The sequence below is a fragment of the Lissotriton vulgaris genome, chromosome 9, assembly GCF_964263255.1.
Source record: "Lissotriton vulgaris chromosome 9, aLisVul1.2, whole genome shotgun sequence".
In the NCBI taxonomy this organism is placed as follows: Eukaryota; Metazoa; Chordata; class Amphibia; order Caudata; family Salamandridae; genus Lissotriton; species Lissotriton vulgaris.
This window is the reverse complement of record NC_141697.1, coordinates 322446432-322934018: the sequence shown is the minus strand read 5'-3', so window position 1 is coordinate 322934018 and position 487587 is coordinate 322446432. Positions and strand designations below refer to the sequence as shown.

General features: G+C 44.2%; 1 protein-coding gene across 3 annotated transcripts; it reads left to right on the top strand.

The window, feature by feature from the left end:
* Nucleotides 1–3254: 3254 nt before the first annotated feature.
* Nucleotides 3255–377818, top strand: KCNK10 (potassium two pore domain channel subfamily K member 10). 3 transcript variants are annotated; one of them, XM_086937619.1, is made up of 8 exons: nucleotides 3255–3544; nucleotides 62909–63028; nucleotides 201444–201766; nucleotides 260511–260628; nucleotides 288406–288566; nucleotides 329888–330074; nucleotides 371986–372128; nucleotides 373988–377818. In XM_086937619.1, the coding sequence occupies exons 1-8, from the start codon at nucleotides 3541–3543 to the stop codon at nucleotides 374588–374590; spliced, it is 1659 nt and encodes a 552-aa protein (XP_086793745.1). In that variant the 5' UTR covers nucleotides 3255–3540; the 3' UTR covers nucleotides 374591–377818. The 3 variants fall into 3 exon arrangements, with proteins under 3 accessions (XP_086793745.1, XP_086793746.1, XP_086793744.1); XM_086937618.1 differs by lacking the exon at nucleotides 3255–3544 and adding an exon at nucleotides 14098–14330; XM_086937620.1 differs by lacking the exon at nucleotides 62909–63028.
* The last annotated feature ends 109769 nt before the right edge of the window (nucleotides 377819–487587 follow it).

Sequence of the window (487587 nt, the reverse complement as noted above, 5' to 3'; positions counted from 1 at the left end):
CAATTAGACAAAAGCATAAACTGAGGATGCAAAGACCGTGACAGACATCGCAATGGAAGACGGACTACAACGCATCCCTTTCGACCCTCACATGGCCCCAGCAGGATGTAATGTACACTTCCTATGCCATAAAAATAGGTTTACTTTTATCCACGTCTAGCTATGAGGATGAAATAAAGGTTAACACACTAGTCTTTGTTTCCACGGGCTTTATGTTCCCAGCCCGAGACTTTAGTAAACCTGCTGCATTCTGGGACTTGCAGTCTTATCTCTGTCCAACGTGCTAGTTCCACTAAAGTGTCAGATGTGAGACAAAAAGTTGGTTGTGAAAAGCAAGCCCACAGCCAATTAGACAACAAAAGTGAAACATAGTGACATCCTCCCTCTAGGTCTTCGAGACACTGTTAGCAGTGCAGGACTTTTGTGTGCTAGCGAAATGCATTCTGGGTGTTGTAGTCTTATTTTGCTTTTATTTAACTAATTCGATGAACACACCTGTCGATCAAACGTTTGGACCTCACACCTTACCAACCAGCTCTCCAGCTCCACACATAAGTGCAAGTTGGGGGCCTAGGTCTCTGCAGCAGGTGCACCGACCCACGCAACTAGAATGAGTGACTTACAGGTGCTACCTTCAAACCACATCAATGAAACTTCCCCAGATCGACTGCCTTTCCCACCGTTCTGACTGAAGATAAGATTACGATGGCCTCACCTGTCCCTAAAATGACATTTACCAGATAGCCCTTAAAATGTGCCCTGAAACCCTGAAAAGAAACGTCAGCCGTTGCAGTAAAACGCAGGTAGAGCAGCTCGGCGAGTGGAAGGCCTCGTAGTGTGTACTCTGGGCACAACCTGTAAATCGATGAGTCTCACCCTCGCCTCCAAGACCCCGGGTGAGTCCCCCTGGTGCAGACTGTACTTTCAAATGATCTTACAACCCACGTGAAAAAAAAGATAATAAAGCGCCCACACCCTCGTCGAGGGGTCTTCTGGGAGAACACGCTGGAAGTGATATCATCGGAGGCAGTGGCTCTCTAGCAGTCACGTCTCTCAACGAGGTTCAGCAATCACAGACACGCTGCGCTAGGCCAGGGCTAGAGTTTATGTATGTGAGGGGTGCACGGGCAGTGGGATGGTGAATTAAATCACATAACACACGTCTCTGGACCTTTCCACACCCCCTGACCCCCCACCACCTGTACCTGCAGAATGTGGCATCAAAGGTGGAAGCTGCAGGCTGGAAGGCGCCTCCTGGAGCGAGCTGTCCCAGAGTGAGGTCTCCCCCTCAGAAACGGCATCTCGTCTCTCAACGAGGTTCAACAATCACAGACACGCTGAGCTCGGCCAGGGCTGATTTCAGGCACATGGTTCTCTACCTAAACCCCTCTCAGTATTCATATCCCGTTTATGAGCGGCAGCATTTGATCACCTCCTCACGCCGTTCTTAAATGCTGTAAACGTGTAAACATGTGTATGTGTTTGTATTTAGTACAGAAATTGCATCTAACTGTCTGTCTTCACTGTGAAAGCGTTCACAAAATGGTGCATATCACTCATACGTCAAATGCCTACTTCTGTCCATGTTAATATGAGTATATCACGTGCTATGTACCTCTACTGTGCCTATGTAGAGCATTCAGTTTGAAATGACACGTCCGGAGATGTTTTAAGGCATGGACAAAGTGGGCATTTACCAAGGGCCCCGCCCTTCCGAAGCCCCTTCCTATGACACTGACAATTCTGTCTGTTTGACCTCTGGCTGTTCTATTTCTATATTTGAACCTTTCTCTCTCTCTCTTTCTATTCTGACATCTGACTATGTCTCTCATAACCAGTGTCATCTTCAGGATTTTTTACAAAAAAGGGCATTACATATTTCAACTTTTATGTGACTGTTTTAAAATGTAACATATCATTTCGTATTGTTTGGCATCTTTTGGGCTTGGAAGGCGTGATAACATTGGCATATGTTCCATACATGAGGCCTCCAAAATATACTTTGCCTGGAGCCTTCAAAATCCTTAAAGTGACACTGGTTATGTCCACTAATTAAATAAATAATTTACAGAAATGCCTCATCCTCTTGCAAGACGTAAGCTACCAGTGTGTATGCAAAAAAAATATTTAAAAAATAAATAAACAAGCAAACAAATATAAATGAATAAACAAACAAACAGCAACAACCCAGCCAATCAATGCCTTGGCCTGTCCCTCTTAACATCAAACAGTCAATCCTCCCAAACCTAAAAACATAAAACAACTTCTCGGCGATTCTCCTTCATGGTACTCTGTAGAAGCATCATCACCTCTCTCCTCAACTGCAAACACCATATAGTTACTCCTCATAGCTCCGTATAATATCAAGATAATGAGGGAGGGAGGGAGGGAGGGAGGGAGGGAGGGAGGGAGGGAGGAAGGAAGGAAGGAAGGAAGGAAGGAAGGAAGGAAGGAAGGAAGGAAGGAAGGAAGGAAGGAAGGAAGGAAGGAAGGAAGGAAGGAAGGAAGGAAGGAAGGAAGGAAGGAAGGAAGGAAGGAAGGAAGGGAGGGAGGGAGGGAGGGAAGGAAGGAGGGAGGGAGGAAGGAAGGAAGGAAGGAAGGAAGGAAGGAAGGAAGGAAGGAAGGAAGGAAGGAAGGAAGGAAGGAAGGAAGGAAGGAAGGAAGGAAGGGAAGGAAGGAAGGAAGGAAGGAAGGAAGGAAGGAAGGAAGGAAGGAAGGAAGGAAGGAAGGAAGGAAGGAAGGAAGGGAGGGAGGGAGGGAGGGAGGGAGGGAGGGAGAGAGAGAGAAAAGGGAAGGGAGTTGTATATTTAGTCAAATATGCAATTGACTAAATTTATAAATAGGTATACAAAAATACACAAATAAGCAATAATAGATAAGCGCACACATAAATCAAAAACTCTACAGAATGAACTTTGCGGGGGCTGTCCTTGCAGCACCGTTCCCGCTCCTGATTTCAAGCAAGAAGTGCCACAGATCACCAAGGGAGCAGGCTCGCTCCCCGGCAGCCCCGGTTTGGGCATTGGGTACCACAGCAGGGAAGCAGCGCCCTCCTCCCTCCTCCTCGGCAGCAACGCCTTCAGCGAGGGATGCAGCTGTCTGGGAGAGCAGCGCTCACACCGGCGTTCTGCCACCTGTGCCCTGCGGAGCTTTGTTCGTTCCCTCCAGTCCCCAGGATGTCCTCGCACCCTGGCACCGGGTGCACCTGCAAGCCATGGTAGGCGATGAGGAGCGCAGGCGCAACCCGGGCCCCGGACCCTTCCTCCTGAACAACGCTGAGGCCCCCGCCACAGAGGGCGAAGCTGCGGCCGCCGAGCCCGGAGATGCGCTGGATGCAGGAACGAGACAGAAGGGGCACGGGATAGGCCCGCAGGCCAGCACCCCGCCGCCGGGCCGCGCCTGGAGCAGCATGCCTTCCCCGCTCCGCCCGCTCTCTTTTGTCCGGCGGCCCCCTGTCGCGATAAACAGCAAGTTTAAGGGAGGTTAACGGACCGAGTGCCGCCGTCCAAGCTGGCGCGCCCCAAAGGGACCTCCTTCAGCATGGGTGAGATACACGCGCTCTTCGTTGCAAGGGGTGAGATCCCCAACATAATGTGGCCCCTAAGGTGGGCAGAGAGTTGAAGGAATGGAAGGTACCTATGACATGGGCCACCACACATACACACACCTGTGTGTCTGGTGTGATGGATGCGCGGGTGTGTTTGTGCGCGCATATTTTCCTTGTGCATTTGTGCATTATATAAATATGTGTGTACATATATATTATGATATATTATGGATAAACTGTGTGTTTTTGATGTTGTGTGCACATTGTGCAATAAGGGGTGTAGCCTTTTTTTCTAATTTCCCAGTTTGTTGTTAACAGCCCGCACTGCGGGGCAAGGCACTGAGATACCAGCACCCGTGCAAGAGTGAATTGACTTTTCTCTCCCTCAATTCCGTTCTCTATCGTTGCCACTGCCTCGTGGTCGCACACCCTCGCACAATATCTGCCCCTGCAAGTTATGAACTGTGCCACAGAGTCAATATTTGGATATATTTTTGTTGTGCTCGTGGTCGTTTTATATTTTAAGATGCTAAAGCGTGAACAATACAAGGAGTTCTCGCGCGTGCTCTGCGGGTTGTGTGGCGCCTTCTCCGGGTTCTACACTTGGGGGTCCCTTCTGCCGCCCCTACATGGGGCAGGGTAATTACAGGGCTCTGGAGCCGGGCTCCACACGCTCTACCGGGCCCCCCAGCCTGCCCTGCTCCGGGGATGCCCAGTATCGGAACCGGCCCCCTGGGTGTGTGGCGCGGGCTGCCTGGATTGGATGTCGCTCTTTTCCTGTCACATAGTGCTGCCTGGGAGGGGAGGGGGCGAGTCTGACACCGAAGCCCCCCTTCGCAGCAGGGACTCCCTCGCGCTGCCACTGACTGCGCTTCCTTTCTCCCAATGCGGCGCTTCCTCCCGAAGTCCATCAGGGAAGACAGAGCCAGTGAGTGACTATATGCAGGGCTTAATTTGTAAAAGAACGAAGTACCGGTGTTCAAAGCGCTGCTCACAAGCACACGGCCGGCGCTATTCAATGTCAGCGCGCCGATTACCAACACTGCGCATTCTTCACTCCACCTCCTGCCGCGCTAATCCACTACCAGACACTCCCTCCCCTTTATCTCACTCCTGCAGGCTTCTGATTTTCTCCCCTTTGGCCGCTTCACCCTCTTTCTATTCCTCCTTCTTTCCCTTTTGATTTCTTGCCCTCTCTTTCTCTTTATCTAATGAGGAAAAATAAGTGCAGGTCCCAAAAACTGTGTCCTGATAGCAACCTGCTCAAATGAAGCATTAACTATCTGCTGCTCCCTTTGCCATCTGCCCTCCCAGAATCATTTTCTGTCCTCCCAGAATAGAGAGAGAGAGAGGGAGAGAGTGAAATAGTGAGAGAGAGTGAAACAGTGAGTGCAAGCAAGGAAGAGGAAGAGAGGCAGCAAGGGATTGTGGTAGTGCGACAGACTAAACTATTTATTTAGAGTTTTATATATCGCAAACTAGACCCATTTAGGTGACAGAGCGCTTTATAAGATTAACGAAGAGGGTATGATGCAAAGCGGTAGGCAATATACAAAAAAACACATGGTATAAGTCCGACAGTATTTACAAGAGCAAATAGAAAGAAAAGAGCTAAGAACACATAAACAATCATAAGTAGTGGTATGAGCAGAGTCCGATAGGTGTCAGAACAATGTGGAGATGATTGGGAAATGCAAGAAAAACACTGCGGCTCTCGTGGATATGGCCGAAGGTGTGATAAGAAGCAACGACAAGCAGGCAGGAAAGAGTCACTCATGAGGAGAGGGAGGTATGTCCTCACTGTGAGAGGAATTTGTTGAATAGTAGAATTTTGACTTCTTTCCTGAAGAAAGATGAAGATGGGTTACATCTGATTTCGTCAGGGATTGGGTTCCAGATTGTGTGGGCAATTCCAGAGAAGGATCGGTTGTAGGTTTTTTTTTGTTGTTGAATTTTTGTGGTGTAAGTAGCAGGGAACTTGTGCTTTTGGAAGATCTGTTCCCACCTGATAGGGTCAGTTTCAGGGTCAGGTAAGAGGGGATATTATGATGCAGCGCTTTATCGGTCATACATGCCATTTTGAGATGGTCCTAGCCTCATAGGGTAGCCATTTCAATGACTGGAGGTCAGGGGTGATATGATCACTTCTTGTTTTATCATGTGATGAGCCTAGCTGCCGCATTCGAAGTACCCTTCAGCGGTGCAAGCTTTATTTTTGGGAGGCCCACAAGGGTAGCACCACCATAATCTAATTTCGATAACACTAGAGCTTAAACTGCTCTATTAAGGTTTGCCAGGGGAAGGGAAGGTTTTAGTTACCTTAGTGCATGCAGTTGATGGTTAGCTCCTCTGGTGGTGGCAGTATTGGCTTTCATGGAGAGGGCATTGTCCAAGATTATACCTAAGTATTTAGCAGAGTCAATGATGTGTGGGGTACAGTTCTAGACAGTAAGATGCAGGAGCCAGTCTTCGATACTAGGGGAGATGGCGGGCAGTGACTTCAATACTAATTCTGTTTTGAGGGCATTGAGTATGAGGTTGTTATGAGTCAGCCAATGTTGCATTTTTGTCAAGGTGCTATTGAGGATATTAATGTAATCGGAAGAGGCAATTTTTATGTAAAGTTGAGTGTCATCCGCATACATGTTGTAGGAGATGTGAGCAAGTTTGAGGATTTAAGTTAAGTGCTCATTGAATATGTTGAACAATATCAAGGAGAGAGTAGAACCTTGGGGTATGACAAGCAACGCTGGCGACTGACCAGAGAGGGCTTTGTTGATTAGGATGCACTGAGATCTATTATTCAGGAAAGAGGAGAACCATTTTAGCACAGTACCAAAGAGACCCATCCTGTGTTCTTATAGGTTCAAAAGGGTATCATGATGAACCGCGCTGAATGCCACTGATCGGCCAAGTAATTTTAGTAGGCCAAATTTCTTCTGATATAGTGAGCATAAGGCATTGTCAACAATGTGGACCAGGGCCTTTCTGGTGCTATGACCCGGTCGGAAGCCAGCTTTACATTGGTTGAGGAGTTATAATTGCTTCATGTGATTGCGAAGCTGTGAGTGCACACATTTTTCTAAGTTTGGCTAAAGTTGGGATTTTAGATATAGGGCGGTAGTTGGGATCTGACTGGCTGGAGTTGGCTTTTTTTGAGGATAGGAGTAACCTGGCCACTTTGGAGGCCGTCGGGAATGGAGCCTTGGGTGAGTGAGGCGGGATTATAGTTCATAATGAGAGTAGGAGGTGAATGGAGTCATTGGGGAGCTTGAAGGGAAGAGGATTGTTGAAGTGGTTGGAGTATTTCAGAAAGGTCAATAGTTTTATGATGTTTTTTTCCATCGAAGGTTTTAAAGCTAGACCAGGTGGTAATATTTTTAGGTGTGAGGGGAGGGTTTCTTAGGCATTCTTTCTGATCGAGAGGGATAGGGTGTAGTTGGGGTTCGCATGGTAAGAGTTTCGTATTGTTCTAGACTGGGCAAGAGAGCAAAAGTGTGAAAGAGAAATCATAGCTTTGGACTGTAGAGGGAATCGGGCCTCTGGAACAGGAAGGATATCTTCTGGGTGTAGCAGGTTTGGGGTCTCTCTATCTGGAGAGAGACCCCAATCTTAAGAAAGAGGGAGAGAAAGAGAGAGATAGGGCTGTCATTTCTTCTTGTCTATAGAGGGACTGAGGGAGAGAGAGAGAGAGAGAAAATTCTTAGCTTGTATTGTGTAGCGAGATTGAGGGCAAGAGAGACAGAGAGGCTGAAACTGAGAATGTGAGCGCTTATCTTCTGAGGTGAAGAGTGAGAGTGGTCTGAGAGAGGGGTGGGTCTTTCAGCATCTGGAAAGGATGTGGGCGCTAAAAGAAGTAGATTTTACAATCTGGGTTGAGGGGATTAGAACCATTCCAAAGAAAACCTGTACAGAGATTAAGGTTTACAGAGAAAACACCAAAGAGAAACCTTGATGATGATTTTTTTCACATGACCAGGACTCTAAAAGAAGCACTGACTAAGCCAATAGGTCTTGCCTTTGGAATTTATTGTTTTTTTTTTTTTTGGTGATCATGTACAGCATTGGTAAAACGCAAAATGGCTGTTGTAGATGCTGTGCAATGTAGGTGGAAAAAATGCATCATGATGGAATACGCAACTCGTGGGTATACTTCATGATTGTACCGGCGTTTGCTTCATTCAGAGGTGCGTCCATGTCTGTCTGATGAGGTATGCTTGCATAGCCTCACCACACATGCGCATGCCTATTGAATGATACAGAGCACCATTTTTGTACTTCCTTGTTTACCAATCCAAGATGGTGTTCCTCACCTTGTGCGGTACATGAAAAATAAATAATTTTCAAATGTGCTAAAAAGCCTTACATGCATTTTCAGCAAACGGAACAGTCCGACAGCACAAGGGAGCTACTGAGCCGTCCAGAGAATATAAAACTAGGGTGGGTCGGAAACAGAAGAGCAAGAGAGGGGAAGCAACATAGACTGGGTGTGAGCGGAGTATTAAATAAAAAAATAATAAAGCCAGGCTGGGAGAGAAGCGATAAAGAGGGAAAAAGGAGCACATGAGAGCAAGAGCAACACAGAGCATGGGGAATAGCAGCACGCAAAAGAAAGAGAGAACAACTTAGAGCTTGGAAGGTGGTGGATATCTGACAAAGCAAATAAGCACATGAGGGAGAAAACTAGAAAACTCATGCAATCTCAAGGGATGCCTAACGCAAAAGAAAATATTCCCCTGAGCGTTGGAAGGATAAAAGTTTCCCAAACAAAAAGATGGTCAAAGGCTATGCTCGAGTTGAAGGACAAACATAAGGAGAGGAAAGCAAGCCATTGAAGAAGCAACGACAAATGAGAATGACAATGAAGCCAAGCAATGTTAGGCAATGGGCAGGCTATATGCACACTGTCAGTTTTGGTACAGTCTACTGTAGACTTTCACGTACAGATAACTAAAAGCTGTCTGTTCGGTGAGACCTCACAAAACTGTCACAAGTTCCTACACAATGAAAATGTATTTTGTCCTCCTTCTCCTAAACGTACCCTAACATTATCCATAATCATAATCTCCATTGATTCTAACCTGAACCCCAAAACTAACAATCACCTTGAGGTTAATATTGGGCCTAATCTCTAAACCTTACTTGACCCCGAATGGAAGACCTGTAATGTCTTCCCCTAAACTAACACTTACTTGATCTTTTTCTAGCATATTTAGCCCCTATATTTACATCTTTTATAACACTAACCTTAAAACTAATATTTTAATGAGATGCATTTTTCATTGTAGCAACCTATAAAATTTGTAAAGATAGCTAGTGGTTTCCCTAAATGAATTTGTATGCAAAAACTATGCCAGAGGTCTCCAACATGTGGTCCCGGAGGTACTGGTAGCTCTTCTGCTCTATGCCAGAGGTCTCCAACATGTAGTCCGGGAGGTACTGGTAGCTCTCTGCTCTGTGGAAGCAGCTTGTAGAACAGAAGACCAGCCCAGTATGCCATTAGAGAGTCTGGGCACATTGAGGAAGACAGTGTTGACCCAAATGTGGGCCCTTGAAGTGGCAGTCAGCCAATCAATGGCAGGGCCACATGCTAGCCCTCACACACTCTGATGGCCTGCAACATGACCACCTGCCTCCACTTTCACTTGAGTTAAGTCCCATGGAGACTGGTACTTTTGCAGCCCCCTTGTCTTCAGTCCGATTGTGCGTGTATGAATACTGGGCCCAGTATGAACTGTAGCAGAACTAGCCTGAGTGGATTTGCTTTAGTGTGTAACTGCGGCAGGCAAAAGTTAAAGACCATGAGGCAGATGGTTGAGCAGCCCAGAAACTGAGGAGTGCAGGGGTTGATTGAGAGTTGGAGCAGTTAACAACCTCACTTGTTTCAGGGGGTGTTTGTGGTGTTTGGATGTGTGTGCATGTGTCAGTGTGCATATGCACACTACTGTGCATGTTGCATGTGCTTATGCGTGTGTCTGGCATTGCACCCTCCTTGAAGAAAAGCCATTTCTACTGTAAGGGGCTGACAGAACTACCTGAATAACCCCCTTCCCCATCATAAGTGATGAATTTCAAGCACAATTGTGTATTAGTGTGGGTTAATGTCATTCACCCTTGCTATATTTTGAGTATATTTGGCTTATTGAGGCAATTCCTGGCCTATGATGGTCATGATTGTCATATTGTGGACGTCCTTATCATTGTGGGTTGCAGCTCTGGCTAAATTGTGGCCCTGACAGAGTTGTGTTCATTCTGAGCATATTGGAGGCATTCTTGGTATTGTGGTCGGCAGCCGGGGCTTGTGATGTCAGCATCCGTGCATTCGATGCAGAACTTTTCCATTAGAGGTATTTGTACATATGAGCACATGATGGAACTGACAAGTTGATGGTTAAGATACCATATTGTTACTGACACAATTTATTTTAATTTTGATGCAAATGTTTTCTATTTCGGGAAATTATTTGCTTTCTTTGAGGAATCAATTTTGTTGAACAACAATGGGAGTGGATATTTGTTAGAAAAATGTGTGTGTTTCCAGAAACTGAAATGATGATGTTTTGAAGATTAAAGGACTGCATTTCCAAACCATTTAATGCTGATGTTTAAATGATAAGATAACTCATGTTGTGTTGCACATAATGTCTGCAGTTGTTACAGTTGGTGTCAGAGGGCACTTGCTATTTTGGCTGTAAATTCAGTATTTACAAGGAGGCATTTTACAGCGCTAAGCATTTTCTTGACTTTTCTGTTTGTAACCTCTTTCGAATGTTGGGGTGGCCACTCCTGATAACCATGCATGAGGTGGTCACTATAATCAGTGATGGAATGTATTAGTAGCCCAGGATGATTTACATTGATCAGAAGTAATTCTCCTTAGAGAAAAGGTTGGGGACCCCTGGGCTATGTTCTGCAGGGGTTTTGTGGGTAACGGTGTATCTCTGTTCAGGTTTCTCTGTAATGACATAATCCAATTAGGGTGTTATTGTATCCTGAGATGTAGCTTGATTGAGGGAGAGAGAGAGTGCTGAAGATCGATATTAAGAGCGAGAGACAAACAACAAAATTAAGAGGGATAGAGAGACAAACAACGGGAGAGAGGATAAGGGAGACAGAGAGAGCTGGACAGGGATAAGCTGAAAGAAAGACATTATCTTCTGAGATATAGAGAAAGTAAGGGCTCAAGAAAGAGGATTGAAAAATGAAGGGCTCTTGGAGGGATTGAATACTCTAGATCTATTGGATCGTTTGCCAATCTTGTGGGGTGAATACATGTTTTAAAGAGAGTGTTCCTGTCTTCTCAGACATAGAGGCATTTAGGGGTCCAGAAGGAGAAATTGCTTTCCGAGGTAAAGGGGGATTAAATGTTCTAGATAGAGCTTATTTTCCAAAGTGTAGAGGGATTGAGGCTGCTATAGAAAAATCTGTCTTTCTGCAGCAGGATTGCAGGCTCTAGAAAGAGATCCTAGATTCTAGAGTGCACAGGATTGGAGGGCTCTAGAAAGAGGTCTGACCTTCTGGGCTACAGCATAATTGTATCTATAGAGACATTTGATTTTGAGGGATTCTTAGTCGCGACTTTATAAAAAGAGAAATTATTTACTGTAGAGTAATTGCCAGCTCTAGTCAGAGATCTGATATCATAAAATGAGTGAGAGTTGTGTCTCTATTGGGTAGTACTATTTTGTACAGTGTTTAACATTAAGAGTCTCGGAGAAAGAAATCTGTATTTAATTCATGCACTTGGACTTCGGGTCAAGGAGATAAACATGATCTCCTGTGGTGAGGAAGCATGAATATCCCAGAGTGAGAGTTTACATTCTGGGTTGAAGAGGAATTGAGTTTTCAGGAGTGACCTCAGGTCTGCTGTGAAGGAGGTGGTCTGGGGTTGAGAGGGATCAATGTCTCGTAGGGGGTGGGGACTGATCTTGGTATAGATGGACTCTTGAGTGGTGAGGACTCAGATATTCTGGTACTGGGAGGGTGCGATGCCGATCTGGAAAGGGACAGATATGCTCTTTTAGAGTGAAGAAGGGTGCCAGTCTGGTCCAAGGGGTTCTGATCTTCTAGGTAGGGATGGATGCAGGTCTGGAATAAGGCGAGGGGTATCATCTCCTCTTGAGGGGGGTTCTGGTGTGATGGACACTTGTGTGATGATGTGTTCGGATCTTCTGGGTAGAGATGAGTACAGGTCTGGTATAAGAGGGTGTCATCTCCTTTTGTGGGGTCTGATATTCTGGGCAAAGATGGACACTTGCGTGTTGAGGGGGTCTGATCTTCTGGTACTGCAATAGATAGGTTGCAGGTCTGGAAAATGGGAGATTTATTTTTGGGGGGAACAGAGGGTTTGAGGTCACTATAGAGGGAAGTGAGTTTCGAAATTAGAATGAGATGTCACTGAGGTCTGTGTAGATGCATGGGTACACACAAAATTTCTCTCGGGGGCCAAATTTACAGTGTGGTTTGTGGCTGAGAGCTGCACCGGTGGAGGCGGGGTCAGTAAAGGAGGGGGAGCGGGCCTAGAGCAACAAAAAAAACTGGGACCATGAGGTTGAACACAGCCCCCTGCAGGAGACACATTCATCCACTAAGCCACTAGACCCAGGATACACACATCTCTCTATCTCTCTTTCCCTCTCTCTCTCCCTTTCTGTCTGTCTCCCTCCCTCCCTCTCCCTCCCTCTCTCTCTCTCCCTTTGTCTGTCACCCTCTGTCTCCCTCCCTCCCTCTCCCTCACTGTCTCTCTCCCTCTGTCTGTCTCCCTTCCTCTGTCTCCCTCCCTCTGTCCCCCTCTGTCTGTCTCCCTCCCTCTGTCTCCCTGTATCTTTCTCCCTCTGTCTGTCTCCCTCCTCCCTCTGTCTCCCTCCCTCTCGGTCTCCCTTCCTCTCTTTCTTCCTCCCTCTCGTTGTCTCCTTCCCTCTCTATGTCCCTCCTTCTATCACACTCCCTCTGTCTCCCTCTCTCTCTGTCTCCATCCTTCTCTCCCTGTCTCCCTCCCTCTCCCTCTCTCTCTCTGTCTCCCTCTGTCTCCCTCCCTCTGTCTCCCTCACTCTGTCTGTCTCCCTCCTCCCTTTGTCTGTCTCCCTCTGTCTCCCTCCCTCCCTCTCTCTCTCCCTCTGTCTGTTTCCCTCCTCCCTCAGTCTCCCTCCCTCGGCCTCCCTGCGTCTGTCTCCCTCTATCTGTATCCCTCCTCCCTCTGTCTGTCTCCCTCTGACTCCCTTCCTCTGCCTCCTTCTCCAATTCCCTGTCTCTCTGTCTGTCTCTACCTCTTGCTGTCTGTCCCTGTCTCTGCCTCTAAATGCCTCTATCTGTCCCTGCGACTAACTCTGTCTTCATCTCTGTCTGTCTCAGTCTGTATCTGTCTGTCTCTGCCTCTATCTGTCTTTGCCTCTATCTGTCTGTCTCTGTCTCTGCCTCTGTCTGTCTCTTCCTCTATCTGTCTCTGTCTGTCTCTGTCTCTATCCGTCTCTGCCTCTCCCTGTCTCTATCTGTCTCTGTATGATTCTGTCCCCGTCTCTATCTGGCTCTGGCTCTATGTGTCCCTGATTCTGTCTGTCCCTTTCTCTATCTCTGTCTGTCCCTGTCTCTATCTCTGTCTGCCTCTGTCTGTTTCTGTCTCTATCTGTCTCTGTGTCTCTATCTGTATCTGTGTCTCTATCTGTCTCTGTGTCTCTATCAGTCTCTGTCCAAACAGGAAGCTTCCCAAAACCCCCTTAGGAGCATAGGTAGTGAATACCTATTTAATACCTATTTAATATGTATTCACTACCTATGCTCCTGCAGTCATCTTATGTGTTGTATTTGTAGAGGTGTTGAGTTTTACAGCTCCTCGCCATGTGTGTGAAGCGCTACATTGTAGCTCCTACTATACAATATTCAGTGGGGGCTGTTTAATTAATGAGGGATTGAAAGTGACTGAGACCCCCGAGACTAGATGTGGTCTGTGCGTGTCTGAGGTCTGCTATTTGGAGCGGAACTGAATTAATATGAGTGTCGGTAATCTGGGGTGGTGGAGCGATGCAACTAACCCTTCCCACCAAGACACAGGGAATTTCAAACACCCAGAGCCAAGACATTGAAATATTAAAGGATTCGAAGTCAAAATCCTCTGGCGTTCTCTCATCTAACGATAACTACCATCTTTTGAAGAAAAAAAACATCGCCACAAAAACAAAAAAATACAATGTGCGAAGTGTGCGCGCGGTGAGGTATGCGGGCGGAGGGAGGCGTCCCACGCTCCGCTGAGCAGCAGCACTGCAGTGGCGTGCGGCTGGTGGCAGCGACGCTCGCAGGCGGCAGGGAGCGCCCCTCCTGACCCCCCACCCTGATTGTCATTCTCCTGGCGGTGCCTGCCGGGCGTGTTTGTTTTGGGCAGCCCCAGTGGTGAGGCGGCGGTCAGGTTTCCTCCTGCTCCGCACAGGCTGACGTATTTGCACCACTGGCATTGCTCATACTGCAGTGGTCCATCCCAGACCTCGACAGATCTTCACCACCCACCTCTCTCTCAATCCAACTCCCGAGGGCTCGGCTTAGGCACCTCAGTACCGACCGAGAGAACTGTGCCAGACCTCTGGCAGCAGACACCGCCGCTCCCACCCGCCCATCACTCGAGCAGCAGCAGCCCCCTCTCCGCCCCTCCCCAATTCATGTTGGAGTGCAGCGCCGAGAAGGTCAAGGTTGCGTTTTTTGGCCTGCCCTACCTCTATTTTCCACGCGCCAAAAGGAAGGATGAAGTTCCCGCTGGAGAACCCGCGGAAACAGGTCAACTGGGACCCTTCTCAAGGTGGGTGGCTTCTCGGCGCTATAGACACCTGAGCGGGTTGGGCGCCGGGGGTGGGCAAGTGTGACTGCTTATGGCCACAGGTTGGTCGACGCCTGGCTGCAGTTTGAGGTGTGGCAGGTCACCCCCACCTCGGACCTGCCCGGAGACTGCGGGTGTCCCTGAAGGCGGCCATGCCCTGTCAGATAGGGGCACGTAAGGTGATGTCTGGGCACAGGGGTGACTGTCGAACCTCAACCCAGCGGGGTGTTCTCAGTGAATGCCTAGTGTCTGCGAATGTCCTCGTAGGTGGTGACTTGGTGAACCCGCCATGGTTTGTCTCGTCTAGCTGCCCCTGGAGTGGAGATGGGTGGGGGTCGGGGCAGATTTTGCACCTTCTGTGAAAGGCACATGGACCACACTGGTCCTCCCTGGGTCCATCATCCGTGGTGCTGATTGCGCATCTCAGGGATGCAGAGATGCAGGAACGCGGTGCGGGCTGATGAGAGCTCCCACTGCTCCGCCCATAGACATGAGATGCGAGGCGCTAGGTCGCAGAGAGTTTAATGTCATCACAGACAAGGGAGCCATCGGAGCCCTCCCTCCTAGGGCCGCAGCTGGGGACGACGCTAATGCACCGGCATCATACAGTTACAGCGCGTGCCTCCGGTGCTGAGAGCAGGTGGCACCGCCGCCTTCCGCGATGCAAAGCGCTATTAGACGGACTTCCGGTTTCCTCCCAAGCTGTGTTATTTTGTGGGGGTTGTGGTTTCTAGGATACTGGAGGGGAGGGGGCTATGCTTCTGGCATCTCGCTCAGAACGGCAGCACTCAGGCGTAGCATGGAATTCTCAAAACGTTCAGCGCAGGGACCCCTGAAAGCGCTGCGACGCAGCCTGGGGGCCCCAGGGGCATAATTCACAAGGGGAGAGGGTCCTGTCACCGCGGCGGATCTTTGCTCTTGCTCTGGGCGGTGTGGTTGACCACACCCTTCGAGGGAGGGACAACTGCTGGAAGTAAAGTGCCTCATGGTGGCTTCAGTCCCGGGGACCCTGGCCCTTCGCCATGTGCAGTAGCGGAAGGTGTTTGCGCGCATCTGTCTGCCCCCCCCTTCCGCCCATCAGCCTTTACCGAAGACCGATGTGCGATTTATGGTGTTTCTGCAGTACAGCGCCTGGAAAATAAACCACTGTTTGCCAGGCGCTGCAATAAGCCCCACGAATGGCGAGAACGTTGGATAGATAGGTAGACAGATGTGAGTGTTAGGGAACGGGGCAGACGGGCAGACAGAGAGCCAATCACAGTTATGGCTGGAGGAGAAGGGTGCTATGACACAGCCAGTTTCCAGTTACCTGCATGGACTCTTAGGAAAATCAAAACACAATAGTGTGGAAAAGGGACACACGATTAATTAATAGACTGTTAGTTAGACAGACCGCCAAAAAGAGACAGAAGAACACACAGACATAGGAAGAAAAAGAGTTCCACTGGTACAGAAACACACACATTGGTATATGGCTAAACCCAAAAAGTGTATCTATCTATTCTATCTATCTATCTATCTATCTATCTATCTATCTATCTATCTATCTATCTATCTATCTATCTATCTATCTATCTATCTATCTATCTATCTATCTGTCTGTCTGTCTGTCTGTCTGTCTGTCTGTCTGTCTGTCTGTCTATCTATCTATCTATCTATCTATCTATCTATCTATCTATCTATCTATCTATCTATCTATCTATCTCTGTCTGTCCTTCCGTCCGTCTGTCCATCTTCCGTACTTCTGATTCCTATGTTCTCTGCAATCTCTGCAAATAAATGCATCTATGTATGCGTATATAGTAAATATGTGTGTGTGTGCGTGTGCATACATATTTATGTGTGCGTACATACATACGCATATGTGCATATATCTATAAATAGTACACAATGAGCGGGTATCTGCGCTTATACATATAAATGCATACATTTGTATAGTAGATTGTGTATCTGTTTAGCTATATATGAGTGACGATGCACACATAAATGTCCTTAATATTGCACATATGGATGGACAAAATACTCATGTTTGTTTTGACTTTTTACACTTGGAATATTGAAGGCTGGCTGTTGTGCTGTATATTCACCCTAGTTCCTTACTAGATTTGAGTTAATACACAAAGGTCTTTGGACTGACATACAAAAAGGTAGGTAGTAATTGATTTGCTTTGTTTCACCCTTCCTGCACATGTGATGGTCTGAGTCGATGCATTGCACATAGCATGAAAATGGAAGCCAGTGATTTACAATTGTATCCGCACCTGGTTTCTTTTGCGCCTGTTTACAAGTGTCGGCCACCAAGGGCGGGCCAGACCGCCCCCTGCAGGCAGACCCGGCCCTGGCGCTCGCCTCAGCCCCTTCACTGTGGCTGCAGAGCCTCACTCCCGAGGCGACCAGACCAGACACCATGTACCCCCAGCTACTCCGCCACTGCAGTCTTTTTTGTTTTTGAGGAAAAAATCAAAAACATAATGACCCGTGTAACTGGCAGGATAAGAAAAGCCGTGCCCTTGGAAAAGGCGCACACAGCAGCAGCAAAATGCCCTAAACTGAAACCCACAAGTCTCTCTTCTCCACTCCCATCCCACGCCCTCCTTTTCACGCTGACACGATATGAGACGCACTTCTTCACCATTCTATTTTATGTACGCAATCAGAGAAATGCTCTTAAATACGTACCACTCATGAGGGGGAAGTGAAATCCCCCTTTGGAGTTCGTGCCCCTTTGTCTAGTGGTGGGCGAGCCAACAAAGGACCAAGGAGAGCCGAGCCGGAGCAGAGAGAAGGGCGGGCTTTGGCTCTAGGAGCCTGTGAACGAGCCGAGCTTTTACGATATTTGGCAGTTGAGTTAAATCACGCAGCACACATCATGGTGCAGTATGAGAAGGTGTCTTCAAAATTCAAGAAAGTGTATTTATTTAACACGCACGGGAGAGCCTCACCTTAGTACATGACATTATTTGAGCACTATTTAATAAAATTGGATTTTTAAACATGAACTGGGAACCATTCCTGCCCCGCCCTGATGTCTGACCCTGCACGCCTGTTGTCAAGCACACCATAAATGCTGCCCAGACTCTTATTATAGGTGGAACACAATTGCAGGCTAATAATAAAACACAAACGCAATCGAGGTTTTAGTTCAGCGCACATCTTAAACTCACGTGTTTGAGGTGCTCTTCAATGTGGTAATGAACAAAAAAGGAGGCTCGCTAATAGCTTTCGACTAGGATCACACAATTTGGTCAAACATGGAAGCCGGGATTGATTCTATATATTTCCAGTTTGCCACTGCGCAATTCAGCCTCTGGATGGGTATCTTTCTGACATCAAAGTTTAATGGTGACAGGCAGAATCCCCATTTTATTTTGAGCAGTTTGATATAGAGCAAACCTCTCCCAACATGATAAGTGCACCTCAGAAAAGGGACAAACTAGTTAGTTTACATTTTTATCAGGACTGCGAGATTTGCCAGGATTTGGAGGAGGAGGAGCCGAGGCCTGGATTTGAACTCGGTTCCTGATAATACACGTTCGGCAGCTGCAGCCAATTGACCACATCATCCCCAGTTAAAGCTCGGCTCGTTTTGGGCTCGAGGTTCAAAGAGGACCTAGAGCTGAGCCCGAGCTAGGCCTCTGGCTCGAGCTTTCAGTGATCCACCCACCTCTACTCGTGTGTATTCTGTGCGTGTCTTCCTCTTCACTTCAATGTGCCTTTTCCCTAAGAAGAGGAGAGCACATTTTTCAAATAATATTGTGGCTATCAGTTGGACGATGCATTTTTCTATTTTCGAGTGATATAACACAAGACATATATGAGAAAGGGACACTAACTGACCCCTCGACTTCAGTTCACACCTCTAGGGCCTTGCGAGGTAAAGTTTGTTCGTTTTATTTATTTATGTGTTTGTTTGTTTATTTATTTATTTATCAATTTACTTATATCACAATGTTATGTAGTACACCTTTACCCAAGATTCAAATCAGTGGGTTTTACATAAGGAACAATGGGTAGGGCGCGGGATCTCCAGTGCTACGGTAACTAAAACCTCTTTACAATACCATGGGAAATAAACAACTATTTTCCGAATTATATTGAAGCCTGCATCAAAATAAGTGCAAAAACCTCGAGGCGGAGTGGTTTTATTTTTTTAGAAGGAAGAGATAGGCAGTTGAGAAAAGAGAGGAGGGAAGGAAAAAGCCTGAGTTTTCTGACAATTTAAGGAGTAAAGGAGGATAGTGGGGATTGGGAGGAAAACGAGAATAGTGATGTGATCTTGGTCAAGACAGAGTTTAAACAGGCAGAGTTCTTATTCTGGGTGGAATCGAAGGACGTCTTTAGACGTCTGCGGTCGTCGGGTAGGGAGGGGGCTCTAGAGAGCTGGAGCGGCTCCAGGAAATGACTGGGTTCCACTAACTGCCAGTATACTCCTCTTCTTTAGTCAGGGACCGCCGCTGGGGGTCAAATTAAGCTGCGGCATTAGGAAAGCTCCACTTGGTATCATTATTCCATCCACACATTCCATATGTATCAGTCCATCTGCTCTTCTTGACGCCTTGCTGTCGATTCATTCGGCCATGCTTCCAGCAAACACATCACCTCTTCATGCAAACTAACTACACATCCATTCATCCATCATGCATCAGTCTATCTGTCCTGCCACTTATCCTGAATGGCTAATTTAAAGACCCATCGTCTTAATCCTTTCGAAGAGTTAATAACACTCAATACCTCCAGTAACCTATTTATTATAGGGACAGACTGCTGCTCTTCACACTTTATTAATTCGTCCATTAATCCATTCACTCATCCTTTCACTCATCTGCCCAAATCCATCCATCCGTCCTTTCGTCCGTCCATTCATCCACTAAGCCATCCGTTCATCCATCCACTATGCCTCCCGTCCGTCCTTTCTTCTGCCTATTCATTCGTGTCTATGCATTCAGAGAACGCCTATTCAGCTGTCCAGCTGCTAACCCAACTACCTGGTCATCCCCCATCCGTCTGTTCGTCCATCCATCCGCCCAGCAAGTTAACCGACTAACTCATCTATCCTTGCAAACCAACCCATCCATCTGCCCTCCATCCATCCGCCCACCACCCTCTCTTCCTTCCTCTATCCCTCCCTCCCTCATCCACCCCTTCCCTTGTTGGCCGATTCGTGGACCCCTCGCCTCAGAAAGACCTTCACACCCCTCTCAGCCTCATCCAGTGACCCAGGCGCCGAGGGTGTTTTGACTGCGGGCTGCATGGAGTGCTTAATTCGCACATTATCAACTTTAAACGGGTGGGTGACTGTAGCTCGTGAAATAGGAAACCAAGCCCTGGGAGCCTCTGACAGCGGCGCGAGCGTCTCTCGCCGCCAGACACTGCCGCGTGCGCCCCGTGCACACCGACGCAGACGGGGCAACTCAACGATCTTACTAAATCTTATCTTTCTAGTTCTTTAACGCGCCAAACATCAGATCAGCAACGGCACAATTCACATCCCTTTTTAATTTTAACCCTAGTCACCAGCTGTACCACAATGTGATGATATCACGCGGCCAAGCCTCTCAGGAGGTTTTTATTGTCCTAGATTGAGCCAACCCGTTTTGTCAGTTCATGCAATGTTACAATAACGGGCGAATTGAAACGCACATCCCTCGAAATGTCGGCGCGGCTCCTTTGTCAGTGTGGCCCCTTGTTCCAATACTTCAATTCACCGAAAGGGGTCACTGCTTCACTACCACTATCCGTGCCATATTTTGACTGCCTTGCGGCGACGCTAATATGGCGTGTACCTGCTTCTGCTGGGGTTAAGGGCTCGGTCAAGCCCATAACTTCACACTTGGTGTCACTACACAATCTGTATTTGCACTTTTCACTGCTTCAGTCATCACTGAAGGTATTTCTGCCTAACTAGGGTAACTACATTTTTTTAAATCTCATTCATATGTATGAGTATATGTTTGAAAGTATGTGTGCATTTATGTTTGGACTGCTCGGTATTTATATAAAACCCACTGCATACAACCAGCTAGAAAGCTTCTTCCGCTGTTGAGGAATGGAACACCGGAAGTGTGGGCCTGCCCATGCAGCAAGCTACTCCCTAGAGACAAATATGTTACAAAAAATGGCGGCACTCTGATTTGTTGAAAAGTTATACGTCATCTTAATATTACCTTAATTTTTCGGCATCATGTTCCAGTCAGATAGGGCTTGTGCTGCCGTTCTATGCCCTCATAACCGACCTCATTGAGGCTGCCCTCAGAATACCTTCAGTAGATTATAAGAGTTGCTGAATATTTGTGTACCAGTCTGACGCTGGTAGTTCCGTAGGCCTGGTGCCATAATAAATATTTTGGAGTGGCAGGGAAAACACATTTTTTTAGACTTATGTCTTTTCCCCTTTTCCTTTTAATTGCATGTGCAGTTCCATGAAAAAACTTCCAATTTCCAATGGGGCCTCCTGTGGCAAAAGAGATCCGTGGTTTCACTTTAACACAATATTAGACAAGCAAACCAGGCCTCATACTGCTGACGATACTTTTAGTGACAGCCTCAGCCCTTAGACAGCAGGGCTATAGCTCAGGTTACACAAGCCAATAGGTGGCAAATCTGCTTCCCAGTATATAACCTGCAGTGCCAGGCGTCACCGAGTGTCACTTAAACACAGGCGTGTATGTGTGCCCAACAGCAGCTTAGCCAGTACCCTTCTATGGACTTACACTGAGTGTCACTCAAACACAAGCGTGCACGTGTGCCCAACAGCAGCTTAGCCAGTACCCTTCTATGGACTTACACTGAGTGTCACTCAAACACAAGCGTGCGCGTGTGCCCAACAGCAGCTTAGCCAGTACCCTTCTATGGACTTACACTGAGTGTCACTCAAACACAAGCGTTCACGTGTGCCCAACAGCAGCTTAGCCGGTACCCTTCTATCGACTTACACTGAGTGTCACTCAAACACAAGCGTGCACGTGTGCCCAACAGCAGCTTACCCTTCTATGGAGTTACACTGAGTGCCACTTAAACACAAGCGTGCACGTGTGCCCATCAGAACCCAAGCAGGTACCCTTCTATGGAGTGACAATGAGTGTCACTTAAACACAAACTTGTACGTGTGCCCATCAGAAGCTTAGCCGGTACCCTTCTATGGACTTACACTGAGTGTCACTCAAACACAAGCGTGCGCGTGTGCCCAACAGCAGCTTAGCCGGTACCCTTCTATGAACTTACACTGAGTGTCACTCTTCCACAAGCGTTCGCGTGTGCCCTACAGCAGCTTAGCCGGTACCCTTCTATGGATTTACACTGAGTGTCACTCAAACACAAGCGTGCGGGTGTGCCCAACAGCAGCTTAGCCAGTACCCTTCTATGGACTTACACTGAGTGTCACTCAAACACAAGCGTGCGCGTGTGCCCAACAGCAGCTTAGCCGGTACCCTTCTATGGACTTACATTGAGTGCCACTTAAACACAAGCGTGCGCGTGTGCCCAACAGCAGCTTAGCTGGTACCCTTCTATGGAGATACACTGAGTGTCACTTAAACACAAGCGTGCGCGTGTGCCCAACAGCAGCTTAGCCGGTACCCTTCTATGGACTTACACTGAGTGTCACTCAGACACAAGCGTGCGCGTGTGCCCAACAGCAGCTTAGCCGGTACCCTTCTATGGACTTACACTGAGTGTCAATCAAACACAAGCGTTCACATGTGCCCAACAGCAGCTTAGCCGGTACCCTTCTATGGACTTACACTGAGTGTCACTCAAACACAAGTGTGCACGTGTGCCCAACAGCAGCTTAGCCGGTACCCTTCTATGGAGATACACTGAGTGTCACTCAAACACAATCGTGCGCGTATGCCCAATAGCAGCTTAGCCTGTACCCTTCTATGGAGTTACACTGAGTGTCACTTAAACACAAGCGTGCACGTGTGCCCAACAGCAGCTTAGCTGGTACCCTTCTATGGAGTTACACTGAGTGCCACCTAAACACAAGCGTGCGTGTGTGCCCAACAGCAGCTTAGCCGGTACCCTTCTATGGAGATACACTGAGTGTCACTTAAACACAAGCGTGCGCGTGTGCCCAGCAGCTGCTTAGCCGGTACCCTTCTATGGACTTACACTGAGTGTCACTCAAACACAAGCGTGCGCGTGTGCCAAACAGCAGCTTAGCTGGTACCCTTCTATGGAGTTACACTGAGTGTCACTTAAACACAAGCGGGCACGTGTGCCCATCAGAACCCAAGCAGGTACCCTTCAAGCGTGCACGTGTGCCCATCAGAACCCAAGCAGGTACCCTTCTATGGAGTGACAATGAGTGTCACTTAAACACAAACTTGTACGTGTGCCCATCAGAAGCTAAGCAGGTACCCTTCTATGGACTTACACTGAGTGTCACTCAAACACAAGCGTGCGCGTGTGCCCAACAGCAGCTTAGCCGGTACCCTTCTATGGACTTACACTGAGTGTCACTCTTCCACAAGCGTGCATGTGTGCCCAACAGCAGCTTAGCCGGTACCCTTCTATGGAGATACACTGAGTGTCACTTAAACACAAGCGTGCGCGTGTGCCCAGCAGCTGCTTAGCCGGTACCCTTCTATGGACTTACACTGAGTGTCACTCAAACACAATCGTGCGCGTATGCCCAACAGCAGCTTAGCCGGTACCCTTCTATGGACTTACACTGAGTGTCACTCAAACACAATTGTGCGCGTATGCCCAACAGCAGCTTAGCCTGTACCCTTCTATGGAGTTACACTGAGTGTCACTTAAACACAAGAGTGCACGTGTGCCCAACAGCAGCTTAGCCGGTACCCATCTATGGAGTTACACTGAGTGTCACTTAAACACAAGCGTGCACGTGTGCCCAACAGCAGCTTAGCCGGTACCCATCTATGGAGTTACACTGAGTGTCACTTAAACACAAGCGTGCGCGTGTGCCCAGCAGCTGCTTAGCCGGTACCCTTCTATGGACTTACACTGAGTGTCACTCAAACACAATCGTGAGCGTATGCCCAACAGCAGCTTAGCCGGTACCCTTCTATGGAGTTACACTGAGTGTCACTTAAACACAAGCGTGCGCGTGTGCCAAACAGCAGCTTAGCTGGTACCCTTCTATGGAGTTACACTGAGTGTCACTTAAACACAAGCGTGCGTGTGTGCCCAACAGCAGCTTAGCCGGTACCCTTCTATGGAGATACACTGAGTGTCACTTAAACACAAGCATGCGCGTGTGCCCAGCAGCTGCTTAGCCGGTACCCTTCTATGGACTTACACTGAGTGTCACTCAAACACAAGCGTGCGCGTGTGCCCAACAGCAGCTTAGCCGGTACCCTTCTATGGAGTTACATTGAGTGTCACTTAAACACAAGCGTGCACATGTGCCCATCAGAACCCAAGCAGGTACCCTTCAAGCGTGCACGTGTGCCCATCAGAACCCAAGCAGGTACCCTTCTATGGAGTGACAATGAGTGTCACTTAAACACAAACTTGTACGTGTGCCCATCAGAAGCTAAGCAGGTACCCTTCTATGGACTTACACTGAGTGCCACTTAAACACAAGCGTGCACGTATGCCCAACAGCAGCTTAGCCGGTCCCCTTCTATGGACTTACACTGAGTGTCACTTAAACACAGTCATGCACGTGTGCCCATCAGAAGGTAAGCTGGTACCCTTCTATGAAGTTTGACTGAGTGTCACTTAAACACACACGTGCACGTGTGCCCCTCAGAAACTAAGCAAGTACCCTTCTATGGAGTTACACTGAGTGTCACTTAAACACAAGCGTGCACATGTGACCAACAGCAGCTTAGCCAGTACCCTCCAATGAAGTTCAAGTGTGTGGGTGTGCCCAGAGTGTGTTTGTGCCTATCAGCAGTTTAGCCCGTCCCCTCCTCTGAAGTTATAGTGACTGTCACTGAAACACAGGCCTGTAGGTGTGCCCAGCAGCAGTTTAGCCAGTACCCTCCACTGAAGTTATACTGAGCGTCAGTGAAATACAAGGGTGTATATACACCAATCGGTAGCTCAACCAGGACCCTCCAGTTAAAAACAAGTGTGTATATGGGCCCATCAGTAGCTTAATCAGTACCTTCCACCGAAATACACGTGTGCAGGTGTGTCCATTGGCAGCTAGCCAGTATCTTCCACCGAAATACATGTGTGTAGGTGTGCCCAGTGTGTATGTTTGCCCATCGGCAGCTTAGCCGGTGCCGTGCCCTGGATTTGCACTCAGTGTCACCAAAACACAGGCGTGCATGTGTGCTCATTGGCAGCTTAGCAGGCACCCTCCTCTGAAGTTAAACTGAATGTCACCCAAATGCAAGTGTACACGTGTGCCCATCAGCAGCTTAGCCAGTACCCTCTACTGAAGTTATGCTGAGTGCCACTGAAATTCAAGCGTGCATTTGTGCCCATCAGCAGCCTAGATGGTACCCTCCTCTGAAGTTGCACTGAATGTGGCTGAAATACAAGTGTGCATGTGTACCTATCAGAACCTTCTTCTAAAGTTACAAACATTGTCACCAGACGATCCGGGAGCTATACGTCAGAGTATCGTCTACAGAAATAGTGTGTCCCAAATATTGTGTATAAAATTGTCTTATTTGGTGTAGATTTTCTACGATTAACTCCAATGGGGCAATATGTTTGTAAATGACATTTAGGGCACAATATTTATGTCATAGGATATTCTGACACCTTATATGGGATAAAGTACCCACTGCTGCACATTATAGGGATATTTCAAATCACCTAGGAGGTCCAGGACCATATAGAGCAACAAGGCTGAAAGAATTATGGACAGAACACCACACACAAAGCTATTCACACGCAATCCCCTAAATATCTATCAAAGAAACGGGAAAGCTCAAGAAAATTACACATTCTCCTAAGCAGCAACCCAATACTACTGGCATCACCCTGTTTCAAGAAGGAAAGGACCCCTGTATGCTCTTTCTCTGGCAGCGCACCCATAATCTGGAACTCACTCCCTCCAGCTCTACACACAAACCCCTAACTAGCCACCTTCAAGAAAAAGGTGAGAGCGATACTGCTCGACAGACACCTTGGCACAAATGGACATTGAGTTCTCTTAAAACACTTAAGAGGATTACTGGTCTGTGATATACTTATTTAGGATTGATGGCGCCACACAGGAGAAGAGCACTTGTATTTTTTCAAAACCTTCTAATCATATGTGGTGGTGCTGCAAGGTGAGGAGAACCACTAACCTCCCCAAAGCTAGTGACCTAAGTCAACTAAGTACATAAACATAGAGATCCTCCGCACACGTCGAGGGTGTCTCAAATATTTTTTCAGCTGCACAGTGTAAGCACAAATAATCTACAAGTGAGTTCTTTTCTTGTTTCTTTAATCTCCGGGTATTCAAACAGCCGACACGTGTTTCGTCGCATATATGGGAAATCGTCCCGCGACTTTATCAAGGCTAAGTCTTCTGAGATGTAATCTTTTATATGTGGTGATATTTCCGACCCACAAAGGGGCTCTGTGTCAAACGACGTTTAAACGTAGACGTGTGTATGCCAAAGGGATTCAGATATGTCCCCTTATTCTCCAGTTGAATTCAAAGTGCAGAGTACTAGAACGTCGATGTGCTCCGAGTACGGGACATGACCTAAAAACAAAGTTAAGAGAAAGATCCGACTTGTGTCTGACAACCCATAGTTTACAATTGGTCATCCAGATCTACGATGAGGAAACATATGCTTGACCGAATATATACAATAAAATTCTATATAGCCTCTACTACTGGTCGATACATTTCTCTATTTTATAGATGAGCATATATTTAACTAAGCACGAATCTATACTAACACCTGGAAAGGTGGGCATGTTTCTCTCTTTGATTCAGTCATTTGATACCCTTGGGTCTTGTCCGCCTTATCAAAAACTCTCAAATAAATAAATAAATAAATACATAAATAAATAAATAAAGAAATCATCATGGTGTTCTCACGGGCTGAGTTTTTTGATAAAAACATTTAAAAAAACATAATACTGATTTCGTAATTGCTCACCTTTTTGTTTTCAATATTTTCATCAAAATTACATCTAGTAATTGGCAAAAATACAGTGCATGTTCTTTCATAAAAATGTCATATTCCAGGCACACATATATATAGAATAATTTATAATCTCAGTATACAGTGATTACACATATAGTTTAAAAAAAACCTTCATTTTATTACTTGTGAATTCCGCATTTTACAATTTGAGTACTTCTCAAGCTTCAAACTTAGCCTCCGTCAGCAATTCATATGCTGAATATTTAGTATGATGCGCTTTACAAAGAATACAAGGACTAATTCAACTGCAATCCTTTCTGAGCAACATAAAAAACTCGAAATTCACTAATAATAATACAAAAATCTTTAAAAAATATATATCCATATTTACTGTTTAATGCAATAATAAATAGTTCTGAATGCATACCTGCCTGGCACATGATACTTTTACTAATGAACGCACACTCTATTTATACCAAAACCTAGAAGTACATTCATGGAATACAAAAAAGGAGCGCAACGACTGAGTGAGGATTGCTTTCTCAAAACATTGTTCATTAAAATAATTCCCCCAAGGGAAGGCCATATTTCTGTTCATAGAGCTTTTAGCATCTCAGCCTGTGTTATAGACTGAAGTTTCTCTTATTGGCTCTGCTACTCCAGTGTGTATATGCCGTCTTCAGGAGCTCAGCCAGTACTGAAGTTCCACTTGGTCCCACTGTTTCACCAGTGCGCATGTGTTTACGGGCAGCAGCTCAACCAGTACCCTCCTCTGAAGTTCCACTTGGTCCCACTGTTTCACCAGTCAGTGTTGTAACACTGCCCCCTCCGGTGTGGGGGAGGCACCAAGCTCAATGGCCCCCCTCAGCACAGTACTCTGGCCAGCGAGCTCCTGATTGAGTCTGGAGAGGGCCCTTCCAAGTACCTTGCAGGGAAGCCCCCTCAAGTTTCGTTACGCCAGTGACCAGTGTGCATGTGTTACGCTCAGCAGCTCAACTAGTACCCTCACCTGAAGAACCACCTCTTGCCGCCATTCCGGCGAGCCCCGAGGCCACGCCCTTTTTAGAGGCCACGCCCCCCGCTGCTGCATATAAATAGACGCTGACTACAAGCGCCACATCAGATTGCACAAACCTCCTGAGGCGGAAGCCGGGAGCGCGACTTGATCTTTTTTAACAAATTGTTTGTCACTTGAATAAATTGTACTTTTAACTCACCACTTTGCCTCGAGTTCCCGCACAGCGGATTTAACGCTGCCGCAGCTTCAGCACTGAAACCACCTCTTGCCGCCATTCCGGCGAGCTCCGAGGCCACGCCCCTTTTTAGAGGCCACACCCCCCCGCCGTCACCCTACCCCCTATAAATCATGTGCTTCTTTCGGACGCGCAGCGGACGAGCGCAGCGGGTGCGACGATTGCATGCCGAAGGCGTGCCTAAGGCAAGCCCGCCTGCGCCCATCCGCGACCGGCCGGGCCTAGGGCCCCCCCACCATGCCCAGACTGTACAATACTCCTCTGCGCAACTCTACAAACTCCAAGGCCCGTGGCCTTTAGATGACCCTGTGACAGAGCACATCGACAGATTGGGATTGACTGCCTCGTGCTCTTCCCCTTCTCTCTCGTTCTCGCCCTGCTCTCCCCCTCCCCCTCCCCCTCTTAGCCCTTCTCCCGATCCCCCTGCTCCCCCTGGGCCTACTACCCTCTCCATCTACTATCTTAACATACAGTCAGCAGTTAAGCACTGCCACAAACTTTTTGTCTTACTAGACTCGCACAAACCAGATCTCTTATTTCTTACAGAGACTTGGTTCTGTGACAGTTCCCTCCCTTCCTTGCTAGCTGCTCTCCCCGCCACTTATTACGCGATGCGCACCGACCGACCTTCAGGTAAATTGGGCGGTGGTGTCGCCCTGATCGCCCGCAGAGAATTCCCCTTTCAGCCTCTAACCTTTTCCTCCATTGGCTCGTCAGACTTCTTAGTTGTCCGCTCCCCATCCTTTAAAGTTCCACTTACCTGCTTGCTCATGTATTGTCCCCCCCAACCCTCCCAACTTTTTCTCGCCGGGTTCCAAGATCTTGTGGCCACCTTAGCGGTCAACAATTCCTCCATCGTGGTATTAGGTGATTTCAATTTTTGGGCCTCTGACCCCGCAGAATGTTCTACCTCCAAAGAATTTTCGGACACCCTTCGTTCCCTCAATTGGAGTCCCACGTCCACTCCCCCACTCACATTCAGGGCCACATCCTTGATCAGATTTGGTCCCTCAATTGACCTATAGGTTCCTTGTCCATCTCCCCCTGCCTCTGGTCCGACCACTTCTTGATTTCTTTTTCCCTACACCTTAGCCCAGACACCAAGCCCTCTCTTCCCAAAAACATCTGGGCACGCTCTTGGAGGCAGGTGGATGTGGCCTCTCTGTCCGCCACACTCTCTTCCTCCAGTCCGGGTTTACTCTGTCTGTCAACCTCTGCACAAGCCGACTCTATCAATTCCTGGCTTCTGTCAGGCTGCGACTCGGTCGCCCCCTCTGGAGAGTGTCCTCCAGATGGGCGATTGATACCAACCGCTAGTTCAACAAGGAATTGAAGGCCTTAAAACTTACAGTCCGTCATGCTGGGCGAGCCTGGAGGCGAGACTATTGCCCCAACCTTAAAGCCCAGTTCACCACCCTTTTGTCTCAATATAAAAAAGCTATTCTGACCACTAAAACGGCCTATTTCTCCTCAAAAATCTTGGCTGCCGAAAACCAGCCCAAAGAAATCTTCTCTATTGTCCACGATCTCGCCTACTCCGATAGAGCTACCCTCAAACCCTCCCCCTCCCAGGCTCTATGCGACTCCCTTAATACTTATTTCTTGGATAAAATTTCAAAAATCAAAGCCAATATCCCCCCCCTCCCCTTCTTTTCTTGACCCCGGTGTCCATCAGTCGAGGCACGCCTTGACTCGTTCCCCCTTCTGACTGAAGAGACTTTCCTCTCCCTCCTCCCCTTGGTCAAATCAGGTTCCCCTTTAGACCCTTGTCCTGCTCACATCCTCAGGCACATCTACTCGATCTGTGTGCAACCCCCTCGTACCTTTCTTAACAGCTCTCTGTCTCAGGGCATTGTTACTCCATCCCTAAAATCAGCCATCATTGTCCCCATCCTCAAAAAACCTGGCGCTGACCCATCTGCTCTTGTCAACTATCGCCTCATCTCTCTACTGCCCTTTCTGGGGAAGGTATTGGAGCGACACGTGACCAGAGTGCTTACTGCCTTCGTGGAGGAAAACGGGTGTTAGCCCCCCGCCAGGCCGGTTTCCGCCCGCACACTCCACGGAGTCTGTGGTGTTATCGGTCTTCGACAACCTCAGAGAGGGCATGGACCCCAACCTCCCCCAGGCCCTGGTCCTCCTCAACCTCTCCGCCGCCTTTGACACGGTTGATCACTCCATCTTACTTTCCGGTGTCAGGGCGGCCGGGGTTGGAGGCTCAGCCCTCGTCTGGCTGTCCTCCTTCCTCAGGGACCACACCCAAGCAGTGCGCCTGGGTGACTTCTCGGCGGATCCACAGAAGGTACAATCCGGGGTTCCTCAGGGCTCCTCCCTTTCCCCACTTCTATTTAATCTGTACATTGCCCCCCTCATTTTTGCCCTTCAGCAAATGTAGGTCTCCGTCTACAACTATGCGGACGACCTCCAGCTTATCTTTTCTTTGTCACCATCCCCTGAGTCCATGGCCAAGTTCCAATCTATTATGATCTTCATCCGGGACTGGATGAACTACAACCACCTGAAATTAAATCCAGACAAAACGGAGCTGGTTTTGACAGGTGGTTGCTCCAGTCCCTGGACCCCCCTTTTTTGGCCTCCCTCCCTAGGTCCCCCTCCCTCTCCATCTTCCTCTGTGAAAACGCTTGGGATCAAGCTGACAGATCAACTCACCCTGCACTCCCAGGTTAGTTCAGCGGTGTCCTCTTCTTTTCTTTCACTTCTCACCATCCGTAGGATCTCCCGCTTCTTTTCTTTCTCTGCCCTAAAGCTCATTGTCCTGGCAATGGTTATCTCTCGCTTAGACTACGGCAATGCCCTATACTGTGGCATGCCCGCATACAGTATGCGGCGATTACAGCTGGTCCAAAACCAGGCTGCCCGCCTAGTCTACAACCTGGCCAAATTCCATCACGTCACCCCGCTCCTCAAGTCTTTACACTGGCTCCCCATCCGAGAACGATCCCAGTTCAAGATGGGATGTATCACTTTTCAGGCTCGGGTTGGATCCGCCCCTGCCTTTATCTCCTCTGAAATTAAAGCCTATGCCCCCGCCCGGGAACTGCGCTCATCTTCCCAAAATCTGCTGACAGTTCCCCGCTTTAGGCGCAAAAAGTGGGGGGGCTCGAAATTCTCCACACTCGCCCCTACCTTCTGGAACTCTCTACCGGCCCACCTCAGATCTTCCACTCAATACTCTCACTTCCGAAAGGCGTTGAAAACCTTTCTCTTTCTACAAGCCTTCCCACTATAAACCACTCTCTTCTCTCTCGACCTTCCTGTTCTCTGAGGTTCAGTACACCATAGCGCCAAGAAACCGCCAGATGAACGTGCGCTTTATAAATGTTTTAAACTCAAACACACACTTGCTGTCACTGTTTCACTAGCATGTAGTTGTTCTACCAGTATCTCAGCCGGTACCCTCCTGCACCAAGAAATTCAACCACTTCCGCAGACAGCTCTCTTGGGTTCCTTAGTACTTCAGACCCCGTTTACCACCCTAGGGATGTGGAAACATCTGCAGGAACCACCTCTGGACATGGAGACACAAGTCAATGGCCCGAACTGTACACGAACATTGTGCCATTTAATCCCAACCTTTCGGCTGCCTGTTTTACGACAATTGCCTTCAGTGGATCTCACATTTTCCTCATGTGGCTTTCCTCAATCAGGGCCTACAGATCCCTAAATCTGTTGTGTTAATAAATATATATTGAGTACATAGCAAGGGAACAGGAACTGAGATCCACCGTGCACTACGCATCCAAGGCACTGTTACAAAGTCACAATTTTGTGAGAGGTGAAAAGGTTAGGGAGCTGTAACAAATTGGGTTCTTAGTTGCAAAGGATGTGAGTCCTTTACAAGTAACAAGTCTGTAACATTCTCTTTCCTGGGAACCAACAACCCCATTGTAGCACTTGTTTTTCAGAGCTATTCAACAACTACACACAATGAAATACTGTCCAGTCAATGCTTTTTCTTATAAAAAGGAAAAGTACTTTCATTGCACACACACCACTAAATACTATCCATTAATTACAAATATATTCAACCTGGTAGCTGAAAATACCTCTGGTGGCACCCTCGGAACATGGCACACCCCTAGTGGGTTCTGAACTGATGTTGCCACAATACCAGCGACCTATACTAGATGCAAACCACAATATAAGGGCATTTCATTATCCTGGCTTTGCATGTTGTCACCACATCAGTAAACGCAGAAAACATGTTACAGACTGCCATTGTAATCAAAAGGAACAGTACCAACGTGCAATACTTTTCGTGATATTATAGAAATTTGAATTGTCAATCATCAACTGGAAGATTTAGGGTAATGTCTCACAAACAATTTCTGTGGCACTGTTCCACTTCCGGCACCCCCAAACATACTTCATTCATTGCTTGTGGTACCTCTGCCCTACCTTGGGGCACCACAAAGTCAAAATGCTGAGGGCAAGGTCAAACTTCTGAGGGCTTACTGGCATTCCTATGGCCATGGGCTTGAATGTGAAATGAGTTGCTGCTCCTCTCGTTTGAAAATATTTTACTTTATGAAAAGTGGGGGCATATTATCAAGAATGGCGTTAAAATGATCGCCGCTTTAGCGGCAGGAAACTGCAGCTAAAGCGGCGATAATGGGCTTGATAATACACCCTTGAGAATTTCAATAGAAGCCCATGTTTACAGTAGAACATGGGCTTCTACGGGAATGCACAAGGGCATATTATCAAGCCCAATATGGCAGCTTTAGCGGCAGTTTCCTGCCTCTAAAGTGGCGATAATTCTAATGCTGTTTCTTAATAATATGCCACGTGGTGTCATGCTGCATGTCTTGTTTTTATACCCATTGTGCGTGCACACTGCTCCCTGCACTGCTCTTTTTGTTAGAGCAGTGTTAGGAGCCCACTTCTGTGTTGCTCAGTTGGCTCTATGCCAGGCCGTTACTGCAGCTGGTATGGCGCTGGAGTCAGCGGATTCTTTCTCCCGGCCCATGAGAAGCGTGGGTTGGGACTGTGCTTTGGGTGCTTCCCACTCCCCCAGCGATGGCACAAAGAGCCTGGAAGGGCATATACCAATCTTGGTAGATGGTGGCACACCAGTTCTTTGTGCATTCTGTACCGGAGGGATAGGGTCTTTTGGGGCAGCTTCTGCTGTAGTAAGCCCTAGGGTGCCCAGGGCTGGTCTTTTCAGGTGGGGGCTCCACACATGCCCACTCCCCATTCAATAAATAAAAGAGTATGTGGTGAGTATGTGCTCCTCTTGTTCAGCCCTAGCCACCATAAGCATCTTCTTCTTCAGGCTTCCTGGACTCCAAATTGGCTTTTTAATTGGGGAGGCTAGTTTTGCAGCTCTCTTGACAGATCTGTTTTGTGTCTGGGCCCCTGGTACTCTCTCCTGCTTGTGAGGGTATGTTCCAAACCTCCTCCACAGCCAGCAAGCCAAACACACCTTCCTGTGCTCCCCCTAGGTCCCACACCATTCTGGCTAATTGAAGGACATTTATGTGTCAGCTGAGTCAAGGGCCAGTCCACACAAGTCCCAGGAGAGCCATCCAAGGCCCCCCAGAAGGTCCATTCCCTCAATTGTTCCTTAGGGGCAATAAATGGTCTAGTGCCACGGGCCTTAGAGAGACCCATCCAAGACCTGGGGGCCAGCTAGAGTTAAAGTCCTTCAGACCATCATTTCAGTGCCTTAGGTGGCTTCTTTCAGCTGGGCATTTTCCCCCATCGTCGCTCCTAGGTGCAGTGTCCTCTCAAGTGTCTCTCCCATGTGCAGGGGATTTTAAACATAAGTGGAATTTTGTTTTTAAAGCCAGGCACACCTGGGCATTCCTAGGGTGCCATGTCATCACTCCACCCCTATCCCAGCTATCTTGCATAGCATTCAGGAGCATCATAAGAATGAAAACTTCAAATGAGCTATAAAACAGCTCTGTAAGGACCCTCAGCTACGCCCCAAACTGACACAGCTGCCTGATCTCTTCCCATGAAAACCTAAAAGGTGAGCCACTTCTGTGTTTGGCTCCAGAGGTCAGGCCTTCCTCCTTTGTTTCTGTGGGTTTAAGCTTTCCCAGGCAAAGTCCAGTTTAAATTAACACATGCAGATGTCCTTCCCACTCATTCCTTCCCTAGAGCTAGGGCAAGCACTGTTAATGGCTTTGTTGTGTGAGGAGACCTTTACTCTGTTTGCTGGCCAGTAGACGCATTAACTTGGCCCAGTAGGGGGGACAAAGGCCTGGAATCTGATTATGTCTGAGCCAGGAAAATATAAAAAGTTTCAAAGTACTATAATGAGCTTAGATATTAAGAAAATGACTCTGAATCTACACTCTGGATGTATGTATATCCTAAGATTGATATCTCACTGGACCCTGTAGGCCTAAGCGTGGAGAAACTGTATTGTTGTATGGATTTGGCTTAAGATGTGTAATTCAGTTAGGCACCACAGACTTTCAGCAAGAACTACAGACCAGCACTGTGAATACCCATTCACTTTCAAAGCCTACCACAGGCCAGCAAAAATCCTTGAAGGGTCCCATTTGCAAAAGGCTACATGTGTGCAGATACCAGTCTGCCCAAGACGTAGTCTCACACATGCTGTTGGCACATGTGCACACGTATGTGCTCACATGTTTGCGTGTAACTAGCCCTGAGCCTCTTACCCTTGCTGCGCAAGAGCAACCTTATCTTCAAAGCGGACACTGGCAGTAGCACTCTCAGTCCATTTCCACAGAATTTGCTATGAGTGAGACTCAAGTGGGCAGACTCATTCACAGTAAAAATCACAAACTATTAGCCAATAACCAAAAAAATTCAGGGGAATTAAATGGGCGGAACCCATTTGCTACAGGAGCTCTCTACATTGGAATGGAAGATAGGTCCTAGAGCTTCGATGCCAGACCAAGAAATGGCCTGTCCTGTATTGTTGACTTGCTGAACTAAGGAAATATATGCATGATGCCAGAGGAAGAGCAAAGCTGTCTCCCTGCAAACATAGGATCTAAGGTGATATTTAAAAATCCAATACACTTTTTTATGCATCAGGCACAGTCCTTTAAATGTATATAGGGTTTTAATCGAGAGCCGGAGAAGAGACCACAGCTAAGATATTGCAGGAGTAAATCATGGTGTTCTCAGTTAACCTGGCTGCATTATTTTTTACCAAGTGTAATTTATTCTGCTACGAGGATGGTAGCCCAGGGTGCAAGGAATTTATGGATTCCAAGCGTGAGTCAATAAAAGCAGACAGCCATCTTTCATCCTTCTGGCCAAAGGACAGGTACAATCTTAGGCAGTTTTTTTTTAAATAAACCAATACAATCTTCCTCATTCTCAACTCAAAATGTGTTCCTGCTGTGCCGTGGATGCCCTGGAAAAGAGAGAATGATGCTCTGTTCACCTTCATGTGGGTTGAGCTCAAAATCCTGCTCAATGGCTGGAGCCCAAACCCCACTGTTGTTCCCAGAAAGGGATTTATTCAATGCAACCTTAAATAATGTCAAAATATTATTTGATCACCAGAATCTAGTGTCTGGACTACATCACTCATGGTAAATTGTATTAGTAGAGAAGATAGGTATGGCATGCTGCACACCCGAAAATACCACCCATGTATTCCTAAGCATTTTTTTTATCTTCTTTGCCTCATGATGGCTAGCTGAATAGATGAAAACATATTTTTGGACAAGTCTTTTTCATTTCTTTACATAGTACATACGTCTATTCAGTCGTGCATCCTGCTAGTGCCTAGATCTTTAAACACCATGATAAGCACCTTGAATTGTATTGGTCTACTTCAGTACAAACAGTTTCCCCTCGGATTTTGAACTATTTTCTAGCTCTCAAGCATGGAATTGGGTAATCCCTCTGACAAAGTCCTCCCTCCCCCTTGCCTCTGCACAAGGAAGCAGTGAGTTAGCGTTGTAAGCCCCCTCCATGGCTTAGGTGAGAAACCTTAGTAGAAGGTGCTCCCTCGCTGAATGTTTTCCCTCTTCGTCATCTGTCGAAATACCCCTCCACCCGTCCCCACCACTCTTACCTGCACCGGCGGTAGCTGCTCAACAAGGGAGAAAAATTTGCTGCACTCCATTGATGTTGAGGTTACGTCAGAGTAAACTCACTGCCCTTGGACTGTCATTGTGGTTTTACACACCACCTGCTCATAAGCCCTAGTTAGGGCATAATGTCAGTCCTCTCTTCATGACCATCACAGTTCTTCTATTACACAACAAGGGCAGGCCTACTCAAGTCCTACAATCCAAGACCTGGATTAGCAGCTTCTTCTGCCCAGAAAGAACCCTCCTTGTCTTTAGGGTTCTCCTAGTGTGATGTGGGCTGGGGAGAAAATAAATAAATCCCTGTTGAGCACACTACTCCAGCCCTGGCCTGCTAGAGGTGGACAATTCGCCCTTGCTCCCTGGCAGTGGGGAAAGAGCACACACAGTCCCACTCCCAATGCACCCACTTCCTCTATCTCAGTTATGCATACGCAGAAAGTGGCCAACCTGAGCTTCATTCAGTGTTCAAGCTGAAGTGCATGGTCGGCATTGCCCCCCCACCCGGTCTCTAGTGCCGGAGGGCCCATGCCATGGCCTTCTTAGCTCCCTCAAATATTGCTGGGAATGGAAGACACGTTGAAACCTCCCTGAGCCTTTGCTTATCTTATTTGACCTTCTTGGGTATCAGGGGTTTACAGTGCATTGCAGGGTCAGTAGGGGTTTTACAGAGCATTACAGGGTCAGTAGGGGTGGGCACCACTGGCCCTAGCGGTAGCCTTCTTGTGGAGCCCAAAACACTGAGGGGCATCTTTGTGATGGTTTTAAGTCGGATTTATCCACGCAAGGCCATCTTGCGTGGCCCTGCATGACTCGATAAATCCAGAGTAAAGCAACGCTTCGCAAATCGCTGCATTGTATTACTCTGCCTCAGGGAGGCGTTCCATGGGGTATGCGCGGGTGCTCCCACACATCCACCTATGGATTTAGGTGAATTCCCAGATTTACCAATACTGGTAAACCTTGGAATGTGTCAAAATGCTTCATCTTCCCTTGGGAGGCGCAACAAGGAGAAATATGTGTATTTCTCATAGTTTTTTCCTCTTTCCGTGTGAGCTGCGTTTCTGCAGCACACCACAAAGAAAGAGGGAAATGCCTCAGGGGATTGTTTTTGTTCCAGAAGGTGCCCCTTTGTGAACAACAGCAATCCTGCTTACAACGCAGGCACGGTGTGCAAGGGTGCCTCTGTTGGTGCTAGGCAGCCACAAAGACGTCAGCGCAAGGAAACCATCAATCAATGAGGACTTTTCGGGCTCGTTGGCCTCACCTGTGAGGGCCTGTGGGATCGTGCTGAGGGATCACGCTGCCTGTTCCTATTAGTAGAACATCCAGGTCTTGAGACCTGTCCTGAACTGCTGTTGCAATGGTGAGTCTCGGTGGTGCAGGGGAAGGGAGTTCCAGGTCTTAGGACAGGAACGCACAGTATTATGTTAAATATGGCACATTCTTGCCCATTCCTTTTCCTGCAGCACAGTGTAGCAAGGTGGCTTGCTTGCGTGAAAGCTACATAAATATGCCCCTAAGCGCATGCTGACCCTATAATCAGAAGGTATGGGGCCGGCTTTGGAGACTGTTGCTCATAGGAAGAAGAGAGATAACGAATGCTCCAACAGGACACAGGTGAGAATATCACCTGCTCAGGGAGGGACCATTTTCTTTACCTTCCCATGGAAATAAGCCCCTTTATGAGGTGAGGACCCTAGCGGATGGTGAACCTTCTTAAACTCTTTGCATAGTGCCCTGGGCTCTCTTCTGCTGAACATCAAGTTCGCCTGGAGTTTCTAGCGCTTTAATCTGCTCGCAAAAACAGCTTCCTTTTGGCCCATCCCCTGTCTAACTTTAAAAATCCCACATTTGATGTTCCTGTTTCATGCTGCTTTTTTCAACTTAAATGCACAATATAATGATGCACCCTTAATTAGGAGTTTGAAGTTTATTTATTTGCATAGTTAATTAAAACCATTGCAATGCATATTACAAAATTCTAAAAACATCATTGTTTAAAACCCTTAAAATAGGTCGTGAAATAGGAAATTCCTTACAATTTACAAAAAAAACAACTCAATAAAACTGGTTGAAACACGCTTTTTACACTTAGTGCTGGAAAGTTCTGATCCCCGTATTAGATTGCTCTCGTCCTGTTCAACCATATACTGTGTTTACCACTTGGACTTTGCTTACACGAAGATGTCCCACTGGTGCTGGACGGCCATGTTCAATAAAATGTAATTAGGTCCTATTGTCCACCTTTAATTAGGAGCAATCTTCTACTTGAAACCTCTTAAACAATAAATGACTGCATGCAGAGCTGAAATGACATTAATCATTTCACCCAAATATGTTTAGAAGACTCAAAATATTTTTTTCTCAATTTCTTATCCTTCACTGTGCTTTCCCACATTCTCACACAGTTTTCTTCTCAATTTGTAATATTACTGTGTCATGTCATTCGTCACTTATATTTAACCTTCATTTATGTGGACTAACCTCACCACCCGCACTGTCTCCTGATGCCTGTCCCGTTAATTTTTCTTACCCTAATCAAACTTTTTTGCGACCTCAGAAGTGTCAAAGGTCGAGTTTGAACCTTTAACCTAAAATATTAAACCACTCGAAACCTTTTGATCCACTTGAACAATCATACAAGGTTAACCAGGTTCGGTCATGCAACTTTAAGTGTGAAGATTGGCGCGTGATAATTTGATTATTTAGTTATGATTTTTATATAGCGCTTCTTTTACTCGGGGGGTGTAAACGCGCTTTACAGATTATAACCCAAAGAGATCGGGATCTCTAAAGTACATAAGAAGATGCACGTATAATATATTCAATATCCTAATAATACATAAATCAATACACAAACAAAGCCTTTGGTGGGGCTGAGGCGGCTCATATTTATGAGCGACTAGAGAGATTACGTATCGAATGAGAGGCCAACTCTAGTGTTGAAATGCGGCAGCAGCAACGAAGCTTTGCTGCAAAGTCAAATTCCACGAATACAAATTGCCAAATCGATAAACTGTTTACTCCGCTGGTGCCAGAAACAAAACAATAAAGTTTGGAAACGCAAACTGATTACTGCCTTTCGATCACGGTGACCAAGAAAACACTAAATCAAAGAACAGGTTACTGACTCAGTTATGGTAATAGTTAGCGCTTAGAAGCCCCAATAATACATTTTTTTCCTGTAAAAATACATATATAATCCGGTTTCATGTTTTTCTATCAAACAGCCAAACAACATCGCTTTTACTTAACAAGTGTCGTTGCTTAAGTGGTGGTGCAACATATGTAATCAATGCATTGCCTTATAGAGTCTTGTATTATGCGCTAACACCCCCACACAGGAGTCACAGCTGCAGATATAGAATCTCCGTCAGTCACTTCCTTCTGCCTGCGTTATGCCTCTGCCATTGTTTCACATTCTCGGTCAGCCCTCCAATCTGCATTCCATATTAGGGTCTTGATGCCATGAAAAAAGATGCCAGGAAGCCACCCATCGCTAATTTCCAGTGGGTTGAGACGCCAATCTCATCAAAATGTTGCTGACGGCGCTGCATATGCTACTCTGCGCTAGATAATAAGAACTCTACTATGTTGCTAGGCAACGTCAGCCTCCTCGACTCCGCGAATGCTTGATGCGCAATATTGGATGTTGAAGTTTGAGCGTATCAATCAGCCGGCCCTAACACACTGCACCCAACCAGGAAGTGTATGATCGGCTGTAGTTCAGGCAGTAGATCTGACCCTGTTCAAATAAGCAAAGAGGAATCGTTTTATATGCTTGTGGGTGTTGTGGATTCCTCAGCACTTGCTGATTCCTGGTGATCCATAGGCACCGCAGCAGGAGAAAAAAAAGCGTCCATACACATCCGCTTGCAGTGGTGAATGGGAAGGCTGCTACCGGAAACAACCTCCACCTGACAGTGTGGTGAGTTGTCTTTTCCAGGTTAATTATCTCCAGGAAAACGAATCTCAGAGTTCTAACATAGAGAAAAACACATCAAAAAAATATAATGATGTGTACAGGTAAATATTAAGTGTTAAGGGCAAGATTATGGTTCAGATGAGGTATAAAACAAGGGAAGGGTTTAGGTTACAAGGGAAATGGGATGGGTTAGGTTTAGGGAAAGGATGCCTTGGGGTATCACTCCATAGATAAAAAAAAACTGTAAAAAATGACAACTTAAAACAACTGGAAATGTACAGTTAGGTATTAAGGTTAAACTATTTAAAGGGTAGTTTAAGGGGTAAAATAGTAATTCTCTGTAATTTCGAGATTTGCCTCAGACAAATCTCAAAATCCTTACATTATTACCTAAACAATGAAAAAAACAGGAGACCAATATTATTCACACCTTAGGTGATCACATGTGATAAATATAAAATGATTAACCAATCTAAAAAAAACATATAAACCTATGCCACCATTCATTCATTCCTTTGCACTCAGTAATCATTCCACAGACCTGTACCTTAACAAACTGCCAGTTCCAGGAGGTCTGAAGAGCCAAAGAAAGGGAAACGCTTTACAGTGGATAAAAGATATATAGAGGGCTAATATGATGTGGGTTTATAACAAACACTACAAAGTAAAATGCATGTAGTCAAGTTTATATATCTTGGCGAAACATGGAGGGGTGCAGATGTGGAGTTTAAGAGAATGGATTTTGGCGCATTTTTCTAGAGTGCTTAGAAGTCAAAATGTTCAAGGTCATAGGGAATGACCTAAGCACAGCAGTGCCAATTATAGCCCTCCAGATGAAAGTCTTTCATGGCTGAGCACTGTAGCTAAAACTGAGGTTTGTCCTTGGGTCAAAAGCCCTTCTTCAAAATTCCCAGAGCTGTTTGGGTGCATCTTGTCTCTTATAATAAAGTCTTGTGTTTCTACGTTTAGTTCAGGACAAAACATTGCCACCCTCCTATTTCTCATCTCTTCACTGACTAACTTGAAGATTGATTGCTACTCTGAATGCGCGGTTCACCAAAAACTTATCTCTAGCTTTTCAGTCTCTTCCTTGATCATTTGTTACATGTGTGTCAGCTCCCCATACCTTTCTCCTTTGGACATTTACTTCCACATTTCTTCCATCCTCTGGCCCCATTTTCAAACACTGCATGCTGCTATATAATGCCTCTTACTAGTTCTCCTGGTGTCTCTTTCCATTACTTAGATTTCTGCTTCTGATGGTTGTTTCCAATCCCTTTTCTCCAGTCACTTTAAGACTTCCTGTAGTTCGCTGGATATGTCACACAGATACTTTGTCTGCACTTCTTTCAAAGTCCACTGGTTCGCTTACTGGAGGCTACTTTTTTAATCAGTTGATTTGTGCCTGATGTCCTTTCATGTCAGATTCTTCTTCCAGAAAACGTGTGAAAACTTTCAGATTTTACTTCTTGAAGGCTCTCTACGAATTCAGGTTTTTTCTTCTTTATTACTTTCGCAAGTCCATCATTTCTCATTCTGACAACTCTTGATAACTTTGTTTCTCTTAATAATAGCATTCTCCATGTCACCATTTTTTAATTGTAAGTGGCATACTTCCATTCCAGATTGCTCTTCTTGATTCAGATGTATCTTTCAAATGGCTCTACCCATTCTCCGGGTTAGATTTCTGATGAGACGAAGTAAATCCCATGTTTATCTTTCTGATTACTGTTTCTAATCTAAAAGTTTTTCATTATAAATGGTCCTTCAAAGACACAGGTTTGTCCTTGGATGAGTCTTCCCAAATTCTAGGTTGATCATTCTGAGCGCTCATTCAACTCGGAGGTTCTCTCAAGTCACAGGATGATCTTTCTGCTATATCATCTTAAGAACTCGCTTGACCTTTCTGATTGTTTTTTTAAGGCACAGGTTTGTCTGATTTCTGCACCTATCTCATGGCCTTACCACTTTGATGGCTGCACCTAGGTCACAGATTTATATTTCTGGGTGGTTGACAGTGTCCCAGGTTTACCTTTCTTATGACTCCTCCTAGGTTATAGGCATAATGTTTTGATGCATTGACCTAAAACAAAGGTTTATTTTTCTGATGGGTGTTTGCAGTTACAGTGCTTATCTTTCCGATAACTGGAGGGTACAGTAATTTATTTGCTATTCCTCTCATAGATTCTTGACACCATACAGTCCTGAAGAAAACTCAATATTCCAAAAGAGTTTGAAATGTCGTTGAGAGTTTGACACACCAATTAATACATACTTCAATGAATTGTTTTCGACAAATTTATTAATGTGTATTACTGAGAAATCTTTTTGAAAGTTGTTTGTTTTTAATGATGTGATCTTTTTTCTTCAATGTACTTTCTCCTCAGTGGGACACTGTGCACTGTAATTTGTATGGTATTTTGTTATTCAGTTTTCGCTTTCAAACACCAGCTAGGTGTACATAACCACTGTTTATTGTCTTGAGGGAAATCCCTACATCATTAGTAAAAATTCCATAAGCAACTGTTTGGGTGAAGTTTTTTTTTCATTAATTGTTTGCCTTGAATATGAATTGGTAGATTCATAAATACAGATCGTAAGATATACCAGGTGAACCATTGTGTATTGCTCAGGCATTTTCAAAGTATCTGATTTAACTTTCTGGCCACAGGATTTCCATTCTGATGCTCCTCTGAAATCGTCGATTAATCTTTTTGATGGTGCCTCCTAATTCCAATGTTCATACCCCCAGGGCTCCTACTGTGTGTCAGGTGTATTTTTCTTATGGATCATTTTACCTCCCAGTTTTATTTTTATGCAGAATCATCCTAAAGTTCCAGGTTTAGGTTTACGACGGTTCTTGCTTGGTTGGTCTTTTTTCATCTACATCTGTCGCATCCAGTGCTTTTTCATATTTCTGCTATTTGTTTGCTTGTAAGGTGTATTGTTAGGTGAGCACAGCTCTTTGTTGTGAATGCAGGAATCTTACTTAATTTCTTATGCCTACTACCCTCCTGGGGTATAAGTCACCAACCAGGACTCTTCAGCCATCTCTGTCCTGGGCTTTTTTCCAATCTGACTCCAGGTGTACCCCATCTTCTTGCAGTCTGGTTCAAGGCCTCACCGAAGGGTGTTTCATGGCCTTACACTTTTCGTTTTCCCTTGACGGTTCCAGGTCAGGGCATGCCTGGTGGTTTTTGAAGCTGGCTTGTGGCCTTTGCGTCTTTTCAGGGTTTCTTCCATTTGGCCATAGACTGGATCATGAAGACATCCAGAGCAAGGAGAAGAAATGGGATCCAATTGACATCTTGAATGCAGCTTGATGACCTGGACTTTGCAGACGGCCTGGCCCTACTCTCCTACACCCATCTGCAGATGCAAGAAAAGTCTGACAATGTGAACACCAAATCACCACAATGTGGCCTCAACATTCACAGGGGAAAAACAAGATTCTGAAGGCTATCACGGCCAGCACAACTGCAGTCACTCTGGCAGGCGATGCACCAGAAGAGGTTGGGGTCTTCACCTACCTGGGCGTGTCATAGACAAGCAGGGCCACACAGATGCTGATGTCAAGGCAAGAATTGGCAAAGCAAGGGCTGCCTTCATTAAGCTAAAGAACATCTGGAGCTTCATGGACCTAAGGCTGCAAACCAAGAGCAGACTTTTTAACACCAACGTAAAATAAGTCCTTCTATATGAATCAGAAACTTGAAGGACAAAAGTGACCATCACCAACAAAGCCCAGACCTTCATCTGACTGAGGGAAGGCCTCCAAATCCGCTGGCCAAACCCCATCAGCAACAACGACCTAGTGTAGCAGAACTAGTGCTAGAAAGGCAACCCCTAAAGTTTATGAATATTTGACCTTAATGGAGTACCACAGTCAATCACCCCTAGGAGTCAGCTGGCTGGTTCAGCTTGGTTCAGCTCTTTTTAGGTGCACCCAGGTCAAGGTCTACTGCCCCCTTGTGGAATCAATGAGCCCTCCTATGAAATTGTAGAATGCTATGTGCCTGCAACATTGGATGCTGGCCTTAAGAGAGCAAGGTTTGCGACATGATGACTCAACAATCCATTTTACTGCAGCATAATGTCTTTTGTTTCCTTCTTGCTTAGCGGGGGAGAATACATACGCTCCCCACCTAGCAGCTCGTCTTCAGGAAGTCTGGGGAAACTTGTTACAATGCCCTGCCAGAGGATGCAACTTTATATAAGAAATTGTTTTTTTCATGTCTGCTTCGGGTGCTGGAATCCTTATCATGGTCCTGGCTAAAGTAGGAACTACAGCTCTACACAACTGATTGGCGGGCCACCAAATCTCCAAATATTGCTTATGAACTGTTTGGTTCTAAACCTGCGACTGTGAGAAGTTGGCCTGATATGTGATGCTCACTAATTCTAGTGATCACCTTGTATCATGCCAAGCAACCCTTATGATGATCGGTTGTAAGTCAACCTTATAGACCAGTTATCCTAGTGGTAACGTGGACAAAGCAGTCTTAGGCTAAACTCTGGCATGTGAAGCCAGCTGTATTACCATACACAACCCCCTTGAATACCAGATGAAAGGACACCACACAGATATATATTGAAAATATATATATATTTATTAACTACAAATATCCCCTGAACTCTTTATGAGCACAGAAGCACAAGCGTTAAACAAAACACAGTTTAAAATACACAAAAGTTGCACAATATGGATGAGCCCTAGGGGCCACCTAAACCATATACTAAGAAAGTGGTATAAGAGATACCAGTCGGAAAGGAAACAGGCCTAGGGCCTTGGGAATCGCTGGAGCTGATCGGGACTAGCAGTGACTAAGTCGGGAAAGGCCCGCGGGACTCGGGTGCAGTGTTTAAAGTGCACGCACTCACCAATGCAAAGTCTATGGTGCATAAAAGTTAGAAAGTTAGTTAGAAAGGAACCTTCCAAGTGACCTAGAAAGCTGAAACTTAAGACACAGGCCCTAGAGGTGTGTACCAGTGTGGGAACACCGGCGTTGCTGAGTTACCTCACCCACAGGACGCGGGTGCATAGGGTTGAAGTAGTGTCGGGTTTCGTCACGCAGGTCGATGGTGCTTGGAGCTGAAGATGCTGCAGGCGGCTCGATGTGAAGAGTTCCGGTAGATCCAAGGCTGGATCTGAAGTTGTGAAGACCTGAAAGCAGAGGGGACAATGTTCAAAGTCACTAGCCAGTGACTACCGTGGAACCATATTGGAACCAGGCGATGTCGGGTGCAAACAGGCGTTGAGGTGTAGCTTCTCTCTGCAGCCACGTGGACACCGGGGGTTGAGGACGTCCAGGAGTCAGTCACGAGCTATCCCACGCAGGCTTCTTGCTGTTGGCGGTGTCGGCAACTTGATTGGAGCAAACAGGCCTTGGCTAATGCAAGCCACGCAGGAATCAAAAAAGGCTTATCACTCGGACCAGCAAGGTCAGAGCGAGGGCTCCCTTTTACAGAAGCGAGGGCAAGTCTCGAGCAACCAGACCCGCAGTGTAGTTTGTTGGTTTTGTTGCCAAGATGGCCGCCTACCACGTGGCTAGTGGCCGGGATGGCACGTCGAGTGGCACAATGCAAAAGGGCCCCACGCAGATCGTGGAAATGCTGGGGGGCTGATCTTCGGTGAAAGGGCTGCTCGGTGGTGGGGGTTCTCAGTCCCCAAAGCACAACATCGAGGGTGCCTCTGATGCTGCGCAGTCAGCTCTTCGGGTGTCTTCCAAGATGTCCGGTCCCACTTCTCTCGGTGCCTTCACGTTTCCCTTCTTTGCAGGGACTGTGGATCGGGCTGTGAGAAATCTGGGAGTCTGGGTCTTGTCAGGCTTTGGGCTCGGGCTCCGGCGGGAGGCGGCGGCAAAGCAGACATTGATTCGCTGGTTGGTACCTGTGTTCACAGGGTGGCCACTCCTAGGCCACAAGGGAGATGCTCTTCAGTCTTCTGTGCAGCAGAATGTCGAAGTCCAGTTGTCTTCTTCGTTTAAAGTTGATTCAGGATGATCTGAGGTGCTCTGGCACTGCTCCCACTCTTATTCCCAATCTGAGGGGTGGATCACCTGCTAGGTCCCTCCTCTGGGTGGGACCAGGAAGGGGGGCGGTTACACCCTCTTTCCTTTGTCCAGCTCCTCACCAGCCCTGGGTCTGGAAAGTCCCAGGACCGGTTTGGACTGGCTTATGCACGAGGACACCTTGTGTGCCCCGGGCATGTCTCAATCTATTTAGCCCAGTCCTACCCAATACACAAAATCCTGTCTGGGGTGGTGCTCGCAACTCCCAAGGCAGGAAACGCTTTGTCCAAGCCTCCCTCGCTGGAAGGACTCCCAGCAGCAGGAGGTCAGACTTGTGTCTGTGGTGGCAGCATCCATTTTGTGATGCTGAGGCTCTGGTTAACTTTAACCGGGGTTAAGGCTACACACATGTCGTGTCCCTCTAGAAGGGTGGAATGCTATCCCGGTCGACAGAACTGTCGAGGGGATGGTATTCCAAATCGTATGACACCTTACTCGACATGTTTTGATAAAGCCAAACCAAAGTTAGCATATAACCGCGAGGATTATAATGCACTTAAGAGTATATGGTATGACAATATCCCGGAACAGCTAAGGGAGGGGTTCCCGACAGCTGCAGACAGGCTCAGCTCATGCTAGAGCACCATCTCACATATTTCCAAGCACTCTGCCTCCAGGATTGATGAGGCCTTCCATAGGAGTGGCTGATAGGAACATATGTGTCCAGTTTAGGGTTAGATATAGGGATACTATATCTAAGTAAGAGGTGATTACACCAACTTACCCCAGCTCAGTGATCAGCCAGTTGTGTCAAATATGGAGGCCAGGCCATGGGTGGCACAATACATGCTGCAGCCCCTGGTAGGCCTTGGAAACACCTATGCCCTGGGTACCTAGGGTACACTGTTACAGGGGCCAATAAGGTGAACCAGTTCCAATTCGTAATGCACCTAAGGTACATGGAGTCCATTTTAAGGAGAGAGCAATCAGCCTGGGGCCCTGAATAGCAGGATCCCAGGCCAACTATGTCAAAAACCAGCTAAACACCAGGCTGAAAGTTTGGGGGTAACCATAGTCAGATATCCACCTTCCGACAGCGACCACCTATGCAAAGAACTGATAAATTCTTCTATCAGTGAGCCAGCACATTGAAGACTCTTTCACCTTGGATATAGTCCTGCATGGTCCTTGTGCCTGTGCATTCTGAGGTTTAGAAATGTTTGTTGCCCATGTCCCTTAGGCTGAGACAAGATCTGCCTGTGGTCCTTCTGTCATGCCTTCCTTCTTGGACCTTTCTAGTTGAAACTAGCAAAAGGAGACCTTCGAGGAGCCTCACAGATTGTTGTGCAGTGCTCCTGTCTTAAGAAAGACAACAGAAAGTTAACCTGATGATATTCGAAGAGTTTTAGTTGAGGACCCTGTGAGATGGGAGAGCTTGACTGACAACTGCACTCCCTACACCAACATCAAATGAAGCTTCTTTCTCAAAAAACTCCAGCAGGCAAGTAGTCTCTAGTCTGCACTTGGAATGGCATCAAGCTTGGGCAGCATCACTGCCCTCAACCCTGGTACTGGAAAAGTGACCATAAGGTGAAATCTATGTGGCTAGATTAACTCTTGCGGTACATAAAGCAATCATTTTTCTAAGTTTCGCTGTGCTGCTTATCCTATTGTGAAACCCATTCATCTCTAGCTACCTCACATTCAGTTTAATTTCTTCTAACCCTGCAGTTTCTCTCTTGGTGTTTAATCTTGTCTCAACCTTCCTTGGTTTAAATTGATAGGCCAACACCGTCGACTGAGTAAGCACCTCTTTATCAATCCTCCACGCACAAGTCTTTCTCTAATCTTCATGTGGTGTATTTTCATTCAAAATACAGCAGCACCAGGCGTGACATAAAACACACCGATAACGTCACAAGATATGACATCATATGGCCTTTAGCTCTAGAGGAGGGATCATTGTATTTGTCAACAATTTTTATACAAATTTTGATTATTTTGCTTGTTGATAAATTGTGATTGACAAAAGGCACAAGTACTTCACCACAAAAGGTAGCACAAGGTAAAGACACACTTCTAAAAGATCAGTAATCAGATTAATTAAATCACAGTAGTAGCATAGCAATCCAAGAGGGTTTCAAGATGCAATTTAGAGTACCAGGTGCTACTCTTATCTATGTTACTTGTGTACTATGCTTTCACAGGATCTCACACGTTGATCATGTGCCAGTACTCAACCCATCTATGCCAACCAAACGTAATCAGTGTAGAAATACTTTTATTTGATTTGTTAAAATCGTTGACGGGTGGAACATACCACCATGTGATAAACAACAACATATAGAGTAAAACATGCCCCATGTGCTGGGCAGTATTGCACAAATGTACATGATGAGTAAAAACAGGGAGGGCACTTTTAAATATGCAAGATGAATAAAAACAGGAGTAGCACTTTATAAGGCAATGGCCCTCTCATTAGAAGATCGAGGCCAGCAAATGACTGTTATAACAAGGATGCAGCACACGTTAGGACTTGTGTTTGAATAAATGTGTCTGTCCCCCCTGTCTCAAATCAAGTGCTTGCAGTGTCTTAGAATAAATGGGAAGAGGGAGGCGAGTAGGCTGTAAAGTGCATCAAGGAGGATCTGGATCTGGCTGCATAGTGTCCATATGTCCCAGTTCCTGTTTTGCTGCTGCCTTTTTTTCGAGCTCTTGAGCTGCAAATGTCAGGAATGTTATCGTTTTGCAGGAAAGTTGTATCAAAGACCCACTGAGACATTTTATCACGGCCGCCTTGCAGGTCCTGACTTGTGTTTCTTGTAGGGTTAACCTCAGGAGGATCTTCCTTAGATTGTGTAAGGCCGGGCATATACATGATGGGTGTAAAGCGACTCTTCTCCCTTGTCACAGAGGCGACAATCCAGAGATGGCCAAGTCTGTAATTATTTTGGGGTAAGGACTTCGATCAGAAACCACCCCAATCTCAGTAAGCTTAGTTTCCTCTTATAGTGATTCCTGAAGCATTCTTGTAAATAGGATTGTTGTTTCAGTTGTCTATATGTTGGCATCATAATCCAACCATTAAGACAATGGGGTAACCCAGAACGTCAAGGAGACCCGGGTAATAAATGCTATTCAAAGACAATGGTCTCAGACTATTATTTCTACTCAACCAATGATCACTTTCTCCTAGTCATGGGGCATATCCAATGAATCAGCCCAAATACACTCAATGATAATATACAATCAAATCAAAAAAGCAACAGCAATAATTAAAGGTACAGGGCAATTTTAATTCATTGCAATCATAGCTATCTCAGTGGACAGGATAAGAAATTTGGTTGCCTAAACAAGAATATGTGCAAGAAACTGAATTTAGCGTGTTAGAATAGAAAGATATAGAAAGAGCATAGATTAAAGAGTGCTTCAAATTTGTATACCCGAACAATAGATTTATACAAACAATTTACAGATGGCCTGGCGTATAATGTTTTCAAAACAATTTTTTTATGGAGACAATGCTTCCAAAATTATATTGCACGCAGAATTGAATAACAACATCCAGGACAAAGATTTATGGCGTCGACGTTTCGACTCGTCTTGGAGGCCTTATGGAGAATTAAACCTTGGCCAGCGAGTCTTCATCAGGACTAGTAATATGGGCAGCCAGAAGAGTAGCAAGGCCCTAATCAGTGTAGGTGATAAGGGAGGGGTGATGTGGTGAAAGCGAATTCAAGGGAAAGATGTGCAGCCGTCCGTCGATACGCGCTGCAATTCGATTACCAGACGAGTAATCAGTGCCCCCGGTCAGCTCGGCGTCTAATTCCGAGTGTCATCTTTCCCTTGAATTCGCTTTCACCCTCACATCGGCCGATCAAAAGGGCTTTTTGGAAGCTAAATTGGGACCTGACTAATTCCCCTGAAAATTGTGGAAGCAGAGACACTGCCTGCATGAGTGGATCTAGATTTACATCCCAGACTCACCTTGTGAATAAGGTATTAATTCCCTATCTCTGGGTGTGAGATTCAACGCATCACCCCTCCCTTATCACCTACACTGATTAGGGCCTTGCTACTCTTCTGGCTGCCCATATTACTAGTCCTGATGAAGACTCGCTGGCCAAGGTTTAATTCTCCATAAGGCCTCCAAGACAAGTCGAAACGTCGACGCCATAAATCTTTGTCCTGGATGTTGTTATTCAATTCTGCGTGCAATATAATTTTGGAAGCATTGTCTCCATAAAAAATTGTTTTGAAAACATTATACGCCAGGCCATCTGTAAATTGTTTGTATAAATCTATTGTTCGGGTATACAAATTTGAAGCACTCTTTAATCTATGCTCTTTCTATATCTTTCTATTCTAACACGCTAAATTCAGTTTCTTGCACATATTCTTGTTTGAGCAACCAAATTTCTTATCCTGTCCACTGAGATAGCTATGATTGCAATGAATTAAAATTGCCCTGTACCTTTAATTATTGCTGTTGCTTTTTTGATTTGATTGTATATTATCATTGAGTGTATTTGGGCTGATTCATTGGATATGCCCCATGACTAGGAGAAAGTGATCATTGGTTGAGTAGAAATAATAGTCTGAGACCATTGTCTTTGAATGGCATCATAATCCAGGCATGCCTTTTGCCAGCCACTAATGCTTTGTCTATTTGCAATGATGCTTGTTTGATGGCTTTGTTAGTAATTTGTTTAAAAGCAAGGTATTACATTGGTGAATGCCAAGCTTCTTCCAGGTTTAGCGATAGAAGCGCTTGCCTAAGAGTCTTAAGATATGCGGTCTCCCCTTGGATCTAAGCATAAGCACTTACTTTCTTTCCTTTTGTGGGAATATATACCATATGGCATTCCCTCGTATTCCACAATTTAGACCTAGAAGTAGGTTCAGCGCCTAGATGTCTTCTGCTGTTTAGAGTGCTTTTCAAACACACTGAAACCCAAATCTAGATACAATCCTACAACAAGTGTGAAGATAGCCCTGTGCCCAGTGCACTTTCACCCCCTTTTGAACCTTCTACTATTGGACGTGATCCTGTTTTCATCATTTCCGGTACTTATCAGCCCATTCTGACCCGAAGTTGCCTGTTTTAATCGGGCCTCTGGCTTCCACGTGCAGGCACCCTCACACAGTATTTGTTTAGAAATGCAGGCACATATCCAATGTTTTATATGTTTTCCTTGCACCCTGACTGCTGTTTTCCGACACCTCACAGTGCGGTAAACCGCTGACTCACGAAGCAGGCTGACTCATGCTCCCCTCCATGTATTCCCTCTGCAGGCAGAGTGTCACGTGGTTACCTTGCCCGGAACACCACGAGCAGAGCAGTGTGTAGACGGCTGGTAGCGCTGTGCACAGCTCCATGGCAACAGAAAGACAACTGTTTGCTTCGTGTGGCGGATGGCGCAGCTTCATGGAAATGAGCTGCCGCTCGCCGTGAGGTAAAATACACTGCGGAGATCTGGAGCTATGGATGGCGTTTCAAAACAAGCATTGGAAACGCCAGTGGATCTCACCGTTGGTACGCTGGGACCTACTGGCTTTGGCAGTGTCTTTCGGCAATGCTGCATAGCATCGGCGACGGTGAGGTCAAAGTGAAAAAAAAAACCCAAGCAAAAAAAAAAAGGTGCCATGATGCAGCTGCAGCAGCCACGTCACTTTGTAGGCGCTCGCATATGTGATGACGTAGGTGTGCATATGTGTCATTATGTATGCGCTCTTTCGTCATTACCCATGTAACTACACAATTACACATGTGCTTTTTTAAAAGTATTGATCCGAGTTGGTTTGGTAAATTAAAAAAACTATGAAAAAGAAGTGTTGCAAGAGCATTTTTTAAGGAGGGGAAGGCGTCAGCAGCAATCTGCCGTGTAGTCCTCCTAGCCAAAAAAAATAAAAGATTAAACAAAAAAAATTGTTGGGTATAGGGTGCGATGGTGGAGTGGTAGGGGAGTGGAAAAGCAGCAGACAAGGGAGAACAACACAGGGAGGTGGGGCGCAGCACAGGAGCAAGAAAAAAAGCAAGAAGTGCTAGGGAGGCAGGGAGTTTGGTGGGGTGAAAAGCTTAAGAGAGAGAGTGCAACAAAAGGGAGACGACAACACTGAGTGCATGGGTGTATGTGTGAGAGAGCTGGACAACACACGCACTCTCATCGAGTGCTTAAGCAAAAAGAAAAAAGTAATTCTCTAAAAGTGAGCAGTTGAATTATAGAAGCCTGCTGATCAGGCAGATGGTAAAGAGGCTATGATACAGGGGAGGGACATACACAAGATAAACAATCTGGGATAAAGTGAGCAGTTTCATAAGAATCAAGCAAATTAGAGTGACAATAAAGCCAACCAATGTTGAACAATGGGTGAACTTGAGACCCTATAAATTCTTTATAAGCCCATAATAGGTCAGGCAGCATGCACTGTCTGGTAGGATCGATCTAAACACACCCAACAAAGATAATACATTGTCTGATGGCTAAGCTGCCACAATTAGGCCCTGGGTTCAAATCCTGATCTCGTCACTTGACTGAAACTCATATGATTCTCAGGAACCTCGCTGCACCTAAAATGTAAATATATGAAATGCAAAGGCAAATATGTAATGTAATTGTTTAACTCAAAGATGGCCATCCCCACTTGATGTACTCTGTCTAGGATTTTGTTTCAGCACCTCTTCTATTAGACCCCAGCTATATTCATGTTATATAGTTACATAAATACCGATATGTACGTACAACAAATACTTTGGTCCATGTAGACAATCTCTTAGAACCCCAAGTGGCTGTTTCCATCCACGTGTTCAATAAAAAAGAAAACACATTTTGTCGTCATTCACCTATACTCCCAGAAAGTTCAGGGTATCATGAAGTGGTAGGCATTTCCAATTTTAGGGATAGCATGTAGAGTCGATGGAATGTATTTCTTACACTTTTATGAACAATTTAATGAATCTGGGTGTCAGCACTTTCAGAGTATTCTTCTCCCAGATACGTTACCCTGGTAGTTTGGCAACCGATGTGTAAAACACCCACAAGAGAGTACCAGCAATCATTTTTCATTCTGTGCATTTCAAAGGAGAAAAGCCACATGATTGGCTGGCATTTTGGTCAATCACCTTGGATTAAACATTCCACGTCCATCATGGTATGCAAGACAGAAACAATGTTCAGCATTCCATTCTATTCAGGTTCAAGTACAAGTAAAATCTCATAGGAATTATACCTGTTCCGTCCACCTATTGCAGAAAAGGATGCTTTAATGCACTAAGTCTCAGCTTTTTAATAAAAATTCAAAACCTGGCTTCAAAGTGCTGCATCTTCTCACAGCTAATCAATTGTAATCAATTCCCCTTCTTTCTTTCTGCCCTAAGTGCCCCGCTCACATGAGCATTCTAGTCTCCCTCACCTTCCTGCACATAAAAAAAATCTCTTCCAACCAGCTCAAGCCTAATCATGTTCCAGTTCGTAACTCTATCTGTCTTACATTTACTCCCCTTTGATCTTTCCCCTCTCTCATCCTACTAGCTCTCTAAGGAACTATTTTTCTTCCCTAGTCTAACCAACTTACAGTGCATCCAAGTCGCTCTAGCTGGCTGATACACACAGTCATCAGCCCTATATGCCTTTCGTCTATGATGACTCTGTCCTAAAAACATCAGACGCTTACCACTTCTAACAAAGAATTCTAGCACCACCTAGGGAATTGAAATGGAAAACTGACAGAATATCAGAAACGGGAATATTGTGTAGGCAGAATATCATGTCAAAAATATCGAGGATAAGAATATTGAGTAGATAAGTGCAAAGAGGTCAGTATAAATTTACTATTGCTAACTCCAGATCTATGTACCTTGAAGATATATTTATATATATATATATATATATATATATATATATATATATATATATATATATATATATATATATATATATATATATATATATATATATATATATATATATATATATATATACATATATTGTCAAGGTATATTTATATGGAGTTATATATGGTAAAACTTTACTTACCCATAGAAAATGACCGACACAATATTCTTGTCCTCGATATTTTTGACATGATAATCGGTCCCACGATATTACCGGTTCCCATATTTTATCCGAATACCATTAAAATTAGACTATCCTAGTCTATTCTGGCAAAAAACACTTTCAATTATTTGAACCAGAAACTTTGCCCCCATATGCAGACCTAAATGAACAGAAAGGGGGTTGGGAGCACACTGTCTCACGTACCAGCACAGTTTGCCCCTTTGCATCCTGGTAAATGCAATATACAACTATTGCTTACTTGGAATATAGCAGTAGTTTTTCACCAAAATTGGTGCAGACATTGCTGTATATCTCTAGACACGTGTTTCTGGGTTGTGCCCGTCATCAGTAGAGAGCAGCAGTTGTAGAAAGCAAAAGAAAAGTCATTGGGGTTGCTGGAAATGCTACCCAATTCCTCTCAGGTCACAGTACCACTCACAGGCACACAGGTGCATCTCCAAAGCTCCGCAGTTTTCCTTTCTCAAGGGAGCCTTTTAAACGGAAAGGGGGTTGGGAGCACACTGCCTCACATCCAGCACAGTTCGCCCCTTGACATCCTGGTAAATGCAGTACAAAATTAGTGCTCACTTGAAATGTAGCTTGCCGGTTCAAGTACCACCATTATCGACATCCCCAAAAACTATGTCATTACTAGATTTTTTCTTGCTCTTTCATCATTGTGTCCTAGACTATTTCTTTATTTTATGAAAAGCTCACACACATTTGTGGGATACCGTTTCAAACAGCAGAAGTGTGAAAATGCAAGATAATAGGACATTTGCCATGAGCTATTTCATTTCCCCACATTTGGCTTCCTGTTGGATGTCAGTCCCCACAAAAAACTAATCGCCCACAATTCCCTCATTATTATCTGGTAATATGGACAATCCAACATTCGGAGTGGTTCAAATGACTTAGTATACCTAAACCCAGATTCGTTGGAACATTAAAAAAATACACTCTTTTTTATTCACCCCCAATTTCAATTCATTTGCGATTTCTTGAGTGATGTACAGGCTGTTTTAATATATTACAAACGCTATACATGTCTGAAACAAGAAGAATCTAATGGATGTAATGGCATATTATTTTGATGTATCAGTCATCTGTGCAAAAAGTGACAGGTGAAAACTGTGGTCCCAATATCTCTTTTTTTCACAACTTTAGTAACTAGTTTGTTATTTCAACAACATTTCTGTGCTAAGTATTGAGCAATCTACACAAGTGACCCCTTGCTGAATTAAAAGCATTGCCTACTTTTCAGCAATCCATAGCTTTATAAGATCTCCCATGGGTGTCACTCATCTTTCCCCCACAAAAGACAAGTAGGTGTAAAACACACGAATGGCAAATGTCTGTTATCTTGTCATAAGAAAAAATCTAAAGTCATTTGCGCCCTTGGTCGGACACAACCACAAAACACCTTCCTCACACGTTACATTGTGAGAGGGAGGAGCTATGTGCTTGTGCCCCAGCAAGGAGTCAGATGCTGTTTGGATGTCTTCCTAGTTATGTATTTATACCCCTGCAAGGAGCCAAACACTCTTTGGATTTTTAATAGGTAAAATAATTCCAAACACAATCTGGGTGTGTGTCAGCCCCAGCAAGGAGCCATTTGTGGTATGGATTTTTTATTTGTCTAAGGAAAAATCCCAAAAGCTCCTAACTTCTTTCTGGGACACAACCACACAATTATGCGCCTCAGCGAGGAACCAGATGCTGTTTTGATTTTTTCTTCGTCTATAAAAAATCGGAGCCTGATGGTGTTTGAATTTTTTCATAGGTTTCAAAGCAGAAGAGAACCCACAGATGCCTTAACAAACAGTGTTGGTGTGGCTACAGAAGAAAACAGACCAAAGTTAATTGATGCTACAAAATCTGCGAACAGTGGAGATACACATACAGGAATGTCCTGATAGAAAAGACTGCTTTGTGATGGGCCGTTCATGCTAAAGGTCTTGCGTCGCATGGGGCTAGGTGAACAGTTTTTGCAAATGATTGGCGCCCTGTACTGGAGACCAGTGGCCCGGGTGCGACTGGGGGACCGGGTCTCGGACCCCTTTCCCATCAGTAGAGGCACGAGGCAGGGCTGCCCCCTGTCCCCGTTGCTATACGCCCTCGTTGCTGAACCACTCGCATGCGCACTACGAGAGTACCATTGGCATAGGGGAGTTAGCTTTCCGTCCTGCAAAATAGTCATTTCGACGTATGCGGACGATACGCTACTTTATGTGCGAAATCCAGAGTCCAACCTTTCGCCTGTTCTCCGAGAGGTGGTTCGCTTTGGCACCCTCTCGGGTCTAAAGGTTAACTGGGAGAAATCCGTGGCGTTCCCACTGACCCCGGTGACGGATCGCTTTGAAATAGAATTTCCGTTGCACTGGTCGGGGGACCCAGTGCGATATCTTGGTATAATGATTCACACTGATCCGGAGGTGCTCTTTACTGGAAACTATGGGGTGGCTTTTAGCAAATGTGAAGACGACGTGGAACGATGGTGTAAGCTTCCGCTTTCTCTGATGGGCCGCGTAGCCATCATGAAGATGGTGATTCTCCCGAGGTTCTTATTCCTATTCACCACCTTGCCCATAATTCTCTCACGAGCCTTTTTTCGGAATCTAACAAAGCTTATGACCCTCTTGGCTTGGGGGGTGGGCAGCCATGCGTCCGATGGAGCACTCTTACACTCCCGTGTGAGTTGGGTGGGCTGGGTGCGCCTGACCTAGAGAGATATTATAGAGTAGCCCAGGCCGCGCACCTACACATGTGGATCCATGGTGACAAGAACATCCCGCACGTACGGTTGGAACGGCTTTTTACGGAGCCTCTTCCGCTCCTGGCCACGTTTTGCACTCCGGTTGATCGTAGGGTGGGTGTATTGGACTCTATAACGGCTACGAAGCATGCTTGGAAAGCCTTACTGCAAGCTAGGGAAGAAGTGCTGCTATATTCCCCAGCGATGGCGGTGGAGTGGCTGCAGTGACTGGCCCCCATTGGGGACAGGAACATACTCCGAGCGCTGAATGAGCTGGAGCTAGAGACTGCGGGTGATCTGTTTGAGGATGGTAAGGTCAAAACGTGGGACCAGGTTACACAGGGAGTTGAGGGCCCGACACTGCTACAGAGGTTCCAATTCCACAGACTTAGAAGTGCCTTGAGAGACGTCCTAGGCCCAGACCTGGCAGAGCCGCCAGATTTTCCAGAACTCTCGTACGTCATAGCAACAGCGTCCCCACGGCATTTGACGACGCAGCTGTACAAGAGCATTGTCTCCTACAGAGCGCAGGAGCCTTCCAAGGCCCGACTGGCATGGCAGACTGACCTCGAGACAGAAATAGACGACTCGATGTGGGCGTATTGCTGTGCCAACATTAGAAAAGTGTCTCTGAATGGGCGACACAGGTTGATACACTTTAAATTCCTACAGAGAGTATATTACACTCCTGAACGCTTACATCGTTATGGCCTCAGACACTCCCCTGAATGTGAGCGCTGCCACGCTCCGGTGGCGGACTTCCTGCACATGGCGTGGGGCTGCCGCAAGATATATGAGTTCTGGGAGGCGGTTATTTCGGAATTAAGCGAGATACTAGATCATGAACTACCGATGGATCCTGCTTTGGCACTGCTGGGCTATTCAAAGCCTCTGCCGGTGGCATGTAGGAGGTTGGCGGACATGGGACTGCTGTTGGCGAGATGCACGGTGGCGCAGTGTTGGATGAGAGGGCCGACCCCGACCAAAAAACGATGGGCCAGGGACATGGTATACTGCTGCACACAAGCAGAACATTACAGCGAGCTCCTCCCTCCCACTAGCAGGCCGAAGAACTTCTGGGGCTTATATACCATCTTTAGAAACACCAGGGAGAACACAGTGAACACACAGCGGGCAGAGTGGGAGGATACACAATAGCTGGCACACACACAATACACTCATGAGACCTCAGTCGAGGAGGGGACTACTTTGAGTAGGGAGACATGGCGACAGCTGGGTGGAGTATTGAAACCTGGCTGTCCTGTAGCGAGGGACAGACGATACTACACAAGGGAGGTTCCACAGGGCAAGGTCGACACTTACTCTGCCTACTCAGAAGGAGGTACGCCTGGGGCGAGAGAGGCGGACACCAACACGAGACTACACATGGCACTGCAAACAACAGACGGGTCAGTGAACGGGTAGGACAGCGAGAGGGAGGGGGGTTGGGAGTTCAGTGGGGGTTTTCTTTCCTGTTTGAATTTGGGGAGGGGGGAAGTCTACTGTAGGGGGAGAGGGGGAGGGATTTAAAATACAAAATACACCTGCATTTCCAACTTTACCGCATACGACTTACATAACCTACCTTCTGTAAGTGTGTAGACATTATCATGTGCACCGTCATAATATCGGCGGAAGTTTGCGATTGGACCGCCTACTGTCAGGTGATGAAGCGCCGCCGTACCCCCGGGTTGACGGCATCAGGCTGTGTACTTCGAATGGACCGTTTATTGTCTACTTACATCATTACACCTTTACCGCTTCACCGGCCCGGGAGGTTGTAGGCGTAATGCTGTGTATGACTTGAACCATGCTAATAAAGGTGTTTAAAAAAAAAAAAAGACTGCTTTGTGATGGCACAGGAGAGGGGAGGCGTATACTCATTTGTTTAACATAGCAATAAGATAAAAAAGAATTTACAAAAAGCAATAGCTTCCACCTTGTCCCACCCTCTCCCCAAAACCCAGGCAATGGCAGAACCATTTTTCTAGGATTTTGCAGAAGTTGGATAAGCATGTAGACATCTATTTTTTACATCTGTTCATTTGCACGGGTTCTTCTCTTTCCTTGCGTACACCATCATGTATTGAAAGTAATTAACATGTGTGCCTTGGTACCATCGTCCCATGGCTGCCAACAGTATGTCAGAGATTACCACTATTGCGCAACAGAGAGCCTGTAGCACGGCCTTGCCACCTTTGTACTAGGACCAGCATATTGCCAGGGATTGCCACCATTGTGGCTAGGCCAGCAGGATGACCTTGTTTACTATTGTTCTGCCATGACCGGTGTACATACAGAAATCTCACCCACTGTGCCTGAGCCGGCATGGTGCTCTGGATTACCGCTATTGTGCCAGGGCCAGCATTAATCCAGGAATTACCACCATTCTGACGGTGTCACATTTTGCCAGGGATTACTACCATTGAGCCAGGGCCAGAAAGTTGCCAGGGATTAACACTAGTGTGCTACATCCAGCATTTTACAAGGAATTACTACCATTGTGCCAGGGCCAGAATGTTGTCAGGTATTAACACCATTGTTTCTCACAAAAGATAACCGGACGGTGTACTAAAAAATATGAAAATATGTCTATGAAAATTAAAAAGCAATTGCTTTTTAAGTCGAGAACCCTCACTCACCAGAAGGTGAAATGCTTCATCATTGGGTCCCTTCACACTGAGACCGTAAGGTGCACAGCGTGGGCTACAACTCTCCCTCAGGAGAGTAACGCGAGGTGTTTTTCACTCCAATGTTTTGTGAGTGAGGGGCAGAGTGCAAAAATTATATTTCTAAAGTGAGTTAAAACTATCTCATCAGAGGAAAAATATTTGTAATGGGTATCCTCTATGGATAGAGTTAAAAAACAGAGTGAAAGATAGGGATATAGATGGTCCCCACCGAACTAGGTAAACATGTTTCTGCCTTGATGACCAGAGGTTCGTGACATTCTTCAGGACCAGTTTTATGTCACTCTGCTGTCAATGTGATAAAGAAAAAGTCATACTTATATATGAGGATGATCAAGGAACCAACTGTAGTCTGGTCCGTTTTCTGTGAACATAAAAAACATTAACTGTGTAAACCTATATTCACATCCCATATACATAAAATTAACAATCACCAAGTGTCCGTGAAAGCCAGTGTCAATTCACCACACTACACACGTGAAAATCGGTGTGTTTAAATTGTCTCATCAATTACAGACCAGTAGTCTGCCTCTACTTTTAGACGGCCCTCTATGTATAGGTCTCAGGGATCTAAAGGTAACATCAAGAGCACAGTTAAAAAAACATTATTTTGTATTAACATCTTCTTGGTCCCCCATATATTATAACACGTTGAATTTGTAAACAGAAGGTAAGCATCTATGTTCTATGTGTATCGTCAGTATATTAATGCTTTTCAAAATGTACATGTATATTTGGCCCATATACTTGATGAACAGTATGAGTTGTAGCCCACGCTGTGCACCTTGCGGTCACAGTGTGCAAGCGGGAACCCAACGATGAAGCATGTCACCTTATTTACATATTTTTTAGTACACCATCCGCTTATCTTTTGTGAGAAGCATAGAATGGAGAAGTACCATGGATGGTCATTGTTTCTCCAATTGAGACCTTTTTGTGAGACTACATTAACACTATTGTGCCACAGCCAGCGTTTTACAAGGAATTACTACCATTGTGCCAGGGCCATCATTTTGCAAGAGGTTATCATCATTGTCCCAGGACCATCATATTGCCAGGGAGTACCTCAGTTCTATCAGGGTCAGCATGGTGCCAAGATTACTACTGTAGTGCAATGGCCAGAATGTGACGAGGGGTTAGCACCGTTGAGCTAGGCCCTCCTTTTTACCAGAATGACCACTATTGTGCCAGGGCCAGTATGTTTCTGGGGGTTCCCACCATTGTGCCAGTTCCAGCATTTGATGTGCCTGGGGGGCAAAACACTCGCACCCCACCCACAGACGATCATACACACACACAGACGCACACTTGCACACGGACAAGCAATGCTTACACACACAGACATGCAAGCATATACTTGCACACAAGCAGACTTGCAAACACATGCAAACACACACACAGACACACATATGCACTTATGTGCACACCCTGTGCAGACATTTTTATGAAGCCCTTTGAGTCCAATGGGTGTTGCGTGCCTACTTTGACCGTGTACAGCACTGCATGGCCTTTTGGCTATGATCGTTCAATAGAAATACCATATTCATACACACATCAGCCTTTAATGTAAAGGGTTAACAGAGTTGTTCCACATCTATCAGTGATGGACCCTGAACATGAATGACCATTTACCATTGTCAAAGGCACAAGCGCTCTCAGATCAGACATTTTGGTCAGTGTGTTGAGCAGGCGCAGGCGGCACAAGGTGGACAGATGACGGGGTTGGGAAAGTAACATACAAAAATGAATACAACCACTTACCTTGCGCTTGTTGCATCGTCGAATCACCGATGCAGTGAGTGCAAGGTAAGTGGTTCTATTTTTTAAATAATTTTACTTTCCCTATCCCGTCGTATGTCCACTTCCCCCCAACCTGCCCTACCTGCCCCACTGCAGTTACCTTTGCCGGCCGCTACTGGTGACAAGAGGACTAATCACGGAACCAGCATTTTGTGACTAGAGGCCTTGGTACCACACTATCAATCAAATTGCCTTAATAAGTTAATCTAGTTTTTGTCACCAGTTGTAAGCCATTAAAGCATAACATATTTTATTTATGCTGCATATTCTTTGTTTTGTGTGTTTTTCCATTACCATTTGCCTGTTTGTTAAGGTTTTTATTTGAGTCACTGGAACACTGTTACTGGAAGTTGTTTTCAGAAAACTTGATCTTGAACTTCACAAAGGGTGAAAGGATGCCAGCCCTTCTGCTAGAGCAGAAGGGCAAGAGAGTCCATTACAGAGAGAGGCACATGGGATGGAAGATCAGCAGGAACAGTGCTTCAGCAAGGGAGCAGCACTGAGTACTTTAGTAAAAACAGATATTATGTTCAGAAATGTATTTACTAAAGAATGAGCAGGAATTTGGGGGAGGAATGGAGGGTGAAGTCAGGGATATGTCATAGAGCAGATGATGGTTTTAGGATAGATCCTGCAAGTAGAGGAACTATCAAGGTGAGTTGGAGATAGGATGACAGGGATAGAAGTCCCTCTTCATGGCCTAGTACTTTCTCCTCACTCAATTCAACTTCTGAGCGCCCAGCACCAGGAAACGAAGCAACTAGCGTAAGAATCGGTAACGTAAGCCACATTTCGCACGTTGTTTCTGCTGAAACTCTTTTCAGGGCACTGCCCCGTTCTAAGGCAATGCTAATTAATAAACAAAGGCGCTTCGGGTAGTCTTTGTTCCAATACTGGACAGAATACAATGATTTTTTTTTCTTTTATTGCCATTCGTATGCATTTCCTTGAGTTTTATGGATTTATGAAATACAATAAGCCTATTGATTCATTTGCATAGAATTAGACGGTCAAATAAATCCATGCTCAATACCTGCAGTCATTTAATTAAGTTTCAGACCCATGAGGGTTGTACTATAGACCTGTTTTGTGAGTTAGGAGATGAAAAGAGCAATAACAACAAATATTAAAATGACAGCATGTTTTTCAAAAAAAGTGGAAAGACCTATCCATTGCCTAGCCAACATTAGATATTAATATTGCCCAAAATTATTTGAATGATCTTTTTGCAACCGCTGCTCACCAGTTTTCACCCCCAAACATAAGATATAATAAATAAGCACTACGCATACGCAGACAATCGCATATTCTGTCCTACTCCTGTTTGGCATCTTCTAACATGACGATTAGTTTCCGTATCAGGTTCTTTTACTTTGACGAAAAAGTATCAATCTCTGAACACCTTGCGCTCTATCAGGGTCGATTTTGAAGTAAAAATGTACTTTGAATTAACTTTGTCTCTATGTTGGATAAACGTATTATGTGAGAAAATGTGCATTTTTGATGTGAGACCTCGTCTGGCGTGAAGAGCTGAAGTTGTCAAACCGCTCTAGAATATCAAACATATATTAAACATTTCCCTCCATGTCACTTCAATAGAAAGAAGGGTGATTTGGTTGTTTCATAAAGTTGCAAATTGTTTCTTTTGCTTTTGCTCTTCAGCTCTTCCCTCATCTGTGTATTTTTGATGGCTGTAGAAATCACCTTGACAGAATTCTTTGTATTTAAGTCTTACTGTTTTCAGCTGTTTTAGCCATTGTTTTTATCTTCCTACTGAGGATTTTGTACTCATGTGTATGCTTTATCATTTAACATAGAACGTTCATTTATGAAATGTAATGTCCAATACTACATCATCTACCTCATCCTGCCCAGGGAGGCTCAGCATTCAACACACCATACATTGGGTCAGCCATTCCTTCATTCATCCATTCCTTCACCTATTTGAAGAGTGGTTTAAATGAAGCCTCCTTCTTGTCTCCCCCTCCTCCTCCTCCTCAGCTCTCCCGTCCCGTCTCCCCAAGAGGGAGTCCAGTGTCTCCTCAATGTTGAAGGATGCCATCGCCGGAGCCACAGCCTCCCTGATTGCTCCAGTGACGTCTGAATCCTCCGATGCCACCGGTATGTCCTCCCAAGGATTGAAGACCAACCAGGATGCATGTGTTATATCCAGGGCCTTCAACCTCAACCTTTCATCCTCAGTCCTAATGTCCAAGATATTGACTTTTGAAAACCGGAGCTTAGGTTGAGGTTAAAGGTTATAGGTCATGCTTGATTTTGCATTAATAATCCAGAATTTCTTTACTTTTGATGCATGCACTAACACCTAAAACGGGCATTCAAATGATTTCTATGTGAATTTTAGAGACATAGCAGGACTTTTAGTGTGATCTTAAAATGACTTTAGTGCTACACATACTTCTAGGAGGGGGATAATTAGGTGAGGTACAGGTTGAATTTTTTCTTATCCAAGATTGGTTGCATATACACAAGTACTCTAGCCTCCTTGTGGGTGATCTTCAAATATCACATATCCCAGAAGAGTTATGAAAAATGTTAGTACTCACTATGGAACAACATGCAGTGCTGCATAAAACTCAACCCAGACTAATTTAGGAGGAATTAGTGTGGACCAGCAATGAAGAAACACGGTGGTATATTCCCTCTGTGCTAATCCTGATGGTGATACAAGCACTGAACCTCACAATATGAATCAATATGAATTACTGTTACAAGATGAAGGGAAAAATTACCTAATAGGCAACTGAAATACCCCGGTAAAATATGGAGTAAACAAATCAAGTTAAAAAAAAAAAAAAAAAACAACAACACAACGAAAATACAAATTTGATGTTATGTTTTTTAAATTAAACTTTATGTACATTCTTTTGTATATTCTGTTATATGTTATTTTAGTTTGGTAAAGACATAAATATAGTAACCCAGGGGTCATTTAGATTTTGGCAGGTTGTACTCCATCTCACTTTGGCAGCAGAGGCGTCTATTTTGCTGCCCTGCTGGACTACGGGCCGCCATATCTAGAGATCTCCTCTTGCCTGGGTAGCCTTGGCAGCTTCTCTGGGGGCACTGTAAGTTTGCTGAGTGTTTGAAACACAACAAAAACGAATGGCCGTGACATTTTGGGAGTGTTCTCCCAGAACCCATTGGCTTTTCCTGGAGGTCCTGAACAGGAAAAAATGTACAAAAATAGGGGTTGTGTAAAAAAAAAACAGGGACTGGCATACTGCTCCCTCATTTTATATTAGGTCTCCCTGCCTAGTATGCATCAAAAGTCCATCAATATCTACTCAAGCCAGGGGAACAGTCAAGCCTGTTTATCACCTATCTCTTTTTATTTCGCTTTGAAAACAAAAGAACCTTTAGCCAACATTTGCGATATGTTATTGTTTCCTTAGGGTCAAATTTTCAAATTATGATAACTCTGCATTTTTTTGTTTTGGTATGATAAAAAATAGGTACCCCTTTTGCATATACAAATGACCATGGAAGTTGAAGAGATATGAGATAAACTCCCTTGATTGTGCCTCTCGTTTGATTGGTTATTGAAGGTAACAGAGTTCATCAGAACATTCACCCTAGTTAGGGTGTATAGTCTGAGGTACTTAGGCTGACGGCTGATTTCTGATGTCTGTGGGACCATCAGTCTAAGGTTGTCTAAGGAGGCAACTGGGACTTCGCAGGTGGAAACATGATGACTCAAAATTTGTCGGGTGAACTATTGCTTTGGCAGACAGGGCACTCCCCCACGTTTGTGGCAGAGTTTCATGTTCACCACACACTAATTGACCCCCTCATCTTTTTGTGTGTCAATGTTTTAACTTTATGTCAAGTTGTGCAGGTGTTGGGAAACCGAGGTGTGGTTCTTCAATAGCTTTCAGAAGGCTGAGAGAGCAGACTATTCCTGTGTCTGGGGCTGGATTCTGGGAAAGTGTGGTACATGTTTTGTACTTGGAGAGGCACAGTCCTTGAAGGCTAAACACAAAGAACTTACCAATGAAAAAAATACAAAAACCTTACTGCAGGGGGAAAGGGTGTCAGATCTTGAAAATGGATGAAATAAGAGGTAGACTAAGAAATGCAGAAATGGGGCTTACTGAATAGCAGAAAAACTTGAAAACTAGGGAGAGGCTGTAGGAGCCTCCCTCTTCATGCTCCTTAAGGTTTTCTACCCTGGGTAGGATTGAAGAAGGATAAAAAGAGGAATATGAGGTTGTATGACAGAACCCTGCAGGCATTTGCCCCACACACATTTACAACACAGTCAGTACCCTGTGTGTGACTATACAATGCTTTACTTTCCCACACAAGTCATTACAGCAACTTGCTTTAAGGGGCGACGGACTTCGGAATAGTACAAATTACTATTCCAACTCCAATCTACGCAACAGTAGGGAACAGTAAGGAAAGTGTTGGTTGTTGTACCAACTTGCATAGTAAAAAAACACATGGTAACACGCATGAGGGATACTGACTTAGTTGTAATGGCTGGTCGTTGTAAAGACTGCGGGGTAAAGGATGTTAACTGGAATGGGATTAACAATGGAACCCCCGCTTCTGTACTCACTGAGACCTTGACTTGTAGGTTGAATCCATATCCAACCCCAGATAAGAGACCACTGCACCAGGTCAGCAGCATTAGGTCAGCACCACACAGGAAGGAATCTGAGTGTGCAGCAGAGGTGACATAAGTTATCCAAGCTGTGCAACATCATGTTTCCTGCTGGACTGTAGTTTTTTACTAGTCATTTACCATAGGTAATAGGTAAAGAAACAAACAAAGGAGTACACAATAAGACTCTTTTCAGTCTATCCCTAAGCATCAAATCTTGGCAATAATTTAATGGTTGGGGAGTAACCCAGATCCAAAACAAACAAGCAAGTTACTGCGTCATTGATGAAGCAAAACATGAGTGATCGCAGGAGAGACAGATGTCTCTAAAATAGACGTCATGGTATAGATTATAGTTTTGAAATTTGGGTTCAGCATGTGTGAAGGAATGCTACCCTAACCTGCAAACAAGACTCAAACCCTTGGACAATAAATGATTTTTGTAATCCATGGTCTGAGGGACTATAAGAATGAGAGCAGATAGTCACAAAAACCAGGTGAACTCAACATTATTCATTGATACTCAATACACAGAGAGAACAATAGCATCTAAGTAGCCATTGCTCCCTGTTTGGTAGTAGTCCCAGTGGGAGGTTAACTTTCAGCAGTGATAGAGAAGCACGGGTAAATAAACAACACAATGGGTGACAAAGAAAAGAGCTTGGGTAGGCACACAATGACCACTTGTAATATAGCAATACAAGGGGTGTGCCCTGGAAATGTTCACTTACCTTCCCAAGTATGATGTCTTGGCTACTGGTGAATGCTGTTCCTTGGTGGACAAGCCTCAATGGACATTCCAGTTGGGTCAGTCTAGAAAAAAACCTCAACTCTTCCATCAGAGCTCCAGAAGAAGCCCTTGAAAAATGTCAGTAGCCGTTAAAATAACTTACTCAGCGTTATCCTAAGAGGCGGACTATTCCATTGGAATCATCTCATTCCAAAGCGAATGGAGCTTATTCCAAGATTGATCACAAAATGTGGAAAAAAAGAATCAGGCTACCATCGGTTGCTTGGTTCAGGAAAATGGTTGGGAAATATTGGTAAGGAAAATCCTGCGGTAGCAGCATCCAGTCTTTTTCAACTGAAACATCTTGTATTATTTGGAACAAAGACATATGGGTGGAAAAAAGAGGAGTCTGATTTTTTACTGCATTCATATAAATGGGGTTTAATATTCTTTGATACATTCCATTTCACACCAGTTAAAGAAAAAAGAGAGACCATGGATCCGAAATAAAAAATAGTGACATTTTATCTACCACATGCTCCTCTTTAAACTACGCTTGTACACACGCATGTATAGCCCAGGGCTGAATAATAGGAAGACAGCTTATCTCAGCTTATCTCAAACACAGACTTTTAGCACATTACATAACATTGCTAAAAGTAATGCTCATAGGGTTACATCTTGAGATGCCCTTTGAACTGTCTAGTGAATGAGTATACAAGATGCCCACCAATGAATAGGATGAAGCGAGATGAGGTATTTACAATACCTGTCAAATGCAGATACCGAAGGTTGAGGTATTTATTAGATGTCATCATGTGGAATATCATGCAGAATTTAGTGCCAAGTACCTCAAATTCTGCATGTGCTGATTTTTACAACTCATTTTTGCAGCTGTGTTAATTACAGCAATTCTAATTTTTACAGCAATTCTCATCATTTTGATATGTCTAGTGTCCTTCATCAATTCAGGGGGTCATGGTGCAAGCAGGAGCTATGAGGCCTCAGCGTGGGGCCTGGGATCATTTGCCTCTCATGTTCCAGGTTCATTACACAATGGCTCTTCAAAACGGGGTCAAGGACAACCTCTTAAGCACTTGACTCTCAGTCGTAGTGATGACAAGCAGTCACAGAATGTTTAGAGAGGTAGTGTGGGGTGCAGAAGTTCAGAATTCAACACTCACCCAGGAGTACAAAAAACTAGTTGTTCAACCCACTGCTTTACCGGATCACTGACATAATATTGACAGACAAAATTTCGACCTACCACAATATCGAGGTAAAAATATAGAATGCCAGAATATCGACTGCCTATCTACAAACAGGTAAGTACAAAAATATCGATTTCAAAATATCGATTGTAAAAAATATAGACTGTCAAAATATCGAATTTTTTAAATGTCTTAAAATTTATTTAAAAGTAATATAATAATAAATATAATTAATTTAAACATACTTAAAATAATTAAATAAATGTAAAATTATTAAATAATTAATGTAACTTTAAAATTCTAAAAAAATTAATACATATATATATATATATATATATATATATATATATATATATAATATTAACAAAACATATACAATATTTTTACAGTAGGATAGTGAGAGGGTTAAATTTAATATAACCACTCCAGTGAGTGCAACAGTAGGGAAAACATTGGATAGCGTTGAGGTAAAAATTATTATTCCAACTCCAGTGAGTGCAACAGTAGGGAAAGTGTTAGATACCGTAGGCGTAAAAATTACTATTTCCACTCCAGTGAGTGCAACAGTAGGGAAAGCGTTGGATAGCGTGGGGGTTAAAATGACTATTCCAACTCCAGAGAGCGCAATAGTAGGGAAAACGTTGGATAGCGTAGGGGTGAAAATTACTATTCCCACTCCAAAGAGTGCAACAGTAGGGAAAGCGTTAGACACCGTAGGCGTAAAAATTACTATTTCCACTCCAGTGAGTGCAACAGTAGGGAAAGCGTTGGATAGCGTGGGGGTTAAAATGACTATTCCAACTCCAGAGAGTGCAACAGTAGGGAAAGCATTGGATAGTGGGGGGGGTAAGAATTACTATTCCCACTCCAGGGAGCGCAACAGTAGGGAAAGTGTTGGATAGCGTAGGGGTAAAAATTACTATTCCCTCTCCAGAGAATGCAACAGTAGGTAAAGCGTTGGATAGTGGGAGGATAACATTTACTATTCCCACTCCAGAGAGTGCAACAGTAGGGAAAGCGTTGGATAGCGTAGGGGTAAAAAAATTACTATTCCCACTCCAGAGAGTGCAACAGTAGGGAAAACGTTGGACTTGTTTCCGTCCTGCTTGGGTAGATGGCAGTGTCCTAGAGCATGTGTCCTTCTTGCTCCCTCTTTGGGGAGGAGATGCTCTGGCTGGGGGTTCTTCCTGTGTTTGGACATAGGCCAGAGCAGGTAACACTGGAGGCCGTTGCCCAGAATCCTTCCAGGCATGCAGGTTTCTGGTGATGACGTAGGCGTCTGGCTTTTGATGAACTTGCTTCTAGGCTCGGTGAGATACAAGGTTTGGAGTGTGGGGTTCAGAAATCACAGTGGCTAGGTTAACCTCAGGAGCAGTCTCTGATGCGGGACAAGCTGCCTCTGGCATTGTTTCTTAATGTAGAGGCACAATCTGCTCAGATGAAGTTGTTCGATGCCGTGACACAGTCCGCTCGACACAGTTCTTTGATGCAATGACCAATCCACTCAGGCTCAACTGTTTGATGCACCAGTACTGGCCATTCAGGCACAATTTATTGTTTTGGTCCCCACATGGAACTGTCTGTACGGCAAGACCATGCCTACACTCCTGAGATCTTGCAGACTGTTCTCCTCAGTCTTCCGGTTCTAGCAGTTAAAGACTGGTGTCAGCATCCATGTTACTACATTCACAACATGACTGACAATCCCCAATAGCCATCAGCTGTGGGTTTCAAGTGAAACACGACTCAGTAGCCCTTCCGTTGCATTCAGTTCAGTATGCCCTATCTTTGCAAAGTTGCAGCTCTTCCATTGAAGTAAAGTTTGATAATAGTTCATGCCTTTCGGTATTTCATTTTCTTAGACCCAGACACATGTACTTCCCTCTTCATGAGCTCTACATTAGAGCACAGTAGGTATGGAGTGCCGACCATGTTCGCAGCATAATTTTTAAAATGTACTGTCTTCTTAACTATTCATCAAACAGTGCTTTACTGTAAAGTTCATCCCCCGCTGTTGCCTAGCCATTGGCCTCAGGAACCCTTTTATGCAAAACAGCCTCACTGCTGCTCCACTCAAAACTGGACCGGCACTCATCTATAGCACTCAGCTGTGTGTTTCTAGGGAAACACGACTTAGTAGCCCTTCCAGTGTATTCCCATCAGCGTGGTCCATCTAGGCAAAGTTGAAGTTTTTCCAGTGAATCTATAAATTTCCTCACATATTTCTTTATCTTAGTCCCAGAGTGTTTCACTCATCAGCTCTGTGGTGAAGTACATGGGAGGTGGGGGGGGGGGCAATCTGCTTCTGGCTCCCCATGGAAACCACACCTACTGCAGGGTTGGCAGGCTCGTTCCCTCTCTTAGCAGTCGGGCTGTGCCAAATATTTAGGCTCAGAGGAACAGCTAACCAGGCATGTATCCAGGCAAGATGTCAGGTGATGTCCCCTCACTTCTGGGAAGCTGACTGTCAGGAAAACACAAGCTCTGATTACACAGCATTTCCTTGAGTTCTTTAACCACATGGCTGCTGCCCCGATTCCCCCCCGGTGCTGGACTTCCCTTAACTGGGTGTGGTCATGACGGAACCATTCCGTCATCAGCACAGCTCAACCGTGACTGATGACGGAATGGTTCCGTCACCAGCATCGAAGGGGTTAAAAAGCACTCCTTGCCTTGGCCAAAGAGAACATGGACCTGGAGCAGCAAGTGGGTCAGTTGCTCAAACATTTATAGAGTCAAAGCAAACAGAAGAAGTGGATTCTCTGTCTGCACTTTTGAAACCAATTCAGGGAGTTTCTTCTTTCAAGTGTCCTTCCAGACACAGCCTCTGTGTAGATTGATGCCTCTCATAGCAGCATAGTTTCATGCCTGGAGCATGCACAAAAATGATGCTAAGAGATGTGAGTTTTTTGCATCTGGCGATCAACAGCCACATTAAGCTGTGGTCATGGATGTGCCGAAAAGCTGGTGTCATATAGAGAGATCCCTACCATTTTAACGACAGGATTATGCAGTCACATCCATCACCTCCACCATTTACCAAATGGAAATGACAGAGGAAGACTAACCAGTAGATCCTCTCAGCAAAGGCCTAATTTGCTTGGCCTCCTGGATGACAAACAACTGCCTTAAATTGAATGGCAATAAAACTGAGATTTTGGTGGTGGGGAAATCCCCCTCCATTTGGTCAATGGTATGGCGGTCGCAGATATTGGGCCGACCCCTACCCCAAGTAAACAGGTCAAAAACCTAAGAATATGGTTAGACTCCAATCTATCGCTTGAGGCAAAGACCCATAAGGTGGCAGGGAAGTGCTTCGGAATTCTGAGAATGTTGCGGAAAACTCTTGACATTCTTCCTACCCTGGCTAGGAAAGCCCTGGTCCACGCTTTGGTGACATCTCAACTGGACTATGGAAATGCCCTTTACTTAGGAGTAACAAAAAATGTCTTCATAGTCTACAATGTATCCAGAATGCAGCAGCCCGCCTAGCTCTGAAGCTGCCCAGGAAGGCTTCTATGGGAAAGGCTCTCGACGACCTGCATGGGCAGCCGGTTGCGAAAATAGTCCTTTTTAAAGCTTTATGCATCAGCCACTGTAGCTTACCGGGAAAAGGTCTGAACTATCTGCATGGCTTACTCACTCCGTATAATCCCACGCGACATCTCAGCTCAACCGGGTCCTATTTGGTCAAAGTCACTATAGTAAAAAAAGCTAGAATGGGGGCGCGATCTTTCAGCTATTTGGCTGCAAAAAATTAGAATGTTCTTCCTCTTTCTCTCCGCTCGGAATCTTCGGAGGCTCTCTTCCGGAAAAACCTGAAAACATGGCTGTTCCAGGTTTAGGTTCTTTCCTCTGTCCTCCTTCCCTGTAGAGTTTTGCCTCAGCGCGGTGACACACCAGTTGGTGTAACCATGCGCTAGAACCAAGTGCTATTATTATTATTATTATTATTATTATTATTATTATTATTATTATTATTATTAATAATCGAATTACTAAAAGGAGCCTTGCCGCTTGTTTTCTCTCTGCAGAGTCTTCTCTCTCCAACTTCAGCAATGTCAGAAACACACACTGGGAAAATACCTCACCTCTCTCATGTGCACAGGAACAGGCAATGGGCCTCTAGAATGAAACCCACAGGCCTCCATTACTCTAGCTAACTCATACAGACAATGGATGCACCATACTGCCCACAAACAGAAACACAAAACATACACTTGGGATATTAGCACTAGGATCTGGGTTAGCGAATAGAAGTGGAACTCTACATGAGTGGACCAGTATGCAAAAAAGTCCAGCCACAAACTATGAATTCACAAAGCACAGTTCACTGACACCATTACTCAACAGGTTAACCCCACAACACTTTAAGAACATGCCTAGGACCTCATTCATGTCAAAGGGCAGGCACACCAGATTTGTGTGAGACTTGGGTCAATTATCAAAAACCAGGACACTAGATTGTTGCAGTTGGGGAACATTACTGTAAACCATGCAGTAGATATTCCTGTCCCAACATGTAGTAATAGGTGTTATCGCACTTATACCAAATCACCACACCACTTGTAATCTGTGGCAGAGTGCCTTGGGTGCTAAAGCAGAGGTGCACTCCACCAGGTCAAAGAAAGGCTCCAGCATATAAAATAATCAGGAAATGGCACAGTAATTGATAGAATACCACGCTAATCAACATACATTGTGGGGCTTGATGAACCCGTGTAAAATCCGCACCAACAAGCCGACAGCTCAGGCGCGTCCTTGAAATGTATATTATCTAAAGGTGCTGAGCTGTTTATTGTAGGAGTGTCTAGAAAACATACCAAAGGCAAGGAGAATTGGAAGCAGGCCTGCATTAAAGAATTCCGACCAGGATTCTGCCTCAGATGGCATTGGTAAACCAAGTGTATAGGACTGCTAACTATTGCCTCAATAACTTACACATTCATTTAAGTGTAATCATTTGGTCATCATTCAGGAGTAAGAAGCTCAGCACGGCCTGTTTTGTATTAGTGTTCGAGTAGTGTGCCTGCAGTACAGTATATATGAAAGGGAAAACATAAATACAAGTAAAAGATTACAGAAAAAGCACAGGGCAAGTCCAGATTTCAGAACGTAACCACTGAATACAGAGGCTGCAACATTTGTAATCTGAGAGGACAATTATAAAATGACAGGATTTTATTTATGTATTTATTCATTTTATATTAGTATTTTTCTGTTTTGGCTTTAAGGGACAAGGTGGAAACGCATTTTTCACATTACTTGTGGAAAAAAACAGATATCAGTTTGGGATCATAGGTTTTAGGTGGGATTTCTCCCTCTATCATTTACACATTTCCTAGAAAATGGTCTTGTAATGTTGGTGTTGACGCTGTTTGATCAGATATCTAAGATAAAGTTCCTATGAAGGATCTGGACGGTGTTGCCTTCAAGAACATTTGAGGCATGTGTCCCGAAGGAGATTGGATGGACAGCAAAGAAATCCGCATAGCCAATTAAACAAGCCTTCCTTCCCAAGGTCAGTAAAAGTTAGGAACCTGGAAGGTTTATTAATTAATCAAAGAGCAAAACAGAAGGCAAAAAAAATGGTCAAAATGCCTGGTAAATCAATATAGGGAATTAGCATAAGGCTCAAGGATGTGCAGAAAAGAGTCTAACATAATGGCAAGTCTCAGAGCAAAATATTTTAAGTTTGAGTAAGAGACAGGCTGAGAAGGGCCCACTCTCAAACACTCGGAAAAACCAGGCTCTGGCTCAGCTCCAATTTTGGAGTCTTTTATAGCAAAATATAAAGAAAAAAGTCACATATCATGAAATGAACTAAATGTTGATTGGCTCAGCCAATCACAATACAGTAATGTGCAATAATTTCGAGCTAAATAAAATAATAAAGAATCCCTATTTGACGTAATGTCAAAGGTTGTGACAGTACAAATCTAATTACGCGAGAAGAACACGATTACACAGAGCATTACATTAGTGCACAGTCTGCTATGTGTGCTGATAGAAGAAATGTAAACACACACATTATGGATGTATTGTGATTCAAGATGGAGTCAGGGCTAGTTTGTGTCTGATTTAGCGAAGCATAGAAAAATATGAATTTGTAAAGTGCATCGTTTACTTTCATTCGCAAAATGTTCATAATGTTAAACACGTTATTTCATCTGAAATATCTGTTTCATTGGCAACCCAAACATTTCATGCAATGAGATAGGGGCTCTGAAAATCACTTATAAGTGACAATTGTTGAAATTGCTCAGAGTTTTTTCCACCTCGTCTGTCTTATAGTCCTCTTGCAGAAACGCAGAGGTCACAAATTCACTCAGATAGGAAATGGAGGAGGCCTGCAGGAGAGGCGGTCCTCTGGGCTTCGGTGTTATCCGGTCATCGGTGTTATGTGATATTGACTTATAAAGGGCGTGACAATTCCCCAGTAATGTACGCGGGCCAAGCTAGGGCGCTCCCTCTTAAACCCAGTAACTTTATACATTAGTGAGGTGGCCACTGGCCAGCCTTAGTGATATGTCTCAAGCGTCTCAATTATTATGCGTCACACCTCCAGTCACGTCCTTGTCAACTCCGAGGAAATCCAGCCGAGCTACAGAATAGGAGATAAAAATCAATTTAAAAAGGGGATGTCTTGGGCGAGACTCAACATCCTCTTTGCAGTTCAAGGCTGGCTGGGTTGCACTGGAAACTGACAGCTCAGCAACCAACCTCGTCTTTATGTGCAAGGTTGGCTGAACTTCAGCGGAAATGGAAAGATGAAAGCAGGTTATGGATGCAATAAACATTCCTGTTCACTTTTAAGCCCCAGTTTTGTGACTTGCATGTTCTCCTATGAAAACATTGATACATATACACCAATACCATATTTCACCTACATACGGGGAACAAGTTAGTTTTATTACTATTATTATTATTGCGATTCCTATTGCGGGTATTATTTTCATCAATAGTAATATGATTGAAATTATATTAATTTTATTTCTATCACCCATCTAAAATATTTATATTTTGTATTATTACTAGGTTAATCATTATTATTTTAGACCATTTCATCACAATTATTGCTGTTACCAGCAGTTGCCCTCTGTATTCTATGGTAAGAGTCTACCGGGACATGGAACTTTAAACCAATCATCTATGGCCAACTTATCAAGATCTTTTTGTATTATTCTGGTGAAAGAGAATTTAGGGGTATGGTTGAACTTAACACAGAGCGCTACTAGCCAGCTCTTCCACCAGGGGTGTCCCAATGACCATCCCAATAGTCTTCAAGTGGACCCTTAATGGTTTCCTCCAGCAGGACGATGTATCTGGGTGTGGTGCTCTTTCCACCTCAATAGTCCTTAACTTGATAGCCATATCTCAGGGTCATGCTGGAATGTCAGTTGTCTTGGGTGCTGCCCACTCATATACACTCTTTAAAAGCTAACAACTCAAACCCAACAATATTTTAGAAGGACAGCACAGAAAACCTATGGCTTGATGTAGAAAACCCAGGTTCCCAACCAATCGGTGTATTTTGCACACTGATTGGTGTGTGACCTGGACTCCATTTTGCAATGATTTACTAGTTAGTCACGTCACAAAATGCATACTCTGAGGAGCTTATAAAAACCCCTACCTCATCATGATTAATGAGGTAGAAGGCAGTTTGCACCCGCTGGGAATGCGTGCCAATTCAGGAATTGAGGCCTGCAAGGAAAGAAGGCTTCCATCACTGCATTTGCATTCCCCTACTGCTGACATTTTGTTTAAAGCAGACCCTTTGCCTTGAATGGCAGTAGCTGCTTTAACCCGTTGGCTGCGTCGAACGTTCAGCTCCAGTACTGAACGTTAGAAAAACAGGTGGGGCAGCGTCGGCCAACGGACATGCACAGCACTACCAAGGTAGTGCTTGCGACGACCGTTGGCCGACGGCAGCAGCCAACAGGTTAAAGCTGGTATTCAACTAATGACGAGAGAGTTTAAGTTCAAATTTGTAGATTTATATAGCACAGCTTAGCACCCCTGAGGGGATCCAGGCGCTGTCATAGGCACCGGGAGATTACGTCATTTGCCCAGAATCACAAGATGTTGCGCCGATCTCAAGTCTCAAGCCTGGATCCCGACTCCCACGTTGGCCGCTCTGGCGCTGCGCCAGGGAGAATTCATTGCCCCCCTTGATGTCCGCAGCCACCATTTAGCCAACCTATTTACAGCTTTGAGTCTTGGAATGGATACCACCTGCCTTCACAGGACTGTATCTGAACAGTAACAGCAAGTGCATTCACAAACCACTGTACTTCCATATCGACGAAGTACAAAGGAGAGAGCGACGCCCTTTACATGCCACCTTACTCAGTAGCTGAGCATGGTCCACAAAGTGCACATTGTGAGGCAGAAAGACTTTTCCGACTCACAATATTACTTTTGTACATTGCAAAACACTATTTAGCAACTGAAAGTCAGGGGCGGTGCCTCTATTAGGCAGTGGCGGCAGGTGGGATTTGAAAGTGGTAGGCGTTAGGTAGCAACCAGGATATCACACAGAACACAACAGTAATACACAGGACCTCACATGGAGCACAACCATAATACACAGGACATCACACAGAACACAACAGTAATACACAGGACCTCACATGGAGCACAACCATAATACACAGGCAATCACACAGAACACAACAGTAACACACAGGAAATCACACAGAACAACAGCATCCTCCACCTACTTGGTTGTTGGGAGAATACTTGACACAACACACATCACACAATACTACACAGCCGACTGCTTGAATGATTCCCGTCGGTCACACGAAGACTAAGGGCCTTATTAGGATGACGGGCCGCCCGTCATCCCATCGTAAATCGGGACCACCCGCCATAAGGGTGGGGGTCCCGGGGGTGCTATTAGGATGTGCCCGCCACAGTGGCGGGGACATCCTGTATTGTCAGCATTGTGGCGGGCGGTGCTCTCTGCACCGCCCACTACAAAGCTGAAAATGCACTTTCACATTGTCCTTTACAAAGCGGCAGGCACCTCGCGGTGCCTGCCGCTTTGTAAATGACAATGAAGGGGGGTACCATGTGCACCCCCCACCTCTACTTCACTCCGGGGGACCGCAGGGGGCTCCCAGAGTGAAAACCGCATGCCTTTCCGTGGCGGCATCGCCGCCGCGGAAAGGCACTGAAAACACAACATCATAATATGGCTGGCGGTGTCTTTTAGACACGGCCACCATATTATTCCTCTTTCCGTCCGCCGCGGCCCCCCGCTATCCTAATATGGCGGGGGGGAAATCTGGTTATGATATTGGGCGGATTGCCTTTGCCAGGCTGGCGGTGGCTACCGCCAGCCTGGCGGAGGCAATCCGCCCAATATCATAATGGACCCCTATGCGAGATGTCTCCAGCGACTGCAACATATTCAAAATGCTGCAGCACACCTGGTATTGATGCTGCCTAGAAGATTTCCCTCCAAAAAGGCCATGGAGACGCTCCACTGGTTGCCGATCAGGGGGTGCATCCAGTTTAAAACCCTCTGCATTAGTCATCGGATCGCTCATGGGAATGGTCTAAGCTTCCTGCGGAACTTGCTCACTCCGTACAAGCCCACTCGGCTCCTGCAGTCTCAGGGTGCTGGCCTACTGCGCATCCCGAAGACCAGTAGGATGGGTGGCTAATCGTTCCGCCTTCTGGCGGCCCGTAGTTGGAATACTCTCCCTCTTAGACTCCGTTCGGAGCCTACGGAGGCTGTCTTTCGCAGGGAACTTAAAACATACTTGTTCCCAAGGTGTTAAGTGCAATAGGTTTGGGAGCTGCATTGGGGGGTTGCTGAGGATACTGAATAGCGCGGGGCTGCACTGGTTAGTGTAACCAGGCGCTGTATAAGCTCAGAATTATTAATATTATTATTATTATTAAATACCCAGAGGTTTTGAAGTGCAATTCCCCTGGGACTCTGCAGGAAGCTCCTGACTTTAGTGTGAAATCACACATGGTCAATCACACCGACTTCTCTCTTCTGCCCTGGGGGGCCGCCCGACGCGTCCAGTCTGTTTCACCCATACTGCTTTCTACCAGTAGAACAGTTGAGAACGCTGTTAAACAGGTGTGGTGTTATGTAGACAAATGTTACCCTATTTTGCATTATTGGGGCAATCAGACATATTTTAGGGAGAAATAAGCTCATATAGTGGACTGTTTGGCCGGGAAACAACCTTTACAACGCAACTTTTACACCGCACTACCATTACAACGAAACTTTTACAACGCAACATCCATTACAACGCATGCATTTACAACGCAACCATTACAACGCATGACACTACAACGCACACCACTACAACGCATGCCATTACAACGCAGTCATTACAGCGCATACCATTACAACGCATAGCATTACAACACATAGTACCCTTACACTATCCAACACTTACCCTACTGTTGCACCCCCCTGGAGTTAGAATAGTAATTTTTACCCCTACACTATCCAACACTTACCCTACTGTTGCACCCCCTGGAGTTAGAATAGTAATTGTTACCCCTACACTATCCAACACTTACCCTACTGTTGCACCCCCTGGAGTTAGAATAGTAATTTTAACCCCTACACTATCCAACACTTACCTTACATGCAATGTAATGTTATGCGTTGTAAATGTAGTATGCATTGTAGTGGAATGCGTTGTAAAGGTAGTTTCAAAGAATTTGTTGTAATGGCATGCCTTGTAATGGTATGCGTGTAATGGATGTTGCGGTGTAAAAATTGCGTTGTAAAGGTAGGCGTTGTAAAAGTATGCGTTGTAACACCATACATCCGTTTGGCCATTTACAGCCTTTTGTGTTTGCACTTTGCAGTATTCAGAGCATGGCACAGCAAGACGTGACACACTTATCCATACGTGGTTTGAGCTGGCAAGTACAAACTATACTTGTTGTATTACCTGCGCAGGCGCACCAGTAAGAAGCAGCGTTCAAGTGAAAACTGCAGGTGTATTTCCACATTCAGAAGCCTCGGTACACAAGCTATGCAGTGTGATAATACGCACACGTTTTAGAATCCTGAGAAGGGGCTGGTTTAACCTGACAGTGACGAATAGCTGCAGAAAGTGCAAACAGAAGTCTCAGTCCGGTACCGCCGGTCGAATTTTGGAGCAGGCCCAACATCACATATTTTAAACGAAAAGTTCTTGAAAACGATTTTCAAGGTTGAACACAGGTTGCGCCGATCCCTTAAATACTCGTATGGTGCTGTTGCGCCGGGATCAGTAATGCACGTAATTACACCGCCTTCCCAATGTGAACGCTTTTATGGGTGCTCGGAATATAAGGGCCACGACAGGAACAAAACGCTGTTTTGTCAGATGGGTCTGAACAGTTTGGAATGCTTTACATTTTTTGAGGAAATAAGAAAAATTAAAACCCCCACTGCCCCAAACCATGAATGAATGCGCCATTAAAGGCAGCAGCACGGAGGATGCTGCAACTCGGGGATTCTGTGGGCTGTTGATGAGCACGGTTGATTTTGCTCTCCAGGTTACAGCAACCTCCCTGCATGAGAGGCTCAGGCATGTGCTGGCCTGACTCTCATCGCTCGAACTGCATCGTGCACAGAGGCAGAGCTGCTTCCCAGATAACGGGCTCTCAGCCTCCACCCCAATGCTCGCACCGCAGCCATAGCTTCCCCCGGAAGCTGAAACAGCAATGTCACTGGGGCTGGGCTCGTACGGAACTGTTTGCCCCAACCACCAGCATTAAGGCAACAATAAAATCAGATCTAAGTAAAAAGCACAGCATATTGTCCTCACCTCCGGAGTCCATGTTGAAATTCTGCTTCTCTGCACACACAGCCTCCCCCCAACCCTGCGCTGTGGCGTGACATGCTGCCAAAGGCCCCTGCGTCTCTCAGCCAATCCAGACACTGCTCTTGCTGTTACAGGAGCGTCTGGATTGGCTGGGGTAGGGGACCCCATCCCTCCTTACTGAGCACAGGGGCTGCAGCTTATAGTCAGCCCCGGCTCCAGCATCAGCTGCTAGAGAGACTCTGAGCGGCCTCTTGTGCGCATGTCGGGTTGGCTGCAAAGCTGAAGCCGTCCAACCCAACATGCGCACTTGGGCACCAGTTGCGCCGCTGGCTAACTCTGATGACAGTGTCAGTCAGTCTGTGTAGCCCCACCCCCTGCTTAGGCCCCGCCTCAGCCCTCAATACATTAACTGGGCCGGCTATGGACAAGATCAATTCTCCAAAATAAATATATGCATTTGTGGGGCCAAGGGGGCCAGAATGTGAGTGGGTCATCGCCCCAATGCCCTAATAGCAGAGGTGCCGCTACTAGGGTGTGGGGGTGTTGATCCCCTTACATTTCAGCCCCCTTGTAAAAATCAGCCCCCAGTAACTGAACCGGGCCCCAACCTTTTGGCCCACCGGGAAAACACCCAGTGCCCGCTATGGACAGTCCAAATGGAAGTCTAATCATCACTCTCAGGTTAACCCAGGCCCTTCTCGGAATTCTAATAACTCGTGTGTATCATTTCACACTGCGTAGCTTGTGTCTTGAGGCTTCTGAATATGGGAAAACACTCAAATAGATCTGGTCCTTCTTGACTCAACGGACTTTCCAAATAACATCTTCCTCGGCCTGCTCCAACACTTTTTAAGCCCCTCACGGAGTGCCACAGGGCTCTATCTTGAGCCCCCTGTTTTTTTACCTGTACCTCAGACCCCTGGCCGACCTAGCAGAAAGATCTGGTCTCACCCTCATGACATACGCCGACGATTCCCAAATTATTTTCTCCCTTTCTGAATCCAATCCCTCATCCCAGCCCCTCCTCAAATTAGGGCTTCAAAGCATCATTAATTGGATGACAAGAAATCAATTAAAGTTAAACGGAGACAAAACAGAGATTCTTCTTCTAGGGAAACAATGAGATCTTTGGAACCCCTCACACTGGCCCAACCAGATGGGAATTTTCCCCACCCCAGTTACCCAAGTACGTAATCTGGGAGTCATCATGGATTGCTCCCTCTCCATGAAACAGCAGGCCAACAAAGTTGTCGGCCTATGCCTCACCATCATCAAATGGCTGAGGAAAATCCTTTGGATGCTGCCCTCCTCCACTCAAAAAACCGTAGTCAATGCCCTCATAACATCACGGCTTGACTACGGCAGCATTCTGTACCTCGGCTCCAACAAAGCGGTAGTCAGTCGGCTGCAGCTTGTCCAAAACTCAGCGGTTAGACTACTGTGCAGAATCCCAAAAAATTCCGGAGTCTCGAGCTACCGCCGTGAGCTCCACTGGCTCAGGGTAGAAAGCAGAATCCGTTTCAAAGCCCTGAACTACATGTTCAGAATCAAAGCAGGCATTGCACCCAAATACCTTTTAGCTCTGGCCCATCCTTACACTCCCAAGCGAAACCTTCGGTAGAAATCAGCCGCCAATTTCTGCGTACCAAGATTCAAACTTGCAAGAATGGGAGGCAGATCCTTTGCCCACCTAGGACCATTCCTTTGGAACGCACTCCCTCTCTACATTCGAAATGAGGAAAACCATGCTAGGTTTAGAAAGCAAGTCAAGACTTGGTTATTCGAACAACAATAACTTGAATAAACCTGGAATCCACTGCCACCTTTATGCTGTGTCTCGGCGCCGGGAAACCCTTCTTGGGTAGTTGTCGCGCCTTACAAATTTAAAAAATAAAATAAATAATAAATAAATAATATGCCTGCAGTGTTCACTGCTGGCCTCTTGAACGCTGCTTCTTACTGGTGCGCCTGTGCCAGTAATACAAGTATTATTTGGACTTGCCAGCGCGAACCACATAGGGTTTAGTGTGTCATTTATTGCTGGGCCATGCTCTGTAACACTGTAAAGTGCAAAAACAAGGCAGTAAAGGGCCAACCAGTCCGATATGTAAGCTTATATCTTCCTAAGATGTTTCCTATTGCCCCAAAAATGCTAAATAGAGTATAACTTGTCTACATAACACCACACCTGATTAACACCATCGCCGCTGCACCAATTCCCCCCCGGTGCTGAACTTTTCAGATTTACATGATTTCATGACGAGCTGGGCTCGTCATCAGTGTGCGAGGAGGCTACACCATGACGAGCCCAGCTCGTCATGAGTGTGGAAGGGGTTAACAGAGTTCTCGAACGTTCTACTGGCAGAAAATAGTATGGGTGAAACAGATTGGCCCCGTAGGGCCGGTCCCAGGGCAGGATGGAGAAGTTGGTGTGACTACCCGTGTGTGACTTCTCGCTGAAATCTGGTGCACTTGAGTCTGGTGCACTTCAAAACCTCTGGGCGTTTAGTCTTCTGAGCGTGACAGACGAGAATCATTCAAGAAATCAGCTGTGGACAGTTTTGGGTGATGTGTGTTGTAACAAGTGTTCTCCCAACAACCAACTGGGAGGAGGATGCTGTTGTGCTGTGTGATGTCCTGTGTGTTACTGTTGTGTTCTGTGTTACTATTGTGTTCTGTGTGATTTCCTGTGTATTATGGTTGTGCTCTGTGTGAGGTCCTGTGTGTTACTGTTGTGTTCTCTGTGATATCCTGAGTGTTATTGTTGTGTTCTGTGTGATATACTGTGTGTTACTGTTTTCAACTTTTACGCCTCACCACTTTGAAATCCCACCAGTTGCCACTGGCAGTAGTGCCTTTGATTGTGCAGACTGTGGACTTTGCGACAGCAAAATAGTACTGTACACCAGGCCTCTTCGTCATAGCTCACACCTCAATTTGACTGCTACAGTAAGGATAATCAATACATTTGGATCAATTCCTGCTATACTCACAGCTTCAATGAAAGAATCCAGTCTAGGAGGATAAGGATGGAGAATTGCCATTGTCATTAGTATGCTCCAGTCGCAGCTGCTGCCAATATGCAGTGGGGGGAGGGAGGATACGGCCGGCCGGCCACAGCGAAGGCGAGGGGTTGAAAAAAAACGTTACATTTTAAAAAACATACTTGAACCTGCAGCTGCCTCGTGCTCCAGTGCTCCTCCATTATCCTGCTGCGCCCGACAGTCCCTGGGACCGACTCCCCATCCAATCCAGACGGTGCTCTCATATTATGAGACCAGTGCCGGGATGGCCTGATCGGGCTGGTTTGACGCTCTGCTCAGGGAGTCTGTGCCATTTCTCCACCCGGCTGTAAAATACAGCCGGGTTGGAGAAACCTAAGTGCACATGTCTATTTGGCCGGCCTAAGACGGCAGTCCAAATAGACATGTGCATTTAGGCATGCACATAGAACTTCATTCCGCCTCCATCCCATGGCCCGCTCCCCCTACACACACTGACTCAGCCAGCAGCTGCAAAATAAAAACATAATAAAATATTGTATTTATTTTTCAGCTGCTGGTTCTGAGCCAGTGAGGTCACTGAATAACATATATATATATATGAAATCCACTGGGGGGTATGGGTGGTCCCTACAATGGTGGGGAGCATGAAATGTTCTTTATATACCCCTCACACACCAACAGGCCCCTCGGTGTCATGCTTCATCATTGGGGTCCTTGCACCCCTCTACGGGATGCGGCGTGCTACAACCTACGTCTACGCGGGAGCACTATTTGTTCAGACTATGTGAGGTGTATGTGAGGGTGTTTGTGATATTGAGTGAGTAGTGGGATTTAAAGTGATTCAAAGTGATGGTTAAAAAGTACCTGGCTCATGGGGTAGACAAAATTTTTTTTAATGGTCCGCCGGGCTGGCACTATTAAAATGATGTGTTGCGAGGTTGTTATGTAATATAATGTACATCACCTCATGTGTGCGTCAACATGTTTCGGAGTGGTACTAATTCTTCAGGATGGGGTGCACAAATCCCCACCTTACTCACGTGTTTTTAACAAAATTTGTAGTTTACAGAAAAGTGATTGAATAAATAAAGGCTAATGTGTACCTAAATCAATATTTTTCTAGGAGGTATCTGCGAATAGCAAACCTAGGAGAACAACAAAAACATGAAAAGGAATAAAACAATGCTTTAATAACTCCCGTTGTCAGTTGTCTTATTCCAGGTACAGTGACCTAAGAAAAAAGTGTGGGGCAGCACCTACTAGACAAATTTTAGTCATCCTAATAGTGAAGGTGCGCCCTGTAAAAAATGGGGGACAAAATAACACACTAATAACACACATACCTTGGGGGGGAAAATAATTAAAACTGAACATAATTGCTTTTAGCTATTTTCACTATAGGTTTATCTGTCATATTATCAGTATCTATATAGTGCATTAGGATAGGTCAGTGAGATGAACGCATGCTGCTGACATTTTCAGTGATTGTTTGGTCGTCATTTTTAATACCGCCAATCCTCACTCAGCTTTCTATCCTTCTGAGATCGAAAAATTAGGGCAATTTAATAGGCAACAGTAACACCTGTGATTTTTTTCAAGTCTTACAAACTGCAGTTGTGTGGAATGAAGTGCTACGTATAAAAAAAACGATTATTTTAACCATTGTTTATAAACGCCACTACCGCTGACCAACCCTTATCAAAGAAGGCAATCGGCATCGGGTTAAAGCAAATGGAAAACAAAGTAAAACAGAATTGTTAATTGTTGCTGCAGATTTTTTTATGGTGGCCTTTAGGTTGAGGTTTTTACCCAGAAAAAAGTTAACTTGAGATTTATATATTTCATATGGCTTCAACAGTCTCTGCCAATGGCCATGATAGACCTGTATCCAAACAGTGCTCCACAAAGTTGGCAAGGCTGATTTGGACGCTGCAGTCAAGAGGCCTGAAAAACTAATAAAAAGAGGTGGCTAAATGCTTTGGCCAGTTACCATTGACTGGTTCTTCTTTTGTGGGGTCTCCAATGGGTGGAGGCCACAGTTTGAGTCTGAACATAGTTGCCTAGCCTTTAATCGGGTTTGAGGGTGCACTTCACAATTTACAATTTCATCCACTCAAATTTCTTTGCAGTGTTTTTTAAGAGGCCACACTACTGGTATTGCAAAAGGGTTTGGAGTGGGAAAGTTCTCAGCCAAAACATGGTTGTCTTTTGCTTCCTCCTGACTCTCAGTAGTAGGTCCTCCTCTACTAGGGTGTTTTTACTACAGTAGGTAGATCTATTTTGGAGAAAGATATAATTTAGAGCATAGGCCTTGTCAAGAAGTTTACTCCTTTCCTACTATGGCAAGATAAAAATTGATACATTTGCATAAGTACAATTGCTGTTCAATAACGTAAGAAATCGCCACGGTCAGATGAGTTGAGAGAGTGACCAAAGACGCAAAAATATGCTCAAGATGATGGCTCACATCACCTTTGTCAGAAAAGCTCAATAGAAGAAAACCAAAGATCTCCACAAAGTAGCATTGCCTCGTCCTTTTGAAGCTTGCACTGAGCAGATAACGTATTTTATGGTCAAAGGAATAAAGAATGTAATGTTCAAACCATGATCCTAAAAACGAACACATCATTGACCCGGTACCACAAATTAAACCTTGGAAAAAATGGGTGTCGAGAGTTGAAAAAGCTGAGATTTGCTTCCATTATAGATGAATGGGGCAAATCTCAATCATGCAAGTCAATAGGAAGCAATGCAAACGTATTTAATATGTTACAAAAGTAAGAACAATGTCTTAGTGCCTCGCCTCTTTTTAGCAGAACTGAGGCAAAAGTAAGGTTGACTCGTGAGTTCATAAGACCAGATAGAGGTTGGGAAGTAAGTTACCTTCACACTTAGAAGTGCATGTGGTTGGGGGTAATAAATAATGACGTACCCACAAAGAATAAACACACATACACCATTGATGATCAACAAAAGCTTAAGATTGATTTCCTACAATTTGACAAGTGATCAAATTCCACTGTTCAAGCTAGGCACAAATAATGAAATGGGATGTCCAGGATTTATGAACTAGCAAAAAATATGTATTTTCTGTAGAAAGGCCTTGCCATTTCCATTGACATGTTTAGATCAACAGAATCGTGTGCTTACCCAAACATTACAATGTGTAAGTCTCGCCTGTGCGAATGAGCAAGTACTCCACTTCTATGGATCATATTCCTTTCTATGCATTATCTTGTAGTATGTATATTGTTTGTCTGATATGCACTGAAATATATGGGACACGTCAAGGTATTCGCACACCAAATTGTCCATGACACATTTATGGTCCTTTTGAGTAAGAGGAGTGGGCGTCTTGTCATTTTGACTGAATTTTCTAGGCTTTTGAAACAATTTAAAATCTACTGTCAAGTAATGTCTCAGGGTCAGTGTTTTACTCATGCTGGTGGTAGCAGGTGATGGTCACTGACACTCAGGACTGAGACAATTTTTTTATTATCAGATCTTGACTCAGAGTATAAGAGACATGCATAAAAAAGAGCATGAGAAAGGAAACGAAAGATAAGAAAATAGTGACCAAGGGAGGATGGGGTACTGGTAATGAACCCGGAAGAATGGGATAAAGAGACAGGAAAGGTAGGCTGGTAGAAGAAAGAGCTGTAAGTTAGAATCAAGACTGAGGCCATGGTATTCAGCATCCTTGGCCCACTGTGGGCCCCTGCACTTATTCTCTTCACATTGGTTAGGATACGTCAGACATTTGTATCAATTCACCCGTAGGTGACATCACTAAACATATTCCAGATGTGAAAACAGTTGTTACTTTACAGGCATTAAACTTAAGCCTGTGTGAGTTGGCCAACATTAAAAAAGACAATCAATGACCTCTATACTCACCATATTCACAATGGTTAAGTTGATTACAAACGCACGTTTACTGCCAAATCTATCTTTTTTACCCCCTGGCAGGGGTGTAAATGGTTTTATGAGGTGAACAACCTTTACAACGAAACTTTTAAAACGCACTACCATTACGACGCAACTTTTACAATGCAAACCATTACAACGCATTGCGCTGGGGGGCGCTCTAGGATAGGGAATAGGTTTAACGTACTATCCAACACCTTCCCTACTATCCACGGGGACTGGAGTTGGAATAGTAAATTAAACTATTCACTATCCAGCGCCCCAAAGAACTATGCGTTGTAAAGGCATGCGTTGTAAAAACCTCGTTGTAAAGGCATGCGTGGTAAAAGCATGCGTTGTAACGCCATACATCCGTTTTATGAGCGTGGACATCTGCACCACGAATGCGGATAAGTCAATACTTGTAAATTCTGATCAAGGGGTGGGAAGAGGGCGTTCCAAGGCATGGATGTTTGGGAACGCTCTCAAACATGAACATTGGTGGCCATTCCTAAACTGCGATGCAACCCAGTTCCAGCCTGGAAATGGGCAAAGGTTAACTCTAACACTTCCCTGGATGGAGAGTGGAACGGATCACCAGAGGGTTGTTGGGGATGAAGGAGAAGGGCACTGCCAATAGGGGAAAACGTATTCCATTTGGGGGAAAAAAAAAGTGTATTTCCACAGAGACTTCCACCCTTGCTGTGGAGACATCTGTGCTATGAACAAATCAACACATTGGGCATTGGAGCCCACGTGACATGTCACTTCAAGTCCCCAGTACTACACCTGAAAATGTGTACCTGGTGCAGTATGTCAGGGGTATTTCCACAAATGTTGCTAAATAATTTCTACTTATTGAACTACTTGTAAAGCGCTCTGATACCCTTCTAGGGTCAAATTTGCGCTATATAAAACTTTATAAATAACATTAATAAATAAAATAAAAATAGGAAATAAATTAAGTGTGAAAAAGTACATTTTGTGTATCGGGCACAATATTTTCTTTTTTTTAAACTCTTTTTATTGAAACCATACTCATCATACAGTGTATACAGTCAAGACATGCCGAATGTCATGGTACATGGCAGTTAAGACATGACAACATGCAAAAACAGCAAAAACAACAATTGATGGACAGAATTTTGAACAATGACAAAACATTCACCCCAGTCACAGATCATGCAAAAACAGAACATGAATCACAATGGATACATGATGATACCACGCATACTTTTAGCACGCATACCATTACCATGCATTTTTTACAACGCAGGACCCATTACCACGGATACCTTTACACCGCATTACACTACAACGCAGGTACTATTACAACGCATACCATTACAACGTAAGTATAGGTAAGTATATAATATTTTAAAATAATGTAATTAATGAAATTAATAATAATTTAAATATTTTAATTAATTAATAATTATTTTATTATTAAATATTTTAATTCATTATATTAATTTTTATTTTTTATTTTTTTTATATATATATATTAAAAATACCCCTGTACCCCAAAACCCAAACCCAGCCCTGAAACCTAAAAATACCCCTGTACCCCAAAACCCAAACCCAGCCCTGAAACCTAAAAATACCCCTGTACCCCAAAACCCAAACCCAACCCTGAAACCTAAAAATACCCCTGTACCCCAAAACCCAAACCCAGCCCTGAAACCTAAAAATACCCCTGTACCCCAAAACCCAAACCCAACCCTGAAACCTAAAAATACCCCTGTACCCCAAAACCCAAACCCAGCCCTGAAACCTAAAAATACCCCTGTACCCCAAAACCCAAACCCAACCCTGAAACCTAAAAATACCCCTGTACCCCAAAACCCAAACCCAGCCCTGAAACCTAAAAATACCCCTGTACCCCAAAACCCAAACCCAAACCTGAAACCTAAAAATACCCCTGTACCCCAAAACCCAAACCCAACCCTGAAACCTAAAAATACCCCTGTACCCCAAAACCCAAACCCAACCCTGAAACCTAAAAATACCCCTGTACCCCAAAACCCAAACACAACCCTGAAACCTAAAAATACCCCTGTACCCCAAAACCCAAACCCAACCCTGAAACCTAAAAATACCCCTGTACCCCAAAACCCAAACCAAACCCTGAAACCTAAAAATACCCCTGTACCCCAAAACCCAAACCCAATACCCCTAATAAATGTTATTTAAAAAAGATAAAATTACCTATAAACTTACCTAAACTTACGTTGTAATGGTATGCGTTGTAATAGTACCTGCGTTGTAGAGTCATGCGTTGTAAAGGTATCCGTGGTAATGGGTCCTGCGTGGTAATAGATGCGTGGTAACAGTACTTCGTGCTAAAAGTTGCGTGCTAAAATTTACATACCATCACAATCAGTAGGGGCGATTTTACTGCCCATCACATTTTATATTACAGTTGTCCATCTCCCATCTAGCATATAGAATCGTCTGTCCTCTGGAACGCAATAGGGGCACAATATTTTCAAGTCCAGCTGCTGCCCTTGCAGAAGAGTGTCACTGATGAAGGAACAACATCATTAACAGCAGCCAATGGCCGGCAGCCATGAGACCAGTGTTAAAACCAAGCAAGGGTATGGACTGAATCTCTACCAGACTCATCCTACCAGGCATGCGCTATCAAATTCAAACTGACGGTCCTTGCCTCTGATTGGCCAAGCCACCATTTCATACTCCCATGTGTGTCCTAGCCTTCCTATGCAAGGTACACCGCGTGCTTCATGAAATGTTAATGCATGGGCTGTGCTAGTCTATTTCAGTCCGATGCTAGCCTGGTCTCGTGAGCATAGTCGGAGACAGTCCGCCTCCGGCCAGTGCAGTGGAAAATCGCTTTTCATAAAATGAACTCTTTGATGCTTCTCACCACATCACAGCCGACAACACTTGCTGCTTTCAGCTTCTCCGGCATCATGGTCGCGCAACAGGTTGGCAACGGTGGGCTGCTCTTGGAACCCAGGATCTTGCCGAATAGCTGTCGTTGTTTTCCCAAATCCTAAAGATGAGGAGGGTCATCGAATGAGGATAATGTTGACTTTTCTGTCAGTTCACGTTGCAGGTACGAAAATACAATTTTATTTTTCTATCATGTGTACTGCCTACTGACGTAGACTAAGTCTAATATTTGGTGGTGCAATACATTGACCACTGATCTTTCTGTAGTGTTGCATATCCAATAGTTTTTTTTTCATACTCATAGATGTACAGATGGATTTGGTCACACCTAGGTAGAGGAGTGAACCTGGAGTAGATAAGCATGCTCAGAAGACAGTGCAGGCAGGCAGTTTGTCTCTTCTCCCTCTCTGAAGGTGTGGTATGAAGTGTTTGCACTGTTACGATTTACACCAGGATCTGGCTCCCACGTGCCCATGATGTCATCTTCTGTGAACTCCAATGGATGCCGATGTATCCAAGGGGGAAGTTGAGTACCCTGAGGATAGAACAACTACATATAACAATTTACCGTATCTGTAACGCCCTAGGAGAGATGCAAAGTAAATGCAGTGCCAGTTCTGGAGACCAACAGAATATAAGAAGCTAGCTGTCTCTTTCTTCAGCCATTATCTGTGCATTGTTCACGCGGGAGGGTCCATAGGTGCAAACATTCCAGCACTAAGCAACTCTAGGTTCATCTTAGAATGGATCTCTTTTATAGTTTTCTTACTCTAGTATTTACCTTTTACCTATATGCAATCTCATATTATGAACTTTTGCTCCTTTTCTTCTTTACACCGCAAAACTAGTTTAGATTTTCCCTACTTCAGATCAGGATTTTGTCCTTGTTCATTCTTTTTGAGTGTTTTATACTGGGCCTATAGAAAGGACGTTTTCAAAAACAATCAGCCTTGAAGCCTGTGTATAATATCTATCCATATATTAGAGTTTGTCTGTCGGTTTCTCACCATTTAGAGATTCATGTATATTAGTAATGGGAAATACCTAAAAGATATCATACATTATTTGAAACTGGTTTAATAGACGTGGGAATGGATCGATAATTTCAACTTACTGAGATGCCCACTATTTCCTTTGGCCATCCAAACAATTGTGATATGAAAAAGATATGGATTACCATTACTATGTAAACTTCTATGCAAACTTTGAGTATGCATGCCTGTAAACATCGGACTTCACACCTCAAGTCTTCACTCCACAGTTTCATTTAAAATAATAATCGAATGCCTTTATGACGCAAGTCTTTACTCCTCACATGTATTTTTTCAATCTGCGTTATTCTTGATTTTTTAAATTGCATGTATGTATTTATCTTTATAAATAGAGAATATGTGTACATATATATATATCAAAGTGCATATATATATATATAATTTATGTCTTTATATGTGTATATGTTTGGAAGGAAGTGACCACCGAATCACCCATTTTTCTTTTTTGGGGGGTTGTTACCCAAACACCCATTTTATAGTGCATTTTTTCATTTTTTTTGGGAGGTGGGAGGGGGGAACCACCCCAAACGTTCTGTAAAAAACCCTTACCTCACGTTATCTCTACCCAGCCCTTAAACCTAAAATCACCCTTTGCCCTTCTTTACCTCTATACACTCCTTAAACTTAAAATCACTTTACACTTTCTTTACCTCTAAACCCTAAAATCACTCTTTTCTCCTTCACCCTTAATGATGTTACCTCTACCAAACACTTAACTCTAAAACTATCCTTATCATTTTTACCTCTACCCACTCAACTATAAAAGCATGCTTACCCCATTTAACTCTACCCATCTCTTAACCCTAAAATCACCCTTGTCCTTTATCTCTACCCACCGCTAAGTTCTAAAATTGCCCTTACCCCAGTACTTCTACCCACCCCTTAACCCTAAAAAACGCTTACTCTTTGCCTCTGCCCACCCCTTAACCCTGAAATCACCCTCACCCTCTTTTACCTCTACCCTACCCTAAAATTACCCTTACCCCCCTTTACCTCGACCCACCCCTTAACCCTAAATAAAACCTACCTGTGAAGTAAAGGCATGCAGAGTAAAGGGACAGGTGTAGTAAAGGCTCAGAAGCAAAGCCTGGGTGGGCTAAACACTGTGGATTAAAGATTACATACCGAGCAGCCAGTATGAATGGGGAAATTAAGAGAGCAGTCAGGGTGTTAGACTATTTGCAGCTTTTCGATGTTTTTCTGAGGATTTAATTTCATGCAGAGATTTTCCAGAGTTATCCTCAAAACAACTTCTAGAACCTTCCCCCACTAGAGGCGTTTGGTGATGGAACAGGGAGGCATTTATAGTGTGGTTCTCCAGACACTACAGTTTCTACAAGGGTCAGAAGTGTGCATGTCACTCCTCTGGCCCTGGTTACGAACTGCATGGTACGGGGACCACAGTAAAATTGCCACCCAGTAAAATCTCCACAGTGCCATGCAAGTTCGAGTAAACCCCATCACACAAGGAATTACAGTGTGAGACCAATTTTTACAGTTGTAAATCCACATATTCCATGGGGTTTTACTGCATACATTTACCACTAGCAGGTCCTAAATGTATATGCGGGGCTGTGGGGATGTAGGAGTGGGAAGGGGAAGTTTTTATAGCAGGGAGTATTATTGTATGCTTCCTCCTGTTAAAAAAAAGTAATGGAACAATTAATGGTGCTGGGAAACCTGATTGTGGAAAACCCTAATAAGTCATAATCAGATGGAGTAACATTAACCCCTTCACTGCGGGGTGTTTTCCCCCCGCTGTGCGGGGGGCGCGCATGCGGCGCGGCTGTGCTGGTGATGAGCTCAGCTCGTCATGAGGCACAGCGGAGCTGCCGTCATGACGAGCTTAGCTTGTCACGACCACACCCGTTTTTGGAACGTTCAGCACAGCGGGGTAATTACCCCGGCGTGCGAACGTTCCAATGGCCGTGACGAGCTCAGCTCATCATGAATGCAGCTCCGCTGCGCCTCATGACGAGCTCAGATCGTCAGCAGCATGGATGAGGTTAACGCACAAAAATATGCGTCAATTTGACTCCACCAACCTTGTAATCAGGGTCTTTGGACATCCTGCTTTCAGATTGCCTTTGCAGGCAACTCGCTGTAATAAAACCTTATTCAAATTCGGGATAGATAGGAATAGGTTTTGGTTGTAGTTGCTTCTCAATGCTAGGCATTCCCTGGACTAATTTCCATTGATGCTTTTAATATTTGCGACAGTAAATCGAATTCTCAACGCCCCTCACACAAGACATTTCAACTGGCATTTCAATGTGTTTTCCATTGATGGGCTTTGCCTGAAAGAGTTCAACATTTTTTTTTTTTCAAGTTTTGAGAAAGTGTAGGCGCCCCTTTCTGTACTAATCTGCTTCACAGAATGTACATCCTGCAGAAAAAGATGACACATTGGGAAAAATCAGGGAAAAAATAAAAAACAAACGAAACATATGTAATATTATTGTCAAAGTTAATCCCTGAAACAAACTACATCTTCATTTTTTCCAGGCTTGGTAGCAATGCAAGCCTTTGCCTCTCCACAGAAGATAGGCTAATGACGGAATGTTAGTAACTTGTGAGAAATTGGGATGGTAGATTGGGGGGGCGAGCCCTTCTCTAGCAACCACCACAATCCTTGTCTGGTTGAACCAGAAAAGTCACTAAATTTAATCTGTGCCAAATCCTCTGGTAGCTTTATACAAAAATCAGGCAGGCTTAACTTAGAGGCAATGTGTAAGGAAATTTTGCAGAATGCAAACAGTATTAATGTGAAAACACACCACAAGGAAAATCCCACACCAGTTTAGCAAAATAGAGTACATTTAAATAAAATATTTGTAGTCAAAATGACAAGTATTCCTCCTTTGTAGAACCAGAGATATGCAATTTCAAAGATGTAAGGTAAGTATAGTGCCTAACAGCACAAAATGTCACTCATGGTTAGACCAGCTGAAAAAGTTACTTTCTAAAGTCACGGTGGGGGAGACCGTGAAGACCAGGGAGAGTATCGCAGATGGTCGTTGTTGTAGCGTGAAGGGCATGCTGATCGTTGCTGATGGTCGCCACTGTGCTGTAGAGCAAAGAGCCTGTCAGGAGTCACAGATGGTCGTTTCTGGAGCTTTGCATTGGCGGTCACGATGGGCTGTTGATGCTGTAGTGCAGAGCGAAGAGTAGATCTCACATTGCTGGTTGTCACTTGCAGTCACTGTAGTGCAGAGTCAGGATCACCAAAGCTTCACGTTGACGGTTGGCACAGGTGGCAAGATCCTGGCCCGAACAGTCCCGTTCCTGGCTGCAAAGAGATCAAAACATCTGGATTTCTTCTTTTCTTTAAAGAGAAGTGCAACTGATGCCACACCAAGGCTCCATGACTTGGGAGGCATCTTTTTGGGGATCGGGAACTGGGCAGTTGCAGAGAGACCTCTGGAGATTAGTGTTTCCCTGTAGCTCAGAGCAGGAGGTCAGTCAGCTGCCCCTTGGGGTCACTTCAAACTGGGATGAAGGGACAGGTCCAGCCTTCCTTCTCAGCAAGCAAGGCAGTCCTCAAGCAGGAGGGCAGCAGGTCATCGTGAGGGGTTTCCAACCTTTTCTGTACTGAGAGCTACTTATGTTCACTGAAATGCATTCAGATTTGCTAATACTATTAGTGTTGTATCCTCTCAATGTTTTATGTTTATTAATTGAACCAAGCAAAAGCTTTCTAAATTAATAAGCTGGGCTGCACACAGGTGAGCTACTCAGGGGTAGCTGGAGAGCTACAGTAACTCACGAGCTACTGGTTGGAGATCCTGTAGTATCCACAGGTCTAGGAGTGAACTGAAGAGTGGGTATTAGAATCCCCTATTTCTACCTCATACCCACTTTGAAGTGAAAGAAACTTCTGAAATGTTCCTCCCACAGTGGTGTCTGGAATCTCCTGCCTCTCTGCCCTGGTCCCAGTCGGTCTTGAGGCAAAATAGGCTAATGTGAAGTCCTTTGTGTGTGAGCTGAGCCAGTGCCTTTCAAGTGCAAGAGTGGGAGTTACAGCTCAGCAACCCATCTTGCCAGAGATGGCTCATTCTGCCAAAAACCAGGCCCTCTATTGTGATACTGTGTGGGAAGAATGCACAAAGGCCAGCAGCCACTGCAGCTAATCATGTGACTTAGGAACTGGTTGCAGGCACCAAATGGCTAGGACAAGAAAATACCAACATTCTAAACATGAAAGAAAGTTCAAAGGGGCATCCACGTGCGCGCCCTACTGTCGCACCAGTGCAATTAAATGTCAGCTCGCCAAATAATAAGGCTGCATCGTCTTGAACCCACCTAGTGTCTCTTTAACCCTTTCGATGCTGATGACGAGCTCAGCTCGTCATCACCCACGGGTGTCGTGTGCTGATGACGAGCTGAGCTCGTCATGAAAACAGCAAAATGATAATTTGCAGCACAGCGCAAAAATCACCGCAGCAGCGATGCGGTTAATCCGGTACCATCTCACTCGTGCAGGTGCCATCTTTCTTCTTTAAGAGAGGTTTCTAAACATGGCATTTCCAGAATGATGACTTATATTCCAACTTTACCATAAAAGAGGGATTTAAAATACAATTCCTAAAACACCAAATATGGCTGTCCTACATGCTTACAATAAAATGCTAGTACTTATAACATGTAATAAGCAACCTAATGTTATACCAAATGAGATAGATAGTTCTTGCAATATAGAAAAATGAATTTGAGAGTTTTTTACTACAAGGACATCTAAAACTTAAAAATGCACGTCCAACCTTTTAAATATATTGCACTGTGCTCTTAGGGCTGTTCAGGGCCTACCCAAGGGCTGACTTAGATGAAATAAAAAAGAATGTTTAGGCCTGGCAAAAAGTTTATTTTGCCACGTTGAAATGGCAGTTTAAAACTATACACACAGCCTGCAATGGCAGGCTTGAGACCTGTTTAAAGGGCGACTAAAGTGGGTGGCACAATAAGGTACATGCAGCACCACTTTAGGAGCTCAAAATAAATTAAATGTGTCAATTGGGTGTAAGTCCATTTCACCATATTTAAAGGAGAGAGCGCAACCACTTTTGCACTGGTTGGCAGTTGTAAAGTGTGCAGAGCCCTAAGGCCAACACAAATGAATTCAGCATAACAGAAATTAAGAAACATCTGCATAAAACTCATCAAAATGTGTCCAACCTGGTTTGGACTATAAAGGGCTCATTTTGATAACTCTACTACATCTGGAATCGAACACAAACTGTATTTGTACCTAATCCTGGATACTGAGTTAGACACAAATTGTCACTTTACCCGGGATTCCATTCCACATAAATCTGTTTGGAACTACCTGATAGAATTTGCATGAGAAGACAGGTCACTGAGGGAAAATATGCTTTTGGGTCAAATAATACAGCTTTCCCATTTCGACCTCTGAACTGAGCATGGTAAAACACCTTTGTAGATGCAGTGACCAGCAGATACTGCATTTTTCTTGAGTGGTTTTACTTCCCAATATGTCCAACCAGTTTGGAATGAGGGTTCAAGTGCTAAAGTGACATAGTTTGCTAAAGCTCAAAATGATGCTAGGCGTGATGATCTGGGTTTGGGTTTCACCTAACCTCATCACTGTAATGGCTTCAGAGTGAGATGCTTCATTCGGGTAAACTCTTGATTCATGATTGTGAGAGTGAATAGCAGGAGAGTGCTAAACAGGTAAAACCTGCCCCTTAATCCCACGGTTGAAATTGTACAGTCAATGTTTGATCAACTTAAGGACCGGCTACGATTTATGAAATCGCGTCTTTGGATATGGCATTACCACTCGATTATATAAGGTAATGTACTGGAGAGGTCTGTGATCCTGAAAGGCTGGAGGGATTCTGTCAGGTTCAGGTTTAGACTCATGCCAGGTTGAATGGTTCCTTTGTGTGATGCAAGAGGAATCTTCTGCTAAGTACCATGCATGAGTGCAGTTTGTCATTTCAATTTGCCATTTCATGAGTGTGTTCATTAATGGGATCTTTCAACATGGTGAGGCCATTCTGTTTCAGAGATTTGCCTATAACATTCAGTACATGACAAAGGCACTCTGAGCGTTTTGGGACGCATCCATTTTAGATTCAGAGCATTCCAAGTGACCTAGATGTGTGTGGGGGAGGGGGTGCTCTTGGTTGGGGAATACATTTTTCCCAGAGAACTCGGCATGTCCACATCCTACCAAGTAAGTCAATATATATTTATCACGTCTAGGTGAAACAGGCTGCCATTCATTAGGCACTGAACTCAATCTTGCCAATAAGCACAAAAAGTACACGAATATCACCTGCTGTGTGTATCAAGTGAATACCTTTCTTTGCCTGCATTTCATCTCCTGTCTTTTCCTATTATATTTTTCCTCATCTGCCATTTGCTTATGGATATATATTTTCCTCTTTTGTATAGTTTCCTCCTCTCAAGTTCGCAGTTTTAGCTGTTCTTCTATGCCTTTTAACTGTTCGGGGAATTATTTTTAAATAATTTAAAGTAGCTTAAAAGTAACACTTTTTAAAAAATTCAACCTGTAAAACATATTTTTATTGCATATTACTTCTCAATATTTTATTTTAGATACATTTAATGCATTTCTTATTCTTTTAATATAATTCTAACTGTGGGCCTTAGTAATAATTAGGTCAGAGTTTCCATAGGATAATTTTTCTTTTCGCTAATAACATTGGCACCATCTTCACAAAAATGTCTAAAAAAGATGCTCCTCCACCTCAGCATCTTTATGGAAAGTTTCATACTGATGCGTCAAGCGGGAGCCAAGAAAAGTGCTTTTTTATTTGATGTAAATTCATTCAAACTTTTTTGAGACATTTGCATTTAAAGTGGTGTTTGGGGTGGTCATGAAGGGGTTAAAAATTTAGATATATATATATATATATATATATATATATATTGACGGTTGGCCCCAGTGAAATGTAATTTTAAATAATTGGGCCTTCTGATTGGCCAGGTGAACTTTCTATCTCTCTTGGGCCATTTCAGTACTGCGGAATCAGGACTTATCTGGCAATACCAAGTACTTTGATTGGCTGCCACTCCTCTTCGCAGAATGCTGTGGCAGACATTACAGGGCTTGGGGACTCAGTCCTGAGTCCTGAATTTTGTTTGTGAATAGGCCAAATTGGTACAGGATGGGCACACCTTGACTCCTAGGGCCTTATAGGTGGGACCTAAAAGTAACCCCTTCCGTTAAAACAAGGAAACAATTATGGACGGTGGGTAATGCAGTACAAAATAGCTGGAACTTCGGTACACAGAGTGGCCCCCTGCAGTACCCTGCCCTTTGGAAAAGAAAACTATAGAAAGAATTGCACTTGCAAGTTTCCATTCTGGCATCAAGGAATTATACCAGTTATGCTCACCCCTAGTTAAACCTCAATGGAAAGCACTTAGAAATATGAACATAGCTGATGCCCCAGTTGAAGCTCAATCTCTGAATATGACAATGATCCTAAATCCTGTGTTTGACCAAGTCAAAACATAGTGTCTTTTCTCTACGCTTCAGCACAGAAAAACAATCTGGATGGGATGGCAGGTGGACTGTAGTGGCAATGAAGGGCAGTGTCAGCACAACAGACCAGGGAAGATGGGGCAGAGGCATGCACACGGAGTCAGGGGCAGCAGCTGAGGGCATAGGTAGTACAGGGCAATGGCAGCACAATTGACCAGGGAGTGAGGGGGCAGGGGCATGCACATTGAGCACAGGGGAGGCGGGGAAAGGGGATCAGGGGCAGCAATGGAGGGGAGGGGCCGCACAGGGACAGGGAGCCGTTATTTAAGCAGGTCCTGCACACAAGGCTCCTAGTAAGCTGTGCTTCAAGGGGTATACAGTTCCCAAGGGGGACGGGGAAGACAGGCCTTGCTTCGCGATGCCCTCACACACCCCGAGGGATGTCATGCTTCATCATTGGGCTTTGCTCCTCGTCGGGCCCGAGCTGCAATGCCCGACGGGGCTCTTTTTCGGAGATCTTAAATGAAGCAGCTGTAAGGTGTGTGCGGGTAAGAGGGCAAGGGTAGTGCAAGGATAGTGGAATTTAATATAAGTCTGGAACAGTCCTAATCAAAACTATTTTAATGTTCAAGGCAGTTCCAGCTTGATTAAAAGTGCATGGATGCCCTATGTGGATGTAATGTTCCTAGAGGGCTATCTCTGTGAAAAGGGTCGACATGTTTCGGGCCTCTGTTGCTCCTAAAGAGTCAATTGGCACTTCATTAGGACCTAAGTAATAGTGTGTTGTGCACTACTAGATGTCTGGCTCCTGGTTGGTGGAGTGGTAACCAGACAAAAAATAGAGTGCTGCCCTACTTGACTTATACTGGACAGTAGCGTGAGACCTGTAGGGGGAGAAATAAGGAAAGGAGGAAGAGGAAAAAAAACAACAACAACACAATGGGGATTCAAAACCTGAATAATACAGGTGGTGGGTCTCTGTAATGACTGTGACCTAGCCCTACCCTGAGAGGTGCTGTGTATAAGCGTGCACTAGATGTATCTAGCGTGGAGGCGATAAAAAGGGGGCTGGTGGCATTCTGTGGCCCGTACTTGTCAAAAGTGACGTGATTCACGGTTTTCTGGTGTCTTTAGAAGTGCGTACTTGGTTAGGTCGAGTTCCAATGCGGGACAGGGGAACTCTCTTTAACCAATGTATGGTAGTTTAGCCCAACAAGGTGCATTGGAATATTACATGCGGGAGAATTATCTAATTAGGCAGCAGGTGGAAGCCATACTGATGTCACGAAGGACGTAGTTCTACCTGTGAGACTACGTCGTGCAGAAGTGCACGCAAATATGTTGTGTGAGTGACAACAAGGCAATATCCCCAGGACTCAACGTAATAGTTAAGATTGATCATAACAGGTTGCACGTGGTTAGGTGCAGCCAAATGACAGTGGTACTTAGAGGCTGAAGCACAAACCACAGAAATTACAAAAGTATTATACACACATACACCCTCACTCTCTAGGGGGTGCCGCTGATACGCAAAACCGCACACACATTATACGTAATTAGAAGCAAAGAAGGTATGCGGGTTGGTTATTAACAATAAAAAACTCAGTTATATTATCGGGTGGTTTTAAACAAAGGAGCGGCAGGGGTGGCTGTCTCACTGTCGATTGTGCCAAAGGGCGGGATTATTCAATCAGGCTACTCACCCTTAGTAAGGAAGTTTACAGCCTGACAGGGACGATAACAGAGCACGTAGTTGCTCTATCGCAGAAAAGAGGAAAAATTGTATACCAGTTTAACACAGCGATGATAAGGTTTACCGGAGGTATCCAAATTAGGTCCTGGCGTAGTATACTCAGGGCTCTGCAACCAGCAACTAGCCATGTTCCTATCTTCGCTCTGGGCCCGGTGTCAGTGACTTCTGGGTCAGCCTCTTTTGAGCACGATCATGCCTGCAAGGCTAGAGCGGTGATTGGGCGGCCATCTTGGTGGTAGAGATGTGCTCTGGGAGTGTGTTATAGGGGTGGAGTTATAATTGTGCCTGCAATTAAGGTCGTGTTTGACTAGACATGGTAATGTGGACTGCACAGCAGTCATCAGTGTGCAATTGGTTTATAAAAATGTCCTCAGCAACACTGCCTGCATACCAAAATATATTGTGACATTAGAGCCTATATTGAATGGTAGGTGGCGTCAAAATGGGGCGGTGGGGTGGTAGCCCTATTGTGCAAATTGGGTGTCCGTCAGTGGATATGGCAGTGCTGGTTGGTCACGAGTGGAAAGGGGGGCAGCAAAAGTACTGCTGTGCCTCAGAAGTAAACGTAGCCCTCATAAATTGTGTGTGCGGCTGATTTATTAACTATATGGAGGTGGCTAGCTCAGTATGGTGGGTGCTTAGCAGTGTGACACCTTAGCTAATGTGGGGGCCTGATTGTTTATTATGTTGAGCAGATGTTAAGCTAAGGGGTGTGACCAAAAAGGTCTGTTGAGTGATCACAGTCGGATCTTTGGTGGCCACATGGTGTATACCAAAGTACAATAACTCAGTCGCTGATAGGGCATATATAGGTAAGGTTGGATTACTGATTTAGTTCTGCCCATGGGATGTCATTGTTGAGTCCCATGATGTGGGAGGACAATCTGAACACCCAGCATTGTTCTTTCCAAAAGAGTGCCTCTTTGGTGATATTTTTACATGTTTCCAAAATGGTCCAACTGAGGTCGTTTGGTGTGTGTAGTGCTTCTGCATAGTGAGCACACATCTTGGTGTTGGTTCTTTATCACCTGATGTTGCTCCTATGTTCCCCAATTCTCATTTTCACTGGTCGTGTTGTCATACCGATGTACTGACGTCGGCAGGGACATGTGATCAAGTAAACACAATTGCTGGTTTTGCAATTGGTGTGTTTGTTTTGTTTCCATACCCATGTGTCTGTCAGTATAATCATTTTGCTTGCTATTGTCAGTGGGCATACAACGCCTTGCCCACAAGGGTAGCGCCCTGTGACTGGTGATAGATCCCAGAGTGTGTTCTGTGGTGTGTTATGTTTGCTGGGTCTTGTGTTGATCAGTAGATCCTTAATGTTTGCTGTGCGTTCAAATGCAAACCTTGGCTTGTTAAAGGATTGTTCCCCTACTTGTAGGATTTTCCAGTGTTTGTTAATCACACTCTTAATCATGTTCAATTCTGGGGTCTAGGTGGTGACGCAAGTCAGTAGATCGGTCTTTTGTTTGGTTTGACTATCAAGGAGAGTCTGTCTGTTCATGTTTTGGGCTCTTTTTTGTGCATGTTTAATTTGGTTAACTGGGTAATGTATCCATGCCCAATTTGTGCTCAGTTCAGATGACTGTCTCTTGTAGTCGTCTATACTGCTGCAATTTCTGCGAACATGTAGAAATTGGCCGTAGGGCAAATTTTCCCTAAGTGCTTTGGGATGGAAACTCTGGTACAGAAGGGGACACTGACTGTCTGAAGGTTTTTTATAAGTAGTGGTCACCAGTTTGTCTGTTTTCTTTGTAATGAGTAGGTCCAAGAATGAAATCTCAGAAAGCAATTATTTGCTGTAAAGTTGAGGTATGGGTTGAGGGTGTTAATGCAGGTAAGGAAGGATGAGATGTTGTCTCTTATGCCTTTCCAAAACACGAGGAGGTCGTCTATGTAGCATCGCCACAATTGGACATTGTCCTTGAATGGGTTAGTGTTGGTGAGTACGTGTTTGCCTCAAACTCTGACATGTAGAGGCATGCCAGGCTTGGGGCAAAAGTACTACCCATAGATGTACTCTGGGCTGGATGAAACAAACAATTTTCAAATTGAAAAAAGTTTTCAGTTAGGGCGACCTGGGCACATTCCATGGTAAAGGAGATGGGGGTGGCAGAAGTTCATGTCCCGCTTCGCAGGATGGAGTCCACTACATCCAGTGTGCTTTGTTGAGGGATGTTTGTGTAGAGGGCCTCAACGTCCAAAGTTAGTAGAACATCTGGAAGTAAGCCCTCTTGGTTGATGGTCTCAATAAGTTTGAGGACATCCCTGGTGTCCTGTAAGAAAGTTGGTGCAGTGCGGACCAGGGGTTGGAACAAATGGTCACAAAATTTGGAAAGCGGCTCCAGAACTGACCCCATGCCTGACACGATAGGTCTGCCCGGAGGTGGGTAAACTCCTTTGTGTATTTTTGGCAGGGTGTAAAAATAAGGTATCCAAGGTTGTCATTGATTAGAAAATCTGCCTCATTTTTTGTAATCCACCCCTTTTTCAGGGCTGTGGAGACCATAGATTTGATCTGAATGATCAGACGTGGTGTTGGGTCTTCGGTGAGGGGTGTGTAGTAGCGTTCGTTGATTAGTTGGCCGAGACACTCATTTCTATAGTCGGTGGTTGCCATGATTACAATTGCTCCCCCTTTGCACTACCCTTGCCCTCTTACCCGCACACATCTTACGGCTGCTTCATTAAAAGATCTCAGAAAAAGAGCTACGTTTACGGTGCAGCGCTGGACCGACGAGGAGCATAGCCCAATGATGAAGCATGACTAACTATAATTTGTGCCCCCATCATGCACTTATGACCTCACATATTTTACCCTATTGATGACATCCCTGATGGCATCGCAAATTACATAATTGATGACATCACTGATTACATCAAGTAATCACTGAAACAGTTGGCTATACACTTTCCCTATGTACGTTTAAAAATCATATTATGGACTTGGTTTTGGGGGATTTTTAGGAAGTGTTGTTAATAATGTATCAAGCAATTTTGTGCGTAGAATGGACTCCCTTTCTGGTTTGTGGACCCATAACTGGGTTCATTAATCCTGCAAGAGGTCCACGCACCTCTATGGATTCACAAACTCCTACTTAAAATAAAAATTAAAAATAAAGTGATTAAAAAATGAATCAAAGGGGCCAGCCCCGCTTGCTAGCCAAAAAGTTGTGTGTAGTGGAGATTGGCCTCCAGGTGTAGGTCAAGCCCTGCAGCCAACCGCGCTGTATCCCATCTAAGATTTTAGGCCTGATTCATAACAGCATTTGGGAGTGTCAGAAGTAGTACTGAGGGACTCTTTACATAGTCTTGTCTGTCTTTGTGAATCTGCCCCAAAAAGTCCAACTTCCTATTAGTAAAAGTACAAAGAGAGCACAGTGCTTTCTAGTTGCAATAACTGTATATTAACAGGACTGATATATTCCCATTCTAAATGTTTAGAGGCTCATTAACAAAGGCACATGAGAGTACATACAAAAGTACAACTTGATGCTATTTTACATACTATGGCATGCCTTTGTGATTAAGGCCCTTAGAGTGGAAGCATAAATGCACATCAAACTTCTTCCGTTACGGAAGAAATGAGAAAGCTGGACCGACATCTCCTAGGTGTCCCATAAGTGCTGTCTAATGGAAGAAAAACGATGTTTCTGCCCCAAATCTGAAAAATTGTGATTTACAGTAACATCAGATGCGCCTGTATTTTTCAATTATGCATTTGTAATTGATGCACTTTGGGAAGTTTTGTGTTAAACTTGTTACGTGAAATTGGCCATTATGTCCTTTCATGTATTTACACCACGTTCACAGCAAAATTATACTGTGGGATCGAGGGAACAATGCAAATGACTAGAACACGAGTACACACTGCTTGCTTTTTTTGCCCCTATTCTTTAGGTTAAAATGCGTCTTTGCGTCTAAGAGGGAAGTATGGGTTGCTTTTTGCTCTACTACCAAGGGTTACTCCGGCCCTTGCTTGGAGTAAATCTCTGACCATTTTCCAGGTGGAAAGGCATTGTATCGAAGTTTGTGAATGGCTATAAACAATCAAGTTTGTGGGTGTTCCCTAAATTCAAAGGCATACCATACATTAAAATGCCCATTTGATATCCCTTGATTGAAATTTACCACTGGAGATTTATTTGCACTCATGTTGGGAGAATTCTACAGTAGTAAATTAATTTGCATATGTCGGGAATCCCTTTATGAATTCCTAGCAGTAGTAAAAGTGTTTTTCCGACCATAAATCCACGTTTAAGGCTGAAAATTCCTTTTTGAATAAGTCCCAATAAATGTAAATCAAACTCCTGTATATTGATCTTGAAATTGCATCACGAATGCCCTGCAGGACATATATTGGAATCTCTAGACGACAGCTCTTACACATAGATAATGATGTAGACATATGTTGGCATGTATGAATGCTAATGTAGCTAGAACTCTCTTCAGAAGTCATTCCTGGTACATCATAGGAACCATCTTTAGAGGGTATACACTCCACGGGTTTTGAAATAGTGCATGTGCATCGAAATGGGACCGTTTTTCTAAACTAGATGTAACAGAATCCCATTTTTGCAAACAATGTCATAACGCAAAATTATGCCGCCCTGCAGAATGTGATGAGGTGCTCCTGACACTTCTATATGTCGCAGTTATTCATGGGCTTCAAACTGAATTGGGACCCCCTGAAGGGTGCGGAATCCTTTCGCTGCAACGGTAAATGTACCCCCATGCTGCAGGAGGTTAGTCGGTGCTTCACGGGTCCCAGTGCAATGAAGGATTTGCCCCCTGGCTGCTGTTTGACTTATAAAATATAGCAATAATCAGGGTCCAGTTGGCCCCTCAGGTCTCTGGGTCCTGGTGCAACTGCACCTGATGCACCATTGGAAGCCGCGCCCCTGCCTTAGGGTCCATGGATGTTCAGGTTTCTGCGGTAAGCTACAAGTGTAGTAAGATGATCAGGGTCAGGCGCGCAAAACCCATTGGACTCACCCCCCCCACCCCGCGTCTGTGGCAGCCCGGGATGAGACAGATCCCGGGCACACACAGAGCCGCACCCGAACGTTTCACAGGTCTTTAAAAGACCATTTGAATGTTAATTTGGCCTTGCAGTTGTTTCACCCCTTCTAAGAGCCCCTGCAGCTCCACTCTGCCTACTGATTAAAGGTTCAGCCCCGCCCCCCCCCCCCCCCCCGAAATTTGGCTCTAGTTGCGCCTCTGATCAGGGTATTTATTACATGCTTGAGATGAGGTCTGACATCCTCTGCTCGAGTACATTAGCTGCTTCGGTTTTATGATTAAGTTTTGATAGGTGGCGCCATCTTTTCCCAGCGAGAAATTATTGCTTACCGCGCGCGCTGGGAAAACTCTTGAATCTGCCGCTGCGGGTTGTTTTTAAATCAACGCTACTTACGGCAGGAAACACCTTGTCTCTTGTTGTTTGCTTAGTCTCGAGAGGCTGTCTTGTCTAAACTGCCACCGTGGGTGATCTGTTTTTATGGTGTAGTTACCTTCAGCTGCATTTTCTTGTCGCTGTTCAGCTTTTTCCCCCCTAATAAGTCCAATCGTTGCTATTTAGTTCAGTAAAAGTCCTTTTATTTACCAGAAAAGCATCGTCTACTGATATGATTTGTCATATTTTGCCCCAGTTAATTGACATTTCTCTGTATTGAGCTCACCGACATGCCATGGAGTTGACATACAAAACAGATGAAAAAGAGAAATGGTTGAAAAGTGCTGATTCAGGTCATACAAAATTCATAGATTGTGGATTTGAATCCATTACACGTGGAACAAGAAATGAAGCACTAATTGGAAGTATCGTCACATGCTAAAAATTTGCACATTTCTTACATTCTTGGGGCCATATGTATCATAGTTCTGTTTTGCGAATTCCAAATAGCGAATTTTAAGGAATCGCTATTTGGAATTCGCAAAACGGTATGTATGTACAAAATCGCTGTTTCATAGCGATTCCTTACCATTCCTAATTTGCGATTAGCAAATAGCTAATCGCAAATTACCCATTCATTTCTATGGGCCAGGAGGCCCAGAGGAATGAAGGGGGAATTTGCGATTAGCAATTTGCTAATCGCAAATTAGGAATATTTTCAAGGGTGCAGGGGTGTCTCAAGAACACCCTGCTGCACCCCTGAAAATGACATTTGGGGGCATATGGCACACATACATGCCCTAAGGGCATGTATGAGCGTCATATGGCACCTTTGTTTTTTTTGAAAAAAGCTTTTTTAAAAGAATTCGCAACTTACCACCAACTAGAAGTTGGTGGTAAATTGCGAATCCTTAATGGCATTTTGGGAATATTTTTTATTTGATACATTGCATTTAAGGAATCACAAAATTTGCGATTCCTTAAGTGCAATCGCAAAATAAGGAATAGCAAATTTTGCGATTCCTTATTTTGCATCAAACATGTTACATACATACGATTTAGCTAATTAGCATTCGCAAAGGCCGTAATTTGCAGAATTTCGGCCTTTGCGAATGCTAATTAGCTTGATACATATGGCCCTTGATCTCCTGTTCTAACTGCTAAATCAATGCTGGTATACATTGGATACAGCAATGCATATTTTGTAAAATAATAATAAATACATTAAAAATAAATACTTAGATAAAAGAGGACCCCAACATTTCCTTTAAGAGGCTGCTGCGCCATTCCACATGGTGTGAGTCATTTCCACCACTGGGGCTCCTCACTTCCATCACGGATGAAGTCACTTCCACCACTGGCAAAGCCAGTGGGACGCGATCACATCTACAGCACACAAAAAGAATATTTCATACCAGGTGTTACATAAAAGCAACATTGTATGGTGATCTATGTGTGACAACATGGTATAGGATTTTAAAGTGACTGCACCCGCTAATGCCTGTATTTCACATCTGTTTTAATCAATGGCTGCTGCTATTTAGGGGCGGTGTTTCGCGAGGAATTAAAAAAATGTAAACAATCACTCCGCTGTCGTCTCTTGGTCCTCTTTGCCTGCTTCCAGGACTTCAGGGCAGGAAGCAGGAGCAGGAAGCACTAAGGAACCCAGGCTCCTCTAAGCCAATCACAACGCTGCAATTAAAAAGTGGACTGTTCATTTCATACCTCTTAAAAAGAGGGGGGACTTAAACCTATAAGGAGCCCAGAGGTGTGGTCTTTCACCAGGAAGCCCTCACATGATTTTTTGGCTGCTTATATCTGTTAGAAATCCTTTATAATGACATCACATCTCTGCTAAATGACTAGATGACATTGGCTTCTAACTGCTTTTTTCAGAAAGTAAATATGGAAAGGGCTCACTGTTTGTGGTGTCGTCTGTTGAGTTGTCCTTGGTGCTGGCTGGTGCTGACTACCACAGATGGTCATGTGACCTGCCATGTGACACATCAAATGGTTTTTGAGGCCTTAACCTGACTCATGACCTTAGGAAAGGATCTGCAGCCACTGAGCTACTGCCTTTTCTAGTTATCGATCGGGACTGCGGCCCACATTAATAAGATTTTTTTTATTGTGGTTAAGTTTCAGCCTGGTGAGCAGTTGTGCAATATAAGCCTTCTTACACCAGAAAGTCTTGATAAGATATAACATATAAACAATGACAACACAGCCAATTCAACCCCAAAAAAGGGGTGCCGCCAACCAGTGTGAATTTCTAGCTGCGATGTGAGGTATAGAAAAGATCCTGCACCATCATCCGAACTGAGAAGTTAGGAATGAGTCTGAAATGAAAGAAAGATGGGCACGGGCAATGTTACATGGACTGTAGCAAAACAGGTGGTATGCAAGTACTGTCTGGGATCGGATCCGTATCAAGATTAAGGGGCAGATGTATCAAGATACCCATTTGCAATTCTCAAATAGCGATTTTTGAGAATCGCTATTTGAGAATTGCAAAATGGTATGTATCTAGAAATCTGCTATTTTTCAGCGATTTCCTAAAATTCCTTAATTGCGATTAGCAAATTGCTAATCGTAATTAAGGAATCATTTTCCATTCATTTCTATGGGCCAGGAGGCCCATAGGAAGGAATGGGAAATTATTCTCAATTTGCGATTCGCAAATGCAAGGGTGTCTTAAGGACACCCTGCTGCACCCCTGAAATTTACATGTGTACACATATGGCGCACATACATGCCCTAAGGGCATGTATGAGCGCCACATGGCACCTTTACAAATGTCAAAAACTGCATTTGTAAAAGAACTCGCAAATTAACAACAACAACAAGTTGGTGGTAATTTGCGATTTCTTAGTGTAAATTCGCAAAACCTGAATGCTTCATACATAGCATTTAAGGAATCACAATTTGCGATTCCTTAAATACTGACGCAAACTTAAGGAATCACAAATTTTGCGATTCCTTAAATTTGCGATGCAAATTTATTTATTTTATTTATTTTAAATCTTATATAGCGCGCAGCTACCCTCGGGCGTCCCGGCGCTTTAAGACAACATCAGATGGTAAGGAAACAGCATCAAGGCGTTATGCTGGGAACAGGAAGGTTTTAAGACCCTTGCGGAAACGCAGTGTGCAAATTCAATGATACAGCGCATTTTCTGATTTTTTTGTAGCAAACGCTGCTATTTTGCGATTCGCAGCATTTGCGACAAAAAAAACGTTTGATACATCTGCCCCATAGTGGCGAATGAAGTTGTAGTGAGAAGTAAAAAAAAATCTCAATGAATTCAAATAGACTGAGTGGAGATTATAATAATCTACGGGTAAAAAGTACTTATATTCTAGGCGGGCAGTGTCAGCTGCTGATAAATACTACAAATGATACATATTAAGAAAAGCCAGAGTCGGCTCAAAGAACATGCTGACAACAATAGCTGGCAGTGTGTAATTGAAAGTGTTACAATTGGCAAGGGATAATGATACATGAGAAAGCTGTGATGTAAATACGCGCTTTAAAAAAGGGAGCAGGAGCACTGTGCGATGCTGGGGTCATATGTGAAATATTCAATTATACGGCTGGGTATACAATGCATCGGCGTGTTATGCATTTTAAACAAACGCCATACAGAGTAATAAGCAAGCCGAAGGTACAATCACATTTCAAGGAATGTCTCGATTGGATCAGAGACTGTACAGTATTATTTATTACAAAAGTATGTACGGCGGAGACTGTCTTTATGTGACGCTGAGCAAGGGTGAAAAGTACTTGTATTGAGAGCGGGCAGTATTGGAACAGGTTGTTTAAACCGCTAAAAGATATAGTGCAGTTGCAAAGGATTAAGGGAACCCAACGTCACCTTAATCAGCAACAAGCTGGCCTTAGTAGCGGACAGTATTTAATCCATTGCACTTCAATATTTAATATGTGACAAAGTTAACATTGATAATGGGTGAAATAGCTGCAGTGTAAGTGCGCCTGGACAATAGTAGCAATTATATCAAGGATTAAATTAGACGACTGGGGGTTCAGGACATTGGCGTGCCACACGTCTTAATAAATCGTCATGCAGAAAAATAAGTATGCCGTAAGTGACTAGCGGGCATTATAATGACATGGTACAAATGTAACCAAAAGCTCATTAGACTTGCATGATAACCAAAGGGGGGGGCGTTGCTAGCCAGCCAATATGGCGGATGTCTTTTACTAGAGCTCTGGCACTGATCCCCTAATTATCCTGACACTTCCTGAGGTGCTTTGGTGTTCCCCATGCACGGGGACCGGTGTGTGGGCATAGAGGGGAGCCTGCAAGACCCGGAGTCCCTTACCTGGAGAGCGCTGAGGAGGCGCTCGAGGCTAGACTGCTACGGGCGGAACCTGGGGCCTTGGGCGCGAACCGCGACCAGGGCTCAACGGTTGCTGGCGGGTCCAGAGGAGGCGCCGCAGCACATCTGCAGCTGCAAGGAATCAGCAAGGCGCTGCCCTGACGGAGCCTAACACCCCTGGAATAATTGCTCGATCGGAGCTGCGGGCGGGGCTGGCTGTGCCCGTGGCTCGGGCTGCTGACAAAGCACGGCCCCATGTGGATGGCGGGCACGCGAGGGTGATGAGACTGTGGCCCGGGTACCCAGGCCTGGAACTGCTGAGACCTGCAGTGAGGGCTCCAGCGGAGTGTTGGGGCAGAGAGGTATTGCGGCGGCTGCCACCCGAGTGAGGGCCGTCTGGGGAGCCCCCACGACTTTCCGTGCTCGAGGAGGAAGAACCTGTGAACTGGGCCTCGCGTCGTGGAGGCGGACCCCTGTGGAGGGCTGTGGGCCAACCCGGCTCCACCCGGCATAGCTCCCCAGGTGAGGTGAGCGGCCCTGGGGGCGGATTGAGGACCCAGGAGGACTTGGTGGTGCCCCATTCTGAGGGGGACAGAGGCGCCTGGCAAGACGTCTCAGAACTGTGGCGGACATTTGGGAACCCAGGAGGCCGCCCGTCCTTGGTTCATGTGAGCAGAGCCGGGCGGGTATGCCCCTAGGAGCCTGGGGGTGCTGGAAGTAACGGCGATCTTCAGCCAGGCACCGGTACACTAATAGGAGGACTGGGCATGGCCCCTGCTTTGGCCCGTGGTGGTGGTGTGTCCCTGGTGAGGAGGTGAAGGCCTGCATTCCCCCCTGTGGCTGGAAGTGCAGTGAAGTCTGGGAGGACCACAACGGTAGGCGGGAGGTCTGGTGCAGCCCGCTGGGGACCCGGCCTGCGGGCTCTGGAAGACCGTGGCAGTCATACTGTGAGGTGCGCTCAGTGTGGAGTGGAGGGGCCCTCCCTCATTGGTGGAACAGTGACCACGGCGCTGCATTGTGTTGGCTGCGACAACTGAGTGGCAGTCTGCGAGTACGACAAACAGCGCTCCTGGTGGGTGGAAGGTGCCTGAAAGCACTGTGCAGATCCCGAATGGTGAGGCTCTGGCGGTGGTGGCCCGCTACCTTGCGTCCCATGTGCCATTTTGGGGGCAGAGACGTACTAGGTGTGGATAGAGCGGCGGCGGCGCATTCACGGCGGGAGAGCCACAGCGCGAGGAGAGGAGGCCCGAGAGGTCGGAGGTGGCTGGGGCGCATGGCGCACCAAGTGTTCTATGACGGCCTGGGTGTGCTGAACTACTTCCTATGGCACAGAATAGCTCTTCATCTGGAGGCTTCATTGGAGTCCTGACTGACGCCTGCTAGTGAGGGGGCCGCAGAGAGGAGGTGCCAGGGGCAGCGGAGACGGCAGTTCACCCGGTGCAACCGGGGGAAGCGAGACCAACACCTGTGCCACCTTCAGACTCTGTCCCATTGACCGGGGCGTAACCCCTGCCAATGGCGGCACCCGCCCTGGGGAGTGTGCAGCCCATCTTCTGTCGAAGCCGTTGAAGGACTGGTGTGGCCCGGACACCTAATTGGAGGATTGGGAACGGGGAGTCGGTGATCAACTGTGCGTGACCGGCTCGGTGAATGCCGACTGCGCAGCAGCTGGTAATGGGCAGGCTCAGGGATAAGTTGCAAAATAAACAGCAGGCAGCTGACGGTCTCAGCTCTTCCCACGGACATCAGGGTGGTAGCATGGAGCCAGAGGCGGTCCTTGCGGCTAAGATGGACTCTGTACTGGTGGCGGTGAAGCGCACAGTCACGTCCGACTTTACCCTTCTCCATGCTGACCATCGCAAACTGTCCGAATCAGTCACCGCGCAGAGTCAGTCGCTCCAAGAACTACAACCTGTGGTGCAAAATCACGCTTCAGCGCTCCAAGATATAATCGACAGGGTTCATGTGCTGGAAGATCGCATTGAGGACGCGGAAGGGCGCTCTCGGCGCAACAATGTCCGGGTGGTAGGACTTCCGGAGGGAGAAGAAGGGAAAGTCCCGGAGCAGTACACTGAGAACTGGTTACATGAACTCCTACCCCGGGGGGTGCTGTCCCCGCATTTTGTGGTAGAAAGAGCACATAGAGTGCCAGCGCAGAAGCCTCGGCCGGGAGCCCAGCCTCGTCCATTCCTCTTCAAACTCCTCAACTATCAAGATCGGGACGTGGTGCTCCGCGAAACCAGGAAACTGGGTGATCTCAGAGTGGGGAACAGTCGTGTGATGTTCTTCCCAGATTACACAGCAGCAGTACAACGAAGGAGGAGCACGTACATGGCTGTGAAGCGACGACTGAGGGAACTAGAGCTGCCCTATTCCTTGCTGTTCCCCTCTCGCCTCAGTGTGGTCTCGAAGGAGGGTGCCCGCTTTTTTGATGCCCCATTGGACGATTGGGACTGGCTATAAGAGACGGGACAATGGAAAGGAGCAAGACCCGCAGGCCCGGAGGAGGGTGGGTGGCAAAAAGATAGAGGAGGCGCAGACGGAGAGGGGCCCGCCGGGGCACGGGCCTTGGCCCAATTGCGCCCAGCCCAGAGAAGCTGTGGCTGGAATGGGAGGAAGCGCTTGAGGCGGTTGCCACCCTGGGAGCAGTGAACAGTGCTATCTACCTGGATCCCCAGCCACACAGCGACCTGGAAATGAGTGGCTCATCGTCCCCATCCACTGTGATTTCCGAAGACATGAACATGCCAAACGGCTGACCAGCTTATGTGACTGAGCAGTGGACTATGGCAGCCATACAGAGCCCATGTCTCTGAATATTCTACTTTTTGTATCCTTCTAGAAATGTTGATGTGTGCGCTGCTGAAATGTGTTCTATGCCAAGTGCGTTTGCGCTGTCATATGATGAGATACAGTTAAACATATGCGGCCGTGCCTGCCGGTCCGCGGTTAGAACGCGATGCGTAGCTGCTGCATTCGCGGGCTCCCCCGCTAGTGACCCACACTGGCCCTGCGCGTTTAAACAGCCTGTACTTCTTCATGCACCTCTTGAACGCCTGGGAGGTCTGTGACAGGGGAGCAATGCAGCTTGGTTGCTGACTACACACTCACCCAGACAGCTACTGCGCTGGACTAACATTTTCTAGTTGGTGGATCTTCTTGAGGTTTGGACGTATGTCCCCTTGGGGACTCGCCCTTTTAGTTGCACTGTTTGTAATTGTTCTCATGTTTCAGTTGCGGCACACTGATACCCCTTTCCCAGATGGTGCCCGTAGGCCCCCCTTCGGGGTGTTACCCCGGTCCCGTGCGGGTGCGGCGCGTCCAGACACATGACACACACTAACATAATGACCTGGAATATCTGCGGTATGCACACCCCGCCACGCCGTTACTCTGTCTTCTCCTATTTGCAGCGGCATGCGGTATAGATTGCCCTCCCCCAGGAGACCCACATGACCCAGGTGGAGCTCAACAAACTCCGCAGGCGCTGGAGGGGACAAATTTATGGCACAGCCTTTTCTGCGCATGCGTGCGGCACACTGGTATGGGTGTGGGCAGGCGTCCCCTTCATTTGCAAAGAAGCAAAGGTGGATCAGGAGGGGATGTACACCCTAGAGCGGAGGCGGCTGAATGCTCTGGAAGTCCTCTTAGGATACCTCTATGCCCGAACACGGACCAACCCTCCTTTCTAGCGAGCTTGAATCAGGTCCTTCACTCATTCACTGGCCTCCCCTGGTTACTTGGCGGGGACTTCAATATGGTGCTGGACGTGCACCTGGCTCGCTCTTTCCCTCCCCTCTGAGCTGCAGTGATGATGTCCAATGCACAAGCGTTCCGGGACTGGCTCTCACACTGGGAGATGCATGACCTATGGCGAGCGCAGCATCCAGAGGACAGGGTATACTCCTATTACTCATTAGTTCACGACTTGCATGTCCGGTTAGATAGGATGGTCGGCACCCAGTCCCTGTTCCCAATTCCTTGCCAAATCAGAGTATCTGGGGAGAACACATTCTGATCATAACCCCCTTTTGCTTCCAGATTAGTTGGGAGGCGGACCGCCCACCTGTACCCAGGTGGAGGCTTCAGCCTACCGCACTGGAGGATGCAGAGTTCCGCTCCTCGTTGGGCACGGCCATCCTTGCCTACTTTGAGATAAACGAAAGGACTGCGAGTAACGCCATGGTTGAGTGGGACGCACACAAGGTGGCCATCCGGTGGCACTGCATGGGGGCCACGTGGAATATACACAAAACACTTTCTGCTTCCCTGGCCCGCCTGGAGGCTGAGCTCCTTCAGTACGAGCGGGAGGGTGAGAGGACAGGTGAGTACTCACGCATACTGAGCGACCTCCGTGCTAAGCAGGCGGTTCTTCTGGAGCAACTGAGGTGCCATAACTATGCGGCGCACATGGCCAAAACACCTGCCAGGGCGGACAGAGCCAGCCGGCTGTTAGCCTGGCTGATACAGAGAGAAGGGCGCGGTGCCCCGATAGGGGCTCTCTGCACAGCAGAGGGGGAGATGGTGTACACGCAGCACAAAATACATTGTGCCCTGACTGGTCACTACACACAGCTATATAAGGCTTGAGGCACTGGCCCCAGGCACGCGCTGGAAGAGTTCCTAGATTCTGTTATATTGCGTGTAGTTTCTGAGGAACAAAGGGACGCGCTTAGTGCCCCCCTCATGCTGGAGGAAGTACGAGAAGCGATTCAGGCTATGGAGTGGAAAAACTCCAGGGCCGGATGGCCTGCCCGCCGAATACTATAAGGCAAACAGGGAAACCCTTGCGTCCTTACTCCTTCAGCTATATAACACAGCAATAGACGAGGGCTCGATACCTCCCTCCATGCGGGAAGCATTCCTGGTCTCCTTGCCCAAGCCGGACAGGGACCCCACAGCCTTGGGTTCATATAGGCCTTTGGCAATGCTCAACGTGGACTATGAAGTCTTCGCAAAAATACTTGCGGAGCGGCTGGAGCCGGAGATCCCCCACTTAATACACTCTGATCAAAACGGGTTCATGCCAGCGATATCCACGTCCTTGAACCTCAGGAGGTACTTTAGGGTGGCAGCCGAGGGAACGCGGGAGTGGCCCAGGGCAGGGTGCCTGATATTAGACCTGGAGAAGGCCTTTGATTGCCTGGAGTGGGGTTACCTGTCCGCGGTACTAACGGGCTATGAGCTTGACATAGAATTCCTGCAGATTGTCGATCTCCTGTACAAAAACCCGGTAGTCCGCATGCGGCTAGACCCCTACATCTCGGAGGCGGTGGAGGTGAGCCGAGGCACCCGGCAGGGATGCCCCCTATCCCCGTTACTGTTCGTGCTGGCTATCGAACCCCTGGTGGGGCCCTGCGGCAGACCCACGGCGACAGAATTCCTTTGGGTGATGCAACCCATCAGGTATCGCTTTATGCAGATGACCTGTTGGTGTTTATGAGGGATGAGGGATGCATACTGGAACAACTAGCCCCGTTGCTCCGTAAGTTCGCAGATGTCTCGGGTCTCCGGGTAAATGCGGGCAAATCCTGCCTTTATGTGTTTGGCAGAGGGGTAGAGGATCCGGGGTATTGCCTCGAAGGCACAAGAGTCCAATGGAAGGCTGACACCTTTAAGTACCTGGGGATCCAGATCTACCGCAAGACGGCTGACTTATTTGACGGGAATATAGGACGGGCGGTTGCAGCGCTCAGGTCCCAAATATGCTTTTGGTCCACGCTCCCACTGACAACCACAGGCAGTGTGGCCCTTGCCAAAATGGTCATGCTTCCCCGACTCCTGTACTATTTTGTTAATCTGTCTCTATTCATCCCGGCCTCCTTCTTTTGGAGCTTAATGCGGTCCTACGGGACTTCATCTGGGGTACGTCCCGGCACAGGTTGGCAATGGTGAAATTATTTATTTATTTATTTATTTTTAGAGTTTTCTATAGCGCGAACTTGAACCGATTAGGTTATCACGGATGGGGGGGACTGGCTGCCCCCTGCTTCGAACATTACTATCTGGCCACGCAGCTCCAATAGGTCACCTGCTGGTTGGCGGATAGGGGCAGAGATGATACAGCCACAGGCTTGCCACCATATTCCCTAGAGCATGTAACCAAACTCTTCCACCCACTGGCAGCACCTGCGTGAGCCACTCCGATACTGCTGGCGGTGGCGTATAAATGCTTCTGCAGAGCCTTGTTCCTCACACCTAGGGTGCTCCCATACCCGCCTGCTATACCTCTGGAGGGCTCCCCAGGCAGTGAAGGGGTCCTCACAGGCTCCATGCTAGAGCAGTGGAGGGAGGCAGACGTCCAGGCACTTGGAGACCTTTACAGAGATGGAGCGCTAGTGGCATATGAGATGCTGGTCTCTGAGGACGGGCTCCCCCCCTGGGGGGTTCCTACTACATCGCGCCCTAGTAGCGAAGCTGACTGCTAGGTGGGGAGATGTGGCGACTGAGCCTGAACAGCACTTAACCATGCAGTACCTCCACGTCATGGGAAGTGTCAAACATCTGGTCCGCTGGTTTGCTGCGTCATTACGGACGCACACGGCTCCCAGTTTGGCCCCTCTCAGAGGTAAATGGGGGCCCGACCTGGGAAGGTCGCTCTCTAACAAGGAGTGGGAGAGAATCCTTAAAAGTCTGGTGCGCATTCCCAGAAACGTGCGCTTACGCCAGATACAACTTTACGTTGTCTATAGAGTCTATCTCACTCCTGAACTAATCAACAAGTATTTCCATCGCTCAGACGCGTCATGCCCCAGGTGCGGTGAGATGGGTGCGGGACTCCTCCACCTCCTGTGGAGCTGCCCTGGGGTGGGCACTTACTGGAGAGCAATCAGCGAGCTGCTTAGGAAATGCACTGGTCGTGCTATACCCTTTGATTGGCCTGAGTACATTTTACATCATTTTAGGCGAACCCCCAAGCATAAGGTGTCGACCTGGGGATGGGTTGGCAAAACGCCTTCTTATGAGGCAGTGGAAGGCACACGCAAAAACAACAGTTGATGGACAGAATGCAGAACAATGTCATACATTCACCCCAGTACAGAGATCTGGGCCTAAATCCATCGTTTTTTTGCACTCCACACCACCCCAGTTCAGACATGGCCATATGCAAATCAGCCTTGACCCTGTGCCTCATGGGAACAGTCCAGCCTGAACTGCCAAGCCATGTCTTTTCTGGACCGGAATCAAGCATCCTAGGACCGGTTTCTGGCTTTCAGCCGTCTTTAGCCAGGATAACTTGACTCCAGTGGTGTGGAGAGCACGGGACTCACGTCTGAGCATATCCATCCCACTCGGGGTGACAAATGCAAAAACAACAGTTGATGGACAGAATGCAGAACAATGTCATACATTCACCCCAATACAGAGATCTGGGCCTAAGTCCATCGTTTTTTTGCACACCACCCACCCCAGTTCAGACATGGCCATATGCAAATCAGCCTTGACCCTGTGCCTCATGGGAACAGTCCAGCCCGAACTGCCAAGCCATGTCTTTCCTGGACCGGAATCAAGCATCCCAGGACCAGTTTCTGGCTATCAGCCGTCTTCAGCCAGGATAGCTTGACTCCAGTGGTGTGGAGAGCATGGGACTCACGTCTGAGCATACCCATCCCATTCGGGGTGACAAATGCAAAAACAACAGTTGATGGACAGAATGCAGAACAATGTCATACATTCACCCCAGTACAGAGATCTGGGCCTAAGTCCATCTTTTTTTGCACTCCACACCACCCCGTTCAGACATGGCCATATGCAAATCAGCCTTGACCCTGTGCCTCATGGGAACAGTCCAGCCCAAACTGCCAAGCCATGTCTTTCCTGGACTGGAATCAAGCATCCTAGGACCAGTTTCTGGCTATCAGCCGTCTTCAGCCAGGATAGCTTGACTCCAGTGGTGTGGAGAGCATGGGACTCATGTCTGAGCATACCCATCCCACTCGGGGTGACAAATGCAAAAACAACAGTTGATGGACAGAATGCAGAACAATGTCATACATTCACCCCAGTACAGAGATCTGGGCCTAAATCCATCGTTTTGTTGCACTCCACACCACCCCAGTTCAGACATGGCCATATGCAAATCAGCCTTGACCCTGTGCCTCATGGGAACAGTCGACCCCGAACTGCCAAGCCATGTCTTTCCTGGACCGGAATCAAGCATCCTAGGACCAGTTTCTGACTATGAGCCGTCTTCAGCCAGGATAGCTTGACTCCAGTGGTGTGGAGAGCATGGGACTCACGTCTGAGCATACCCATCCCACTCGGTGTGACAAATGCAAAAACAACAGTTGATGGACAGAATGCAGAACAATGTCATACATTCACCCCAGTACAGAGATCTGGGCCATCCATCGTTTTTTTGCACTCCACACCACCCCAGTTCAGACATGGCTACTGGCTTCGATCTACACTGCGGACAGCAGGGTTCACAATTTGAATGAAGCTTTGGATCAACACTATGGACAGCATTGAATTTAGCCTTGATTTATTAAAGCAGAGACAATTGTACTCTATGTCCTCAAATTTTGTTAAAGAATGTGACAAAAAGCATTCCTCGATGTTTGTGTCGACTACTGCCTTCGATCTACACTGCGGACAGCAGGGTTCACAACTTGAATTCAGCTTTGCATCTACACTACAGACAGTAGGGAATTCAGCCTTTATTTATTTAATACAGAGATAATTGTACTGTATGTCTTCAGATTTTGCTAAAATAAGTGCCAAAAAGCATTTGTCGATATCTGTGCTGACTACTGCCTTCGATGTACACTGCGGACAGTAGGGTTCACAACTTGAATTCAGCTTTGGATCTACACTACGGACAGCATTGAATTTAGCCTTGATTTATTTAAGGCAGAGACAATTGTACTCTATATCCTCATATTTTATTAAAGGGTGTGACAAAATGCATTCCTCTATGTTTGTGTCGACTACTGCCTTCGATCTACAATGCGGACAGCAGGGTTCACAACTTGAATTCAGCTTTGCATTTAGACTACGGACAGTAGAGAATTCAGCCTTGATTTATTTAATGCAGAGGCAATTGCACTGAATGGCTTCAGATTTTGTTAAAATAAGTGACAAAAAGCATTCCTCCATATCTGTGCTGACTACTGCCTTGGATGTACACTGCGGACAGTAGGGTTCACAACTTGAATTCAGCTTTTGGATCTACACTACAGACAGCATTGAATTTAGCCTTGATTTATTTAAGGCAGAGACAATTGTACTCTATGTCCTTGGATTTTGTTAAAGGATGTGACAAAAAGCATTCCTCGATGTTTGTGTCGACTACTGCCTTTGATCTACACTGCAGACAGCAGGGTTCACAACTTGAATTCAGCTTTGGATCTACACTACGGACAGCATGAAATTCAGCCTTGGTTTATTTACTGCAGAGACAATTGTACTATATGTCTTCAGATTTTGTTAAAGGATCTTACAAAAAGCATTCCTCAATGTCTGTGCTGACTACTGCCTTCAATCTACATTGCGGACAGCAGGGTTCACAACTTGAATTCAGCTTTGGATCTACACTACAGACAGCATTGAAATCATCAACTGTGGTTTTTGCAGTGGAAGGCACGTGACCCGCCTGGCATACTGGCGTTTACTTTTTCCCTTCAGGCATGGGCCCTGGCGGAGTGGACCGCCGTACGGAGAGAAGAAACACTGGGGCTCCGAAAAGAACCCATAGCAGAGCACTGGGAGCATATGCTTAATATCTTACAGCTGCCGGATGGGGAAGGCGGTGCGAGCGGTGTAGAGGTTTAGGCGGGCGCCCTTGGGGGTTTGTGCGTACCGTGGGCTGTTCTTCTGTCCTGATAGTTTGTTGGGTACAACCACTGCTCCACTGGGGCACCTAGGTTAAAAGTGCAGGCACAGCTGTGGCTGGGGGTACGTGCGTGCACGGGGGTAGAGGGACGAGGGGGAGGGGGATAGGAGGGGGGTTAGCATGTGGCTGTGGTTCTGCCGCTGTTGTTTCAGTTTTCTTTACTGTTGTAATATAAATATTACGTCTGTATGCAAGTCCAAGTTGGGGGGCCCACCCAAAACCTTGCCACTCATACAGGGTTCAGCGCGAGGACAGTCATGGACAATTCTGGAGTTTTGCCTGCTTAGGCACTCCACGATCTAGCCAGCTTCGGGCGATTATCCTTCTGTCTCTGAGATAACACAACTGAGTCACTGTGACCCAAACATGCAATGCTAATATGTATGTGAATGCTTAATTGACATGCCCAGATAGCTGTGCTGCAATGGATGACGTTCCTACTGTATTTTGAAACCCTAAAATGCCAATAAACAGATATGACAACAACAAAAAAATTATAACCAAAGGGGCATAGTGGGCCTTATTCAGAGAACTACTTTAAGACAAAATCCTAAACTTACTATTTTTGGTATTCACAGAAGTTAGGATTTTGTCTTAAGTTTGTTTGAAGACAGACTTAAGACAGACTTAAGTTAGGATTTTGTCTTAAGTCTGTCTTAAGTCTGTCTAAAGACAAATTTAAGACAAAATCCTAACTTCTGTGAATAACAAAAGTAGTAAGTTTAGGATTTTGTCTTAAGTTAGTTCTGTGAATCGGGCCCAGTGGGTCTGTAAACAATGAACGTCCATTATGCAGTACTTTTTATGAAAGAGGAGGATGACACTGAACGTCCATTAAGAGGAGGATGTAGCCTTACGGCTAGGGCGATCGACCTCGAAGCTGGGGAACCGGGTTCGAGTCTCTGCAACAACGCTCAACATCCTGTGATTCTGGGCAAATCACTTAGGGCCAGATGTAGGAAGCCTAATACCGGTCGGTAATGGCTGAAAAAAACGAATTTTGGCCGTTACCGACCGGTATTAGGCTTTTCTGATGTAGGGGCCTAATCTAAGGATTTGGTAATTTACCAACTACAAGTTGGTGGTAAATAAATAAAAAAAAAAAAAGCAATTTCATGCAATTTATTTCAGTGCCATGTGGCAGACATACATGCCCTTAGGCCATGTATGTGTGCCACATGTGCACCCATACACAATTGAGGGGTGCAACAGGGTGTCAAAGGGACACCCTGCCACCCTTCAATGTTTTCCCCCTTTTACCGGATCAGTATTTACTGATTCGGTAATTCCCATTCATTCCTATGGGCCTCCAGGCCCATGGGAATGAATGGGGAATACCGAATCGGTAAATGCCGATTAGGTAAATACTGAATCTTAACGATTTGGTAATACTTTCTGAATTTTTCCCTACATAGCATTTACCGATTCTAAAATACCGAATCGGTAAAATTCGGTATTTTAGAATCGGTAAATGTCCCTCACCTACATCTGGCCCTTAATCTCCCTGTGCCTATCAAAAATGAATGTGTCCTCATGTAACGAAACTGTTGCTCATGTAAAGCGCTTTGATACCCAATGTCTCAGGTCTAGTTCGCCCTATATAAAACTCTAAAAAAAAAAAGCATGTGGTCACATGACATAGTCTTGTGTGTTTGGAGCACAAATAACTAGAACAAATAGACCGAGGTACGCGGCGATGTTAATGATGGCGGCCATTATTGAGGCACTTAATCAAGGGCCCGGAAGGAACCAAAGCAAAGACCAGTAAAAACTAGCATCAAAAACATAGAGCGCTATGAAAAAAATGTTGTCTGTAGAGTCAAGGTTAAAACACGTTTTCAGTTTGCAAATGTGGAATTACAGCCAGTGCTGTCGACTGGGAACTGAGGAACTGGATTTGAGTCCCTCTCTGAGCTCAACAGCATGTGATTCGGGGCAACTCAATCTCTCCTCGCTGCACTCTAGCAGCGCTTTAACTTTAGACCAAGGGTGTCGCTTGTGTAGGGGCAACAGGTTGAGATGCTTAAGAGAAGTTGCACCAAAGCGGATGAACACAGTACTTGGCCGATGGGAGTCTGATGAGAGCAAATACACGAGGAGCAACAAGAAATAGTATGCTACAGCCAATTGAAACAGGGGAAAAGTAAGTAGCAAGCACAGGATAGGGGCGAATTGGTAACACGGGCACTCAGGAAATGGCCGAAGGGCCTGTAGCTGAGTTTTAGCTGTGGGCTACTTTTTTTGGCAGCCTTGGGGCTTTCTGTGCTGTTAGAATGCCGCCACCAGTGGCCCTGTGGTTGTCTGAGTGGCCTTTCTAAAGGCAGATGGGTGGAGATATCACTCCATTTCTCTAGCTGGGCGGGCGCATTAATGTATGCTGATTGAGCAGGGTCATGGGGCCTGAGCAGAAGTGATCTTACTTGCATTCAGGTGTGGCTCAGCAGTGTGAACTAATCTGTGCATTTTTTTTATCTAGATGAAGTTAATAAAACATGCCCCCCCCCCACCCCCTTTCTTTTCATAAAACTTTGCAATGCCATGGAATTGTTAAGAGACTTCATCTTTAACAGCTTTGCATGCTAATTTGCGTTTTTTATTATATTTCCGCACTCACGCGCCACTTCACATTTTTTCCGGCTCGTAGACAATAGTATCATGCTTATGTTTCTGATCATTGAGGTTATGATTCGTTTAACTATTACATATATACAAATTCTTTCCCATGTGCCTAACATCTCCTTGTAGTAGTTTTTTGTAAATTTATCACCACAGTTTTAATCTATCAATTGTGTGATGTCACCAATACTTGTTTTTTGCCATTTTGCTGCTTTCACTTTCATAGAGTTTTCACTCACGTGAGGTATTCTTCTTGCGCTCCACACTTCTTGTCAAATGAAACATCATGTGTATATTTCCACACTGTAGCATGTCTTTTATTCTACCCCCAGCCCTGAAGAGTTACAGGTTCAGCGCACGCTTGACGAAACACGTGTCCGCTGATTGTTTTTCTTTGATGTCATTCTTCCAGAAAGGAAGATTCAATACACTTAATTTGAAAAGAACCATCTATTTGTGTCTACCATGTTTCTCTAAAATACTAATTTCTTTTCACAATGAATGCTACTTATATGTACCTTGCACAGGACTGGTGTTGTATTTGCTGAAGCAGTGTTTTGTGGAAAGGCAATATGCAAATGTGGGGCACTTGTTTTTTGGTGTGCCCATGCCGATTTTTGATCCCAATCCAACCCTTGCACAGGAACCCATGAAAAGCAAGGGGGTGGGATGAAATTATATTGGATACAATAGATTTCACAAGCACTGTGCAAGAGCTGCGAAATCTAAACATTACCTAATTCGAATATTGCTAGTCACCAAGAATTAACACTAACAAACAATCAAATATATAGGGCCCCATTATAAGTCAGCTGGAAATTGGAGGTGGAGTTACTGGGGCTGGAGATACCGATTCCAAACAGTAGCAGAACCCAATTAAAAGCCATTATGAGTTTCTGGATCTAGAAATGGGGAAAACAAGAGGAACCGAGATTTAACCAGGAGCAATTCCTGCATGATTTCCACAAGTTTGATACCGTTTCCATGCACATATTCTGCTTCCCCTGCTTCCTCCAACTTTCAGCATAAGAAAATTGTATGCCAAAGCTCACTAGGTTTAACACAGTGTGTCTTTGTACCCGGCAACACTTGTGTGGGGTGCTATCCCGTCTGAGGATCCAACTTGTAATAGAGCTCAGAGTAACTGAAAATGTCATCATAAGTTTGTTAAATACTAAACGTACGTGTCAAGTTCTGAATATGTATGCGCTTGTGGATTTTATCATTCTTAATACATGGGTTACAGCTTCCCCCTCTATGGTACTCAAAAAGATACTATGCAATATTCCATATACTTTCCAATTATAGGAAAGCAGCTCACAACAGATATAAATCCGCACTAAATTAATCAAAGTGCAACTTATATGGCACATTTCTCAGGTTTCAACTTGAAGGTAATGGGGAGGAGAAAATTCAGTTTAAGAAGCAATAACTCTCAAGATCATATTCTGTATCGCTTTTGAAGTAATGGATAATAAGCCATGCATTGGCAAGTCGGACTTATTGATTTTTTTTTACAAAATTCAATTTGACATAATTGTATTCTACAAAGTGGTTATTTTCACAGGAACACTCTTCTATGCCCCCTTCTTCATCCTCACTTGTCATAGACATTCCTTTCTTCCTACACCCGCACCCCTGCTTTCTGACTGCATCCAAGTGTTTTCAGGCCTCGCCTACAGACAACCTTCAGCGGTCTGTTGTCGAAGACCTAAACTGGACATTATCAACACTTATAGTGGGCTTTTGGTCGCCCATTGCTTACCCTTTTTTTTAAAATCTCATTTGCTTGCATCTTACTATATGGTTTCCTTGCTTTCCTTGCATTTGCCCCTCCTCTGGAGCTTAGCTTCTTTACCATCCTTTTGCCTGTTTGACTTGTATCCTTGCATAGCCCTTACATCAAGGAATTACATTTTTCTTTTGCTTCCAGCACTTATTTGAAGTACATGTGTTTTCTATCTTTCTTCCCTAAGTGCTTCTTCCTCTCTCATATCCCAACACCTTCAATATCTATGGGGCCAATTACGATGGCGGGTGGTCCGCCACTGCCGGGCTGGCGGTGAGGACCGCTGACCCGGAATTGGTGGACCGCCCACAATCAACCTGAATATTCCCACCGCCAAATTAGGATGACGGTGGGAATGGGAATGGTACCGTGGTGGATGGAAGGACCGTCCACCGTGGTCCCGCAAGGCAGTCCTTTTCCACCCGCCTTGCGGGACACGGTACAATGGGAGCGGTGCCGCGCAGGCACCGGCATGGGCATTACGATGCCTGTCTTTTTCGGCAGAGATCCGTCTGCAAAAAGACAGGCGATGAATGCCTTTGGGGGCCCATTGCGGGCCCCGGGGAGGTGGGGGGGGGTGGAAATGCTGCTAGTGAGGGGTATCTATGCTACCCCCCTGCAGGTACCCCCCTGCATTTGCATGTACAAGGTGGCAGGCATCTCACGTTGTACATTCAAATGAATAACATGTATTTTTACTTTGTGGCGAGTACTGACACCCGCTGCAATGTAAGAATACAGGATGCGCCCGCCAGTGTGGCGGGCGCATACTAATTCGAATAGCGGGACCGCCGCACCTATGCAGCTGCGATGGCGGGCGGACTTTGTCTGCCCGCCTTCGTAATCGGCCCCTTGGTTACTCCCCCATTACTTCCCCCACCCCTCCTCTTCCCACTTGCCTTTGTTTTTTTTGATTTGATTAAACACTCCCCACTGGTGCTCCATCCTACTGCTCATCAGTCTTTACTTCCCACCACCACCACAACCCACCCGCTCCCTTTTCTCACGTTTTTCAAATTTTGTGCTTCTAACTCTATTTTTTATTTGTTTGAATGGCTTGATAGCTTCAATTTGCTGCTGGGCCACTCCTCTCTAAAACCAACTGTTCTCGCCTTTGTAATGCAAGTGCCAAGAAATTGGCATTGTGAAACCTTGGTTATAAAGCTTTGTTCAAAAAGAAGTAAGGAAAAAAACATTTCAAAGTACTGAAGGAACATCAAATATATATTACAAGGTATCTTGAAAGTGTAGATTGAATTGAATATTGAAATAAATGGCATGACTAATATTTCAAATAATTTTCACACAGAAAACTCTGAACAGAATAAAAAAAATATTAAGGACGAGTCTGAATTTAAATGGAAATACTTTCAAAGGCCTGAATTACTTTCCACAGGACTTGGAACTGAAACAAAAGCTCTCGTCATTTAGTGCTCAGCAGCACTTCTGGAGCATATTTGCAGCAGTCCACACCTCCTCCAGTTCTAAAAATGAGGAGGACCAAGAACCAGGGTTTCATGGATTATGTGAAAAGCAGTAAATAAACCAAAACGATAAAGTCTGGCAACAGTACTCATGTTGCTGTTATTTTGTCATACTTATAAATGTTTTTGAATGTACCACTCCAAGACAGGTGTTCGCTACCTTGGAAAGGTATCCTAGATATAGATGGCAAAGTTGTGTGGATACCATTAGAGTTATCAGCGGCATTTGTTATGGTATTACACTCTCTGCTTCTTCTCCATCTAAAGGCCATTGTTTTAGATGGCCTAGCTTTGAGCTGGATGAAATCTTTTCTGGAGAATAGATGCCAAGAGGTCTGGACGCCTCCTTTCTCGTCAGGTAATAAGACTCTGGCAGTGGGGGTGGCGCAGGGCCAGGCGCGCAGCGCCCTATTGGGATCAAAGGGCTTCAGCCCCCCCCTCCCCCGTCGTGTGTGGCAGCCCAGGCTGGGACAGCTTCACGGGCACACACACAGCCGCACCCGAGTACTTCACAGGTCTTTAAAAGACCATTCGCTTGTAAATGAAGCTTGGTTGTTTTTCCACCCCTTCTAGAGCCCCTGCATCTCCATTCTAACACTATTGCTGGAAGAGTCAGCCCCCCCCCGAAATTTTTTCTTAGCCCCCCCCCCCCCCAAAATGTGGCTCTAGTTGCGCCCCTGCGCAGGGCTCTGCTTTGAGCCCTACACCTTTCAACATCTATATAGCCCCTTTTGGCGCAGCTTGCAGATCCTTTGGAGCAAATATCATTTTGTACGCCAATGAAATCCAGCTGCTTCTCTCCTTCAATAAAAGTGAATAGATCCGGCTGTACCAAATTATGTCTGGGAGCAGCTTTTAATTAAGTAGGACAGAATCAGCGTATGTACAATGCATATAAGACTGAGGTCCTTCTTTTTGTCTGGTGTTTCCTTTGGAGTGGTCCAAGTGCTGGCTGGAGCGTGCACCTACTTTGGCCTCTCATACTGTAGTGGTCAAAAACCTGGGGATTAAGTTCGATAACCAGCTTTCGTTTCAGTCTCAGGTCAGGCCACTGGTGGAGACATGTTTTTGGAAGCTTCGAACGGTGGTTCAGTCAGGCCTTAATCATCTCTAGATTGGATAACACTAATGCTCTCTACCTAGACCTTCAAAACTACCTGAGTAACCGTCTTCACGTAATACAAAATGAGGCTGAAATACTTCTTCTTACGCTCCCTTTTAGAACTGCAGTTCCACTTTTTTTACGCTTCTGGTCAGGAAACGGACCTTGTTAAAAGCATTTTTCTTTACTCATGGAGCCTTATGTCATGTAGACCCTCAATATCTTGCAGCTAGAGCACAGCTTTACCCACCCACAAGAGAGCTTTGCTTCTCTCAGTTGGCCTTGGCAGTGGTGCCTAAGATTAATCGGTCAAGGAAAGGCCATCGCCCCTACTTCTTTTTGATGCCCATTGCCAGGGAAAAGCTACTTCTTGAGCTGTGTCTTGAAAGGTCTGAAATGGAATTTAAGAAAAAGTTGAAGACTTAACTTTTGATCTGGCTTAATTCACTTCCCTATAGTTTCGGTGCTGAGACACTCTTCAGAGCATCAATCATGCTCTACAAATTCATGTTTGTTGTTGTAAACAAAAACAAAATGGCGTCTGTCTCATTATGCATGCATGGTAATTCATATGTATGTATGCTTCATCATGCTGGGGCCATCCTAGTGTGATGACTTGAGATTGCACACCTCACCATGCATGCACATGTATTCAACATTGCCCCCCTTTTTTTACATATGCTGTTCAGCAATGGCAGTAACCAATTGTAGTTCTTGGATACAGACATATTTTTGCTGTCTTTTGTTAAAGACCTATTATGGAGAATACAACTGTGGGCTCTTAGTCCTGCTGATTTTCTTCACATAGGGCTGCTCGCTGTACCAGTTCAGATTATGCTCCACAAATGACTGTGGGCATTTCATTGCATCTGAGTCTGATAGTACCTTACATATGAATAGTGTGTTGTATGTGATAAAGTTGTACGAACCGAGGTACAAAATATAGTAGAAAGTGAAATTGTAAACATATGAAAATACTTTCAAGAGTGATGCAATGGGTCTTATGCTATATAGAGAGCCATAGGAGCTTTCAAGGCCTCAGTGGAGTGTACATACCTCTAAGCCACAATTAGTTGGGCTTAGGTGAGAAAAATGCCTATAAAAAGAGTAAGGGGCCAATGGAAAATGACAGCCACACAGGAGTTTTCGAAGTGAAATCTGGGGCTGATGTTCACCTGGGTCTCAGAAATAATGAAGAAGAAATAATGCAGAGTTATTTCTGTTAGAGGAGTTGTAAGAGACAGGGTTTGTATTATTTGTCAAGGTGGGCTTTAAGGTTAAGAGAGGAATTAAATTGATCTCATTTGGTAATGGAGATTCTTAGCGAGAGAGAAAAGGAGTAGCCAGCCATGAAAGAAGGAGGAGTAGATCATACACACTCAGTCTTAGAAGAATGAAGGGCTGTATTATCAAGAACGGCGATAAAATTGTTGCCGCTTTAGCGGCAGGAAACCGCCGCTAAAGCGGCCATAAGGGGCTTGATAATATGCCCTTGTGAATTCCCGTAGAAGCCCAGGTATGATGTCCTGCACACCAGAACGTAGGCTTCTATGGGAATTCACAAGGGCACATTATCAAGCCCCTTATCGCCGCTTTAGCGGAAGTTTCAGCTGCTTAAGCGGTGATAATGTTATCGCTGTTCTTGATAATATGGCCCCAAGTTTGAAGAAGTTGCTGTACACCCAGATTTAGATGTTGCATCTCTCAAACAGTAGAGTACCACTCTCCAGTGGCGGCCAGCACAGATCGGGAAAGGGGGTATGGATGGTGAGGGGGTGTAAACAAAATATTAAAAACGTACCTGCTTGCCGCTTCTCACCTCCATGTCCCTCGCCATCTCTCCCGGCCAGAGCAGGAAGGAGGAAGCACCAGGATCCCCAGAGCCAAGTACAACACTGCAATGCAGCATTGTGATTGGTTCTCCTAAGTCAATCACAGCGCTGCAATGCTGTAGTGTAGTTCCTATTTTCCCAATAGGCTCTGCGCATTGGAATAACATAAACAATAGTTTAGACGTAGGACTGAGGTCGACCAGGTCTCTATTGAATATGTTAGACTTAATTTAGGTTTGCCAGCTTGCTCAGAGGTCACTAGAAACTTTCTCGAATGAAAAGGGAGGAGTGAACTTTCCTGATTAGACAAGAAGGGATTCAGCTTCTGACAACCGCATACACATGACAACTTTGCTCCCCCAGAATAAGGAGTATATCTCCAGAGTTGTGTGAAAACAATAGATAGCTATTTTACTCAGTCAGTTGTGCATACTTAGTTTCACCAGAGTGCAGAGAAATAGAGAGATGGGCGTTTTCAATAAAAAGGTGTTATTTATTGAACAGTCTTCTTTCTCGTGCAAGAGAAATGAATTGCTATGATTGCAATACTTGTTATAAAGTAAAGTGCGTACAGTAAAAGGAGTATTATGAAATAATACTGTAAAAGCATTGATATGGTTTCTGAGCCATATGATACTTAAAAGGTATAAAATATATACAGTTACATACAAAGATAAAAGCTTGACTAAACGTACTCAACTGGTGCTTCTAAATACGCCTACCCCGGTGTACCTAACGTAAGCCTAGTACGTGGGAAGGAGTAGCTGGACTGCAGTTTAAGTTAAGTTAGTTTTTGCCAAGGTTCTGACTCAAGAATTCTCTAGGGATCTAATCAGCTCCGTACCTTGGATTTTAGAATGGAAGAGGTCTTGTATCTCGCTCTCAGGACTCGATCTCCCAGTACCCCGCAAGGGAAACTGGAAACACCGGAGCTGGATTTTCTCGGCAGGAGAAAAAGACAGCGTCTTTCTCAGTGCGTCAAATGGGAGGGACGGCTTCCTTCAGCACTCACATCAGCTGGGATTCGGATAAGTAGATAGCCGCTCTACTCCACACCACTATGTGTTGCTTAAGGCAAACGATGGTATATTTATACCTGGAAGGTGCAGTGTTTGACGTAAGGTTGGACATAAGACGTCAATTAAAGATGTCACTAAGAACCGACCATTCTTTCAGTGCTTGCAGGAGTTCTAAGGCAAATCAAAACAAAAGCACGGGGAATTCCAAGGTTGCTGGAGGTTTGGTATGTTGTAAGAACTCGTTGTGCTTTCTAGGAGTCTAAGGAAGTAGCCTTGCCGCATTTGGTTTGCATTGGCTTATTATTAAATATGAAATATTTAATTAGGGTCCTAGATAAAACACAACAATGCAGCATTGTGAGTGGTCTGAGCGCTGTGGTTCGACACTCAGACAGACAGTGGTAGCCTGGGCATGTTTTCCACCCAGGCTGTAATGCAGCCAAGGTGGAGAACATGCAAAGTGCGCATAAATTTGTGGCCGGCCTGAGGCTGCCCGACAAACATTCATGCGCACTTGGAGGGGGAAAACCACTCCTCCCCCTGCTCCTGTGTGAGCAGCCTGGCCCTGCCGTGCCCGCAAAGCTTACAAAGCCAGAGAACATGAAATGACAATAAAATCTAGTTATTATCATATTCTGTTTCCTTTAGTACACTGCTGCATTGAAGTGGGGCAACACACCTCCGCCTTAGTGGAGGAGCCGCCACTGCCACTCTCTGATTACACCCTATGCTATAGTTATAAAAAGAGATATAATGGCAAAATTGTGGTATAGTTAATGGCCTGATTGTAAGAATTTCATATGGAAGTACTTAGTAAAAGTGGATATTGTTCTAGAAATTTCCTCTGATGCCCAGGTAAGAAGCGAAGCCAATAAAGCAATAAAGGTCCAGTGGTTGGTCATGTTATAAGTACTTGAGATGGACTAAAGATTTGGTAGATATAATTCCCCTTTGCCCTCCATGCTGAGAACGCCATCTCTCTTCTAAAAGACAGCTGTTTCAATACTGCAACAGGAATTGAAGACAATCAGGTAAGGACAGAGAGGGTAGTATACGTTGATATGTAGATGAATTTAGAAGACAACAAAACAATAAATTAGTTTACCAAGCCAGGTGAATCTCAACTTCCTATACACAGAGAGGAAGATGCCTTCACAGACAGAAAGACTGATGTTGATTTGGCCTTATCTGCAAAGTCATCACCAAAAGTTTTGTCTTAGACCTCCAATATTTGCTACATTTGTTTTTGTTGGCCATAGGATTATGTGCACTTTGCTACTGCCAACCAGTGTTAAAGTGATTATGCTCTCTCCTTAAAACATGTTGGAACTGGCTTATACCCAATTGCTGTATTTAATTTAGTCATAAGTCTAGAGTAAAGTGGCACTACAAGTGCTCAGGGCCTGTAAATTAAATGCTACTATTGGGCCTGCAGCACCGATTGTGAGAACTTTGTAAGTAGCATTTTAAATATGTCTAGAACCAGCCTTTGCAGAGTCTGTGTGCGAAGTTTAAACTGCCATTTCGACGTGGCAAAGCAAACCTTTTGCCAGGCCCAAACCTTACTTTTTAGTAGATATAAGCCACCCTTAGAGTAGGCCCTGGAAAGTCCCGAGGGCAGGGTTCAATGTATTTACAAAGTAGGACATGCGTGCTGTTAGAAATGGGCCTTCTGGTTGGCTGAGGCTTGCGCCAAAGCCAGGCAGAAACCACCACTCTAGTCAGGGTAAGAGGGAAGCAAACACTCTTCATAACCCCTGCTCACTGCCTTGGTAGCTTGGCACGAGCAGACAGGCTTATCCCCAAGGCAATGTGTAAAGTATTTGCGCTAACAGGCACAGAAACACAGTGAAACACCACACATGTAGTTATCAAAAATAGATTCTTTATATAAAAACTAGGCAAGACCAAAACAACATATCCAACATACACAATAAAATATTCCTTCCTTAGAAATGGTCTCTTGAAAAATGTTCACTTTGGTAATGTTCTCTTAATGGATTTCAGTTCAGTTAATGTGCAAAAAGGATCTTTTAGGAAAGAGGTAGTCCCACTACTGCAGCCGATACTTACAACAACGCGCTGCCCTCGGTGTCCACACGGGACTCAGAACTTCACTCTAACCTGCGGCCCCTTCTCCGTAATCACTGCTGCGATGAGTCCCTCTCACGGACTCCCTTATGCTACTGAAGAAATGCCCCCCATGCGGTGATTCTCCCTTGTTGCGGCTCCCTCTCCCCGCGGCGGCCTCAGTTCACAACTGAAGGCAGATTACCTGGCACACGCGGGGTCAGGAAGCCATGCTTTCGAGCAGCTTGTGGGAACGCTGCTCCCTCGGGGATCGTTGGCTGCGGTGTCCTTCTCGAGCGCCCGGCCAATCCCAGCGCGCCGGCGCCGCAGTGCTTCTCTCCTTCTCGGTCGGGCCCAATCGCAGTGAGGCTCCGCAGTCGAGCATCCGACGGGGACCAATCACAGTGCGGCCTCTCCTCGCGTCGAACCCCAACCACAGTGCGATTCGGCGATGACGTCAGCGGGCCCCGGGCCGATGAAGGTGATTTTCTCTGGCTGTTCTTCATCCCGGGCAGCAGAGGTGATTGGTATTGGTGATGATTTTGGGTCGAAGCAGTCCCCACGCAGGTTTACATGTTGTAGGCTGGATCACCTACTGATGACAGACACACTCCAGTGAGGTGGGGCTTGAGGCCACGCCAACCTCACGGCAGGAGTCAGCTGTGTGCCGAGCGCACACCGAGATTACCTTATGGCAGGATTCCGCTGTGTGCCGATGAGCACACCGAGTCCACCACACGGTCAGGTAGTTCAGTGAAGCACAAGATGAGCGCAGTGACTGACACATAGTGCTTTAGCAGATTATCATTTTGGGGACTGTTATAACCCTGTGTCCCAGAAACAGGAGGCCAGCTTTTCTCAGGCCCTTGGAGACACTTATTCCTGGACACAGCACACAGCAAAGTCCTTTCTTCAAGCAGGTGGGGGGAACATAGCACACAGCAAAGTCCCCTGTACCCTTCCTTAGTAGTAACAGCAAACTGTAGGTCATCCCCAGAACACACAGCAAGGGTAGTCTTCCTTTCCAGTCTCTTCAGCTGATCTTCTTTGGCAGGGATTCCTCTTGTTGGCAAAAGTAGTCTAAAATTCAGGGGTTTGGAGTCTTGTACTTATACCCCAAAAAGTATTTGTTCCCTTTGTGAAGGAGGGCTCTGAGCCCGGTCTCAATCAGTTCTGGCTGTCTCCTGCCAGTGGACAGCTTCTTCCTTTGAGAGAGAGGGGCAGGGTCATAAGCCGCCCAGCAGGAGGTGGAGCCAGCATTGGGGAAGGCAGGCACAGCCCTATTCAGGCCCAGGTTCTACCCCCTCCAACCACTCAAGATGAAGATGTAGCTATTCAGCCTAGGACTTTCTCAGACAGCCTCCTGGAGCCACCCCAGCCCCTGTCACTCACAAACCAGACAGTCAATTCACAAACAGGCAGAGACACACAGAAAGGTTAGACAAGAAAACAGCCACTTTCTAAAAGTGCTGTTTTCAAACACAGGATTTAAAAACCACCCTTCCTAAAATATGGAATATTAAATTCTGAGTTCAGGGATACCAGACTTCAATTTTTAATCTTGCTCCTATGGGAAGATATGCAGGTAAATATTATACACGGCATTCCCCATTCTGGCCTATGGGCAAGATAGCCTTTCAATAGTAGAAAAACGAAATTGGCAGTGTTTCACTATCAGAACATGTCACCCACACTAGTACATGCTCTACCTTCCACATTCACAGCACCCTGCCCAGGGGGGTACCTTGGGCCTTCCATAGGGGTGCCCAATGTGCACAGAAAGGGAAGGGTTAGGCCTGGACAGTGGGGACACTGGCCAGGTCAGCATGGCAGTTAGCAACTGCACACAGGCACTGCGGTGGCAGGCCTGAGAGACCATTTTAGGGCTCCTCAGGTGGGTGGCACAATCAGTGCTGCAGGCCCACTAGTAGCATTTGAATTACCAGCCCTGGCACACTCAGTGCCCTTTACTAGGGACTTGACAGGTAAAATAAATATGCCAATCATGGATAACCAATCACAATAACAATTTACAGGGAGAGCATATGCACTTTAGCACTGATCAGCAGTGGTAAAGTGCCCAGAGTCCAATTGACAACAACCACAGGTCAGGAAAAACAAGGGAAGAAGAAGCAAAAGGTTTGGGGATAACCCTGGAAAAAGGGCCATTTCCAACACGTACTTTTTAAGTTTTACATGTCCTGGTAGTGAAAAACTCTTGCATTCGTTTTTCACTATTGCAAGGCCTATCTCTCCCCTAGGGTAACATTGAAGTTGGCTTATTACATTTTAGAAGTGTAATTTCCAAATAGGAAGAGATAGAAGATATTTGGTGAGTGCACGACAAGTTGAGTTCATCATAATAATGTGTAGAATTCATGCTAAACCTGGACATTAGATCTGAGCTGTCTTTTAAGACGTTTTTCAATATCTGGTCACTCTGTATACCAAACTTTCCTTTTCATTTAAGATGTGAACACCTAATTAACCCTCAGGATCAGAGTAAGAATACAAGTTCTTTTACTAGCTTTCTGCCTTTGCAATGTATTCCTAGCTAGTCTCCATCCATCAGAGCCCACTGTGGCTACTGCTGTCAGCAACCCTGGTCCCAATTATTCAGCCACTGAGGCAGATAGCCTGCAGCGACCCAGCAAACACTGAATATGGCTTTAGGGACTGTGTTTTAGCAGCAGTCTGGAACCAGTTCCTACTTCTTCATTTCAAACTAAAAGATTTTTTATCTCCGGGTGAGTTCAGACCTTAGATGGATACTGGTTTTATTCAGTTTCATGAGTTTGCAAGGCAACGGCTCAAAGCAAATTGTCTATTCTCCAGCAACAGGTAACAGGCGCGATTCAGGACCTGGAATTTACAGAGCTGTGAGTCCTGCTCATGTTTTTGTCACCAAACTCTTCCCTCCTTAAAGTTTAGGTGGCTTCATCTAACATATTTATCTGCTTCAAAATTAGCAGCCACGCTACACCATTAATGAGGCAAACTCCCTGTGGCATTTTGTATTCAGAGATGTTTTGGAAAAATAATCAAAACATGAGTACAAACAATTATGACAACAAAATCTGTGTAGAATTTCCGGATTCAAAGCTTCTTTTCTTTCGACTTAAAATATAGAATACGTATGCATATATGAATAATCTTTGGCAGGAGTCAGACTTCCACCTGAAACAATTTCATTTTATGATCCAAACACATAAATATGAAATTGACTAGGCGAGGAAATGCCTACAAATCATCATTGTTAAAACTGACAGTGTTTTCTGAAGATAATAGAAGCAGCTAAGAAATATGGGCCTGGTGTATTAAAGGTTTTTACCTATTCATTGTCTAAGGGAAAATGTGTTGATGCATAACGGCTTATGTAGCATCAGTAACCGATGAAGGGGTACTGAGCCATCAGAGCCTGCACTGTGATTCTTCTAAAAAGGTTTGCTCAGGTGACCAGAACACTCACTTACTTCCATTTTCAAACGTAACACATTTCACATGACTCTTTTTTATTATATCGACATGAACACAAAGGAAAAACATGTGAAGAGACGTTAACAAATCAATTTGTTTGCGGCATGGCGAAATCAAACACTGAACGTGTTGGTGAAGTGAACACAGAGGATCAAGTTTAGAAGGTAGTTGGTAGCAGAAACCCCTCCAATATGAGGTCAATGGTGAGGAGATGTATGATGTCACCGGTGATGTCACTGAGTACTCTGGAAGGGTAGTTTTGAATGCCTTTTCAACTTAACTAGTACCGTTTCGTGAGATTTACAATGAAAATCGTAACCATTTAATTGAAGTTTTTTCAATTGGTTTTTAGTAATCTATTTATAGCTGTTCAATTGAAGTTTTTAAATGTGATTTTTAATCTTCTGAGTTTTTAACTATAACAGTCACTCAAAAGCTACAAGTGTGGGCACTTTGCTTTATTGATTGTATTTTTGGCTTTGTGAGAACGAATAGCTCAAGAAAAAGAAAATTACAAAATAAGCATTGGCAATACCAATATGTCTCGCTCCATCTCCGAGTTTATGGTGATTAGCACCATTGCTCCCCACCATTTGTTACTGAAGGCAGTCACCACGTAAACTACTCAGTGAGTCTGTCAACCAGGATGTCACCCAAGGAGGCATAGAGCGAGATATAGAATTCTCATGGAACTTGCGTGATTCCACGCGTGGTTCGGGAAGTAGATCCATTATAGCTTGTCAGCTCCAGAATGTAAGAGTTGCTCCATTTCTTGCCAGTCTAGGCTATCAGGCCCTGTCCTCCTCTCCATGTTGTTTAGCTGTGGCCTCCTTTTGCAGTAACCTTTCTGCAGCCTCTTTGAACTCTGATAGTTTCACCTGGAACTGTGCCAGGAGGAACAGGTCGCCAGTGGAGATATGGTGGAGGTCTAGGTTCCTTAGTTCTCGCTCCAGAATGGCTACATATGCCCTCAGATCCTCAAGCACTCCGGCTTGTTTAAAAATTTAAATGCCTCTGATGTAGGCCTTAAATGCCTCCCAGCGTACTCCAGCAGAGTCCACCGAGCTGATATAGGTCTGGAAGTATTCTGCCGGAGCAGTCCGATTTTCCGTCCAAAGGCCGAAGGTAGCAACCTTCATGAGAACTTGTGGCAGTCCCCTCTCTCAACAGCAGTTTCAGAATGACTGGCATATGATCGAATAATGTTCATGCCAGATGATCTAAATCAGCAGTGAGTGTGCCAATGTCTTTTGCAACCAATCAATAGTTTATAAGCGGCCAGCCCCACAGGACTCAGTGACACATGAGCAGCCAAGTGAATGGAGGTACCAGACCTAAAAGTGTTGATGAGCTTGTGCTCGTTAAGCAAAGAGGGCAAAAGCCCACCAGCTTAGGGTTGGGGCCTATGGGCAGATGATGATTTGTCCAAATGGAGGTTCAGCACCACATTGAAGTCTCCCCCCATAGAACCGTAGTGTGGTCATAGCATGCAATTTTATTCTAAATCTCAGAGAAGAAATCTGAAGAATATGCATTAGGGCCGTACACACATGCCTTGGCAACCCTTAAGCCCTCTAATAGTATATACCTCCGCTTTCTAACACATAGGAATCTTAGCATTTGCCATTGTACCCCCTTCTAATGAGTACAGCAACTCCCTGCGCATAGGCGGAGTGGGTTACTACATGTGTCTCGCCCAACCAGTCAGAGCGTATCAGATCCTGGTAGCCTTCGTCAGGTGCAGTTCCTGTAAAAGTGCTATATCAATTTTGTGACAAACCCCAATCTCACCTTTCTGGGATCATTAAGACCCCTCACATTCCATGTCATTAGGGGCACAGTCGTCATGTCTGGGGTTGGGAGGAAACTCCCAAGTGTAAGGGACTAAAGGCTTAGACACTTTACCTGTAGACATCAATGCAGGTGTGTGTCATTCAGTAGCAATATACATGAGATATTGCACTCCGTTGTACAGATAAAAAAGAAAAAAGCCAAAACACATAACAGTTCCCTCCCCCACCCAATTCAACCAACCCAACTTGTTGAAGTGCACACTCCTATCCAAAAGTAACAGAGGAAAAGATCAGCCAAGTGGAACCCATCCCCTAGGAAACACAGAGAAACAGGTGGAAACCCCATACTGAGTGTTAGGGGTGGGTGGCCCAGTGCGTTGTTGACGAGAGTTCTGTTGATCGGCAGCATTGGTATCTTATGGAAAGTACAGTGAGGCCAAATTGGTGTGTATTCCAAATTGCATACCAGAGGGGCATTCACCCCAGCTGGCAGCGCAGGCACCAGCACAGAGCCCTGGCCGCACCAGCAGGCAGCACAGGCCACTGGTGTAACACAAAATTATGGACCCCACCGCAAAATCTGATGAGTGGCCCATCGTCTCCCAGATCTTCATTGGTCTTGGGCTCGATGGGGTTAATGGGTGACCCCTTGTGATGCAGGTGGCCTGAAGCAGAGTGACTTTCCCGAGCATTTACCTACATGCAAATGCAAAAACAACAGTTGATGGACAGAATGCAGAACAATGTCATACATTCACCCCAGTACAGAGATCTGGGCCTAAATCCATCGTTTTTTTGCTCACCATGCCATTCCAGTTTCAGCCTAGCCATATGCAAATCAGTCTTGACCCTGTGCCCCATGGGAACAGTCCAGCCCGAACTGCCAAGCCAGGTCTTCCCTGGACTGGAAACAAGAATCCTAGGACCGGTTTCGGGCTTTCAAGTCTAATCAGCCAGGATAGCTTGATTCCAGTGGCATGGAGAGCACAGAACTCACGTCTGAGCATACCCGTCCCACACGGGGTGATCTGCGCCTAAATCCATTGTTTTTTTGCTCACCATGCCATTGAAGTTTGAACCTAGTCATATGCAAATCAGTCTTGACCCTGTGCGCCATGGGAACAGTCCAGCCCGAACTGCCAAGCCACTACATGCAGAGGCATGGCAGACCAACTCACATGGCTAAACTGTTCCTGCTAAGAATGTTTCTCCATTGTAATGAATGGACAGTTCAAGGTTCCTGCATTGCAGTTGAAGCATCCAATGGTGGGCTGCCATGAAGACACTCATCAACAAAGGGCCTGACCTAAAGGCCTTTTTCGGTATACTCTTTTTAGGTTTCGCTGGGGAGCGGAGCCGATTAGGCTCCGCCTCCAGAGAAATCTAATGAGTATAGTAAGCACTATGGAACACGCCCCCCCGTCCGATTGGCTAGCTCCATAAATGGAGCCTAGCCATTGGACGAGGGGCCTGTCCATCAATGCCGGACCAGACACGGGGGCGTTCCCGAGATTCTTTGGCTTTGGCGACGTCACGCGACGCCGGGAACGCCCCCGAGTCTGGTCCGGCCGTGCTGTCTGTTTCTTACAGCCGGCCAATCCCTGTGCAGCCGGCCGGAAGTCCCGCCCCCACAGCCCGGGAGACAGGAGAACAACTATGGCGGGCGCTCTGCCCGGCTCCCGTGAGCTGAGGGAGCCCGGCGGCATCAGAAGCGGGAGAGTCCTGCAGCGTGCAGCCAGCCGGAAGTCCCGCCCCCACAGCCCGGAAGACAGGAGAACAACTATGGCGGGCGCTCTGCCGGGCTCCCGTGAGCTGAGGGAGCCCGGCGGCATCAGAAGCGGGAGAGCCCTGCAGCGTGCAGCCAGCCGGAAGTCCCGCCCCCACAGCCCGGGAGACAGGAGAACAAAAGGCGCACACCTAAAATCAGTAATAATTCATATACCCAGGCTGTCCCGGGGTTTTCCGGAGAAGGGAGAGGCGGGGCCCCGGTGATTCAGCACTTAGTGCTCAGAGATCACGGTATTTCCCAGAAGAGCCACTGGACTGTACCCAAGAATTATTTCTGTGGACGACACGACAGCTGAAACGAAAGGCAGAACCACCACCTATCCCAGAATGCACTGAGTCAATCCCTCCCCGACCCCATTGCGCTCTCCCGCTCGCTGTTTGGAGGAGGCGGGAATCCCTCTCATACAACACTTCTGTCAGGCCGCGCCTGCAGCAACTTCCGCCCAGCAGGGACGCCGCGGGCAGGAAGAAGCCGCCCGAGCAGCTGCCCCACCCGCTCCAGTCCCCGTCCGCACCAACCACTGACCTTCCTTGTCTGAAGGATCCGCGCGCCCCGCCCCCGGGAGGGAGGGCGAGAGCGGGGGCGAGCAGAGACCTATAAACTATGGAGGACGGCGGGTGCGCGCACTGGGCTTGGACTTTGAGAGGCGATCACATCTTGCTCCTGTCCAACGTCAGCTAGCCAGCTTTCAAGATGGTGCACCACATCTACAATCTGGTGAGTTTGGCGGGGCACGCCACCGGAGAGTCCGGTAAAGAAGTTGTTTCGGGTGGAAGCAGGGTAATGGTGTGTGCATGGGATGTTTTTCGCCAGCCAGCACCTGCCGAGCCCCGTGGTTGCACGAGGCTCAATGGGGTTTGCTGACGGGCCCTACAGCACCAGCCTTTGCAAGACCGGCCACAGAATAAAAGTCCATTTATCTCTGTCTTCGAGCGAGTTATTTAAGTCTGGGGTTGCAGGCTTCTCTCCTAATGGGGCATCAAGGAAGTGAAGTTGTGCTCAACACCTGTGTTTCTGTGTAAAATGATCTGTCTTTCACCCGCACCCTTTTGAGAGAGGCTGGCGTTGACCGTTAGCTGTTCTGTGGGCGGCCTCGGGCACGCTAGCACGAGCCTGTCCCCGGTGGTGCACCCGTCTCGTGATGTTCAGCATGTTTGCTGGCCCACTAACTTCGTATAACGGGATACAGTAGATTACATCATTACACTTTCTTTCAAGGATCTGCCACACCTCTGTGCCCGTGGGCGCGTCAGGTGGAGTTAGTGTTTCTTAAGGAGGATCACGAGGCGGAAATGCTTCGTTTAACCCAAAGTTGGAAACTGCCTCCTATTATTATACATCTAGTGCTCTAATCACAGCAGGATTCTTGATGGCAAGGCAGAATCCTCTTCCATCTGTTACTGTACACTTCGTATATGCTAATAGTTGTCCCCTTGATAGGAATATTCAAATAGCAAGTTCGCTTTTGCGCGATACGGATACATCGGGGCAGTCAAGGTGAATGTGTGCTGTCGATTTTAAAAGTAGGGATGGGAGAGCCAACAGATTAACTGCGAGCCCTTTCAGTTCTTGCACGAGCCGAGTTTTAAAAATATGTGGCATGTAAATTCTACAACAAACAGCATGTTAGAATAGGATAAAGTGTCTCCAGCATTCATTGCAGTTGGTGCATCAGATTACGTCACTCCATCACGAGGCGTGCATTTTAAGTGCTAGTTTCTAAACGTGCACGTAGAACATTTCTGCTGTCATTGCTATGAGTGAGACAAATCAGTTGTATGTGGCTTAGATGATTATGCATGGATCAGCAGTATAGGCTATTAAATCGAACAGGAGACCTGTTTGTACAGCGCACATCAAGAATTTACGAATTTGAAGGTGTTCCCGTGATAGTAAACAGAGTATGCTTGCTCTGAGGCCTGCTACGTGAAATAAAGTATTTGCCCAGGATCACAATTTGATACGCTGGACTTGATTCCCGATTTTCTGACTTTACGCTAAAATTCAGTCACTAAATGGGCATCACTTTTCGACATCAATAGTTAATGCTTTGGCCTTCAATCTTGGAGGCTGAGTTAGAGTATGGGTGATTGGTTGAATTCACATTTTATCTTTAGCACTTTTACATTCGAACCTGGTTCAACATGTATGGGCGGCAGGTATAGCCACTAGAAAACATCCCTTCCTGGAAGATCGGCTCGTTTAAGCTCGAGGTTCCAAGAGGACCTCAAACAGAGCCAGGCTTAGAAGCTCGAGTTTACAGTGGCTCACCAGCCTTAACTCAAAAGTAAATAATATGGGCTCCTACATCGTTCCAAAGTGAATCGCGCCCCACCGAGTAATGAAGGTTTGCATTGAGGTAATTATTCCCTTAGAAAGATCTGCTTTTTGACTCCAGCATTGTGACTCCGTATACTATGCACCCAAGTAAACAGATTACTGCCACATTGGTACAAAGCCAGTTTGTGTTAATCTCAAAGCATAGCGGATTTTCATTTACAAAATAAAAATTCACGTCATCGTCCCAAAATCAGCAATGTTGTACTTCCATGGATCGTAAAAGGGTAACCTAACACATATTTAAATATATTGAAATATATTGTATGGCGTAAATACAGGTCAAATTCAAGGTCTTTGTCGATCGTGCAGCCCTGGATAATAACGTATACATTCCCCTCTATATTTGCTGCAGATAGAATGACTACAAAAGCATGCTCTCGTGGTCGATTTCTCGGCATGTTAGTTTGGAGTTAACCATCTTTTGCCCCCTCACTTCTTTCAAGAAAAAACCTTTGCCTGTCCCTTTTTACAACGCGAACGTTAATCTCCGGGGTTTGTAATTTTGGAAACATATCAAAGGTATTTATTTGTAAAGCCGATACAAGCACATGATGCAAAACAAAAGACCTGCAGTGTTTGGTGTACGCGCTGGACATTTGCTCGAGGGCTGCACCTACCCAGTGGCACTGTACCGGAAAGACGTGCAAGTAATCCTTTAACATTCCTGGCAGATTTTTTCAGAACAAGAACAGGACAGGCCTGTAATCCGCCCTTCCTCATTTCTGTCTAGTGAACTGGCAGCCTTTTGATTCCTTAGAAGAACAGGGCAAGGCTTGGCTCGTGCTTCGAGGGTATTCACAGAACAAGTCACTTATTAACACCAATATTATAATTGAATTATAATATTAGTGAAATTGCCAAAGCAGAATGAACGCGCAGAGCTTAAACTAAAGTCGTGTTCTTATGCCGTTGGTGTTTTAAACCAGGCGTTGGTCCCAGTTGGGTACTCCTAAAGCCAGATCAACTCTGACTAAAAGGCATTATTAACCGTACTATCTTCCTTTACTTATCAACTAACTAGTGTTTATACATGAATTTTAAATCGCAAGTGTTTACGTGTTTTTAGCGGTTAATCCGCTCTTTGAATGGGTACTCTTACCAAAACTGGCCCTGTGAAGGAGGGTTTCGAAACTGCCCCGAGGCGGGAGGGTTTAACTTGCGCATTTATCGCATTGTGTTCTGATTTTTAAGTCAACAGGACTAAAAACACACTGGGACTTGCAGATTCATACCTGCGCTATGTGGAAAGTTAAACTACATGTCCCAGCATGCCGAGTGCTGTAGACTGGAAAGAAGACTGACAAAGAGCCACTCTCAGGCATTGGCCTGTTAATAGCCATGAGAATGATGCAAATATGTTGTTCAACTCTGTCGGTACATGAGTTTTAGACGAGGTAATACAAGTCATTTTGAATTTTCCTTTTTTAAGTTCCTAAATAAGCGACGGCTGTGTTATGTAGTCACTTTTGCTACCTTGATAAGAATGTACGAAAAGATAAGAATATGCCTTTTACCCTTTGTATCATAACGCCGGATATAGATTTTGCTAATAGCAGTACGCACTAGACTCATTACTGTGTCATTGGGCACACGGGGAACACCTTCGTGTCAACAAAGTGATTGCAAGATTAAGCTATTGCCATTGTATATGACAATGCCATTTATTTATCCGTTTCCAAAACCAACACATAAATACAAATGTTGTCATTTACAATGCCAATAGCTCTAACTTTTCCAAAGGCGAAACCATTGCATTGTAAATGCTTGTTTGCAAAGATATAAGCACTGGCAGAAAGCTAAATTACCTCTAACCTGATCTTAAAAGTGAGGCACAAATTGCCACCATCAGTCCGGTGTCCACAGCAGCGGGGTGCGAATTGCAACTCTGGTACTCCTTGAGGCAGTGACATGTCCACAACTAAGCTACAATTAACAATTAAAACACCGGTAGGCAACACTGTTAACAATGCACGTTCTAGACTCCCTTGATCAAATGTGTGGTAACTCTTTTAGCAACACATTGTTGCTGTTTCCCTATAGACAGGGCTACGGGAATTATGTGATTGTGCGGCTGCAGCGATTTTCACATAATTATAGATTTGCTGCATCGGCCACCTAATCCATCACCTGCTGCATAAACTGCAGATTGTATTTAAAAATTGTTTCTAGCTCACACGGTTCAAAAGTTACTAACATGCAGCAACACATTTTGCTGCGCAGTGGAAGGCCCTATGTAAAGCTGGACTGTGGACCTTTCTGTTGCTTATTGCTATATTTAACTGTTGAACTGGTACTAATGAGGTGCACCGTGCAACCAATGTCCATACAGTGTTCCCATGTAAAATAAATTGACAAAATAATGAAGGATACTATTACAAAATGTTCCGCATTATACTGCATAATTTTCCTTTTCTTGATGCATAATTTACTTCCTTGTCAGGGTGTTGGGCACGCGCTAGGTGCTGCCCACTATGCGTAAACCGATCCAGGTGCACTCATGCGCCAACCGCGGCCCTTTGATAACCCTCCCATGTCGTCACAAACAGAGAGACTGTTGTCTCGCGCCAGGGCTCACAAACAATGCTGAGTGCAGAGCTGTAAAGATTGATCACAGAGGCGCTTTATGTCGAACATGGACGCTCAACAAATCAACGCTGCCGAACAGATGTACTTTTCATGTACTCTCCACAATTGCATTGCACGTCAATTAAGTCCTGTGTAATTCCAACAGTCGTTAACGACCGGCTTTCAATTAGGGCTGATTAAAAGGAATCTTGATGATACGCTGCAAACCACCGAGGTGACACAACCAGCCACCCCTGGCTACCGACGAGCCGCAGCAAAACCCGCCAGGCCCTCCTCATGTTCCTATTCTGCACAATGTGGTGCTACAAGAAAGCATTTATGGGTCGGCGGAGGGATAAAGCCTAAAATCCCGAGTTCAAGTGTCTCGGCTGAGGGTACTTTGATACCAGTTTTTTCAGTCACCAAAGTGGGGTTACGCTCCAGGGCTCATTGTTAATCCAGTCCTCTTTTGAAATTTAAAGCTGTTTAAAGGTTTACATTTAAAGGTATCCTTGTGAAACGTAACTGGTGCTCATGTAAAGCGCTCGAATACCTTCGGGTCTAGTTTGCGCTATATAAAACTGCTAAAAAGAAGAAAAAAAGGGTTTAGTCACTTAAATAAAGCTACTGCACAGCATTTCCAATGACGACGGCGTATTTATATCTTACAACAATGCCAGCACCAACACACGTCTCATTTTGACCAGCATTAAAAAAAAAAGTTTGATCCTCATTACGTTTGTTTTGTGTATGGTTAAACATATGCCATTGTTAATGGAATTCATAGACATGATCTTGATGTGAAAGAATTGATATTTGCCGATTTCGAAGGCAGGGGAAATGTAAAGCGTCTGACACCCAAACCCTGGGTCTGGTTCGCGCTATAAAAAACACTGAATAAATAAAATAAATAAAAATCCAGGCTCCAGAACTTGTTCTTCCAAAAAACACTGTCTTCTGCCCGTCTAGCTGCAACAGGCAGCGTTAGTCTCGCTAAGCTTCAATGGATGCTGCGTGTCTCGAGGTGTTCAAACACTAAATCAAGATCGAAATATCCACACAGGAAATATTATAACCACAAGATTGACCGTACCTTTACATCACAGGGTACGTCTAGGTACGGTGAGGTGAAGCTAAGAATAGTAAATATATGCTTACCTTGATGATGCAAATTCTCGATAAAACGGAGCCCACGTCATTATGCAGGTGCTCACTTCCATGGTGAAGCATGTGTGCGCTTACTGCCTACAAAATGACGCAGTGGGCCACTGTGGTTGCGTCATTGCACTTTTTGTTCTTTTGTTGTTTGTCATTGCATCGACAACAGGCACTTTGATTTTTCCCGATGCCGCAGAGCATCTGTAAACTGCATTGACCAAGCTAGTAGGTCCAAAAAGCAAGACCAATGGACTTTGCCAACGCTTATTTTATGGGTTGTATAGTCTGTTTTCATCTGCCTTTCATTTCCATGATTGTTTCCTTTATTTGCTTTTTGCATGATTTGTACAGTTTTATTATGTGTTTTGAAGTGATGCTTTTACATATGCTGAAAAGTTTCAAAATACATTACTTGGTAGTTGAATAATATTAACATTGAAACAATTTGCAGGTGGTGCCTAGGACAATATGTTTTGTTGTGTGCGCCTTAGAAATCATAAACATAAACAAATAGCACGTGATATAAAAAGACCATGAAGGTACTATTCTGAAAGAGTTTTGTCCTCCATACATGTGCTTCCCTGATATCCACAGTTTATTTTTATCCAACTCTCATCATTCTCATCACCAATATGCTACCGAGCCTGCATACACCTCATGACATTAAGAGCATAGGAAGCATCAAAGTAGATTTTGCATTCTTCATCGATCATAAAAGTTGCATCGTTTTGTAGGAAAATCTCTAAGCAATGCAAATTTCCAGAAATTTGGACCTTGACGTATTTCTGCTCCCCTTGCCTCAGAACATCATGGATTGTGCAATGTTGTTTCTAAACTTGCTAGTTGAATCATTTTTTATGATGCACAATAAAAATAAAAATCACCAAACTTACGGTTTGGAGTAGAAGACAATCTCAAATGATATATTGGACAATTCACACTTATTACAAGATCAGGACAGCACAGAAGTACAGTCACAATTCCTAGTTTATCTCGTCAAACGTTTTGTATCATATGAAATGGTGCAATAAGTGCTTTTTCATAATTAGTTATTCCATAACCCTGATTACTCACTGTGTGAAGGACAGCTGGGAGATAAGGTAGGATCAAAATGTATGTTTGATTTGGTAGCTGGAACCTCCACAATTTAGTTGTGTTATTGTGACAGCCAGACTGTTTACATTACAGAAGTAGGAATTCAAGAATAATAATATTTAATTTAAATTCATTAACCATCTTAACCAAGTTGCTGGCATGGAGAAAAACCCTTATAACATCCATAGAGATCCTTTTTGAAGTTGACCCTAAGGAAGGCCAGTTTATGGGCCACCAAGCTCTGCACCACAGAAAGTAGGAATCCTAAATATACAATGCTATCTCAATTGATTTAAAAATAAATAGGCAATCAGGGGTCGCATCTAAATGCCAAACTCGCCCTAGTTCAGTGGATTTAATGTGTTCCAAAACATTTTTACATCTCAATCAAATATTACTCAAATTCACTTGACATCGAAAACCCTAGGCAATGAAATGAAGGAGTGCAAACTGATGATATGCGTGGCCACCAGGGGAATAAGTGTTTAAGATCAAGGATCATTGAAATGTAAAGAGGTGCAAGGGACAATAATCAAAATATGACTGTCAATGTGTGACCCAGGGGCTTGCATTTGTAAAATACTGGTGTATTGGGTCTGTGTGCTCAAAGAGAATCCTGTAATAATGAAAGTGATAATGGAGGACTGCCTTAAAACAAATCCATGTTATTTTTTAATCAAATCTGTTATAATAAATCTTATGAGAGGGAAAATGCTTTACACTCACCCTGGTCCAAACTGGACCTAAACCTAATCCCAGTAGCGGCCGGCAACATTTAAATATGGTGAGGCGCCATGCCCAAATAACTTACCAAATGCATGTTGCTTGATGGTCCGTTTACCGTCTCTCTCTTCTCTACTTGGCGCTGAATCGGGTGGAAAGGGAAGGACTTTGTCCCTTGTACAACCCGACACCAGCCAAGGTTTGGTTGGAGCAGGCTGACCCAGCGCTCATTTTGAGGTTGGAGTCCTACTACTGCAACCCCTCTGCTTTTTCACAGCCCTGGGATTGCAGACTCTGTAGTGCACAGGCAGCCGACCAATATGACATGCGACCTGGTATGGGGTTGAAGTGTTAGTGCAATTATACTAATCAGTACCGCCCCCTGCCCTCGCGCTGTAACAGCACAAGCCTGCCACACATAAAATAATGGTATTTATTATTATTTTATTAATGTGTGTGCCCGCTTTGCTTGCAGCAGGCGGGGTGACACAACTCTGCCATAACGGAGGTGCTGCCCCTGCCTAATCCTGTCTCTAAATCTGCCTCTAACATTAACACTTACATTAACCTCAAACAGAACCCTAACCTTAACTATAACTGCAACAGTCCTGTGCACACATAAAAAATCAAAGTTTGAACAGTATACGTTTGTATTCCACACAACAAGACAACAATTGCTGTAGTTTTCTTTGTTCTTTTAATGTGCAGTCACACAAAGAACAGCCAGCCGACACATGTTTCATCGGAGAAACAGTGGTCTCCGACTCTTCAGGGCCACTGTCTAGGTGGACAGTATGAGTAAACCCTGCACCAGTGATAATTCCAACCCGGTCGGGTTACAAAGAGAATAACGTAGTGGACAGGAATAATTATTCAGGCATGTATTCAAAACCTTAAGGATAAAAAGTGAAGATCACAAAATGCCAATACAGGGTCTGGAGGAACGGATAATTCCAATCAAGGGCACTTATAATGCCGGGGAAATTCAAAGTCGGTCCTTAGAAACATGTGTACGGATTAGACCCTGTATTGGCATTTCGTGTGATCGGCTGTTTTTTGTATGACTGCACATTAAAGGAACCGAGAAAACTACAGCGATTGTTGTCTTGTTGTGTGGAATACGAACGTATACTGTTCAAACTTTGATTTTTTATGTGTGCACAGGACTGTTGCAATTATTATACGTGGTTGGTTTTCCAACACAAAGTAAGGGGTTAGTAGGGGCGCCTCTTTCCTGTTAGCACCATTACAAATAGGTCCATGTCCATTTGACCGCTGTAGACCTTGCTGAGCGCCACCTCTTCTTCTACACAATAACCCTAGCTCATAGAAATCCTAACCTTAACTATGACTCTAACCCTAACCCTATCCCTAACCCAAATGCTAACTCTAACCTAAATCCTAACACTAATCCTAAACCCAACCTGAACCCTAACCTTAACCGTGACTCTAACTGCAACCCTAATTCTAACCCTAACCTGTATCCTAACACTAACATGAATTTTCCGCCTAGTACCTATTCTTATCATAACCTTTTTCAAACACACTTATCCTTTTATTAAAGTTAGAATATCAGAAAAAATTGCAATATATTTATTGTTCATTGCTGCTACCTAAAAACATTTGATTATTTTTTTACTCTGTCGAACTGTGATTCTAAAATATGTCTTTATTAACATAATTACTTACATCTGGGATAAGAACATGGAGAGATTTACAAATGAGAATGGCAAACTGTAGACTCTCTTTCCATATGATTATTGAAGTAGGTGAATAGGTGATGGATAAGCCATGTGCGTGTTTGTACAGTTCATACATTCGTCAACAGTGAGAACAAACACAATCAAATGGTGCAGTCCATGGAAGAGCCTATTGAAGTAGCCCCACTGCTGACAAGCTGCCCAGTGGGGGCTGGGCTATTTTTCAGCCCCAATAAAAACTGATACCCCATGGCTCGGTATCACCAGGCCAATTAATAACTGTTATCACAAGGTTTTCTACTTGAAATTGGGGATAACCAGTGTTGCTCGAACAATTTTCAGAGTGGGGGTACTGCCATCGAAGTTACGTCACTGAATTCATTGGGATTATAAAAAATACAAGTCTTACACAAAGAACAAGTGTAGGAAATGATCCATATTCTTTTGTGGTAAGGGCGTATCATGTAGCTGGTAGTGCATTTTGGAGTACACTTTCGCCAATATATTACTAAAGCATCAAGAAGTTGCGCGCTGTCATTTACAGATAGCATATTTTCCATTGAAATGGCTAGTAAATTTGCAAAAACATACAGTTTTACCAGCAGGATTTTTTTTAATAGCAGCGGAGTGCCCCCCCCCCCCCCCCACCCCCCCACACACAATGCTGTGCAGAAAGCTGCTGAATGGAGAGAGCAGGTCAGGGCCAGAGATTCATTGCTGCTGATTGACAGCAATGACGAGTTCAGTGTGAATTGCGCATGTCGGTTTGGCCGGCTACCTTGCTACGGCCAAACCGACATGTGCAATACAAACTTTCCAATCCAGCTGTCTAAGACAGCTGGGTTGGAGAACAGACACAGTGCTCCAGTGCCTTTCAGAGCGCTGAGGCAGCCTGCCCCAGCCACTCCAGATGCTTCTCTCATGCTGCGTCACAGCTTGAGAGCAGCATTTGGATTGGATAAGGTTACTGGCTGTGTGATGTCACCTCACGCTCGGAGAAGTCTGGAGTCAGGGACTGGAGAGCATCGACGACATGCTGCAGGATAAGGCAACTTTTCGTTTTTGTTTCTTGGATCTTTATTTTAATGTGTTTTTGTGTTTTAATGTATGTGTGTGTTTTGAATACATATATCACTAGCACTCCACTGCATTTTTGTGTCACTGATCGCCACTGAGTTTTCCTGATAAAATTATATGGTGTACAAATCAAGTTTCAGCTAATATTTGTCATTTGCACATCGCCAAGTAAATTGTCTTGATTGTTTTGATCCTAATAACATCTTTTTTTCCATCACACTTCTAAATTACGAAAAAAGCGCTTCAGTTTTACTTTCTTAACTGTTGACTTCTTTTGAAAAATAGGTACAGTTCATTTATAGGTATTTAAATGTTACCACCAAAGAAAGAAAAGTAAAATACCAATCTTGATGTTAAAAGAAAAAGCAGCAATTCAACGAAAAAACAAAGTGAGCAAAATATGTTTCAGAGGACTGCAGCCGGACATGTGACCTCTGTCCTGGAACGCACATGATATGCAATATGATAGAAAACACATTTCTCCTTCATTTTCGCAACTCTAGCATGCTTATTTTGGCGGTGCTGCAGCCCCCCGGGCTCCCGCTTCCAGCAACTATGGGATACCCTGCGGAATAAATCGGCATGTGCTTTTATGTGCTCGGTATTTTTGTCCATTTCAGCAGATCTGACCTACCAAAATTCACCTGGAGAAAATTGAGGAGGATTCGGCAATTACTACTAAACTTGTGATTTCAATGTCTGCAGAGGGATCAGAACAAAAGGACTCTACTGTAGAGCTGTGTGAGGTAGTCTAGTAGTTGGGGGCGGAGTCGTAGGAGGAGCAGGAACAGGAGGAGCCGGGGAAAGGAACGGGTCAGTTAGAGTAGGGACAGTGAGTGAGTAAGAGGTCCTAAATAAAGCTCTTGGATATAAGCAATGGTGTCTGTGGTTATTAGTAGCAGGACGCTACAACTGGCGACGAGGGTGGGATGAGCAAAACCCCACAAGCCACAGCACCTCGTGAAATCATCTTGTCCCCGCAGTGTCGAGAAACGAGCTCCGCTGCTGAAGGAAGGCGGCGCCAAGAAGAAGAAACCGCCGCTGTATGGAGCTGCCCCAGAGAGAAGCTGGCAGCCGGTGACCCTGTCCCTTCAGAGGCTTCGAGGGAGAAGAGAGGGAGCCGCAGTGACGAGCGTTGGAGCGCTCGAGAAGTCGGAGCAGTTCGCGCCAAAACACGACATTGCCGAATGCACATACCCCCAGCATATACAGATAGTACAGAGGTCGGGAGCCCACCCCGACTCTGCCCAGCGCCCAAGAAGCAGAAAGGAGTGCCCCGAGTGAAGAGCATTGCCCCCAGAAGATTTGGCGGCAAGCGCCGTCGAGCGCGGTGGAACCGGAGCTCGAGTGGCCTCGACGCTAGGAATCTCACGCCTGATGCGTGTGTTTTGACACGCTGTCGCCGCGTGGAAGCGGCCCCTAGCGCAGCGAAGCGGGAACTCGCTCCAACCTCACCTGTGGATCAGCGTGGAGACCGGGAGAAGTGCTGATGTCCCTGGGACCGGTGGCCGGTGAGTCCTGATTGAGTCGGCCCGGGTCTGAATGAGCAAAGTGAAAGTCTCGTGCAAGCTGGGATTTCAGGGGCGGCGGCCATATTGGAGTCAGGCAAGCCAATGGGACATCCCTGTGAAAATCGGGAGCGGCCATCTTTAAGTCAGGCAAGCAGTGTCTGGAAATAAGCATTGATAAAGGACAAACAAACAAACATTGGCAAAGACCAAACAAGCATTGGCAAAGTCAAGAGACATACAAACAAGCATTGGCGAAAGTGAATCAACAAGCATTGGCGAAGACCAAACAAGCATTTGCGAAGACCAAACAAGCATTGGCGAAGTCCAAACAAGCCTTGGCGAAGACCAAACGAACAGTAGCAAAGGCCAAACAAGCATTGGCGAAGGCCAAACAAGCACTGGCAAGGAACAAACAAGTACTGTCAAGAGCCAACAGACGAGTCTTGGCGAATAGAAACAACAAGCAGTGGCGAAAGGAAACAAACAAGCACTGGCACATGCAATCAACAAGCCTTGGTATATGCAAATAAACATACACTGGTAAATGCCAAGGAATAGGCAGTGGCAAGGCGAACATATAAGCATGGATAACGGCGTGTGAACAATAATGAACAAGTCTTGGCAACCAAAACAGAACAAGCACGTGCACACGCGAGAGTGAATCAACTAACAAGCACGGGCAACCACAAGAGTTACTTACCGAACATGCGTTGACAAAAACAAATGTCAGCACGGGTGGCAACGTGGACATTGAGAAACGCAAACGAATGCACAGTGGCGAATGTACTGAAGCAACACGTGTCTATAAAATAAGAGGCACAAGCGAACACAAAAAACCAAGCAACGACAACAGCACAATGGAACAAGCATTAGCAAATGCAAGAGACGGATAACGACGACGCTGAGCACAAACTGAAGAGCGCCGAAGAGAGAAGAGCTGCTAGACAGAACTGCAGAAGACCCAGAGGAGGGCAGTCCTACAGAGGACCCCGGAGAGATCAGAAACATCCAAGTTCATTCACCGGCGCATACTCCGTTGGTTACAAAGACTATCAATCTCTAAACAAACTACCAGACCAAAGACCTTGACCAGACTCTCCCTCTCTCATGGCGGGAGGAGACATAGCACGGCGGGTCACTCCATACAGTGAAGTACCGCCCCCAGCGATGCAGACTGATGATTGGATCTCGGATCTCAAACGACACCGGTGGCTCGAAGCATTAGAAGATTTTTTAAAAGCCAATGGTGAGCAAAGAGAGAGGAAATGTCTGATACTACTCCTCCATCTGGTGGGTCCGAAGGGCCGGTGCCCAATCAGGACATTTTCCAAAGAGGACACAGAAATCTATAAAAGACTTCAAAGGGAGCTCTGTGCTCATCTCAACGCACAGACAGATGTGGATCATAATCGCATGGCTTTCAATACAGCACGGCAGGAACCAGGCGAACCGTTGCCAAGTTTCATCACTCGTCTGCAAAGTATGGTACGCGGCTGCCACTTCAACACTTTCACAAATGAGGATGCGGTTCGACTTCGGATCGTTGAAGGTTGCACAAACCCTGACACAAAGCGCAAGATCCTGCAGGGGCATTGGTCCTTAAAGGAAATCATCAAGAAGGCCGAAATTGGAATGCAAATCGAAGCAAGAGATGGATTGAAGGACGTGCACCTAAGCGCAAACCATCAAGATACCTGGGAAGATAGAACTCAGAAAACAAACAGAGCTGAAAGGAGAGAGAGGGAAGGCAGACCAGCAAAAAGACAATGGGAAAGATACAGTGACAAAGAAAGTGACACGGATTACTCAGAGTCAGATTCCTCAGCATCCGACTACTCAAAGTCAACCAAGAATTACTCGGAGTCAGATGACTCAGGGTCAACCATCCAAAAGATCGTTCCAAGAAGTTATTCACCCCCCAGGAGTTCCTCAAGGAGTCACTCAAGGTATGACACACAATGCTCTGATGGGGAAAGAGCATCAAGTGGGACAGATCGCACTCCTGGACAAGAGGGCATCCTGCACAGCAAGTGGGAGAGAAAGACTAACCATAGAAGAAGGGGTCGCACTGGTCAACACCGGAAGTCGGCGCAGGAACATCAGTCGACAAGCAGTGAAGACGAGTCCAAGGAAACATCTGGCCGAAGAACACATACAACTCAAATCAGAAGTGTCAGAGCATCAAACAAGAGAGAAGGAGAAACAGGTTGCACAAGACGGACTGATCCTCCACAGCAACGAACCAAAAAAGAGGACAAAGAGGCAAAAGCTTGGGATCAAGCACAAGGAACAAGCACAGGATCATCAAACAACCTCCCAAATGAGACAGCATTGAAGACGTTCCAACAAAGGCACACGGAGAAGCATCTCAACGACAATTCAAAGGGGAAGAGCAATTCGTCATGGACTACGGAATTCAAAAATCCATTACCAAAGACAGTTTCAAAGAAACGTTGGAGAAGGAATGGGGAGAAGGATCTCTCTGACACAGAGTGCACATCCATCCGATCCTGGAGGTCGACAAAAGACTTCTCTGACCCAGAAAGCACGTCCATGGCCAGGAACTCCTCTGGTTCAGAGAGCGCGTCCGTCCGATCCTGGAAGTCAACAAGAGACTTCTCTGACCCAGAGAGCACATCTGTTCGATCCCGTGAGTCGACCAAGTCATGGTCCCGACAACAGCCATGGCGTCAGCCACCCGAACGCGCCATAGAACCAAAGGACACCCTTCCTGTCAAGAGCAACATGACACACACTAAGGTCTCTGAATACTCAGTCACGCCACAAGACAATCTGTCATGTCAATCACAAATATATCCGGACATAGATCAGACACCGTCACCCCTGAAGGGGTCCGAAAGGCTGACTCGAAGAACCTACAAAAAGAAAACAGAGACAGTGGACCTTAGTCACCGGACGGGAAGGGACCTGCCAGCCACTCCGCAAAGAAAGCCGGACATGACAGTAGAGAGAGATCATCAGATGAGAGAGAAACGTGCCTATGCACAGATAGCCCACGAGTTCGTCAGACAACCCGAGGCTGTGAATGAGTCACCGAACCAAACCAAGACAGTCTCGTCAGATAGTACCATACTGTCTGGTGTGCATGACCCTGAAGTGGAAGACAGTGTCGCCCTCGACCGGACAAGACAAGAGGAAGCAAAAGTAGGCGCAGGTGCCCATAAGAGGACCAGAACATTATCCACTCATGAAAGGGACCGAGCACCCGAACCAACCGTTACACCACCAGAAGGAAACATGAGGACTGCAGACTGTGAGAGTGAACAGTTCATACGCAACGTGGTCAAGAATGCCCTGATCAAGACACCGGAAAGAGTGACCAAAGCCAAACCCACCACTGATTCGACACTACTGAGGCTTGAAGAACAGACTGTCCGCCAACCCGTGTGGTGGATTGAAGAACTGCGAACACTGAGGACATTAAGCACACTTTGTTAAGAAAGGGGGAGATGTAGAGCTGTGTGAGGTAGTCTAGTGGTTGGGGGGCGGAGTCGTAGGAGGAGCAGGAACAGGAGGAGCCGGGGAAAGGAACGGGTCAGTTAGAGTAGGGACAGTGAGTGAGTAAGAGGTCCTAAATAAAGCTCTTGGATATAAGCAATGGTGTCTGTGGTTATTAGTAGCAGGACGCTACATCTACTAATGAGGTTCTTAGCTGAGTTGAAGGTGAGGGAAAGCCAGCTTTTCAATTGTTGAACAGGTGGTGGCAGGCCAAGTTTGCAGTTTTATATTTGGGATGTCTAACTTCCAAGTCAACATTCCCTCTCATAGTTTGGGGGCATGGTAAATGGAGGGAAACTGGGAGTGGATGCAAGCAAGGGAGATGGTCTGGGATAGAGGGTGAATCAGCACAAAGCTAGCTAGTATTGCATAGCAGAAAGCAAGGTGGCCACATAAGCTTGGAGTGAGTTTTTACGGCAGGGGCCTCTGAGTGACGCAGGGAAACACAAATAAATATAATGGCATGTCATTTATTTGCTACCTCACTGGCTCGGGCTGTGTACAGCCCGTGGGTGGGGCGGGACTGAATCCTGCAAATGCAGGATGATAGCGCTGGTCTACAGTGCGCATGTCGGATTGGTTAGAGTTGCGTTCCTCCAACAGGAAGGACGTCCACCCTTTTCCTGCTCGTGGAAAACAAGAGAAGTACCACACAGGTCATGCTCCTGACTTTATGGTGAGTCGAGTGCCTACGCGCCTCACCATTTTTTATTTATGGTTGCTGCCACTGTGGCAGAGGGCAGACAAGTGAAATTGCATATCATCAGTTCACTGCATAGTATAAGTAATCAAATGATGAGATGATGTCCCTGAAGAAGGTTACCTAAAGTACAAAGAAGGAGAAATTGAGAATTTCAAACGCATGGCGAAGGAAGAATCGAAGCTCTAGCACACCCAAGAGACTGAAGTATCAGTAATGCATAAATACTACGAGTAATTGATGTTAAAGAGATGAAAGGGTGAAAATGAATAAGTGTTTGTGGTGTGCCAAGGCTTTGAAGTTGGAAAAATTGGTGAATCCTGCCTAGTCAGAGTGCGTTCCGCAGAAGCGTGATTGCAGTGGACTACTATCTGGTTCTTGTTGGTGAGGTACTCGGTAGTCTTTTGAAGATCAACTTTTTCTGAGTTTCAGAATTGATGGAAACTATGTAGACATGACCGCAGTAAGGGGAAAATAAGAATTCAGCTGGTGCCATTTTTAATACTATAAGTAATGCAAAGTAGAGTAGAAATATAATAACATGCACGCGACTCTGCTATCCAGACAACCGATGGTAAAGCACACACAATGACCACACACCAGGACTTTAAGTGGGCTGGGTCCTGCCGGTCCTGATCACCGGCAGATCTAAAAACAGGTGCCGAGACAGGTCCTTATCGGGGCTCTCCATTTTCGCCCTCACCCTCGGTAAAAAACAAATCTTAACTCTGCCGCAGTTCCACCCTTCACTGCTTTTGATGTCATTTCAAAGAGACTCTGTAAAGGTCTTTCAGTCTCATCATTTCAGAACTGAAGCATTTTCAATATTCTATACAACGAAGCCATAGTTGTTGCTCATTTATCTTATGCAACTAACAACCATTGGCAAAGCTAATAGTCCTGGTTTGTTGTAGGTATAATGTTGCTTGTTGTATTATATATCTGGGCGCAGTGACAGAAGCAGCAAAATACCAGACAGGTGGCACACAGATTTTCAGTGTACATGTTTTTAAGTCACGCCTTTCATTACTTTGGAAAAGCCCCTTTGAGAGACCCCCCAGTTTTTATATCCCACTTAAAGCCCTGCCGCTCACACTTATGTCTTCCCTCCACACCCACACGCATAGATGAATAAGCGCTGTGAAAGGCTGAGAGGGTGGGAAAGCGGGTCAATGAGAAATAGGTCGAGAAAAAGAGTCAGAGTTTAAGAGAAGAAGCGAAAGAGTGCAAGAGAGAAAGAGCGAGAGAGGGACCTTGAGAAAGAAAATAAAAGAGAGGGAAATGGATGAGGGGTGGGGAGGGAGACAGGTAAGAGGAACTTGAGATGGAAAAGATGTATATATGAATTAAAGATGGCATGGATGAAAGGATGGGTTTGGCCCAGGGTGATGAATTTGGTGTAACTCTGCATGTGCAGTCTTACTGTAAAAGTTTGAACCGTGGGTCACACTTTTATGCTTCAAAGAATTGCCGGCATGTGCCGGATCTCTGAGTCAATGCCTAGGTAGTTCTATCCCATCTTACCAGTCCATGGACAATATGCAAAACTTTTAGCATCCCCATGAAAAGTGGTATCCATCATGGCTGTCCCATGTCCTCCCTGCTATTGGTCATTTACTTGAGATCACAAACTTAGTTTTCTCTTTAAGACCAAGGACAAGCACATCTACTGGTGGGTCAGTGGTCCCCAAGAGTGCTCTTCAGAGGTGTCAAACAGCTTCCAACTTGTGGAGAACTAGATGGGCGCCAATGACCTGAAACCGAATGCTACCAAGATTGATTGAGTTTTCCAGAGTCCCTGTCATTTACTTAACGGTCCCACTCCCACCCCCATTTGGACGCTACCTGAGGTCAACCGTAAGTTTTAGCCATGGTGTTTTGTTGGGATGCTAATCTCAGCATGAGGTTGTAGCTTGATGCCATAATGTAAGGCTCCTTACCCAAGCTGCTTCCGATGACAGATGCTGGATGACTACTTTTGGGTAAGGCGTCAGGGATTCAGTGTCTCCTCTCAGGTTGTTCCTGTGCGGGCAGAGATTAGCCTGTAAGTTTTTAGGTCCCCGCATGATCTGGTCCCATTCTATGTGGTACCAAAGATCATGCCAGACACACATACTGTTCTGTGTTTGGATAAAATATTGGGTAGACAAAATAATGTGTCAGGAATACAGAGGACAAAAATATCTTGAATGTAAGTTTCTATAGGTAAGGAAAGTTTTACTATACTTAAATCCACATGTATGTACCATGACGATATATATAAATCGTTAAGGTACATGGATCTGGGGTTAAGAATAGCAAATCTTTACTTACCTCATTGCACTTACGTTCTTGATAGTTTGGTCCTCACTTTTTTTGACACAATATTCTATCCACACAATAATTGTTTCTCCAATATTCTGTCAGGCGACCTATTTGTAATTTCATAGCGTTGCATGTAGTAAGTAATACAAAAATTGTTGCTTATAGAAAAAGAGTGTGTACAAAGGCTGAGGAGATAACACGAAAGGACGCAGTGACGCGTACATGTGAGAGAGAGTGGAAATAATTGAAAACCCAGTGAAGGCATAAGTCTTAGATTGCCGTGCACATAGGATCCCGGGATACTGCAAATGAAAGGGTTAGAAAGACAGAAAGAGATAGGGGAGGAGAGGAGAACAGAGAGATAGAGATATATAGAGAAATAGAGATGGAGAAGGAAAGCAAACACGTATGAGTGAGAGAGCTAAAGGGAAGAAAAAGCAATAGAGTGAGAGAAGGGGGGAATTTCAATTACATGGAAACCAGGAAATAACACATTGGGGATTTCTACCACAAAATCAACATCTGCCTTCTCTTTGAAGAGCCAACAATGGCAGAAAATTCTGCAAAAAAGCGGTCAGTCTCTGACGCCATCATAGACCCAAAGGCTTATGATATGTCATAATCTATACACAAGCAAACCTTTGGCGATACTGGCAAATCGACAAACCCTGCCAATAAAGCAATATTTCTTTATTGGAAATGTTGTAGCAGAAGTGAAACTTCACCTCACGTGCAGCTAGATCTTTCCTCACTCTTTCCTCCCTCCTAATTACTCTTTCTCTCTCCCCAGAGCCTAGAAGTGGTTTTATTCACAGCATGCAACGCTATATAGCTCAAACATAGGCCCACTGTTTCATTGGGTAGGCAGACAAAATATTGATTTTTAAATATCAACATACAATAATGGCGATGTTTAAATATCGAAGGGACATAATATAGAAGGTAAGTTATATTGATATTTTTAATATCGATGGGACAGAATTTCGAAGGTAAGTAATATCGATATTGTTAATATCGATGTTACTAATATCGATTTTAGTAATATCGATGTTACTAATATCGATTTTTATATGATTTTTATGTATATTATTATTTATTTAATATGTATTTTATTTTTATGTAATTTAAGTAAATTTTGTATTTCAGTACCGTAGCGGGTTGTGGTTTATAGGGGAATAGAGGGGGAAGTAATTTAATTATACTAAATTAATTATGAATTTTTAGGAATTATAAATTAATTCTAATTAATTGGTAATTAATTTTTATTAATTGGTAATTCATTTTTATTAATTGATTAATTGATAATTATGTTCTGTAGCAGGTAATGGGTTTATAGGGTATTAGGGTGGGAAGTCATTTAAATGTAATTAGGTAATCATTTATTTTAATTAATTGTTCTGTTAATTATATGATTGTTCATTAATTATTAATTGGTAATTAATAATTTTTAATTGGTATTTATTATTAATTTATTTTTACCTAATTATTTATTGCTAATCATGTTTTTAATATTTATGTATTGGTATTTGTAAATAGTTTATATTTATTTAATAATTAATTTGTTTAATATTTTAAAATATTAATTTATTTATAAGTATGTTATTTTTAACTTCTACGCTATCCAATGCTTTCCCTACTGTTGCACTCGCTGGAGTTGGAATAATAATTTAAATCCCTACTCTATCCAACACTTTCCCCTACTGTTGCACTCTCTGGAGTTGGAATAGTAATTTTTACCCCTACGCTATTCAACACTTTCCCTACTGTTGCACTCTCTGGAGATGGAATAGTAATTTTTACCCCTACGCTATCCAACACTTTCCCTACTGTTGCACTCTCTGGAGTTGGAATAGTAATTTTTACCCCTACGCTATCCAATACTTTCTCTACTGTTGCACTCTCTGGAGGTGGAATAGTAATTTTTACCCCACTGCTATCCAACACTTTCCCTACTGTTGCTCTCTCTGGAGTGGGAATAGTAATTTTTACCCCTACGCTATCCAACACTTTCTCTACTGTTGCCCTCTCTGGAGTGGGAATAGTAATTTTTACCCTTTATGCTTTCCAACATTTTCCCTACTGTTGCACTCTCTGGAGTTGGAATAGTAATTTTTACCTCTACGCTATCCAACACTTTCCCTACTGTTGCACTCTCTGGAGTGGGAATAGTAATTTTTACCCCTATGCTATCTAACATTTACTTACTTTTTTAAATTTGTTTTACATTTTTATTAATTTTTATTTATATTATGATTTTATGTGTATACATTTATAATATTTTTATTTATTTATAAGTTATTGAAATTATTTTTTAAAGTTATTATTAAGGAAGTACATATTATGTATTATATGTATATTAAATATTTTTTTATTAAATCATGCAGATTATTTATTAATTTGAAATATTATAAGATATTTGTTACTGTTTATTACATTTATAAGTATTCTTTTATTTATATTACATACTTTTCTTTACTTAAAAAACCCCGATATTTTCTAATTACGATATTTTGACATAGATCTTTTTTTTCGATATTTTTGTACTTACCTTGTTAGAGATAGCATGTTGATATTTTTGTAATCGACATTTTTGTTGCGATATTTTTATAGGTTGATATTTTTGTAATCAACATTTTGTCAGACATTCGTTTTATTGCAGTAAAATAAAACCTTTGGAAACAAGTTCCTGCCTCATCGCTGCTCCACACTAATAGCATTTTCCCTCCCACTGAATCCCTGCACAAATGCTTCAAATTCCCTCGGTGCACTGTTGAGAGGATAAGAAACAAGCATTGGTAAAACCAGCAGGTCTTGCCCATGCAGGAAATTGGGTTTGCCACTGTTTTTAGCCATGTTGTGCAACAACTGCACATCATAGCTGAAATTTAAAGAATACAAAAAGCTCTAGAGGGTGGGATGTAAGGCAACATGGAGGAAGGAAAGTGAGGTGAGCGGTGGAGAAAAAAGCACCATGACGCAGCCAGCAGTGTCCACATCATAGCTCTTTTGTTTTTGGTATGGCAGATGGGGAGGCAACATGGACATCGGATGGAGGGTGAGTGAGGCCGCACGGACTATGGTAATGAGGGAGGGGTGAAGGTCACTAGGATGCAGCTAGCATTGGCCATGTCACAGTGCCTGGGGGGCAACATGGACTGCGAAGGGGGAGCAGACAGATGAGAGGGGCGTCACAGACAACAGAAGGCAGTAGGGCTAGTGAGAGCAAGCCAATACAGACAACAGAAGGGAGGGTGGCAACAAGACAACACAGACAACGAGTGGGAGCAAGATAATACAAACAGAGGGAGAGAGGAAACTAGAAAGACAACATGGACGACAAGAGGGAGGGCGGGGCAAGGCACCATGAAGAGTGGTAGGATAGAGTGTAGGAGCAACGCAACATGCGCAGCTGGAAGGAGGGTGGGGGCAAGTCACCACGAAGAGCGGAAGTATGGAGGGCATGAGCACAGCAAGCACAGCAACATGCACAAATGGAATGAGGGTGGGGGCAAGGCAACAGGGACAACTGGAGGGAGGGTGGGGGTAAGGCAACATGGACAACTGTAGGTAGGGTAGGGGTAAAGCAGCATAGAGAGAAGGAGGGAGAGTGGCGGAAAGGCAACAGGGAGAGTTGGGGGAGGGTGGGGGCAAGGTAACACGGACAACTGGAGGGTGGCGGTAAGGCAATATGGACAACTTTAGGGAGGGTGGGGGAAAGCAGCATAGTGAGCAGGAGGGAGAGTGGGAAAATGCAACATAGAGAGTGGGAGGGAGGATGGGGAAGGCAACAGGGAGAGATGGTGGAGGAAAGGCAACCCGGATTGCGGAAGGGAGTGTGGGGGCAAGGCAACACAATCCATCAGAGGGAGGGGCAATGCAACACGGTTAATAACAGGGAGGGTGGGTCAAAGCAACACAGTCAATGGGAGGATGAGTGGGGGAAGGCAACATAGTGAATGGAAGGGAGGGTGGGGCCTAGGCAACAGGGACAACAGAAGGAGGGAGGGAATATGGTGGCAAGTCAACATGCACTATGTAAAGAGGGAGTGGGAGTGATTAGTTACAAGCAGGCTGAAAAAGGAGGAACACAGAGGGTTGAGAAGTAAACGAGGGAGCTAAAATAAAAGATTTACTCTGGTATAGTGCTTAAAAACAATGTAAAACGAGCAGCTAAAAAATGAGCTATGGAAGGACACAAGTAATGTGTCCATGCTCCAGGGAAGGGACAAACACATAAAACCTACATCAGCTGACTTATAAGAAGCAGCAAATGAGAGGGACAAGGAAGACAACCAATGGTAAGCAATGGGTGGTCTCTAAGCCTACCAATAGAAAACAAAAAGTCTCAAAGAGACAGTGCATGCACCACTTTTGAGGTGCATGCATGAATGTTGAATGGCAGTAATTGTTTTGAGGGAATGCATATTTTACCAGCTGGACTATGTTGGACATAGAGATCGTTATCATGTCTTCACACAAAGTACTGTCTGGACTATGGGACTGGAGCAGTTTTAGAGTATTTAGACAAAGTGTTGTTATGAATTAATAGGAGAGCATTAGCTTTGCAGTACATACACGAAGCCTTGTCTGGTATACAGAGGAGATCAGATTTAAGCGTTGTATAGCATTTCTATGATAGCATTAGTTAAGCAGTGCATGCACAAAGAGGTGCATGCAAATTGGTGTATGTAATTTATAGGATATCCTTAGTTAAGCAGTGTATGCACAAAGTGCATGCACTCTGCTCTATGGAATTTAAAGGATAGCATTACTTATGATGATAATGCACAAAGTGTAGCTTGTCCAATATCGAGCTGGGGCCCATTTGAAGTGCAGTATAAAGTGTTGTATGAAACTTACAAGAGTAGTTATGCACACAGCCAATTGAACTATGCAATTTTCCTGCTGCTGTATCTTCTGTGAAATTACGGATTTGCCGCACTGTCACAGAATCCAACATTTGCTGGATAACCTGCATATTTTAACAACAGAAATTACTGGTCACCTTTCTGATGTTCATTGCTATGTTTGGGGGTAAAACTGGTATTAATGAGGTGAACTTTATGTTCAGACAGTGTTAATGAGTGTAAAGATCTCAAATTAATGAAGTATTGTTATCGCACAATATGCCCCATCATGCTCATGGCCGCCGGAAACATGCGATTATGAGCCCAATGCTTTTTTTGCATAATTGTGGATTTGCCGCAATTGCCACAAAATCCAGTATCTACAGCAATATCTGCAGAATTTGGTTTCGAGCTCAAACGCTTCAAGCTACTAAAAATGTAATGATGTGTTTGTGTGCATTGGCAGGCCCTTCGCAAAGGTTAACTGGTCATCTTTCAGTTGCTCATTTTTGTATTTGGTTGTTAAACTGGTACTAATGAGGTGAAATCTTTTCCCAAACAGTGTTACTAGGTGTAAAACCAACAAAAAAATTAAGTAAAGCTATCAAACAACGTGTCACATTTTGAAGCATAATATGCCTTTTCTTGTCGCATGATTTAGTCAATCCTGCTGCATAATTCGGTGTGCCCCTGATGTATAATTCTAGTGCTCGTGATTTTACTGCATGATTTGTCTTTTCTTGCCACATAATTTAGTAAAACCTGCAGCATAATTTGGTCCTTCCTTGACGCTTAATTCCAGTGGCAGTTGCACTGGTAAGCGGTGCAAGCATTGTGTATTTTCAATGCTTTCTGGGCCTGGAAGCCATTTTGAGATGCATGCTCAAAGTGCTGTATAGACTATATGGGTTGGGATTGTGTGTGGGGGAATGTTCAAAAATGTGGTGTGGGCTGTAGAGGGATGTTCTGAACTGTAGGCACAATGTTGTGTGTTTTGCTGCGGGCAGTATTTGATTTATATGAACCAGGAGCACTTGTGAGATGAACGCACCACATGCTGTTCCAAGTACATGGAGTACTGACCTGCATATCTTTGAAAGGCATCATTTAAGGTTTATGGACTGAGGTGGTGGAGCCTTGGGGTGGACGCCCACATTGCTTCTGAAATGCACTGAAATCGGAAAGGCTTGGAGGTTACACACATGGATGTTTGAACTCAATGGCACTGGCAGAAGTTATAAAACACATGTATCTGTTTGTTTATTGTTTTAACTATATAGACCTGCTACGCATTGTGGGTGGGTGCATATTTGGTTTTCGAAGATACTGCACCGCGGTTTGTTTAATGATGCACACACACACTATTTTACTCTACGGGGCTGAGAGGATTGTTGCACACAATGCCATTTTCAATGGAGGAAACTGGGTAAGAGCATGGCATTTGTTGCCTTGGCAGGAAGTGTGGACAAGAGGAGACCCTTTAAGTTAGCTTTCAGGGTTAATTTCCCAAATATTTGATGAGCCGCTAGTTGACCGCTCATCATCTTTCAGCATGGACACACAACTCATCATGTTTCAATCCAAAAGCCATAAGTAAAATTACATTTCTATTATTTGCACAGATTCTAGCCTGGCACATGACAAAAGTAAACAATAATCTTAAACAGCTCCATACCTGTTAACTACATTTGGGCATATGCCCTGAACACAGGGCTGTTGCTTGACCTCTCGAAGCACTGATGCCAGGAATAAATTGGACGCAGGAGTGGCCTCAGAGGTATGTCTTCAATATGTACAATATACTCTTGATGGTGCGGGGCTCACACAGATTTTCCAGTGCCCTTGTGCACCAGACGGTGGCACGCTGAGATCTGCTGGAACCCTCGTATTGCAGATGGGTCACGCACAGATCTGACAGTGCCCTCCCGGTGTAGCAGCAGGCAGGTTCGGATGGGCTGAAGTGGACTTGCTCTCCAATGTGCAAGCCATAAAGGGGCCTCGCAGTGGGCTGAGTGCAGCAGGATTTACCCGGAACTGGATAATGAACATGGGCCTTTGACGTCCATTGCACAGAGCAGGAGTGGGTGTTGGACCAGTGTAAACAGTGTGTGGGTGGAGGAGCTCGCCAGCAAAAAGTAACTCGGGGAGGGGTCCGGCAAGAAGTGACTCGGGGAGGTCTCTACTGAGAAAGCAGGTTGTCTATGTATGACATGTGGACTGTAGTCTGCCCAGGGACAAAAAGTATGCTATCCTCACCCACAAAAGAGCTGGGGTGGAGGCAAGGCAACATGAACAGCATGTAGGAGGGTGGGGACAAGAAGCATGGACAACAAACGTAGGGAAGGCATGTAAGGGAATCAAAAGGGGAGGGAGGAACGTGAATCAAAGCGTGGAATATAATTGCCCATCCCCAAAAAACCCTACAGTTACGTGCGTGCTGGTCAGTTTGCAACAATTTTTAATGCAAGATGGGGAGCCTTTTATCCCAAGATCAGTGCAGTGTAGGGTACGCCATGCCCTCTGCACCATATGCAACTGTTATCTTGGTAACCTTATATGGTTGCTTTTCCTTTTCAAGCAAGGCATTTGGAGAAAACATGTTTTTTGGTATCTGAACTTCGCTTGTTGGCTGCGTGCTTCCTTTTGATACTCTGAAGCAATAAACCAGAACACAGAAAAACTGCTGCCAAATTTACGCTCCTCATCCAACCTAGAAAACAAGATAAAAGCACAGATAGAAAATTACTCAAAGCAGCTTCTGAGTTACGGGGAAAGCGAAATACGTAAACAGCTTCTCAGCAGAGCAGTGCCAATAAAAGGAACTAATATTTTTTCAAGTAATTTGGTTTTTCTGTTTCCCTCAGAGAATCCTGGCTTTTGATGCAGGAAACCAAGAACAATATAGGCCCCAAATGAACAGATAAACAACTAAAGCCTAAAGATACAGTACTTGGTTCCTGATCCATGGGAGGAAACCAAAGACAAAAAGGAGAAACAAAGAGAAGAGGAAGGACTGACCAGTAAGAAGCAAGGATTTTTAGTGGACACTGTAACAAACAAATTAAAAGCAATATATACAACAGTTCTCAAAGCTCGACCTAAAAATAGCAGGTGACCACGGTCGGCCAGACCTTTTATTCCACCTGGCATTTCCCCCATAGAGTGGAACCATTGTAGACCAGTTTTGAAAGCCAAGGACAGCTCCTGGTGCTTCTGGTACTGTTTACAACTCCCTAGGTTAATTGTAGCTGGCACAGAGTAGCTCGTAAAAAAAGAGAAAGAGTGGGAGGGAGGGGAAGGTGGAGAGAAAGCAATCAGAGAGGGAGAGGAGAGAGGAGAGAAGAAGAGAGAGAATGAATGGACAGGGTGAAAGGATGAACTCTAAAAGAGCTAAAGCTGGTTTGAGCATTTTTTGCCACAACTGCTTTTGGTTCCCTAGTCCAGCCCTGGAGGTGACAAATTGTTTCCCATTAGCGAGCAGACATTGGCCCACCACCATCAGCAAACCACCTCCAAAAACACTGTGTAAGCCCCAGTTTTCTTATGCATCCCTTGACCTCAAGAACATGGCTTCACCCTTTCAGAGACAGGCACAATGAGATAGATCCTACAGGGAACTGGGATGTCTATAGTTCTATGGGAAAAGAGTAGCATTTGCATATTTTTGAGGCCAGGCCAAGGTTTCTATTACTGTTACAACATTTTTGAAATTTTATGTTACTAGAAATTCACAAAATGTTAAAGTTTTGCAGTTGCACAATTTCACACAATTTATCTTCTTTGAGAACTTGTTCAAGCACAACATATCTTGCTGGAGACATTTTCTCCTCATTCCAGTCCTCTTGCCACTATCTCAAATGACTTTAGAACACAAGGTATGATCTTGCTTTGAATGTTTGGCAACTATACTTTGGTGTCGTTTATTTTTTTTCCCTAAACTTTATTGAAAAAATCCAATTTTACCCATGCCTATTATGTCAGCATAATTCTTGTGGCAACTAAACGAGCATCCAAATAATTTTTGGGTAGATGTTCAACGCTCAGTTATTTTCAAAACCTGTCGGTAGCTAATTATACGCAGCACTCGGAACATAGACAACAGTGTGCCAAAGGGATAGGGCACCGCTGCTGCTCAATGTCAGAATTAATTTTCCTTTTCTTTTATACTGGCTATTATCTCCTCTTCTAAATTAATTCTTTATCTTGAATTGAGCCCTGGCAACCAGACTGTCACTGATGGTGACAGCACTTATGCTGCATTAGGCCGTGCGTGATAAAGGAAATTATCCGCAAGCCGGGCGGTGATGCCGGATAAAGTCTGTCTCATCCAGTAATATCTTTTTTTACTTCAGACAAGACATCAAACACTGTTATTGTATTTTCTGGTGCAGTGCTGGCGTTACTGGTTTATTGTGCCATAATAATCCCCTGCTGCAGTACAGCATAGCCATGACTATGGAAAACAAGTGGCCACAGCAGTAAATTAATGATTTAGATGTATCTCTAATCGACTGATTAATTAGGCTAGATTGTAGCAGTTCAGTACATTATTTGCATTGTTGCATTCATCTCATATTTCCTTTTTTTTCATTTATGTCTGGCGTTAGCCAAGACCTTTTGATTTTACTAAAACTATATTACTGATAGGGTCTTTCAGTCAGCCATCTTCATTTATTGGTCTTTCAGGCAGCTGCCTTTATATATTGGTCTGTTACTCTCTCCTTTACTTTTTTTCTTCCACCCACTGCAACATACAGCTCACTTCAGCAATTGGCTAACTTCACTGTGAGTGATGGAATTCTGCCCTTTCACAAAGAATGTATCAAAACACAAAGTAGTTTCTTTCAGTGTCAGTAATTACTATGGAAAGCATGATTTTTTTAACATTTTTTTTTTCTTTGAGGCATTTTTATTTAATTGTCAAAGGCTGGCTGCCACACCATCAAATACACGTTTGCAAATACCATGACAAAACAAAACAAGCATAGACAAAGGAAATAGCTGGTAAGGAATACCAACCCTAATATGCATTGCCAACATTGATTTTTTCTCTGTCTTCTCGTTGTCCTTCTCAGAACGCATACTTGGCTACACAGAATGGGCTTCTCTCACAGTGCGACTCTTAACTAGGCTAGAATAGAATGCCTTTCCATGCTGCAAGCTTGCAGATCTGCTGCAGAATCCACACGCCTGCCACAGCAAGTTGTTGAACTTGTTTTTCTAAGCTCGCCTGCCTGCCTCCCATTTCTACGTTCACATAGGAGGCCAAGCACACTATGCTATGAGTTCAGACCCTCTGCATCACAGAAGAACAAAAACAGTGCACGTCTGATGGGCTGGCGGTCCATTTAAAGCATGCCTGATTTAGATTTTTTACAGCGCTGATGCACATTGCTGTGTTAGCAAAATGGCGCCAAAAACGGAGCCTATGCCTCTCCAGCAGAGTGCTGTATATCATTGCTTCGGACACAGTTCCATACCCTTGTGCCACATTAACAGCATGATTAACGGCACAGGTCAGGTTATTAGGACCAGGGGAAATACTTTTCTATGCTAGGGCAATCTTGCAGAAATTCCAATTGCTGAGTTTTGTAGATTTCTTGTAATTTCTCTTTTTTCTTACACTTATGGCTTTTCCCGTAACTTGTACATGCAGGAGACTCGCTTGAGTGGAAAATGTCTTGTGGGAACTGTAAAAGAGCTGCATGTATGGCCCAACCATATGTGCTGGACTGGCAATATTCATCAAGTAACACTAGAAACTATACGTAAAACACATTGAGCGGGTATCTTGCACGGCTACCTTCAGTTACATTTTTAGGCAAATGACAGCCCAAAACAATGAGCAGATATCACAAGTGACTTTTGTACCCGAGGGCATATTTTATATACAAGTTTCTACCAGGCAACCACCCAACCATAATTCCCGTAATGGACACAATTTTTGCAAATATTTTGTGTATCGTGCATGGAAAAAATGTAATTATTTGGCCCACCAATGGTGGCTGACCCTATCTAGCAGGCATCACTCAACAGAACAAGGTCAAATCAATGATACAGAAAATGTGACCAGGATACCAGGCAGGCATGGTTTTCACAGTATTCCTTGCTGCCAAATTTGAATGAGAAGGGAAGAAAGTTAAGCAAGGCACCTGTATTGTCGAATATGGATTCTCAGTCTACCTACCTTTAAACGCTGTTGCATCAAGAGTCACAATTAATATTATCATTATTCCAAAGTCGTTTCATAGACATTTTGGGAAAAGCGTAGAGTCTGACTCGAAGATGTCTTGCAACAGATATTTCATTGGGTGAAGAATTGAATGTTTTTTTTTTTAAGTTTCAAAAGTAACTTTATTTAAGAGTAACAGTAAATCAACAATAGTTTGTACAACTAATCAATTGAAGAAAAAGACTAAAAATAAATAAAAAAATAAAAAAAATATTGATAATATATAATTACAATGAAATTGAAAAGGAGCTCATTGGATAATATGCAAAACTAAAAGTAAGGAAGGTCTGGTTCATGTTAGATTTAGCATATGATAAATAAAAAGGAAAATACAATGTTATTTGAATATGTTATTGTGCATACATTGTCAAAAAAGGATATTAAACAATATTAATACAAGGTAAAGGAAGTCAAGGAAGCTTAGCAACTTCTTGTAATGAAGGTTGGGGAAGAAAGGATTTGTTCGCACCACTATCTAAGAATTGTGTGATAGAAGACCATAAATGTAATCGTTTAGTGGCAAGCGAAATTGCATAAATAAGAGTTGTATCCAATCTGTGATTATGGCAAATAGCGTACCACCAGGCAAGATAAGACAGTCTGGAGGTGTCTTTCCAATTCTTTGTTATCTGTTGGAAGGCATCTGATAATAATAAATCAATGATCTGCAATTTTGAGGGATTTATCTGCCAATCAGGTGATAGGCTGCCTAAAATAATGTTAACAAAAGATAAGGGAATTGTGGTGCCAAAAATAGTATTAATTTGAGCCCAACCCTGTTCCTAAAGCTTAAAACATCTGAGCATGTAAATAACATGTGCTTTAAGTCAGCAATGTCATGAGAGCAACTCCAGTATGTACTGGGAGAGCTAGCGTGAATTCTGTGCAGTTGTGTAGGCGTAATAAACAGTCTGTTGTAGATAAAAAAAAAAATTTGAGTGGTGCTCGCCGATCTGGAGGATTTCCTTAACTTAGGCCATATTTTATTCCAGAGGGAGATAGGCCAATCAACATCTAAATCCGTTTCCCAAGAAAGTTCTATTTTAGATTTATCTCTATTCATAGTAGATTGTGTTAGGCGAGAGTGAATAGAAGAAGCCTTGGGGTGTACACATAGAAAACTATTCCAAATATCAGGAGATAGGGAGGAAGGAGAGGATGTTTGTGAAAACTGACCACATGTGTTTTAGATCACGGTTTGTAAGGTCATTAACGTTTGTTTAAAAGAATTCGGAAGGTGATACAGGTCCTGTACCAGCATAATTGAAGGGGTGTGCCTTTGTCAAATAATTGATTTACCCAGATTAAGCCTCTACTTCTCCATAGTTTCCAATATATAGGTTTATTTTTAATTAATACAAGTTTATTATTCCAAATTGTGGATTTAAAAAACGTGTTGAGGTTATGGGGAAGTAACAAATGGTCTGTAATAATTTACACAAATGTTTAATTACTGGTGTGTAGTTTTTTTGCGGCTTTCAGGTGAAAGAAAGATATTCTTGAAACAAGAAGGGTGCTATAAATGAGACTTCAAGGTCAACCCATAGTGGGCTGTTTGGTGATTGGCCAGAGAGCAAATGCGGTAGATGTTTTAGTTTAAATGCTTTGTGATAACTAGAGAAATGAGAAAAATTAACTCCTCCTTCCGATTTTGGTTGCATTAATTTTTGTAATGCTATCCATGGTTGTTTGTTATTCCATAGGAATGTTGTGAGTATGGAATTAATCTTCTGAATGTATTTGGCTGATATAGGCAGCGGTATGTTAGAAATAATAGAAAGGACTATAGGGGTGAGCATCATTTTAATGGTGTTTAAACGACCCCACCAAGAGAAATGAAGCGGGTGCCATCTTGTCGTGAGAGTTTTTAATTTATCTAATCATTTATCCAGATTAAGAGATATAGACGTGTTAATGGAGGAAGAAAACCAAAGTCCGAGATATCTTATATGTTTGGAATTCCACACAAACTTGGACGCCTGAGAGTCTTCTTTAAACGTGTATTTGGTTAAAGGCATAATCTCACACTTGTCAGTTTTTCATTTATACCCCGATACTAAGCCATGAGCTTCAACTTCCTGTAAGAATGCAGGGAGTGAGGATTGTGGTTGAGAAAGGAAGACCAATACATCATCTGCATAGGCTGCTAATTTGATATGTTGGAACTCAGAGGTAAAACCTGTAATGGAGTGATTCTGTCTTATACGGGAAAGAAAAGGTTCCAACGCTAAATTAAAAAGAAAAGGGGATAAAGGGCACCCTTGATGAACACCTCTGTGAAGAGTAAAGTAAGGAGATACAAGACCATTAGATGAAATGGCTGCCTTGGGTTCTGAATAGAGTAAGGCGATTAGGGAAATCATTTTTGGGCCAAAACAAAACCATTTAAGGGCATGAGAGATAAATGTCCATGAGACTCCTTCGAAGGCTTTCTCCGCATCAAGAGCAATTGCGGCTAGTGAGTCTGAGTGGTGAGACATCTAAGATAGTATGTTGAAGAATAATCTTGTGTTGTCTGTAATATTACGACCTTTAACAAAAACTGATAGTTCCTTACCAAGCAATAAAGGAAGATGCAGTTCCAATCGCATAGCTATTGCTTTTGAAAAGATTTTATAATGTACGTTAATTAATGAAATGGGTCGATAATTTTTGCAATATCTGGATTCCTTGTCCTCCTTTGGTATTAAACATATCAATGCCTCTAAAAATGAACCTGATGAACCGCAAGAAGAGATGAAAGAAGAAATGAGAGTATGTAAATATGGGATAAGCAGTTGGGCAAAATATAAGAAAAATTCAACTGTGAATCCAACAGGACCTGGAGCCGTATCTTTTTTGATGGACTTGAGTGCAGCTAGTAATTCATCTTGTGTAATGTCAGACTCCAAAGTGTCTAAACTAGAGAAGAGTTTATCTTGTTTTTGAATCTTGGAAAAATATTGAGATATAGCTGTATCCGGAGGTATTTCTGGTTTATAGAGAGATTCATAGAAATGTACAAATTCTTGAAAAATCTCGGAATCCTTATGTTTTGGAGTATTATTGTTAGCTATAATGGAATCAATGTGAAGTCTGTTTTGCTTAATTTTAAGATAATTAGCTAATAATTTTCCTGATTTATTTTGGCCACCGTAGTATTTCGCACTTGTCTTTAATAAAAATAGAGAGGCACTCTCAGTTGAGGATTTATTGAAAGCAATCTTTGCATTTAGAAGATCTTCAAGACTGTTTTTTGTTTTAGAAGTGTAGAAGGCATGTTCTAATGTTTTACTTTTGGTAAGAAGTGTATTATGGATTGATTTAAAAGATTTACGTTTATTTGATGAATATCTAATAATAAAATCTCGGGAGGTAGCTTTAAAAGCGTCCCATACTGTGCTGAAAGAAAGATTGGCGGTCTGATTAATTTGAAAAAAATTGTGAATAAAAGTGGTGAAAGAGGCTTTTTAAATTAGGGTCAAGCGTACAGAGTTGTTAAAACGCCATTTTCTAGATGGTGTAGGTTGTTGGAGGATATCTAAATGAATTATGACAGGAAGCGTGATCAGAGATGAGGATGGGTCGTATATCTGCCAAGAGCAAAGATTGGAATATATTGCATGTAATGAAAATATGATCAATTCTGGATTGTGTCTAATGTGGTGGAGAACAAAAGGAATATTCTCTCAAAGACGGGTTTCAGAGTCTCCAGGCGTCAATCAGATTTCTTTGTTCTATGGTTCGTAAGAAGGCTTTGTGCGACTTGTTTGGGATGAAAGAAACTTTGGAGTTCCGATCAAGGAAGGGATCAACTACTTGGTTGCAATTGCCTGCAAAAATGAGATTGTCGGTGGAGTATTTTAAGAGTATTTGAGATAAGTGTGTCCAAAAGGAGGAACCCCAATGGTAGGGGCATATATGTTGAATATGGAAATGGGAGTTTTCCCTGTCAAGAGATTAGTAAATAACCATCTACCTACATTGTCTGATTCCTGTGAAATGAGTTTAACATTTAGCGCTTTATGACATAAGGTTATGACGCCAATTCTTTTGACATCTCCCGGTGAGAAAGAGACATTACCCACCCAATTCCTCTTCAGTTATGAATGACTCGTTTTCAGTGAGATGTGATTCCTATATTGGAGATATGTTAGCATCCATTTTAGCCAAGTGGGAAAAAACTCGTTGCCTTTTATTATGGGAGTTTAAGCCTCTGACATTCCAAGTAACAATTTTTAGGAACAAGTATAAACCAAATAAGATGAAAATTCAGCTGAACCAGGAAAAGCATATAAATTTCCAAAAGAAAAACATATAGTAAATACAGAATATAACATTATGAAAAACATTCGGTAAATATATGAATAACAGATGAAGCATGCAATAAACGTAAAAAGAACTGTATAGGTCATGTGAATGAATTTTATAATAAGTACGAAGACGAGAAACAGAACAATCAGTTTGAGAGAAGAGTAATAAGAAGGAAAGAAGAGGAACAAGGTTGGAACAAGAGACATGGGAGAGGAACATATATGATAAAGAGAAAGAAAAGGAGATATAATAGTAGAGATGAAAATTGTAAAGGATAGTAAAAGAAGAAGGATCATACTTACATAGAAGTCAAAACAATGGAAGGATGATGGGGGGGGGGAGGCCACACGGAACGATGACGTACCCCGACACCAAGAGGTAAGGCAGAGAAAATCCCGGGATAGGACAACATACAAGATGATAACAGACCAGGCACATAAGACTGGAACCATGCAGACAAAAAGCAGTTCAGCTTGCAGCGTCAGAGTTCCGACCCACACAGCTTCATTTTGGTTCTTCTTTCACCAGAATTAACAGAAGAAAAGCCCGTGGACCGTCCCGTCACCTCAGGTGAGTCACAGGAGAGCTGCCATCCTCCTCGGGCGCTAGCCACACACCCAATAATTAAATGTTGAACTCTCATTTTGAGACCTTATGATGTGTCTAAGGGGTTATTATGAGTCTGGTGGTCCACGGACCGTCAGACTCACGGTGGCGGTCTCCTGTTCGCCCTATTTCGACTAGGGTAGTGGGACCGCCCTGCCACATCTGCCGCAACCGCAAGGGAGCCGCCATTCCCTGGCAATTGCGTGGCGGTCCTGAAGCTGCAATATGCAAGCATATTACAAGTTTCCTCACCACCCCACATTTCATGGCAGTGTGACCACCATGAATAGTGTGGCGGTGAGGAAACAAAGAGTGCCCTACAGGGCCTTCTTGTACCTCACACCACGTGGATGCACACAGGGGGGCAACATGTGCCCCCCCCCTATGTGCATGCACACCAGCACCTGCAAGGACTGTGCAGGTACTGACTTTGACGTTCCCATTGCGCTGCCTATTTCATTGGCACCGCCCTCAAAATGTCAAAGAACTGCCTGCAAGACAGCAGAAAACTCCTGATCTGGTGGGCGGTTCCTACATGGGTTTGGCGGTTCGAGAGCGGGCAGTCCTGCTCCCACACCACAAACGCTTAATAAGGCCCTTAGACTGGTGTTGTGTTTGCCGGCTTAATCCCGTCACAATTAAATGGTACCAGGAATGGAATATTGCTTTTGCCTCTCACGCTGTAACTAATTCAGAGAAGAAATATGTTATTAAAAAAGAATTATGTATCGGAGGTAGAACATTTTAGACACTATCTCTTGTGTATGCCAATTCTATTATAGACGGATCATTTATATTCTTGCTCCAGGAGGTGGAAATAAATTGACTGCATAAATTTATAGGCTGAATTCAAAATTGCAGAAGTATATTTTGATGTGCTGAGAAATGTTTATAATGAGTTGTTTCTCGAGGAAATGACTATTCAGGTCAGAAAGTTTGAAGACAAGGAAAATGATAGGACGTGGTTGCATCGACCTATGATGGTGTAGTGCACTGTAGAGGAGTAACATATACGCATTGGAAAATATCTGACAGCGATTAAGTTATTTAGAAAGTTAACATATAAGTACAATTTGAATTTACTTAAAAACATAGAAAAGGAGTTAAAGTCTTTTTTTTTCAAGTATCAAATGATTCTAGTTTGGAATTTATTTGTGAAGCATGAACAATTGGTTTGTCCTGGCGGGAATAAAATGGATCTTTTTTAGCATTCACAAATATCAGTAGCCATGAGAGGACTGAGGGACTATTGTTGTGGCAAGCAATGGATTTGGAGATGGACGGGTTTTGTGGAGGTAATAAAATAATCTTGAAGACTCTTGTGCCACCTGTTACTTTAATGAGATAGCCAGAAACTGATTGGGAGAAGACTATTTTTGATAATGTAGGGACATTTCATAGTTTTCTGTCGCAATATGGATTAGGTTTAAGTTCAGTCTACCATTATTTCAAATGCCCTGAGGTGATGCTCCTGATTTGTCGGCCTTTGAAATTAAATCACGTAGTGTTGAAATTAGTTTATTACTGTTGCCTAAGGTCTATTTTAACTAATTGTCTATGTTGTCACTCTAGGTGCTTTTCCTTATAGTCTTCGTGTTTCTTAGTTTCTCCAAAATAGGAAAGTGCATTGTGGCTTGTACACACGTAAGTGTGATGTCAAAAGGCTAAATGTAGATGTACAGGGTGAAAGTTAGAATGTGCTGAAGTTGGTAGGACAGATATGATTGAAGCTGGTCTTTGTTAAACTGTTTTGATTTTTACGTCCTCCTTGAAATGTCTTTCTTAATTGCCACCACTCCACCAGCACATCCATCCTTGGAGCAATATGCTCCACTGCTTCCCACACCTCCTAATTCCAACCCCTAGTGACATATCATGGTCAATCCTTGGATTTAATTCCAGTTCAAGGGAAAATTCAACTTGTACATCCCATACATTGTAGCACATCTTCCTTCTCTAGCACAAGACAACAACCAAAAGTAGTTCATATTTGAACTTGTCTACAATACTAAACCTTCAGATAAAAACTGAGAAACACACCGAAAGAAACAATAGAACAAACTAAATTGACAAGAACATGCAGAAACAGTAAGCAGAGGAGTCACAGCTTGTCATTAACAGGCCTTCACTGCCACACCTCTAGCACCACCTCACAAATATTACTCCCTCTGACCCCACATTACAGCTACCATTTTGCCTCTCCACTCTTCCAGAGAGCATCCAACCCCCCATATCAGTAAATAACTTCCAAAATATCATGAACTGACCTCACTCGTTGGTCCTCCAACTCAACTAGCATTTCACTTAAACAACACACTCCTACCTCTCATATCCCAATACTTTACTCAAATCAGATATCTTCTGCTGCCCAAACTGGCATCATACAGCTCTCTGCTCCAGGCAATTTACAAAAACTAGCAATATTGGTTCAAGCTGTGAAGCGCTAAATTCCCCACACTCTGTCACAACAATCAGACTTGTCTTTAAAATGTTAAACCCTACTCTCAACTTCATCTCGAGTGAACCTTTCCCCCTTTTAGTACCATTCTAGCCTTCTAATATCAAATGGCAAGGAATAATTAACTTGTCAATGACCCACCCTTATCCACAAGAAGGTCCAACCTAGACCCCAAGCATAAGCTGAGAGTATGTGTTATAACCTTAAAATAACTCCATACCCTTACTCTTTCGTGTGAAAACGAAATAATACACACCATTCCTAATCTCAGCTTCTCTTTTGATTCTTTCACCCCTCCTTTACCCTAGCAATTTGTAATGAGATTATTTGAAATTGTGGCACACAAACATCAGGGCAGTTTATTTCTTCATAACAATAATAACCTTGTGTAAGACCTCAGTACTTAACGATCAAAGAACCGTTGTGATCTTCTTGATGTAGGGCAAAGATGAGCTTGCAAAACTTCACCACTACAGCTTTCGTATACCTTGCATGAGCAAATGCATGCAAATGTCTGATAAGACATTCAGTGAGGCTTCGTGGGACACTGTAACAGACTTCAAAAGGTAGCTGCTGGCATCTGGAGAGGAAGGAAGGATACACACATGCTTTGAGTAGCAGGTGGATGTGTTGTATAGCGTGTGGCTCAACTGGCCCAACAGGACACAGTTCCTGTGTTAGGGCCTTTGCATTTATGCAGTGACTCTACTAATATCATGAGAGGAACAAGTGTTCAATGATGAGGTAAAACGTTGTTCATCAGATATCAAATGTAGGTTGGATTAGGGTATCATTTGTGGTTGTAGTAGACTGAGAGTTTCCTGGGTCACTTTCTATTTGTTTGGTGAGTGCAATTGATAACCTCTATGGCAAGACTGATGGCACAGATAATATAGCTGTCCATCTGTACTTTTCAAATCTGCTATTGTGTCTGAGCGAAGTTGTTCTGGGCGACCTGGTCGAGGTCTGTTGAAGCCTCGGTTGAGAGGTGGTGTGGGCCTGAGACGACTGAGTTTCAGTGACCTTGCTCCAACTGCTGTGGGAGGAGATCTGATGGATGGTGATGGTGTGCTGGGTGTCAGTGATGGTGAAGTGTATGATGGTGTGGTCAGTCCAAGTGAGTGCTGTGGTGTCGCTGAATTTGATTCTGTCACTTGCGGTGAAAATGGGATTGAGTGTGTGTCCGACTGTGCGGGGGTTCAATGACCAGTTGTGTGAGGCTGATTTTGTTCAGGTTCTCCAGGAGGGTGGTGGAGTTGGCATAATTGGGGTCATCAATGTGGAAGTTGAGGCAGCCGAGTAGGAAGTAGTGATGAGAGTCAATTGCTAGGGGGGTGTTGAAGTTGGGGATGGCGTTGCGGAAAGTTGCTCGGTTGCCAGGGGTAAGTAGGTGAGGGTGCCTCTTACTGTGGTCTTAGGGGCAGTTTGCAGTAGGAAGTTGAGGTGTTCCATAAGAGGTGTGGAGTCGTCATTGGTGATGGTGCATCTGATGGTTTTCTTGAAGATGATGGCGATGCCTCCACCTTGTTTGTTGGGTGATCTCGGTGTAACATCTTTTGGTTTTAGGTGGTATTTTTTAGTTAAAATGAGAAAAACATTGATTACACACCCTTAAACCCAAACTGGAGGGCACGTCCTATAAAGATAAACATATTTACATAACCATGTTGAACCCAGAAAAGCAAAGGTTGCAATCAAGGAATCAAAATAAAGGCTCAATGATAAATAATGACCAGGTTCGCATACCTACATTTTGAATTTCACACTTGAGCAATCAAAATTACAGTAAAATCACGCTTATCTAAAATACAAATCAAAAAAATAATCAAAAGGTGATTCAAAATTAAAAAGGGGTGAACAGAGAGAGAAGTGATAAGAACTGCATAAATATTAGGGAGAGCAAATACACAATGCAAAATAAGTAAGAAATGAACACTGTAAAAAAGCAAGCATGCAAATTACGCAAGCAGTAAGCGTTTGTGTGCATAACCCTTCAGCATCACTAATCAGGCCACAGGCTAAAGCACAGCTACACACACACACACAAACACACACAATTTTAGACGCCATAAAAGTATAGATGGTATCACCCCCAATCCACCCCAAACTCTATGTTGGAGAATGGATTGGACCTTTCAACATCCACCCCTCCCAAGTTCTCTGTGACACCCTCTCAGACGTCTTCCACAGTAAGGTCACCAATAGCTACAACAATTTCAATCTCCAACCTGCCAGCCTCCCCCGAAGACCTTAACCAACCAGCGAACATCAACCAAACCATTACCACCTGGCCTCCACTCACCACCCTTACCACCTCAGCCATCATGTCTTCCATCCACTCCGGGGTGTGCACCGACCCCTGCCCCACCACCTCTACAACCTCACAATGAACCCAATCAGCACACAATTCACCAGTATCCTCAACACCTCCATCTCCACAGCAACCTTCCCGGACATATGGAAACACGCAGACGTCAGACCCCTCCTAAAGAAAGCCTCCTCCAACCCCAGTGATTTGCCACCTTCCTTACAGGATGCTCACACAGCATCCCGCTGCCTCCCTTCACCTCTTCACCCAAAGACATCATATGTGGCGTCCCACAAGGATAATCCCTCAGCCCCCCTCTGTTCAACATCTAACTGACCCCTGTGCAGATGTTGTCAGATCACATGGACTCAACATAATCTCCTACGCAGATGACACTAAACTGATCCTCTGGCTCACCGAAGACCACTACAATGCCAAAACCAACTTCTGCAATGCCATAACTAATGTACCCAAATGGATAAGAGACAACTCCCTCCAATTCAACTCCAACTAGACTGAAGTACTTATTTTCAGGAAGAACACCTACACATGGGACTACAGCTGGTGGCCTGCAGAACTCGGACCTACACCCTGACTGACAGATCCTGCATGCAACATCTGCATCATCCTCGACAGCCAAATGATCATGAAATGATAAGTCAACACAGTCACCTCCTCCTGCTTCCAGACACTTCACATGCACAACAATTCTACAGATGGATCCCAACCAACACCAGAAAGACCATCACTCAGGCCCTCATCACCAGCCACCTCGACTACGGCAACACCTTCTATACCAGCATCTCCACTCCATTTCTCAGAAGACTCCAGACCATACAGATCGCTTAAGCCAGACTCATACTGGACCTCCCCAAACTAATCCACACCATCTCCCACCTGAGAGACCTCCACTTGCACATCCAGACACATCCAGAAGAGATGTCAGGGCAAGGTCCTCATGCACACCTACAAAGCCCTCCCGACATCGGACCTTCCCACATCAACCATCAACTGAACTTCCACCAAGCCTGCAAACACTTACGCTCTTCTTCACACGCGCACACATCCAACATCCGTCGCAGTCGCAGTAGTGGATGCTCCTTCTCCTACATCGCTGCCAAGCCCTGGAATGACCTACCCCTCCAGCTCTGCACAGCCTCCTCGATGGCAGACTTCAGAAAGAGACTCAAGACCTGGCTCTTCGAGGAAGACACAGCACCCAGATACCTCTAAGAGTGACATTGTTGAGCTTTACAAATGCTCTTTGATTGATTGAAAAGAATTATTGTAACTGTTCACAACAAATTGCAGCAGTTTAGAAAATTGTCCATGTAGGAACTGTAAAATAGGTCCTCAACTGCCCCTATGGGCCTGTCCGAGACATTGAAAAATGGGAGATATCCTTATAGGTCAGTGTGCCGCTCAGTGGGTTCACTGCAGTCAATGTATATCTCACTCATCATTTACATAGAAGATACACAACCACAAATCACAGTTTGTAAAGACTTCAAAGAAATCTCGCAAGTTGAAAATAAACCTTGGTTTGGAATTGTCACCAGAACAGCGAGATGACTCATACTCCATATTATCTCCTTCTGCCAACAGTAAAACGCTAAAATGTTTATTGAAAACATTAAAGTGCAGAACTGTATTGTTTTCTTTTCTGTGGCACAAAGGTCAATTGGGTTATAAGAAGCATTTTTTAGGTGTTGCCTGCACAGCGCTTGCACTGTGCTTATGAGATCTATTGTTTTTAATATAAGATTAAAAGGGGCATACATCCCGCCCCTTTTCTTTCCTGGCTTTTCATTGGTTCCTGTGTGAGCCACTTACTTTTCCACCATTTTTATTGGCTGTAGCACATTTTTCTGCATTTACCAATGCTTGTTGCTTGTTGGTCGTTGATGCTCTTATCTGTTTCCGGTAGCCAACATACTGTTAATATCCACTTTGGTGGAACTCTTTTTTCATAAAGTTTTGCAATTTTCTGCTTTTTTTGTCCTGCAGCAGATTTATATGGCAACTTATCACCTGGAGAGATGAATTGATTTGCCCAGAATCACAAGATGTAGTGCAACCAAGACTCTAACCGGGATCCCTAGCTCTCTAGTCAGCAGCTCTGGCTGCTGTGTCACATCCTCCCCACTTCTGTGTTACATGTCAGGTAGCTCTTTCCTTCGTCCTGGATGATGATTGATAAAAATAGCTTTTTATTCATCACATAGGCGAAACCTATGCATTACCAATGCTTGTTCTTTTGAAGTCAGGTGTTTAGACATCGCACTCTGTATAGTTTAGCTAACAATGTGTCTTGATTGCAATGAAACTTTGCAGGTTTTTTTTTACCTTTCTTGTAAAGAATACTGATTACACAAAAGGTTATCAAAAACCTGGGAAATATATTTAATGCTTTATTTATCTGAATGCATTATGATGCTTAGAGACTAACTGTGGCGGAGGAGATCAGACTGAGGTTGGGTGCATTGGATGACATCTCTAATAAAGAGTGTTATGCCATTTGCTCTCATTAAGATAATTCATGTATATAAGATCATACTGCTGAAATATGGGTCTGAACCCATTAGCTTTTGTGTAATGGCTGTAGCCAAACATGTAGTATAGATTTGCAATGCTGAAACATTTCGAATATGTGTTTAACTAATTAGGATATATATATATATATATATATATATATATATATATATATATATATATATATATATATATATATATATATATATATATATATATATATATATATATATATATATATATATATATATATATATTTTTTTTTCCTCTCAAATGCCCTGAGCTATTACAGAGGTCACACAATGCAGCCCTTTACCATTCGGTTTAGAAGCCTCGAGGCTGAACTGAATGGAAAGGCTTGGAAGGAAACCTTTTCTCTCCGTGTAAGCATGTAGCTCTATGGCTAAACGAAGCCTGCAGTTTTGAAGTCCAGCCTACTTAAGGACTATAATAAGCTTTATAAAAGATCACAGAGACAATGAACTTTCAAATGAACTTTTAAAATAACACTCACCCCAAGAACTACATGGACCAGCATGCCATCGGGCAACTTTTGTGTGCCACGCCCATTGGGGGCGATATTCTCAATAAAATAATCAAGAGAGACAACATTGGTGAGGTATTCATTTTTTCTGTGCAGCTCCCATGAGGAAGAGGCGTTCTGCCTTGAAACGCGTCGGGAATCAAGCAAGGAATCAAAAAACGAAATGGATGCAAATAACTGCAAGCAGCCTCGAGTCTTCTAAACCGGATGGTAAAGGGCTGCATTGTGTGACCTCTGTAATAGCTCAGGGCATTTGAGAGGAAAAAAAAATATATATATATATATATATATATATATATATATATATATATATATATATATATATATATATATATATGTATAAATATATGTATATATATATATATATATATATATATATATATATATATATATATATATATATATATATATATATATATATATATATTTCCGAGCAATTCAAAAAGAACACCGCACTCTTCTCAGAAGTTTCAAAGCTGTTTAATCCATCTCAGTAAAACTTCCTCACCTACGCATTTCGAACCATAAAATGTTCTTGGAAGTAGTTGCTTTGGGGTCTGAGGTTGAGGTTGTGGATGCTTGTTGGGATTGTGAGAACAGGCTTTCTGCCTTTTCCAAGCGCCTCGCCGCCCTTCTTTCCATTTTGTTTTAATATCTTGGGTCAAAAGAAAAAAAACACACTTTGTTTGCGTGTTCGTATTTATATCCGATTGTTTGTTTATTTGCTGCCGTTCGTGAGCGACTTGTTTACAAAGCGTAGGAAGAATTTAATGTTGTTCTTGCATTTTAGTAGCTCTTCTGAGTACGTTTTGAATTGAATCTAAAATTTAAAAGTGGTCAAAATTGAGTTAAAACATGATAGAATTTTGTTTGGTTTTTGCACTGCCCGTAATTTAAGAATGTGTATCCTGTTGTCAATCGCCTATACCAACATACAAGCCACATAACTCATAAAAGCTAGTAGCACTTAGCTATCACTCCAGTATATGAATGCAATCATACATATACATGCTAATATATGTAAGTAGTCTTACATACATACGCAATATAGAAGAACTTAACCTAATTCTTCTGTCTAATAGGGCACTCAGCCCTCAAACACCCAACTAAGCCCAACTAAAGCTTATAAATTGTCATACAAAATGTGGCTTGTTAATTTGGAAAAAGAAATTGACAAGGTTCAATCAAAACAAAGCACAAACTACCCCTCCCACAATGCATCCTAATTGTTAAGTGGGCAGTAGGGTATAAACACCAAAAAGTAAAGACGGACTTGTTACTACCGTGATCAAGAACATTTTATTGTTCGAAACGCGTAGGTGAGGAAGTTTTACTGAGATGGATTAAACAGCTTTGAAACTTCTGAGAAGAGTGCGGTGTTCTTTTTGAATTGCTCGGAAATAATTTACGAGTCTTGTCCTTGACTCGTCACCTGCACCAGCTGGCCGGCCGCTCCTCCTCCAGCAAGGGACGATTGCTTTGAAAAAAAAATATATATATATATATACATACATACATACATACATACATATACACACACACATATATATATATATATATATATATATATATATAATATATATTCATACATATATATGATAGATAGATGCATAGATACATTGATAGATAGAAATTTATTTAAAGTACTAGCTTTTAAAGTTGAACTTAGAAACAATAAAGAATACCCTCAGGCCCTGAGGTCCATGCCTCAAGTGACTCAAGAGAGGTTCGTTCGTTATGTTCATTCTATGCATGGCTAATATTGGTATTAGAAGTGAAGCAAGGTTATTACCTATTAAACCATGTATATACTAGAAAACCTTTCTATTGTGCATATCATGAAGTACTTTAATGCACTTTCAGTTAGATTGGTTGAGGAAAATGAGACACATCAGGTAAAAGGATTTGCTTTGGATTCCAACATTTTTAATTGGGGAATATTGGACTTGAGAACATGTTTTTGGTGAAGCTTTATGCCATTCTACCACTGGAGATTTCAGTCTTCCGTGTAACACTGAAGGACAAAGTTTGGTGTGATATTCTTTCAGGTTCTGAAGCACTGAGTTCAATTACAGCAGAAATGGCCATTCACACAGTGCCACAATGTGTCACACGATATTGGCACTCTACATCCGGTGACGCACAGATTGAAATCCACGTGAGCTGATACCTCAGCACAGAGACAGTTTCCATGGGGATTTTAGCTCATATTTGGAGGCTCTGCAGAGCGAATGTCCCTTATGAGTACTTGAACCCAGGCGTGGCTGGCACAGGTGAGTGCGGTGAGGCGGTTGGGCGGGGTGGAGGCTGGGCAGTGCAGGGGAAGTTGACAGACGACGGGGTAGGTTAAATTAAATTAAAAAAAATAAAACCACTTACCTTGTGCTCGCAGCATCACCGGCAATGTGGCAAGCCAAGGTAACTGGTTCTATTTATTTAATTTTACCTACCCCGTTGGTTGTCAACTCCCCCACACCACCACCCACCCTTCTCAACCACTCTTACCTGTGCCGGCCACAGAAGTTTAAACCTCCCAGGGGCATACACAGCAACCTCAGCTGGGGTCCCTTTTCACATTCTGCAGGGGGGGCCATCACTTTACTTTACACCACCGACCAGCCCCTTCAAAGTTCCGCTCCCTCCTCGCACTGTAAATATTTTTGTGCAGCTGGAAATTCTGCATCACACAGGTATCTCACCTATAAAAAGCAGAAAAAGTAAGTAAAGTAAGTGCTATTGACTAGTCTGATTTGGCAAACAGAATAATTCTAGAAGAAACTCAGCTGCCGCAATTAAATAAAAAGACACACAATTGATGGACGTAACGCAGAACAAATCAAACATTCACCTCCAGTCAAGAAGAGATCTGGATTAAATCCATCATTCTGTTGCTCACCATACCACCCCAGTTTAGACCCCGCCATATGCAAATCAGTCTTGACCCTGCTCCTCATGGGAACAGTCCAGCCTGAACTGCCAAGCCAGGTCCTCCCTGAATCAGAAACAAGTGTCCTGGGACCAGTTTCGGGGATTTACCCCTCATCAGCCAGGCTAGCTTGAATCCAGTGGTACAGTGAGCCTGGGACCCACGTCAGGGCATACATTTAGCAGAACCAAGTGGTCTTGGAGAAGACACAGAGTTTACTCCTCGAATTACGGCTCTCAAACAAGGCACATGGGATATGCAAAACAGGCTTTAGACAGGCATATACTGCTCTGCATTTGAACTTCAGTTTCCGAAAACACATATCAAATAGAAAAAAAACGTGATTTTAAGTCTGAATGAGAGCTACTTGGATGAAGGTGTCAAGAACCCTGTCTTCCACCGTTTTCTCTTGTGACAGAGCAGGGTGGCGCTGCGTTGTATTAAAGGTAGCACAAGAAATGTCACACTCTCCCTCCCAGTGATGTATCTGTTCCAGGAACTCCAAGAGAGCTTTTAGAGGAAATTTGCTTTTTTTGTTCTGTTTGCTTCGCAGCTCAGCTAGGGTTCTGTGAAGAGCTTCTGCAAACAAACAGATCCAGGTCTCGCCCTGCCATCTTAATCTCCCTTGGAGTCATGTGGGCTGAAATGTCAGACACTGGCAACTACATTTCTCCACTTGAGCCTTGAAGGCCGATACTAGAACTCACCCAGTAGACCACTTCCTTAAGTGTTATCTTCACTTCTGGCATCGAGGCTCACGTCAACCGATGTCATCACATGCGCATATCTACCAATCTCTAAGCAGTGGGCCTTGTTTCACTAATATCATACTGGATTTGTGAGTGATATGAGGGCACCTTTAATCCACATCGCATCTGGGACGTTTATCTCTCTTTTTTTTTTAAACCATTCTTTATTAGGATATTTACATTTTTTAAACAGTCAACCCCCCTACCCCGCCCCCATACAGGCATTTTAGATGACAAATTTAAACAATGATAGATGTGGATAAATTATAGTACACATTCATATTTAAAAAAAAGGTATAATAAAAAAAAAAACTTTCGAGACGTAACTAATCGGTAACTTCTACTCAATGCTTAATGGGGTCCCATATTGCTAATCCTTTATTTTTCATATTCCTACCCTTTCTACTGTAGATTGAGATCTCCAGGCTATATGTTGCTAATAGTCGTGCTCGCCACTGTTGAAACGTGGGTGGGAGAGGATCAAGCCAGGCCGAAGCAAGACAAATTCTGAATACTGCCATAGCCACCAACACAAGTCCCTTCATTTGGTTTTGTCTAATATCGCCCTCTACCCCTAGGGTTATTTCCACGGTTGTTATCTCCAGGTTTGTTTCAAAAATTCTTGTAAGAAAAATGGAGACCTCCTGTCTGATAGTACAGAGTTCCTTACAGGTGGCCAACATATGAATTAAGTCTGCTTCGGGATACGCACATCTAGGACATTGGGTCCCCCTCCCCGTACTCCATTTGGCTATTCTTTGAGGGGTGTAATAAAGCTGAAAAAAGGTTTTGTAAAATTGCGATTGCAGGTTGGATGATATTATTAATGATTGGGAGTATTCAAATGCGTTATGGATTGTAGTTTCTGGTGTTTCCAGTTGATTCTGCCACTTATTGATGTGTTTGTCCATATCGTCAGGAGAAGCGATTAACACATTTTTATAGATTTCCCCGATTTTAACTCTATTATTTTCAGCTATTATTTCGATTATCTGGATTTTCGGGAAGGCCGCACTGCCGCCCCCTTTTTTTGTTATGCACGTATTTATAAAAATTGTGGTTTTCTAGGCCAAATTTATTTTTTAGTATTTCGAATGAACTAAAATCTTTTGAGTTATAAAATGTACCGAATTTTGTAATGCCTAGCCTGACCCACCGTTTCATACATGCGTCCATGAACAGTTCGGGAAGATTCTTATTTCCAGAAATACTCGAATAGTGCGAGAACCTACCAATCCCCAGAAGTTTGCGTATATGACTCCAAACCGTATAGGTACCCTTTAGTGTTTTAAAACAAACTTTTTTAAAATGACAATCGTAAGTCAGTCGCCAGAGATGTTTGTTTCTATCATTACCTAGAATGAGTTCTTGTGGGGTAGGGACCCCCCTTTCATAATCTGTAGCTTTATCTGAAATTAAAAGTGCTCTGCTGTATTTGAGTATAGAGGCCCACCAGTACATTTTAAGATTAGGTAGGGCAAGACCACCTCTGTCTCTGGGACGTTTATCTCATTAATATATTGGTAGGTTTGTTCAATGGGAACCCGCACTCAGTTGTGTCAAAGCGCTTCATAGAGATCACTACGAAATTATTTTATCATAACAGTCAGGGCACAAGCCCTAAAAAAGGAAATGGGGGGACTAACCAAGATAGGCAGTATGCAAGTGACATCATGGCACATTACATCAAAGTGCGACATCATGGGGCGGCTTCACAGGAAGTGACATTACAATCCTTGACCTCACAGGCAGTGACATCAGATCGAAACACCTTACACATATGTTTCGCAGGTCTGTCATGAGTACCTTTGAGCTAATTACGAGATTTAACAAATTAGAATTTGCGTCGGGTTGTACCAAAAAAGTGATGCATCCCCGACGCACAATGTGAGCCTCAACTTATACATTTATTATGTATAAACTCTGCCACAAAGAAATTGGCAACAAGGAGAACCATGGCAGTAAATATGTTCAGCTTAATTGATTGCAAAGTTTACATTTTGAAAAAGGCTATAAAAAAATAATATAGTTGTATTTAAATGTTGTTTTTGTAGATACTGGGACAGACCAGCACATTTGACATTCTTACAGTGCATGCATATCCCTTATATACAGGGATTGAAGAAAGTAAAACGCACTCTTCTCTTAAGTATTTGTGAAGAGATAAAAAGCTGCGAGCCTTTGGTTCCCCCTCCCTTGCATCTTGGTGTGATCGCTCAATTAACTCACAGGCAGGATAGTAGAACATAAGGAGGTCTGATAGACCCTTAAATGTGGCTTTTGTTTCGTGCCCAGCTGGAGGCTGAAATATGAAAGCCCCCTCTCTGCTTGCATGTTGCTGGTCTGAAAGAAAGTAGACAACGTTCAGGTGCTGCTGAATGCGCCCGATGACTGGAAATTACACTGGGACAAGTTCATCATATTTCAGTGGGCCCAGCTTCTTGCAGGGTGGACGGGGTCCACCCTGTGAAAATAGTGGGTGGACGCCTTGTGCCCACGTGGACCCCAGACTTGTGCCCTGATATCAAAATCAGAGATATACAGAACACGTTTTATAAACATTTACCAGGTATAAATGTCAGTGTGGCGCTAACAGAAAGAAACCCAGGCAGTGAGTGCCACAGAGCAGGAACTGTAGACCCAGGAGGGGTATCAGAAGAAGCAATGTCACGTGACCCCTATTGCCTACTATTGTACAGTTTTTAATAAACAATCTTTATTTAATCCACCTCAGTGATTCTGGAACGAACTCCTCTACCACATCATAGCCACCAGATCCGTCCTTGACTCCTGGAAGAAACTGAAAACCTGGCTCCTCCAAGAGACTCACAGACAGTGCAGCCCCCATCCCCCACTTCACAGGTACCAGGATACCTTCCCAGGTGACATGCACACCCTGCAGATAGCAATAACATGACATAGCATGCCATGATGACACAACATAACATGACAATACAATGACATGACGAACTGACATGACATGACGACATGATGACATAACATGACATAAAATAATAATATAGCAAACACAAGGAGATGATGTACGAAGCGCCGAAACTTTTCAGAACGATGATGGATTCAACCCAGATCTGTGACTACGGGTGAGTGTCTGAAAAGGTTTGGCACTCCGTCCATCATTTTGTGTTTGCTTTGTTCGCCCTTAGTTGGCAGCGTATGCCCAGATGTGGGTCCCTTGCTCACTTTGCCACTGGATTCAAGCTAGCCTGGCTGATGAGGGGTGTTACCCCAAAACCGTCCCAGGATGCTTGTTTCCGGTCCAGGAAAGATTTGGCTTGGCAGTGCGGGCTGGACTGTTCCCATGAGGCACTGGGTCAAGACTGATTTGCATATGGCTGGGTATGAACTGGGGTGGTGGAGTGAGCTAAAGAACGATGATGGATTCAACCCAGATATGTGACTGGGGGTGAGGGTCTGAAAAGTTTTGGCGCTCCGTCCATTATCTCCTTGTGTTTGCTTTATAAAATAACAACATGACTTAACAACATGACATCATAACATAACATAAGAAAATGATATAACATAACGACATAACATAACATAGTTAATGGGCACACACTACTAATGAAAGTAGGAAAAGATAGTGGTAAGTAGTCGGACAGCTTGAAAGACAGTGGCTGACAAGCTGTCAACTAGCAGAGGGCAGTAATGAGAGACATTTATTTTACGTATCACTGTCCCTTAGTACTTTTGATCGATTATTACAATTTAGGTAAAGCAAGGCTATCAGGCATAGAATGCACTATATGGTTTCCTGAAAGTCCAGGGCAGCACCGATGCCGACATTCCAAAAACAACGATGAAAAAGCGAATTCTATCAATATGGAAAAGAAACAGTTATTGGAAACTCTTCGTGCATAAGCAAGGAAGGCCTACCGAACACACAGTGACTGCCCTAAGAACACTACAAAACTTTACTAGTATTTTAACTGTTTTCCTGAAGTCTCAATGGATTAGAAATGGCATACGTGTCACGGACGCCAACTCTATCCTTGAATATGCACTAATTAAACGTGCCGCTTTGTTGCGCCACGCTCGGATTACAGTTCCCCTAAATGACGTCTTTGTGCACCTGTTTACCCAGCTGAAGCGTGCACTGACGCGCCATGTAGCTGGGACCCGCGCGCCCTATTGTTAGCCAGACCTGGGCATTCATTGTTGTGTCGGGTGATCTACGCTCATCAAGGGGCATCTAACCCTGACTAGGCCTAGCACGTGGTCCTAGAATAAACTCAGCCAGAAACTGGGAATAAAGTTGCTTGGTCGGTCGGCGCGCGTCTCTGAACGCCCTCTCACGTGCTCGACCTCTTTTTATTATAGGGCGGTCACATGACCAACTTGTCCGTCCCTCCGGACCTCGGGGGAGGACCCTCGGGGACACAACATTCCTCCTAAAACACGAAAAACAACAAAACCAACAACACACTGTAACACTGCAAATATAGTCTGATCGAGCCCACTGGCTCATTAGCATCGGGACTGATACCTTCAGCGTCTTTCACAAATGCTAGCGCATTCGGTTCAAAACATTGCAGGCGCACGTATAAATTAGAACAGTCTTACGTAAAGTAGTCTCTCAGCCAGCTGGAGGGGGTGGGGTTAGCACGTAGCTGGCGCTGGGACCCTCGCTGCGTCATCGGCTCGGTTCCAGTCTCCACCTCTTGGCTTGGCGCCTCGTTGTCGGCCCCCTCCGGATCTGGGGCCTCATCCAGGGCCTCCAGGTCTCCGCCCACATCCTCACCAGGGACCGGCTGCTCAGCACGTGGCCGGACCTCGTGCTGAGATGTTGATTCACCAGGCGGCACCATAGTTGCAGTTTCGGTTTCTCTGTCGCCTTGCTGGCGCCTTGGCTCACTGCTCGCCGGGTGGTATAGTTTGAAATGGGATACGTTGCGAGTCACCTTGTCTCGTCCTCGAGTAACTGTGATGCGGGTGCCCTTCACACCACTGACTCGCCATGGTCGTCTTTCATAACTGAGTTTGAATTTTCCCCCAGTGGCCCGATTTTTTATGAGTACAAGGTCACCTCTTTTGATGTGGGGGGGCACCGCCCTCCGTTTCTTGCTGATCTGATCATAGGCGGCCCGCCTCTTCATTTCTACAGTCTGTTCGTTTATCAGTTCAGGGGCCCACTGGGGATGATGAGGAATGGAGTCCGTTATTACTCGTCCTACGAGAAGGTGTGCAGGAGCTACCCCCGTTGTAGAGTGAGGGGTCTGGCGGTAGCTACGGAGAAAGGTGAAGATGGCCATCTCCACAGACTGTCCTTTATCATGTGCAATTCGGATTACTTTGTTTAATGTTCTCATGAATCGTTCGGCCTCTCCATTGGCCTGAGGCCATCTTGGGGTGATGCGCCTGTGGCGAATTCCTTGGGATAAGAGATAGTCTGCAAAGTCTTGGCCCTGAAATGGCGGGCCATTGTCCGTTCTGAGTTCTTTCATGGCTCCGTGCGTGGCAATAATTTTCTCTATCTTGGGAATCACACAGTCGGCACTGGTGCTGGTGATTATTTCGACTTCCGGGTACTTGGAGTGATCATCGATCATCACTAGCGTGTGCCGTCCATCCGGAAGGCTGCCAAAGTCCATGCTGACCCTTTCCCAAGGACCTCGGGGCCTGGGTTCCACGATAATGGGTGCTTCGCGGGGGCTGTCACCTGTGGTCTGGCAGGCCGTGCATGTGCGCACAGCTGTTTCCACCATGTCGTCCATTAGCGGGAACCACACCTTTGTCCGCAGCCGGGCCTTTGTTTTAACCATTCCCTGGTGTCCTACATGCGCCAGCTGAACTACTCGGCTCGTCAAGGCCGTCGGGATCACCAGACGATGCCCTCGCAGGAGGCACCCTGCCTCGTCTTCATTCAGTTCAGCCCTCACGTGGTACAGACCGTCCATGATTTTCTGGGCCACGGGGGTGAGCATCTTCCAGCTCTCCCTAGCTTTCTGCCAGTTGGCTGTCCGGAGCAGATCTTTGGCCCGCTGTATGCAGGCGTCCTGAGTCGTGGCGCTCACCACCTCTTCCAGGGATATGGGGCGCGGGCATGATCTGGCCACGACCCATCGCACATAGGCCTCCGTCTCTTCAGCTTCCTCCATCTCCTCTGGGGTGGCCGCCCGGGGGTGTCGTGACAGATAGTCCGCCGGATTCTTTGCCCCTGGCTGGTACTCAATGGTGCAGTTGTACTCCTGCAATTGCAGAATCCACTTCTCAATTCTGGGGGGTGGTTTGGATGATGTACCTGAGAACAGCGACAGCAGTGGCTTGTGGTCCGTTACTACTGTGAAGGGTTTGCCATATACATACAGATGGAAGTGCCGGCATCCCCAATGAATGGCGATGGCTTCCTTTTCAATTTGGGAGTACCTTTGTTCAGTGTCCGTGAGGGACCGGCTGGCAAAAGCGACGGGGGCCCAGTCCACCTCGTCCCGGGCTCTCTGCATCAGGACGGCTCCCAATCCCGCCGGTCCAGCATCTACAGCAATGAGAGTGAAACGTCTGGGGTCAAAAAACGCCAGCGTGGTGTCGCTGGACAGCGCACTCTTGATGGCTTGGAATGCTCTTTCCTGCTCCGGTCCCCAGTTCCATGGTGTGGAGTCTTTGGTTAACTCACGCAGAGGGAGGGTCAGGTTAGCTAGGTCTCTTATGAAGCGACCACAGTAGTTCACCATTCCGAGGAAGCTTCGGACTTCCGTGACAGTCGTGGGCGGAGGTGCATCTTTGATGTCCTTGACCTTGTCCGGATCAGGAGTAACGCCATCGGCCGAGAATGCATAGCCGAAGAACCCCAGCTTGGTCTGAAGGAACTCGCATTTGTCTCGGTGCAGAGTGAGTCCAGCGCTGCGGAGCCTGCGGAACACCTGTGCCAAGCGTTGGTTGTGCTCAGGAATTGTCCTCGCGTGCACCATGATGTCGTCACTAACGTTGATCACCCCCGGTATGCCAGCAATGAGCTCTTGGATGACATTCTGGAATACCTCGGCAGCACTGGAGATCCCGAAACTCAGTCTGGTGTACCTGCGCAGTCCGACGTGAGTGGAGAACGTCGTGATGTTCCGAGACTCTCTATCCAGCACGAGCTGATGGTACCCCGCTCTGAGGTCCAACTTGGAAAACCACCGGGCTCCAGCCATCTCTCCGATCAGGTCATCGATCGTGGGGGTGATGTGTCTTTCCCGTTTGATGGCCGCATTGGGGAGGCGCATGTCCACGCATATCCGGACCGCTCCCGGCTGCTTGGGCTTCCGAGTGACCACGATGGGCGATACCCAGGGGGTGGGCCCGGACACTTTCTCAATGATGCCCGCTGCTTCCAACTTCTGTAGCTCTTCTTCAACCAGGGGCCTCAGATGAAACGCGACCCGCCGGTGTCGCAGGGCCACCGGTTGGACAGTGGGGTCCACATGCAAGTGTATTTCCCGGCCCTTGAATCGGCCGATCCCTTCAAACAGGTCCGAAAAGTCTATGATCAGTTGCTGCACTGACTCCTCGTGCACCCCAAATGCAAAAGAAACCACTCCCAGGTCTTCTGCCGTCCGGCAACTCAGGAGCATGCCTTGGCCCTCCTCCGACACAAAGATGTTGGCACGCGTGATCTTATCTCCGTGCCGGACTGCTGCTTTGAACTTTCCTCGAATACGGAGGGGCACATCCTGGCCATAGGCAAAAACAGTGATCGGAGTGGGGCGGAGGCTGGGTGGAGAAGCCATGTCTCCATAGAGGGACGCACTCATCAGGTTTATGGATGCGCCCGTATCCACCGTCGCCATGATGTCCTGATCGGCCACTTGTATTGCGCATTGTGGTAGAGTCATTGTGCGTCGGGTGGCTGTGCCGATCATGTGCACCTTGTGTGGGGACCTTTCCTCCTCGTCGTCGTCCATGTCACTGTTGCTGGGCCCTCCTTCCGCGCTTTCAGGCTCCACCACCGCGTGTACTGTCTGGCGGGGCTTGCTGAACTTTTTAGACCGACACACCTTTTCAAAATGGTTCATTTTCCCGCACCCGGAGCAGATCTTGCCCCGTGCTGGACATTCTGGCGCCGGGTGTCTCGGGCCTCCGCAGTAACCACATGACTGCGCCGAGGCTCCGCCCTGCGGAGTTGTTGTTCTCTTCACCCATTTGGGCTGTGGGCGGACCTGCAGTTTGTTCACCGGTTCCACTTTCATATTGGCCTGCAGAGCTGCTTCCATGTGGGCTGCCCTGGCCTTGGACAGCTCCTTCGTGCGGCCCAGCGTGAGAATGTCTGGGAGGGGTTTCCCGGATTCTTCTAGAATTCTCTCGCGCAGTTTGGCAGAAGCGCAGCCCTGAATGATCTGTCCTCTGATTTCCTCCGTGACATCCTGAAATCCACACGTTAGTGCCAGTTTCTTCAGCCTCGAGTGATAGGCGTCCAGTGATTCTTCTGGCAGTTGCCGCGCTTGCCTGAAGATGAACCGTTCATAGTCTTGGTTGGCCATGGGTTCAAAATGCGCATTGAGCGCATTTATGAGCGTGTGGTGGGTTTTGGGAGTTGCTTCCGTGAGGGTGCGGGCGATGGAATGAATGTCCTTGCCACCAAGATGGAGGATCATGGCCCGCTTCTGCTCCTTGTGGACCTTGGTGGCCTCAAAGAATATGAATAGCCTGTCCACCCATTCTTTCCACTTCGGTGCGAGAGTGGACGGTGCACCTTCCACCACGAACGGCTCAATGGGCGGAATGTTAGCCATCGCTTTGGACGGCAGGGAGGATCTCCGTGGGTAGCCGGGATGTGATCCAGCGGCAGCCGGAGCACCGGACGCGCCTCGCGCGACCAATCAGACTGCTGTGCGCCGCAGAGCGATGCAGGCCAGCACTGCTCACCTGATGAGAGCCAGGGATCAGAGTGTTTCCTCCAGGCAGGCAGAGCGGGGGGGGGTGTGTGGTGGCAAGGCACGAGCACCGCGGACACGTGGTAGTGCCCGCAGCCGCCTCACCCCAATAGGGACACACACACGCACCCCGAGCGGGGAATCGATCACCACCCTCGTCGCCAATTGTTGTGTCGGGTGATCTACGCTCATCAAGGGGCATCTAACCCTGACTAGGCCTAGCACGTGGTCCTAGAATAAACTCAGCCAGAAACTGGGAATAAAGTTGCTTGGTCGGTCGGCGCGCGTCTCTGAACGCCCTCTCACGTGCTCGACCTCTTTTTATTATAGGGCGGTCACATGACCAACTTGTCCGTCCCTCCGGACCTCGGGGGAGGACCCTCGGGGACACAACATTCATGGCTCTGTGTATCTACTGAGCCGGCAGCCATGGCGAACAGGACTCATCTGTCGCTTCTTGCGCCTGCCTGGCTGGTTGTGGAATCAGGACGGCACAGCGCCCTGAGCTGCACAGTCGGACAGAAAAACACACAGCCAGGCGGATGTGACATTTGAAGTTCTGATACAACTTGAACACCGGAGGTGAGGAATGCTGAACAGGCCTAGTTCCGGTTACCTTTGCTCCAGAATCTTCCCTGATCTACTGGACGCAAGGAAAAGCACAGTAAGTGTGTTAGAGTTGAAGGTACCTCCGGTCTTGGGGACCTTAAATTTCGTTTGAATAGCTTTCTTTGTAAGCTAGTAAGAGGTGAATCGGCAGGTCATGAGTTAACATTCTTGTAAAGTCAACTTAACATTTCTTCCGTCTGAGGTCGATCAATTTAGCACCTTTAAGTTAGGTACTGCAACAGTGCTTACAATCAACAAAAATTTGATATAAAAAACAATTTATTAATATTTATTTTTCACCACTTGGTGGAAGTGCATACAAAGTTTGAAAGGAGGTAGAACGAGGCACAGTAGGAACCACAGGTCTGGAACTTTTCCTAACAGTACACATCATATCTAGGGGAGGGCGTAACTCACGTAATCCAATGTAGCATAATCACGTGGCATTTTCCCAAAATTCAGAGATTACACAAAATTACACAAGAAGAGTAATTCTGCATTTAGCGCTATTTTCTTATCGCAAAAATGCCCCCTCGCATCCAAAATGGAGGCGGGATGCATTTTGCGCTAAATGAGATAGAACATAAACAGCAGAGCAAGCCGCCACTTGCTAAATGTGCTCTCGCAATTGTTTTTTTCTTCCACCAAATTACTCTTAATTACTCAAGCAGGCGTAGTTGCGCTATTACCAGTAATTCCGAGCCAAAGAGTCACGCGGAAATACTCTGCTTTTTGCAACCAAGCCTGCATTTGTAGTTGTTGCGGTGAGTGATTGAACCCGCCTGCAAGGGGGGGGGGGGTGGGAATTGGTCAGGAGGGGGATCAGGTAAAAAAATTTAAAAAATCACTAACCTCCCGGCCACCTCTCCTGCTTCCTCTTCCATCTTGGAACAAGAAGTGCCAGGGCTCCCACGCTCCCTGCAGCCATCCACAATATTGCAATGCGTTGTGATTGGTCTGATAAAGTGACAGGGGCTGGAGGGGTGGGCATTTTCTCCACTCAGGCTGTATTGCAGCCTGCATAGAGAACACTGGAAGCGCGCATGACTGTTTTGGGCGGCCCGAGATGGCCGACCAAACAGTCACTGTGCACTTAGGAGAGTTGTACCCTCCTACCCTGCTCTGCAGCCCCGTCCCCTCATGCAATCTGCCGCGGTAGGAGGACAAAATAAAATGATATTAACATTAGTTATCATATTTTAATTTTTTCCTTTCTTTTGTGCATCAAGGCAGTGGAGTGACGCTCCCCTGCCTTAGTGGAGGAGCCGCCTCTGGTGACATTAATATGCACAGCAGTCCTTCTGCTGCAGCCAGACTGGTTCTGCTCCAAATACATTTCCTTGCTTGGCATGGCCTGGGATTAACCTCACTATGAATTTAAACGTGAGGGTGGCAGCAGTGTACTTTTTTTACCTGTAGGTACAACATGCGCTGCCAGAGCAGCTACACTGTAAACAAAACAGTCAGCTTTTAAAAAGCTGCAGCTGAGCTTTGTGCCCCGTTTCACCATATTGCATTGGTATTTACTTTAATATGCTAAGACCCCTGGAGGATAAAACCAACGACCAGGCCCACAGGAGGTAGTAGAACAGTGTTCCAAAGGCAGTCGTGCCCTGTGTGCAAGTGTATAGAGCTTCATTTTGGGATTTTGTGTGAAAAGGTAGTTACAACTAGTGGCGGCTGGTGACTTTTAACTACTTTACATGCAATTAGATCTGAGGTCGAGAATTTTAAAAAAGTTCTTTCAACTCCTTCCTTAAATTGTGTTCAGAAGGGTGCCTTTTATAATTTAGGCTGGCACACATTTCATTCTATGAGAAGCATCACAAAAAAGGCATTCAATGTCATTAATAATAGTTGGGGGTCGTGTGTTATGTGAAAAAATGCAGGGAAAAGATTTGATAAGAAAAATGAGAAGCATCAGATAGTTCCTCTCTATGACACAGTGAGCTTGGCCTTTTATTAAATTAAATAAAATTTGCAATAGAACCGCTGCCTACACCTCCAGGATAAGGGGAACTACAGGTGCAGTCACCATCTGTTTATCAGACTCGTGGCAAAGGATGCACTTCCAGCTCATCTGCAAAATGTCATCAAAGCATATGGGATGAGCCTAACCTCCTACGCTAATGACACACAATTGGTTCTGGCCATTAAAGGCGATGGACATGAGGTGGCAGAGCGCTTCCAACGTGGAATGCTAGCAATTGGAGAGTGGATGGCATCCAACTGCCTTAAACTCAACTCCGAAAAAACGGAGGTACTCATTTTTGGACCCCTGTTACCAGACTGGTCAGCAACCTGGTGGCCATCAGTCTTTGGAGCCCCTCCTAGCCCAGCACTCAAGGTCAGGAACCTGGGAGTAACTTTTGATGCAGATCTTAACTTTGTAGCACATGCGAACAGAGTAGCGGCAACAGCCCATCACAAATTAAGACTGGTCAGAAAAATCATCAGGTTTTTGCCGTATGTAGATGCTAAAACATTGGTTAGCTCTTTAGTGTTATCATCCCTTGACTATTCTAATGGCTTATTCTTAAATGCCCAGGTGAGGGTAACCAATAAGCTTCAGACAATACAGAATGCAGCAGCACGTCTGCTCTCTAGAACACCCAAGTTTTTGGCCATATCAGACACAATCAAGAAATATCATTGGCTGACGATCCGCAATCGGATCAAATTTAAATCACTTTACATAGTATATAAGACACTTCATGACCAAGGACCACATTATTTTAAGGACCAGCTGATACCCTATAAACCTGCCAGACAGCTTCGATCCGCTACTCTTAACCAACTAGTGGTTCCACGGTCAAAAATAGTTTCATGGGGTGATCGCCGCTTTTTAGTCGCGGCACCCAAATTATGGAATACCCTGCCGCAGCACATCAGGACAAGCCCCTCACTTTTGCAGTTTCGCAAAAGATTGAAGACCTGGCTTTTTAATCAGTAATATCGACAATTAACCTTCAGAAGCCTTTTTCATCTTGGAAAATTAGGTGAATAATCTAGCGCGGAGACGCCTACGGGTATTCGTTCGCGCTCAATAAATTGCAAAAATAAATAAATAAATAAATAAATAAATAAATAAATAAATAAATCTGCGCATCTTATGAACATGGAGTGAGGGCTGCAGACATGATCCACCCCAGTTCATCTGAACATATTCTAGACATGAGGCTGCTGTGACAAATGGTCTACTCAAAGTTCATTCGAGCCTGTCATGGACTGGGGTGCGGGCGTGGGATGGGGGCGTGGGGGGGAATCAGATTCAGCCAGTTGGCTCACGGGTCACTTTACACCAATCACTGCTCCCGAGAAATCTCCAAGGTCACCCAGCTTGGTCAATGTGCCAGATCGAGTCACAGCGCTATCAGCGCCAGTGAGCCCAACTTAAACGTGCTTACCGCCAATCTGGGGAGTGTGCTCTGTAAGAGATTTAGACAGAAATAAGGATTTCATATTGCAAAGAATTACATTCTATTAATGCAGTTTTATATAGCGAAAGTATTGGAGCGCTTTACAGGAGCACCAGGTACATTACTGAAGGTCTCATTCATATTTTCAGGCAGGGGAAAATTAAGTATGTTTGCCAGAATCTCAGGATTGTCAACTGACGCTAAGACTTGAACATGATTCCCCGTTGCAAAGTCGACCGCTTTGGCCTGAATAACACATCCCAAAGTCTCCCTAGGAACATGAATGACTGTAAAAAGAATCGTGAGTATTCTTGACCAAAGTCGAGCTGAGCACAAATTGTTGAGCAATTGATATAAACAAATAGGTTGTACTATCCCAATGTTTCTTTTTAATTGTGAGTCGGGAAGCCACGGCCGGTAGTAGGTGTAACTTCAGGGCGGTGATGTGGGGAGGAGGAGGGGCAGGGTGGGTGGTAGTAATGTATGGATTACGGACTTTAACAGGTAAGGAAACATATAAATTAATAAAACGAATTTCGTTGCGCGCACTGCATCGCATTTGGTTTCCGAAAACACATATCAAATAGAAAGAAATGTGATTTTAAGTCTTAAAGAGAGCTAAACTAGCAGTATCTGGAGTGTTTGGCCTTGCTCTATTTTGGGGCAGTCTCTATGGTGCATAGATCTGGGACTGGGGGTGAATGTTTTGCCAATGTTCAACATTCCGTCCATCATCTTGTGTGTTTTGCCGGTCGCCCTATGTGGGAAGGGTATGCCCAGACGTGGCTCCCGTGGTCACTACGCCACTAGAGTCAAGCTATCCTGGCTGCTGACGGCTGATAGCCAGAAACCGGTCCTAGGATGCTTGATTCTGGTCCAGGGAAGACACGGCTTGGCAGTTTGGGTTGGACTGTTCCCATGAGGCACAGGGTTAAGACAGATTTGCATGTGGCCTTGTCTGACCTGGGGTGGCGTGGTGAGCAAAATAACGATGGATTAAACTCAGATCTGTGACTGGGGGTGAATGTTTTGCCAATGTGCAACCTTCCGTTCATCATCTTGTGTGTTTTGCAGACATGACCACGGACCAGAGTTACGTTAAAGTCTGTGACCTGCCCCACTTTCATCTCCTTTATTTGTTTATTTACTGGGCTTTGGCTTTTAGTGGCCTGTCAGAAAGGAATCCACACAATGCTTAGTTTTTCCGTTGAGGAGCTTTTAGAAACAAACTACATTTAAGTCTTATGAGACTTGGGGGCATATTATCAAGGGCTTTTTCTCTGCCATTTTGACTTTAAAAGCCAAAGAAGCGGAGATAAAAATATCGCCCTATCAATAACAGGATGCTAACACGCAAAATCGCATGTTAGCACCCTTCTCCACTACGCTTCCCTTTGCATCTCTAATGAGATGCAAAGTAGGCTTTCCAGTGCAAAATAATCAGAGAAATGTCGCTAAGCAACAATTCTCCTATTACCAAGCTTTACGCTAACCCTGTTAGAGACAAAAAAAAGCAGCGCTAACCATGGTTAACGCTGCTTTTTTACGTCTGCTAATTTTCAGACTTAGCCATGTAATCCAATGGGAGGTGGATTACATGGCTAAGATCACCCTGCCCTATCAGCAAGGTTTCGCTAGTTGCTGTGTGATTATCGCTGGATTTCCAGCGACAAGCACACTGTTTACCAGCTAACGCATGGATTCCTATCGCTTGTGAGATAAGCGTTGCTGATAGCACACTATCTCTGCCATGGAATCCAGCGTTGGCCTGCGATAATTATCCTCGCACTAAAAGCGATGAGCGATAATTATTGCAGGGCCTTGCTACTGGGCCCCTTCGTGATGATCAAGAGCGTAATCATTTAAATTACCTCTCTTTCGTCTTTGGATCTGATCGGATGCCGACCGTAGCCTGGACACGGCTGTCCCCAGGGCTTTAAGTGGGATGAAAAAACTGGGGGTCTCTAATAGAGGCGTGGCCAATGTACTCAAGGGCATAACTTAAAACACGTAACTTATAAATCGGTGCTTAGGATAGTGTGCCGCCCGACTTGTATTTTGATGTTTATGTCATTGCATCCAGATATGTGATACAACAAGTAACAGCATACCTACAGCAAGTCAGGACTATTGGCTTTGTCAATGGTTGTTAGTTACATAAGATAAATAAGCAGCAACTATGGCTTTGTTTTATATAATACTAGCTTACCCGTCGCGCGTTGCTGCGATCTCAGAAGAAAGGAAATTCAAGTAAACTTGTTCTGATAACATTCAATTTACATGGTGTCATTTTTATTGAAACTTATTCATTTTAATATGGAAAACATTTCAAAGTGTCATTTTAATTTGATTTATTCGAGTGCTTGTGGATACATGATATTTTTTGTTTTTCCGTCTGGTGCGTACACGAATAAATCAGAAGGTTTTCCGACGCTTGAGCTGGCCACATACAGTTGTCCATGTGAGAAGCACGGATTATCCAAATGCAGTCCACACACTTGCAGCGATTGTCCTTGTACTTTGTTGATGGTCATTGCAAAAGCATAACGCACCGGAAACTGTAAATGTTTGAATTCAAAAGGCATATCTGTTGGGATCATTGGAATACGTGGCAATAGTACATCTTCCCTCTTGAATTTCTCATTCAAAATTGTAGCTTTGATGACATTGTTCATCATCTTTTTCACCGAAAGTCTTGTACCGTTGCAAAGTCACAGTTGCAAATTCAATTTTCCAAAGATTATGAGGGCCCTGGGGGGCGATCTTTAAAAACAATTTATGCCAGAAACCTTCGCGGGAGAGTACTCAACAACTTCCCAAAGTTTCATGGCGATCGGATGAATGGTGTAGTAATGCATAAAGGACAAACAGACAGACAGACAGACAGACAGACATACATTTGTTTTTATATATATAGATTGAAAAAGCTTCCACTTAAAGCCCTGGTGACACCACAACAATGTTGCTGCTCGTAAGTTTCAAAAAGAGAAGGGAAATCCTAAGAGAAAATGACACCCTTTACAGGATTTCTCTTCCCCTACAAAGCTCACCTGGCATGAACTAATGCCATAACTTCTCCACTAGTGAGAAGTGAGCAGTGTGAGCACGCGCACATCGATCTGTCTGCTGTCACTGCAGTGCAGAAAAAAACGGACCGCCTCTGCCAGGGCACAAAACAGAGCCCGGTAGAGACCCGTTTTGAGGCTTCCTTTAAACAACTGCTGGTGCTCAGCACCGGTGAGACCCGGCCCACTTAAAGCCCTGGCTGTCCCTACTGTAAGCAAGCCAGGACTTGCCAGGACGGGACCTTAACCACCGCCAGGCCTGGGTGCACGTGCTCAAAGTGTGAGCCTAGAGTGCGTGAGATGGCGATTGCTCCTTTCACTCCCCTCCTGCACCATGCCGTCACTGACGCTGTGTATGAGAGAAGTAGAGAATCGCGTCACCGTTAAAGAAACATGGTCAATCACTATGTGGCATTAAAATAACGCCACAGAGTGACTGGTCATTCTTTAATGATCTGTCCCGTGTGCTGCTTTGAAAGCACTACCCACGAGGAGAGGTAGTATGCCCAAACCAATCCAGGCTTTCCTCTCATACTTAAACCTGAATGAGAGCAAAACAAAGATTTCTTTGGACAGGTGAACTCAGCGCTCCCAAAGAGACCAGGAGGGCGATGCCGACCCTGGCTCCTAAACACAGTGCTATTCATGTCCTGAAATGCGCATGTCGAGTTGGTGACAGCCAAGACCTGTCCCACCCAACATGCACACTGGACTTCAAGCTGCCTGCATTGCCAATCATCCAGATTGGCGCTTCTTGCCGTGGTACCAGCCCTGCCCCGGAAGGTCACACTACCTAACCCATTGAACCACCATGGTCCTAGTACACTTTGCATATGACTCAGTTTCTATTTACATTATACTACTGATGCCTCCAATGGGGTGATGGGAGAGAGTGGGGCAATGCCATTACACCCAATGGGGAAACTGTCCTAGTTATAACAGTTATCATGGCATGCATACCATTTATTGGTCTATCTGGTGTGTAATAAAAAGAAAAAAGCCTATGGGAATGCCATCAGCTAATGTTCCTATTGACCACCAGAAGATTGGCACTGTTTTGATTTTCAGTAGAAGTCAGAAATTGTTATCCTCACCAATAAGTGTACGGAAAAATGTCTGCCATATGCAACTCTCCAAACGGATGAAAAATAAAAACGTAGAATAAAAAAGTGGCCACTTATTTACTAACATGAAATAGTACAAAATAATTGATGATATTCTAATAATTAGTTTTTTCCACATAGTATTGAAAACACTACATAATTGTTAATACTATGCTGTTAAAGCCGATTGGCTAGAGTGAAATATTCAAAGCGCTGAATGGCATCATCTGATACGTTCTTTCTTTTTTCTCTTGCAGTGGCTGTTCCTACGTCAGAGCCCCCCTCTGACCCCAAGACCAATGGGCTTTACCCAGCTCACCGACTTTCTGTTGCCTCGCGGGTCACTGTGGTCCCCAGCATGGACAACACCTCCTCCGGCTTGTATTCGGTCATGAAATGGAAGACAGTGCTCGCAATCTTTGTGGTGGTGGTCGTCTACTTAGTCACGGGGGGCCTGGTGTTCCGCGCTCTCGAACAGCCTTTTGAAATAAGTCAGAAAAGCCGGATCAGTCATGAGAAGGCAAACTTTCTGTTCGGCCACTCATGTGTAACCATGCAGGAGTTGGAGGCGCTGATTCAGGTCAGTTATGATCCCTCTGCTTCCTTATGAAAAACATATGGCTGAATTTATTAAATGTTCTAAAGACGTAAACAAACCCTAGATAATTATTTTATTTCCAATTCTATATTGTATCTTGGAGTCCATAGCCAGACTTAGTTAGCCAAACATAAATTTTAGGATCATGGCTTACTAGCAACAGTTAGCCAACAAAGCCGATGGTATGCAAAAGTCCCTTTGAGAGTCTCTCGTATGTGTTGGTCTTATGTGGCTGGGAAGGAAACTTGTAACCTCTAACAAAGAATACGTGCATTTGAAGAGTTTTCTTGTGTGTTGCTTGAGTCTCTGATGAGTGCTGTAGGTCGATATGTGGCATGAGGTTAATTTTTAGGTCTAACCAATCTGATCTCTCAGGCTGTGGAAGACCTATTGTTAGCTTACCAAGAACTTACAGTGTACTTAAAACCAGTCCGCTGCTTTTCATTGCTTTGCCTTATTGTTCTTCTCATTTGCTTGTTTTTTATTTGATGGCTTGCCTTGTTATCTTGCGTTTGTCCCTTCCCTGGACCATAGCCTCTGTACTTGTGTCTTTATTGGTGCTTATGTTTAGCGACTACTTTTTTCTTTTTGCTTAAGCATTCCATGAGAATGCATGTGTTTTCAGGTTGTCTCCTTCATTTGCTTCTTGCCCTGTACTCCATGTTGCTTTCTCTTGTCTGCTTGCTTCACTTTACTCTGCAATCCCTGTTGCGGTGTCTCACCTATGTGCTTCTCTCCTTTTTTCTCCATGTTACTCTTGCCTATATACTTCTCTCTTTGGCCTGTGTTGTTCCCTCTCTTGTGTGAGTCACCCTCACCCTTCCAGTTTCTCGCTCTCTTGTGCTTTATTTCCTCCTCCCCACCATCTGCATTTTGGGTACGTTTTGTACACAAGGCCATGCCTCAATAGGGGCGTGGCTTGGCCAGTAAGACTCCGGGGTGGGGGGGGGGGGGGGGGTGGCAGCGGGGAGGGGGCGGGGGGGGGGAGAGGTGAGCTTCAGATTTGCCAACAATCACACTGGCATATCATGTTAATCAATGTATGTGGAGCAACGCATGAGGAGGACTTAAGGGTCAGTGGAAAGGGAAAGGAGTGCAGATTGTAAAGGGGAACTTAGCACACCGTATTTTGTAAAGTAACCATGTTTTTAGACCTTCAAAACCATAATGAGTGTGTGTGTGTGTGCGTGTTTTAGTCCGAATGACCATTTAAAGATTTCAGGTGAAATCCGACAGACACCTCACCATACTCGACTGAAAGCTCCGGTACCCAACTATTTTTTAAATTATACATTTATTGGGAGGGGTGTAACACCCTAAACACCCCCCTTGAAGCTACACCCCTGTGCCACAAGTAAAATATTCATACAGAAGACTGACTAAAACATTGAGCAGATGTCTCAAATTACTTTTGTAACCAGGTCACACATGAAGTGCTCTTTTAAGACAGTCAACCGTGCTACATGCATTGTGCATTGTGTCTCACATGAATTTCTATGCAAGAGCATACCCAGTGCACAGTTTTCTCCATGGAAGTGTCCACTCGTAAGTCGCATAATATGCATAATATCTGTGAGAAATAGATTCATTAACCATGGAAAAAATATCAAGTTTTGCCCACTGCTGGTGCTATTCTGATAACAGTGTCGAAGAAAAAATCCCCGCCCTCCCCTTGTAAGTATTGCCGCCTAGTTAGTCTAATCCTTCATTCTACGATAGCTTAAAACATGTTATTACAACTTAGTTGTGCAAATGAGCACAATATCATTCAATTACCCACACTAGGTTTTACAAGATACTGTTCGTAATATTCCACCTGCACAATGACTGTTACAGTTATGGCATGCAGGTTATTCAGCTAGGGTGCCCTGCCATTGCAGCAACACGTTTATTGACATTTCTATGTTTGTTGGCAATGTGAATAACTCACTACTTTTGTCTAGGCTATTAGCTGGTGAGTTCTGCAGTCACTTGTCAATAATAAATATTTACATTTGTATTAGTACCTCTCTTAAGAGAAGAATCGACGTAGGAAGTCTGACCTAGAAAAGATCCTTCGCTCCACAGGAGTTTGGAAGGGTTAAGACGGGTTCTCACTCCTCACTTTTCAATCTCCTCTTAATTGATATTGACACAGTGTTTAGGCAAATCAAATAGAACCCTTCCACATTATCTACATTTCCTATACATTTACTTTATCACTTGGACATTACTGTCTTCTTTGTTTCTACTGCTATTGATCTACGAAGGGCTTTGACCTTAATTTAAATTCCAAGTGAATAACTTTAAAATCAGTTTGGAGAAGACAGTGGAGATGGCTTTCGGCCCTCCATCTAATGCTCTGGATCTTGGTTGGCTTTCGACGGCACGGTACTAAAATGTCTAACTATTGCTACCCAGATATCCCCCATGACACAAATATATATTTGATCCTGTTAGTCGACTAAAGGAAGAGAACATTAGATACTTTGAGACTGTCTTCAAGTTTGATAAGGGCTGTGGTACTGCATGGTTAACCTCTTAAAAGTTATATTTGACTAAGGGCTATCTGGCTTTGATATATGGAACTCCCATTTGGTTACCATTGTTCACCAACAGCAACAGTTTACTTGAGGAACTTTAGATTCTTGTCCTAGGAACTCCATGCGCCAAGGTTTGTGTGTGTCGTGCAGTTCAGCTGATCATCCAGTTATATTTTTTCTAAGTGGTGAGAGAATGGTTTACCAAATATCGACTCATATGAATGAGATATTTACCTCTTCTTTTACTTGCAAATATCTGATAAGATTTCAAATCTCAGCATCTTCAAGTAATTCTTTATCACAAAACAAATTGAAGATAAGTCTTTATTTGAATAGAGGAAAGTATGAGCTGAAACTACTTCTTAGGTCTTACTAGATGGCCTACGATAATGTGGAGATGAAACAATTGTGCTTAAAGTGTTAAACAACTCAGGATGGTAGGTGGTTGATCATGCAGTTCCCCCTCAGACACTAACCAGTCTTTGCAAATGGAAGGTCTGTGACCAGGGGATGTCCAAACACTGCTGCTCCAAAAACACATTGAAGCTTGTGTAGAGTTCCACTTAAAAAAGAGAAACACATTGCAGTGGTAATACTGTTATAGCCTCCTCATTTTGACTTTTGAACAAAAAATAAGGAAAAATATCATGTGAAAACTTCACAGCACATTTTTGTGCATTTCCCTGCATGACGTTGCCATCAGCATTTTGCATTTGCTGGTGGTAAAGAGGTACTGTTTTCAATGGTATTTTGTATAATTAACTCACCATTGATATGGTGTTACTGCATCACATGCAATTTTACTACCTCTCTAATCATATTTTTCCTGTTTGCACGTGGGTCTAAATGATGGGCATATTTCATTAAAGCTACTGGTGCACTACTCTGCCACTACCATCCTTAATGATCACTCACTTTCCCTTTATCCAACCTTGGGTACAGTCACTGATCATAATGCTCAGTGGGTTTGAATGCCTGCTGTATCACAGGTAGCATGTTTGAATTGACCTGCGGAAGACTCAAGACCTCTTTTAGTGTTGGACACAATGAAATATCTGCCAACAACCTGCATACATTATATCAACCCAACTCTTGGTTCCTTTCCCTCTTTCAGGGGTGTGGAACCACTATGCTTCTGTGAACTTAGCTGTCACAGACTGAATCACTGGCTCTGTGTTGCATTCTTATGTTTAGTTCATTATTCTTTACTGTTCCTTTAATGTTCATTATCATTACATGTTTCTCCTTGAAATGCTATCTGTGATCTGTTGCCATGGTTCGTGGTGTTCCACGTTCCAGGTAACAGAAGTTGTTACAACCTTTGAAGACAACAGTTGATGTACTGCGCTCTCTTCCAATAAATCAACATTTTTTCTATATACTTCTGGACAGGATTCTTACACTCTGCCACGGGAAACACCTTTCCTGTAGTCAGATGCTAGCATTTGGCTGTCCACATGGCACAGAAGGTCCACCTTTTAGTATGGGCCTTTCAATATTAAGTCCACTGTATTTTTTCCTTCACAAGGCTCCCATCCACATTAGTAACCGCCTTGCAGTGGAAAAAGATCTCTCAATGCACAAAAGAACATTGTTTTAGAGTTTTCTAAGCACTGATTTCCAGTTTTGGAGTATGTCTATGAAAATGTTTTTTAATTGCTGAGTGGGCTGCTATACACAGCTTGCCTGCATTGTCCTGGTTTGCAGCCATGTCGGCAGAAACTCTTGCGGCAAAAAATCCCCACTGACCAGCAGTGCCGAATTAAACCCTGTGTGGGCCCCTAGGCAGTCGAAATTTCAGGGCCCCCCTCGCCAATCATCTCTTTATACATTTTTAGTTTTACCAAGTAACAATTTTAATATATGACTACATTAAATTAATACAATATTTTCTATATGGAGTCATTAATGTAAAGCTTTTGTTTCTTTGAGTTGATTCTTTTTTTTCTGTCTTTTGGAAACAATTTAAGAAAGATTCATTGTAATTTTATTTCAAGATCAAATCAATATAGTTTTGATCCATTGTCGTGGGGCCCATAGGCCGTTGTCGACTGCCTATTTCGTAATCCAGAACTGCCGACCGGGCAAGTAGCCAAGAATACTGTAGATTGATGATACAGGGCACTTAGAAACATACTCAGGGATGATCAGTTGGTATTTGGCAGCTGACATGTTGCTGAAATGCCTGTGCTTTTTAAGGCATGATGTCCAACATCATGTCTGCCACGTTTTTTCTGTCTTATGTCTTGTATGCATGTACTTGCAATTCTGGCATGAAAATGAAGAATATGCTCCTGCTGTGGTGGTGGGAACACATTCAGTGAAAAATCTCTACTGATTCTCCAGGAAGTGACAATATAGTTGCCCCTGGGTTGGCAGAGGTGGGGCCTCCACCACCCCTTTAGTTTGGCATCCTGCCTGTCATTCTCTAAATCTATCCCCTTAGGGCCTAATTTAAAATTGAGTGATAATGGCTAATCCTGGATTGACAATCCTCGGGATAAATGGGGCTAATCTGGTGGCTAGAATTTTAGCGAAGATCTTAGCGTCTGTGTTTATAAGAGAAATGGGCCTGTAGGACCCGCATTCCTCAGATAGTTTGCCTTTTTAAAAAAAATTTTTTTAGCCATATTCCAGGAGCCAGGAGCATTCCCTGTATCACCGATAGAGCTAATTACCCGATAAAAAAGAGGTAGTAGTTCATCACAGAAGATTTTATATACCTCTAATGGTAAAGTATCCTACCCTGCTGCCTTTCCTGATGGTAGTGAAAAGATAGCCTGTTTAATTTCTAGCAGAATAATATGGTCCGATAGTTGATCTATCCCGGAAACACCTCTATTATCTATGATGTTGCTGTCTAGATAGTCTTGTATTCTGTCCAAATTGGGCTGGTTTTCTGGGGTATATAAGGTACTTTAAAACTCCACAAATTGCTCCAATATCTGCGCCGGCTGATCATAAATAGAATTATTAGCCCCTTTTATGCTTTTAATGTGGGTGCTAGCTTTAGCATTGGCAACTTTATAAGCGAGGATTTTCCCAATTTGGTCTCCACTCTCATATTGAGATACTCTGAACTTATGTAGTTTGACACTGCTTTTTTCCCTCAGTGCTGTTTTCATAGTTGATTTCATATGCACCAGTTTTAGACTAATTTCCTCCACATTAAGGGAGCCTGACTGTAAAGCTTCAGTTAGAAGTTGTTCTTGCAATAAGATATTAGCAATCAGATCTTTATTTGCTTTACGACGCTCAGAGTTCTGTCTATCAACAAATTATTGGGCAATCCCCCGTATACTGGCCTTGCATGCGTCCCAAACAATAGTGCAGGCCGCAGAATTAAGATTGATCTTAATAAACTCAACAAGATGTAGTTTAAGCTGAGAAATAAATAACGTATCTGACAGTAGGTACCTGGGGAAAGAAAACATCCGGGGGCCTTGATTAGTTTGTGGAATATTAAATATGAGCAAGATGGGGTTGTGATCTGAAGTAACCCGTGGGCATATTTCAATGAGACTGGTAGTCAGGATGTTGTTTGTAGCCCAAGCCATGTCTATACGAGAACATAGCTTGTGGGGACCATTTATTCAGAGGATTGTCAATCCACAACAACATGGTTTTGTTATGGGTAGGGACACCACTGCTCATATTAATATGGCCGTTACCGCTTTCGATGTAGCAGAGATAGACTCCACCCCACTCGGCATGATAATGCTGGATGCTGAGAAAGCTTTCGACCGAGTGGGGTGGGACTATCTATGGTCAGTACTGATGAACCTTGGCTTTACCGGTCAGTTTGTAAGATGGATACAAGCTTTATATCACAATCCTATAGCTAGAGTCCGCTATGCAGGTTTGATGTCCACCACCTTTCCTATACTTCGGGGCCATCGGCGGGGGTGCCCATTGTCTCCCCTGCTGTTAGCTTTATCAATGGAACCATTTTTACACGCCTTGCATACACACCCGCAAATAATCCCTTTTAGATTCGGTCCTCAATCTCTGAAAATTACAGTTTACGCTGATGACATAGCGATTTATTCAACAGATGTGGTGGGGGCACTACAAGGTATAATTACGGAGGCTAACAGGTTTGGCTTGGTGTCCGGATACAAACTTAACATCAACAAGACTCAAATAGTTATGAACTATAGACCAGCGGAGCCGATAATAGGGGTCTGTCGCACTGCTACTTATTTGGGGGTTAAAATCTCCTCAAAAACGAATGAGGTAATTACAATTAATTATGATGCATTATTAAACTCTACTGCTTTGCTATTTAAAAAAATGGCATAAGATTCCTTTAAACATTATTGGTAGGATCAATCTGATTAAAATGAAGATATTGCCCAAATTTCTTTATTTATTTCGGTCTATTCCGCTATCACTAAATAATCTTTTTTTCAAAAAACTGGACGGGATATTAAGTAGCTTTATATGGGGCTACCGTAAAGCTCCTAGATCTATTGCATTACTTAAAGGATCCCTTGACAAAGGAGGGCTCAATTTCCCTGATTTTAAGTTATACTTCTGGTCAGCTTTCCTAGGTCGCTTACGCAGTTTGCTCAACAAGGACACTCAACTTTATTTTCATACATTTATGCTAAGTAGAGATGCTAACATGTTTCTGTTAAGGATCAACGACCCTAATTATCACAAAAGGGTCAAATTTAAGACAGCTAGGGATACAATTAAGATTTGGTTTAACATCCTGGCATTCTGTAAAACCTCTTTTTTTCATCCGAAATTGGGATTATGGGGCAATCCAGAACTTCCTGGGATCTTTGATGATGGCATGTCAAACATTTGGGCCTCACATGGTATCAAAACTTTAGACGATCTATACAATACCCATGGTTTCTTAGCTTTCGAGATACTTAAAAATGTATACAAATTAAAAGATTCAAGTAGATTTAAATACAGGCAGATACACAACTTTTTGATACACAAAATGAAATTACGAGAAATCACGGATTCTGATATATGGAACTGTCTATACTCAACTAATAGTAAATCTGTAATCAGTAAAGCTTATAAGTATTTTAATACCTATAAAACCAGCGATTATCCTAATTTAGCGGAGCAGTGGAGTACTAAGCTGGGAATGAATATAACTCCTAACATGATTGCTGAGTCTCTGAGTAAAATTAATAATTGTGTTCAATCATCTAGTGTAAGACTACAGCATTTTAAAACAATGTGTATGCTGTATCATACACCTGAAAGGATCTCTAAATGGCCCATAAATGTTTCTTTCAGCGACCGCACCAAATGCCCAAAATGCGTTCTGGCTGCGGCAAAATTAGAGCACATGTTGTTTTCTTGTCCAGCTTTAACTGAGTTTTGGTTAGCTATGGATAAAGTACTAAAAGTAAAACTGGCAAGCCTGCCTCTACTATCTGCATCAACAGTACTATTAGATATACATACCGTCACCATTCAGCAGCAAGCTCTGGTAACTATTCTACTCTCATCCGCTAAATTAACCATCGCCCGAGCATGGATTTCTTCGAAACCACCCCATATCATGGAATGGTGGGCATTGGTTAATTATGTTTACTCCATGGAATATGCTATTTATTTATTTTTAAAATTTATAAAGCGCGACTTTTACCCGTGGGTGTCTTGGCTAAACAAAGAGGCTAAACAAAGAGGTGCTCGATCACTATTGAAATGTGATAACATTTGGGGTACTTTTATATGTGAAAAATCAGATGATATATCGCATTACGATTAAGGATGAAGAAAAGAGTATATATATATATATATATATATATATATATATATATATATATATATATTTTTTTTTTTTCTTTTTTTCTTTTCTTCTTTGTTGGTACGACTCCACAGTGTTTTCAGATGGCCTTCTTCTGGTAGCTACTCCGCATTTCACTATTTTATGTTATAATTTGTATAACTGATTATGATTGAACTTATCTCCAATATGTGATACTGTTTACTTCCTCTGTACGGATATTCATGTTCTTTATGTTCTCTTATTGTCAAAATTGTAAAATTGTCTCCATTCTCGTGTTGCTAATAAAAATATTCAAAAAAAAAAAAAGATAATGGCTAATCCTTCCTTATCCTGGAAGAAATGCTAAATCAATGATAAAATACAGTGTAGAAATATGCTTTACCAAAGAGAAACCAATTCTGATTGGAATATGAGGATTGTTAAGTAGTAGTAATACACCATAAAGCACAAAGAGAACATTTAGTTTGTAGTGCATGTTTCAACAATGGTCACTGTCATCAATATTTCAGTCCAGTGAGCGCTTCTAACGGTGAAATGATACAAGCTAAGTAAGATAAGATGGAGGCCTTGGCGATGGAGAGGCATAACACAAACAAGCGCACACAAAAACAACGTCTGAAAATGAGGAACTGCACCCCTGAAGTAGCAGATATTCGCTGTGCGCTGTTATTGATATTAGTTGCCAAAATGGCTCCACTATAAAGGTGCTGTGTAACTTGAACTGTGGTGACTTATCGCAATAGTAATGAATTTTTATTGTCTGAACTGGAATCACAATTTCCTAAAAATATTCATCTCAATGTTAATGTGAGATGTGCAGAGTGTCCTTGCGGAATAGTGATCACCCAATTCTGTCAAAGATATCTTTCTCTTTCTCCCACTGTGCCTCTAATGTCTTCCCATAATAAAACTCCAAAAGCTCAGAGGGTTTTCAGCTTCTAAATAAGCGAGGCAGAAAGAGAAAATAGGAAAACTTGAATTGAAACACATTTTCTTTCACACTCCAATGTGGCTGTTCAATTTCAATCCACAGAGTCTGTTCAGTTACTCTCTTTAAATTACACATCTAAGCATTTAGATGTCCCAATTTATTCCCAATTCCTATATAGGTCTTCATAAAGTTAAATTCTTTTTATGGGGCACACTTTTCAATCACAAAGGCAACAATGCTACTAAAACTTTAATTCTGTTACTATTCATCAAATAGAAATCTAATATTGAAATCTAAAATGCATGAATCCAACAGAAACGTGAGCCAAAACACATTATAGGAAAATGCATATACCATATAAAATACATTGTTATTGCTGAAAAAGAACCTAGACCGTGAAGTAGTATATAATACAAAAATACATATAACAATATTAAATGTATCATTTTAAGAGCAAAATGTATTTGTGTATACACTTAAAAAAGTGATCCACTTCGTCACGTGTTGGCCAGCAGACAGAACAGGCATTGGCAAAGCCAATAGGTCTAGCTTGCCTTATTAGCCCTTAGTACGATATTGATAAAAGCCAGCTGCTTTTGATTAATTTTGTTCATTAACAAAAGTGTTGGTGTGTAATGGGAATAAGTTGTTGTATAACCTAAAAAGTGATACATTCCGTTTGTTGTGCAAAAAAACGAAAGATATTGGTATGTATACACACATAGAAATGTTTTGATCTAGAATGGCCTATGCCCAGGAAATAATACATATGAATGATGTTACAATGATGATGATAATCCTCAGTGTGATTGTTATTATTATTATTGTTGTTACAAAAAAGTGGCGCTTGATTTCAGGTACAAAAACAAACAAGAAATGTGGAATATTTTCAAATAGTGACAAATTCTAAAATTCTGTTAAGCCTGCTTGCTTGTCTTTATTTCTATTATCCTTCCTGTCTCTGCTGGTCTGTCCCATTTGGTCTCATCTGCTTGACTTTTCTGCTGTCTACTTTACTGTCTAGTGTTTGTGTATTTAGTATTATTGTGTGTGTCTCTCTTTTATCTGTTATTTTTCTCCAACCTCTGTCTTTCACTTCTTATTTATCCTTTATCTGATGTCTCTCTGTCCCTTCTTTTGTACTTTCTATATTTTTCCAATCTCTTTTTCTCCATTCGACTATCCCCGCTCCTGCTGTCTCTTTCTTGGATATACTACTGTACAATGTGAATAACCAGATTAGCGTGAGAGGTGTCTTTAAATATTCATTCTTGGTCAAAAGCCCCAGCTGGACTGCACACATTACATCATCGGCATTCCCACTAAGTGACACTCCCGGGAATGCCCTCTAAGCTCATCTCATCTAACTCCATTTACAAGAGTGCATATCCGGAAACACTCACAAGAGTTAATCCAATAAAGTAGGCACTGGAGCTTGGTTTAAAGCTTCAGCTGTCTCACTGTACCTGGCTCATGGTGTGCCTTTTCTATAATGAACACATGGGCTTACTATATACACTCGTAGGCAGGGCTTTAAGTGGGATGAAAAAACTGGGGGGTCTCTCAAAGGGGCATGGCCAATGTAATTAAGGGCGTGGCTTAAAAACATGTAAGCTAAAAATCTGTGCTTAGCATAGTCTGCCGCCTGACTTGTATTTTGCTGTTTCTGTCATTACATCCAGATATATGCTACAACAAACAACATCATACCTACAACAAGTCAGGACTATTGGCTTTGTCAATGGTTGTTAGTTGCATAAGATAAATAAGCAGCAACTATGGCTTATATATGATATTGAAAAACCTTCCACTTAAAGCCTTGGTGACACCACGACAATGTTGCTGCTTCTAAGTTTCAAAAAGAGAAGGGACTCTCTTTAAAGGATTTCCCTTCCCCTACAATGCTCACATGGCATGATGTCATGCCCTACCTTCTCCACTGGTCAGAAGTGAGCAATGTGAGAATGCGTGCATCAATGTGCCTGCTGTCACTGCAGTCCAGAACAAAACGGACCGCCTGTTCCAGGGCACAAAAGCCCGATTGAGACCCGTTTCGAGGCCTCCTTAGACTGCCGATGCTCAGCACCAGTGAGACCCGGCCCACTTAAAGCCCTGCTCCTATGTATTTATACACCTATCTAGATCTTTTTCTGCTCATGAAGGAAATGACTGCTGGGCACTGAGAATCTTTTAGAAGTCCTGGTTGTAGGCATGAAACATATTGTCCTCATAAAAAATCTTTCAAAAGTTTAATTTTAAATTCAGATAGTGGCACTCTTGGCTAAATCATTGAAGAAATTCGCGAGCCATTAGAGTTTCTCTTGAACTATACCTTACAAAACTCTCAGGTCTGATTCACACCGCATAACTCAGCTGAAATCTATTCGACTGTATAGAGTGTGGCTCACAGTACTTTACATTTCATAACATCATTTCGTTGACTTACTTTTTCACTCAACTGGAGCCTATTTGCCTCCATGATACCCTAATCAGATCTATTTTGGTTTGATTAGATGTATTAAATTACAAAATATTTCATTCTGTTCTGATCATTCCTACCCCTTCATCCTATTAAAGAGTACTAAAGTCTACTTTACAAGCGTAAAGTGTATTATATGTTAATTCACTCTGCTCAGATTCATCATCATCTATTTCACTCTATTCCATTTGATTTATTTATGAGTTTTATAAAAACCCTGCATATTAACTTTCGATTACTTTTGAGTTCTTTAACTCTTCTTCAGTGAAATTTAACCTATCTTACCTTTAACTATTGCACCCTATGGAGAGAGATGTCTGCTTAGGCCTTTAACGCTGTGCTATCTATAAGTCGAGAAAACATGTGTCCCTGAAGCAGGAAAATAAATTAGCCTGTTTGAGTTCTGGGTGAATGTTCTTAGTGGTTGACGTGTGAGGTTAGTGAATCGCTTACACATCTTCTAGAAAGGCAGGCATTACGATTGCACTGCAGAATTACATGTGTGTGAAGCAGAAGGTGTTAGCAGGTGCTGTTGGGTACCAAAAAAGACAATTACTGGCTAAATATTAGGTGGGCCGCGTTGGGCGTGTATATTCCAGAAGCTCTGTCTGCATGTGCTTTGTTGCAGAATAGTGCATGGGGTGTCCTAGTGGAGTGTGCAGTTGTGAGCATGCTGTGAGTGGTGTTCTGGGTGTGTGTGCAATGTTTCCTCTAAAGTGTATTGACGGATGTTGCATGGTAGAGAAAAAACACCGAAACACCAGCCACTTAACTGGGAGTCCTATTGTAAGAAGGGAGACTTCATGCGGGGGGCGGAATGCTACCAACCACTGAGTGGTGCCAGGACTGTGGTAGGGCAGCTAGTGCCCGTGAGTAACACTGGGATTCTGTTCCTGCTGCCACACTGTGCCCTGGTTACCTCCATGCGTTTATAAATCCTTTCCTAGTTTCCATCACAGCTCCAGTTTCATTCACAGCTTCCGTGGCATACTCCTGGAGTACTTATGTGTCTTCCAAATCTTTGTTTTTCTCGCTACCATTACCCTAATGCAGGATTTTATGAACAGTAAAGTTCTGCTTTGGGAAAGCTTGAATTTCAGTGCAAATTCCTGTTTATTTCGATTCTTCAATATCCAATTGCAGAAATACATTTATCCACAGCCCAGGACCTTTGGATTGTTTCAGTCCCCCCTGGAAAAGATTCAAAGGCTCATTCAAGTCCTCACCTGGAGTGCATCTTTGACCAATGATAGGCTGGAAAAGGATAGGCGAGCAGCTTATAAATGCCCACACACTGACACGTTTGTGGGCGCTCACAAGCATTCCATACATTACTAAACACACTTCGAAACATCCTCTACCCATCCTATGTGTAGGATGTACTCAGTGGGAATGTTATGCCAAGGAGTAAAATTGTACAGGAGTAAATGCCTTCGTAACTGCCAGGTCACCTTTTGCAAATACATAGAAGTTATAGGTGTAGCCATTTTCCATTGAAAAAATACATTTATATAACTGGACATGTCCTTAGAATTTTGCTTCTTATGTCTAAGAGTAAATGTTAACTTGCAGCAATAAGGATATTTTTCTGGGTTTATATTCACTACTTAAAAGAAAAAAAACTGCTGTTTGTGTGTTGCACATTCAGTGGCCATGTAAATACCAGCACATTCCTAAAGCAGATTTAGCCAGTGTAGCCATTCAAGGAACAAGATGCATGATATGGTGGGGTACACTGTGGCCAGCAGAGTACTTCAATCTAAAGAACCCAAGAATGATGGTGCTGGTTTTTGCTTTGGGTATTATATTCTCTGTCTTATTTGCCTTCGTTTACTGAGTCTGGAAACTCCACATAGTTACAATTGCTGCTTTCTAGTCACTCTGCTCATTACTATTAAACAGCCATAGCCCTATAAGGGTATCCAATTGTGCTTTTAAGGAAAATGATGTCTCCTCCTTCGTTCACAGCAGTAATTCATGCCAGGCAATGTCCTTCAAGCTGCAAGATCTAATCTCTGTTTAAATGATGAACCGATGACCCTCGGCACCATAGGGTTGGCGAGGTTCCTTCTTCTTGCAGCACCAGCATTGCCAACTGTCCAACTGGTGTACATTGGAGAGGATGTAGCCTTACGGCTAGAGCAGTCGACCTCAAAGCTGGGGAACCCGGCTCGAGTCTCGGCAACAACGCTCAACATCCTGTGATTCCGGGCAAATCACTTAATCTCCCCGTGCCTAGCAAAAATTAATGTGTCCTTCTGTGACAAAACTGGTGCTATGTAAAGCGCTCTGATACCCAATGTCTCTGGTCTAGTTCGCGCTATATAAAACTCTATAAAAAAAATGATCATGCATCATAGCAAAAATCAGAATGTTTTAGCGTGCAGGCGAGAGTTCATCAAACCGCACTGCTTCAAGTGAAATAAGGGATTGCAATCATCTAAAAGGATGCATTGTGGATTTATTATCTGATTAAATGATTGCCTTTGGAGTGGGTTTCTAGGGGGGGTCGAAACAGCAGGAGTTGGGACGAGAATCATTGGGCCAGAGGTCTCCCTATGATAAAGTATAGGGGAGAGAGGTAGCTAGGTGGGGCAGTTCACCCCTAGCGGCACTTTTTTTGTGGACTGCAGAGGTGAGCAAGTCGTGTCTGTCGACTACCACCATCCCCACAGCCCCGAGAACAAGCCGTCCGTCGATTGCCAGCTCCCTACCTCCCATTCGCCAGCCGCCACCCCGCCGCTCTTACCTGCAACGGATGGCAAATTTAGGCTGCGTGCAGGGTGGAAGTAGGTCTAGCTACGCAATGGGTATAGGGAAAATTAATATACCTTATAAAAATGATGGCACATATTTAATGTAAAATAACATTGTGAATTAATTCAAAATGATTATTATTGACTTAAAATCATAGAATAAAACATTACAACTAATCAACTCATCAAATAAAATAATGTTCATTTATGGCATAAAAATATATTTTCAATGAAATGTAAAGAAATCTGACCCACGCTAGCATATCAATAATTGATTAATATTGACTAAATTCCATTAAAAGTTATTTGCTTAATTAACAGAAATAATTGTAATATTTTATTGAAAGTTTAATTCAATTAGATTTTTAAAATAGGGTACTTTTTATTTTAAATTATTAAATGTTTAGTATAATGTAATTTTTTGTTTTTGATACTAACAAAAAGTCTATATATATATATGTATACACACATATATTACATATATAGCATATATCATGTGATCAAGGTTGTCGTAACGGGCGAAACGCGTTATGACTGACACGAGTAAAGGAAACTGAAAATTACGCAGTTGAGGCAGCTCCGTTTGTGTGGAATTTTGGCTCCATTATTTTCTGTGGCAGTGTGTTGCAGTAGCTGTTAGTAGCCATGTGTGATGTTAGACTTACTCCCAGGCTAGTTTAGAGTTCATTTATGTTTTGTTGCCTATTGGGCTGTAGTTACTTTTGAAGTGTAGTTCATTAATAGCAATGAGCTTAGAGTGACGTAACGAAACTTGAAGGGAGGCCCCTGTAAAGATCATGGACAGGCCCCCCATGCTTGGACCCAGGCAGGAGCTCTGGAACCATCCCATTTGCACATTGCAACAGGGGCCCCCTGTAGCTCAGGGACCCACACGTTGTGGTGGCTTAGGAGGCTATTGTTATGCCACTATGTGCTTACTCTTTTTATTCGGATGGTTGTATTAGCAGGTTCCGCCCTAACGCCTCCTATTCCTCACTAAACCCCTACAATTTTGTAGTAAGTGCTCTCTATTTTCCAACCACTCACCTGGGTCCCTCCCACATTTACTGCAAAAGCGTAGAATTAAGTTTGCGGAGAGATCCACCACTTTGGCAGAGATCTCTGCATAGGAAAGACAGGAGAGATGCGGAGGTGGAGATCTCCACCTAATAGTATTTTATAGCATTTGAGTGGTATTACTGCAGTACTACTTCACATACTAAAACAGGCAGTTTGTGAACAGGCCCCTATGTGTTTACCAGATCATGTAAAGAGCTACAACTGTAGCCTATTTTTATAGACCTAACTGGAATATAAAGGTCAGAGGCTAGTGACAGTTTTTGGTGTGGGACCAGAATATAATTGTGAGAATATTGTCCCAAATAAATATTGTCTCCTAAATATAGTTTACAAAACATTAACTACATGGAGGTTGATAATAGAACATTTACACCCAATGGGATGATATTTTAGTAAGTGATATTTGTGACACATTAGTATGTCAAACAATATTTCTGCATGAAATATCTTTACATAGCATTCTTTCTTTTACTATAGAAGTCAATCAGTGTCTCTTGCACAGGATGTGTTTTAGGAATCACCAAGGTACAGCAAAATGAATCGCAGGCTCTGGTCTATATTTCGTGCACGCAGAAGGTGGAAATTCAACATGGTACATCTAGCCTCACCTCTAAACTTCCATGGGAAATGTACACAATGGCGATACAGATGCACCGTAAGGCAACGTGAAGCGAACATACTAATATCCTAAATTCCATTATTATCATTTTGTTTTTTGTACTCCACTTGCTGTTAGAGCGGAGGAGCGGTGCTAGGCTCCCCGCGTCACAGGGGAAGGAGTGGTGGCAGTACTTAAGTGCGCATGATGGTTTGGCGGACGTCTTGGCCCAGCCAAACCATCATGCGCGCTTTGCATGTTCTCCACCCAAGCTGCATTACAGCCTGGGTGGAGACCACGCAAGGCCTGCCAGCCCCTGTCTGAGCACCGAACCTTAGCACTCAGACCAATCACAACGCTGCTGTAAGGCAATGTTGTTATTGGTCATTGGATTCTGGGAGGCTGTGTGCTTCGCTTTCTGGTTTCTGCTGCAGAGAGGATGGAGGAGAGGCGGCGGTCGGCGGTATTAAGGAATGTATATGTATTTTTTTTATCCCACCCCCTCCGTCCCCCCCCCCACTTACCGTCCCCGTTAGGTAGCAGCCGCTACTGCCTAAATGAGAAACTTGTGACATATATATTTCAAAAGACAACTATAGCGACTTTATCTTGAGTTTTAGAGTTGTATAAGCCGCAAACTAAAAGCTCCCAGAAAATCGGTCAGGAAGAAGGCTGACTGGGAACACTTTTATGAAGTAATAGGAGATTTAAAGTGCGACTGTTAACAGAACATATCATTCTTTAAAAAAAAATATTTCAGGGCAGGAGATGAAGTTCTCGAAATGCAGTTGAATGATAATCAGGAAAAATAATATTATGATCAATTAAATGATACTTAAGAAGAAAAAATGTAAGTGAATACATTAAAATTAACTTTGTCGCAAATTCTCTTTGAGCTGTTACAAAAGAATGAGAGCTCATCCTAGGGCCAGGGCCGGGCTTGAGAGCGTTCACAAGAAATGATTCCCACAGTATAGACGTCCTGAATGATTGTCTGCAAACTGTTAAATATTGATCTTTTCAGCCTGGATTTTGACCGAACCGCTCTGCTTCTGCTTAAAAAAGGTGATATTTGTAATGCTGACCTCAGGAGTCAATTATGGCGAATATCATCAGCGGTAGAATGTATTATTCTGGATCGCCAGATAATGTTTATCCTGGATGAAGGACTTACTATATCATGTCAGCAGAAATAAGTGGGAGTAAAGTGGTGTCAAATGTATTGAGAGTGCTTGGAATGCCAGGCTAAACGTCAAACGTCGTGACATAGAAGGTTAGATGCACATGCGTAGGAGCACTGCTCATACTGAAAAGTTAAATGATAACAACTTAACGTTAATATCATTTTATTTTTCCTATGGCAGACAGTGGCAGGGCAGGCCTGGCCAGAGCGGTGGTTTGCACTCCCTAAGTGCTCATGACTTTTGGGCCAGCCCTCTTGGGGCAACCAAACGGTCGTGCACGCTTTGCATGTTCACACCAGGCTGCATTACACAACCTGGTGAGAACAAGCACAGGCTCTCTGTTCCCGACTGAGTGCCGAACCACAAAACTCAGACCAATCAAATTGCTGCATTGCATCATTGTGATTGGCTCAGGGGAGCCTGTGTGCCCGGTTCTTCCTGCTGCTGACCGGGACTGGAGACAGGAAGAGGACGAGGACAAGGACGGAGGAGAGGTGGCGGTCGGCCGTTCCAGATACGTTCTTTCTTTTTTTTCCCTCATCACCCCACCACCGCCCCACTTCTCCCGTCCAGTAGCAGCCGGTACTGCTGAAGGATTTAAAGTCTGAGAATTTTTGTTGTTGCTTGAAATAGACACCAAACATAGGGGGTCATTAGGATCGCGGACGGACTTGAGTCCGTCCGCGACCCCTGAGTAGGAGGGAACGTCCGCATGGGCTGCGGCGTTCCCTCTGTGCAGATTAGGATGTGACCGCCATGGTGTCGGTCACATCCTCTATTTTTAACATTGCGGCGGGTGGAGCATCAAGCTGCACCTGCAGCAATGTTAAAAATGCACGCATTGCATTTGTATGTAGAAAGTGGCAGGCACCGCGCGGTGCCTGCCGCTTACTGCATACAGATGCAGGGGGGTACCATAGGTACCCCCATGTGCACCCCCCACACCCCCCCCCCTTCACCTAGGGGGCCAGCAACGGGCCCCCGCAGTGAAGTTACACATGCTTTTTCACGGCGGAAAAGCCGCCGCGGAATAGCATGTTTCCGAGCACATCCTAATCTGGCTGACGGTGTCTGAGAGACACCTTCACCATATTAGTGCTTTTCCGCCGCGGTTGTAAGCCAACCGTGGCAGAAAAGCTGCGGATGGAAACCAGGACCCACCAGCCATCCTAATGTGGCGCTGGGTCTTTGGTGGGTCCGCTGTGAATTTTCCGCATACTCCAGGCCGTCGGTGGCTTCCGCCGGCCCGGAGGATGCGGAAAATCCTCCATCCTAATCAGCCCCTATGCTGACACTGAAAAAATACTTCATATACAAACTTTGAGAAACTAAACTGGCAATATAAGACATTGATTCTTGCGGCTAAGACCACAGAACTACTACCTTTAACTTCTACTGGTTACACAACATCACATAAAGGACAAGCGTAACAGTACTTAACAAACGTGCATCTGCTACATTTTAAAATTAATGTGGTTCAATACAGATTGTTGGTATCCACATACTGACTTTAAGATGTTATGCACAAAGTCTGCACATCAGTGCCCTGTTCTCACACTCCCATCACAAACATTTTTCAACTAGCTTAGTAATCCATGACATTTTCCATCCACTTTTCATATTTTGATACACTGAATCGAACCTGACTCTTCTGCGCACCACTCAGTCTTTGTGACCTTACTAATGTGGGTTTAAATTAGCAATTGCATATATAACTTTGAGTTAGATGAATGTTTAGGACGTGCATGTCTCTAGATATGAATCTTAGGGGAGGGAGCATACTTTGCCTACAGATAACATTAGTGAGACCATCTACAAGCAAAGTGATATCACAGTTAAGTGAAAATTTAATTCGCCAGTTATTGTAAACTGAAGTAACTATAACTCGAGCCCCTACCATGCACAGTTCTGTTATCAATGATGTAATTTCAGATGTCGCATTGATGTTATCAATGATGTCATAGAACAAGTCCTGAGTGATGTAATATGTGAGGTCATAAGCCATGGATGGTGAGGACGATACTTCAGTTAACTTTTGGGATTTTTCAGTAAGCTTTCTGAGTAAAAAAATAATATATTAAGTAATGTATTATTATCAGACCTAACTATAACTGATACTCTGACCTTTTTTTTCCCAGTGAATTTCTAGAGTTTTTGTAAAGTAAAATAACAATATAAAGAGTTGCATTATAAGTAAGACAGAACAATTGGCTTTGTCAAATGGTCTGAAAATCAAAATATAAAAGGCAGTTGGTGTTAGCATGGGGTCAACACACCATACATATAAACTAGACCTATTGACTTTTTCAAAAGCCAACACAATAATTGATCAACAACCATATTCCAATATAATCCTTAGAAATACACACATGGCAATGCCTGCTAATTATTTTCATCAAAAATGTAAACTAAAGCATTTTTATTCCAAACAATTATGAATGGATGCTTCAAGTCTTTATTTAAGAATAAGCCGGCCACACACTGCAACCATAAAATCCACCACAAGCAGTTCCTGCATTCCAGCTGAAGAGCATGCAGCTCTAGCTCAGAGTGTTTTAAATAAATGGTAAAATTTCCTTGGGTCATACATTCAATGACCCCGTAGACGAACTGATTAAAAAAAACTTTCCTGGGAGGCTGCTGTGCTCTTGGCAGCCCATCATAACACTTTTTAAAGTTGTAGGTGGTACCCCTGCCCCTTCTTGGGGCATCACAACAAACACAGGTATTTCAAAAGCCCTTGCAGGGCATTATGGGGCTCTACCGGGAGGGAGCAGTGAATCTTTTATTAGCAGCCATGCTACATCAATAATGAAGTAGTGAGGCCATTTTGCTTTGTTCAATATATACTAGGTGTGTGTCTCGGTCTCAACCTAGGCACCCAAAGCCTACATTTTTTTGTTAAAAAAGGGCAGAGTGGAAAGTCCACTCACGTGAGGCCTGTGTTTTTTTTCTTTTTTGGGGATGTCCCCCATCCCACCCAGAGAACCCACAACATATGTGATCACTGGGGACTGTGGGGGAAGCCAGAGGGCCCCAATGCCCCTCCAACTCCCCTCCCAGCACCCATCATGGATACTGCTGGGAGCCGGCTCTAGTGGTTGCCGTGTGAGGACCTGCTTTTTTCTCAGGTTCCGCCAGGCAGAGCAAAGCTGTGTTCCTTGCCCTGTAGAGTGCGGGCAGGGAATTAGATTTAAATTCCTTGCCTGCACTCTTCAGGGCTGGAAAGATGTCAGAGTCCTGGGAGAGGGGGCCGTCTTATTGCTCATGTTGGGGGTCGCATGCCTCCTTCCCATAAATGAAAATATCTGCCCCGGGGAATAGGGTCATCCAGGGCTTCTAAAGCCTCAGGTATGGGTGCCAAACATCACCCTCACAATAAATGAAGATATATCTGCACCTGGGGATGGAGTCTCGGGGCCCTTATTAAGGCTCAGGGAGGGGGGCCGCACGGCACCTCCCTAAAAGATGTAATTGACCCAAGGGTATAGGGCCCCTCATGCCTTCTAAAGGTTTGGGGAGTGGGGCCCTCATTTTAAAAATGTAATTTGCCCCAGGGCCGTGGGTTCTCAGGGCCTTCCAATGGCTTTGGCCCACACACCCCGACCCCTCCCAATAAAACAATGAGCCTACTCCCTGGGTCTGAACCTATTCTGGAGCTCTTTTATTCAAAAAGTGGGGGTCTGTGGTAACATTTTTTTTAAAAAAAACATTTTGCCACAGGGCGGCCAGGGGCGGAGGGGGTTTCGGAAGTAGGGATTTACACCAAATCACAAAAAAGTACATTTTCTGGGTAAAAATCTATCTTTCTGTCAAGTTTAGTGTCATTTTATCCAGCTGTTTTTGGCTTTAGCATGTCCAATTTTCCAAAGGGAAATTTCATGGGTAAAATGCATTTCGACCACCCCCCTTTTTTCTTAGCCACTGATCAGCACCAAACTCTCCAGGAGCAGAGGTTGATGAAAATGTATTTTGTAAGTTTTTTGAAGATTTATCAAACAGCACCAGAGTAAATCCAAATCCCAAAAATGTCCCATGTCAAGCATAATTACCCAGTGGCGACCCCCACTGTGTAATATATTTATATCTAGCGAGAGACATAGATATATACTCACATATACACAAAGTGAGGTGTAAACATTTTTAAGAAAATAACATTGCTTTGCAATAAAAAATAATTGGACAAATTATTGCGTGGCAAGGTGCAGTGTCTGTATTTATGTGTCGTCCCCTGGCACATTTGGCAGCTGTAGTAGCGGAGCCAGGAAAAACAAAGCTGGGTCATGGGCCCCATCTGGCACCCTGTTTGAGTCGCCACTGGTTTAAGAATTCATATTGGTCTTTTGCCCTGGGGTACACAAAGAAATTAAAAGTTCATTGCTGCAGTTGATGAAATTTAGACAGGAGGTATACACTATGCTGTCTATGTTGGAGGCAAGGATATGATGTTCAAGTGTAAGAGAATTAAAAATCTGCCTGAAATGTATTTCAGGCCAACTGTGAAATAGCTAGCTCAAAGCTGGAGCAATAGAGCTGAATGGATTGATTAGCTAAATGCAAGAAGCTGTTGGCTTGACTACCAGGTGCCATTGCTTAAGTATGAAAGCCCATGGTGGTTCCACCAGATTCTTTGGTGGTACAGTTTAGGAAAGGAACTGCAGAATGAGATCAGACATAGTTCCATAGTGGGAGAGAGACTCCTTTGAAAGACTCCTGGCCTTTTAAAACCCCCGAGCTGAGGCACCAGACCATGAAGCTAACTCCCTGAGATGAAGATGAAGTCAAGCGTCTAGACACATAGAGGCCTCCACGTCAGGTACAGTCACAAAGGATGGTCTTAAAGGCGCTTGGATCTGTGTATCTCTACACTGAAGAGGAAAAATAGGAGCTCTGTGAGACATTTCATGAAGGAAGGAAATGATGCTTGTGTTAAAAAGTTGTAGTGTGACACCTTTGGTTTGAAAGAGAAATCACTTCCCAGGCGGTTGAGCCAATCCCGGTGCAGCCACACGCTGTCCTCAGCATTTTCATGAAGGTTTCAGAAACACGCTATACAGGAGGAACATAGGTAGAGCCCTGCCAAGTGCAGTTATGGAGGAAGTACTTTCTCTAGATGTTTATCAAATGCATTGCTCATGAGTCGGGGAAGGGCAAATAATAGTTATTGACTGGTCCCCTTTCATTAGTAATGCTGTGTCAATTAGGCATGCTAGTGAAGGGTTGGCCTAAAGTGTAAGGTCATTGGCAAAGTATTGCTAAGGGGTTGTTACGTTTGCCAGGGTAACTCTAGCTTGTTGCAATTCAGATTTTTAAGGAATGCATATATACATTAGCATCCTTTATATACGTTTGTCTCTCACTTGGGGAAAGTTAGAGGCGATAAGGGCTGGTCTTACTGTCTGAAGGTTCCTGCTTACTGCATTGAAAACCTCATCAGTATCTATTTTGTGGCTCACGCCAGGCAGCTCTTATTATATTACTTTGTTCACAAAGTGCATGGTTATTTGATATTGACTATGCTGATCTAAAATGCAGTAAATACCACTGTGGAATTGATTGAAGAGTTGGCACGATGCAAGTAATGTTCCTTATTCATTCCAGCTAAGTTCTTGCAAGAAGGTCAGCAATTACCAGAGCTTGCACGTGATTGCAGCATAGCTGAGGTCATAATCTATACGCGGGAAGATGGGTCCTGAGCACACATCTCTTTCAATATTAATGAGCTACTTTATCCACTTATTGATGGGTCCATGCAATTTGCTGATCTGCTAGAGAGATGTCATTGAGAGCAGCAAAATGTCTCCAGTCATGTTAGGACTGTGGTGTTCTACCCGTGTTGGACTTGAAGCTGAGTCAGACTAGCCTATCCTGCAATGCCCGAAGGGTGGTCTGACAGGTCAGTGTGTGGGACAATTTTGGGGTATTTGTGGCCCTGTTGTATAGTCTGGTGGAGCAGCTTTTACTCCTAATTGCCCTGATACAACCACAGCCTGCAGCAAGCACAAATGCATGCAGTCTTCCAAACCTTGCAAAACACTTAGGGGTCTATTACAATAGCGGGTGGATCGCCACCGCACGTATGGCAGTGGCGATCTGCCCACCATTACCTACCACCCGCCTCCCATGTTCCCCCTGCCATAAAACAATGGCGGGGGGGACCCGGCATCTGGAAAGACCGTACGCAGGTTTCCCGCCCATTGACGAGTCGACCGGACGGAAAAGGGGCAGAATATGGTGGCGGTGTCTGCAAGACACCGCCATCCATATTACAATACAGGCAGAGAAGTGCCGTCCCATGGCGGCATTGCCGCCATGGAAAGGCATGCCGTTCATGAAGGGCGTTGGGGGGGTGCACATGGGGTTACCTATGGTACCCCCATGCATTTGCATGCACAACGTGGCAGTCACCACGCGGTGCTGCCACATTGCGCATGCAAATGCACAACATGCCTTTTTTGCACTGCAGTGGGTGCTGCTAAATGCACCTCCCGCCGCAATGTAAAAAATGCTGGATGCGGGGGGTCCCTTTTGCCATTACGGTGTCTGCCCGCCATCGTAATAGACCCCTTAGACAGAGTATCTTTACAAGCACAAGACTACCCCGATTTGCAAATGTGAGTCACTGTTTATCTATCTGATTCAATAAGGGGGGGGGCTTTTATTTTGGTGCCTGGGACTATTTTCTGCCCTAGTCCGACCTCGACTGGAAGTCAAAAGGAAAATAGATGCAAGGCGCCAACAAGGGACCTTCTCCTTGTGACTTTGCCGCATGGCTAAGTAGGTGCTACAAGATTTTAATTGAGTCCTATGGGGCTGAAAGGCTCTGTCCCTAAATGACTGGGATCTGATTTTAATAGTCACACCTGGCTGTGTTGTTTTCTTTTTCAAGAGATCAGCCGAACAGGCTGCCTTGCATACCTGCAAAGACAAAACACAAAATGACAGTGGCATAGGAAGAAGTGGCACGTAATAAAACTGACACACGTTTCAGAAACTATATTGTATGTATTGGTGGAAATATCAGCTGATCACTTACAAATGACTTCTGTAGCCAAGTGAGTAATATTGGCTTCAGTTCAGGCCGACTTTAATAGTAATATTGGAGTACCTGCTGAAAATAATTGACTGCATTAAACAGAAATATAGTTAGATAAGGACACTGAAATCAACCCGAGTGTTCTCTTTATCAGTTCACTAGCAGCCCGTCCCGACCTTGTCCGGGAGCATGAAATGAATGAAATGAAATGAAATTAGATTTATAAAGCGCATGGCTGCCCGAAAGCGTCCCAGCGCTAACAGAAAATAGAACAAAAAGCAAACTGAGGATAAAACCAATAATTAGGGGTCCTTGGGAAAAAGAATAGTTTTAGGCATTCAGGCTTCTCCTACCCCCGCCTGCCCCGACATTGCCCAGCAGCCCTTGCCCCCGCCCGCTCCATTCTCCGCCTGCCCCGACCCCCGCCTGGCCTGACATTGCCTTTCCTCTTGCTTTCTTTTTTCCCGCCTGGCCCGACCCCCGCCTGGAATGTTCCCGCCTGCCCCGACATTGGCTTTCCTTACCTGAGCCGCCGCTCTGCTCCTCACCGCCTGTCCGCGAGCCTTACCTGAGCCGCCGCTCTGCTCCTCACCGCCTGTCCGCCGCCGCTCCTCCCCCGCGCCATGTCCGCCTCTCCGCTGCTCCCTCCGCCGCTGGCCTCTCGTCACCGCTCCTCCCCCGCGCCATGTCCGCCGCTCCTCAGACACCTCTCCTCCCCGTGCTGACGTGAGCATGCACGTCGCGGCCGGCGCTACTTTGGGGGGGACTACTTTTAAAAAAAATATCAATATTGTAAATACCGGTTAATTTTTACATTTATCTAGCCTATAACCATCTACACACCCTGCCGATTTCAACGGTGTATCAGGTGTGTAGATTGGCGCAGTGGTTCCCGAGTTTACCCGCCTCAAAGCCTGAAAGTTTCTCCTTTATTATAGTAGTATAGATTAGGTGTTAAAAAAATAAAACATGCTACACCTGATTGCAACACACACCACCTGTAACTGGCGAGTTGCAATTTTCATCATGAATACAATGCTTTACGTCCTTCCCAATTCAAAATACTGCACCTGCAAAATGCTTGCCGGTAGACATCCAATAACACCAACTGTACTATGAAAGTTTATTCAGGCACGGCCCGTGCAGGTAAGAGCAGGGGGATTCGACAGACGATGACGAGGGAAAAATATTTATTTATTCAATTTTCCCTTCTCCTAGTCTGTCGAATCCCCGCCACCCCGCCCCACTGCTGTTACCTGTACGGGCTGCTCCTGAATTTATTGTTCAATGTACTCTAATGTGAGTGGCCAGAGAGGTTTCTGAGGAATGACGTTGATGGTGCTGAACTCATCGGAGTCAGACATTCAGCTAGATGGGATCGAGGATGCCTTGAGTTTGGTCATTAAAATCTGTCCATCCCGAGCCGCTGGCCAAATTAGGATTCTGAACATGATGGTTATTTGGTATGTTTTAAACATGTTGCTAGCGCCAGTCTGTAGTTCAGCAAATATACCAGAAACATGGGCGATTCACTATAATTTCCCATGTTTAACAGGGGACACATGGATCATTCGGATCACTGACATTTAGGGCCCGATTCTGATGTGGGTTGGAAAGCATTCCCACCCAGGGCCTGATTCTGATGCGGTTAGGAAGGCCTCCTAATGGCATTTGCTCCTTCCAAATAGGATCGGGAGCGACCCAGTGCCCAATTATGATGCGGTCAGGAACATGTGCTCCCATTGAAGTCAATGGGAGTCCAACCAAACCGTATCTGGAAGCATCCGGATGCATTGTACTTGGTCGGTCGGACTCTCCCGATCCGGGGGATTCGGGAAACCAGTTCCAACCCGATTCGGTCGGAAAGCATTTCCAATCCGCATCAGAATCAGCCCCTAAACTGGCATTGCCAAATGCGATGCAGGGCATGCAACGAAATTCGTTTTATTGATTTAAATGTCTACTTACCTGCATTAATTTGTATTCTGGTGTTTACTACCCCACACCATGGCCCTCCCCTGCCCCACAACACCGCCCGGCAGCACACTCTATTTGGGCCGCTACTGCCAGTGAGTGCAACAGTAGTGAAAGTGTTGGATAGCGGAGGGGTAAAAATTAATATTCCCACTCCAGTGAATGTAACAATAGGGAAAGCGGTGGATAGTGGAGGGGAAAAATGTACTATTCCCACTCCAGTTAGTGCAACAGTAGGGAAAGTGTTTGATAGCAGAGGGGTAAAAATTACTATTCCCACACCAGTGAGTGCAACAGTAGGAAAAGTGTTGGATAGAGGAGGGGTGCAAATTACTATTCTCACTCCAGTGAGTGCAACAGTAGGGAAAGTGTTGGATAGCGGAGGGGTAAAAGTTACTATTCTCACTCCAGTGAGTGTTACAGTAAGGAAAGTGTTGGATAGCGAAGATTTAAAAATTACTAATCCCACTCCAGTGGATGCAACAGTAGGGAAAGTGTTGGATAGCGGAGGGGTACACATTACTATTCCCACTCCAGTGAGTGCAACAGTAGGGAAAGTGTTAGATAGCAAAAGGGTAAAAATGAATATTCCCACTTTAATCAAAACAAAACTAAAAAAAAAATCACTACAATACAAACATTTTTAAAAACAAAAAAGAAAACATATATAAAAATAATATAGATACAAAAGATAGAAACATATTATAATGGTAAAGAGATCTAAAAAATTACCTGTAAACATTATTTTATAAACATGTAAAAAAATAATTTTCAAACAAATAACTATATTTAATAGAAATGAATTGTAATCAAAAACATGAATTGTTACATCAAATATATGTTTTATTTCCTACCCTATAACACCACACAATTCACAACACACATCTAAATTTCTAAAAAAGAGTACCTCCATAATTAACATAATTTATCAAAAAACAAATATTATCAATTAAAACACAAATTAAAACAGTTAAAAATGTATTTACTCTCCAAACATTTCCCCTCTAAAACCAAAATCCACACACAAAATAAAAGTAAACAATTGTCATAAATATTTTTCCATTAATGAATGTATAATAATGAGCAACTAATTATTATTAATAAAACCTAAATACTTTCCACCCTCTACCCCAATTAACACCACAACACACATCTAAAAATTATTACACAATTTCATAACTAATTTTACATTATTACATCATTATCAATTAAAAACTTATTAATTAATTAAAAATAATTTACTTCCCACACTTTACCACTATAAACCCCACAACTCACATCTCAAATGAATTACCCATTTGCCATATTTAATTTATAATGAATTAATTACCGTTATTTAAGAATTATTTATTAATTCATTTTAAATAAATTACTTCCCACCCTAGTCCCCTATAAACCCCACCACCCATTCCTAATTACACAATTAACATAATTAATTATCAATTAATTAATTAACATTAATGAACAAACAACTGATAAATAATAATTATAAAACTAAAATTCCACAATTAACACAATATATTATACATTAAATAAATATTAATATATAAAAATGATTATTGAATGTATTAACATGTAATTACTTCCCACCCTATTCCCCTATAAACTCACAACCCCCTCCTACAAAAACGATATAATTAACACAACTATGAATTATTTAATAATAATTAACAATGAATTATTATTTAATTATTAATGCAACAATTCCCACAGTTAATACTATAAAATCTAAATTAAATAAATACTAATAAGCAATAAAATGTATTTAATTTATTATAATTAAATTACTTTACACCCTATTCCCCATAAACCCACAAAATAACCCCGCTCCTCAAAAAATAACACACTTAACATAATTATCAATTAATAAATGATAATAATTAACAACCACATAATAATTAATTAATAATAAATTAATTGCCACAATTGACACTATAAATTCTCAAATAAATAAATAATAATAAGTAATACAATCTAATTAATTTATTATAATTAAATTACTTCCCTTCCTATTCCCCTATAAACCCACAACCCACTACAGAACTAAACGCAAAATGTAAGTATCATAAACTTAATCACTACTAAAATTGTAACACATATATTAAAAAACAAAAGCAATACTTATACATAAAAATAGAAAACATACTTTCAAAATACATACTAAAATACATAACACTAATTTAAACATCGATATTTTAAACAATGATATTTTTGCAAACAATATTACTGACTTTGATATTTTCAAAACGATATTTCTTACCTTAAAGTCGATATTCTTGAACACGATATTCTTGCTGTGGATATTCCTGCAACACGATTTTCCAACTCAATATTTGTGTATGTCGATATTTAAAACGCGATATTCTGTCTGTGCAGTGGATCTTCCATCTAACTCCCGACTCATTGACATCCTTGATCTATTGGAATAAAATCACCTCTCAAGGAAATTGATCACCAGCAATAGAGTCATGAAAGGATGTCTGCTGGCTTGCTCCTATCTTACCAACATATATCAGACCTCCAACGAGTATGAGTTTTCCTGCTTTATTTTGGTATAACTCATTAACCAGTGGATTGTTATGAAGACACCACCACCATTCTGGACCATTTTCCCATTACACAACTTTAGAGATCTACTGTTGGTCAAAGGGGACTTTGCTACATTGTGTAAACGTATGGTGGACAATCACTCGTTCTTGTATAATACAAATACTGTGATGAGGCTTAATTGCGTCTGCTTTGATGTGACTCTACAATGCTTTTTTGTAGCAGATCGACTTTCTTAACTGAAGAAATTAGTGATAGATCTTGCGAAGCATAGGAGATATGCAAGGAAAGGAATTGATGTAAAAAATATGGAAGCAGGCTCTGCCAGAGAACTAGATATTTCTAAATAACTACGAAACCATAAAGTGTGCCAGATTCATCTCTGTAATTGTTCAGTTGGCTGAGGACAAAAATATTAGAGAAAATTCGACGATCTCCCAGATGAAATAGGATGTCGTCGTATAAAGATGAAAAACAGTTCACCAACCTACAGCATTTTTATGTATGTGAAGCACGGCTATTCAAAATTGAATTAAAGCACCCTCTTGAGTCCTTGGAAAATCTGCCAACAATATGCGTGCACAGTAGAGCAGGGTATGGCAGGCATCGGAAGCGAAATAGCAGGTTTTTATGAGATCCTCGTACAGGGTCCCCTAATTCCTCTGAAGAAGAGTCTTATGTGACATAAACGAAACGTACTGCAACTGATCATTCCTGAATATAAATTTCATAGTATTTTTAATCAATTGCTGGCCACTTTGTTACCAGTCTTAGACAGTACAAAAATTGACCAGGGGGCATTTGGAATCACGTTGGCAATCCAGAGATAGATTTATTTCGTATTCAGGCATCATTCCGTAAGGTGGTAATATGGACACCTCTGAAACACTGGTTACAAGGTCCTGATTTTGACTTTGGCGGACAGCCTGCTGTCCATCAGGGTGGCAAAGTACATTAGGTCAATCACCCTGGCGTAATCCGCCCACCATTTTACAGAAATCAGTGACGGTCAAGAGGTAATCTCTGTGACTTCAGAGGGACCGAGGCACTGCAAGTTTGGTATGTTTTAAAACATGTTGCTTGGGGAAGTCTGTAGCTCAGCAGGTATGCCTGAATCATGGGAAGATTTACTATAATTTCCCATGTTTGAAAAGGGAACATCTTTCAGGCAGCCGCGCATTAGACATTTTTGTTTTTTCAAAAGGCAAACTCCCAAAGCGGACGTTTGTTACTAAAAAACACAAAGAGTTAAAAGCTCCAACAAAAAACACGCAATGACCACCCTGCAAGCATTAGAGGTTTAAGCTCTACAAAGGAACAGTCACATAAGATAGTCTGACCTAAGGCCATTCACCTGCTATGATGTGGCTGATGCAATGAGCTTACAATAACATGATGCAACGCCACATCCGAATATATACTTATCAGTGCTAAGATGTCCACTTTTGGAAGGCAGGTTTATCACTGTGAAATAAGGAATACAAAAATGATCTTACAAGCATCTCTATGTACTTCTCTCAGTTCGTGGTAGTCTCTGATTAAACAAGTATTTCCAGGGTGATTCTGTGGCTGCTGCAGGTTCTTTCATCGCACAAGCGTGAACATGCAGATTTGATGAGGTCTCCAGATTCCACCATCGCCGTCTGGAGTGCTGGTGCCATGGCGTGCATGTAAATCAGGCTGGGAAACGCATGGAACAAAGAATCCTTCTGACAGTGGAGAGGTAAATCTATACATCCTATCTGGGTTGCAAAAAAGAGGAAATCATTACCGAACAAGCATTGGTAAAGTTAATAGGACTGGCTTTAATGGGCTAATGCATGCAAACACAGGCATGTACACTTGCACAAACACTCTCGTTTTTTTGTCTGTGCAACCTCCCTCTTATATCTGTGCCCTACTTTTTTATCTACAAAGCTGTTTGTGCTGCTTTGCACCATTTTCAAAAGCCTAGGGAATACAAACACGACCGGAGTGCAAAGTTAGGCGAAACAAAGCCACATATTTAGAAGACACGGAAAACGCCAGGATGCACAGAGACACAGACAGTGCAAAACCGTGAGATGTCCTCTCACTCCTTTTTCAGAAAGTTAGTTTTTACTTTAGGGGAGCGTAAGCCTGCCTACAATTGACATTGGAAAATTGTGAGGCGCAGAATGGGTTTGTAGGTGAAGGCTGTGGTGTACGTGGCGTAACATGTTGCACCCCCAGGTGACAACCCTGGGATGCAAGGTAGGTACGTCTGTGCTCTACTCGTTCAGAAGCCCTTCGAAGAGTCAGGCACTCCTCAAGAGTTGCAAGGTGCATTTTGCACCATTCTTATTTAAGAAACTGCTTTAGGATGAGAAACTGGATAGAGATTTCTTAAGTTATCAAGTGCTGGAAGTCACTTTATGAAGACACATGCCAGGTGGTGGCAGGTGGTGAGGGCTCTTCTTAGGCCCCTGAAGACCTTTGTCATTTATTGCTTCTTTTTCATATTCCTAAACCACTCAGAAGCGTAGGAACTCATCTGCAGGTGGTAATTGTGGTGTGATTGACAGATGCTTCTCTTTGAACTTTATTTCATGACTATTTTGGTTGAGAGATCTTGAACTATGCAGAGAAAAGACTACAGTGTGGTACTGTCGCTCTAAGGGTCTGCCAGTGGAGTAAAGACAGAAGCAGTGCGTAAGAGTCAAGATAGTAAGGAAGTGCAGTCCCATTCCTTAGCTGCTTTCAAGGTGGTACCAGTCAAAAGTAGAGGTTTATATACTAGACCGCCAAAACAACATGCATGAATTGCAGGCGTGGACAGAACAGTGAAGTGCTGGGTGCATGCACATAGGCTGCACCTAATTTGTAAAAGAATGAGTACCGGTGCCCAAGGTTGCGCTCAAAAGCCAGTGGATGGTCCTATTAATTATGGGCGCACTCAATACCAAGGCTGTGTAGTATTCAATCCTCCTCATGACTCTTTAACCCCTTGCATGCTTGTGACGGAACCGTTCCGTCACAAGCCTCGGGTGTGCTGTGCTTGTGACGGAACGGTTCCGTCACAGCCCGCTCGCCGCGCCTGTGCGGCGCGAATTCCGCGCCTGCGCTGAGTGCTCTATTGGGCGGGTGGGGCCGTGATGGAACCGTTCCATCACAAGCACAGCGCGCCCGAGGCTCGTGATGGAGCGGTTCCGTCACGAGCACGGGAGCGCTGTGCGGCCACCCCGCCCCCTTAGCACTGCGGCGGAATAGCCGCCGCAGTGAAGGGGTTAATCGACTATCTGCCACTCGCTTACCCTTGATCTCCCTCTTGCAGGTTCCTGCTTTCTCCCCTTGTGATGGTTTTTCCGTCTGTCTCTTCCTCCTTTTTCAGTCAGTGTGTTTCTCTCCCTCTTCCTCTCGGGAAATATCCGTTCGTAAAAATAAGGCTTCGTTCCCAACAATGAGTGCTGGTGGCTCAAATAAAGCACTGCACATAAGTGACTGTGATTCTTCTCTGTTTTCCCTTTTAGAACAGTCAATTACTCCAGGATTATTGCTACCATCAATAAAGCCTGATAGACTTCTCAGGAGATATTTGCACGCGCTATTTACTATGGCTATGTTTTCTACATTTGAATATCAGCCTTTTTGAGGCAGGTCGAATTTGCTTATTTTTGCCTGCAATAAATTCTCATATTGTTATGGAGAGAATGAATTACTGGGAGCCTCTATCCTCATCTGATCAGCCGAATGTTCATCATGATATGAAGGCGATTAATGCATCAGCACTATAGAAAGACAGACTCGTTATTTTTCGTTATTTTCCATTTCATTTACAACGTCGAGTCAATCTACTCATGCCACATTGCATTACTAGATATAGTGAACCCTGGATTCGGAGTCCATCGAAGGCTACACGGCAAGCACGGCAAGCACTTAGTAAATGTCTGCCTTGCAGCGGGTGAGGCTGATGAATATTTATTGCGGTCCCTTTGTTAGCCAACGAAGTAAGATTTTTTCCTATTCCTGCAGTTTTGCATCTCCACTGTCCCTTGTCACTGCTCCAAGACCACATTAGGCGATCTGTTGATCTACGGGTTCAAGTAGCTCTTTCCACTCATCTTCCAGAATGAGCCAATTTGTTATTGAGTATGCTGACCAATTGGTGTGACCCTCAAGGCTTTCTCTATAGAATGGAAGCCAGAGACAGTGTATTGCTTTAATACCAGGGAAAGACCTCTTTATTAAATACAATTATCCATCATTTCAAGAAATAGAGCGCCATGAAATATTATTTTGGTAGGCAAATGTATTAAGAGGGGAGCAATCCACCCAATTCATCTGGGATCTGCATTGGCTAATCTCCTGTTGTTAAACACACCCATCTATTCGGTGTAGTGAAATAACTCGATAGAGGTGTATAACCTAGCGCCACAATACAATACAATTCACAAACATCTGTCCATCACTCACCATCAAGATAATTCAGCACAAAGAACTTCCGCTGCATCAATCGTTTGCTCCCACTGAATGAGACAAAAAGACTTATCGTATCTGGATTTCTGCAGGGTTGTTACTAATGTCTTACCTTTTCTTGCCTTCTTGCTCATGTAAACTACCATAGAAAGATAGTTCGGAATTTTTCTCATGTCTGCTTTATTTATTTCTCTATCTCCCAGTATGGGAGTGGTTCTACTTCTCTGTCCTTTCTGTTATTACCTCCATGGGGCAATATTTTTGTGAACAATATTTAGGACACATCATTTTTGGTGGATGATATTTTGTATTTAGAGTGGTATTTCATACTTTTTCATCAGTACCTTATTATATTAACCATGCACATATTTACCATGGACTCCCAAAACACTTACACATCTGTTCTGCTTTTGTGGATTAACATTTTTTATTGAGCAGAATAAGGAAGTAATCCACAGACACATATATTTAACCTGACCAAATATCATAAAATCACTTCTCAATCCAGCAACAAATTTTGCAACAAAGATACAGAAAAAATGCCATCATCCCCAATAATTGGGGTCTTATAAGTGTTTAGCCACGCAGCACAGTATCCTGGGTGCTGCAACATCTACTGTTTGGAGAGTTTTTTCAGACAAGCCCCTATGTGATTTAGACAGTGGTGCTGCTGGGGCAGCAGGTCTGCCCTGTGAGGAAAAGGTGTAAGCAGTCATTTCACATTTCTGCATTGTTGGCAGATGTTCAACAAACCTAGACAAAAGCAACACTAGGTTAATATTCAGTACTAAAAGTGGTGCGTAGAAGACCCTGTCGGTAGTGGCATCTCTTGTTGGTGCTATTTCAGAAAGCACATCATGTTGGTGGTCACATGCTTCTTGAATACTTCTATGCATGGGACTAGGTTACCGATGGATAGACTGATTTGGCTGTGGTCACACACTTTTGTTATGGTGAAGCTGGAAATTAAAAGCAGTCCCCCTGGTTCCACAGCTGCCAGACCCCTTTTAATCCCACCCACTATGGAGTGCTTTCTTGAATAGGAGAGCAGGCTTGCTTTGAAGAGTCCCCCGATTGTCTGCAGATGCGTTGCCGCAGTGGGGGAGGAGGTCGTCCCAGTAGCAGGTGTGCAGGACAGGTCTTGCATGCCCAACCACCTCTAGTAGTAAACACCCCCTGCGGGGACTCTTGGACATGCCGTGTCACCTCTAGTGGAATGCGCTCCATGGCTTGGCAACAGTGCTCTCCACTGAAGTCCACAAAGGACTACACGCAAAGCACATATGACGGACCCAGACTCTATATCTATGCTATATATCATATGTACAAAGAAATACAGCTCCGTTGGCGGCTTGAAGCAAAAGTGAAACGTTATGTCCAGGGCACCAGTCCTAAATGATCTAAATCCCTCTTAAAAAGAAGGAGAAGGAAGTTAGGGGAAACTTCAAGCTCCTCCCCTCTTATTAGGACTGACCCTCTTTCCGCAAGCTGGATGGTAATGCTCACAAAAAAGTAACCTTCTTTCTGGATTCGTTTGAGGTAGAAACTTTTTTTATTATTTGCAGACTATTCAGCAGATTATGTATTATTGCAAATGCAGCACATCCATAATTATCCAGAAAAGTCACACCTCCAAATCCCCGAAGTCTAGTGGCTCTTGCCACAGGGCAGGCCTGCAGTGTCAGAAACTATGGTCTGAAAGGTCTCTGTGTGAGCTGTTTTTTGGTTGTTTATAAGCCTTTTTATGGTTTGGTTTCCAGGTTTTTACTGTTCATTTCTCTGTTCAAATATAGCCTACAGCAAGCACAAATGCACGTTTTTTCATGTGTTCTGACAACTTCTGACAACACCTAAGGTTACCGCATCACTGCCTGGGATTTAAATGGCATCTCTTACGCCAAAGTACACCCCTTGGAGATTCAGAGAGTGCAGCAGCACCGTCACGTTTTCAAATGCACCACGTTCATGCACAATTTGGAGTGTCCCACAATGTCGACTGTGCTGTAAACAACATTGTGGCACTTGAGACTGGGGGTTCTGCTTCAGAGACATAAGGACTCCATGTGATTTTTATTTGTATGAATTGTATAAAATTGTATTAATTCTTTATGTCTTACATCAAACTTTTGTAATACTTGCAACCGAAGACTCATAATTCAAGCTAGAATGTGTAGATTTTGAACATCAATGAACTGAGCATTTGTTTGCATATTGTTTTTAACATTGTTTTTAATTGTGTATTGTATAATTTCATTCAGGCTATTTCCTAATAATAAATTTGAGAGGAATGATGAATCTATAGAGTTTGAATAATTCTTCATTTCATGTTAAATAATTGATTGGATATATCTGCTATGTGCCAAATGGTCAATAATTAACTGAAGAACACAGAAAGGAAACCCTCTTTTTTTCATTCTGCTTCAGAGAGCCAGCACTCTTGAGAGCCAGCAGCACAGTGTGTAATTTAAGCCACACCATTCCAAATGAAGCCGTGCATCAGCATGCAGCGCTGTGGCGCTTCAGACTTCACGACTAAGCTCTAAAAAACGACTTGAACTTTGAAACCTCATGTAGACGCCAAGAAGCAGCTCCTGCAGTTTTACTTATTTATAAACTGCTTCTCAGGGCTTCTGTAACTCAGTTGGCACAACCCGGAGTATGGCAGAGCACTGCAGCATCCATTTCTTTAAAGTAGCACCCCATCAGCCCATAGGTTGTCTCAAATTCCCCCCATTAGATTTTGAGTACAGGTGCTCTGTCATCCTCAATGCTGTCCATCTGCTCATGTGACACTTACAGTTTATTGTGGCCACAGTGTGTGGTTATCCACCCAGAGCTGCGAGGAGCGACTGATGCAAGTGCATGGAGAGTGAAGTGAGGTGTTGAAGCGTGCACCGGGGTGTCTTTCTTTCCACCCCTGAACACTGAGTTTTGTTTTTGAGAAAAGATAAGTTAGTAATGTTCACATCCATGTAATGAGGCGGGTGCTTCCCACTCAGAGAAGGGGAGTGGTTTGTTTACCTGCCGGGGCAACAGCACCCCAGCCTGATGTCAGCCACATACAATGAGGAGGTTTTCCGACACACGCAACGCCCAATGTTCTCCAGGGCAGTTCCGCTAAGATCCAGGCTGCGATCACAACATTCAATAAAAAATAGACCAACAAGGGGCGGAGCCGCCCTTCCTCTCTGCCCTGTCAGTGCAACTCCTCAGAGATGAGGCAGTCAACATGTGGAAAGTGGTGATGGGAGGAAAGAGGGCTCCACAACGGGGAGATGAAAATGAATCGGCGGGTGTGGCATGCGCCTAAACAGCCTCTAACACAAGTGTTCACATCTGTTTAGAGGAACAGATGGACAACCAGAAGGAACCCGGAGGCTGCGATGCACAACCAGGAGTGGGAGGGGCCATTGCGGGCTGTGCCAGGAGGAAGCGTGTGTGATGGCTAACAAAAACGAACTACTTAGTGAAAACTCCTGGGAGGGAACCAAGCACAAAAAGTAGGGACAATTACAACAAATCCCCTAATAAAAAGGCAGTATCTCTAAAAGGCACAACAAATAACAAATGGTAATTGTGGGCGTGCCAAAGGTCCACAAAGGAGATACAACAGTTTTGCTGACAGTTCAAGAGCTGTAAGCTCGACCTATAAGAGAGGAGGAGGGGTAGGAGGGAATTCGTGATATAGTCACCGTCACCACCAGCATGTGAAACATATCAACAATACCCTTCCACAGTCTCGCCAATTCAGACCGAAGACAATCCCGCAGAACTTCAGTTCAACAATTATTGTACAGTCAATAGACATTGCGTGCAGGGTCCCGGCCGCATTAACTTTTTGTTTTGCCTCTAGGAACTCTTGTGCTTATTGCATCTGTGTGAAGGTGTGGGGTCTTTAACTTTCTTCCACTCACTATTAAATTGGGTCCTACATTAAGGCAGAAATACTAATAAACAACAAAATACTTTTTTTTAACGGCCTCCGTTTCTTTATATTAAAACCTAGCCATATTAAAACTCACCTGTTATTCAACACAAATCCACTTTACTTTGATATGGCTTGAGTTGCCTTCACTTTTTGTGCACTGCAACAGTTCCACAAAGATGTTGCCAGCCCTGGGTTCAAACACCCTGTAGGAGCCATTACGCTTTGAAGCATCTCCAATTGGATGAAGTTTGGTAAAAGAGCTGGCACATTAGCCCTATTTTCAGGGATTTTAAGCCCAACGCTGATTTTACCCCCCATCCTGGTCTTGAGCCTTTCCACCTCAGACTCCTGAAAGGTCATGACAACTACATCATTTGCTCTGAATGTGTCAACTTGATGTCTCATCTTGAGACACCGGTCGTAAGGATTCCGCTGTCACTAGTCTCTTTTCCAGGGTTTTAACTCTTGTTTCAGTCCTGGCAATCTTTGAGGTCAAGTTCACGAAATAGGCCTTCATCTCCACCATTTCCTCATTGATGTTGGTCACAAATCACCCTGAGTCAAGCAGTCAGCCCTAAGATCAACCTTGTGACTCATCCCTAAGGTTCAGTGTCACCCTTGCTGAAAAGGAATGTTGCATTTCAGATGCGTACTTCGTCAGCTCCAAAAAGGCCCAGTTGAGTATCTCAAGGCCAGATTGGTCTGAATTCCCAGGAAGCAGGGAATGCCTACACTCCCAGGCTGTTGGTCTGGATTCCCAAGATTCAGCACTCACTTACACTTTCAGGATAGGGGATCTTCCCTGCTCCTCGGCTGGATCAATGATCCATTCAGATCCTGTCAACATTAGAGAGTACCTCAGGTGGCGTCATTTGAATGTATGTAGGATGGTTTGTGTTTCAACACCAACATATTTAAGATCCAGCAATCTCAATCCGTACAGGAAAAGTCCCCCAACTGGTATCCCTCTCATTCCTATACATAGATCTGTCCTCCCTGCCATCTTCCCCGAGTGCTCCTCGACCTGGCCTCATCCTGGAAAAAGAGCATTTGAAGAGCAATGGGGAAATGCAAGCCTGAATAGTGTGTTATCTCTGTGCACTCTATTGTTAATGAGCTGTTTGTGGTTGTTTGTGGTTGGCACTATTCTTGTTGCACTGTGTCAAGCTGTTCCCTCATGATATCCATACTGTTGCAATTTTAGAATCATTGAAGAATGCGCTCATTCAACATGAAACTCAAAGTTTCTGCTCAAAATTCAAATAATTTCATAGATCACGCGTAGTCAAATAATCCATATGATTGTCCTCTTTAATTTTCAAAAGGCAATCTTGCATGCATTTTTCTTTAACTTCAATTTTTTTATCTTGTAACACTGTGGTTCAACATTCCCAATGCATTTCGGGTCTTGCGAAATGACCCTTCATCAGGGGTCTGTGGAGTAAGAACAACATACAGGACCTTAGCATTCACATAATTTGACCCTTATCAACGTCACAACAAAACAATCTAAAATTGGTCTGAGCACAATTGCAACTACATTAAAAGAATCACATCAGACTCACAGATATTACAAGAATCCTTCAAAGATCAATTGGAGAAATACACCCAGAGAGGTTACCCTCAAGGAATACTGGATGAATCCATAAAAAAGGTGAATAAACTTCCCAGAGACAAACTACTGAAACCATCCACGCAAACACAGTCAAAGAAAACAGTTTGTGTACTCAAATTTTCGACAGAAGCTAAAACGATTAAAAGTATCATTAATCGACATTGGTCACTAATCACAACTGAACCAGATTTACAACATTTATACAACGACCGTATCACTTTTGCTTTTCAGAGATCTAGAAATCTTAAAGAAATATTAACCACACCTAACGTGGAAGTCAAAAACTACAAAGGCATGGCTAAATGCCAGAATTGTATACACTGTAATAACGTGATGATTGGCAACATCTTTATGTATCCCACGAAAGGTGGAAAAATCAACTTACAATACTCTGGAACGTGTGACACAAAAAACGTTGTGTATGCAATTAAATGCCCTTGCGGCAAGATTTATGTGGGCCAAACTGAGAAGAAAATCAAGGTCTGCATGACGGAACACAAAAGTAACATTTGTCTACAAAATTCCAAATCCATAGTAGCCATGCATTGGCTAGAAGCAAAACACCAAATTTCACAGATCAGATTCACGATTCTGGAGGTACTACCACAACGCTGTGACATGGACCCTATTAAACAGCGTTTAAGGGCGGAATTTTTTTGGATCAAACAATTGCATTCTCAACATCCCATCGGGATGAATGACAGGATTGAACTTTCATGTTTTTTATGAACGCACATAGAATTGCAGGACGGACTACTTGAACCCCCTTGTAAAATGTGCTCATTGAATTGAATGCTATGATAATATTTTTGAACATGTTTGACTATGTATATTCACGAATGTTCATGTGTTTATGAAATACGCTTGGCATCGCTCAAAATGCATACCATTGCATCGCTGATGAATGGTTTGATTTTTTCTATTTATTTATTTTTTGAACATGTTCACGCACTTTATTAGTAAGGTTTTGAACATCGCGGGCTCCGTCTGCCATATTGAAGCCGTCTCACTCACATCACATGGCTCAGGCATTCATTAGGGTTGACACACCCACTAACTAACGTTAGCGGCGTTTGTATCCGAGCCACCGAAGGGATCTTACACGCTGATTTCCATAGTCAACACGAAGTAAGTGCTTACACTGGTTCTTTCCGGTTAGAATGTACTGTCTGCATGCCAAGAGCGGGATCCGTGGCTTTCTTTTTTCAAGCTCCGAGCAAGCATTGTTGAACTTGCCTTAATTCACAGAGTGAGTCTTATTGAATCAGGGTATTATAGTAGTCAGCATAGTCACGAGTCTTGTTGGGTGATGGAACATATCGTACATATGATCTCGAGCACGTACCCTGTTACCCTATGGTGTTATATTATATTCCATGGAGATCATTATCGCACAATCAGCTTGTTAATGGAATTCTTATTGTTTTATTTTTGAAAACTTCTTTACTTTAAGCACCACCGATGACAGTGTTGCACCTATGCGAGCTTAATATGTTTTAATGTAGTTGCAATTGTGCTCAGACCAATTTTAGATTGTTCCTTTTTTTGTTGTGACGTTGATATGGGTCAAAATATGTGAATGCTAAGGTCCTGTATGTTGTTCTTACTCCACAGACCCCTGATGAAGGGTCATTTCGCAAGACCCGAAATGCATTGGGAATGTTGAACCACAGTGTTACAAGATAAAAAATTGAAGTTAAAGAAAAATGCATGCAAGATTGCCTTTTGAAAATTGAAAATTAAAGAAGACAATCATATGGATTATTTGACTACGCGTGATCTATGAAATTATTAGAATTTTGAGCAGAAACATGTTGAATGAGCGCATTCTTCAGTGATTCTAAAATGCAAGCCTGGCCACATTGCTAACTCCACCATGCCTACTCCAGAAAAGGAGCATTGGTAGAGTCTCAGGAGAATGCATTCCCAGCCGCATGCCTAACATTTCCCCCTGGTCAGCTTATAAAACATTACCTTGAAGGGCTTCCTAAGTATGACCACCTCAGCCCCTTTCTTCTCACCAAGGCACAGACGACGTCCTCAGCTAATTTGCACCTACTACTTTCCCTGACTTGTTGATATACGGACACAGTAAACACAAAAGCACATTTACTATTATTATTAGTATTATTATTATTAATATTACAGTCAATAAAGAGGTTTGTGGCCAATAATCTGCAGGTGGAAAAAGTCAGACATGCAAGGTGGTTGTATATAAAGGAACTCTGGCAAGCTAAGAGGAGGTACAACGAAGGAGTGTGGGTGAAATTTCAGCATGACTCCAAGAACAACAACCTAAGCAAATTATGGAGAACTATAAATTAACTGAGAAGGGGCTCTTACTTAGCCAACAATTCCAACATCAAAGAGCACACCTGGGCCGAGTACATCGCATAACATTATGCTACCCTCACAAGAGATTCAGCAAAATTGAAGATGCTACCAGTGTCGGTGCTGGATTTGGGCAATAGAGTGCCAGTTAACTATCTATCTGAAGAGCATTAGGAGACCAATATCAGAAAGCAAATCGGACGGTCCCTGGTCCAAAGGGACTGCCGGATGCCCTGTTCAAATCCGACCCACCCAGTTGGTCGAACTTCTTTGCACCTGCCTTTAATTATACCCTTTTCCACAGTCAAATCCATGAGTCTTGGCATGGCGCAATCATACACCCTATTTATAAAGGAGGCAACAAAAGTAATCCAGACAACTATTGCCTGATCGCCCTACTTGGCAACTAAGCAAAATACTACACTGGCCTCTTGTTAGAGGAACTGAACACCTGGACGGATGCGCGCCAGCTGATTCCATAAAATTAGTCAGGCTTCCGGCCAGGAGCGGGCACAGTTACAAATCTCACCTTACTAACCCTCCTCATAAACAAGTATCAGTATTAAAAAATCTCCTCACACGCATGTTTCGTGGACCTGAAGGTTTCCTCTGATCGCATCGACCGAATGAAGCTCTGGTCCAAACTCACCAACCTGAAGGTCCCAGGGACATTACTGAAGGCCATTCAACTTCTCCAGTCCAACAGCTGGATACAGAGAAAAAAAGGGGATGGAACAGAGATCTCCCGCAGGATATCAATAAAAACAGGTTTCAGGCATCGATGTTTGCTTGCCCCAGCACTTATCAACTTTTTCATGACTGATCTCACTCCAGAACTAGATCAACTAAATGTCCATGCACCTAAACTAAGAGGACAACACCTAGCCAGCATGTTATATGCTGATAACATTGTTCTCTGCAGTGGAACAACAGTGGGTTTACAGAGACTGCTGCACAAGTTATTCTTATACACCTATGACAATTATCTGCAAATCAATCCTAACCCCTTCGCCGCAGGGCTAATTCCCCCGCGGTGCTGCTGAGAGGGGGGGCGCACGCATCGCGGTGGCGCTGTGCTCATGACGAGCTGAGTTTGTCACGACCACGCCCGTTTCTGTGGAACGCTCAGCACAGCAGGGGAATTAGCCCCGCGTGTGAGCGCCGTGGGGGTCATGACGAGCTGAGCTCGTCATGAGCACGGAAGAGGTTAACAAAACAAAGGTGGTAACCTTTAGCAAAAAAAAGAAAAACAGTGGATTCCCGGATCTCTAAACAATAATAATCTGACTAAAGAGAGCAAATATAAGTTCCTAGGGTTCAAGTTTGACAGTAGAGGCACCTGTCAACTCAAAGCTGGTTCCCTCCTTGATGCCTTCTCCCCCCTACAGAAAAGGTTAGAAGGTTCCTCCTTTCTGCCGCTAATCAAGGTCATCAAACCAAAGCTTCTGCTAGCACTCCACAGCGGTTAGAGGCACTGCATCTCAGTCTGTACAGGCAGCTTTTTTGGGTCCCTCGAAATGCCTCCCCCACTCATATAAGGTTGGAGTTTGGGCTTATAAAACAAAAGTGTGCACGACAAGGAGCCTTTGCCAAACTCTGCCACAGACAGACAAAAGAGACCTGCTTGGACCACAGATTATAGATCGAACTGTCAAACAACCTATGCCAGTGCTCCCACTGGGATTACCTACACTCCTCTCTAGTTAATCTGCAAATTAAGAGTCTGTGGGATTTACCATCGTTCTATCAAGTTTTCAAGAAAGATGTTAATAACTTTATGCATGCATATCCCTTCTCGAAGATAAAAACAAGCTTTTAGAGCAAGCACACTCCTGGTTCACCATTTAGTCGTAGAAATCCCTGGAGCAACAACCCCATTTGAGTTCCTGTTTGTCGTCCAACTCAATAAAAAGGCATTTGCGCCTACGTCTGGGAGAGTTTCCAACTTTAAAACTGTGTCTTAAATGGCTCATAACAGCAAACGACAACCAATGAAAAGGCTGCAGTCAAGCCCCAGAAATGATCATGCATATAATCTATACTTGGCCAATATTCCAAAATGAGCAGCGGGACAAACTGTGCCACTGTTTCAACACACTGGGAGTACATACTTACAGGCAAGCAGTAATTGCAAGTTTTAATGGTGCCAACACAAGTTTACATTCTCAGGATATAATATGTGTGTCTCAGATTGCAAAAAACTGTCCATGCAAAACACAGTAGAAGGAAATATTCCACCCAGATGAATTTAACAGTACTAAACTGGCTGCTCTTTCAGCGAATTCCATTAGCAGTCATGCACTTCATGCCCATTGCGTTGCAAATGTATATTCAGAATGTCGATTCAATATTATGGTTTATCAACCTTTTTAATATATCTTTTGAACAGTGTATTTTTATGCAATGGGTTTTACTAACTAAGCATATAATATATTTGATTGATTGATATTATTATTATTTCACACGATATGGCGCAGCAAGGCAACTTGAGTCTGCATTGTGTGAAAGAGAGAGGGCGTAAAAGCTTCCTATTTACAAAGATATGGCATTTCGTCTCTCTGCTTGCACTGGCACACTGTGTGCCACCTACCGCCAATGCAGGAACCCTTGCACCATAGTGCAAAGATGTCTGTGTTACAGGCAGGATCTTTTATTGTGCAGGAAGGGACTCCTTCCTGCACAAAAAAATCTGAAGAGATATATTAATATTTTCATCTGCGCAGATGGAAAGAGGAAGTGACAAGGAGAAATAAATATATTTTTTCTTGTTATGCCTCTGTCAGGTAGGTGCACCATTTTGGCAGAAAGCCAGGTTTACAAGTCTTTTTTAACCTGGGGTTTTGTCAAAATCCATGGGTGGGTGCATGGGAACGTCCACCTACCTGATGCAAAGTAACCAAGAAGTACTATGGACAGCAGTGCATTATTTTGTATTTAATAAACCACGCACAGCCACTTTTGTAACGCTTAGTAAATGCCAAAAAGTATTTTGCGTTGAGTCTGCACCACAAAAGTGAAGTGAAGTGAAGTGCAAGGTCAAAGTAAATCTGTGCCACAGGCTGTAGTCCTAAAATAAAATTATGAAATACGGTAGAATCCAGGTCTGCAAAGGTTGTGCTGCTAGTTTTGTTTCACAGATTCATACCTTATGAAAGTTTAATCCGTTTTACCTTTTTGACACAGTGTTGGATATTAAAGTAAGTTGTCTAAATCTGAAAAATAAAGCTTTATAGTGTGCCTGATAGTGACCGCAAGTAGTTTTGGCAGTGTTGCCCTGGTTCTGTTGATATATTTGTTTCCTCTTATCATCAAGCCAACCAGGGGAGTCGACCACTGGCTCAGAGCCAACAGCTGAAAAATAAAATGATATTCTATGATCGTTTTATTTTTCAGCAGCTGGCTTTGCCGGCCCTGTAGGGAGGGGTGGCGTCAGGGCCATGAGACGGGGAGGAGGACTGGTCGGTGCACTTCTTAGCATGCATGTGTGTTTGGCCGTCCATCTCAGACCGTCCAAACATGCATGCGCACTTAGGTTTCTCCAACCCGGCTATATTGTACAGCCAGGTTGGAGAAACAGCACAGACTCCCTGTCCTGAGCCTAGCATCAAATGAAACCACTCAGGCCAATTACCGCACTGCTCTCATATTATGAGAGCAGCGCGGGGATTGTACAGGGAGTCTGTAATGGTGCCCCAGTGCCTGCTGGAAGAAGGAAGAATAACACTGAGGCATGACGCAGGAGGCAGGCAGGCCGTTTCAGGTAAGCCTTCTTTTAAACAAAAATTATTATTAAACTGCCCCCTCCTGTGACTCCTACGCACCCGCCTCACCACTTTTTGCATGTGGCGGCCGCCACTGACTCCAACTCTAAATGGACTTGTGTTAACAAACTGGTGTTGAGGGAACTTCTTTAATCATTTGTTGCTCAACCACCACCATGACAGCTATGCCAACCACCTATTCCAACACCCACCTTTCATTTAAGACCATAAATCCACTTTTTCCTGCCCCAATTTAGAAGTCTTCAAGATGTGGTTTCAAAGTACATGAATCTGTTGTTAAATGTAATGGACAGGGGGTTTACTGGTGCTATATTCACTTACGTCAGAGAGTGATAAAGGATAGGACACTCACAATAGGCTTGTAATTGTGAATTCGGCAAAGCGCCTCGTTACCTGCCAGCTGCTTCTTTCCAATGACAAAATACGATTCAATGCCATTAAGAACATATGTTTCTAGTTCATTTATTTTATTTAAAATACCAGGGGATTCTGATTGTTGCTGAATGGTTCACTTTAATTGAACCCTGGACTAAAGTACAGGGTTACATATATTTGTAATGAAAAACTCATGGACGGAAGCCTGGTGTCTCGATAGTATGGAGTTGCCAGATCATTAGCAAAGGGCCATTTTTTCTCTCATTTTCATACTATGCTGCACATAATCAGAGACTGTAATGGGTATTGTTTGGCAAACTTTGTCCTTCCTATTCAAAGGCATGATGTGCCTTCCCATTTAATCCAATTGAGTGTATCTTTAAGCAGCCTCTTGTACATCCCTCACACATGTTTGATCAAAAAGACACAATTTTGACATTTCCCCATTTCATGCCCAAGAACAAATAAACACTTTACATTTTTGAAAGCCCTTCCCACTGAGCCACCGATTTAAATCCAATAGATTGATTTGTAAATGTGTGTTTTTCATCTGACTCGAGCCTTCTGTAGTGTGAGCACAAGATAAGAAAGAACTGATTAATGTTTATTAAATGGATGATATTATTGGCTACTGAGACCACAAAATAATGCTTATAACATAATAGTGAAAAACACATTTCCGTTAGCTACGTAACCATGATGTCTCATGAATGAATTTAATAACAACAGGAGAGAAAGGGCTTAAGGCAACACTCCTGTGCCCCCAGTTAAATCTATAATAACAACAGAGGAGTGAATAGCACAGTGCTCAAATTATAATACTAAGCTATGAAAAAGCAGTGTGTCAAAAACCAAACCTTCAGCATGAATTACCTACTCATGAACTCATAGATTATATTATAGCTAAGACCACTGATTACATCACTAGGAACACTACATATAACAAGAACCACAGCCATGGCTCACATGACCCCGATAGATTATAAAGGGACCAGAGGTTGCAATTTATTAGCCTTTCCTCGTATGAAAATGAAAGCTTTCCATACTACTGAAGAAAAAACACTGCTGCAGTTACATTCTGAAGTCCTATATATATATATATATATATATATATACAGAAAATTACTGTGCTGGGTCTGTTGGCTCAATTGACTGATGCATCCACGCCAGGGATCCTTGTATGCCTCCATACTGTCAAGCACCCAGCTTTTCTATCTTCCAAGGTCAGTAAAATATGTAATATTGAGGTGGGCAACACTAAGCTCCTATTATCTGTCTGTAGCACCAAGGGACAACTTAATCTGAATGTGTGCTCTGCAAATACACTTGTTATGTAATTTTCTAAAGGAGAAAGGATGTTGCAGTAAGTAGGCAAGTGATGGATAACCTCACAGATATTCAATACAGCTTGCCGACTACAGTTCCATTACCAACCTCTAGATGTCCGTACAGAGCGTATGCAGGGAGGAAATAAGTGTGAGGTCAAGAGAAGAGCGTCGGAAGGCAATATGATTGCTTAGACATCAATGACTGGAAAATTCTAATCGTTTTTAGGTTCGGATTGTCACTATGACATCCTTTTATCATAGGCTTTTTATGGGTCAATTTGATATTTTTTAAATAATTAATATTTGCTTGTGATCCTAGTAGCCAATAATGATGTCCCTTTAACTGAATATTTTAATTTAATTAGCAGGGCTCAGAAACCCTGCCCAAATTTCCTTCAGGGTAGAGCCTTTGGCTGTGCTTAATAGGCACTCATAATGCAGCATGGCCAAAGGCCCAGTACCCTGTCCCACTGCTACTATTTGGCACTTGTCATGGGGAATAGTCTTTGGCCAAGCCTTGTTCCCAATGCCCATGCCCTCTCTTTCTGCTGCTCATGGTCTGCTGTGGTGATCAGCAGATTCTGTGCACAGGATGTATTTGTCAATGCCGTGTATCGCTCTCCTGGAGTTAAAAGGCTGCTGAGGCCTTTACATGATTTAGCCATTGTCTACTGGACGTCGTTGCAGGCCATGCTTTGTAGTCACTGGTGCCACTGTTAATTTCGAAGGTAGGAACCTGAAAACCTACTTCTTCAACAATTGGACATTTGTGGTTACAGTCTCCAAAAGAGAGACTGATCTGAGTCCTCACTGGAATGGGCTCAACAACAAAAAACAAGCTTTGGCAAAGCCCATAAAATCTGTTGACTTGCCAGTGCTTTTGTAATTCTGTATGCACATCGCTGATGACCGTGCATTCATGGGGGCCATCTTTGAATGGAGCTCCTTAAAATGTAAGAAAAGCCATTCACATAATATGGCCATCATAGAGGAACATACCTTTGCAGTGGCTATGTTTGAATAATATTTCTTATATTTTAAAAACTACATTCAGAGATGGAAGATTCACACATCCACGGTGGACATCATTTAATGTATTTAGTTATATTTTTGAAAAACGTTGTTAAAAGACGGCAGCTAAGGGATTTCTTAATAAGATAACTAACTACATTCAAAGATGCCCAATGTGCATATGCGCATACGGTCAAATGGCCATCTTCGAAAGGTAAAGGGAGGGAGAGAGATGAAGACCAAACAGTCCCTTATATGCACTGCAATTATTTGATTATATCACTGGAAGGATATGTGCCACCACATCAAAACACACTGAGACCGAAATGCCCCAGGGTGGGGACAAATAAAAGACCAGGAAGGAAAACCATTAATCAGCAGCAGGGAAATTAGGTATACAAGAAAGCCATCCAATTATGAGTAAAGGCGACACAAACCCCACTCTATGCTTGTGCTATTCAAAGTATGTCTTTGACTATTGACAGCTACTGCTAATGGCAGGCAAGACATACACCTTCACAGAGAGGCTTTGAAACTCAAATTCAGCATACCATTGAGTATCATTCCCAAGTATTCCCTAGTAAGTGATTCTTCCAAGACCACTATGCTATTTTATGTTAAATTAATTTTATACAGCGCACACCTACCCAACAAGAGTTTCCCAGCTCTAAACCTGACAGAAGAAAAAGAAGAGTAACAAAAAAAAAAACAGCCATGTTTTAAAAAGTTTACGAAAATTCATATATGAAGTCTCATTGCGAAGCGCAATGGGAAGAGAATTTCACAGGGATGGTGTTAGAAATGGGGCTCTCTGGTTGGCTAAGGCTTGCGCCAAAGCCAGGCAGAGACCACCACTCTAGTCAGGGAAAGGTAGTTACACGCCAAAGATAACCCCTGCTCACCCCCTTGGAAGCTTGGCATGAGCAGTTAGGCTTATCCCGGTGGCGATGTGTAAAGCATTTGCACAATACACACAGTAACAAAATACTAGGCATACCACAAAAGGAACTCCACACAAGGTTATATATAAAAATAGCCTTTGTATTATCATAAAACACATTAGACGGTAATCACACAAAACACACTGTACCAACTGACACTGGGCAATATATATTTTTTTATATCTGTTTATTGGCATTTCAAGAACAGCAGTTCAAGGCATCAGCATATACATACATAGTGCGAAATCAAACGGCAAATGATCATAAATGACACATAACCATTAGTGTACCTAAAGACTAAACCCCAGCGGTGTAATTGCGTCACCCCCAATAAGTTAGACTTGTGGCAGTATCCCCCCCAGGTAGTCGCCGCTCCTCAGTCGTCAGGGTGATCTGTCCTATAACTTATCCCTCTGTGCCCTCAGCATGCTGTCTGTCAAGCGGATGTGTCTATCGCGGCGCTAGTGGTGTACAATAGAGCATTTATCTGTTAGCAGCGGGGCAATCCTCCCCGGTTGTTGTGGCTGCCTCCTCCTCATCCGCCGTCTCGTGCGTAGTACCCCGGGTCAGAAAGAGGGACCAGAAGTTTTTAGGTCTGTGGCGCGGAGGCAATAATTCACTATATAGTTCTGTTTGGGTACTACAATAGAGCATTTCTTTAGACCACTGCTCTAGCTTCGGTGTTGGGCCCCGTAGCCAGGTGAGGGCCACACATCTCCTGGCTAGGAGTAAAGCCATATCTACCTAAGGTCCTTGGGGAGAGGTTTGGAGTAGCCTAAAAGAGCCAGTAGTTGATCTGGAGTCAATGTCAGTTCGGTGATGCGGTTCACCTCTGCATATACCCCGCCCCAGAAGGCGCAATCCCCGGACAGTCCCACGCCACATGGAGAAAAACGGCAGCCATCGCTCCACACCTCTCACATTGTGGGCTCTCCCGGAGGCTGTATCTATGTAGTCGTGCAGGCGTATAGTACACTCTATTCAGAAATTTGAAATGGATCAATCTGTGGCGTCAGTTGAGCTCTATATGTTTAGTGCTTGAGCAACAGTACAGCCATCTGTCATCCGTCATTTCCAACCGAGGTCCCTCTGGCATTTCACTCGGAGTTTTGTGTATTTGTTGTCCCTTTCTGAGAGGGCTATATGGTACAGTCTGGACACCATTTTGGTGGGCGACTTAGCTGTAATAGTGGCTGTTAATGTCGTAATCTCCGGGGGTTCTGCCATATCATCTCCTAATAAGGCACTGGGCAATATTTACAGGGGATTATTTACACATGACAGGGCCACGTGGGCCACTGTCAGAATCATCACTTGGTAAAAATAGTAACAGTAAGAATATATCATGAACTTAGAACACAGCCAGTTATCACTTGCAGACACTATACTCAGCGCAGTCAACCTGTAACATAAATCATATCATGCGCAGTATCACATAAGGCGAGAAATCTATTCTGCGCCAACCTCATAAGCCTAAACATAGTAGACATAACCTCCTAAACATAACTCACATTAGGAAACAAACTTACTAACATAAACTGCAGTAGGGAATAAATCAAACCTAGACCACAGTAGAGAATCAAATAAAACATAAGACAGTAGGTAAAACCTCATAATCATAAAATCACGTCTATAAGCATAAATCAAGGCGCATAAAACATAGCATATACATCACATTTCCTAGCACCTATATAAATCACACTTGGCTTCTGGGCCAGCCAAACAGGGCTGTGGCAGTAATCTCTTTGCTTCATGCACAACAAGGGGTAGGCTCCCTCTTTAGTAAAGATAGAAAGCGGGGTGGCGACCCGCCTTTATTAAGGGGTGAGCACCCGCGCATAAAAATAAATAAGCGGGGTGGGCACCTGCATCTTAATATGAAAATAAGCGGCCATAATGCAGGGTGGACACCTGCAATGAAATATGAAAATAAGCGTGGTGGGTACCAGCATAGCTCAGAAGGAGGGGGGAATCCCTACGCTGGGGATTCCCTCCAAAAAGGCTGCAGCATCAGCGCTGCGTCACCCACAATCTTTCCTGGGGGAAAATAAAAGAAATGCAGCACAGCGCTCCCAGGGCGCAAAAGGGGCTGCCAAAGTCTCTTTAGGGTCCTAGAATCCAAGCAGAGCAGAAGGGTCCCAAGAAAAGAAGTCCTCTAGGCATTCAGGGGCAGGGCAGAGCCCAGGGAGTCAAGCCTTCCTCTGGGCCCCAGCAGCAGCACGCCCCTGGCAGATTCGAATCCAAGAACAAGAACATTTTCATGGGGTCACAGCCCCTTCTTTTATACCACTAAATCCTTTGTTCTAACTGTGTAGGTAACTGGTTCAGGAGCACTTTGTTTTGCTCAGCTCCTCTCTCACTTTCACAGGACAGGCCAGGGACATCAGAGGCACCACAGGGGGTGGATCCAGCATTGTTGAAGGACGGCACAGCCCTATTCAGGTCCCAGGTGCAACTCCTCCCTCCCATCTACATGCAGATCTCCCTATTCACCACTGGGCAGACTCATCCTGGATCCTGGAGCCATCCACCTCAGCCAGCACCTGTCACTCACAAGCCAGACAGGCAATCCACATCACACAGCACACAGAAATGCCAACTTCTAAAAGTGCCATTTCTAAACTAACCACAATAAATCTGCTCACACTATTGCGCATCATTTATTCTCAAGAGTTTGCACATACTAAACTTGACCCTGCACTCCCTTTATATCAGGAATTACCATGGACACACACATCCCCCATGCATTCCTATGGGAGGGCAGGCCACTCTCACCACACACACTCAGAGTGCGCATGCACTTTCCACTGGGCCACAGTGCTAAAGTGTGCAGAGGCCTAAAATCACTACCACCATACCAGAGGCTAAAGGCAAAAAGTCTAGGGGTGAACCTGCCAAAAAGGCCCAAGTCCAACACAACCCCCTTCCAGCCAAAACGCAGGGTAGACCAAGCTTTCCCTTGATAGGCTTCCCTGCTTCGGGCGAGAAAACACAGACGAGGCCCCTCAACAGCAGGGACACCCTCCGGTTTCACGCCACTCTGAATCAACGTGATTTCCTCTGAAAAAACCAACTCAGGCCCAACTAGGCTACTCACTGGTATTTCCTAGTTGTCCATGGCTAGGACCAGGCCCTAAACCATCCAGATACCACTGGTCCTTGCCAATACACAGAGTGGGGGGCAGTAACCCCTGGCACACAATAGCCAATTTCCACTCTTCCCCTAGTGTAGTTCCAAACTACCATCTGGGATCTAAAATCACGGGCTGCACCGGGGTCAGCGGCGATGACTCCCTCCCTCTGCACCCCCTTCCAGAGCACTATACCGCCCCCCAACTGGAATGGTACCCCTAGAAGGCAAGACCAGTCAGGACACTGATTACCGTTGCCTTTTGTTCAGGCAAATGACCGGCAAACGAGGACTTCACGAGGGTGACACCTAACTAATGTGTTGTGTGTCAGTCTGCCTGGCGCAGAGCTCACTACCTCCTGTACATCTGACAGTGCGTGAAGATGCCCCAGGACAGAAGTGGCATCACCATGGCCAATCATTGGCTATGCAGCCCTTCTGGCTGGCCCCTGACCCACTGGTATTTCCACTGGGGATTTTTTTTCCCTCTCACCCCACAATCTGGATTTCTGTACCCACCACTTAGGAGTGGCACGGCCAGACACCAGAACTGATGGAGACCTGATTACAGGCACTCCCCGCTCCCCTAACAAGGGAGATCCTCCTCAAAGAACAGTCCAACAAGACAGGCTAGGCTCCCTTAGAATCAAAGAACTTACATACTTCAACAGGGGTTGGCGCGGCTCCGGATAACAATTATGGGACAGGATCTCTCTGACCAAACAGACTGAAGCACCCTTTAACACCATTTACCATGCTAACCAATCAACCAAATGTTCAGTGCAGCACAACATTTATCCACACATCCACACTCCCCCCTCCAAGACTGATGAGACAGCAACTTTACTGCCCCTAAAACACAACCTGTATCTCCCTTACTGAGCACCAGGTACCATACTCTGGGAACTGGGAATGGGACTAACTGCATTGGACAACATTTTGCTGCCACCACAGTATCCCACCCTACTGGGGAATTCAGAAAACTAACAATGCACTTAGGGGATAATATACCCTCCCGAGCTAGTCACTCCATGCCAATTAAGTTACCACTGTAGGCCCACCCAAGAAACAGCAGACAGTACAGGGGCAGTCACTCCTTCAGCATCAGGCCACCCCAATAATAGCAGACAGTACAGGGGCACTCACTCCTATAGCTTGCGCTGCAGGCCAACCCCATAAATGACAGTCTGCACAAGGTCAGTCACTCCTTCAGCTTCAGGCCAACCCATGAAATAACAGTCTTCACAAGGGAAGTCACTCCTCCAGATTCTCTGGTTTCTGTCCTTGGCAGGACACGTAACTCATAGTGCAAAAAAAACACATTTCAACAAAAATGACATTTGAAACAAACTCAAAGACAATAATCCCCTTACATGTGACTATCTAAAATGCAGAGTCTGTAGTGCAGCCAGTTGTCACTGCGGTATTGAGCAAACGCAAGTCCTATCCTCACCACTGACAACAAATGTTAGAAATTGGGATCTCTGGTTGGCTAAAGGCTTGCGCCAAAGCCAGGCAGAGATGACCACTCGACTCAGGGAAAGGGAGTTACACGCCAAAGATAACTCCTGCTCACCCCCTTGGTAGCTTGGCATGAGCAGTTAGGCTTATCCCGATGGCGATGTGTAAAGCATTTGCACAACATACACAGTAACAACATACTAGGCACACCACAAAAGGAATTCCACACAAGTTTATATATGAAAATAGCCTTTGTATTGTCATAAACACATTAGATGGTAATCACACAGTACACACTGTACCAACTGGGACTGGGCAATATTTACAGGGGATTATTTGCACATGAAAGGGCCACGTGGGTCACTGTCAATATCATCGCTTTGTAAAAATAGTAAAAGTAAGAATATAGCATGAACTTAGAACACGGCCAGTAATCTGGCAGACACTATACTCAGCATCAACCTGTAACATAAATCATATCATGCACAGTATCACATAAGGCGAGAAATCTATTCTGCGCCAACCTCGTAAGCCTAAACATAGTAGACCATAATCTCCTAAACATAACTCGCATTAGGAAACAAACTTACTAACATAAACAGCAATAAATTGATCCTAGACCACAGTAGAGAATCAAATAAAACATAAGACAGTAGGCAAAACCTCATAATCATAAAATCACATCTATAAGCATAAGTCAAGGTGCATAAAACATAGCATATACATTACATTTCCTAGCACCTATATAAATCTCACTAGGGCCTGACGCCCTATATATCTAATAGTCCCCCTGGCCAACTGGCCATCTCTAAGGGGCTCAAATGCCTATGTCTAAAAGAGTCAGGGCTGCTGTCCAGACAGCGAAGGTCAAGGGTGCGCACTTGGCGCAAACCTAAACGTTGCAGCTGCCCACTACTTGCTGGGCAGCTGTGAATCTCAAATGAAGGCCTAAGTGTAGCAGTTGGCACTAAGTGCTGCACAGCTGTGGAGGAAAAGGTGGGGGCGAAGGAGTGCGCCTCACTCCTGGATTCAACATGTCCCCTAAAAAGAAAGACCTAAACGGTGCAGCTGCCCACTATTTGCTGGGCAGCTGTGAAAGTTGAAAATGTGGTATGGGCTCTCAATGGCCCTGGAAACAATATGCAAACGTTGGAGCCACGCACGGGCTCTAGAAATGATGGGGCCAAAATATTGGAGCCATCTAGGCTTTGAAAACAACTATGCCCCCTTTGGAGTCACCTAGGCTCTTCAATTTGAATGCCCCCAAGAGAGGTTGCAGCGGCCCACAACTGCGGTGCCGCTGTGAAGGGTAGCCCCACACTGGAGCACTGAAAAAGGGTCACAGGCCCCTCTAACAGCCATGGGCCCCTTTAAATAATTATAGCCCTTAAAGTAACTAGGCCCCAAGCGGTGGAGCCACGCACAGGCTCTGGGCATGCCGGGGGCCCTAAAATTATCATGCATGTTGGAGCGGCACTCTGCTAGACGGGGCTGCTCAGGCACGTCGTGCTCCTGCCATCCCCACTCACCGGCAATGCGGGGCTCTTCACTGGGATGCAGCGGGGGCAGACACCGGCAATGTGCCTCGTGCCCCCTCCACAGAAATCACGCTGATGCACATGCGGCAGTCTACTTACTTCGCCCGGTCCTTCTTTCTGGGGCCAGGATTTCAGGAGGGAGCCTGGGAGGCTTGGGCGGCCTCTTCTCCTCACAGCATGGTGCTTCCCTCCACCACACGGGAGACCCGCGTGGGACACCTTACTCTGGCATCCTTCCGGCCCAGTTGCAGGCCCCGCCTCCGTCACAGGCAGCAGTGCAGTAATCTCTTTGCTTCAGGCACAACGAGGGGTAGGCTCCCTCTTTACTAAAGATAGAAAGCGGGGTGGGCACCCGCCTTTATAAAGGGCAAAGTCACGGGGTGGGCAGCCGCGCATCAAAATAATTAAATAAGCGGGGTGGGCACTCACATCTAAATATGAAAATAAGCGGCAATAATGCAGGGTGGGCACCTGCAATTACATATGAAAATAAGCGAGATGGGCACCCGCATTTCTCGAAAGAGGGGGGAATCCCTACGCTGGGGATTCCCTCCAAAAGGGCTGCAGCATCAGCGCTGCACAGCCCACACACTTTCCTGGGGGAAAATAAAAGAAATGCAGCACAGCGCTCCCAGGGTGCAAAAGGGGCTGCCAAAGTCTCTTTAGGGTCCTGGAATCCAAGCAGAGCAGAAGGTTCCCGAGAAAAGAAGTCCTGCAGTCATCCAGGGGCAGGGCAGAGCCCAGGGAGGCAAGCCTTCCCCTGGGCCCCAGCAGCAGCATGCCCTTGGCAGATTCGAGTCCAAGAATAAGAAAATTTTCATGGGGTCACAGTCCCTTCTTTTATTCCACTAAATCCTTTGTTCTAACAGTGTAGGCAACTGGTTCAGGAGCACTTTGCTTTGCTCAGCTCCTCTCTCCCTTTCACAGGACAGGCCAGTGACATCAGACACACCACAGAGGGTGGAGCCAGCATTGTGGAGGGGAGGCACAGCCCTATTCAGGTCCCAGGTGCAAATCCTCCCTCCCATCTACATGCAGATCTACCTTTTCACCACTGGGTAGACTCATCCTGGCTCCTGGAGTCATCCACCTCAGCCAGCACCTGTCACTCACAAGCCAGACAGGAAATTCACATCACACAGCATATAGAAATGCCCACTTCTAAAAGTGGCATTTCTAAACTAACCACAATAAATCTGCCATGGACACCCATATCCCCCATGCATTCCTGTGGGAGGCCAGGCTACTCTCACCACACGCACTCAGAGTGCGCACGCACAGTGCTAAAGTGCGCAGAGGCCTAAAATCACTACCACCATGCCAGAGGCTAAAGGCAAAAAGTCTAGGGGGGAACCTTCCAAAAAGGCCTACGTCCAACAGATGGACAAAGGCAAGCAAACAAACGGCCTCCCATCCTAGGCACCAAGAACTTTCCCTAAGTGGTTGATCGTAATAAACTAGAAGGTTGGTAAGAATGAACTAGAGTTTACAGATATTTAGGAGCAGACCCAACCTTGATTTTGTACATATAACTCAAGGCCTTAAACTTAACACGGTTTTCGACCTTAAGCCAATGAAGATTTTGCAGAACACTGGAGGTGGAAGATGTTTTAGAGAGCTGGAAAAGCAGCCTGGCAGCAGCGTTTTGTACCACCTGCAGCCTCAGCATAATATCCTTGTTAGATCCCAAATAAAGGATGTTTCCGTAGTCCATTCTAGATTTCACAAGCGCCTGGACTACGGTTTTTTGAGTGGAGACCGGGAGCATCCAAATAATTTTTTTCAACCATTTTAAGATGGTGAAACAAGTAGCTGCCACCTTTACTGCCTTCTGCTTCATAGATAGTTTGTCAATGATGACTCCCAAATTACGGACATGATCAGTGGGCTGAGGGAGAACACCCATTTCTCTCGGCCAGCGCTGGGGACCCCAGAGATTTGTTTTTACCCAAAATTAGGACCTCAGTTCTTTCGCCGTTGAGCTTAAGTAGATTTGCTTGCATCCAAGATGCAATATTCCTCAAACCAGTCTGAAGAACTAAAGGTCCAGGCATCCTTTCCGTAAAGCGGGAAAAGGTGATTTGGGTATCATCTGCATAAGAGAAAAGGCCCAACCAGCCTCCTCTGCAATTGTCGTCAAAGGTTTAACATACAAATTAAATAGAAGAGGACTTAGGATAAAACCTTGGGGTACCCCATAATAAGAAGAGTGAATTTTAGAAGTGGCTCTAGACGAAAAAACCTGGAATGTCAGTTTGAAGGACTCTGTGACTCTGCCGGTAAAAATCCATTTGATAAAGAATGTAATTTGACATGTAGTCATACAGTGGAACTCTAGGATTAAAAGTCAATGAATTAGAAAGGACTATAAAATACCTCAACAAGTAGATGTGGTCCATATTTTGCTGCTCTACCATTTAGGCTGCAAGCTTTACCACTTTGTAAAACTCCTTTTAACATTGGTAGATAACATCTTTTTATCATCAATTGCCTCTAAAACTATGCTGTGATAATTACAATGAGAATAGGCTAGTGGAGCAATGTGCTAGCCCTCTGGACAATACTAAGGCCCTGATTCTGAGTACTGGGGAAGAGGAAGTGGTATGAACCACAGTTGGTAAATTCTGATTTCCTTGGGTGAATATTAAAGCTAGTATGGTAAACACTATCTATTCTGAGTTTTCCAGACAGGAAGTAAATATAACATGAAGAACTGATGTTTAAAACACCAAATTCTGAATCTTTGGCCTTTTGCTCACCTGCTTTCCTCCAATGAATTTCACCTGCTTTTTGATGACGAAATGTGTCAGGGAATACCTTTAGGGGTGCGATAACAACACAATTTTCAACATTTGATTCTTGCTCAAACTTCCTTTTGCACAGGTATCAGTATTTGACTCTCTGCATTAGAGTCTAAGGGCTAGATGTAGGTAATTTATATTTACCGACTCTTAAATACCGAATTTTACCGATTCGGTATTTAAGAGTCGGTAAATATGAAGGGGGGAGATGTAGGTAATTCCAAATTGAGAATTATTGCCCATTGATTCCTATGGGCCATGAAGCCCATAGGAATCAATGGGCAATACCGATTTGGTATTTAACGAATCGGTAAATACCGAATCCTGCAAGGGTGCAGGGGGTGTCACTTTGACACCCTCTAGCACCCCAATTCCGGACTTGTGTGCCATGAGTCACACAGACATGCCCTAAGGGCATGTCTGTGTGTCACATTGCACAGGTGTGCATGCACAGATGTGCATGCACACCTGAATTCGGTATTTTACCACCCAATTGGATTGGGTGGTAAAATACCGAATCTGAAAGGCCTTTGGGACTCAGAAGAGTCCCACCTACATCTGGGTTTTACCGAATCGGTAAAATTACTGATTCGGTATTTTACAGAATCAGTAAATTTACCGATTCGGTAAATTTACAGAATCTGTAAAATGATGCCCCTACATCCCAATCACCAAATACCGGTCGGTAACGGCCGAATTCAGCCGTTACCGACCGGTATTTGGGCTCCTACATTTGGCCCCTAAGTGTTAAAAAAGCTTATTCTTTGCTATAGTTATTGGCTATCTGTAGTGCTTGAGGAGAAGAAACCTAATAGTGTAACAAATCCTCTTGGGAATTTGTTTGTTCTGTAAGGTTTCATTTTTGGCAGGAGTTTTAGTGGGAGTGTTGCTTTTACATGCAATGGACGGATCCCCAAGCCCCTTAGCAGACAGGCTGTCTCCTTGTCAGCTCCCAGGAGCATCCTTTGAAGCTTTTCCCTTTTCCCTCGTGATTAACACCTGTCTGAGTCATTGATGCTCATTAAAATGCCCTTGTGTGTGTTTTCTGTTGATACCTGCATGTCTGGTTTGTTTCGCATCAGGTAAACAGTATGTGGTTGCACTGATGAGGCAATAGATGCTAATTGATCATTAATCTATGGAGGTTTTGATGGCTCATGGAATATATCTCTATTTTCAGCACGCCATAGATGCTGACAACGCGGGAGTCAACCCCATCGGAAATGATTTGAACAACAGCAGCCACTGGGATCTCGGAAGTGCCTTTTTCTTTGCTGGAACTGTCATCACAACTATAGGTAATGCAATTACAAAGAAGCTTGCTGTGGTTTCAAAGCAGAAGTCCAGCGAAGTTCTTTAAAAATTAAACTTGCTGTTGACAATGGAGTGCTTAATTGTTGGAAGAATAACTTCTTTTGTAATTTCTTAATAGTTCCTTAAATTTGTAAATGTGATTAAAAATGTTCCCCAAGTGACATTAATATCTTTGCTGTATATGGCACTGCACTGCTCCCTGTCAAATGAAGCTTAATTTAGAATAAACTACTTTCTTTAACCCCTCTGCTGGTAAGGCATTTCCACCCACAGTGATGAGCCCTTCTTTTCTATTTGGGGTACTTTACACGTATGCTTTAAAATCTTTTTTGAACATATGGTATCTGTACCAAATGTGCTTCTTTTTTTCAGTGGCGGCTGCTCCCGGACGGGCGTGGGGAGGAGGGGGGTACGGGTAGGAAATAGGAAAAAAAAAACTTACTTGGGCCACAGCCACAGCCTCTCCTCCGTCCTCTTCTTCCTGTCTCTGCCAGTAGCAGTAAGCACCCGGGCTCCCAGGCTCCCCTGAGCCAACCACAATACACAACGCAGCGTTGGGATTGGTCTGAACGCTGTGGTTCGGCGCTCAGACTGGGGCTGGGACTGGGAGGCTTTGCATGTTCCTTATCAGTCTAGGTAAAGCAAACCTGGTGGGGAAGCTGTAAAGTGCACATGACTGGCCGTCCCAATAGTAGCTGTAGTAGTGATTGGCTCACCCCCTTGGTAGCTTGGCACGAGCAGACAGGCTTATCTCAGAGGAATGTGTAAAGCATTTGTGAACACATAAAGTGAAAACCCTACAAATGGACACCACACCAGTTTATAAAAATATGTAATCTTTATCTAAACCAAAACAAGAACTAAAATGACAAAAATCCAACATACAATACTGTAAAAATAGTTAATGTGCAAAATAACCTTTAAATTGCAAGAATAACTTGAAAACACAGTTCCTCCGACTCGGTAGCTCCTTTGGGGGCTCCTGCGATACTGAACACAACAGAGTCTAACAATTCCAGCCAACCGCGTTGGTACGGGTTAGTTAAAGCATTGACAGACTCGGAGACAGTACCTTTTTTGCTGCGGAAAACAGGATTGTACAAGCCAGTCAGGGGCAACCATTGCGGTTGTGATGTGAGATGGAAGCTTTGCAGCATGAAGTGTCCTCACGACTTGGTGAAGGCAGCGGCTCGTTGACGGAGTCAGTGAGACCAAGGTTTGCATTGCAGTGTGAGACGGTGCTTGATGAGGTGCTGGCAGGTCACAGTACGGCGATGGAGCCGGTTGATATTTGAGGATGACAGTGGCGGAGTCGGTGACATCTGTGCATCATGTAGCGAAGCAGTGCGGAGTGCGGTGCCCACAGGACACGGTGCAAGCAGCGGCTCTTTGACAGAGTTGGTGAGACCAGGGTTGCGTTGTGAAGCGAGGCGGTGCTCTCTGTGGTGCCTTCCGGACACGAAGTCTGCGATGGACTCGTGACAGAGTCTGTTGCCCTTTTCTTCTGTGGCGACTGGAAGCTGCGATTCCAGAGACAATGCCCAGAAGGACGGTGAGGTCTTTGCTGTTCCCGAGACCTCTTAAACAGGGGGCAAGCTCCACTTCAAGCCCTTGGAGATACTTTCTCAAGCATGATGCACACACAGTTCCTCTACTTGGCAGAAACAGCCACTGCAGGCCAACCCCAGACAGCACACAGCAAAGGGGCAATACTCCTACTCCAATTTCTCCAGCACTTCTCCTTGGCAGAGGTTCCTCTTGAAGTCCAAAAGTGATCTAAAGTTCTGGGGTCTGGCCCCAATATTTATAAAGCAGAAGCATTTGTTCTCTGGTGGCAGAGAAGCCCTGTGCTCAGTCCAAACCAGTTCTGTCCTCTCTGGTGCAGCTTCCTTGCAAGAGTTGGTAGGCAGACCAGGCCCATTCAGGTGAAAGTAAATCTCCTTACCGTACTGCAGCCCAGATTTATTCAGCCCAGTCTTGACTCATCCAGACTCTCAGGAGTCACTGTTGATCCCCAACCCCTGTCACTCCAAAGCCAGACAGTCAATACACATCCTAACACTAGCACACTGGATGGCTAAGCAAGAAAATACCTACTTTCTAAAAGTGGTATTTTCAAACACAGAATGTAAAAATCACCCACACTAAAAGATGCATTTTAACATTCTGAGTTCAGGCGTACTAAATTTTATTTTTCAACCTTGTTCCCAGGGGTAGTTATGTTTATAAGATGTTATAAGCAAACTCTCCACACTATCCCATAGAAACAAGTAGCTGCAGATTTTGGGTCCTAGGTCAGCTGCCACCCAGTGAAACCTATCAAACCCAGACATTTTTGAAAACTGGACACTGGGAGAAATGCAGGGTGATATGACTTGTATGTTTCTCAGGTGTTTTTTTTCTCCGGTGTTATTATGGAATGTACAAGTCAATTTAGTAGAACGCGTAAGGTGCCTTAAATCACGAGCGAACAGAGGTCGATTAGTTCTTATACACAATGGTTGTCTGGGCACGCCATCAGTCATTTAGTCAATAAAAGAGGAGGGGCCATCAGGAAATTTGAACTGCAGTCGTACAGAACTAAATCTACAATTTAGCTCAGAATATATTTGCATGTTTTTGGCACTGGGCTGTATTAATCTGTCTCCTTTCAATTAAACATTTCTGCCCTTTGATGCCATGTTTTCCTGTAGCAAAAAAAAGAAAACCCTATTGTATTGCAAATAATTTTTTGGTAAGAACACCATCACTGCTGATGCCAGGGAAGCTGGAAAGACCTGCCTGCAGAAGACATGTTAAAACAATTAAACAAAATAGTGCTCAGAGTCTGTAATTAAAGCCTCCGAGCAACAACACACATAACAGGGGGTTTCGCCATGTTAGTAAGGCTTTACTAAGGCAGGACTATTAAGCCTTTTCACCAATGAACAGCCACAGTTTACAGTGGACAAGGGCAAAAGCCAATGAAAAATATGGGCGGAGAGTGGACGTGGCTTCAAGACCATACTCCAATCTCCAATACAGCATGGTTTTCAGACTCGACCTAAAAAAGGTAGGACATGTGCTTTAGAGTTTACATGAACCAGGTAGTGAAAAACTGCTACTTTTGTTTTCCAATAGATCAAGGCCTATCTCTCCTATAGGTTAGCATTGGAGCTGCCTTGTAACACTTTACAAGTGTAACTTCCAATTGGGAGTAGATAGAAAATTGGAGTCCGGTGTCTCTAGACTCACAATTTAAAAATTCATCTTTTAGTGAAGTTTTTTAAATTGCAGGTCTGACAATGCCACTTTTAGAAAGTTAGCATTTTCTTACTTGAACCATTCTGCACCTCTGCCTGTCCCTAGAATACAAATCTGGGTCAGCGTGACAGCTTGGCTTTGTGAATTCACTCTAGACAGTCACACACAAAGGGAGTTGAAGTGTGCCCTGCATATCTTGATGACACATCACCAGGCTGATGGGTCTTCCTGAGCTAAAGTGGTGGGAAGAGCTCACACTTGCACCTGAATAGGGCTGTGCCTGTTCCCACACATAAGGGTGTATACCCCCCTTTAGTATGTCTTGAGCCAGGTCTAGGAAGGTCAGTATCTTGTGCAATACAAATACCTTTCTTTGAAGTCTCCCTACTTGTGCTGCCAAGAGGGACTGCCAATTTGCTGCTTGCCTTGCTGTTTTGGCCTGCTACCTGCTGCTTTTGGCCTTGGAGTGACAGGACTGAACTTAACTCTCAACATCCTGCATCTAAAGGTTCTCCAAGGGTTGTTGGGCATGTCTCCTGTTGGAAGTCTCAAGGATATCAAAGACTTCACCTGCATCTTGCTACCAGCACCTGGGCTCCTCTGTTGTGAGTCCTGCTTTGCCAAGTGGTGCCAGATCTAGTCCTTGGCATTTGGAGGTGAGTTGTTGTGCTGCAACCCACGAAACCATTGCATCCATTACAAAGCGTCAATTCAAAAGCGGCACATCCCTGTGAATCCGGACGCATTGCCGCTGCCTGCACAGAAAGCCCTGGTCCCTACTCGCTGAGTGCGCAATGCATCGACCTCAACTTACAATGCAGTCCCGACTTTCCTGATGCATCGCTGCTGTCTGCACCGAAGCCATGGTCCCTGCTTACAGATTTTTCAACTAAACCAGTACGGCTTACAATGCAGTCTCAACTTTGCCACAGCGCCACCGAAGAACTGCTGCTGCATGAGACTCAAACATCACTCCATAGCCTTCTGTGATGCACTGTCCTGACTTTGACACATCCCAGGCCCTGTATGGCTTCTCGTCCTGGCTGCTCATGCAGCCCAGTGGTTCAACATCGACACATCGAAACCGACGTACAGCGATCTTGACATTGTTGCATCAATGACCTTGTCTGACTTCGGAACTGATGCATGGCCTGTAAGAGCAACGCATCACCTCTGGATTTCAATGCATCATCCCCGAAGCATGGATGCATCCAAGGTACTGTCAGCGGGCCTGCATGACTTCTGTATCCGGCCCAGGCTCCATCACGGTCGGACTGGATGTTTGGATTTGCTACAGTCAAGCGCAACCAGATAGCACCAGTTGGAGCTATTGCCTTCTAAGTACTGTATTTCGATTTAATCTTGCAAAATTCTTCTCTTGACTTTGTTAGTGCAATTTTTGTCATTTTGGTCTTGTTTTACTCAGATAAATATTGGCTATTTTTTCTATACTGGTATGGTGTACTTTTGTGCTGTTTTCACTGTGTTACTGTGTGCACAAATACTTTACACATTGCCTCTTTAGTTCAGCCTGACTGCTCTGTGCCAAGCTACCAGAGGGTGAACACAGGTAAACGTTTACTGTGTAGTACACTTACCCTGACTAGAGTGGCGGTCCCTACTTGGACAGGGTGCATACCTTTACCAACTAGAGACCCCATTTCTAGCAGTGATAGTGATGGGATGAATGGAGAAGGTAATTAGTGAGGGGGCCACCAAAAATGTTTGCCGCACTGGGTGTCATCAGCACTAAAGCCTGTGTATACTCTCAGGCCATATGCATAACCAGCAGAGATTTTGCACAAGAATTACATCTTGATGTCATAGTAAGTTTTTTTACTGAGTTCCTGAACAGCAGTTGCCCTTTGTACAGGATCAAGGACTCTCCAACTGCTACATTCTTTCCATCTATATAAATCTCTGGAAATTTGGCAGAAAAATGTTCCATGACAGACCAATATTTGAACAACCTGTGATGGTCTGGTTGGCCCTGGGGCAATGTGGCAGAATTGTCATTAAAAAGCAGCATACACGGCAAAATCAAAAACCTGTCTCTGCTGTGACCAAACCCTATGAGTATACCAGTAGGACTGAATGATTGGTTGATGCACTCCTTCCATGTTCAGCGTTAGGGCCAGAATTTGTTTTCCGGGTCCCCAAGTGAATTGGGAATACCCACGTTTTTGCTAGAGTGAGGCACCAGAGTGGCTCCATGCTCCCTCGAAAAATATTGTCAGTCTCTGTTTTTTAACCAAACCTTCCTAGCCTAGGGAGAGTGCAGAGGTACTCATAGAAAAGAACACTGTGTGTGTGGTGTGTATGTGTGTGCATTATGAATTGAAAGAATGTAATCCAATGCTGTGAGTCTGTAGTAAAGTGAGATCGCACCAACATTCTCGAAACTAGCACCTACCCAGTGCTTACTTTGAGCCTGTGGTTTACGGTGCATGGCACTGGCACTTAGTTGGTTGCCGGTGCTTGGCACCAGCAGTTAATTGTCAACAGCGCACTTATGACAGTCTGCCACAGGGTGACGCTGCTCATCTAATTTAGAGATGAGAAAAACAAGGGTTGTTTATCAATACAATATACGTTCAAAATTATTAACACCTTTCTCCCCTGCTTTTGTGACCTGGAATAATCTAAACTGTCGCATTTGTAGGCAAGAGAGATGGTTAGTAGTTGTTCTGATACCGTCATTGGCAGTGATGACACGGGCAATGGTTGGTGGGAGCTGCAGTGGCCTCCTGGTCAGGGACCTGGCGCCTATTATTTTAGAAATTAGGCACTGCACTTACCTAACTCCAAGAAATTCTCCAAATTTCCAACGCTGCTAAGAACTTCTTCAAAAAAGTTGAAAGAATTTTTTTTTTTAAATGTGTACATGTTGCAACACTCACAATAAGGCATTAGGACATCATGCTACATTTGTCCCTGATGCCAGGACAAACATCTTTGTGAAATGTACTCCTTGTGAAAGAGCAGAAGATGTGTAAATAATAATCAATTTAGAGATTTGCACCATCTGCTCCTCTGCTTCCACCCCCACAGAATAGGGAAATGTGTCAGCCTACATCGGGAATTGATCAGCTGTTGTGTCATTCAAATTGTAGTTCCACCCAGCACAGCATATATTACTGGGGAAATGGTTTAGCACACTTATGCCCGGTATCAGTTATTGTGCCGTTCACATGGCAATTCTACCTTGTGTGGCATACATCATGGGGCAATGGCTGAATCCACTTCAGCTACTCATCACTTATTCAGCTATACACGTTTTGCTTCCTCTCACCACAGTATAGGGTGATGTTTCAATCCACTCACTATGGCACTCGAAATACCATGGCCATAGGAAAATGAGAATGGCTGTTGTTTAATAGCTGAAGTCGGAGTCACCGATTGCCCCATGATATATGGAGTGCTGGGTGAACATAAAATGTGAATGACACAATATCTAAGCAGTGGCTGAAGTAGCATGGCACTGCTGCCTGTGTAGGTGGGCACCTAAATGCCCCGGGGCAGCAGCAGGTGCTAATGGAATGGCTGCTATATTCCCCTTTCCTTGGAAGGGGCAATCATGGAAAGGGAAAATCTCCAAATGTTTGTGTGGCCCCATGGTCTGTGGAGGGGGCCAAGCAAAGGAAGGCTGACGTCCCCCAAAATGATGTGCCAATTGAGCTTCAAAACCCCCATGTACATATACATAAGCGGACCCGATCAGTCACCCAGGTAAGAGAAAACAGCCATATATAATATAATTACCCCTGGGGGATTGACTCATGCATTGGGGTGTTGAACCCTCCAATATTTGGGGCCCAGGGAGCACGAGAAAAGCCACTGCCAAATTTAAAGAAAAAGGCCAGCCATATTTTACCTTCCCTAAGTGGACTGGTTAGACTCCCCTTGGTGCCCCAATCAGCCTCCTAGGAAGAAAAATGTCCAAATATTATTCATTTATTTATAGACCCCTGGTGAGGTGACCCATGTGTGTTGAGGCAAACCAAGCCAATTTTTGGAGCAATGGGAGCACCAGGAAGGCCCCAGACACATTTCCGCAAAATGGCCGACAAATTTCCCCTTCCTTGTGGGAGCCGATCGACGCCCCCAAGGAAGGGAAAAGATCAATAATTGCCCCTAAGCGGTTGACCATTTGACCATGGTGGGGGGGGGGGGGGGGGCTACCTTTCCCCATGCAAAACAAGGCATCCCTGGTGACCATGGTCCACCTGTGAGCTATAAGCACGGCTCTGGTCAAAAAGGCATTGCTCTCACCTTTCCAACAAGGTCTCTCCAAATTTTTTGCTGCACGAGATGCATGGAACTCACTGTCCAGCACAAAAACTTAAATGGCTGTCAACCTTTGCTTCCCTGAATAGGGGGATTCTGCCCCCCTTCCCCTAGGGACCGATGGGGCGCCCAGAGAAGAGAAAACGTATACATATATATATATTTTTTTTAAAACGTATTTTATTTGGTTTTCAAAGTACCTGTGTTGCATTATCAATTACATCCATGTTTACATTCCTGTTACATCTATGCAAGTCATTTTGTATACACTATTGTGCAATAAAATAGTGCCGTGTATGGAGCTAAGGCAATAGTCAGATATTATAGGTAATAATGTCCTGTTACAAAGTGAGAGATGCATTCCCAAACAAGAAAACAAACTCCCTAACCCTCCCTCCAGAAACCAGTTTGTGTGGTCATGTCTTAGTTAAGGACGCATGCAGTTGGGGGCGCATGAGGGTCCTTTGTATGGCAATACATTGGAAAGTGCCTAATGTGTGTGACAGTTAGGTGGGAAGAATGGGCATTCCTTTATTCCTTTCAGGATTCGGGTACGTGTGCACGGAGTTGCTCCAGCATAGGAGCTCTTTGTGTCTTCCAGCGTTGTGTTAACATTGTTTTTGCCAGTAGTAAAGAAAGATCAGTAAAGTGTTAGAGCACTTTAGCTGTTTTAGGCAGTGGGGTCCGACCCATATACAGGACTCTAAGGATGACCAGGATTTTATTCCAGTCAGTTGAGAGATGCCTATCGAGACTTCGCCCTAGAATCTTGACAGTGATGGGCATGACCAGATCATGTGGATACATTCCGCATTGGGTGTGTGACAACGTGGCCATTCCAAAGAGGCTGCATGGTACATAATATGTAATTTGTGTGCCAATAAATATGTAATATTGAAAACTTTATGACCTTAAACCAGGTGTTAAGGGAGATTAGTTTTGGATATTCAAGAATAGTGTCCCATTCCCTGTCAGTCAAGTCCCTGAGGGGGGAGTAGTAAAATCGTGACATGGTCTCTACTGGTGTAACAAAACTTGAGGGGGCCTCCCTGCAAGGCACGTGGAGGGGCCCACTCCATACTCAATCAGGTGCTATGCTGCCAGAGTGCTGTGCTGAGGGGGCCTCCTGGAGCTTGGGCCCCCCCGCACTGCGGGGGCTGCGGGGGCCCGTTGTCTATAAGAACTATGATTGATTAGCCGCTATTACTCCAAGAGTTCTGCATACCCAACTCTGGCCTCGCTCATCTCCACCTGGGTGTTTTTGGTTGATTTTCATTGTATGGTCCTTTATCCTTTGGGGAAGCTCCCTTTCATGTTTATCTAGTACTCGCTCATCTCCACCGCCTTCGTTACATTATTTTGTGCTGCTACCTCTAGAGATTGCAATTTACTCTCCGGATCCGCTATATCTCGGGTGACCTCCTAATTAGCTCCCACTACCACGCTCATTAAGACTCCACGGACCCCCACTGTAAAGGCCTCCTATTCTATTGAATGTGTGGAGGCTGTGGCTGCATTCTCAGAGAAATAGGAAGTGATTGTCTAGTACAATGTGTCCATGAATACAGAGTCTTCAAGTAGTTGGAGCTGTAAGAGCCAAGTCGGAATCAGGGATGGGACACAACCCCAACTAAGCATAAGCTTAAGCGAGTTGGGGTCTGATAGAGTTTTGCCTAGATATGTGGTGTGAGTCACAGAGGAGAGTAAGGCAAGTGTGCAGAGAAATATGTCCAAATGGGAATGCAAGCCATGAGGATGCGAATAAAAAGAGTAGTCTCGCAAACCATTGTTATTGACTCACCATGCATCCACCAGGTCCCACCCGGACACCCATCGGCGCAGTGCCTTGGCTTGGTGTATTATAGCTGGGCCGGGAGAGGAGAGTGTGAGTGCTCCAGGTTACATTAAAATCCCCACCCAGTAGCCAGGGTTAATGTGCCCATTCCACCTATTCAGTGTACAGGTGGGCTACAAAGGCATCCTGGTCCGTGTTAGGTGCGTATATACACCCTAGTACAATTTGTTTCCCATCAAGTGTGACCCTAACCGGCACATACCTACCTTAATTGTCAATCTTAGATTCTAATACTGCAAACAGGACCCCCGCCTGTATCCATACTGCTGCGCCTCTTGAGAATGCAGAATAAAAAAGTGTAAAGTAGTTGCCCTCTCCACTTTTTACTCAGTTTAAGGGCCTCAGAAGCCCCCAGGTGGATTTCCTGGAGGTATACTATTTGTGCTCGGCGTCTGTGTAACTGTGCCAGTATTCTGTGCCATTTGTGGATTGAGCCCATAGCCCGGACAGATATAGTAACTGTCGACTTGAGGAGACTGCGATAGTATAGAGTAACTGCACCTCCCATTAGGAGGCCTACCCCCAAAGATACAATATAAAATGACCATTACAAACCATGACAACCAAACTAGTCCCCAAATACTCGGTCCAGCAATTTGTCATTGTTTGACCAAACATTACAAAAACAAGGAACAATTTAAACTGTAAGATAAGATGGGCGTTCGCCTTAAGGGCAGGCAAAGAGCTCCTATCGTGCTGGAGAGTGTGATTTCCATACAGGTGACAGTGCCATACAACACTGTCTGGACCCAGGGTTGCAAACAGTACAACATTAAACACAATTCCTTATTTTGCATAGATTATTGACGTAGAAAGAGGAGACGCGGACATGACATGAATGACAGTGAACATTCCGCTGCAGTAACCTATGCAATGGGGAGCTGTAATACTCGGATTACACTTGTTGTGTGTATTCCTATAAGCTTTGTTTCCAACAGAAGTGTCCCCCCCATAACTCAAACAACGGCCGGTGGATGGCAGTAAAAAGGACATCTCCAATGATATCAATTCAGAGGATCGTTCCTTGGTTGAGGGGACACAGAGGGGAACAGAGCCATGCTTCCCCCGGAGTCTGAGTCCGAGGAATGGAACTGGAACTGATGGTCGGGTGGGTGGAATGCAACATCGATGCAGAGCGTTGATGCCTCCTGTTGACCCTCCAAGGCCTGCCATGGAGAGGGCGCTCCGCTGACACTGTCCTGTTCTACATCTGCGCGGGGCACTCTGCGACTTCGGTGGTACTTGTGCACAGTGCCCCCTCACAAGGAGTTGGGAAATTGCTGTTCCAACCAGTCCCAAGTGTAAAGGGCTGTGGAGGGCTCTAGGCCCTCATGCTGCAAGCACACATGTACTGACGCAGGACACACTGGAGGTATGGTGCAACTGGCCCAGAGCACGTGGGCTCGGCCTCTTTTATTGGTACTGTGTCACATGACATGTGACATCAGTGGTGGGTGGGTGTTCAGTGTGAATACAGGCTTCAGCACTAGACTGCTGACTTATGCTGGGAATTACACCAAGCACTCTCGAAAGTATCAGAGAAATGGGGGCGTTGGTTGTGGAGTACTTTCAACTTAGCCAGGAAGAGAAGTACAAATGTGAAGCCCTTCCTCCCGAAGGGGGGTTTTAATGTCCTGAAATGAACAGCGTTTGCGCTGCACCACCATGTTGTAGAAATTCTGACTTAACCATGACTACTACACGGATGGTCCTGCCTCAAAGTAATAATACATGATATGGTTAAGTAAACTAAGCTTAAGGCATGCTGCCATAATTCTTTGCTCATGACTTTACATATGACATATTTTATGACATGTTAGATGACATCGCTGATGACAGCTGAAATGACATAATTAATAACATATTTACAATTGTTGAAGCACATGCATCTTGTAATGAAGCAAAATACAGTAATGTTTCAAAATAAAGCAGTAATAAATGGGGCTTTTGTTTCTTCTTTTATTGTAATGGGGTCTTCCACTCCCTTATACCAACCCGTTTCGTCGTTTTTTGGAAATGACCCAACGACTTCTTCAGGGCTGAAAGTAATACAAATATCAAGGTTGTAGTATATATCACAAATGCAAACACTGTTATTTCATGGTGCAAGCCCAAATAATTGAACCTCGTGCAGGGGTACTATTCAAAGCAATAAACATGTGCGTACAAAGAAACAATATAAGTGCACTTAATCATAATCACTCAAGCAATTTTTTGATAAATCAATACAATTCCTTCAGTTCACTGAAATTCATTAAGTACACATCTAGACAGATTAATGCCAACACTAATGCCACATTTCTTAAGTTTTTACATCAAGCTGAATCCACTTCTCCATATTATTGTGTTTGGGGTAGTACTAAGACCAATCCTAAAAACCCTTGTGTTGTTAATTCTTAGCCAACCCATGTGAATTGCATGCTCTCCCTATATTGAATAAACGGGAAATATGTACCTTACAACTTCTTCCAAATCAAATCTCTGTAGGGGTTAAAATCATAAGATGTTGTCACTATTAGAGTTTGAAGTGCATGAGGCACAGGTCTCTCAGTACATCTGTCCTTATTCATCAAAATGCAATCTTCCTATTAAACACTCTTACCTTCAAGATGTCATATCCTCCATCCAATAAATCTCTTTCTATGTTCTCTAATGTCGAAAAACCAATATTGATCCACGACCCAAAAAACAGATGTAATTCCATCAAAATTGACACTATCTTTATTCTTAATATCTACAACTAAGTTGCACCGCTTACTGTCTCTTACCTCCACAATGAAGTAATCGTGATAATTGACCCCTTCCCACTCTGTGGCAAGTAAGGAACTACCACTTCCTCTCAAGAGAAGGTGGCAGTCCCAACAGTCAGGAACCATTGAGGCTTCCCTCCCAATAAACTGCAGCAGATAAGTAAGTTTTTTTAATGTTTGTTGCATTTGTGTGTGTATGAATGTATGCATGTGTAATTATGAGTTTGTGTTGTGAATTGGTGTGTGTGTATGTCTAAAAGCATAAGTGTGATTAATGGTACATGTGTGCATGTGTGGCCCATCGGCCTGTTCCCTGCTCGAATAACCGACTGCCACTGGTAGTAGATCAGACGTGGAGCAAGTACAGCTCCACACGAACCCAACCACTGGTGCTGCAACACCCTCCAATAGGAAAAAAATGAAGGCAGGGATTTGAAACAGAACCCTAAACTTTAAAATGTATATACATTCAATATAATGTTAAACAAAGTGAAAAATATAATTTTATGATGAAATATTGTAATAACATTTTAAATGCGAAAGTAAATGCAACTTAATATGTTTTCTAACACATGGAAACACTTCCCACATAGGTTCAAAACAAAGACAACATCCTTACAACCTCACACCCTACACGGTGTAGCCTAATACTCATGTAGGCAAGCCCATCAGTGTGGAAACACAAATGGGGCTATCCCTAGTTGGGATTCCTGCAGGATTTCTAGAGATGCGTGTCCAGTGGGGGCATCTCACAAAAAGTAAAAGACTGGCCTCACACACCACCTGGGATCATGCTTTATCAGAGGCCGCCCTCGCCCTCTAAAAACTCAGTTTGATAGAGGGTGGCCATACACCTGGAGTCAGGGATGCACTTCTAAACTAAGTGGTGGCCTGTGATTTTGTGAAAAGTGATCTAAAAACCATTACAGTTGTCAATAAACTAATTTCATTAAAGGAACAACTGCATGGTATTAAAAAGAAGTGGGCGTGGTTTGTGAACGAATTATCCCATCACCGTGCTAAATATGGTCAACATGTTTATGCTTTGGGGTCCCCGGAGGGTACATAGCATTTGTCAGGACCAAATGTTGTTAAAGGGCTCCGGCTTTTTACAATTTGTATAAAGAATCAACCACTAAAAGACTGGGGTTGTAGGGATCAATCACCCTGCTAGTGCAGTATTCACACGAAAAACCCTAGGTCACTATCCTACTTACTCCATGCTCATCAGTGTCCCTCATGGGGTAGTAAGCGCTATATAAATGCTGCATTAGAATGTATATATATATTTTTTTTAAAATATTGGCCAATATTAAAAACATGCTACACCACTATAAACACTACAACACTATCCCTTTTACCACTGTCTATATGATGTAATATACCTTCAATTGGGTGCATTACAAGGATATAACAAAAGTATTTATTGCCAGTCACCTCGGAGTTTTGTGCCCTTATAAAAGAGATTCACGTTCAGCTTCGTGGCTTTGTCTGGAACTGCTGGGTAATTTGCAATATCCTTATAATAATGTCCAGTTGTGGACACTGTAGGTCTTCCAATATTCTAATTTCATGCAGTGCATCATATCTTTACTGCCGAGGAGGTTGAGAGGTAAAAGCCGGAACATCGCTTGGAGGCATTGGTCGACCCCTGATTGCTCCCCTCGCGCACGACCATAGAGTTTGCTGTTTATCACCAGCCAGGAGGCAGGAGAGCCAATCCGCGCCCCTCTCGCGCCCCTCTCGCGCCATGGACGGAACCCGGCGGGTGTTATCAAATGTATTTCGCCGGCAGGCTGTGAAATTCAGCTCAGTCAATCAGATGGTGGAGTCTGAAAACGAATTTCGCTCAGAAGCTTCACGCAGGCCATCAGAAAGACGTTTTAAAAGGAATAATCGCTCAGGAGCAGAAAGCGCTGCTAGACAGCCGCGGCATGGGCAACGCTGAGCAGTACATTAGCCCGGAGGGGTCAGTGCGCGCTGACATTTAATGCCGAGTGTAAACAATGCCGAGCACACTTAGCAGAAAGTGCGCACTGCCGCAGATTACTGCCGAGTGAGATAGATCGACACTAATTCTGTTTTAAATCCTATGCAGACATTGCTTTTAAGACCTAAGATCTGCTTTCCTGTCAGAAGTGAGGGCCTTCCAGAGTTGGCAACAGCTGGGGGTCGATAGGAGAAAGCACATTGCGTAGGTACCATCACTGGACTTGCCATGGCCTGCTGGCTAAGTGTCTCAGGCCTGTTGCGAAAAGGAACCTGTTGTATTTATTGATTGGATAATTGTGTTTTAAAACGGTCAAATTCATGGTTCAACTGAGTAGTGCTTGGTGGCTAATGGAGTGGCCCGTGGACTTGCATCTTTTTTGGACCTGTGAGCTACATATGCCACCATCAACATGACATCCTGAGTGTATGCCTCGAATTTACCAAATTACATCAATTTGCAATGAGATTTTTTATACCATTTTTTGGTACTATCAATGCAAGCAATTTACCCTAGATGTATGATTGGTGTAGTTCGTCTGATATTTTGCGGTCACTTGGCTACTTTCACATCAAACTTGAGCTTCAGGCGTGCCCTAGATTGTCCCACGCAAGCTTCTATTATGTGTGAGCTGGAAGCTCTGATATGACACTTAAGGAGGAGTGGGATCTCATTGTTATGGCTTCACCATTGCTTGGAATAAATTCAAGATAGGACGGCGAGCCCGCGGCACAAACATGACTCAGAGTATATTGATATTTTGAGCATCTTGTGCTGCAGCAACTTCCTGTGATCACCCTTAGACCCCTGGATAGGACTCATTTTCACACGTCTAATAATGTGTCCACAACCTGGTTTCAACCTAGGCTCATCTCTTAATTTAGACCCATCATTTGTGACTTGTGGCATCCTATTGCTTCCATTAACTTAAAGAGATATGCTAGATCCTTTTAAAGCTTGCCCCTTGTAGTGCAGCAGAGTGCCTGTAGTTACTGCAGCTGAGAGGTGTTGGCTGCAGTGTTGAAATGCCCTTTAATTTTCACGGTCAACATTCTTCTGACGAACCTGCAGGTAGAAAGCAGATGGGTTTTCTATCCTTGAAAATGTGATCATGTTCAGAGGGTCTACAACTTTTTCAGTTATAAAACCTACTTATGTTCAATGAAAATCATCCCGAACTACTAATATTATTAGACAAGATTATATTAGTGGGCGCCCTATGCAAGAGTGCCAGCCGTGATCACCTTCTTCCATGGTTGCAAGTAGTAATGTGAAAAAGGCCTCTACAAAGGTAATACACACCAGCCCCAGCTGTAATGCCCCTGGTACCAAGGTAATATTAGTAATAAGTCTCCTCAATACTTCAAGAATTATCATTGAAATATCAGCTTTAAATACATTTTTGGAATTTATGGGCTCTAAAATTACAGATTTTTTTTTAGCCCAAATACACACTTTTCAAGTTTTGGTGTATATAAATTAATTAAACCAAGCAAAAGCTTCTAATTTTAGTAATCTCCTTCTGAAAGCCGAAAAGAAAAATAGATACTTTCTGCTTTAGTCTTGATAAGCAACCACTTTAGGACTGGCCTTTCTGAAGGAGAGGTAGAGCAACAATCTTAGGGTCCTAGCTTCTACTTACCATGTAAGTGGAGCGCTCAGGGGGCAACATTGTATTTTGCCAGGAGCACTAAATCTTCTTACACCATTCCACAGGATAGAAATTCCTCAGCTACAAGATGGGTGACATTGAAAAGTGTCTTTACTTGAAGTTAGTTTGCAGATCAACCAGCCCCCATTAGATTTCTGACTCCTTTATGAGGAATTTCAGGTTACCACTAGAATGTCAAGGAGAATCGTGGATCTTCACAAACTATTTAGAATGACTGAAGATGGCAGAGAGATTTGGGCAGGAGCTGGAAAGTTGCTCCTGTTATTTACTTTTTCTGAACATCTGAAAGAATTTTGGCATTTGGGCAATGATTTAAGTAAGAGACTTGCAAACATGGGGCACAACATAAGAAACACGTGAAGCAGAGAGGGAACAAATCTGAGGGTTGTGAGGTAATGTGCTCATCATTATAGAAAAAAAAAATTATCAGATAATTCCTATTTCCCTTCCTCTTTGTAGAATTATCAGATATAGTGAAAGGCAAGTGCTTTTGAAATATAATTTCATATTTTGAACTGATCTAGTTTAATGTATTTTACATGCGTTCCTAAGTGATGTTATTTTAATTCCTTACCTCCACTGTTTTCTATGGGAGTGCCTTTCTGTCCCAGAAGTTGGCCATGTGTGCGGCTTTGCTCAATGGCGGCTGGTGATATTCGAAAGTGGTGAGGCGTAAAATGATTTTCATACTGCACTGTAGCGAGCGAGTGTAGCGAGCGAGCCTGAACAACCTAAGAGGGGGTTCAGGGGATTCTTTCCCGCTCAACTTTTGAAAAAAGAATGGACAAATGGTGCATTTTCAAGCAAATTTGAGAAAGCAGGAAGGTTAATAAAGCCATTGCGAAAGTGCAGTTATTACATTAATAAAGATGTGCCACATAACATAGGTAGCTGCTTATTCAGTATAACCTCAGAGCTTCATAACAGACTTAGATACTCACTGACCTATTTATATCATGTGCATTTTGTGATCTGCATCAGGTACTTGTTCTTTCAGCAGGCACATTAACCTTCTATGCTACCTTTCCATGAGTCAAGACTTCCACTAGACAAAACTCTGATCTCTCTCTAGGAAAAACATTAACCATCAGCGTTATCATGACATTTTTATTGTTTCTGAAAATTGCCAGAGGCCAGTGGTAGGGAGTGCTTTTAGAACCATAATATACTTGCAACTCCATTCAATTTATGAACTAGACAAGAGAGCAATATGCTGCCTAAATAAAAAGTACCAGCATCCTGGAAAAAGCAAGGTAAAGCATGTGAAATGTAAGCAGGAAGAACCTGGTTACCAATCCACCCATCAATTAGTTATTGCAGTACCCCAGGATTGGTGCGGGGACAGCCATTACAACGCGGGTTTTACCACGCATTGCTTTTCACATCGCATGCATTACAACGCATGCGATGTTACAACGTGTGGTAAAACCACGCATACCATTACATCGCATGTGCTTTTACAACGCATGCGATGTAATGTGTAATGGCGGCGGCGGCTGCAAAATTAGGCTGTTTCCTCACAATGACGTGAAGCAAGCAGGAAGGAGGAAGCAGGATCCGTAGGCGACGCTGGAGAGGAGAGAGGTAAGGGGGTTTGTGCATGGGGTGGGGGTTACTTATGTAGGGTTTAGTGTAGTTTAAAAGTAGTGTGGTAATGTTTGTGTTGTGTGTGTGTGTTTTTTTTAAACAATTTAGTGTGTGTTGTGATTTTGTGTTTATTTAGTGTAGTGTATTAGGGAGGGTAGTGTAGTGTTTATGTAGCGTAGTGATTTAGGTTTTAGGGTAGTGTAGTGTTGTAGTGTTTGTTTATTGTAGTGTTTTAGGGTTTAGGGTAGTGTAGGGGTGGGAGTAGTGTGGGTAATGTAGTAGTGTTTTAGGCTTTAGGGTAGTGTAGGGGTGGGAGTAGTGTGGGTAGCGTAGTAGTGTTTTTGGGTTTATGATAGTGTAGGGGTGGGAGTAGTGTGGGTAGCGTAGTAGTGTTTTAGAGTTTAGGGTAGTGTAGGGGTGGGAGTAGTGTGGGTAGTGTAGTAGTGGTTTTGGGTAGTGTAAGGGTGGGAGTAGTGTGGGTAGTGTAGTAGTGTGGAAGGGTTTTTGGGTTGGGGTAGTGTAGGGGTGGGAGTAGTCTGCTGTGTAGGTGTAGGATAGGGATGTAACTTACCTTGCATACTTTTACCATAAGTATAGCTTTACCACGCATGCCTTTGCGTTGTAATGGCATGCGTGGTAAAAGCATACTCGTGGTAAAAGTATGCGATGTAATGGCATGCGATGTCATTGTCATCACGTTGTAATACCCGCGTTGTAATGGAAGGCGTGGTATTAAAATGCGATGTAATGACATACATCCATTGGTGCACTTCCCCACCTGGGAAAACAATGCTGTTAAAAAAAAAGACAAGGAAACAAAAGTACTGCTTCACTGACAAACTCTGAAAAGTAGCGCTAATATGTTTGGGTGTGAATAATATCAATCTAGCCACTTTGCAAACACTCTGCCTTGCTTTATTTTGTTTTTTTAGTTATTTTCATAGTTTGGACCTTTTATTCCCAAGGAGCATTGTGAAAACAAAAATGTGGACCTTCCCCCCCTTACTACTACAAGGAAAATGAGGCCTGCTGCTATATAACAGTGTCTGTAAGGTTTAGCACTGCATAGGCAGTGCTTCATGTAAGACTAATTATTTACAGTGACAGCAAAGTATGCTTGGATCCAGTTTGCAAGCACTGGCGTAGCAGTCTGTGAGCTCAACCGTAGCAGAGCTGCCGCTGATTGGTGTAACACTGTATAGCAAAGCACAGACTGCTGGCCATTGCTTTATACATCAATAGTGTGCAGTATAGTGAAACACCACAAAGTATAGGGTAGCAAAGCACAGCACAGTCCAGCAAGCCTCAGAACTGTTCAGTAAACATAAGACTGGTATAAAAAGCACAGTGCACAACCTCACTGCACAATACAGTCCAAAAAACTATAGCATACAACAGTGCAATACAGTGCAACATAGCATACGACAAAAGCACAAATCCGGACATAGGATTCAATATGGGAAAACCCCTTGGCACTCGATTAAAGCATTGAACATCAAAGCAGAACAGAACATAACACAATACACAGCACATTAAAGTACAGTACTGTACACAGTGCAATGCAATGCAAACAGTAGCGCTTAATAGAGCAGAGAACCGTGTAGCACTGCGCACAGCATACATACACGGGACAGCACAGAACACAGTAGAACGGCATGCTAAAGCACAACCAAGCACAGGTCATGCACAGACACACTCATGCTGCTCAACCAGACCCCTGCAGCCCACACCGTCCGCAGAACAACTAACACTCGACCCCCATACAAGACAGCTACGTTGCAGGTGGTCTTCTACAGCATTCACACAGTCGCAGTACACAGTATCTCTAGACTCCATTGCCAAAAGAACTAACCTCGAAAGGGTGCATTACAGGATGACAGCGTCAGCTATATCCAAATGCCCCACTCTAAGTACAACTTGACATGAGCCTCCGGACTACAGCACAACTAGCAACTCTGTACCTGCAGTGGAAACAAACTAATTACCCTTGCACCTCTGTTAGTCACTGGGCCCTAGTACTACAGCATAGGTAGACCCTACTCTACCACACAATGAACCCACTGCACTATGGTGCAAATAGAGCCTGGGTTCGGTTCCCACACTAAACACTGCGTAACCAGCCGCACTGGGAACCAAAAATAGTGGCGCAGCAGTCTGTGAGTCGAAAGAGCAATGGCAATGCTGCCCGGTTTGCACGTGCGGTGCCTGCCTAGGAAAGCCAAGAGTAAGGGCGGCTCTAGGCTCATGGCGGCCCTGGGCAGGGAGTGTAGGTAGGGGGCCCTGGAAGAAGGGGTCCGGGCGGGGCGGAGCCCCCCAGAGCTCAGGAAGGTGAAACAGAGCAGGAGGCTGCCAAATCCCTGCCAGGAGCTGCCACGCAAATATGTATCCATCCTCAGAGGATTATTATATTAAGGATATATATTGGCGTGGTGGCCCCTGGGGTTTGGCGGCCCTGTGCAGGTGCACAGCTTGCACATGCTTAAGGCCGCCCCTGCCAAGAGGTACCACCATTCTGGACACACGCATGCACGCACAAACACAACACACAAGTGCACACACACACCAAAAGCACACACACACACGGAGGCACATACAACACATATAACACACGCACACACACAGGCACGTCTCCCGCCATGAGCCGGGCATTTATCATCCTTTGGCTCAATCCAAGGAGCGCTGAAAGAAATGCAAACTAATTATTCACCAGTCCAGGATTCATACTGAAGGTGCAGAGAGGGGTAGTAATGAGGACACGGCATTCACTGGCAGAATGGTAAACGAGCAGACCTAAGTGCCCACACAAGGACACTGCTTCTGTGTATTCCTGACTTTCTCACAAATAGAAGTGCACTACGATGCAATCAGCATGCAATTCCCTCTTCAATGCATAGTCTGACCAGGTGCAAGCATGGTGAAGGAGAGTACATAAGGCACATATGAGATCATTCCTCGCTGTACTGCACGTTTTTCAATTGTTGCTCTTTGTTAAGCAATAGAAAGAGAAAAATTGTGCAGATGATAGATCCTTTGGGCGCCATCTTCTAAAAGTAAGCTTCCACGATCCACGTTGGTGAAGGTACAGGCATACTGATCCACGCAAGCTCAGTGCCCTTCATAAACATTGGTAGTTCTGTGATCCAGTGACTGAATAAGTATCTGGCACATAGTTACAGATTGAAATTTGAAATTACTGTGGAATCTGGAATGTATATAAAATGAAGCGTTATTTTTGCGTGCCTTCCCCCCACCCCCTTCCTGTACAGGGCCTAGTCGTAGTGAGCCATGCATGGTGGCCATCACCAGGGAGACATCAGCCTGTAATACTAACTAATGTCAAGCTCAGTGGAAGACGGCGCTCATGCGGGAGTGGCCCACCAATGTCGAAATCGAAACATTCGTTATGAGGGACTGAAATCGAGGGATTGGAGAAGAAGGGCTCAGAGGAGCATGTAAGAAAACATATGGGTATGCAAGCAACTGACAGAAAAACACGTGCACTCAATCGCAGTCGCACGCATATGCATACGCACACAAGAGAAAGCGTTGGACTGTACCAATAAAATACCTTATTCAGTACTGACCTTATTGTAAGAAAGCAAGCCGAGCAAAAATCTCAAGGTCACAGGTCGCACTGAACACAAGTGTGTGTGGCGCCGCGCGGTCTGCGCGAGTGCGACAACATCACAATGAAATGGCCAATCACTGTCTTCATGGCTGCACCGTGATTGGTCATATGTTTCCAAGTGCCACCCACACACGGCAGACCCAATGCCGATTATGCCAGCCTTGGACTGAGCCAGTCTGCGCAGTGAATGTGTGCCTCAGCCAATCCAGACGCTGCTCCAGCAGCGCCTGTATTGGCTTGAGCAGGGACACATCCCTGCCCATAAGGAGACCGGAGGCTGTGGCATGAAGCAACCCTTGCTCTCCTAATGTGCAGGCTAGTGCGCATGTTCGGGCTGGTCAGAAAAATGACCAGCCCAAACCCGAACATGCGCACTATGCTGCTGCGCTTTACTGACTCTGACTGTCAGTCAAACCCTGATGCTGCCGCAGCGTCACCCCCTTAGTGTCCTGATTGACTCGGTGTGGCCCGGTGGGCCGCCGCAGGAATTCATGAGTTAAGAACGATTTCATTAAAAAGTTCCAGCAAGCAACTTGTAAACGACGATGTTGGGGCCATGTGGCATTAGTGGGGCAAAGCCCCAGCGCCCCCAATGGACACACCGCTTACTCCAAAGCTAGAGTACATTTGAGCCTGTTTTGACCACTTTTGGGCTTCAGTAACTTTAGAAGTGTATTTTGTGAAATACAATTGTCTAACTCTATTGTAGATGTTTTGTATTTCCATGCCCCGCCCAACGCCCTCCCTACATGTCTCTAAGCCAGTCTCAGTTAGTAGTAATTATTCTCCATTTTCCCATCACATAACCTGGTCCTTTCACATTTATTACTAAATCATATATTTGAATGGTGATCTCCACCACCATGGAGATCTCTGCACAGAAAAGATAGGAGAGGTGGAGGCTGAGCCGGGTCTGGAGGCTCGTTGTACTACTGCGTCCACTGCAGGGGCTGTGTTCGACCTCATGGTCACAGGTTTAAATCCCAGCGGGTTCACTCAGACTTTCATCCATCTAAGGTCAATAACATGAGTAGCATTGAGTTGGGTAACAATAAGTATCTGTTATTCAACACCACGATGCCTACGGGTGAATGTGTGCTCTACAAATACACGTTAGGTTATGTTAGCTCTTTGGCTCCCACGCTATAGAATCAGCTGCCTCTGGACCTTCGCCTGAATACCAACTATTTGGCTTTCAGGAAAAAGCTCAAGACCCATCTTTTTTAGCTTCATTCCCCTATGGGCTGCACCGCCTTAGTCCTCAGCGCGGAGATACCCCATGTGGGGTGATACATGCGCTTTATAAATGCCAAAATAAAATAAATAAAATTTGACCATATGTTTGTTATTTACATTTTGTTGTACGAAACTAGTAATACTGTAATAGTATTTTATGTACTACACAATGCAAATTGTAAATCGGACTCATTTGGTAAATGGAGCGCTTTAAAGCACTTCTTATTAAACAAAACTCTTTTCAGTGTAAGTTTTCAGAGGAGCGCTCAATGAACAACTTGTAAAAGGCAATATTTAAAGTTGGTTGCTGCTGAAGTGCTATTTTATCTGCAGCTCACTTTGAAGCCATCCTTACAGTCTTTACTTTTATGGAGAAAATATTCTGTTTGCAGTTCATATGCTTCAAGTGCTGATATTACTGAAGACAGGTGTTTCAAGCAAATGTGTTGCCAACACAGGAAATGTTCACAGGTTTTTTAGTCCCATGCTGTGATGTTAATGTCTTTTGTCGGTCTGAAATGGACTACACTTTGGAAGGACTGAATGTGCGATTGTTGCTAAGGGAAAACGTCTGGAGAACAGAATCTTAATGTTACTCATTGAACCTAAATAGCTTTGCGATTCACACACAATATGAAACACTTGGTGGGAGGCTAGAAGCGAGGCTCACTGTCCTATTACTGTACAGTTAAAACAAATATAAGGTGAGATCACAAGTGAAGGAATTATATGAGGTGGCTGCGAAAATATAAATGGGACATTTACACAAAAAGAGATGTGAAATTTCACATTCTTAGGTTCATGCGACGATCTTAGGGTGAACAACAATCACATATAAATAGATAAGACAAGAAAAATAGTTGTGACCAGTGTTGTCTAACATTGGTGTAAGAAGACCAGAATTTCAGGCTAACCACATGGTAAATGAGTTCTCTTCAGATTTATGTACATAAAAGTTATCTTAAGTGGATATCCTGAAGAACTGGCATGGATCCGGCTCTCCTGGACCTACGTTGTTCACCTTTTCTGCAGCCCTTTATTGTAAAAGTCCAGTTGTTTATAAATACTGTGTTAACTACCACTAAGCCCTTATTTTCACTCCAAAATTGTCAGATAGGATAGCTAAGATAGAAACAATGTATTTGTCAAGGTGTACACACTAGTGTTAAGAGTCGAAGGCATGATTAAACTCCAAGTATTATTTGTGTGCATTTCGCAACATAACTACTAGATCACAGGTGCACCCTTATTTAAACAACATATGGTTCTAAGAGAATTCACATATGTGAAACGACATGAATGTTATTGTATTACTTACAGCTAGAACATCTTGGATGATATGTGTATGTCAGAGCCAGGACTGACACATGCAGGTGGATTGAGATTCCCCCTCAATTTCCTTCTGCTAGTCAGCACTGCTGGGAAACGCAGCCTGCTCTGTAGAGCCAGATGGCAAAAGCAAAACAAAGAACAATAAAAACATTGCAATCTACTTTCTTGCCAAATTTAGTGTAAATCCATTCAGCCGTTTGTGCTGTAGATGTGAGCAACATTTCCTAAGAGAGCTGAAATGGGAAAGCACTTCTTTTTTCAACCCACATTATCTTTTTCCCTGTGGATGGATCTTCATGAAACTTGGCACACTGAAACATAGCTCTCTGAGCAAGTAATGGTCAAATTTTGTGCAAGTCTGTCCACAGGGATAGGCACATAAAAAAGTCCCTTCAGTGGAGAGTGGGGCTGAACTATAACTACAAAGTAGCACGGTGTAATGTGTGTGTGTGATTACAAAACTAATGCTACTTCTTCCTAGTAAACGTTTCACACATCTTAGACCTCCTATTTCAAGATCTAGCAACGCTGCTGACAACCAGATGACAAAAACAGACTTCTGAATGACATTCCTGCTCAAGTTACCTCTCACAAGTAAAACAATTACAGTACTGAGACTTCCACCACTCAGTTGACATTACACAGGACTCAAAAGCAGCAATGCTTGAACCCACCTTGCAAATCGTGACTTCTTGTAGCTAATTCTTGACGGCTCCAGTGCTTTAGGGCAGATCTCTGAATTACGTTTTAGTGGTCGCTAGAAAGCTAACATCCTCCTTCTCTTCTACCTGAAAATATTATATTATATCAGACCAACTAAAAAAATCATGATCCTTCTTTTTATCACTTATTCTCAGAACAGAGACCTATTGCAAGTACAAAGGAGTAGATAGAAAATGAAAATACATCCCTACTTTGAAGCAAATATCTAATGGCAGCAAGCAAGGGAGCTCTCCCTACAAGGGTTCCCTAGTCTCTTCCATCCAAGCACTAATCCGTTTATCGTTCACTCTTTCATCCACCATTTTATCTTTACATTCTGTCATCTTTTCATTCAGTCTTTCAGCATCCATATGCCATTCCATCCATCTGTCAGTTAACAAATCTGTGATCTATGCATATATACATCCATCCATACATTCCTTCTTACCCATCCATCAATAAAGTCTTTAAGATTTCCATTTACTCTGCCATCCTTTCACCCGTTCATCAACCTACACATTCACCCATCCACCTACTCATCAGTCCAGCCACTCATCTATCCATCCCACCTAGACTCTTCCTACCTTTCTTTTACGTTTCCTTACTTTTACCTTTCTTACTTTCATCTTTCTATCATTCTTCCTTACAGTGTTAATTATGAACTGTTGCCTGCAGATTTGCATACAGAAACGTTCCATAAAGAAACCCACCTTGCTGTAGCTGCTAATGTTGGGGAGGTCACAACTCCACGATGAAGCAGACCACCTCTTTGTGGACTGGCCATTAGAAAGTCCTGTCACCTGAGGCATCAAATCTCTCTTCCCTTCACAAGCCTCAATATTGATCTTTTTTCTTCTTCCTATGCATACCAATCCCTTATTGTTGAGGCCACAGTCTCAGACTACCCCTTTGGAAAAATCTCCAAACCAAATAAGAATAAATGTATTTAGCCTTCCTACCCACAGGCCAAAAACAATGTGTAAGAAAATACACACAAAAAAAGGAAATTTGAAAGAAATAATACAACCAATACCTAACTTGTTAAGACCTAAATTATCATTATCAATATGTCTTCTTTGATCAACTTATTTAATTGTGCCAAAATTCCCAATGTGGCATTTTAACAAGCTGTCTGCACCTCGATGCTTCATAAACTAGCCAAGAACCTATAAGAAAGAGGATAGCTATGTATCACTTTCGTCAGCACTTCATGTACCTAGCCTAAAACCGCCAAGCAAGCACCCTGCTGAACCAAAAGTCCTATGCCAATCTAACCACTAAAGTACCAAATGCTAACACCTGTAGCAACTAATAGCAATCACCCCGAGTTACGTTTTAAGTAAACCTTGCTCTTTAAATACTGCATCACCTCTTCTCCTTATACTCAATCATATTCAACATTTCCCTATAAAAAGAGGAATTGATATCCACTTATAGAAGCTGTGCCTTAACAACCCATGCAGAATGTGTAACCTCTCAGTCGCCTCTAGTGAATGATGTGGTACAGAGGACACATATTTGTCATTAACCCTTTGTAATATTTACCTGTAGTCTTCCTTACTGCAATGGAAAATAATTGCTAATCCTTTCTTAGATTACATATACCATAGGTGCCTAGCCGAACAGAGACCTTCCACAAACCTCTAAATAAGCATATTCATCAGTGGCATAACCTCCACCTTTGTCTTCTACACCAATACCTCTCTTTCATTGCACTCCAATTTAGAACAGCCAGATTGTAGCTCTATGGTGTCTACCCAGGCCTCTCTGAGAATCAGCCTTCAAATCACAGAAAAACTAAAACGTTGTGGCTTCACCAGGGTCAGATGAAAACCTTAGCAATTGGGCAGGGAGACATTATATCTCTTTTAAATAAATTCTTCTTATGGTACCCACAGTCTTGTTTGTGACTGTCCTTTTTACACCAGAGAGAATTCCAAAGATAAGCATCCACTTGTCAACAATTGATCTCCACTGCCCACCGATTGGCCGTCCCATCAGTCTACATCCACATCAAAGGCCACAGAGGCCACTGTGTCCAGAAGGTGTAACTCTGGAAGCCACTTATTATAAACTGTGCAAAATAAAAGAAACTCTTTAAAAGGCATAAAGATGTTCCTACACACTGGACTGAGCCTGAATGCTTTTATGACTGAATCAGTTCGTAGAGGAAACAAAAGAAGTGTAATCAATTAATCAGTCAACCATCATACTACTGTACTGAAGAGGGAAAAGGCATATCCAGCAGCAGGAAACCATTAGGTCCATTTGGTGGATATGCATGAAAGGTTACTGTTCTAGCTACGAAAGGACTGTAGAATACAAATGTATTTATAACCAGGGGATTTGTTTGGATAAACATAATCAAGAACAAACTTAATCTTTCAGGTAGAGGAGGCTTCGCAAAGAAGGCAGCTCTCCCATGGTAACTTGGGGCCAGATGCACGACCCCACCAATTTGCGAGTTCCAAATTGCGTTGTTTTGCGACTTGCAAATAGGTATGTACAACAGTGTCTCAGACACTGTTTGAGATTCCTAATGGTGTCTCAAATTTTCTGCCTCATTAATATTCTTGAGGGAGGTCCTATTTGCGACCCCATTAGGAATGGCTAGCACTGCCAGTGATGGTGGCCTGCTGGGGTCAGCAGACCACCATGTCTGTGACTGCTTTTTAAATAAAGCAGTTTAAAAAAAAATGCATTCCGCTTTCCTTAAAGGAAAACTGGATGCATATAAAAAAAGAAAAATGAAATGTTACTGTTTCGTTGGACCACTGCCTGCTCTTAAAAAGTATTTTGAATGCCAGTCACAAAGGGGAAGGGGTCCCCTGGGAACCCCTTCCTGTTTGCGAGTGGCTTACCACCTACTTGAAGTAGGTGGTAGACTGCAAATGTTTTGCGACCACAATTGCCGTTACAAAACAATGGTACATACCATTGGGACTCACTATTAGGAAGGGACGCCCTTAGAACGCCCCTTCCTAATAGCGAGTAAACCCTATTTTGCAAGTCTGTAATATATTACCGACTCGCAAAATAGGGTTTGTACATGGACCAGCCCTATTTTGCGGACGCAAATGGGCTGATTTCCCGCTTGCGAGCACAAAAAATGGTAGTACAGCTAGCCCTTAATGCAATAACGAAACCTAAGACTTGGGTTCTCCTAACCTGTTTACAGTTTATGAATATGCCAGTAAAGTGTGCATTCTGATGGCGTATATCACAACTCCATGCCAATGTTGATATATTCCACCAAGGGAAGAAACGATTGTAACTAATTGATGTTCAGTAGCTACAAACCTAACATCAGTTGAATTCACATGATCTGAGGGATTGTCTTGTTGCCTTTGGAATCAGTGGTGTTCAAAAAGCATTGTTATTCATCTAGTGTTTGCTTAACCAATGCTCTCCCTTCACATTTGTACTTCTATTTATTTATAGAAATTCTGATTCTACCCTGTCTTTGTTTCTCTACCTAGGGTTTGGAAACATTGCGCCAAGCACCATGGGAGGAAAGATTTTCTGCATTCTGTATGCCATTTTTGGGATTCCTCTTTTTGGTTTCCTCTTGGCCGGGATCGGAGACCAGCTGGGAACAATCTTTGGGAAGAGCATTGCTAGAGTGGAGAAGGTTTTCCGAGTAAGTTGTGGTTCACTTAATTTTGGTAACCTTCTTTCCTAGTTATGCGTTATACACCTATCTTACGTCTCTACTATTGATGGACGTTAATTTAAAAAATGCAGTGGACAGTAGAAGCCCCATCACACAGTTTTTGATTACCACTGACATTACAGAGTGTACACCTTGTCTTACCCATAGACTCTCAACAGCTACGCATTTGCTGCTGAGGGCTTACTGAAAAGGACTCAGACAGCTGTTTATCTCCTCTTTTTGTAGCTGCCTTAATGACACCAGAAATCATGGATATCAAGAGCTGTACAAGGGAAAGTAAGAATAAGTTGTTAATCCTGTCTATGCCTGGTGTCGTACAGCTTATACTTTCTTACTAAAACTATTTTGTTGGACAGCATAAGCGTTGGACTGGTGCGAGACTGATTCTGACCACACCTCAGGATATGTTGGCCTATAGCCCTGCTGCCTCACAATGCACCATCTGTATGCCTCATGGGAACAGTCAAGAACGAACTGCCAAGCCATGTCTTCTCTGGACTCGAATCAAGCATCCTAGGACCGGTTTATGGCATTTCAGCCGTCATCACCCAGGCTAGCTTGAATCCAGTGGCAAAGTGAGCAAGGGTCTCCCTTCTGAGCATACACTGCCAGCTTAGGGCATGTTACCATGCCCCAGTCAGATCACTATTGTTTGTTCTATTGTGATAGCTCGGTCACAGAGCGGCCAAAACCAAATAACCACATCAAGGTGTTCTGATTTAGTGCCTACGAAGTGGTGTTGTAAGCCAACTGAATTTGAGGAATGTTATCCTGTGTGTGCACGCAAATAAATGTGTGTCAAATGTCAACGTGTTTAAGGGAAGAGCAGGCAACTTAAGAGCGTGAGCACATAAAGATGGCATTTCTTAACTGATCCTAAAACCTCCAAATGACAGTGGTAGCTTGTTTTAAAGCTTTTTTTATTCTGAGATTCCTCCTCAATTTATCAAGTAGTTCTATAACTCATGAAAATATATCTGAATTTTCTTTCCAAATATGACAGTATGGAAGAAGAATACACTTTTTAAAAAAAATAATTTCCCATATCCTCCTTTATCCACCATTGCTGAAATATGAATCTAGATAAGACTGGGTTGCCCCAGTTGTGTATAGCCCTCTAGCTTCCACTATGTAAATGTTACTTTTTAATATGAAAGTTGCACTACGGTTCAAGCTTCATGCCCTCATTATGAATGGCCTCTTAATTCCAATGGGGATGACAAACGCAATTAGTGGCCCCATCAGAATTATGAGATCCATGGACATACTGAAGCAGCCGAAATCTCTTTGCAAAAATGTAGGGAGAAATTATGTATTATCTGGTAATTGACCTGGAATTACTTATTTTCGCGGAAATTCTTCATTTCTAAGGAGACCCTCAAGAAACAGTTTGTATTCTCCTTATAAGTACACACACATAGTTGATTGTACCCTCAATATTGGTCCCTCCAGGTAGACAAAGTAACTGCAAGTATTACTGGGCCACTCTTTGTGACGGCCTCGATGATGGCACTTGGGAGCATAGCTGCTGAATTTAATAGGGTGAAGGGTATTTTAATTTCTATTTATAGTTGGTCGTGTTCATGCAAGGGTTCGGAGGTCTATTGTACTACAATCAACAAACACATGGTTGTTTTTTTGTAATTCTTTACTATGTGGGTACATATGGGTATTTACAAACATTACATGTATTTTTAAATGATGCTGATAAATGAGTTTGTCACTTAGGACTGCCATCTCTACTTCTGTATAATGTACCATAAATGTACTGTGAAAAGTACATGACATTTATTATGGTGAGGATTTAGATTAGTTCCTTTCTACTATAAAATGTTGCTGTGAGTATGAACTATCAAAACAAATACTAAAACATGCCTCTAAGTTCTAGGATAGATGACACTACAGCCAAAGATTGGAATATTGCTGTCTAGGCAGCCAATGAGATTGCAGATAATGTATGCAGTACCTACTTGGCAACCTGTGTGGCAGTGAGTCATTAGTGAATGTGACATTTGGAGCCACAAGTCTTTATTCTTCACTTAGAGTAGGAATCACAAACCTTTGCTTCTCTTACACTATAGGAACAACACATCACCCGCTAGCCCAGCACAGCAGAAATCACAACAAGGAAATTGTCATTCACCGCAGCGACTCATGAGGCATTGCACCACAAGTTGTTGCTATTCAGTCACTGCAGTTAATAAAACCCTTTACGCACTGTTCTCTTCAGGTACAATAAACTAATTCTGTTCATGCACTGCACGTTCTGCAAGGTGTCACACACTATGCGATTTATGGACTACAAGGCATCACTCCCCATGCACTACAAGATCCACAAGCCTTTGCTCACCATGCACAACAGGAACCGCAAATAGTTGTTGACTAAGAACCAAAACCACAGTCATCACGCACAGAGGAAACAACAAGCCATGGTAAGCCGCACATTGCAGACACCACACCCCCTCCTCTCTTGCCACACACTGCAAGCAGTAACCATACATCTGTGCTTGTCAGATTAACAAGAGTGCTCCACTCAGCAGTGCCTCCTTTCAATCTACTTTCCTCTGTGCTCCTGCACCAGTGTGATCATTTCTGACTACTACTGAAAATCATCGCAACCTTCCCCAATTTTTTAATATTTTAATGACAGCACAATTTCTCTCTAGGCCACTTCCAGCGTGCACAACACCGACACCAACCTACTGCATATTTTATAAAAATGTTTTTATTAGCAATTCAACTCTATGTTCTAGTTTATTATTATGAGACATAAGGGTCTTATTTAGAGTTTGGTGGACAGGACACTCCGCAAAACCAAAGGGAATGATGGACGGAGTGTTGAACATTGCAAGCACTCACCCCCAGTCAACTGATCTGGGTTTAATCCATCATCATTCTTTAGTTCACTCCGCCACCCCAGTTCAGACATGGCCATATGCAAATCAGTCTGACCCTGTGCCTCATGGGAACAGTCAAACCCGAACTGCCAAACCATGTCTTCCCTGGACCAGAAACAAGCATCCTGGGACCGGTTTCGGATTCATAATCCTCATCAGCCAGGCTATCTTGAATCCAGTGGCAAAGTGAGCAAGGGACCCACGTCTAGGCATACCCTGCCAACTTAGGGCAAACAAAGCAAAACCAAAGGGGATGATGGATGGAGTGTTGAACATTGCAAGCACTCACCCCCAGTCAACTGATCTGGGTGTAATCCATCATCATTCTTTAGCTCAACTCCGCCACCCCAGTTCAGACATGGCCATATGCAAATCAGTCAGGATACTCCTTCACAAACTTGGCGACTATCTCATCTGCCGTAATACAAGTGCCATAGGATATAATGCACTTGTAATGCGAGTTACTGGGCCCATGGTAAACCCGCAGCCCCAGGGACTCAGGCTAAAAGCAGCCAAAATCTGCAGGTGACAATGCATTAGCGAACGGAAAACAACCAGGGAATTCGAATGCAGTTTTCTGAGTCTCTCAGTTCCCATACAAGCCAGAAACGGTATTGCCGAGGTGGATTTGCCAGCTAAATGAATTAGGTCCTCTGTTACATAAATCTTATGCCACTACTCATATATTTGATTTAAGAACTTCTGTTTAATTGTTCTCCCATTTTTAACATGTTTTGTGTTTACAGAAAAACATAATATAACTAGATATGCGAAAAAAATAACATCTCCATAGATATGTTAGGTGATTTTCCATAAAAGCACCTACAAGTGTATGTAGTGAGATATTAGCAAGTTTGCAGCTAGCATCGAGAAAAACAATGCACTCCAAAAATAGCTCTGAAGTACAAAATGTTTCAGAGTCATAACTGTTCAATTAAAAACCACAGAACAATCTCAGTGTAACTTCCTGGACGATAATAATATCTCGTTGAGCAGGCTGTAAACCTGCCTTTCTATATTTGCGGCTTCGAATAATTGTTCATTGTCTTTTTTCGGAAACAAAATAATTAAATCTGTTCTGCACACGTGGCCTGCTGCGCCTCTCTGTGCCCGAACATGCAGTACTGCCCGGGTATCCATGCAGGGAAACAGGAGTGATGCTCGTGCGCGTGTGAAATACATACCCTAATCTGAGATGTAATTCTGCTGTTTACGCTGCCTTCTGTAATAATGTCTCTAACCTTTGAAATCCAACTTGCTTGGTTCCAGGAAGGTGTTGCAAGGGCTAACACTCGAACTTCAGTTCAGAGAACCGAGTCTAGGCTCCATGCCGGGTTGAACGAAGGTCAGACTAGGCCATCTGTGTAGACAAGCCCATCTGGGCGTGTTCCCTGGTCTGCTAAGTACTAGTGGCATTAACGTTTCTCGGTTAAAAGTAATCAGAACGCAAAGATGATTCACCTTCGGAGTTTTACTAAATTGTGCTAATGTTAGCATGCATAAAGGAGCGACGGGTGGGAGTGAAAATATTGAACTTTAAAAGTGTCTTCTGCTTCTTGGGGTTTAAATCACAGTTAGAAACGATGGACAAGCCGAGCATTATAGTACCGTTAACAGTCATTATCTCCGAGGTAGAAACAAGAGGTTTCTCATTTACCTGAAGGGTATTTGCAGCCTTCTGAAGACTAGTTAAGGAAAGTGGGTCGCTGCCCTGCCACCCAATATGCCACTGTGAACTGAAATTAACTGGAAGACGCTTCTGTACAGACGTGTCAGAAGTTTTTGCAAGACCTGGGGCTCTTCAAGGCCTCGCCTGGAAACTTACGAGACAGATTTACAAGCCCCTTGTTTCATTTTGCGCCGCCATTGCGTCACTTTTTGTGACGCAGCGGCGGCGTAAAAATGCGGCCCATATACAATGTAACGCATCTAGGGAGATATGTCTTATTGTAAAGCCCTGCGTCACATTATACCTGCATCTGGTATAATGTAGGCAGGGTGGGCGTTCCAAAGCAAAAAAGCCTTGCAGACGCAGTGAAATCTACAAGATTTCACTGCCCCACTTCTAGCAAAAAAAAACCATATGCCTGCTTGGAGCAGGCGTAAGGAGTGACGCAGCCCAATGAGGATAGGCCTCCCTATGCATTGCTGGAGTTGCGTTGTGCAACATGACTCCAGCAATGCATGACTTTTGCGCCAACAGATGCATCAGAATTTCTGACCCATCTGTCAATCCTTGCGCCATAATGCACCATATTGTAAATACGGCGCATCCATGGTTGTACAAGTGTTTCTCAGGGTGGTGCAGGGAAAGTGACACATCTCTACAGATGCATCACTTTCTTGTAAATCTGCCCCTTAAAGTTTGGCATCTTGGATGCTCCTTTTTCTGCACCTGTCTCTTTTAAAAATATACTCCAGGAAAAGAGAAAACATGACATTTGGCACCATCTAGTAGTAGGCCTTGTTGTAAGCTTCCTTATAATTTATGACGTCAGGCTTGCTTTCAATAAAAAACCATTCTCGGATCCGCTGTCGGGATTACGATGTCAGTTTCCGATAGCCAATCCATGTCGGCCTTTCTGACACGGATTGTCGGTCGGAAAGCAGATATGGAGGCCCCTAGCAGGACCTCCATCATACCTGGCCCTCCACATATAGGCTTGGGGGCACCCATGGTGCCTGCCTCAACATCCCTGCAACGCGTGCAGTCACTGAAAGGTGCCTGCCACACTGTGCAGGGATATTTCCAAACTTCCAATTTCCAATAGGAGCTTGTGCTGCAAGCGGTTTTGGCCTGCTGCACAAACTTCCATTGGAAAATAGAAGTTTCCGACCACAACATGTGCGGTCATATCCTTATAAGGATATCGGAACCGCTGACCTATGGTGGAGCGGTTCCCTCCCCGCAATGATGTCAGGCAGACGCAAGCCCACCTGACATTGTAATAAGGGCATCAGTGTTTTTGCACCAGTGTTTCGCAGTATGGGGACAGCCACAGGTCCGGCTTTTAGCAACCAGAAAATTCACCCAGTAAAGATATGTGCAGGCCAGTCGCCAAGTGCGATCTGTTCCACAGCACAGGGGAGCATAGAACGCTTTCTCTGCCAGATCACAGTCTCTCCAGCTCCCTGGCGTGCCCTCATCCCCACCTGCTACCCTCATTTACCACGTGCGGAGAGCAGGTGGTTAAAGGGAGCATATTTGCCCCCATGAAGAGAACTCGGAATGTGTATTAGGATCCAATTATTTTGGCCCATTTACAATTTGTTCCATCTAGGGAGATGGGTTACGCTGTAAAGCCCTGCGTCACATTATACCTGCGTCAGGTATAATGTATGCATGGTGGGCGTTCCAAAGCCTCGCAGAAGTGACGCAGTGAAATCTACAAGATTTCAATGCGCCACTTTTAGGACGCCACTGCGTCAAAACCTTATGCCTGCTTGGAGTAGGCTTAAGGAATGACGCAGCACAATGAGGATAGGCCTCCCTCTGCATTGCTGGAGTTGCATTGTGCTTGCGACACGACTTCAGCAATGCATGACTTTTGTGCCAACAGATGCGTCAGAATTTCTGACGCATCTGTCAATCCTGGTGCCATGGTGCACGGAATTGTAAATACAGCGCATCCATGGTGGTGCAAGGGTTTCTCAGGGTGGAGCAGGGAAAGTGACACATCTCTACAGATGCATCACTTTCTTGTAAATCTACCCCTTAAAGTTGGGCATCTTGGATGTTTCTTTTTCTGCACCTGTCTCTATTAAAATATACTCCAGGAAAAGAGAAAGCATGACATTTGGCACCATCTAGTGGTAGGCCTTGTTATAAGCTTCCTTATAATTTATGACGTCAGGCTTGCTTTCGAATAGAAACCTGCGAATACATTTTACGAAAGAGCACAGTGACCTGGAAAGCACAGTGACTGAGACATGGGGCCCTCTTTGGATGCCCTCTTTGCCCTCCTCCTTTTGGGGCCCTGCTTCTCTCTCCTACATCATCCTCAGGGTGTAATACTTTCCCCGAGGAACTTACCCGAAATCTACTGACAGGAGAAACACTAGCAGAGTTACTTTGATTTTTTGTTTGGTTTTAATTTCTTAAAACGTTATTTTGGAATTGCAAAATATGTCACAAACATCTCATAAAAAAAGGTAATGCTGCTGTTGGGATTCATGTGCTACCTAATGATTGTGATGGCTGCATAATGTTCAGGTGCAAAGCAATAAAAGCAAAGATAAATGTACACTTTTGTGTCAGTTTATATTTGTTTTAGTATTTACAAACACAGAGTTAATGGCAAGTTTACAAGAGGTCCGGCTATTACCAGCCAGAAAATTCACCCTGTAAAAAAATGTGCAACCCAGTCTCCAAGCGCGATCTGTTCCACAACATAGAACGCTTTCTCTTCCAGATCACACTCTCTCCAGCTCCCCGACACGCCCTCGTCCCCGCCTGCTACCCTCTTTTACCTCAGGCGGAGAGCAGGCGGTTAAAGGGAGCAGATTTGCCCCCAGGAAGAGAACTCCGTATGCGCATTTATTTTGGACCCAATAATTCTAGGTTTGCATGTTATTCCCATATTGCAAGAATAAAAACTCAGAATAGCGAGTTTTCGATGCTGGGATACTGGGCATGCCATTATATCGGGCCATAGGGTATCCCGCCAACGATATTCAGCACATCTGCAATTGGATCATCAGAGAGATGAGTATATTGTAAGAATGCCGCTTTTGGTCTAGGGCCTCAGCCGTTGCGTGATGCCAGTCTGTGTTTTATTTTTCTCCAAGCTCGGAGAGCTGCTACTTTTTATCCCCTGACCTGACCTTGTGCTGGTCCAGTTTGTAAAATTACACACAGACATGGAAGCACAGAAAGAGTCAGGCTGAACAAAGGTACACGCAGTCTGCAAGATTATGTGTCCACGTTTGCACGAGTTGCTGCTTTAAAGCCGGGAGTATTGGCTTTGCTAGTGCTTGTTTGCTAAAAGTTGTAAAACCACGAACACTGTGGGTTTTTCACTCTACCCGGCTCCTACTTGTAATTAAAGGAAATGAAATCCGGTGATGCGAGTTGGCAAGCACGCTGGACAGCATCCAGAGAAGGGACGTCTGTCTTCTGGCAATCCATACCTGCCAGCAATGTCCCTCTAAAGCGCCTTCGCTATGGATATGGAGCCACCTGATCACTTTAATTGAGGGCATTTAAAGGTACTTTAAACCAGCAGTAACATTAAGCCATACATTATTTTGCTGTGACTACATGTTCTGCGTTTACCATTAGTTAGCACTCTATTTTTTTAAACCGGTAAATCATGCACATTTTTTTCTTCTTCTAAGCATTGGTGATTTAGTGAGCTTTGCCTAGCGTGACCCTCAGTCTAACAGTATAAGAGGGTAACATGATTAAGTAGTTGCTTGGATATCATGTGATTGGAGCTTAAGAACATTATTTTCGCCATTTTCCGTCCTATCTGGTAATGATAGGCACAGTGTGGGGGCACTGGGCATTCATAGTATGCAAAGGAACAGCCAGCAAATTAAATCCCCCCTTTTTGAGCCAAAGCTCTTATAGCTCCAAGCAAAGCAAGTCATTGCGACCCTCCTCAAGCGAGCTCTTATCCCTTCCTTCCAGGCATCCATCAATTCATGCTTTCATACTTCCACCCATCTATTGATATCTACAATTTCACCTTTACATTCTATCATCCATTTATTATTTCATCCATCAGCCTTTCACTGTTCAATCCATCGATACGTTCAATCATCTTTATCCACACCTATTCATATCCAAACCTATCCATCAGTTCATCTGTCCATCTTTTCACTCATCTATTAATCCACCCTTTTACTCATCCATCCATCGACCATTTTACACATCCATCTGTTCGTCGTCCATACACCCTTTCATTCATCCATCCATCCATCCACCATTTCACTCATCCATCCATCCTTTCACTCCATTCATCCATCCCTACACTCAGTCATCCTTCTAATCTACCCACTCATCCATCCACTCTCCCTTCCTCCATCCATCCATCCACCAATCCATTCTTTCATTCATCCACCTATCCACAATTTCACTCATCCATCCATCCTCCCTTTCACTCATCATCCACCCACCCTTTCGCTCAACATCCATCCACACTTTCACTCATCCATCCACCCTTTTACTCCATCCATCCTTTCACACATCCATCTATCCTTTCACTCATACCCCCATCATTTACTCCTTGACTCATCCATTCATCCTTTCATTCACTCATCCATCCATACACTCATCCATCAGTCCATCCACACTTTCACTCATCCATCCATCATTTCACTCAGCCATCACCCACTCTCTCGCTCATCTATTCCGTGACCCATTCAGTCTTTGTCTACTCATCTTCCATTCTGTCCCTCATCCATCCTTACATCTATCCATCCATCCACCCATCCATGCATTCATCCATCCACTCACTCACCCTCCCACCTTTTCATGTTAATGATGAGCCTTTTTCCTGAGCTACAGACGGAAGAGACCAATCAAGACTTCCACCCCGTTGTAGCTGCTAAAGCAAGGAGTTCACGACGCACTTTATAGAATGTTATAACAGGCTCCATCCATGGCAGCGTGGATGTAGGGATCCTCGTCATAGTGCACAATTGAGTGCACCTTCTCCAGACCGATGATCCTGATAAAAGAGTGAATAACCGAGTTGGTGCAGAGCTGTCTATGGATTCTGTTGAGGAGAAAACACGACCTGCCATCTTACCTAGCAACAAGGAAACAGCAAAAGAGGAATAGGGTCAAGACCGATTTGCATATGCCTGGGTCCAAACTGAGGTGGCATGGTGAGCAAAAGAACAATGGATTAAATCCAGATCATTGTGACAGGGGTTGAAAGTTTGCATTGTTCAGCATTCTGTACATAATTTGTTCCTTTTGATCTTACCTAGCACTGCATGGCAGAGCATAACAGAGCATGAACCCAACTAAGCAATACAGGATTATGTAACTGCAAGCATTCCTAATATGAAGATGTATTACTAAACATACAAGAAGAGCTACATGGATCCGGTGAATACATAAAGGATAATGTAGTGATGGAGCAGGAAGTGTTCTTCATAAACTGTTCCAGAATATTGTACCAAGTCCTACCCATCCAGTGGGCTCATAGAATTATTTGATGTTGATACCTGTCCGCATGCTTGATAATGTTTTCTAGAGGGCAACATTTGGTGTAGGGTGTTTAGATCAAAGTCCATCAAGGCTAACCAATGTAATCGAGGAGCGCCTAATGGTAGGCTAAGGTATAATTGTGCGGCAAGGTCATTGATTTTCTGAAGGATGATTGGCTATACAGCGGAAAGCGGTTGCTGGCAGGCTAAGCAGTTCCCGGTCCTCTTCAGCAACACTTCAAGTAAATATTACCAAGTTGAGAGAAATTCTGGCATATTGCAAGAAATGCAGTAGCAGCTACTTCCTATTTGGAGGTTTCTGGATGCTCTAGTGTCCATGTGGCAGAGTTGTCTTATTGTTGTCTGGCCTTGGAGAATGACAGTCACAGAGGAGTAACTAAAACATCATCTATGGGGTGGAACTTCTTTCAGCTCATTCCTAATACCTTTCAAGTAGGCCAGCATGGTGCCATCTGGTCACCTCACTTTTGAATACAAGGAGGATTTTACATCTGAATCTCTTTTATGGAACAAGGACTTCCCTGGATCAGTCTTGCCCCCATGCCATGCAATGGTATTGAAAGAACAGGAAACCCTTCAGAGAGGCAAAAGTATCAGGCTGCAGGTCTTTTATATTCCCTGTGGAGCACCATGGCTCCACTACAGCAGGCGTGACTTGGGTAGGTTACAATCGAGTTGTGTTTGGCCCTCCCTGGGCATGTCTGTAGTCTACATCCTCGGCTGTGTTTTGTTGCAGGGAAAACCCACTGAGTGTACCTCGCATAGTGCCCTCCTACCTAGTCAGCTCCAGACAATGGTGCATCAAGTATCTGCTCCCTGGTCTGCCCTAGGTGAGCAGGGAATGCAAAACCAGTCTTGGCCGAATTCCACCCCTCATCCAACCTTTGACCGTCACCAGAGTGTACAGAATGAAGTGTGAACGGCGAACCCCTGAAACACTGCCAGTGCCCCCTCCTTCAGCGAAAGAGGTTCTGAAGGGAAGGTCTTTTCTTACATACTACGTATACACAGAGTTGTAGAAGTGATCATCACAGGTATTTTTAGGTCTCGCCTGAGCAAGTGCATGCGCTGTCTGCTAGACATTTAGTAAGTGGGTTTTTAAAGTGCTACCACAAGCTTTTGCTGGCCTCAAGCTTGCGGTTACGCGGACAGCCGCCATCTGGCTTTTTGTCATGGCTCATTAAGCCTTACAGCGCGCAAATCACTTTTGTTTTAATGCTTCTCCACCCCCTTGCTCTCTGCTCTCACTACCCCCTCACTTCCCCCCTCCCTCCTTGTTAGTTACTTTAAATTTTGCACACACTTCTACTTATTTCAGGACTCCGCCCCTTTCTAAAGACCTCTTCCGCCCCACACCCTACACCGCTTGGCCGCAAATGCTTGTCTTCCTTCTGCTCCTACAACATGCCTGCTGCTGTCAGGCACAGCCTGCCTGCCAGCAACAAAGATCATCATGCAGGAACACATGGCCGAGGTCCTGTGTATTTAAAAACAGAGACCGTGTTGCTTTATTTTTTATTTACCATGGCAGCCGCAATGTGCATACGTTTTATCTACACAGGTGCTGCACTTTATATTTCAGCACAGCGCCTGGTGTTGGGGAAGTGGCAGAGGCTGGGTGCTGGGGCTTCTTCAGTGCCATCGCTGCTGCTAGTGTAGTGCTGAGACTGTGCTGCTATGTCTCCCTTCTCCAAGGTATCAAGGTATCATCTGCCCTCTACACCCCCTTGGAGAGGGTACTGCTGGTGAGCATACCTCAGGAGCAGGAATCTCTCCCGGCCCCGCTCAGTCTTTCCTCTCCCAGTATCGTCATTCATCCAGTGGCCACCGTGGGCGCCTCAGTTGCACACAGTCCATGGTGCTCAAGTACACCCCTGGTGAGAAACACATACATGGGCTTCCTTTCTCCTCTGGTTCCATGTCCTGCCATTGATGTACACAGCGGAGTCCCTGCTCTGAGAAGGGTCTCTTTTTTAGGAGTCTCACTCCTTAAAAAAATATATTTTTAACTTTTACATTTTAACACCCACACTGAAATGTTCTGGGTTTGTGCACAACAGTTCTCATAGTTTTTTGCCAAAAGTAAAAAGAAATTGGTGATTGGTTATTGATGACTGTGAATTGCCTCAGGCTGAAATGGAAGGAGTGCCCAGAGACTTCCGGGACATTCACCTAACAGCAGCACCAGTATTCATAAAACATATCTTTTGAAAGCGCTGTAAGCCCTAGAGTATCTTTTTTGTACGTTTTGTGGCAGCCTTTTAGTGTATTCATAATACATGTTTTTAAATGACCTACATATTTGCAAAGCTTTCTGTCCCAGGGTGTGGCCTCATGGCTGTATAAACACACAAAGCATTATTCCCTACTGCACCAATCAGCGTAGAATTCATATGAGTGACCATCTTATCTGTCGTTCTCTCCGCCTCTGTCTCTCTCCTTACTTTTATCTTCCTACTTTCCAATCTCTCTCTTTTTCTTTCTCTTTCTCTCTAGCTCTTTTTGCTCGCACTTCCTCTTTTCCTCTCACGTTTGCTCTACTAAAGCTGTTTCCTATTTCTATTTGTGTTATCTAGGTCTATGTTCTATGTGTGCTATCTCATTATAACTCACCTCTCTTCCTATCTTATTTCTCTCTAGAACTTGCACCTTGGGTTGGCACCTTTCTTCCCAGCCTACATTTAAAACTGCATGCCAGGCCTCTAAAAACAAGCATTGGCAAAGCCAATAGGTCTCGCCTTTGGGACCTTATACGTTTTTGGCCATGCAACAGTTGATATTATTGCACCAAGGATATTGTGCTGCATAACTAAATACTTATAAGGTCCCAAAAGCGAGACCTAATGGCTATGCCAATGCTTGTTACATATGCTGTGCATACAGTGCCACTCACCTTTAAGGGCTATTAAAGCTGTACAATAGATTATTTTATCACTGCCTTGTCAGACAGACAACCATAACCAAGCCTCCCCACCCCCAGTTTAGCAATAGTTTCCCACAACCTTAATCCTATGCCCAAGGAGGCTAGGGTTGACTATAGGTGAAGTAGGAGATCGCCTCTACAGCAGCTCTCAGCAAAGACTCTCTTCATTCAAATATCACACAGTTTCACCATAATGAGTCACCATGGAGAGCAATTCAAGGTAGTCAATGACACATTCAGTACAGTGCTGTAGAGAGGAATGCTGAAGTCATTCCATCATTGGAGCACAGTACCTGCATTATGTTGCATTGCCATCTGTGCGTGGGTTGGTCTGCAACAAATAAATATAATACATAATATGCAGTAAAGCTTTTGCTGCAACAGAACATTATCACATACTTATCCCTTTGTGTAGCATGAGTTTGTTATGAGACTGAAAAATAGAGGCCATATCTCTTTCACAGAGCAGAAGGATAGAGTCACTGTCCCATTCTCATTATTGTGCTGTTAAGTAAAAGATGTGTGTCCATCTGATGCCTTACTACTAACCTCTTCTACCACTACTCTGACCTACTGACTATCTTAGGGGAATATGTTCATATTGCAACCCCTGTAGTAACTACCCATGTGGTCTGGTCAAAGAGAAACCTAAGCTAACATGTGTGACATAGTTATGATTAGAAAAATCTAATGAGGGGCTTCTAAGAGCGTTATGTTTATGATATGGCAGACGTGAGTGTGACCCTAAAAACATATATGGTGCAGGTCTTCAGATAACTCTTTAAATATGGACGGGAAGAGCTAATACTGGAAACCTCTTAGAGGATCATGGACGAAAGAAGAGTTATGAACAGGAAATAAGACCTCAAGTTATGAATTACACAGCTGGGTTCTCCATACCCTTGATGCAGCGACCCCAAAGTTGTTTTGTTGGTATTCACTGTAAGACTACCTATTTCGTTGACGCTGTATGTTGTATAGTTAGTGAGTTGTTCCTGATACTAAGCAGTGCCATTCCAAGCCACAGAAACAAACAAAAGGGTAACTTTGACAGGGCCTGAACGGGCAGGCTAGGTTGACCGTTTCGTCTTTTCTGCCAGTGTGTGGCCTTCTCTTCATAGGTGGCAGTGTCTCTGAAGCTATCGGGCCCTTCCTCAGAGGAACCAATAACCACCTCGAACCCCATGTCTACTTCCTGCATTGACTGCATGGGGCAAAAATACAGTACCCCAGCACTAGCAAATGTCCAGCTGGACCCATTGTCTCCTGACATTGCTCATGCGCACATGTCTGGGAGCACACACACGCACACACGTGCACGCACATACATGTTTGTTAAAGGCACCTTTTGAATGTAAATAGCTTTCTCCCCTGTTTTTATTGCTTGCTTCCTCATGTATTCTTTGATTTAATATGTTGTGTTTATTGCCGCCTCCTTCGTGACAAGTATTATTACTTAATAAAGCTTATTAAACACAAAATAGGCACCTGTTGAATGAACCCACCACTTGAGCAGTATGCTAACTCAAGCTTATTTCCCTAAAATCATTGGACTATGAAGGAGGAAGTAGTCGTTTGATAGGTTTTCTAACCTCGTTGCCTGAACTTGTATCAAGCAGAGTTCAATGAATCTATTACAGCTGGCTGTTTGGGCTAATAGTCCATTTGATTAACGCCTTAACCACAGTGGCAATTCCGCTGCAGTGCAGGCGTTCTAAAGGGTGGGCGGAGCTGCGTCGGCCAACGGTCGTTCGCAGAACCAGGGAGGGAGTGCTCCAGTTGGCCGACGGGAGCACCGAACGGGTTAAAGTTCACCTGATCCTGATGATGCTAAATGGTTAGTTTGTACAGTGATTCCCGGTCGCGGGTGTGTATGAGTGGCTGTCACAGGGATCGTTCAAGGGCAGTCTACTATGTTAGACTTTCTCCTGTCACTCGTGATTGATCACCATACATTCACAATCATTTATGGGTCACACATTAATTTCAATTGCTTGATGATTTATTCATCAAGCCCACAAATGAACTTTATTGACAAGAGGATACTCCTCCATGTTTACAAACATCAACACTTCAGCGAGTTTTTTTCCATCTCCGCTGCCATGAAAAATGACTCAAAGAAAATAAATATATCTAAGTGAAATAAGAGTGCTTAGGTCAATAATAACGCATGGTAATGAAGAAAAGTTCAAGAAAAAAGCAGGAACAACACTCAGCATTTATTTTTTTGAACAATTTTTTATTAATATAATATATGAGCAGAATTTATAACTCCTAACATACATACATACATATGATATATATTTCTAATCGTCTAGCATGTAGGAACACAGTATGGTCGAGGTTCATAATATCTAAGCCATTAATTATAATAGGTAAATAGGTAAACGTCACATTCATAGGTGTAGGCTCTTTTCATTATTAATATCATACAGTGTGGGTGAGTGGCATCTTGCGTTCAGTAGGAGATATATGAATTAAGCAAGTAGACAGTGTTTAGGGGTTTGTCAGGCCAGGGGCTTCCCGGTCAGATGCTAAGGATAGCATCTACCTGTATCTCCGAGATTGCTCAACTCGGGTTCTGTTTAGGACGTGCTCTGGGCCCTAGGTGGTTTCGGATATAATAATAAAACTCTGTGTGACTCCCCTTCACACATTCAAGAGTGGTTTTGTGTGAGAACTGCATGCTTCTTCTCTCAGTATAGCTTTTTTCCTCTGGTCTGCCCCAGTATTCTACCTCTTTAACCCATCTCTTATAGAGCAGACAAAGGGGCTTTATTATGCAAAGTGCATTTGTTTGCACCTGGCTCTCCTTAAAACAGGTGCATCAGGCACAGACAGGGAAAGTGCGCACTTTTACATAGAATGTGCTGCCACTAGAGCAGGGCTGTTCATTGATGTGAAAAATGGAGCGGCCGCTTTGAAGCGGCTCTGTGTTTCACAGGGTAAACAGACAAAATATCGACTACAAAATATCGAATGGACATAATATTGAGTACAAAATATAGGCTGGACAGAATATCGAATGGACAGAATATAGACATCAAAAATATCGTTTTGAAGGTAAGTAATGTAATATCGAATTTTAAAATATAGATAGTCAAAATATCGAAGTACATAATATAGGTTAAGAAAAATATCGAACTTTTAATAATATCGAACTTTTTATAGTGTATTTTATGTGTTAAAAGTGTTTATTCATGTTATAATGTAATGAATTTAATGTTATTTAAATTTTGCGTAATTTAATTCTGTAGCGGGTTGTGGGTTTATAGGGGAATAGGGTGGGAAGTAATTTAATTATAATTAATTAAATATGTAAATTTATTTATTGGTATTTGTTTATAATTAATTGTTAAATAATTTTTATTTGGTAATTAATTACATTCTAATTGGCAATTAATTTTATTTAATTGATTAATTGATAATTATGTTAATTTAAGTAATGTAATTTCTGTAGCGGGTTGTGGGTTCATAGGGGAATAGGGTGGGAAGTAATTTAATTATAACTAATTACATATGTAAATTTTTTGTGTGCATTTATTATATTTTAATTGTTAAGTAACCGTTTGATTACTAATTAATTAATTGTTAATTTGTGTTTAATTAGTATTAATAGATAACTAATTGTAATGATTAAACTAAATTAGTATTTGTAATTAATTAATTATTATATTATATTAAAGTGGTAATTACTGTTGATTAATTTTTTTATAGATATTAATATATATATATATATTTTAAATAATATATGAAGTATCTACTTTCCCTACTGTTGCACTCACATGAGTGGGAATAGTATTTTTTACCCCTACGCTATCCAACGCTTTCCCTACTGTTCCACTCTCTGGAGTGGGAATAGTAATTTTTACCCCTACGCTATCCAACGCTTTCCCTACTGTTGCACTCTCTAGAGTGGGAATAGTAATTTTTACCCCTACGCTATCCAACGCTTTCCTTACTGTTGCACTCTCTGGATTGGGAATAGTAATTTTTACCCCTACGCTATCCAACGCTTTCCCTAATGTTGCACTCTCTGGAGTGGGAATAGTAAGTTTTACCCCTACGCTATCCAACCCTTTCCCTACTGTTGAACTCTCTGGAGTGGGAATAGTAATTTTTACCATTAAGCTATCCAACGCTTTCCCTACTGTTTCACTCTCTGGAGTGGGAATAGTAATTTTTATCCCTAAGCTATCCAACGCTTTCCCTACTGTTGCACTTTCTGGAGTGGGAATGGTAATTTTTACCCCTCCGCTATCCAAAGCTTTCCCTACTGTTGCCTTCTCTGGAGTCGGAATAGTAAGTTTTACCCCCACGCTATCCAACCCTTTCCCTGCTGTTGCACTCTCTGGAGTGGGAATAGTAATTTTTACCCCTACGCTATCCAACGCTTTCCCTACTATTGCACTCTCTGGAGTGGGAATAGTAATTTTTACCCCTACGCTATCCAACGCTTTCCTTACTGTTGCACTCTCTGGAGTGGGAATAGTAATTTTTACCCCACGCTATTCAATGCTTTCCCTACTGTTGCACTCTCTGGAGTGGGAATAGTAGGTTTTACCCCTATGCTATCCAACCCTTTTCCTACTGTTACACTCTCTGGAGTGGGAATAGTAATTATTACCCCTACGCTATCCAACGCTTTCCCTACTGTTGCACTCTCTGGAGAGGGAATAGTAATTTTTACACCTACGCTATCCAAAGCTTCCCCTTCTGTTGCACTCTCTGGAGTGGGAATAGTAATCTTTACCCCTACTCTATCCAACGCTTTCCCTACTGTTGCGCTCTCTGGAGTGGGAATAGTAAGTTTTACCCCTACGCTATCCAACCCTTTCCCTACTGTTGCACTCTCTGGAGTGGAAATAGTAATTTTTACCCCTACGCTATCCAACGCTTTCCCTACTGTTGCACTCTCTGGAGTGGGAATAGTCATTTTTACCCCTATGCTGTCCAACGCTTTCCTTACTGTTGCACTCTCTGGAGCGGGAATAGTAATTTTTACCCCTACACTATCCAACGCTTTCCCTACTGTTGCACTCTCTGGAGTGGGAATAGTAAGTCTTACCCCTACGCTATCCAACCCTTTCCCTACTGTTGCACTCTCTGGAGTGGGAATAGTAATTTTTACCCCTACGCTATCCAACGCTTTCCCTATTGTTGCACTCTCTGGAGTGGGAATAGTAATTTTACACTTCCACTATCCTACGGTAATAATATTGGATATTTTTTAATTATATTATGTTACTATATATATATATATATGTTTTAACAAATATGATTGTAAAATTATTTAATTATTATAAGGTAATTTGAGTATTTTTAAGTATATTTTAGTAAATACTTTGTAATATTAATTTAATTTAACATTGTTTTTAATAAAGTCGATATTTTTACAAACTATAATTTTGTAAACGATATTTTTTACTCAATATTTTTGTACTTACCTGATTGTAGATACAAAGTCGATATTCGGTCTGTTGATATTTTTTCGCTGATATTTTTGGTAGTCGATATTATGTCCCTCGATATTATGTCAGTGATCTGTTTCACAGCACCGACTGCACCTGCCTGCAAGGGGATGTCTGGGGGGTCCATAGGACCCCTTCACTCCCTCTAGAGGGCTGCCATCAGGGGGTGCGCTGATAGTGCACCACCTTCTAGGTGGCGATCACACTGGCAGTGTGCCACCTTCTAGGTGGCGCAAACACTGACAGTGTGCCACCTTCTAGGTGGTACACTGTCAGTGTGCCTCCTGATGGCTTCTTTGCCTCTGTGCCTGCATCCATAATACGGCGCGGGCGAAGGGCAAAAGGGATTCACTCATTTGCATGGAGACCATGATGCAAATGATGGAATGCCCCCGGTATTACAGAAGGAGATGCACAAGCGTCTGCAGCCCCTTCTGTAAGGGGGAGCGAAAAGCAGGCGAAAACCCTGTTGTGCCCCAGGGGCACTTCCATAATATGGCCCCAAATTTCCACTTCTAGGTCTTATCTAACAAATTCCTGGCCAATGTAAGTGCTGGGTCGATCAATTTATTACCTGCTGTATTGGGCACTGAGCGGAGGAAATCCAACTAACAGGCATGTGTCAGGTGACAAATCATGTCCCCTTTTAAACATTCACTAAAAAAAATTGACAGCCTGTTTCCAGTATCCCTGTATTAATGGGCATGCCACACTATCAATCAATCAATCAATAAAACTTTATTTCGGTTTTGTTTTTACAAACCATAAAAGTACACAAACAAATGCATGGGATAAAAATTCATTATGTGGAGAAGTGTGGCTCAATGGTTAGAGCGGCAGACCTTGATGCAGAGCGCTGGCCAGGGACCAGGGTTCGATTCCCGCCTCGGCGGGATCGGGCTTAAATTCCTCTGACCGGATATTCTCGCCTCAGTGCCGAGTCTAAGCATGGGCCCCACGCTGCAACTCTGGGCAATAGCTTGCTTAGTCTCCACAACGGCCCCCGATACACAAGGGATGCCTGGTTTCACCATGGGATGCCCAGGAGTGGACACCTCACAAGGAAAAGCCAGGAGGGGTTCCCTTGTGGTAGGAGTACAAGTGCCGGGATGCTTACGGGTTACTGTTCGCGCTATACAAATACAACACATTTACATTTACATTATTAGAGAAAAGCCATCATAAGGATACAACAGTACTAATTTAACAGCAATTTATAACAGTTCATTCTGTGTTTAAGTTTGTTAGATATATTGTTAAATGAGGTTTGAACAAAATTCATTATAAATCCAGACATTTTCTATATTTAGGAGCTGATTTTAAAAACTTTAATACAAAAGGGATACAATCACTATATAATAATTGTAAATACATCATGGCTGGTCTGATCTGATAAAAATTAAGTTTCTTTAATAGAGGGACCAGATAACGCTTACGGGGAAAATCATACGATTTACATAAAAACATAAAATGCATCATATCCTGCGGAGACTTTCTGTCGCAGCCGCAGGGAGCTACTTCTTTGCTTAAAACGGAATTTTGTGGCCTAAAAAGCAAATAATAGAATTGATTCAGCCGAAATCTTGATAATACAATTTTTTTGTATGAGGACAAGGAACCCAATAAGTAAGGCTCTGTGTGTGGTGTTGTTTGTAACATAATATATGTCTTAACACTCGGTTTCTGTACCTCTTTAGCGTCCCTCATCAATTTCCGTTCCATGAGGAAGGCCATTGATGTTGCCTCCACACCCCTCTTATTGATGCATTCGGGGGTATGGAATAACTCATCCCGCCCTAAGCTTACAAAGCCTTTCCTAATGTATTTCAGCCAGGGTATAATAGAAGAGTTATCCATAGACAAACAGTCTTTTAAAATCATATGTGTGAGGGGGATATCAGGGTTTAACCACAATTTTAACCAGCAGGTCAGTGGGCGCAGGGAAAAAATATCACTGACGTACTGGACCCCCAGTTCCTCATGTGGAGCAAGGTTAGAAGTACCTTGAGGGAGACACAATAAACGTTTCAAGAAGGTATTCTCCACAATTTGTAATCTTTCTCCAGAGATATACCCCCAGATTTCGCTACCATATGTTGCAGTAGCCACTGATTTAGCATTATATAGTTGCAACATTGCGCCGATGGGCTTTTTTTCCCAATTTGGAAGCAAAATTAAATATTGCATTATTCACCCTAGCAACATCCCTTTTCTTTTTCAAGACATGAGATCCCCAATTCAGTTTATTATCAAAGAGGACTCCAAGATACGAGAACGTGCTGGTAAGGGGAATTTTTGCATCTCCCACATTAAATTGAAAATTCTTTTTCGGTGGCTGGCCTACCTGCATAACATATGATTTATAATTATTTATTGTTAAATCCCTGTCTGTCATAAAAGACTTGAAGGCAGTTAAAAGGGCTTGAAGGCCTCTTTCAGTCCTCAAAATAAGGACGGCATCGTCCGCATATAGTAGGACTGGAATACCCCGGCGTCCCACTCTGGGACAGTCGGCCCCCACCTCCTGTCACACTGCCACACTACATCGATGAGATCTGCAGAATACCAAGGACATAATAAGGGGTCCACCAGGAACATGTGTTCTATTTTCTTAGGGGAGAGATACATTTGGTGTACATAATTAAATTGAGTGAACTTCAGTCTATTGTTTGGACATACCGATTGTATGTGGAACATCATTCTATTCTATCCCTTATCCAGTATATTGTGGCGAAGGTACGTTTCTTATCTGCATTTGAGTTTCAGGAGGTCTATCCGGGCCAGTGGAAGTATATGACAGTGGGGGTTCTTTCAGCCCGGTTGCCCATAGCAGTGTAAATGGGTGGATTGGTGCGTCGTGTGTCAGAAGATGCCCAGACGACAGATCATACTCCACAATCAACTGCTTTAAGGGCATGACTTACCAATTTATGTATCGGATCTCCATCATAATGAGACCCACCTCTGTACACTGCATCAACTTTTGGGGTGTAAAAAAGATTTGGGTGGAGTCTCCACAAGACCATCCAGCCAGTGGTAGTAGCACCCTGCATTCATGTCAAATGCAAAACCTTTAGGGAACTTTTATTTATCACCAACTATAGCATGGGTGATGTGTTGGAGATAAGACTGGTCTGGAAGTGGGTGTGGATAATACTGCAGAAGATCTTTATATAATTGAAGGGTTAATACAAAGGCAATCTCTGGCTCAAGATGTGACTGGATCTGCTCCTGCAGCTAACAAGTGACATTGAATGTGTAGTGGAAACAAGAAGGGGAACTGTAAAGGTGACTAATGAGGTATCAAGGCAATAAGCCTTGTCCGAACCATGGGCAATGGTAATCTATCTTGGGAGCTTCTGCTTACAGGAGGAACTCTGCTTCTTCTCCAGGTCATCTAAGCTTATCAGCTGTGAGGGCCACTCATATTTCACCTGTAGCGGCTTTGCAAAATATACTGTGGTGTGGGGATGATGTGGAGGATGGTTCTCTTTACAAGCTCAACAGAAGCAGAAAAGGACAACTTTTTCTACAAGGACTGGCTAAACTGAAGGTGGTACGGGCCAACCTTCATAGGTATTGCTACAGAAGCACAAGTTAAGGAGTTCTTTTGCCTCATGTAGTACAGGGCTGCACATGATCAGTGCTGGGACAGTAATTGATAGATAAGAAAAACTGCTTTGCAAGATTTGTGATTTTTTCGTTTTTTCTTCCATCCTGAAGGCAGGTTTTAGTGAGAAGGGGAGGAGATGGATCTGGGTGGAGCATTGGTTAGCCGTGTTTTGATTGATTTCCCAGATGCTGGTGATAGCCACTGTGAGGTTAGTGAAGGGCTTGAAAGGGCGGAGTGACGCAACCACTTGTAGTTAAGTGATGTCCAAGATTTGAATGTTGGGATGGGATGTCATTAATATATAAAGAGCTAAGAAGCATTGCTTAGGAGCAAGTGTGCTTTAAGAAGCAATGGGCTATCAGAGACTCTCCATATTTGAGAATAGACAGGTCCGCTAGAATTATGTGATTCTGCGTCCTAAGTATTTTCCTAGTCATGGATTGTTAGAAACGGGACCCCTGGCTGGCCAAGGCTCGCGCCAAAGTCAGTCAGAGATCACCATTTCTAAGTCAGGGCAAGGGAGTTATACACCAAGATAACCCCTGCTCACCCTCTAGGTAATGTGACGCGAGCAGCAAGGCTAATCACGGAGGCGATGTGTAAAGCGTTTGCGCGCGCCCCCAGCAACAACACCCAAGGCCCACCACAAAGGAAACTCCACACAAGGTTATATAAAAAATAGCCTTTGTATTATAGGAAAAACACATTAGATAAACACACACTTTACAATGTGCCAACAGGCACGGGCAGAATTTACAGGGGATTATGTACAGGACAGGGCTACATGGACCACCGTCAGAGGTAGGCACTTTTAGAATTAGTACTTGTTGTAATTAGCACTTTGTAGGAGTAATAATACTTGTAGGTATAACACTTAGCACATAGACATATAATGACTGTAGCACCAAAATAGTAAATGTAGCACACAACCAGTAATCACTGGTACAGGGTAAATACCTCCTACGCAACCCTAACCACTTTAGGAAAATCACGCAGGGAACTAGGACCTTATTATCAGGACCTATAGAAACAGAAAACAATCACCTAAGCAGGTCACATTTAGCAACGGTAAATAAACATAAACAATCACCTAAGCAGGTCACATTTAGCAAAGGTAATAAAACATAAAACAATCACCTAAGCAGGTCACATTTAGCAAAGGTAATAACATAAATTGTGCAAGGTGCACATGGCACAACACTAGAACTGTCCCCCAGGCCAACTGGCCTCGCAAGGGCTGAAATGCCCTTAGTCCAAAATGTTAGGGCAGGCTGCGCAGGCAGCAAAGAACAAACCTAAACGTGGCAACTGCCCACAAAGTGCTGGGCAGTTGTAAATCTATGATGAGCCAACGTTGGAGCCTTGTGGGCTCAAGGACAATGGTGAGGGGGCCAAACACAGCGTGGGAGCCTCGGGGCTCTACCCAACTAACTGGTGTCCCCCAAGAGCCTCTCTGACCTCTAAATAACAATGTGGCACTCTAGAGCCTCTCAGGGCTCGGACAACGGCTGTGGGCTGAACACAACGTGGGAGCCTCGCAGGCTCTGTAACAAAGAACGCCCCCAGAGCCTATCAAGGCTCTAAATAAAGAATGCAGCCTCGCTGGGGGGCGGTGGGGTCCCTCACGGGGGAACCGTGAACATGTGGGGCGCCTTGAGCCTCTCTGGGCTCGAATGGAAAATGCCCGCTGAGCCTCGTGGGCTCTGATGCACAGAACTGCCTAAACGTTGGAGTCCCACTCGGGGACTCGAAACAACTATGCCCCGTGAGCCTCTCGGGCTCTAACTAAAGAAAATGCCCTTGCTCCTTGGGCGGGCAACGACAATCTGCCCCGATATGCCCCCTCTCCCTCTCGGCACTAGGGAGACTCGTGGGAGCGGCCCGCTGTCAACCGGGGCTGCTCTAAACCATAGGGACCACTCCCGCACTCACCGGCTGGATGCGGGACCCTCCTCAGCACATGGAGGCCCCGGGCCGGTCCGGCGGGTGGCTCCTCTCTCTCGTGGGCGGCGGGGCTCTTCTCTCCTCACGGGAGCCCTGTGAGCACCAGTAGCCTTTCTCCTCTCCTTCGCGCTGCAGCGCAGACGGCGGGACTTCTGGTCCTTCTCCCGGTAGGGCCGTTTAAGGCACTTGTTGGCTGGGGGATAATTAACCGAGGGGTAGGCTCCCTCGAGTTAAATTAAAATATAAAAATGGCGGCCAGGCCCCTGGCGGGGTGGGCACCTGCCAGGGGACAAAATAATAGAAGAATAAGCGAGGTGGGCACTCGCCAAGGCAGTCACAAGCAGGGTGGGCACCTGCACAGCAAGGAAAGCGCTCCCAAGCGCTAGAAGTTAAATAAAGTGCTTAGAGGCAAAAATAGAGCTCCAGCAGGGTCTGGAGGCAGGCAGGGGGCAAGGCTGGGCCCAAAGCCAGCTCACTGTTTCTCCAGGCAGGGAGACAATCAAAGTGGTGGTCCTCCTGGCCCCAGCAACAGCAGCAGCCCCCTCAGACTGGATCCTGGAAGAGAACACATTCATGGGGACACAGCCCCTTTTTATACAGGTAAATCCTTTGTTTCACTTCAGGGTGAGGGGAAAAACCAGTCACAGCTGGTCTGGGAGCACCCTTGATGTGCTCATCCCCTCACTCTATTCACAGGCAGGGCTAGGGTCATCAGTCGCACCACAGGGGGCGGAGCCAGCATTGTGTGGGGAAAGCCCAGCCCTATTCAGGAACCAGGTGCACTCCTCCCCAGCCATCAGCATGCTAATCTCCACACTCAGCACTGGGCAGACCCACCCAGACTTCCTGGAGCCAGGCTTGCCAGCCAGCTCCAGCCAATCACATGCCAGGCATAATTTACAATAATATGCCAACTCCTAGAAGTGGCATTTCCACACAAGACACAATCATGCCACATACATCATTGTGAAGCATTCCCTCTCACGAGTCCGCACATACCAAACTCAAGCCTGTACTCCCCACGCATCAGGAACTACCAGGGACACACACATTCCCTCTGCATTCCTATGGAAGGGCATGCCAGCCTTACCACACGCACACACTTTACTCTGGAACACAGGGAAAAAGTGCGCAGAGACCCAAAAATCATCAACACAGATCATATATTAAAAGCAAAAAGATTAGGGGTGAACCTGCCAGAAGGGCCAAGTCCAACATGGATTTACTGCACAGCCCAAATAATACACCTCCTGCACAAATTTAGCAGACAGATTTCAACAACAAAAATGCTTCTAGCTCACCTTTTGTTTTCTCTTTGCTTTACTCAAGTGTTAAGATAATGCTATACAGGAAATATTTTAGAGTAGACAGTTTTAAGAAGAGGTGTGGCGCCGCGGCTAGGGCGACTGACTCCGGAATCTGGGGATCTAGGTTTGATCCCGGGCACCGGCGGCAGATTAGCCCAGCACCATGTGACTCTGGGCAATAGCTTGCTTAATCTTCCCAATGGCCCCCAGCGCCTAGAGATCCTAATGGGTGATTGTGCGCTTTACAAATGTGTATTATTATTATTATTAAGATGTATTAAAATGATAAAACAACAACATAATACTATCACAGAGTCGTTGCATTATGCTTTATGATTTACTTTCTCATGCCGCATAATTTAATCAACCTTGCTGCATAATTTGGTCCTCAAATCCAGCCTAATTCCAGTGCCCCTATCAATTTGCTTCTGTGCTTGGCTGTGCTTAAGGCAACAACGCTAGGGCATCTGTTATCACTGTCAAGGTGGAGGGCAGCAGGCATCAGCAAAACAGCCTTTATTACATTTCACTCAGCAGTTTCACAAACCGTTGTGACATTAACTAAGGCAGTGCTGTGAGGCCCATTCCATCCGCGAGGAGAGTTGTGTACTGACTGTTAGTCTATTTCCGGCATGCCAAGTAACTGGTGCCAATACCAGGTGAATGGGCTTAACTGCTCTCTAAAAAGATGTGTACTGGCAAAGCCAATTGGTCTCTCCATGTGCCTTTGCAGACTTATTTCTGCATGAGAAACATGTTTATTGATGCTGATGCTGAACAATAAAGGCAGAAAAAAGAAAAAGGCACGATGATGAATTTTCGCACATGGGTGATGACGTGCATATTTGGGTCATGATTCCAAAAGCCAATGCTTGGTGGCATGCTTGCATCACTACGCAAGCCTTGCATGCATTATGATGCAGAAACCTATTTTCCTGAATATACCTTTCCAGGATGTTGACGTAAATCTCTGGCTGGTAACTTTAAAAAAGTACGTAGCAACGCATGAAGAATAAAGGAGTGGCCTCAACAGAATGCAGCACGGACTGGCGGGGGTGGATGTAGCAGCAGTTGGAGGGTGGGGATAGGACTCAAAGCTGCCGGGTGAAACAGCAGGGGGGTGGAGGAACCACCAAGGGCCCTCGTGAGGGGGGAAGTGGGGGTTGGAGGGGGGGAGGGGAGGGATTAGAAAAATAACAACTGGTTGATGTAATGGAATTTTAGGGGGGGAGGGGAAGTAACAAGGAGAGCGAGGGGGGTATTTGAGGACGCACATGCACTCAGGTAGCGTGCTGAAAAAAAAAGAAGAAAAAAGTAGTTCCCCGAATAGTGGAATAAAACAAGCCATCCATCCGATTAGTAAAGAAGCAATGCTCCAGAGGCGGGACAAACCAAAAATATAGAAGAAAAACCAAATGAAATAGACGAGAAAGACATCTAGTCAAGAGCATTATATATGTATATATAATATTTTATATATATATATACATATGTTTTATATATATATATATGTTACATATATATATATTTCACATTTTTCACCATGTCTTTCATTATATTTTTCATGTTGATTGGCTTTAATGATTCTATATATGTTGTCTTTACTCACCTTCTAAGTGTGACCCTATATATTGAGCTGAATAAGAGGAAAGAACAATTCCTCAGGCAATGAGAATCCATAGGGCCATGTGGTGAGGGACATTTTAGGAACATTGATTTATACCTAACCTTCTCGACCAGCACAACTCAGTCTATGATATACACTTGTTGGTTTAGAACGATGATTTTTTTTTAAAACTACACTTCTTTGCACAGAACTTTTACTTTGCACATATTGTTTGTTTGATACTGTGATAATATTGTCAGTTTTTGGGCATTATCAAGCTGTGGGTCACCAATTGGTTCTTGACATTTAGACTGGAGAGCTACACCTTGTTAATTTGAGGCTATAATCACAAGATTGAATATTTAGGTAGCAGGCTACAGATTTTCCGCATTTGTGCATAGAATTGCTTTTGAATGTATATTTAATTTTATACAGAATACTCCGCCTCCTATGTCAACAATGTACAATATCCAGTTGATTATTTAATAACATTATTATTATGAACATTATGATTATCTTGGTTTATCCCACAGCCAGATTGTAGTTGTATTTGCACAGATAAAACCATTCTACTTCTAAATTAACAGAAAGTTCAAAAAGAAAATGAGCACTTAATGTTTACGGCATTTAAATCTACAATGTAACAGAGAAAAAGTTCATTTGTAGTTTTTCATTCGCAGTATGTCTTCACTTATTATTGTATGTGTAGTTTCAGTAATCACGTGATCACCTACACCAATGTATTTAAATGTAGTTGTCTGAGCAGCCAAGGTATGTGAGCAAGGCTACACGTTAGCCGAAGCGCATCATCCTGTCTGACAACATCTCGCACCAGCTTTAATAAAAGTCACTGCAGCCAGCAGTGAGAAAGTCATTTTGGAGTTCGTGTTTTTCTCCTTTTGGTGGATCTAAGCACCAGAGTGGTAATTGTATGTATATATATATATATATATATATATATATATATATATATATATATATATATATATATATATATATATACTACTATTATAAAGAGAGAACACAAACCTTTGAGCCAGGTAAACTACAAAAGTAATGCACCAATCACTACACCCAATACACCATTTGGAAGGGGAAATGTGGCAGAAGGACATAGGCTATAGATATGTACACCATATACATTAAAAAAGCAAGAGTGGTAAAGTAGTTCCTTGGGGGCGTGGTCGTGGGCGTCTCAAACAACAAATGTGGGCGTTTACAGGGCCGGGCCAAGTGCAAATAACAAACATAGGCCAAGCGACTTCACAACACACTTACATATGCACACAGAGCGGAAATGCGATTTCACTGAATTTAGAACGCACAATATGCAGACAGAGCGGAAATGCGCTTTCAATGAATTTCTAACAAACATTTGCAAATCCCAACACATACAGCGGAAATGCGCTTTCAATGAATTTAAATTCACACATACAGCGCGGTAACACCATATATACAAAAACAGCAGAGGTGCGCGCTATAAGAAATATACACACATTTGTTGCAGTTACCCAGACAACATTGACCCCTTTGCATAAAAAACGGGCGGGCCTTCCATCGACGAGGAGTGTCAAATGACGCCACACAGGGGGCAGGATTAATCGCATACTACACCAATCACAACGCACTAAAGAAACACACACGACTTCGGCTTACCAAAAAGAAAGTCTTTAACCATTAGCCACTGACCAACGACGTCACAGGGGGGTAAACACGAACAAAAAAAGCTGACATTTCTTAACGGAGAAACCCAACCGACTGCGCATTTACGAGACTTTCCTCACATCTTGCGGACAAGATAAAACGCTTACAATAAGACATATGAATAACGAAAATAACACAACTGCCCATAATCACTCGAGCACTGCCAGGACTTCACCACACAATTGACAAAACGAAAGGGAAACTTCTTTGAAGGAATACAAAAACGAACACACGGAAAGAGCCTTCGAAAGAAAAAAAAACAATAAGCAGGTGACACAATACTTTTCTCACATCTTGGGGACAACATAAAACGCGGAAAACAATACATACGAATTAAAAAAATAACACAAGTGGGTCAAATCACTTGAACAGGGCCAGGACTTGCACAGACAACTCTTCTGCGGGGCGGGCGGGGGCCCTGAAGCAGCCTTTTGCTCCCGGACAATGTCGGGACGGGCTGCTAGTATATATATATATATATGTGTGTGATATTCCAGACTGCTCAAACTTAACTGTCATTCTCTCTTTCATCACTCGGAACCCCTCACTGAAAAATATCCCCCTTATTCACTGTTACCCATATAAAATGATTATGTGCTTTTATGGTTTATTATTCTATTAACCGAATAAAGAATTTAATGATGATGATAACATCAACACTGTGACCCTGCTTTAATTCTATGTATTGTTCTTCATAATGATGCCAATAAGGCACAGTCCTGTGCTGATGTCACTTAAAGCTGACATTGAGGCCTGGTGTAAGGGTGGTGATGTGCTGCAACAGCCCACTAGAATGCCAAGCTTTCCACAAACCATTTTGATGCTTAAATATTTGGTGTTGTTCTCTTTCTTCCTCATTCTATTTCATTTGATGATTTGCTAAGAAAACTTGCTGCGCTTTTGCACTTCTCAGAATACGTGACTGATATCATGCTTTGTTTGCCCTTTACCCTCTTCAGATTACGTGACTGACTTCATGTTTTGTTTGTACATTACCCTGCTTGGATTACGTGACTGACTTCATGTTTTGTTTGTACATTACCGCCTCAGATTACGTGACTGATTTCATCTTTTGTTTGCCCAATGACCCTTCTCAGATTAAGTGACTGGCTTCATGCTTTTTTGCCCATTACCTCCTCAGATTGTGACTGACTTCACGTTTTGTTGCCCATTTCCTCCTCAGATTAAGTGACTGGCTTCATATTTTGTCTGCCCATTACCCTGCTCAGATTTTGTGACTGATATCATGTTTTGTTTGGTCATTATCGAAATTGTTTATAATATTACTCCACCATTGATGCAATTGCCCCCCTTTGCGGTAATGTGGAGTTACTTCTGAAAGGCTGGTAAAGCAGAAACTAAACTAGTCATGTGCCAAAATGATGTACATTTCTGTTAATTTAATCATTTTATGCAGGTTTAAAACTTTACAGATATTTGTAATGCCCGGGTTTTGCATCTGTAGATGCTTGCTTAATGCCTATACAATAAATATTCAATTTTCAGACCTTGTTTTATTTATGTAATGCGAGTTTTGTAAAACGCTGTGTATCGCCTTTCATGCCTTCAAAGTGCACTAGCTTTAACAGAGCATAATTGTAAAGCAGTGGGCCAGGAGTTAAGCGTCCAATTAGTGATGGGGGCTTAATTTGATATGTTTCATTGCAGACACCAGGTACAAGGAGTTCAGTTGATTGCAGGCCAGAAAATGCCATGTTTTAGCCCCTTCAGTGAATGAAACTGGATTGTTAAACTATGGGATAGAGAAACCTCAGTCTTTATGTGAGCTGTGGCTGAGATCTTACAATAGTCACACAATCTATCTTCCCCTGAAAGTGGAATCCTGCCTATACCCTTGGTAGCTTGGTACAAATGGCAATGCCTTTCTGTAGAGAAAAGAGAAACCCTGGGCCTAGGACTACGCTACGCTCGCTGAGCATGCGTAGTTTGCGCTACTACGGGGTACGCGAGTTGCATGTAGCACCATGCAAAAACACGTGGTGGGCATGTTTTGCTTGTTCAAGGTCCTCAACGTCAAGTTGGCGACCGCGAGCGGGCAAAATCACCATACCAGCGAGACTTTTTCCTCGTTCTCGATCAGCAACATCAAGTTGCTGATCGCAAGCGTGTAAAATATACCTATAGGCGAGATTCTCAACGCGGGGAGGTCAGGTTTCTCTTTGCAAGTGGTTGCGTATGCTCGCGACTGCTCATGATGAGAAACTACCAGTCCGCGTTGAGAAACCTGCCGCTTGAGTACAAATCTACTCGAGCGGCAAACACGTCCTCTGGCCCTTTTTGGGTGCAAGGGTGTATTTTGTGCGAAGAAAATAGTACTGAATCCTGGTTTATGCTTCTAATGCAATTACACACATTTATGAATAATTAATCTAGAGAGATTTATGGCAGTTATGACCACCACTAATATGGAAGTTAAAATTCCCAGGACAATTTAGTTACCACGAACTGCGTTCAAAGATTACAATGATATTAAAGCAAATAGTTCTGATTGAGGGCTAAGGTTTTCTTCGAGCAAAATAATTTGGGATGCTTTTTAAATAAATAATAGTTTGGTGTCCATTTTCAATGTGCTAGACACACTCCAAGGATTAAATCTAGCGCAAACATTTTACCACTTGCCTGAATCATATGGCTATTATATCAACCAATTGCTTGATTAAAAATAGTATTATCTAATATCATACATGTGTGCACAGTGAGCCTTGATGTCATTGATCAGAGCGATCCCTAGGCAGTATCTGTGATTAAATGCCTGTCAACCTCAGGTCACAAGCCGTAGGCTCAGCAAGAAAAGAAACCCAGGGTCCATCAGAAAAAGTAATAAAGAGGAATGACATTTCAAAGATTGGGCAAAGTTACTGGCAAGTTGGGAAATCTCTCTATGTTACCGTAGCCCATTGTATCACATTCTTTAAACAAAGCAATTATGGGCCAAGGTCACAAAAGTAAATATACACATACTCTTAGATGTAGACTTACAAGTCCCTAACCCCAGTGGAGCCTCCGTCACCAGGATTTACGATTGTAAAATTACTGCTCATAACTTTTTCACATAGGCAGAGACCACCTCATCAGGGACTGAGGCCTCCTTATGGGAAAGTATAGGAAACATTAAAAAAGTTTATTCCACTTTAAAACAATATTAGAGTATTTTGACGCAAAATATGAATGTAAAATATTGTTTATTAATTATTTACACCTACAACTAATAAGAAAAAATATTACTTCACATTAAATGAAATGTGTTTAAATAAGTGATTTATTAAAATATATTTAAACAATTTATAATAAAAAAACATTAAATATCCCACCTGCAGTGACATTTATTCTTATTTACCATGTATTATAATTAAAGTCAATTAGTGATTTAGTAAATTGCTTTTCATTTTTTAACACAAGATTAAGAGCCAGATGTACGACCGTGGAAATAGCGCCTTGCAAATTGCAAGTTTTTTGCGACTCGCAATTTGCCAGGCGCTATTTCCAATGTACAACAGTGTATTTCACACTGTTAGCGATTCCCAATAGGGGCGCAAATTGAGAGGTTCATGAATATTAATGAGCCTCTCGCAATTTGTGACCCCATTGGGAATGGCAGGCCCTCCCAGGTATGTTGGCTTGCTGGGCTCAACAGACCACCATGTCTGGGACTGCTTTTAAATGAAGCGTTTTTTTTTAATGCAGCCAATTTTCCTTAAAGGAAAATGGGATGCATTTAAAAAGTAAAATTTTAAATTTTTTCGTTTAATTTTTTAAGGGCAGGCAGTGGTCCCTGAGAACCAGGAGCAGAGCCAGCTTTAGTCGTGGTGGCGCTCGGTGCGACAATCATTTTTCATATCCCGCCCCACCCCCATGACCACTTCCTCTGATTTTCTCATGAACACCCGGCAAAAGGGCCCCTCATTTCCGCAATCATAAGTTATTGCTAAACACAGCCCACCTCCCCCAAAGTCAGAGCCCCCTCCACAGTCGCTCTGCCATAAAGCCGGCCTGTCCAGAAGATACCATGGTTGGGTATGTTTGATACTGTTTGTCCCAAGGTTCTGCATTTGGTCCAATGGTCTCCATGTCTGTTTAACAGATAACTTCAGGCTTGGCTGTTGTTTGTGCAGAGATTTTAATTGTAAGTGGTGTGATGTTTGTTGCACTCACTAATTACCAGGTGTGTTAAAGATTGTACCCCTCATTACATTGGCAACAGGTCAAGCCGGCCAACATTTAACAAGGAGAAAAGGCCCAGTGTTTTCTGGGATATGCATTTTTTGTTGTTCACTAAAAATGTAATAGCCAATAATTATTGAATGAGTTAAATTCTGAACACCTAGGTGTTGGGTTTTTATTGGGTTTTTTTTATGTGATTTTTATCAGCCTACTGGTAACCAGGTCTAAAGACTCCTATTCCCTTGCCTGGTGGAGCTTGCTTCTTGGGCAACATATACAGATGTCTCGGACTGTGTGATAGACTCCATAGCAGTTTCAGGCTGAGTCTACCCTATCTGGTCAACAAGCTAGCAGTGTGGGTTGATCACCTGCTGCACAGATATGTACATGATATCAAGCACACCAGCTCTTACCTTAACTGAGCGGGTGCAAACTTTGTTCCTTTGAAGTCAAATAAATGAGTTCCATTATGTAAGGTAATAATGATAATAATATTTAACCCGTTCCGTGCTCGCCGACGCAGCCCCGCCCACTCTTTCGAACTCCCCCACCGCGGCGAAATTCGCCCTGCGGTTAAGGAGTTAATAATAATAAAAATAACAACAATAACAACAACAGTACAGTACTGGTTAGGCTGTTTTCCTCTGGGTGTGTTCTATCGCAACGATAATAGAAGGCATGAGGTTGATCATCAAATGAAGGGTCATTTTTTAGGCTAATATAAGTAGATTAAGGATGCGTGCTGAGATTTAAATTCAATGAGCCTTAGATTGGTCCTTCCTGCTGCAGGTTCTTATTGAAAGGTTGGGAGGCAACTGTTGAGCAGCTATTTGCACTTGTTGACATTAATTATGCATCTTGTGTGCCCTTCATCTACCTGAAACATTCATTAAATGGTAGTTATCTATTTGACCCAAAAGAAGTTTAAAAATCTGCAGCCAAATTAATATTTCAGTTTTTTATGGCATGTTATCATTAATGTACAGCTAGTTCAAATTTGAAACATTTTGCATTCTGCTGAAAGAATTTTCATTTTAAGTTTCTAGCAATTCACTTCTCTGCAGTATCATAAAACCTTGTAGTCCGCCAAGAGGAATACACCTGTTACTAAAGGCCCTGAACTTGAGTTGCGGCTAGAGGGAGAAGGACTTTAACAAACAGTATTTTCTGAGGCAGAAGGGCTGTAAGGCTAATCGAGCATTCCACCCAATAACGGTAGAATGTTGTAAATTAAAAAGGGAGAAACATGAAGACAAACATTGGAATGTTGGAGCTCCAGGCTTATACCAGCTATTATAAGCCCAGAGCAAATCCATTGTCATCAATGGAGCTCTCAACATTTCAATGTTCAAATATAACCTTATAGCCCACTGCCGAGGACTCTACCGGTTGTTACAGGCCCTGATCCCGAGTTATAGGCCCGAGCCAAAGGAGAGGGCATATAACAAGGGAGAGAGCCATTAACAACCGGTATAGCTTGAGGCAGACGGGCTATAAGGCTATTAGAAACATTTCACCCACTGAGGGTAGAATGATCTAAATTAAAAAAGGAGAAACATAAAGACAAACATTGGAATGTTAGAGTTTGGGGCTCATACAAGCCATTATAAGGGAGACAATGTTTACTACGAATGCGCTACAATGCATTCCATTACATCGCAAGTCGTTTCAACGACTTGCTGTATGGGGCGCGCTGGTGATTTACAATCCAACACCTTCCCTGCTGTTGCACAAACTGGAGTAGGAATAGTAAATAATAGTATTCCTAAGTCCAGAGCGCCCTCTACAGTAAGTCTTTGTAAAGACTTGCGATGTAATGGTTTGCTTTGAAACAAAGTGGTCGTTGTAATGGAATGCATGAAAAGCGCATTCGTAGTAACGAGACATAGTCCCATTTTAAGCCCAGAGCTACTCCAGTGTGTTCAGTGGAGCTCTCAACATTCCATAATGTTCTAATATGTGTGGAAATATACTTTGTATATCAGCATTATTCTTTGGGGAGGTGCATCTAAAGCACCATTCAACCCTACTCTGTGGGGTGATATGATGAACAAGTATGCCCACTAAGAAATGTGGTTCAGCCTGTAGATTCTCCATGGCTGCTAGACCCACTGACATAGTCTGTGGGTCTGAGGATCAGGGAAGACAGACAGGGGCATCAACGGCCCGCCTAAGCGCTATTTTGGGCTATTTTGTGAGGAAGGGCTAGTGCAGTGGCTGCCTCACACCTGCCAGAGACCATAGCAGGATTGAATTAGATTCGACCTACCCTCTTGGTCCAGGAATGAGCACGCACAACAAAGGTGTATTACAATTCTTTAATTTTTATTTATTTTTTTAATACATTTTTATTGCAGGCAATATAAAAGTTACATATTCCACATTCTATAGTTCCACACCCGGCAGCTGCAACGCGCAAACTCTTAAAATCTCGTTACACAGCCCGAGTGCCCACATCCTGGAGGCCGGGCGGCGTTAACCATGAGGAATCAAAGATCTTTCAGCAAGAGTCAATCACAGCCGTCTAGTAGGGAGATCTTGTGTCCACTTTTCCATTTTGTAACAACCCTACCCAAAAAAAAAGAAAGAAAAAAAAAACCCCTCCCCCCCAACCACCCCCATCCTGTGACCAACCTCATAAAACGATTTTGAGCGATTAGGAGCGCCTGAACTCAGCCTACCATGTCAAGTTCTACTCCTTCCCCCACCAATATCTTGTGGACCCGTAGTATTACAATTCTTTAATGTTCGCTAACCTATTAGAAAGATTAGTAGAACATTAACATTGCTAAATAATTAATAAACTGGATGCAAAAATTTATCAATCTTATAAAAATACAAAATAAATTAAAAACACCCTACCAAAATCTTACTGTCTGTTAACCTGAGAAAATGTATCCAATCCTCGTCATACTTTAACTCCATTGGGTGTGTTCAGCCCTCGCTTTGTCAGTGCTTCACGTCCACGGGCATATAGCTTCTTCCTTCTTAGAAGTGTCCCATCAGCAATGAATTCTCCTCTACAGGTAACAAATAAAAATAGGAATAATTATACTATTTTGCAATTAGCAACATAAATTTAGTGAATAGACAGAGCTTGTAATATTGGTGAAGTGATAGCTCGAGTTTATTCAGGTGTTCATAAGCATAAGTTGTAAGAAATATACACGTATAAACACATTAGAAATTCAGATGTTGTGTCACAAAGTGGCCTGTGCATGTTATTACTAAGCAAAAACATTAGTAATAAAAGATATATACGTTTATCACCGAAAAGGTATTTTTTGATGTGGCAATAGCTTGGGACCCCAAAGACAGACCAACACCAAATGTGTCATGACAGGAGAACGTTACATAGAAAGTGTGCTTTTCTTGATTTACTATAATTCCGTTTAGCGGTATTTGAGATATTTGCATTACAAAAAGAAGTTGGATAGTCATGAAAGGGTTAATGCATACTTATATCTTGGCAGTTTTCGTCCAAGCGCCATCTTCGCAACACAAAAATTTAAAAAGTTAATACCTCCCTTGATTGATTGGGGCTTTCTACTCTCAACACCCATTTTAGGTTCAAGACCCTTCAATCTCTGGTTGGCTGGTCGCAAATTAAGATTTTTCTTGGTGACAAGAGGCACGGTTCCTGTGTACTAAAAAAGCAAAACTCAACCTTAGTGGTGGAATCGCGCAAGGGCCACCAAAGATTAAATCAAAAAGAATAAAGCTTTTCCATGTCCCTGGAATCTGCTGTCTATTTTATGAGGCTGTGGGCTTGCCACAAACAAATTAGCACCCATTTTTATATCACCACGGACTATGATACCATTGGACCAACGTTGAGGCTTTTCATTGTCAGCAGTTTTGGTACAGCGGCCCTAGAGTTGGGGCATCATTTCTGATGTGGCGAGTCCCCAGCCTCAAAAAAATAGTTTGCAAACTATTGACACCTTTTGATGACATTAAAATTTTAAAAAGTTAAAATCCTTCTCATAAAAATGTCCACTTAGATGTGGACTAACATCAAAATCAATCCTGGGAGGGGGGTGCGGATATAGTGAACTCAGCTATTTTTGTGTTGCACTGTGTTCTTGGTCTCTAGAGTGAGCCAGCAGACTCTGAATTCATTGGTTGAAAGTTCAGCTAACAATCCACCACAAAACATGCCTTTTCCTTGACAAAAGAAAAAACATCCACCATTTTCTGAGGAGCAGGAGACCTGAGCAGAGGATACTAATACTCACTGCTCAATTTGCAGCAGAAATGGTATAGACATGGGAAGGAGAAATCCCAGGATAGTACAGGACCTTCCTCTGCTGCACTATAGGAGGAGGAATAATTAGTCCAATGCCCTAGGAAGAGTAAAGAGGTAAAGGGACAGTCAGTTCTTTAGCCATCCCCTAGGCAATAAAAAGTAGAATGTCAGTTTGATTACCTACAAGCTCTGAGAGCAGAAGCTGAGTGGGGACAGAGTGGAGTCTTGTTTGGCACTACAATGAGGCAATACTTGAAGTCAAAGCACAAGAGGGAGTATGGAAGATTCCTGTAGGATCGGACGAAAAAGCACACTGGAGGCGAGAAAACAAAAATTCAATAGACAGTGCCATAAGAGGTGTTACAGGAGAAACAATATCCCCGTCTGAACATTTCGACTCTGTATTGCATGTGGTGCAAGACGAACATCTGCTGTGGGGAGCAGAGTCCCGGCATTAGGAATATGGTGAAGATTTCCAGAAAAACAGTAAAGACAAAAAAAATTGAAAAGTATCCATTTGCCTCAATAGTTAGAAAATAGTAACTCATGCAAAAAACACAAAATCGCAACATTCCCCCTAAAAAACAACAAAACATCAATCAATCATGTTTTTATAAAGTGCTGCAAATCACCTGTGAGGGTCTGAAGGCGCTGGCGTTGATAGCTGCTGTGAGGTGATCTGTTCATTCAAACAGTCTGGACTTGAGTTCTCGCTTGAACCAAACATGGTTCTTTTGAGTTCCATCAACAAAAATGAGAAACCAACTTGTCTCTATATATGGGTTGGCCCATAGGGGACACCCAGAGTGGCTAGGCTGGAAGGCGTGGCCATAGGGCAGTCTTTGATGCCAGTGTCCGGTTAGGACAGCCAAAGTCCCACATTGGATGGTTAGGTTGGCCGTGCAAAGAAAGGAACCATCCACTGCTGGTTGGTAACACGGGCTATCCTACGCAGGATAATCAACGTCCCTAGTCAGGGATGTTTGTATTTCATGTCTGTATGTATGTATCTGTATGGCCCTGTTGTCTATTCATGCGACAGTCAGGTTGTCTCTAAATGTGTTGCGTCCCTGTGACTGTCTCTCATTCTCAGCATTTTCATGTCAACCACTCTCTTTTTCTGTTTCATTCAGTCTGAAACTCCTCCCTTCTCTCTGCATTTTCCCGTCCTCTCTATTTCTATTTATTAATTCTATGGCCTTCTGTCTCCTCTACTTGGCCACATCTATGGCACTGCTCTTTTCAATCTGTCCCTCGCCCCTACCTTGTTTTCCCTATGTGATGATAGATTATTCTTACTCAAGCCCTAGTATTTCTCCGCCCCTTTCTGTAACATTTCATCTACTCCATGTTTGCCCTTCTCACTCTAATATCTCTGCTCTTTTTTTTATAACACCCCCTCCCACCCCTTTACTCATTCTTTTTTTCTATGCAATAACGCACTCCTCCTCCACCTTCCACTCTATCTCCCTCTGGCTATATTCTTCTTGCCCCTTCTCCCTCCCTCCACTTTTTTCCCCCTTTGTTGTCTGTTCTGAAGACATTTCCCCTATCTCTTTTTTAAAACCTTTATATGTATCTGCTTTCCCATTTACTTCAGACATTCTTAGGCACTGTCTGTGTGTGTGGGGGTGGTGGAGGGGGGTATGGTGGGGGTGGCAAAGAGCAGGTGCTGCTTAATTGAACTCCCACCTGTTAATTCCCAGAGCAAAGTTATTTCAAGTGAAGTGGATTCAAATGTCTGTGCCGTTGTCGCTTTATTCCACTTCTAGTCTGGCGCATTGTAATGGAAAGCAGATTGCCTCAGAGCTGTGTAGGTCGTTTCGAGGAAGAGGGACAAAATAAGGATGAAATTAAATTGAAAGGTTCATATTGTCTCAGTATAAATTAAAATATTTTCTTGCAGAGCTCACGTCGTAAAGGGAGCTAATGGAACAGGTGCATTAAGTGTTTTATTCAGCTTGGCAAACTGTAACTAAATTGGAAGCTGGTATTCAAACCAAAGAATTCCAATTATGAAGTCACTGTAATAGATTCCTTCATCTAATCTCACCTAACCGCAGGATTTGTTTAAACTTAGAAAGTGCTATCTTCTTAAGTGAACTGAACATTTAATGTTTTCATGTTTACAAGGGTTACTTGCTTCTCTTTCTGACGGCTAGCATGGCCTGAACACAATTTGTTTTTTCGGCAGATAACTTCAAAATTGCCATTGTTTGGCCAAGTGTAATCTTGGAAAAACAAACCTGTAAACCAATTCACTTTTAATTTAAATGGATTGCTGAGCTGGCACTTATTTATTTAAAAGGTTAAAACAGTTGGATCATCATAACAAAGACCACAAAATGGCGGCTTCACTCTTACTTCAGAGTAGAGCTTGTTACCATGGAACAAAGTATTGGCTGGTCTATGGCCCACATGCATCAACATTGCCCTTTGCGTTTCCTTATTAGCAAAAAATAAGGAATCCCTAATAAGGAATCGCAAAAGGCTATGAATAAAGAAGAAATTGCTAAATAAATTGTGATTTCTTATTATTCCTTAATTGCAACTCGCAAATTGCGAATCACAATGAAGGAATACCTCCCCATTCATTAGGAATGAATGGGAAGACATTCTCAATTTGCGATTAGCAATTAGCGAATCGCAAATTGAGAATGCGATTTCAAGGGTGCAGGGGTGTCCAAAGGACACCCTGTTGCATCCCTGAAATCAATCTGTGCACATATGTTGTGCACACACATGCCCTAAGGGCATGTGTGTGCACAACATGAAACTTTGAAAAATCACAAAAGTGCATTTTTGAAAGTTTTTGCAAATTACCATGAGGTTCAACCTCATGGTAATTTGCTCCACCTAAGTGCGAATTCGCAATTTTTAAACATTTCATGCATTGCATTTAAGAAATCTCAAAATGCGATTCCTTAAATGCAATCGCAATTTGAGAATTCGCAAATATTTGCGAATTTTCAAATTGCGAGGGCCTTCACCCTTCATGCATCCCAAAAATTCAAATTGCATTCGCAAACGGACGATTTTTCCGAATCGCACCATTCGCAAATGCAATTTGCAATGATGCATGTGCCCCTATGTTCTCTGCTGCCTCGCAATTAAATAGAGGCTTTCATTTGTTTTCAACAACATTAACATAAATGTATGTGATGATTAGTACTTAATCTCTGAGGACTATTTTACTCAAGGACTACCAAAGCATATTTTATATTATTATTGAGATTTGCTTACTCTACCTTACTCAAATGAAATATTTTTCGGGTTCAAACTTTAAAAGTCTGTAGCGCTTATCCTTACATACTGTGAGCTGTCAAATAAGTTTTTTTATTCATTTCTTGCATTGTAATGTTTTGATTAGTGACAATGGGTAATGCCAAAGTGGTACCCACCGCCCAAAAGACGCTTGTGTCCAGTCTGCAGGCCATATTAGGGTCAGGCACAGGTACAGTAGTCAATGCAACATCGTCCTGGTTTTGCTCATATGGTTGACCTCAGCATAACCAGCTCACTAAATAGGGGCTTGCCTGTTTTTGTACTTTTTTTCAAGCTAAATTAGTGATTAAAAAAAAGTCCCAGCAGAGATGTGACATTCTTTTATTGTTTCTGGAGAGAGGATAAACATTCTACACAGCAATGCTTTTGTTTTTGTAAAATGTTCCAGGGAATGGCAAACATATTCAGGCATAATCATCAAAGTAAATACCGGGAGCAAATTTGGGATGCATCATCCAGGTGTGATCAAGGCACAACTGGTGTTGAAACGCGTAACGTTTCCTAAGGAATACAATTTAGCATCCATACTCCGGAGTGCACGCATTGCTTATGAGCAACTGGTTTTTGGACATTAAAAAAGTTTGGCTTTGGGTCTGCCGAAAAACGCGCCAACTGACGACGGGAGAACAATCCCGGAAGGACCCTCTTTGGATTTGGAAAAAAAAAAAAAAAAAAATATATATATATATATATATATATATATATATATATATATATATATATATATATATATAATCCATAAAGTCGCCCCCTTGCAGTAGTAAATTTCAAGATCATCTTTGTTACCATAGACCACTGTGTTTGTGCAAGGTTAAGTGCATAGTAGGAGCCTTCAGTGTGCTGGCCTTCAATGGTAATGATCATGAATGAAAAGTTTCATGTAAAGAAAAACACAGAAGTCTGAGTTCCTATTCTTTTTTTCCAGAAGAAGCAGGTGAGCCAGACCAAGATCCGGGTGATTTCCACCATCCTCTTCATCTTGGCGGGGTGTGTGCTGTTTGTGACCATTCCGGCATTCATCTTCAAGCACATTGAAGACTGGACGGCGTTGGACTCCATCTACTATGTGGTTGTAACTCTGACAACTATTGGATTTGGTGACTTTGTAGCAGGTGAGCAATTGATGGGTGAAAGAGAGGACAAAACTGTCTAGCAATATTAGTTTTAAGGTTGGGAGTTGTGGCATTCCCTAGTGTGAGTACCTCTATGGGGGTGTTAGGCAGTTTCACATGTCTACATTTATTCATGAGTTAATATCCTACCTTTGGAGTTGCTGGAAGGGATGTGAAATTTAGACAGTGTTGAAACTGATGCAGTTCTTGAAGTTTGCAATAACTAAGCCAGGTCACTTGATTAACTTGACGCTCCAGGGACACTATATAAAAAAGGCAAGTAAATTAAAAATGTAAGAAAAATGTTGATTTTACGTAGTAGTTCTGCAATCAAATACATGTAAACTATTGAACGCCTACCTTCAGAATACCGCAAAGCAGAATATGGGTGGATTTATAACTTTTCCAATGAAATATATGTAACCCAGGGTATATATGGATGGGCCTATTCCCTTCCCATGCGAGGAGGAGCACAGCAGCAACCCCATGAAGAAAAACCCAATTGACTGCTTTTCTATAGAATGAACAATGAGTATTGTACAGGAGTAAGCAGACTAGAGTGATGGCAGATCTGAGGAGTAGTAAATACACACATTCTAACTAAATGTTGATTTTCTTTGGCATTGGCCGTCATTTACGTTTTATTGAGCTCTCCCCACTTAGGGAAAAGTTAGAGGTGGGCTTGCCTAAAGACAAGGAGGCTAAATGCAGGTGTAGCAGTCCTTGTCAATCATTTACCGTTGCACTCGTCTGAAATCTGCACACCACCCAGCACAGTAGATTTACTGTAGTTTGGATGATTTAAAATGTGTCCTAATAGGCAACTGTCTTTAAGATCAGGGAAAACAGCATCTGAATGTGAAGTGATTTCATTTCTCCAGGAAGATTTTTTTTATTATTGGATGAGAAACATTTCTTTGTTTTATAATTTGACACAAGAATTCTCAGCCACCCAGTGCATTTCTTGTGTGTTTGATGTTTCATCTCACTTCATAGCACAGAACCTCCCAGGTGGGCTGAGTCCCTGAGATCATCTTTAGCCCTTGCACCAATCAGTCTGACAGAAACTGTCTAAAATGAAGCCCACGCTCACAAAAGTAGCTGAAATCATTTGCTACAGTAAATGAGAGGATTACAGCGTCATCATACAGGTCAAAACTCCCAGCTGCTGGCACGATTGCTCAAAAAAAGCATTGGCAACACTAATGGGTTTTGCCTTTTAGAGGCAAATGCTCCTGGCTGTGCAGTGCTTGTTTATTTTTTTACTTTACAGCTGTATCACAGTGAACACGCATTTTACAATAATGAAGTAAAATTAACAAATAACGGGCGCAGAAGTGCAAAAACTAAAGCAAGTGTCTAGGCAGCTCTTTGTAGCTACATCTTGTTGGGGAAAAAAAACCTAACAAACAAAGATCGGTGCATGGAGGGGTTGGTGGGAAATGGATTTAGGGGTGGGGAGAGGTAAAATAACTGTGTGGAGCTAGTTTTATGGTTTTTGCATTCATGGCATGATACCAGTTTGGTGGCCAGCCATCTTAGCCATTATACCTAAAACTATCTAAACCAGAGTACCCAATGGCTGTCCAGGCGTCCAAAAGTCAATTGCTGTATGTGTACTGATAGTTGAATGTATGTGTAAGTATGTTTGTGCATGTGTTTTGTGTGTGTGCATCCACTGGTCGTCAGCATGGCTTGAGGAAGGGGGGGCGGGCGCAGGGGGTCGCAGGGGAGGGCACGTCAGAGGGTAGTGGGGGGGTCACGCTGAGGGAAAATATAAAAAAAACATTAAATAAATTAAACTTACCTTGCTCCTGATCTCTTCTTGGAACTCGAGGAACAGGAAACACAGCAGCCACAACTGACCAATCACAACGCTGCAATGCAGTGTTGTGATTGCTAAGCACCCAGGCTCCCCTAACAAATCATACCGCTGCAATGCAGTGTTGTGATTGGTAAGCACCCATTCTCCCCTAACCAATCACACGCTGCAGTGCAGCGTTGTGATTGGTATGAGTGTCCAGATTGGATGCCTAGCCAGGGAATCGGGGCCTGTATGGAGAATGGGGAAAGTGCGCATGACTGGTTTGGGTGGCCTGAGAGTGCCGACCAAACAGTCACTGCACACTTAGGAGTGGGCAAACCACTCCTCCCCTGCTCCGAGAGCAGAGCAGTCCCGCCCACCCACAGAGCAGCGCAAAGCATAAAATGATAATAGCTCAAAGTTCTTATCATTTTATGTTTCTACTTCGCACCGCTTAAAAGCAGTGGGGCGACGCTCCTCTGCCATAGCTGAGGAGCCGCCACTGTGTGCATCCTTCATATTAATGACCTCTTTATGGGTACCATGGTAAAAATACAATCAACCACAAACGTGTTTCTCACCCAGTTATACAATTAATGCATATCACATCTTTTATGGAAAGTGAGCCTAATTTCCTTCAGTTACTTCTGAAGGAAATCTCACAAACAAAACAGTTGCAAAGATTATTTTTGTATTCTATCCTCCATGGCATGCACACACGTTAAAATAATGATAATAATTCACAAATAATATTCTTGGGCCCATTTTGTGCCCTATTGAATGTGGGTCCCGACAAGTGAGTAGGGAACATCGTTATACCTTAATATCATAACGAACGTATTGAGGACAAAAATGTTGATAGTTAAGTAGGTATAGATTTTCTGTAGCTAACTTCCCATATATACAGTGACAATATATATATCTTTAAGGTATGTAGACGTGGAATTAAGAATAGCAAATCTAGACTTTCCTATGCGCACTTGCCTACTGACATTTTTTAGTACTATATTTTGGCTACGTCATTAAGGTATGTCAATAGTTCCTACTCAATATTGCAGACTACCTCCACCCTATTCTATTGTGGCATCAAAATAGATCCACAAGCCTTTGAAAAGATGCAGAATTTTGGAACCCTGCAAAGTCGTCTGAACAAAATTACCAAGGCAAAGTGAACGGGAAATTTCCAGAAAAGATCTTTGAGGTCTAAGGAAATGGTAGCCTAGAGGAAGGGCAGATTTTAAGGAAAAGAATAGGACAGAATTCTAAAATCGCCACACCTCTCCTGTCCTTTAAAGTGACATCTGAGGGCTCGGTCTGAATTTTGAGGCCGACCAGTAGCTGTGCTATCCGCCTGAATCACTTTTTCTGAAATGCCCACTCCATACACTGGAGTGCGACAGCAATACAATGCAAAGCGCTTTCTTGTCATAACCAAAGAGACCGGTGTTGCCAGAGTAAACATATTGAGTGCCTAAATAATACAGAAATGACAGTTGTGTACGCAGCCGTTTCTAAATGGTTCGTGGGCAGTGTAGTTTGGTAAGCCACGTCTCATCTGCTGACAATCATCAACAGAAATATTGTATAGGGCCCCCTCCCTTGTCTCTGAATGTTTCGAGCAAGCTGGCAGGGTTTTGCTCCCTTCGTTTTAAGTACAATATTTATCTTATCCCCTGAGATGCCTGGACTCAGCTGTGCATTTCAGCTAATTTAGAGGAGGGGTCGAAAATGTGTGTTTGCAGCTCAGTTTTCTCCTTGTTATTTGGGGACTACTAACCTGAGTATCAAACGGGTGTGCAGCTAGACAAGAAATACCCATGTGCAGGAAAAAAAAAAGTAAAACATGCATAAGTAGCACACCTTCGTGCCGTACTGAAACAAATCCTCCTGTTTGAGCTGCAAAAGAATATGCGGGCCTTTGGCCTAAAGCAAGGACAGTGCGACGTTATTCCTCATTTCCACCTCCAAAAGCTGCTGTGCTGGGAGAGCAGCAGGAACGGCGCCATCAAATTATGGCCTTGCTAAACACTTACCTTGGCTGCAGGGGGCGTAGCTGACAATTATGATGAAAGTGCGGTTGCACCAGGGCCAAGAACAATGAATGCCCCCTGGGACCCCAATTATGGTGTATTTGTCTTCTATACTGTGTCTAGAACGGGCCCATTTTTTTCTTGCTTGTAGGTGAGCCCTCCAAAGTGCAGTATAATTGTTGATCAGTATCTCTCCAGGAATATGGGCCAGTCACATTAGCGGCCTGCAAGGCTTCCTAAGTGGGATGCTGCAGGAGAAAGCCCCCCCCCTGCCTTTACGTCTCCAGCATTGACATTTTCGGCATCTGAGGATGATCACTTTTATCGTCCACACGTAGGTGTGGTTTCTCTGGCACCCTGACCAAAGTCTGAGTAGCTCTGAAATGTTCACTCTCAGCAAATCTGTTGTTATCTATCTTAAACTAAAAACCACTTGACTACTTCATATTATCTTTATTCGGTCATTTATAAAAAAAAAACATCAAAGTACACAAGGAATCAAACATAAATATATCTACAATTAAAAATAGCATTAAACCATTGCGATCTCAAGTACAAATGACATCTTGAATCATTTTAAGAATATAAAAGCATGTACCAACAATCTAATCATGCTAGGGGAGGGACACAAAGCAGTCACCAAGCATATGAAACTAAACTATTGAGTCAGCTGTGGTTGTGAGATACATATATATCATTAAAAAAATAGATAAAACAGGTTCAAAAAAATGGTGCCGTACCACTTGACTATATACTGGCCAACCTCGGTGTGGTGTTCCTATGCAATCACTTGACGCACACCTGTATTTCAACAGTAGAGCCTCTTATAACATCATTTGAATCATATATTTGATGCTTCAAAAACGAATACATTGCACTGTGCAGATTAATAATGTCCTGTGGGGTGTGCAAACTGAATATCGAAACCAGAATATCGATGGCAAAATATTGAATCCAAAAAAAGCTAATTATCAATGTTATGTAAATAAATCCACAGATATGTACCCACACAATATATATGCCTTCAAAGTATGTAGATGTAGACTCATGAATAGTAAATCTATACTCCTTATATGCACTTACCTTCGATATTCGTGTACCACCTTATTATAGGGGTCAATATTTAGTACTACAACCAACATCATATTGTTAATAATATGCTTTAACAGAATAATCAGTATGGCAATGAATAATGAACATGTCAAGGGTAGAATGGGTATGGTTGTGCAATGTATAGCCAACAGCTTGCAATTACAGAAGAATTAGCACGTGAAGTACGGACTGTGTGTACACAAGGAGTGTATTGTTAACTTTATGTCAGTCAGTCAAATTTGCTTTATTCGAGATAAAAACTCATAAAAGCACATCAGATTTGTTTTATGTACAATACATTTACAAGCTACAATAGATATGGCACAATTAAAGGTTAAAAAGAGAACAATTTTTCTAAAAATAGATGTACAAAACATTTTGACGGACTATTAAAAAACAGCAATAAAACAAGCAAGACGCATAAAATCGCAAAATGACTCTCATAACAACACAAATAAAATTGGTCACAGCGCAGGATACACATTTCCTTCTAATTGCCCATGCCCACCCCAAAAATTTGGCAGCTGCTACTGAGATGACCGGCAAAGTGCTAGTGCAAATGAATCTTTGGGCCACCTTACTGTCCCTAGTGCCTAGCAGTTTGCACATTGCTCTTAACCAAACTGTTTGTGGCATAGAGTAGGCCCTACAGACAAAAAGTAGATGGGTAATGGTCTCAGGACCATTTTTACCAGCCGGACAAACATTGGAATTGGCTTCAGCCCATCTGCCTGTTAATGATCTAATTGGGAGTGACCCCACTCTGAGCTGGAAATAAAGTTTCCGATCCCCAGGCTTTGTAATGTCATCCCAGTAGGACTCCAAACTGGGAGAGACTTTCACTTCCAGATCACGGCCTTCCATAGCTTTATATCAGCGTGTGTGTGCCACTGCATTGTTTTTGTATTGCTACTTACTGGAACACAGTAATGCAAATATAAAATGTACAATGTATGTTCACATGCCTTGTGCATATTTTTCATCTTACAAAATATGGAACATTTTTGTAGAACGTGGGTATCTGTCAAAAACAATTAGGGAACAATATGCATGTATATTGCAGGGTGTTTATGCTCAAATGTTGCACGTTAATCAGTGCAAGCAATAAGTTAGCACTTTGCATGGGAAGTTCAGTGCACAGTGTTTACTGCATGCTGTTGTAGAGTCATAAACCTGGATAGGGTAGAATAATCATGTGTGCACTGGACTGATATTTCTGCATTCTCTTGCAGAATTGCATCTTCATTTTATTTTTGATAGTAAAGTATATTTATACTACATACGGGACAGAATAAAATATGAGGGTGTAAACTCTCTCAGATTGATGGTGAATGTTTGCACTCGTCTACGCTGAAAAGTTATGAAGTGTATTTGGGTTTGGCCAGGGCGGTTTCCACATCCCAGATGCACACTGGTAAATGACCTTGCACCAAGCATGAATCTAGTGCTGTATGTTTACCCATTAGCTGGTAAAGATGCCTACAAGGTATTTTTTCTCTACCCAGTCTAGTATCTATAAGCAAACATTGGTCGTAAGCTCTAACCAGTACCTTACTTCGGGTTATTTCAGAAGTTAAATGGACTTATTTAAGCCTGAACAAATCCACCAATGATTATTTCACACGGGTATAAACTTTTTGAAACATAAATTTATAATAAAGAACTTCTTCAAGGGTACAAAAAACTGTTACATGTATGATCATACATCAACAAATAGTGACTGAGATTTAAGAATCATTTGTTGTTATAAGCATCTCATTGTCAATGATGTGGACAACTATTTCAAATTATATGTACAAAAGGAAATTGTGACTGAATAAACAGAAAACAAATCCTTTAGTGAAATAATTCACAAAGAAAATTGAGTAGAGAAAAAATCCCCTTGTAGGCATCTTTACCAGCTAATGTACTAATTGCCCTAGCCTTCAAGGGTCTATTGGGTCTCCCACTCCTTCTCTTACACGTATGTTTACCCAGACACTCAACCTCTGAGAATTCTAGGTTCTAAACGTTAGCCTTCTGGAACACTAGGCAACATGCACAAAAAAAGAGCCAGACTACTTTGAGCTTCATCTTCCACTTTGGTCAACAGCATTGAAAACCAATATTTCTGTGACTGAATGATTACAGGGTCTCAAGCTGAAAAGATTGCGTGCAGAACCTGGTTTCCTAAGGTGCACAAGCCACAGGGTAACAAAACCGTACACACTCTAGCTACATGAGCATGCATGTTGTGGCAGAAGTCGTTCACATTGAGCGCCTGTACCACCTGAGACATTCATTTCTGTTTTATTTGCATTTTCTGGATGAAGCTTTAGGAGGTTTCTCTGTCTGAATGGCCACATTATCTACATGATCTGTCCCAACAAATCAGGAAATCAAAGGCTGGTTCTTGATTCCCTTGGAAAGAGACGTACATCTGAGTGTAAGCTGCCCATTGACAACAAACACTGCAACATATGTCTCCGAATGACATTGACATATACCTTAAACAAAATGCAGTGATAGTATTGACCCTGTGGAAACCAGAACCGAGCAAGACATTTGATACATTTAAATATGCTATGATCTGCAGAGGAAGGAGGTGATCTGTTGCAAGACAGTCCACAAAATGCCTGAAGGGATCCTAATTGCCGCAGGAGTAGCCAAATGATCTGTGGCTTTAGAGCCTGAAATCTACTTTGTGCCCAAGGCCCAAACCTGGAATTCTGCCACTCAGATCATGCCAGATTGCATCCAATGAATAATTCCAAAACCAGGCTCTGTATTGCTGTAGAAACCGAGGGCCTTGGGTGAAATCTGTAAGTAAGTCAACACAAACTGCAGGTAGGTTAAATATCTCCTTTTATAAATACACCTCCCCCACAGTCTTCAGGGCAACTTCTTATTTTTCAAAACATTACACTTAACGCCCCACAGTTCTAGAACACATTCAACAAAGAGCTACTGAGGGTTCCATTGTTCCATTGCTACAGCTAGCCAGGATGCCACACATTTTTCCCCCACAATTTCCAAACCAAAAATATACCCTGAACACTTAATTCGCAAAGATTAACGAAATCATTCACAATTTTGAATCATTATTTTAAGGATTGTGACAACAATACCTCAATTGAAAGGGAAAACATATTTATAATGCACTACTTAGTGCTTGAACCTCAAGAGGTTTTTGACAATTTGACAGACAAAGGAATGCAGGACTCAAGAGATCCCAATGAATTTCTCATTTGTGTAAAACAACTGACTCTTTATCACCTTCCAAAGTAAGTACTGTGTGGGAGAGGTATACTTTTGAAAGACATTCCAGAATTGATTGAGAGTCAATGGAATATTATATCACTGCATTAAGAACATTTGAAACGTCTTGCAATTTTGTTTTTTCTTTAGAAAAACACTGTTGCGTTCAATTCATACTACATTGTCATATAGAGGAGGTCTGGTTAGAAGACGATCTGTCTGACTTGGAAGTGACAGAAATCGCAAAAAAGAACATTCTTAATACTGTGTTGACCAGAAAGATAAATGGATTGAGCCTCCTTCAGATATTAAGCTAGTAACTGCTATGAGAAAGAAGTTTGGTGCATCAAGGTGAAATGGGTATTATTTGGATTCAGGGTGCATATAAGCCATAAGAGTAAGTCTGGATATTAACGATGTTTTACATTGTCAATATTGTAACCAAGATGAATTTCCTGCAAAAAAAGGTTTTTAATTCCCTAAAGTCTTCTAAAATAACATAGGCTGTTTGATAACCTATCTGCACAAAATTCAAATCAGAGAAGCGTCTGTCCCAGTCACAAGTAAAGTTAGAGGTATGCCTTTCACTGTCAGAGATTAAGTGAAATGAGATTGCAAACGTTAGCTGTGAAGTGAGTAGATTGGATGGCCCCTGTGGTTGTTGAACATAAATTGTTGGGTGATTTCTGTTTTGCGTAGATGTGAGGGGGTTGAAAAGTGTGTTGTTGTCAATAGATTCCTGTACTCACTCTCAGAAATAGTGCCATCCCTAGATGGTGCATGGTCTTCTGCACTCTTGATCATGCATTAGCATTCCATCAAGTTAAAATACATGGGGATTCTAAACGCTTGACATCATTTGTCAAATTTTTTTGTACTTCCAGTTTCACAAGAATATCTTTTGGTTTAATTTCTGCTTCAAACGTGTCCCCACGCATGGTGGCACAATTGTTTAGTGATATGGGTGTTGTCCATTGTTATCAGGATGAAAGTTTAGTGTGCTAGAATTCAGTCAGCATGCATGATGACAGATTAAGGAGGGTGCTTAGAATGTTGGACGAAAATGGTTTGACTTTGAAAGGAAAACATTTTTGCTTCAGATCTCAGCTTTGGGGGTAGCACCAAAAGACAATCTGCTCACAGCCATTTCTAATTTGGAATCCCATCCACATCACCAGTCTGTAAGTAAACTCAACAGAAGCTGCAGGTGCTTTAAGAACTCCTTTAATTAAAACACCTCTTTCACAGTCCTCAGGGCAGATGCCCATTGTTCAAAGCATTGCACTTAACAGCACACAATTCTAAAACACATCAATTTGGGAGCTCCTGAGTTGAACAGTTGTTCAGGAGTTCCACATCAACCCCTAGATACAATGACACACTTCCATTTAAGTATGGGGTAGACATAGTCATACCATGCCATCCTAGTGGATAATCATCAGCCATATTTAGGGATCTTGGTCTGTCTGTCATTGCGGCTCCTCTGAAACATCTGTGGCTTTACTGAGTGACTACCATGTTTAGTTGGGCCGCTCAGCAATGTCTTTTGTTTTTAAAAAACACAAACTCCCAAAGTGGGAGTTTGTTTTTGAGAGACAAAAACTAGTGGCCCTCACACCCTGGGCCTTTTCTCCTAGTGTGTGGGACATTATTATTTTTTTCCTTATTTGGACCACTGGCAAAACACAACAGTTTGCCCAACCACAAATTTAGCAGGCAGACCCAAAGTTTGGAGGACGGGGTAATCAGCCATGTGTTTGGCAGAATACCTTGTTCAAAAAACTCTAAATTAGACTCCTCATCTTCGCATTCTGCTCTTCTACCAAGGCAACATCAATTTTGCAAGTACTTTGCTTATAAACGGTAGGCTGAAGATCGTATGGCATTTAGTTAGCTATCAACCTCAACACTTGCTCTGTTCAAGGTTTGGGGCTTCAATACCCTTTTCAATGGCTATGCTTCAACACTCATTAACTGAAATCTATTGACATTATCCACAAATAAAGGAGTCATTGTCACTAAAGCTGCTCAATTAAGCCGAAGGGGCCTGGGCTTTAATCAACAGACATTACAGCGTATCTCTTTTGAGATTCGGAGGAGGTTTGTGGACAAGATTTGGCTGAAATGTTTTAGAATAAGATTTGGCTGATGGTCATATTGAGTGATTAATGAGCATGGTGGTGGGCACCAGCACTCATTTTTTTGAACTGGGACATATTTTCCACATCATATCTTTACCCTTTCAAGAGAGAAAAAAGCAGAAAAGGAAAGCATAAGGAGAAAGAAAAAGTTATGAAAATAGTATCAAAGGGGAAAAAGCATTGGCAAAGTCAAGAGGTCTAGACTTTGAGACCTACTGGTTTTGCCAATTGTTTGTACCCCCGCTGCACAGCAGCTTTGATGCTGTGCAGCATGGCTAAAGATTTTAAAAAGCAGTTGATCCAGGTTCCAGTGTCGTTTTATAGGTGCGCTTAGCACACACCATAGCATCTGCGAAATGACCCAGAAGTTGGATAAGTAACTAAAAATAAAATGAAATGCGTAAAAAAAACATTGGGAAGCGTGTGGAAGAGCATAAGCAATGTGTGGGGGCAAACAGAAGCAACATGATGGATTGTGGAGATGGGGAACAGGGTCAGACGGATTTGCATATAGCCATGTCTGAACTGGGGTGGCAGAGTGGGCTAAAGAACGGTGATGGATTAAACCCAGATCTTTTGACTCGGTGTGAGTGTTTGATTGGTTCAGATGCTCCGTCCATTACCACCCCCTTTTGTACCGAGATGGGGAATCAGCACAGGAGGGCAGGAGAGGATGGAAGCAGCACTGAGTTGTCTTAGGCAACATAGAGGGCACGGGTAGGGTTAGCAGCAACAGGCGAGACAGAAGGAGCTCATGGGTGGGGGAAGCAACAAGAAGGCGAGGGCATGGGTAGGGGAAGCAATGGGGTGAAGCACATGGTTGAGTGCAACATGAAGGGAGTGGGGAGAAGCAGACGTGCAATAGAGCAACACGAAATGTAGGAGGAGTGAAGTTTGTGAAAACAGCTTGAAAACACACACACTCTCATAGTGTGCTTACCTTAAAAGAAAAAATAAGTTCTTGAAAACCAAGCAGTGGATGCAACCAATCAAAAGAGAAATAAAGAGCCAAATGCTCCAAGGCTGAAACAAACAAGTTTGACGCGCTGGGACGTGCATCGGAAATAGGCAAATGAGACTGACAAGGAAAGCCAACCAATGGCAAACAATGAGGGGGCTACCTGCCCCGCTATGATCTTCATAAGCTACAATATGTCTCACAACAGACCTATATGTCTCACAACAGGCAGCCCATGTGCTGTAGAGTAGGCTTTGACCTACAAACAAGGATGAACACGAATCTATAAAAGAGAGATAAGGATAAGTTGTGGGAGGTATAAGAAAGAGGCATGAGGTTAAATCTTAGCTTGACAGTCTTGGTGTTCAGCCACCCTTGTATTTGGCATCACTACCCGTAGGTCGACAAATAATGATGAATGTGCTTTGTGAAATGCTCATGAATAAACATTCAAATTGTAAAATGTGTGTCCATGTGCATTGTTGTTATTACAGAATACTGTTGCTGCATATCGTACATCTGAAGTGTAAAATGTGTGTATGTGTGCATTGTACCGATTATATTCTCATTGCAACATGAAACATTAAGGTGTAAAATGCAAAAAGACTGTTTACTGCATTAGAATTACTTCAAGCTATTATAGCTTGTAAAGTATATCGTTGGAGTGCAATAACTTGCACTTCCATTATAACATGCTACTGAATATGGCTGTGTGCATTTCAATGCTAGTACTAATCAAGTCAAGTCAAGTCAAGTCAAGAATTTATATAGCGCACTTCTCACCCAGAGGGTCTCAAGGCGCTTGAGGGAGGGGGGTTCGCTACTTGTCAAATAGCCAAGTTTTGAGTTGTTTTCTGAAGGAGAGGTGGTTCTGTGTGAGGCTGAGGTGGGTGGGGAGCGAATTCCAGCTCTTGGCCGCTAAGTAGGAGAATGATCTTCCTCCCATGGTGGCTTTTCGGATGCGTGGAAACGCGGCGAGGGCTACATAGAGAACCTCTGACATGTAGACTGTTTGCTCTGTGCTGTTATTGCTAAATTCTTTTATTTGTATGTTGAATTAACATGCAAGTTCTATGTTATATGTGTACCATGCACACATCAGAGGTTTCTGTTGTCACATAATAAATGTGGTAAGTGACCAATGTGTGTTTTGTTAATTGTATTGGTGTTACCTCTTGCTGTAGCACTGGAATGAACTTGAGAAACAGCAAATCAGAGTTGATGAACATGGTATTTTAGCATTGTGCGCAGTGCTTAATTTGAGCCGGTGTTTTCTGGTGCCCAGCACTGGCATGCACCAACACTTTTGACAGTCTTCCACATGGTGGTGCGGTTTGTTTTATTTAGAGATAAGCATGACAACAGTTGTTTATTCATTCAATAAACATTAAAAATGACTAATACCTGTGGCCCAAGCCATTCTTATAGCTTTGGGGGCCTGGGATAGTCTGAATTGTCACACTTATAGTGTGATGGTTAGTAGCTGCATTGTTACTGTCATTGGCAGCGCTGGCAAAGGCAATAACATGTAGTGCCCCCCTGACGAGGGCCCTGGCACTTATTATTAATATTTTTTTTACAAATTAAGCACTGATTATGTGCAAGCTCTGGATCATTAAAAAAAGTGCACTGCACAAGTCTTACAGCATATTGCAGAATAATGACAACCTGAAGCGTGAGAGGTGTGTCTTTGTGTATACATGCGTGCACGTGTTCGCATGACTTCACTGTTATTACTATGTCATGTTAATATATATTAAACGTGAAGTGACGTCTAAGGTCCTCATAGCATTACTAGCAGCCGCTAATTCCGATGTGTCCAGAAATGGTCAATTTGGAGCAGGGAAATACCAGCCATTTTTAATTGCCTCTGGTAACCAGGGGCTATGTGGTCCTGTTATGACTATTCTTGCATGACGTTACAGAAGCTTGAACACATGAAGCATGTACAGGGTGATGAGAACACATGTATGTGCGTGTTGGTGTTTCTCTCGGGATGGTATAAAATGTGAAGTTGAAAGATGTTTGTGTACTTTACGTCCTCGTTATCTCTTCTTGTTACAAAGTAATGAACACATGAAGTGTAGCATGTGGGAGTCTGGCTTATGTCGAGTTTGTAATGTGGCTACAGGCTGGTGAGCGTAAAACACGGGTGCCAAAGAAAAACGCGCATAAAGTGCTGAATGTATGGGCAGGCAGGCAATATTTTGTTTACGCAGATTATTGCGAATGGTAAGGGTGGATAGACGACACACACATTGCAGCTCTTCTTCACTTTAACATACTCTTGTACAGCGCTCTGATACCCTTCCGGGTCATGTTCGCGCTATATAAAACTATTATAAATTAGTAAATAAAAAGCGCACTACATTGGAAGTATGAGTATGACGTTCGATTAATTAAAATTATTACATGTATAGACCATTGCATAAAACATTGGAAGTATGTAATGCTCAGCCTTCATGCCTTCAATAGGTATAGACACAGATACGCAATATTCTGCGATTGCTTGCCGAGTTAATGGATGTTTTCCGTGCCCGTATAGAGTACACGTATCTGCAGAAAGTTAATGGGAAAATAAAAGATGCTGAAAGCAGCCGGTTTATTTCGACCATAAACCACGGACTCGTGAAGGCGCTAGGATGATAGGCACTGAGTCACGGCGCTCACTCACGCCAGGAGACATATAAACCGTGTTCCGTGCAGAGCCATTCGGCTGGAACGCGGCTAAGGACTGAAGGGCGGTGAGTCACCGTGGTGAGTGATTAGCCTTTCGAGTTGTCTGACTACCCGCTCACGTCTGGCACGCCGGCTCGTGCTCAGTCATAGTAAGTGCGCCTCCGCGAGGGTCAGAAGCATTCTTCATGGATATCAGGCTGAAGGCAGAGACAAGGGATTATGGAGGAGCCGGAGGACGACAGGGAAAGAAATATCTGATCACGAACAAGCATTGGCATAGCAAGCGAGTTATAGGCCCTTGTGCAAGCAAGGGAAATTGACGTTCCTAGCCCTGGCTCGCTAATAAAATGCAGACATATTAGAGTTGGTGGCTTCTCACACTTATTAGACCCCTGTGCCACTGCACCTGCCACACCATCGATAGATAGGCATCCGAGAGCTTGTCCTGGAGTGAGCGAAAGAGCCAAAAAGACTAAAGCAACAGAATCAACAGTCTTGTAGGCCAGTTTTAGACTGCAACCAATACTGGTTGAGGGGCGGGCAAGGAGGAACAAGTGTTTTTCACGTGCAACAACAGGCCCCTGTTACAAGTGACCCAGTAATTGGTGTGATTTTTTTTAAACTCATAATTGCAATATGTGTGGTAACAGGAATTAGTACATGGGCTGCTTCGAGAATCTCGTGATGTAGCAAGATTCAGAAGTCTTCTCTACCCTTTATATTCTCTGTCCCTATGTTCTCATCTTTACTATGACACGTGTTGGCCTTGTTTACCACACCTACGTGGAACAGACTGCCTACATTTGAGAAACAGTAAGCTTTCTGGGTCCTTTAAGACTGAAACTTAAAATAATCTGCTCCTTAAGTAGGACATTTTGTTTTGTATTGTTGCTTTGTGACTTCTTAAGTGCTCTGAAACATGTTTGATGATGTGCTCTCGGTGGCAACTGTCTGTATATGGGTTATCAGATACCAGTGCGTACCTGGAGCCGGTGGTTGCAGCTGGTGGGCTCTGACAATCATTTTTTGAGACCCAGTCAACCTTGAGCAAGAGATAAAAAGGTAGAAAAGGGAGCAAAGAGGAAGAGAAAAGAAAGTCAAGGGGTAAAGCAGGAACAAAAAAAAATGTGTAAGAGTAATTTAAAGAGATAGTAAGTCTAGAGTGGTGGTGAAAGTGTTAGAATCGAGACTTCGCAGCCTTGGCATTGGGCAACCATGGAATGCAGCAGCACTAGTGGTTGGCTCTGAAGAAACACTAAGACCATAGACAAACACACACATGCACACTAACACAGACACACGCACGAATGCAAACATGCCTGCAGGCGTGCACACATACACACACGCACACTCTCTCCCTCTCTCTTCTACTGTCGCTGGATGAGTATTGATGGGGCTACTACACCTTTCTCTGAGTACTTAAACCTCACCATTAGTGCTACCAAATACCAACATCTCATATTGTGACATCAATTTTTTATTATTTCTAACTCCACACCTACACATAGGCTTTGTAACTGCACTGTATGCCATCCTAGTTGGATTGTTGGCCAAATGATATATATTTTAATTGAGATAGACTTACATCCGAAACCAGATCTTTTTTTGCAGCCCACAAATAGAGAAGATGGGAAAAGTCTAAGGCAAATGCTTCCCTGTAACCCAGGTTAATAAGAAAAGCAATCAAGAATGGTGAAAAACAAGTAAACGAGGAGGGAGAGAATAGAGTCTTAAAAGTTGTGAGCATTTGTCGCATCTTTAACATTAGCAATTGCATGCAAACACCCTTCCCTGGACAAGAAGGTGTACTTCTCTCCTAAGAAACCATCAGGGCAGGGGCGGTTCCTCTGCTAAGACAGCACTTCAGAAAAGAAAAAACATGATGTTATTAACATTTTATTTTTCTGTGCTAAGGCAGTCTTGTGGGGCATGGCGGGTCTGGGCAGAGTAGGGCGGAGGAGTGGTGGCACTGTCTAAGTGCGCATGTCTGTTTGTCCGGCCGTCTTGGGCCGACCAAACAGTCATGTTCACTTTGCATGATCTCGACTGGCTGTATTGTTCAGCCTGGGTGGAGAACATGCCCAGGTTCCCAGTCCCTGTCTGGGCATCAAACCAAGGTACTCATACCAATCACAATGCTGCGCTGCAGCGTTGTGACTGGCGTATGGCATCCTGGGTGTTCCTGCTTCCTAAACACAGAAGGAAGAGGACAGAGAGGACAGAGGAGAGGCAAAGGCCGGCCAGCCAGCCAGCAAGTAAATTATCTTTTTTTTTTTGCCCCCCTGTCGCACTACTGATGCTCTGGAGCAGCCGCCACGCCTTCAGGGAACCCTCTACCCACACATTCAGCAATTTATAGCACCCTCTTTGAGTGCTACCAAAGCCCTAAATGAAAAACAATGTGGAACATGCTGGCCACAGGGCTTTCGCACATTCAATATTTCAAAGAAGTGTCATACATCATCAGCCGTAATGTCACCATTCTCATCAATAACCTCATGAGGCTACTTTAGGTTACTGTAGCCATCAAGCAGGCAGCATTATCATGCTTCATTAAGAAACTCTCCTTCCATACTTGGCTACGTGTGCAGATACAGCCATGTCCCAACAACTGCAGACTTTGTTGTGCACTAGTGGCCATCTAAAACACTTCCATGCTTTCTTAAGACCAGGGAAGATACATAAGAATAGCCTTGTTAGCTTTCACCGGCAACCTCTGCCTGGCAGCGGATGTGCACATGACCAGCATCCTTGGTTTTCTTCAGAATTCAACAGCATGTACCAGGGCATTCTGTTGAGGTCTTTGATGGAGATGGAGATGGGGGAAGGAGTGAATGGTCCTTAGGTCGTTTCACTTGGTCTCCCAAGCTGTTGCATGAGTCCGAACTTGCCTAAGAGTTGTCAGAACAGTCCCCTTTTCTTTATCATCAATATCAGTCCACAGGCCAAAGGATATCTAGCTTTCAACTGTGTTTTTTCACCTCTGTGGTCGACAACCACATTTTCCCATCTATAGATGCGACTAACCACACTCTACTGGTAGCATTTAACTTCTATCTTGCAGCTGTTGTGGACAGGTTTCGCCCCCATTTTTTAAAGATGAAAAGTTGCAAGGCAGTGGCTCTCATTTGTGGTTCTAAATCCACTAGGACTCCGTCTTCCGTCTTGAAATATTGTGAGCGTGACACAAAATCACCATAGTAACTGGTGAAGGTGCACCCCTTCTCCCAAAATATGAAGCAGTACTAAGTTCATGTGTTAGACCTGGCATCCTTGGCGTGGGTTTCCCTGATTTTATGCCTCTAACCCCTGTATTTCCGACTGTGTGCAGTACTTCATTTTTACTGCTTTAGGGGCTCTGGGTACTTTACCACTGCTGATCAGTGCTAAGGTGCAAATGCTCCCTGTGTAAATCGTGTTATGATGGGTTTTCCATAATTGGCATATTTGATTTACGTATTTACTTTACCTAGTAAAGTGCACTGAGTGTGCCCGGGGCCTGTAAATCAAATGTTACCAGTGGGCCTGCAGCCAGGGCCGGACTAGGAACAGACCCGGCCCTGGCAAACTGCTCAGCTGCACACCCCTGGGGTGAGGGGGAGTGCAGCTGAACAGTTTGCGAGGGCCGTTTTCGACCGATTTTGTTACGGGTGCCGATATTCCTGACCCCCCGGTGATTAAAACAGCCCCCCAGGGGCCCAAAACCGGCCCCCACCCTAGAGGCCTACCGGGGAAAGACCCGGTGCCCGCTATGGCCAGTCCAGCCCTGCCTGCAGCACTGATTGTGCCACCCACATAAGTAGCCTTTGAAATGTGTCTTAGACCTGCCACTGTAGGGTCTGCATGCACAGTTTTAAACTTCCATGTCTACCTGGCAAGTGCACCCACTAGAAGGAAGACAGCCAAAACACTTCACAGATTGTGTTGAATATATTGCAAATTTTTTAGTTATACTGCTCCACATCATTTGCATAATTGTTTCATTTGACATCGGATTTTGTGATTAATTCCTATTTTCAGTTTCTTGACACTTTGCTCCCGTCTTCCATTGTCTTGTCAATCAATCATTACATTTTTATGTATTTGTTAATGTAAATATCATTTTATGATTTTAATCATGCACAATACAAGTGACTATTACCAAAGTTTACTCACTGGGATACAGACATTGATTTCCCAAAGAGGACACTCAAATGATTTCCTCAGATCAAGCTCCTATTTAATTATTGTGCTTTCTAAGCTACACAAGCATTACAGCTAAGCAGGTGTGTCATTCTTACACTTTTGTGAGGGAGTTGGGTGTATTCGAATTCTGCTGCCCCAAGTGTTTCAGAATTTCTTCTTACCTGATGCAAGATCAGCTGAATAGTCCACTTTTTAAAGGGTATTTACTGGTCACTCTTCTTACTTGTTTTCCCTTTTTCACAACATTTTCCAGATCTGTGTCCTTCTGAGGGCTGCCTATCAGTTTCAAAGGAGAGGCTGCCTGTGTTAATACACATACGAGAATTGTAGAACAGTCAAATTAGAAAGAGTGGTTGTAGTCTGTCAACTTTAGTTGAACAGTTAAGAAAAATTAAATAAATAATTGATGTTTGTTAGCAATGTCTGTAGTGTGTGGTTCATGAATGGCTACTGGTCTGGGTCTGGTGCACAGCCATGATTTATGGACTGGTTCGGCCATCTGCTATATACAGCAATAGGCTACAGTCAGACTTAGGAGTTTCAGCACCAGGGAGAGCTCCTTAGCTGTCCAGGAAGCTAAAAGGTTTTGCTTTGATGTTGTGTGCAGTGTTTCTGGGAAACCATACAGGGATTACTCAAAAGTTAATGTTGGGACCTGCTACGAATTCGGTCACAAGAGTCTTGTCTTCCTTTAGGATTAATTTGAGGAGTAGCCCCTAATCCAATTCGGAGTTTGAGAGTTAGTCCAGTGTTAACTTAAAAGATAATAACATTTCAGATATTTTGTTTTCAACTCACCCCAATTCGATATTTATAGTACCAGGAGGGTACCAGAAATACCGTGACTGATATATTAAAATCTACAGGTCGCAGTCAAGAAATTCTGGCTCTGATGAACAGCAGGGGTCTCAGGCAGCGAGCCACTTGACCAGATTTGATGGCCCAGAAATTTCAAAAGGCTTCATCTCTGAAACTGCTGAGTGCGGTTGACATTTTCCAACAAGTGTGACTATTGGGGTTGAACAGGGAGACATGGTGTCTCCCCTTTATGGTTAGGAATTCCATGAGACCGTACAACCTGTTTATCGCTCCATTACAGATAATGACAAAGGGACATTGCTTCCAATTTCCAGAGGAGTCGCTCTTGCTTATGGATGTGGAACAGGAGGGATCTGAGTCCAAATCTAGTTACTGTCTGGTAGGTCACAGAAAATGTAACATCAAGAATTATACAGTCCACACAAAAGGATCCAGCAGACACAGAGGTCCACAGGGTTTTGAACCAATGGACGGACAGTGCTAGGGGCACTCCCAAGTGTAGCTCAGTGACTCTTGTTTTTTTGTAATTGGCTGCGGTGGGTGGGAAGACCATACTGATGGCATTCCAGGCAGAGGCTAATGGGTACTGGGAATGCTGTGAGGGGTAACCAGCATTCCCACAATCAGACAAGTAAACGTCAAATGACAGGAGTACCACAGCAAGGCATGGTCAGAGTTTCTTGGGAAAACTCACCTACAGTTGCAGGCAGATTCAATGGCGGTCACTCCCATCTATGATGAGGGGTCTGGATGGTGTTTTAGTGCTTTGGGCCATTGCAACCAATCTCCTTGGGCTGTCTTCGGTGCTGCAAGCCAACACGACATCAGGCTGTGGAGTACGTATGGTAGCATAGGCTTGGGAAGAGGTTTAAGTTTGTCACAGTCTAGCGGAAAAGACAATAACACATCTCATGAGGTCCAGTAGGCAATAACAGGTTCACACAGGTCGTGCTGTTCTTCCACAAGCTGAAGGGAGGCTGTAGCATGTATTTCCAGTAATTTGGCTGTTGTTTTGAATGCGAGCCAATCAGGTGTGGCTTGAATTTATCAGCATTTCCCTACTTTTAGGAGCAGAGGAGGTCGGAGGCTTTCCGACCAACATCCTAATCGGCCCATAAGTTTACCCACTTGTCATAGGTTTACTGTTTTGGTAAGGACTCCTCTTGGAACAGCTGCAACATCCTAGAGATGGCTGAGTGACAGCTTCTATTGAGGTTCCAACACAATCACAAATTTAAATTAGAGATAATAAATGGACACAACTATATCTCCCACCCAGAAAGTTCGACAAAGATAGTGCACAAATGATTGATTGTTTGCACACTCTCCAGTTATGGCCTAGACTTCACCTGCACACAGTTTATCCCTATTGTAACTATTTGTGCTCATCTCTTTGGGTCAACCGAAAAAACCCAGTCTTTAAACATAGGAAAACAAAGGTTTGAGGAGCACGGTAAGATTTCTTTCCAACACTTAGGCAATTTTTTAGTAATTTTACAACTTCTATATTGACAGTAAAAGACCCCATACAACACAAGTCAATCTCTAGAGCATGTTATTTTTCATCTTCTTTGCATCATAAATAGACAATTCCAAAATTCGACAAAGATATAGGGCTTTGGTTAACTAGTTTCAAAAACATGGCCTGCACAACCACACATGATTTTCCAAAGTGTGAAGGGAGATCACGGAATGTAGTGATTGACGGAAGCCATAAATGGGTCTCTATGAGCATCTGTAGATCGATCCTAAATATTTTCAACAAAATACAATCCTTTCCAATGGCCATCGACTCCGTTTTCTTCTGTCCTCTTTACCACTACAAACCAGAAACAGAACTAAAAGCCACGAGGTCACCGCGAAAATCTCTCTGCAACTGCAGAGGAAGACATTTAAGACACATTAAGCGGCATAACCACCACTCTAAAGCGCACCTGCCAGGTCTGCTGAGGCCACTGCCCCAAAAGTATGCAGCTGCAAAAGTATCAAAGAGCTCTGATATAGCTGGGAGGCTGTCCATCTGATCCGCAGCACCACTCTTGTTTCTCAAGGGAAATCGTTACCATATGAAGGTACCTGGAAAATGCAGGCATAGACCACAGAGTGACTTTTAGCACATTCAGTATTCTGTCCCCTCGTGTATACACACACTTATTTAGCCCTACCCATGGGCCGGAAACCTAGAGCCCTGGAGGTGTTTGCAGAGCAACACCAGCTTCATTTACTGCGATTCACCGAAGGGAGTTAATTGTTTTCAAGGGCAGGGCTTAGCGCTGGGATGACAGGCTTGTTTTGCCTTTTGTATCTTGCCTGAGGTTTTAAAAAACAAGCTATAGAGTGATACGTACATTTGTAGGTATTTATGTCAAAAGGGCCTGGTCCACCTCTGGGCCTGTAGAAAACTGGTATTTATTCCTCAGCTTTGCATTTCACTCACTTCATATACTCCCCCTGGATACATACAAATGACAGAGATTAATTAAAGAATTCCACCCATCACTTTTCTGCTTTTCTATATCTTAGCTGCCCTTACCTGCATGTTGTAAAGTAACGTCTTACAAAACCCAAGGATTGGGTATGCAGACACACCTAATAAAATGAATATACTGTCCAATATATGTTAGGTTATATGCAGTAACCTGGTGAGCTCACCACTGCATAGCTTTCCAATTTAATGTTTTGTTTGGTTCAGTCTCCCTCAGGGTTCTTGGGCTCTAATGCAGGCTGGAATCTGTCAGTTTTCCTATGTAGTAGGGAGTGGGAGCATCTTTGTGGTTGGAAATTAGATGCATTATAAGCTGTTTGAACACTGCCGCAGCTCGGGCCAATTGATTATGTGTTGGCTTGGCTTGTGCATCACCCAACAAGTGGGTGGGTGTTGTGGCTTTGTTTTGATGTGAAACAAGAAAAAATTGGTTCCTTTCTGTGGTTCTTGAATTTAAAGTACAATTTACTTTAAGGACTGAGACACCTACAACATTTCTGATCTCAATGCTATGTACCCAGGAATTGTTCCACAATTATCTCTCAAAAAACATAATTTTCATTAAAATCAAATTTATTAAAAACTTCATCAGAATCAAATGCGGTATATACTCAGTAATTCTACATTTAAAAGCAATCACAGTACATTAACATTCAGCACAAAATACAAATTCACAAAAATACACAAAAAGTTAAAAAAGTAGCCAAGTTGTCGACGCGTTTCGGTGTTTGAAATTGATGGTACACCTTCCTCAGGACTACAAACAAATTTCTTCAATTCAATTCGCAGTATTCAATTTGCGGTCTCAGTCTAAATCCTGGGGATAGATAAATCTTATCCACTGTTATGATTCCGGTTTATTCCTTTAAAAACTTTAAATTTTACGGTAGCTGCCTTGGGAATTTAGTTGCAACCACAAAGATGTTTTTCGTGTTCACTGTTGACACTTAGGGAGGTTCCTTAGGCTGACTATGTAGCTGGTCATGGGAGCATTAGAATTTCTTCAATGTGTAACTCCAGTGAGCGTCTTTTCCACCTTTAGGTCTTGCTTTGGTCTAAAGGGAATGAGGTGCTTCTTTTTTAAAATTGGAAGACGATTCCTTTTGTCTCCGTTTTAAGAGCTCCACGCCGCCTGCCTGGTAACCCGGTCTCCAGCATTTGTTTGATGTGCACTTTTCTGTGGTGGTGGTATGTGTGACTTCTGCTGTGCGTGTACTGATATCTCCCTAAGTAGAATGAAGGTACTGTGTTGGATGTGTGTAAAGTTTTAGTATGTTGTGCTGATATTGTGTGTTTGATATTTAAGGGTAAGTGTTGTTGTGAGCACAGTGAGAATAAACTTGATGATATTTCTCCACCATATTGCTTGCTTGCACACGGTTCTGTCTGTTTTCTGTATGAAGGTATGTTCTTTTAGAGTGCAGTTGGGGCCACTTTTAAGGCATATCTGAGCTGTAGTGTTCACATGTAGGGTAGATATTCTGTTCTAAGTGAGCTATTGGACTGACCTGCGAAAAAAGCTTCCATGCTAAACAATCAAAGGTAAACTGTGGATTGCAGTCATTACATTAAGACCAGGGCTTTAAGTGTGATGAAAAAACGGTGGGGGGGGGGGGGCTCAAAGGGGCGTGGTTGGTGTAATTAAAGGCGTGGCTTAAAACCACCTAAGCTAAACCTCTGTGTTTAGCAATGTGTGCCGCCCGAATGGTATTTTGCTGCTTCTGTCACTCACTACCTCCAGATGTATAATACAACAAGTAACATATACCTACAGCAATCCAGGATTATTGGCTTTATCAGAGGTTCTTAGTTGCATAAGATAAAGAAAGCAACAGCTGTGGCTTCGTTGTATATGACATTTAAAATACTTCAGTTTTGAAATGATGAGACTGTGAAAGAACTGTAACAAGTCTCTTTGAAGTAACATCAAAGGTAGTGAAGGGTTCTACTGCGGCAGAATTAAGATTTGTTTTTCACCCCGAAGGTGAGGGCAAAAATGGAGAGCCTGATAGAGACCCGTCTCGGCACGTGCTTTTTAGAACTGCCGGTGCTGAGCACCTGCAGGACCTGGCCCACTTAAAGCCCTGATTAAAACACAGATTTGAATGATTGAAAAGGCAGCATAACTCATAACCCAGCATGCAGGACCAACTAGGCTTTGAAAGCCCGATCCCCTCCCGGGACCCCCCGCCCCCCTACTCTATCCTGCAGAGAAAGGCATTGCCTATGAATATTTACACAGCATTACATCACCGCTGCATTTTCCAGGGACTGCAATCCGTATACATTGGCTGCCCGGTAAGTGGCCTCATTTAAGATTCCTGTTGTGTCTCACAGCTGTGTTTGCACCACCCCCTGTGATCCCGTGGATGGACTGTCTCGCACACTGAGTCCCTGAGCTGACACGTCCTCCGTCTCACACAGCACACCGTGCCTTGCTTGGCAACGGTGCAGCGCCTCCCTTGTGCTGCATTGCAGTGCCGGCAGTCGATGATCTAAGTCTGCCTGGGCCACATGATAACAACAGAGAGCCCGTTTGCTCATCCTTTCCTTCCTCCCGCCGCGTGGCTCGCAGCCCTGCGGGCGGAATGTCTGTCTCTTGCCGGAAATGCGCTTAGGTTGTGAACTGGACGAACGTGACGGCGCGCAAACTCCCAGGGCCTCTTAACTACAAAGGCAGACGAGATGTTTCTGTTTTGCCCTCTGCACGCGTTCCAAGGGCAATCTGCCGCGAATACATTAAACGGAATGCCCTTATTTGCTCTTAATCTTTGCAGAACACTCAGCTAAAGGCTATTTGTGTTGTTCTGTTTTTGCTTCACACGCACACCACAACTAAAGGGGGAGGAAATTACGGCATGATTTGTGGTTATAAAGCATACTGCTGTGTTCAAAATTAGGACCCAGATTTAAAAACACCTTGTGTTGGATCTGCGTTACCTTTTTCAATGCAAAGACAAATTTGCGTCAAGGGGGTGTTCCCTGGGTGGTACATGGGGGTTTGCCCCAAAATCCAGCCCCTCCAAGAGGCAGATGTAACGAGGATAAATACTTTAATTTCTCTTCATTTTCCCCACTTTGCATGTGTATGCAAAGTGTACAATGCTGTGCATTGTACAGCCATGAGAAAAAGAAGGAAGTGCCTTCAAGCATAGTTTTTGTACTGCAAGGGACTCCTTCACGCACAAAACCTATGCTTCTCACAACTAGGGTGCCCATATGGTGCAACCCAAACATTTAGCATAAATAGAACAAGGAATACAGTTTTACATCAACATCCTCTGGGCTAAATCAACGGACATTAGCCTCACCTTCGGATTTTCGGCGACCCTGCTGCCTGCTGCCTGCTGTTGCCGCTACTACTGGCCGGACCCGCTTCGTGGGTCCCGCTGCGCGGTTAGCAGCGGCCGCCACATTGCACTTTCCATCAAGGGGCTGGGCGGCTCCACTGACCGGCAGGGCTGCGAGCTTGCAGCGGGGGACTCCAAGGACCAGGAGTCCCCGCGCGCCCGTCACCACCTGGGCTGCTCTCCCTGCCGGCTCCACCCCCATACTACCTTTCTTAATTGGCGGCTAAAGACTCAGCAAGTGGATTCCTCTGGGCTAAATCAACGGACATTAGCCTCACCTTCGGATTTTCGGCGACCCTGCTGCCTGCTGTTGCCGCTACTACTGGCCGGACCCGCTTCGCGGGTCCCGCTGCGCGGTTAGCAGCGGCCGCCACATTGCACTTTCCATCAAGGGGCTGGGCGGCTCCACTGACCGGCAGGGCTGCGAGCTTGCAGCGGGGGACTCCAAGGACCAGGAGTCCCCGCGCGCCCGTCACCACCTGGGCTGCTCTCCCTGCCGGCTCCACCCCCTTATTCACTAATCCCACAGCCATAAAAGAGAACCAACATCCCCGCTGCGCGGGAGCGCGCGGGAGGGCGCCGGGAGAAGCCCGGGACAAGGGCGGGACCGTTTGAGGCCGTTCGAGGCCTAGGAGGACTGGCCTGGCCCACCCCCCCTGGTTCGTGCCACTGTCATCGTGCCTGGACTTTGAGATTAGTGAGTACTCCACAGAAATTATAACTGTCAGACATCATGTGTACGCGGGGGAGTCGCAGTAAGACTGCGCTGGGTTTGACTAAGCCAAATGGTACCTTGGACGATTTTCTTGTAAAAACAAACTTGGCAATAGATGCCGAAATCACTAAAATGCAGAAGAGGGTTTCAATCGAGTTAGACGCTGCGCGCAGGCTCTCCCAAACATTTGCTAATTCCAAAAAATCTTGTCTGGGAAACATTGCGTCTGCTGCATCCCCCCAACAGGTTTCACGCCCCCTCCCTCTGTTAATCCACGCCGACATTCATCATTCTCCCCCTTTCTCCTCTCCTCTCCCATTAGACTCTTCCTTTATTTTCACACCCATGACCTCCAAACCTATTGAGGGTCATGTGCCTACTGAACAGGGAAACTCTATCATTTTGCCGGACATTCCTGCCCCTTCCTTTTCTGTAGTAAAAGGTAAAAACCCAGATCGCCAAGCCCTGAAAAAGAAGAATAATGCAAAATCTGCTTACGCTCGTAAGAAAGCAAAAATTGCAAGGCAGCAGTTTTTCAATCATAGAAGAACTCTGCCTAACACAGGGGAGCTTAAACAAACATCACATCTAGCTACCCAGCCAACAGGGGGTGTTAGCAATCTTACTCATTTTAACACCACTACTGCCCCTGTTTCAGAGAATCTTGCTGTCTCTGGCGATAACTTAACAAGGGGAGGGCAAAATGAGCTAGGGAGGGACATGGACAAGGTGGGTGATGATGAAGACTTTCTCAAAACAGTCTGGGTTACTTTAAAACAACTATTGACACCTTTTGAACTCAGACTGTCACGCATTGAGAATCACCTTCTTGAAATGGATAAAACCCTAGTATCCCTGGCCACGCTTAGCCTAAAACAGCTGGAAGCAACATATCCCCATATTACCGAGGGTGCCCCCCAGGTTAGTAATGATGGCATCCAACCTGTACCAGCCCCTAACACTGGCATCCAAACGGCTCTAGCCCCTAATGAGGCCTCCCTTGCTCCTTTAATTCTGCCCTCACCTTTACCCCCCCACTACCCAAACCTACTCCAATTCCCAAACCCCGGACAATTGCAAATGTCGCTGCCCCTCCCTCATCTAATCCACCAAAACCAGAGAAAAAAAAACCCAAAAAACAGGTGCAGCCCAAAACTTTTCCTAGAACTGACCAGAAGGCGAGCAAGCCTACTACCCCTCTTTCACAGTGCACATCTAACCAACACCAAAATCATCAGAACTTTCGCGGGGGCTATATTGACCTCCCTCCTGACGCCGGGCCCTATGTTGTCATCTTGGCTGGGGTACCTCCGCTTGACCCTGACACTGTGGAAACCCAGTGGTCCTTAAAGAACAAAGTGATCTACTGGCTAAATGTCAATAGGCAGCTCCCTCATACCAACAGGAGTAGGGTCCTAATGGTCAGGCGAGTCCCATGGGTGGGTCGCACTTACAAATCCATACTGGGAGACTGCATTGTGGTGTCATTTGCAGACCCTCATACAGCACATCTCATCACCACGTGGGATCCATATGCGACTGAACAATCCATTGTCACTAAACCCCTTACCTTTTTTTACCCTCCAAAACAGGTAGTAGAGCATCCTGGGGCCTGGACCATAGCCCACAATCACAGATGGAAGGGGCATGGGCAGGGATGGCAACCCACTAACAACTGGTGGGAAGGAGCACCCACTATGAACAGGTTTGAATGCCTAGATCAGGTGGATTGACTGGGAACTGTCGATCTCTCACCCCGGTCGAGCGCCCAAAATCACCCAATGAATGACAGTAACAATGATACATCACCGTTCATTGACAAAAATCCGACCCTTCCGGTGGTAGAACAACCCTGCCCTGTCCAGCGTCCCCCTGTAGTGCGGGCCACACAACATCTAGAGAGGGTACATTCCCAAGCTCCGTTAGACGGAACGGGGAACGTGGGCCAACCACTCCAGGAAGATAGCGACTCAAAGCATTCACTGCTATCCTGGAATGTAGCCGGCCTGGGCAATAAGATCACCCACAAACCTTGGATGGATATTGTGCAGAAGCATGGCATTCTTTGCCTGCAAGAAACTTGGCTTGTAGAGGAAAGTCATATTATGGGGTATCGAACATTCCACTCACCCGCTGTTCCCTCTCCCCAGGGTCGCAATAAAGGGGGTCTGTGCATATACACATCGAATGTAGGGGATATAAAGGTTTATAATTTCCATTCTGACCAATATTTCCAAATCCTTTCATTTAAATGGGGCACCACAAAAAAGGTCATACTGGTGAATTTTTATAATAACATGCCAGTTAATGAAATGGAATTGATTTTGAACAAAATGTCACACCACATTCATAAAGTGAGAGATCAAAACACGGGGGATCACACAGTTCTTTGGGTGGGAGATTTTAATTGTGCCATCTGCCCATCTTCTGAGTTAGGTTTGTGCGGCCTTGCAGATCATGAGGAGGATGGCCCTTTTCACTTCTCACACACCAATCTGGGGTCTCTCCTCAACAGTATTATATTCTCTTTTGATCTTACTTTCTTTAACCAGGCATGCTCCCCCCCAGTTCCCTTTGCCCCAACATATAATGGAAGAGGCTGTGAAACTACAATCGACTTTGCACTAATATCACCCACTAAACCAAATTTTATAACTTTTTGGGAGATCGGGGATGACCCATTGAGCGACCATTATCCTATTACCTTTGGGGTAAGGCTCACAGAGGGGAAAGCAAAGGAATCTAGCGGGCCTCTTTATCCAATTGAGGTCACCTTAACAAAGATAAACGGCTATGTGATAAAGTGGGAGAAATTGAACCCCACAATCTTCTTTCACAACCTCATATCATCTTGCTCTACAGACATATTTGTCTGTTTAGAAGAAGATATTGATCCCAAGGCGATTATGTCAGCTTTCGCTAATATCCAGCTGTACATAAAAGATATCTTAACTAGGAGCCACAAAAAGAATGGGAAACACACACGGGGGTGGTTTGACTCCAGGTGTACAGCTGCCCTAAAGAATTTGAAGAAAGTTTTAAACACCTTTCCCAAAGACAGGGTTCAAATTTCCCAGGCCAGACGAGAGTATAAGAGGGAAATTAACCATCGGAAGGCAACAATGAAAAGGGAGGCCTGGGAAGCTTTGGGGGAAGCTGCCAGGAACAAGGACACTAACCTCTTTTGGAAAGTTATAAGATCAGTATACAACACAAAAGATAGTGACAATTGCATAGACGTAGCAATCACGGCAGAGCTCTGGGTAGAACACTACGGCAAACTTTACACCAATAGTCAGGGGGACACCCAGAATCAACAAAAGGCACCCTCATCCTTGAATAAATCAACTCAGGATTACCAGTTAAGTGACCCCCCAGTACCCCCCTATCCAATTGATCTGGTTTTTTCCACCCTAGAAGTGGAAAATGCAATCAGGGAAAGTCCGCCAGGGAAAGCCCCTGGCCCCGACCACACCCCAGTGGATGTCTACAAAACAAACCTGGAATTCTGGACTCCCCTGTTAACTAACGTTTTGAATATGGGAAACAAATGTGGCTTAATTAACACCTGGTCAGACGCAATTGTAGTGCCCATTTTTAAAAAGGGAAACAGGGACGATCCTGCTTGCTACCGTCCTATATCGTTATTGGACGGCCTCATGAAAATCGCAGGAAGGATCGTCCTTAAGAGAATTCAGCACTGGGAGACAGAAAAAAAGGTCATCTCGGAACTCCAATATGGGTTCCGAAAGGGATTGGGTACCCAGGAACAATGTTTAAACCTGTCCTTATTGATCTCCAAATACACTGAGGCCAAAAAAGGGGACCTGTTTGTTACCTTTGTTGACCTTAGCTCAGCATTTGATTGTGTGGATCATCTGCAGCTCTGGTCAACATTGGAACATATTGGGGTGGATCCTATCATCATCATATTCATAAAAGAACTGTACAGAGATGCCGGTGCCAGAGTGAGGTTCGGGACCCAGGGGCAATGCACACAGAAATTTGCCATAAATAGAGGGGTTAGGCAAGGCTGCATACTTGCGCCCCTTTTATTTAGTTTTTATATTAACTCCATTGTAGAGCACCTAACAAATCTGCCAAGTGACTACCCAGCCATCAATGGTAGGCCTGTACCCATCCTTTTATATGCCGACGACGCGGCAATCATGTCTAGGACTAAGGTAGGGTTGCAGAGAGCCGTAAGTGAATTCTCATCCTATATGGGGAAAAGAAACCTGAAAGTGAACATCTCTAAAACTTTCTCCATGTCATGCACCCAAAAAAACAAAAGGCCACAATGTTCGATATATCTTGACGAGCAAAGAATTGAGAGTACGAACACCTTCTGCTACCTGGGTGTTGTCTTTGAGAGGAAAGGAGGTTGGAAACATGCAGTATCTGCTAGGAAACTTGCCTTTACCCGTGCCATTGGGGCCCTGAGAACTTTCGCAGCTAAAATTGGGGGTAAACCGATTGTGGAGATGTTACAGATCTATCAAGCCAAATGTGTAGCGACAGTCACTTATGGAGCAGGCCTATGGGGTTTCGAAAATGTGTCCTCACTTCAAATTTGTGAGAATCTTTTTATCCGTTATCTACTAGGTGTGAGTAAATCTACTTCGACTTTTATTACTCACATTGAGACTGGCCTTAAATACCTTAGCGACACTATAAAGTTATCACCGTGTTTGCTTTGGCACAAAATCTGGACCACTATGGAATGCCAATTTAACAGAGAACTCATCACGGACTGTATGAACTTGGATGGTGCATCCAAAATCAAATGGCTACGATACGTCCAGCTGATGTTCTCTAAAATTGGACATCCCGAATATTTTGATGACCCAGAGTCTCTAGAAAATTTGTCTAGGCCAGCTCTCAAAAAACTTTTAATTACACACCTGGAAAGCGTTAGATGGAACACTGAGAAACTCAAAAGTACTACCCTGAGTTACCAAAAAATCACCCCTATTGAAGGTTTACAATCGTATCTCAGGATTGAAACTGCACCTTACCCTCGTCTGCTTCTTACTAGGCTGCGTCTAGGCACCTTCTTCCGTATGGTCACCCTCCCAAAACAAAATGATTGGACTTGAGGAGGCGCTAGGGGGCGCACGGCGACATGGCTGCCTGAGAAGCAGCTCCGTCGGGCGATCGCCAATTGTGGTGATTTTCGCCGCTCCCGCCCGGGCAACTGACCCCTCGGCAGCCTAGCGGGATGTCGGAAACGGTGGAGCACATAGCGTGATGAAAATCAGCCACCGGCGGACCAAGACAACCCTATAATCCGCGATTGTCCGAGGAGAGGGGTCCGGGCGCCTGACAAGATGGCCGCCGTGTTGTGACATACTTGCAACAGACGAGCGAAGAAAAATCGCCACGCTAATGTCCAGGGACGGGAACGCATGGCGGAGGTAGGAATCTGGGGGCTATCCTCCCCGCCACCGCTACATACGACACTGTGACGCAGCACAGCCCCTAACTGACACGTCTGGGCACTGGAGGTAATGCCTGACAACATGGCGGCGGCAACGCGAAAAACGCGGGCATTGTCGAGCACTTCCCGACTCTGGTAGCAGAGGGGAGACACTAGCGTTGGCTGGATGCAGCAGAACAGTGATCGTCTAACGGAGGGGTGCCCTGAGTGGTGAACGGCGCGAAGAGATAACACAGGGGTGGACATATCAGCGCTCCTGCAGGGTGAGTGGTGCTGGCTACTGGCGATAAGCGCTGGGAGGAACGCGCGATCTACGGTGGGCAGTGAGACCTTCTATCTGCATGGGCTCGCCCTTACATGTGAAGACCTGTGGCTGCCACCACCAAACCTCATCAGCCTAGGTGATCGGGTCGCTGCATATTCATGTGACTGCTGAGCATAGCGTGTCCCCCCAAGCGACCACGTGTGAGGCGGCCCCTCTTGGTGGGACGCTGGCAGACCCCCAGCAGGCAAACCGGCGAGGGACACACGGAGAGTCAACGACTGGCATACGTTGGGCTTGCTGAAGCGTCGCACCAGCGTGGCTGACTGCCTACACTAATCACTGAGTGTGGGGTGAGTGTGCTGACCACAGACCAACGTCACACCGCCTGTGGGAGCAGGGAGGCCTGTGGTGAAACCTGCGCTGCGGGCTACCGCGCTGAGGCAATCTCTCTGCACAGCTGGGAGGCCAGTAGTACGCCACGTGGAGGGGGTTTACTAGGCGGCACTCGCCCCAAGGCTGGGGTTCAACACGGCGTCGGCGACCAGGCAGACGAGGGCTTCTGGGTCCACGTGCAGGAGGGCAGCCTCCTCACCCGCAAGCATGGGCAAACCGGACAAGCATCAACAGAAGCTGCCTTTTGAAACGAAGAAAACGCAGAAATCCACTGACGGGGTGCCGGAGGAGGAGACAGGTCAGGCGCCCAACAACAACATCGAAAAGATCCTGCTAGCGATACAATCAAACCTGCAGGACATCAATGGCAAGTTGGACAACTTAACTTGTAGGATGGACACCATGGCAGCGCGACAAGAAAAGCATGGGGAGAGGCTGGACGAGGCCGAAACACGGATCTCCGCAGTCGAAGATGAGGCGCGGGCCTCCACCTCAAAATGCACAGATATGGAAAGACTACTGGAGGTTATTAAGGCGAAGGAGGAGGATTTAGAAGCGCGCTCGAGGCGCAACAACGTGCGAATCACGGGCCTGCCGGAGTCCACCAACACAGGCCGCATGGAAACCTATGTGGAAACGTTGTGCAGGGATCTGTTCGGAGCTGAGGCCCTGTCACCCCTCTTTATTGTGGAGCGTGCACATAGATCGCTGGCCCCGAGACCACCGCCCGGTGCCACGCCGAGACCGGTTGTTGCGCGTATCCTCAATTATCGAGACAGGGACACGATCCTACGGCTAGCAAGAGAGAAAGGGAAGATCCAGCATCAAGGGAACTCCTTGGAATTCTATCCGGACCACACAGTTGCAGTCCAGCAGGCCCGAAAAGAATATACTGCAGTAAAGACCAAATTGCGTGAGTTGAACATTGTCTACTCCATGATGTATCCGGCTCGCCTCAGAGTGGTGTGGAAGGAGAAGGCGACGATACTACCGACTCCGAAAGCAGCACAAGAATTCGTCAAAAGGGTCCAACGAGAGATCAGGGACAATGCGCAAAATGATCAACGACAAGACTCGGACTAACAATGAAGGGTTGTTACATGGCATGCCACTGGTGAGTGTACAAATCAGTTACTATATCATGTGTTTTAGCATGACCCTTACTTTCCGCACTTGCCTGGACTGCTGCACACTTGCTTACTGATTTGCCCGGTGGTGGGGTTGACTTAACATACGCAGAGTGCCTGGGTGGAGAGATCCAGTTGGGACTAAGGGGCCTCTGATAGGAGATGCGACTCACTACTAACTTTGCACTGGGAATGCATTGCAACTCATGCACACCACATGGGGCAGTGTTGGCATAGGCGATGGAATAACACTGTCATCAGGAGGCGATTACTTACTGCAGGCAACTGCACAAATAGCGAGATGCTGGCCCTTTGTCTACTATGCTCTCTCGATATAATGGAACTGTGGGGGGCGTCTGTCACTGACTGGGGGAGAGCCCTAATGCACTCTGCGCGGCGAGCAGTAAGGGTGTGCAGTGTGGAGTAATGTGCCTTTATGACGAACTATCGAAACTGCAATGATTACTCACCTGGCCGGAATTGTCGCTCAGCCGGTGGCTTGGTTATTGGTTGTTCGGGGGGTTGGGGGGGCGGGGGGGGGCGGCGGGTATACACCTGAACTGCGCTTAATACAGCTTCTTTAGCATCGCCCACACCTGTACACCAGGTGGTGAGCTGTGCCCCTGGCGGACCTCCACGAGGGTATTACCCAATAAGAGTTTGGTTCTAGCACTATGTTACTGGTTGGGGAAGTTCTGAATTGGTGCACTGAACGGGAATGGCTTCGGCAGGTTGGGGTTGCTGGAGTGGGTGGGTTCTGGGGGGGCGGGATGTATGTTTGTACTGTTAGGCCGACAGAATGTGTAATGTCTTTTTGTACTGGTTCCGAGTTGATCACCGCTACTACTGGCATGTTTGGAGCACCTACTAGGGAGATGTTCAAGGTCCTTATGCAATTGATTAGTATTGAACACTTATGCATATTGTCATTGGAAACTGATGGGGACAAGGGAGGTGGGTAGAAGCAGTTTACACATACTAACCTGGAACATTAGAGGTTTCTCACAGCCGCGCAAAATACGACAGATTTTTGCAAGCCTGACGAGGTGGAATGTGGACATAGCATTCCTACAGGAATCTCACCTGGCCCCGAATTCACAAGCACACCTGGGGGCGAGATGGGCGGAGGAGGTTTTCAGGGCCTCATACTCTTCTTACTCTAGAGGGGTGGTCATTCTGGTGAAACGAGGGGTGGGATTTGTGAGTCACGAAGTCACACGGGACCCGGAGGGCAGGTTCTTAATGGTTTCAGGTACACTGAGAGGGCAGAAAATTACTTTACTAAATGTATACGGTCCCAACACAGATGCCCCTGATTTCTTCAGGGAGTTATGGGGGCACCTACAGAAACACAAGAGCGCACATGTATTATGTGGGGGGGATTGGAACGTGACACTCCGTGACGGTTTAGACCGTTCTGCTAATTCGGTGGAACAGCACAAGCAATCACGCACGATGGTGGGACACATGATGAAGGATTTGGGTATGGTGGATCTATGGAGGTTGAGATACGCTGACGCATCTGGGGCCACGCACATTAATGCTTCCCATAACAGCTGGTCCAGGTTGGATTACTGGCTAGGCTCCTCTGAACTGGCACTATGGGTTAGACACTTGCAAGTGCTTCCTAGAACGCTGTCTGATCACAATCCTATCTTGCTACAGCTGGACGTTCCACGATACACCCCCCCTCCCTTTCAATGGCGCTTTAACGCGCGAGCTCTAACTGATGCCGTTTATGCAGAAACGATTCGGAGGGCAATTAGAGATTACTTTGACCTCAATGCCCCATCGACGGCTGATCCTGGCATTCTCTGGGAAGCATTAAAGGCCACGATAAGAGGGGTCTGTATAAGCACCACAATAGGGGTTCTGAAGGATATTAGAACACAATTGCGCAGAAGCGAACAGCAAATGAGGGACCTGGAATCCCTATATGAGTCCACTCAGGATATTACACACCTGGCCCGGCTTCGCGAAATACACACAGAACACGAGGCCTTTTTAGACTCTGAATTGAAATATTTAAATCGCACGCATGTGGCTAGAGCGTTTGGGGAAGGTGGTCGGCCGGGTGCGGTATTGGCTAGGAAGATCTGCACTGGTCGAGGCCAAACTACGATACTTAGGGTAAAGAACGAGGAGGGAGACGCGCAAACCCATGCTACTGACATACTGAACTGCTTTGTAAAATCATTTGGGTCCCTATACAAATCCCAACCCACTGCTCCGGCGGAGGACACATACGCATACCTGCACGATGTAGCGATAGGGTGGCTGTCAGATGCACACAGGGAGTACCTAGCAAGGCCTATCACGGCAGATGAGGTTAAAGAGATAATAGGCTCACTTCCAAATGGCAAGGCGCCTGGCCCGGATGGGTTCACCCCCGAATTTTACAAACAATATGCAGATGTGCTGGCACCACACTTGGTAGATATGTATGGCACCTCCTATGAGAAAGGCATACTTCCCCCCACGTTACGCGAAGCCATGATTATAGCTCTCCTGAAACCATCTAAAGATCCGGAGGAGTGTGATTCGTACCGACCGTTATCTTTAATCAACGTAGATTCTAAAATTCTTGCTAAGCTTATAGCCAAGAGACTATCGCCACTGATGACTAGTCTGGTACTGCCGGATCAGTCTGGCTTTGTGCCCACCAGGTCAACAGCACATAACACCCGGACTCTATTTGCACTATCGCATTATCTACAACCTTCAGTCAAAGCTGTAGCGGTCATGCTAGACGCGGCGAAGGCATTTGACTCTATCGAATGGAGGTATATGCTCACTGTCCTCAATAGAATGGGGTTCCCTAAACGTTTTGTGCAATGGGTCACCCTACTTTATACGAAACCAAATGCCAGGGTCAGAATTAATGGGTACATTTCGGACCGATTTGCGATTGAGCGAGGGACGCGGCAAGGCTGCCCTCTCTCGCCGCTATTATTTGCATTAGCACTAGAACCTTTGGCGTGTCTGATACGACAGAACTACAGGGAATCGGCACTGCACTTCATTGCCAGGCCACTTCACATCTCCTTATATGCAGATGACATGTTACTATACGTCCGGGACCCGGAGACTCATTTGAACGCCATACTCAGAGAATACATCAGGTTTGGGGGGCATTCGGGTCTAGCAATAAATTGGTCCAAATCATCTATAATTCCACTCACGGACACCACTTCTGAGTTTGTGGTGGATTTTCCACTGGGTTGGCAACAGGACCCGATACGGTACCTAGGGGTCATGTACCACAGGGACCCGGATGAGGTGCTCAGAGCAAATTACGGAGTGGTACTGGCGAAACTGGAAGACAGTGTAAAACGTTGGATACACCTGCCCCTTTCATTAGCGGACAGGATAGCGATTGTCAAAATGAACATACTGCCAAAGCTGCTATACCTGTTTAACAACATACCGATCACTCCACCACAGGCTATCTTCCGACATATAAACTCCTTGGTGCGGACCCTGATTTGGGCGGGTAAGCAGGCACGTGTGGATCTACAGACTCTGCACCTCCCGCTTGCAAGGGGTGGCTTTGGGGTACCGGACTTTCTCCTGTATTACTTATGCGCACAGGCACAATATGCGGCGTATTGGTATCACGCAGTTCCATACCTCGCCCACACCGCTATAGAGGAGAGCGACGCACACCCTATTCCACTCACGGCTATCGTATCACACACCCGCCCCCCATTACATGCTAGGGATATCAACACGGTAGATGCCACGGTCAAAGCCTGGCATAAATTAGGGCAACTGGCACACAAGACCCCGCTATATGCACCAGCCATGATGCTACACCACCACCAGGAGCTCTCGGTAACTGGGGAGAGCGTCGGAATGTCTCTACTGGCCAAAGCCGGTATCGATAGGATGGGAGACGTGTTCCAAGATGGGGAATTCATGGGCTTAGACAATCTAAGTCATGTTAGTAACCAAACATCTATGTTCCGTTTTACATATTACAGACTCACTAGAGCCCTGAGAGAGCACTACCCCACGTTCCCTTCAGAGCCGCAATGCCTTGCGCCACTGCAGCTGTTAATCACGACTACTGATTTATCACACCTGGTGTCCAGGCTGTATTCGGCCGCACAATTGGAACTAGACGGACAAGTGCTGAAAGCGAAAGAGCGGTGGGATGCACTACTGGACACACCATTATCTGCTGAGGAGTGGGCTAGCACATGCGCACTGACACAAATACTCACACCGAATGGCAATCTGAGGCTGATTCACTTTAAATTCCTCCATCAAGTATATTACACACCAGAGAAACTGTTTAAATTTGGGCTTCAAGAGGAGGACAGATGTAAAAGGTGTAACAAGGAGGGTGCGGGTTTTGCACATTTGGCATGGGACTGCGCCAAGGTGGAGGAATACTGGGGACAGGTGACTAATGCTTTATCTATCATGTTGGAGGGAGAGGTACACTGCACACCCAAAGTCTGTTTACTGGGGATAGTGCCGCAGTTTAGAGCCTTGAAGAAGAAGTTCTGTGCGATAGCACTCTTGTTGGCTAAAAGACAGGTGGCGCAATGCTGGCATAGTCGCAAAGTGCCGAAATTAAAAACGTGGTTGCACGACATGTCCACTTGTCGTGACAAGTTACAAACTTACGAAGAATTGCTGCCAGCTAAGTCACGTCCAAAAAACGTGTGGATTTATCTGGAGGATTACCTGACATCACTACAGGATGCTGAGGAACTTCCACACATGGACTGAATGGGTTGCATGGCTGCATGAGTACTGACGGGACAGGGGTGAGGTGACGGCGGGAGGAGAGGAACTTTAGGTGTATCTACACGACTGCTGGGTAGTACATTAGGATTACACGATAAGGCCGAATTGGGGTATGTTGTTTAATGTTCTTGTTATAAAATGTGAAAAAAGTGAGACTCAGTTCGAATGTCAGCTATTAACCATGAGTGAGATACCCTGCAATATTCTGGAACTTGTGTAACATTGGATCACAATGATGGTTAATGGAATAAACGTAGCGGGCCGGCCTCCGGGTTGTAGGCTCATGCTGTGTCAAATGCTTGATTTTCAATAAAGGTCTTGCGCAAAAAAAAAAAAAAAAAAAAAAAAAAAAAAAATGATTGGACTTCGCTGAATCTAATTTGCCCATGCGATGATCATTCATCACAAAGTAACATTCATATTATGTTCTTCTGTAATCTGTATTCTGCCCCGAGGAAACTGTTCCTCTTACCTCTTCTTAAACGCTGGGGCATAAGAACATGTAAAAATGCTTATCTGAAGTTACTTTTGTTAGATGAGGTGTATGTTATCTTCGTTGTTTCTCGCTTTTTAATGTCAGTGATGAAATACAGAAATTCTATGATGTAAGCCTTATATGTTTAAATTTACTAGACGCTCTAACATGAGGCCTTCCGGTCATATGTTTATCATTGACTTTTTACATATGGAAAAATGTTTTATAGATTCTTTACAAATTTTCTTGATGGGGAAATCTTTTTAAATTTATTGTATTAAATGTACTTGTATGCTTTTATGATTTTTTGCAGATAAATCGAATAAAGCTAAATTTGATTTGACATCAACAAAGTGACAAAGCACTCATCAACATAGAGACACAGAAGAGGCACTACGAAAATAAATTACATTTTTTTTTTAAACCAGCATCATACCTGGTAATTCAAATTTTCACTCACTAGCCCTGCTTTGGAACACCTAAAAAAGGGCCTCTCACTGTTTTCAGTTTACCCCCTCAAAAAACAAGGGCGAGAAATAGGATGCTTATTTTGATTCCCACTACCAGTCCCCATAATTTCACAAGTGACCGAATAGGTTTCCTAAATTAAAAAGTCAGGAATGCAGTATTTCTTTTCTGGATTATTCCAGACGGCTAACTTTTCCATCTGCGGGTTTTAATAACAGGATAAGAGACCTTTCTACTATACCAGAATAATGCCTTTTAGGCAAACTGACCATATCAACTGTGCAAAATATAATCAATTCCACAAAACATGCATTTATGGTTTTTAAATCTTCCCCAGTCTTCTGGGTTCTCTTTTGCATAAAAAGAGTTACATATACACAATCTTTTTTTCAAGACAAAGTTTTTAGACAAAATATGGCGGCATTCCACATAACAAAAATCCCTTATGGATATCCTGAAACTCAAGCACTAGTGGTGAGGGAATTATCATAATTTTTTGCAGCTTAATTACTTGAAATTATCGCAAAAAGTATGCATAGTTATGCAAAATGCATCTTGCACTCCAATAATGACCCAAGCAGTTTACTCTGGAAAAAAATCAACTAGAAAAGGTAATTTCAAGTTTATTTCCAGTTGCTTTTGTTCAACACACTGCCTCATGTTCGGATTTGTAGTTTTGTGCAAAAAAATTACCAGAACGGTACATCTCATGTTGAAATTTCTCCAGTAAATTATGCAGTGTGTTGGAATTGCTTATTCTCTGTAATTTTGAGTAAATTTTGTTACAGTAAATTATCAAAATGATGCCAAATAGTCCGGCATAATAATATTTCTTTCCCAGGCCTCATATACATGTGTATGACTTTGTGAAACTGTTCTGTTCAATTAAAACCTGATAATGTCTTTTGCCCTTATTGATTGGACATCTCACAAATTTTGCATTTATTGATTGGACATCTCACAGCCATAATTAATAGAGAGACAGTTGCATACCCTTAAGGAAGGCAGCCATACTAAACAGACATGAGATGTCTAGTGAATTTCAAAGCATCAGAGGAAACAATGGAGGGGAGCATGCTCCCAGTCATACCCTGATATCCTCTCTGATGCCACGTTTGTTACTCAGAAGGACCTCATCGGAATATTTTTGAACAAGCCAGTATTATGTTATGTACTGTTATGTGATAGGCATATGTATAGCATTTTACTATGATTTGTGTCGTTCAGTAGTGCTTTTAGTGTTTTACTGTACTGGGATAATCATCAACAGGAGTTAAAGTGGTCCATTGAGTTCCTCTTTGGTTGCGTTTTGTATTGTTTCGATCGCCTTCTTTATAGAAGGATGTTGCAATAGAATACTCTATGGTTTAGTGACAGATTGTATTGGATTGTAGCTGGCTAGATTTTCTCATGAATTTGCACTGAAATGCATGTACACCGACCCAGGCTTTGAGTGATGAAGGTCATTGCCATTTGTTTCATTCCGCTGGGGTGTACAGGCAATCATGTTATGAGTATTCATTGTTGTTCTTCTTCTTCTGGTGGCTGGTACTTTTTCAAGGCATCTTTGTCCATTGTGTGGCTTTGATTCAGTGCTTTATGAATTTGGGTGTGGTAACTAAGGTCCTGATTTAGAGTTAGCCGAGTAGTTTACTCCATCGCAAACATGCTCGATATCCCGTCTGCCGTATTACAAGTGCTATTGAATATAATGTATTTGTGATGGAGTAACACATCCCCAAACTCTAAACGAGGCTCTAAATTAGCATCTAATAGATGGTTGATATTTTGATGGGTGAGAGGATATGGTTGTGTTTATGATGTGGCAGACACTAACTTACATATCTTGGAGCAGTGCTGTGGGCATCAAAGTGCTTATGGTTGTATCAAATGGGCACTATAGGTGTATTGTGAAGCATGAATGAAATGCAAGGAATCTGCCACTGAGGAGGCAAGTGCTTAACCACCTATGATTTCAACCCTTGATGTGGAAATGATGTGTCAATGATTGTATCTAATGTGTATCATTGATGTGCGTTGAGGTAAGAGTATAATTTAAGATGGATGACAGAAGTCATGACAATGGCAAAAGGAAATAATTCCCTTAGTGGTGAAGTACGGTGACCTGATTTGTGAAATTAACCTTTATGGAAACAAATAGCATTAGGACATAGACATAATCAATTTACATAATAGAACATGGGACATATTTTAAGAGAGTGAAGCAAGTTGATTGCAGTAATGACCATATTGTCCTCAAACGTTTTAGTGGTTGTTCAATGGGATATTCCTATCTTATTAAGTGAACTACATTTTCAGTTATATCCCCGTACACAATCCATATTGTGGTTAGACAATGGGAATTAGGGCTATATGTATCAAGCCTTTTTCCCGTTTGCAAATGGGCAGATTCTCAGAATCGGCCCGTTTGTGAATTGGAAAAAGCCTTTAGGGATGTACCATCCCAAAAGGCCATCGCAAAATAGAGAATTGCAAAATGTGGGATTCTCTATTTTGCAAATGCAATTAAGGATTTGCAAATTGGGATTCCTTAAATGCAATTCTGGAAGCACCAGAAATTTGCTATTTGGCCTTAAGGAATTGCAAATTACCACCAACTTCAAGTTGGTGGTAATTTGCGATTTTTTTTTTTAAAAAAAGCACTTTTTGTTTTTTTAAAAGTGCCATATGTCGCACTTACATGCCCTTAGGGCATGTATTTGCATAAAATGTGCACACATGCATATTTCAGCGGTGTAACAGGGTGTCCTTTTGGCACCCTTGCTCCCTTGAAATTGCATTCTCAATTTGCGATTCTCTAATTGGTAATCGCAAATTGAGAATGTCTTCCCATTCATTCCTATGGGCCTCCAAGCCCGTAGGAATGAATGGGAAGGTATTCCTTAATTGCGACTCTCAGTTTGCGATTCGCAAATAAGGAATGTGTAGGATTTGCAACATTTTTAGAAAATCCAACATACATTGCATTTTGCAATTCTCTAATTGCGATTCGCTAGAAATTGCAATTTTAGAATTGCAAAACTCTTTTATGATACATATGGTCCATAGTGATTAAGTATTCTGTGTTTTTCTTTATATTTTTCTTTATTTATATTCTTTATAATGCAACTTATATCGCTATATAAATCTTTCTTCATAAAACATTTTATTTCACCATGTTAGGTCCACGCCCAAGTCTAATTTCCTGCTAAGCTATAGGCTAATTCTGCATAGAGATAACAGGTATTAACAATTTTTAAGGAGAACCTTTTTATAATGAATGCCATAGCTGCCACATTATTTTATCCCAAATGCCACTAGCACTCTATGTTTTATATTGGATTGCTGTGGTCTCTTCTGCTTGTGCGGAAAACAAGAGTAATGGTATTGTATGGCTTGTCCACATTACCATTCGGCATCACCAGTCTAGTCCTCTGTGATGAATATCTGCTTACAGTACTGATATGCACTGTCCTTATTTGTGTTATAGGAGGAAATTCAAACATCAATTATCGAGAGTGGTACAAGCCCTTGGTATGGTTTTGGATCCTAGTTGGCCTTGCTTACTTCGCTGCCGTATTGAGTATGATTGGAGACTGGCTTCGTGTGATATCTAAGAAAACTAAAGAAGAGGTATGGTATTACTGAAGCTCTTTAATGTGTGAACAAAAGTTAAAACCTGGCTTAACTTTGAAATTAAAATGGTGTACATAATATTTATGAAAAATACTAGCAGGGTAACTATTCTTGTAGGGGTGTCCCTTCGGGCGGAAGTTGTGCGGGGTCTTCCTTATTAGGAAGTTGTGCCCTCACACACCCGTAAGTGTGTCATGCTTCATCATCGGGCTTAGCTCCTCTTGGGGTCGGAACTGCAATACCCCAAGGGTCCAAGAGAGGGTTCTTTGGCTTAGATCTTTTGACAGTGATGATGAGTGTGGAGGTGAGGGATAAGTGAAGTAGGGAATTTAAAAATACCGAAGGGGTACCAAAAATTATTTAAATCTGGGGTCCTCTTGTTAAGGATAAAACGTTGTGTTGATTGTTTACTTCTTAACTATGAAGAAAAATAATTCAGCAACGGGTGTAGGTCGACATGTTTCACGCCTCAGCCTTACCTAATATTTGCCCGTCTTTTGACAAAAGGTGGACCATGTCTGTTGTAGTGATCCTTACGTTATATCCAGACTGCAAGTCACAATTCTGGTAAAATAGCTTCAGAGTTATGAATCTGTTTCCAACATCTCTTTAGAGTATGCAAGACATAAGTTTGAACACTTGTAGGTTTTAACTCAATCTTTTGTTTTTTTTAAGGTTGTTAAATAGATACTTTAATAGAAACTGTAATGTCATTGGGAGGAGTTAAAGGGTGCACAATGTCAATTCCACTGACCCAGACTAGTAGGTGAATTAATTGCAAATAATCTCATGACATTTGCAACTGCGTTGTCTTTTTTAAGGCAACTGAACTTGTCTCTGTAGAGCATGGTCTTCCCTGCCCTCCACTCTCAAAGCTATGACCTTATTGTCTCTAATGAGGGCATGACTATTCCTTGGTGATCTTTGATGCAAGGTGCCCTGGAATCCACTTGTTCAATAAAACAACACACAACTCAGCAAGGATTTTACTTATTACGGTGAACAGTGGCAGCCGGTAATTTGAGCAGGGTGGGGGCAGGTGGGATACATACATACACACTCACTTTCACCCACACATGCGCATATGCACACTCATCCACAACATTTACTCAGAAATATCCATGCATAAACAGAAGCACACACACACCTATGGTCATCCAATAAGAGGAGGCAGCAGTTCCTACCTCATCATAGAGTGGGAGTGGGTCAGTGAGACTTGCCAATCCCACCCCAGTCTGTGACATGGTGCCAGAGATAAACACTGACCCTTGGCACTTCAGGGCTCAAAACTGGAGTGCTCAAGTCCAAGGCTATCAGTGACATCCCCCTTGTCATGAGGGGGAGGGCTTCTAGGCACTTTTGTCACACTGAGGAGGTCACACCTCCAGGGCTGTGAAATCCTCAGCCTGGCAAAGTTCAATTCAGGCAGCCAGGCACCTGTGCATTTAGCCCAAGTACAGCACCTGGCGCACAAGTACAGCTGCCGGACCTAAACAAGAAGAGTGCCTGTCAGGCTGGTTTTTGCTCAGCCTGACAGACACTCTGCTTGTCGGGAAAAAAATGGGAGGGTGGGCCCCCTCCACCCGTATGGTCAGGCTGTGTCTGATAGTGAAGTCTTTATATCACTTCCTTCTGCTTTTTTGTGAATGAGTATATAATATTATTTCAAATTCATGATACTCACCTGGAAACAATACCAAACATAAATACAAATTGGGGCTAATTTGGAAAGGGGAGTCTAGCTTTTATTACAGAATGTGACGGTCTTCACTTATTACTCATAAATGTATGCTTTATGAATGTAATTGTTACAAATGAATATTAACTTCATTACATGTTTTTTTCTGATTTCAAAGGTTGGAGAAATCAAAGCCCATGCTGCCGAATGGAAAGCTAATGTGACAGCTGAGTTCCGTGAAACACGGCGAAGGCTAAGTGTAGAGATTCATGACAAGCTGCAGAGGGCCGCTACCATCCGCAGCATGGAACGCCGACGACTGGGACTGGACCAGCGGGCACACTCGCTGGACATGCTTTCTCCAGAGAAGAGGTCTGTCTTTGCTGACTTGGATGCTGGGCGCTTCAAAGCAGCGTCTCAGGAGAGCATCAACAACCGACCAAACAACCTGCGCCTGAAAGGCATGGAACAGCTGAACAAGCATGGGCAAGGGGCATCAGAGGACAACATCATCAACAAATTTGGCTCCAACTCTGTGAAGCTCACAAAGCGGAAAAACAAAGACCTGAAAAAGAGCATCCCTGAAGATGTGCGGAAGATCTATGAGAACCTCTGTAACTTTGAGGAAAACAAGGAGGAGGAGAATGGGACGATATGCAACTCGGAGACCGCCATTTTGTCAGACTTTATCCAGCAGGCAGAGATGGAGAACGGGACTCTTCCCAATGAAACCAAAGAGGGGGTACATGAGAACAAAGGATTACTTGAAGACAAAAACTAAATGCAAAATATGGTCAACTTCATGAACTAACTTTAGTCTTTTTTTAAATATTAACAGATGTGCCTTACACAGACTTCTAACTCAATTTGAATTCATATATGATCGAATGATTTTTTTCACTGTGCCATACCGTTAATGACCGATAGCTTCCTCTGCCAAAATGTTTTAGAAGATAGTAGGACATAGCATGAGAAGGGCTTCCACCCATTGGTCAGAGTTTCTTGGTGGGGAGATGCATATCACACCTGCTTCACTTTCAACTGGCATATTTTTCTCCCTTAATCACCCATCCTGTGATTCCCCAGTGGTTCATGTAGTTAGGCACAAAGTCATTTCACCAATACAGAGGGATTACTGATCTCAGACAGAGCTTTCTAAGGTTACAATCTTCAAGGCCAGGTAGTATTCCACTATACTTCACACTTTAATTGATTTAAAAGAGACCACTGCCAGGGAATTTGACCTCTTAACAAAATAGAAGCTGATTTTGAAAGAAGGCTTGCACTGCCCTAAAACATTTTCCTAAAACATTTTCCCTATGCAGCACTAAGCTTTATCCGTGTTAGAAGTATGTTAGTATTTTAGCCAATGGATCAAATGTTTGATCTTGACCTTCTGGCCTGAATCAACAAAGGATTCCATATATCAGCACTCAGAAATGCCAAAAATGATGGTGGTGCTTGATGTTGCACCCTTATTTTTCCCTAGCACCCCTTATCTATTGTGCTTGGTAATTCACCCATAAATTCCTTATTCCATGGGCAAACGCATAAGGCACAATAACGCCTAATGGATTTTCTATGGCCTAATAAGTTCATATATCCTTCATTGTTCATTCATTGCAATAAATTGAAAAAAAGGGGTCTAAAAGTAGGCATGTTGTAGGACAATTTAAGAACAGCCATTTTTTTGGGGGTGCCTAAGGCGATGTATATTGTATCACAAGCAAGCAGTGGAGATGGTCTCCTTTGTAAAGAATTTTTATGATATGGAGATAGTTGTTGTGAAACAATGAGTGCACAGAAACGTCCCCGGGGACAGGAAATGACTTGGCAAGGTAGCGGGGACTGGAGTGGGAAAGGTAGTAGATGCAAGGTGAGCAGAGCAACATTCGAGATTGAGGCATTCTGAAGAGATGGCATTAAAAGGTGCAGGGTAATGAGATTGGGTAATGAGGTAGAATGGAGTAGTGAGTAGGGGTGGGCGGAACTCGCAGAGTGAAACACCGCAGAATTCAATGGAGTTACATGAAACGTCACATAGATTCTGTAAAGTTCTGCGAATGGGCAGAACTAGGCACATCACGCTGCTCATGTTGATTTTTAGCACCGGGGGCTTGTTCTGAGCAGAAAAATCTGTGTGAGCGACACCATGAGGTGCGCTAGAGGATACTGCTACTTGAGTTGATTTTGCTGCTGTTCGAGTATATTTTGTACTCGAGCTACATCTTTCTGACCACAAATAATCATGTAGTGTAGAGGAAATCTCGACAGATGACCTCCTATAGACCAAAAATCACGCTTGGGGATGCAAAGTCACTTACTGTTGGTGAGCTCCGTGTGAGAAAGGAACTCTGGCACATGACGGTTGGAGGAATTTGGCTAGAAATCCACGTTACATGTGTAAGGCGGAGTGGCCGAAATCTGCCAACTCTGGCGGTGGAGTGGAATTTATCGCCTACCCCTCTCTGAGCAGAAAGGCAAAGCACAGTTTGAAGATCAAATAATGCAGAGTGTTTGTCGTTCTTTTTTTATAAAACATTTTATTAGCAATTACAACACACAACGTACAAATGACCCCCCTCCCTCACCCCAGCCAAACTTGGTCAGACAGGCAGCCTCTGAATAAGGATAATGTGTTAGTTAAGGTCTGCAGAATCCCATTAACTGAATAGCTCTACATTCTTCCATGGATTTCAGATCCTCTCAAATTTGCAAGGGCAGCCACAGGCTTTATATACCAGCTCTTCCACTCTCATGCACGAGTCCATGTTCCCTGCCCATTCCCACTGTCGATGTGATAGGGCTGCCCCATCGTTTGGCTATTTCTTGCCGAGCCACTGCTAGGGAAATGTTGCAGAAGAACAATGTGTATGGTTCCAGCATTTGCTCTCCTCATATGTCCTATGTGACCAATTGAGGTGTGAGGTGTAACTGCACAGCCAACACACCAGATATTCTCTCCCGACTCTTTCCCAGTACTTTCTCACCTGTCGGCACTCCCATATGGCATGGTACAGGGTATCTCTCTGTCCGCAACCCCTCAAGCACATGTCAGACTAGCAACACCTCATTTTGTGTACAGTCACCCTCATGTAGTATGCTCTATGTAGCAATTTTAACAGTACCAGGCGGAGGCCTGCTCGTATCACCATCTCTCAAGTGTAGCAGCAGGTGTCACCCCATATCTCATCCTCCAATCTACCTTGGTCCTTTTCACACATGTATCTGTGTGAACTAGGAGGGCCAGGTATATCAGTGAGACAGTATGATGGTGCAGGGGAGAAACCATGATCCTGTGCTAAAGGGGGATTCCTCCAGTAGGTCCACCGATTGAGGAGTATGCTTCTTAAGGATGTGTTACGTCTGCAGGTACCTCAGGTACTGACTGCTCATCAGATCATACTCAGCCCTTAGTTCTGCAAAGGGAATCAGGTGACCCTCCTTCCAGACATCCCTAAAACCAAGATACACATTATGCCCCAGTTTTTGTGGCCCTCTATCCCCCGAAGGGCCCTAAATGCCTCAGACTCCCATAGTGGAGTCCTCAGTGTTATCTTCCCTTGCCAGCCCGTTGCTCTCACTGCCCACTTGCAGGTGTCAACCACAACCACCGTCTGTAATGTAATAGAAGTTCCTTCCTACCTCCCCTCTGATACAGGTGACAGAGGTAGCACCCCATGTTAAGGATCCTTCTGTCTGCCAGGAGGGATGGCTCTTGCTGGTCTGAACAAACCCAGTCATTTACCACCACCAGTTGTGCTGCCCAGTAGTACAGCCTCAAGTATGGCGATGCTATGCCCCCATCCTAAGTTTTCATTGTCAGTGCCGCTTGAGCAATCCGCAGGGTCCCCCCATCCCAGAGCAATGTTCAGGTGGCCTCATCCATCTGTCGGAAGAACTTATCCATAATGGCATAGGGTGCATTTTGAGGATATAACTGAACTTGGGTTACTAGATCATTTTGTACAGTGCCGCCTTGCCCAAGGCTCCTCCAATGACCTATGTCCTGCCTATATGCCTCCAAGATTCTACCCAGCATCTCCCTGAAGAACTCCCTTCGATCGGTCATAATATAAATACTTAAATACTTGAAGCCGGCTAACTCCCATCGGATTGGGAGATGCCCACAATACGGAAAGCACCATCCTTCAGGGGATAGGCCACTGATTTGCCCCAATATATCCATAGCCCTGTGTATTTCAAAGATCTGCAATATCTCACGTGGACACAGAAAGGAGTGAGCTGGGTCTGCCAGATAGAGAAGGATGCCATCTGCATAAAGGGAGATCAAGTCCTCCCAATTTGGGTCCCATCTTAGGCCCCGGATTTAGGCCTCACTGTAGACTCAGATTGCAAGTGTTCCGAGGGCCTCTGCAAAAAGCAGAGAAGATAGTGGACATTCCTGCTGCACCCCCTTTCTATCAGTATTTCCTCCGACAGCGTGCCATTCACCCACACCTTGGCCATGGGGGCTTGGTAGAGTAGTCTGACCCACCCTAGAAAATTTCGCCCAAATCCCATTTTTTCTAGTGCCGCCGGTAGGTAAGACCACTCCAGGAAATAAAATGCTTTTTCTGCATCTAATTTTAAGATCACCACTGGTTCTCCGATTCTCTCTCGGTGGGACAGACAGCTGAAAAGGCACTTTAGGTTGTGTTGTATCGCCCTATGGGTCATAAAGACCGACTGGTTGGCTGTCACCAGGGATTCCGGTTCGTGCATTTTGCGGCTTGCAAGGACCCACAGTAGTACCTTCACTTCCACGTTGAGCAGTGAGATAAGACACAAAGTCCTCCTGCTGCTTTCCCACCCCATCCCAGAGCAATATTCAGGTGGCCTCATTCATCTGTCGGAAGAACTTATCCATAATGGCATAGGGTGTATTTTGAGGACATAACTGAACATGGGTAACATTTTGTACAGTGCCGCCTTGCCCAAGGCTCCTCCAGTGACCTACGTCCTGCCTATATGCCTCCAAGATTCTACTCAAGATCTCCCTAAAGAACTCCCTTCAATCGGTCAAACTATAAATACCTAAATACTTAGTCGGCTAACTCCCATTGGAATGGGAGATGCCCGCAATACGGAAGGCACTATTCTTTAGGGTATAGGCCACTGATTTGCCCCAACAAATTCATAGCCCTGTGTATTTCAAAGACCTGCAATATCTCACGTGGACGCAGAAGGGAGTGAGCTAGGTCTGCCAGATAGAGAAGGATGCCATCTGCATAAAGGTAGGTGAGGTTCTCCCAATTCGGGTCCAATCTTAGGCCCCGGATTTAGGCATCACTGTAGACTCAGATTGCAAGTGTCCTGAAGGCCACCGCAAACAGCAGAGGAGATAGTGGACATTCCTGCTGCACCCCCTTTCTATCGGTATTTTCGTCTGACAGCGTGCCATTCACCTACACCCTGGCCACGGGGTCCTGGTAGAGTAGTTTGACCCACCCTAGAAAATTTCGGCCAAATCCCATTTTCTCTAGTGCCGCCGGTAGGTAAGGCCACTCCAGGAAATCAAATGCTTTTTCTGCATCTAATGATAAAATCACCACTGGTTCTTCAATTCTCTCTCAGTGGGACAGGCAGCTGAAAAGGCACTTTAGGTTGTGTTGTATCACCCTATGGGGCATGAAGCCTGACTTGTCGGCTGCCACCATGGATTCGGCTACGTGCATTTGGCGGCTTGCAAGGAACCACACTAGTACCTTCACTTCCACGTTGAGCAGTGAGATGGGACACACAGTCCTCGTGCTGCTTTCCCACCTTGTATATAGGTACAATAAGAGCATGGCGAAGATCGTCCGGCAATTTCCCCATCTATCTGGTACTCCTGAATATTTTCTTCAAATGAATGTGCGAAGCCACTTAAAAAAGTTTGGGAGGAATTTGTTAGGGCTTCGTGCATTCTCTCTCTTTAAATAAGATTTGGCATCTGCTATCTCCGAATCTGATATCTGGGCATCTAGTGTGCACCGAGCCTCATCTCCCAGGGTGGGGGTGAGCAGTTCTAGGACAAAGTCCAGCAATTCTTGTAATTGCATGATGTGTGCGACCTATATACCTCTCGCAGGTGGGTCCCATCTCCAGCACTATACTTGCCAGCGTCTCCACCATCACTCCTTCCCTCCCTCTTAGTCTATGTATCCATTTCTGTCCCTCCACTCTCCACGCTAGCCAAGCCAGGAATTTTCATGCTCGTAGACCCTCCCTTGTTTCACCCGATGGGCCTTAACTTCCTGCTGCACTAGGGTATGACATTCCTCTCTATCCTTTATTATCTTAATTGCCACGTCCGGTGTTGGCAATGTGATGTATTCCGCTTCCCCCAACGCCAGTTTCCTCTCCAAGTCCTAACACTCCTGCTCCCTCCTCCTTTTCATTCCTATCATATAGGATATCGGTTGCCCACAGACCACCGTCTTGTATGCTTCGCACAAGACCTTCCCTGGGTCCAGCAACCCCTCGTTGTCTTCAAAATAGCTTTTAGAAACCCCCTTCAGGTATTTCCAGATGTCCCAGTCAACGAGTTACCATAGGTCTAGTCTCCATTCCGCCCTCAAGCTCCCCTGTTGCCTTTGGAATGTCATTATCATAGGAGATTGGGCAAAGATACCGCTGGGCAGATAACAGATATTAAGTGTCACCATACCAGCTGGATTGCTGCTGAGGGACCAGGCCATAGTACAACCTTGCTTGTGACTTCATGGCATTGGCCTCATACGAGTATTGCATTTGGCCTGGGTGTTGGACCCACCACAAGTCTGCCACTGCACCTAAGAAGGTTTCAGACCTAGATGCAGATTATGACCAGGCTACTTTGTCCTGTCTCCGTAAGCTGTCAAGTTGAGGTGTACCCTTAGTATCGTAAAGGTGCCCTGCATAGTCAGTAGGCAGTCACCCATTTTCCACAGCCCAGTCTTTTGCAGCCCAGGAGGTATCAGGATACCAGGGTCAGGGGGAACCTATTCCAGGTCCCTGCTACTGCACCTCGGCAGTCATCCTGTGTCACCCATGTCTGTGTAACCTGGAAGGGAAAATTTTTATGTGTCAGGATACCCACCCCCTCCTGGAGCCTGATGTGTACCCTGCATGTGCCACCATCTTGTATGTCCCCTTGGTGAGAAACCCACATTTGTTGCTCTCTAGACGCGTTTCTTGCAGCAGGACTTCACCTGGGTCATGTCGGGATATCAATTTTGTCCTGATTGCCCGTTTTTATACGATTACCTAGGCTTTTGACCATTGGGCGCTCTTGTGTGTATGCCACGTAGGCTTAGCGAGCATTAATGAGTAGTAACCCCTAAGGAGCGAATAGAAAGGCAACAAACACCAAAACCAAACCCTAGAAGGCAAGCACTCCCCCCTGCACTTATTAAGTCAGATGAGGGTGAAAGGCATGCCAGTAGTAAGTGCCACAAAGCAGAATCTTCTGAACGCATTGACTGAACATTTTGGCAGATTTCCCTCTTTCCACTCCCACAAATCCACGCTGATGCTACTCATGAGACACAGGATCACCGGCTGGTAGTGGTTCTCCTTCAAGGTGAAGGAATCTAGGAATCGAACACATACTGGATGCCTACCATGGTGGTAGTCAACGGAAAATCTACTGTGGCACTACAACGGGAGGACCACCACTGAGGTAGAGTGGTTGGACACAGGACCAGCTCCCCATGAAGGGACATGTAGTATTGTTGGGGTTGGAACAGATGAAACTGCATAGCTTACCACAGTATCCCAGCACGCCCGGCCTTTCACCAGTGACCTGGAACTCATCAAGACAGCAGGATTGCTATGCAACGGCAAATCGGAAAAGGGTGACTTTTTTATTGGCACGTAAATATTTTAGTTTCTTTCAGAAGACATATCATCTGTCTGATCAACAACAGACTGTCCTTGGAACTCAATGCCAGCTGTGACCTTGCAGCTTGTACAACACACATTACCACCCCTCCCCATGACTGTGTGGTCACTCGCTATCACGAATAAACCTGTGCATAAACTTTCAACCAATGAAATTAGGGAGCGCCATTCCGAAATGTTGAATGATGAAGAAAAATACTTCAAGTGCTTACAGGACCTATCAAAACGATTAGGAGCAGAGTCCATGCATCGGAGATGGGAGGGGAGACTTGGTGAAAGTGGTGTTGTTTGCTTTTTAAGAAAAAAATACGAACAATATTGTTGACACTTTATATCACTGAAGAAATTTCAGTTTTAATGCTGTAAAAAACAAACCTCAAATGCAAGCTCGCCATTTGCATGCGGCCGAGTGAGGCCTGCCATTTCCTCCTTGCTAAACCTGAGTTGTAATCTAGACCTTAAGCATTGTGACGAGGGACATAGCAATGTAAGTATCTCAGGGCACTCTGTCCCGAAGGCGGATTTTCGGGGTTAGGTGGATGCTGAATACATTTTAGCCACACACACTGAGAAAATAATAAAACGACCTGATAAAGTATGTGTGACATGTTTAAACTGCTTTCTGCTTAAGTGCCATCATGTTTTGTAAATTTTTTAAAAAGTATTTTGGATAGTTTATTTTCCCTTTCTTTGTTTGCACAGCTCTAAGGAGGTCCTGTCCTCCTCCCCGGATATTTAAGCCGCTCGAAAAGGTTTATTCGATTGCAAACAATAAAAAGAAATAGCCAACGTGTGATGTTTGGAATCTGTTGCTCGAGTGTGCGCACAGTTAGGAGGCTCCCACCGTAGCGCTCTCTTTTAATTTTTTTGTGTGTCTTTCAAAAAGAAATTGCAATGAACAAAATCTTCAGAAATGTTCGTCAACAAATATCACATCAGAAACGTTACCTAGAAAAAGTAACCAACAACTACAGGTTGTGTTCACAAAACTGCATTGGTTCTGAGTCTGTGCTTCCATAGAGCAGTATGTAGGCAAAGCACGTGTCGTCGCGCCTGCAGCAGGAGAAGCTCAATAAATAACAAGCTGTCGCCATTGCGCAAATGAAAAAAAAGTGCTTACCCACTAATTTAAGGAGACAGTATAACGCCACAAGTAAACGATCCAGTCTCGATGGGTGGTCCCTAAAGGAGACAGAGCAGCAACAAGGCGGGACTAAGAAGCCTCATTATCAATCGGAAGGAAGCATTTACCATGGACGATGCCGCCAGCCAATGAAAAATATGGGCGGGGCTTCTACACCACTTCTAAAAAATACCCTAATACAGCATGCCTCGCAAAGCGAGCAGCGCATGCACCATGCAGCGCTAGGCGAGACCTAAAAATTACCAAATAATGAAGCAATACTATTACAAAATGTGCTGCATTATGCTACCTAATGCACAGTACAAAAATGCGTAGTGGGCATTTCTTGCTTGCTGGCCCGCGAGCGAGCAAAATAACATCCCGGCGAGACTTTTTCCTCGTTCGAGATCAGCAACATCAAGTTGCAGATCGCGAGCGAGGAAAACAAACCTCCCGGTGATATTCTCAACGCGTGGAGGTCAGGTTTCTCATTGCGAGTGGTCGTGTATGCTCGCGACCGCTCGCGACCGCTCGCGATGAGAAACTACCTGTTCGCATTTAGATAGCTGCCGCTTGAGTACAAATCTACTTGAGCGGCAGAAAATGACCGCTTGCACTGTGCAAGATGCGGTTTGCAATGATTGCACAGTGCAGACTAGCATCGTTCACTGTGCAATCAGTGCAAACAACATTTTCCCTACCGCACTATGCAGTTCGCGTAGCTGCGCATAGCTTGCATAGGGTGAAGTGCACTTCGCGTACCTATGCGTAGCGCTACTACGCAAACTATGCCCAGGGTTAGATTTAATCAACCCTGCCACATAATTTGACCCTCTCCTGCCGCATAATTCCAGTGGCCCTGCATATAAGTTATCTTAACACACAGCACAATACAAAAATTTTGGAGGGAGACATCATTTCACTCTCAAGGCCCATCCCTTTGGAATGTCCTCCCTTTAAGCTTGAGATTCGAGACAAAGTTTGAAAGACTCAGAAGTTCTGAAAACACATTTCTACCAGGTGAACTGACTAGCAGTGGTGACTCCTCTGCAAAGGCGGAGGAGCATAGCCCCACTGCTCAAAATAAAAAATAAAATGATAATAATGTATTGTTAATATCATTTTAATTTTCCTATTGTAGTCAGAGGCTCTCGGGCAGGCCGGGGCTGGCCAGAGCAGGGGGAGGAGTGGTTTACACTCCTTAAGTGTGCATTACTGTTTGGCCAGCCCGCTTGCGCCGGCCAAACAGTCATGCACACTTTCATAGTTACCCACCAGGCTGCATTACACATCCTGGTGAGGAACATGCAAACCCTCCGAGTCCCTGTCTGAGCACCTAACCACGGCACTCAGACCAATCACAACACTACATTGCAGTATTGTGATTGGTTTAGGGGAGACTGGGTGCTTCCTGCTCCTTCTTGCTGCCATTGGAGACAGGAAGAAGGACGTGGACTGACGAAAGATGGACCGGCCCAGGTAAGTGTTTTTTTCTTTCATTTCCTTCCCCCACCCCACGACTCCCATCCAGGAGCAGTCGCTACTGCTGACTAGTCTACTCAGAACTGAAAAGTAAGTCTTGGCTCGTTATACGTCTGTTCCTGTACCTGCTCTCTCACTATGCCTGCTGTCTAGCGCAAAAAGAATACAAAGCCACAAATAAATGAATACAGTTACCTGGTGTTTATTAGTGAGACTAGGTCGGAGGTAGTTCGAAGACTTGAAGAAGAGGGAGTCCGATAAGCAGTTATGGAACCATATATGAACAGGTGATGTGCACTATGTTGTTGACTGAATATTTCAAGAATAAGAGCTGATTACAATCAAAGTTCGAGTCTCCTGAATAAGTACAATTTTCAAAAGTTTCCATGGACCAAATTCAATTGACCCGATGAAAGATGCTATTCGTAGTTCATACAGATTTACATATTGGTGTTGGAAGAAAAGTTACGCACCTGTAACAATGATTCTTCAGTCTAGGCATTCGTTAAACAGACATATGATTGGTAGAACAGTTTTCCTTTGAATATGGGGAGGATCTCAAAACCTCGTTTAAATATTTTCCATTGCTGCATTCTATCCTCAAGAAGTTAACGGTTGATGAGTCCCATAAAATGTCCAAATTGTAGGAGGAACGGGATAGCATGAGTAAGTCATGTTGATAAAAAATATTTTTGACAGAAGATGGGAAGGTATTTTTGCCTGTAGCTGTTTGTAAATATCTACCAGAGGGTTATTACTTAAGAGGGCTGCCCTGTCAACGTTCCCTTCTGGTGGAGAAGCCGTAAAAGTCCTCTGTTAGGAGGCGGGCTGTGTGTGAGGCTAGGTGTCCTCTGTTTCTCACGAAATGGTATTATCATTTTTTACTAACTTCATTGCAAACATTAGTGCTATAAGGCATAGCAAGTTGCTTTGTCTGTCTACAGGCTTGAGACTCAACGAAATAATACAAAGAGTTACATTAATATGAAGACAATAATTAGGCAAGAAAACTGAGTTCACTGTAGACTGCAAAACATGGAAATCATAAACAACGTTTGTCACAAAAGTATTGAAGTTCTAGTAAACTGCAAAAGGTACAGACTTATTATCAGCCCGTATACGTGTATATATATATCTATATATATAAGTACAGATATTACCTACTGGCGGTCGCAAGTAGGTAGTTATAGTTAGAACTAAAGTTTCCATAGGAAAAGAAGTATTGTTTTGCCAATGACTTTGGTGCCCCTTGATGAATCTTCACGAAATTTTCAAACAACATCCTTTTTTTAGTTCAGTTACTGTGCTGAAAGTTTTGAGGTGATCCACCAAGTAGAGGCCAAGAAAAAAGAGGGGTCCCACATTGCATTTTTCCCATGTTATGTCAATGGGGATTTTTCATTTTTGAACATGACTACAGCCCGAACTGCTGAATGGAATTACACCAAATTTGGCAGAAAGCTATATGTTGGTCGAGAAAGCTTGCTTTTTGGTGTAAATCAGTCCAGTAGTTTTAGAGATATTTAGGTTTACAAAATATAGATATCTGGGAGACCAACAGTCTACTGAAACTCTACTGAAATTTGATTGGATGAGAACACTTCAAGAGGAAATGTTGGCAGCTATGTTGGGACTCGGTTGAACTGAGTCCCACAAAACAGATAATAAAAAACGGAGGCAGTGTAAAAACACCCTGACCCCCTAGACCTCTTGGGCCCAAAAAAAGCATTTCTTTTAAATTTTCTGCGGAATTCACAGATCAGTCCTAATTCTTTTTTTAAAATGAAATGAAAGTGAGTTTTGTAGAGCGCATTACTACCTGAAGGCCTCGTAGCGCTGAAGTTGCTTACTTCTGGGAGACTGCAGATTTATATGGAAAAAAGAAGAGTTTTAAGGGTTTTTCGAAATTTTAAAAGATTGGGCTCATTCCGGAGTGAGGAGGGTAGAGAGTTTCAGGTCACAGCCGCATTCAGGGAGAAGGAGCGTCCGCCCCACCTGGCCCGTTTGATTTTGCGTGTTGTTGCCAAAAAGGCCGTGCTTGAACGCAATGATCTTTGAGGATAGTAAGGAGTAGCTAAGGAGCAGATCATTGCGGGGGCATTTTTCCACATGGACTTATGCATTATGCACATCGCTTTAAATTTTACTCTGGCTTGGATGGGCAACCAGTGTAAATTTCTCAGGGCAGCACTGCCTGAGTGACTGCGGGGGAGGCCTAACAGTAGACGTGCTGCTGCGTTCTGGGTGACTTGCAGTTTTTTGAGTGTGCTAATCGGTGCACCCAGATATAGGGCATTCCCGTAATCGAGACAGGACAGGATGATGGCCTGGACCAATATCCTGCGGGCCTGAAAAGGGAGAAGAGGTAGAATTTTCCACAGCATGCGCATCAGCCCAAAGCAAGTGGCGGACAGTATGGTGGCTTGCTGGTTGAAAGTAAGGGTATTGTCCAGCCACATGCCCAAGCTTTTAATTTGCTTTTTTGGTTCTGGGGGGGGAGCCCATACAGGGTGGCCAAAGTAGAGTGGGACTGGGGTGAGCTGTGTTCCCCAGGAACATCAGTTCAGTTTTATCCCCATTAAGTTTTAAAGGGGAAGAGGCCATCCATTCTGTGACTGCTACTAGACAACTATTCAGGTTCGATGGAGTGTGACCTGGCTGATTCAGAGCTAGCACAAGCTGAGTATCATCAGCGTAGGTCACAATTTCAAAACCAAAAGGGTGAACAACCTCCGTCAATGGTTGCATATAAACGTTAAAAAGCGTGGGACTCAGGGAGGAGCCCTGAGGCACACCTTGATTAAGAGGCCAAGTTTTGGAATGGATGTCACCCTCCACCACCTGGAAAGTTCGGTTTTCCAGAAAAGATTGTAGCCATAGGATGGCACTTCCCGTCACTCCGAGTTGTTTTAATCGGGAGAGGAGGATGTTACTGTTCACGGTATCAAAGGCGGCACTTAAGTCTAACAGCATAATTGCTGTGGTGCCGCCTTGATCCATGTGCCTACAGGCTAATTCTGTCACTGTCAGTAATGCCACTTCTGTCCCCAATTTTGGGTGAAATCCAGCTTGAGAGTCATGGAGCAGATGGTTCGCTTCCAGATAAAACATAAGACTGGTGTTAATATGTTTCTCAAGCAGCTTAGCCAGCCAAGGAAGGAGTGAGATGGGACGGTAATTAGTCATTTTACTGGGGTCGAGGTTGTTTTTTTTTAGCAGAGCCTTAACTTGTGCACATTTCCAGATTTCTGGAACTCTTCCTGAGGTAATTGACATATTTACAATGTTTAAAATTACTGGTCTAATGGTGTCCGCGATTTTCAAGAGCTGTCGTGGGGGAGCAGGATCTAACAGGGAGCCTGCTGTGAATTTCAGCATAAGAGAGTTAAGCAGGTCTTCATCTAGTAATGGAAATTCAGCTAGTTGAAAATCAGCATGCTTTGTTATTAATTGACCCCCGGGTGGGCCAGGTCCTGGATGCAGTGCACAAATAAAGGAGGGGAAGCGTACAACCACTACATCCCCAGTGCTTCATTCAAATAATAGTGCTGGGGTTGCCCTTGTGGTACCCCCCACCCTGGGGACAGCCACCTCCCCAGGACAACAAGTGAATTTTATTGCTGGGGGCCCCCCACAGTCCTGGGGACTGCCAGCTACCCTGGTCAAAAGAAAATATTAATGTGGGGGGCAAACAGCACCAGTGACTGCCCCCTCCAATGGGCAACACTTGAATACGGTGGCCGCTTGGCCCCCACAGCCCCAGGGAACACCAACTCCCTGGGGCTTTATTGAAAGAATAGTGCGGGGTTTTCCCTCGCGGCAGCCCCTGGGGATTGCCACTTTCTCAGAGCAAAATATGAATAGTAATGCAGGGGACCCACCCGGCCCCCCGCAGCCTCAGGGACTGCCACCTTTCATGAGCAAAAGAAAACATTAATGCCAACTACCCCTCCTGTCACCTCCTGGTACCTTTTGTAAGTCCCACACAGAGGGACTGCTAAGAGATCTTTGGAGGCCCCTTTCTCCACAACTCTGCAAATGCATCTCCTGGCGCACTACTGGTTTGTGAATGAAGTCCTCTTGGATGGTGCCGGAACTTGTGGTCCAAGAAGCCCTCCCAGTACTTTCTGTTAGTCTTACACAGCAGGAATAATCAGAGATGGTCAGAGGCTCACCCCTTTTTTCTACACTCTGCAAATACCATTACTACTTTAAAAAAACAGAAATTACTGAAATAAATGCAAGGTTACAGGGATGTTATAGTTAGGAATTAGCATATAAATTAGCATATAAAAAACCTTAGAAATTCACTGAAAAACCAGATGTTACAGGGACGTTATAGTTAGGAATTGGAGTTACAAAAACCTTAGATATTCACTGAAAAAAACAAAGGCTACAGGGACATTATAGTTAGGCTCTGGTTTCACTCGTACAAAACCAGTAAAATTCAGCAGTTATAGTTAGCAGAGTCCAGAAATTCAGAGATTGGGCAGAGGTCCGCATTGTGCTTCCTCAGAATAAGTGTGATAGTTGCCTCTTCCTCAGTCCAGTATGATAACAAAGAATGAATGAGGCATCATGATGAATTGAGCATAATGTCTATGTGTGCCCTTGAGTGGTGACCAGTGAAGCCTCAGAACTTTTTGTGTCAGTCAGTGTTGGTGCAATAGTCTCTCCACCCAATATCTGCTTTTTGGAATTCTCAGCAGTAAAGCACATAGGCATATTTTGCTTTGAGGACTGTGTGTTTGTCTCTCACAGCCCCAAAGATCAGTTTGAATGGTAACAGTTTTGGTGGATATCATTCTTGGTCAGCTTCAGCACTCAACCGACGCACGCCACAACCGAACCACCGCCCCCCACCACCACCCTCCACGCCTGGACTCCGATCAGCACCGAAGACACCATCCGCTTGATGAACTCCATCCACTCCGGATCCCTGACCGACCCCTGCCCTCACCACGTCTTCAACAAGGCCAACGCACTCATCGCACCCCACCTGCGAGACATCATCAACACCTCCTTCGACACCGCCACCTTCCCTGAGAGCTGTAAGCATGCCGAACTCAGCGCCCTACTCAAGAAACCTACAGCAGACCCCACCGAACTCAAGAATTACCGCCCCATCTCGCCCCTCCCGTTCCCAGCCAAAGTCATCGAGAAGACCGTCAACAAGCAGCTGGCCGCCTTCCTCGAGACAAAAGGATCCCTCGACCCCTCACAGTCTGGCTTCCGAGCCAACCACAGCACCGAGACCGCCCTCATCGCTGCCACCGATGACATCCGAGCCCTGATGGACAACGGAGAAACAGCGGCCCTCATCCTCCTAGACCTCTCCGCGGCATTCGACACTGTCTGCCACCGCACCCTAGTGCAGCGCCTCAGCAACGTCGGAATCCAGGAGAAGGCGCTGGAATGGATCATCTCCTTCCTCGGCGGAAGAACACAGAGAGTCCGCCTACCACCGTACAAGTCAGAGGCCACCAAAGTCATCTGCGGCGTCCCTCAAGGATCCTCGCTGAGCCCCACCCTCTTCAACGTCTACATGAGCCCCATCGCGGCCATCGCACGCCAACACAACCTCAACATCATCTCCTACGCCGACGATACCCAGCTGATCCTCTCCCTGACCAACGACCCCGCCGTCGCCAGAGCCAACCTTCACGAAGGGATGAAAGACGTAGCCGAGTGGATGACGACCAGCCGCCTGAAACTGAACTCAGACAAGACAGAAGTCCTCATCCTGGGCTCCTCGCCCTCCGCCTGGGACGACTCCTGGTGGCCCCCCGCCCTGGGCAGCGCACCCAAACCGACAGACCACGCACGCAACCTGGGCTTCATCTTGGACTCCTCCCTCACCATGACCAGACAAGTCAACGCCGTCTCCTCGTCATGCCTCAAAATCCTGCGCATGCTACGGAAGATCTTCCGGTGGATCCCCACCGAGACCAGGAAGACGGTCACCCAGGCCCTCGTCACCAGCCGACTGGACTACGGCAACGCCCTCTACGCCGGAACCACCGCAAAGCTCCAGAAGAGACTCCAGCGGATCCAGAACGCCTCAGCCAGACTCATCCTCGACATCCCACGACACAGCCACATCTCCGGACATCTGAGAGACCTGCACTGGCTCCCCGTCAACAAAAGAATCACCTTCCGCCTCCTCACCCATGCACACAAAGCCCTACACGATCAAGGCCCGAGCTACCTCAACAACCGCATCAACTTCTACGCTCCCAAACGACATCTCCGATCAGCCAGCCACGCCCTCGCCGCCGTCCCCCACATCCGAAGAAAGACATCAGGAGGAAGATCCTTCTCCTACCTGGCCGCCAAGACCTGGAACTCCCTACCGACCGACCTGCGCCTGACCCAAGACCATCTCTCCTTCAGGAAGAAGCTCAAGACCTGGCTATTCGAGCAGTAGCAGCACTCCCCCCCCCCCCAACGCCTTGAGACCCTCCGGGTAAGTAGTGCGCTATATAAATGCCTATGATTGACTGATTGATTGATTGGTCAGTGCTTTTTGCAGTGTGTCTCTCTGGGTTAACAAGGAGCTATTATATCCAAGATATTATACCTTCAATTTGCAGATTTAGTTCTAATTAATAAGTGGTTTAGCCAGTCAGCTGATACATCCAAGTCTAGCTTTGTCATATTCGGCATATGGGTCCCAGTAAATACTATTTTGGCACGTTCAATACATTTTAATCAAGTCAATGTTCATTGATTGGCTTATTAAAACCTTATCAATAGTCAAACACTGGCTTATCATACAAAAACAACAATAATTATAGAGTCATTTTCATATAATACATGGGATTCTGCAATCCCTGTATAAATGCACTTCTCTAATTTCTTTATAATTCGCGGAACTCTTTCATTGCTGTATACAGTATTGGTGACTTGTGACGCATCCAGAGCCGATTATAAAGAAAAGTTGCCAGAACTCGATTGTTATACGTTTTTACAGTCAAGTTATGATGTCACAGTGCCTGCTGCTAAAGCCAGAAGCCAGCAGCCGAGGTGAAAGGCAGGCCAAGTCAAGGAACATAATTGAAGCAGCTGTTTAAAGCAATGGATTGATGCTTTCCCTTCTTCTGCTCTATTGTTGTAGTTTACAATGACAAGCAGAGAGAACGTGTTTTTTTTTTGCACTCCTTAGATAGATTCTTTCTGCATATTCCTACACATTCCGAGCTACTGAAGCTTCTATTTTATTTTAAAATTGACTTGTATTGAACTGTTTTCAATAACTTTTTGCATCAAATATCTTACAGATTGTTTGATGTGTTTGATTTTACACTAGAGGTTCTATTTTTGTCTTCAGTTTTCAAAACATGTACACTCTTTCATATGAAAAAGCTATGCACCAAGGTTTTAAGTGGTTTGTGGGGAAGGTGATAGTGTGACCATGTATTATATGGGCTAAAGTACCCCCTGGTGTACATGATAAGGATATTGCAAGTCACCTCAGACTTCCATGACCTTACAAAGGAAATCTCCCTTCAGCCTTATTCCTTTATATGCTTATGGAACTCCTCTTTGACCTGCAAAATCTTATAATGTGCAGCAGGGGTACTTTACTCCTTATATAATCAAAAATGATAAACTCTTACAAAGCATAAAAGACACCACAACCTAAAACACATATGTGGTCCCTTTACGATGCAGGTCAGTTGAGCTTCTGACCGGCATTGTGTGAGAAACACACCTGTCCAACAAGGAGTGCGCGGTCCAGCTTCCCAAACTACGATGCAACCAATTTCACGGCAGTTGGAAAGTCTATGTCTCTAATTGTGGCTTGTGCTACGGGCCACAGCACAAGTTGCAATAGGAAAAATACACCTTTTAAACATCTGTGCACTGTGTGGCAGGCACCATGCGGTGCCTGCCACATGATGCATGGTTGTTCAGGGGCACCACAGGTGCCCCTCAGGACCTATAGCGGAGGCTGCGGTTTTAGGGGCCCTCCTAGGGGCCACCAAAGTCCAGTTTCTGACAGCTTTTCAATGGCTGTCGGACCGCCATTCAAAGGCTGTCTGAAAGGGACATCGTAATCTCTATGGTCTTTTGGAAAATTGGTGACCAGGTCACAAGTCAGGCGCACAGCACGGAGTGAAATATAACAAAATGAAATGTAGTTTTAGTGAACTCCAAGAGAGAAGTGGGGACCGGTAACCATACAATCCCCAGAAAACCCTGGATAGAAATCCAGAGTTCGTCACAATATTACACACGTATCTCCTTGAGCTCTACACAAATAAACACCAATGCAAGCTCTGCAAAAAGGAACAGTTCCACTCTAGTGCAGTAGTAATGTCTCTCGTTATTGATAATGTATCCGTTGAAGTACACAAATCCAATGTTGTGATTTTCCAATATGTTTTAATGTTCGTTTCTTCAAACAGATCCTTAAACAAGCTTCTTCAAATCAATCCTGTAACAGCCTTTTACAGGCTTCTTCAAATCAATCCTTATACAGCCAACACGTGTTTCGTCAGGTGCTATATAATTGCATCTAATGACTTCATCAGGGCTGCAACCCAGAAAATAAAACATATATAAGTAAATCCATCTGACATTAATTAATTTAGTAACCATCACCGATTTTGTGAGATAGGTGGTAGCCAGTTAGAAAGACAACCGAGTAACTGGTGAAATCCAATATAAAGTCACCAATTGTGATGATAGACATATGCACAGTTATGATAGGACATGCTAAAGTATGCCAAGTGTAAAATAGTCCCAATATACCGTGCTCAAATAAACAAAATGTGGAATAGTTCCAATCTACCGTGTAAGGCAATTGCAAGTAAAAAAAGAAAATGTACCTTTAAGTTATTAAGTCCTTCCCTGGACTATTATTCCTTATAATCAAAGAATGGGACAAGTTGGGCATGTCTGGAATAAAGGTGTACCGACCTAAGTAATCTAGCTCAGTATATGCCAAGTCAAAATTTCAATATACTACATACTTAGCCATGACCGTATTTATTCCAGTTAAATATCAAAGCATCCACAGTTTAGTGACCTCCTAATTTTAGTAAAACAAATATGATAATGTCACACCTATCCATGAGGTAAAGTTCAATATATCACTATATACGACCAGTAAAACTGTAAATGTTCCGTAAGGTATCCTACCTCATTACTCCCAAATCTGTGGAGTCTTCGTATCCTACGTAAATAAATATCGTTCAGTGGTATTAGGTCCGAAGTACAGGATACTTTACACGTGTACATGTACCTGTAAAATACAGAAAGGAGATTTAGTATCTATCCCACTCACGGGCGATTCGTTCCCCTCATAAACGGTCCTCACCTGCTCGTATCTCCTATGCTCCCTCGTACAAAACCTTCGCTTTCGCGTTCGCGTGCTGTCTCTGCGCCATCTTTAAAGATTACCCGTACGGCAAAATATTAACCGGCGCCATGTTGGACTGTCTGTCTTAAGACTAAATGATAAAATAAGGCTCCTCTTGGCAGTAAACAAAAATTACCAAGTACCTCGTAAGATAAGAATCGGTAACTGCGTATTGTCACGTTACGTTTGTAGAAAATGGACCAACCCCTGGTAGAGACCCTGACTCAGATGGACTGTCAGGTGTTTAACCACGCCGATGATACTCCACTTCTTATCCAGCTAAATAATTCACATCAGGCCCAGGAGTCGGCCAAAAAGCTGCTTAGGCTCACGGTGAACTGGATGACAGCTAATTCACTGAAAATAAATCCGGATAAGACTGAAGTGCTTTTCATCCCAACAAGGAACAGCCCATGGTGTGATATTTTTTGGCCTTCAGAACTAGGTGTAGCTTCAGTTCCAGTCCCGGTTGTAAAAAGCCTAGGGCTGAAAATTAACTCTGAATTATCCATGTCTTCACAGGTCACCACTGTTGTGGGAACCTGTACTGGTTTGCTTAGGAAACTGCGGAAGCTTGCTCCTCTTCTGTCATCATCTGCACTTCAGTCAATTGTTTACGCCACTGTCATCTCCAGGCTGGACTATTGGAATGCCCTTTATATTTGCCTCCCCCAGAAGCTTATTAGGAGGTTGTAGGTGGTGCAGAATGATGCCGCTAGGCTTATCTTTGGATTTCCTGGAAAAACACACTCTACTCCTCTACTATACAGACTTCACTGGCTCCCCATCAAACAGAGAGCGCAGTCCAAGGGTCTCTGCATTGCTCATAAGGCAATCTATGGTCAGGCACCTAAGTATAAAAAAGATTGCCTGGTGAAATATGTCCCTGGCCGGTCTCTGCGATCATCTGAGGCCTGTAGGCTAGCACCCCCTAGGTACACCTCTAAATCTTTAGGGGGTAGAGTTTTCTCTGTGTGTTTCCCGCAGATCTGGAATGACCTGCCGGAGTACTTACATAAGGAACCGGCTCTGCTCACCTTTAGAAAGCTTTTAAAAAAAAAATCCTGTTTAGAGAGGTGTTAACCTCCGCATAATCTTTGCTATGCGAGGCTGCTATTAGACCGCTGCTCAGGCACTCGTGCACTGTTCTCGTTAAGCGCTTAGAGACCTGTGGTGATTTGCACTATATAAAAGTCATATATTATTATTATTATTTTTATTCTTATTATTACTGCTGACGTCAGGAGTGTCTCCAGCACAAGCTGTGTGTAAGGATGGGCTGTCCATTGATGCTACAGGGCTCTGATCTACTGCTTGGTGGGCCGACTGCATCTACGTTTTTGGGGGTTGGACCCTCAATGGTTCTGGTGGCACCACTGTAAGTGCCCACATTCCTCATTAGAATTTCTAACGGTAAATATGTTTTATAAGACCCCTTATAGTGTCCAATAACTGTGTTCACTAAAGGCACTACCAAAGAGCTCATGTTCACAAGGTGCAGTGTGTGTGTTTATCTGTGTAGGGCTTAGTTCTGCAACTAAGTGTGTGTAAAGGGGAAATAAAGTGGGAAGTTTTGCGTGACACAAGTATTTAGTGAGAGCAGTGGGGAGCGATAGTTCCTTAAAGTGATTATGGACACTATGGACCTGATTGTGAGAGCCCTGATATGTGGCAGGGATTTACACAGTTGTAAGCTGTGGGATTTTTATAGCACTGAATAATTACTGGGTAAGATAAAGTTTTCACCCCTGTTATTTTCCAGCAGGACAAACTGCCAGAACCTACTGACAGGTCGAACCTGCCACAGTCTAATGTACCAGAACAAGTGGACTACATTTATATGCTATTTCCTTTACAGAGAAACATCTTGGGTTAGGTGTTATTTATCACATCTGATAAAATTCTGATCCCTGGGATATATAATTTAATTGGGTGCGATAAATAAACAATATACCTCCAAGCACTCATTATCAGACCCTATGCGCCCAATTTCTGAGCTATTTGCAGAATTAATTTTACTCACATGCATTAATAGCCTTAGTTTATAAATATAAAGTCAGATTTGTCTTCTATAAAACATGGTTGTACACAAGTAAAAAGATTTACGGGGGCGTGGCCAAGATTGTGGAGCAGTAAGATGCTCTTTGCTGTCGCTATTGCTGGCAATCCAACTTCAGAGTGTCTTCCTGTCCTCAAACTATAAGTAATGCCGAAGTGTTTGCCCAGACAAAGTTAGGGGAGTAGTCAACCTCTGCAGCCAGCCCCAGAAAGAGCAAAGAGGCTAAGGCATGAGGCTGCCGCAACCAGCGCGGCTGTCTGCGAGATGTGGCTTCAGCCCAGAGCACGAGGTTGCTCTGCTGAGCAGGTTGGTGGCCTGACAGTGCGATACGGGAATCCTGTTACTACATCGTCGGACCCCCGATCCAGCCGGAGGCGCTGGACAGGAATGAGTACTTGCAGCTCCTGACCTTAGGGTCCATAAGCTTTCTACCCTTGGAGGAGCAGTTCATGTGTATTTCTTTTTTTTAAATTTCTTTTTATGAAACAAATCAACAATGAAACACATCAGGTGACATTTACGGATCTTATAGAATTCCTCAGTGACATTCCATACATTAGGATATTGTTCAGTATAGACAATCGGGAGATCAGGGGGACACACGCACATCCCCTTCATCTAGACACATCGGGGCACACAGACAGCTCCCCTGTACTGATTCCAAGCCTCCCACACTCTCCGCCACTTCTTAGGACATCCCCTAGCAACATAGACCGACCTTTCTCTGAACATACACCAGACTTAATCCTCCTTCCATTTCACAATCCGGGAAGGCTTGCTGGCTCCCTAGAGTTGGGCAATATTGCGTTTAGCTATAATGAACGCCAAGGTCGCCCATTGTTTACGATGCGCATTTAGGTCTGTGGGCTCCCAGACGTTCAGAATGCAGCCACGGGCATCCGGTTGCAGCTCTATCCCCAGAAGTGCCCGAAGCATGTCATGGACCTTTCCCCAGTTTGCTTGCACCCTAGTACAATGCCACAGAATATGAGCGAACGTCCCCAGTTCCCCACAACCCCTCTTGCATTCTCCACCCTCCGAGTAGCCCATATGGATCAGTCAAGGTCCCGTAATATAAGATCAATGCAAAATCTTTAACTGCACCAATCTGAGCCTCATCTGGATTGCCACTAGTCACGGGGCGAGTGACCGCCTCCCGCCAGTCCTCATCGTCTAGCTCCAACCCATCCTCATTCCAACGTCGTCTAAGAAGTACCACTGGATCCTCCATGTTATTAATGAGCTTTTTATGTATTAAAGAAATGGTTTTCTCTGGAAGATCCTGTCCAACACCCGGTCCTCTAGGGGAGAAGCGTCGGGGAGTAACATACCAGTGGGAATGTGGGTGAGTAGTGTATGTCGGATCTGAGGGTGTTGGAAACACTCACAGTCATTCAGTTGATTCTGCCGCTTTAGAGAATCGAAAGTGTTAACTGTTCCCTCCCCCAGACATCCTTCATGTGTGTGATCCTTATAAGATCCCACTTATCAAAGCCTTTAAACGTCAATAGACTTCCCAACTTCTCTGAATTACATAGTGGGGTGGGGAGCGTGAGCCCCCCCCCCCACTTGAGGTGCCTGTTTGCCGCATGCCACACCTGGATGGCATGAGCCGTAGGTCCCGAAATCGGAAACCTGCAGATTCCTGCATAGAGCGCTCTAGTGTAGTCACCCCCGGCAGCTGCCGGCGGTCCATATGTAAACCAGGTCCTCTGGGGGCCCATATATCCCGTGGTTCACCGGGGCCATCTGAGAAGCCCAATAGTATATTCCTCAAGTCTGACAATCCTATTCCCCATCGTACCATGGAAGGGTAAGCTTGGAGAAAGCTATGCGGGCCGGCCATCCCAGAGAAGCTGCCTCTGAAGTGCCTCTATCTCCCTGAAGTAGGACGCGGAAACCGGATCCATGGCATTCTGGAGAGCATACAGAAACCGGGGCAGAGCCATCATTTTAAAGAGCACTGCTCTACCTAAAAGGAAGAGGGGGAGCGCTTTCCAGCGAGCGACATCCCCCTTAAAGCAGTCCGAAGGGGGCACAGGTTACTAGAGTATCAGAGCCTAGGGTAGAGCGTGATGTAGATACCGAGGTATTTGAATCCCATCGGATCAATCTGTAGCAGGCAGGCGACTGGGACAACCGGTGGGTCGCCACTAAGGCAAGGAGTACCGATTTAGACCAATTTATCGCAAATAAGTAAGGTAAAGGAGGATGTCGTCGACATATAATGAGATTTTATCCTCGCATTCCAGCGTCCATCGCATGCCGCGTATCGACCGGTCCTGCAGGACCCAGGCTGCCAGCAGATCAAAGGCAAGAGCAAATAGGAGCGGGGACAGCCCTGTCGGGTGCCCCTGCCCAGACAAAAGTCCAGAGACCTACGATTATTTACAACTTCTCGGGCCATTGGAGTAGAATATAGGAGGCGTATCTAGCCGGTGAACTCTGAGCCAAACCCCAGCTTCGCCAATACAGCAAAAAGGTAGGGCCCCTCGACTCTATCAAAAGCCATGGTGACGTCCAAGGACACCAGCAACGCTGGTTCCCGAATCGTTGGGACCCTGCCCAGAACCCTGTGCAGCCGACGCAGATTAAGGGCAGTATTTCGGCCCGGCATAAAGCCCGAGTGGTCAGGGTGTATCAAGGTAGTAATAACTTTGGCCAGTCTTGTTGCCAGCAGCTTCTCCAGGACCTTAGGCTCTACGTTCAGCAGCAAGATAGGTCTATATGACGAACAGTATGTCCTGGGCTTACCCTCCTTATGGATGACTACTATGTTGGCAACACTCTGGTCATATGGAAGTTGCCCCCTATCTTTGCTTTCCTCGAACATGGAGCAGAGAAATGGAGCGATTCTATTAGATCTTAATTTACATAACTCTATGGGGATACCATTCGCCCGGAGCGTACTCTTCTAACAGCCTGTGCCACCTCATCGTCAGTGAGCGGGACTTTAGATAGTCCCAATATTCCTCCGATAGCACGGGCAATTGAATGTCCTTAACCATCGCACCATTGTCCGCTTCAGTGTATATCCCCGTCGAACTATATCCTTTGCTATAGAAACCTGCGAATCTATCAGCAAAAGCTTGTGGGTCAGTTATCGTTTCGGAATTTTCCCCTTGTAATTCCTGCACTAGCCGCGAGACCCATTGCCTCCTCTCAAGCCAAGCAATCAATTTTCCAGCTTTATCTCCATGCTCATACACTCTGCTCTGAGTCTCTCAATTTTGCACCCTAGCCCTATCTCTTGCGAGGCCATTAAACTCATCCTATCTCAGTTTCAACCGGTGGAGACCCACAGCGGTCACCACTCAGGACACCTCTCTTTCCAGCCTCATCACTCCCTCTTTCGCCTTTTCAATTTCAGCCTACCGTTCCTTCTTCTTCTTCTTAACAATCAGAGAGCGGGCTTCCCCCGAATGACAGTTTTATACGCCTCCCACAATGTCTGAGCCGAGCCAACCGTGCCCTGGTTCTCCTGAAAGTACCTATCGTTAGCCTTAACTATTTCTTTCTTCATGGTGGGATCCCTCAGGTGCCATGGGTTGATAGGGACAATCGTGCCCGCGGTGACCTGGTCTAACTACAGCCAGAGCCAAAGTGGAGAGTGGTTTGAGATACTCCTCCCCAGTTGCCGCGCCTCCCGGATGGCACATGCCTGAGATGCCGGGACCAAAACGTAGTCAATCCTGGACATGCTGTGGTGTGCAGAAGACATGTGTGTGAATTGCGCGTCACCTGGATTGCACACCCTCCATCCATCTGCCAACTCCATTGTGTCCATAAAGTCAGGGAGCCATCTCTGTGCCGGCCTCAGCATTCGAGCGGGGTGGCGGTCCAAGTCACCGCCGACCACCGCGTTGAAGTCACCTCCCAACACCAGGAGACCCAAGGGCAAAGCCAGAAAAATAGCACCCAGGTCATGAAATGTATCGGACTGCAGGACGGGCGGGACATAAATGGAGACAAAGAAAATTGCTCTTCCCTCCCACTACCCCGATATGTCTATATACCTACCCCGTTGTCGCTCCAAGTAGCCTGAATGGTCATGGGAAAGGAGTTTTTAATCAATATGCCAACTCCCCTTGACCCTGTCGTGAACCCTGCATGAGCTACTAGCTTGTAGCTCCCTTTATGTAATGCCTTACACGTATTACTAATGAGATGTGCCACTTGCAAAAGGACGACGTCAGGGGAATGTTGTCTAATGAACTGGTTAGCCATCCCCCTCTTCAGCGTATCCTTCAGGCCGTTCACATTCCAACTATGCACGTTTATCCACGATCCCCGTCTAGTGTTTGCCATTGAGTTGGTATAATTATAATAATAATAAAAGGGATCTTATCATGCGCAAACATAGCCCAATGGGCGTCAAGGCGCCTAATTCCAAATCCAGCTCATAACATAGACCCTGCAGCTCAACCTGTATAAGCTCTCGAGAAGCACCACGTTTTAAGGGCCTTTTTGAACAGCGCTAGAGAGGGTAAGGTCTTCATCTCCATCGGCAGGATGTTCCAAAGCTGTGGAGCCACGACGGAGACGGCCCTGGCTCCCCATCTGGTGAACTTGAAGCGAGGGACAACAAGTTGGAAAAGTCCCGAAGAGCGCAAACACCTTGTGGGATGGTAGCGGGTAAGGAGGGAGCTGATAGCGCCTTTAGATCCATCCTCGAGTGCCCTATAGGTCAGACACAGAATTTTTAAATAAATTCTGTGTTGAATAGGCAGCCAATGAAGGTCTCTCCTCGCAGCAGTAGCAGAGGAGGCCCTGGGAAGATCCAGGACAAAACGTGCAGCGGCATTCTGCACGATTTGCAGTCGATGTATGAGACCCTTGTTGGATTCCATGTAGAGAGAGTTGCAATAATCCAACCTGGAACCAACAAGGGCGACTGCAATCTGCTTACGTGCTTGAGGAGACAGATAGCTGCGAATTCTGTTGAGCGTCCTGATCACGCCCCAGCAGGTCGAAACAGTCCGATTCACCTGTAAGGACATCGAGAGTGAGGTATCGAACACTACACCCAGATTTCTGGCAGACTGAGAGGGAGTGGGGCAGATGCCAAGAGAGGGGGGCCACCACTCATTCGACCAGATGTCTTGGTCCTTCCCAAAGACCAGGACCTCAGTCTTGTCGCCATTTAGCTTCAGGAAGTTGGTAACCATCCAATCTGCAACATGTTGCATACAGGACCTGAAGCTAGAGGCAGATGTTATGACAGAGGACTGAGTGAGTGAAACCATGATCTGGGTGTCGTCGGCGTATGATACCACCTCCATCCCCTGCGATCTTACTAGCCTAGCAAGGGGGGCCACGTAGATGTTGAACAGGGTCGGACTTAATGCCGACCCCTGTGGCACCCCACATTGCAAAGACTTAGCTGGGGAGAGGTGGTTGCCGAGCATCACTCTCTGTTCCCTATCAAGGAGAAAGGAGTTAAGGAGACTCAGGGCCGAGCCAGAGACACCTGCCTCCCTAAGCCGAGATGTTAAGATGGCAGGAGACAGAGTATCAAATGCGGCCGTGAGGTCCAATAGCACAAGAACAGTTGTTTGTCCAGCATCAACCTTGCGTCGGATGTTATCGACTACAGAGGTGAGAGCAGATTCTGTGCTGTGATGTTTTCGAAAACCATGCTGGGTAATATCAAGATACTCCGAAGCTTCAAGGAAAGAAGATAAATGGCGGTTCAAGTGTGCTTCTAGGATTTTAGCAGGTGCAGGGAGCAAAGAAATGGGTCTAAAATTTTTCAAGAGGCCAGGATCGAGTGAAGGCTTCTTGAGGAGCGGCTTCACAATGGCCTTCTTCCATATTGATGGAAAGGTGCCTTGATCGATTACCTTGTTCATTACCTCAAGTAGGGGAGGAAGAAGGCTGTTCCTACAATCTTTTAGCTTTTTAAGAGGCAGAGGATCTAGTGGGGAGGAGGATTTTGTCTTGTCTAGAAGAAGATTCAATCCCTCCAGAGACATAGAAGGAAAAACAGAAAGGAGGCTAGAAGGGGCAGTATCCAGTGCCTCAGAAGAGCTTATGCCTGGAGGAAGATTTTCAACCAAGGAGAGACGTTGTACTTCTAAGGAAGTATGAATATCAGAATTTTTTTTATGAAAAAAGTCTGCAATGTCGTCACAAAGACGTTGAGAGCTGACTACGGGATCAGGAAGTTGGAGGGAGCATAGAGAGTCAGCAATTTTAAAAAGCTCCCTAGAGGAAGTGAGTGAACTAGTAAGGTTGGAGAAGTATTCCTGCTTCTCCATTATCACTTTCTGCTTATACTCCCGTAGAGCAGACTTGTGAGCCTCTCTATCCATGGGATCCCAGGATTTCCTCCATCTCCTCTCACTGCTTCTGCAGCCCTGTCTTAGTAGCCTAAGATGGTCCGAGAACCATGGCGCTGATGGTTTCCGCCGGGCTACATATCGCAGGGATGCAGGGGCAAGCTTTTCTACTGCATTAGTGATGGAATCCTGCAGAGATTGTGCTGCCTCATCCGCATCTTTTAAGGAGAGAGCCTCTGGAGTAGGAACCAAAGGGGCCAAGGCCTCATCAGTAAGGTTTCTAAGATTTCTTCTAGCGACAAAAGGAGTAGTCCCTTTCTTAATAGAATGAGAAGTAGAAAAGGCTAAATGAAGAGGTACCGCAAAATGATCTGTCCACACCAACGGTAAAGGTGTGCCGCTGGAGAGTCTTAGATCATTAGAGAAAACCCTGTCAAGAATGTGACCTGCTATGTGAGTAGCATTGGTAACAAGCTGATGAGAACACAAGCTCCGAGAGATTCAACCAGTGATAAAGTGTCCTTAGAGTGAACCTCATCGAGATGGAAATTGAGGTCACCTAAGATGGTGAAGGAGGGCTTTCCAAAGTAAGGTTCAAGGATTCTCAACATATCAGAGGCAAAATTAGCTCTGTGATCAGGCGGCCTGTAAATCAATATGCCCGTAAAAGAGACTGATAGAAGTAACACTGTTGCAACACTGTCTCCTGATGTTGAAAAATATCACAAACTACAAACATTCCCATAAACTATGCGGTCCCGGGAATCGGGAGTCCCACCAAACCCAGACTTCCCCCCTCCCTGCACCCCTAAACTAGGCTTCTTGTTCCGTTGCCGACGGGCCCAACACCGCAGGAGTGAAGAACGTCCCAATCCTCTGCCCTCACCGTAACCCCCAACACCCGCAATCAAAACGGATGGTGGAGAACACAACGCCGGGAGAAGGTGGGTAACAAAACAAGGGAACCCAAGGTCTTGGGGAACACAACTCGTCTCCTCTGGCTTCTTGGCAGCTGACAGCTTGACACAGACGAGACCGCTAAAATGAAAGAAGGGGACAAGATTAAATACACCCCTATTACTATGACCAGTGCCAAGTACACACGCAAACCACCGACCTCCCTGCTTACCCCGGATAACAAACGGGTGTAGCTTGATACGAAACAGGAATTCTTCCACTGCAATCGTATTGGTTGTTTCTTTGTGTAACAAGGCAAAAGAAGGGGGTTCCCCAATGGGTTTCTGGTTGGATGGAGGCGGGTCGAGGGGGGAAGAAGATCAAACAAAGAACAAAGAGCGTACCCCGCCAGTTGATAACGTGGTCCCAAATCTGGGATCCCAATATATGTGGGGTGATAAACCTAGAAGTTGGCACTGCACATTACAAGATTTAACATGATCCAAACATTTGCACGACAAAGTTTCTTAGCAAAATATAACAATTTTTATTTTAGTGTAGAAAACATTTATGTACACCTATAACACATAATTATTTTATAAATATTGCACAAAACACATGATCTATTTGAAAAAAGATAAAAATGACAAAATTGCATTCTTCTTTGACCTACCCAGTAACATATCATGCTTCAATCATACTATCATTCTTTCAGTTTTTCACGGCCTAATCTTACCTAAAGTTCAGACATTCCACTCTCATACCTCAATTCATACAGATTGTTCTGTTGTATGCCACATAAAGATGGTAAATATGTGGCATAGAGCAGAATAACGTTCCAGACAATTAATCTTATTTCGGCACCTAATTGGTACTACATAGTGTGCCGTATTCCTGGAGCCACGAGCCGACGCGCGTTTCGGTGAATGGCCAAATGGGCCACACCTTCGTCAGGGCTGGGAGATGTTGACTGGGAGGAAGCGGGATAATAAATCTGGTGTAGTTCGTTTGGGTTTTTTTTCCTTTTTTTAGAACAAAGTATGGTCACAAGAGATTTTCGGCAAGGCAGGAAGCTGAATACTGGTTTTTGTTTGCCACATGAAGAATTCCACTGGGTTGCAATTTATAGGTAAACAAGATGCTGGAGATGGTTGCCCTTAAGAGTATTTTCAGTGGTGTCAAGCAGGCGTCCCACGAGTATTGAATCCGAGGCGGCTAGTTTGAAAGCTCTATGTCCCCCAACGAGGCCGGCAAATATCTGCTTGACTGGAGGAGCACAGTCCGTAGCTAGAATTCCGTCGAAAATTATTCTGCTCTATGCCACATATTTACCATCTTTATGTGGCATACAACAGAACAATCTGTATGAATTGAGGTATGAGAGTGGAATGTCTGAACTTTAGGTAAGATTAGGCCGTGAAAAACTGAAAGAATGATAGTATGATTGAAGCATGATATGTTACTGGGTAGGTCAAAGAAGAATGCAATTTTGTCATTTTTATCTTTTTTCAAATAGATCATGTGTTTTGTGCAATATTTATAAAATAATTATGTGTTATAGGTGTACATAAATGTTTTCTACACTAAAATAAAAATTGTTATATTTTGCTAAGAAACTTTGTCGTGCAAATGTTTGGATCATGTTAAATCTTGTAATGTGCAGTGCCAACTTCTAGGTTTATCACCCCACATATATTGGGATCCCAGATTTGGGACCACGTTATCAACTGGCGGGGTACGCTCTTTGTTCTTTGTTTGAGTTTCTTTGTGTAACCCCAGACCAACCACACCCCCCCTGGAAACACCGAGAATGACTAAGGGGGTGGAATTCACAATTCTTTGGACAAAAAAGGGACAGGGGAAAAAAGGTATCACAGGAATATGAAAGACACCCAAAAAAACCCTGCAATCTAAAAAAGAACACAAAGGTAGCGCAAAAACGGCCGTTATTCAGCTCCTTCGTGAAACCACCCAAACAATGCGAATAACAAGATGGTTTGGATAAAAAAAAGGATAATTACGGGACAATACAACTCAAGGAAACGCAGCCGCAAATCCTGAACGTCACCAAAGATCAAAAACAGGTCCCCAATAAAAGGGTTCAGTAGTGCCCAAGGGAATAGGAAAACAGGGGGGGGGGCAGGGAAAAAGAGGAGGGTCAAAACCCAGCACTAGAAAAGACCGCTAGAATGGAGCTCGAAGGAAGGGAAACAAGGTAGAACCACAGGAACAGGAATCACACGGCAAGGGACCAATGAAGAAACCAAGCACATGTTTCCTGTTGGCAGCCCCCTTTTAAAGCGAGCCCTAGTGCGCGTTCATAAATTCACATATGCACTTGGCACCTCTAAGGATAAATCACTAACGGGGAACGAGACAAAAGGACCCAGGCCACCTTGAACCCCAACAGTACCCCCTCCCGAAAGCCTCCCTACAGGCTTTGGCTTCCCAGGGTGTAGGCGATGAAACAGACAAACCAACCGGACAGCATGAACTCTACTTGCAGGAACCCAAGAACGATCCTCTGGGGGATAACCCTTCCAGTCAATTAGATAATACAGCCGTCCCTTCATCCGCTTGGAATTCAAAACAGTTTTAACCTCATACTCCACGTTATCATCTATTAACACGGGAGGAGGAGGTGGCAACTCTTGAGAAGTGGTGACGTATGGCTTCAACAGAGAGGTGTGAAATACAGGATGAATACCGTACTCAACCGGTAAAGCCAACCTGATCGCAACTGGATTCACCACCTTCTGGACAGGAAAGGGACCTACAAACCAAGGTTGTAATTTTCTTGGTCCTGGCAACTTCAGATTCTTCGTTGATAACCAAACCCTATCCCCAACTGCATACAGTGGAGCTGGCCGTCAATGCCTATCTGCCTGTACTTTCATGGCTTTTTTGGACTCTAATAATTGCTGTTGGGCTTTCTTCCAGATATCAATCAAACCCCTACTCAGGGAATCCACTGCTGGTACCCTCTCAGATGGCTGAATAGGAATTGTCTTGGGATGGAACCCCATTGAACAATAAAACGGTGACATACCTAAAGCCGAGTGCATGCTGTTATTATATGCAAACTCAGCCACAGGAAGAGCTTGTACCCAACTGCCCGTCGGTGACATTAGCAAACAGCTCAAATACTGCTCCATGGTTTGATTGGTACGATCTGTTTGCCCGTCGCTTTGTGGATGGTAAGCTGTTGACAAATGTATTTCCATCTTTAATGATTGACACAGGGCAGTCCAAAACTGTGAAACAAACTGTGCCCCTCTATCTGATACGATGGCTGTAGGAACCCCATGCAGTCGGATCACTTGGGCCATAAACACATCAGCCAATTCCCTAGATGTAGGTAACCCTGGCAAAGGAACAAAGTGAGCCATTTTTGTGAATAAATCCACAACAAGTAAAATGGCTGTAAACCCTGAATCAAGCGGCAAATCAGTCACAAAGTCCATACTGACTGTATGCCAGAGGAAAGGAGGCACTGGCAATGGGGGCAACAACCCAGACGGAGACATGTGCGAGGACTTACTAACAGCACACACACCGGGCATGAGGCCACAAATACCTGTACATCATGGGCCAGAGACTTCCACCAAAACCAACGCATACACAGCTCTTTGGTCTTATTGACCCCTGGATGCCCAACCAAGGATGATGAATGACAATATGTAAGAACCAGTGTACGCAATTCAGGGGGCACAAACAACTTCTTTGCCTGATACAATAACCCGTCCTTTAACGTCATTCCAGGTTCCGACAACCACGGAGCCAGATCCAAGTGCTTCATTTCATCCTACACTTTAACCATGAAATCATCCATGGAAGCGCAACCAACTATCTTATCACCAGGAATCATAAAACAGGACTCCTCTATCTTGTTTCCTTGTGACGGATCCGCATAAATCCGAGATAATGCATCAGATTTCCCCTGTTGAGCAGCTGGCCTATACGTGATGGTAAAATCGTATTCATTAAAGAATAGCACCCATCTCATCTGTCTGGGAGTTAAAGCCCTAGCGGACCGGAAAAACTCCAAGTTTGTGTGATCCGTATAGATGGTAATGGGGTGACGAGCCCCCCAAAGATAATGGCGCCATTCCTCAAAAGACAGCTTTATGGCCAATAGTTCCCTTTCGGCTATTGTATAATTCTGCTCAGCAGGTAGTAGTTTCTTTGAAAAATACGCGATTGGATGCATCAACCCAGATTCATTGTCACGCTGAGACAACACGCCCCCAACGGCTAGCTGGGACGCATCCGCCTCTACATAAAACGGAAGAGCAGGATTAGGATGCATCAACACAGGAGCAGCTGTAAAAAGCCCAATCAATCTTTCCAAAGCCAAATGAGCCGCAGGCGTCCACTCAAACACCACTCCCTTCTTCAACAATGAAGTCATAGGCGAAACAATGTCAGAGAAATGACTGATAAAACGCCTGTAGAAGTTGGCGAAACCAAGTAGCAAGTGTATATTCTTAACACATGTGGGTATGGGCCAGTTAACAATAGCCTCGATCTTCCGGGGATCCATCTTTATACCATCCGCAGATATCAGGAATCCCAAAAACTCAACATGTGTCGCACTGAAAGAGCATTTATCAAGCTTGACAAATAAACGGTGTTACAACAACTTAGACAAAACCTGCGAAACATGAGCATCATGTTCCTCAAAGGACGGGGAAAAAACCAAAATATCACCAATATAAACAATCACACTGACATCCAAAAACTCATGCAAAACCTCATTTATAAAAAACTGAAAAGCGGCAGGGGCGTTACACAAACCAAAAGGCATAACGTTTTCCATTCGTCGCCCTCGCGGACACGAACGAGATGGTAAGCACCTCTTAAATCAAGCTTTGTGAACACCTTGGCATGTCGCAGCTGGTCTAACAACACCGGTATAAGAGGTAATGGGTACTTGTTCTTTATTGTGACCTTATTCAACGCTCTGTAGTCCACGCAAGCGCGAAGATCACCCTCCTTCTTCGGTATAAAAAATATGGAAGAAGACACAGGCGAAGAAGAAGGCTGAATAAACCCTTTCTTTAACATCTCATCCAAATACTGCCGTAGATGTTTCTCCTCTGGCTCCGACAACGCATAAACCCTACTACAGGGCAAAATGGCCCCCGGAACCAAATCAATACGCCAATCAAAAGCCCTGTGTGGTGGCAATACACACGCCTGGTCCTTATCAAACACCTCCTTATATGCTACAAACGAAGGAGGCAAACCGTTCTGATCGCAACCACTCGCTGCAGAAGACAACGGAGACACCCAATCAGTCGCCTCACAATAACAGTGAAGAAGACAATACTCCAAATCAAGTGTAACCAGCCTCCGCGCCCAATCGATTCTGGGATTATGGGCCTGTAACCAGGGTACTCTAGTACCACCCCAAAGGCCGGTGCGGCAATCAGATCGAAACAGACAGTCTCAGAATGCCCATTATCGAATGTCATCAACAAAGGTTCGGTTTGTCGAACGATCGACCCAGAAGTTAGCTCCGTGCCGTCAATAGCCCTCACCGGTTCAGGTTGTTTCTTCATCACACAGGGAACCATCAACGACTCGGCCAACCCAATGTCCATAAAGTTCCCTTTGGCCCCACAATCCAGTAATAACGACAAGGAAGCTCTACCACAAGATGAATAAGCGAAGCAAGCCGATACCGTGAAATGATGTGGGACTCTTTGAACCGCCCCTTGTACGTCATATGGGTTACAAAAACCTCTATCATGGACTAAAGGACGCTCATAATCCCTTCCAACAAAAGCCACAGCCTTATTCTCCGGGATCCGGGACGGTTTTACTGGACACTCTCGAGCTAAGTGTCCACCCCTACCACATACAAACACAACTGCAACAAGCGCCTTTGCTCCTTTTCCTCCTTGGATAAGGGACCCCGCACCCCACCCAAAGGCATAGGTTCAGGTTCTGTTTTCACGCCCCCATTCTCAGATGTTTCTCTCTTGGTTACAGTTGTTCTTGGGGGTTGAAACCTCATCTTTTCCCCTTTTCTCTCACTCATTCGATGGTTGAGTTTGACAACTAAATCGATAAACTCAACACAATCTGCAGGGGGTCTACAACCTGAGAGACTATATCTTTAAAGTCCTCACACAAGCCCTGATAAAACAAAGAGGTTCTTTTTGCCATGGGCCATTGTGTCTCTGCTACTAGGCAATTAAAAGTAGCCACATAACCCAAAAGATCCTGCTTACCCTGCCGTATTTTTAACAATTCAACATCACTTGCCTGCATAAAAGCATGCTTAGCAAACAGACTATGCATCTGGTTCTTAAAGGCCGGGAAACTATTCAACACAGCATCATTGTTTTCCACTAAGGGGACCGCCCAACTAGCTGCAGTACCCGAAAGATATGAGATCACAAACGCAACTTTAGTAGTGTCGTCAGGAAAAGCGGTTGGTCGACACATAAAGTGCAAATGGCACTGGTTCATAAATATAGCGTATCTACTACTATCTCTGGTAAACCTCTCTGGAGCTGCTAGAGGCACCGACACGGGAATGTTCACTAGTAACGGACAAAGGAGAAGAAGAACCGCTCTGCCCCCTGCTGCCTCCTCATCCATTCTTCACTCGGCGGTGTGTTAATTCATGGGCTTGGTTTTCTGTTCCGTTGCCGACCGGCCCAACACCGCAGGAGTGAAAAACGTCCCAATCCTCTGTCCTCACCGTGACCCCCAACACCCGCAATCAAAACGGATGGTGGCGAACACGACGCCGGGAGAAGGTGGGTAACAAAACAAGGGAACCCAAGGTCTTGGGGAACACAACTCGTCTCCTCTGGCTTCTTGGCAGCTGACAGCTTGACACAGACGAGACCGCTAAAATGAAAGAAGGGGACAAGATTAAATACACCCCTATTACTATGACCAGTGCCAAGTACACACGCAAACCACTGACCTCCCTGCTTACCCGGATAACAAACGGGTGTAGCTTGATACGAAACAGGAATTCTTCCACTGCAATCATATTGGTTGTTTCTTTGTGGAACCCCAGACCAACCACGCCCCCTCGGGAAACACCGAGAATGACTAAGGGGGTGGAATTCACAATTCTTTGGACAAAAAAGGGACAGGGGAAAAAAGGTATCACAGGAATATGAAAGACACCCAAAAAAACCCTGCAATCTAAAAAAGAACACAAAGGTAGCACAAAAACGGCCGTTATTCAGCTCCTTCGTGAAACCACCCAAACAATGCGAATAACAAGATGGTTTGGATACAAAAAAAAGGGATAATTACGGGACAATACAACTCAAGGAAACACAGCTGCGAATCCTGAACGTCACCAAAGATCAAAAACAGGTCCCCAATAAAAGGGTTCAGTAGTGCCCAAGGGAATAGGAAAACAGGGGGGGGCAGGGAAAAAGAGGAGGGTCAAAACCCAGCACTAGAAAAGACCGCTAGAATGGAGCTCGAAGGAAGGGAAACAAGGTAGAACCACAGGAACAGGAATCACACGGCAAGGGACCAATGAAGAAACCAAGCACCTGTTTCCTGTTGGCAGCCCCCTTTTAAAGCGAGCCCTAGGGAGCGTCCATAAATTCTCATATGCACTTGGCACTTCTAAGGATAAATCACTAACGGGGAACTAGACAAAAGGACCCAGGCCCCCTTGAGCCCCAACACTTCTGCCCATCCCCAACTAGCAGTGTGCCTGTCACCCCACACACTAAACCAACTAACTAACTAAAGGTACTAATGGGGAGGAAGGCCAGTGTCCCCCCCAGCCCCAGAAGAGGTAGTCCTCTGGCATCCATGGCAGCCCACAGATACACAGTAGTCCCATGAATCTTGCAGCCTCCTTCCTGCTCCTGTGGTCCACCGCCTTCGTCGTCATCCCATCTCTCCGGCGTGCTAGGGGGAAGGCTATCTATCCAATTAAACACCACCTCTGGATTGTCAAAGAACCAGACCCTCCCCTCGGCCTCCACTCTCAAGCGAGCCGTGAACATCATTGCATACTTTAGCCCCTTGTCTCTGAGTTTCTTTTTCACCTCGAGGAAACTCATCCTTTGTTTCTGCACAGCTTGCATGTAGTCAGGGAAGAAGGATAAGGCAGCGTTCTCATACCGCAGGGGGTACCACGAGCGAGCCGCCTGCAGGAACGCGTCCCTGTCTCTGAAGTTCAAAACCCTTGCAATCACCAGGCCTGGGCCTCCCCCCGGCCCCTATGGGCACGCTCGATTGTGCAGAAGTTGCCCAGCCCCTTGGGCTTCAGCTGGTTGAGGATAATGTCTTCAACAAAGAGGTCTGGGGCTGGGCCCTCCGATTTCTCAGGCACTCCGAGAATACATGTGTTATTGCGTCGAGCCCTTCCTTCGTATTCATCGAGCTTTCGTTCAGTCAGGTCACGAGATGTTTTGAGGTCACACACCTCTTGTTGGAGCAATGCCACGTCCTCAATCAGGCTAGCTGTCTTTATGTTAATGACTTGACCTTTTCGGTCACCTTCGTGAGATCCGTCCGGATAAGATTGACCTCAATCATGACAGTGTCCAGCTTGTTGTCCCCGGACTCCATTTTCTGTCCCAATGACATCCGGACTCCGTCAATGGCTGCCATCACGTCCAGCAGCGTCGGCTCCACCTGAGGGCCAGAGGAGTCCCCGGCCGTCGACTGTGTCCACTTCAAGTCTGTGGGGGATCCTTTAGGCATTGTATAGCAGTCCAGTTTGTTGGTCTGGACCTGCTTAGCCCCCTTGGAGGATCTAGGTTGATGCCTGTCGACTTCAGACCTGGTCGCCATCTGGGTGCCACCACCGAGTGCGCCCGCACCCCGGCTCCGGAAAAACAACAAATGGCAACAGTCTCCCAGGGCCCCAGGTGCGGGCCAATGAGTCAACTCCTCTTGTAGCGACACAGCAACAACACCCCAGTCCCGGATCACTAGGAGTGTCTAAGGGCCGTAAATGACGGGTGCCAATGGAAGCTGCAAATCCAGCATCGACGATGCCCCGGGAGCGACCGCGACCGACCTACGACTGGGCCACCAAGGTAGAGGATCCGCTGAGGCTGGAGCCATAGATGCATCAAGGGAGCAAGGCCCAAGTCCACAGACGGAAAGAACAACCTGGCAAAGAAGATGGGGACCACAGGCTGCTGACCCGCCTCAGTGGTCTCATGCGTATTTCTATTTCCATTCTGTAGATGGCCAGTGGCCCCTACGTGGCATCAACTGTATTCCCATGACCTTCCCATGTTTTACTGGTGTTCAGCCCCAGAGGACATTGACACTATTTCTACCCGACACAGGGAATTCACCATCTAATCTTTGACGCTCTGTTCACGAGCCTTCTCATCGTCCCTTTAACTGCGATGTTGGTTGCCATCTTGTGTGTGTACCCCAGGCGCTTCCTCCCTGTCTTGTCTATCGACTATTGCGCCCTGAAGAAGGTGAAGACCCATATTGGGGTCAACCACCGTAACACCCGTCGGCGCTGGAGCTTCTCTGTTAATCTGGTTTTTTTCTCTTCCTCAATATTCAGCTATATGCCTATCAAGAAATTGAATTGTATTATCCTCTGCTTCTCATGTACTGATTAGCCCTGTGTTGGAAGTGGGGGTCCTTATCCCTCACCGTCACAACCAAATGCTGGAGGCGGGAGTCCCTGTTCCACACCGCTGTCGCCAGGTGCGAGATCTAGACCCCTCGTTTCAATGTTAGGCTAAGTAAGGACACCATCTCAGATTGCCCTGCTCACACCCTTAGTAGCTTGGCATAAGCAGCCAGGTTTATCTTGTAGTACAAAAGGGGGTGGTAATGGACGGAGCATCTGAACCAATCAAACACTCACACCCAGTCAAAAGATCTGCGTTTAATCCATCACCGTTCTTTAGCCCACTCTGCCACCCCAGTTTAGACATGGCTATATGCAAATCAGTCTGTCCCTGTGCCTCATGGGAACAGTCCAGCCCGAACTGCCAAGCCATGCCTTCCCTGGACCGGAAACAAGCTTCAGAGGACCGGTTTCTGGCATTCCAGCCGTCTTCAGCCCGGCTTGCTTGAATCCAGTGACAAAGTGAGCAAGGGACTCACGTCTGAGCATACCCTGCCACACTTATGGCGGCCAAAAGCGGTACAAAAGGGGGTGGTAATGGACGGAGCATCTGAACCAATCAAACACTCACACCCAGTCAAACGATCTGGGTTTAATCCATCACCGTTCTTTAGCCCACTCTGCCACCCCAGTTCAGACATGGCTATATGCAAATCAGTCTGACCCTGTGCCTCATGGGAACAGTCCAGCCCGAACTGCCAAGCCATGCCTTCCCTGGACCGGAAGTAAGCTTCCGAGGACCGGTTTCTGGCTTTCCAGCCGTCTTCAGCCCGGCTTGCTTGAATCCAGTGGCAAAGTGAGCAAGGGACTCACGTCTGAGCATACTCTGCCACACTTATGGTGGCCAAAAGCGGTACAAAAGGGGGTGGTAATGTAGGCACGAGTGTACAGTATGTGCAACCATACTCACAGCAACCCAATGATGTCACCACAACTAGACGCCACACAAGATTTTATAAAACGAGTAGAATCTTAACATAAGAAGATATACGATATGACCACATGATCCAAAACCAACATATAATAATAGGTAGTATTTCTTCCGGTGGATTAGTAGGCTCTAATCCCAATCACCGCTTCTAACCAACAATTAAGCTAACTTCTAACCGTTTCCAAAGGGTTAAGCAGGTCGTATTTCTAAAATCAGACACGTTGCAAAAGAAAAAAATGCTGCAATGCATAACAGTATACTCCTGTACTGTGCAATAGAGAAACAATGCAATACGTAGTGCCACAGTCATGTACTTTGCAATAGGAGGAATAATGCAATGCGTATCACTACCAGCATGCCCTGTGCAAGGAAGAAACAAATCAATGTGTCACACTACAATCATGTAACGTGCAATGAAGAAATAATGCAATGTGCCACGTTATAATCATGTACTGTGCGATGAGGAAATAATGCAATGCGCCAGGTTACAATCATGTACTCTGCAAGGGAAAAATAACGCAGTGCGTAGCGCACCAAGCATGTAGTTCGTCAGGCACAAATAAGGTCAGGCGTCATACGACAGTTTGATAGCTCGTTAGCAGCAATAATGCAAAGTGTAATACGACAGTCTAGGTGCTCCCTTAACAGTTGCCCCCAACATGGATCAATGATGACACAAAAGTATTGCTTGCCGCTCTGGCCCCAGTACTGCCCCTCCTTGGGCCAGCACGGGCCTCGATGTGAGCTGAAGCAACAGGCTTGCGTAGCTGACAGAGGCAAGAGGCCGAGAGAGTGTCCCTCTGAGCCCACACCCCACCCCAGGTGGTAATCCACGTTACCTTGGGGACGCAACCCCACTCTACTTTCCTCCTTCAGAGACTTGGGTCTTGATCCAGAACTTCGTCAATGGGCACGGCGAGCTCCGGCAGGCGCTCAGCTCCTCTTGGGCTGCCTGTCTGGGCTACTACTGTTTCACTCCGAGGGCCCAATTATCTGGCCCTCTTTCTGGCGGTTTCAGTGGACACCGAGACCCGCACTCAGCACTGTGGAGACTTAATTTGATTTCGGTGCACACACTACCCAGGCACTCCTCACCAGCGCCTCTGGTTGCACCTCGACATGAACTCTGCGCATCCGAGACTCGTCTCTTCTCTGGTGCACACGATGACCAGGCGCTCTTCACCAACACCTCGGCTTGCACCTCGACACGCACCCTGTGCGTCTGAGTCTCACCTCTTCTCCCAGTGCACACGATGACCAGGTGCTCTTCACCAATGCCTTGGCTGCACCTCGACTCACACCCTGCGTGTCCGAGTCTCACCTCTTCTCCTGGTGCACACGATGACCAGGCACTCTTCACCAATGCCTTGGCTTGCACCACTACACGCACCCTGTGCGTCCGAGTCTCCTCTCTTTACCCAGTGCACACTATGACCAAGTGCTCTTCACTAATGCCTAGGCTGCACCTCGACATGCACCTTGCGTGTCCGAGACTCAGTTTACTCCTGTGTGCCCACGATCACTAGGCACAACTTCTGAGGGTCTCAAGCTGCAAAAGCTCGCGTACACTGCGTTGCTGGGGACTTCTCCGGAAACCTTTATGTTCCTGTGTTTCCAAAAAGGGAGCCAGTGTTTTTCACTGTCAGGACTTAACACAGACCTGAGTATATGTCCTGCCTTTTACTAAAACTGCACCCTGCCCAGGGGTTACCCGGGACCTACCACAGAGGTGCCCAATATGTATGAAAAAGGGAGAGTAAGGCCTGACAAGTGGTTGCACTTGTCAGGACAACGTGCCAATTTAGCAAAACGCGCCCAGGCCCTACACTGCAGGCCTGAGTTTCCTTCTCAGCGCGCCTTTGCATTACTAGCCCTGGCACACACAGTGCACATCATTAGGGACTTTACCAGTCAGGCAAACATACCAATCATGGCCAACCAATTACCATTACACTTTAAACAGGGAACCCTTGTAATTTGACACTGATCAGCAGTGGCAAAGTACCCAAAGCATCTAAAAACAAAGGAGATCTCACCCTATACACACAAAGCCCCCCCAAGTGTATACGTTTATCAGCCTAAACTGCAGGTCTTTCGTGAAACACAAGAGAGACATCTTTGATCTGCTCTATTTCTTACAGAGACCTGGCTTAAAGACTACTCTGGCCCGGACATTGCATCCGCCCTCCCTGACAACTACATGCATACAGGAAAAAACAGAGTGGGGAAAGAGGGTGGAGGCATAGCCATCATTTTTAACAGACTATACTCCTGTAAATGGGAGGACCTTGACATACCGAACAGCGAAGCGGGCTACTTTAAACTTCTGTTATCTCCCAATTTTACCTTCTCTAGGATACTCATTTACCGCTCGCCTGGTCCTGCTAGCTCTTGGACCACTGCCTTTCCTGAGTACATAGCCCCTCTACTTCAGGACTCCACGAACTTCACGATCATTGGTGACCTTTATTTGCATTTTAATGACCCATCTTGTCCGATTAGCTCCAATCTTCCTCAGGACCTCGCAGCCCTTAATATCATCTTACACAACTCTGGCCCCACCCACAAAGCTGGGAACCTTCTTGATCCCATTCTCTCCAACCTCGAATCCATTGTGTGCAGCCCATCCCTACCTATTCTATGGTCAGACCACTATTTGGTGACCTTTTCTGACACTATTAGCTGTCTGTCCAACTTCCCCTCGACCCCTACTGAATTTAGACCTTCCAGAAAATAGAATAATCTGGACCCTACAAAATTTACTTCTCGCCTTGAGAATACCAGGCCCCTCACTGAAGTCACCAACATTAAAGCGGAGGCTTCTATTAACAGCTGGTTAACTGAAGCTGTTGACGTATGTCTACCCCAGCATAAGAAAAAGCTCAACCAGCACCATCCCCCCGCGCCCTGGTTCACAGACGCACTGAAAAAAGAAAAAACGTTATGTAAAAACCCTGAGCGCAAGTACCGCATACACTACGACACAGGCTCTAAGCAAACCTACAAGACCGCCTTAAATAACTACCACCTACTCTGTAAAACTGCCAAAAGTGAACATGTCAATACTACCATACTCGAGGCACAAAATCCCCCCAAGGCACTCTTTAAGGTTGCACAAGAACTTTCAGGAGCAGCATGTCAGCCCAAAGCGCCTTGCTTAGACGCCTCACAATGCAACTCCTTGGCTGAATTTTTTATTTCTAAAATTGGCACCATCTATGCTGATTTTGACAAGCCCATTCCCCCTTCCCCCCTCCCAAAATTACCTGATCCTACTACTCTATGCGATCCTGAGGCTTCTGTGGACTTGCATCCCACACTCTCGCAACAGAATAGCTCCCCTAACAGACTTGATCCCGTGATCTCTCACGAACCCGAAGACTTAGAGGAAGCCCACCCTTCACCTGTTCAGCAAATCTGTACTTGGGATCTCCTCAATAGCTCTACACTCATCAACATCATCAACAACATCAAATGTGGCTCTCCACTGGATCCACTTCCCCCTCAAATCTTAAAGATTCTGGACACCCCCTCCCTTAACCTTATTCTGGACCTACTTAATTACTCCCTCAGAGAAGCCAAGGTATTCTCCGCATGGAAACACGCCATGATTGTGCCCTTATTAAAAAAGGCCAATGCTTTCCCCAATAACCCATCCAACTTCCGCCCCATTTCTCTCCTCCCTGTTTTCTCAAAAATATTGGAAAAGCACATTAACACACAACTTACCTTGCATGTTGAATCCAGTAATATCCTTCACCCATCTCAGTCAGGTTTTAGATCCGGTTTCTCGACAGAATCTACCCTGCTGGGGGTCTCTGAAAGTATTCGTTGCCGAGTGGATAGGGGGGAAACCGTGGCACTCATTCTACTTGACTTGAGTGCCGCATTTGACACGGTTTCCCACCCCATCCTTATCAATGCCCTTAAATCATCAGGCATCACCGGCCCAGCCCTTAACTGGCTTGTTAGTTTTCTTTCAGACCGTACTTTCCAAGTCTTTTCTCCCTCTTCTGTTTCCCAAACCTATAAATCGGCACATGGTGTCCCCCAGGGCTCCATCTTGAGCCCCTTACTTTTCAACCTGTATATCAGATCTCTGGCTACGATTGCGGAACAAGCGGGGCTAACCATTTACTCCTACACCGATGATACACAGATCATCTACTCTCTCTCAACCGGCTCTCAATCCACTCCCTCTTCCCTCTGTGTTGGCCTCTGTAACATCGCCACGTGGATGCACGAAAACAAACTTAAGTTAAACGGGGGAAAACAGAGCTCCTTCTATTTGGTAAGAACACTACTCTGTGGGGGCCCCAACATTGGCCCACACAAATGGGTACGCTCCCCATTCTATCTAAAACAGCACGCAATCTTGGCATCACTTTTGATGATCAACTTTCCCTGAAACTCCACGTGGTTAAAACCTCTTCCACCTGCATTACCATCATCAAGTGGCTCCGTAAGATCATTTGGATGCTCCCTCAGGAGACTCAGAAAACCGTAGTCCAGGCCTTAATCACCTCCATATTAGACTACGGCAACATTCTTCTCCTGGGGGCGTGCAAAGAGGTGACCCGCAAACTAAAGACAGTCCAAAAGATGGCGGCTCAACTGCTCTGTAAACTTCCCAACCTATCCCCCACTTCCAACGCTCTTCGTGAATTGCACTGGCTACGCATTGAAAACCGCACGAAATGTAAAGCCCTCTGCTACATGCACAGAATCAACGCAGGCCGAGCCCCATCCTACCTTAGTACTTTAGTGCATCGATACTGCCCTGCCCGCACTCTCCGATCATCCAATCAGTACAGGTTTCAAGTTCCCAGAGTTAAGAGAGCCAGGACGGGTGGTCGTTCTTTCTCCGTCCTGGCTCCCTCCCTCTGGAACTCTCTTCCACCATCTCTTCGCACTGAATCCTGTTACCTCAAGTTCCGCAGAGAAATCAAAACTTGGTTATTTAACCAATAACTCTGCCTCTTCTTTTCAGTCTGCTCTCCCCCTTAATCTGGTTCTTATCGCCGGGAAACCTCCGGGTAGCTGCGCGCTTTATAAGCTTAAATATAATAATAATAATATTAATAATAATAATAATAGAGGCATAAAGTCAGGGGTAATCACGCCAAGATATGCCAGGTCTAACACGCTGGAATTGACTGGATTGTTCCACCTTTGTGTTGTTGACACAGGCATTCATTGTTGTATGTAAAATGATGGGAGGGGTTTGCTGTCTTCTTGTATACATTGATACACTGAAAGCTGTGAAACCCTATTTTGTAGGATGTATGAGTATGTGTGGGTATGTACCTGTGTGCATGAACGATTGTGTGTGTGAGGTGTAGGATGCACTTTGGTATTTTTAGTACATTACATACCCAGTCTTTATATAATTATAATGTTATATTTATTTAATACATTTTATACTTTTTGTACCTAATGTATCTGTGTATTATACTTTAGGAATGCTAGAGTTGCATATGTTCAGCATTCATATCAGTGACGATTATCACTTGATGCCATGGCCTAACTGTCAATACGTGGCCCGGCGGTCTGGACCATTTGAATGCTCTGCCTTTTCATGTCTGTGAATTTTTGCCCTGCATATTACGGCCTTGACATTTTATGACTCAGGAGAATGTGTGATCACTTTTGACTGTGAAATTTTAGCTGTGCTTACCATGTTGGTCACTTAAGGGTCTGGAGGATGTTCGGACACCTGTGACTGTGTAATTTTCACTTTGTTTATTTTCTCCTGCTGTGATATTTCATGTATATGTCTCTTCTTTGTAGTGTGGTAAATATTTAATTTACTATCATAATTTCTATGCAGGTAAGTACTTAATCAATAATAACTCAATCGGAAAGAAGGAGGCAGAGTCCGTGGTGTTAGAGTTCTTAGGGGTTTTATTCCTTAAAAAGGAATGGTCATGACTTGGCTATCATGTTCCCGCAACCACACAGGGTTCAGGAAGGGATAGAAGAGTGCGCACCACATTTTATTGACAGTACATAGCTTATATACTTAATTCATGGTCATAGAAAAACATGTGGTAGGCGTAACAGCTGAGAGAAGACAAGATAACAATATCCACGTGTTAGCAATACGTAATCAGAAGGCGTGAACTAGGCGTGAACTAGAGGTGTGTGCTAGAAACGTCACCAGATAGGTGTCACAGAAGGGGTGGCACTAACGGAAATGTTGCAATGTCAGCAGAAATCGGAAACTTGGATGCGCGCGCAGCTGCATGACGTGTGATTTGACGTGAAACTGGAGGGTGCAGGAAACTTGACATTTACACTGACGGAAAGAGACAGAAGTCTGGCATGTCAGATCAACTTGTACTTCTATCATATCTGATATCTGATGTTTGGGAACCATACTATCTGGAGGGAAAGGTCTCTGGGGCAGAAGCTATTCTATACTGACTGTGAGTGCGTGTATAAGCGCCTGAGTGTCTGCATGAGAAGCGTGGGGGCATGGGCCTTCCATGGGAGCATGGTAACAGAGGCTATGAATTACTTGCACGGAGACAGGTTGGCCCTTTGCTCTGCAGATGAGGGAGATGTTTACTGAAGCTAGTAGGCAGGAATGTATTTTCGAGGAGCGGAACAGATAACTCGAAGGTTATAGTCAGTCTTGGCAGGCAGCAGGCTGAGCTGAGCACGGTGGGCCGCGCTGGAAGTAAGTCAGAGTTCACGGGTACAGAGGCAGCCTGGGCTGAGGTTTGCAGAGTCAGAAGCCAGAAAAATGGCTCAATGGCAGAAATTCAGGGCCTACTTTGCCAGAGCTGAAAAACGTGTAAGGTACACTACAAAAAGACGTTGGCATAGCATACTTAGGAACGGACTATTCAACCCATTCAGGGTGGGTCTGAAAGAGGACATGTTAACGTTGGACGCAAATGTATTTGCGTCTTCGTAGCTGGCACAGGAGGGAAGTTACATGCACTTTAAGCTGGTACATGGAGTCGGTGGGGTACACGCTAGGGAACACAATCTTGACCATAAAATTTATATTTCCTCAGTAGTTACTCTTGGTTGTTTACATGTACACTCTTGCCTCATATATTGTAAAGCGCTCTGATAGCTCCAGTGGTCATGTTCGTGCTGTATAAAACTTTACAAATAAATAAATAAATAAATACATAAGAGATCAAAGAGAATAGTAGTATAAATATTGGGACCCAGCCCCCAGGACTTTAGATTACTTCTGGGAAACAAGAAGAACCTTTGCTGATGAGAGGAACCAGAGAGAAACTAAAGGAGGAGACTATCCCTAAGCTGAGTGCTGTTTGGGGGATTGGCCTGCAGTGGTTGCTTGTCCGCCTAAGAAAGGAGAAAGGAACTTTGGGCTACTTTCATGGTCTTGAAGATCTCCAAGGGCTTGAAGATTGAGCTTGCCTCCTGCTGAAGTCTCAGGGATTACAGACTTCACCAACCAGCTCCTCTGAATTCCCTTGCTGGGAATTTGAAGCGCCTGCTGTTGTGCTGGGCCTTTTGAAAGTCTGCATCTCATGGGTCGGGGAGGGACTGAATGGCGGGCGTGGGGGAAGAGCCATAAGAATGGGGGGACTAGAGGGAGAGGGTGGGGAGGGGGAGGGTGGTATGGGGCAAGAAATCAAAAAAAAGAAGTCTTGGGTGATTTTATATATCTACTTGTACACAGCCGGAAGTCTAAGAATGTCGTTAATTCCGAAGTGTGGTACTCCTGGCAATGTTGGGCTTAATAATGGTCTGTTATCAGATTTGGGGATTAGTTATGTAGTGATTTTCCTTTGTTTAGATTTTCGAGTATGGGGGTGAAAATTATTTCCTTTAACGTAAATGGTCTAAATAATAGGAAAAAAATGAGAGCAATAGAACTATGGGTTAAAAAGCAACAGCCGGATGTGATTCTGTTACAGGAAACCCACATACCCAGGTCGAAAAATGAGGAATTTTCTATGTTTAAAAGTTGGGCATCTTGTAGAGTATTATCTGCATGTTCTGAGTCACAGAAGGGAGTTGCACTATTTTTGAGTAAAAAACTAGAAGGCCAAGTGGGTCAGGTGGAGCATGATGGGATGGGCCGATGGTGTTGGGCCACCTGTGTTATTCCTAATAGAAACAACCCTGTGACGTTTGTTAGTTTTTACGCTCCAACGGAGGACAGACCAGAGGTATATGAGGAGCTTTTTCATTCCTCATTAATGGTCAGGGGGGAAATTATTATAGGCGGGGATTTTAATATTATGATGAATAAAATGCTGGATTCATCCAGCAAGTCGATGGTTCAATATAAGCCAAAATCCCTTAGATCGTTGAGGAATAATATAGCGCTTTTTAATTTATGGGACCCCTGGCGTAATCAAAACCCGGATAAAAGGGAATATACCTGTTGGTCCGGCAGGTACAAATCTTCCTCTCGAATTGATTTCTTTATAATTTCACGTCAAATTATTTTCTCCAAACAGATGATGCTCTATAACGGATTCTCAGATCACGCTATGATTATTATGGAAGTAGGATCGGTAGATAGGGTAAGAACCCCGAAGCGTTGGGTCTTCAATAAGAAATATCTGACTGATGAGACCTGGGTGGAGGGTATCAAAACAGAAATTTCAGATTTTCTCACACGGAATGTGGGTACAGCCCCCCTCAACTATGTTTGGGACTCTCTGAAGGCATATATCCGAGGGCTAGTCATTGGGAGAGATGCCGTCGATTCATTGGCCGCCAAGAACAGGAATAAAGCGCTTCAACAGAAAATACAGGATCTGACTATACGTATGCAATATAACTTAGATAGATCGCTATATGACCAACTAATTGCGGCCAAAAGAGAGTTCTCTCAGGAGCTCTATACTCAGAGTGAGGAGATTTTTCATAAGAGCTCTCAAAAAATCTATGAAGAAAGTAATTTTACTGGCAAACTCTTGGCGTGGCAGGCCAGAGAGCAAGCCTCGTCAAATTTAATACGTTCTTTGAACTCTCCTGAGACTTTTAGAAACACTTCGGATCCAATTGAAATTGGCGATATTATGGTCACACATTATAAGAAAATTTATGATACCCAAGCGTCCATAGACCATCAAAATTTATTGAAGTACTTGGAAAAACAATCTCTTCCCACTCTTTCTTCATTTGATCAAACGAGTATGGTGATCCCCTTCTCGCGAGATGAAGTAGAGAAAGTAGTTCATCAGCTCCCACTTGGGAAAGCTGCTGGCAATGATGGGTTCCCCTCAGAATTTTTTAAAGTTTTTTTCAACGCCTTTGCGGATTTTTTTATACAACTATTACATTTTATGTTGATGGGCGGACATGTTCCGGATTCATTTCGGGAAGGAACAGTGGTAAGCTTTCTTAAAAAGGGCAAACCCCCGACAGACCCGAACTCTTATAGACCCATCACGTTATTGAACACAGATTATAAAATTACCACTAAACTATTATCCACTCATTTTAATTCTTTTGCCACAGATTTGATTCATGGAGATCAAAATGGTTTTGTTGCCGGAAGGCAGCTGTTGACCAATATTCATTTTCTAACGGAGGCTCTTGATTTCTTTGAAGCACGAAAGATTCCAGCATTAATTTTATTATTTGATGCTGAAAAAGCCTTTGATTTGGTGGTATGGGAGACACTTTTTGTTATTTTACAGCACTTCGGCATTCCAGAAGTAATAATAGATCTAATACGGAATCTTTATTCTGGGGCTAGGGCCAATATCATTATCAATACAGAATCAGTGGGACTTGTTTCGGTGAAGCATGGCACTAGACAAGGCTGCCCACTGTCCCCGATATTATTTGCTTTTTTCATAGAGCCGTTAGCTACTGCAATTAGGAAAGCTCCACTGTTACTTCCCCCTATTAACTTAATGCCTAAAATCAAACTTTACGCAGACGACATAATCCGGCTAATTAGGACAGAAATACAATGTCAAGCTCAGGCCCTACAAATTTTCGAAGAGTTTGAGGTTCTGGGGGGATATCGGATAAATAAAAAAAACCTGAAATTATAGTGTGCGGGGGCATTAAGCCTGTAATTCATCCCGACCTAAAGCCTTGCGTTAATAATAAACCAAAAAGATACTTGGGGATATGGTTTTCATCTTCAGTTGCTGATCTTTATAGTTTGAATTCTGTACCAATGCTGCAGAAAGTCCGAGTAATGTTTGAAAGATGGAATTCCCTACCATTAACTATTATGGGATGTATTGCTCTAAATAAGATGTCGGTTCTTCCGCTGTTCAACTCTCTATTTTCAACTATTTCTTGCGCTCTGCCTGGCTCATTTTTCTCTAAGGCTGAATCTTTGTTTTCTTCCTTTATATGGGCTAAAAAGACACCACGCATTGCTTTGCACACTTTATTTGAGGATAAGGAACAAGGAGGGCTTGCTCTTCCCAATCTGAAAGACTATTATAATGCTTATTTGGCTCAATTTTTGACTAGATTTAAGGACAATACCCAACAACTTTTTTATCAATTTTTTCTTTGATTTGATTTGTAAAGAAGCTCAGATTCCCTCACCGCTTCAAGTTTTCAAATCACCAAAAACAGTCAGGTATAAGGTTTTGCACTGGTTTTTTAAAAGATGCACAGCACTTCTAAAGAGGCACTCTCTCTCATTTCTCAATATATTCTCTCCCATTAGCTCAGTTTTTTCATTCTTTGGGGTGGATATTAATTTGGAGTTAGTAGAAAAATGGCAGAAAATAGGGTTCAGAAAACTGGATGATTTTTAAAAAAATGATACCTGGATTAGGATGTCAGATTTGTTGGCCCGGGTTCAGGGCAATTTTATATTACTGGGCTCATATAAGCTGATTCATGGTGTCTTGCTTCAATTAGATCCCACTCATCTTCCCCCCCCTGATTCACTATTCACTGAACTTTTTCTGTCAATACTAGAAAGAAAGCCAGGGGAGTGGAAACGACGTTTAACCATGAACAGGGATCCGAATCAATGTGGCAAAGCAAGTAATAAATGGCTAGACCAGGAAAACATGATACTAACGCCCGCCGTATGGAAAAGAATTAATGTGTTAAATTTTTCTGCATTGAGAGGGGCCAATTGGCGCAGAATGCTGTTTTTCAGTAAATGGCTTCTGTATTTTACCCCGGTCAAAATTAATAAGATGTATCCTGAATGCTCTTCGAATTGTTATAGGTGTTTACAGCATGACTCTGCTAATTGGTCGCATGTGGTTGCTAAATGTCCTAAAATTGTTCCTTTCTGGGAAAATATATTCACGTTTCTGCAAAACCAGTGCGAAATCCCAATTTCTGTTAACTATAAAATGATTTTGTATGGATTCGATGCTGAAATAATGCTAGAAGGGCAATTAGTTAAATTCACATATATCGCTATGGCTGTGGCAAGATCATTAATTCTTCAAAATTGGCGATCGCAATATTGCCCCAACATACATGAATGGCGTTATAAAATGCAAAAAGTTAGAAACAGCGACAAGTGTATGCTCAAAGAGTGGGGTCGATTCGGAAGTTCGAGAAAATATGGGGTTCATTCTGTATTGATGTTAATTAAGCCTGAGGGCATATATGTTTTTTTCTTTTTTTTCTTTTCTACTTTGTGATCCCCTATCTCCCTTCAGTATTTATCTTCATTGCTCCAATTTACTGTCATGGTGATATGTGTGCTTTCTAATTTTTGATGTTCTGTGTACATTCGGGTTAATTAACGTTATGCTTTTCTGTGTCCAAGACTTCAATAAAAAATATTAAAAAAAAAAAAAAAAGAGAGTCTGCATGTCACTGGGAGCTCGACTCACGAAGAAGAAGCATGCCGTTGCCGCAGCCGCTGTCGTCGCATCACTGAGTAAGGGTGCCGCCGCTGCTGCTGTCGCATCACCAAAGCGCCTCGCATCACCAGAGAAGAGTGTCACTGTCGCAGCAGATGCTGTTGCATCACTGGAGAAGCGCGACACTGCCTCAGCCGCTGTTGTCGCATCACTGAGTAAGGGTGCCGCCGCTGTCGCCATTGCATCACCGAAGCACCTTGCATCACCGGAGAAGAGTGTCGCAGCAGACACTGTCACATCACCAGAGATCGCAGGGCCTGTTGCGGCTAAGAAGTTTCACTGAGTCGCTGCACAGCCGTCGGGCGTGCACGCATCGCCCCTTCGTTGTCGCATCAAGAAGAAGACGCTATTTTGTTTCATTGCACTCTATCGTCATCGCATCGCTGAGCTGCTGGTCGCATCGCCACAGAAGCACAGTAAGAAACTGACGCATCACCTCCCTACGCAGAGAAGAACCGACTTATCACCTCCCACCGGAGTAAGGAACCAACGCATCCCCATTCTTGCGTGTAAGGAACCAATGCATAACCTTCCCTGCAACTCTTCTGTTTGTATAGCGTTACGCATCCCAAGGTACATTGAACGTAAAGTGTTGCATATACCATCTAAAGAGAACTAAGCTATTTCTACCATTCTAAAGTACAGTATTGTGGATTTTTGTCATTTGTGGTCTTGTGTTAAGTCTGTATAAAAATACTTATTTTTGATAAACAACCTGTGTGGTGTCCATCTGTAGTGTTGTCACTGTATTGCCACTGTATTACTGTATGTGTTCACAAATGCTTTACACACTGCCTCTGAGATGAGCCTGCCTGCTCGTGACAAGCCACCTAGGGCGTGAGCAGGGGTTATTTTAAGAGTGTAGCCCCTTACCGTGACTAGACGTAAGGGTCCTTATTTGGTCAAAGGTACCTACCTCTGCCAACTAGAGACCCCCAGTTCTAACAGGAACCAATGACTATGGGCAATTCTACTGCTAGCGCACCTAACGAGTAACATTCAGGGATCTCATTTAGCATTTGAACCCCAGTGGTAACCGGTGGCTTAGAGGATGCCCAGCATAGCCCTCCCACATGATGGAAGGCGCTAGACCTATTTCACTGACGGAGAGAGCATGGACGCAGAGAGGATGAACCATGCTACTCAGTTGCACATTGCATTTACTGTGAAAATGACCCTCAAATGACAAGCAGGAGCCGCGATTAACATGCAACTAATTTGCCTTCTCAGATGGACACTGGTCTTTATTTCACACTTCTGCAGCTGGGGTTGGAAGGAGGAGGTGAAGGGGTGGGAGGGATGTGAAAACATGAGGTCAACGCGTAAAGCGGAGACCACGAGCACACCCCATGTGGATAGACAAATGTGAGTACTATGTTTAACTTTAGCCAGCGGTGCTAACCGCTCTGATCGACCCATGTTACTTGTGCTTGTAACGATGTATGATTATACATGTTTACTGAAAAATGCTTATAAAATGTTCACTCAGACATTTAGGTGAGAGAATCTTTTATTGGAGGGGATTGTGCGTGTTCTAGGAAGGGAATGCCATTAAAGTTTGGTAAAGCCATAAGCTTACTTATCAGGGGGCATTCCCAAACCTTTCCTTGGCTCATCATCAATCTGGAAATGTTCAGAGATTTAGGGCCATATGTATCAAGAAAATGATTTGCGATTCTGAATTAGCGATTATTACTGAATCGCTAATTCCGAATCGTAAATCGGGATGTAACAACGCAATCGCAAATTTTTAGCGATTTGGAGAAAATCGCAAAAAATTTGCGCGATGCAAAACAGCGATTCCTTAAACGTAAAAAATCGCAATTTAACGAGTTCGCAAACAGTATTTCGCAAAATTGCGCGATCGCAGCCCGAAAATCGCTAAATTGCGATGTTCCCACATGAAAAATCACAATTTAGTGATTTTCTGGAAACATCCAATCGCAATCCTGATGCATAATGATGACATCACCATCCAGGAAGTGAGTGATTACCCAAGGTGCTTCAGGACAGAGACAGAGAGTGTGAGAGTGTTGTTTGGAAGTCAGGAGCAATGGCAGAAGGTGGAAACCAGGATGTCCCAGCAAGCCAGCAGGACCAGCAAGAAGGGGAAGCAGGCAGGAAGAGTAAACTGAAGTTTTCAGAGGCTGAACTGGAGACCCTCATCACCGAAATGGTGCCACACCATGAGGCATTATTTGGGAGGAGTTCCCACAAGGTGCCAGAAGCCAGCAAAAGGAGGATTTGGGAGGGCATCGAAGCCAAAGTGAATGCCCTAAGAGTCACCCACAGGACAGTGGAAGTGTTGAGGAAGCGCTGGTATGACCTGAGACAGCGCTCCAAGGAGAAGTTGGCTGCCAGACTGGAGCAGTCCCAGGTCACCGGTGGGGGAACCTCCGACATCCCTGACTCTACACCACTGGAGGAGCTGGTAGAGGCCACACTGCCTCCACAGAGTGTTGCGGGCGTGTCAGTGCTCGACAGCTCAGCACAACCTGCTGCAAGACCAGGTAAGAAGCATGCCTCCCCACCCTAAACCACCCCCAGCAACCCCTTGCAGCAACCTAGGGATTAGGGGAACCACATGGCAGGCTAGAGCAATTACACAGGCAGACACAGCAATTCATTATGGGAGTTGTAGTCACCATAGACTGTAATGTAGAAAGTAGCTACAGATTTTAACTTAGTACAAATGTTCAGGTCAGGATAGGTGAATGACACAAGTAAAGTCAGGGAAGACTGTGAAAAATCTATTTGAACATCACATATAATGAAAAAAAAAAACGTGTGCTGTTCTATCCACAGCACCTGCAAGTGGGAAGGCCACAGCCACTGCACCTGAGACAGGACCCCAAGCCTCTGGAGAAGGCAGCCATGGCCATGATTCAGATGGGGAGGACAGTCCTTTCATCCGGCCACAGGGACAAAGTAGTAGGAACGTCAGGCCCTTCAGGATTATGGATGACGAAGAGGATGAAAATGATAATGTGCAGTCTGATGCACCAGTACCCCAGCAGCTTGAGTCCAGACCAATGTCCAGAGGCAGGCGTAGACCCCGCACGGCCATTAGCTCCAATGTCCAACAAGAGGAATCTGTGTTCACAGGCCTGAAGATGCACATGCTGCAGGTTCACCGGCTGCAAGCGAAGCACATGAAGGCCATTCAGAGGGAGATCAGGGCAGGGAACAGAGGGATACGGGAGGAAATCAGGGGGGCTGTGCAGGAGCTGACTGCAGAGTTGAGAGCGGAACACACAGCAGGCGCAAAGAAATGGCCCGCATGGACCACTACACGCGTGCTATTAAAAGCCTGGCCTCCTCCACCAATATGCTGGCAAGGCGTGCCATAGAGATACAGCGTGAATTCTCCCATGGTATCCAGGATATAGCCACTGTAGTGGTGCAGTCAATTGCCACCCTTGACGAGCTGCGTGCGCTGCGCACTGCTGGACCCGGGGTGCTTACCCTCAGTGCGGAGGACTCACAGTCGTTGCGGAGCTCAAACACACCACCACCCACTGTTGAGAGGCGCCGTAGTGGCCGGAGCACCAGGCCTGCCACACTACAATAGGGACTGTTTGGAAAAGCAAATACCACACAGGGGAGTTATGGTGCCAGCAACAGTGTAGCACTTGCTGCACTGATGACTGATTGAGTAGCACTGTGATGGAAACATGTGCTTTTGTTTTGGAGACTTCATCCATGTTTGTTTTGGATGTGTTACATTGTTGCAATTGGGTAGTAAACATGTTTGCAAAGCAAGAAGTTGTCAGTGTATCATTTTCACTCACCTAGAAGTAGTTTCGCATGATCTCATCACGCCTCTTTCGGCCAGCTGCCGCAGCAGCTACGTCAGCTTCCATGTGTATGGGTCCAGGTCCCTCCACGTCAGAGGATTCGGAGTCACTCAACTCCCTAGGTGTCCCTTTCCTGGTTGCAATGTTGTGGAGCATGGCACAAGCTATAACAATTTTGCAGCACGTCTCAGGGCTGTATTGGAGGGTTCCTCCACTCTTGTGTATGCATCTGAATCTGCTCTTCAAAATCCCAAATGTTCTCTCGATGGTGCCTCTTGTGGAAATGTGTGCCCGGTTGTAGCGCCGCTGCCCAGCAGTGGCAGGATTCAGCTTTCCTGAAGCATTTTTGGAAGCCTTTATAAATTCTCAAGATGTGTAAATCCACCCTGAACGTAGTAAACGAACATCGTAATAAATCTTTGGGTGTAGATTTTTTTTTAAAGAGGTTGAACATTAGTGAGGTGTTGTGGCTATCTTGTGGCAGTTTTTAAGAATAGCTTGCGAGATGGGACTTGATGAGATATGAAACATGGAGGCATGATAGGCAGTGCGTACTACACGAAAACGATAGCTCGTGGGTGGTGTTTGATGTAATTTGTGATGCTACCTGAATCATGGGTGAATTTATATTTGCTATACAATTGCAAAGCAAAACAATTTTGTATTGAGATATGTTTTGTAAGATGGCGTTTTTGTGATGTAGAAAAAATGAGAGAACTATTGTTAAATAGCTGCAATCAAACTGAAAAAGTATCCAACACACACCTGGGAGGAATGTGCTTTTTATTTTTGATTTTGAAAATGGCCTGTAGTTTTGCATGAATTTCTGCAGCCTGGACTTTAACCCTGTTGACCTGTCTTGAGAGGCTATTTATCTTCTTATCAAGTCATACTAAAAAACACCAAGGGGCATATTTACAGGCCCCTTGAGCCGATGGCGCAACCTTCTGCCCCATATTTACATGTATTATTAAGGCAGCACGCTGAATCATACTTTTAGTTCACCGTCATCTATGTGTACATATATATTGGAAAATATTCTCATCTTGGATTGCCCCAAAGACTGATATTCTTTTTTCATTCTAGATATACCCCCAGAGGAAGGGCAATGCCCAAAATGCATCGGGTTGATGTGAAAACAAAATACAAATGTTCACACAGAGTAATGTGAAGTTAACGTTACAGTTTATAAAATACGAAGACAAATGCCAATGAAACTATAAACAAGAATAAATAATGAATTGGCCAAAACTTGGATTTAAGGATTTATTATTTACAAATATTAGTGGAGTGCTGGTGAGGTGCGATTTTCCACGCTGGAGAATGTCTTTCTCATATTGATACAACACACCTCAGGATCAGGATATGATACCCACTGGCACCTTGATCATTAAGACTGCTAGAATTTCACGTTTATAAATTCAGTGTACACTAGGAGTGCGATTGCAATTTTCATTTCATACCATATTTACAAGGAGACATAAAGTCACACTTCATGGCTTTTTGTGTCCTTGTGAATATGGCTCCTTTTCCCGCAACCCTTTGTCTGCGTAGGGAGGCACACAAAGGAGAAATGTTTTCATTTCTCCTCGTTGTTTCACTCTTTCCATGCATGCTGCATTCTGCAGCACACATAGAATGAGGAAATCACCTGTTGTGATTGTTTATGTGCAGGAAGGTGTCCCTTACTTCACATAAACAATCATTAAAAAAAGTCATTAAGCAGCACACATAGAAGTTCCAAAACGCCATTTCATATTGTTTATGTGCAAGAAGGGACACCTTCCTGCACATAAACAATCATTCCCCTCAACGCAGGCACCCTTGCACTATGGTGCAAGGGTCCCTGTGTCGGCGCATGACAGCAATTGTGCGCCAGCGCAGGGTAGAGCACACAGATCCGTCATATCATTGTAGATATGACACATCCCTGTGCTTCCGAATTAACGCAGCGCAGCCAAATGGCTTGCAGCACCACACTGCATTAGTTCCTTGTAAATGAGGACCTAAATATCCACAAGTTGGCTAATAAGAAGCATTATGACCATGTAAACCATGCTTTCCTTTGTAGAGAGTATGAATAGGACAGGTGAACGTATTGCTACAATTTATTGTGTAAGAAATATTCTCTATATTCTCTATATATCTTCTGGAAATTACATCCACCTCGATCCTTAATATTTCCTAGTGTTACTTTCTCACTGGGGATATAGCACTGACATCATGCCTATATCTTCAAAGACAGACAATGTGTGAGTTCAAATAACTTTGCATTCTTTGCAGGGGGTTAACATATCTATTGATAATAATTTGCTTTTGTGTGCTTCTACATACAGGTATATGATAGTACAAATGATAATTATCAGGAGCTTTGACAGTCAAGAGTGAATAATTTGACTTTGCTGCAAAGTAATTTTCTTTTATTAAATTATTATTCTGATATACTTATTGTTTGTTTAATCAAGTTAAAAACAACGCTAACAGATGCAGGGACATCTTAAGGATTTTGGGAGCCCTGGGCCAAATGTATTTTGGGGGCCCCTGTTTGGAACAGCTTTGAATGTATGATACAATTTCAGCTCTTTCATGCCCTTTTTGGCCAAGCCACTGTGGGTGTGGAGGCACAATCAACCAAACTCTCAATGTGTTTACATCTAATATTCAGGTATATCGATGTGTTTTCAATATTGTAACACAGTGGCAGCTCACTAATATTATTGCACATCATCTCTGTGACGCCCTCTCCGTTCTCAAATGTGTGGTCCCGTTGTGATCTAAAAGAAACTTTTTTATGGATGTTGAATGAAACATAAACACATTTCTCTGCAAAATATCTATAACAGGCTCTGACACATCACCGACATAAAAAATAAATTAAAGGAAAACGGTATTTAAAATAATCTGTTTAAGAATTACTAAAGGCCCTCTGGGCAAGACTCTTTGCAGAACAGTACTGGCTCTATCAGGACCCCCCTGAAAAGCGGGGCCCCTGGGTCCAAGCCCACTTTGCCCATGCCTTAAAACGTCTCTGAACAGATGTGTTGTTTCTTCACTGTTGCTTCTTTTGGATAGTTATGGCTTTGCCTCTCAGAATTGCAGTGCACGGAGGGGGGAATGGTTTTGTGTATTAGTGAGGTAAAGGGTGATGAAATGGCAGGTATAAAATGACTTCTGAGGTGCCTAAGGAATGGCTTGTGGAGTGAGGGGCCGAGATGTTAATGAAGCGGCCCATTTCCCTCCAAATTGTGATCTTATAAGCTGTATCACATGAAGTGACCACTTGGAGCATTGAGTTAAGCTTCAGTTTTGAGCTGATTGGTGTCTTGAGCAGGTGCAGAGCTGGAGCAGCGCTATCTTTTTTACCACCTGGACAGCAGTAAATGGTTGCCTATCACAGGGACTTTCAAGGCATGTGCTGTGTTAAAGCGGAAAAATAGCAGCATTTTAATGACATATCTAAAAAAAAAAAAACAGAGCCCATCACCACCACAACAAAAATCCACAAAGCAAATATACCCAAACTTCTTATTTCCTTGTTACACATTACCTGTTTTCATAATGCAGTGGTAAACAGTGTTTTGAGCAAACACTGTCTTAACTTGCCATCAAGTAAATGAAATAACTACTTACCACCAGGGGCATGAAATAGCACCAGTCAAAATCGTTTGTTTGATTCAATTCCATATCTCTGTAACACAGATTTCAGCAACTATTTTGTGCTTTGTCTGAAAAATGGACATACACACAACAATGCACCAGATTTTCTTTCAATTTCTGACACAGGGTTCAAGTTAAGAGGAACATTAATTGACCAAGTAGCCCCAAGTGCTTAATTTGAGCCGGTGGTTGCAGGTGAGGATAAAGACATTGTGCCAGAGCAAGAGGGAGAAAAACACAAAAAGGGGAAAGAAGGAGGAAGAGAAAGACCAAAAAATAGGGACAAAGAGAAAAAGCAGGAATAAAAAAGAACCTGCTAGAGTGAGAAAAGATTAGGGCGTGTCGGTGGTGGTTTAAAGAGGCATGAGCTGGAATTGAGACTATGCAACTTAGGTATACAGCAACTCGAACTTTAATAGCACCGGCTGCCTGCTTCTGAGCCAAACGTCTGAGCTTGCCATTTTTTACAAATGATGCACTGACTACCCCAGAGCAGCTATAAAAAACTTCACCGAAGAAAGCAATTTCTTGTATATTTAAAAAAGGGATTATACAAGTTCTAAGATTGTTCACTCTAATTTAGAGCAAAACACTGAAGGCCAGAACGACAGTGCAGCCACCTCTTAGTGAGCTTCCCTGTATGAGTAGCTGGAGATTTGATAGTGAATGTACATTTAGCCTTATAGAGTATCATTTAAATTATTATTCTGAAGGTGATACTAGAGCTCCTATTAATCATTCTTGGATTTGTGTTTTTCCCACAGAAGATGAGCTGCAGCATTGATGTAGTGTGCATGAACGGGCAGAAGAATATAGTTGCGAAGGTATGTGCGATAGATCTTGGACTCATCTGAGCATGAACAGGAAATTGGTTAAAGTAATGACAAGTTAGACAAAAGATACCCTTGGGGGCAGATTTGTCAACTCTTTGCACCAGTGCAAAGTGATGCAAAGTGATGTGAACCAGCACCAAGAATTGATCAAGTATTTACTTTCCAGCAGCAAACTTTTTTGTGCTGGAAAGTTGCCGTAAAAGTAATGCAAATAGTGCTTTGCACTCCTTTGTGCTACTTTACGTCAAAGAGTATCGGTGGTGGTACATGGGCGTTTCGATGCTATCACCTATGATTTTTGATGTACTCAAATCTTTGCATCAGCAAATAATGCTTCCTTGACGTAGGCGTTAACAAATAGAAATGTTTTCAGTTCTTTTAACTTTTCACTAATTGCATGTGTGCTACACTGTACAGCACACATCTACTGTGTGAAAAGTTTTAAAGCTAGTCTAAGATTAGTACTTTGGACTCGAAGGATATCTCTCCAGTACAAAATCTATGCTAGATACACACACCTTTGTGCTTTAGTGCAAAGGTGTGTGTTTGCTGAATAGGCAGCCTGATTGCATTTCAGCAGCAGGGAAGAGCACAACAGTGCCATATTATAGTAGATCTGGTTCTGCAATGCTCTCTCCTCCTTGTATTACGTAGCGGAACAACTGGGGTTGTTAATTTACTTTTATTTTAATCTTCCCATTTAATTTTTCCGAAAGAAAGACGCTGGATGGTACAGAGTTGCAAGATGACCGATGTTTCTTAATTTTTTGTGAAAATGATCGCCTCTGGGAGGGTGTCTTTGCTGAAAACTATGCATACATTTTCTTTTAGTTGCAGTTCAGGATGATTAAATGCTTCACTAACCAGCTTTCAAGATATTCGCCACAAGGACATTGAAGGTCCAAGGCTAGCTCCAGATTTATTACAGCCACTCTTACATTGATGGTAGTATATGAATTGGGGATTCCTATAAATGAAAGATTAATAAAACATGGAGATATAATCTATATGATCTCAGGCTGTATGAGTGCAAAATGGGTGCATTTAAAAAATAGCTAAACATATAAAGTGAATATGCATTGCATTAAAAGCAGTTAACCTGATTGATAGAGACAACTAGAAACTGTGTACTGTGCAAAAATACAGAACATATACAAAACACATAATGCAAAAATGAGCTAATGAATGAACATAATATAAATTGGCTAATTTCTTTAACAAGTTCTATAAAGGTGTATCAAGGTGTTGGGGGAGGCACACAGACAAGAGGCAGAGGATGACCATCACAAAACAGCTCACAACAATATCTAGGATAGTCTATCAGGGTGTTACTTTCACATATCATCACATGCAAACACTGAGAGACATTGGTGGGCTACTACAAGTAGCTCCACAAGAGAGAACAAAAATAGTCCATTCAGGGCATAATTGGAAATGCAGAAAATAGGTACATATGGTACACACAGGGCAGAAACACGTTTGCACAGGGCAGTGCAGTTTACATATGTGCCATATTTTTAAGATGTCAATTAGAGACATATAATATGTATTATGGTATAAAAATGTGTGAGAATTAATCATGCAAGTATTGTCCCACCAAAGATAAATCGTAGCATTGGGTGTTGCAGGAATAATGTGCACATCAAATAGTTTCATGCCCCTTAGCTACTGTGTAGATATTACATGATGGCCTCCGAGTTATCAGTCAGTAATGTTTTATTCATTGCATCTTGACTAATTGTTGATCAATTATGAAATAGCAAACAGGATGCCTCTAGTACACAGATACAACTTAAAATGTATCCTCCGTTTTGATGTAACATCAAAGGAATGATTTAAAAACATGAATTTCCCAATATTTGGTAGTCATTTTAGACATGTTAAGATGGCCGTCATTCTACCCATTTATGAATGAATGAGAATACTAAAGAGTAGTACGTCCACTCTGTTGATGGCCAAAGGCCGCTAGCCAATCGTAATGTAGTGTGTGTTCAATGACAGTAGGACGCCGGCTCACCTGACATTGAGAAACGCCAGGAGCCAAAACGCTTTTGTCACAGTTTCTTTTTGTGATCTGGCAAATAAATATAATTTAAGCAATTTTCTATGAGTGCGCTGTTGTGTGATTCTTGCATGGCCCATTGCCATTTTCCCTAAGTTAGCCTAGCTGTACACGTTGTAGGCTGCATTTCTTTTCCACGCGTTACTACATAAACACGCTTGCTTTTGTACCACATTGCATTTTCAAACAGAACCTGCATATGTTTTCGTGTTCTATTCTTTTCCTGAGATTTAGTCTGAACATCATAAACAAGCTCAATCAACAATGCCCCTTGTTATTCTCTCTGGGCGGACACCAGGTCCTAGACATAGCATGAGAATGCAGCTGAGCAAAGGTCTTGAGGCAAGATTACCACGTCAGCTAAAATGTATAATGTCCATCTATGCATGCTAAGGTAAAGGGTCCGCCACTCATCCCAGAGATCTTTGATATATAATCATTAGTTTAAGTGAAAGGGGCTAATCTGTTTTATAACATGACAGAGCTTTTTTTGGTATATGGTTTGAAAACCATGCTAGCGATATTTTTGATATCCATTTGTTTTCAAATTTTTACACAAATACTGCAACTTAGAGCACAATAGTTCAAATAAATATTGTAAACTTCTTTTGTGTCTCTTGTATATCTTATTGTGGACAAGTGCTAGAGAGCGAAAGGGTGTGTCATGTTACCGCGATCCCTGAGAGGATTTCGGTAAGGTTGTGTTATAAGGTGCCAACTCACTTGTTGGAAAGGTTAGGAGGGCAAGTGAGGCACTATAGCTAGTCAGAATCATGCTTAAAGATACTGAGGTAATATGGTGACTCATTCCCTACATGCTGATGTTCTACGGTCTTACGCATAGTTCTGTTCCTTCGTAGAATCCCTGCAACACCCTAACATTTGTGCTGGAAAAATGATTATTAAGTAAACATCCTCCTTCACATAGCATAGCACCCATGGTGGAAAGAGTTGCATATATATATATATATATATATATATATATTACCTACTGGCGGTCGCCAGTAGGTATATATAGTTAGGACCTAGTTTCCATAGGAAATCTGCAACATTCTATTGGGAATAACTTTGGCGCCGGTTGATCAATCTATGTGAATTTCTCAAAGAAGATGGCGCGTTACGCTCCACTCTTTCCCTGAAAGTTTCGGGGGGATTCGTGAAGCGGGGGCCGAGAAAAAAGGGGGGTCCCAAAACGTGTTTTCCCCATGCAATTTTCCATAGGACCTTTAGACACGGCTACAGCCCGAACGGCTGAACGGAATTACAAGAAATTTGGCAAAATGGTAGAGTCTGATTCGCAGATCACGCTTTTGCTTAAATGGTGTAAATCCCTCCAGTAGTTGCTGAGAAAATTCAAGTTGAAATCAATTATATATCTATAAGCGCGCACAGTGCGAGCACCGTGCGCGCACCGTGCGAGCACCCCGCGATTTAAAAAAAAAATAACAATAATTTTTAGGGGCCTTGGGGGTCCTTGTGGGACCCCCTGAGCAGGCCTAGAGGGTCAGGGTGCTTCTACCCTGCCCCCTTTTTGAGTTCTACACATTTGTTTTCCTGCTTTCCTGTGCCTTAGTCTACTGAGGCACAATATGGCTGCCAACTGTTTCTGTTTTGGAGTGTTGATACAATGTAGGAAAGCCGCTGCACTCCAAAGTGAATGGGATTAAACTGGGTAAGCTAGGTATTCTGTTAGATAGGTGCGCAGGAAGTCACCTTCCAGGTCCAAAAGGTGCGTTCAATATGAAAGCAAAGTGAGCCTTACAGGGGGTAAGGACAAATCCTGGGCACTCTGATAGGCACCTTGGTGCGTAAATATGGTCAATAAAGTTCTAGATTCAATGTTGAACAGAAAGTTATTTTTTGAGGTTTATTTCAACAAATCTTTTTCATGATGATAATTTGTAATTTCCAGTTCAATATTTCCATCATCATATTGTGGTCATATGATCAATAAAGTAAAGTATCAGCATTTCTGTAGAATTGTACATTCAAAATAATCCCCAATGCATTTCGTGCAAAGGTGCACTTCTTCAGGGGGAATCTAAAAGGTAAAAGGAAACATATGTAGGGCGCTAGTACAGGAGTCCTAAATACACAACATATACTCATGAGGGATAGGTGCTGGGTAAAAAGTGATACCAAAGCCTGAAGTGAACTTAGCGATGATACAAGGAGTGTGGGGTCACAACCGGTCTGTGGAGTGAAAAGTGAGCAATGGAAAATGAAAAAGTGATTAGGAAGGTCAAGAAAAGTACTTTTTAAAATGATAAGATACTTCAAGAAATCCAACCCGAGGTGAACGTAGGAAATTAAAAAAACGGCGGTGCTCAAAAATAGGTGATAGCTTATGGTCGGCAGGAGCGTGTAGGAGGATCGTGCCTTCTTACCGATTATGTGAAGGTGAACAGCAATCTACAGTGTAGTCCAAAGAACCTCCGTGATGGTGTCCGTAAACCCGGAGGACGCCGAGCATGCGCGTAAGGGTGGACTATGAACACGAGGAGCATAGAAGGTGAAGACAGACTGTGCTGCAGGGACGGTGACAAACGCGTGTAAAACGAATATAGAGAATACATAGGAACAGAGTGGAGAGTCTAAGAAAAGTTCGCTAAAATAGAAAGTGAACATTTATAAAAAATAAATAAAAAATAAAGAATAAAATGGTGAAAGACATAAAAGAAAAGTAAACGTGAATGGATAAACAGAATAAGGCGACAGGGAACAGGGTGCATGAACAGAGGAAAAGGCATGCATGATAAGGATGAAGAAAAACAGTGCAATAGAGAGCAATAGTGTATAATACAAAGGAAGGGATAGTGACAAGGTACAGTGAGATGACAATGGTATCTGAGACATATAAGGAGCAATTAGGGTTAACACGCGTCAAAGGGAATCAACCAAATCAGCAATTCAGGATACAAAGGAAACAATGTGGATGCCGGAACAATCTTTAGAGGTAACAACTGTATTCCAATCTATCATTTAATCCTTTAGGGTGCATGGCCAGCAGGCGGTGTATCCAGTATAGTTCACAACGTAACAAGTTTTTGTTGTTGTCTGTGTGTGGATATTTATCCACTACTTCCAAAATGAGGAAGCGAATTTGACTGGGATTGTGGCCTTGTTGGATGAAATGAGCTGCTACGCAGGATTTGAGATTTTTAGTGCGTATGTTGCTGCGGTGCTCCGTCAGTCTTACTTTAATTTTACGTTCAGTTTTGCCTACGTAAGGGAGGCCACACGGGCATTTCAACATGTATATCACGTTTGTAGAGTCACAGGTGGCATTAACTCTAAGATGTATGGGCGTCCCTTGAGTGGGGTGTGATACACAATTTCCTGGAATGATGCTGCTGCAGTGGCCACAGTTGTAGCATGGTATGGTGCCTTTATAGGCAATTTGTTCATTGGTAGGAGATTGTTTCAACATAGACGCAATGTTTTTAGAACGTTGGTGTGCAAAAATCGGTGGTCTGTCAAATATTTTATTGAAATCCGTTTCAAGTTGTAGCATTTGCCAGTGCCTGCGAATAGACTGTTTTATTTTTGTAGATTGGGTCGAATATTTGGAGACAAACACAACACGGGTGTCTGATTCTGTGGGCTTTTCTCTGGGTTTTAGTAGTTCTTGTCTTTGTTTACTCAAAACTCTGTTTTTAGCTGATTCTGTGAGTTCATTTGGGTAGCCCCGTTGTCTGAATTTCGTGATAATTGTGGTACTGTTATGATCATAGTTCTCTGGTGTGGATGCAATTCTTTTGGCCCGCAAGAGCTGCGAGTATGGCAAGTGTCGTTTCAGGCTGGGTTGGTGGAAACTCCTATAGTGCAAGTAGTTGTTCCGGTCGGTGACTTTAGTGTATATTGAAGTGACAAATCGATTGTTGGATAGTACGATCTGTACATCAAGGAAAGATATGGATCTGGAATCAAAGCTGTAGGTGAATTGAATACGATCGTCCACGTGGTTGAGTTCACTGATAGCTTGATGCAGTTGATTCTCATTACCTTTCCAAACAAGGAAAATGTCATCGATGTATCGATAGTAAGCATGTATGTATGGTTGCCACGTTTGATGATTCAATATGTGTTGAGTCTCGAATGAGTGCATGAACAGATTTGCGTACGCAGGAGCCGCACAATTGCCCATGGCGACTCCTGATAACTGTTGGTAGACAGTTATCAGGAGTCGCCATGGGCAATTGTAATGTGAATCAACTGCATCAAGCTATCAGTGAACTCAACCACGTGGACGATCGTATTCAATTCACCTACAGCTTTGATTCCAGATCCATATCTTTCCTTGATGTACAGATCGTACTATCCAACAATCGATTTGTCACTTCAATATACACTAAAGTCACCGACCGGAACAACTACTTGCACTATAGGAGTTTCCACCAACCCAGCCTGAAACGACACTTGCCATACTCGCAGCTCTTGCGGGCCAAAAGAATTGCATCCACACCAGAGAACTATGATCATAACAGTACCACAATTATCATGAAATTCAGACAACGGGGCTACCCAAATGAACTCACAGAATCAGCTAAAAACAGAGTTTTGAGTAAACAAAGACAAGAACTACTAAAACCCAGAGAAAAGCCCACAGAATCAGACACCCGTGTTGTGTTTGTCTCCAAATATTCGACCCAATCTACAAAAATAAAACAGTCTATTCGCAGGCACTGGCAAATGCTACAACTTGAAACGGATTTCAATAAAATATTTGACAGACCACCGATTTTTGCACACCAACGTTCTAAAAACATTGCGTCTATGTTGAAACAATCTCCTACCAATGAACAAATTGCCTATAAAGGCACCATACCATGCTACAACTGTGGCCACTGCAGCAGCATCATTCCAGGAAATTGTGTATCACACCCCACTCAAGGGACGCCCATACGTCTTAGAGTTAATCCCACCTGTGACTCTACAAACGTGATATACATGTTGAAATGCCTGTGTGGCCTCCCATACGTAGGCAAAACTGAACGTAAAATTAAAGTAAGACTGACGGAGCACCGCAGCAACATACGCACTAAAAATCTCAAATCCTGCGTAGCAGCTCATTTCATCCAACACGGCCACAATCCCAGTCAAATTCGCTTCCTCATTTTGGAAGTAGTGGATAAATATCCACACACAGACAACAACAAAAACTTGTTACGTCGTGAACTACACTGGATACACCGCCTGCTGGCCATGCACCCTAAAGGATTAAATGATAGATTGGAATACAGTTGTTACCTCTAAAGATTGTTCCGGCATCCACATTGTTTCCTTTGTATCCTGAATTGCTGATTTGGTTGATTCCCTTTGACGCGTGTTAACCCTAATTGCTCCTTATATGTCTCAGATACCATTGTCATCTCACTGTACCTTGTCACTATCCCTTCCTTTGTATTATACACTATTGCTCTCTATTGCACTGTTTTTCTTCATCCTTATCATGCATGCCTTTTCCTCTGTTCATGCACCCTGTTCCCTGTCGCCTTATTCTGTTTATCCATTCACGTTTACTTTTCTTTTATGTCTTTCACCATTTTATTCTTTATTTTTTATTTATTTTTTATAAATGTTCACTTTCTATTTTAGCGAACTTTTCTTAGACTCTCCACTCTGTTCCTATGTATTCTCTATATTCGTTTTACACGCGCTTGTCACCGTCCCTGCAGCACAGTCTGTCTTCACCTTCTATGCTCCTCGTGTTCATAGTCCACCCTTACGCGCATGCTCGGCATCCTCCGGGTTTACGGACACCATCACGGAGGTTCTTTGGACTACACTGTAGATTGCTGTTCACCTTCACATAATCGGTAAGCAGGCACGATCCTCCTACACGCTCCTGCCGACCATGAGCTATCACCTATTTTTGAGCACCGCCGTTTTTTTAATTTCCTACGTTCACCTCGGGTTGGATTTCTTGAAGTATCTTATCATTTTAAAAAGTACTTTTCTTGACCTTCCTAATCACTTTTTCATTTTGCATTGCTCACTTTTCACTCCACAGACCAGTTGTGACCCCACACTCCTTGTATCATCGCTAAGTTCACTTCAGGCTTTGGTATCACTTTTTACCCAGCACCTATCCCTCATGAGTATATGTTGTGTATTTAGGACTCCTGTACTAGCGCCCTACATATGTTTCCTTTTACCTTTTAGATTCCCCCTGAAGAAGTGCACCTTTGCACGAAATGCATCGGGGATTATTTTGAATGTACAATTCTACAGAAATGCTGATACTTTACTTTATTGATCATATGACCACAATATGATGATGGAAATATTGAACTGGAAATTACAAATTATCATCATGAAAAAGATTTGTTGAAATAAACCTCAAAAAATAACTTTCTGTTCAACATTGAATCTAGAACTTTATTGACCATATTTACGCACCAAGGTGCCTATCAGAGTGCCCAGGATTTGTCCTTACCTCCTGTAAGGCTCACTTTGCTTTTGGAGTGTTGATAGACAGTAGCATCCAATCAGCATGCCTTCCAGAGAAAGTTGCATGCTCATTGGCTGTCAACACTACAAACCAGGAAGTGTTGGCATCCATCTTGTGCTAGGTAGACCGAGGCACAAAAGAAGCAGAGCTCACAGCCCACACAGCTCTCACAGCCCACACAGCTCTCACAGCCCACACAGCTCTCACAGCCAACACAGCTCTCACAGCCCACACAACCCTCACAGCCCACACAGCCCTCACAGCCCTCACAGCCCACACAGCTCTCACAGCCAACACAGCCCATACAGTTCTCACAGCCCACACAGCTCTCACAGCCCACATGGCTCACACTCTCACAGCCCAAACAGCTCTCACAGCTCTCACAGCCCACAGAGACCTCACAGCCCACACAGTCCTCACAGCCCACACAGCTCTCACATCCCACACAGCTCTCACAGCCCACACAGCTCTCACAGCCCGCCTAGGTAGACCGAGGCACAAAAGAAGCAGAGCTCACAGCCCACACAGCTCTCACAGCCCACACAGCTCTCACAGCCCACACAGCTCTCACAGCCCACACAGCCCTCCCAGCCCACACAGCCCACACAGCCCTCACAGCCCTCACAGCTCTCACAGCCAACACAGTTCTTACAGCCCCACAGCTCTCACAGCCCACACAGCTCTCACAGGCCTCACAGCCCACACAGCCCTCACATCCCACACAGCTCTCACAGCCCACACAGCTCTCACAGCCTTCACAGCCCACACAGCCCACACTCTCACAGCCCAAACAGCTCTCATAGCCCACACAGCTCTCACAGCCCAAACAGCTCTCACAGCCCACACAGCTCTCACAGCCCACACAGCTCCCACAGCCGACACAGCTCTGGCAAAGATAATACCAGCAGAGAACAAGCACTGGCAAAGACAATAACGGCAGCAAACAAACACTGGCAAAGACAATAACGGCAGAAAAAAAACACTGGCAAAGACAATAACGGCAGCAAAAAAAAAACATGGACAAAGGCAATACCAGCAGCGAACCAACACTGGCAAAGATAATACAATCAGGGGGGCAGGGGCACAAAAAACGGCACAATCAGGGGACAGAAGGCCCGACAAACGGCACAACCAGTGGGCAGAAGGCAGGAAAAAACGGCACAATTAGTGCGCAGAAGGCAACAAATACGGCACAATCAGGGAGCAGAAGGCAAAAAATACAGCACAATTAGGGTGCAGAAGGCAAGAAAAATGGCACAATCAGGGTGCATGAGGCAGGAAATACGGCACAATCAGGGGGGCAGAAGCCAAGAAATACGACACAATTCAGGGGGGCAGAAAGCAAGAAATACGGCCCAAAAATCGGATCCCTGGGGCTGCTCAGGTGGTCCCACAAGGATATTAACATATTTAAACGTTATCCGCTAATAGAATTTGCATTTTCAAAACCTTGCAAATTCACTGAAAAAAACATAGGTTTCAGGCCTTATTCAGGTAGGAATTGGCATTTAAAAAACCTTTGAAATTCACTGAAAAAACCATAGGTTTTAGGCCTTATATAGTTAGGAATTAACATATAAAAAACCATTGAAATTCACTGAAAAAACCATAGGTTTTAGGCCTTATATAGTTAGGAATTAGCATTTAAAAAACCTTGAAAATTCACTGAAAAAACCATAGGTTTCAGGCCCTATATAGTTAGGAATTAACATATAAAAAACCACTGAAATTGCTCCTATATAGTTAGTTGAACTAACTATATATTTCGCGCATTTGCAATCCACTGCTGATGATGTCACATATTACATCATTCATGACATGGTCAGTGACATCACTGATGACATCACTGATGACATCTCAAATGACATCACTGATGACATCACTGATGACATCATCCAGTGTCTATGTGTTTTTTTAAAGTTTAAATATGTTTTACATATTGAAGAATGAGTGGATGTATAAGAGTATGGATGAAGGATTTGATTGTATAAGTGAGTAAGTATGTGTTAGTATATCTGTGAAAATGTAAGCTGTTCTGTGTTTAACTGTATAGATGAAGAAATCAAAGTGTGATTGATTCTTTACAGGACTGACTAGGTGTGTGAGTAACTCCATGGATGAGTGGCAGTGTGTGAGTGTCTGCATAGGTGTATGAGTGCATATGATAGTGTTGTAATAATGAGTGACTGTATGTACGAGTGATTGTATGGCTGAATGAGTGAATGTGTGTGTAGACGTAGGAATCAGTGAGTGCGTATGTCGTAACTGGTATTCGTGTGTCAATGGTTTCAAAAATGATACTCTGTATTTAACACTAGGTGTAACAGAGGTTATATTAGAGTGTAAGGAGGAGCATGGTATTATCACATGAAGTATATCATCAGTGGTGTGATCATTGATGTCAAATTAGATGTCATCAGTGATGTCATCAGTGATGTCATTTGAGATGTCATCAGTGATGTCATCAGTGATGTCACTGACCATGTCATGAATTATGTAATATGTGACATCATCAGCAGTGGATTGCGAATGCGCGAAATATATAGTTAGTTCAACTAACTATATAGGAGCAATTTCAGTGTTTTTTTATATGTTAATTCCTAACTATATAGGGCCTGAAACCTATGGTTTTTTCAGTGAATTTTCAAGGTTTTTTAAATGCTATTTCCTAACTATATAAGGCCTAAAACCTATGGTTTTTTCAGTGAATATATATATATATATATATATATATATATATATATATATATATATATATATATATATATATATATATATATATATATATATATATATATATAAATAATTCACTGAAAAAAACATAGATTTTAGGGACGTTATAGTTAAAAATTAGCATTTAAACAAACCTTAGAAATTCACTGAAAAAACATAGGTTTCAGGGACGTTATAGTTAATTGGATGGTTAACTCATACAAAACCAGTGAAATTCGGCGTTATAGTTAGTTGAGCTAACTATAACTCGCGCCCCTGCAATGCACTGCTGATGACATCCCATATTACATCACTCATGTAATAAACGAAGCAAACAAAGATGGAGTTTGATGAACTGGAGCCTGACCTGCTTGCCCCCTTGAAAAAAGAAAGAATTTCCTTAATGAAAAACGTGGGAAGGAAAGTAAGGGATGCAGAAAGGAATGATTTTCCATTTGCTGGCTATTGTGTATTAAACTCGTCAAACATGAAATTTACAAAGCTGAAAGTGCATTAGGGGCGCACTGAACATTTCTTTGCAATGGAAAACAATTTTGAAACATTTATTAAGCTGTTTAGCATGGAACATTGAAGAAATAATTATCGGAGAATAATGCTGCTCATCTTGAATGAAAAAGCATTTCACTGTTTTCCTATGCGTGCTCTGAAGAGGAAATACGGCCTGACTTTTTAAAAACCACGTGAGCCTTTTCAAACATAGAGAGACTTTTCCCGTGACCAAGGATTGCACTAGCTGAAACGCGTTGGGAATGTGAGCCTCTTGCCTGCATGCTTCATGGAAATTAAACCTGTTGAATACATAGTCTGTGCCGGTGTACTTCTTGTCAGTGACAAAGGAGGTTTTGGTTATATATATATATATTCAATGTACATATATGTGAAGTTGTGAATAGTAAAACGTTGCTTACCTGACGAAACTCAAAACTTGCCTTCACAATATTTTTGTTTTTGATATTTTTGACAATATTTTGTCCATACAATATTTTTTCTCAGACATTTTGTCTAAATACCAACAAAAATATCTATAAACCAGAAAATACGTGAACTTGAAACTCCCAAGAAAATGTGAATAGACTTTAGTTTCCAGTTACTGTGCGGCTTTAGACTTCTGCTGTTGATTTTGCAAATAAAAGGTCATTATGACCATAAATAGTCAAACCTCTACCAAAATCGGTTTCTGAGTTCCAGAGAATAATCCGAATGAGAAATGTCTGCCTCGAAGTCCTCAAACCTCCCTAAGTGCTCGATACATTCCACTTTTTCTTCATTGTACCATTTTCTTCATTGTACCATTTTCTTCATTGTACCACTTTCTTAATATTGTTATGCTTAATATGTTTGCTGTTTAATATACCTTTCCTTTACCTTTTCCTTTTTCTTTTCTCCAGTACCCAGATTTACCTTCTCATAATATTTGCATCTGTATGCTTGTTTTATTCTCCTTATAGTCTTTAAGTTTATATTCCAATGTACTTTGTTTTGACACCTGGTTTTTCTCTTGTCATTATCAAATAAAATTTGCTTGAACTTAAAAGAAATGTCTGCCTCCTGGCAATCGGCAAACTTGACAGTTGGAAAGCAAAGGTCAGAAAATCAGTTTTTAATGTTGTGATGTTATGTCAAATACTAGACCACATTACCGGAAATCTCACAGTTTCCTTTGAAATCCACTTTCCCGGTGCTTGGCATTTCATTTACAGTCGGACTTAGAGGGAGAGTACATGTCTCTGAATTTGCCTGCCGCGCTCCGGGTTTTGGATGCGGCAGAGGCGGAGCGCGGGCAGCAGGCTTAATAGCCGTCTTCCTCAGCTGGAACACTGCCTAGCGTTCCATCACTTTCGCTTCTGCCTCTTGCCTTGACCTCACTTTCCTCCCGGATTCGGGTCACCTTGGCTTCGCGTTTTGGCGGTTCAGAGGATCGTCAGAATTCACATCGGTTCCCACAGCTTCCTCCCAGTCCTGCAAACCTGATCCAGTTTGATATCCTGCAAAAAAGAAAACACAACAAAAGAACATTAAAATAATCCACGTCTTCAGGAGATGAGGCAGAAACGCACGCTGTGCTGATAAGATATAACCAACCTATGCACTATAATTATGTGATTTCATTCCTTGTCTGTCAGAACTTCCTGTTGTGCTCACATGTCGGGTCTGGTGGCTCAGTGGACTAATGCGTCCATAGCAGGAGGCCTGTGTTCGACCTCATGATCACAGGCTTAGATCCCGGTGGGTCCACTCAGCCTTTCATCCATCTGAGGTCGATAAAATGAGTACCGTTGGGTAACAATGAACACCTGTTATTCAGCTTCAAGAGATCTCTGGGTGAACGTGCACTTTACAAATACAAGTTACATGGTGATTTGATTCTAAAAAGTTAGTGAAAAATATTAATTCCCTTATTTCTGACTCTTAAGAAGTAAGGAGAAAGAAACTCAATAAGGCTGTATACAACTTTTGTATCTTTATTTGTAACCTTATTTTTACTAGACTAAATATGTAAAGGAAGTCATTGTATATATTATGTGAGAACACTAATGATGTTTGTAGGCAATTCTAGTCTGCCTTTGGGCCTTTCTTTGTCTCCAGCAACATGTCTGTTAGGCATGCATCTGACACATATAGGCAGAAAAGGTCTGCTACTTTAACTGCTTGTCTTTACCTATACCTAAGCTCTTCCTTTCTCTTACATAGATTGAGTACTAAACCTGTTGATGCTGTCCTTTACCAATATACGGAAGAGGGGATTTATTCTATATTATATATAGTTATTTGAGTGTACACAGCTGTATAGTTGTACACAAAGATTTACAGATGCACTGACTCTCTCATTCTCTTACTTATATTCAGAAGGTTTAGAGAGTATAGCTGGGCACCACACCTGTCCTGATTTGCCGCCATGGTACATATCATTTTTCTCTTCCCATCCCCTCTTCTCCCATTCCACCTCGATTAACGTTGACACTTTTTGGGCAGTCTTGGTGGTGGGTGGAAGTTGGGAATTTGGTTCACGCCCTCCCTGTCACTCCTGCAGAAACCCAGGTGAGATTTGACAGAACTACTCATAGTTTCTTCATCTGAACCAATGCAGCACTTTATTTACATTCCAAGCTTTATATCAGTTAGCATCTGATGATTCATATTAAGGTAGGAACACAGGGGGCCAGCATGAATCACGGGTGGTAAGGCGGATGCAGGGGAGGAGAGGAGGGGCACGGGTGCGAGGTAGCGCAATGGAAAAAAATAAAAATAACGAATTACATCACTTACCTTGCTCCTGCTATCATCGTAGGACAGTGGAACAAGAAGCAAGGCTTCCCTGACCAATCACAACGTTGCAATGCAGCGTTGTAATTGGTAAGCACCCAGGCACCCCTGACCAATCACAACGCTGCAATGCAGTGTTGTGATAAGTTTTGAGCGTCCTGGTTCGACGCTCAACAAGGGAATGGGGGCCTGGGCTTGTTCTCCATGCAGGTCGAAATGCAGCCTGCAGGGAGAATGGGGAAAGTGCGCATGACTGGTAAGAGCAGCCCGAGGGGCCAACCAAACAGTCATTGCACACTAGGAGTGGGCAAACCACTCCTCTCCTGCCCTACTCCGTGAGCAGAGCAGCCCCGCCAACCCGCCCGCCGGCAAAGGAAGGAAACATAAAATGATAATAACTATACATTATTATCATTTTATATTTCCTTTCCTTTACACTGCTCAAAGCAGTGGGGCGACGCTCCTTCGCCATAGTGGAGGAGCTGCCACTGAGTAGGTATTAACAGTAAATATTGCCACTGCCGTCTTGCATAGTCTGAACACTTGTCTCTTATCCCTGACATCCAGGGCCTGCTTTCTTTTCTATTTTTTTTTAGGATATGCTGGATCTTCAGTTCTAGAACCACAACAGAGCAGGGTCTGGCCTGCTTGCCGTGCAATCATGGTACCAGGCAGTGACATTTGTGCTGGCTCTGCACGTCCCTCAGCAAAAGTGTTTTTTTACTTTCCATATCCCCTCTCTGTATACTCCTTTTTTGTATGCCATGAACAAGTGAGTCCAACACTTTCTAGAAATGTGTGGCAAGCAGCTGGAATGGGCGAGGGAGAAGGTTCTATCGGCCAAATTATTTTATCAAATGTTGAGCGATCACTTTGTAATAAGATAATCTATCATATATTGAGCAAAAAGTATCTCAGAAGAGGACCTCATGAAATGCTGTTATACTCTAGGGCCCTGCATGCTACCCAAAAGCATTATTTACTTGCAGCAGCAAATTGCTTATTTTGCCAATGACAAAAGTGGGTGCCCCTAATAACATATGCAAGAAGCCTACTGCTTTTGAGCTACAGTGAGTTTCTCTGTGTCCTGTGTGGCCTGTCAAGCCATGAACACTCACTACTGGGATAATAAGTTAACTTCACAACAGAGCTTCCTCTCCATGGGAATCAGAATCATTGGCTCATTGGCTGCTCAATGAGGCGGCTTCTCGCGTGCCACTTTCACAATATCCAGCTGGGATCATTGGGGATTAGTTAAATTGTGATCCTCGTCCGCCCACACAAGTTTCCTGAAAGGGTTTGCACAACAGAGATGCCAAGTCAAATCATGTGAGTATCCTCGAAAGAATGTTTCGCCCCAGCTGTGTTTTCAAACAGAGTCATTGTTAAGTTCCCACTTCATTCTTTCTGCTCAGGAAACCATCTAACTAATTATCTCATGCTGTCATGAGCAGACAGGAAAACACAGTATACAAACTTCTAATGTCACTTGTTAGAAAGCACTCATATATCCTAGAAATGCAACGTATGCCCGTAGCTCAGTGGGATGATCTCATGCAGTATAATGTCCACCTGAATGCACAAAGTGCAAGGGTGCATACAACAAACTTATGCACTTACGTTTTTATTTATTTAAAAGTTGATACAATAATTTGGGAAAAATGTAAATAGATTGATTCTTCAGGCTCTTACTAAAGTGATTCAAAATTAAGGGGTATATTTAGAAGTGATCACTGACATAATATCGATAACATAAATATCGATGTAGCAAAATATTGAGTTAAAAATATAGAATACAAAAATTTTGAACTCCTATCTCCAAACAGGTAAGTGCAAAAATGTCGAATCAAGTGATTGAAACATAATACAATATTAAATATAATTAACTTAAACATACTTAAAATACTTAAATAACCTTAAAGTTAAATAAACATAACATTTAATTTTTAAATACATACATATATATAAACATAATATTAATAAAAAATATACAATATTTTTACCGTAGGTTAACGGGACAGTAAAATGTACTATTACCACACCACTGAGTGTAACAGTAGAGAAAGCGTTGGATAGCGTAGGGGTAAAAATTACTATTCCCACTCCAGTAAGTGCAACAGTAGGGAAGGCGTTGGATAGCGGAAAGGTAAAAATTACTTTTCCCACTCCAAAGAGTGCCACAGTAGAGAAAGCATTGTATAACATAGGGATAAAAATTACTATTCCCACTCCAGTGAGTGCAACAGTAGGGAAAGCGTTGGATAGCGGGAAGGTAAAAATTACTATTCCCACTCCAGGGAGTGCAACAGTAGGGAAAGCGTTGGATAGCGTAGGGGTAAAAATTACTATTCCTACTCCAGGGAGGGCAACAGTAGGGAAAGTGTTGGATAGTGGTAGTGTAAAAATGTATATTCCCACTCCAAAGAGTGCAATAATAGGGAAAGCGTTGGATAGCATAGGGGTAAAAATTACTATTCCCACTCCAGTGAGTGCAACAGTAGGGAAAGCGTTGGACAGCGGGAGGGTAAAAATTACTATTCCCACTCCAGAGAGTGCAACAGTAGGGAAAGCATTGGATAGCGTAGGGGTAAAAGTTACTATTCCCACTCCAGAGAGTGCAACAATAGGGAAAGCGTTGGATAGCGTAGGGGTAAAAAATACTATTCCCAATCCAGGGAGGGCAACAGTACGGTAAGCGTTGGATAGTGTAGGGGTAAAAATTACTATTCCCACTCCAGTGAGTGCAACAGTAGGGAAAGCGTTGGATAGCGTGAAGGTAAAAATTACTTTTCCCACTTCAAAGACTGCAACACTAGGGAAAGCGTTGGATAGCATAGAGATACAAATTACTATTCCCACTCCAGATAGTGCAACAGTAGGGAAAGCGTTGGATAGCGTAGGGGTAAACATTACTATTCCCACTCCAGAGAGTGCAACAGTAGGGAAAGCGTTGGATAGCGGGAAGGTAAAAATTACTATTCCTACTCCAGGGAGTGCAACAGTAGGGAAAGCGTTGGATAGCGTAGGGGTAAAAATTACTATTCCCACTCCAGTGAATGCAACAATAGGGAAAACATTGGATAGCGTAGGGGTAAAAATTACTATTCCCACTCTAGGGAGGGCAACAGTAGGGAAAGCGTTGGATAGCGGTAGTGTAAAAATCACTATTCCCACTCCAAAGAGTGCAACGGTAGGGAAAGCATTGGATAGCATAGGGGTACAAATTACTATTCCCACTCCAGAGAGTGCAACAGTAGAGAAAGCGTTGGATAGCGGGAGGGTAAAAATTACTATTCCCACTCCAGAGAGTGCAATAGTAGGGAAAGCGTTGGATAGCGTAGGGGTAGAAATTACTATTCCCACTCCAGAGAGTGCAACAGAAGGGAAAGCGTTGGATAGCGTAGGGGTAAAAATTACTATTCCCACTCCAGGGAGAGCAACAGTAGGGTAAGCGTTGGATAGCGTAGGGGTACAAATTACTATTACCACTCCAAGGAGAGCAACAGGAGGGAAAGTAAATACTTCATATATGATTAAAAATAAATTAAATATTAATACCAATTACAAATTAATTAAAATGAATTACCAATATAATCTAATAATTAATCAATTAAAAGTAATAAAACAAATTAATTACTAAAAAATAATTACCTATTAATACAAATGCATTACCAATAACAATTAATTAATTTGCAATTGAAATATAATTAACAATTAATTCAAAATAAATACCAATCAATAAATATTTTTTTAACTAATTACAATTAAATTACTTCCCACCCAATTCCCCTATAAACCCACAACCAGGTACAGAAAATAAATTAATAAAATGAACATAATTATCAATCAATTAATAGAAATAATTACCAATTATATTTTAATTAATTAACAATTAAAAATTAAATAACAATTAATTCAAAATAAATACCAATAAATTAAAATATTTAATTAATTATAATTAAATCACTTCCCACCCTATTCCCCTATAAACCCACAACCCGCTACAGAAAATAAATAAATAAAATCAACATAATTATCAATTAATCATTTAATAATAAATAATTACAATTATATTTTAATTAATAACCAATTAAAAAGTAAATAACAATTAATTCAAAATAAATACCAATAAATAAATTAAAATATTTAATTAATTATATTTAAATTACTTCCCACCCTATTCCCTTATAAACCCACAACCCGCTACAGAAAAGAAATGAATACAATTAACATAATTATCAATTAATCAATTGATAAAAATTAATTACCAATTATATTTTAATTAATTACTAATTAAAAAATATTTACCAATTAATTCAAAATAAATTCCAATAAATAAATTAAAATATGAAATTAATTATATTTAAATTACTTCCCACCCTATTCCCCTATAAACCCACAACCCGCTCCAGAACTATATTACGCAAAAATTAAATGCCATAAAATTAATTAATTAAAATAAATTATAAAATAAAAATACACTTTTAACACATATACTAACATAAAAAACACTTACACATCATTAAAAAATAAATATTAACTTACCTAAAATTCGATATTTTTTCTGTCTATATTCTGTCCATAGATATTTTTGTTGTCTATATTCTGTCCATTCAATATTTTGTCCATTCTATATTTTGGATTCGATATTACTGCTATTCTTTTTTTTTTTTTTTTAAGTTTGAGTTTATTGCAGAATAAAGAAACAAAAACAGAAACAGAAGTAGAAGTGAAAAAAAAACAGCCAATATGGTAAATCATCAAATTACACAATAATGGGAACAGGATGAAACTGTAAATACTAAATACAGAAAAGTAAAAGATGAAAGTATCCAAAATCATTCATGTGAAACAACAGAGCAAGCATAATATACTACAAAAAGCAGAATATATAATACAATATGTGAGAGATAACAATAAAGAACATTGCAAGTGGTAATGAGAAAAAGGGGCAATAGGAGAGTTACGGTGGTTTGCGTACTTCAACATAATTAACATCACGGGTAGTATCTGATGGGGCAGATGAGGAGAGGTAAGTTACTAAAGGGAGCCATAGCAGGTCCCTTTTAATTGCTAGGGAAACGGGAGAAACATAATTGGTGTCTAGTCGATGGTGGAAGCATACCGCATTCCACCACGAACGGAAAGAAACATTGGTGGCTTGCTTCCAATTAGAGGTAATGTGATGTAAGGCAATAGCGATCAAAAGATTAATGAGTAGGTAAGGTTGGGGAGATTGTGGGAGAGGAGGGGATAAGGAACCTAAAAAGATATGGGTGATGGAAAAATGGAACCCGAAATTGAAATTTTTTTGGGAGCTGAAGCCAAACTAACTTCCAAAATTGAAGGATAGGACGGCATTCAAATAACATATGTTTCAAATCTACAGAGAGACAGGGGCAGGACCAGCAGGTGGAGGGGGTATCTGAGGAGAAAGTCGGTAAAACCAGAGCAGTAAAGAGGATACGGTTGTAAATAAAATATAGAGTTTGGGTAGTAATGACAGCTCTAGAGGTCTTATGGAGTTTAGATCAAATTTTGTCCCAAAAGGCAGTTGACCAATCGGACGAAAGATCACGTTCCCTGGCTAACTTGATTTTAGTCTTGGATCTGTCTATGTCAGAGCGGAAAGAATTATAAAAGAGAGATGCAGAAGGAGAGGAGTCTATTGCCAGAGATATGGAACGACAAGTGACGGGAATAGCATTAGAGGATGGTAGGGATTTAAGATATAACAAAAGAATAGGAAGTAGCGTGTTGTATTGTGAGCGAGAACTGGGGGGTAGTCTCTCTAGTACCAGAATTGGGACTGGAGAGCTGAAAAAGAAAGTGGAAGGTTATGAGAGAGAAGTTGGGAGATCCATCGAATACCATGGGAATGGCAAGTTTTCCAAAAGAAAGTACGATTACGAATCTTGAGCTGTTTATTATGCCAAATAGGTTGGTATTGAGTGGAAGAGATAGAAGGATAAGAAGAAGATAAATAAGGAAGAAGGAATTTCCGAGAATAAGAAATGATAGGATTACGAAAATAAGTCAAGGTAGACGTGAACGATAAAATTTCACGGAATTCAAAAGGAGAGATAAAGGAGGATTCTATCTTCAATCAGAGGGGATGATTAAAGGGAAGGTCAGTGGAAAGCCAACGGGATGTCTGTTTTAGAGAGAAAGCACGGCGATATGTCTTAAAGTCAGGGAAGCGTACTCCAGCTTGAGATTTATCTAAACTTAAGGAAGAGAGAGCAATGCGCGACTTGTTACCATTTCACAAGAACTTTAGTAAAATAGAATCAATCCTTTTAAAATAGTAATCGGGGATATGAATTGGAATCATAGATATAGTATATAATAGAAGAGGTGACAGCATCATTTTGATAGAGTTTAAACGACCCCACCAGGACAGAAAAAAGTGGATTCCAGCGAGTGATGGCAGTGTCCAGCTTTTTAGAAACATAATCGAAGTTTAATTTCAGAGTATCAGATAGGAGAGGAGCAAACCAAACACCTAAGTATTTTATTTTGGTTGGTTGCCACGAAAATCCAGAATGATCGAAGAGATGTTTTTGGCATAAAGAATTTCAAGGGAGAATTTCACAGTTATCGACGTTAAGACGATAACCAGAGACAGCAGAGAAAGAGGAGACTTGTAGAAGAAAGGAGGGAAGAGAAGAAACTGGGTCCGAACAATAAAAAAGAATGTCATCGGCATAAACCGAAAGCTTGACTTGCTGAGAGGCACAATAGAATCCAGAAATGGAATCATCCTGGCTAATTTTGGTGAGAAAAGGTTCCAAAGCTAAAACAAATAATAGAGGAGACAGAGGACATCCTTGTAGAACACCCCTTTGAAGGGCAAAATAATCCGAAACCATACCATTAACAAAAATCGACGCCTGAGGACCAGAATAAAGTAAAGAAATATAAGAAAGAATTTTGGGAGGAAAACCTGCTAAAGGGAGTGCCTGAAACGTAAATTCCCAACTAATCCTGTCAAAAGCTTTCTCAGCGTCTAGAGAGATAGCAGCTAGAGGAAGATCTAAAGAAGGCACCTTACTGAGGATATCAAAGAAGACTCGGGAATTATCAGAAGATAGACAGCCTTTAACGAAACCAGACTGTTCAGGGCCAATTAAATCGGGTAATAAAGGGTCCATCCGAAGAGCCAGGATCTTAGCCAAAATGTTGTAATCGGTATTAACTAAGGAGATGGGTCGATAGTTCTTACAAAGAGAATGATCTTTGTCGTCCTTGGGTATTAAACAAATTAACGCTTGTTGGAAAGAGCCGCTCGACAGACCAGAATCAAGAAAGGACTGGAATAAGAGCAAAAGTTTAGGTAAAAGGAGAGAATCAAAGTGGTTATAAAATTCAATAGTAAACCCATCTGGGCCGGGAGCCTTACCATGACGTAATTTCGCGACAGCAAGGGAAATTTCCGGAAGTGTGATGTCAGCGTTTAGAGAGCCAAAATCGGCATGGGTCGAAGGAGGGGGAGGAATAGATTGAAAATAGGAAAGAAGATCATCTGAAGTAGGAACATGTTTAGGGATGTAAAGGTTTTTGTAAAAGGTGACAAATTCATTAAGAATATCTTTCTCTTTAAACAAAGAATCACCAGACAAAGTTTTAATCATTTCAACTTTTGTTCGTTCTTTCTGAATTTTTAGATAGTTAGCAAGCAATTTCCCCATTTTATTTTGACCACCGTAATATCATGAATTACATTTCAACAACAGATTCGAGGCAGCTTCAGTGGTAAATTTATTAAAAGAAATGTTGACGTCAATGAGATGTTTGAGAGATGATTCGGTATTAGAGGAATGATAAGCAAGTTCTAAAAGCTTGATCTTAGCAAGTAACTGAGTAGATTTAGCCTCACTAAGTTTCTTCTTTTGTGACACAAAGTTAATGATAAAACCTCTAGAGGCTGCCTTAAAGGAGTCCCACACCATGATGTATGAGGAATCGGGAGTGTGATTCAGTAGAAAAAATTCAGAAGCAAATTTAGTAAATTCTGTACAAAAAATGGGGTCAAGAAGTAAAGAATTGTTAAACATCCACCTGCCAGATTTGGTAGAAAAGGGGATGAGGTCAATATCAACGAGTACGGGAGCATGGTCTGAGATCAAAATGGAACCAATTTCAGAGTAAATGGCATGGTGGGTCAAGGGTTACTAAGGTAAATATAATCAATGCATGATTGGGAATTATGTGAGGGGGAGTAAAAACTATATTCTCTAAGGTCGGGATTACATAACCTCCAAATATCTACTAATGCATTAGTTTGAATAGTTTTGGTGAATTGGGAGTTAATTCTAGAGAGTAAAAACTTAACTTTGGAGTTACGATCAAGAATAGGGTCATGAATTTGATTGCAATCACCACCAAAAATGATATAATCATCTGTAAGAGCAGCTAGTTTATCGGAGATGGAAGGCCAAAATAGCTTATCTACACCAGTTGAAGCATAAACATTGAAAATTACTAGGGGTATTTTGTCAATAAGCAAATTAACAATTAACCAGCGACCATGAGCATCACATTCCTGAGAAGTTATAGAAACATTTAACTTTTGGTGAAACAAAATCAAAACTCCATTTTTCTTATCATTAGTGGGATAAAAGAAAACATGACCCACCCAGCAACGTTTAATTTTTAAAGCTTCAGTTTCCGAGAGATGAGATTCCTGAATAAGAGCAACATCAGTCTTAAGTCTAGCAAGGTGCGACAATACCCGTTGCCTCTTAATCAGATTGTTTAGTCCTTTAACATTCCAAGTGGTAACACAGAATATAAAATTGAGAGGAAATATAAAGTGATAGCATGCTTACTGAGCCTATAGAGAAAAAGATGTAAAGAGGATGAGCAACAGAGGAGGATAAAGGAAACAAAGACGGTAGAAGAGAAGAAAAAGGGGAGAAAAGAAAAGAAAGAAGGAAAGGTCAATGATGTACAAGGAAAAGAAGGGAAAGTGATAAAGAACACAAAGACAGTACATGTCCAAAACAGATGACTGAAAAACATACTTACGGAGACAAACGTGAAACAGGGGTGACGGCATCAAAAGACTATGGAGACAACAGCGATAACGGACAGCCAATCCTCCGCTTACAGAACGGTAGAAAAACATTGCGAAGAACCAATGTGACAACATCAGAGTAGGAAGGGCGGGGAAATATCTGTAAAAAAAGGGGCAGAAGAATATATTGTGAGAAAACAAAAATGAGAAGCAATAAGTTAAAACATTTCTAAGCAGAGGGTAACAAGAAAAAGTAAGGCAACAATCAAAAAGAGAGACAACAAGACGAAATCAGGGTGTACAAGTCAGGAGAAATTTCAGGGTCATTCAGGTGACTCTGGAAGTGTCCATATCATCTGCTCCGTGTCGACAAAGAAATTGTTGTAGAACAGCAGGGTCTTCATATGTAGTAGTTTTCTCTTTGTAAGTAACTTTGAAAAGACATGAGTGGAGAAGTCCATATCTGGCATTAAGAGTTCTCAATTGGGGTCGCATATCAAGAAATTTCTTCCGGCGATCGGCAGTGACCTTAGCTACATCTTGTGACAGATAGAGACGGTGGCCTTCCCAGATAATTTGTTTTTTGATCTTAGTGGCTGACAGAACCTGTAGGAGATCCGTGTATTGAAGAATCAACATGATGACCCCACGAGGTTTAGAGAATACCTTAGGTCCAAGACGGTGACCCCCCTGTATGTTGACAGAAGATAAGGAAGGAGCATCTCAAATTTTTGGAAGGAAAGACTGGAAAAAGGCAGTAGGGTTTGATCCTTTTGAAAGTTCAGGAAGTCCATAAAGACGTAGGTTATTCCTGCGATTTCTGTTTTTCAAATCCTCTTTCTGTCTTTTAAGTTGAAGAATTTCAGCCTCCATGGATGGGATATGACAGCAGGAATTTTGCACAGATTCCGTTGATTGCTCAAGGATTAGGACACGAGAATCCAAGGACGACCATTTATCATGCATAGCTTGCAAGGTTTTAGTTGTTGTCTCCATAAATGGTTTAAGAGCCCGTAGTTCCTCTAAAATAAGATCCATAGAAGAGGAGGATGAGGCATTATCTGAAGAAGGAGGGTCCTTCTTGAGGCTTTTAGAAGATGCTGAAGTTGTCGGTAATTTACTGCCATTGTGAGACTTAGAAATCGCGCCTCAATGCATTTCAGCCTTAGACAGAGCACCTTCTTCCATATCCTGTGAGGGAGAGTCAGAGTCTGAGCACGTAGACACCTTGGTAGCAGTAGAGTGCTTCAAATTACGACGTTTTCCCATGTAGGAGCGCAGAGAGCAGAAGTTAAGTAAAGCGTTGGCCACCAAAAATCAAAAATTGAGAGGAAAGTTAATTAAACCTTAGAAGAAATTGAGTATCCAATCCATCACTTTCCCTACTTTTGCACTCACTGGAGTGGGAATAGGTATTTTTACTCCTACGCTATCCAACGCTTTTCATACTGTTGCACTGACTGGAGTGATACATTTAAGTTTAAATATTTTTAAATAGTATAATGTATTACATTTATAATAGACGTTTTTTAAATAGATTTTATATTATTGGCATAAATATATATTTATGTATATATGTATGTGTTAATCTAATTTAAAAATTATAAAACTAATTCAAATTATTAGTTTTAAAGTAAATATGTGTGCATATATATATATATACATATATATATATATATAGAGAGAGAGATAGAGAGAGAGATTATTATGCATGTATTTGTTAAAATGCATATTAAATCCACTTTACTTTTAAAAATTCATTTTATTATTTAACTAGCAGCCCATCCCGACGTTGTCCGGGTAGGCTTTGCGAGGTGAAAAGTACTCACCAGCATTGCGCACCCCGGACACGGGCAGCTCCTTCCTCTCTCTTACCAATTACCCCTTTTTGTCCACTTCCCCTCAAACTACCTGGCCTTCTGTTCTGAGAGCCTCAGCTTCACCTGTCCCAGCCATCCACCTGTGCACCTACCCCCCCAAATCTACTGAGCTTTAGTCACCTCATCCTCACACTATTACTAGAGTACACTCACCTCAGACTTCCCTCATCTCAGCCCACTTCCATGTGTACCCCATCACCTCCTCAGCCTATTACATTAGCCCACGTCACCTTTTAATCTCTACACCCTCCCAACCCGTCAGTTACACTTTATACCTCAGTCAGATCCCTTACCTCATCCCACCCATGTCCTTGCTTTCAGTCTCACTTCTTCAACCTACCAAAAGCGTACCTTTCCTCACCCTACCAGGAACTCCCTTACCTCTCTTCAGTCCCCTTCACCCCTCCGTTTACTCCGTATCCTCTCACCATGATAGCCCGCGTCATCCTCGGGGCCCGTCTCAGCCCCACGGCCCGACTGTCGCCGCTGCTCTCTTTACCATGATGGTTGCGGACATTGCACTGAACTGGGTGTGGGTTCCGCGCTCCTCCCTGTGCTCCTGGTGTACGCTGAACGCGGCGTTACTTTTCCTCCCCATGGCTCCACTTTTGCCGCCGCTCTCTTCACCATGATAGTGGCGCACATTGCACTGAACCGGGTGTCGGTTCCGCGCTCCTCCCCGCACCACGCCCACACGCCATCGCGTTGTATGTGCCCATGACCCCGAACGCCGTGTTATGCGCCCATGATGCCGAACGCGGCGTTCATATCACTTTTCCCCTAACGTTCTTCCCTCCCAATGTATATGGTGTGGTGCTGTGTAGCCTATGTCCATCTCCTGGACCTCCCCTTTCCAACACTGTATTGGGTGTTGTGATTGGTGGTGTACTTTTCGAGTTTACCCGCCTCAAAGATTCCCAGTTCTCGCTTTATAATAGTAGTATAGATATATTTTCCTTTTTTTAATAAATGTATAAAAATCGATATTTTGTGCAACAATATTATTATCGATATTTGTTTTTGATATGTTTGTACTTACCTGTTTGTATAGGGAGTCGATATTTTTGCATTCTATATTTTTACACCAATATATTTTCTTCTATATTTTTTTACATAGATTTTTTGTCAGTGATCCCATGCCAAGCAGTGATTTTGAAGTATTATTGCAAGGGGTATCCAAAGACTATACCAGTGCTGCAGGAAGCACAATGGTCATGCATCACATGCTTTCATTTGCTAGGTAAAGGTTCCCAGAAAAAGAAGGTGTGGCCGAACATGCCCCTTGGGATGAGGGACATCCTTAAGGTGGTAGCAAAAAGGAACAGCAGAGAGAGGGTAAGTACACCCTATTGTCATCTTTCCCCAAAAATCACCAATATTTTTGATCTAGTGCACATTTCAGTAATTCACACAATGTGATGTTTAATATTAATGATTATTATAAAAGTGTTTAATAAACTTATATTTAAAAAATAAATATCTGTAAGTCTATCATTTAACATTTTATTATTGCTATTTTGTGGGCTGAAATGATAAAAAGAAATACTCAGACTTTTTTCTTTTGAAATAAATATCTCTCTCTGAGTCTTTCTTTTAACAATTGTTAGACCACAAAACACAATCTAAAAATTACCACAAAAGTGCCTTACATTCCAGCTGACGATCAGAAAGAGCCAGCTAGGAGTGCTTTAAAAAATGTAAGCTCTCCTGTGGTCATGGTTTTAATAACCCAAGAGTCTTACTGTTTTTTTTATGTTGCTGGGAACTGCTTAACTTCCTGCAGCCCCAACAACATAAAAAAAGCTTGATGATGCCCCTCCCTATTCTAGTGGCACCAACAATTTTAACAAATTATTAAACAAAAAGCCCTTGCAGGGGATTACGGGGTTCTTCGAGCTGAAGCAGTGAATAATAAATGAGCAGCTCCTGCAACTCGTTTATTATTCACGTTAGTGTCCCAGTGCCCACCTGGGACACCCTTTTTAAAAAACTTTATTAGGAAGGCAGGCACACAGCCCCCCTCCCCGAGCCTTTATGGCCCCAAGGCCACATCCTCTAGGGCCTTTATTTTCAATTAAAGGAAGGGAGGCACGCAACCCCTCTCCCAGCGACTTCTTGGGCCTTGGGGCAGTTTGGGCTGGACTGTTCCCATGAGGAACTGGGTCAAGGCTGATTTGCATATGGCTGGGTCTAAACTGGGATGGCATAGTAAGCAAAAGAAGGATGGATTTAACCCAGATATCTTGACTGGGAGTGAATGTTTTGATTTATTTTGCATTTCGGCCATCATTTGAGTGTCTTTTGCTTTTTTGCCCTAAATGCGCTGGGTATGCCCAGACATAGGTCTCGGGCTCACCGTGCCGCTGGATTCAAGCTAGCTTGGCTGATGAGGGGTGAAACGCCAAAACCGGTCCCAGGATGCTTGTTTCCAGTCCAGGTAGGACCTGGTTTGGTAGTTCGGGCTGGACTGTTCCCATGAGGAACAGGGTCAGGACTGATTTGCATATGGCTGGGTCTAAACTGTGGTGGCATAGTGAGCAAAAGAACAATGGATTTAACCTAAATCTCCTGACTAGGGGTGAATGTTTTGATTTGTTCGGCATTCCGTCCATCAATTGTGTGTCTTTTGCTTTCTCTTCCTAAGTGCGCCTGGTATGCAGAGACATAGGTCCAGGGCTCACTGTGCCACTGGATTCAAGCTAGTCTGGCTGATATGGGGTGAAAACCCCAAAACCGGTCCAAGGATACTTGTATCTGATCCACCGAGGACCTGGCTTGGCAGCTTGGGCTGGACTGTTCCCATGATGAACAGGGTCAAGACGGATTTGCATAGGCTGGGTCTAAACTGGGGTAGCATAGTGAGAAACAGAGCAATGGATTAAACCCAGATCTCTTGACTGGGCGTGAATGTTTGGATTTGTTCTGCATTCCGTCCATCATTTGTGTGTCCTTTGACATCAATTGGAATGGCAACATTCAGAAGTGAGCCTCTTAGTTCCTTTAATTCATATATGATCATTTTGAACTTGAGAATAACCTTTTGGGAAACAACTGCATTAGTGGTGAGGCATTTTTATGCGGTGAACAGACAAAATATCGACTCCAAAATATCGACTGGACATAATATCGAGTTTTAAATATAGACTGGACAAAATATCGACTGGACATAATATCGACTACAAAAATATCGTTTTTCAGGTAAGTGAAGTAATATCGACTGTATAAAATATAGATAGCAAAAATATCGAATTTTTAATAATATATAATATTTTATAGTGTATTTTTATGTAATAATATGTGTGAAAAGTGTGTATTAATGTTATAAAATATTTTATTAAATGGATTTTGTTTTTTTAATAATTGCGTTATGTAATTCTGTAGCGGGTTGTGGGTTTATAGGGGAATAGGGTGGGAAGTAATTTAATAATAATTAATTAATTAATATATGTTTGTAAATATTTATAATTAATAATTAATTGATAATTAATATTAATTAGTTAATTAATTAATATAATTTTGTACATATTTTGAATTAGTAATTAATTGGTAATTGATTAATTGTAATTAGTTAATTACATTAATTCGAGTACATTTAAATATATATAATTTTGTGTTATTGTTAAGTAATTAATTGGGAAAAAATAATATTAATTATTAAAATAATTACAGCTAATGTGCTAATATATTTACTTTATTGTTATTGTTAATTAATAATTATTTGGTAATTAAATAATATTGATACATTTTGGGTAAAGGAGTATTTTTAGGGTTCAGGGTCAGTTTTCAGTTTTTTGGTAAAGGGGCATTTTTAGGGTTCAGGGTCAGTTTTCAGTTTTTGGGTAAAGGGGCATTTTTAGGGTTCAGGGTCAGTTTTCAGTTTTTGGTTAAAGGGGCATTTTTAGGGTTCAGGGTCAGTTTTCAGTTTTTGGGTAAAGGGGCATTTTTAGGGTTCAGGGTCAGTTTTCAGTTTTTGGGTAAAGGGGCATTTTTAGGGTTCAGGGTCAGTTTTCAGTTTTTGGGTAAAGGGGCATTTTTAGGGTTCAGGGTCAGTTTTCAGTTTTTTGGGTAAAGGGGCATTTTTAGGGTTCAAGGTCAGTTTTCAGTTTTTGGGTAAAGGGGCATTTTTAGGGTTCAGGGTCAGTTTTCAGTTTTTGGGTAAAGGGGCATTTTTAGGGTTCAGGGTCAGTTTTTAGTTTTTGGGTAAAGGGGTATTTTTAGGGTTCAGGGTCAGTTTTGGGTTTTTGGGTAAAGGGGTATATTTTAGGGTTCAGGGTCAACAAATAAGATTGTAAAAAATTATTTTTATTATTTTCATTTATTATTTAATTATTATAAATTAATTTAAGTATTTTTAAGTATATTTTAGTAATTAAAATTTAATATTAATTTAATTTAACACTGTTTTTAATAAAGTCGATATTTTTTACATCTATATTATTGTTAACGATATTTTGTACTCGATATTTTTGTACTTACCTGTTTGTAGATAGAAAGTCGATATTTTGTCTGTCGATATTTTGGCAACGATATTTTTGCAGGTCGATATTTTGGCAGTCTATATTATTTCAGTGATCCTTTTTATGCATCTGCAATACCAGACAATTTTTGCATTTACACTCAATCAATCAACTTTATTCGATCTTAAACATTAATGTAATAAAAGTACAATAATTCATGAATTACATATTTAGTATGATTTTATATTGCCATCATATTTAAGTAAGATACGAAATAAAAACACAGATAGGAACCATATTAAAAAAAAACTTTGGATAAAAAGGAAAGAGCACTATGTTGAAACATAGCAAGTTCAATTAATATGTAATAAAATATGCAAGACAGTATTGAGACTTGTTGGGTTTACCAGCAGCAGATCAGTCAATCTACTAACTGTTGGACCAGCTAAATGGAAAATAAATCAGGTAAACCTCGAGGTAAGGGGGGATCTATTTATAGTCATGGAGAAATTGATCTGTCACAAACTGTATTAATATAGTGCAGGTTTGTACTAGGCATAGTGGATGCCCAGCAAAATAATGGCCTTATTTTGAGGGTTTGCCGTAGGGCAGCGCAGCAAGACATCCTTACTGCACTGCCCTACATCAAAGTGAAATGGCAGATATGCACCATATTTATCCAATATGATGCATTCCTGTCCTTTCCCCCTGTGCTGGTGCCTTTTCAGCAGCTTAGAGACAATGCAGAGACCCCTGTAACATGGTGCATGGGCACCTTCTTGCACAAAAACAATCCTGGGTGGCATTCAGCAGCAATCCACACAAAAGGGAGGGGTGAGAGTCACGGGCTCAGCTACTCCGAACCCCTAGTCTTTACTTTCCACACCAGAAGGAGTAGGGAGCAATAAAATACCTGTTTCGCGTGGTGGCACATGCTGTGTGTCTTAATATTGCCCTCACTCACACTAATAGTATGTCATGCTTCATCGTGCTGCTTATGCATAGCCCAGAGCAGCCAATGCCTGGGGTGGAGCACTAGGGTAGGGGAAGACAATACAACACAAAAGAGAAACAATGCAAAAAGGGACTGGGAGCGGCAGAAGTGAAAGTGCAGTGTGATGTGGATTAAAACTAGCTCGGAGGTTCCACTGTGCCTATAACTTTCTTCCTGGATTCTCCGGCCAGTGTTAAAAACTTGAAGAATGGTGGTGATTGGGAGAAGTATTGTTCTCCTTACACCCCGACTTACTGCTGGGTGGTCGACATGTTTTGGCCGTGTGTCCGTGCCCCTCGTTTGGAGTCACGCCGGCCTTCTTCAGGAATCTGCCGCCCCCCGTGTCACGGTGTAGCTCTCCAACCTGAAGCTGAGATAAGAGGATGTCAGGGTCCCTAGTTCCATACCAGAGGAAATTCCTCGAAGATAAATATAAGTTTGAAATGGCGGTAGATAAGGAGACACCCCCTATAGTCACACTTACTCCAAGGGTGGTGCTCCTCATGTCAGCTGTTCCCCTCTTTGATGGCCATTAATGATATTTCACATATTTTTTCAAAATAACCCTTTAATATGAAAAGTTGACTCTAACTTGTTTTTATTAAAAAGTGAAAAGGAGATTTTGACAAACAAGCAAAGTAAAATAAAACAGGTGGTATATTTCTGAGCTATAGTTTACCGACTGGTCATAATAGACATGCACTTCTCAGAATTGCTGCATTGTCTAGACAACATCAAACATGCATTGATAAAAAGCGAATAGTTTGGTCTTTAAATAGTGAAAAAAGTTTTGTGTTCACACACCCAAATGAACGCAAAGTAGAGGTAGGTGGAGAAGTGGGTAGGCAGGAAGAGGGATGAGAGTGTAGTTCTAAACAAGCATTGGCAAAGCCGAGTTGCTGTGCAACATGCCTTAAAGTCGAGAAACAAAAAGTTATGACTCAGTCAGCGTTAACTGCGTCATATCGTTTTTATTTTTTTACTTTAAGCCATGTTGCACAGTAGTACTTGCTGCTGTGTTTCTCTGGATTCACCTTTCCTGGCCCCTTTAGCTGCTTATCAGATCGGGCTGTGATGAGGAACGGAGCAGGTGAGATAGTGTCTGGCTATTTTTTCTATTTAAAATAATCAGGAAGGCTCTGCAAGAGATATACTTCCTGTATGCTTAATTTAAACAGTTTTTATCATTACCATGGGTGCCTCTACCACAGATGTAAGACAACAATAAAAATGTCCATATAACTGGTGATTAATGATCCTGCAAATCCATTGTCTGTTGGTACTTTTGAAATGCAGATAAACTGTATTTTATGTGGATAGCTCAGTGGGTTACTGCCTTTGTCACAGAGATTATTCTGTTACTTGTAGTTCAGAAGTTACAATCCAATCATAGGACAGTGACCTATGAACTATCATCAAAGAGCTGCATGCAAACCTGAATAATATAGTTAGAACGTAGCTTTTTTTGCGTGTGTGTTGTAATATAGTTAGAACTTAGAGGCCCATTAGGATGGCGGGCGGATTGCCCCGCCAGGCTGGCGGTAGCCACCGCCAGCCTGGCGGGGGCAATCCGCCAGCCATCCGCACCTAAATCCCCCCCCGCCATATTAGGATGGCGGGGGGGACCGCGGCGGATGGAAAGATCGTCCGCCACTTTTTTTTATATGGTGGGCTTGTGTAGATGCCTTTTCGCGGCGGCGATACCACCACGGAAAGGCATGCGGTCTTCACTCTGGGGGCCCCCTGCAGTCCCCCAGAGTGAAGGAGAGGTGGGGGCTGCACACAGGAGGTGGTACCTGTGCTACCCCCCTTCATTTACATAAACAAAGCGACAGGCACCGCAAGGTGTCTGCCGCTTTGTTTATGCAAATGCATTAATGCATTTATAGCATTGTGGTGGGCGGTGCAGAGAGCATTGCCCGCCACAATGCTATAAATGCAGGTTGTGCCCGCCACTGTGGCGGGCACATCCTAATACCCCCCACGGGACCCCCGCCCTAATGGCGGGCGGTCCCGAATTCCAACAGGATGGTGGGCGGACAAAGTCCGCCCGTCATCCTAATGAGCCCCTTAGTCTTTCATTATTCTAATGTTGCTAAAAAGAGTTTGTTTGGGAAGATATACATTTTTATCAGTAAAGCCAACCCGTAACCACTGGGGTATGCTTTAAATCCTGAGTTTGTGCTTCTCCAGACCAAAACCCTCTTAAAATTAACAGCCTGATTCATCATACTCCCGTTTTGCGAGGCCCTAATAGCGATTCATAGCGAATCGCTATTAAGGACTCGCAAAACGGGATTCATGTAGAAATTGCATGAAGAAATGCGATTCCTACATATTCCTTATTTGCGATTAGCAAATTGCTAATCGCAAATAAGGAATAACTCGCCATTCATTCCTATGGGCCAAAAGGCCCATAGGAATGAATGGGGAGTATTCCTTATTTGCGATTAGCAATTTGCTAATCGCAAATAAGATAGCGATTTGAAGGGTGCCAGGGGTGTCCAAAGGACACCCTGTAGCACCCCTCAAATGAAACTTTACACAGGTGTTGCACACACACATGTCCAAAGGACATGTGTGTGTGTAACATGCAACTCAGAAAAATGCATTTAAATGCATTTTTCTGAGTTTTCGCAATTTACCACGAGGTCTGACCTCGCGGTAAATTGCAGCAAGAAATTGCGAATTCGCAAAATGAAATTGGATGTTGAATTGCATTTAAGGAATCTCAAATAGAGATTCCTTAAATGTAATTCCTCGCAAAATTGCGAGATCGCAATTAGCGATTTTTACATTTGGCATGCTGAATCCCAAATGCAAAAATCGCTCTTGCAAAGGGCCAGATTCTCAGAATCTGGCCCTTTGCGAGCGCTATTTTCTTTGATGAATCGGGCGGATAGTGCCCACCAGTATGGATGACGTGTGATTACCACACCTTGTAATCCTCATTGGCTTATGTGACATGTGGCACATGAAATGCATATGAGAGAGTGGCTATGGAGAGATGAGGAGCGCTGGTGGAGGGTGGCAGTGAGGGAATCGGATGAGGAGGTCAATATAGGGGGGCTGCGGTGAGATGAGGGGTGGTGGTTGAAGGTGGCAGTGAGGAAATCCGAGGAGGAGGTCAACAGGGGGGGCTACGGAGAGATGAGGGGCCCAGGTGGAAGTTGGCTAGTTATGGAATCCGAGGAGGAGGTCATGAGGGAGGGGCCGAGAAGAGTCACTTGCCTGATACTCCCACGTCAGAAACCTCCTCTTCCCATCATAGAGACATTACATGGAATAAAACACTTTTTGAGAGTGCTAACACTTAAAAAACTATTTGGAAAGAAAATGTGTTTTACTGGGCCCTTGTAAGACTAAGGAGAGCCTGGCATATAAGTAATAATCGGTCCCGCAGTGGCCCACCCGAATGCATCCTTGACCCACCCAAATAAAAATTCCTGGAGCCATGCCTGAGGAAGGGGGCTGCAACAACGGACATCGTAAAACGAGGGATGTGCAGAGAAATCCCATCATGCAAAGCGCTGTTCACTAAAGGTGTGACATGATGTCATATGGGGGTCACCTATGATTCACCGTCTGGCTCACTCTGGGCTGTCTCCGAAAAGAAGGGAGAGCTGGGGTCGGTTAGCCAGGCTCTCCCCTCAAAGAAGTTTATCTCTGGGGTCACTCACACTGAACCCCACCCTTAAATGCGGGTGCCTCTGAAAAGCCAGTAGAGCTGTGGCAGAGCCAGTCACTGTTGGGTACTTCCTTACACGACAGCGGTTCTTCCACTGCCACATACACGGATCCTTAGCAGGAGTCACTTTTACTTGCCCACTGTGGGTCAGTTGCAGCTTGCACAAGGGCCAGACTCAGTCTCTGCAGTTGTGCAAGAATACATTGGGATCTCAGCAGCACACACACACCCAAACAGCAAGGAGAGCACAGAGTGGAATATTTCATCCTGGGCAGAGGCAGCAATTAACTGAGCCATAAACAGGGGTGGGTGCCATTTCCAGGGTGGGTTCCGAGCCACCCAAGCGGCCCAGGAAGCTCCTAGCACAGGCCCCGGTCTGCAGGTCCTGGGGGTTCTCGGAACAGAAGGGGGACACGTGGCAGCAGGCTTAGCAGGAACCGGGGGCTCCGCAGTTCAGCATTTGAGGCGACAACTTACCAAGTACTGAGGGGTGATAAAGGATCATGGAAAACACAGCACAAAACATGAGAACAGAAATGTGTAATGCAACTGGTGCTCATGTAAAGCGCTCCAATACCTTGGTGCTGAGTTTGCGCTAGATAAAAATGCCCAAAAAAACAAGCAGTCATAAGGGCTTTTGGTGAATAAACATGCGCCTTGTGGCGTTTGATCTTGGTCAGGCTAATGACAACAAGGAGCGAGGGGCAGAAACCAACAATTAAAAAAAATAGTTCATCTAAAAAACTGAAAAAAATGAAACAGTAAGGAGACTGTAATTGGCCAGAGCTCCTCTGCCTTGATCGGAGTGAGCTATCAGCTGCCAGAACGAGTCAGCATGCAGCAATTAGGAGGGACACTGAAGTGAACCTATGGCAGCCAACAGGCGGGAACAACGTTGTCTTAAGTGATTACAGCAGGTCTTGCAGACAACACATGCGAGCTGCAGGCTCGACGTAAAAAGAAGGTGAGAATGACAAAATGGACTAAAAAGCGAAGAACAGAGTACTGACTGGCTACCTGTACAGTGTTCGGACCACATTTCTTCTTCATTGCAGACCTCCAGAGGCGGTCCAACGAGAGGCCAAGTTGATCCTCAGGAATAGCCCAGAATTCCCCGCAGCTTACGGATGTCTTCTCTTATGAGAACAATTCTCTTTTCTTCTACAAGAGAAGGGATAGACATTCGTAACCTGAACTTACCTTATTCAGCTACCAATGAACTGCATAGATTCATGTCTTTAAATACATCCTTTGTTTACATTCCGATATCCTGGCGTTCCCTAGTTAATTACTCACAAAGACTCATTAATTATGATGGTTTGATTGGGTTTTGAGGAACAGTACAAGACAATTTTAGAATTTGCTGAAAGTTTCAAACAAATTAAATACTCAAGGACTAATATTGACAATATAAAGATACCAGCTCTGCAGGAGTAGTGCCTGATACTGGGGGCACTAGAGGATTCAGCACAGGGCGTGCCATGTCCTGCTCTATGAACTGTGCGCTGGGCATGATTAAAGAAGCCTGCTTGCACAACTACGTTCATGTGTGTGGTGTGTTGAGGGGCAAGGACAACCTAGGCCTCGTAGTGGGGCCTAACTGACACTCCGTATACAGAACACACACAGAGACTGACTGCTGCGTAAGGGTCAAAGACCACGTGCGGTCTTCCGCTTGTTTATTTATACCCGAGGGCTACCCCGCCCTCGGGCTGCATGCGTACGTGCGTGCGTGAATGGACGGGCCAAGTGGCTCCGCCAGTACATCCCTCTAAACTCACAGATGGTTATTCCAGCCTTATTTAGAGTTCTTTGTGGTGCGCATCCTCCAGGCGTAGTCCCGGAGCCGCTGGCTGGGAGTTGGGTTTGGTCTCAGGTTGTACCTCTGGCTTCGCTGTGCCTCGGCCCCTGGTTCATCTGGTGATCCTACTGCTGCCCTGTCAGGGCCTGGTGGTGAGACATTAGACCCGGGGTTTCCTTGGATTGGTGAGGGTTCTCTGGCTCGAGGGTTCGGTGCCATCTCTGAGGCAGCTGGCAGGTCCTCGTAGATTTCCATGTCATCAGACACCTGTTCTTGCGTTGTTTCTCTCATGACCACTCGCTTGAACCAGGATACATTTCTTGTCACTATTCTTGTGCCTCTGGACGCGGTCACCATGGTGCCGTGGATGTTCACAACTTCCCATATCTCTGGTTCAAACATGGTTTGATACTTCCATTGATGGTGACGGGTCTTGAGGACCACCCGGTCCCCTACGTCGAGTGGCCTGACTCCGGCTCTCCTCGCTCGGCTTGCCCTCTCATTTGTTCTTCGTCTCTGGTCTTGGGTTGCTTCATGATCTAGCGCTGGGGCCTGCCATGCTGGCCCCACTGGCACACAGTCTCGTGGAGGTCTCTTGAACATGACGTGCGCCGGGGCGCACTTGGTGGTACAGTGCGGCGTTTGTCTGTAGGCACTCAAGAACTGAGACAGACATTCTTCAGCTGATTCCCCCTTCTCCACGCCGATTCTTAGTGCCCTGTTCATTGTCCTCATAAACCGCTCCACCTCTCCATTGGCCTGAGGCCATTGCGGCGTGATCTTCCGGTGTCGTATGCCTCGCCTGGTTAGGTATGTCTGGAACTCTGTGCCCTGAAACTGTGGTCCGTTGTCCGACCGTACTTCATCGGGGAATCCTAGCATGGCAAATGCCCGATCCAGAGCTGGCTTGACGTGACTAAACGCGGTGGTTGGAATTACCTCTACCACTGGGAATCGTGAACATGAGTCAATCAGTACCATGGCTTGTCGACCATCTGGGAACGACCCAAAGTCAATACTTATCTTTGACCAAGGCGTGTCGCACAGCTCTTCCGTGATGACAGGATGTGGGACGGGCTCCTGACTTGTTATAACACATGAGTGGCAATTGCGAATCTCCTCTTCCACTGCGCCGTCCATGCCGGGGAACCACACTCTGCCCCGAAGTCGCGCCTTTGTCTTTGCGATGCCCTGGTGCCCTTGATGGGCAAGGCGCACTACCTCCTTCCGCAGGCTCGAGGGAATGACTATGGTGGCTCCTCGTAATACGACTCCATGAGGTCCTGTGCTCAACTCATTCTGTGCGCGCCACATTTGTTGGCGAAAAGTCTATTCATAGACCGTGAGGGCACTCGCCCCGTGCAAGAAGTGTTTCCAACTTCGGTCCTCCAGGGTGCGCTTCACCCTCCTCAGACATTCATCCTGGTCAGTGGCCCCCCAATTTCCTCCAACGTGAGGGCTTTGGGACATGCTTCCTGTGACAGGAGCCTCACAAATTCTTCCACCTCTTCAAGTTCTTCATGCACTTGTGTAACGGATTCGTGGCGCTGGTGGCGCGAGAGGAAGTCCGCGGGGTTATCCACTCCGGGCCGAAAAACGACCTCGAACCTGTACGTTTGAAGCTGGACAGCCCACCGTTCAATCCTGGGCGGCGCAAGCCTGGCCGACCCTGCAAATAGCGAAACTAACGGTTTGTGGTCAGTTACAACCGCGAACTCATGTCCGAATAGGTACAGATGAAAATATTGGCACGCCCACTTAATAGCGAGCGCCTCCCGTTCAATCTGTGCGTACCACATCTCGGTGGCCGTCAATGCCCGGCTCGCGTAAGCCGTGGGCACCCACGTGTGATCCTCTGTCTTCTGCAACAAAACAGCTCCCAGCCCCACCGGGCTGGCATCCACGACAACCTCCGTTTGGCGATGTGGCCTGAAGTACCCCATGACCTTGTCATCAGTCAGGGCCTCCTTCACCGCTCGAAACGCATCGTCCTCCTTCACCGACCATGTCCACGGTTGTCCTGCCTTGGTGAGTACCCGCAGCGGCTCCAACAGGAATGCCAAATTGGGGATGAACCAGCCACAGTAAGTGGCCATCCCCAGGAAACTGCGGACCTCCGTTGCGGACGTCGGCTTGGGCGCCGATCGGATGGCTTCTGCTTTCTTAGGGTCCACTCTGAGCCCATCCCGAGAGAAGATGTATCCAAAGAATTTGACCGATTCATTGTAGAATGAACACTTTTCCCTGTGTAGTGTTAGTCCGTGGTCCGCCAGACGTTGGAGCGTGGCCCTCAGGTGCCCATGGTGTTCTTCTAAAGTCTTGGAGAAGACCAGAATATCATCACTTAGATTGATGACTCCAGGTAGTCCCGATAGTGTCTCCCTGATTGCATTCTGGAAGACTTCGGCGGCCGAAGACACCCCAAAGGTCAGGCGCTTGAACCTGCGGAGACCGACATGGGTCGAGAATGTCGTGATATTACGACTGTCCGGATGGAGCTCCAGCTGGTGGTAACCTGCGTTTAAATCCAACTTGGAAAACCATTTGGCCCCATTTAAATCAGCTACTATGTCGTCCATAGTTGGCGTAAGATTGCGTTCTCTTTTAATAGCCTTATTTGGGAGACGCATGTCCACACATAGCCTTATTGGGCCCGGTTGCTTTGTTTTGGGTGCAACCACGAGGGGTGACACCCATGGAGTGGGCCCTGACACTTTCTCGATCACCCCCAGCTTCTCGAGTTTGACGAGTTCCTCCTCCACCTGCGGCCGCAGGGGGAACGGCACCCTCCGGTGCCGCAGTGCAGTTGGCCTCACGGTGCTGTCACTGTGTAACTTGAACACTTTCCCTTTTAGGCAGCCCAGGCCTTGGAACAATGACGGAAAGTCTCTCAGCAGGGCATTGGCATGACGCTCGTGCACTTGGTTGGCGAAGAACACGAGTTGGAGGTCCTCCGCTGTGTGGCAGCTGAGCAGCGTGCCCCGTCTGCCCCCCGTGACATGGAACTTGGTTTTCACCTTCTGGTTGTTGCATGATATAGTTACATCGATCACCCTGCGTAGGGGCAACAGTTCATCACTATCATAAGTGTAGATTCTGGCTTTCGAAGGCAAGAGTGGTGGACGAGGATGAAGCTGTTCATATTGTATGCTGTAAATCACGTTAACCGACGCCCCTGAGTCGATCAGCGCATTCACCGGGGAGACTTCAATGTCGACTTCGCACATTGGTGGCGGCCTTTTCCTGGATCCATCGCAACCGACGAAGGAGACGAAAAAAACATCGTCATCATCCTCCCCCTCATCCAGCCGGAATACTGTTTGATGTGCGTCACCGCATGGTCCGGGGTCTTCAAGAGAGATCCTGCGTACCCCTTGGGTGACATTCTTTCCACTAGGCCCAGCACGGCGGCTGCCGCGGCACACCTTCGCGAAATGGTTCAGTTTCCCACAGTTAGAGCACGTTTTTCCTCGTGCAAAACACAGTCCGTTCGGGGGATGTTCCATCCCGCAGTTCCCACACGAGGACCTGGAAGGGAACATCGGCTGGTTCTTCTGCGCGGATGGTGGGGGCCGCCTCCGCACCACATCTGTGGTGTGTTGCGGGGCAAGGACAACCTAGGCCTCGTAGTGGGGCCTAACTGACACTCCGTATATAGAACACACACAGAGACTGACTGCTGCGTAAGGGCCAAAGACCACGTGCGGTCTTCCGCCCGTTTATTTATACCCGAGGACTACCCCGCCCTCGGGCTGCATGCGTGCGTGCGTGCGTGAATGTTCCTCTTTAATCGACACGTGCTTCGCCAGTGTCGCAGGACCGTCTAGCGCGGCCTGCATCGCTTCTGCTCTTGCGTTTGAGAGTTCATGTGACCTGGCCAGCACAAGGATCTCATCCAGGCTGATGCGTGGTTGTCGCAAGATTAGACGGCGTAGTTGAACACATCTGCACCCCTGTATCAATTGCGCTCTGATCTCCAGTGTCCTATCTGGCAATTCGCAAGACGTTGCTAGCTTGCGCAACCTTGCATAGAAGACGTCGATTGCCTCCCCTTCCGCTTGACGCAGCTTGAACCATTCAAAGTCAGGGTTTGCGCGGGGGTCAAAATGGCGGTTGAGAGCCGTGATCGCCGCTGTGTAGTCGTCAATGTCCCCTCTATCTGGCAAAGTCTCGAACAGTTCATACAGTTCATCGCCCCCGTAGCATAACAGGAGCGAGCGTTTGACTCTATTGTCGGTTTCCCTTACGCCCACGAAGTAGTGCTCTAGGCGTCCAAGCCATAGGCGCCATCGTGCGGCAGCTGTAGTTGGTTCAGCCAGTTCGCTAAATGGTGGAATCGGGGCAGCCATGGCATGGCCTGGCGTGGCGGGAGCAGCGTTCTGCGCAGGGACTTGGGGTGGGGGACCTCCTTGCGCCGGTCCTGCATTCAGTGGAAGTACTGGAGGTGGAGTAGGGACTCTCGGTCCCGGTCCTGTGGCCGCTGCCCCTCCGTCCGCCTGCACGTTCATCTTTGGGGCGCGAGCCATCCACTGATGGCGTGGTAGCACCGGTGACCTTCTGGGACTAGCTGTGTTAGCTCGACGATGGCTCTGTGCCCTCCTGCAGGGCAGCTGCTGTGCAGTGGAGTGTTCCACTCACTACTGGCGATTCTGGGCCCGTGGTGGCCACTGTACTGGGGTGCTGAGTGTGTCTCGCCTTGAAAACGGCCGAAATGGAGCCCCGCGGGATGCGTGAGCTTCGAAATGGTAGCCTTCCCGCTTCTGCAAGATGCGTGAGCCTTTGTAGGGGGAGCGGCGAGGGCCGATTCAGTCCCTCCGATTTTCCCTGCGCGCGTCCCCTCCCACGCGCTCCAATGCCTGACGTCAACAGTGGCAGAAAGGAGGCGCTGGGCACAAACACTGGGCCGCCGTAGCACGGGCCTCATAGCAGCCGCGGTTCTCCCACCAACGGGTCGGCTCACCTTGCACGCCGCGACAGGCGCGAGATTCCCGCTGCCCCTGGCAGGGCCGGAATAAGCAGCGTATCGGGGTGGCACCCGCGCGGGATGACGGCGCCGGCCGCAGGCTCCAGTGCAGGTAGCGCGAGCGCAGCTCCGGCGGCACCACGGGACACAGCAGGAGTGTCCGCGGGGCGAGGCGTGGGCAAGGGACCCGCCTCGTCGCCAATGTGGTGTGTTGAGGGGCAAGGACAACCTAGGCCTCGTAGTGGGACCTAACTGACTCTCCGTATATAGAACACACACAGAGACTGACTGCTGCGTAAGGGCCAAAGACCACGTGCGGTCTTCCGCCTGTTTATTTATACCCGAGGGCTACCCCGCCCGCGGGCTGCATGCGTGCATGCGTGCGTGAATGGACGGGCCGAGTGGCTCCGCCAGTACTACATCCACATGTTCCTCTTAAATCGACACGTGCTTCGCCGGTGTCGCAGGACCGTCTAGCGCGGCCTGCATCGCTTCTGCTCTTGCGTTTGAGAGTTCATGCGACCTGGCCAGCACAAGGATCTCATCCAGGCTGATGCGTGGTTGTCACAAGATTAGACGGCGTAGTTGAACGGATCTGCACCCCTGTATCAATTGCGCTCTGATCTCCAGTGTCCTATCTGGCAATTCGCAAGACGTTGCTAGCTTCGCAACCTTGCATAGAAGACGTCGATTGCCTCCCCTTCCGCTTGACGCGCTTGGCGCAGCTTGAACCATTCAAAGTCAGGGTTTGCGCGGGGGTCAAAATGGCGGTTGAGAGCCGTGATCGCCGCTGTGTAGTCGTCGCTGTCCCCTCTATCTGGCAAAGTATTGAACAGTTCATACAGTTCATCGCCCCCGTAGCATAACAGGAGCGAGCTTTTGACTCTATTGTCGGTTTCCCTTACACCCACGAAGTAGTGCTCTAGGCGTGCAAGCCATAGGCGCCATCGTGCGGCAGCTGTGGTTGGTTCAGCCAGTTCGCTAAATGGCGGAATCGGGGCAGCCATGGCATGGCCAGGCACGGCGGGAGCAGCGTTCTGTGCAGGGACTTGGGGTGGCGGACCTCCTTGCGCCGGTCCTGCATTCAGTGGCAGTACTGGAGGTGGAGTAGGGACTCTCGGTGCCGGTCCTGTGGCCGCTGCCCCTCCGTCCGCCTGCACGTTCATCTTTGGCGCGTGAGCCGTCCACTGATGGTGTGGTAGCACCGGTGACCTTCTGGGACTAGCTGTGTTAGCACGACGATGGCTCTGTGCCCTCCTGCAGGGCAGCTGCTGTGCAGTGGAGTGTTCCACTCACTACTGGCGATTCTGGGCCCATGGTGGCCACTGTACTGGGGTGCTGAGTGTGTCTCGCCTTGAAAACGGCCGAAATGGAGCCCCGCGGGATGCGTGAGCTTCAAAATGGTAGCCTTCCCGCTTCCGCGAGATGCGTGAGCCTTTGTAGGAGGAGCGGCGAGGGCCGATTCAGTCCCTCCGATTTTCCCTGCGCGCGTCCTCTCCCACGCGCTCCAATGCCTGACGTCAACAGTGGCAGAAAGGAGGCGCTGCGCACAAACACTGGGCCGCCGTAGCGCGGGCCTCACAGCAGGCGTGGTTCTCCCACCAATGGGACGGCTCACCTTGCGCGCCGCAACAGGCGCGAGATTCCCGCAGCCCCTGGCAGGGCCGGAATAAGCAGCACAGCGGGGTGGCACCCACGCGGGATGACTGCACCGGCCGCAGGCTCCAGCGCAGATAGCGCGAGCGCGGCTCCAGCGGCACTGCGGGACACAGCAGGAGTGTCCGCAGGGCGAGGCGTGGGCAAGGGACCCGCCTCGCCGCCAATGTGGTGTGTTGAGGGGCAAGGACAACCTAGGCCTCGTAGTGGGGCCTAACTGACACTCCGTATATAGAACACACACAGAGACTGACTGCTGCGTAAGGGCCAAAGACCACGTGCGGTCTTCCACCCGTTTATTTATACCCTAGGGCTACCCCACCCTCGGGCTGCATGCGTGCGTGCATGCGTGAATGGACGGGCCGAGTGGCTCCGCCAGTACATCGTGCAGTATGCATTCATGCCCTGGCAATTGCATGCAGGGAGCGGCTGCAGGCCATGAATTACAGTCAAAGCCTGCTGGACACAGCTGAAGTCCATGAGCAGTTGTTTCTGAAGTGGGGGGATGAAGTCTCAAATAGAGGCATGGCCCAGAGACTGCTGTGCATTGCAGAGAGTTAGGCGCAGCAAGCTTTACAACTTTGTGGCTTGGGTGGAGCCGCATACATTCCATGCATTCAGTATTTACTGTTCATGGCCGAAATTCTCTAGAGGCTTTCGAGGGACTGAGACTTGTTCACTGAGTTCTTGGGCTACTAGGATAGGGCAAAGTATGCCCAGACAAGGTTCCCTTGCTCGCTGTTCCATTGGATTCAAGCTAGCCTGGCCGATGAGAGGTAATACCCCAAAACTGGTCCCAGGATGCTTGTTTCTGGTCCGGGGAGGGCATGGCTTGGCAGTTCAGGCTGGACTGTTCCCATGGGAGAAGGATCAAGACTGATTTGCATATGGCTAGGTCAAAACTAGGGTCACGTGGAAAGCACAATAACAGTGGATTAAACCCCGATCTGTGACTGGGGGTGAGTGTTCGAAAATTTTCAACTGTCCGGCAATCATTTATTTTGTGTTGTTCCTAGGGCAAAATATGCTGCCTGCACAGGGCTCAGTGCGTGATCATAGCCTCCACTCTAATTCCAGAGCCCACTGAGTAACCTGAAGGTCATTTGTTGTGTGCTCAATAGCTATGCCAAACATTACAACAAGCCTGCTGCTCGTGACTGAAAGCCATGCACAGAATGAAGGCTTCTGAACTTTGGGCTACAGACACTGGGAGGAGGGCATGGGTGAATGTCATTCTCTGCTCCCAGTGCCCGCTTTGGGGCAGCCTAAGTTCATGCACAGCGTTTTCTGGGACCAAAAAGAGTGGGTATAGGGTATGTGGCTGCCCGTCACAAGCAGCATGATCGAGACCATGAGGAGTAGGTGATATGCTGTGCCACTGGCCATGGCCTACAGCCCTATTGCTGAAGGGCATACGTTGCATGTTCTTGGCAATGCGGGCTCCTGCACCCTGTGTCTGGAGCCCTCTGTGCAAGACTAAATGGTCGGGGGCTCAGGCTATGGGAACATAGCACATTTAATTGTACATAGAACTCAAAAACTACCGCCCCATCTCGCTCCTTCCTTTCCCGGCCAAGGTCATCGAGAAGGCTGTCAACAACCAGCTCGCCGCCTTCCTCGAAGCCAACAAATCCCTCGACTCCTCACAGTCCGGCTTCCGAGCCAAACACAGTACTGAGACCGCACTCATCGCAGCAACAGACGACATCCGAACTCTACTGGACAATGGAGACACAGTCGCCCTCATCCTCCTCGACCTCTCCGCAGCCTTCGACACAGTCTGTCATAACACCCTGTTACAACGGCTCAGAAACATCGGAATCCAAGGAAAAGCACTGGAATGGATCACCTCATTCCTTGCCGGAAGAACTCAGAGAGTACGCCTCCCACCATTCAAGTCAGAGTACACTGAAGTCATCTGCGGCATGCCACAAGGATCCTCACTCAGCCCCACCCTCTTCAACATATACATGAACCCCCTCGCGACCATCGCACGCCAACACAACCTCAACATCATCTCCTACGCCAATGACACTCAACTGATCCTCTCACTCACCAAAGACCCAAACATCGCCAAAACCAACCTACATGAAGGAATGAAAGAGGTAGCCGAATGGATGAAGCATAGCCGTCTGAAACTGAACTCAGACAAAACAGAAGTCCTCATCTTAGGCACCTCCCCCTCCGCCTGGGACGACTCTTGGTGGCCAGAAGCCCTTGGAAAAGCACCCATCCCGACGGATCACGCACGGAACCTGGGCGTCATCCTGGATTCCTCACTCTCGATGACCAGACAAGTCAACGCCGTCTCTTCATCTTGCTTCAACATTCTTCGCATGCTCAAAAAAACATTTCGCTGGATCCCCACCGAAACTAGAAAAACGGTCACCCACGCACTGGTTACAAGCCGCCTGGACTACGGAAACACCCTCTACGCAGGTACCACCGCAAAACTTCAGAAAAAACTCCAACGCATCCAGAACGCATCAGCCAGACTCATATTAGACATCCCGCGTAAAGAACACATTTCTGGTCACCTGAAAGACCTCCACTGGCTCCCCGTCAATAAGAGGATAACTTTCCGCCTCCTCACCCACGCACACAAAGCTCTTTACGAACTTGGACCTGAATGCCTCAATACACGTCTTTCCTTCTACACCCCCCCCCCGCCAGCTGTGCTCTTCCAACCAAGCCCTCTCTGCTATTCCCCGCGTCAACAAAACCACCATGGGAGGAAGATCATTCTCCTACCTAGCGGCCAAAACCTGGAACTCACTTCCCATGCACCTTCGCCTCACTCAAAACCACCTAGCATTCAGAAAGCAACTTAAAACCTGGATATTGGAGAAGTAATTCCCCACCCCTCTTCAAGCGCCTTGAGACCCTCTGGGTATGTAGCGCGCTATATAAATTTATTGACTTGACTTGACTTGACCCTTAATAGTGCATTTAAATGCATCCTAAAGAACAACTGGGGAGCTCACTGAGGACTCATTGTCATGGAAAAAATTGTCAATCTCCACCAAGAGTTCTTGAACTTTGTCTTTGTCATCCAAAATCTCTGTGTTAAGACGCCAAGTACAAGGAGTTTGTTTATCCGCCAAAAAGAGGAGAGTAAATGAGACCGCAGCGTGATCAGAAATAACTATTGGGTGAATTATAGCATTACTTGTATGTTTTAAAAGAGCAGCATAAACTCTAGAAGATAATCAATGCATGAAAAACTAGAATGTGGGGAGGGGAAAAACGTGAAGTCGCTACCCATAGGATTATGTAACCTCCAAACATCAGAAAGCTGATGAGAGGACCACATATTAAGCATTTGTTTATGTGACGTAGGAGGATGACATTTAAAAGTGGAATACCTATCAGAGATAGCATCTAAAGGTAAATTAAAATCACCTCCAACAATTGTTCCAGCATTTTGAGGGATATCAGAGAGTTTCTTATTTATTGAACGCCAAAAGAGTTGATCATCAATGTTGGGAGCATAAATATTCATAACATATAACTCATCAGAGTCATGGGACAAGTGAAAAAGCAGCCATCTGCCATCCGTATCATGCTCAGCAGAAACAATAGATGAACCAGAGTTCTTGGAAATCAATGTTACAACACCATTCTTTTTACCAGCAGCTTCAGAACAAACAACATCCAAGACCCACTCTTTCAGTAGAAGTAAAGCTTCCTTAAAAGCAATCTTAGTGTTCTGAAGAAGAACAATATCACCAGATAGGCTTTTACAATAATCCAGGATCTTGGATCTCTTAACAGAATGAATCAATCCTCGAACATTAAGAGAGATTATGTTCAGACCAGACATAAAAAGATCTGACACAAAATAAATAAAGGAATCTGATACCAGAGAAGAAGAAAACTAAACAACTCAATAACAGGTACATGAATAAGTGACCAACAGAAAAGACATAAAAATGAACTGAAGTGGGGGTCCCCAAGAAGAAAAGAGGAAAATAAGAGAAGAAGGGACGAGAAAGAAAAGAAGAAAGAGAAGAGATGTTTCAAACAGAAAAGGAGAGTATAACGGGAAGAACCCCACCTGGGGATGTCTGTAATAGACACAATGCAGCTCAATATCAGGTACATGAATAAATGACCAACAGAAAAGACATAAAAAATGAACTGAAGCAGGGGTCCCCAAAGAAGAAAAGAGGAAAATAAGAGAAGAAGGGACGAGAAAGAAAAGAAGAAAGAGAAGAAATGTTTCATAGAGAAAAGGAGAGTATAACAGGAAGAACCCCTCCTGGGGATGTCTGTAATAGACACAATGCATGGGGAGAAAAAACGTGGAGGCACAACCACAGAGCCCAACACTACCAGAGCAGACTACTTGAAAATAAATAGATATGTCATTAAGCAAAAGAACATAAAAAAAGGAAATAAATATAGAAAAACACATGAATCCTATATCGACAACATTCTAAAGAATCAGAGAGTAGATAATCCAGAAACTGTTAAATCTAAGAATATAAAATAGCATATCCAGGTAACATGAATATTAATAAGAAATATATAAATATCATTCAAGATAAAGTTTGAATAATGCATCATAAATAACAATAAAAGGCATTATATATAAAAAGCTAAGATAACAGTCAATTAAGACAACCTAAGAAACAATAATAAATATTATAAGATTACAGACTAAGGTGATATTTCATTAAAGCATCCTAAATTACAATAATAAATATGAGAGATCACAGACGAAGGCAATATTAAGAGAAGGCAGCATAAAAATCAATAATAGATATTTTAAAAACAGCCTAAGATAATATCAAGTTAGTTAAGACATCATAAATAACACAATTAGACCTCTTAAATACCTGTCTAAGGCAATATTAAGTTAATGTGACATAAATAACAATCTATAAATTATGAAAAGCAGCCTAAGGTAATGCTAAGTTATAGCAGTAAAATGAGTTTCAACACGAGGTATTAGGCATTAAAAAATTGCAATAAAACACATTATAATTTATAACCTACTAAAGTATCCAACACTAGAGAATGAGATAGTAAATGTGAACATATACTCAAATATATAGGAAGCTAATTAATTAAAAGCAATGAGCAATAAATAACGCATAATCAGTAGCATATAGGAAATGTGATGACTATCTAACATTTAGGAAGCAATAATAAATATATAATCTACAGGAAATAAATAGTAAAGTCTACTTAAAAAACCAAACATGTCATAAGTAGACTGTGAAAGGAAGTTCTCAAGGCTCCAGCCTATAAATAAGATAACCCATAAAACTAATGGTAAGGCACAGGACATATGAAACCAACCTATCCGGCACTTAAAGAATTTAAGAATGAGAGGCACCAGCAGTATGGGTATCTGGACATTTGGAGATTAAGGGCAGGTAAACAGCATGGCGTCTCTTTCAGGAACTATAAATATCACAATCAGTCCAGAATAGATTTCGTATTAATTAATCAGAAGCTAGTTGACTGCACAAGGGACATCAAATATCTACCACTACATTTATCCGATCACTCGGCGGTAGTTCTGGAACTGACAAACCCTCTTACCGCGTCGGTCAGAAATTGGTCTTTCGATCGCTCCCTACTTTTTCATCCTGACGATGTCCTGTTTCTTAAGACTGAGGTGACACATTTCATAAAGGTAAATGTAGGTTCGGCTGGTATCGGAGTCGTGTGAGACTCTCTTAAAGCGTTTTTGAGAGGCCTTATCATGGGTAAAGTGGCTTATAGAAGGAAGGAATATAGAGAGGCCGTGACCTCGGTGGAGGCGAATATAGCTAAGATCCAGCTAGATATTGATGCTGACTCCGCCTCCACGGACGCTGTTTTAACACCTCTGCGTGAAGGATTGCATTCCCTAAAGGGCCACTTAGCTTCGATTCTTAATCAGCGGATACAAGAAAGGTGGGAGGCAAGTAAACTCGCACACTTCCAGTATGGGGAGGGAGCCGGGAAGTTATTGGCATGGAAAGCCAAAACGGATCAGGTCCGTAACAACATTGAGCTGATTAATGTCAATAATGTCCCACTCTCCTTAGATGTTGACATTAGATCAGCCTTTAGAGAATTTTTTCAAACTATTTATTGCGAGGATAAGAACATGAACCCTGACATCATTAAAGACTGGCTTAGCAAGATCACCCTCCCAGTCCTTTCTGCTGAGCAGAGTGAGATGTTGGACAGTGAAATCTCGGAAGAGGAAGTTAGGAAAGCCATTCAGAATGCCAAGAAGGGGAAGGCGTCGGGGCCAGACGGCCTACCTGCTGAAATTTATAGAGCTTTGGAGCAGGAACTTGTTTCTTTCTTGGTAATGCTATTTAATCAGATTTTACTGGATGGCGTGCGTCCTCCGGTGTCATGGGACAGTGCGTCCATAAAATTAATTTTAAAACCAGGGAAGCCACCTACTGCATGTGGTTCGTATAGACCAATTTCGATCTTAAACGTAGACTACACATTTTTTGCTTCAATTCTTGCTAATAGATTGGCTTTAGTCGCCCCCAATATATTGCACCCGGATCAGAAGGGGTTTGTTAAGGGGCGGCAGTTATATGAGCTAACCTTTGACTTAATAGGGGCTATCGACTTGGCAGTTTTGGAGTCTCTTCCCTTGGCGGTTCTTACGCTGGATGCCACCAAGGCCTTCGACAGGGTCAACTGGGTGTACCTGTCGGAGGCCCTGGCTAAGTTCAACGTGGGAGGAGGATTTCGCCGGGCAATCAGCCTTTTATATCAGAGCCCTAATGCTTGTGTTCTTGTCAATGGTGTTCCATCTGATCCCTTTAACATCTCGAGGGGAACACGGCAGGGCTGCCCGCTCTCCCCACTCCTGTTCGATCTATATGCTGAACCATTTTCCCAATGTTTGAGGGACAATGTCAATATTAAGGTGTTCGCTTATAGGGGTTGGGAGAGAAAGGTGGCCCTTTAATGCGGATGATATCCTCATTTTCACGTCTGAGGTGCATACGGCCCTTCCGGTAATATTTAAGTTGGCCTCGGAATTTGGGAAAGTGTCCGGCTATGAGATCAATGCCTCAAAGACCGAGATGATGACCTGGAGCATTGACCAGAGCTTATTTAGCTCGGGCATCCAGCCGGGAAATAGGATGAGGTATTTGGGCCTTGACATTGTAGAGGACATTGACCAGATCGCCACAACTAATTTCTCCAAGGTTGCAAAGGACTGTCGTAAGATACTATAGTCTTGGGCACATCTCCCTTTGTCATTATTGGGAAGGGTTAACTTGGTCAAAATGTCCATTCTGCCCAAGATTTCTTTTTTATTTAATACTATTCCCTTATATTTTGATCCTTTTCTTATTAATAAAATTACAAGCCGAAATTAATACCTTTATTTGGAATAAACATCTCCCAAGAATCTCTTGGAAAAAGCTTAGGAGGCGCAGGGAAAAGGGGGGGTTTGCTGCCCCGGACCTTCAGGTGTATGCCTGGGCGCCATTTGAGCATGGGGTGGGGACTCTGTACTCTACTTTGCTTAAGGGAGAGGGGGTTAGTCAGTCAGGATTTCTTTTCAAATTTGGGGACCCCAAGTTTAAAAAAAAAAATAAACTAAAGGTCTTACTGGGAATGGCAAGAATTTGGGCCCAGTTATCTAAGTCTATTAAAATAGGGTACTATGGTAGCATGACACATTTATGGGATCTTCCTGACAGTCCGGCCTGGCTGAGGGATACACTTGCAGTGCCTATCAGAGAAGCAGGGGTGGAGGTTTGGGGAGACCTATTTGTCGATGGAGTCCTGCTCTCTTGGGAGTGTTTGAGCAATAAAATCGGCCCAAACTTGGCCAGGCTTAAATTCCTGCAAATATCCAGCTGGTCCCGCTCTTATACTGCACTGCCCTCTCGAGGAAGCAAATTCCCCTTAGGTGGTTACAGCAACCTTATAACCCTCCTAGTTGACAAACCTCCCACTATGAAGGAGATTTCATCTTGGTATAGATTGATCTTGGAGGAAATGGATGGTGTATTTTTGTTACCAGATGAGCTTTGGTCGCCACATGTGAGCAACTCGAATTTGCAAGACCTTTGGAGTTCATCATGTAGAATGTTGTGGGACACCGTCAAACCAGCGTGGTTACGTAGGAACCCCTTTTTCACCATTCACAGGACTTACTATTCTCCCCTTCGACTTTCCAAATTTACCCAGGGGAACATGGTGGCTTGTCCGAAATGTGGGCTGGTAGCCGCTTTGGACATCCACATGTTCTACGAGTGCCCTCGCTTGTCCTTATTCTGGGAGGCCATAAGTAAGACTCTTTCGTCATCAGTAGGCTCCAACATTGTTCTGGACCTCTCTTTGGTTATTTTTGGACTTTTAGAAGGGGCTCCCACGCCGGTCAGGAAGTTAATCTTTTATTCCATTCTGCTTGCTAGGAGGGAGATATGCAGGAAATGGAAGGACTCCCTACCTCCATCTATAAATGACCGGTACGCCTCGGCCTTGCAGGTCTCCAGGTTAGATCTGGTCAGAGCTGGGAACCCAGACAAAAGAACTTTCTGGCATCTCCTGAAGTGGGATCATTGAGTTCCGTTTTTTTTCCCAGGTCCAATGATTAAGCCATCAATCCCACCTTTGGGTATAGCCGTGCTCTGATTCTCTTATCAGTATCCTGGCTGGATTTTGGCAACCTCCATAAGGTTTTGTTCTGGCGATCATTGCTGGCTTAAGCATTATTGCTGAGGGATGAGGTCTACGTTCCATTTCTGTCCCTACCAGTTCTGAGAAAACTGAGGCAGCATGTTTCTGGTTAACATATTGATTGCACATTTAAAACCTAGGTGGCATATGAGGACAAAAAAAAAAAAAGAATGAAAGGCACCAGGAAGAGACTCAGACTCCATCTGAGATTCCGATTGATTATCCAAAAAGGTAGAAAGATCTGCAGGTTCATAAAAGATCTGTGAACAACCTCTGAAAGTTATTCGAAATCTTGAAGGACCTGCAAAGGAAATCGGAATATTCATATCAATAAGTCTTCGGCGGAGATTCAAAAACCTTTTCGACGAATGACAGTGTCTCTGGCAAAATCTTGTGAGATAGAGATCCTTTGTCCTTCCCATTGTAATGTTTTAATCTTCATTTGTGCCAGAATTTGCTCAGTGTGTTGGTGACGTAGAGGCTTAAAAATCACTGGTCTCGGTGAAGATAATGATTTAGGCTTGAAGGTAGGTACCCTATGAGCACGTTCTATTTCAAAGTCTTTCTGAAATGAAATGTTCAGAACCGAAGGAATCCAAGTAAGAAGAAAATCCAATATTGAGGAGGCAGATTTCTCACAGTCCTCCGGTAAGCCAAAAATTTGAAGGTTACTTCTGCGATTTCTGCCCTCCTGTTCAGTTAGATCCTTACTCAATGAAGCTAAGGAGCGTTCCGTACCTTGGACATGTTTAGCTTGCGTGTTTGTGAAGTACTCAACAGAGCTTATTCGAGTTTCTGCATTAGATACACATAAAGAGAGATTTCTGAGAACATTACGAATTGCCGCAAACTCAACTTAAAGTAAATCAGTGTTTGTTTTGGTACTTTGAGCAATGTCGTTGACTGAATTAAGTTTGAATAAAATATTGTCTAACGTTACTGCAGAATCCAAAGTACCTTTCGTTGACATCTCAGGGGGTAGGAGAATTTGGTTTAGACCTCTTCAGATTCCCCTTAGAATCTCTATTCTAGGTGGTGACACCAATGCCTTCAGTCATTGGAATGACACAAAAACAATACTCAAAACGGCTGGAAAGAAAAAATATTTGTATCACTATGTAGAATAAGTAGTGGTTGGGGTATTGCAGAACACCGGAGGGGAAAACAGCCAAACAGGTTAAGCGCTGAGTAAGGATCGTCGTTTTCTTTTCTACAACCTGAGGAATGACTACATCTGATCCAAAACAGCTGATCATCTAGAAGAACGCAAGCATCAACTCATTTGCAAGAATGGAGGTAGATAGAACTTGTGTAAACAACCAAAGACAATACACACTTGAGAAGCTTGAAATTGCAGATGGCCTGATGAGTGTTAGATCAAACATCCCCATAAAAATAACGCTACATATCAGACCGTCATTAAGGCATTAGGGTCCTCAAGAAGAACTCTGTCAGCGTCGGTCAGAGTGTAAAGGAATACAACACCTCAGATGAATTTCCCACGTACACCAGGAAAATGCACTCAGGGAGGTATCAGCAGGACCAATAATTACTTGCTCTGTGTTGGTATCAGCTAAGCTACTACTTCTGTTGTCATTGTGAGGATTCCGCTCCTTGAGATGATAATATTGTCAAAAACAGTAAAGTGCTGCACCATCATCGAAAATCAGTATGCTCACATAAGACTACTATTGTAGTTAAAACTGATAAGCTGTATACAAATTATCCCACTCAGGCAGAAATAGCTGGGTAATATGCCTCATATATGGCGCTAAACATTCCATTGAGAAGTCTGTCAGCAGCCGCCATTTTGTAGCAGCACTCATACCACAGACAAATGCCTCGTGAAGAAGAATCAGCACAAAAGAAACAGATGTATATAAGCACAAGGTTAACAGCACAATACCTCCTCCGAAAAAGTTACTTAGAGAGCCAATTAGAAGGTGCACGGATTACTTGCTCAGTCACAGCATCCGGAAAGCTTCATTCCTGCCGCCATTTTGCTGTGTTAGCCCGATGTGAAGAAATGGTGCAGAGAAATCTTCAAAAGGGCCCAACCAAAATGCGTGAGAATTATCCACAGGACTCCCAAGCTGTTCTGCCGCTGAATGCTGCTACTGGTGAGTAAAAATCACCGTATAGCATGTTTTAAGAAGCAATATACAACACAGTGTTGTGGACTAGTGGATTTGCAATTAAATAGTTTGTGAGATATTTCCAATAATCGTTCGACCTTGATCTAGCCGGTAGTTCATCTTCATATGTACGTAACTTATCTTGACAGTAAGACATATCACACAGCCATTGCTTGGCACTTGGTGTATTTTTGCTATCCCAACACATTGAGATTCTACGTTTGGCCAACAATAATGCCACCACACAAAACCTCCGCTTCACAGCTCAGACATCGGCTAATAGCCCCAACAAACACAC

Coding starts and splice junctions, on each gene's coding strand:
- KCNK10 (XM_086937618.1), top strand. CDS start 14,276: ATGAAGTTCCCGCTGGAGAACCCGCGGAAACAGGTCAACTGGGACCCT. Junction 201,767..260,510: donor AGTTGGAGGCGCTGATTCAG/GTCAGTTATGAT, acceptor CTCTATTTTCAG/CACGCCATAGATGCTGACAA. Junction 330,075..371,985: donor ATTTGGTGACTTTGTAGCAG/GTGAGCAATTGA, acceptor TTTGTGTTATAG/GAGGAAATTCAAACATCAAT.